The sequence below is a fragment of the Pseudophryne corroboree genome, chromosome 7, assembly GCF_028390025.1.
Source record: "Pseudophryne corroboree isolate aPseCor3 chromosome 7, aPseCor3.hap2, whole genome shotgun sequence".
Lineage (NCBI taxonomy): Eukaryota > Metazoa > Chordata > Amphibia > Anura > Myobatrachidae > Pseudophryne > Pseudophryne corroboree.
Window position 1 is genome coordinate 418,787,671 of NC_086450.1, and position 440,634 is coordinate 419,228,304.

Here is a 440,634-nt window from a genome sequence, read left to right on the forward strand (position 1 = left end):
TGACGCGGGTTTATTACTTTAGTGTTTGTGTACCCAGATGCTTTATCGCTCACACTGGAGGCCATACTCAGATGGAAATCACCTACTACAGTGCTGGAGAAAGTTTTGATGGTGCGTCTCAGTATTACAGAGACTGAAGGAACTCAAAAGGCCTCAGTCCTTGCACAGTCAGACGTACAGCTGTGCACCAGGGGATGGGCTGATAATAGCATCAGTGGCAGCACCAGGGTTGGTGACACCCGTTATGCCAATACTACCCTCTTGCGTGCAGTAGGACTTGCACCTGCAATGCTGGGTCCTTCTCAGTGTCAGGAGCCAGTTGCTGCAGGATAATGTCACACTGTAACATCCGGCTGGCATTTTGGTGTCACCCCCTCCAAGGGTGACACCTGGGAGTGCACCGCCGCTTGTGACGCCTGTTCCTATAATTAGTCTATAGTCAGAGACAAGCTATGTCAAAAGACACTAAAGTGTTTGCAGCAAAATGAGACTCAGAATCAGGCCCTAGGTTTGCATACCGACATTATTTATATTTCAGATATAGCGCCGGCTGTCGTGGAACCCCCACTAGCATCCTCGTCTTATCAGAGCAGCCCCTCACTCCTCAGATGTAGTGGTGCTGCGCGATGGTGATGGTCCACTCCATCCTTTGGTGTAATGACCTTTGATCCAGAAATCTACCTCAGTACTGATTAGTTCCTTTTATTGTTTGCTGTTATTGACATTGGCTATTCTTTTGACCATGTATGGTTTACTGCCAGCCCTGACCCTTGAATGTTTAAATGTGATTCCGTCTGTTTCCTTCATTTGACCTAAGCATGTATAATCAAATATTATTAATAATGTCTGTATAAACTTGGACATCTGTGCTTATACATTCTCTACACACAAGATATTGGCGTACATTTGTATAGTATTTATATGAAGCACAGGGCACAGCACATGATCCTTGCATATTTAACTGCAACGAAATGCTGACTGTGGCATAACAAATTGTCATTTATTCATTAATAGATTTTGTTACATTGTGATACAGTCAAACGTAATTTTGATATTGTCTGCCTTTTATTGAAATTGGAATTATATATCTGATGACTGTTCAGTCTTAATCCTTCTGGATCACTCTGCAGCATTTGAGACCTTGGACCATGGGATTCTAATTGAGCACCTGAAGAATTTCTGTGGACTGGATGGCACAGTCCTTAGCTGGTTCAAATCATTTCTCACCAGCAGGTCACAGAGGGTTTCTTCTGAAGTACACTCATCATCACCAGGGCCACTGCCATGTGGTGTCCCTCAGGGTTCTATACTATAATCCATGCTTTTTGCAGCATACATGTTACAGCTTGGTGAAATAATCAGATGTCATGGCCTGGTCTACCACTGCTATGCAGATGATACACAAATGTATCCTTTGCTCCAGATATTAAGATGCTTAATCCAACTCTTAATCATGGATTGAGGAAAGAGAGGAGACAGTGGAGGTAATATGAGAGATGAGAGTCGTTGGAGTTCTAGTGGTAGCGAGCCCGAAGACGGAGACAGTAGAGATAACTTTATTAATACTGGAACGGCAGTAGAGTAGGAATTGAATGATAAACTGGACTGGAACCAGATGGTGACTAGGCTGAAGAAAAGGGGAGGGGGGGGGGGGGGGGCTGGAATGCACATCCTATTACTAAAGATGCCTCATGATGAGGCTTCTAATACTATGTTGGAGGAAGAGAAATGCAGATGCACACTCCTAGCACTAAGAGCACTGATAGAATAATTTAAATAAACCCTCACAATTAACATGGAGTATAAGTGACTTCATCACTTGGGTCCTTAATATCCCTAATACTATCACAATATAAAAATGTATGAAGGACTTACCTTTCAATAGTGCCCTTATCAATGTGTGATCTGAAATACAGGAATCTTGCTGACTGGGATGGAACCAGATGGAGACTGGATTGGAACAAGTGAGTGGCTGGACCGGAACTGTAGAGTGACCATACTGGAACCGGCAGGTGACCGGACTGGCACTGGTGAGGAGCTAGAAACAAGTCTCTAAATAAGAGTAGACTGGAGCACAGTGATAACTGGCGACTTGCATCAACCAGGCTGGACCTGGATTTGGGCAGACTGGGTCTGTACAGAAATAGAGTACCTGGGTGTGATGTTAGTGTGTATTAGAATGCTTAATATTTGTAGACACTCCCTTACTAATAGGTGTAAGCCTCAATCTTCAGTGATGGTCCCTGGGACCAGGGGGATGCTGGGAAGTGGGTGGTCCAGTGTGCAGTGTGCCTGGAGTTGGTGATGGAATAAAACAGCACAGCAGTGAACTCACATGTCTCTGTGTCCTGATGACTGGATTTACAAACATATGAATAAAACATGGTGTCAGAAGAAGTTTAACTTGGACTGCTAGTGCTCTCAGAGTGTGAAAGAATCTTGCAGAAGTCTGTAAGGCTGTGATACTCAGTGTCTGAAAAGCCTGCCGTGTGCTCCTCTCTTCAAACAGTGAGTAACCATGGATAAACTGGCTCCTCCTACCAGCATGCTGATGTCTGGTAACTTGTCTGAAAACTGGAAAAGATTTAAGCAAAGGTTTAATATATAGCTTGCTGCATGTGGAGCTGATACAGAGGCTGACAAAACTAAGGCATACATTTTCCTCCATGTGATAGGATAGGATGTGCTGGACATTTATAATAGTTTTCAGTTTGATGAGGGGCAGAATATGGTGCTATCTTCTATAATGCAAAAGTTTGAAGATTACTTTGTGCCAAGGAAAAATGTGACATATGAAAGATAAAAGTTTTTCACATGTGATCAGAAGTCTGGAGATGGATTTGATCAGTATGTTACAGAGCTGCAATCACTCAGTAAAACCTGTGAGTTTGGTGATTTAAAGGATTCACTGATTAGAGATCGTATTGTCTGTGGAATACCTGATAATGGACTCAGAGAGAGATTGCTGAGAGAGCAATACCTAACACTAGAAAAGGCAGTGACTATGTGTAGATCTGCAGAAATAACTAGATTTCAAGCCAAAAAGTTACACAAGGAAGCTGATGTACATGTAGTGCAGAAAACAGAGCCAAGCAAACCTCCATTCTCAAGAATGAAGCAGTCTAAGCCACAGTCTAACAAGGAAATGTGTAGTAGATGTGGAAATGCTCACAATCCTAAAATGTGCCTTGCTTATGGTAAAACCTGCATGAAATGTGGTAGACTTAATCACTTTGCCAAATGCTGTAAAATGAAAAGTCAAACAACCAAAGTGCATGCTGTTAAACAAACAGAGGAATTCTTTGTGGATTGCATTGAACTTTGCAGTGCAGATAAGAAAGAATGGATTGTCCCTTTAACTGTAAACGAGATTATCATTCCCTTTAAGCTTGATACTGGCGCGCAGGTGAATTTAATATCGTTCCAAGACTATAAGACTTTTAGAGTAAAACCTAAAATTCATCCAGCCAAAGTGAAAGTTACAGGGTACACTGCGGAGGAAATTCCTGTGAAAGGTACATGCTTAGTGACACTGAATTATAAGGGACAACAGTTTAAAACATCTCTACTGATTGTGGATAAAAATGTGCAACCGATTCTAGGATTAAGTTTCTGTGAGAAACTAAGGCCCTCATTCCGAGTCGTTCGCTCGTTCTTTTTTTTCGCATCGCAGTGAAAATCAGCTTAGAGCGCATGCGCAATGTTCGCACTGCGACTGCACTAAGTAATTCTGCTATGAAGAAAGGATTTTTACTCACGGCTTTTTGTTCGCACCGGCGAACGTAGTGTGATTGACAGGAAATGGGTGTTACTGGGCGGAAACACGGCGTTTTATGGGCGTGTGGTTGAAAACGCTACCGTTTCCGGAAAAAACGCAGGAGTGGCCGGAGAAACGGGGGAGTGTCTGGGCGAACGCTGGGAGTGTTTGTGACGTCAAACCAGGAACGACAAGCACTGAACTGATCGCACAGGCAGAGTAAGTCTGGAGCTACTCTAAAACTGCTAAGTTTTTTTTGTTCGCAATATTGCGTAAACTTCGTTCGCACTTTTAAGATGCTAAGATACACTCCCAGTAGGCGTAGACTAAGCGTGTGTAACTCTGCTAAATTCGCCTTGCGACCGATCAACTCGGAATGAGGGCCTAAGCTTGCTAAAGAAAGTTTTTATGGTGACTTCACAAGTAGAAGATGACTGCAAATCAATGTTTACAGAATACAGAGACTTGTTTGAAGGTCTAGGTAGTTTGCCTGGAGAGCATAAATTAAATCACGCAAGTTTCCTCAGTGATACACCCCTGTAGAAAAGTGCCGTTTGCGCTGAGAGAAAAACTGAAACAAGAGTTAAATCGCATGGAAGCCTTGGGTGTGATACAGAAAGTTGATGAGCCTACTGAATAGGTAAGCTCCTTAGTAATTGTTGAAACGAAAAATGGACAACTCCGAATATGTCTAGGCCCCAGAGATTTAAACAAAGCTATTAAACGAGAACATTTCAAACTACCAACCAGAGATGAAATCATGTCGCAATTTGCGGGAGCAAAATGGTTCAGTAAATTGGACGCGTCTTCAGGATTCTGGCAAATGAAGCTAGATGAGGCCAGCTCAAAGCTTTGTACAGTTAATACACCAGAAGGTCGATACAGATTTCTTCGACTACCATATGGAATATTGGGGCAGATGTATTAACCTGGAGAAGGCATAAGGAAGTGATAAACCAGTGATATGTGCAAGGTGATAAAGGCACCAGCCAATCATCTCCAATATGTAAATTAACAGTTAGGATCTGATTGGCTGGTTCCTTTATCACCTTGCACATATCACTGGTTTATCACTTCCTTATGCCTTCTCCAGGTTAATACATCTGCCCCATTGTCTGCTCCAGAAGTATATCACAAAAAGATACACATGATTTTTGAACATATTCCAGGTGTTGAAACAATGATGGATGACATTATTGTCTGGGGATCTACAAAGGAAGAACATGATTCTAGATTGAGACAAGTAATGGAACTTGTCAAGAAAGTGAATCTAAAGCTAAACAAGGACAAATGTGAATTTGGCGTGAATACACTTACCTTTATGGGCGACGTGGTCTCGGATCAAGGTGTAAAACCAGACCCAAGGAAAATATCAGCCATAGTGAACATGGAACGTCCTAACAACAAAGACGATGTCAGAAGATTCCTAGGAATGATTACTTACTTAGGAAAGTTTATTTCTCAACTCTCTGAACGAACAGCCTCTCTTAGATGGTTGTTGGACAAAGATAACGAGTGGATGTGGTCACATGAACAAGAAGAAAGTTGGCAAAACTTGAAACAGATCATTACAGAGCAACCAGTGCAAAAATTCTTTGATCCTGCGAAAAGAATAAGAATTTCAGCAGATGCTTCGCAATTTGGCCTAGGCTCAGTGCTCTTACAAGAACATGAGGATACATGGCAGCCAGTAATCTATGCATCAAGAGCACTGACAAGTGCTGAAACAAGGTATGCTCAGATAGAAAAAGAACTTCTAGCGATCACATATGCATGTGAGCGATTTCATCAGTTTGTGTATGGTCAAACATTTACAGTGGAAACTGACCACAAGCCATTGATAGCTATCATGACTAAATCATTACATGACTGTCCCATGAGAATTCAACAAATGCTTATCAGACTACAGAAATATGATGTACACTTGCTGTACTGTCCCGGCAAATACATGTACATTGCTGATACACTTTCTCGTGCTGTGGGCAAAAGTGAAGGTTCCAAAAGTCTGATGGATGAAGAGATAGAAGCCCATGTTAATTTGATTGTAGCTTCTCTACCAGTGTCTCTTGCAAGACAAGAACAGATTAGAAAAGAAACTGAGACAGATGACACAATGAAAGTGTTGAAAGATATCATTCTGAAAGGTTGCCCAGCAGAAAAACATGCGTGCCCGCTGTCTATCCAAAATTATTGGATGTACCGCAGTGACCTTACAGTTGTCGATGGTATTATTTACAAAGGCAATAGGTTTGTTATACCTGCACGATTAAGAAAAACTATGCTGTGCAAAATACATGAAGGCCACTTAGGAGAAGAAAAATGTAAGCAGAGAGCGCGTGAAGTTATGTATTGGCCAAGAATAAACCAAGACATAGCACAGACTACAGCTACATGTGAATTATGTCTTACGTATAGATCGAAACAAGTCGAGCCACTGAGTCCTCACGCTGTGCCAGAGAGACCGTACCAGAAAGTTGGCGCAGATTTGTTTGATTGTAATGGGAAAACGTACATAGTCGTGACTGATTATTACTCTAACTACCCTGAGGTGAAGACACTACATACAACTACTAGTAAAGCCGTAATCAATTGCATGAAGTCAATCTTTGCAAGGCATGGTGTTCCTATGGAAGTGTTCACTGACAATGGTCCTCAGTTTTCCAGTGCTGAATTTAGACAATTTGCTGATGAGTGGGAATTTGTCCATACTACGTCAAGTCCCCACTATTCACGCTCAAATGGGTTGGTGGAAAGTTCAGTAAAAACTGTAAAGAGTCTCACGAAAAAAGCTCAAGAAGGTAAAGAAGATTTCTACAAAAGTCTTTTAATCTACCGCAGTACACCTTTACAGAATGGACTTTCTCCTGCACAAATGCTGATGGGAAGGAGGATTAGAGCAAATCTCCCGATACATGATGAACTGCTTAATACACATAACTCAGCGTTGGTCAGACTGAGTAAGGAACGTCAACAGGCGAAACAGAAACTGTTCCATGACAGGCAAGCAAAAAGTTTATCTGATCTAAAATCGGGTGACCAAGTCAGTCTCAGAGATCACGAGAAAGGTATTTGGGTGCAGAAAGGTATTGTGCAAGCACAAGTAGCACCAAGATATTATACTATACGTACAGAGCGTGGAACGGAAGTAAGAAGAAATCGGGTGGATTTAAGATCTCAACCTAACCATAATGAAGACAACATGACTGAAGAATACCCTTCATCTGACATGTATGATGATCCTGATAATGGTGAACCAACCACGATTCTAGAAAGGTCCAACATGGTCGATGAAACACAGACTGTGTATGAAAGACCCAAAAGGGAAATACGCAGACCTGAGAGACTCATTGAAACGTGTTAGATGATGATCTTCTTAATATGACATTGTTAATTGTTGCATTGAAGCGTATAGGGCTTATCTTTAAAGAAAAGAGGATGTGATGTTAGTGTATTAGAATGCTTAATATTTGTAGACACTCCCTTACTAATAGGTGTAAGCCTCAATCTTCAGTGATGGTCCCTGGGACCAGGGGGATGCTGGGAAGTGGGTGGTCCAGTGTGCAGTGTGCCTGGAGTTGGTGATGGAATAAAACAGCACAGCAGTGAACTCACATGTCTCTGTGTCCTGATGACTGGATTTACAAACATATGAACAAAACACTGGGAGCTCAACAATGAACTGTAACTTCAGCAAAATTGAGCCAGCCAGGAGTGGAATTTATAGGGCTGAGCGTTTGGTGATTGGATGCTGCGGTCAGCTGGTCCAGGAACAGTGTTCTGAGTGGTGGAGGAGAGTACAACATGGCCGTGCCCATACTGCGCCCATACTGAGATTTGGAAACTTTGCTGAGCAGCTTGAGCACTAGCACGCTGTTTACACACACTGAGAGCAGAGTGCTTGCGGAGAACCGCTACCATGTCCAGACTGAAAGTGTCCTCTGGGATGTTCATTGTGCCTCAGCTGACCACAGAGATCAATTGTCCAGGTCACAGAGAAGGAGCCCACGATCACAAATCCCTGGGTGCAGGTAAGTTTTATTTAATTTTGTTAATATTAGGGGCAGGAGAGGAGGCTGGGAGCCGGGCAGCAGGCCACATAGGAGGAGATCTGGAGCAGACTCATCAGGGATGGGAGGAGAGGGGACACAGCGGAGGGGGGCCAGCACATGCGCAGGCTCCTCTCAGGGTATTTTTTGCAAAATAAAAATTGATTTCTGATAAGCTCTGTCCCTGCGTGCCTTTTTTTTAATACATTCTTATATTTGCAAATATTGCAATGTGAATGTGATCAATATTTTCATATTACAATCACATTTTATTTGCGACTATTGATAAATATGCCCCTATGGGCTGAAGTGGAAAGCAATGGTGGGTCTCACTGAAATGGGGGATAGGGAGCAAACAGCACTCAATGAGTCTATGCTGAGTCCAAAGGCGAGCTCAGGAAGGAGAGAAACCCCCCCGTGGAGCAAAAGTGTAATGTATATAAATGTATAAAATGTGGGTGTAGTACGGCTGACCGGCGGTCAGTAGACCGCCGGTCAGCTTACCGACGCCGGGATCTCGGCAGCATACCGACGCCGGGATCCGGCGGGGAGGGGCAAGTGCAGCAAGCCCCTTCCGGGCTCGCTGCGCTCGCCACGCTGCGGGCTCGGTGGCGACCTGCGGTCGCCACGGGTTCTATTCCCACTCTATGGGTGTTGTGGACACCCACGAGTGGAAATAGTCCCTGTTGGTCGGCATGCCGACCATCGGGATAGTGAGGGGTAGGGATGCTGGAGGAGGTCATGTGACTGTCGGTCTCCCGACCGCCGGTCACATGAATACCACCCATAAAATGTATCTATGGTTCTATCAATTAAATACAAATCAATAACCCACAAAGGCAAATATTTTGAGGTCCTGGATTCCATTTCCATTGTATAGAATGTGTTTTTGATTGTCTCTAATAATATAATTTCACGTACATGATAACATAGACAATAGCTTTTCCCATAGATCAATATAAATGTACAGAGTGCCCTGCAGAGAGCTGTGGCATCTTGTGCTGGAGATTAAGATCATGTTTCTTTAGAAGATGACTTCATTTAGAAACATATTAATAAGTCAGCCTTCAGTCCCCTAATGTAATGTTCTAAGGTCAGAAATCATCTTAAAGTCTGCTATAGCTAACATGTCTCTACTGGCTTCTCTTTTATGGATGCCTGTACAGGGGCAAACGCAGGATTTAGCGAGGGGGGTTTCCGTTGGGTGGGTGTGTATGTATATGCGCATGTATGTGTAATAAATTATATATATATATATATATATATATATATACACACACACATACATTTATACACACACACACACACAGTCACACACACACACACACACACACACACACACACATATATGTACGGAGGCAGGACGGCACTCATAGAGACTGGTAAACCATAGAAAATCAGCACAGGACGCTGAAGCTGTTTGTCAACGTTTCAGAGTTAGACTCCTTTAAAAGAGTCTAACTCTGAAACGTTGACATACAGCTACAGCGTTCTGTGCTGAATTTCTATGGTTTACCAGTCTCTATGAGTGCCGTCCTGCCTCCGTACATATTATCTGATTCTGACGGGCAACGGAACATGTTGTGCGGTACTAGTAAGGAGTGCCATTCATCATTTACAAACTTACATATACAGCATTTTATTGTATGTACTACACCAGGGCCTGGAGCAGAGTGGCGGCTGCGGCAGTGTGAGGACGGAGAGAGCTGCTGTGGCTGAGCATGCGCAGCCAGCAGCTCCCACAGCACCTGGGACATTCTGTAAGCATAGCGCTCTGCCAGGGCCGGATTGAGGCTTGTGGGGGCAGAGCCGTAACTAGGGGGGGGCTAAGGGGTCACGTGCCCCAGGCGCAGGAGTCGAGGGGGTGCAGGGAACTCTTTCTGGCTCCCTGACAGCTGCTCCTTCACCCCCCCCCCCCCCCGCGATTGCCACCCTCAGCCGCGAATGGTGCCGTTATGGACCCACCGCGGCTGCGTCTCTGTGTCTCCCTCTGCCTGCCTGGCCACCCGCCCGCCGAGTAGTGCCTCCTCCCCGCCCGCATCTTTACCGGCTGGCGGCCGCTGCTTACAGGGGACGGAAACGCGGCTGTGCGCGCACCGTCACCTGCCGCCCCTCTGACATCCGGCACCCGCTGCGAGCCCCGGCACTGGCCTCACTCACTGCACGGAGGCTTGGATTGATCTGCAGTGGTGAGTGGAGGGGCCCGGGGTTTATATATGCACTATAGTAATTTATTATTTTTTTATATATATATATATATATATATATATATATATATATACATATATATATATATATATACATATATATATATATCTATATATATCTATATATATATTTTTATTTTTTTATTTCATAATTTTATTTATTTTCATATATATATATATATATATATATATATATATATAACTTCATGCTAATTATGACGTTTCTGGGATTGCACAAACGTATGCTTCCTGAAGACAGTGTGTGCAATCCCAAAACTTCGTAATTATCATGCAGTACTATTGTGCAGTGTTAAGAAATTAAGGGTCTGTCCACTACTGTGTGGCATAGTCTGTATTTTTAGTTATTGATTTTATTATCATCTTATTCATGTTTATTTATCTATTTTAATTTTTTGTATTTACTTATTTACTTTAACTTTTATTTTAAGTTTTTTTTTTTTTTTTTTTTTTATTTATTATTATTATTATTATTATTATTTTTAATTTATTTATCTATTTTTGGGGGGGGGGGGCGCTAACTTACTGCCTTGCCCCGGGTGCTGAAAATCCTAGTTTCGGCCCTGGTGGGGGCCCCGGGACAACTCACTTGTGGGGGGCCCCACCAATAAATTTGACCATTGCAGCGTATTACATCATGTTTACGACGCTGCTGTCAGATGCTAAATAGAAACATAAACGTAATAATAAAACCATTAGAAAGATGTTAATCACAAAGCTGACAAATACAAACATGGAGGGAATTGCCAACCTCTCATATACTACTATGTAACAGAAAAAAAAGCGGTTTGGCGCTGAATAAAATATATTAGTATTTTATCTAGAGGATATAAAATCTCTAAGATAAATAATAGAAAATCAGAACCACACGAAGCAGTGTGTATCATGAAAAAAATAGATATTGACTTATTTAAGGCATTTTAAGCAATAATACAATATAGGAAACAGGAGGAAAATAAGGGGAAGGAGACCAGGAGAAGAACCGAGAGGAAGTCAGGGGGAAGAACAGAAGGAGCCAGGAGGATGAAAAGGGGTAGACATTAGGGGACTTAGGGGAATAACAGAGAGTGATAGGGAGACAGGGGGAAATTAGGGGTACAGAAGGGAAAGAACAGGGGGCGATAGGAGGAAGACAGGAGATAGGAGGCACCTCCACAACAGTCACATAAAAAAAAAAAGTGTGGCTGCACCTCGGACCCCACGTGGAATGTTTGCTCAGGCGAACAGGGAGAGCTGTGAGGAATGAGACAAACAGGAGGAGATTAGGGATGTGCACTTGAAATTTTTCGGGTTTTGTGTTTTGGTTTTGGGTTCGGTTCCGCGGCCGTGTTTTGGGTTCGACCGCGTTTTGGCAAAACCTCACCGAATTTTTTTTTGTCGGATTCGGGTGTGTTTTGGATTCGGGTGTTTTTTTCAAAAAACCCTAAAAAACAGCTTAAATCATAGAATTTGGGGGTCATTTTGATCCCAAAGTATTATTAACCTCAAAAACCATAATTTCCACTCATTTTCAGTCTATTCTGAATACCTCACACCTCACAATATTATTTTTAGTCCTAAAATTTGCACCGAGGTCGCTGGATGACTAAGCTAAGCGACCCTAGTGGCCGACACAAACACCTGGCCCATCTAGGAGTGGCACTGCAGTGTCACGCAGGATGGCCCTTCCAAAAAACACTCCCCAAACAGCACATGACGCAAAGAAGAAAAAAAGAGGCGCAATGAGGTAGCTGTGTGAGTAAGATAAGCGACCCTAGTGGCCGACACAAACACCTGGCCCATCTAGGAGTGGCACTGCAGTGTCACGCAGGATGGCCCTTTCAAAAAACACTCCCCAAACAGCACATGACGCAAAGAAGAAAAAAAGAGGCGCAATGAGGTAGCTGTGTGAGTAAGCTAAGCGACCCTAGTGGCCGACACAAACACCTGGCCCATCTAGGAGTGGCACTGCAGTGTCACGCAGGATCGCCCTTCCAAAAAACACTCCCCAAACAGCACATGACGCAAAGAAGAAAAAAAGAGGCGCAATGAGGTAGCTGTGTGAGTAAGCTAAGCGACCCTAGTGGCCGACACAAACACCTGGCCCATCTAGGAGTGGCACTGCAGTGTCACGCAGGATGGCCCTACCAAAAAACACTCCCCAAACAGCACATGACGCAAAGAAGAAAAAAAGAGGCGCAATGAGGTAGCTGTGTGAGTAAGCTAAGCGACCCTAGTGGCCGACACAAACACCTGGCCCATCTAGGAGTGTCACGGCAGTGTCACGCAGGATGGCCCTTCCAAAAAACACTCCCCAAACAGCACATGACGCAAAGAAGAAAAAAAGAGGCGCAATGAGGTAGCTGTGTGAGTAAGATAAGCGACCCTAGTGGCCGACACAAACACCTGGCCCATCTAGGAGTGGCACTGCAGTGTCACGCAGGATGGCCCTTCCAAATAACACTCCCCAAACAGCACATGACGCAAAGAAGAAAAAAAGAGGCGCAATGAGGTAGCTGTGTGAGTAAGATAAGCGACCCTAGTGGCCGACACAAACACCTGGCCCATCTAGGAGTGGCACTGCAGTGTCACGCAGGATGGCCCTTCCAAAAAACACTCCCCAAACAGCACATGACGCAAAGAAGAAAAAAAAGAGGCGCCATGAGGTAGTTGTGTGAGTAAGCTAAGCGACCCTAGTGGCCGACACAAACACCTGGCCCATCTAGGAGTGGCACTGCAGTGTCACGCAGGATGGCCCTTCCAAAAAACACTCCCCAATGATAATGAGATGAAATCAATATATATTATATCACACTAGTACTGCAGCCGGACAGGTAGATATATTTATTATGTAATGACTGATGACGGACCTGCTGGACACTGTCAGCTCAGCAGCACCGCAGACTGCTACAGTAAGCTACTATAGTAGTATGTATAAAGAAGAAAGAAAAGAAAAAAAACACGGGTAGGTGGTATACAATTATGGATGGACGAGCGACTGCCGACACAGAGGTAGCTACAGCCGTGGACTACCGTACTGTGTCTGCTGCTAATATAGACTGGATGATAATGAGATGAAATCAATATATATATATATATATAATATCACTAGTACTGCAGCCGGACAGGTATATATATTTATTATGTAATGACTGATGACGGACCTGCTGGACACTGTCAGCTCAGCAGCACCGCAGACTGCTACAGTAAGCTACTATAGTAGTATGTATAAAGAAGAAAGAAAAAAAAAAAACACGGGTAGGTGGTATACAATTATGGATGGACGAGCGACTGCCGACACAGAGGTAGCTACAGCCGTGGACTACCGTACTGTGTCTGCTGCTAATATAGACTGGATGATAATGAGATGAAATCAATATATATATATATATATAATATCACTAGTACTGCAGCCGGACAGGTATATATATTTATTATGTAATGACTGATGACGGACCTGCTGGACACTGTCAGCTCAGCAGCACCGCAGACTGCTACAGTAAGCTACTATAGTAGTATGTATAAAGAAGAAAGAAAAAAAAAAAACACGGGTAGGTGGTATACAATTATGGATGGACGAGCGACTGCCGACACAGAGGTAGCTACAGCCGTGGACTACCGTACTGTGTCTGCTGCTAATATAGACTGGATGATAATGAGATGAAATCAATATATATATATATAATATCACTAGTACTGCAGCCGGACAGGTATATATATTTATTATGTAATGACTGATGACGGACCTGCTGGACACTGTCAGCTCAGCAGCACCGCAGACTGCTACAGTAAGCTACTATAGTAGTATGTATAAAGAAGAAAGAAAAAAAAAAAACACGGGTAGGTGGTATACAATTATGGATGGACGAGCGACTGCCGACACAGAGGTAGCTACAGCCGTGGACTACCGTACTGTGTCTGCTGCTAATATAGACTGGATGATAATGAGATGAAATCAATATATATATATATAATATCACTAGTACTGCAGCCGGACAGGTATATATATTTATTATGTAATGACTGATGACGGACCTGCTGGACACTGTCAGCTCAGCAGCACCGCAGACTGCTACAGTAAGCTACTATAGTAGTATGTATAAAGAAGAAAGAAAAAAAAAAACCACGGGTAGGTGGTATACAATTATGGATGGACGAGCGACTGCCGACACAGAGGTAGCTACAGCCGTGGACTACCGTACTGTGTCTGCTGCTAATATAGACTGGATGATAATGAGATGAAATCAATATATATATATATAATATCACTAGTACTGCAGCCGGACAGGTATATATATTTATTATGTAATGACTGATGACGGACCTGCTGGACACTGTCAGCTCAGCAGCACCGCAGACTGCTACAGTAAGCTACTATAGTAGTATGTATAAAGAAGAAAGAAAAAAAAAAAAACCACGGGTAGGTGGTATACAATATTATATATATATTATATACAATTATATATATATATATATATATATATATATATTAAACTCACTGGTGGTGATTATTAAACTGGTGGTCAGGTCACTGGTCACACTATCAGCAACTTGCAAGTAGTACTCCTAAGCAGACAATCACAATATATATTATACTGGTGGTCAGTGTGGTCACAATGGCAGTGTGGCACTCTGGCAGCAAAAGTGTGCACTGTACGTTATATGTACTCCTGAGTCCTGCTCTCAGACTCTAACTGCTCCCCACTGTCAGTGTCTCCCCCACAAGTCAGATAATACAGTCACACTATCTATCACTTTAGCAAGTAACTACTAGTACTCCTCCTAATGCTCCCCAAAATTACTACTGTGTCTCTCTCTACTGTCTCACTCTCTTCTCTATAAACGGAGAGGACGCCAGCCACGTCCTCTCCCTATGAATCTCAATGCACGTGTGAAAATGGCGGCGACGCGCGGCTCCTTATATAGAATCCGAGTCTCGCGATAGAATCCGAGCCTCGCGAGAATCCGACAGCGGGATGATGACGTTCGGGCGCGCTCGGGTTAACCGAGCAAGGCGGGAAGATCCGAGTCGCTCGGCCCCGTGTAAAAAAAACTGAAGTTCGGGCGGGTTCGGATTCCGAGGAACCGAACCCGCTCATCCCTAGAGGAGATGTGAGGAACACAGGAGGAGACAGGAAGAACACAGGAAATAACGGGAAGATGGGAAGAAAGCAAATGAAAAAAAGCCCAAAATACGTACCTATAAACACGCAAATTAGCATGACTAGCACTAAGGCAGTAGATAACCTGCGGGTCAGCACAAAAGAGAGGCAACTATCAGTTTAGCATAAGAGGGAGCATTGTCTCACAGGCATCACTGGGACAATCAGCCAGCACTTTCCGGGAGCATCTGGAGAGGTGTATGGAGGGCTGGGGGTCTGCAAGTGATAGGAGGCAGCTAGGAATCCACTGTTACAGAAGGCAGACTCATGAGAGATACTGGAGGAGGAGGGATGGAGAGAGATAGGAGGGATGGTGGAGACACAGGTGTGAGACAGGAGCCAGATACAGAGACTCAGGGAGAGATAGAAAACAGAAGGAGAGACAGCACATTGCAGTGAGTGCAGGGAGAGACAGGCAGCACACAGGAAAGCTGCTGTACTGGTGGGACAAGATAGCAGAGTACTATTTTTTTAGAGGGGGCATGCACACCTCCTGGAATTGGCCACGCCCCCTCTCGGCGGCCGTGTATCTTTGAAGGCCCATCAGTATGGGTGGGTCCCTTCTGTCTACTGCCCTCATCCTTTTCCACCCACTCCTTTACACACTTACAGTGGTGATGGCAGCAGAGTGTGCTCCTAATGCCCAGCAGTTCTCCTGTGCTCTGCGCAGTGATGTTTGCTGGCTCTGCTTCCGGGTCACGTGTTTGGTTCATGGGAGGGGAGATGCTGTGTGCCGAGTTGCCCAATGATGTGATGCTTCCGGGAGCCGGCCATGGAAGGTGCAGAGCAGGATGGGTCGGGACAGTGTTTGCGGCAGTGTGGGGACTCCTAGACAACCGCCCGTCCTCCCCGCCTATAGTCCGGCCAGAGAGTCTCAGATGTTGCTGCAGCTCCGCGACCGCGATCGCGGCTATTGCTGAGACGGAGACACAGCTGTCTCTGTCTCAAAAGGTTTTTTAGGGTCATCAGGGGGGGTTTCCAGGTACTCGGAAACCCCCCCTACGTGCGCCACTGCTGTACATTTCCTCATAGGTGTTGTAGATCCATTCAACACACACAAATAAAGTATACAATGTGCACAATACGTAGTGATACCAATTCCCAAGGAGGTATTCCTCACCCTTCTACCAAGACGGATGTGGTATGGAGGGTCGACAGTAACTAGGTCAACAGTGTCTAGGTCGATCACTATTGGTCAACAGTAACTAGGTTGACAGGGTCTCTAGGTCAACAGGGTCTCTAGGTCGGCAGGTCAAAAGGTCGACATTATTTTTTAATGGCTTTTTTTTGTGTCATTTTCTCCGTACAGTGACCGGGAATTAGTGCACCGTGTCCCCTCGCATGGCGAGTGAACTTCGGGCAAGGAGCTCCGCTAGGCACAGGTTACTATTCCCAATCATAGTCCGCGTGGATCGTTAAGTATGAAAAAGTAAAAAAAAAAATGTGAAAAACTCATGTCGACCTTTTGACCTGTTGACCTAGGACATGTTGACCTAGACACCCTGTCGACCTAGTTACGATCGACCACTAGTGGTCGACCTAGACACTGTCGACTCAGAGACCGGAAACCCACCAAGACATAGAATGCTCACAGAAAAAAGGATTACGGCTTCACCAGCTCTTTCAAAGAATAATGGAAATGTTACACTCCTGATTGCGGGGGCTGCAGGACACTCCACGTCCCAATTAGGTGGTTGTTTTCCACACCGCACCACTCTGCTATGGATCTTGTATGCAGTCTCCTCAGATAAACACTCACTGGGAATACCCCAAAAATAGAGGAGAAATTATAAATAGTGTCATACCATTCAATGAAAAATAAACCTGAAAAGCATCATAAAAACTGGTAAAATCTCTAAAGTAAATGGCATTCACAAAGAACAGGAATCCCCAAGTGGCTGAAAATAAGACAATTACCAGCTAAAGACTATGGGGGATATTCAGAGTTATTAGCAAACCAATAAAATTAGTAATTGGGCAACACCATGTGCACTGCAGGTAGGGCAGATGTAACATGTGCAGAGAGAGTTACATTTGGGTGGGTTATATTGTTTCTGTGCATTGTAAATACTGTCTGCTTTATTTTTACATTGCAGTTTAAATTTCAGTTTGAAAACACCCCACCCAAATCTAACTCTCTCTGAACGTGTTACATCTGCCCCACCTGCAGCACAACATGGTTTTGCCCAATTGCTAACTTTTTTTGGTTTGCTAACAACTCCGAATAACCCCCTATGTCAGATCCGTCTCCCACTACATCTCTTGGGGATCCCTCGTGGAAAATTTGTAGGGTTTGAGCACAGCATATTTATTTATTTATTTATTTATTAACAGTTTCTTATATAGTGCAGCAAATTCCATTGTGCTTTACAACTGGACACAAATGAGAAGACAAAACTGGGCAAGCTTACAATCTATACAATCTATATAAAGCGAAGTCAGGCCTATGATCATTACCTTTCTCAAGCAGAGTGATTTGAATGTGGTAGATTGGTAAATTGGTCATCAACTTTGCTGTGGAAGTCTCCGTTGCCTACACTGATTGAAAGTTTTTATGAGGGATTTTAAATTTCAATTCAGTTCAACTTGCAGGACTTACCACTTGGCTGCAGCTCTGTTCTTAGCTATTCAATAGCTGCACGCTACCCTGCACGGTGCATTTAATGCAGATTTTCCATGCAGCCTCAGGAGCTGTGAAGAAAAATCTGTGTTAACTGCACCCTCTAGGGCAGAGGTTCCCAAACTGTGTGCCGTGGCTCCCTGGGGTGCCTCGGGACACTTGCAGGGGTGCCCTGCGTTGGTGGTCCAGGACCAATTCAAATTATTCATGGTAAATATAATAGGCAAAACCAGTGCTGGTGGCTGCCAGTCATAAAATATGTGGCCAAACAGAAGCAAATCTCGTCCCTCACCACACAACTGACCCTAAGGATGACATATAAGCGCGATCTACTTAATGTAATACTGTATTTCTTTCTAAATTTCTCAATAAGAAATTTTTGGCCTAGGGGTGCCGTGAAAAAAATTCTGATATTCTAGGGTGCCGTGATTCAAAAAAGTTTGAAACCGCTGCTCTAGGGTTTACCAAGGGGGGTAATTCTATAGCTCCGGACACTTTACATGGGAGGTGTTTTGTTCATACGTTTGTAAATCCAGTCATCAGGACACAGAGACATGTGAGTTCACTGCTGTGCTGTTTATTTCCTCCAACTCCAGGCACACTGCACACTGGACCACCCACTTCCCAGCATCCCCCTGGTCCCAGGAACGATCACTGAAGATTCAGGCTTACACATATTAGTAAGGGAGTGTCTACAAATATTAAGCATTCTAATACACTAACATCACATCCTCTTTTCTTTAAAGATAAGCCCTATACGCTTCAATGCAACAATTAACAACGTCATATTAAGATCATCATCTAACACGTTTCAATGAGTCTCTCAGGTCTGCGTATTTCCCTTTTGGGTCTTTCATACACAGTCTGTGTTTCATCGACCATGTTGGACCTTTCTAGAATCGTGGTTGGTTCACCATTATCAGGATCATCATACATGTCAGATGAAGGGTATTCTTCAGTCATGTTGTCTTCATTATGGTTAGGTTGAGATCTTAAATCCACCCGATTTCTTCTTACTTCCGTTCCACGCTCTGTACGTATAGTATAAGATCTTGGTGCTACTTGTGCTTGCACAATACCTTTCTGCACCCAAATACCTTTCTCGTGATCTCTGAGATGGACTTGGTCACCCGATTTTAGATCAGATAAGCGTTTTGTTCGTCTGTCATGGAACAGTTTCTGTTTCGCCTGTTGACGTTCCTTACTCAGTCTGACCAACACTGAGTTATGTGTATTAAGCAGTTCATCATGTATCGGGAGATTTGCTCTAATCCTCCTTCCCATCAGCATTTGTGCAGGAGAAGGTCCATTCTGTAAAGGTGTACTGCGGTAGATTAAAAGACTTTTGTAGAAATCTTCTTTACCTTCTTGAGCTTTTTTCATGAGACTCTTTACAGTTTTTACTGAACTTTCCACCAACCCATTTGAGCGTGGATAGTGGGGATTTGACGTAGTATGGACAAATTCCCACTCATCAGCAAATTGTCTAAATTCAGCACTGGAAAACTGAGGACCATTGTCAGTGAACACTTCCATAGGAACCCCAAGCCTTGCAAAGATTGACTTCATGCAATTGATTACGGCTTTACTAGTAGTTGTATGTAGTGTCTTCACCTCAGGGTAGTTAGAGTAATAATCAGTCACGACAATGTACAATTTCCCATTACAATCAAACAAATCTGCGCCAACTTTCTGGTACGGTCTCTCTGGCACTGCGTGAGGACTCAGTGGCTCGAGTTGTTGTTTCGGTCTATACGTAAGACACAATTCACATGTAGCTGTAGTCTGTGCTATGTCTTGGTTCATTCTTGGCCAATACATAACTTCACGCACTCTCCGCTTACATTTTTCTTCTCCTAAGTGGCCTTCATGTATCTTGCACAGCATAGTTTTTCTTAGTCGTGCAGGTATGACAAACCTATTGCCTTTGTAAATAATACCATCGACAACTGTAAGGTCACTGCGGTACATCCAATAATTATGGATAGGGGGGCGTGGCCTGGCTGTGATTGCAGGAGGTTGTGCAGCACTAGTACTCCTGCCATAATAGTAGTTATAACTGCTTAATAAGCGCATTTTCCTGGGAATTATTGCCCACCCTTGTCTGCTCGGGCCCCCCCAGCACTGACCAGGGCGGTTGCGGAGCCGGCGGTTGCCTTCTGGACCCGTGCGGGTTGCGGCCTGCCCTGCCAACTGGAGCCGGTACCTCGCGCCTGGAGCTACCCCGGACCGGAAGTGCGGTGCCCCGCGGCGGAGAGCCTGTCCGGAGCTGTCCCCTTCATCCCTGGAGCCCCCTCACTCCTCACCTCGTCTTGGTGAGTCTCTCCCCTGCTGATCCGCTCCGAGCGGCGGTCCCCTGTGAGCCCGGCGGTAAGCTCCGTGATACGGGGGAGCGCGGCGCCGGTCACGTGGTGCCGCTCCCGGGGCCGGGCGCGGCCGCCGCTGCCCCCAGCGCTCACCGCGCGTCTCCTGAGGCCCCACCTGGGCTCCGGGGACGCCCGCCACTGCCACCAACGAATTCCTTCCGCAAGCAGGGGCTACATGAGGCCTATTGCAGGCTTTGGGACACAATAACCTGGCGGCGCCATCTTGGATCCTGGAACATACTACAGGCAATTGGGAATAGAAGCCTGGCGGCGCCATCTTTATTCCTGGAAAGGTGCCCACACTGATAGACACTGTCCTGGGGTGATCCACTGCCCTGCTGCCACCTATGGTGTTGGTGTCAGGGGCTGTTGGCACAGAATTCCAGCCACCCCTCTAGTTATATGGAACGATCTAAGCCTGACTGCACACTCTTCGCCTGACATAAGGAATTGAAGCTCCCTCTTGTGGGTCCCTTTTGAATCTCACCTCCACTACTGTTACACTTGCCTGTATTATAACAAACCAATTCGCCTACAAACAGTCACCGCCGTGTGACCACCATGTCCCCACCCAAACGGGAATAGATGCCTCCTCCGGCAGTCATGTAAGGCCGCCTCGAGGGATGATGGCTGACGCCTTCTGACACGTACTACCACCAAAACGACCACAGATCTGTCTTGCTGATTCTGCAGTCTTTCGCTAGGCCCAGCACGATAACGCATCCACTCCGACATGACTGTAACTATGCTATCTACCGTACGTACCCGCCACCGCACCTGACACTCTCTTCTACATGGTGGCGACATTGGGATCTGTGAATATCAACCCCAAGCTTTGGGATATGGGACCGAGAGAGTGATCAAGGGGTGATCTGTGGTACTGAGCCGCCCAATACCCCTGCTCCAGCGCTAGTCGTGCAGGTTTCGACGATCCTATCCCCTTCTTATTATCCATGAGTCGCAGGAAACGTAGGGGAGTTAAAACCTCTATTTGTCAGTCCGAAGTCACCCCCCGCTCAGACCTAAGACGGTTTCTCAATCTCCGGAAAGATACAGATATGTCGACTCCATCGACGCCTTCCTCTCCGGCTCAACCCGAGAGGTCGGAGACGCAAGGCGAAACCAGGGTGACTACACCAGATAGGAACTCCGCTGGACAGCAAGATATGCAGAAAGTCCTCACCCTCTTACAGACCTTGCCCACTAAGGCGGACTTCACATCTTTGGAGAGTAAACTTCGGGACGTAGTCCACTCTGAGGTGTCCTCACTTCGGTCTGAACTGACTCAGCTGGGTTCTCGTATCGAATCATTGGAGACCAGGGGAGATGAATCCAACGCTTTTCAACACGCATTGGTGGATACAATCAGACTTCAAGCAGAAGAGATCCAGAGCCTGCACGACCATCTTGATGATATAGATAACAGGGGACGTAGGAACAACCTGCGAGTGAGGGGCACCCCTGAAGACATACCACAGCAAAGCATCCCAGATGTCCTCAACAAGATTTTTGGTGCAGTCCTGGAAACAGACCCAAACGACCCCATTGTATTCGACAGGGCACACAGAGCACTGCGTCCCAGAGGCCTGCAGACCGAACGACCAAGAGATATCATTTGCCGGCTTCACTACTACAGCCAAAAAGAAGAGATAATTAGGAAACTCCGGAACTCCGGTGACCTAGACTTCAATGGCTCACCTATCCAGGTCTTCCAAGATCTTTCTCGGCACACTCTACAGTCTAGACGTCAATTAAAGCCCCTAACCGATGCCCTCCGTAAAAACAACATCAGATACAGGTGGGGATTTCCTTTCAGCATTACAGCAACCAATGACGGCCGGTCTGCCACGATTCGGACCCCTGAAGATGTCGCCCCCTTCTGCTCCACCCTATCTATTGACCCTGTGCAGGTCCCTGAGTGGCAATCCGTGGGCTTGAGGATCCGCCCCCCCCAACCCCCCCGGGCTGACATACCTTTCCAAACAGTGGGATCTCCTTCAGCAGCACAGAAACGGAACCGCTCCCTTCCGTCCCCTCCATCTTCATCCTCCTCCTCGGCTGCGTAGACCTGACTACCCCACCTTTAGAATGGCAACTTTTTCCCGCTACGCGAGATTGACTGACATACAGAGGACTGCTTCATTATGTCGTGACTCCATGGGAGGGGCCACTGCTCCTACATGAAGACTTCCTCCCTGAGACACCTTGCAGATGAGGGGCGTGATGCCTCTCGGACCCCCGTCTCTATATTCGATAGTCTCATCATGCCCGAGGGACCTAGACATTTTAATTTCCTGAATAGAGTGGGATTTCCGCAACTCTGCCACGGTCTCTACTTCCTTAACATAGTTCGGGTGATGTACTGTTTCTATTGTTGTGACATGCAATGTTCATATTTTTGTGGTCGCTAATTATGATCCATTGATGTGGTTCGTGTTGGAGGGCTGATCCGTCCCTCCCTTGTTACCCCTTTTGCACCGCGATGTTTGGTCCTGGAACGATCGATGGGAACTCTGTCCCCATTGTTCGTACCACCAGGAGCGGTGTTATGCTTTCACTTGTTCAACTGTTCTATATTGTTATGCCTTTCTGTTCTGTTGATCTCTCTCTGTCCTCTTCTTTTTCCCCTCCTCTTTTTCAGGTTCTCCCTTCCCTTCCAGAATTACCTAGACTCACCAACGCCCAAACCCTACTCTATGCTGCTGGGACCTCTGTGAGACCAGATCCACTATTTCTCTTTGGAACGGGTAAATGGCGCTACTAAAAGTGGTTTCTATTAATGCCCGGGGACTCAACATTCCTGAGAGACGGTCAAGGGCCTTACGAGAATTGAAAGCCGAAAAAGCAGATGTTGCCTTTGTGCAAGAAACCCACTTTAAAGAGGGGGTGGCCCCCTCTCTCAGGAATCGAGACTTCCCTACAGGGTATTTCTCCAACAACGTTGATGGTAAGACTTTGGGGGTAGCGATTCTGTTTGCTAAACATGTTGCCCTTGCGGATGTTGTTTGCCATCAACTTGTCCCCGGCAGGGCTCTGCTTTTAAATTGCACTATCGCCAATAGAGCTCTTACATTTCTTAATGCTTATGCCCCTAACAAGGCACAGCCAGGCTTCTTGGAAAGAGTCCTCACCCTAGCCCAACCACACATTACTGGGATTTTGCTTTTTGGCGGGGATTTAAACTGGTCTTTGGAGCCCCGATTAGACTCCTCCAACCCCTCCCCTAGATATTCGGATAAACTACACCGTAGGGTCCGGAGGATTCTACATAACTTTCAACTCATTGACGTCTGGAGGATACAACACCCCTCCACTCGGGATTTTACCTTTTATTCACACCCTCACAACACTTACACTAGGATTGACTACTTATTTATCCCCCATAGATTTTTGCACCTGGCTGAGGCTTCTGCTGTGGGCAGCATGTCCTGGACAGATCATGCTCCTGTATCTCTGGGGGTTCGCTTGTCCCCCGCTCGCCCGAATTCTTATACGTGGAGATTAAACGAGATGATCATCCAGGATCCCGGCTGCCAGCAGCAGATCAGGGAGGCTATAGCCGACTATATTGATGTTAACGACACAGAAGGGATCTCTAAAGTGGTAGTCTGGGAGGCCCACAAATGTGTAATAAGGGGAAAACTCATTCAACTAGGCGCCCATAGGAAAAAGCGACATATGGCGGCACGGGAGGCCTTGTTACAAAAAATTCAAGCCTTAGAACTTCTCCATAAATCCACCATGTCAAATGATAATCTTCAATCATTACTAATGGCTCGGAAGGAATTAGACTCGCTTATGTCCCATAGGTTGAAATTAGAGGCTAGAAAATGCCGTAGTCGTTATTTTCTATGGGGGAACAAGCCAGGGAAGCTGCTGGCTCGGGCTCTCCAGGCTCAACGTGCGGCATCTTTTATATCTAAAGTTAAATCGCACACGGGAACAACACAACACACCACGACAGAGATAGCAGCAGCCTTCCGACATTATTACACCCAGTTATACAATCTAAGAGGCTCCACGGAGGTCGGATCCAACCTCTCCCGAAAGGCCTCTATCGCAGAGTTTTTACGTGAAATTAATTTCCCCACTCTTACACCAGAAGAAGTCGAGTCACTTGAGGACCCCTACACTCTGGCAGAGCTTGAAGAAGCTATTAAAACCACCCCTAATGGCAGGAGTCCGGGCCCTGACGGCTTCTCTTTAGCCTATTATAAGACATTTGGAGATGTTTTACTACCTCTGATGCTTAGAGCTTTTAATCAGGTTTCAGACCAGTCCTCCTTCTCTCCCCAGTCTATGCTCGCACATATCACAGTGATCCATAAGGAGGGCAAGGATCCGACCCAATGTTCCAGTTATAGACCCATTTCCCTGCTAAATGTAGACTTAAAGCTTTTCGCAAAATTAATGGCGAACCGGTTAAAACTCTTTCTTCCAAAACTGATACACCCGGACCAGGTGGGGTTCGTTCCGGGCCGCGAGGCCAGAGATAACACCACGAAGGTTCTGGACTTAATTTATTACGCATCAACTTGTAAATCCCTTTCATTCTCCTCTCAACAGACGCAGAAAAAGCGTTCGACAGAGTGGACTGGAACTTCCTGTTGGGGGTGCTGGAGCACATGGGCCTGGGCCTGGTGGGCCTCCAGAGAATTAGGGCCCTGTACTCTGGTCCCGCGGCTCGCGTTCGTATCAATGGTGAACTGTCGGACACATTCCAGATACGGAATGGCACTCGTCAGGGGTGTCCTCTGTCGCCGCTTATTTTTGTGCTTTGCATGGAGGCCCTGGCGAGGGCCATTCGCCAGAATGTTAACATCACAGGGTTGCAGGTGGGGACGACGGAGTACAAGCTCGCCCTGTTTGCGGATGACCTCCTTGCAGTGATTTCTAATCCCCTGACCTCTATACCCAACCTTCTTAAAGAATTTAAACGTTTTGGAACTCTCTCCAATTTTAAAATTAATTTATCTAAATCTACAGCATTGAATTTAACACTAGATCAGACCAGCCTCCAAGTACTACAATCTATCTCGCCCTTTGCATGGCATCCAACACAATTAAAATATTTAGGAGTAATCCTACACAGAGATCTTCCCCAGATTTACCAACTGAATTTCCCCCCACTCCTATCAAAACTTCAATCTGATCTCTCCAAATGGGGTGGGAAAAAAATTTCATGGATAGGGAGAATAGCAGTAATCAAAATGAATATTTTACCCAGAATTCTTTACCTGTTACAAACTCTACCTGTTGCTATTCCTCGATCATGGTTTCTCTTACTGCAACGAAAGATTAGAGACTACATTTGGGCGGGGCGAAAACCCCGATTTAAGCATGAGATTCTCTTTAGACGGAAACATCAAGGAGGCCTCCAGCTTCCCCACTTCCTATCCTACTACCATGCAGTACTCCTTACGAGGGTAATGGAGTGGAGTAGTGAACTCCACAGGAAACAATGGGTAGACATTGAACTGGCCTCTCTTCCATCTCTTAGCTCGAACTCCCCTTGGCTTTCTAAAGTCCCCCAGGTATTGCACCCGCTAGCTGGACCCATCTTTACGTGTTGGCGTCTCTTACGCTCCCTTCCTCATGTTTCAGCGCATCCTTCCCCACTCTCACCGCTGTTTGGAAATCCTGAGTTTCCCCCGGGATGCCACTCCCTGTCGTTCCGTTCATGGCAGGAAAGGGGCATCCTGAGAACTAACCAACTGCTGGACTCATCCGGCATAATACCTTTTCCCGAACTGCAAACTAAATGGAATCTACCCAATAAAGAAATCTGGAGATATCTCCAAATTAAACATTACCTACAGACTTTTTGCACTTCTGGAAAGGGTATACGAGCTCTGACTTTGTTTGAGCAGATGTGCCTCTCCCACACATACCCTAGGCATACTCTTTCCACGTTTTACAAATGGATATTGAATCACAGATTTTCCTCCCAACCTAAATTTGTCAGGGATTGGGAATTAGACCTTGGGGGTTTGGTGAACACAGACGACTGGGAAGGTATTTATAAAAATACTTTCTCATTAACTACCAATGTGTTAGTCTTGGAAACTCACTACAAAGTACTTACAAGGTGGTATAGATGCCCAAATATCCTTGCGAAAATCTATCCTGGAGTACCCAACACGTGTTGGAGATGCGGGATAGCAGTGGGCACCCCACTACATATATGGTGGGAATGCTCGCTCTTGCAACCGTATTGGTGCAAGGTGGTTGAGACAGCTAGTATTATCCTCGGTGAGGACTTACCCTTTTGCCCTAGTTTTTGGTTATTAAATCTCACGCGTACACCTAGATATCATCTCAAGAAATCACTTCTTCGCCATATTTTAAGTGCCTCTAAGGCAGTGATCCCGGTTCACTGGAAATCAACAGTGTCCCCCACTATGAAAGAATGGAACGCCCGCTTAGATCACTATATGGCAATGGAGGACCTCATTTTGTCTTTGGAAATGAGAAACACTTCCTTCATTGCTACTTGGAGCCCTTGGCTGGAATATAAAGCGACAACCCATTACAAATCTTCTCGTTAAGAGAAAACCACCTCTTTTTACCTCCAGAAGCCACCTGGTATAAGTCACGGTTAAAGCCCCTTAGGACGGGAAGAGAGAACCCCCCCCCCCTCGCCCCCCCCTCCCTAAATCTTGTCTGTCTACGCTATCCTTCTCTCTACTCCTCTACTCTGAGAGTAACACTACACCTTATCCCTTTGTCTTTCTCTCTGTCTCTCGCTACCCTTCTTTCCTCTCCTACTTCTACTCTTTCCCTTCGATTTAAGAAGTTATAATTCATGAAACATTTATGGTTCTTACTCCTCTTTTTTTTTGTGTTTATTTCTCTTTTTTCTGGAGATACGATACGTTTGTGGAAAGGCGATATCCCCTTTCCAGGTCTCTTTATTATGCATGATGTTGAGTATCTCCGGATGATGTATCTCTGAAGTTACTAGATGCTATTGAAATGTTTCTGCAACTTTTTGTTTTCTGTCACTATGAAACTTCAATAAAAATTTATTTGCAAAAAAAAATAATTATGGATAGACAGCGGGCACGCATGTTTTTCTGCTGGCCAACCTTTCAGAATGATATCTTTCAACACTTTCATTGTGTCATCTGTCTCAGTTTCTTTCCTAATCTGTTCTTGTCTTGCAAGAGACACTGGTAGAGAAGCTACGATCAAATTAACATAGGCTTCTATCTCTTCATCCATCAGACTTTTGGAACCTTCACTTTTGTCCACAGCACGATAAAGTGTATCAGCAACGTACATGTATTTGCCGGGACAGTACAGCAAGTGTACATCATATTTCTGTAGTCTGATAAGCATTCGTTGAATTCTCATGGGACAGTCATGTAATGATTTAGTCATGATAGCTATCAATGGCTTGTGGTCAGTTTCCACTGTAAATGTTTGACCATACACAAACTGATGAAATCGCTCACATGCATATGTGATCGCTAGAAGTTCTTTTTCTATCTGAGCATACCTTGTTTCTGCACTGGTCAGTGCTCTTGATGCATAGATTACTGGCTGCCATGTATCCTCATGTTCTTGTAACAGCACTGAGCTTAGGCCAAATTGCGAAGCAACTGCTGAAATTCTTATTCTTTTCGCAGGATCAAAGAATTTTAGCACTGGTTGCTCTGTAATGATCTGTTTCAAGTTTTGCCAACTTTCTTCTTGTTCATGTGACCACATCCACTCGTTATCTTTGTCCAACAACCATCTAAGAGAGGCTGTTCGTTCAGAGAGTTGAGAAATAAACTTTTCTAAGTAAGTAATCATTCCTAGGAATCTTCTGACGTCGTCTTTGTTGTTAGGACGTTCCATGTTCACTATGGCTGATATTTTCCTTGGGTCTGGTTTTACACCTTGATCCGAAACCATGTCTCCCATAAAGGTAAGTGTATTCACGCCAAATTCACATTTGTCCTTGTTTAGCTTTAGATTCACTTTCTTGACAAGTTCCATTACTTGTCTCAATCTAGAATCATGTTCTTCCTTTGTAGATCCCCAGACAATAATGGCATCCATCATTGTTTCAACACCTGGAATATGTTCAAAAATCATGTGTATCTTTTTGTGATATACTTCTGGAGCAGACAATATTCCATATGGTAGTCGAAGAAATCTGTATCGACCTTCTGGTGTATTAAATGTACAAAGCTTTGAGCTGGCCTCATCTAGCTTCATTTGCCAGAATCCTGAAGACGCGTCCAATTTACTGAACCATTTTGCTCCTGCAAATTGCTACATGATATCATCTCTGGTTGGTAGTTTGAAATGTTCTCGTTTAATAGCTTTGTTTAAATCTCTGGGGTCTAGACATATTCGGAGTTGTCCATTTTTCTTTTCAACAATTACTAAGGAGCTTACCCATTCAGTAGGCTCATCAACTTTCTGTATCACACCCAAGGCATCCATGCGATTTAACTCTTGTTTCAGTTTTCCTCTCAGCGCAAACGGCACTTTTCTACAGGGGTGTATCACTGAAGAAACTTGTGTATCTATATTTATTTTATGCTCTCCAGGCAAACAACCTAGACCTTCAAACAAGTCTCTGTATTCTGTAAACATCGATTTGCAGTCATCTTCTACTTGTGATGTCACCATAAAAACTTTCTTTAGCAAGCTTAGTTTCTCACAGGAACTTAATCCTAGAATCGGTTGCACATTTTTATCCACAATCAGTAAAGATGTTTTAAACTGTTGTCCCTTATATTTCAGTGTCACTAAGCATGTACCTTTCACAGGAATTTCCTCCCCAGTGTACCCTGTAACTTTCACTTTGGCTGGGTGAATTTTAGGTTTTACTCTAAAAGTCTTATAGTCTTGAAATTATATTAAATTCACCTGCGAACCAGTATCAAGCTTAAAGGGAATGACAATCTCGTTTACAGTTAAAGGGACAATCCATTCTTTCTTATCTGCACTGCAAAGTTCAATGCAGTCCACAAAGAATTCATCTGTTTGTTTAACAGCATGCACTTTGGTTGTTTTACTTTTAATTTTACAGCATTTGCAAAATGATTAAGTCTACCACATTTCATGCAGGTTTTACCATAAGCCGGGCACATTTTAGGATTGTGAGCATTTCCACATCTACTACACATTTCCTTGTTAGACTGTGGCTTAGACTGCTTCATTCTTGAGAATGGAGGTTTGCATGGCTCTGTTTTCTGCACTACATGCACATCAGCTTCCTTGTGTAACTTTTTGGCTTGAAATCTAGTTATTTCTGCAGATCTACACATAGTCACTGCCTTTTCTAGTGTTATGTCTTGCTCTTTCAGCAATCTCTCTCTGAGTCCATTATCAGGTATTCCACAGACAATACGATCTCTAATCAGTGAATCCTTTAAATCACCAAACTCAGAGGTTTTACTGAGTGATTGCAGCTCTGTAACATACTGATCAAATCCATCTACAGACTTCTGATCACATGTGAAAAACTTATTTCTTTCATATGTCATATTTTTCCTTGGCACAAAGTAATCTTCAAACTCTTGTATTATAGAAGATAGCACGATATTCTGCCCCTCAGCAAACTGAAAACTATTATAAATGTCCAGCACATCCTCTCCTATCACATGGAGGAAAATGGATGCCTTTGTTTTGTCAGTCTCTGAATCAGCTCCACATGCAGCAAGATATATATTGAACATTTGCTTAAATCTTTTCCAGTTTTCAGACAAGTTAACAGACATCAGCATGCCGGTTGGAGCAGCTAGTTTATCCATGGTTACTCACTGTTTGAAGATAGGAGCACACGACAGGCTTTGCAGACACAGAGTATCCCAGCCACAGACTTCTGCAAGATTCTTCCACACTCTGAGAGCACTAGCAGTCCAAGTTAAACTTCTTCTGACACCATGTTTTGTTCATACGTTTGTAAATCCAGTCATCAGGACACAGAGACATGTGAGTTCACTGCTGTGCTGTTTATTTCCTTCAACTCCAGGCACACTGCACACTGGACCACCCACTTCCCAGCATCCCCCTGGTCCCAGGGACCATCACTGAAGATTCAGGCTTAGTAAGGAAGTATCTACAAATATTAAGCATTCTAATACACTAACATCACAGGAGGGGTTTACCAAGGGGGGTAATTCTGTAGCCCTGGACACTTTACATTAGAGTTAACATGCATTAATTGCATGCTTACTGCAACTGGAAATTGCCAATTACTTTAATAGATCTGGGCACAAATCCCAGGAGCTGCAGACACGTGGTAAGTCTTGTGGCCAATTGGATCTGTGCCTATTTAGCATATTGAAAAACGTAAACATTCGTTGACAACGAAATGTGAACTTGTTATGTTCCACAGTACTCAGATAAAAAAGTAATATCTAAAATACTTAAACAACAAAATGACTTTATATTCATCCTGGCAACAGCATTATGAAAGAAGCTGTTCTAAAACCTAGCCTGGCTGTGATGGTAGCAGGGGGAAAACAGACTAACTGGGGTGATAGCAATCTTTAATAATACTATCTACTATCTGCTTTTCTTATACACTGCTTATGAAATATATCCGCTGACCAACAATATATTCTGCTTATTTAACAGCTCTCTGTAATGCTTTGCTTTCTGCAATGGGTCTATTTCCAAACCAAACTGTAATACAATTAGGGGCCAATTTATTACCAGTTTTTGGAAGGATAATTACAATTTCTTATCCCAGCTCTGCATGGCAATACAAAAATCAAGTACAGCTTGTATGTATCATTGTTCACATCTAGGGACAGGGGCTCTGCGATGCGTAAAAGTAAAATGATCGCACCATAGATCCCTTCCCGTTCCCCGTTACTATGTAGTGTAGTGTAGCCTATAGATGACATTAGCAACTGGCACCAGCAAGAAATCAGCCCCCATAGGTTTACTCAATATCTGCTGCATAGGTGCATTCAGGGAATACTTTCTTTCATGGTACCCCTTGAAAATGGGTGTTTTAGGGGTATATTCCACAAATATTGGGGGTTATCCTCAGGGGTGTAGCTATGCCATTTAGGGCCCCATAGCATAATTCCATGCCTCCTTCCTGCCCCGACTGCACAGAGGCGTCCCCTGTGGATTACTCAAAGATACTTCTCCCTCCCCCACTTCCGACTACTTAAAGATCCCCTTCCACAGTGGCCTATCAGCAGCACTCATCATTGGGCCCCAGCGTGCTGCAGCACTGCCACCACACCCGCTTTCCCGGCCGGCCTGACTCCTGTCTCCTCACAGACACTGGGAGGAGGCGTGGCCGTGGTCCAAGGATGTCCCTGCATACTCAGCCACACTTCCTCCCAGCATTGGTTAGTACTCAGGGGAGGCGGAGCTGGCCGGTTGAGCAGGTGTCGCAGCAGTACAGCAGCACACTTGTAAGTTAAAAGCTGCCAGCACCGGGGCTCAGCAGCTAGGTGCATTGGAAGGCTCGGGCCCCAGAGACGACTCAGGCCCCATAGCAGCCGCATCCCCTGCACCTATGGTAGCTGCGCCCTTGGCCTTGGTTATCCTGTTAACCGTGGTCATTTGCCACAAAAAAAGGGCTTTTATCACAATAGAAGACTGATGGGCAATTTGGGCTATCCAGTTATAGCCCATTTGTTTCCCGCTGCAAATTACCCCTATTAATGCTAAAATACATAGGGTCTGCGAAAAGCCACGGGCCTATGTGTTTCTGCAGCAGAAATCGCGGAATAAATGGTTACTTATCAGGGATTTGGTTTTTGCCTGCTTCAGGCGAAACAAAATCCTTGATAAGCGATGGCATTGGGGCTAATTGGATAGCCCCGTCGGTGGTAATTAGCAATGGTAAATTACTATGGCTAATAGGTTGATAAATAGGTCCTTTAATCATTATACCCTCAACTGTGCATGATAATAAATAAGAACTTGTCTTGTAAATCAAAGGAGAAGGGTAGAGAGGCTCCATGGTATAGGTCGCTCATAAACGTGATGCCAGCTGATCGCCATTTTGAAAAAGAAGCCTGAATTACTAAATCAATGTGGCTTTATTTTGAAAGATTCCTCTGTTCTGAGGCACCCACTTTTAGCATCTGTGCACCCTGTAATACTGATTGGTGCATCCTAAAATGCCACAATCTGTGCACCAGGGTAGGTAACTATGGTTTTATTTACACATTATTTTTCCCTCCATGCTGCTGACCACTGTAGTACCTTACAAACTACTACTACTACTACTACTACTACTACTACTACTACTACTACTACTACTACTACTAATAATAATAATAATAATAATAATAATAATAATAATATAAATTAAGGTCTTAGTTAGTAGGCCACATGTGTGGTCAAACCACCACTAACCAATCAGAGTGGCTTTCTCACACTCTGACCAAGCAGAGTGAAGCTGATTGGTCAGAGTGTAGTAACCTAAGATTAAAGCCAACTTTGAGCTGTAGTCCCACTTCTACTATTCCAGCCACTGTGTGCCTATACTTTAGCTACCTTAGTTATTATTACCAATACTCTATTGCTCTTTCTCTCCATATTTTAATTCATCCCTGATATTTACTGTCTCATCTGTTACAATTTTTCTTTATCCCTTTGTACGATTCACTTGAAGTGGTGGCAAATAACTTAGTATCCAGGCAACAAAGAGGCCTGATGATGAGCACATGATAAATAAAAAACAAAGTGGCCATACCACTGTGAAGGTCACTAAGACACCATCTGAAATTCATTTTTCATTCACTGTGCATTCAATTTAAATATAACAGTGAAACAATGGGCGGACTTCAATTTAATGAATACATGAATGTGGTTCATCTGACTACTGGTACACTTAAACAGGGATGTAGATTGGCTTTATGGGAAAAAAGGTTAAAATATAAAGTAAAGTACACAATCCATTAAGCGATTAAAGATATCACAATATTCACTTTTTATCATGCTTTCTAAAATCTAATAGACTCCCTCCTATCTTGAGTATATGAGCGGTCAAGTCAAGGCCAGAAATTCTTGCACTGCTATAAAAAAAATATTTCTCTTACGTCCTAGAGGATACTGGGGTTCCATTTAGTACCATGGAGTATAGACGGGTCCACTAGGATCCATTGTCACTTTAAGAATTTGATAGTGTGGGCTGGCTCCTCCCTCTATGCCCCTCCTACCAGACTCCGTTTAGAAAATGTGCTCGGAGGAACCAGTCACGCTTTTGGAAGCTCCTGAAGAGTTTTCTGCATTTTATCTGTTTGTTATTTTCAGGCAGGACTGGTTGGCACCAGCCTGCCTGCTTCGTGGATCTTAGGGGGAAGAACGGCCAAACCTCTTGAAGGGTTAATGGTCCCGTTTCTCGCTGCCAGGACACTAGCTCCTGAGGGAACTATTCCTAAGCACCACCACGGCGAACGTACATTCCCGCAACACGCCACCACCCCTAACAGAGCAAGAATAAAAAAGAGTGGTCAGTATTAAGCCAGCGACCTGGTTACTGGATCATTGGCCATTATGGCGGCATGAGGGTACGGCTTCTAACCGGGGTGGATTGAGTCTCCAGATTCAGTACACAAATGCATCTCAGTACACTGTACATAGGGGGTCATTCCGAGTTGTTCGCTCGCAAGCGGATTTTAGCAGATTTGCTCATGCTAAGCCGCCGCCTACTGGGAGTGAATCTTAGCATCTTAAAATTGCGAACGATGTATTCGCAATATTGCGATTACACACCTCGTAGCAGTTTCTGAGTAGCTTCAGACTTACTCGGCATCTGCGATCAGTTCAGTGCTTGTCGTTCCTGGTTTGACGTCACAAACACACCCAGCGTTCGCCCAGACACTCCCCCGTTTCTCCGGCCACTCCTGCGTTTTTTCCGGAAACGGTAGCGTTTTTCCCCACACGCCCATAAAACGGCCTGTTTCCGCCCAGTAACACCCATTTCCTGTCAATCACATTACGATCGCCAGAACGATGAAAAAGCCGTGAGTAAAAATCCTAACTGCATAGCAAATTTACTTGGCGCAGTCGCAGTGCGGACATTGCGCATGCGCATTAAGCGGAAAATCGCTGCGATGCGAAGATTTTTACCGAGCGAACAACTCGGAATGAGGGCCATAGTACCCACACTGGCAAACTAAGTCTTAAAACGGTTCTGTCTCCATTTTAAGCACAATTTACCTCAGCCAGTATAAAAAAAGCGGGAAGACATCGCGCCACTGAATGGGCGGGGCTTCACTATGAGAGGATCCAGCAGCTCACCAGTGCCATTTTCCCTCTGCAATGGACACAGACACTGACTGACAGGGACGAGAAGCTCCTCCGGTGTGACTCCAGATTACCTCAGTGGTACCAGGGGGTCATAGCAGGGGGGTAGCGATTATTAGTTAACTGAGTCCCCCAATCTAGGTACTCAGTCTGCGACCCGGCTAAGCTTGGCATTAGCGATAAGGGTGCGGTGTGCTGGCTCCAAATACCTCTGTGTCTCCCTGGAAGGGCTCTTTGTCTGTTAATTGTGTTTTTAACCTTTCCTGTGTGTGTGTGTCCGGTTACATTTACAATATGTCAGGCAAAGAGTGTGTTTCATGTACGGCAGAGTGTTCCTCTTCCCCAGGGAGCTCACTACTCAGTGTAGTGCACCTTCTCAGGCTAGCGGGGCTGAACCAGTGTGGCTGGATTTCCTCAAAGGAATGATTTCTAATATCTCTAATAAACTGTCCCGCAATGAGAAAGAGACGCAATACTTAAGACAGTCTGTGCATGAGATTATGGGGGTCATTGTGAGTTGATCACTCGCTAGCTACTTTTTTCAGCCATGCGAACGCATAGTCGCCGCCCACTGGGGAGTGTATATTTGCTGTGCAAGGGTGCGATCGCATGTGCAGCCGAGCAGTACAAAAATAGTTTGTGCAGTTTCTGAGTAGCTCAGAACTTACTCAGCCCTTGCAATCACTTCAGCCTGTCCGGTCCCGGAATTGACGTCAGACACCCGCCCTGCAAATGCTTGGCCCCCCTACGTTTTTCCAAACACTCCCAGAAAACAGTCAGTTGACACCCACAAAAGCCTTCTTCCTGTCAATCTCCTTGCGAGCGGCTGTGCGAATGGATTCTTAGTTAAATCCATCCACAGCAACGATCCGCTTTGTACCAGTTTGACGCGCCTGTGCATTGCATACACATGCGCAGTAGTGACCTGATCGCTGCGTGCAGCGTGCGATCAGGTCAAAATGACCCCCTATGAACAGAGACTCCGTCCCCAAACAAGCGTCTCAGTCCCTTGCCATTTGTCCACAAAAACGAACTCTGGCCCATATCCTGTAGTCTGACTCTGACGCTGAAGGGTCAGACATGGAGGAGGGGGAGGGGGATTCAGAAGGGGGGGACACTGCTCTGTCACACGGAATACAGGCTCTTATAGAGGCTATCAGAGATGTGCTACAAATTCCTGATAAGGTGATAGAGAAGTCTGAGGAATCTTATTTTAATGTAAAAGAGAAGTCCTCAGTCACTTTTCCTGTGTCAAAGGAATTGAATACCCTGTTTGAAGAACCGTGGGTAAATTCTGATAAGAAATTTCAAATCCCTAAAAGGTTACTCTCATCTTTTCCTTTTCCTCCTAAGGATATGAAAAAATGGGAAAGCCCACCGATAGTGGATGCATCTGTGTCCAGGTTGTCACGGAAGATTGGTTTACCCGTCCCTGGTGCAGCCTCCCTGAAAGACGCTGCTTATCGTAAGATTGAGACTACACTCAAATCCTTGTACACAGCTGCTGGGGTGGCTCAGAGACCCACTATAGCATGTGCGTGGATTACTAAAGCCATTGCTAAATGGTCGGGTAACTTTATTGAAGGGTTGGATTCCTTATCTAGCGAGGAGAATTTGTTACTCCTGCAACATATACAGGACTCCGCAAACTTTATGGTGGAAGCCATAAAAGAAGTAGGTTTGCTTAATGCATGCACCACTGCTATGGCAGTTTCAGCATGCAGGGGCTTGTGTCGGTATGGCTGGGCTGCTTCAGGTCGGCACACCCTAACACTTTATTAACACTTATGATTTTCCCTATCACTTTGTATATATTTTTGTATTATTTTAATCACACCACTTACATAGCACTTCTGTGCTTCTTATTAACCCTTATTAATTCTCACCTGTGTGCTGACCTGGGGTAGCCGACCTGTGCCGACGTTATGGGGTCCTGCACCCCGGACCCATACCTAGTATTAGGGACCCCCAGTGACGGAGAAGCCTTGTCGATCGGCCTGGGGGCTTAACCCTATATCTGCAGATATACGCAACTAAGATCTCCATATTATCTGACTATTATGTAGTAAAATATTTTTCACTCGGTGTGCATTAGGGAACACATTGTTTTTTCCTACACAGAATTACCCCTCCCCTTTTAGCACCTGAGTGACATCACAATCTGATTGAGCAGCTTACCATTTTGTGCATTGTATTTAGAGAGGCATGGATGGGTCAGCATTAGGAGGGATTGCTGACTCCAGAGTGCCATAGGAGAAGCTAGTGGTATCTCCAGGTAAGCTGGTTTTCAGATGCTGCAGGAGCCATTACCATGTGGCCTTACACTGGGAATTTAACCCAGACATATTTGTAATTATTTATGGGGTGGGTGTGGGGTGCGGTGGCCCCTGTGTCGGTATGGCTGGGCTGCTTCAGGTCGGCACACCCTAACACTTTATTAACACTTATGATTTTCCCTATCACTTTGTATATATTTTTTTATTATTTTAATCACACCACTTACATAGCACTTCTGTGCTTCTTATTAACCCTTATTAATTCTCACCTGTGTGCTGACCTGGGGTAGCCGACCTGTGCCGATGTTATGGGGTCCTGCACCCCGGACCCATACCTAGTATTAGGGACCCCCAGGGACGGAGAAGCCTTGTCGATTGGCCTGGGGGCTTAACCCTATATCTGCAGATATACGCAACTAAGATCTCCGTATTATCTGACTATTATGTAGTAAAATATTTTTCACTCGGTGTGCATTAGGCAACACATTGTTTTTTCCTACACAGAATTACCCCTCCCCTTTTAGCACCTGAGTGACATCACAATCTGAGCAGCTTACCATTTTGTGCATTGTATTTAGAGAGGCATGGATGGGTCAGCATTAGGAGGGATTGCTGACTCCAGAGTGCCATAGGAGAAGCTAGGGGTATCTCCAGGTAAGCTGGCTCTCAGATGCTGCAGGAGTCATCACCATGTGGCCTTACACTGGGAATTTAACCCAGACATATTTGTAATTATTTATGGGGTGGGTGTGGGGTGCGGTGGCCCCTGTGTCGGTATGGCTGGGCTGCTTCAGGTCGGCACACCCTAACACTTTATTAACACTTATGATTTTCCCTATCACTTTGTATATATTTTTGTATTATTTTAATCACACCACTTACATAGCACTTCTGTGCTTCTTATTAACCCTTATTAATTCTCACCTGTGTGCTGACCTGGGGTAGCCGACCTGTGCCGACGTTATGGGGTCCTGCACCCCGGACCCATACCTAGTATTAGGGACCCCCAGTGACGGAGAAGCCTTGTCGATCGGCCTGGGGGCTTAACCCTATATCTGCAGATATACGCAACTAAGATCTCCGTATTATCTGACTATTATGTAGTAAAATATTTTTCACTCGGTGTGCATTAGGGAACACATTGTTTTTTCCTACACAGAATTACCCCTCCCCTTTTAGCACCTGAGTGACATCACAATCTGATTGAGCAGCTTACCATTTTGTGCATTGTATTTAGAGAGGCATGGATGGGTCAGCATTAAGAGGGATTGCTGACTCCAGAGTGCCATAGGAGAAGCTAGGGGTATCTCCAGGTAAGCTGGCTCTCAGATGCTGTAGGAGCCATTACCATGTGGCCTTACACTGGGAATTTAACCCAGACATATTTGTAATTATTTATGGGGTGGGTGTGGGGTGCGGTGGCCCCTGTGTCGGTATGGCTGGGCTGCTTCAGGTCGGCACACCCTAACACTTTATTAACACTTATGATTTTCCCTATCACTTTGTATATATTTTTGTATTATTTTAATCACACCACTTACATAGCACTTCTGTGCTTCTTATTAACCCTTATTAATTCTCACCTGTGTGCTGACCTGGGGTAGCCGACCTGTGCCGACGTTATGGGGTCCTGCACGCCGGACCCATACCTAGTATTAGGGACCCCCAGTGACGGAGAAGCCTTGTCGATCGGCCTGGGGGCTTAACCCTATATCTGCAGATTTACGCAACTAAGATCTCCGTATTATCTGACTATTATGTAGTAAAATATTTTTCACTCGGTGTGCATTAGGGAACACATTGTTTTTTCCTACACAGAATTACCCCTCCCCTTTTAAATTCAATAATTTTTATTTGATTTTTGATTTTGCATTAACATCTTACATACAAAACAAATCTAAAACTACAAACATACCCAGATTACACAGAAACAGCTGTACATTTACAGGGCACATGGAACAACCAGTGGATAACATTGCATAAAACACACAGTCGCAGCTCGTCGGTGTTTGGGCGTGGCATACCCAAACACATTACTGTCCTAAGTAGCAAAAGCATAGCACGTTAAGCGCAGTATAATGAAACATAGCGTAGCAACGCAGCAACGCCGGCCGCGAGGGCACCCACCCCCAAATCATCCCAGGCTAAAAGAAAAAAGGAAAGGGGGTACAAGTCTAAACATCATCTATCTCGAAAATATCTAGATTCCAACCACCTACCCCATATTGTGAATAATTTCTTCTCCACCTTCCTAGCCAGGAACACAAATTTGTCGTGTGCAATAGTTTCATTGACCAGGGATATCCAGGCCCCAGGTGTCGGGGCCTCAGCAGCCAGCCACAGCCTGGCTATGCAGACCCTAGCCAGGGCACATAGATTGATGACATATCGCCTGCTGGACGGATCAAGAGCTTCCTCGTCCACAACCAGCAATGTACACAGCACAGGCGTACATATAGAAGAGGGAATACCGGTATCAATTATGGTGCGTATAACAACCTTCCAGAACAGAGACACGCTAGGGCACACCCAGAGCAGATGCCAAAAGTCAGCACCCATGGCTCCACACTTAGGGCACCGTGAGCCATGAGATCCCCCAATGTGTGTTAGCCTTACCGGGGTCATATACACCCTATGTAAAATATATAGTTGTATTTGCTGGTATCTGACAGAGGAAGTGGAGATCCGATGGGATCCCAGGGCAGTGTTCCACGCGTCATCGGATAGCACACCTATATCCGACTCCCATCTACCCCGGAGACAAGTCAGAGGGTCACTATGGTGCATCTGAAGAATACGACCATATATCTTCGAGACCAAGTGTCCCGAGTCCAGTGTTCGCAGCATTAATTTGACCGGGGAATCAACAAGGACCGGAGGGCCATTCGGAAACTGGGCGGCCAGAGCGTGTCTCAGCTGAAGGAAACAAAAGAAAAACCCGGAGGGGATATTGTGTGCCTGTTGGAGTTGCTGGAATGAGTTAAGGGTCCCATCGCTATATAAATGGCCTAAAGAGTACACTCCCCAGTGTCCCCAGACCTCCCAGACCTGAAGTCGGCATAGCTCTGGCAGCCCATGAGCATTATCCAGTGGGGCATCAGGATCAACACCGTGGCCTCGCATCACAGAGTGCACCAATTTCCATATTAGGATGGATTGTTTAATCAGTGGCAATGAGGACATTTTGACGCTACCGCAAAGGAGTAGCTGTAACGGGGAGCCACCGGGATAGTCATGGCGTATCATCAGTGAGTGCAAGGCCAGGGCATCGAGGTCGCCAACCCACTCCCAGACATGTGCCAGCTGTGCTGCATAGTAATAAAAACGGAAATTCGGGAGGGCCAGACCCCCCAGTTCCCGTGACCTGGTCAGGGTATCCAGTCTCAGACGTGCACGCCTGCTAGCCCACACCAGGGAGGAAAGCAACCCATTTATTTGTTTAAAAATCTTCTGCGGAATATAAACGGGAGAGTGCTGCAGGACATACAGGAGTTTGGGCTGAAAAACCATTTTAACCATGTTAACCCTTCCCGTAACCGTTAAAGGTAACTTCCCCCAGGCCTTCACCCGGGTACGGAGATACGTAATTTGAGGAGTGATATTCAGGGGGGAGAATTTCTGAGGATCATTAGACACCCAGATGCCTAGATATTTGAAGGAGTCCACCCACCGCAGCGGGAGAGTTACTAACGGGGCGGAGGGGACTTCACCCTGAAGTGGGGTGATAGAGGATTTTTCCCAATTAATCAGGAGCCCAGAGTATCGCCCGAATCCAGTAATAACTTCTAAGATCTTAGGCATAGACTCAGCATAGCGATCCACAAACAGCAAAATATCATCGGCGTATAAGGCCACCTTATCCTCACGGGCACCCACTTTAAAGCCATAGATCCCCACATCCGCCCTCACGAGGCACGCAAGGGGCTCAATGGCCATGGCAAACAGAGTAGGAGATAGTGGGCAACCCTGTCGTGTACCCCTAGATAGAGGAAAGGAGTGGGATACAAAGCCATTCACCGCAACCCTCGCCGATGGAGAGGAATACAGTAATTGAACATATTTAATAAAGTTTGGGCCTATGCCAAATCTGCGCATAACTTCCCACAAATAATCCCACTCCACAGAATCAAAAGCCTTAGCGGCATCCAAAGAAACGACTATGGAGGAGGAAGGGTCCCTATGGGGAATCTGTAGGAGGGTATACAGACGTCTAAGATTAATGGAAGTCGATTTAGTGGGCATAAATCCCGTCTGATCCGGATGTATTATATGAGAAATAACTGCATTTAATCTGCCCGCCAGCACCTTGGCCAAAATTTTAATATCAGTGGGTAAGAGGGATATAGGGCGATAGGACTCGACTTTCCTAAGATCTTTGTCAGGTTTGGGGAGAACCACAATCACTGCCTCCGCCATGGATGGAGGGAGAGATTCCTGTGTGAAGATTTGACTATACAACTCAAGTAGACGGGGAACAAAGAAATCCAAGTGATGCTTATAGACCTCGGAAGGTATGCCATCCAAGCCTGAGGCCTTCCCACCAGGGGAGGCCCTCACGGCTGCCACAATTTCATCAGAGGAGATAGGCGCCTCTAACATAGCACAAGCCTCGCTGGACAAAGTGGGGAAGCAAACCCCGTCTAGATAATCATTCAGTTGTGACAAAGTACAATCCAGTTTGGATTCATATAAACGGCTATAGTAAGATACAAATTCAGCCGCCATTTGCGGAGTCTATGTCAGGGGAATACCAACAGAGTTCACAATCTCTAGCACAACACCAGTAGGTCTATCACCTCGGGCCATGGAGGCCATGTATGACCCGGGCCTATCACCAGTAGCGTAAAATGTATGGGAGGAGAAAAGGAGTCTATGCTGAGTCTTTTCCATCAGATAATCCTTCCATTCCTTCTGAGCCGACAACCAGGCTAGCCTAGAACTGTTCAAAGAATCTTGTAAATATTGTAATTCTGCAGCGACACTCTGGGCCTCCAACTCCACCTCCCGCCGCCTATAAAATGACTTCAGACTAGACACCCTTTTAATCAAACTCCCCCTCAGAAAGGCCTTAAACGTGTCCCATAGAATAGAGATAGATTTTTCAGCACTATTTAGTTCAAAGAATTCCCGCCATGCAGCCACCAAGTCCTAGCCGTCCCCCATATGTACAAGCCAGAATGGATTAAATTTCCATACAGCTTGGCCTCTAGAGCAGTTAAAGTCTAAGGTAAAGGACAAGGGGGAGTGGTCAGAGATACCCCTAGTCTCGTACCTAATACCACTAACCCGGGGCACCATGTCGATCGAGAGGAGGGCCAGGTCAATCCTGGAGAACGAAGAATGAGAGTGAGAAAAACAGGAGTATTGTTTAAGAGACGGGTGTCTCAATCTCCAAGGATCAACCAGGCCCAACCCTGACACCACATTTGCAAAAACAGAGTTCCCAGGACATGCTGCGAATGAAGACGTAGAGAGCCTGTCCTTCGCCGCATCTAGCACATTATTGAAGTCCCCCAGGCAAATAACGGAGATCCCGGGGGATGAGGCCATGAACCCAGCAGCCTTCTTAAGAACATCAGGGGAATAAGGAGGGGGCACATATACAGCTAGAAGGAGGACAGGAACATAAAATAGTCTACATTTCAAAAACACATATCTCCCCCAGGGGTCCGTTTGTATAGACTCCAGCACAAAGGGGACGGTCCGCCTAATAAGGACTGAAACACCACGAGAGGCAGAAGTGTGCGTGGAGTGGTATGCCCATCCCACCCAGGGTCTTTTCAAGGATAAAATCTTACTACCCACCAGGTGAGTCTCCATGAGGCAGACAATATCAGCGGCATAATGTTTAATCTGTCGGAGTACCAGGGACCTCTTGACTTTATCATTGAGCCCTCTCACGTTCCATGATAACATTCTAAGCCCAGCCATAGGACGTCAGGAGTGTAATGAGCGCAATCCCCCGCGGCAGCCATGCCCGCCACGCAGAAGCGCAGTCGCCGCGCGCCAATGCTTAAATAATGCAGCTGCGATCCACATACATACACAACATAAACTGCCACACATAAAATAAGTACAACCCGAAACTATTCCCTGCCCCCCTCCCTGTATACCACCCCCAACATGCAGCATACTTGGATCCCAAAACAAAATACAAACACCTAAAGAAAAAAATAAACAATACTTCGTAGCACCATTAGCTAGTGCAAACGCACCGCAATCGGGGCCAAGAATATAATGACCCTCGGGAGAGAACAAAATATAGAGGCAGCCACCAGCCACCGATTACCGCCCCCCCCCCCCCCCCCCCCATAAAATTGAGGGGAGATTATAGAGGTCCACCCCCTGGGTCAACCTAATACACAAAGCAAAACATATACGGATATCAGAGAATCAAACATAGGAAACCATATATGCAGCCCTCTCCCGCCCTCCCCCCCTGGGAGAGGCGAGCATAAAAACAAAAAAAACTAAATGAATGAATAAAAATACAAAAACCACATAACAGAGATATCCGAGCAGGCAAATGAGCAACCACACAACCCGTCCCAATCTCAGGAGCGGAGTAGCAGGGAATAAAATGGTCATCAGTATCAATCAGACCCTCCCACATCCTACCGCCTTGCAGTGACTAGCTTATATGAACACAACAGGTAAAATACACAGCAAGGAAAACAAAAAAGGGGAACCGGAGAAAGTCTGCCTCCAGAGTTAGGCCGGGTGTTCAAGGATCCGCAAGGGCCCGTCTCGCCGGAAACCGTCTGTCCAGCCATACCATGGCCTCACGAGGAGTTGCAAAAAATTTTGTTTCCCCATCAGCCACCACCCGCAGCCGAGATGGGAAGAGCATGGCATATGGCAGGTCAAGTTCATGGAGTCTCCTCTTAACAGGCAGGAATTGAGCCCTATCTTTTTGTACATCCACCGCAAAGTCCGGGAACACCGATATGGGCGCCCCGTTCCATTTCAAAGGGCCTTTGGTACGAGCCAGCCGTAACACTATGTCACGATCACGGAAATGGAGAAACTTAGCAATAAAGGTGCGGGGTGGAGCCCCTGGGGGGCAATGGGCGCAGTGGAACTCTATGAGCCCGTTCAACTGAGAAGTATGGCGAGAACTCCTCAGATCCAAAGGCGTCCCGGAGCCATTTCACGAGAAACTCCTCGGGAGCGGAGCCCTCCTCCTTCTCAGGCAGGCCAACGAAGCGGACATTATTACGTCGCAGGCATCCCTCCATGTCTGTCAGCTTTTTGCGCACATCCGTCATCTGAGATTCTAACACATCGGTGCGACGGCCCAGCGGACCGACAGAGTCTTCAACATTGGATAATACGGGTCTCTGCCTCTCCCACTCTCTCCCTAACCCGCTGCAGGTCTTGATGAATAATGGAGAGGTCCGACTGCACCTGCCCAATTTTGTCAGCCAGACGTGCCTCGCTGGCGGTCACAGCATCCAACACTCTCTGTAGTGCGGCATCTGGAGGGTCAGAGGAGGCGGAACTATATGCAGGAGATGGGGGTGATGCCTCAGATCTTACAGTCTCCCCCCTCTGTTGCTGAGATCCAGGATTACGGACAAACTTATCCATTGCTCCCGCCGCCGCTCCAGTCTGGCGGCCTTTCACCATTTTGGACAGCACGGTGTCACTCCCTCCAGTCGACCGGGTATATCAAAGCAAATATAGGCAGGGGGGGGCGCCCGCACCACCACCCCACACACCGACTAGCGGGCGTGAAAGAGGATATAGATATGTATAAATAGGCAGCAGGGTTAGAGATTCCAAGTGGAAAGCAAAATGTCCGCTGAAGGTATCGGGGGGGGCAGGGACCGTCTCCCCCGAACAGAACCGTGGGTTGCAAGGGATCCGTCCCCTGACGCCAACCCCCAGGCGCAGCAGATCCGCTCACTTTACTTATAATGGAGGCAGGGTCGACAAGCCGGAGGAACGAAGCAGGGGGGGGGGGATAGATTATATGCAGCTCACTGACACAGCTCCAAGCACTAATATTACTAATAGCCCTCACAGTGGTGGCTCGTGTCTCACATATCAGGGTCCCAGTCTGGAAGGAGACAGGAGCCAGGTATCCTGAAAATGGCCGCAAAGGCAGGGGTTTTGATATAGGACAGCTGCACTGCCAGAGGCTCCGGCTAGAGGCACAGCTAGAGGCTCCGGCTCCGGCAACCAAGTCCCCCAGTCAGCTTCAGCGGACGGCGGCGGATAGCGGGAGCCGCACTTCCGGTTCCCCAGGCGGCGAGAGTCCACGGCAGCCGGGCAGCGGAGGCACACTGGATCTGAGATCCGCAGATCGACAGGGCGGCAGAGGAGAGTCCCACACTCCCGTCCCCCAGCGGGAACAGCTGGCCGCAGCAGGCGACGGAGTACCACAGGAGCCGGACTTCCGGGCAGGGGGAGACACGAGGCAGCGCCGGCTCAGCACGGATCAAGCAGGGCTCCAGGGCATCAGGTAACAGCCGCAGCCTGCTTGAACTCACTCCAGGGGGGGCAGGAGACACTCTCAAGTCGATGGTCACAGCTGTGGACCCAGGGGGGGAATATAGGATATTAATTCAGGATCAAACGGCTGGAGAGCTGCACACTGCAAGTGCTACTCCATGCCCGTCCAGGCCACGCCTACCCCTCCCCTTTTAGCACCTGAGTGACATCACAATCTGATTGAGCAGCTTACCATTTTGTGCATTGTATTTAGAGAGGCATGGATGGGTCAGCATTAAGAGGGATTGCTGACTCCAGAGTGCCATAGGAGAAGCTAGGGGTATCTCCAGGTAAGCTGGCTCTCAGATGCTGTAGGAGCCATTACCATGTGGCCTTACACTGGGAAGTTAACCCAGACATATTTGTAATTATTTATGGGATGGGTGTGGGGTGCGGTGGCCCCTGTGTCGGTATGGCTGGGCTGCTTCAGGTCGGCACACCCTAACACTTTATTAACACTTATGATTTTCCCTATCACTTTGTATATATTTTTGTATTATTTTAATCACACCACTTACATAGCACTTCTGTGCTTCTTATTAACCCTTATTAATTCTCACCTGTGTGCTGACCTGGGGTAGCCGACCTGTGCCGACGTTATGGGGTCCTGCACCCCGGACCCATACCTAGTATTAGGGACCTCCAGTGACGGAGAAGCCTTGTCGATCGGCCTGGGGGCTTAACCCTATATCTGCAGATATACGCAACTAAGATCTCCGTATTATCTGACTATTATGTAGTAAAATATTTTTCACTCAGTGTGCATTAGGGAACACATTGTTTTTTCCTACACAGAATTACCCCTCCCCTTTTAGCACCTGAGTGACATCACAATCTGATTGAGCAGCTTACCATTTTGTGCATTGTATTTAGAAAGGCATGGATGGGTCAGCATTAGGAGGGATTGCTGACTCCAGAGTGCCATAGGAGAAGCTAGGGGTATCTCCAGGTAAGCTGGCTCTCAGATGCTGTAGGAGCCATTACCATGTGGCCTTACACTGGGAATTTAACCCAGAAATATTTGTAATTATTTATGGGGTGGGTGTGGGGTGCGGTGGCCCCTGTGTCGGTATGGCTGGGCTGCTTCAGGTCGGCACACCCTAACACTTTATTAACACTTATGATTTTCCCTATCACTTTGTATATATTTTTGTATTATTTTAATCACACCACTTACATAGCACTTCTGTGCTTCTTATTAACGCTTATTAATTCTCACCTGTGTGCTGACCTGGGGTAGCCGACATGTGCCGACGTTATGGGGTCCTGCACCCCGGACCCATACCTAGTATTAGGGACCCCCAGTGACGGAGAAGCCTTGTCGATCGGCCTGGGGGCTTAACCCTATATCTGCAGATATACGCAACTAAGATCTCCGTATTATCTGACTATTATGTAGTAAAATATTTTTCACTCGGTGTGCATTAGAGAACACATTGTTTTTTCCTACACAGAATTACCCCTCCCCTTTTAGCACCTGAGTGACATCGCAATCTGATTGAGCAGCTTACCATTTTGTGCATACCATACAAATATGGCTGGAGTTTCTTAAGTGCCCAAACTATGGCTAGGCACTCTTTCTCAATGGTGGCATAGGCTATCTCGCGGTCAACCAGTTTCTGAGAGAGACAGGCCACAGGGTGTTCAGCACCATCCTCCCATAACTGGCTCAGCACAGCTCCGATTCCACAACTTGAGGCATCAGTTTACACAATGAACCACCGTCGGAAGTCAGGGGTGGCTAACACTGGGGACTGGGAGAGAATGTTTTTCATACGTCCTAGAGGATGCTGGGGATGCTTCAAGAACCATGGGGTATAGACGGGATCCGCAGGAGACATGGGCACTTTAAGACTTTAAATGGGTGTGAACTGGCTCCTCCCTCTATGCCCCTCCTCCATACTCCAGTTAGATTCTGTGCCCAGTGAGACTGGATGCACACTGAGAGGCTCTCCAGAGTTTCTCAGAAAAAGACTTCTGTTAGGTTTATTATTTTCAGGGAGACCTGCTGGCAACAGGCTCTCTGCATCATGGGACTGAGGGGAGAGAAGCAGACCTACTTCTGTGAGTTTCAAGGCTCTGCTTCATAGGCTACTGGACACCATTAGTTCCAGAGGGTCTGATCGCTAGGTACGCCTAGATGCTCGTTCCCGGAGACGCGCCATCACCCCCCTTGCAGAGCCAGAAGTCAGAAGACGGGTGAGTAGAAGAAGTATAGAAGACTTCAGTGATGGCTTTGAGGCACCGCACAGTGGCCGCGCTGCGCGCCATGTTCCCACACACACAGCGGCACTACAGGTGCAGGGGGGGTGCCCTGGGCAGCATGAATCCTCAATAATAATCTGGCGAAAGAGGCTTACAGTGCCTGGGCACTAAAAACCATACCCCCGCCAGTATAAAAAATATGAAAAATAGCAGGGCTGAAGCGCGCCATTGAGGGGGCGTGGCTTAGCCCTCACAGCTCTAATCAGCGCCATTTTCTCTTCATAGAGCTGCAGAGACGCTGGTCCTGACCTCCTACACTGCTGTACAAGTAACAGGGTGCAAAACGGGGGGGGGGGGGGGGGGGGCAGTATTTTGGTGCTGATTTATATATATATATATATATATATATAAAAGCGCTAACAGGTCTGAGGCATTGTTTAATACTTTCAGTACCGGGATAGGCGCTGGGTTGTGAGCTGGCAAAACTTCCTCTGTGTTTCTCTAACAGGCTTTGCTATGGGTCTGTCCCCTAGTGTGGTTGTGGGTGTCGGTACGCATGTGTCGACATGTCTGAGGCTGAGTGCTCTTCCCAGGAGGAGGCTGGAGGGGGGACAGAAAAGACTGTGGGAGTGACCGTGTCGGCACCGCCGATGGCTGATTGGGTAAATATGTTGAGTGTTTTGAATGCAAACTTGACTAGCTTGCATAAGAGATTAAATAAATCTGAGTCTCAGAACCAGACATGGAGGAAATCCATGGAGGATGCATTATCACAAGTACAGACCCCCTTGGGGTCACAGAAGCGTTCACGGACTCTGATTCCAGTGTCGACTATAGTGATGCCAGATTGAATCCTAAACTGGCTAAAAGCATTCAGTACATGATTGTGGCGATAAAAGACGTATTACATATTACGGAAGACCCTGCTGTTCCTGATACTAGTGTCTGCATGTTTAAGGGAAAGAAACCTGAGGTAACGTTTCCTCCCTCTCATGAACTGAACGCGCTTTTTGAAAAAGCTTGGGAAAATCCTGACAACAAAATACAGGTTCCCAAGAGAATTCCGGTGGCATATCCGTTCCCCTCTGGGGACAGGGATAAGTGGGAGTCGACCCCCACGGTGGACAATGCTCTATCGAGGCTGTCCTAAAAGGGTGGCGCTTCTGTCTCCTGACACGGCAGCCCTAAAGGATCCTGCGGATCGTAAGCAGAAAAATACACTACAATCCCGTTATGTCACTACAGGTACGCTGCTCAGACCTGCCGTTCCATCAGCATGGGTGAGTAGCGCTATTGAAAAGTGGGCAGATAACTTGTCATCTGAGATAGATTCCCTGGACAGGGATAGCGTGCTCTTGACACTGGGTCATATCAGGGACGCTGCAGCCTATCTAAAGGAAGCTGTGAGGGATATTGGCCTTTTGGGAACAAGGGCCAATGCCATGGCAGTCTCTGCTAGGAGGGCATTGTGGATTCATCAATGGAATGCTGATGCTGACTCTAAGAAGACTATGGAGTCTCTGCCGTTTAACGGTAGTGTCTTGTTTGGTGACGGCCTCACTAACCTGGTCAGTGGCGGAACTAGCGAGCGGTGTGCCCATGTGCAACAAAATGCTTTGGGCCCCCCCCCTCCTCATCCCATCCAAGTCCACGCCCTCACCCCTGAGGAGGATCTGGTGAGGGGGACCTGCTCAGGGCCAGGGAAAGGGATACCTAGCAACAGTGCCGCAATTAGACATTTTAGCGCTGTGTGAAAGAAACGGCATCGGAGCCCCCCCCCCCCACCACCACATGTAAAACAGGGGGAATGCGCGCCGTAGGTGCAAGGCAAAAATAGGGGCGTGGCTTTGTGGGGAAGGGGTGTGGCCACAAAAATAATACCAATTCATATAACGGTGCACAGTAATCTCCATTATTCAAATTACGCCGCACGGTAGCACCACTACACCAGGTAGAGCCCATTTTACACCTTGCGGCGGACAGATTCCTCTTTTTAAACATTACGGAAGACAGTGTCAACCTTTTACACAGTACAGCAGACAGCGTCCCCTTTTTTACACATTACGGCAGACAGCGTCCCATTTTTACACAGTACGGCAGACAGCGTCCCCTTTTTACACATTACGGCAGACAGCGTCCCCTTTTTTTACACATTACGGCAGACAGCGTCCCCTTTTTTTACACCTTACGGCAGACAGCGTCCCCTTTTGGCAGACAGCGTCCCCTTTTTTACACATTACATCAGACAGCGCCCCCTTTTTACACATTACGGCAGACAGCGTCCCCTTTTTTACACAATACGGCAGACAGCGTCCCCTTTTTTACACATTACGGCAGACAGCGTCCCCTTTTTTACACATTAAGGCAGACAGCGTCCCCTTTTTTACACATTACGGCAAACAGAATAGTGGCATTCACAGTGGCAGAGGGCAGCCTATGGTGAAGGAGAGGGCCAGCAGCAGCAGTGCCTCCACCAATTACACAGCGCTGCTGCAGCTCCCTCCTCCACCTCCCTCCAGAGGCGGATCTAGACTTTTCATTTAGGGGGGTGATATAACAATCCTACCCTCACTCTGCATAACTCCTCCCCTTTTCAGTACTGACTCCTCCCATTTCCCATCTACACACAACTACACGGTGTAATAACATGTGAGTATATTTTATTCTGCCTCTCTCTGAGTGCTAACCAGAGCCGGCCTTAGGCATAGGCAAACTAGGCAAATGCCTAGGGCATTTGGTATGCCTAGGGGCACAAGCAGCATCTGCTGATTAAAATGATATGTGGCATGCCTATATTCGGTGTGTGACTGCCGCTGTATCTGCATACAAAATGTTATGTTACAGTGTATTCCGGGAAATCACTGTAACATAGCATTGCGTATGCAGATACAGCCACAGTCGCACACAGAATATAGGCATGCCACATATCATTTTAAACAGCAGAAGCTGCTTGTGCATTCTAGCCACATAGTAATGCAAATAAGATGCATTTTCATAAAAAAAGGTGCCCAACGTTAACAGAGCTGCCAGCTGACTCACGCCAGGCATCTCCTGCTGCATTGCGTATTGAGGCAAGATGTATGAGGACACATCTGTATCCAAGCAGAGGCAGAGGTCACAGTGTTAATGGCCATATGAGTGATGTGTGCGGGTGGGTTGGTTGTGCTGTAGTGTTCGGCATATGTGTATGGGACATTATGTGTGTGAATAAAGTTGCACTAGTGTGTGGCATAATTTGATTTGGGGGTACTATTGTGTGCCCATGCCCCTTCCCAGCAAGAACACAGCCCTTTTTGAGCTGTGCGCCAAATGTGCAATGTTCCTATTTAAAATATAGGGGGTAGGAACACCAAAATGAGGACTGCTATGGGTGAGGGGTGATGGTACTGGGAAAGGGGTGCAGGGGTGGAACTAGAGGCAGTGCTGGGGGGCACCAGCCAAATCTTGCCTAGGGCATCATATTGGTTAGGGCCGGCTCTGGTGCTAACAATTAGAACGCAGGTGCTGTGTGACTGGCATGCATGCGCAGGCTTAAAATATCATCCAGCTGTGTGTGGAATCGGCACTACGTGCAAATAGAGGGGGGAAAAAGCGACTGGCAATGTCTGAGTTTGCACCAGTTATGGGTCTGTATACAAAGACTTTGCAGTTGACAAAAACTTGATTTTCTTGAAATATAAATCATGTTTAATATCTTTTCTTCTGCCCTTTGATGATTGATCTGTCCAATGACTACTCAGTGTCCCAATTTAATACAGAAGGGTAGGTGTATTAATCATCCGTATGGGGGAGAAGTGGTATCAGCGTACGTTATGTGTGCTGATACCACTTCTCCCCCATGTATGACTCTGGTGGTGTGAGGAACATGACAGGGGCGCTATGCGATCAGTGTCTATTTCGGCACTGCTATCTATAAGATACAGATGTAGCCAACTTTATCTTGACTGTTTCTCCGCCGAGACGGGCGTCTAGCCACGCTAATGCGATAGCTGAGTTTCATCACAGGCAGGCGCGTTGAGACGATCTAGATACTCATCATGCATTACACATCTCCACCACTGTGTCGCTAATGCTCCACTAATCCAGTACTTTCGATCGTACAGTATAGCGGCGGATTGATCTACAGCTCTGGCAATACTGTAGGCGTAACGGGAGGCGGTGGAAAAAGTATGGAGTATTGTACAGTACAGTATGTGTATGGAGACGCAACTACAGTAATTGTGTAAAAGGAAGAATGTACAGTACAATGCATAAACACCGTGCTTTTAAAATATATGAGCGTCTGAGTTCGCTAATGCATAATGGGAATGGAGGACTAGCAGGAGGCGGAGGAAAACACCGTGCTTTACAAATGCGAGCGTCCGAGTCCTCTAAGGCATAAACCAACAGCAATGGGGCGGGGGCCGGGCGCTGTTTGCAGTACTTTCACACATGAAATTGGAAATCTCTCATGAGGCGTCGTGGGCTAGGGGTGAAGGCTCCCACCTCCCTCGCTGGGAGTCCAGGGTTCGAGACCTGATGTGCTTTCTTTCTTTTTTTTTTTTTTTTCTGTAATAATGCACTGTATTATTTTATTTACATTGTAAGACAGTCAATGGAAGGATGCACACAGGCTTCACATAAATCAAAGTACATCTGCAGGAGCGATTCTTTACGCTAAATGCACCTAAACAGCGGGAATGAAATGAGTGTATTCTGACGCTACCAACTGAGCAAAACAGTACTGTAGATCTTCAGCGTTTGTGCATTGCACAGGACCTGAATTTCCTCCCTGTGCAGGCCCCCAGGGGGGAAGGGCGATGGGGGTAGGGGGGAGACGATGGAAAATACTGTGCCTTTGAAATGCAATTACATGAGCGTCCGAGTACACTACGGCATACTGTAAACCAACACCAATGGGAAGGAAGTGCCAACCTTATTTTTAATGTGTTCCCGTGACATTCACTTTAATAAAAAAAAATTTCTCTCCAATACAGTACATCCAATGGAAGGATGCACACAGGTTTCACATAAATCAAAGTACATCTGCAGGAGCGATTCTTTACGCTAAATGCAACCTACAGTACGGTACTGTAAGTGAGCAAAATAGTACTACAGTGGGCGTTTGTGTATTGCACATGACCTGCATTCCCTCCCTGTCTACTGCATGATCTGTGCAGGCTCCCATGGGGGAAGGGCAACAGGCTAGCAGGAGGCGGAGGAAAACACCGTGCTTTACAAATGCGAGCGTCCGAGTCCTCTAAGGCATAAACCAACAGCAATGGGGCGGGGGCCGGGCGCTGTTTGCAGTACTTTCACACATGAAATTGGAAATCTCTCATGAGGCGTCGTGGGCTAGGGGTGAAGGCTCCCACCTCCCTCGCTGGGAGTCCAGGGTTCGAGACCTGATGTGCTTTCTTTCTTTTTTTTTTTTTTTTCTGTAATAATGCACTGTATTATTTTATTTACATTGTAAGACAGTCAATGGAAGGATGCACACAGGTTTCACATAAATCAAAGTACATCTGCAGGAGCGATTCTTTACGCTAAATGCACCTAAACAGCGGGAATGAAATGAGTGTATTCTGACGCTACCAACTGAGCAAAACAGTACTGTAGATCTTCAGCGTTTGTGCATTGCACAGGACCTGAATTTCCTCCCTGTGCAGGCCCCCAGGGGGGAAGGGCGATGGGGGTAGGGGGGAGACGATGGAAAATACTGTGCCTTTGAAATGCAATTACATGAGCGTCCGAGTACACTACGGCATACTGTAAACCAACACCAATGGGAAGGAAGTGCCAACCTTATTTTTAATGTGTTCCCGTGACATTCACTTTAATAAAAAAAAATTTCTCTCCAATACAGTACATCCAATGGAAGGATGCACACAGGTTTCACATAAATCAAAGTACATCTGCAGGAGCGATTCTTTACGCTAAATGCAACCTACAGTACGGTACTGTAAGTGAGCAAAATAGTACTACAGTGGGCGTTTGTGTATTGCACATGACCTGCATTCCCTCCCTGTCTACTGCATGATCTGTGCAGGCTCCCATGGGGGAAGGGCAACAGGCTAGCAGGAGGCGGAGGAAAACACCGTGCTTTACAAATGCGAGCGTCCGAGTCCTCTAAGGCATAAACCAACAGCAATGGGGCGGGGGCCGGGCGCTGTTTGCAGTACTTTCACACATGAAATTGGAAATCTCTCATGAGGCGTCGTGGGCTAGGGGTGAAGGCTCCCACCTCCCTCGCTGGGAGTCCAGGGTTCGAGACCTGATGTGCTTTCTTTCTTTTTTTTTTTTTTTTCTGTAATAATGCACTGTATTATTTTATTTACATTGTAAGACAGTCAATGGAAGGATGCACACAGGCTTCACATAAATCAAAGTACATCTGCAGGAGCGATTCTTTACGCTAAATGCACCTAAACAGCGGGAATGAAATGAGTGTATTCTGACGCTACCAACTGAGCAAAACAGTACTGTAGATCTTCAGCGTTTGTGCATTGCACAGGACCTGAATTTCCTCCCTGTGCAGGCCCCCAGGGGGGAAGGGCGATGGGGGTAGGGGGGAGACGATGGAAAATACTGTGCCTTTGAAATGCAATTACATGAGCGTCCGAGTACACTACGGCATACTGTAAACCAACACCAATGGGAAGGAAGTGCCAACCTTATTTTTAATGTGTTCCCGTGACATTCACTTTAATAAAAAAAAATTTCTCTCCAATTCAGTACATCCAATGGAAGGATGCACACAGGTTTCACATAAATCAAAGTACATCTGCAGGAGCGATTCTTTACGCTAAATGCAACCTACAGTATGGTACTGTAAGTGAGCAAAATAGTACTACAGTGGGCGTTTGTGTATTGCACATGACCTGCATTCCCTCCCTGTCTACTGCATGATCTGTGCAGGCTCCCATGGGGGAAGGGCAACAGGCTAGCAGGAGGCGGAGGAAAACACCGTGCTTTACAAATGCGAGCGTCCGAGTCCTCTAAGGCATAAACCAACAGCAATGGGGCGGGGGCCGGGCGCTGTTTGCAGTACTTTCACACATGAAATTGGAAATCTCTCATGAGGCGTCGTGGGCTAGGGGTGAAGGCTCCCACCTCCCTCGCTGGGAGTCCAGGGTTCGAGACCTGATGTGCTTTCTTTCTTTTTTTTTTTTTTTTCTGTAATAATGCACTGTATTATTTTATTTACATTGTAAGACAGTCAATGGAAGGATGCACACAGGTTTCACATAAATCAAAGTACATCTGCAGGAGCGATTCTTTACGCTAAATGCACCCAAACAGCGTGAATGAAATGAGTGTATTCTGACGGACTGTGCATCTTCGGTATTTGTGTATAGCATAAGACCTGTGAAGGCTCCCAGGAGGGAAGGGCGTAGGGCAAGACAGTGGAAAATACTGTGGTCAAAGAAAGGGCATATGTAAAACTAAGGGAAACTGTCACAAAGTACAGTAACTACAGTACTGTACGTTGAATGCCTGAGACGCACGACGTCTGAGACGCACGACGTCTGAGACGCACGACGTCTGGATCGCTCATTGAGCATAAGGACGGTTATGGCTGCTGCACGGGACCGTCCCTATGCTCTAGGTGAGCTGCGTCTCCTCGTTCGCTGGCGGGACAGAACTCTCGCCAGCAACGAGGAGAAAGTCACAGCGTACCGGAGGGCAAGTAGGGCTATCCTCCGGACTTACAACCGGAGGAGGACAGTGAGGTCTCTCCAGAGGAGGTGGAGTGACCTCGTGAGGCGGACCCCACGACGCCTGCAGGCCATAAGGGATTGTAAGTACAGTACATTACTGTAGATTACTGTACTTTAAGTTACTGTAGTTACAGGTACAGTACATTATAGCAGGGGCTGCTGTAGCAGCAGGTATCCGGTCTATACAGCACTGTACAGTATTTGTGGTAAACAAATGGTTAAACAAGGACCAAACATTAACCCGGGTCAAAAGGTCAATTTGTTTTTTTGCGTCGACCTAGATGGTGCGGCTTTTGAAATTGGTTGACACCAGTTACTGTAGGTTGACATGGTCGTTAAGTTGACATGGAAAAAGATCGACATGCGTTTTACAAAAACAATTGTTATTTTTTTAAACTTGTGTATATACAGTAGTTCTTTACAATCCAGGTGGTCTACGATTGTGCAGTGTACAGTATCATGCAGTGTACAGTATATGCAATGTATCACAGTGTATCGTGCTGCGTAATTGCAGCGTGTCATGCAGTGTACATTCAGAATATGGTATTGTGCAGTGAGTGTAATACATAGTGAATCACATCGTGCAGCAGAGCCGGCCTTAGGCATAGGCAAACTACAGTAGGCAAATGCCTAGGGCATTTGCTATGCTTAGGGGCACCAGCAGCTTCTGCTGATTAAAATGATATGCGGCATGCCTATATTTTGCGTGACTGCGGCTGTATCTGTACCTGGCTAGGGCCAGCACTGTCGTGCAGTGTACTGTATACACATGTGGTAATTGCAGTTTTTTGTGTAGTGTACATTGTATCATATTTTGCAGGGAAATGTGCAGTTTGTCATATCACGCAGTCGTGCAGTGCATTGTGTGGTTTAATTGCAGTGTGCCGAAATTTGTGTTTCAGATAGTACAGTGTTCTAAGGGATGTTACTTTGGCAGAAATTATTCTAAGGGATGTTACAGTGGCCTAATGTGTTCTGACGTGCATTACTCTTGCATAAGGTTCATGACTGGCAGATCTCTACTTTGTGACGTAATGTGGATATACTACTGCACTACTGTGACGTACAGTAACGTGAATAAGGTGCTCTACTGTGTGACACAACGTGAATCAAGGACAGTACTGTGACGTGAATACGGTGCTCTACTGTGTGACACAACGTGAATCAAGGACAGTACTGTGACGTGAATAAGGTGCTCTACTGTGTGACACAACGTGAATCAAGGACAGTACTGTGACGTGAATACGGTGCTCTACTGTGTGACACAACGTGAATCAAGGACAGTACTGTGACGTGAATACGGTGCTCTACTGTGTGACACAACGTGAATCAAGGACAGTACTGTGACGTGAATAAGGTGCTCTACTGTGTGACACAACGTGAATCAAGGACAGTACTGTGACGTGAATACGGTGCTCTACTGTGTGACACAACGTGAATCAAGGACAGTACTGTGACGTGAATAAGGTGCTCTACTGTGTGACACAACGTGAATCAAGGACAGTACTGTGACGTGAATACGGTGCTCTACTGTGTGACACAACGTGAATCAAGGACAGTACTGTGACGTGAATACGGTGCTCTACTGTGTGACACAACGTGAATCAAGGACAGTACTGTGACGTGAATAAACTGCACTACTGTGACATGACGTGAATAAGATGAATTCAGGTGAGTACTGCATCATCTGTCATGAAATCAATTTGTAATGTAATGAACAGTACTGAGATGGTTAAGGGTGGGAGGGCTGCATGCTGATGTGTGTCATAATGTTTATAAGGGCAATGCTTATGTGTGTTACAATGTCTATAAAGGTAGTGTTCTGTCTAATACCCTGGACCTACTGTACTGTAGCGATACTGTAAGTGTACTGTATGTCACATTTAGAAATGTGCCCCTTAAGTTTTGAAGACAGTACAGTACACTATGCCCTCCTGAGTGATTAGGTGCAGGGTACTAGAATGAACAATTCCATTTATTGTGATGTCATAAAGATGCTGTCAATGTTGAATTTCATTGGCTGTACAGTATGCTGCCATTATACTGTATATATATTTTTACAGGGCTGGTAGCACGACGTCACAGGAGGCGGGACAGGCGCCGCCAAGCTGGTAAGTATTGTCAAATACAGTAGTGTACAGTACATAGTGATTTCTATAGTCCCAACCCCCTGTCCTGACCATCACAGATAACTCGCTGCAATCCGTTAATGTTAAGAATGTCTGTTTACAAAACTAAATGTAAATATTAAACACAAAGTATAAATAACATTGTAGATAGCTGAATACCCGTGCTTCGCTACGGGATGAGGATGGTAAATTCCAGTGATAGTTGTTTGTTAATTTACGTTTGTTGGCGATCTACTGTAGTATATAGTACTGTATACTTTAAGCATACTGTATCTTGCTTCTCTGATGCAGATTGTTTATTGGCCGGACCCCTTTTTGGTCCTGGATACTGTGCAGTACATGTTTCAAATTGACAGCTTCACTTACAGTACTGTTATTTTTTTTCCCACAGTACCACCACCACCACCACCTGCTGCGCTGCCAGGTATTGTGTAACGAGAATTCTGGTGCTACTGTCATCGTTGTTACACTACTGTACATGTGTCCTGGATACTGTACAGTACATGTTTCCAATTGACAGCTTCACTTACAGTACTGTTAATTTTTTTCCCACAGTGCCACCACCACCACCACCTGCTGCGCTGCCAGGTATTGTGTAACGAGAATTCTGGTGCTACTGTCATCGTTGTTACACTACTGTACATGTGTCCTGGATACTGTACAGTACATGTTTCCAATTGACAGCTTCACTTACAGTACTGTTATTTTTTTTCCCACAGTACCACCACCACCACCACCACCACCACCACCTGCTGCTGCGCTGCCAGGTATTGTGTAACGAGAATTCTGGTGCTACTGTCATCGTTGTTACACTACTGTACATGTGTCCTGGATACTGTGCAGTACATGTTTCCAATTGACAGCTTCACTTACAGTACTGTTATTTTTTTTCCCACAGTACCACCACCACCACCACCACCACCACCACCTGCTGCTGCGCTGCCAGGTATTGTGTAACGAGAATTCTGGTGCTACTGTCATCGTTGTTACACTACTGTACATGTGTCCTGGATACTGTACAGTACATGTTTCAAATTGACAGCTTCACTTACAGTACTGTTATTTTTTTCCCACAGTACCAACACCACCACCACCACCACCACCACCACCACCTGCTGCGCTGCCAGGTATTGTGTAACGAGAATTCTGGTGTGACTGTCATCGTTACACTACTGTACATGTGTCCTGGATACTGTACAGTACATGTTTCAAATTGACAGCTTCACTTACAGCACTGTTGTTTTTTCTCACAGTACCACCACCACCACCACCACCACCACCACCACCACCAACACCGTCTGACCAGCAGAGCTCTGGAAGTGGTAATCATTATTTTTGTTACAGACACACTAGTTTCCTACAGTATTACTGTAATTTTTTTATTTTACAATACTTGTTATCTTGTACACACAGACCGCCTCGTTATTGATACAGAGGAGGAGGAAATGGGGGAGCCTTCAGGCCAGCCTGGTAAGAATTGTAATCTACTGTACAGTACTCTACATTCTACATTCATTGATTTATTAACAGTACCAATGGCTTGGGTTTGCGTGACCAGTGGTCAGGATTCCAGCAGTCAAGTGACCGACAGCGGTATCCTGATTGCAGAAATCCCATTGACTTTTCTTTTTGTTTTTTTTATATTCAACACAGATGTCACTTACGTGGACTCTGAGTCGTCGGAGGAGCCGCCAGAGTATAGTAAGTACAGTAGGATTTTCACAAGCCCATTCTTAAAAGTATTGACCAAGTCCACTTTTATTACTTTTCAGGCAGGGAATTCCAAACATGTACTGTACAGTATTTCCCTCACTGTGAAGACCCCTTTTCGCCTCTGTGTGCGAAATCGCCTCTCCTCCAACACGAGTTAAATACAGGCACAGTACAGTACTGTATGTCCCCTACCACTGGACAGTCATTCTGCTCCTACTGTATTATGAATATATCTCTGCCTCCTGTAGCACTGTACTACTGTGCAATTTTGTAGTAACTGTACTCTACTGTATTTTGTTTATAATATTTTTTTATTTTCCACTCAGTGATTATTGACAGTGATGAGGAAGGGGATGAGGAAGGGGAGAAAAAGCCCTCTCCCCAACTTGGTAAGTAAACTAAAGTATTGTACTGTACTGTACATTGTGTTAAACCAATGGGTTGGGTTTGCATGACCAGCAGTCAGGATTCTAGCGGTTAGGTGTAAATAATTCAAAGCAAAAAAGAGTTGCTACCTTAGTCTAGTCATAATCACCGGCATACGGGCCACTCACAAATTTTCTGATGGTCTCGGTGGGGTCCCTTGGAATCACCATGCCTGTCACAAGCATACCTTTTTTTTACCCACCTGTCACTAGGCCTGGACACTAGTTTACTATTACTATACTTTTTACTGTATACTGTATCTTATAATATTCTTCTCTTTTACCCACAGACGACGAGCCAGAATACCATTTTGGTAAATAAATATACTGTACAGTAGCAATAGTTGGTACTGCAATTACAGTATTTTTTTTCTCCAACATTACTTTAAGTCCAACTGATATGACTAACTGTATTTTATCTTTTTACAGTCCGTCGCCAACCAGTGGAGGAGACACCTGGTAATAAAATAGAAATACATAATGCACTGTACTGTATTCTAACTTACTGTAACATGTATAACACTGAGCTGATCATCTTCACACCCTCTGACATAACCTTACAGTACAAACTGTACTTTCTCTCCTTTTTCACCCTCTTCACTCCACAAATGCATGCTGCGTTTCCTGACTACTGATATAATAGTGTGTAGAGCGTAGCGAGGCACCGTGCCCACCGCGTGGCGAGCGAAGCAAGCATGCAAGGGGCTGCTTTCCGCTCGCCGCCCCTGTCGGGATTGTGTGGTCGGGATTCCGGCGTCTGTATTTTGACTGCCGGGATCCCGTCCAGCGGGATTACGTACTGATCTCCAGTCTGAGCCTGCCCTAGGCATAGGCATACTTGCCAAATGCCCAGGGGCACAAGCAGCTTCTGCTGATTAATATGATATGCAGCATGCCTACAGTATATTCTGTGCATACAAAATGCATTACTAATGTGCAGCATTATGTGTATACAGTACTTTGTTGTGTAACATATACTGTAGCAAGGGCACTACTGTGTGGTCTAATGTGAACAAAGAGCAATATGATGTGATGCAATGTGAATAAGTGGGAATACTTTGAGGAGTAATGTGGTACTATCATATGATGTAACGAGAAAAAGAGACACTATTGCATGATATGTTGTGAATAAAGTTGCAGTACTGTGTGGCGTCATTTCAGATTGGGGAATTACTGTGTGGCCTTGCCCCTTCCCAGCAAGAACATGCACCGTTTTGGGATGCACACCGAATGTGCACACTGTTGCTATTTTAAACATACAGTACAGTAAGTTGGAGGAGCACCAAAATGACGACTGCTATGGTTGAGGGGTGATGGTGCTGGGAAAGGGGTACAGGCTCAGAGGCGGAAATAGCATCTGTGCAAGGGGGCAGCATCCAAAAACTTGACTAGGGAATCATATTACAGTATTTATGGCTGGCTCTGAGTACAGTCCACTATTATGGATAGTACTCCCTACAACACCACCTACAGTACTGTAACCCTCTTTTTTCTGAAGCGGTCATGAAATGTCATGACTGCTAATACATACAGTAAATGTCTACAGTATTTGTACTGTGGTGTTTAATTCCTTTGACAATTTGTTTATGACCTATTGAAGCTAAACTCTTGTACAGTACTTTATATTTTGAATACCAGCAATACAGTATAATACTGTACCTACAGTATACAGTAATAATTGTTTACTATTTGAATGTGACTAAATGTTTTTTTTTCTCCAATATAGTGCCAATTATTTATGGGGGCCCCAGACAGGGGCAAGATAGGTGGGCTGGCCCAGAAGCGGGCAGGCAGCAGCCCACTTATACAAGAGGTAAACTAAAGCAATGTTTAAATTACCTCGACAGCATACAGTAGTGTTTGATTTACTGTACTGACAATACAGTACTGTACATTGTAAATAACAATATTGTCTAATATAGAGTAAAGTACAGTACTGTATTGCCATTACTACACTGTAAAGTACAGTATTCAGTATTTGTTTTGTAATACTGTCCTTTTTTTCCCACAGAACAGTTGCAGCGTGCCATCCAGCTCCAGCGGGTGGTGGTCCACCTCCTAGTGGACCACTATTTTAATATTTTATTAAGTTTTATTTAATTTTATTTAATAAAAATTTTTGTTCTTGTACTCCATTGTATAGTATCTTTTTCTACTGTATAAGATAGGCATACTGTACACCATACAATTATCTGGCAGATAATCTGCAAGATCTGGCTGTTTGTAATGAAATTCTCTCCTAATTTAGCTGTGGTGTACAGTACCTCCTGAGTGTGCTGGGGTGCTTTCTGGCCAGTTTGGGGTGATTTGGAGCAAGTTTGGTCGGCCATCTTGCCGACATGTGCTGTCGACTGTTTGGCAAACATGTGTTTTCACTCCAGCATGTGTGTGTCAGGCATTTTGTGTGTGTCAGGCATTTTGTGTGTGTCAGCCATTTTATGTGTGTCAGCCATTGCTGTGTGGTTCCACAATTGTTAGCGTGTCAAAGTGCTGACCACTGACACCACTATTTCACTTTGTACCGCATGCCTTTTGTGGAACCACACAGCCCAGCATGACTTATTGCTGGGCTGTGTGGTTCCACAAATTTTCTTGGAAAACAAATGAACATGAGTGTCTTTACTTTAATACTTTTTTTTTTTTTTTTCCCCACAGATATCTACAGTATATACACAAGAAAAGAATGTAACGAAGAACAAACTACTTTTTTGTTTTAATTAACTTTCAAACTTTATTTAAAAAAAAAAACACCTTTTTTTTCTTCAATAAACTTTTAAAAATAGAAGTTTCCTGTGGTTTTTATTAAAATATGAAATGCAAGATGCCTAACCAAGTTGTTTTACATACAGTATACCACTCTTAATTGAATTCCCATCATACAGTAGTACTAATTTATACAGTACAGGAAGTTGGGAATACAAACATTGGAAACCACGTCATGTTTATTTTAAGAAACACTTTATTTACGGACAAAGTCATTTGGAACATGTAACATCACACATACTGTACTGTATTGTAATAAAGCCAACATCACACATACTGTACGGTACTTTAATCAAAAGGTAACAGCACAAATACAGTAACAATATCAACTTTAACATTTTTATAATTTATTTTTTTGTGGTGGTGGTGCGGGGTAATGGTTTTTGTACTTTATTTTTAGGTTTTGCTTTTTGGAATTATTTTTCGTTTTTGTCTTTTGCTTTTTAACACTGTCGCATACGGACACCAGAATAGAGGACTGACAACAGCAGCCCCTGGATGGAAACGCAGCCCAAGGCCCCAGATGGACACAGCACAATGGACTCGGCTGCTACTGGATAGATACAGCAGCGCCGAAAAAATCAACAGGAATAAAAGGGGCAACTTGTAACAGGCCCTTACATTACCAGGAATGTGGTGAGCCAAGTTCATGCACTCCCCTTTGAGTAACCGAGCTGCTCCAAGTGGATTCAGCACAGTGCATGCAGCCCCAGAAAATGTACAGGTAATACAGGTACATTGACACAATTTTTTAACTTCAGCTGTGTGAAGCTGATGTGCAGAAGCTAGGAGTTAGGTAATGATCTGGTTTCATCATAGTCGAGCTTCCAAGTCATTTTCCTCTTCGTTCTCAGCACAGAGTTTATGGTATCCCTTATCTTCCTCTTTTCTGGATCACCAATCCTCACGCGGCGTTCACACCTAGCCATGATGTCATGTACCAGATTTTTGGGCAGCGGAAGTTTGCCCTTGGAACCATCAAAGTTCACACGATTGGCCCACGTCAAGTATTTGTCGTACCGTACATGGTGCTGGAACAGAGAATATGCATATTTCTGAATATGTCCATTTGAAGCTCTGTACAGATGGTCGTCCAGGGAAGTTGAGATGACAGCCAGGGCAATATTGTTCAGAGAGCCTCCGAATGTATTGCGAAGTGGCCTGTGAGCAGGTGTGCTGGTCATCATTGGTGTTCCTGGCAACAGCACACTTGAATCCAGGCCTCTGCGGTCGTCCAGCCCTCTGCGGTCCTCCAGGCCTCCTCTGCGGTCCTCCAGGCCTCCTCTGCGGTCCTCCAGGTCTCTTCTGCGGTCCTCCAGGTCTCTTCTGCGGTCCTCCAGGCCTCCTCTGCGGTCGTCCAAGTCGCTGACTTCGTCCAGTCCGCTGCTGTGGTCCAGGCCTCTGCGGTCCTCCAGGCCTCCTCTGCGGTCCTCCAGGCCTCCTCTGCGGTCCTCCAGGCCTCCTCTGCGGTCCTCCAGGCCTCCTCTGCGGTCCTCCAGGCCTCCTCTGCGGTCCTCCAGGCCTCCTCTGCGTTCGCCCAGGCCTCCTCTGCGGTCCTCCAGGCCTCCTCTGCGGTCCTCCAGGCCTCCTCTGCGGTCCTCCAGGCCTCCTCTGCGGTCCTCCAGGCCTCCTCTGCGGTCCTCCAGGCCTCCTCTGCGGTCCTCCAGGCCTCCTCTGCGGTCCTCCAGGCCTCCTCTGCGGTCCTCCAGGTCTCTTCTGCGGTCCTCCAGGCCTTCTCTGCGGTCGTCCAAGTCGCTGACTTCGTCCAGTCCGCTGCTGTGGTCCAGGCCTCTGCGGTCCTCCAGGCCTCCTCTGCGGTCCTCCAGGCCTCCTCTGCGGTCCTCCAGGCCTCCTCTGCGGTCCTCCAGGCCTCCTCTGCGGTCCTCCAGGCCTCCTCTGCGGTCCTCCAGGTCTCTTCTGCGGTCCTCCAGGCCTCCTCTGCGTTCGCCCAAGTCGCTGACTTCGTCCAGTCCGCTGCGGTCCTCCAGGCCTCCTCTGCGGTCCTCCAGGCCTCCTCTGCGGTCCTCCAGGCCTCCTCTGCGGTCCTCCAGGCCTCCTCTGCGGTCCTCCATGTTTCCTCTGCGGTCCTCCAGGTCTCTTCTGCGGTCCTCCAGGCCTCCTCTGCGTTCGCCCAAGTCGCTGACTTCGTCCAGTCCGCTGCTGTGGTCCAGGCCTCTGCGGTCCTCCAGGTCTCTTCTGCGGTCCTCCAGGCCTCCTCTGCGGTCCTCCATGCCGCTGACTTCGTCCAGTCCGCTGCGGTCGTCCAGGCCTCCTCTGCGGTCCTCCATGCCGCTGACTTCGTCCAGTCCGCTGCGGTCGTCCAGGTCTCTTCTGCGGTCCTCCAGGCCTCCTCTGCGGTCGTCCAGCCCTCTGCGGTCCTCCAGGCCTCCTCTGCGGTCCTCCAGGCCTCCTCTGCGGTCCTCCAGGTCTCTTCTGCGGTCCTCCTGGTCTCTTCTGCGGTCCTCCAGGTCTCTTCTGCGGTCCTCCAGGCCTCCTCTGCGGTCGTCCAAGTCGCTGACTTCGTCCAGTCCGCTGCTGTGGTCCAGGCCTCTGCGGTCCTCCAGGCCTCCTCTGCGGTCCTCCAGGCCTCCTCTGCGGTCCTCCAGGCCTCCTCTGCGGTCCTCCATGCCGCTGACGTCGTCCAGGCCTCCTCTGCGGTCGTCCAGGCCTCCTCTGCGGTCCTCCAGGCCTCGGTCGTCCAGGCCGCTGACTTGAACCGCTTGGTGGTGTGTTGCAATGATGGTGCGGCAAACTCCAACTTGCCATTCTTCCCTCGTTTGTTCAATGACTTTCTTCATGGCTTCTACCATCTGTTCCTTTATGCCTTCTTTAAGGCCAGCCACATCGGTCTGCAGCTGATTGACCTGTCCACCAACTTCTGACTCCATATTGGTCACCTTACTGAGTAGCTCCTTTAGTAAAACAGGACAGGTACACTGGCAGTCCTGCACTTTGGTGTTCACATCTGTGAAATGCAACCTTCTTCGTGGTGAATGTGTCATGTCTTCTTGTCCAGGGGTGGCTACATGGTCCAAAAAAGAAGCTTCCTGATGCAGCGTGTTTGTCACGTCCTCTAGCACCGGTATTTCCAGATTCATTGGCTGAACACTGTGATCTGCAGGAGATGGAACAATTACATCATTTGCCACACCACATATCATCTCCAACGTATTATTCTTTGCCTTGGCATTTTTTCGTGGTTTCACCACATTTTCTTTCTGAGCCGCCTTGGCAGTTTTCTTCTTCTTTTGTGGGACTACTGCAGCAAGTTTCTGTGCCACTGATGGGTGGGTTTTGGCACTCCCGTAAAATCTGGTAGTCTGCATTCTTTGTCTTTTGTCTAAAAATATAAAAACCACAATAAGAAAACATGTAAAGCACAGCATGCTAAAAATAGCAAACAACTGTACATTTTCAAATAAAGTGCACAACAGTAAAGTGCAAATACAGTACTGTACAGTATTTGCCTTTTTTCCCTGTGCCTCCCAACAAGAACCTCTGCAGGAGGGACAGAATGCTCTGTTACGGACTTCAGTTTAAATATACAGTATGATTACCATCACCTGTGCGAACAACTATACTGTACAGTAGTTACTGTATTTGATAAGATAGGTGTTTCACCACAAGTGATAGCAATCATTCAGTACTACTGCACATACCTGTAGTACACCGGGATAAGCAAGGTCTATGTACATTACGTTATACCGAGCTGGATCGCTTAGCAACCTGACAAAATGGCCACCGACCGTGAACTCCCAGCACGTGGCAGCGCTTGGATATGGAGTGAGATACAGTATGGTACAGTCCAGGGGCAATGCTGAAGGAGCGTCACAATCCCCTAGCTCAATTACTAGAGCCATCTTAACAGCAGTGTGGGCCCCTGGACACAGCAATGCACTGGGGCCCCTACACACTCACCAGCGGAAGGGGTGGGGGGAGCTATCAGCGGCAGCTTTGATGCTCCGCGGGGGATAGGGGGGGTTCTATCTTTCGCTCAGTATGTACAGTAGGACCTGGAGAAATAATTTCTGCTAATTATTCCTTTACTGCACAGATGGGGCAGGAAGGAGAACACTAAACTGTAGAAGGGGGCATTGTGCTGAATGAAGGGGCCCTGGTACATGACTTCCAGGGTGGTAGGGGGTGTTTAATACACAGGGGAGGAGTGGATAATGGAGTGGGCTTAATATTAGTGTTATGGACTGCAATTAGTTTCCTGTATGAAACAGATACAGTACAGTAAATAACCCTCCTTGGAAGTGCATGGGCCCTGTGAGACTTACAGTAGTGTACAGCATAAGGGTCGACTGACATGATGTACAAGCATTACATACAGTACATGTCAGTACTGTATGTAAATTCTTCAATTATTGCCTAACAACAATGCTGCTTACTGTATATTAAATACTGTAGGCCTAGAAATGTGCATCTCAATATAGTAGTTAAAAACACAGGGGCCTATGTGGATAAGCGAGTTCTATGCACACTAAAAATGGCCACCGACCGTGAACTCCCAGCACGTGGCAGCGCTCGGATATGTAGTGAGAGATGGTATACATTTTAAAATACAGTACACCGGGATAAGTTGTACAGGCCATGGAGCAATGCACAGGGACATTCATCATTTACGTACAGTATATAAATAATTGTAAACCGTAAATGAAAGAATTACCGGTCAAATACTGTATGACGAAACTGTGTCAATGAGCTGGAACAGTATGGCCTGTCAAGAAGTTTTCGAAGGCAGAAACGGAGAGCAAATTATCAGGAGATTTCTGAAAGGTCGGAGAAGATCCACACAGCAAGTCTGCCTACGAGGAAACAGATTTGCAAAGTGGGTAGCGTAAAGCCTAACAACAATGCTGCTTACTGTATATTAAATACTGTAGGCCTAGAAATGTGCATCTCAATATAGTAGTTAAAAACACAGGGGCCTATGTGGATAAGCGAGTTCTATGCACACTAAAAATGGCCACCGACCGTGAACCCCCAGCACGTGGCAGCGCTCGGATATGTAGTGAGATACAGTATGGCATACATTTCACACTCCAGGGGGCAATGCTGAAGGAGCGTCACAATCCCCTAGCTCAATTACATTGGGATAAGCGAGGTCTATGCACATTACGGTATACCGAGCTGGATCGCTTAGCAACCTGACAACATGGCCGCCGACCGTGAACTCCCAGCACGTGGCAGCGCTCGGATATGTAGTGAGATACAGTATGGCATACATTTCACAGTTCAGGGGGCAATGCTGAAGGAGCGTCACAATCCCCTAGCTCAATTACATTGGGATAAGCGAGGTCTATGCACATTACGGTATACCGAGCTGGATCGCTTAGCAACCTGACAACATGGCCGCCGACCGTGAACTCCCAGCACGTGGCAGCGCTCGGATATGTAGTGAGATACAATATGGCATACATTTCACAGTTCAGGGGGCAATGCTGAAGGAGCGTCACAATCCCCTAGCTCAATTACATTGGGATAAGCGAGGTCTATGCACATTACGGTATACCGAGCTGGATCGCTTAGCAACCTGACAACATGGCCGCCGACCGTGAACTCCCAGCACGTGGCAGCGCTCGGATATGTAGTGAGATACAATATGGCATACATTTCACAGTTCAGGGGGCAATGCTGAAGGAGCGTCACAATCCCCTAGCTCAATTACATTGGGATAAGCGAGGTCTATGCACATTACGGTATACCGAGCTGGATCGCTTAGCAACCTGACAACATGGCCGCCGACCGTGAACTCCCAGCACGTGGCAGCGCTCGGATATGGAGTGAGATACAATATGGCATACTGTACATTTCACAGTTCAGGGGGCAATGCTGAAGGAGCGTCACAATCCCCTAGCTCAATACAGTACAGTATCTCACGCTTACAGTATCTTACAGTATACGCTTACAGTATCTCTGTGTATTTTGGCTAGGGGATTGTGACGCTCCTTCAGCATCGCCCCGTAGCCTGCACAGCTTATGCCATTTCTCATTCCATACCCAACTGCTGCCTGCCACGAGGTGGGGGTGAATAAAAAAAATAATAAAGTGTCTGAAAAAAACTACAGTAACATGCATTAGTACTTAAGGAATCGAACCCTGGACTCTGAGTATAGGAAGCGAAACACTTCACCACTTCGCCGCAGACAAATGTATAAATCCGTTGGTTTTGATTATGCTGTAATGGCTACGGGATTAAGACGATAACATACTGTAGAAAATTCCTAATCTTGAGAGGCAATAGTGAACTTGTAACACACATCCATTTGCGACAGTGTACACTACTGGTTTTACAGTAGTGTTTTGTCTGCGGGACTCGGACGCTCACATACAGTATTCATAAAGTATTGTAGATGGATCATATACTGTATGCTGTACTACTGTATTTGCGTCGGTGTCGTACTGTATATACTGTACAGTACTGTATTAAATAATGCAGCGTAATGAGTACAGTATTTGCTGTATGCAGCGTAATGAGACGCCTTAGTAAAGTAGTCCTTATTATGTATGTCAGTATTGTATTTTACGGGAGACCACACGCATGCGCAGTGGTGATTGTAAAAAGCGACATCTGGTGGCTGATCGCAGGTATTACACGTAAAGGTAACGCCAAACGTCAAATGTCTGTCTCCGTGCGATTAGATAGCCTCTCTGTGGCTAGGCGCGCCTCGCTACGCCACAGTACGCTGCGTATGGTCGAACGGGCCAACCGCCGCGGCCACTCAAGATAAAGGTGGCTACATCTGTAGCAGGCCAATATGCAGGGCAATGTATGAATGGTCAGTAGCACTAAACGTTCCAACACCTGCAGCTATCAATTTCGACAGCTGCAGGTGTCGTTGCCCATTCACCACAGCTGTCAGCTCCGGGCTGTCCTCCACAGAGCCTCGGCGTCCTGCTAAAAGAAGCATACAAGCACAAGGTACTGATAGTGAAAGAGCGCAAATCACTGGGCAGGTAATTTAACCTCTCCCACATTGGCTGCATCAGTGATAATACATTCTGCTGATGTGTGGACCTACTTCACCGTGAATCGGAGGTGAAGTGGGTCCATACACATAATGAAAGAAGCCTGTGCGATCCTACATCTACCCCTGAAAGTGAAAAGGGTTTTGTGTTCAGGGTCCAGTCAGAGCTTCACCATCACTGGTAATTCAGTACCCCTATGGATCCAGGCTTGCTGCTCCTGAAAGGGTTAATGATTTGGTAGAGGTTTATTGGCCAAGCAGCAGTCAGCTGATGGATGTGATATTAAAGTGTGAAGTATAGAGCTTAGGGTTGTATTCAGAGCCGGCCCTAACCAATATGATGCCCTAGGCAAGATTTTGGCTGGTGCCCCCTAGCACCACCGCTGGTTCCGCCTCTGAGCTTGCACCTCTTTCCCAGCACCATCACCCCTCACCCATAGCAGTCCTTATTTTAGGGTTTGTACCCACTATATTTAAATAGGAACAGTTCGCACATTTTGCGCACAGCCCAAAAAGGGGTGTGTTTTTGCTGGCAAGGGGCATGGCCCCACAATAGTAACCCCAATTCCAATTACGCCACACAGTACTGCAACTTTATTCACATTTGATCATGCAATAGTGTCCATAATTCATATTACATCCCACAGTAGTATCACTTTACCTTATAAACGTTACTCCTCACAGTAGAGCCCCTTATTCACATTACATCACACTGAATTCCTCCTTATTCACATTACACCACACCCTATTGCTCTTTATTCACATTAGACAACACAGTAGTGCCCTTTCTATACGCAACGCCACATAGTAGAGCACCTTATACATATAATGCCACACATTAGTAATGCATTTATACACATAATTCCACACAGTAATGCCCCTTACACATATGAGACAAATTATTAATGTCCTTATAAACATAATACGCCTTACACATTATGACAACCTTTATTAAAGCTCTTTTACACATGTCCCTTACACATATGCCGCACATTATTAATGCCCGTATACACATAGTGACACACATAGTGCCCCCTACACATTTGCTGCACATTATTAGTGCCCCTATACACATAATGACACACATACACTAGTATCCTGTTACACATGCCGCACATTATTAATGCCCTTATACACATAATGACACACACAGTGCCCCTTTACACATATGTTGCACATTATTAATGCATTTTTACATGACACACATAATGCTCCTTATACATATTCCGAACACTACTGCACAACCAACCCACTCACATGCACACAGCACTCACACTGCCACTAACACTGTGACCTCTGCTCCGCTTGGATAGAGATGTCTCCTCATAAATCTTGCCTCAATGCTAACGTCGGGCACCTTTTTTATGAAAATGCATCTTATTTGCATTGCTATGTGGCTAGGATGCACAAGCAGCTTCTGCTGATTAAAATGATATGCAGCATGCCTATATACTGTGTGAGACTGTGGCTGTATCTGCATATGAACTGCTACACACAGAATATAGGCATGCTGCATATCATTTTAATCAGCAGAAGTTGCAGATGCCCCTAGGCATATCAAATGCCCTAGGCAATTGCCTAGTTTGCCTATGCCTATGGCCGGCTCTGGTTGTATTACTCAAGCTTTATGGGCTCATAAATCTTTTTTGTATCTCAGCAATTTAAACATGAGAACAGGCTGCAAAGCAATGGGAGCAATGCCCTCTTATCTCTTCTGTGGGCAGAGGGATGTGCAGGGTAATCCGTTCAAAACTCCACAGTGTTTGCTCACCTGGTAGAGACAGATACTGTGAGTGTGAACCAGGCAGATATATGTAGCTCTCACAATGACAGCCATACTGTATTTTCAGGCACCGTGCATTGTTATATTACCTTACTATACTGTATGTATGCCTGGCCAGAGGAGGAGGGAATGTGCATTGTGCTGGGAGAGCAAGCACGCTACTGCCAGACCAGAGGGGAGGGGCTGCTGCTGCCTCCTCTCCCAGAGATCGGACAGACAAGGAGAAGAGATGAGAAAAAAGTGATAGCGGTTGGAGCCTGGAGGCAGTAGCGGATCTTGCCACGGGCAAGCAGGACTTTTGCCCGGGGCGCCGCCTTCCGGAGGGTGCCGGCACCATCCGGAGGGCGCCACACCATGGCAAGATCCACTACTCTGTGCCCCCCGCTGGCCGCTGTGTCCCCCGCTGTGAAGGGAAACTAGACGCTACGCGTCTAGTTTCCCTTCGTGTAGAGGACTTTTGCTGTGCGGTGCGCGATGACGTCATCGCGCACCGCACAGCATTGTGGGACTGACAGACGCATAATTGACCCTCTAGTGTCTGTCATCCGAGGAAAGGAGCGGCGCCGGCGGAGATCTGCAGCGGTCGGGAGCGGGGATAGTAAGTTTGTTTTTTTTCTTTCAGCGACACTACTCCACTGTACAGGGGGCGTAACTGACCACGCCCCCTGTATGAAGCCACGCCCCCATTTTCCACCCGGGGCGCCAATGGGTCTAGAACCGGCCCTGCCTGGAGGTAGAGGTCGGGTGTCAGTGGGGGTCCTGGGATTGCAGAAATACAGGGAAGTGAGTGTGGACAGAGTCTGTGGAGTACCTCTTAGCAGCTTGCCCTGTATGTATCCGAGGAATAGACAGCGAGCTGACTTGGCATTAGGAAGTGGGCGTGGCTATGACAATGTTACGGGGGCGTTCCCCCTGATTGCCCGCTGCTGGATCCGCTCCCTCCTCCTCCTCCTTCACCCTCCACCCCCCCCCCCCTTGTAATCGGTGCGCTCCTCTCCTCGGCGGCGGCGGCACACAGTGGCAGCCAGGCGGCATGTAATGAGTCAGTTTGACTCATTACATGCCGCTCTGGCTTTGGGCCCCTGGACAGTGGCGGGCCCCAGTGCAAGGCACTGCCTGCACTGGCGGTAGTTCCGCCACTGGACCTGGTATCTACGACTACCGCGGGTAAGTCATCGTTCCTACCTTATGTGCCTGCACAACAAAAGAAAACGCCCCACTATCAAATGCAGTTCTTTCGGCCCAATAAATACAAAAAAGGACGAGGGTCTTCCTTCCTTGCTACGAGAGGAAGAGGAAAGGGGAAAAGATCACAGGCTGTGGCAAGTTCCCAAGAGCAGAAGTCCTCCCTGACTTCTACCAAATCCACCACATGACGCTGGGGCTCCTCTGCGGGAGTCCGCACCGGTGGGGGCACGTCTCCATCTCTTCAGTCAGGTCTGGGTTCGCTTGGCCCTGGATCCTTGGGTATTAGAAATAGTAGCCCAAGGGTACAAATTGGAGTTTCAAGACGTGCCCCCTCACCGATTAAAAAAAATAAAAATAAATTCAAGATGGAATCTCTCCGGGCTGTGATCTCCAGTCTGAAGGAGGGGGATTTTATGGTGTCGGTAGACATAAAGGATGCCTACTTACACGTTCCCATATATCCTCCACATCAGGCTTACCTGAGGTTTGCTGTTCAGGATTGTCATTACCAATTTCAGATGTTGCCGTTTGGCCTGTCCATGGCTCCGAGGATTTTCACCAAGGTTATGGCGGAAATGATGGTTCTCCTGCGCAAGCGGGGAATCACAATTATCCCGTACTTGGACGATCTCCTGATAAAGGCGAGATCCAAGGAGCAATTACTGGAAAACGTTACGCTCTCCCTGACAATTCTGCAGCAACATGGTTGGCTCATGAACTTGCCAAAGTCACAGTTGGTTCCGACGACACGACTGTCGTTCTTGGGTATAGTTCTGGATACAGAATTACAGAGAGTTTTTCTTCCAGTGGAAAAGTCTCTGGAAATACAGAACATGGTAAAACAGATTCTGAAACCGGCAAGAGTGTCGATTCTTCAATGCACTCGGTTGCTGGGGAAGATGGTGGCGGCCTACGAGGCCATTCAGTTTGGCAGGTTCCATGCCAGAGTGTTTCAGTGGGACCTGTTGGACAAGTGGTCCGGGTCTCACCTGTACATGCACCGGAAAATAATCCTAACTTCCAGGACCAGAATCTCTCTCCTGTGGTGGCTGCACAGTTCTCACCTCCTAGAGGGGCGAAGGTTCGGGATTCAGGATTGGATCCTGGTGACCACAGATGCAAGTCTCCGAGGCTGGGGAGCAGTCACACAGGGGAAAAATTTCCAGGGAAAATGGTCAAGCCAGGAAGCTTGTCTGCACATAAACATTCTGGAATTAAGGGCCATTTACAACGGCCTTCGGCAAGCGGAACATCTTCTTCGCGGTCTGCCCGTCTTGATTCAGTCAGACAACGTAACAGCAGTGGCGTACATAAACCGCCAGGGTGGAACAAAGAGCAGAGTGGCGATGGCGGAGGCCACAAAAGTTCTTCGCTGGGCGGAGAAACATGCAAGCGCTCTGTCAGCAGTCTTCATTCCAGGAGTGGACAACTGGGAAGCAGACTTCCTCAGCAGACACGATCTCCATCCAGGAGAGTGGGGTCTTCATCAAGAGGTTTTTGCAGAAGTGACAAGTCGTTGGGGAATTCCTCAAATAGACATGATGGCGTCTCGCCTCAACAAGAAACTTCAGAGATATTGTTCCAGGTCGAGGGACCCTCAAGCAATAGCGGTGGACGCCCTGGTGACACCGTGGGTGTTTCAGTCGGTCTATGTGTTCCCTCCTATGTGTTCGGCGATCCTCATTGTTCCGGACTGGCCAAGGAGGGCTTGGTATCCAGATCTTCAAGAATTACTCATAGAAGATCCCTGGCCTCTTCCTCTACGAGAGGACCTGTTACAGCAAGGACCGTGCGTGTATCAAGACTTACCGCAGCTGCGTTTGACGGCATGGCGGTTGAACGCCAAATCCTAGCCCGAAAGGGTATTCCCAGTGAAGTCATTCCCACACTATTTCAGGCTAGAAAAGAGGTAACGGCGAAGCATTACCACCGTATTTGGAGAAAATATGTGTCTTAGTGTGATTTCAAGAAGGCTCCTACGGAAGAATTTCAGCTGGGGCGTTTACTCCATTTTTTGCAAGCAGGTGTGGATGCGGGCCTAAAGTTAGGCTCTATTAAAGTACAAATTTCGGCCTTATCTATTTTCTTTCAGAAAGAATTGGCCTCCCTTCCAGAAGTTCAGACCTTCGTGAAGGGCGTGCTGCACATCCAACCTCCCTTTGTGCCCCCAGTGGCACCATGGGATCTTAATGTGGTGTTGCAGTTTCTGCAATCTCATTGGTTTGAACCTTTGTGTAAGGTTGAGTTGAAATTCCTTACTTGGAAAGTAGTCATGCTGTTGGCCTTGGCATCCGCAAGGTGGGTGTCTAAATTGGCGGCTTTGTCTCACAAAAGCCCCCATTTAATCTTCCATGCAGATAGAACGGAGTTGAGAACTCGTCAGCAATTTCTGCCAAAAGTGGTTTTGTCGTTTCACGTAAACCAGCCTATTGTGCTGCCAGTGGCTACTGACGCCTTTGCGGAATCAAAGTCTCTCGATGTGGTCAGAGCTTTGAAAATCTATGTCGCTATAACGGCTGAGATTAGGAAAACAGAGGCTCTGTTTGTCCTGTGGGCTCCCAACAAGATTGGGGCTCCTGCTTCCAAGTAGTGATGTGCACCGGAAATTTTTCGGGTTTTGTGTTTTGGTTTTGGGTTCGGTTCCGCGGCCGTGTTTTGGATTCGGACGTTTTGGCAAAACCTTACCGAAAATTTTTTGTCGGATTCGGGTGTGTTTTGGATTCGGTTTTTTTTTTTTTAAAACCCTCAAAAACAGCTTAAATCATAGAATTTGGGGGTCATTTTGATCTCATAGTATTATTAACCTCAATAACCATAATTTCCACTCATTTTCAGTCTATTCTGAACACCTCACAATATTATTTTTAGTCCTAAAATTTGCACCGAGGTCGCTGGATGGCTAAACTAAGCGACCCAAGTGGCCGACACAAACACCTGGCCCATCTAGGAGTGGCACTGCAGTGTCAGGCAGGATGGCACTTCCAAAAAATTGTCCCCAAACAGCACATGATGCAAAGAAAAAAAGAGGCGCAATGAGGTAGCTGTGTGACTAAGCTAAGCGACCCAAGTGGCCGACACAAACACCTGGCCCATCTAGGAGTGGCACTGCAGTGTCAGACAGGATGGCACTTCAAAAAAATAGTCCCCAAACAGCACATGATGCAAAGAAAAAAAGAGGCGCACCAAGGTGGCTGTGTGACTAAGCTAAGCGACACAAGTGGCCGACACAAACACCTGGCCCATCTAGGAGTGGCACTGCAGTGTCAATCAAGACAGGATGGCCCTTCCAAAAAATTGTCCCCAAACAGCACATGATGCAAAGAAAAATGAAAGAAAAAAGAGGTGCAAGATGGAATTGTCCTTGGGCCCTCCCACCCACCCTTATGTTGTATAAACAGGACATGCACACTTTAACAAACCCATCATTTCAGCGACAGGGTCTGCCACACGACTGTGACTGAAATGACTGGTTGGTTTGGGCCCCCACCAAAAAAGAAGCAATCAATCTCTCCTTGCACAAACTGGCTCTACAGAGAGGCAAGATGTCCACCTCATCATCATCCTCCGATTCCTCACCCCTTTCACTGTGTACATCCCCCTCCTCACAGATTATTAATTCGTCCCCACTGGAATCCACCATCTCAGGTCCCCGTGTACTTTCTGGAGGCAATTGCTGCTGGTGAATGTCTCCACGGAGGAATTGATTATAATTCATTTTAATGAACATCATCTTCTCCACATTTTCTGGAAGTAACCTCGTACGCCGATTGCTGACAAGGTGAGCGGCTGCACTAAACACTCTTTCGGAGTACACACTGGAGGGAGGGCAACTTAGGTAGAATAAAGACAGTTTCTGCAAGGGCCTCCAAATTGCCTCTTTTTCCTGCCAGTATACGTACGGACTGTCTGACGTGCCTACTTGGATGCGGTCACTCATATAATCCTCCACCATTCTTTCAATGGTGAGAGAATCATATGCAGTGACAGTAGACGACATGTCAGTAATCGTTGGCAGGTCCTTCAGTCCGGACCAGATGTCAGCACTCGCTCCAGACTACCCTGCATCACCGCCAGCGGGAGGGCTCGGAATTCTTAGCCTTTTCCTCGCACCCCCAGTTGCGGGAGAATGTGAAGGAGGAGATGGTGACGGGTCACGTTCCGCTTGACTTGACAATTTTCTCACCAGCAGGTCTTTGAACCTCTGCAGACTTGTGTCTGCCGGAAAGAGAGATACAACGTAGGTTTTAAATCTAGGATCGAGCACGGTGGCCAAAATGTAGTGCTCTGATTTCAACAGATTGACCACCCGTGAATCCTGGTTAAGCGAATTAAGGGCTCCATCCACAAGTCCCACATGCCTAGCGGAATCGCTCTGTTTTAGCTCCTCCTTCAATGTCTCCAGCTTCTTCTGCAAAAGCCTGATGAGGGGAATGACCTGACTCAGGCTGGCAGTGTCTGAACTGACTTCACGTGTGGCAAGTTCAAAGGGTTGCAGAACCTTGCACAACGTTGAAATCATTCTCCACTGCGCTTGAGTCAGGTGCATTCCACCTCCTTTGCCTATAGCGTGGCCAGATGTATAGGCTTGAATGGCCTTTTGCTGCTCCTCCATCCTCTGAAGCATATAGAGGGTTGAATTCCACCTCGTTACCACCTCTTGCTTCAGATGATGGCAGGGCAGGTTCAGGAATGTTTGGTGGTGCTCCAGTCTTCGGTACGCGGTGCCAGAACGCCGAAAGTGGCCCGCAATTCTTCGGGCCACCGACAGCATCTCTTGCACGCCCCTGTCGTTTTTTAAATAATTCTGCACCACCAAATTCAAGGTATGTGCAAAACATGGGACGTGATGGAATTTGCCCAGATGTAATGCACGCACAATATTGCTGGCGTTGTCCGATGTCACAAATCCCCAGGAGAGTCCAATTGGGGTAAGCCATTCTGCGATGATCTTCCTCAGTTGCCGTAAGAGGTTTTCAGCTGTGTGGCTATTCTGGAAAGCGGTGATACAAAGCGTAGCCTGCCTAGGAACGAGTTGGCGTTTGCGAGATGCTGCTACTGGTGCCGCCGCTGCTGTTCTTGCTGCGGGAGGCAATACATCTACCCAGTGGGCTGTCACAGTCATATAGTCCTGAGTCTGCCCTGCTCCACTTGTCCACATGTCCGTGGTTAAGTGGACATTGGGTACAACTGCATTTTTTAGGACACTGGTGAGTCTTTTTCTGAGGTCTGTGTACATTTTCGGTATCGCCTGCCTAGAGAAATGGAACCTAGATGGTATTTGGTACCGGGGACACAGTACCTCAAGCAAGTCTCTAGTTGGCTCTGAATTAACGATGGATACCACGTTTCTCACCGCCCGGGCTGCCAAGACCTCAGTTATCCGCTTTGCAGCAGGATGACTGCTGTGATATTTCATCTTCCTCGCAAAGGACTGTTGGACAGTCAATTGCTTACTGGAAGTAGTACAAGTGGTCTTCCGACTTCCCCTCTGGGATGACGATCGACTCCCAGCAGCAACAACAGCAGCGCCAGCAGCAGTAGGCGTTACACTCAAGGATGCATCGGAGGAATCCCAGGCAGGAGAGGACTCGTCAGACTTGCCAGTGACATGGCCTGCAGGACTATTGGCTTTCCTGGGTAAGGAGGAAATTGACACTGAGGGAGTTGGTGGTGTGGTTTGCAGGAGCTTGGTTACAAGAGGAAGGGATTTAGTGGTCAGTGGACTGCTTCCGCTGTCACCCAAAGTTTTTGAACTTGTCACTGACTTATGATGAATGCGCTGCAGGTGACGTATAAGGGAGGATGTTCCGAGGTGGTTAACGTCCTTACCCCTACTTATTACAGCTTGACAAAGGCAATACACGACTTGATACCTGTTGTCCGCATTTGTGTTGAAATAATTCCACACCGAAGAGCTGATTTTTTTAGTATTTTGACCAGGCATGTCAATGGCCATATTCCTCCCACGGACAACAGGTGTCTCCCCGGGTGCCTGACTTAAACAAACCACCTCACCGTCAGAATCCTCCTTGTCAATTTCCTCCCCAGCGCCAGCAACACCCATATCCTCATCCTGGTGTACTTCAACAGTGACATCTTCAATTTGACTATCAGGAACTGGACTGCGGGTGCTCCTTCCAGCACTTGCAGGGGGCGTGCAAATGGTGGAAGGCGCAAGCTCTTCCCGTCCAGTGTTGGGAAGGTCAGGCATCGCAACCGACACAATTGGACTCTCCTTGGGGATTTGTGATTTTGAAGAACGCACAGTTCTTTGCTGTGCTTTTGCCAGCTTAAGTCTTTTCTTTTTTCTAGCGAGAGGATGAGTGCTTCCATCCTCATTTGAAGCTGAACCACTAGCCATGAACATAGGCCAGGGCCTCAGCCGTTCCTTGCCACTCCGTGTCGTAAATGGCATATTGGCAAGTTTACGCTTCTCCTCAGACGCTTTTAATTTTGATTTTTGGGTAATTTTACTGAACTTTTGTGTTTTGGATTTTACATGCTCTCTACTATGACATTGGGCATCGGCCTTGGCAGACGACGTTGATGGCATTTCATCGTCTCGGCCATGACTAGTGGCAGCAGCTTCAGCACGAGGTGGAAGTGGATCTTGATCTTTCCCTTTAACCTCCACATTTTTGTTCTCCATTTTTTAATGTGTGGAATTATATGCCAGTATCAATAGCAATGGCCTACTACTATATATACTGCGCACAACTAAAATGCACCACAGGTATAGAATGTAGATGGATAGTATACTTAATGGATGACGAGTGACGACACAGAGGTAGGTACACAGCAGTGGCCTACCGTACTGCTATATATAGTATACTGGTGGACACTGTCAGCAAACTGCTAAACTAGTCTAAAATGCACCACAGGTATAGAATGTAGATGGATAGTATACTTAATTGATGACGAGTGACGACACAGAGGTAGGTACACAGCAGTGGCCTACCGTACTGCTATATATAGTATACTGGTGGACACTGTCAGCAAACTGCTAAACTAGTCTAAAATGCACCACAGGTATAGAATGTAGATGGATAGTATACTTAATGGATGACGAGTGACGACACAGAGGTAGGTACACAGCAGTGGCCTACCGTACTGCTATATATAGTATACTGGTGGACACTGTCAGCAAACTGCTAAACTAGTCTAAAATGCACCACAGGTATAGAATGTAGATGGATAGTATACTTAATGGATGACGAGTGACGACACAGAGGTAGGTACACAGCAGTGGCCTACCGTACTGCTATATACAGTATACTGGACCTGGTGGACACTGTCAGCAAACTGCTAAACTAGTCTAAAAAAAGGCACCACAGGTATACAATGTAGATGGATGGATAGTATACTTAATGGATGACGAGTGACGACACAGAGGTAGGTACAGCAGTGGCCTACCGTACTGCTATATACAGTATACTGGACCTGGTGGACTCTGTCAGCAAACTGCTAAACTAGTCTAAAAAAAAGGCACCACAGGTATACAATGTAGATGGATGGATAGTATACTTAATGGATGACGAGTGACGACAAAGAGGTAGGTACACAGCAGTGGCCTACCATACTGCTATATACAGTATACTGGACCTGGTGGACACTGTCAGCAAACTGCTAAACTAGTCTAAAAAAAAGGCACCACAGGTATACAATGTAGATGGATGGATAGTATACTTAATGGATGACGAGTGACGACACAGAGGTAGGTACAGCAGTGGCCTACCGTACTGCTATATACAGTATACTGGACCTGGTGGACACTGTCAGCAAACTGCTAAACTAGTCTAAAAAAAAGGCACCACAGGTATACAATGTAGATGGATGGATAGTATACTTAATGGATGACGAGTGACGACACAGAGGTAGGTACAGCAGTGGCCTACCGTACTGCTATATACAGTATACTGGACCTTGTGGACACTGTCAGCAAACTGCTAAACTAGTCTAAAAAAAAGGCACCACAGGTATACAATGTAGATGGATGGATAGTATACTTAATGGATGACGAGTGACGACAAAGAGGTAGGTACACAGCAGTGGCCTACCATACTGCTATATACAGTATACTGGACCTGGTGGACACTGTTAACCGAGCCATACGGGAGAATCCGAGTATGGCTCGGACCCGTGTAAAAAAGGTAAAGCTTGGGGGGGTTCGGTTTCTCGGAAACCGAACCCGATCATCACTACTTCCAAGCAGACTATTGCACGCTGTATCTGTAATACGATTCAGCAGGCTCATTCTACGGCAGGATTTCCGTTACCGAAATCGGTGAAGGCCATTCTACCAGAAAGGTGGGCTCATCCTGGGCGGCTGCCCGAGGGGACTCGGCATTACAGCTTTGCCGAGCTGCTACTTGGTCGGGATCAAACACCTTTGCGAAGTTTTACAAGTTTGATACCCTGGCTGAGGAGGACCTCTTGTTTGGTCAATCGGTGCTGCAAAGTTATCCGCACTCTCCCGCCCGTTCTAGAGCTTTGGTATAAACCCTATGGTTCTTGAAGCATCCCAAGCATCCTCTAGGACGTATGAGAAAATAGCATTTTAATACCTACCGGTAAATCCTTTTCTCTTAGTCCGTAGAGGATGCTGGGCGCCCGTCCCTGTGCGGACACTATCTGCAGTACTTGTTTAATAGTTATTGCTTGTGTTACACAAAGGTTGTGTTTCAGTTATGGTCAGCCTGTTGCTGATTTTGTTCATGCCGTTGACTGGACTTTTTGCTAATGCCATGTTGTACGGCGTGTTTGTGGTATGAGCTGGTGTGTATCTCACCCTTAGTTTAACAATAAATCCTTTTCCTCTAAATGTCCGTCTCCCTGGGCACAGTTCCTATAACTGGAGTCTGAAGGAGGGGCATAGAGGGAGGAGCCAGTTCACACCCATTTAAAGTCTTAAAGTGCCCATGTCTCCTGCAGATCCCTTCTATACCCCCATGGTTCTTGAAGCATCCCCAGCATCCTCTACGGACTAAGAGAAAAGGATTTACTGGTAGGTATTAAAATCCTATTTTTTCAATTGAGCAAATGCTTGCTCACACTCTGGTGTCTCGTCAATCTGCCTAGCATACTTTTTGGTCATCAGGTCAGTCAGTGGTTTAGCAATACTACTGTACTGGAGCACAAACTTGCGATAGTACCCGGCGGTCCCAAGGAAAGCTCGTACTTGTCGCTGATTGGTGGGTCGAGGCAAATGCTGGATGGCGTCAATTTTAACTGGTTCTGGCTGAATGCTACCCTCACCAATTCGGTGCCCGAGGTACAGTACCTCTGCCATTTCCATCTGACACTTGTCTGGTCTAATGGTCAGCCCTGCTGAACAAATGATGCTAGCACCTGTGCCACATGTTGGAGATGTTCCTCCCATGTTTCGCTGAATATGGCTATATCATCCAGGTATGCCTGGGCAAACTCTTGACACCCTGTCAGAAGGCAATCCACCGTATGCTGAAAGGTGGCTGGGGCATTCTTCATTCCGAAGGGCATGGCAGTGAACTCAAACAGCCCAAATGGAGTGCTGAATGTGGATCGCTCCTGTGCTTCTCTGGTAAGGGGTATCTGCCAATACCCTTTACTCAGATCCAGCGTGGACACATAGCAAGCTGCCCTCCACCTGTCTAACAGCTCATCCACTCGGAGCATGGGATAAGCATCTGTCACTGTCACCTCATTTAACTTACGGTAGTCCACACAAAAGCGGGTTCTCCCATCCTTTTTGGGCACTAGCACTACACTGGCTGCCCATGGACTGTTGGATGGCAGAATGACCCCAAGCTCCAGCATCTCTTCAACCTCTTTCTTGATCATGCCAAGTACCTCAGTACTCACCTGGTGAGTGGGTTGCCTAATGGGCCGAGTCGTGCCAGTATCGACATGATGGGACACCAGATGGGTGCGCCCAGGCATGTTGGTAAAGTGGGACTGATATACCCCCAATACCCCCTGCATATGTTTGGTCTGGGTGTCTGTCAAGTGGGCTCCTATGGGTACTTTGCCTACTCCTTATTCCTTCTTGGATGAGTCTAGCATGTCGGGAATGGGATCTGTCTCTGGGTCATCCATGGGTGGACAGCAAATGGCCAAAGCCCCAATCGCTCAGTCTACATAGGCCTTCAGCCGATTAATATGAAAGGTACTGGTCCTATTCCCTGTTTGGTCCAAAGCTACCATTCTACCACTGAGTAAAGTCCAGCCCATGTTGCCTGCAACTTGTGCTTCCTGGCCGGGGCCAGTACCATCACTTGCTGCCCTACTGTCAGTTCACGTTCACATACCTGCCGATCATAGTACTGGCGCTGCCTCTCCTGTGCACCCTTAGTGTGGTCATATGCAAGTCTCATTAACCGCTGCAGTCTCTCTCTCATTTTGGCCATATAGTCGAGAACTGGACTTTCAGGTTCCTGGAACATCCTTTCCCAGCTTTCCCGGACTAAGTTAAGTGGTCCTCGTACTCTTCGGGCATACAGTAAATCAAATGTTGAAAACTCGGTTGAGTCCTGTGGCACTTCGCGATATGCAAACAATAGCTACTGCAGGGATTTCTCTCAGTCTCCCCCTTCCGATTCAGCATATGCACGCAGCAACTGCATCAGGGTTGCATTGAATCTCTCACAAAGCCCATTGGTCTGGGGATGGTAAGCAGTGGTTCGGAAAGGGTGTACCCCGAATTTGTCCCATAAGGTCTGGAGCACCTCTCCCTGAAATTGGGTTCCTTGGTCACTCACTATTTCCTGGGGAAAAACCTACGCTGCTAAAAATATCCATCAGGGCCTGGGCAACATACTCGGCATCTATGGATGCAAGTGCTACTGCCTCTGGATATCTAGTCGCGTGGTCCACTACCGTTAAAATAAATCTTTTCCCCGTATGGCTAGGCTTTTTGAATGGACCAACAATGGGGGTCATTCCGAGTTGTTTGCTCGTTAATTTTTTTTCCGCAACGGAGCGATTAGTCGCTAATGCGCAATGTCCGCAGTGCGACTGCGCCAAGTAAATTTGCTATGCAGTTAGGTATTTTACTCACGGCATTACGAGGTTTTTTCTTCGTTCTGGTGATCGTAATGTGATTGACGGAAGTGGGTGTTTCTGGGCGGAAACTGGCCGTTTTATGGGTGTGTGTGAAAAAACGCTACCGTTTCTGGGAAAAACGCGGGAGTGGCTGGAGAAACGGAGGAGTGTCTGGGCGAACGCTGGGTGTGTTTGTGACGTCAAACCAGGAACGAAACTGACTGAACTGATCGCAGATGCCGAGTAAGTCTGGAGCTACTCAGAAACTGCTAAGAAGTGTCTATTCGCAATTCTGCTAATCTTTCGTTCGCAATTTTGATAAGCTAAGATTCACTCCCAGTAGGCGGCGGCTTAGCGTGTGCAAAGCTGCTAAAAGCAGCTTGCGAGCGAACAACTCGGAATGACCCCCAATGTCCACGGATACTCTGTAGAAGGGCTCATTGATTATGGGCATGGGTTGGAGGGGTGCCCGGCGTGGGGGTCACCCAAGGCATTGGCATACCTCACATTATGACCAGTAATGCTTAACATCCTGATTTATACCTGGCTAGAAGAAATTATGTGAAAGCCGGGCTCGAGTCTTACGGACTCCTAGATGTCTTGCAAGGGGGATATCATGAGCTAGGGACAAAAATTTAGCCCAGTACTCAGGGGGAACAAGTAGCTGTTTCCTGACAACACCCGGCTCTACCTCATCTGCTTTTGCTGGTACCCGGTACAACCTCCCCTCTTCCCACACAAATCTGTTCTCTTGCGGTCCACAGTCTGTCCTTTCTGCGGCACAGCGGAAACTAGCTTCCCTGAACTGTGCCCTATTAACCTCCCCCAAGTTTACATTCCTGTCAGTTAGGTCAGAGTCAGTAATACTCACCAGCGGCAGTTCAGGGGTTGCGGTGGCTGATCCATCTGTGGCACAGGTTGCCGTGGTTGAAGCATAAGCGGGTCCTGCTTCTGTAGCCCGGGTTTGACTGCGTGTGACCGCTCCCACAAAATAAGAAGCCAGTCCTTGGCCCAAATCATTCCCCAAAATCACAGAGGTTGTCAATCCATCCAGTAAGCCCACACTCACTTCCCCCTCCCCCCAATCTAAATGAACCTGTGCCATGGGGATAACAGTAATCTGGCCTCCTGCCATCACAATTTTGATTTTCCAGTTCTTGAGCCACTGGTTAGGTGGAACTAAGCTAGACTATATCAGGGTAGTAGATGCCCCTGAGTCCCGGAGCCCCTGCAGCTCTTGACCATTAACTTTTACAGGCTGCAAGTGTCCCTTCATATTTTCAAGGGTAGCCTTCCCAATTGCCACTACCACCTCCACCTGGTAGACTACTTCCTCCGACTCTGGCGCATCAGGATAGTATAGATAGAATTTCTATTACCAGATAGGTTCAGGTATGGTTACAGGTAATTTTTAATGTGCTGAAGGGAAATTTAGGGGTGGGGATTTGCACCCCCACCCCTCTCTGTCTGTTGTTCCTCTTCCTCCTCCCCAGCAGGGTGTTCTAAGTCCCATTGCACCAATTTTTTGATTAGAGAGTCCTTGGTATCCACTGTGTTGAATACAATTTTTCTTGCATGACACAGTTCTTGCAGGACTCCCTTCTTGTTGTGTTTGTAGGTTTGTGCTGCTGCCTCCATTCTGCTGTAATATCTTGCATCCGTGCTTGTAACCTGAGTGATCCCTCTGCTTGCCACCAGATGTGCAGATACCGGATTCCAAATCACTCGGGCACGGTGGTAGATGAAAAACCAACATTATTGTTGGCAGAGGCTTCATATTGCAGGGGTGTGTGTGACTTCTTTGTCTTAAGGGCCCCATACACTACCGCGACATGTCCGTCTGACATGTCGCAGGCGATCACCCCGGCAGCCTCCCAGGGGACAGGATCGCCCAAGATACATCGTATGCTGTCCTTTTGCATAAGATATATCTTGGGCGATCCCAGCCATGCCTGCGGGGTCCGACATATCATGAGTGCAGCACGTTTAATCTAGAGGATCCAATCCGATGCGCATCGGATCGAACCAGAAACACCTCCAAATGCCCGATTTCACCCGATATATCGGGACGAATGACTGAAATCGGATGAAATCTGGCATTATCGTTCTAGTGTATGGGGCCCTTTAGGATCTTACAGCATTGGAATACAATACATATTCTAATCAAGGTGATAACATCAGCCAGAGAGCCACCATGTCTAGTCAGCTCACTGTTGGACAAAAGGGAGTAAACAAAAAGCAGACCCATGTGTTATAGACCGGGGCATTTATAGAGAAGAGGAGCCTGTGTGCAGCCTCCTCCATCCGGGCCTCCTCCTCAGGGCCGGTGCAAGGTTTCTCAGCACCCTAGGCAAATCTTCAGTGCACCCCTCCCCACAATGGGGGTAATTCCAAGTTGATCGCAGCAGGCATTTTGTTAGCAAATGGGCAAAACCATGTGCACTGCAGGGGAGGCAGATATAACATGTGCAGAGAGAGTTAGATTTGGGTGAGGTGTGTTCAATCTGCAATCTAATTTGCAGTGTAAAAATAAAGCAGCCAGTATTTACCATGTACAGAAACAAAATAACCCACCCAAATCTAACTCTCTCTGCACATGTTATATCTGCCTCCCCTGCAGTGCACATGGGGGGTAATTCCAAGTTGATCGCAGCAGGATTTTTGATAGCAATTGGGCAAAACCATGTGCACTGCAGGTGGGGCAGATATAACATGTGCAGAAAGAGTTAGATTTAGGTGTGGTGTGTTCAAACTGAAATCTAAATTGCAGTGTAAAAATAAAGCAGCCAGTATTTACCCTGCACAGAAACAAAATAACCCACCCAAATCTAACTCTTTCTGCACATGTTATATCTGCCTCCCCTGCAGTGCAAATGGTTTTGCCCATTTGCTAACAAAAATCCTGCTGCGATCAACTCGGAATCACCCCCAATACCCAGCCCATCAGGTGAAAAAGTGCGAAGGCTGCATCTTATGGGCGGTATTCAATTTTTTCTGCCCCATTCTACACACGTTCTGTTTCTGCTGACGGGTGTGGCATCATCATTTCAGCTCGCTACCCCTGGGGTAGCGAGGCGCCCTAACCCTGTACACAGCTAAACCTGATTACTAAGGGCATGATATGTGCAATAACAGGGATCACTTTAGAAAGGATATTGGGCGTGACATATCATTTGAATACCGCTATAAGTTCCACAGCCACTTCCTGATAATGTTAGTGCTGCGCCAAAGAATATTTTCTTAACATACAATTTGACGGCACACAGGGACCATATGGCCCATCCAGTCTGTCCTTTAGGGTTTTGGACAAGAGAGTATTAGGGTTAGTTTACTGGTTTGGTCAAGGATATTAGGGATAGGGTATTAGGGTTGTTTTAGCTTTTTGGGTTAGGGTATTAGGGTTAATTTGGGGATGGGGTTAGGGTATTAAGGATAGGATATTAGCGTTGGTCTATCAGTTTGGTTTAAAGGGGTTAGGGTTAGGGAGAGATCTGGCTATAAATATAGAAACATAGCCGGAGGGCAGCCGGTGGATGTTTCCCTTGGAGATGCACTCATGCACGGGGTAGTGGCTGCCGGCAGAGGCGTAACTAGGGTTGATGGCACTTACTCTATCAGTTAACCTTGGGGGCACTCTTTGAAATATAAATAGGGCCAGATATACCCTTAGGTATCATTAAAATATAACCTTTAATTGTATCTTTAAAATTAATAGGAATTTGAAAAGGAAAAATATAAACACAGGTGCCATATTTATCCACCACTTCTTTAGTTCTATGCATATGTTGACATGCCTTACAGGCACCACAGGGAAAAGACCCGGCTAGGGTTGGTGGTTTGGGGGCTATACGAGTGTAATGGCTCTTCACTAGATGGTCTCGTAGGTTTGGGGCACGCCGCCAACTCATTGAAACATTCGTGCCAATATGTTTTGATAAATCACAGTCTGACAAAAGGATGTGCCAATGTTTTTGAATACATCTCTTGATCCGGTCCCAATCATGATTAAAATTCATGACAAATCTTAGTTTGTCATCTATTTGCTTTATATTTTTCTTCTGACTGAAAATGAGTACTTCCCTATTGATATCCCTTAAAGAGCTCTTTGCTCTTTTTATGGATCTATGACTATACCCTCTTTGTCTAAGCCTGTTAGTTAGTTCGTCACTTTGTTCTTTAAAAACAGCATTTTCAGAGCAATTCCTACGAAGTCTCAAAAATTCTCCCTTCGGTATATTTTCCACCGTGGAATATAGGAGCTGACGTTCGGTAAATCAATACCTATTCATGATATGGTTGTTTAAACAGTGAGAGATCATAATTGGTTATAAAAAAATCTGAATAAAAATAATTAAAACAAGCTCCTCGGTGAGCAATCAGTGTTCTCTGAGCCAATAAGCTCCATAGTGAGCAATCAGTGTTCTTTGAACTCCTTGTGATAGACAAGTGATCCCAAGGTGTATATGAATAAACCTGTGTGTGTGTTTATATTTTTCCTTTTCAAATTCCTATTAATTTTAAAGATACAATTAAAGGTTATATTTTAATGATACCTAAGGGTATATCTGGCCCTATTTATATTTCAAAGAGTGCCCCCAAGATAGAGTCTTCTTTTCTCTTTCTAGAATATTTGGTTTTCTGACTCTGGGGAGCAACACCAACCCTGTATTATGGTGAATCTACCCGAGTAATCATAGGTATTTGGTTTTCTTTAAAGAATTAACCCCCCTCGTGTGTTCATTTTGTGTGTAACTGTGTCATCCAGGCACAAACAAGGGGGTATCTTGTTGCGGATCATCACAAATGTTTCTTCTATCAGTTAACCGCCAAGCCCTCCTGCCACCCCACCCCCACCCCCACACACACCATATAGAGATAATCAAAAGGCAGTTGCCACGAGCAGCTGCAGGGTCCAGGTGAGGTGCCCTCTGCACTAATGGCAGGGTGTAAGTACTGTAGGTGTCAGAGCCAAGAGTGACATGGGGAGGGAGAGAGAAAACGAGACATGGGGGAAAGAGAGGGACATGGGGGAAAGAGAGAGAACGAGACATGGGGAAAGCGAGACACGGGGAGAGAGACATGGGGGAAAGAAATAGAGACATGGCAGATAGATACACAAATAATGCCCCCTTCACTGCCCACCTCACAGTTTGACATACTGCCCCATTAATCTCCCATAATAAAAGCACCACTCCTCCCCACCTTTCTTCTCCTCTCTCCAGCTCCAGTGCTGGAGAGGGAGTTACAATTCTGCATCAACTTTCCCCTCAGCAATGAATGTGCTGGAATGCACTTGGAGGGGGGAGATATGCAGTGACAATGCCAACGCAGGACAGTGTGAGGGAAGAGAGAAGCCTGCTCACCCACCTGCACTTCCGGGGTCAGCCTGCAGCGAGTGGGCTTCAACCTTGTCCTGCTGACAGAATGAGAGACGTGTAGCACAGCCACATCACTAACTTGAGTGAGGCCAGTGAACAGGGGATCCGCGGCACTGTTAGGACCACCAGCATCAGCATAAACTGATTTTCCATCTTGGGAATGGTGGTATTTTGGGGTTGGCGCCCCAAAGGAGGAAGAAGGTTGAGAAGTAGGGGTGGGTCTGTGAAAATAGAATGCTGCTCATTGGTGGCTGATCTTGGGGGAGGGACCAGCCTCTAGAGCTTAGCAGGGCAGAGACTGGGTTTGTCTCTGCAGAGATCAAGAATATCGTGCAGCACTAGTTGAGGAGCTAGGCGTAGCCGGGGACAGGAGTTCCCTGTAAATGGCTTTGCCTTCCTCCCAGCGTCAGCCTGAACATAAGAGTGCCCATACTTCCGCTGCTGGACAGAAGTCACCAGCTGCTGCTGAACAAACTTGTCCGGCTGCGAGTGAGTCTAAGCTGGGCACATTCCATATGACTCACCCACACTGAAACAGCCCGCCCCCAAAACATGTTGCCACCCTCCCTCTCGTACTGTGTGAACTGGACTACATTAGTGGATCGATGGCTGATGTATTAATCAGGCTGCACTCAACTCCTCCCAGCTGAACTGCAGGCATGATCGCCCCGCAGTAATCTCCTCCCCGCTGTGATGCCGCTGTGATTGGCAACACTGCCGCAGCAGGAAACTCAAATGAACAACTACCAAGGGTGAGAGGAAGTGCCTGGCTCAGGATGACATGCAGCTTCAGCCCTGGCCGGCAGATCTGACATCGGGTGAGCGGGACTCCTCACATGTCTCATCCCTCATGGCGTTCCACTCAGTGCCGCCCTTCAAGTGCCGGCGCCCATAGGCAGCTGCCTAAAGCTGCCTAGTGGTAGCGCCGGCCCTGCTCCTCCTCTCTAGTCAGCAGCGCTGTGGAGACTGAGCACTAGGGGCTCTCTAATACGCATGCACAGATCTCCGCCATTTTCCCACCAATTTCTTTACTGCGCAAAACGCTGGGAAAATAGCTGCCGCCCCATTTTTCCAGTGATGATTTTTGCTCTTGCTGCCGTGACGGGTGAATCCGGAGAGGTGAGTATTATAGAAATGGGTGCAGCATGTGCGGTGTGGGGCCCCTGGGCTCAGGAGCCCGTGTGCACCACACACATCCAACACTAGATATGTGCAACACTGGTGAGGATGTCAGTATATTTATATACTGTATCTCTGTCTATACCACTATTTTTAAGTGTATAAGAATGATTAACAAGAATATCTTCCTTTTTTAAACTGTTGCACATGTACATAAGTAAGAGACAAGACAGTGATACATGACAATAACTCAATAACAGAAACATCAAAACAACATTTATCAAATAGTGAACTGACATGTTACAGAACGCTGGGGCAGATGTATTATCCTGGAGAAGGCATAAGGAAGTGATAAACCAGTGATATATGCAAGGTGATAAAGGCACCAGCCAATCAGCTTCAATATGTAAATTAACAGTTAGGATTGGCTGGTGCCTTTATCACCTTGCACATATCACTGGTTTATCACTTCCTTATGCCTTCTCCAGGTTAGTACATCTATCCCTCTGTTCTGCACGGCTGACATCATGCCAAATAGAGTACAGAGCAACAAGAGGTAATAATAGAACAATGTCTCAATGACATGATAGCACAATTACACGATAAAGAATCCTACGAAAGCTTACAATAATAAAGCTCTCATCTCTCGTTCCCCACTCCCGCCACCTCCGGAAGGCCATTCCATTAGTGAAGAATACGCAAAGTCACTACTAGCAGCAAATCAAGGCACGATAGGAGGATCATTGGCAATCATCCTATCACTGACCTGGTTTGGGAGTGTTGTGGACTCGGGGCTTCTTCCGATGACCGGGAAGAGGAACCGCCACTGGGTCGCAGTAGGGATGGCCGGATGTAGGACTTCCTCATGCAGGACTACGTCGGCAGGCGGGAGGCACAGAGGAGTTCTTGACGGTCTCCTGTAAGACAAGACTCGTAGAAATACTGAAGGCTGGGGTACTGAGATATTAGAGGTACCGTGATGTCGGAGGCTCCGCGGTATTGGGGTTCTGAGGTGCTGGAAGTACAGGGCGTGCTAGGAGGCCCCTGGAGGTACGGAGATGCTTGGAGGCACGAGGTGCTTGGAGGCACGGAGGTGCTTGGAGGCACGGAGGTGCTTGGAGGCACGGAGGTGCTTGGAGGCACGGAGGTGCTTGGAGGCACGAGGTGCTTGGAGGCACGGAGGTGCTTGAAGGCACGAGGGTACTTGGAGGCACGGAGGTACTTGGAGGCACGGAGGTGCTTGGAGGCACGAGGTGCTTGGAGGCACGGAGGTGCTTGGAGGCACGGAGGTGCTTGGAGGCACGGAGGTGCTTGGAGGCACAAGGTGCTTGGAGGCACGGGGTGCTTGGAGGCACGGAGGTGCTTGGAGGCACGGAGGTGCTTGGAGGCACGGAGGTGCTTGGAGGCACGGGATGCTTGGAGGTACAGGATGCTTGGAGGCACAGGACGAGCTTGGAGGCACAGGATGCTTGGAGGTACAGGATGCTTGGAGGCACAGGACGAGCTTGGAGGCACAGGATGCTTGGAGGCACAGGACGAGGGAGCTCTGGAATCACAGCTTCCGAAGGAGAAACGAAGATACTCAGGCACCGGATCTCTGCCTGGTATCCGCTTTTAAACTCCCCGCCCCAGCCTGATTGACGGAGCAGGCAGGTGACGTCAGACCTGCTCCGCCTGCTTGCCCTCACTTGCGATGGCGGCGTCCCTGCTTCCGGGAAGCCGCCGGGGAGTAGCGCCGACCCGCCACTGAATCCGGAGACCGCCAGGGGGAACGAGGCGCCGGGCAGACCAGACCACCCGTAGGGACAAGCGCGGCCGCCGCGGCCGCTGCAGGTTTGTAACAGTACCCCCTCCTCCAGGAGTGGCCCCTGGACACTTCCCGGGCTTAGTCGGATGTTTGGAGTGGAAGATCCGAATCAGACGAGGAGCCATTACTTCAGTAGCTCCAATCCAACTTCTTTCCTCAGGACCGTAACCCTTCCAGTCCACCAAGTACTGTAATTTTTTATGAAGATAACGGGAGTCAAGAATAGCTTTGATTTCAAACTCTGCTCCGGCTTCTGCCACTACTGACGTTGACCTAGGGAGTGCTGAGTGGAACCGATTCAGAACGAGGGGACGGAGTAGAGAAACATGAAAGGCGTTAGGTACTCGAAGATGGGCAGGCAAACCCAGTTTACAGACCACAGGATTTAAGACTTTTAGCACAGGGTAGGGCCCGATGAACCTTGGAGCGAATTTCATGGTAGGCACCTTCAGCCGGAGGTTCCGTGTGGACAGCCATACCCTGTCCCCAACTTTATATTGAGGTGCAGCTCGCCGTTTCTTATCTGCGAAGAACTTGTACCGAGCCGAAACCTGCTTAAGATTGGCATGAACCTTCCTCCAAATTTGTCCAAAGTGTCGTAGAGTGGATACTACAGCAGGAACCTCTACTAACGGAAGGCTTGGAAATTCCGGAACACGGGGATGGAACCCGTAATTGACGAAAAATGGTGATTCCCCAGTGGAAGAATGAAACAAATGGTTGTGGGCAAACTCCGCCCAAGGCAGCAACTCCACCCAATTGTCCTGTGAAGGAGAGAGGTACAGACGAAGAAAAGTCTCTAGATCCTGATTGACACGTTCCGTTTGTCCATTTGTTTGGGGATGATAAGCAGACGAAAACTTAAGTTTGATTTGCAGAGTCGAACAAAGGGCTTTCCAAAACCTGGCGGTGAACTGTACTCCTCGGTCAGAAACAATCTCTTGTGGCAACCCATGCAAACGAAAATGTTCTCGGATAAACAGTAGTGCCAGTTTCGGTGCTGTTGGAAGACCAGTCAAGGGCACAAAGTGTGCCATCTTCGAAAAACGGTCAACGATAACCCAAACGGTGTTGAAACCTTTGGAACAGGGCAGGTCAGTGACGAAGTCCATGGAAATGTGAGTCCAGGGTCTCACAGGGATAGGCAGAGGACGAAGTAACCCTGCAGGAGGCAAACGAGGAGATTTGTGTTGTGTACATTGGGGACAGGAATTAACGCAATCTTGTACATCCTTCCTCATGGTGTTCCACCAGTAAGATCTTTGCAGAAACTTGTACATCTTCTGAGCGCCGGGATGACCGGAAAACTTGGAGTTATGGACCCACAGTAGTATCCTTGAGCGGAATCTAGCTGGTACGGACATTCTTCCAGGAGGAGGAGCTGGAGTAGTTAAAGCAACAGAGACAGAAACTGGATTCAGAATTAAACCCCGCTCCGGAGGTTCATCCTCGTCAGAGGAAACTTGTGAACGAGAAAGTGCATCTGCTTTAATATTGAGACTCCCGGCCCGGTACTTGATAATGAACGAGAATCGGGAAAAGAAAAGTGCCCATCTTGCCTGGCGAGGATTCAAGCACTGTGCGGATTTGATGTACAGCAAATTCTTGTGATCTGTGTAGATAGTAAACACGTGTTTAGCCCCTTCCAGAAGATATCTCCATTCTTCCAAGGCAGACTTGATTGCCAAGAGTTCCTGGTCTCCAATAGTGTAGTTCCGTTCGGCCGGAGAGAACTTACGAGAATGGAAGCCACACGGATGTAGTTTCTTATCAGAGGAATACTGGGAGAGAACAGCCCCAACTCCGACTGAAGACGCATCAACTTCTAAGAAGAAGGGTTCATCGAAATCTGGTTGTTTGAGAACTGGAGCCGTCATGAAGGCTAATTTTAAACGAGAAAAAGCTAAAATGGCTTCCGGGGACCACAGACTAGGATTGGAACTCTTCCTCGTCAGGGCAGTAATGGGCGCAACAATGGTGGAGAAACCCTTAATGAATTTCCTGTAGTAGTTCGCAAAGCCCAGGAATCTTTGTATTGCTTTCAGGGAAAGAGGTTGAGTCCAGTCACGAATGGCAGATAACTTTTCCGGATCCATGCGAAGCTCCGTCCCCGAGATGACATAACCGAGGAACGGAATAGATGTTACTTCAAATGTACACTTGGAGAGCTTGGCGTAGAGATGATTCTCTCGTAAACGGTGTAGTACTTCTTTGACTTGTAACCTGTGTTCGACAAGATTCTTGGAAAAAATCAATATGTCGTCCAAATATACCACAACGCTCTGATACAGCATATCACGAAAGATTTCATTGACGAATCCCTGGAAAACCGCGGGAGCATTACTAAGACCAAATGGCATCACCAAGTATTCGTAATGCCCATCTCGGGTATTAAAGGCAGTCTTCCATTCATCCCCCTCTCGGATGCGTATAAGATTATAAGCTCCTCTCAAGTCGAGTTTGGAAAAAATGCGGGCCCCACGAACCCTATCAAATAACTCTGTGATTAGTGGCAAAGGGTACTTATTCTTAATAGTAATGTCATTTAGGCCGCGGTAGTCGATGCATGGTCTCAACCCTCCGTCTTTTTTCTTCACAAAAAAGAAGCCTGCACCAGCAGGGGAGGAAGAGGGGCGAATGAATCCTTTGAGCAGATTGGACTTAATATACTCCGACATGGCTTGGGTCTCAGGAAGAGACAGAGGATATGTGCGACCACGGGGTGGCGTCTTCCCTGGGACAAGGTCAATAGAGCAGTCCCAAGGCCTGTGAGGTGGTAATAGGTCCGCAGCTTGTTCCGAAAACACGTCCTTGTACCCTTGATATGCCTCCGGAATGTGCTCTTCATCCGTCTTGGAAGTGACACGGAGCGGACAGACAGGAGTAAGACAATTAGTGTGACAAAAGGAACTCCAGGACAGAATTTGTGACGACTTCCAGTCGATGTGGGGATTATGACTTTTTAGCCAAGGTATTCCAAGAACCAGATCATGGGACATTTCTGGGATTACCAAGAGTTCCAAATCTTCCTGATGTAGAGCCCCGACCTGCAGCTTAACTGGCCCCGTGCGCCACCTTATAAGACCTTTGGCAATTCTAGTCCCATTGATAGCCGTCAGTGAGATTGGCCGCTTGATAGGCCGTAACTTCAAACCCAAACTTTGGGCACAGATGGAAGAAACGAAGTTCCCCGCAGCTCCGGAGTCCAATAGGGCTTCACAAGACTTGGAGACTGAGTTGGAGACTAGAGTTACTGGAAGCAAACAGTCCGAAGTTGGAGAAGCTTTTGTCGCAACTCCCAGCTTGACTCCTCCGGAACAAGCTAGGACTGCCCGTTTCCCGGACGGACTTTACAAGATTTAAGAAAATGATCTGCGGCTCCACAGTAAAGGCAGAGTTTACCCTCACGACGACGCTGTCGTTCTTCTGGAGACAGTCGGGAGCGGTTAATTTGCATGGGCTCATCTGAGCTAGGTGAGGCCACCGGCCTAGGAGTAGGATTCCGGAGCCTGGGACGATCTGAATGGCTACGTTCTCTTCCACGCTCTTGCATCCGAAGATCCACCTTGACGCACAGAGAAATCAAATCTTCTAATGGATCCGGCAGATCTCTAGTAACCAGCTCATCTTTCAGCCGGTCGGAAAGACCGTTCCAGAAGGCAGCTCTCAGGGCGTCATTATTCCAGCGTAGTTCGGAAGCAATGGTCTGGAAATGAACCACATACTGGCCCACGGAACGGGCGCCTTGCCGAACATGGAGCAAATCGGAAGAAGCCGTGGTCATTCTGCCGGGTTCGTCGAAAATCCTTCGAAAGGACGAGATGAAGTTGGTATAGTTGGAAACCATGGGATCGGACCGTTCCCATAGTGGAGACACCCAATCCAGAGCAGAACCTTCCAATAAAGAAATGATATATGCTACCTTGGACCGGTCTGTAGGAAAGTTGTGTGCAAGTAGCTCGAAATGTACCTCGCATTGGTTCAAGAAACCGCGGCAATTTTTGGGATTCCCATTATAGCGGGACGGAGTAGGCAACTGAAGACGTGGAGTGATACCAGCCGATGGTTGAACATTACTGGCAACGACAACTGGTGCGACCACTGGAGCAGGAGCCGGAATTACTGAGGCCAGAGACGCCTGGATCTGATCCAGACGTCCGGACAACTGCTGGAGGTACTGCATCACCTGGCCTTGCGCCGCCTCCTGACTTTGTACTCGGGAAGCCAGGTTCTGGATGGCACTCGAGTCCGTGTTCCGAATCCCCGAGTCCATTAGGCCTGAGTATACTATCACTGACCTGGTTTGGGAGTGTTGTGGACTCGGGGCTTCTTCCGATGACCGGGAAGAGGAACCGCCACTGGGTCGCAGTAGGGATGGCCGGATGTAGGACTTCCTCATGCAGGACTACGTCGGCAGGCGGGAGGCACAGAGGAGTTCTTGACGGTCTCCTGTAAGACAAGACTCGTAGAAATACTGAAGGCTGGGGTACTGAGATATTAGAGGTACCGTGATGTCGGAGGCTCCGCGGTATTGGGGTTCTGAGGTGCTGGAAGTACAGGGCATGCTAGGAGGCCCCTGGAGGTACGGAGATGCTTGGAGGCACGAGGTGCTTGGAGGCACGGAGGTGCTTGGAGGCACGGAGGTGCTTGGAGGCACGGAGGTGCTTGGAGGCACGGAGGTGCTTGGAGGCACGAGGTGCTTGGAGGCACGGAGGTGCTTGAAGGCACGAGGGTACTTGGAGGCACGGAGGTACTTGGAGGCACGGAGGTGCTTGGAGGCACGAGGTGCTTGGAGGCACGGAGGTGCTTGGAGGCACGGAGGTGCTTGGAGGCACGGAGGTGCTTGGAGGCACGAGGTGCTTGGAGGCACGGGGTGCTTGGAGGCACGGAGGTGCTTGGAGGCACGGAGGTGCTTGGAGGCACGGAGGTGCTTGGAGGCACGGGATGCTTGGAGGTACAGGATGCTTGGAGGCACAGGACGAGCTTGGAGGCACAGGATGCTTGGAGGTACAGGATGCTTGGAGGCACAGGACGAGCTTGGAGGCACAGGATGCTTGGAGGCACAGGACGAGGGAGCTCTGGAATCACAGCTTCCGAAGGAGAAACGAAGATACTCAGGCACCGGATCTCTGCCTGGTATCCGCTTTTAAACTCCCCGCCCCAGCCTGATTGACGGAGCAGGCAGGTGACGTCAGACCTGCTCCGCCTGCTTGCCCTCACTTGCGATGGCGGCGTCCCTGCTTCCGGGAAGCCGCCGGGGAGTAGCGCCGACCCGCCACTGAATCCGGAGACCGCCAGGGGGAACGAGGCGCCGGGCAGACCAGACCACCCGTAGGGACAAGCGCGGCCGCCGCGGCCGCTGCAGGTTTGTAACACATCCTCAACAGATACCAGGAGGTATGCTGGAGTGGAGACGGGTTGCAGGTAAAGTTGGGATCCCAGCGTTCAGGACACTGATGCAGGAATCCCGACAGCCGGTGAAATACCGCCGGACGGAATGCTGACCTCCACAGGGTATTCCCACTCGGTTGGTGGGTCCACCCCAGCAACTGTGTGGGAATATAACCTGTGGTGGGTGAAGCGAGCTACCAGGCCCGAAGCGTGGCAAGGGGGCTCGATGCCTTGCTGACGGGATTCCAAACAGATGGGATGGAGCTGTCGGTATACTGACAGCCATCATCCCATTTGTCGGTAAAAACATACCGATTCCCTGGCGACAACCCTCATTTCCAATGACAGGGTGTCTGTATAAATTTCCCACACATGGCCATAACTAGGGTGGTGAGACATGTGCCACCGTGCAGGACACCACATAAGACACCGCAGGGCAGGAGGCGCTGTTCTGCAAAACATGTCAATTTTCTGCTTTAATCAATCTCAGTTGCAACTTCCCCCTCTTTAGTCCTCGGGATCACCTGGCCATCCCCATCTCCCCCTCATGTCCCTAAGCACCTTCCGTCACACATTCCTTTATTTAAGGCACACATTTTAATACTCTCATACTTCCCATACAGGAGCAAGTAGTTCCGTGAGTAAGGACTCTGACTGCAATATGGAAGGTCATGGGTTTGAATCCTGGGTATGACAGTATTTTGAAATAGAAATATAGACTTTGACGGCATATAAGAACCACTTGGCCCATCTAGTCTTCCCTATAAATGTGTGCTGTAAATAAAGGAGGATGTGACTGAAGGTCTTGGGTATGACTGCTAAGAAACGTGTGATTTAAAATAAAGGACAATGTAACTAAATGACAAAAAGCTCTCAAATTAAGTGCATAAATTATGGTATAAAAGGATTGGTGTCCAAATCCAATTACCTGTGAGATTTCTGTACGTATATATATATATATATATATATATATATATTGTGACAAGGATCACACACACGGGACTCAGATGAACACTTTCGGTGTTTGCACATCAGGTCACCATATACAGTAGCAAATTAATTCCATACAGTCGGTATTACAGACAGTGGCATACAGGTACTCACAGCATAGCAGACTCTTGATAGGCTCCAGTGGTCCCTAGTCTAACCCACACAACCCGGCCTATCACTCGGGTAGCTATTCCGCATTCAAGAACAAGGTGACTCTGCCCTGGAAACCCTTATATCAGGAAATCTGCTACTGCTTCCAAAACCTGGTCTGGATCCTCCACATTACTTTCACATGAAAACATGCTGGGGTATATTTACTAAGCTCCCGATTTTGACCGATTTGGTGTTTTTTCTTCAAAGTGTCATCTCGGGAATTTACTAAACACAAATCTCTGCAGTGATGAGGGCATTCATATTTTTTTTGAAGTCAAAGAAAAAAATTACGAATGAATACACCATCGGTCAAATACGCCTGTTATTTGCTAGAACTCGGTAATTTACTAAAATTTGTATTTCACAAACACTGCCGGCAATAGCCAAACACTGCCGTGAAAAAATTCAAATCGTAAAAAAAAGCCGTTTTAAAACAGACCTGCTTTTTTTTTTTACCGTGTTCTGATAGTCATGCACGGATCCATGATATCCGTGCATGGTTATCAGTGGGAATGGGTGGGAAATGATGTAAAATTAGAAAAAAAAAAATGCGTGGGGTCCCCCCTCCTAAGTAAAACCAGCCTCGGGCTCTTTGAGCCGGTCCTGGTTGACAAAATATGGGGAAAAAAATGACAGCGGTTCCCCCATATTTTATCAACCAGCACCGGGCTCTGCGCCTGGTCTTGGTTCAAAAAATACGGGGGACAAAAAGCGTAGGGGTCCCCCGTATTTTTTAAACCAGCACCGGGCTCCACTAGCCAGGTACATAATGCCACAGCCGGGGACACTTTTATTGTGGTCCCGGCGGCCCTGGCATTACATACCCAACTAGTCACCCCTGGCCAGGGTACCCTGGAGGAGTGGGAACCCCTTAAATCAAGGCCCCCCCCCCTCCAGCCACCCAAGGGCCAGGGGTGAAGCCCGAGGCTGTCCCCCCCATCCAAGGGCGGCGGATGGGGGGCTGATAGCCTTGTGTAAAAAATGAGAATATTGTTTTTAGTAGCAGTACTACAAGTCCCAGCAAGCCTCCCCCGTATTTTTGGAACCAGGACCAGGCGCAGAGCCCGGTGCTGGTTGATGAAATATGGGGGAACCCCTGTCATTTTTCCCCCCATATTTTGTCAACCAGGACCGGCTCAAAGAGCCCGAAGCTGGTTTTGCTTAGGGGGGGGGATCCCATGCATTTTTGTTTTTTGCTTTTTAACATTTTTTTTTATTTTTTTTTACAAAAGGTGCACAATGAAGCCCTGCACGGATCTCACAGATCCGGCCGAGATTCATTGTGTTAATGTCGGCAGTGTTTTACTATTCACTCCTGTAAAACACTGCCAAAAAATACGAATGACATCGACATCGGAAAACACGAAAATGCAGAATACGACAGCTTAGTAAATTAGTCGTAATAAATTCAAAAAGTTGCAAATTTACAATTTCGATGTCATTCGTGTTTGAACTTTAACCTCATTCTGAAAAATACGAATTTTAGTAAATATACCCCATGCTGTCTCTGCCACACTCTTCCCCCCTTAGCTTCAACCACCCTGGTGAAGCTACACTATTTTCAGGTGAGCTCTCTGCCTCGCCCACCCCCACCTGTGTAATCCGTCCAGGTACACAGCCTTCCACCACCTTCCAGAGGTCACCAACCTCGCCTTCTTCCTCCTCCCCTAGCTTCACCATAGGGTTGCTTGGAGGAACAGGACCTACAAACCTCCTTGAAAGGGCTTTGGCATTGAGGTACAGTTTCCCCGGACGATGCCTCACCTCAAATTTAAATGGCTGCAAAGCCAAAAATCAACGGGTCACACGAGCATTCACCTCTTTGTTTATATGCATCCACTGTAAGGGTGCATGGTCTGTGACCAACAAAAACTCTCATCCCAATAAATAATATCTTAATGACTCAACTGCCCATTTAATGGCCAAGCACTCCTGCTCCACAGTTGAGTACCTGCACTCCCTGGGCAATAATTTACGGCTCAGATAGAGGATGGGCTTCTCATCTCCATCTACCTCTTGGGATAGGACTGCTCCTAATCCTGTCCCAGAGGCATCCGCTTGTAACACAAATTGCTTTTTAAAGTTAGGAGCTTGTAAGACAGGCTCAGTACGCAAAGCTCGTCTTAAATCTTGCCAAGCGGTTTCCACTAGTCCAGCCCACATTATCTTGTCTGGGAATTGTTTTTTTAAGACATTCAGTTAGTGGAGCCGCTCTAGCGGCGAAATCTCGAATGAACCTGCGATAATATCCGACCAAACCGAGAAATGTTCTAAGTTGTGATTTACATTTAGGTCTGGACCAGGTGAGGACTGCTTCTATCTTACTAGGCTGAGGTTTAACCTGTCCTCTGCCCACAATGGGGTATATTTACTAAGCTCACGATTTTGACCGATTTGGTGTTTTTTGTTCAAAGTGTCATCTCGGGAATTTACTAAACTCAAATCTCGGCAGTGATGAGGGCATTCATATTTTTTTTACGGCTGTGTTGTAAAAATACGAATGAATACACCATCGGTCAAACGCGGCTGTTTAGGTATAGAACTCGGTCATTTACTATGCATTCGTATTTGAAATCTCTACCGTGAAAGAGCATTTGCGGTCCTAAAAAAAATACAATTCGTAAAAAAACACGGGAAAAAGTAGACCTGCTTTTGAGAAGCGTGTTTACATGTGTTCCAACTTCATCATTAATCACCCCTGCATTTTTGGCCCTTTAAAAGGTGGGCCAGCACATTTGCCAAATCAATCACTCTGAAATGGCTGCTGCCGTGTCTAGCAGTGAATTTGGTTTTGCTGTGGGATTTTTGAGACTGCTCCATGAGGCTACAAGAAACCAGGGCCAGGAAACTGAACATGGTCAGCAGGATGCACAGGTGCCGCGGAGGCTGCGCAGGCCTCGGTTTTTTAGGGGGCGTTTGAACTTAAACGCATTGGCCGATGACCAGGTCATACAGATGTTCAGGCTAAATAGGACCAACATTTTCCGTCTGTATGACCTAGTCAAACTGGACCTAGAACCTGAGACAGAACGCTCTCGCTCTGTCTCAGGCCTGCACAAACTCCTGGCTGTGTTGCACTTTATGGCTACTGGCAGCTTTCAGGCTGTGACAGGCGATGTAATAGGAATCTCACAGCCCACCTTTTCAAAATATTTAAATCAGGTGAGGCAAACCATACATACTCCTCTATGCCCCATTTCTGTATTGTGTAATGTGAATTTATAACAGTATATTTGAACAAAGTGCTTAAGACACTCACCTTATATTTTTGACTGTACACTCAGGTTTTGGATGCATTTGAACCCCACATAGATGCCTCTATCTGCTTCCCTACCCAGGAGTCTCAGTGGCATGCAGTCAAGGTAGCTTTCTATGAGCTTGCTGGCATGCCAAATGTGCTGGGTGCCATAGATTGCACACACGTTGAGCTGAAACCACCTAGGGGCAGGCAATATATTTATATAAATAGACATTTTGGGCAATCAACTAATGTCCAGGTGGTTTGTGATGCAAATCTCAAAATTATGAGTGTTGTTGCTGGGTACCCTGGCGGCTGCCATGACTCCTTCATCCTCAGTCAGTCATCCCTCTTTGATAAATTTGAGGCTGGAGAAATGCCGGATGGTTGGCTGCTGGGTATGTACCAAGTATTTGTGTTTAATTTTGTGCTTACCTCAACCTGCACATTATTTTAGCACTGTGTTTGTGCATCAATATTTTACAATGCTGCTAATCTCTGTTTTTCAGGTGATGGGGGTTATGGCTGCTACTCTTGGCTTTTGACTCCACTGTCCGCCCCTGATTCCCCTGCTGAACACAATTACAATCATGCACATAAGTCTATGCGGAATGTGTTAGAACGATGTTTTGGTGTACTGAAATCAAGGTTTCGGTGTCTGGATAAGTCTGCCGGGCTTTTGTTGTATAGTCCCTTAAAGGTGACTAGGATTGTGTTCTGCTGCTGTTTTCTTCATAACATGTGTTTGCAGCAACATCTGCCACATGATGATGATGATGATGATGATGATGATGATGATGAAGAAAACAGTCAGCAAGCAGAGGAGTTAGAAACATCTGGCGACACTGTGAATACAGATATAGGGAGGCAGGTAAGGCAAGACCTGATTTTGGCACATTTTAGTGGTAAGTAAATTTGCCTGTGTGCTTTGTATATGAACAATTAAGGCACACCAATGTATTTTCTGTAGTAATGTGGCTCTTGCTCCCTCTTGAGCTAGTCAGCTGAGTGTTGTTTATTTGCTTGATATGTGTTTATGTCTAACTGTTGGGTATCAGTTACTTAGCTATTTGTATAGCGTTTTTGGTTAGTAATTATGTGTTTATAATGTTAAAAGTTTCTTTTTCACATTCAAAGGTAATGTTTGCCACAATACTACATAATAATTTAGTATGCACTAACAACCATTATTGTTTAGCCTATTGTTTGTGTTTGTTGTGTGTCGACTTTCTTCTAAAGCTGTGTTTGAAATATGTTACCTCATTAGCACAACATAATGGACATTGAGTAATGTGTGCCAATTAGCCAAACATACATTGACTAACACCAACCTTACAAAATTGTTTACACATAATTATGGCTGTGATGTGGTAAACGTTCATGTTACTAATGATGCTAGAATATTCCCAACACATGTGAGTGTTAACTCTAAGAATTTTCCTCTTACACTGACAGTTTTTTGCACATAACACATTGCACATCAATCACTTTTCACATTTATTACTGTACATGTGTTTTCATTACAAATAACTGCTATTGTGTAGACCTAGTTTTGTCAACAATGTGTTTCCAGCTGCAGGGTGGCCTATTTCTTAGGCTGTTCTTTGGTGGCTGACGTGGGTTTGGTTTGGGCAGTGGAGCGGGTTCGGCTTGATCTTCGAACTGGTGATGAAATTGGGGTCTGTGTAGGTGTGTTGGTCCCTGAGCTGGAACCTTGTTGGTGTTGTGCCAACAAATTAATATTTTGACTGAGGTTAGCCAGGGTTGCCGTAAGTTGTGTTGTGGCTGTTGTGTTGTTGTCTATGATGCGAGACATGGTTTCTGATATAATTTGATTACTTTGAATTAACTGAATGAGGGCCTGTTGATGGCGGTGTTACTCATCCATTATGCGCTGAAAGGTAACAATAAGTTGGCTGTTATCTGCTCTCATCTGCTCCATACTGTTTGCGACTCTGCATAGCTGGACATTGAGCCTGCTTGTGTTTCTACACAGTCTCGGGAGATGATGGGGCAGACAGGCTAGGTATTGGGTGTGTGTGCGTAGGCAATCAATATTCTGTGCCTGTTGTTGGTTCCATGTTACCCAAAATGATGGTTCAGGTTGTTGCGGGGGGGTTGTTTGGCTCAATTGTGGGTGTGGTGACATTTGAGGTGGCAGGGTACTTTCCTGAGGCGTGCTTGGTTGGTTAACATCTATTGCTTAAAGATGGAGGGTGTATGTTTCCTGTTCAGATTCCTGCTGGGCTTCCGGGGACATGATGTCTTGTTCTGTATGTGGTTTAAGGTGACAACATTTGAGTGTATTCGAAAATTATGCTGGTTTTGATATTTAGTTTAACTTTCTAGACTTGTTTGTCAAACATTTTTCTAAAGCAAATTAGGATGTTCACCAAGACTCGTATACACAATCAAAAAGGCCAATTATGTTGGTTTTTATGTTGAAAAAAATGACTTTAAAACAAAAGTGGACACATGTTTGACAAATACCACACTTACGAAACAAACACACAGCGGTACAAAGTTTACACCATGAAAAAAAGTGATTTGTCACCCGCCATATCGTACTTGCATTAAAATTTCAAACAGTAAATGACAATATGAATTCTATCACCATTGTGAAAGGGTGTGAATCTACCTGAAGCTCAATATTTTACTATTCAAATAAATAATGACAACACAATACTACTGTAAGGCGCAAGAGAACACTCTAAATTTGCATACATTTTTTAGTGGTTTTTGGATTTTAACAATTTGCAAGCCATGTGCTTGCTGCGGTGCATAAGTACTAGGATTATTAAATTTTTTGACTGATGTGTAATTTGTGTTTTGTGTTTACTCACCAGACAGCTGAGGGGAATGTGGTCCCGGTGATTGAGTACTCTCCAAAATGTGTTCTGGTGGCTGAGGCAACACAGTTGAAATACAACGGTGGGGGTGTGCTTAATGCTGGTGTTGGTGCGACATCAGGATGACGTCTCTTGCTAGGCCTGCTCGTGTGGCTGCCAGACCCCTGTGAAGGACGTCTTTGTGGACTGTAATGCGCTGTTGAAGTTCCTATGGATTAATGCAAACATTAGATTTTTTTGTTTTTTTTGTGGTGGCCACATTAACAGGTGTCATTTTTGCGTTACCTGTATCGCCAGCATCCACAGCTCTTGACAGTGTTGCTTGTGTTCTGGAAGTGGTGGCTTGCTTTCGTACTGTAAAAATGATACATTGGTGTCTATGACCTTTAATTACAGTGTGTACTTTTGTAAGCAGCAACATTTAGTGATGTGGACATATGATTACCATTATGGGTACAGTTTCTAACAATAAATGTTGAAACAATGGGTTGCTTCATTTTTTGAAAACAGGCTAATGAGGTTCCATTTCCAAAGACAAAAACATAGCCAAGTAGTCTAATTTTCCATGGAAAACAGCTGAATATACACACATGTATTACTATATATTTTACATTATTACATTAATGAGTAAATTAGAAATTTAAAAAAAACAAAAAAAAACATACAATACTTAGCCATCTACACTAACATATTGGCCACAAAGACAAGTAAAATACAGCAGACATTAAACAAAAAAAACAAAAAAAAAAACAAAAAAAACATTACTACCTAACACCTCACTATACAAACACAAAATATAAAAAAAAAACACAAATAGATAATCAATTTAGAACATAAAAATATATTAACAATACGATATCATTTTAAAAATACTAATTAGACATAACCACATATGCAGATATAACAGATTTGTAAAAATAAACTCACCATCAGGCCTAGGACGATCCGAATCCCGCACATTAGTCGCACCAACAACTTCATGCGGAATAAGGGTCCGCACAGGTTCCTCCCACTCCCGATAAGACGCTATAAAGGGATGGCCACCCCCTGATTGCCTGGCTGACTTAGCCTCCTTTGCCATCTTGGCCTTGACACGGCGCTTGATGTCGTAGAATCTCTTCCGACACGTGTCCTCGGTCCTCTTCACCACACCCTCACTGTTTACTGCCGCTACTACCTTCCCCCACAGAAGTTTTCCTGCACGACGGCACCTTGGCCGCATCACACCCAAACAGCTGGCGATGATGGCGCATCAACTCATGCACCAAAGCCATATTTTCCGCAAAGCTAAATTTAACATTTCTGCCCGTCTTGGTAGTGGTGCGTGGCTGCGGAGCAACACCACCATCCCTGTCACTATCACTCGAGGCCACAGCAGCAACCTCCCCCTCCTCCCCCTCACTCACCTCCACCCCCTCACTCACCTCCTCCACCTCACTCACCTCTTCCCTCTCACTCACCTCTGACTGGGACATAATAATGACAAACAACAAATAACACTAATAAAAAAAAAAAACACAAAACACACTCCTCCACTACCACTGCACACCAACCACACACACACACACACACACACACACACACACACACACACACACACACACACACACACACACACACACACACAATAGACTGAAAGTAAAATGCACAAACACTAAAAGTGACACAAACTTTAAAGAGACTACACAACAATTACCACAAGACTACTTACACACACAATACAGCACTCAACAATCGCAAGAAACCTCCAAAACTGACCAACAAATCACCAACTCCAAAACACCAACTTCCTCTCACCTCTCCACTAGCTAAACCCACGAGGTGCGGCTGGTTGGGGGCGTTTTTATACTAATGAGCACAGACACTCCTCCATGACAAACACAACCAATCACGGACGAGTGACGAAAACGAAAGTAAGAAAATAACGCGGCCGGGAAGGGTCAAAAACACTGCCGTGGAAATTAAAGATACGAATTCGTAAAAAGACCAACAAAATACGGCCGAAAAAACAAGAGTCGGACGCGATCACATAAAATATATTACGATTGACATCGACATCGGAAAATACTTAAACACAAATTACGAACGCTTAGTCGTAAAAAAAAACAAAGTTGCAAATTCACACTACCGATGTCAGTCGTGTTTCAACTTCAAACAAATTCTGAAGATTACGAATCTTAGTAAATATACCCCAATGTACCCCAAATACTTGGCCTCAATCATACCAATGGCACATTTCTCGGGGTTGGCGGTAAACCCGTGTGCCCGTAGAGACTGTAAAACGGCTTCTACCTTTGGTAGGTGTGACTCCCAATCAGAGCTGAAAATAACGATGTCGTCTAAATATGCAGCCGCATATTCCCTGTGGGGCCGCAGCACCTTATTCATAGCTCTCTAGAAGGTTGCTGGGGCACCATGTAAACCAAATGGGAGCATTTTATATTGGAATAAGCCTTCTGGGGTAGAGAAGGCTGTTTTGCCTTAGCAGCTTCTGTTAGTGGAATCTGCCAATAACCTTTTGTCAAATCAAGTGTAGTGAGATATTGACTATTGGCTAAATTTTCTACTAACTCATCCACCTAGGGCATAGGGTAGGAATCAAACTGGGACACTAGATTTAATTTACGGAAGTCATTGCAGAACCTGAAGGCTTCGGTACTAGGACAATTGGATTATTCCACTCACTGGTGGATTCCTCGATAACCCCTAGGTGTAACTTCTCTTCCACCTCCTGCTTTACAGCTACCCGCTTTGCTTCGGGTATGCGATATGGCCTCTGTTTAATGACCACCCCGGATGTTGGATGATCTACGTCTTTCCCGGAATGGCAGAAAACACATCTTGGTAGCGTTTCACCAAGTTCACCACTTCCCGTTTCTGTTCAGGAGTAAGCGTGACTTCCATGGGCACCTGGCATTCTGAAATCTTTTTAGCTACCAAAGGGGCCGATTGGCAGTTTCCTTCCAGGGTTTTAACAGGTTTACATGGTAGATTTGCACCTCCCTCCTGCACCCAGAACAGGGAGGACTCTGCTTGGGATACCCCCGCCGCCACCATGCTGACCAACGGCCGAGCAGTTTTCCCCGCACTGCAATCCATCGGCTCGCCCTGTTTTGGGCAGTCCCACCGCACATGACCAGGCTTGCCGCACTCAAAGCACACCAAGGGAGGCGGAGCCTTTGGTTTAACTACTGGGACCTGAGTCCTGGGTTTAGGTGTTGGCCCGTATCCTGACCTGGCTTTATTCATGCTTACTCAGCGCCAGTCATGGAATTCTTGGGCTTTGCTGGGCCCCGTCACGCCAATCCTATCCAGTATAGCCTTTTTCAGGGCAGGATAGGAGCGTGCCTCAGCCACAGTCATGTCCACATACGCCCACTGTGCCTCCCCTGTTAAACAGGGAGCCAGCCTGTCAGACCATTCCTGTGCAGGCCATCCCAACCGTGTGGCCGTGCGCTCAAACGTGCAAAGGAATGCCTCTATATCATCCGCTGGGGTGACCTTTAGCAGCCTGCCCCGCTCTGGCACAGATTTCTTTAGTGCTTTTAACTCATCACACAACATTTGAATTTGAGTTTGTTGTCTTTCAGCCTGGGTTCGTTGGCCCTCATGTAACATTTGAATCTGGGTTTGTTGCCCAGCTGCAAGTTCAGCAAATTGTTTTAGTAATTCCTCCATATTGCCCTGCGTGGCCCCTTTAAGGACAAATCTAGGAGGTTTAATATAATGTGCCAGACTTATCAAACAGGCCAAGCTGACACCGCCTGCTTTGCTGGCTTATTTAACACATAACAGCAAACCATCTGCTTATAATGCTATGGCCACATGCACTGCCTAACCAGAGAGGAAAAAAGGAAAACTTGCAGTTTAAACACAGGTAGGCTTACCAACCATTTCTGCTGTACACCGTGTCCTTGCTCACATTCTCCACCACTTGTGACAAGGATCACACACACGGGGACTCAGATGAACACTTTCGGTGTTTATTTTGCACAGCAGGTCACCATATAGCAAGTTAATTCCATACAGTCGGTATTACAGGCAGTAGCATACAGGTGCGGACAGCATAGCAGACTCTTGATAGGCTCCAGTGGTCCCTAGTCTAACCCACACAACCCGGCCTATCACTCGGGTAGCCATTCCACCGTCAAGAGCAAGGTGACTCTGCCCTGGAAACCCTTATAGCAGAATCCCAGGTGTGACCACACACCTGGGATTCTGCTACTGCTTCCAAAACCTGGTCTGGATCCTCCACATTACTTTCACATGAAAACATGCTGTCTCTGCCACAATATATATATATATATATATATATATATATATACACTGCTCAAAAAAATAAAGGGAACACTAAAATAACACATCCTAGATCTGAATGAATGAAATATTCTTATTAAATACTTTGTTCTTTACATAGTTGAATGTGCTGACAACAAAATTAAACAAAAATTATCACTGGAAATCAAATTTATTAACCCATGGAGGTCTGGATTTGGAGTCACACTCAAAATTAAAGTGGAAAAACACACTACAGGCTGATCCAACTTTGATGTAATGTCCTTAAAACAAGTCAAAATGAGGCTCAGTAGTGTGTGTGGGGGATGGTCTCCTGAGGGATCTCCTCTCAGACCTGGACTAAAGCATCCGCCAACTCCTGGACAGTCTGTGGTGCAACGTGGCGTTGGTGGATGGAGCGAGACATAATGTCCCAGATGTGCTCAGTTGGATTCAGGTCTGGGGAACGGGCGGGCCAGTCCATAGCATCAATGCCTTCGTCTTGCAGGAACTGCTGACACACTCCAGTCACATGAGGTCTAGCATTGTCTTGCATTAGGAGGAACCCAGGGCCAACCGCACCAGCATATGGTCTCACAAGGGGTCTGAGGATCTCATCTCGGTACCTAATGGCAGTCAGGCTACCTCTGGCGAGCACATGGAGGGCTGTGCGGCCCCCCAAAGAAATGCCACCCCACACCATTACTGACCCACTGCCAAACCGGTCATGCTGGAGGATGTTGCAGGCAGCAGAATGTTCTCCTTGGTGTCTCCAGACTCTGTCACGTCTGTCACATGTGCTCAGTGGGAACCTGCTTTCATCTGTGAAGAGCACAGGGTGCCAGTGGGCGAATTTGCCAATCTTGGTGTTCTCTAGCAAATGCCAAACGTCCTGCACAGTGTTGGGCTGTAAGCACAACCCCCACCTGTGGACGTCGGGCCCTTACACCACCCTCATGGAGTGTGTTTCTGATCGTTTGAGTAGACACATGCACATTTGTGGCTTGCTGGAGGTCATTTTGCAGGGCTCTGGCAGTGCTCCTCCTGTTCCTCCTTGCACAAAGGCGGAGGTAGCGGTCCTGCTGCTGGGTTGTTGCCCTCCTACGGCCTCCTCCACGTCTCCTGATGTACTGGCCTGTCTCCTGGTAGCGCCTCCATGCTCTGGACACTACGCTGACAGACACAGCAAACCTTCTTGCCACAGCTCGCATTGATGTGCCATCCTGGATGAGCTGCACTACCTGAGCCACTTGTGTGGGTTGTAGACTCCGTCTCATGCTACCACTAGAGTGAAAGCACAGCCAGCTTTCAAAAGTGACCAAAACATCAGCATAGGAGCTGAGAAGTGGTCTGTGGTCACCACCTGCAGAACAACTCCTTTACTGGGAGCGTCTTGCTAATTGCCTATAATTTCCACCTGTTGTCTATTCCATTTGCACAACAGCATGTGAAACTGATTGTCAATCAGTGTTGCTTCCTAAGTGGACAGTTTGATTTCACAGAAGTGTGATTGACTTGGAGTTACATTGTGTTGTTTAAGTGTTACCTTTATTTTTTTGAGCAGTGTATATAAACATATATATATATATATATATATATATATCCTAGAAATCTATACATAAGAGTGCAGGCGGGGGCTCCAGCTCTGGATGATCAGCCAGCACATGCCGCACATCTCCAGTAAGTTGAGCACTGCCCTCTCCCCGTTCCTCGCGGCCCGACTCTCTGCCTTGTTCTCCATGCTGATGAGGAGAACGGAGTCAGAGACTAAGAGCAGGATGGATTCTCCATGCTCAGGCTCATCGGGGTGTCCCAGATGCGCTGCCCACTGCACTGGTGTCACCGCTCTGGCGCCCCAGCTAAGTCTGGGGGTCAGGCGGTGGTGGTCGCAAAGAGATGGTCTCAGCACACAGAGCTCTCCTATACCCTCTGTAGGATACCCCCTGGCTAGCGCGTAGCACGGTATCACCCAAACCCTCACCCTGCGAGCCATCTTCACACAGCCACGCCCTTCGACCCTCATCCAATGGGAAGGCCAGATGGAATCAATCAAGAGCTGGGTGGGGGGAGTGTGGGCCTCACAGTAGCTGCATCCCCTGCACACACGGTAGTTATGCCACTGCACCAAGCTCTGGAGTGCAGCGTTCGTGAAAGAAACACCAGTAGTCAATTTTGTAGTGATTAGAATTCTCAATTTATTATTACAAATATCATAAAAAAAGAAATGTAACAAAATAAAGATATTGATTTTGGAGCCATCAACAGTAATTATGGGCCTGATTCAGTGGTGCAAGCAGTTGTAAATTCAGACGCAGGTGATGTGCGAAAATATTATAATGCTGCAACCGCAGGGATTTACCCACCAGTGGTGTCACAGATGCGCTACTTTCATATGAAAGACGCAACACTGGCAACATCGGTCGCACATCGGTCACAACATCGAATTTCGAAGCAACGCTACAGTCAGAACTAAGATGCAGGGGCCAGAAATGTGATAGAATTTGCAGTCGCTGGCTGGGACGCGCCCAGGAAACCACTTCTGACACACCTGCGTTTGACAAACCACACCCCATTTCCTCCCACAAACAGTCACTACCTGTCACTCACATTGCAAATACATCCTCACTGCGTCAAGCATCGCTAATCAATTGTGCGACTCTGATGCATGCGCAGTACAAAAATATCACACAACTGCGCAAACATCGGCACCGCGCCCACCTCTGAATCATTTGCTACTGTATGTCTTTATAAGGTCTCTTCCACAGTATATCTATTAAAGTAATATCTATTTGTCACACTCACTGTACATCATAAACATCATCTTAGCATAAAAACGATATATACTGTACTACAAAGTAAGTCTGAACATCTTATACTGGGAACATATGTATGGAACAATGTACTTGTCTCTAGGTCCTCCAGCTGATATTACAGCAAGTACAGTAGGTCATAAGACCTCTCTGGAGTTAACACTCATGCTTTTAAAGAGCCCTCTTTTCATTCCATTTTGTCATTTAGCAAATGCTAGAGCATGTAAGTACAGTAATTAGGCCTTTCCGAGATTACATGAAAGCTTCAGCCAAGGAAGGTCAGGAAATAGGTTACAAAAGATATGTCACAATTAATGAGATCTGGTATCTTGATATGCGCACTTTTAATCAGGTCAGTGACGCCTGTAAAAACTAAAGCTAACCAGTATGTATGGGTTACATGCAAAAGCAGGCAGTATGTTCCCGGGTGATTCAGTCTGATTTACCGGAGGGCTGGGGTGCCGGCTGTCAATATCCCGACAGCGGCATCCCGCCCCCCAGAATGCTGGCAGCAGGGTGAGCGCAAAGCCGCAACACTCCAGGCGCCAAGGTGAGTGCCGGGTATCAGGTCAAGTGCCATGACTGCAAAAAACCTATGGTTTGTAGAATATTTTGTTTCTTGGAAGAACGGATATGGGAGACTCAACCTGTATATAAACTGTTTTCCCTTATTGCATTCTGAGACCATGGGCCGGACGTAGTGAAGTCTGAGTTGGCCGAAGGTGTGGGTTCCCGGCTGAACTCAGACTTTTTTTAAAGCGGCAGTCAAGTACAAGACAAAACCGTGCCTTGTAAATGAAGTCCCAGTTCGGCCAGAAGCCCGCACCTCCAGCCAGCTCGAACTTCATTACATCCGGCCCCATGTGTAAATGGTACAAGTGGTCCTCTCCATTTGGATCTGCCTGGTTGACAAGACTGGGTCCACTTGTACATTATGCATACAATCTTCCTGTAGTAACATAGAAACATAGAATTTGACGGCAGAGAAGAACCACTTGGCCCATCTAGTCTGCCCATATACATACATACAATTACACACTAGGGTACATTTTTTTGCTTGTAGCCAATTAACCTACCATTATATTTATGGAATGTGGGAGGAAACTGGAGTACCTGGAGGACCCCTCCTCCCAGCACAGGGAGAATGGGATATGGTTGTTAGGTTGACACAGCTTAGGTCGACAGTCATTAGGTCGACCACTGAAGGTCGACATGGCCATTAGGTCGACATGTACTAGGTTGACAGGTCAAAAGGTCGACATGAGTTTTTCCCATTTTGTTCTTTCTTAATTTTTTGGATTTTTTTTATACTTAACGATCCACGTGGACTACAATTGGAACGGTAACCTGTGCCAAGCGAAGCGAACCATGCGAGGGAACACGGTGCACTAATTGGGGTTCCCCGTCACTTTACGAAGAAAACAAAGCCCAAAAAAGTTTAAAAAAAACATGTCGACCTTTTGACCTGTTGACCTAATGCATGTCGACCTTCCATGGTCGACCTAATGACTGTTGACCTAAGTTGTGTATACCCACTGACCCATACCCTATGGAGAATATACAAACTCCGTGCAGTTAGGGCCGTGGTTGGAATGAAACCCATGACCTCAGTGCTGTGGAGGCAGTATAAGCCTCCCTTTTGCATTATCTGTTGTTTCTGGAACATATTTTAAAACGTTGCCAACTATTCCAGTGTGTGGGCAACCTTGACACTTTAAGCTATTGATGTTTAATGTATACATCATGCATTAAGTAGCTTTGAGAGGTTGAATGAAGTGGCCTTCGACAATAACAGAAGGAATGTCTTTATGTTGCTATACACGCTTCTTGTATAAGGTTTAGTAGACTTTTCTTGTGTTTGGATGATTTATTACAGGAACCTTGAAACCACCTATTAAAAATACATTAACATAAACAACTTGTATATTCCGCATTAAACCAGATTCAGCTCCTACTGATGAGAAAGCAGAAGCGGCTACTCTTCTATTCTCTATCAGATTATTGCTGCCTGATCATTAGGGGTGGGGGAGGGGGGGGGGTGATTTAGGCATTGGGGTGGGAAGAGGACTCCTGGTTAAGGTTGAAGTATTTAATCAATATTGACATTTGCAAACTTGCATGCCCCTCACAGGTGTAGCGCACAGCCGTGGAGCCCGTAGCAAGTATGCTACTCTGTCCCCGGGCCCTTAGTGGTGCCAGCTTTTGCTCAAACATTTTTCAACAAAACTCCCTACAAATATTCCCCTCCTGCACAGGAACATGACCCCTCCTATACACCAACATGCCCGTCTCAACCCACATACACACCAAATGCTCTGCTCCTGCACACCAAAATGCCCCACCACAGTGCACCAACATGTTCTCCTCCAGCACATAAACATACCCCTGCTACTTAAACAGCAGCCCCTCTCCAGTACAACAACATGTTCCCTCCTGCACACCAGCATCCCCCACTCCTGCAAAGAAGACTGTCCTCTTCTGGCACACCAACATGCTCCCTCATTACAACATGACCCCTCCTGCACACCAGCATCCCCCACTCCTGCACAGAAGACTGTCCTCTTCCGGCACACCAACATGCTCCGTCATGACAACATGTCTCCTCCTGCACATCAATATGCTCTACCACTGTGCACTACCATGCCCACCACCTTCACACCAGATTAGTCCCCACATGAAACATTTTAATTACCTGATTTTCCGGGAATGCTGCTCTGTGCAGTGAGATTGCAGTAGTCATCTGACAAGATCAGCAGGGAGTCATCTCATCAGGAACCACTAGGGTTAGTTCCCTTCCCCAGTGTCTATTAAGAGCTAAGGAAGGCAGAAATGTGTACCCCAGGTAGCATACCCATATGGCCCTAGCACCTGCAGCTGGCCCTGGCACCCAGAGCACAAGCCCCACCTATTTGGCTCATGCTATACTCCTGATGATCCCAAAACAGGGGACTTCAGTTGTATATTGCACCCTATACTGGACTTTCCCAGTGGAAAATGAGAACATTGCAAGCAAGGTAATGCGGATTTACCACAACTAACAGCTGGACAACTTCTGGGGGCTCCCAAACCGAGGAGAGCGAGATTTCATCTTTTACCCACATTGACATCAAGTCTATTCCAGGAAAATTCTTAGTCATGGACGTATATACTTACTGATAGATTCCGGAATAGGTCAGGTAACCCGGTAAGACCATACTCCAATTTGCTGACAATCACCCTAGATCAGAATTGTCCCCATACACATTGGTCCTGGGAGTGAAACAAACTGCTACTACAAGCCTGTAAATTCCACAGAGAGACTACTACTACTACTGGTGAAGATCTAGCCGTCTGCCACTTCTGTTATCTTTCCAAGGTCACTATTTTGCAAATGTGACATCAGAGGAAAATGCATCCAACTAGGTCCCCAAAGACTTACCTGAATAAACGTAAGGAGGTTTACAAATAAACATTGCTGCTAAAAAGAATATGCCAAGCTCAAAGAGCCTCCCCACTGCCCATCCCATCAGAGATAATGGACTAACTTTACTAAGTGTCAGTTTCTGCAAGCAGCTCCTTCTTGGCGGGTTTGACCTCCACCTAATATGAAGTGCAAAACACATTACTCTTTGTACTTACGCTTAGTGACCTCTTAAAGGGATTCTGTCTAGCAGCTTTTGGGGGATATGTGTCAAACCTCCTAAAGAGGATAAGTAGAAAAGTTGCACATAGAAACCACTCAGCTTTTAGCTATCATTATCAAGTACATGTATACTATGATAGTTAGAAGCGAGTGTTTTCAGTCTCAGTGGTGGCACTTGTTCCACATGAACTTTCTCACCCTTTCTCGCCCTGGATGCTACAAAGACCCTTATCCACTCACTGGTCATCTTCAGACTGGACTATTGTAACTTCCTCCTACCTGGCCTCCCTGACAAGCGCCTCTCTCCACTCCAATCTTTCCTCAGTGCTGCTGCCCGGCTCATCTTCCTCTCCAAACGTACTACGTCCTCCTCCCCTCTTTTACAAGCCCTACACTGGCTCCTCTTCCCCCTCCAGAACCCAATTCAAGCTTCTAACACTCACTTATAAAGCCCTCACCTACTCCTCTCCCATTTACAACTCTGACCTTATCTCCCTTTACACTCCCGCCTGTCCTCTTCGCTCAACAAATGCACGCCGCCTCTCCTGACTACTGATTACTCCCTCCCATTCCTGCCACCAAAATTTTGTACATGCTGCTCCCTACAGTATCACTGGAATTCTCTACCTCTCCCCATCAGACTTTCCTTCTTTCTACAAAGCTTCAAACGGGCTATCAAGACCCTCTTCTTCTTCAAACGCAGCCATCTCTCATTCTAACCCTCTGTTCCACAGTCACTGTCTGCCCCATCTGTGTCACCCCTGTCTGCCCCTCCCCTTTAGAATGTAAGCTCTCACAAGCAGGGCCCTCTCTCCTCACATGGTTTTACTTGATACGACGGCACCCAACCTTCGGTTTCTGACACCCTGAAGCTTATTTCAATGCCATGACCACTGATGCAGCAATGTTTATATACCGTGTACTTGTCCTACATTGGCGTATAGCCACGATAACCCATTTTAGCAGCATAAAATGCAAAAACTTGGCTTTTTTCGCGACCCGCAATATTGCAGTTATCCAATTACTTGCATGCTATAATTCTCTATAGCAGGGGTGGGGAACCTTTTTTCTACCGAGGGCCATTTGGATATTTATAAAATCCTTCGGGGGCCATACAAAAATTCTCAACTTAAAAAATGACCCTGCCCCCCAGTAGGTCTGCCCCTTAGAGGTACTATGTGCGCGCGCCGGAGGCGCGCACGCGCCAAAAAAATGGGTGTGGCCAGTTAAAATGGGACGTGATACACATATGCCCCCAATAGTGCGGTGCCAGATCCACAATTGCCCCCACAGTGCCAGGTATACAAATGCCCCCACAGTGCCAGGTATACAAATGCCCCCCACAGTGCCAGGTATACAAATGCCCCTCACAGTGCCAGGTATACAGATGCCCCCACAGTGCCAGGTATACAAATGCCCCCCCACAGTGCCAGGTATTCAAATGCCCCCCCACAGTGCCAGGTATACAGATGACCCCACAGTGCCAGGTATACAAATGCCCCCCACAGTGCCAGGTATACAGATGCCCCCACAGTGCCAGGTATGCAGATGCCCCCACAGTGCCAGGTATACAAATGCGCCCCACAGTGCCAGGTATACAAATGCCCCCCACAGTGCCAGGTATATAGATGCCCCCACAGTGCCAGGTATGCAGATGCCCCCACAATGCCAGGTATGCAGATGCCCCCATAGTGCCAGGTATACAAATGCCCCCCACAGTGCCAGGTATACAGATGCCCCCACAGTGCCAGGTATGCAGATGCCCTCCCCCCTCCCCTCCGTGCTGCTTACCGTGAGACACGGAGGAGAGCGCGGCTGTCGGGTGGGAGCGGCGGCGCCGTGTAGTACTTCAAACCAGCCGCCGGTTCGAGAGCCAATCAGAGCTCGCGGACCGGCAGCCGCAGCTCCTGATTGGCTGCCGGTCCGCGAGCTCTGATTGGCTCACGGACCGGCGGCTGGTTTGCAGTACTACACGCCCCCGCTCCCACTCGACAGTTGCGCTCTCCTCCCTGTCTCCTTGTTCTGACAGCTGAGACACGCTGCCGCCGGACTGAGCGGCAGCGTGTCTCACTGACACCAGCTGGTGGGCCGGACCAAACGGCTTCGCGGGCCGGAGGTTCCCCACCCCTGCTCTATAGGGTTTATCTACAATTTCTCTTCACCTACTCTGAGCCGGTAAAAATTTGGGGAAAACCCTATATTTGGGTAAAAAATGTTAGGACTTGGTTCCGAACACCTTGGATACCCCCCTTACTTGCTAATTAGGCACTTTGAAGTTTTCAATTACTTTTAATTACACAATAATAAGATGTCAGTTTTGGGGTGAAAAGGTGTAAAGTGATGGAAATTGGGGTACAAGGTGTGGGGCAGGTATATGGGGTTGCTGTATGAGTGGGACAAGTGTTTTTAGGCTTGCAGGTGGGAGTAATTGGTCATTTTTGTAAGGTTTTAAAAAGTGCCTTTAATATACCTAAATATATACTAATACCCATTTCATGTACCCAAAATTAAATGAGAGCATTTATTCTACACAAAAAAACTGGCTTTTTATCAATGTTCAAGTGTTTCTAAAAAGTACATATTGCAGCCGTATAACACATTTTAAGTCCCCAAAATCTTTTTATTATGCCCTCTAATATACTTCTATATTGTTATCCTGTGCCACTTTGTCATTTTTTGGGGTACAGGTTAATTTCCCAATTTTTACCTGCACTTTTTGCTGGTTAACACATCACAGGTCACCCGTTTTAGCAATTTTCTAATAGGACACTGTAGTTCGAAAAACAGGCGCGTGCAAACCAGTGATAACCAGTTTTTTTGAGTGATAGGTGCGATAACTTTACCCACGATTGCGTATTGCGGCTAATTGGATACCGCCATTGTCTTGTACTGTAATTCATTGTTTTCTTGTTTTGCTCATTTGTTGATATACTTTGTGCAGCGCTGCGGAACCCTTGGGGCACCATACAAATAAAGGGTAATAATAATAACTAAGCCTGAACATTGGTTCCACCAACAAAATGGCTGCTTCTAGGTCCCATTTTGCTTCCACATAAATTACCCAGTTGTTAATAACATTTTTCATTATTTCCTTTAGGTGTACATTAAATAAAGAAAACTTATATAACAGTACATTTAATTTGGATGGTGTTGTTTTGTTCTTGGGAATACTAGAATCTTGGTTCTACCCACGTATAGCTGTTTACACTGTGTGTAGGCAACAGGTACAATTGCTATGGTGACTTACTATGGCCTTCGTTGCACCCACTCAAAGACAAGTCACCAATTTAAGTTAGATTTGCGATATATAAAAGTACCTGTACAAGAGAATCAATCATCTGACATTCTCTATGTATGAATATAAATATAATTGTTATTGAAGCCTACAAAGAAATAATTATCCTACTGTACAATGGTATACTCCAGGGAATGTATTTTAGATGTTTGTACAAACTTCTGTAATTGATAGCAACATTTTGACTTAAGGAAAGGGAGAAAGAGGTTTAATTGACTGGTTTATAGAAGACGGTATTTTTAAACTGCAGGTTGTTCAATACTGGTGCTAACTGTCACACAATTATTTCCTACAATTTATAAGGAATACAAGCTTTGCTTACAGTTAACCTGTACTGTTCTTGTTCAGTAAGTCACATCTGCGTACGTAACATTTGCTTAATTTGATCATGTCCTAGAGGACAGTAATTAATAGGGAGTCTGCAACTGCTTTATTAAATGCACAGCTGGGACGCCATGACGCAGCCTGAGAAACCCATTTGGGACTCTAGGCCAGGTCATTAACACTCTCAGACACACTCCTATTGGCAAATGCCACAATATGCCAGTATGCTGAGTCAGCTGTATATAGAAAAAGTAAAGGTAACAAATAAGACCATGTCATTTGGGTGGGGTGTGTTCAAACTGAAATCTAAATCGCAGTGTAAAAATAAAGCATCCAGTATTTACCCTGCACAGAAGCAAAATAACCCACCAAAATCTAACTCTCTGCACATGTTATATCTGCGCCCCCTGCAGTGCACATGGGCCCTCATTCCGAGTTGTTCGCTCGCTAGCTGCTTTTAGCAGCATTGCATACGCTAGGCCGCCGACCTCTGGGAGTGTATCTTATCTTAGCAGAATAGCGAACGAAAGATTAGCAGAACTGCTACTAAATGTTTTCTTGCAGTTTCTGAGTAGCTCCAGACCTACTCCTAGATTGCGATCAGCTCGGTCCATTTAGTTCCTGGTTTGACGTCACAAACACGCCCTGCGTTCGGCCAGCCACTCCCCCGTTTCTCCAGACACTCCCGCGTTTTTCCCTGACACGCCTGCGTTTTTTAGCACACTCCCGGAAAACGCTCAGTTACCACCCAGAAACGCCCCTTTCCTGTCAATCATTCACCGATCAGCAGTGTGACTGAAAAGCGCCGCACGAACACCAGCAAATCTACTAAGTTTTGTGTAAAATAACTTAGCGCATGCGCGCTGCGTACCATGCGCATGCGCATTTAGCAACAAATCGCAGCATAGCGAAAATCGGCAACGAGCGAACAACTCGGAATGACCACCATGGTTTTGACCATTAGAGAAAGATTTTGCTGCTGCAATCAGATCTGAATTAGGCCCTACGTGACCAGTCAGTCTTGTTACTGTCACTCAAATAATCTTGGTTTGCAAAAGTGAAAAAAAAGGGACTTCAAAGCCCATCCTGCAGATGTGTCCTCATACCTATTCCTCTAGAAGAGACCTCCTACCTCTAGGTGGGTGGTATTCATGTGACCGGCGGTCGTGAGACCGACAGTCACATGACCTCCTCCACCATCCCGACCCCTCACAATCCCGATGGTCGGCATGCCGACCAACAGGGACTATTTCCACTCGTGGGTGTCCACGACACTCATAGAGTGGGAATAGAACCCGTGGCGACCGCAGGTCGCCACCAAGGCCGCAGTGTGGCGAGCGCAGCGAGCCCGCAAGGGGCTTGCTGCACTCGCCCCTCCCCGCCGGGATCCCGGCGTCGGTATGCTGCCGGGATCCCGGTGTCGGTAAGCTGACCGGCGGTCTCCTGATTGCCGGTCAGCAGTACTACACCCCTCTAGGTCTGTCTGTTATTACCCAGTTTTGTTCTATTACTGATGCCCCAATTGTAAAGCGCAACGGAATATGCTGCGCTATATAAGAAACTGTTAATAAATAATAAAATAAATAGACGAGCCAACAAGCCACAGTCCTTGCAATTTAGCCGTGCCTTTTAAAAAAAAACCATTTGCATCTTATTTGCTCAGCTAAAATAACAAGTAGCGAATAAACTACATTGCTATTGTACAATGACCACTTTAATTCTGTGTGACTATTATTATTAATAGATTCTTATATAGCTCAGTATATTCCATTGCACTTTACAATTTGGAACAGCAGTTATAGAACAAGAGTTAATAATAATAGACATACCCTGCTTGCAAGCTTACAATAGCTGGTAATAAATATAGGGAAATAGGCATTGATACACTAGTATAGGTGCTACATATTGCATAATTGTCCAGTCAGGTTGCAGAGGTCTTGGTGGGCTGTATGATATAGGAACACAGCAATGGTGGCCAGGGATCAGGAGGATGTGAAAGAGAAGATTAAATTATATGAGGATAAGTGTGGACTGTGTAGAGGGGATGTAATTAGATAGAAATCTTATGAAGGTTATGTGGGTAGTCAAGTCTCAGCATTATATCATCTCTTATTATGTTTAAAATTAGGGTGTGCAGTCCAGATTCCGCCCTACCCCCCCTTCCCCCCACTGGCGTATTTATAATGGGTGCAGTGTGTGCGGTGCACCCTGCAGCCATTACTTTTAAATCTTACCGTCCAGAGTCCCGCAGCGCAGCAGCAGTGCTGCAGAAATCACTGAGAAAATGGCGTGGTGCCATTTTTCCTGGTGTTTCCCGCATGCACAGTAGAAAAATTAATAAAAACCACAGAGAGAAGCGCTGTCACTAAAGTATTAATATATTTTATTAAAAATGACCTTATTCATATATAAAAATTATGAGAAAACCTAAACATCCTGTGACTTTAAAAAATCTTTTAGCAGCAACACATCAAAACATGTAACAATTTGTATTCCTCACTAAGGTCTCCTTTGGAACAATGTATCAATCAGTGGCGTAACTACTGCCCCCGCAGCCCTCGCGGTGGCTTGGGGGCGAGGGGCTGCGGGGGCGCCACTGATTTACAGCAGACTGACATGCGGACGAGTGTCCGCATGTCAGTCTGCGGTCTCCTTCCCTCCGCCGCTTGTTGGAGGGACACGGAGGGCACAGCGCGCCTCCCTGCGTCCCTCCTGCATCATCTCCGGCGGCCGCGGGTCTAATAGGGGGAAGTGCCGTCCGTGAGCTTTAATTGGCTCACGAACCGGCACTTCCCCCTATTAGACCCGCGGCCGCCGGAGATGATGCAGCAGGAGGGACACAGGAGAGGCGAGCTGTGCCCTCCGTGTCCCTCCAAAAAGCAGCAGCAGCGGCGCGGGGTGGGGGGGAATATCTGGCACTGGGGCATATATGGCACTGGGGGGGGAATATCTGGCACTGGGGGCATATATGGCACTGGGGGGGAATATCTGGCACTGGGGGGGGGAATATCTGGCACTGGGGGCATATATGGCACTGGGGGGGAATATCTGGCACTGGGGCATATATGGCACTGGGGGGGGGGGGAATATCTGGCACTGGGGGCATATATGGCACTGGGGGGGAATATCTGGCACTGGGGCATATATGGCACTGGGGGGGGAATATCTGGCACTGGGGGGCATATATGGCACTGGGGGGGAATATCTGGCACTGGGGGCATATATGGCACTGGGGGGGAATATCTGGCACTGGGGGAATATCTGGCACTGGGGGCATATATGGCACTGGGGGGGAATATCTGGCACTGGGGGCATATATGGCACTGGGGGGGAATATCTGGCACTGGGGGCATATATGGCACTGGGGGGGAATATCTGGCACTGGGGCATATATGGCACTGGGGGGGGGGATATCTGGCACTGGGGGCATATATGGCACTGGGGGGGAATATATGGCACTGGGGGCATATGTGGCACTGGGGGGGTATATGTGTACCTGGCACATGGGGGGGGGGCTATATTTGGCACTGGGGCATGTGAGTACCTGGCACCATGGGGGAATATCTGGCACTGGGGACATATGTGGCACTGGGAGCACAGCCCTAGCAACAAGGACTACCTCCTAGCAACGAGCATGACACCCAGTGCATGAACACCTGGCAACGAGCATGACACCCAGTGCATGAAACACCTGGCAACGAGCATGACACCCAGTGCATGAAACCCCTGGCAACGAGCATGACACCCTGGGCATGAAAACCCCTGGCACCGTGCATGGAACCAAGAGCATGAAACCCCTGGCAACGAGCATGACACCCAGTGCATGAAACCCCTGACAACGAGCAGGTAATTGAAAAGTAATTAGAAGCCTTACTGTAGGACTTAATGTGTAATGGGCATTACGGTGTGTGGCATAATGTATTACGGACATTGCGGTGTGTGTCATAATGTGTCACAGGCATTACAGTGTATGGTATACTATTTCGCGGGCATTGTGATATGTGGTGTAATGTGTCAGGGTCATTGCAGTGTGTGGCATAATGTATCACGGACATTGCGGTGTGTGTCATAATGTGTCAGGCATTACGGTGTGTGGTATACTATATCACGGGCATTGTGGTATGTGGTATAATGTCTCAGGGTCATTGCAGTGTGGCATAATACATAACTGGCATTGCGGTGTGTGGCATAGGGTATAACGGGCAGGGCATTGCGGTATGTGTCACAGGCATTACAGTGTATGGTATACTATATCACGGGCATTGTGGTATAATGTCTCAAGGTCATTGCAGTGTGTGGCATAATGTGTCACAGGCATTGTATGTGCTATAATGTATCGGGCATTGCAGTGTGTGGCATAATGTATCACGGACATTGCGGTGTGTGTCATAATGTGTCACAAACATTGTATGTGCTATAATGTATCAGGGGCATTGCAGTGTGTAGCATAATGTATAACGGGCATTGCGATTCCTGTCATAATGTGTCACAGGCATTACGGTGTGTGGCATAATGTGTCACAGGCATTACGGTGTGTGGCATAATGTGTCGGGGGCATTACAGTGTGTGCATATTGTGTCATGTGCATTATTGTGTGCGGCATAATGTCTAAGGGCCATTGCAGTATGTGGCATAATGTATACTGGGCATTACTATAAGGAGGAAAAATGACAAATAATGTAAGGGGCATGAATCAGGATTATTTTTCTTTCCTGTGGTGGCCAACGTATGGGCGTACAGGTTGCAAAACTGGGGTATAAGGTAGTCTTTTCCTGCAATGCCACGCCCCTTTATGCAAAACCACACCCATTCCAACGAAACCACACCCCTTTTTTGTCGCGCGCGCCGAAGGCGCGCGCATATTTATCCCTTTCTTGCTCCCAATTATGGAGCATGAGGAAGGGGGGGGGGCGCCGAAGAATTTTTTGGCTTGGGGGAGAAAAATTTCTAGTTACGCCACTGGTATCAATCTACCCTTTATATAATGTATGGTAACTCTTGTGATTAACAGGAATTCCTTAGAATAAGCTCCACGCGTGGGCTGATTGAAACACTTGAAACCATATATTGGTAGAGGGTTTAAAAGTTCATCCGTGATGTATATAGGGATTATTCACATTGATGTCATCCGCTCCATTATTTGTGAAATCCCTATTTAGCTCTTATTTCTCAATAATGCCGTCCAGAATTGATCAGCTTTTCTTATGAAGCTTATAATTGCACAATAACAGATTAAGCATGTGACGCTATTTTGGAGTCTGTTATTATACTTAACCCAACTTATGCAATGGGCAACAATTGTGTTATGCCCGTAGGGCGCCGGCTGCCCGCTCTGGGACACTGCAATAGAATGTGCAGGGCTTGTGAGAAATAATAGATAAAACGCTCACAGTCTCATTCAGATCGGCATAAAAATTCAAAGGCTATAATGCTCTCTCACCACTTTCCATTAATGGAGCGGATGACATCAATGTGAATAATCCCTATATACATCACGGATGAACTTTTAAACCCTCTACCAATATATGGTTTCAAGTGTTTTAATCAGCCCACGCGTGGAGCTTATTCTAAGGAATTCCTGTTAATCACAAGAGTTACCATACATTATATAAAGGGTAGATTAATACATTGTTCCAAAGGAGACCTTAGTGAGGAATACAAATTGTTACATGTTTTGATGTGTTGCTGCTAAAAGATTTTTTAAAGTCACAGGATGTTTAGGTTTTCTCATAATTTTTATATATGAATAAGGTCATTTTTAATAAAATACAGGTTGAGTATCCCATATCCAAATATTCCGAAATACGGAATATTCCAAAATACGGACTTTTTTGAGTAAGAGTGAGAAAGTAAAACCTTTGTTTTTTGATGGCTCAATGTACACAAACTTTGTTTAATACACAAAGTTATTAAAAATATTGTATTAAATGACCTTCAGGCTGTGTGTATAAGGTGTATATGAAACATAAATGAATTGTGTGAATGTAGACACACTTTGTATAATGCACAAAGTTATAAAAAATATTGGCTAAAATTACCTTCAGGCTGTGTGTATAAGGTGTATATGTAACATAAATGCATTCTGTGCTTAGATTTAGGTCCCATCACCATGATATCTCATTATGGTATGCAATTATTCCAAAATACGGAAAAATCCCATATCCAAAATACCTCTGGTCCCAAGCATTTTGGATAAGGGATACTCAACCTGTATATTAATACTTTAGTGACAGCGCTTCTCTCTGTGGTTTTTATTAATTTTTGTTTTTTGAGGCTCAGCACCTCAAATAAGTGAAGCTGCAGTCAGTATTAATATCATCAGTGTCTCATAGCCAGTACAGCAGCGCCTACTTATATTTCTTTACAGTAGAAAAATCACTGGGAAAATGGCAGCCACGCCATTTTCCTGTAGACATATTTACCTACTCTCCCGGAAGCTGCGGGAGGCTCCCGTTTTTTGGGGGTAGCCCCCCGCACCCCCGGAAGAGTAGGCAGGTCTCCCGCATCCTGCTTGCACCCTAGTGATGTGAGCAGGATGGAGAGATAACCTCCCGCATTCGCGGGTCCGTCGGGTGGAGAAGGGGTTAAAATGACGCAAATCGCGTCATTTTAACCCCGCCCCTTCCCGCGGACCCGCGAATCGCGGCATTTCCCGATGTGGGGGCGGGGCTTAGTGATGTCACAGTCCAGCCCCGCCCCCCGAAGACACCTGCAGCGTCTCCTCTCCGGGCTTCTCCCGGAGAGGAGACTTACAATGTAGGTAAGTATGCCTGTAGAACTGTGCATGCGCTGTAGACTCTTTGACAGAGCTAGGGTCCCCCCTGCTGGCTAGAGAGGAAGGGGCTCAGACGTAGCCTGCACATGGGTCTCCTCCTCTCTAGAAATGCCCCTGCCAACCCCCCCCCCCCCCCCCTCTCCACCACCCCTCTTCTCCATAATTTCTGAATTTTCATATGCTTGCCTGTAGAGGTTAGTTTTCAGGGGAAGGCTTAAAGGTTTAGAGACTAGAGGAGCGTGTTACTGTGCATGGGAGGGAACTCCACAGAGTGGGTGCAGCCAGAAAACAGTCCTGTAATCGTGAATGGGTGCATGTAATGCGTGTGGATGTGAGATGCAGATCTTGTGTAGAGCGGTAAGGACAGTGAATGACTATCAGTATGTTGCTTGATGGATGGCTAGTGAAATCCACCAATCAGAGTGCAGCATTCTCTACCTGCCTCTCAGCCTGCAGCCAGACAGTGAATGGCTGTAAGCACGCTGATTGGTGGATGGCTCGAGCTATCCACCAATCACAGTGCCGACAGCCATTCACTGTATGGAAATACGTGAAAAGGCGGTGCAGCATCGCAGGGAGGGGTAAGTTGTGATTTTTTTCTCTTTGTTTATTCTCGTGAATGAGTGGATAGGGGCCCCAGTTAATTGCTTTGCCCAGGGCCTACAATGTTGTTAAGACCTGTAATGATTTTTATATTCTTTTTCCCTCATGAATGAAAATGAGCCCTGTTGATTAGTATACATAGCAATACCATTTGGCTAAAATGTAATACTGTTTGTAGTGCTTTTTTGCTGCTGGTTTAAATGTGTGATCATAAGTGGAAACAAAATAGATTTCCTATTTCTACATTCCCCAAGGTCTCAACGTTCCTTATGTATTGTGTCACATATTGGCAGTACTACAGTGGGTGCAGACAGAGGTGAGGGCTCGGCAGTGTCACAAAACCCCTCCAGTGCCACCGCTCCCTCTTAGGCCCCTGCTCTAGGGATGGGGCATAGAAGCCCTAACAACAGTGTTGCCATCAATGTTGCCATCATTACATAGTCATCGATAATGGGTAAACATCGGTGTCCCGCCATTGATGGAGGGGCGTGAAACACAGACAAAGGCCAACAAACATGACTAAAAACAGCACAAAAGCACCAACTTCTCCTCATCAATAAAAATAATCCTATGTATAAAAGGCAAAAAAGGATATTGACTCATCAAGAAATCTCTTAAACCACAAGGCCTACAATCTTGAAACTTGGCAGGTAGCTTCTCCTTAAGTCATAGGTGCTTGCTAAGAACCGGCTTTACAAATGTCACTGCCCATCCACGGAAAACGCCAAAAATGGATGTGTGTGTGTATGTATGTATGTATGTATGTATGTATGTATGTATGTATGTATGTTCCAGCATAACTCCGGAATGCCTGCAGCAATTTACACCAAACTTGGTACACATATGACTTACAATCAGGGAACAAACACTGTAGGTGTAACACACTCCTGGCACCCCTAGAGGTGAGGCAGCAGCACAGAGTATTTCTGCAGACAGCATAACTCTTTGAATGCCTGGAGCAATTTACACCAAGCTTGGTACACATATGACTTACAATCTGGGAACAAACACTGTGGGGGTCAGACACCCCTAGGGGTTTGGCGGCAGCACAGAGTATTTCAGTAGACAGCATAACTCTGGAATGGCTGGAGCAATTTTCACCAAACTTGGTACACATATGACTTACATTCTGGGAACCAACACTGTGGGGGTAAGACAACCCTAGGGGGTTGAACAGCAGCACAGAGTATTTCAGGAAACAGCTTAACTCTGGAATGCCTGGACCAATTTACAAAAAACTTGTTACACATATGACTTACAATCTGGGAACAAACACTGTGCGGGTAAGACACCCCTAGGGGTGGGCCAGCAGCACAGACTATATCAGGCCATGCATGATATGTCAGTGACAACAGGGCTTCATGTGACAGTGGCAGTGACAAGATGTGAGGAGGGGAATGGAGGTAGCAGGAATCCACACGCTGAGAGTCATATAGTGGGAGGGCCAGGGTCCCCAGCAGCACAGAGTATATTAGGACATGCATGATATGTCAGGCAGGACAGGGCTGCATGTGACAGGGGCAGTGACATGATGTGAGGAGAGGAATGGAGGTAGCACGAACCCACACACTGAGAGTTATATAGTGGAAGTAGCATGCTCCCCCAGCAGCACAGAGTATATCAGGAGATGCATAATGTGCTGCGCTTTATAAGAAACTGTAAATAAATTGATCATTTCACAGGGCTACTGACATGATGTGAGGAGGAGAATGGAGGCAGCAAGAAGCCAAAGACTGAGAGTTGTGTAGTGGGAACAACAGGGTCCCTTGGGGGACCAAAATGCTCTGTTTCTGGACTTCCCTCTTAATTTATGATTTCCATCACCTGTGTTGAACCAGTTAAATGATAAGAAAGCTGTTTCTTCACAGGTGATGGCAATAATATATTAAGAGGGAAGTCCAGAAACAGAGCATTTTGTACCTAGTGGGCGGGTCATGTTGGAGGGTCTGATATACTAGATCTCCAACCGTCAATTAACAAACAACTATAATTCTAATTTACCATCCTCATTAACGAAGCACGGGTATACAGCTAGTGTAAATATTTATTTGAAATACTTATGACAATAACAAAAATAAAAACAGATTGGACATCGACCTCAAAGCATTATTATTATTATTGTTATAATTATTATTTGCCTGTTTACATTATGAATATGTCATCTATATACATGCTGCAGTAACTATGCATCTCTCTACTGTAACTCAGTCATCACTGGTTTATGCTGATTCCACCAGGTAATGTATACCAATGCAGCTTGCAGCTTACTCCTGACGAGCACCTGGCAGTTCCCACAGAACCCAGGCTTTCTCAGTGCACACACTGCGCATGCTCCGAGTTTCGCGTCGCTGCTTTCTGTCCCGTGTGAGCCGCCGTACAGCAGCAGTTGTCATGGCAGCGAATGCTTCTGTCTGGTAACTCGGCCTAGTCGCTTCAGCAAACCGGGGACCTGGCACCATGTCTTACCGGGACCTACGGAGTAAGAGCTGGGTCATCATACCCTTATCCTGAGCCCATATTACAGCGCTAGACCAGCACCCATGCACTGTACAGTGTGACTCTGGCCTGTGTGCCTGTAGCATAGTGTCACTGTATACCTAGCGCATGCTGACTGCTGCCTGCATTGCATGGCACAGCATAGTGACTCCTTATTACTGCATGTAGTGCCATTGCAGCGTCTTCCAGGAGCTCATACTGTGCCATTAGCGGTGTAACCAGACCCATGGGGCCCCCAGTGTCATTTATTTTGTAATGGTCAGAATCAGATGAGATTGCTGGGAGGTGTATCCCTGTCACAGTTTGGGTGTTTTAATGGGTTAAGGGTCTGCCTTGTTATGAAATGGCTGCGCTCCTATGAAAATATTATCAAGTGCCTATTGAGGGAAGCGAAGGAGGTGTGGCTAGTAATATCGGCCCCAGCATCTCCCTAAGGCCCAGATTTATCAAGCCTCGGAGAGTAATAAATTGCACGGTGATAAAGTACCAGCCAATCAGCTGCTGTCATTTTTCAAACACAGCCTGTAACATTGCAGTTAGGAGCTGATTGGTTGGTACTTTATCACCGTGAAATTTTTCACTGTCCAAGGCTTGAGAAATCTGGGCCTGAATATGTAAAAGCAGGAAAATTGCAGCATTTTGTGAGGAAAATAGAAATAAAATGTTAATAGTATGGTACTGGCTCATAGTTATGGGTTATTTGTCACATGAGATTACATTTAGTGATAAATAGATTATTAACTATAATCTGATATCCCTACCTGTTAGCCCCTCCCCTTTAGAATGTGAGTTCCCACGAGCAGTGCTTTTCCTTCTCTTACTTATAGGTCCTACACACTGGCCGATATTCCTCAAAGATATGAACGATCTAGTTCATTATTGAACAAGATAACATTTATATCTTTGAGTGTGGAGTCACCAGCGATGAACGATGCGCGGTCCCGCACTTGTTCATCGCTGGTTCCCTGTCGGCTGTGCATGCAGGCCAATATGGAATTGAAATTTTTGACCAAAATCGATGGGTTCGGGGCTTCGGAAATTTCTCATACACCACAAAACGGTCCGATCTCGTCCATATTTGCCTGCACTTCAATGGAGCTGGGTGACGGGGGGAGTTAAGAAACTTCACTCCCCCCGTCACTACCCCCCCCCCCCCCCGCCGCTGGGTTGACCGTCGGCTGTATCCGCCGTCAGGCAGCTCGGCGGTGGATCTTTATATGTGTAGGGCCCATTAGATTATGTTCTACCCCATACTCCGTACAACGGCACCTAACCCTTAGTTTCTGCCTCCCTGATGCTTATTTCAGTTTCTTGTCCCCTGATACAGAAATGTTTATATACCATGTACTTATCCTACATTGTCTTGTACTATAAATCGCTATTTTCTTCTTTTACTCATTTGTTTATGGACTTTGTTAGGCTCTGTGGAACCCTTGTGGCGCCATATAAATAAGGGATAATAAAAATATTAGAAAGCTGTGTATCTACAGTCTTATAGCTATATACAATCTTTTATCTTATATATTGTATTACAAATTAGTTACCCTCCTTGAACATATTATTTCTTACTTGCAATACTCTAAAATCCGTGTCACCCAATCAAAAATGTAATAACATTTTTTCATGTTCTGTCTCCAGATTTCACAGAAATGATGCGGGCGCTCGGTTACCCCCGCCTCATCTCCATGGAGAATTTCCGTAGTCCCAACTTTCTTCTGGTCTCGGAAGTTCTTATTTGGTTGGCTAAAAGGTACAGAATAAATCACATTTAAGTCCTATCATGCCATGTACACAGGGGTGGCCTACACTATATAATATATATCGATATATATGTTTTAAGGCCGGATCTCATTTATCTGAAAGCTAGGCGCTGCGGTAAAAAATTAGGCGCAAGCCAGTTAGAAGCTGCGCAGAAGTTGTTAGGGTTGTGACATGTTAAACATTTTATTTCCCTTAGCTTTATTAGCCTTATTACCTTATTTAACTTTTATTCTTATGTATGTTACCCAAACCTGCGCTCTAGCTGCAGTGCACACGTGTGATCTGGCGACGTCTGACAAGCTGTCCAGATGGTGATGAGATACATCTATGCTTGCTGCTACTGGCCAGTGTTGCCGGGGAGCTGAATATCACTTTTTCCAAACTAAATTTATTTTGTTTTTTATTATATTACCACAAATCAGAATTTCTGTCTTGACTGGGCTCTTTGATGAACAGACCCCACAGTGTAATAACATGCCTCTAGCCCACAAAGTCACTTCTTTCTGCTGAAGGTCATTATCAGAGACATCAGCTATATGCGACTGCTGGGACCTTGCTAAATTTAGGGACTGTGGTGGGTTATCTCTTCAAAAGTATTTTCTGCTGCGGAGTACACTGGGCTCCACAAGTCTGGACAATGGGGTGTAGAGTAGGATCTTGATCCGAGGCACCAACAGGCTCAAAGCTTTGACTGTTCTCAGAATGCACAGCGCCGCCTCCTATATCACCCCACCTCCCAGCACAGGAGCTCAGTTTTGTAAGTTGGTGCTGCAGTAAGCAGGCACTAAACAGAGGGGCTGCTCCAAGCAGCCCTGAGAAAAGCTTTTTATGAGGTAAAAAGTGAAGACTTCAAGGGCAGCAGCGGTGGTAAATGTCTTGTGACATTCACTGCTGCAGCTCCAGCTCTCCCCAGCGGCGCTGTACACTCCCAAGCCCTGGTTGCCGGGTACCTACAGCGGAGGCTCCGGTTTTCTTCATGTTAGACACACACGGCTGGGGCTCTCCAGGATCGCGTGGCCGCGCTTCGGGAGGTGGTAAGTGGGTCCCGCTCGCGGGACCCGGTCTTTATCGCGATCCGGCGCGGTCAGTGGGAGGCGGGCCGCGTGCGCTGGCGGTGGACACTGTGGATACAGGCGATCCCACTAGATCACCAGGGCACGGGCGCATGTCAGGTTTTCTCTTAAAAACGATTTTAATATCGCCCACAGTACCCGGTGGTTTTGCCAGCAAGGGGGTTAAGGCTTAGACCTGAAGCCCCTCCCCCAGCGCGCCATTTCCTAGCAAGTGTTCCTGCCCTGGAGCTGCATCTCTGTCTTTTCGTCACTCCCTGTCAGTGTCTGCGGCGCCATTACTCCTCAGCTCACTGTTCCTGGGACTGCTTGGGCAAATCCTCCTATGTAAAGCCGCCTGGTTGTCAGCGCTGTGCCTTTACATGACACTTAAGTATTCTACCTGCCTTTTTAGTCAGTGTTAGTAAGAAAGAGTACATTTAGTCAGGGGTTTATAGTACAATTACCCTGTGATATACATCCAGTTTCTTACTGTGTACTGTTATATCTATTGACGCTGTGTAAGCTAGTCCAGTGCAGTATTATTGTCTGTAATAACCTCTGCATTGTACAAACTGTGACTATTTGTGTGTGCATTGATAGCTGAGTGGTGTCCATCTCGTGTCTTTCACTCAACTTGCTATCCCTATATTCTATGACCTGAGGGGGCTTGGTGCGTCAGGTGTTATTTAATATAGGATTTTCACAAAGATATACTGTATTACGTATTTTTCTCTGTGATTTAGTCACAATATCTCTCCTTGATCTCTGCTGGTGCTGACTACACTGCGCAGGGGTTTGGGTTTAGGGATATAGTGCTGTTAATAATTGTACTGTGTTACCTCATACTGCAAGTTATATCATGTCTGCTTCTGAGGGTAACGGTTCTGGGGCAGAACACACTGCTGGTGTTGCTGAAGCCACAGGCACATATGGGGAGAATATAGCATCTGTGGGCTCTGGTTCTGGGGGCTCCTTGCCCCCCAGTGGGACTGTGGCAACGGAGGCACATACTGACCCTCCGTGGGCCGCTTTTTCCACGCTTCTGCATAAGCTAGTTCATAAACTAACACCCCCTATGGGACCCCCAATGCCGGTATAACCGTATGTGGTCCCTGCAGCTAACCCGCCGTGGGCGGACGATTTATCTGCTCAATTAAAGAAGTTGAACCAGTCCCTGGCTACTAAAAAGTCTGACCAACGCTCACCTAAGTCCAAGAGGTCCTCTAAGCGAGCGCTCGTCTCCTCACAATCCACTGCTGTCACTGACACCTCGTCTGATGAAGACAGCACATACACTGACCCCACAGGTTCTGACTCAGATACGGCTGATGGGGAGGGTAGTTCACATGTGGATGTTCCTGATCTTTTGGAGGCTATTAAGTTAATTATGCAGATCACGGATGATCCCGAGCCATCCGTTCCTCCTAAGAAACCAGATAGGTTCAAGCGTCAGAAGGCGATTAAACAAGTTTTACCTCACTCTGACTACCTAGTGGATATACGTCAGGAACCCTGGCAAAGCCCGGGTACGAAGTTTGTGCCTCAAAAGAAGATCCTGGCTCGCTATCCCTTCGCGTCAGAGCTGTCTAAGAATTGGGAAACGCCTCCTCCAGTAGACTCACATGTGGCTAGGATGGTGGTTTCCTCAGCTCTACCTGTCACTACCGTCACATCTCTAAAAGAGCCTACGGATAAACGTGTCGAGGGTTGTCTAAAAGTGATTTACACCCTCACGGGTGCTGCACAAAGGCCCACTATTGCAGCTACATGGGCGGCAAAGGCCATTGAAGCATGGACGTTGGAGTTAGAAGCTGAAATCTCCTCTGACCATGCTAGACAATGCTTGTCATATATTGTCACAGCTTCTTGCTATATTAAAGAGGCGGCTTCTGATGCCGGTATCCTAGCAGCCAAGGCCTCTACTACGTCAGTCCTGGCTCGCAGGATATTGTGGCTGAGATCCTGGTCTGTGGATCTGGATTCTAGAAAAACCCTGGAGATACTACCTTTCAAGGGGGATATTCTGTTTGGGGAGGACTTAAATAAGATAGTGGCTGACTTGGCTACTGCCAAAACTGCCTGTCTGCCTAATACAGCTCCTTCTGTGTCGAAGGCCAAAGGCACGTCCTTTCGCCCCTTTCGTCCTTCAGGTAAAGCAAAAGGTCAGGCGTACCATAAGCAGGCCCGCACTTCCAAACCTGGTAAGCCGAAGCCCAAAAGAGCCTGGGCTGCCCGTCAGCCAGCAGCCAAGACCGATAAGCCTGCCGCATGACGGGGCGAGCCTCCCCCTGGGGGATCCCAGGGTGGGGGGACGGCTTCTAGGGTATACCCAGGAATGGTTGAAGACCACTTCAGATGCCTGGGTACGGGAAATCGTCACTCGAGGTTACGCCATAGCCTTCAAAAACCGACCCCCTCATCGATTTTGCCAGACAGACGTCCCGTCGGACCAGACAAAGGCAAACACTCTGCATTCGGTGGTACAGACCCTCCTGGATACAGGAGTCGTAGTACAGGTGCCTCTTGCTCAGAGGGGCCGGGGGTACTATTCTCCGCTGTTTCTAGTCCCGAAACCGATTGGGTCCTCCCGGCCCATTCTCAACCTCAAGGCACTGAACAAGTTTGTGAAGGTTTCCAAGTTCCGTATGGAAACCCTTCGCTCTATAGTTCTGGCCTTGGAATCTGGGGACTACATGGTCTCCCTGGACATACAGGATGCTTACCTGCATATTCCTATAGCAGTGTCACATCAACAATACCTGAGGTTCGCTATTGGCAACCTCCAGTACCAGTTTCGGGCGTTACCTTTTGGTTTAACAATGGCTCCGCGAGTCTTAACCAAAGTTATGGCGGTGATGACGGTGGTACTCCGCCGTCAAGGGGTCAGGATACTGCCGTATCTGGACGACTTGTTAATCCTGGCAAATTCCCCAGATCTTCTCCTGCGTCATCTGGATATGACGGTCCGGTTTCTACAAGCCCACGGGTGGCTCATCAACTGGAAGAAATCCTCCCTGGTCTCTACTCAGAGCATGGTGCATCTGGGAGCGCTGTTGGACACTCACAACCAGAGGTTGTTCTTGTCTCAGGAGAAAGTCCTGAAACTTCAGGACAGGATTCGTTGCTTCCTTTTCTTGTCCGCAAGTGTCGATACATTCGGCAATGCAGGTGCTGGGCCTCATGGTATCAGCATTCGACATGGTGGAGTATGCTCAATTCCGTTCTCGCCCCCTCCAGAAGCTGATTCTAGCCAAGTGGGACGGCCTGCCTCACTGGATCAGGTCTCAAATGATCTCTTTGACTCCAGAGGTCCGTCTGTCGCTGCTCTGGTGGCTCCAGGACCGACAATTGTGCAGAGGTCGTCCCTTCTGGATATCCAACTGGGTCCTGTTGATGACAGATGCCAGTCTAAGAGGTTTTTGCGCAGTGCTGGAGCAGCACTCCTTGCAGGGTCGGTGGACCAAGGAGGAATCTCTCCTCTCGATCAACATTCTGGAATTGCGGGCGGTCTTCAATGCGCTGAACCTAGCCCAGCATTTGATTCAGAACCGTCCTGTTCAAGTACAGTCGGACAACGCCACCACAGTGGCTTACATAAATCTTCAAGGCGGCACTCGAAGCCGTTTGGCAATGAAGGAAGCCTCACGGATTCTACGTTGGGCAGAACGCCATCCACCGGCAATATCGGCAATATTCATTCCGGGAGTCCTGAATTGGGAAGCGAGTCGTCAGGACGTGCATGCCGGCGAGTGGGGCCTCCATCCAGAAGTGTTTCAACTCCTCGTGGAAAGGTGAGGTCTTCCAGATGTGGATCTGATGGCGTCTCCACACAATCACAAGGTTCCGGTCTTCGGAGCAAGGACAAGGGATCCTCAAGCAGCATTCGTGGATGCGCTGGTAGTGCCGTGGAGGTTTCGGCTGCTGTACGTGTTCCCTCCGGTGTCACTCCTGCCCAGGGTAATTCGGAAGTTCAAGCAAGAAAAAGGAAATCTGCTTCTCATAGCTCCGGCGTGGCCCAGACGGCACTGGTTCTCAGACCTGCAAGGCCTATCGTCAGAGCGTCCACTTCTACTTCCACAACACCCAGACCTCCTCGTTCAGGGCCCCTGTGTCTACCAGGACCTAGCCCGGCTGTCTTTGACGGCGTGGCTCTTGAAGCTTTCGTCTTAAGAGCTAAGGGTTTTTCTGAAGAGGTCATTAAAACTATGTTGCGGGCCCGGAAACCGGCCTCTGCTCGGATTTACCATCGGGTCTGGCATTCCTACTTTGTTTGTTGCGCATCTAACCATTATGACGCTTCCAAGTTTAGTACAGCCAAACTTTTGGCTTTTCTTCAGCAGGGCCTAGATTTAGGCCTGCGTCTGGCCTCCCTCAAGGTTCATATTTCTGCCTTGTCGGTGTGGTTTCAGAGAAAAATTGCGACTTTACCTGATGTTCATACTTTCACTCAGGGTGTGTTGCGTATCCAACCTCCCTATGTTCCGCCTGTGGCTCCTTGGGACTTGTCGGTGGTTTTGGAGGCGTTGCAGGAGCCTCCATTTGAACCTCTTGGTTCAGCTGACCTTAAGTGGCTTTCCCTTTAAGGTGGTGTTCTTGCTGGCTATTGCCTCTGCTAGAAGAGTGTCGGATTTGGGTGCCTTATCTTGTAGTTCCCCATATCTGATTTTTCACCGTGACCGGGCGGTTCTTAGGACTCGTCCCGGATATTTACCTAAGGTGGTTTCTTCGTTCCACCTTAATCAGGAGATTGTGGTTCCAGCTTTTGTCTCTCCTGATTTGTCTCCCAAAGAGCGGTCTTTGGATGTGGTACGGGCTCTCCGTATCTATGTGAAGAGAACTGCTTCTATTCGAAAGTCTGATTCTCTTTTTGTTTTGTTTGGATTTCACAAACGTGGCTGGCCTGCTCACAAGCAGACCCTGGCCAGGTGGATTAGAATGGTGATTGCGCATGCTTATGTGAAGGCTGGTCTGTCAGCTCCTGTTCACATTACGGCCCATTCTACTCGGTCTGTTGGACCTTCTTGGGCGGCCCAACGTGGTGCGACCCTTGATCAATTGTGCAAGGCGGCTACGTGGTCCTCCGGGAACACGTTCATAAGGTTCTATGCCTTCGATACTGCCGCTTCCCAGGATGCTTCCTTTGGACGCCGGGTTCTTGTGCCCGCTACAGTGCGTCCCCTCCCATAAGGAACTGCTTTAGGACATCCCCATTGTCCAGACTTGTGGATCCCAGTGTACCCCGCAGCAGAAAACGAGTTTTATGGTAATAACTTACCCTTGTTAAAACTCTTTCTGCGAGGTACACTGGGCTCCACGAGGCGCCCACCTTGACGCAATTAGCTTCTTTGGGTTGATATGGCATTAGCCGCTGACACTTCTCTTGTCGTGAGAGTGTGGTGTATGGGGCTACTAACCGTTGTCGTCTCTTTTCCTGCTACTGCATTGGGCTGGTTAACTAAACTGAGCTCCTGTGCTGGGAGGCGGGGTGATGTGGGGGGCGGCGCTGTGCATTCTGGGAACAGTCAAAGCTTTGAGCCTGTTGGTGCCTCGGATCAAGATCCTACTCTACACCCCATTGTCCAGACTTGTGGAGCCCAGTGTACCTCGCATAAAGAGTTTTAACAAGGGTAAGTTCTTACCATAAAACTCGTTATTATTGAGAAAGGAAGTAATTTAATACAGGGGTTACCATACCTCCCAACATGACCCCCTCCAGGAGGGACACAATTCTATGCGTCTGGACTTTTCTCTTAATGTTGGATTGCTGGCACCTGTGTTGAACAGGTTTTTGTATTAGAAAGGTGTTTCACCACAGGCGATGGCAATCCTAAATTAAGAGGGAAGTCCAGGAGCAGGGTATCCGGTCAGATGGTCGACAATGTTAAGGTTGACCACTATAGGTCGACATGGACAAATGGTCGACACATGAAAAGGTCGACATGAGTGTTTCCATTTTTTTTTTTTTTGGAAAGTTTTTCATACTTTCCGATCCACATGGACTACGATTGGGAACGGTAACCTGTGCGGAGGGGAGCGAGGCACCTTGCCCGAAGCATGGCGAGCGAAGCGGTGCACTAATTGGGGTTCCCCGTCACTTTACGCAGAAAACTACACCAAAAAAGTAAAAAAAAACTCATGTCGACCTTTTCATGTGTTAACCTTTCACGTGTCGACCATTAGTCCATGTCGATCATGTCATTGTCGACCTAATGAGTGTCGACCTTAACATTGTCGACCATTCATACCGGAACCCAGGAGCAGGGCATTCTGTCCCTTCTGGAGAGGGTCATGTTGGGAGGTGTGGGTTACTCCTATAATTTGGGTTTCTATCACCAGGAACCAGTTCTGATGGCTCCTAGCAAAGACATTACAGAGGTTGCTGTCATTTTCAGCCCATGTAGTTGCTCTGTTCCTCAGGTTATATATTTAATAGCCATGGTGGTCTGGAGCCCAGCTCTGCTTAACATATTTAGACACTGTCATTGGGTTGGTTTATCCTGCTTATTTTATGTTATTATAGTAACAATACTTCTGTTATTATTAGGAAGTCAGAGAGATCCCAGTCTCAGATTTATTGCTGTATAACTACCCCCTTGCATTTCTGACTCATTACATTGTTCTATCTCTCCGGCTTTTTCCTGTGCCTTCCAACCATCTATTATATCATCAGCTACGGTGTCAGTCTAGCAGCTGAGTACTGAAAGATGGAGGGAGCCTCCCTCCCCCTTGCTCCTCTAATAGCTCTCACTAGCTGCCTGACAGACATAGCCACAGCCTCTCTTCTCCTACCATGGCTCTCTGCATACACAGGACTATTCCCTGAGTAGGCACCGGATGCTGACTTAGGGGGAACATAGATGGGAGAAAGAGAGAGATGCGGTAGGGGTGACAGAGATGAAAGATAGAGAGACAGACAGACAAGGGGAAAGGGACAGAGATGAGAGTGTCAAACAGTCGGGAGTGTGTAACTGAGGGACAGAGATGAGAGAGATGGGGGAAGGAGTGGAAGGAGGTGGAGCAGAGATGAGAAAGTAGGAGAAGACAATGGGGTGGGCTGCAACGTTGGGCACAGTAGCTAGGGGCCCAGGGAGTGATGGATCCAAAAATATTGGATTTAGATCCTTGGGTGGGATTTATTGTGTGCAACCCATCCTTAGTGCAAAGCAGAGTTGGGTTGTATTCAGACATTACACAAATCATGTGATGTAAATACATGTTTGAGTCCTACAGAGGAAAGCTATAGAGAAAATGTATCAACAACATCTGGAGGTGCAATCCATTTTAATTTTGTAATAAACTCCCCATCACCTCTGTTTGTTAGTCTGTTGTACCCTAACAACATTGCACATAGGGGGTAGTGCAGACCTGATCGCTAGGCTGCGTTTTCGTACAGCCTGCGATCAGGTCTAAACTGTGCATGCGTATGCACCGCAATGCGCAGGCGCGTCGCTCGGGTACAAAGCGGATCTCCGCCTAGCGATGGCGTTGTGCGTAGAATGCATTCGCATGGGCGATCGCAAGGAGATTGACAGGAAGAGGGCGTTTGTGGGTGGCAACTGACTGTTTTCAGGGGGTGTTTGGAAAAATGTAGGCGTGTCCAAGCGTTTGCAGGGCGGGATCCTGACGTCAGTTCCGGGACCAGACAGGCTGAAGTGATCGCAGCGGCTGAGTAAGTCCTGGGCTGCGCAGAGACTGCACAAAATCTGTTTGTACAGCTCTGCTACACATGCGTTCGCACACTTGCACAGCTAAAATACCCTCCCCTGTGGGCGGCGATTATCTGATTGCAGCAGTGCAAAAATCGCCTGCTAGCGATCAGGTCTGAATTAGGCCCAAAGTGTCTATCTATGGTACTGTCAGACCTTCCATTGCATCTAGATGTCTTCTCTACTTACCAGGTATGAGCCTCAGTTGGTTATCCCTGTGGATGTGGACACAGAACAAGACCGAGTGTTCTTCATTAAGGCAGTAGCAGAGTTTATGGTAAGGACACACTGTATCATCAAATGGTTCTGAATATTGACATTATGCATGCCTATATTATGGACATATCAATGTTAGTGGGGTTTTTGTGTGTTTTTTTTGCATTAATGTTTTAGTGAAAACAATGTTGAATCCTGCTTATTATGTTAATACTGTGTATTAGAAACCTTGATCAACCATGTTTTCATGCTTTCTATAAAACCAATTTTTACTGCTTATTTTTCCCTTTACATCTGAATATATGTAGATAGACTAAACCAGTGGTTCCCAAACTTTCTTGAATCACAGTGCCCAAGGATAATTTTTTATTTTTTTTATTTATAATTTTGGAAAAAAATATTAATTTAAGTAAATTGTGCTTATCTATCATCCTTAGGTTCTGTTATGTGGTGGTGGACAATTGTGCTTCTGATTGTCCACATGTTTTATGGTTGGCAGCCTCTAGCACTGGTTTTGGATTAAAGTATTAGGTGTAGGGGTTATGGTTAGGATCGGTTTTTAGGGTATTAGGATTAATGTTTAGGGTGAGGTTAAGGTACTAGTGTGAGGGCAAGGGTAGGGATGCTTTACATACAAGATGTACCAGGATTGTACTTGATTTGTAGTATGTGCCCCAGCGACTAGAAAAAGTGGTGCAGAGTGGGTGGTTTATTCGTCAGGTGGTCAGCGGGATGCAAGGAATAGAGCCCCAGCCAACAGCGACATAAGGAAGGTTTTCAGGCAGAAACTCAGCCAGGTCACCAAGGTCCAGCTGGGGAGTTCCAAGTATGGAGTACAGGAGCTGTAGGGAAAAGCCTAAAAATCAGAAGATTATCAAGCCAGTGTTTTCTCCCTGCGATGTCCAAGCAGGGTACACAGCAAGTAGTGTCCAGGTGTTTGAATTGTAGGGAGGCCAAAGTAGTTTTACCATAGTCGAGATTTCAGGTAGACTGTTGCCCTACAATTTCCTCCTGTTTAAGTCCTGTTCTGTTAATGCTGCTTTAAATGTAATAAGTTCTAACAGAGAATAAAAAACATTTTGAATAAGAAAAAACACCGTAGCCCATATACTGTCAGAGTCCGGGGTCTTACCTCCAACTCTGGGATCTGAGGGCTGCCGATCCAGTGGTTGGCGGGGTTTTTGCGGCGGGTCTGAGGGGCTCTGGTGCGGCCGCTGGGATGACGGAGGCGGGGAGCTGGGCAGGCAAGATGTTGCGGCCTGGCGTGTCCGCCGAACTGGGGGCCGCCATGTTGGAGACCAATTACTGTGGAGCCAATGGTGAGGCTCCATGCTCTGCTCAGTTAATCCGGGCCAGCTTCCCCTAATAAAGGGGTCATAATCATAGTGAGCTTTTGCCAGTGCTTTAAGTTACTGCTTCAAGCAGGTACTCCAGCTCTGTGCTCCCTAAGCATTTCTTGTGCTTTTGTGCATATCACTTGTTCTCTGGCTCAGTCTCCCTTCCCACCGCTGCGACGTTAAGAGAGCCATCACCGACGGTCGCACCAGTCCCGCCGCCTGCAGTCAGCCACCATTCGTGTGGTACCCTCAGGAGTCCTGGGGTCGTCAAGGGGTCCCTGAGTCGGAAGCAGCATTCTTCAGTCTGCAGTCTTTAAATCTGCAGCAGTGTTCTTCAGCCTCGTCTTCCAAGCAGCATTCTTCCGTCCGCAGTCTTTAAATTTTCAGTGTTCTTCAGGCTCGTCTGCCAAGCATACATTCTTCAGCCCGCAGTCTTTCAACCTTCAGTGTTCTTCAGCATTGGCTCCCGAATATACATTTTACAGGCAGCAAGTCTTCAGTTTTTGACTCTCTCTTCTAGTTTATTCTTAAACTCCACGTTTCATGAGAAGGAACTACATTCAGCCTCCTCGTCTCCTTTCCACAAAGGCATCCGCTCCCTCAGCTGGTCCAAACTCGCTGGAACCTTAATCTAAGCCTAGCGTGACATATACTAATCAATAAATAGTAGTACAGACATGCTGAATGATTGAGCCAATACTCTCTTGCCACTACAAGGCTAGCAATAACTTTCATAGCAAACAGTGCCTGAGTAGCATCCCATTTTCTCTAACGTCCTAAGTGGATGCTGGGGACTCCGTAAGGACCATGGGGAATAGCGGCTCCGCAGGAGACTGGGCACATCTAAAGAAAGCTTTAGGACTAACTGGTGTGCACTGGCTCCTCCCCCTATGACCCTCCTCCAAGCCTCAGTTAGATTTCTGTGCCCGACGAGAAGGGTGCACACTAGGGGCTCTCCTGAGCTTCTTAGTGAAAGTTTTAGTTTAGGTTTGTTATTTTCAGTGAGACCTGCTGGCAACAGGCTCACTGCATCGAGGGACTAAGGGGAGAAGAAGCGAACTCACCTGCGTGCAGAGTGGATTGGGCTTCTTGGCTACTGGACATTAGCTCCAGAGGGACGATCACAGGTTCAGCCTGGATGGGTCCCGGAGCCGCGCTGCCGGCCCCCTTACAGAGCCAGAAGAGCGAAGAGGTCCGGAAAAAATCGGCGGCAGAAGACGTTCCTGTCTTCAATAAGGTAGCGCACAGCACTGCATCTGTGCGCCATTGCTCTCAGCACACTTCATACTCCGGTCACTGAGGGTGCAGGGCGCTGGGGGGGGCGCCCTGAGACGCAATAAAACACGATAAAAATACCTTACATGGCAAAAAATGCATCACATATAGCTCCTGGGCTATATGGATGCATTTAACCCCTGCCAGAATATACAAAAAAACGGGTGATAAGGCCGCCGAAAAGGGGGCGGAGCCTATCTCCTCAGCACACTGGCGCCATTTTCCCTCACAGCTCAGTTGGAGGGAAGCTCCCTGGCTCTTCCCTGCAGTCACTACACTACAGAAAGGGTTAAAAAAAGAGAGGGGGGCACTAATTAGGCGCAGTATTAAAACATACAGCAGCTATAAGGGGAAAAACACTTATATAAGGTTATCCCTGTATATATATATATATAGCGCTATGGTGTGTGCTGGCATACTCTCCCTCTGTCTCCCCAAAGGGCTAGTGGGGTCCTGTCCTCTATCAGAGCATTCCCTGTGTGTGTGCTGTGTGTCGGTACGATAGTGTCGACATGTATGAGGAGAAAAATGATGTGGAGACGGAGCAGAGTGTCTGTAACAGTGATGTCCCCACCTAGGGGGTCGACACCTGAGTGGATGTACTGTTGAAAATTACGTGACAGTGTCAGCTCTGTATAAAAAAACAGTGGTTGACATGAGACAGCCGGCTACTCAGCTTGTGCCTGTCCAGACGTCTCAAAGCGCCCGTTACCTCAGATGGCAGATACAGACGCCGACACGGATACTGACTCCTGTGTCGACGGTGAAGAGACAACCGTGATTTCCAGTAGGGCCACACGTTACATGATTGAGACAATGGAAAATGTTTTATACATTTCTGATAATACGAGTACCACCAAAAAGGGGTATTATGTTCGGTGAGGGAAAAACTACCTGTAGTTTTCCTGAATCTGACAAATAAAATGAGGTGTGTGATGATACGTGGGTTTCCCCCCGATAACAATTGATAATTTCTTAAAAAGTATTGGCTGTATACCCTTTCCCGCCAGAGGTCAGGGTGCGTTGGGAAACACCCCCTAGGGGGGATAAGGCGCTCACACGCTTGTAAGAACAAGGGCTCTACCCTCTCATGAGATGGCCGCCCTTAAGGATCCTGCTGATAGAAAGCAGGAGGGTATCCAAAAATGTATTCACACACATACTGGTGTTATACTGCGACCAGCAATCGCCTCAGCCTGGAGGTGCAGTGCTGGGTTGGCATGGTTGGATTCCCTGACTGGAAATATTGATATCCTAGATAAGGATAGTATATTATTGCCTATAGAGCATTTAAAAGATGCATTTCTATATATGCATGATGCACAGCGGAATATTTGCCGACTGGCATCAAGTATAAGGGCGTTGTCCAATTCTACCAGTAAAATGGTCAGGTGATGCGGATTCCAAACGGCATTTGGAAGTATTGCCTTTAAAAGGGGACATTTGGGGTCGGTCTTTTAGACCTGGTGGCCACGGCAACAACTGGGAAATCCACGTTTGTACCCCAGGTCGCGCCTCAAAATAAGACGCCGTATTATCAGGCGCAGTCCTTTGTTGGCAAGCGGACAAAAGGTTCCTCTTTTCTGCTCGTGACAGAGGGAGAGGAAAAAGGCTGAAGAGATTACCCAGTTCCCAGGAACAGAAATCCTTTCCCGCCTCTGCAAAAGCCTGACGCTAGGGCCTTACAAACTCAGGCACGGTGGGGGCCCGTTCTCAATGAATTTCAGTGCGCAGTGGGCTCACTCGCAAGTAGACCCCTGGATCCTTCAGGTAATATCTCAAGGGTACATATTGAAATTCGAGACGTCTTCCCCTCGCCGTTTCCAAAAGTCGGCTTTACCGACGTCTCCCTCTGACAGGTAGGCAGTTTTGGAAGCCATTCACCCAGCAGGTGATAATCAAGGTACCCCTCCTGCAACAGGGAATGGGGTATTATTCCACACTATTGTGGTACCGAAGCCAGACGGCCTGGTGAAACCGATTCTAAATCTAAAATCTTTGAACACTTACATACAGAGGTTCAAATTCAAGATTGAGTCACTCAGAGCAGTGATTGCGAACCTGGAAGAAGGGGACTACATGATGTCTTGGGACATCAAGGATGCTTACCTTCATGTCAAAGTTTACCCTTCTCACCAAGGGTACCTCAGGTTATGGTACAGAACTGTCACTATCAGTTCAGACGCTGCCGTAGGGATGGTCCACGGCACCCCGGGTCTTTACCAAGGTAATGGCCGAAATGATATCCCTTCGAAGGAAGGAAATTTTAGTTATCCCTTACTTGGACGATTCCCTGATAAGGGTAAGATCCAGGGAACAGTTGGAAGTCGGTGTAGCACTATCTCAGGTAGTGTTGCGGCAGCACGATTGGATTCTCAATATTCCAAAATCGCAGCTGGTTCCGACGACTTGTCTTCTTTTTCCTAGGGATGTTCCTGGACACAGTCCAGAAAAAAGGTGTTTCTCCCGGAAGAGAAAACCAGGGAGTTATCCGAGCTAGTCAGGAACCTCCTAAAACCGAACCAAGTCTCAGTGCATCAATGCACAAGGGTTCTGGGTAAAAATGGTGGCTTCCTACGAAGCAATCCCATTCGTTAGATTCCACGCAAGAACTTTCCAGTGGAACCTACTGGACAAATGGTCCGGGTCGCATTTTCAGATGCATCAGCGGATAACCCTGTCACCAAGGACAAGGGAATCCATCATGTGGTGGTTGCAGAGTGCTCATCTTCTAGAGGGCCGCAGATTCGGCATTCAGGACTGGGTCCTGGTGACCACGGATGCCAGCCTGCGAGGCTGGGGAGCAGTCACACAGGGAAGGAATATCCAGGGCTTAGGGTCAAGCCTGGATACATCACTTCACATAAATATCCTGAAGCTAAGGGCCATTTACAATGCTCTAAGCTTAGCAAGACCTCTGCTTCAAGGTCAGCCGGTGTTGATCCAGTCGGACAACATCATGGCAGTCACCCACGTAAACAGACAGGGTGGCACAAGAAGCAGGAGGGCAATGGCAGAAGCTGCAGGGATTCTTCGCTGGGCGGAAAATCATGTGATAGCACTGTCAACAGTATTCATTCCGGGAGTGGACAACTGGGAAGCAGACTTCCTCAGCACGACCTCCACCCGGGAGAGTGGGGACTTCACCCAGAAGTCGTCCACATGATTAAAAAACTCGACAGGTATTGCGCCAGGTCAAGAGACCCTCAGGCAATAGTTGTAGACGCTCTGGTAACACCGTGGGTGTACCAGTCAGTGTATGTGTTCCCTCCTCTGCCTCTCATACCCAAGGTACTGAGATTGATAAGATGGAGAGGAGAAAGCACTATATTCGTGGCTCCGGATTGGCCAAGAAGGACTTGGTAACCGGAACTTCAAGAGATGCTCACGGAGGATCCGTGGCCTCTACCTCTAAGAAGGGACCTGCTCCAGCAAGGACCCTGTCTGTTCCAAGACTTACCGCGGCTGCGTTTGACGGCATGGCGGTTGAACGCCGGATTCTGAAGGAAAAAAGGCTTTCCGGATGAAGTCATCCCTATCCTGATCAAAGCCAGGAAGGATGTAACCGCAAAAACATTATCACCGCAAATGGCGAAAATATGTTGCGTGGTGCGAGGCCAGTAAGGCCCGACGGAGGAAATTCAACTGGGTCGATTCCTACATTTCCTGCAAACAGGAGTGTCTATGGGCCTGAAATTGGGGTCCATTAAGGTTCAAATTTGCGGCCCTGTCAATTTTCTTCCAAAAAGAACTAGCTTCAGTCCCTGAAGTTCAGACGTTTGTAAAAGGGGTACTGCATATACAGCCTCCTTTTGTGCCTCCAGGGGCACTTTGGGATCTCAATGTAGTTTTGGGTTCCGAAAGTCACATTGGTTTGAACCACTTAAATCTGTGGAGTTAAAATATCTCACATGGAAAGTGGTCATGCTGTTGGCCCTGGCCTGGGCCAGGCGCGTGTCAGAATTGACGGCTTTATCCTGAAAAAGCCCTTATCTGATTTTCCATTCGGACAGGGCGGAATTGAGGACTCGTCCTCAGTTTCTCCCCAAGGTGGTTTCAGCGTCTCACCTGAACCAACCTATTGGTGGTGCCTGCGGCTACTAGGGACTTGGAGGCCTCCAAGTTGCTAGACGTTGTCAGTGCCCTGAAAATATATGTTTCCAGGACGGCTGGAGTCAGGAAATCTGACTCGCTGTTTATCCTGTGTGCACCCAACAAGCTGGGTGCTCCTGCTTCTAAGCAGACTATTGCTCGTTGGATTTGTAGTACAATTCAGCTTGCACATTCTGTGGCAGGCCTGCCACAGCCAAAAATCTGTAAATGCCCACTCCACAAGGAAGGTGGGCTCATCTTGGGCGGCTGCCCGAGGGGTCTCGGCTTTACAACTTTGCCGAGCAGCTACTTGGTCAGGAGCAAATACGTTTGTAAAATTCTACAAAATTGATATCCTGGCTGAGGAGGACCTGGAGTTCTCTCATTTGGTGCTGCAGAGTCATCCGCACTCTCCCGCCCGTTTGGGAGCTTTGGTATAATCCCCATGGTCCTTACGGAGTCCCCAGCATCCACTTAGGACGTTAGAGAAAATAAGAATTTACTTACCGATAATTCTATTTCTCATAGTCCGTAGTGGATGCTGGGCGCCCATCCCAAGTGCGGATTGTCTGCAATACTTGTACATAGTTGTTGTTACAAAAATCGGGTTATTATTGTTGTGAGCCATCTTTCAGAGGCTCCTCTGTTATCATACTGTTAACTGGGTTCAGATCACAGGTTATACGGTGTGATTGGTGTGGCTGGTATGAGTCTTACCCGGGATTCAAAATCCTTCCTTATTGTGTACGCTCGTCCGGGCACAGTATCCTAACTGAGGCTTGGAGGAGGGTCATAGGGGGAGGAGCCAGTGCACACCAGTTAGTCCTAAAGCTTTCTTTAGATGTGCCCAGTCTCCTGCGGAGCCGCTATTTCCCATGGTCCTTACGGAGTCCCCAGCATCCACTACGGACTATGAGAAATAGAATTATCGGTAAGTAAATTCTTATTTATCTAGGCATTAACTAAAAGCCATGCCTTAAATCAGACTACAGTTTGTAGATTGTCATTTATGCTAGTTTACACACAAAGAAAATATTCAAGAAAGCACTTCTGCTCCAATAGCATGTGCCAGGTGCCATAGTATTTTACCTGTACTTGAGAAGAAAATCCGTCACATCACCGTCCCTCAATGCCAGCTGTAGATAGTGCAAGTAATAACTTCTGTATAACTTTTTATTTCTCTAACGTCCTAAGTGGATGCTGGGGACTCCGTAAGGATCATGGGGATTAGCAGCTCCGCAGGAGACTGGTCACAACTACAAAGAAAGCTTTAGACTACTGGTGTGCACTGGCTCCTCCCACTAAGACCCTCCTCCAGACCTCGGTTAGATTCTTGTGCCCGGCCGAGCTGGATGCACACTAGGGGCTCTCCTGAGCACCTAGAAAGACTAATGTAACTTCCAGTAGGGCCACACGTTACATGATTGAGGCAATGAAAAATGTGTTGCACATTTCTGATGTTACCCCCGGTACCACAAAAAAGGGTATAATGTTTGGAGAGAAAAAACTACCAGTAGCTTTTCCTCCATCTGAAGAGTTAAATGAAGTGTGTGAAGAAGCGTGGGCTTCCCCTGATAAAAAGATGTTAATTTCTAAGAGGTTACTAATGGCGTACCCTTTCCCGCCAGAGGATAGGTCACGCTGGGAAACATCCCCTAGGGTGGATAAAGCGCTCACACGCTTGTCGAAAAAGGTGGCACTACCGTCTCCGGATACGGCCGCCCTGAAGGAATCTGCTGATAGAAAGCAGGAGGCTATCCTGAAATCTATATATACACACACAGGTGTGATACTGAGACCGGCTATAGCTTCAGCCTGGATGTGCAGCGCTGCTGCTGCGTGGTCAGATTCCCTGTCAGAAAATATAGATACCCTAGACAGGGACACTATTTTGCTGAACGTAGAGCATATAAAAGACGCACTTTTATACATGAGGGATGCACAGAGGGATATTTGCCGGCTGGCATCCAAAATTAGTGCAATGTCCATTTCTGCCAGGAGAGGGTTATGGACTCGGCAGTGGACAGGTGATGCAGATTCCAAACGACACATGGAAGTTCTGCCTTATAAGGGTGAGGAATTGTTCGGGGATGGTCTCTCGGACCTCGTTTCCACAGCAACAGCTGGGAAGTCTACATTTTTGCCCCATGTTCCCTCACAACCAAAGAAAGCACCGTATTATCAGGTACAGTCCTTTCGGCCCAATAGGGGCAAGCGGGTTAAAGGCGCGTCCTTTCTGCCCAGAGGCAGAGGTAGAGGGAAAAAGCTGCAGCATACAGCCAGTTCCCAGGAGCAAAAGTCCTCCCCCGCTTCCTCTAAGTCCACAGCATGACGCTGGGGCTCCACAGGCAGAGCCAGGTACGGTGGGGGCCCGTCTTAAGCATTTCAGCAAGCAGTGGGCTCGCTCACGGGTGGATCCCTGGATCCTTCAAATAGTGTCTCAGGGGTACAAACTGGAATTCGAGACGTCTCCCCCCCGACGTTTCCTCAAATCTGCCTTGCCAACCACTCCCTCAGGCAGGGAGGCAGTGTTACAGGCAATTCAAAAGCTGTATTCACAACAAGTGATAGTAAAGGTGCCCCTACTTCAACAAGGAAGGGGTTACTATTCCACAATGTTTGTGGTACCGAAACCGGACGGTTCGGTGAGACCCATTTTAAATTTGAAATCCTTGAACACATATATCAAAAAATTCAAGTTCAAGATGGAATCGCTCAGGGCGGTTATTGCGAGCCTGGACGATGGAGATTACATGGTATCGCTGGACATCAAGGATGCTTACCTACATGTCCCCATTTACCATCCTCACCAGGAGTACCTCAGGTTTGTGGTACAAGATTGTCATTACCAATTTCAGACGTTGCCGTTCGGTCTCTCCACGGCTCCGAGGGTCTTTACCAAGGTAATGGCGGAAATGATGATACTCCTTCGAAGGAAGGGAGTTTTAATTATCCCGTACTTGGACGATCTCCTGATAAAGGCGAGGTCCAGAGAACAGTTATTGGTAGGGGTAGCACTATCTCGGGAAGTGCTGCAACAGCACGGCTGGATTCTAAATATTCCAAAGTCACAGCTGGTCCCTACGACACGCCTGGTCTTCCTAGGGATGGTTCTGGACACAGAACAGAGAAAAGTGTTTCTCCCGGAGGAGAAGGCCAAGGAGCTGTCATCTCTAGTCAGAGGCCTCCTAAAACCAAAACAGGTGTCGGTGCATCACTGCACGCGGATCCTGGGAAAAATGGTAGCTTCCTACGAAGCGATTCCATTCGGAAGGTTTCATGCAAGAACCTTTCAGTGGGACCTGTTGGACAAGTGGTCCGGATCGCATCTTCAGATGCATCGTCTGATAACCCTGTCTCCAAGGACAAGGGTGTCTCTGCTGTGGTGGCTGCAGAGTGCTCATCTTCAAGAGGGCCGCAGATTCGGCATACAGGACTGGGTCCTGGTGACCACGGATGCCAGCCTTCGAGGCTGGGGAGCAGTCACACAGGGAAGAAACTTCCAAGGACTATGGTCAAGTCAGGAGACTTCCCTGCACATAAATATTCTGGAACTAAGGGCCATTTACAATGCCCTAAGTCAGGCAAAACCCCTGCTTCAAAACCAGCCGGTACTGATCCAGTCAGACAACATCACGGCAGTCGCCCATGTAAATCGACAGGGCGGCACGAGAAGTAGGACGGCGATGGCAGAAGCCACAAGGATTCTCCGATGGGCGGAAAATCACGTGTTAGCACTGTCAGCAGTGTTCATTCCGGGAGTGGACAACTGGGAAGCAGACTTCCTCAGCAGGCACGACCTCCACCCGGGAGAGTGGGGACTTCATCCAGAAGTCTTTCAAATGATTGTAAACCAGTGGGAAGAACCACAGGTGGACATGATGGCGTCCCGCCTAAACAAAAAGCTAAAAAAATATTGCGCCAGGTCAAGAGACCCGAAGGCGATAGCTGTGGACGCTCTGGTAACACAGTGGGTGTACCGATCGGTTTATGTGTTCCCTCCTCTTCCTCTCATACCAAAGGTACTGAGGATAATAAGGAGAAGAGGAGTAAGAACTATACTCATTGTTCCGGATTGGCCAAGAAGAGCGTGGTATCCGGAACTTCAAGAAATTATGTCAGAGGACCCATGGCCTCTACCGCTCAGACAGGACCTGCTGCAGCAGGGGCCCTGTCAGTTCCAAGACTTACCGCGGCTGCGTTTGACGGCATGGCGGTTGAACACCGGATCCTGAAGGAAAAGGGCATTCCGGAGGAAGTCATTCCTACGCTGATAAAAGCTAGGAAAGAAGTAACCGCGAACCATTATCACCGCATATGGCGAAAATATGTTGCGTGGTGTGAGGCCAGGAAGGCCCCAACGGAAGAATTTCAGCTGGGCCGGTTCCTGCACTTCCTACAGTCAGGGGTGACTATGGGCCTTAAATTGGGTTCCATTAAGGTCCAGATTTCGGCTTTATCGATTTTCTTCCAGAGAGAATTGGCTTCACTACCTGAAGTTCAGACTTTTGTTAAGGGAGTGCTGCATATTCAGCCCCCGTTTGTGCCTCCAGTGGCACCTTGGGATCTCAACGTGGTGTTGGATTTCCTAAAGTCACACTGGTTTGAGCCACTGAAAATCGTGGATTTAAAATATCTCACGTGGAAAGTGGTCATGTTGTTGGCCTTGGCTTCGGCCAGGCGTGTTTCAGAATTGGCGGCTTTGTCATGTAAAAGCCCTTATCTGATTTTCCATATGGATAGGGCAGAATTGAGGACTCATCCCCAGTTTCTCTCCAAAGTGGTATCAGCTTTTCATCTGAACCAACCTATCGTGGTGCCTGCGGCTACAAATGACTTGGAGGCTTCCAAGTTGTTGGATGTAGTCAGGGCCCTAAAAATTTATGTTTCCAGGACAGCTGGAGTCAGAAAGACTGACTCGCTCTTTATCCTGTATGCGCCCAACAAGTTGGGTGCACCTGCTTCTAAGCAGACTATTGCTCGCTGGATCTGTAGTACGATTCAGCTTGCACATTCTGCGGCTGGACTGCCGCATCCTAAATCAGTAAAAGCCCATTCCACGAGGAAAGTGGGCTCTTCTTGGGCGGCTGCCCGAGGGGTCTCGGCTCTTCAACTTTGCCGAGCTGCTACTTGGTCAGAGGCAAACACGTTTGCTAAATTCTACAAATTTGATACCCTGGCTGAGGAGGACCTTGAGTTCTCTCATTCGGTGCTGCAGAGTCATCCGCACTCTCCCGCCCGTTTGGGAGCTTTGGTATAATCCCCATGGTCCTTACGGAGTCCCCAGCATCCACTTAGGACGTTAGAGAAAATAAGAATTTACTCACCGGTAATTCTATTTCTCATAGTCCGTAGTGGATGCTGGGCGCCCATCCCAAGTGCGGATTGTCTGCAATACTTGTATATAGTTATTGCTTAACTAAAGGGTTATTGTTGAGCTATCTGTTGAAAGGCTCAGTTGTTATCATGCTGTTAACTGGGTATTGTATCACGAGTTATACGGTGTGATTGGTGTGGCTGGTATGAGTCTTACCCGGGATTCAAAATCCTTCCTAATTGTGTCAGCTCTTCCGGGCACAGTATCCTAACTGAGGTCTGGAGGAGGGTCTTAGTGGGAGGAGCCAGTGCACACCAGTAGTCTAAAGCTTTCTTTGTAGTTGTGCCCAGTCTCCTGCGGAGCCGCTAATCCCCATGGTCCTTACGGAGTCCCCAGCATCCACTACGGACTATGAGAAATAGAATTACTGGTGAGTAAATTCTTATTTTTTTTATTTTTTATAGTGAGGGGTTTAATAATAGTCTGCTTGTATTAGCAGACAATGCTGTAAAAGTTGACTGAATTGATCCAAGTGATCTTATGGTCCTTAGTGATTTTTCTTATGGCCCCGAGAGTGATATTTCTGTTACGTCCTAGAGGATGCTGAGGACTCCGTAAGGACCATGGGGTATAGACGGGCTCCGCAGGAGACATGGGCACTACAAAGAACTTTTAGTATGGGTGTGCACTGGCTCCTCCCTCTATGCCTCTCCTCCAGACCTCAGTTAGATTTTGTGCCCAGAGGAGATAGGGTGCATTACAGAGGAGCTCTCCAGAGTTTCTCTGAAAAAGAATTTTGTTAGGTTTTTTATTTTCAGGGAGCACTGCTGGCAACAGGCTCCCTGCATCGTGGGACTGAGGAGAGAGAAGCAGACCTACTTAAATGATAGGCTCTGCTTTTTAGGCTACTGGACACCATTAGCTCCAGAGGGAGTCGGAACGCATGTCTCACCCCGCCGTTCGTCCCAGAGCCGCGCCGCCGTCCTCCTCGCTGAGCCGGAAGATAGAAGCCGGGTGAGTATAAGAAGAAAAGAAGACTTCAAGGCGGCAGAAGACTTCGGATCTTCACTGAGGTAAGCCGCTGCGCGCCATTGCTCCCACACGCTACACACACAGTACAGGCACTGATGGGTGCATGGCGCAGGGGGGGCGCCCTGGACAGCAATAAACCTCCGGACTGGCATGTAAGGGCACATTAGGCTGCTGGGCAGTAAATGCAGAGATCCCCTGCCATTTTTTGAAAATTGAAGCGGGATCGAAGCCCACCGCTGGAGGGGGCGGAGCTTGATCCCTCAGGACTAACAGCGCCATTTTCTCCACAGAAGCTGCAGAGAAGCTGGCTCCCCGGACTCTCCCCTGCTGAACTCGGTGACAGAGGGCTGGAAAAGAGGGGGGGGGGGGGGGGCACAATTATTGGCGCAGTGAGTGTATTTCATTGAGATATATATATATAAAAGCGCCATCTGGTTTTATTCCAGTGTCGGTTGGCGCGGGGTGTGTGCTGGCATACTCTCTCTCTGTCTCTCCAAAGGGCCTTGTGGGGGAATTGTCCCCTTATAGATATATCCCTGTGTGTGTGGTGGTGTCGGTACGTGTGTGTCGGCATGTCTGAAGCGGAAGGCTCGTCCAAGGAGGAGGTGGAGCAGATGAGTGGTGTGTCTCCGTCGACAACGCCGACTCATGATTGGATGGACCTGTGGCATATGTTAAATGCAAGTGTGGCCTCATTACATAAGAGACTGGACAAAGCAGAGTCCAGGGAGAAATCAGGGAGTCAATCCACGGATTGGACTGGGTCACAGGGCCCTTCTGGGTCTCAAAAACGTCCCCTATCCCCAATAGTAGACACTGATACCGACACGGATTCTGATTCCAGTGTCAACTACGATGATGCTAAATTGCACCCAAGGGTGGCAAAAAGTATTCAGTGTATGATTATTGCAATAAATGATGTTTTGCATATCACAGATGACCCCTCTGTCCCTGACAAGGAAAAGAAACCTGAAGTAACCTTTCCCCCATCTCATGAGCTTAACGAGTTATTTGAAAAAGCTTGGGAAACTCCAGATAAAAAAACTGCAGATCCCAAAAGGGTTCTTATGGAGTATCCTTTCCCTGCACAGGACAGGGTACGTTGGGAATCCTCTCCCAGGGAGGACAAGGCTTTAACATGCCTGTCTAAGAAGGTGGCGCTACCGTCTCTGGACACGGCTGCCCTCAAGGATCCTGCTGATCGCAGACAGGTGACTACTTTAAAGTCTATTTATGCGCATACAGGTGCTTTGCTCAGACCGGCAATAGCATCGGCATGGGTATGTAGCGTGGTTGCAGCATGGACAGATACCTTGTCAGCTGGCCTTGATACCCTAGACAGGAATACCATTTTATTAACCTTAGCCCACATTAAAGACGCAGTCTTATATATGAGGGACGCTCAAAGAGACGTTGGGCTGCTGGTTCCAGAGCCAATGCGATGGCTATTTCTGCGAGACGAGCTCTATGGACCCGCCAATGGACGGGTGATGCAGACTCAAAGAAGCATATGGAGGTTTTACCTTACAAGGGTGAAGTGTTGTTTGGGGAGGGGCTCGCGGATCTGATTGCCACAGCTACCGCGGGTAAATCTACCTTTTTACCTTTTGTTCCCCAACAGCAAAAGAAAACTCCACAGTATCAGATGCAGTCCTTTCGGTCGCATAAGTCCAGAAGAGGTCGGGGCTCCTCCTTCCTTGCCAGAGGTAAGGGTAGAGGAAAGAGAACACCTGCTTCGGCTAGTTCCCAGGAGCAGAAGTCCTCTCCGGCTTCTACAAAATCCACCGCATGACGCTGGGGCTCCCCTAAGGGAGTCCGCACCAGTGGGGGCATGCCTTCGACTTTTCAGCCAGATCTGGATTCTTTCAGATGTGGATCCTTGGGCGATGGAAATTGTCTCTCAAGGCTACAAGCTGGAATTCGAAGAGGTGCCCCCTCGCCGATTTTTCAAGTCGGCCTTGCCAGCTTCACCCCCGGAGAGGGAAGTGGTGTTAGCTGCAATTCAAAAGCTGTGTCAACAGCAAGTGGTGGTTAAGGGAAAAGGGTATTATTCAACCCTGTTTGTGGTCCCGAAGCCGGATGGTTCGGTCAGACCCATTTTAAATCTAAAATCCCTAAACCTGTACTTGAAAAAGTTCAAATTCAAGATGGAATCACTTTGCGCTGTAATATCCAGCCTGGAAGGGGGGGATTTGATGGTGTCACTAGACATAAAGGATGCATACCTTCATGTCCCCATTTACCCCCCTCATCAGGAGTACCTGAGATTCGCTGTACAGGACTGTCATTACCAGTTTCAGACGTTGCCGTTTGGGCTTTCCATGGCCCCGAGGATTTTCACCAAGGTATTGGCGGAGATGATGGTGCAGGGAGTCACAATTATCCCATACTTGGACGATCTCCTGATAAAGGCGAGATCGAGAGACCAATTGCTGACGAGTTGGATTCTCAATCTGCCAAAGTCACAATTGGTTCCAATGACTCGGCTATCATTCCTAGCCATGATTCTGGACACGGAACAAAAGAGGGTTTTTCTCCCATTGGAAAAAGCCCAGGATCTCCAGAACATGGTCAGAGACCTGCTAAAACCAAAAATAGTGTCTGTTCATCAATGCACTCATGTTCTGGGAAAAATGGTGGCAGCCTTCGAGGCCATCCCCTTCGGCAGGTTTCATGCGAGGACTTTTCAGTGGGACCTTCTGGACAAGTGGTCCGGGTCCCATCTACAAATACATCAGAAAATATCCCTGTCCCCCAGGGCCAGGGTGTCTCTCCTGTGGTGGCTGCAGAGTGCTCACCTTCTAGAGGGTCGCAGGTTCGGCATTCAGGACTGGGTGCTGGTGACGACGGACGCGAGCCTCCGAGGGTGGGGAGCAGTCACACAAGGAAGAAATTTTCGGGGACTATGGTCAAGCCAGGAGGCTTGTCTACACATCAACATACTGGAATTGAGGGCCATATACAACGGCCTACGACAAGCAGAGAATCTTCTTCGCGACCTACCGGTTCTGATTCAATCAGACAACGTCACAGCCGTGGCTCATGTAAACCGCCAAGGCGGGACAAGGAGCAGAGTGGCGATGGCGGAAGCCACCAGGATTCTTCGCTGGGCAGAAAATCACGTAAGCGCTCTGTCAGCTGTCTTCATTCCGGGAGTGGACAACTGGGAAGCAGACTTCCTCAGCAGACACGATCTCCATCCGGGAGAGTGGGGACTTCATCAAGAAGTTTTTGCAGAGATAACAAGTCGTTGGGGAATTCCTCAAATAGACATGATGGCATCACGCCTCAACAAGAAGCTTCGGAGGTATTGTGCCAGGTCACGGGACCCTCAGGCAGTAGCAGTAGACGCCCTAGTGACACCATGGGTGTTTCAGTCGGTCTATGTGTTTCCTCCTCTTCCTCTCATCTCAAAAATATTGAGAATCATAAGACAAAGAAGAGTGCAGACAATACTCATTGTTCCAGATTGGCCTCGAAGGGCCTGGTACTCAGATCTTCAGGAAATGCTCACAGAAGATCCGTGGCCTCTTCCTCTCAGGGAGGACCTCTTACAGCAGGGGCCATGTGTTTTCCAGGACTTACCGCGGTTACGTTTGACGGCATGGCGGTTGAACACCGCATCCTAGCTGGGAAAGGTATTCCGGAGGAAGTCATCCCTACTCTGATAAAGGCTAGGAAGGAAGTGACGGCAAAGCACTATCACCGTATCTGGAGGAAGTATGTATCTTGGTGTGAAGCCAAGAATGCTCCTACGGAAGAATTCCATCTGGGTCGGTTTCTCCACTTTCTACAGACAGGAGTGGATATGGGCCTGAAGTTAGGCTCCATTAAGGTACAGATTTCGGCCCTATCTATATTCTTCCAGAGGGAATTGGCTTCTCTCCCAGAAGTCCAGACGTTTGTGAAGGGAGTGCTGCACATTCAGCCCCCCTTTGTGCCCCCAGTGGCACCGTGGGACCTTAACGTGGTGTTAAGTTTCCTGACATCTCACTGGTTTGAACCTCTTCAAACAGTGGAATTAAAATTTCTCACGTGGAAGGTGGTCATGTTATTGGCCTTGGCATCTGCAAGGCGGATGTCCGAATTGGCGGCCTTGTCCCACAAGAGCCCCTATTTGATTTTCCATGTGGATAGAGAGGAATTGAGGACACGTCCTACATTTTTGCCTAAGGTGGTTTCTTCATTTCATATGAACCAACCTATTGTGGTGCCTGTGGCTACGGGGGACTGGGAGGTCCCTGGATGTAGTCAGGGCCTTAAAGATTTATGTAGCCAGGACGGCTAGGGTTAGGAAAACAGAGGCTCTGTTTGTCCTGTATGCGGCCAACAAGGTTGGCGCTCCTGCTTCTAAGCAGACTATTGCTCGCTGGATCTGTAACATGATTCAGCAGGCTCATTCTATGGCTGGATTGCCGTTACCAAATTCAGTAAAGGCCCATTCCATTAGGAAGGTGGGTTCTTCTTGGGCGGCTGCCCGAGGCGTCTCGGCATTACAGCTTTGCCGAGCAGCTACTTGGTCGGGTTCAAACACTTTTGCAAAATTCTACAAGTTTGATACCCTGGCTGATGAGGACCTTGCATTTGCTCAGTCGGTGCTGCAGAGTCATCCGCACTCTCCCGTCCGGTTGGGAGCTTTGGTATAAACCCCATGGTCCTTACGGAGTCCCCAGCATCCTCTAGGACATAAGAGAAAATAAGATTTTAAACCTACCGGAAATCTTTTTCTCCTAGTCCGTAGAGGATGCTGGGCGCCCGTCCCAGTGCGGACTACATCTGGAAGACTTGTATATAGTTGTTGCTTTTATAAGGGTAATGTTACAGTTAGAATCGGTCTTTGACTGATACTGTTTTTTGTTCATACTGTTAACTGGTTGCATATATTCCAGGTTATATGGTATGATTGGTGTGGGCTGGTATGAATCTTGCCCTTAGATTAACAAAATCCTTTCCTCATATTGTCCATCTCCTCTGGGCACAGTTCTCTAACTGAGGTCTGGAGGAGGGGCATAGAGGGAGGAGCCAGTGCACACCCATACTAAAAGTTCTTTATAGTGCCCATGTCTCCTGCGGAGCCCGTCTATACCCCATGGTCCTTACGGAGTCCCCAGCATCCTCTACGGACTAGGAGAAAAAAATTTACCGGTAGGTTTAAAATCTTATCTTATCAAAACTTGGAAAGAGAAAGTGGAGAGATAAAGCACCAACCGTCACTTATCACAGCCTGCAACTTTACAGTTAGGAGCCGATTGGCCTTACCTTATCTCTCCCTACTCCATCCCTCCCCAAGCCCTGACAAACCTCCCCCCCCAAGTGACGTTCTTATTGTGCCCATGTGGTGTTCTTATCAGGCCCAATTGATGTTGACCCAAGTGATGTTGTTATGGGTCCAAATGATGTGGACATGGGGAATGTGGAACTCATGCACCACACCCACGCTAAGTGGCACATACACATCAGTGGAGGCATTTCCCTATTATATAGTGGACACTGTAAGAAATAGCATCATCACCGCCACTGGTGGGGTGGTAGTTGGGCCATGTGCGGTTATGTAGAGCGAGAATATCCACAAAGCGGTGATCAGCTGATCTGTGGATCACTCAGGAAATGTCTGGTTTCTTACCATAATGTGGATTTGAGGCATTTTTTAATACCTTCTTTAATTTCAAAAGGAAGGGCATCAATGAAACACTCCCATTGTGACAAAAAGGATTCGGTTTCTGTTCTTTATGTAAAGACGTTTCCAGCCAGTCCATTATACATCGAAAGAGTAGGAGGAGCGGTATGGATCCATTGCTATATCTCACATTATTCAAATATCCTATCTTTTATTTTTAACATATTCCCTTCCTTATGGGACTCTTAATAAGGTGATAATACCTTCTATAGTTCCACAAGTTTTCAGTTTGAATTACCTAGTTGTTATCAGTAGCTCATTAACATAGATAACGAATTACTATCATCGTGCCATGGCTTCATCCCATTCTGCCGCAAGACAAGTCTACCTGATGGAGACTCATTAAGTGGGGCCCATCGCACTGCTATGCGGAACAGCAAGACTGGAAGATGTGCAGAGAGATATTCGCTCATCTGGGGATTTAGGCGATGTATGGCAAAGGGTGAATCCAGCATTACTCACGTCATGAGTGAGAGCAGGAAGGATTCGCTATCCTGTGTTGATCTAATGACCTTCACCCCGGCGTCACAGGAAACACTTGCCAAGGAACCTGCTAAAGACCAGCAATTGTACTCGCCTCCAAAATGTACTATGGTGAGGGCATCCACCAGTGAGCTGCTGAGACGACTTGGGGAGTTCATCTGTAGAAGGTGTAACAAGCTGGAGCATCCGTCAATTTCACATATTATTCTATGGCTGGCAAGACGTAGGTTGGGTGCCATAATCCGTGAGGTTGTGCACTGCTTCCTGCAAGGCAATCACCAGTGCCAGGCAGTACGCTATATCCAGCTAATGCTGTCATTACTCATCCCTTCATCTATCTCTGGCTGTGTGCAAGAGGCAACCACGAGACTGCCTGTCGGGATCCCGGTGGTCACAATGCTGACACCAGAATCCCGACAGGCGGTGAAATGCCGCTGCCGGAATACTGGCGCCACAGGCTTTTCTCCCTCTATGGGTGTCCACGATACACATAGAGGAAGAATAAAACCGGTGGCGAGCGCAGCATGCCACTGTGCCCGCAAGGGTCTTTCTACCGCTCGCCCCGCTGTCGGGATCATGACAGCCGGGATCCCGGACACCGAGAAAACGTATGTATTCCGTGTGCAAGACCCCAATAACCAGTCTCAGCAGCGTAGCATACTTGCTAAGACTCCTCTACCTGTCTCCTATGGATCCGGTGTCTTTTACAGCCTGTGTTATCTGCTTCTTGTACCGGTTTAGACTCTTTGACTTAAACTGAATCAGTCTCTGGAATCGAGTCTTTATCTTAGTTATACCAGGCCGCAAGGCTTCGCTCCAGCATACCCCACATTCTAAATCTCATCTGTATTATTGCCAAACTACATGAGAAGGAGCTTCACCAAGCCAGCTAGCTTCATCCACTCTCCTAATACAGAAGCCAGCCCTAGGCTTCCTGACCTGGGTCCACAAAACCCCAGACACCTGGCAGAGGTTTCTTGTATTTGTAATGTTCTTTGCATTTACAATAACATGGTTTTTGTTTCTATAAAATTGGTTGTTGTATTGTTTTTCTTGACAAGTCTACATGAATGGGGTCCAACTATGCAATGTTCTCACTGTAACAATGCTCTGCAGAGGTTTGAAAGAGAACTGCTGCTTAGAGAAGTCTAGTGGAATATAAATGATGATATTGTCTCAGATATCATTTGTTCCTGTATTGATAATCCCCTATTTGCCTTTTTTGTCTTAATGCAAATACTTTAAATATTAACGTTCATCTGTCTAGTACCCTACTCTAACTTTGCAGAGGTGTATGAATGTGTAACTACAAACGCTCCTTTTTCTTGTCACCACACCATTATCTATTATTTAGGAGGAAATGCCAACACAGAAAGGTAGCGCTGTGGACTGACTATTATGTCTAAAAATGGAAATACTTTGTGGTGTAATAGTACAAATGTGTTTGATATACATAACTGGTTCAGTATGACTGACCGGCGATCGCAATACCGACGCCAGCATCCGAGAGTTGAAATCCCGACAAGGGAGAGGTAAGTATTTTATCCCCTGTCCTCTACCCCTAATCCTTCCCCCTTAGTGCCTAACCCTAACCTTCCCCCCTTAGTGCCTAACCCTAACCTTCCCTCGGTGGTGCCAAGCCCTAACCCTAACCTTCCCTCTGTGGTGCCTAGCCCTAACCCTAACCTTCCCTCGGTGGTGCCTAGCCCTAACCCTAACCTTCCCTCGGTGGTGCCTAGCCCTAACCCTAACCTTCCCTCAGTGGTGCCTAGCCCTAACCCTAACCTTCCCTCGGTGGTGCCTAGCCCTAACCTTCCCTCGATGGTGCCTAGCCCTAACCTTCGCTTGGTTTTGCCTAGCCCTAACCTTCCCCCGGTGGTGCCTAGCCCTAACCCTAACCTGCCCGCTATACTTACGGTCAGAAAGCCTGCTGTCGGGGTTCCAGCGTCTGTCTCCTGACCCTGTTAGGATTCCGGTGTCTGCGTTCTGACGGGTGTTGGAATTCCGGCGTTGGTGTTCCGTCTGCTGGGATTTCGACAGCCAGTAACTTAACTGCATCCCCGTGTAACATAATAACAAGTAACCAGCTGGTTTTATAAATGGAAGAAGCTGGTAATTCCACAGACTCTGCATTGTGTAGTGGGTGAGCGCTCTCATCTCCTCACAAACAGGATGTGTATGTGCAACACCTAATAGCCCCATACGGAGCCTCTGAGGCTAGTCAATTCTGGGCCTTTTGTAGAGAACAATTACTTTATCCCTCTTCAAAATAAATGAAAAAAGAAAAAAAATCCTTTGGGCGCTCCTTCTAATAAATGAATATATGTTCAATGTAATTCTGTTACAGCTGTATGAAGGGTCTGTAGCAAATAGACCACTTATAGGCCCATGGAAGAAATAGAGGGAGAATGCCTATACCATTGACTTAATATCCAATCCCACCTGCTACCTATTGAAGAATGAATAGAGTGAACCCAAAAAGCATAAAGGTATATATCTGATTTAAAAAAACCACACACCGTTAGTATGTTTCCATTTAAAAGCACTACAATAGCAACATATGACTGATAATACATGTATTTATCTTTAGATATTAGCAAGAAGTCGGTCCTAATAAGGAGCAATAACAGTAAATCTCACTCAGCTATTAGTAATAAATAAAATGAAGTGTTACATGTGTGGAGCGGCTGCCGCAAACGTTCTCTTTAAGCTTTCTGAGTTTATCTACGACATGGGCATAGTAAGATGGAGAATCCGAAATCCGGTTAACAGTTGCTGTCAGTGGGCGGTTCACATACCCCTGATGGGAACCAGCAGGTAGTCCCAAATGAATGGGGGTGGAGTAACAGGGATACTTTGTGAACAGCAAATAATCCCAGATGACCTATAAGGGGTGAATTATTATTATTATTATTTATTTCTTTTCATGGTGTCACCAAGTGTCCATAGCGCTGTTCTGGGAAAAATGACAAAGAGGCACAAACCAATATAAAAAGGTTCAAACAACAGTAATAGGAAATAAACGGTCAACAGACAGAAAGGGGGTGCTTTTTGCCACCCTGGTATCCCCCCAGCACCCTAAAAATTACCTGTAACCATACCTGAACTTATTTGGTTATAGAATTTCAGAGAAATTGGTCACATGCGTTTGCAAAGACATGTGTAGCTGCTGGCCGCGTCAAGGCTTCTCCGATGTAAGCAGTCCTAACACTGCATAATGGCAGTGCCCACATAGGGCCATGTGATTTGTCTACAGTAAGGCCTCATGATAAAGGCTCATACTAAAACGCATCCAGACAGGGCAAGCTTACCTGGGAGCCACCACCAGGATCTCCCATTAGCACTACAAGGAACAGCATGCTTTCCAAATGCTGATCCCATTCAATGCCTTCTCACACATGCAGACAAACAATGGTAGCTGTTCAATCATTCCTGGAGATAATTATATAGGTGCTAGAAAAGGGGAGGGGTCACAAACAAACAACAGAGGGGGGGGGGGGCTTCCCCCCCCCCCCCCACCCCCTGATATCCCTCCAGCACGCTACAATTATGCTGGAACGTGGAATGTAAAGGGCAATAATTAATCCAAAGCTCTCCTGGTTTTGCATTTAATGTTATTGGCTTTTTAATTTGCTGGTGCCTTTTGATATGCCTCACCTAGTGGCTGATGTTATTTATCAACACTTTTACAATGATTTTGCTGTGTTCCAATTTGTTTAATTCACAAATTGTTTCGGCTTAATTAAAACAATTAAAAAATCTGTATATTATAGGCCTTTTAAATCCAGAGTTTTCAACTGATCATTAGACTTTAAAAAATCCACTTTTAATAAATATACCCCCACCCCCCCTCCAGACTTTAACATTGTAGGTCTCAAATGACCAATGGTTTCGGGGCCAGGGCTGCAGTGCTCGTGTGCTATGATGTCACTGCGATTCCGGTCCCTGGACGCTACAGCATGATTGACACGCTGCAGACATTTGGGGGAGGAGGTGGGGAGTGCTCCTCAAAGCAAAGGAGTGTCGCCTCATTTTTGTGGGCATGACAAAGTAATAATGAAATAATAATGTGTAAATGATAGTTCATGTAAATCGAACACACTCATCCCAATATTTTTTGTGGGTGGTTGCTCTTCCCTCAATGTGCTGATCAGGTGAATTGGCTGTGTAAATCTAGAAAGCAATGGAAAGGAAACAGGTGTCTAATAGTGTAGTATTTCCACAATATACTATATAATGAAAGGCTAACACTGCTTCTCACCTCTGTGGGGGGAATTCAAGTGTATTGCACGCCCAGCAGCCACTAGATCCTGCCCAACGGAGCTCCGTTCGGCTCCGTTCGGCCACACCCGGCAGCGAACGCTGACATTACTGTTATGTTGTTCCGTCATTTTGACCGGCTGGTAACTAGTGTGGTGAATTAGGTCATAATATATTTATGTGCGTACCAGACATATACTTTTGAGTACAGGGTATCAAAGCTTAGATGGCCTCCAATTCAGATTCGTTTGGTCTGGTCTTCTAAATTAAAGTCCTCAGTATATCCCAATCAGGGATGTGCGGTGAGGTAAATGGCTGAGGAGGCACTGGCTAGTACCAGAGCAAGATTTACACATAGTATATGAGCCAAAGGGTTCACCTGGGCATTATACACAGGTGCAGCAGTATATACTGCCGGAAATTTGGTGAGTTTTGATTAGAGATGTGCGGAAAAGATAAGCTGTCATAGACTTTTTACTTCAGAGTTTTAACTATAAAAATGATTATAGAATAATACAAAGAGGATATTTCTAACCAGTGCTGATTTTATAGAAAAATAGGTTCAAGAACTCACGGGGTGGGCAGTGTTGGGCGGAGCTGTGGGGCAATGTGGGCGGAGCAACAGTGAGCTGGGGGTACCTTTAGAAAGAATAAAGATTTTTTCTTGACAATAATAAAGAGTTTGCAAGGGTGTGGCCTCACTGCAAGGGGCATGGCCTTGCAGGAAAAGACCACCTTATACCCCAGTTTTGCAACCTGCACACCAAGACATTGGCCATCACAGGGGGAAAAAAAATCCTGATTCATGCCCCTTACATTATTTGCCATTTTTCCTAATTTTAACAATGCCTCTTACACAATACGCCACACACCGTAATGCCCATTACACAATACACCACACACCGCAATGCCCATTACACAATACGCCACACACCGTAATGCCCATTACACAATATGCCACACACCGTAATGCAGAGCTGGCCCTAACCAATTTGATGCCCTAGGGAAGATTTTGGCTGGTGCCCCCTAGCACCACCGCTAGTTCCACCTCTGACCCTGCACCCCTTTCCCAGCACCATCACCCCTCCCCTATAGCAGTCCTTATTTTGATGTTCCTACCCCCTATATTTTAAATAGGAACAGTGCGCACATTCGGCGCACAGCCTAAAAAGGGGCATGTTCTTGCTGGGAAGGGGCATGGCCACACAATAGTACCATAATTCAAATTCCGCCACAAAGTGCTGCAATTTTATTCACATTTTATCATGCGATAGTGTCCTTATTCATGTTACATCACACAGTAGTACCCTTATAAACATTACTCCTCACAGTAGTGCCCCTTATTCACAATACATGACACTGTATTGCTCCTTATTCACATTACATCACACCATATTGCTCTTTATTCACATTAGACCACACAGTAGTGCCCTTTCTATACATAACGCCACACAGTAGAGCACCTTATACACATAATGCCACACATTAGTAATGTATTTATACACATAGGGGGTAATTCCAAGTTGATCGCAGCAGGAATTCTGTTAGCAATTGGGCAAAACCATGTGCACTGCAGGGGAGGCAGATATAACATGTGCAGAGAGAGTTAGATTTGGGTGTGGTGTGTTCAATCTGCAATCTAATTTGCAGTGTAAAAATAAAGCAGCCAGTATTTACCCTGCACAGAAATAAAATAACCCACCCAAATCTAACTCTCTCTGCAAATGTTATATCTGCCACACCTGCAGTGCACATGGTTTTGCCCAACTGCTAAAAAATTTCCTGCTGCGATCAACTTGGAATTACCCCATAATACCACACAGTAGTGCCCCTTACACATGACACACATTCTTAATGTCCTTATAAGCATAATGCACCTTACACATTATGCCAACTTTTATTAATGCCCTTATACACATAATGTCCCTTACACATACAGTATGCTGCATATTATTAATGCCCTTATACACATAATGACACACATAGTGCCCCTTACACATTTGCTGCACATTATTAATGCATTTATACACATGACACGCATAATGCCCTTTACACATATGCTAAACACTATTGCACAAACAACCCACTCACACACAGCACACACACGGCCATTAACACTGTGACCCCTGCCTGCTTGGATACAGCTGTGTCCTCATAAATCTTGCCTCAATGCGCCATGCAGCAGGAGATGCCTGGCATGAATCAGCTTGCAGCTCCCGGCCAGCTCTGATAACACCGGGCACCTTTTTTATGAAAAATCATCTTATTTGCATTGCTATGTGGCTAGGATGCTAAAGCGGCTTCTGTTGATTACAATGATATGCAGCATGCCTATATTCTGTGTGCAACTGTGGCTGTATCTGCATACAAAATGCTACACACAGAATATAGGCATGCCGCATATCATTTTAATCAGCAGAAGCTGCTGGTGCCCCTAGGCTTATCAAATGCCCTAGGCATTTGCCTAGTTTGCCTATGCCTAGGGCCGTCTCTGCCGTAATGCCCATTACACAATATGCCACACACCGTAATGCCCCTGACACTATTTTATGTCCCACACACAATAATGCCCCTTACAAATTATACCCCACAATAATGCTTCTAATTTAGTTTTAAATTACCTGCTCATTGTCAAGGACCCCATGCTTGTTGGCAGGGGTCTCCTGCTCTTTGCCAGGGGTCACCTGCTCTTTAAGTGAAAAATAACACTAAATAATATCAGATAATACAGAGATCTTGGTTGTCTATACAGTGCATCTGGAAAGTATTCACATTGCGTCACTTTATCCACATTTTGTTGTGTTACAGCCTTATTCCAAAATAGAATAAATTCTACACACAATACCCCATAATGACGTGAATTTTTTTTTTAGATTTTTGCAAATTTATTAAAAATAAACTAAGAAATCACATGCACATAGCAGTGATCGCGCTGAGCAAAAATAATTGTGGGTCCCAGGGACCCCTCTCTATAACAGATTGGGGTCCTACTCCACAATTTCTGGGACCCACCACATATTCTAAGGGGTGAGGGCAGGCACGGAGGGGGTTAGGGGCAGGTGGGCACTGCTGGGGCTAAGGGTAGATAGAAGTTTGGGCAGTACTGGGGGAATGAAGGGGGTTGGGGGAAGGCAATACTGGGGGCAGTGATGGGGTAAAGTAGATAGCAGTTGGGACAGTGCGGGGGGCAAGGAGGGGGTTAGGGGCAGGTAGTGCTGTAGGCAGTGTTAGGGGTATGGAGGCATCAGTACCCAGGATTCAGTGCTTCACCCCCATTATCTTTTAAGATCAGCTCCTTTTTGTCCTTGTTGATGCCCTCCCGTTACAGCGAGATCCCTGAGATGTGTGTGTATGCTGGGCACGGTGTGGGTATGGGAGTGTATGTGTACGGGGCACTGTGTGGGTATGGGAGTGTATGTATGCTGGGCACTGTGTGGGTATGGGAGTGTATGTATGCTGGGCACTGTGTGGTTATGGGAGTGTATGTATGTTGGGCACGGTGTATGCTGGACACTGTGTGGGTATGGGAGTGTATGTATGCTGGGCACTGTGTGGGTATGGGAGTGTATGTATGCTGGGCACTGTGTGGGTATGGGAGTGTATGTATGCTGGGCACTGTGTGGGTATGGGAGTGTATGTATGTTGGGCACGGTGTATGCTGGGCACTGTGTGGGTATGGGAGTGTATGTAGGCTGGGCACTGTGTGGGTATGGGAGTGTATCTATGTTGGGCACGGTGTATGCTGGGCACTGTGTGGGTATGGGAGTGTATGTATGCTGGGCACTGTGTGGGTATGGGAGTGTATGTATGCTGGGCACTGTGTGGGTATGGGAGTGTATGTATGCTGGGCACTGTGTGGGTATGGGAGTGTATGTATGTTGGGCACGGTGTATGCTGGGCACTGTGTGGTTATGGGAGTGTATGTATGCTGGGCACTGTGTGGGTATGGGAGTGTATGTTTGCTGGGCACTGTGTGGGTATGGGAGTGTATGTATGCTGGGCACTGTGTGGGTATGGGAGTGTATGCATGTTGGGCACGGTGTATGCTGGGCACTGTGTGGGTATGGGAGTGTGTGTATGCTGGGCACGGTGTGGGTATGGATGGCGTTATAGGCATGGTGTGGGTATGGAGGTGTGCATATGCTGGACAATGAAATGGCCCATTACTTTGATCATTAAAGTACAAACATAGTTTAGTGATAAGGGGATAATGTGGTCCTTATACACAGGTCCCACAGCTATAATGCAGGCATTAAGAAACACTTTCTCAGCCCAAGTCTTGGCACAAGGGGGGGGAATAGAGGTTCACCTAGAAATGGGCACAGATTATCAGCAGGTCCAAAATGTGATAGTTTTTTAAAGTAAAGAGGTCTGAAACTTTCTTGTGCAGGGTGCGCAACTAGTTGCTCCTGTCACTGCAAAGATCCCCTGTGTGCATAGACGTAGATGGTAAATCCCGCTGCTCCCACCCTCTCAGCCCTGCTACACACATCCTCTCTAGGGCAGCAGCAATTGATCCCGGAGGTTCCTCTCCGACCGTGCAGCAATGACCCCGCCGCAGGTGTGACCTGTCCCTGCACCACTATTATTACCAGCAGCCAGTGGCCACTTCTAAGGTCTGACAGGCTGAGCCAGCACGCAGTGCACGGGAAAGCAGACTGCTGGCTGCTGAGGAACATATGTCCCTGATGCGGCAGAGAAGGGGTTACAGCATGGAGCCCGCATCACGGGCTTTGAGTGCAAGACAAAAAAAAACAACAGGAAACACTCACCAAGACGTGCATGGTGTTCCAGGGCGGATTTCAAGGTGACTGGGAGACGCTGTTGGCCGCTATTGGAAGAGGAGACACTGAGGGGCAGCGATTGGATGGCAAGATACACATGTCGGTTAGTGACAGCGCGTCCTGCGGGACCCGCTCAGTTTTAAAAACAGAGTCCCTCACTGCCTGTACTGCGTAAAAATGCGCTATAGCGCGTATTTTGCGATCACTGCATAAGTATTTACAGCCTTTGCCATGAAGCTCAAAATGAGCTCAGGTGCATCCTGTTTCCACTGTTCATCCTTGAGATGTTCCCTCAGCTTAATTGGAGTCCACCTGTGGTAAATTCAGTTGATTGGACATGATTTGGAAAGGCACACACTTGTCTATATAAGGTCCCACACTTGACCGTGCATGTCTGAGCACTAACCAAGCATGAAGTCAAAGGAATTGTCTGTAGGCCTCCGAGACAGGAATGTCTCAAGACACAAATCTGGGGAAGGGTACAGAAAAATATTTGCTGCTTTGAAAGTCCCAATGAGCACAGTGGCCTCCATCATCCATAAATGAAAGACGTTCGGAACCACCAGGACTCTTCCTAAAGCTGGCCGGCCGTCTAAACTGAGCGATTGGGTGAGAAGGGCTCTAGTCAAGAAGGTTACCAAGAACCCGATTGTCACTCTGTCAGAGCTACAGCATTTCTCTATGGACAGCTACAGCATTTCTCTGTGAAGAGAGGATAACCTTCCAGAAGGACAACATATCTGCAGCAATCCACCAATCAGGCCTGTATGGTAGAGTGGCCAGATGGAAGCCACTTCTTAGTAAAAAGCACCTGGAGTTTGCCAAAATGCACCTGAAGGACTCTCAGACCATGAGAAACAAAATTCTCTGGTCTGATGAGACAAAGATTGAACTCCTTGGCGTGAATGCCAGGCGTCATGTTTGGAGGAAACCAGGCAGCACTCATCACCAGGCCAATACCATCCCTACATTGAAGCATGGTAGTGGCAGCATCATGCTGTGGGGATGTTTTTCAGCAGCAGGTACTGTGAGACTAGTCAAGATAAAGGGAAAGATGAATGCAGCAATGTACAGAGACATCCTGGATGAAAACTTGCTTAAGAGCGCTCTTGACCTCAGACTGGAGCGACGGTTCATCTTTCAGCAGGACAAAGTCCCTAAGCACACAGCCAAGATATCAAAGGAGTGGCTTCAGGACAACTTGAATCTGATTGAACATCTCTGGAGAGATCTGAAAATGGCTGTGCACCGACGCTTCCCATCCAACCTGATGGAGCTTGAGAGGTGCTGCAAAGAGGAATGGGCGAAACTGCTCAAAGATAGGTGTGCCAAGCTTGTGGCATCATATTCAAAAAGAGTTGAGGCTGTAATTGCTGTTTTGAGTATTGAGCAAAGGCTGTGAATACTTATGTATATGTGATTTCTTAGTTTTTTTAATTTTAATAAATTAGCAAAAATCTCAAAAACGCTTTTTTCACGTTGTCATTATGGAGTATTGTGTGTAGAATTTTGAGGGAAAAAATGAATTTATGCCATTTTGGAGTAAGGCTGTAACATAACAAAATGTGGAAAAAGTGAAGTGCTGTGAATACTTTCCGGATGCACTGTATCTGAAGATATAGAGCTAAGCCCCCAGGCCGAACGGCAAGCTATCTCTGTCACTGGGGGTCCCTAATACTAGGTATGGATCTGGGGCACGACCCCATCATGTCTGCACAGGCTGGCCACCTCAGGGCAGCACACAGGTGAAAATTAGTAATGGTTAATGAGAAGCACATAAGTGCTATGTAGGTGATAAGTGTGATTTAAAATAATATAAAGAGATATAAAATGTGATAGCAATTTTTTTTTTCTTACTCAGAGTTACCCCTCCCTTTTAGCACCTGAGTGACATCACAATGTGGTTAAGCAGCTTGCCAATAAATGTCTCCTGCTCTTTGCCAGGGGACTCCTACTCTTTGCCAAGAATTTCATGCTCGTTGTCAGGGGTTTCATGGGAGAAGATGCATTTCTGCATCTTCTGCCGGGCTGGTACTTCAGCGGCCTTTTACACAGGAGACAGGCCGGCGCTCCCAGGACATAGCGGGAGCTTCCCCCGCTGTGTTCCTCCCTCACCCCACACCCGGCTGCGTGCGCACACACACACACATGCTGGCGTCACGATGCCTGCGTTTTTCAAAACAGCTTCAGCTACAGTGTTCCGGACCATTCCGCCACAAATATAACCCTGTTTCGAATATATTTTTTGTATTTCTCTGACGTCCTAGTGGATGCTGGGAACTCCGTAAGGACCATGGGGAATAGCGGGCTCCGCAGGAGACTGGGCACTCTAAGAAAGAATTAGGACTACTGGCGTGCACTGGCTCCTCCCTCTATGCCGCTCCTCCAGACCTCAGTTAGAATCTGTGCCCGGCTCGAGCTGGTTGCACACTAGGGGCTCTCCTGAGCTTCTAGTAAAGAAAGTATATTTTAGGTTTTTTATTTTCAGTGAGATCTGCTGGCAACAGACTCACTGCTACGAGGGACTAAGGGGAGAGAAGCGAACCTACCTGCTTGCAGCTAGCTTGGGCTTCTTAGGCTACTGGACACCATTAGCTCCAGAGGGATCGAACACAGGCCCAGCCTCGGTTGTCTGGACCCGGAGCCGCGCCGCCGTCCCCCTTGCAGAGCCAGAAGCAAGAAGAACGTCCTGGAAATCGGCTCCGGTCTTCATTAAGGTAGCGCACAGCACTGCAGCTGTGCGCCATTGCTCCCCATGCACACCACACACTCCGGTCACTGATGGGTGCAGGGCGCTGGGGGGGGGGGGGGGGCGCCCTGGGCTGCAATTAGAGTACCTTAAATTGGCTAAAAAACACATAATATAGTCAGCAAGACTATATATGTGTAAAATCCCCTGCCAAAATATCCATAAAAAAACGGGAGAAGTCCGCCGAGAAAGGGGCGGGGCTATCTTCCTCAGCACACCGGCGCTGGAAGACAGCTCCCCAGGCTCTCCCCTGCAGTTTCCAGGCTTCAAGGGTAAAAAAGAGAGGGGGGGCACTAAATTTAGGCGCAAAACTGTGTATAAAAGCTGCTATAGGGAGAAATCACTCATTATAGTGTACATCCCTGTGATATATAGCGCTGTGGTGTGTGCTGGCATACTCTCTCTCTGTCTCCCCAAAGGACTTTGTGGGGTCCTGTCCCCAGTCAGAGCATTCCCTGTGTGTGCGGTGTGTCGGTACGGCTGTGTCGACATGTTTGATGAGGAGGCTTATGTGGAGGCGGAGCAGGTGCCGATAAATGTGATGTCACCCCCTGCGGGGTCGACACCTGAGTGGATGGATATGTGGAAGGAATTACGCGACAGTGTCAACTCCTTGCATAAAAGGTTTGATGACATAGCAGATGTGGGACAGCCGGCTTCTCAGCCCGTGCCTGCCCAGGCGTCTCAAAAGCCATCAGGGGCTCAAAAACGCCCGCTACCTCAGATGGCAGACACAGATGTCGACACGGATACTGACTCCAGTGTCGACGACGACGAGACTAGTGTACATTCCAACAGAGCCACCCGCTGCATGATTACGGCAATGAAAAATGTATTGCACATTTCTGACATTAACCCTGGTACCACAAAAAAGGGTATTATGTTTGGGGAGAAAAAGCAACCAGTGGTTTTTCCCCCTTCAGATGAGTTAAATGAAGTGTGTGAAGAAGCGTGGGCTTCTCCTGATAAAAAATTAGTGATTTCTAAAAAATTACTGATGGCGTACCCTTTCCCGCCAGAGGACAGGCTACGTTGGGAGACATCCCCTAGGGTGGATAAAGCGCTCACACGCTTGTCAAAAAAGGTGGCACTACCGTCTCAGGATACGGCCGCCTTAAAGGAGCCTGCGGATAGAAAGCAGGAGGCTATCCTGAAGTCTGTATATACACACTCAGGTACTATACTGAGACCTGCTATTGCTTCAGCATGGATGTGCAGTGCTGCAGCTGCGTGGTCGGATTCCCTGTCTGATAACATTGATACCCTTGACAGGGACACTATATTGCTAACTATAGAGCACATTAAAGACGTAGTCTTATACATGAGAGATGCACAGAGGGATATTTGCCGGCTGGCATCTAGAATAAATGCAATGTCCATTTCTGCCAGGAGAGTATTATGGACTCGGCAGTGGACAGGTGATGCTGATTCTAAAAGGCACATGGAGGTTCTGCCTTACAAGGGTGAGGAATTGTTTGGGGATGGTCTCTCGGACCTCGTTTCCACAGCGACAGCTAGGAAGTCGACATTTTTACCCCAGGTTCCCTCACAGCCAAAGAAAGCACCGTATTATCAGGTACAGTCCTTTCGGCCCCAGAAAGGCAAGCGGGTTAAAGGCGCGTCCTTTCTGCCCAGAGACAGGGGTAGAGGGAAAAAGCTGCACCATACAGCCAGTTCCCAAGAACAGAAATCCTCCCCTGCTTCCACTAAATCCACCGCATGACACTAGGGCTCCACTGGTGGAGCCAGTTACGGTGGGGGCCCGTCTCCGGAACTTCATGGTATCTCAGGGATACAAGCTGGAATTCGAGACGTCTCCCCCTCGCCGTTTCCTCAAATCGGCCTTGCCAGCTACTTCTCCGGACAGGGAGGTAGTGCTGGCGGCAATTCACAAGCTGTACCTCCAGCAGGTGATAATAAAAGTTCCCCTCCTTCTACAAGGACGGGGTTACTATTCCACAATGTTTGTGGTACCGAAACCGGACGGTTCGGTGAGACCCATTTTAAATTTAAAATCCTTGAACACTTATATAAGAAGGTTCAAGTTCAAAATGGAATCGCTCAGGGCGGTTATTGCAAACCTGGAAGAAGGGGATTACATGGTATCACTGGACATCAAGGATGCTTACCTGCATGTCCCCATTTACCCACCTCACCAGGAGTACCTCAGATTTGTGGTACAGGACTGTCATTACCAATTCCAGACGTTGCCGTTTGGTCTGTCCACGGCACCGAGGGTATTTACCAAGGTAATGGCCGAAATGATGATACTCCTTCGAAGAAAGGGAGTCATAGTTATCCCGTACTTGGACGATCTCCTGATAAAGGCGAGGTCCAGGGAGCAGTTGTTGGTCGGAGTAGCACTATCTCAGGAAGTGCTACAACAGCACGGCTGGATTCTGAATATTCCAAAGTCGCAGCTGGTTCCTACGACACGTCTGCTGTTCCTGGGTATGATTCTGGACACAGAACAGAAGAAGGTGTTTCTCCCGGAGGAGAAGGCCAAGGAGTTGTCATCTCTGGTCAGAGACCTCCTGAAACCAAAACAGGTGTCGGTGCATCACTGCACGCGAGTCCTGGGAAAGATGGTAGCTTCTTACGAAGCAATTCCATTCGGCAGGTTTCATGCAAGGATCTTTCAGTGGGATCTGCTAGACAAGTGGTCCGGATCGCATCTTCAGATGCATCGGCTGATCACCCTGTCCCCGAGGGCCAGGGTGTCTCTGCGGTGGTGGCTACAGAGTGCTCATCTTCTCGAGGGCCGCAAATTCGGCATACAGGACTGGGTCCTGGTGACCACGGATGCAAGCCTCTGAGGTTGGGGTGCAGTCACACAGGGAAGAAACTTCCAAGGACAATGGTCGAGTCAGGAAACTTCCCTACACATAAATATCCTGGAACTAAGGGCCATTTACAATGCCCTAAGTCAGGCAAGACCCCTGCTTCAAAACCAGCCGGTGCTGATTCAGTCAGACAACATCACGGCGGTCGCCCATGTAAACCGTCAGGGCGGCACAAGAAGCAGGATGGCGATGGCAGAAGCCACAAGGATTCTCCGATGGGCGGAAAATCACGTGTTAGCACTGTCAGCAGTGTTCATTCCGGGAGTGGACAACTGGGAAGCAGACTTTCTCAGCAGACACGACCTCCACCCGGGAGAGTGGGGACTTCATCCAGAAGTCTTCCAAATGATTGTAAACCGTTGGGAAAAGCCACAGGTGGACATGATGGCGTCCCGCCTAAACAAAAAGCTAAACAGATATTGCGCCAGGTCAAGGGACCCTCAGGCAATAGCTGTGGACGCTCTAGTGACACCGTGGGTGTACCAGTCGGTGTATGTGTTCCCTCCCCTTCCTCTCATACCAAAGGTGCTGAGGATAATAAGAAAAAGAGGAGTAAGAACTATACTCATTGTTCCGGATTGGCCAAGAAGGACTTGGTACCCGGAACTTCAAGAAATGATCTCAGAGGACCCTTGGCCTCTACCTCTCAGACTGGACCTGCTACAGCAGGGGCCCTGTCTGTTCAAAGACTTACCGCGGCTGCGTTTGAGGGCATGGCGGTTGAATGCCGGATCCTGATGGAAAAGGGCATTCCGGTTGAGGTCATTCCTACGCTAATAAAGGCTAGGAAAGATGTGACAGCAAAACATTATCACCGCATATGGCGGAAATATGTTGCTTGGTGTGAGGCTAGGAGGGCCCCCACAGAAGAATTTCAGCTGGGTCGATTTCTGCACTTCCTACAGTCAGGAGTGACTATGGGCCTAAAATTGGGATCCATTAAAGTCCAGATTTCGGCCCTGTCTATTTTCTTCCAAAAAGAACTGGCTTCACTGCCTGAAGTTCAGACGTTTGTTAAGGGAGTGCTGCATATTCAGCCCCCTTTTGTGCCCCCAGTGGCACCGTGGGATCTCAACGTTGTGTTGGATTTCCTAAAATCACATTGGTTTGAGCCACTTCAGACCGTGTAATTAAAATATCTCACGTGGAAAGTGGTCATGCTTTTGGCCTTGGCTTCGGCTAGGCTGGTGTCAGAATTGGCGGCTTTGTCCTGTAAAAGCCCCTATCTGATCTTCCATATGGACAGAGCAGAATTGAGGACGCGTCCCCAATTCCTCCCTAAGGTGGTATCAGCGTTTCACTTGAACCAACCTATTGTGGTGCCTGCGGCTACTAGGGACTTGGAGGCTTCCAAGTTGCTGGACGTAGTCCGGGCCCTAAAAATATATGTTTCCAGGACGGCTGGAGTCAGAAAGACTGACTCGCTGTTTATCCTGCATGCACCCAACAAGTTGGGTGCTCCTGCTTCTAAGCAGACTATTGCTCGCTGGATCTGCTCCATGATTCAACTTGCACATTCTGCGGCTGGACTGCCGCATCCTAAATCAGTAAAAGCCCACTCCACGAGGAAGGTGGGCTCTTCTTGGGCGGCTGCCCGAGGGGTCTCGGCTTTACAACTCTGCCGAGCTGCTACCTGGTCGGGTTCAAACACGTTTGCAAAATTCTACAAGTTTGATACCCTGGCTGAGGAGGACCTTGAGTTTGCTCATTCGGTGCTGCAGAGTCATCCGCACTCTCCCGCCCGTTTGGGAGCTTTGGTATAATCCCCATGGTCCTTACGGAGTTCCCAGCATCCACTAGGACGTCAGAGAAAATAAGAATTTACTCACCGGTAATTCTATTTCTCGTAGTCCGTAGTGGATGCTGGGCGCCCATCCCAAGTGCGGATTGTCTGCAATACTTGTATATAGTTATTGCTTAACTAAAGGATTATTGTTATGAGCCATCTGTTCGTGAGGCTCAGTTGTTATTCATACTGTTAACTGGATATAGTATCACGAGTTGTACGGTGTGATTGGTGTGGCTGGTATGAGTCTTACCCGGGATTCAAAATCCCTTCCTTATTGTGTCAGCTCTTCCGGGCATAGTTTCCCTAACTGAGGTCTGGAGGAGGGGCATAGAGGGAGGAGCCAGTGCACACCAGTAGTCCTAATTCTTTCTTAGAGTGCCCAGTCTCCTGCGGAGCCCGCTATTCCCCATGGTCCTTACGGCGTTCCCAGCATCCACTACGGACTACGAGAAATAGAATTACCGGTGAGTAAATTCTTATTTTATCTTACGTCCTAGAGGATACTGGGGTCCATTTAGTATCATGGGAAATAGACGGGTCGACTAGGAGCCATGGGCACTTTAGAATTTGATAGTGTGGGCTGGCTCCTCCCTCTATGCCCCTCCTACCAGACTCAGTTTAGAAAATGTGCCCGGAGGAGCCGGTCACGCTGGAGGAAGCTCCTGAAGCGTTTTCTGCATTTATTTTCTGTTTGTTATTTTCAGGTAGGGCTGGTTGGCACCAGCCTGCCTGCTTCGTGGGACTTAGGGGGAGGAACGGCCCAACCTCTTGAAGGGTTAATGAGCCCATTCCCTGCTGACAGGACACTGAGCTCCTGAGGGAACTATTCCCTCCATGGCGAGCGTACATTCCCGCAGCACGCCACCACCCCTAACAGGACAGAAGAATGAAGAGTGGTGAGTACTGAGCCAGCGACCCGGCTAGCGGGGCGCCGTCCATTATGGCGGCATGAGGGTACGGAGACGCACGGCTTCTAAACGAGGCGGAATATGTCTCTGGACACAGTACACAACTGAGTCCCAGGACACTGTACACAGTACCCAAACTGGCACAACAGCCTTAAAACGGTTCTCTCCATTTTAAGCACCAGATTCCTCATCCAGTATAGAAAAAGTGGGAAGACTGTGTGCCGTTGAAGGGGTGGGGCTTTACTATGAGAAGATCCAGCACCTCACCAGCGCCATTTTCCCTCTACAGTGGACACAGAAGCTGACAGGACAGGGACATGCAGCTCCTCCAGTGTGACTCCAGATTACCTCAGCGGTACCAGGGGTTCATAGCAGGGAGGGAGCGACAGTGTACTAAGTCCCCTATCAGGGTACTTAGTCTGCGACCCGCTAAGCTTGGCATTAGCGGTAAGGGCACGGTGGGAGCTGGCTCCAAACAACTCTATGTCTCTCTAAAAGGCTCTTTGTGGGTTATTTGTCCTTAACCTTTCCTGCGTGTGTGCTGTCACATTTACATTATGTCAGGCAAAGAGTGTGTTTCTTGTACGGCAGAGTGTTCCTCTTCACCAGGGTGCTCACTACTGGGTACTCAGGGTTCACAGACTATCGGGGCTGAACCGGAATGGGTTAATTCTCTTAAGGGAATGATCTCAACTCTTTTTACAAAATTGTCCTGCAATGAGAAAGAGACGCAATACTTAAAACAGACTGTTGATGAGTTTATGAACAGAGGTAGACTTGGAGGGGGGGATGCAGCTCTGTCACAGAGAATAGAGGCTCTTCTAGAGGCCATCAGACGTTCTGCATATTCCTGATAAGGTGGCAGAGGAGTGTGAGGAATCTTATTTTAATGTAATAAAGAAGTCCTCAGTCACTTTTCCAGTGTCAAAGGAATTGAATACCCTGTTTAAAGAACCGTGGGTTAATCCTGATAAGAAATTTCAGATACCTAAAAGGTAGCTCTCATCTTTTCCTTTTCCTCTGGAGGATAGGAAAAAATAGGAAAATCCACAGATAGTGGACGCATCAGTCTCTAGGCTGTCACGGAAGATTGCATTGCCTGTTCCTGGGGCAGCCTCCCTAAAAGACACGGCTGATCGTAAGATTGAGACTACACTCAAATCATTGTACACAGCTGCTGGGGTGGCCCAGAGAACCACTATTGCATGTGCGTGGATCACAAAAGCCATTGCAAAATGGTCGGGTAACCTAATTGAGGGGTTAGATTCCTCGCCTAGGGGGGATGTTGTATTACTTCTGCAGCATATACAGGGCTCTGCGAACTTTATGGTGGATGCCATAAAAGAAATAGGCTTGCTGCTCGCACACCTCACCGCTATGGCAGTGTCTGCACGCAGAGGCTTGTGGCTACGCCAGTGGACTGCTGACGCAGACTCCAGGAAAGGCGTGGAAGGCCTACCATTCACAGGAGAGGCTTTGTTTGGAGATTAACTAGACAAATGGATCTCCACAGCTACTATGGGTAAGTCTACTTATTTTCCTTCCGCAGCCCCCCCCAACCAAGAAAACGTATTCAGCTTCTAAGTTACAGTCCTTTCAGACTACCAAGTTCAAGGGCAAATCTAGAGGTGCTTCTACATACTCCAGCGGCGCAAAAGGTAAACCACGCAAACCAGCAACTGCGGGTTCTCAGGAACAGAGCTCAAGCTCTGCTTCCTCCAAAACTTCAGCATAACGGAGGACCGCAATGCCTGGAAGGATGTCAAGTAGGAGCAAGCCTACAATTTTTCAGTCAAATCTGGTCAAATTCGTGCCAGGATCCCTGGGTCATAAATCTTATTTCTCTGACATCCTAAGTGGATGCTGGGACTCCGTAAGGACCATGGGGAATAGCGGCTCGGCAGGAGACTGGGCACAACTAAAGAAAGCTTTAGGACTACCTGGTGTGCACTGGCTCCTCCCTCTATGACCCTCCTCCAGACCTCAGTTAGAATTTTGTGCCCGGCTGAGCTGGATGCACACTAGGGGCTCTCCTGAGCTCTTAGAAAAAGAAAGTTTATTTTAGGTTTTTTATTTTCAGTGAGATCTGCTGGCAACAGACTCACTGCTACAAGGGACTAAGGGGAGAGAAGCGAACCTACCTGCTTGCAGCTAGCTTGGGCTTCTAGGCTACTGGACAACATTAGCTCCAGAGGGATCGAACACAGGCCCAGCCTCGGTCGTCCGGTCCCGGAGCCGCACCGCCGTCCCCCTTACAGAGCCAGAAGCAAGAAGACGGTCCTGGAAATCGGCGGCAGAAGACTTCGGTCTTCATCAAGGTAGCGCACAGCACTGCAGCTGTGCGCCATTGCTTCCCATGCACACCTCACACTCCGGTCACTGATGGGTGCAGGGCGCTGGGGGGGGGGGGGGGGGGGGGGGGGGCGGGCGCCCTGGTCTGCAATATTGAGTACCTTGGCTGGCAAATAACACATAATATAGTCATAGAGACTATATATGTGTAAAATACCCCTGCCAGATATACATAGAAAAAAGCGGGAGAAGTCCGCCGAAAAAGGGGCGGGGCTATCTCCCTCAGCACACTGGCGCCTTTTTCCCTCACAGCTCCGCTGGAAGGATCGCTCCCAGGCTCTCCCCTGCAGTTTCCAGACTACATAGGGTAAAAAAGAGAGGGGGGGCACTAAATTTAGGCGCAATATTGTGTATACAAGCAGCTATTGGGAAAAATCACTCAGTTATAGTGTTAATCCCTGTGTTATATAGCGCTGTTGGTGTGTGCTGGCATACTCTCTCTCTGTCTCCCCAAAGGGCTTTGTGGGGTCCTGTCCTCAGTCAGAGCATTCCCTGTGTGTGTGTGCGGTGTGTCGGTACGGCTGTATCGACATGTTTGATGAGGGGGCTTATGTGGAGGCGGAGCAGGTGCCGATAAATGCGATGTCACCCCCTGCGGGGCCGACACCTGAGTGGATGGACTTGTGGAAGGAATTACGTGAAAGTGTCAACTCCTTACATAAAAGGTTTGACGACATAGCAGATGTGGGACAGCCGGCTTCTCAGCTTGTGCCTGCCCAGCTGTCTCAAAAGCCATCAGGGGCTCTAAAACGCCCGCTACCTCAGATGGCAGACACAGATGTCGACACGGATACTGACTCCAGTGTCGATGACGATGAGACTAATGTACATTCCAATAGGGCCACACGTTACATGATTGCGGCAATGAAAAATGTGTTGCACAGTTCTGATATTACCCCAGGAACCACAAAAAAGGGTATTATGTTTGGGGAGAATAAACTACCAGTTGTTTTTCCCCCAGCTGAGGAATTGAATGAAGTGTGTGAAGAAGCGTGGGCTTCCCCCGATAAGAAACTGGTAATTTCTAAAAGGTTACTAATGGCGTACCCTTTCCCGCCAGAGGATAGGTCACGTTGGGAAACATCCCCTAGGGTGGATAAAGCGCTCACACGTCTGTCAAAGAAGGTGGCACTACCGTCTCCGGACACGGCCGCCCTAAAGGAGCCTGCTGATAGAAAGCAGGAGGCTATCCTGAAGTCTGTATATACACACTCATGTATTATACTGAGACCAGCTATTGCTTCAGCATGGATGTGCAGTGCTGCAGCTGCGTGGTCAGATTCCGTGTCAGAAAATATTGATACCCTAGACAGGGACACTATATTGCTAACCATAGAGCATATAAAAGACGCAGTCTTATACATGAGAGATGCACAGAGGGATATTTGCCGGCTGGCATCTAAAATAAGTGCAATGTCCATTTCTGCCAGGAGAGGATTATGGACTCGGCAGTGGACGGGTGATGCAGATTCTAAAAGGCACATGGAAGTTTTGCCTTATAAGGGTGAGGAGTTGTTTGGGGATGGTCTCTCTGACCTCGTTTCCACAGCGACAGCTGGGAAGTTAGCATTTTTACCCCATGTTCCCTCACAGCCAAAGAAAGCACCGTATTATCAGGTACAGTCCTTTCGGCCCCAGAAAGGCAAGCGGGTTAAAGGGGTAGAGGGAAAAAGCTGCAGCATACAGCCAGTTCCCAGGAACAAAAGTCCTCCCCCGCTTCCTCTAAGTCCACCGCATGACGCTGGGGCTCCACAGGCGGAGCCAGGTACGGTGGGGGCCCGTCTCAAGAACTTCAGCAATCAGTGGGCTCGCTCACGGGTGGATCCCTGGATTCTTCAAGTGGTATCTCAGGGGTACAAGCTGGAATTCGAGACGTCTCCCCCTCGCCGTTTCCTCAAATCTGCCTTGCCAACAACTCCCTCAGACAGGGAGGCAGTGCTAGAGGCAATTCACAAGCTGTATTCCCAGCAGGTGATAGTCAAGGTGCCCCTCCTTCAACAAGGACGGGGTTACTATTCCACAATGTTTGTGGTACCGAAACCGGACGGTTCGGTGAGACCCATTTTAAATTTGAAATCCTTGAACACTTATATAAAAAAATTCAAGTTCAAGATGGAATCGCTCAGGGCGGTTATTTCAAGCCTGGACGAGGGGGATTACATGGTATCACTGGACATCAAGGATGCTTACCTGCATGTCCCCATTTACTATCCTCACCAGGAGTACCTCAGATTTGTGGTACAGGACTGTCATTACCAATTCCAGACGTTGCCGTTTGGTCTGTCCACGGCACCGAGGGTATTTACCAAGGTAATGGCCGAAATTATGATACTCCTTCGAAAAAAGGGAGTTTTAATTATCCCGTACTTGGACGATCTCCTGATAAAGGCGAGGTCCAGGGAGCAGTTGTTGGTCGGGGTAGCACTATCTCGTGAGGTGCTACAACAGCACGGTTGGATTCTAAATATTCCAAAGTCACAGCTGGTCCCTACGACACGTCTACTGTTCCTGGGGATGGTTCTGGACACAGAACAGAAAAAAGTGTTTCTCCCGGAGGAGAAAGTCAAGGAGCTGTCATCTCTAGTCAGAGGCCTCCTGAAACCAAAACAGGTGTCGGTGCATCACTGCACGCGAGTCCTGGGAAAAATGGTAGCTTCCTACGAAGCAATTCCATTCGGCAGGTTCCATCCAAGGACTTTTCAGTGGGACCTGTTGGACAAGTGGTCCGGATCGCATCTTCAGATGCACCGGCTGATAACCCTGTCTCCAAGGACCAGGGTGTCTCTGCTGTGGTGGCTGCAGAGTGCTCATCTTCAAGAGGGCCGCAGATTCGGCATACAGGACTGGGTCCTGGTGACCACGGATGCCAGCCTTCGAGGCTGGGGGGCAGTCACACAGGGAAGAAACTTCCAAGGACTATGGTCAAGTCAGGAGACTTCCCTACACATAAATATTCTGGAACTGAGGGCCATTTTACAATGCCCTAAGTCAGGCAAGACCCCTGCTTCAAAACCAGCCGGTACTGATCCAGTCAGACACCATCACGGCAGTCGCCCATGTAAACCGACAGGGCGGCACAAGAAGCAGGATGGCGATGGCAGAAGCCACAAGGATTCTCCGATGGGCGGAAAATCACGTGTTAGCACTGTCAGCAGTGTTCATTCCGGGAGTGGACAACTGGGAAGCAGACTTCCTCAGCAGGCACGACCTCCACCCGGGAGAGTGGGGACTTCATCCAGAAGTCTTCCAGCTGATTGTAAACCGTTGGGAACGGCCACAGGTGGACATGATGGCGTCCCGCCTAAACAAAAAGCTATAAAGATATTGCGCCAGGTCGAGAGACCCTCAGGCAATAGCTGTGGACGCTCTAGTGCAGGCTTTCCCAACCACGGTCCTCAAGGCACACCAACAGTGCAGGTTTTAGTGATATCCAGGCTTCAGCACAGGTGACTTAATTAGTAGCTCAGTTACTTTGATTTAGCCATCTGTGCTGCAGCCTGGATATCACTAAAACCTGCACTGTTAGTGTGCCTTGAGGACCGTGGTTGGGAATGCCTGCTCTAGTGACACCGTGGGTGTACCAGTCGGTTTATGTGTTCCCTCCTCTTCCTCTCATACCCAAGGTACTGAGGATAATAAGGAAAAGAGGAGTAAGAACTATACTCATTGTTCCGGATTGGCCAAGAAGAGCTTGGTACCCGGAACTTCAATAAATGATCTCAGAGGACCCATGGCCTCTGCCGCTCAGACAGGACCTGCTGCAGCAGGGGCCCTGTCTGTTCCAAGACTTACCGCGGCTGCGTTTGACGGCATGGCGGTTGAACGCCGGATCCTGAAGGAAAAGGGCATTCCGGAGGAAGTCATCCCTACGCTGATTAAAGCTAGGAAAGAAGTGACCGCAAACCATTATCACCGCATATGGCGAAAATATGTTGCGTGGTGTGAGGCCAGGAAGGCCCCAACGGAGGAATTTCAGCTGGGCCGTTTTCTGCACTTCCTACAGTCAGGAGTGACTATGGGCCTAAAATTGGGTTCCATTAAGGTCCAGATTTCGGCTCTATCGATTTTCTTCCAGAAAGAACTGGCTTCCCTACCTGAAGTTCAGACATTTGTTAAGGGAGTGCTGCATATTCAGCCCCCTTTTGTGCCTCCAGTGGCACCTTGGGATCTCAACGTGGTGTTGGATTTCCTAAAGTCACATTGGTTTGAGCCACTTAAAACCGTGGAATTAAAATATCTCACGTGGAAAGTGGTCATGCTGTTGGCCTTGGCTTCGGCCAGGCGTGTGTCAGAATTGGCGGCTTTGTCATGCAAAAGCCCTTATCTGATTGTCCATATGGATAGGGCAGAATTGAGGACTCGTCCCCAATTTCTCCCTAAGGTGGTATCAGCCTTTCATTTGAACCAACCTATTGTGGTGCCTGCGGCTACTAAAGACTTGGAGGATTCCAAGTTGTTGGACGTAGTCAGGGCCCTGAAAATTTATGTTTCCAGGACAGCTAGTGTCAGGAAAACTGACTCGCTATTTATCCTGTATGCACCCAACAAGCTGGGTGCTCCTGCTTCAAAGCAGGCTATTGCTCGCTGGATCTGTAGTACGATTCAGCTTGCACATTGCGGCTGGACTGCCGCATCCTAAATCAGTGAAAGCCCATTCCACGAGGAAGGTGGGCTCTTCTTGGGCGGCTGCCCGAGGGGTCTCGGCTTTACAACTTTGCCGAGCAGCTACTTGGTCGGGGTCAAACACATTTGCTAAATTCTACAAGTTTGATACCCTGGCTGAGGAGGACCTAGAGTTTGCTCATTCGGTGCTGCAGAGTCATCCGCACTCTCCCGCCCATTTGGGAGCTTTGGTATAATCCCCATGGTCCTTACGGAGTCCCAGCATCCACTTAGGACGTCAGAGAAAATAAGATTTTACTCACCGGTAAATCTATTTCTCGTAGTCCGTAGTGGATGCTGGGCGCCCATCCCAAGTGCGGATTGTCTGCAATACTTGTATATAGTTATTGTTTAACTAAAGGGTTATTGTTGAGCCATCTGTTGAGAGGCTCAGATATAGTTCATACTGTTAACTGGGTATAGTATCACGAGTTATACGGTGTGATTGGTGTGGCTGGTATGAGTCTTACCCGGGATTCCAAATCCTTCCTTATTGTGTCAGCTCTTCCGGGCACAGTATCCTGAGGTCTGGAGGAGGGTCATAGAGGGAGGAGCCAGTGCACACCAGGTAGTCCTAAAGCTTTCTTTAGTTGTGCCCAGTCTCCTGTGGAGCCGCTATTCCCCATGGTCCTTACGGAGTCCCAGCATCCACTACGGACTACGAGAAATAGATTTACCGGTGAGTAAAATCTTATTTTTCCAGGGCTACAGACTGGAGTTCCAAGAGCTCCCACATCACACATTCTTCAAATCAGGCTTGCCAGTTTCACAAGAGGCAAGTATAACTTTACAACATGCCATCCACAAACTGGTACAGACTCACGTCATTGTTCCAGTTCCACCTCATCCGCTAAATAATGGGTACTATTCCAACTTGTCTGTAGTACCGAAACCGGACGGTTCGGTAAGACCAATTTTGAAGCTCAAGTCGTTGAACCCTTATTTCAAGATGGAGTCTCTGACAGCGGTGATCTCAGGTCCGGAGGAAGGAGAATTTCTAGTGTCTCTGGATGTCAAGGATGCATACCTTCATATTCCGATCTGGCCGCCTTGTCACGCTTATCTACGGTTTGCACTGCAGGACTGTCACATACCAGTTCCAGGCCCTGCCGTTTGGTCTCTCCACGGCACCGAGGGTGTTCACCAAGGTGATGGCAGAGATGATGTTTCTTTATCATCCACTAGGGGTCACTGGAGTACTCTTGGGATATGGACGGCTTCCACCGGAAGAAGGCACTGAATAAATTAATTTTTGAGACTACTCCTCCCCTCCATATCCTCGAGCACCTCAGTGTTTTTTCTGTGCTCGACACAGTTAGAAGGCATAGTGGAGCTCGTCCACGAAGTATTGGAATTTTTTTTTTAGTTCCTAAGTTTTTCTTCTTTTCAAGGATTTCCACGTCCTTTCCCCCCTTCTAACAGGCGTGGGTCAGGGACAGTGGAAGCGGCTGAGAACAGCCGTGAGTGTCGGACCTCTCTGTAAAGAGCTCCCTCACTCCACCTGCAGGCTGCCTGCAAAAAGCTGGACGGAGCTTGGATGAGAAGCCCCGTCATAGACTTTGGTCACGGTCCAGGTATGTTAGGGGCGGTCAGCTCTTGCTGCCGCTCCACTGTTGGGGATTGTATTGGGTACTCACCGCTGCCCGGAGCGCGTGTGCATGGGCCGCATCACGGCTCCATGCGGCGCGCTCTCACTCTCCGCTCCCAGCATCTTAAATACCAGACCGCTGCTCCCCGGCGCCGCAGCAGCGCTGCCTGGCTACACAGACACTCCGCAAAATGTGTGTGGCGGGCGGGAGCGCGTGTGCATAGGCCGCTCCAGGGCTCTATGCAGCACGCTCGCTGCTTCCGCTATCCGCCCGCAGCAGCCGAGGAGTTCCCGCTGCCTGGGCCTACAGGTACAGGCCGCTCACACGGCCCTATGCAGACTTCCACAGGCCCCGACCCGGTGCTGTACACGGAGGTCGTGGGAGTGGGGGGGGGGAGACATTGGCAGTATTTGGCATGCTTAATATGTTAATGTTCTCCTGTCTGTTCCAGGTTTCCTTTATTACATCTCGGCTAAGAGTGGTACTAGGGGAATTTTGGGGTCAGTTTTCTTATTGCTGGCAGGCACTGCACTTGCCTGATATATACCAGGAACTTTGGTGTTATTACTGAGTCGTGCAGTCTGTCTGTGTGTAGTTTGTATTGTCTGTCTTTTATAATGAGTAAGACACCAGCAAAATCTAAGAAACATTTTTCATGTCATGTCTGTAAGAGTGTGTTGCCTGATGGATCCACCACATGTACAGCATGTGTTGTTAATACAGCCATAAATACGATTTCAGAAGTAAAACCACCATCTCTGGACCCTCCATGGGCTTTACTTGCAGATGTATTAGTTGGTTTACAATCAGAGCTGGCCGCCTCTCGTGAAGAAAGAGAGGCGGCAAGATCTGAGTTTAAAATGAGACCATTTGAGTTACCAGAGTCTCAATCTGGTCAGAGGCCCACCTTGAGTGGAAAAGATAAATTTCCTTTTCCTAATAATTCTCCAGTCTCTGGGATACTAGACCTCACTGAACAGGAGTATGAGGAGGGCGAAATAGGGCAACAGTCAGATAGTGACGATTTTGACAGCCCAGGTATTGACAATCTCATCAGAGCAGTACGTCAGTCGCTGGAGTTTACGGAAACTGAGGAGCCCCTGACGAATGATGAGGTAGTTTTTACTAAACGACAGAGATCTCCGATGTGTTTCCCTATTTCGGAATCTCTTAATAAAATGTTACTGGAATCACGGAAAAATCCGGATAAACGGTTTTCTATTCCTCGTAGATTTAAATCGAGTTACCCGTTTCCAGAGTCCATGACAGCTACTTGGGAGAACCCACCATTGGTGGATTCATCCGTATCCAAACTTACAAGGAAGTTAACCATACCAGTACCAACTGCTACTACGCTTAAAGACCCTGCAGATCGTAAAATAGAGGCTATGCTAAGGTCCATGTATACAGCAGCTGGAGTGCTGCTGAGACCTGGGTTGGTTGGCATTTGGGTTACTAAAGCTTTAATGGTATGGATAAAAGAGCTCAAGTCGGCTCTGCAAGATGACCATCTTATACTTCTCGCGGATCAAATCTGGGAAGCTGCTGAATATCTATGTACAGCTTCTACTGACGTCTGTCAGCTTACTTCTCGCCCGTCCTCATCGCTAGTCATAGTACGACGAGCACTTTGGCTGCGTTCTTGGCAGGCGGAGACGGAGGTTAAAAAAGGTATAGAGGCATTGCCTTATGATGGCGAGAAGCTTTTCGGTCCTGAATTGGACAAATGGATTTCTGAGGCTACTGGAGGAAAGTCTGTGTTTCTTCCATCGCCTACAACTATACCTAAACGGAAATATTCTGGTCCGGCGTTCAAATCCTTTAGAACTCAGCCCTTTCGTGGGCAGGGCACAGGAGCAGTCACGCCTGGTAGAAGAGGTCGGGGACGTAGTGCTCGACAATCCAATGCACGTCGTCAAGACACTAAGACCACTAACAAACCAGTGGCATGACGGGCTCCCAGCCCATCTCGGATCTCCAATTGTGGGAGCACGCCTTCAGAGCTTTCAGGGGGCGTGGCTGCAGACGTCCACAGATGGGTGGATCCGCAAGTTAGTATTAGAGGGTTACAAAATAGAGTTCGATTATCTTCCGACAGGAAGATTTTTCACGACAGGACTGCCTGTGTCGGGCGACAAGAAAGCAGTTCTGCAGGTTGCCATTCAGTCTCTGCTGAATGCTGCAGTTGTAATTCCGGTCCCCGTGCAGGAACAGGGGCAGGGTTATTATTCCAGTCTGTTTCTGGTACCAAAACCAGATGGCTCAGTCAGGCCAATATTGAACCTAAAAGGTCTCAATCATTACGTCACTTACCACAGATTCAAGATGGAATCTCTCAGGTCAGTAATTGCAGGGTTAGAGCCGCAGGAATTCATGATTGCACTGGATCTCAAGGATGCGTACTTACACATTCCGATTTGGCCACCTCACCAGAGTTTCTTAAGGTTTGCGATAAGGCGAGACCATTACCAGTTTCAGGCTCTCCCGTTTGGCCTCTCATCAGCGCCTCGGGTATTCACCAAGGTAATGTCCGTGATGATAGCTCATCTCAGGTCCCTAGGGGTAATAATTGTTCCGTATTTGGACGATCTACTCATAAAGGCTCCGTCTCAACAATTGCTTCTCCAGCATGCTTTGCTAACGTACAATGTACTAGTTCAGCACGGTTGGATAGTCAGTTTAAAGAAATCACATCTAATTCCGTGTCAGCGACTTCAATTCCTAGGGATGATTCTCGATACAGTAAAACAAAAGGTTTACCTGCCACAACAGAAAGTACAGGTCATTCGTCATCTGGTGCAATTAGTGCTCAAGCCACGCACAGTCTCAGTACATTTGTGCATTCGCCTTTTAGGCACAATGGTGGCGGCTTTCGAAGCACTTCAGTTCGGAAGGTTTCACTCACGTCCGTTTCAACTGGAGGTGTTAGCGCAATGGTCGGGATCACATCTGCAGTTGCACCACAGGGTGAGATTGTCGCCACAAGTCAGGGTGTCTCTTCTCTGGTGGTTAAAAATACACAATCTATCTGCAGGGAGACGATTCGGCGTCGTGAATTGGATAATTCTGACAACAGACGCAAGTCTCAGAGGTTGGGGAGCTGTAGTTCAGAGTCATCGGCTCCAGGGCCTCTGGGCAAATCACGAAAGATCGCTATCCATAAATGTTCTGGAACTCAGGGCGATTTACAATGCTCTAAGACAAGCAGTGTACATGTTTCGTTTTCAGACTGTTCAGGTGCAGTCAGACAATGCGACGGCAGTCGCATACATAAACAAACAAGGAGGAACGAGAAGCCGCATGGCAATGCGGGAAGTAGCTCGGATCCTCAGATGGGCCGAATATCACCAGGTGATATTGTCGGCAGTGTTCATTCCGGGAGTGGACAACTGGGAGGCAGATTTTCTCAGTCGTCGGGATTTTCATCCAGGAGAGTGGGCATTACATCCAGAAGTATTTCAGATGTTGATCCAGAAGTGGGGGTACCCTCAGGTGGATCTGATGGCATCCCGCCACAATCATCAGGTGTCACGATATGTGTCCAGAACAAGAGATCCAGGGGCAGTGGCGGTGGATGCTCTCACAGCCACGTGGCCGTACAGCCTTGTGTATCTGTTTCCACCGTTTCCGCTGCTCCCGCTGTTGCTAAAACGGATCAAGAGAGGGTCCGTCACAGTCATACTAATAGCGCCTCATTGGCCTCGGAGGGCTTGGTTCTCGGATCTCCTCGGGTTACTCGCAGACGATCCGTGGCCACTCCCACTACGTCCGGACCTGTTACAACAGGGTCCGTTCCTTTACCCCGATTTAGCGCGGCTGCGTTTGACGGGGTGGCTGTTGAAAAGGCCATCTTAAGAAGAGAGGGCATTCCTGAGTCTGTTATACCAACCATGGTACGAGCTAGGAAGCCGGTTACGGCAGCTCATTATTACAGAATCTGGCGTACTTAAATAAGTTGGTGTGAAGCTCGGAAATTTCCGACATCATCTTTTAATTTATCCCGTCTTTTGTTATTTTTACAGATGGGGTTAGATGGAGGACTACGTCTTTCCACACTAAAGGTGCAGGTATCTGCGTTGTCAATTTTCTTTCAAAGGAAATTGGCCTCGTTGCCGTCAATACATACGTTTTTACAGGGTGTAAAGAGGATACAGCCTCCTTTCATTCCACCTACAGCACCATGGGACTTGAATCTGGTTTTAGATTTCTTACAGTCCGATTACTTTGAACCTTTACGACAAGTGGATATTAAATTTCTCACTTGGAAAACGATTTTTCTTTTAGCCTTAGCTTCGGCTAGGCGTGTTTCAGGTCTGGGTGCCTTGTCGTGCAAGTCACCGTATTTAGTTTTTCATGATGACAGAGCGGAACTTCGGACGAATCCCGCTTTTCTACCAAAGGTAGTGTCGTCTTTTCACATCAATCAACCAATAGTAGTTCCTGTGTTAACAGGAGATTCTGGAACGTTGGATGTGGTTCGCGCATTGCGCATCTATGTATCCCGAACGTCTACTGTGCGTAAAACGGATACGTTGTTTGTTCTCTATGATGCGGCTAAGAGGGGTTGGCCAGCCTCTAAGCAAACCTTATCCAGATGGATCAAACTGACCATACGTCAGGCTTACCTTTATGCTAGGTTACAGCCACCTACTTCAGTAACAGCTCATTCCACACGTTCTGTGGGAACGTCATGGGCAGCGAGTCGTGGGGCTTCTACGACACAGCTTTGCCGTGCGGCTACTTGGTCTTCAGTGCACACGTTTGTGCGCTTTTACAAGTTTGATACTTTCGCGGCATCAGCATCTAGCTTTGGCCGTTTAGTGTTACAAGTGCCAAACAGCTCTCCCACCACGGAGGAAACTTTGGTACATCCCAAGAGTACTCCAGTGACCCCTAGTGGATGATAAAGAAAATAGGATTTTGGTACTTACCAGGTAAATCCTTTTCTTTGAATCCATAGGGGGCACTGGACGCCCACCCAGAGCAGTTTACCTGTTTTAGGAAGTTCAGTGGTTCTTATGGTAACACACTTTCACGACTGGTTTAAATTTAACAAGGGTTAATCAGTTATGGTGTCAACTGTTTAGTTGTCTGTTACGTTTTGTGTCAACTTTATTGTTGTCCGTGAGATTATATGTAATTCTCCTTTGGTCAATCTCTCTATCGATCCTGTTCGGCTCAGTAAAAAACACTGAGGTGCTCGAGGATATGGAGGGGAGGAGTAGTCTCAAAAATTAATTTATTCAGTGCCTTCTTCCGGTGGAAGCCGTCCATATCCCAAGAGTACTCCAGTGCCCCCTATGGATTCAAAGAAAAGGATTTACCTGGTAAGTACCAAAATCCTATTTTCTACTCCGCAAACAGGGAGTGAACGTAATTCCATACCTGGATGATCTCCTGATAAAAGCACCGTCCAGGGAAAGGTTGCTGGACAGCAATGGTCTCTCATCCAAACTTCTCCAGGATCACGGGTGGATTCTGAACCTTCCAAAATCTCACCTAGAGCCAACACGGAGGCTCTCATTCCCGGGAATGATACTGGATAAGGAGCTGCAAAAGGTGTTCCTTCAGTTGGAAAAGGCTTTAGTAATCCAGTCGATGTTCGGGATGTCCTGAATCCAACACGGATATCAGTGCATCTAAGCGTTTGCCTTCTAGGGAAAATGGTGGCCTCTTACGAGGCTCTTCAATACGGAAGGTTTCACGCAAGACCCTTCCAGCTCGATCTGTTGGACAAATGGTCCGGATCGCAACTTCACATGCACCAGAGGATCCGTCTGTCGCCAGAAACCAGGATCTCCCTTCTGTGGTGGCTACAGACTTCTCACCTCGTCGAGGGTCTGAGGTTCGGAATTCAGAACTGAATTCTGCTAACCACAGACGCAAGCCTCAAAGGTTGGGGAGCAGTCACTCAGGGGGTGCAGTTTCAAGGAAGATGGTCCAGTCAGGAAGTAGTCATTCCAATCAACATTCTGGAACTCAGAGCCATATACAACGCCCTTTTGCAGGCCTCACATCTTCTTCTAGATCGGGCCACTCAGGTCCATTCGTACAGTGTGATGACAGTGACGTACATAAACTGACAGGGTAGAACGAAAAGCAGAGCAGCAATGTCAGAGGTGTCAAGAAATCTCCTCTGGGCAGAAAGAAATGCTGTGGCGTTGTCAGCGGTCTTCATTCCGGGAGTAGACAACTGGGAAGCAGACTTCCTCAGCAGACACGACCTGCACCCGGGGGAGTGGGTCCTTCACCCGGAGGTGTTCAGGTGCTTAACAAGTCGATGGGGGTAGCCACAGATTGACATGATGTCCTCTTGTCTCAACAAGAAGCTCAAGCGGTATTGTTCCAGGTCGAGAGACCCACAGGTGGTGGTGGTAGACGCCCTGATGACTACATGGGTCTATCAGATGGTGTACGTGTTTCCTCCACTTCCTCTGATCCCATGAATTCTAAAGAGCATAAAAAGGGAAAAGGTTCAAGCAATTCTAATTGCTCCGGACTGGCCAAGAAGGGCCTGGTACGCGGACCTTCTGAAGATGCTCCTTGAAGATCCGTGGCCTCTACCTCTTCGCAAGGATCTTCTGCAACAGGGCCCGTCCGTCTATCAGGACTTACCGCGGCTATGTTTGACGGCATGGAAGTTGAACGGCTGATTCCAGCCAGGAGAGGGATTGCTAACAAGCTTATCTCGCCTATGATCCAAGCCAGGAAGGGAGTAACGTCTAAGCATTACCATCGTATTTGGAAGAAATACGTCTCTTGGTGTGAGAGCAGAAAATTTTCTGCGGTGGAATTCCATCTAGGACGTTTCCTGCTTTTTCTGCAAGCAGGGGTGGATGTGGGCCTACGTCTGGGCTTCATAAAAGTCCAGATTTCGGCCTTGTCCATTTTCTTTCAGAAACAATTGGCTTCTCTCCCTGAGGTTCAGACGTTCTTGAAAAGTGTTCTACACATCCAACCTCCCTTTGTGCCTCCCACTGCACCTTGGGATCTCAATGTGGTGCTGCTGTTCCTCCAATCGGACTGGTTTGAACCGTTACAGGCGGTGGACGTAAAATATCTTATGTGGAAGACCGTTACACTGTTGGCCTTGGCTTCAGCAAGACGTGTGTTGGAGCTGGGGGCATTGTCTCACAAAAGTCCCTATTTACTTTTCCATGATGACAAAGCTGAACTCAGAACCCGTCAGCAATTTCTTCCTAAAGTGGTGTCCGCATTTCACATCAACCAACCTATTGTGGTTCCGGTTGTCCGGTTGTCACCGACACCTCTGCTACTTCAAAGTTTTTGGATGTTGTGAGGGCTTTTGAAGGTGTATGTGACAAGAACAGCTTGTCACAGAAAGACGGACTCGCTGTTTGTTCTTTATGATACCAATAAGATTGGGTGTACTGCTTCAAAGCAGACAATTGCACGCTGGATCAGACTTACTATCCAACGTGCTTATTCCACGGCAAGTTTGCCATGTCCAAAATCTGTACAGGCCCACTCTACTAGGTCGGTGGATTCTTCCTGGGCGGCTTCCTGGGGTGTCTTGGCTTTACAGCTTTGACGAGCAGCTACTTGGTCAGGTTCGAACACGTTTGCTAAGTTCTACAAGTTCGATACTTTGGCCTCTGAGGACCTTCAATCAGCTCTACAGGAACCTCAGCACTCTCCCACCCGGTTTGGTAGCTTTGGTATATTCCCATGGTACTAAATGGACCTCAGTATCCTCTAGGACGTAAGAGAAAATAGGATTTTATTTACCTCCCGGTAAATCCTTTTCTCGTAGTCCGTAGAGGATGCTGGGCACCCGCCCAGTGCTTTGTGTTTTCTGCCCTTTTATTCTTATCTATCCTTCTCTAAAAGTATGTCCGTCTCCTCAGGCACAGTTTCCTAGACTGAGTCTGGTAGGAGGGCATAGAGGGAGGAGCCAGCCCGCACTGTCAGATTATTAAAGTGCCCATGGCTCCTAGTGGACCCGTCTATACCCAATGGTACTAAATGGTCCCCAGTATCCTCTACAGACTACGAGAAAAGGATTTACCAGTAGGTAATTCAAATCCTATTTTTTTCATATACTTTATATAGACAAAACTCTGCCGAATACGTTAGTATGACAGGAAAGGCTCTGCCTCACCTGTCTCACCTCATCGCACGTCACTGAAATGTGTGTGATTCCAGAACGTGAGCGCTTCAAATAGTGCAAAAATTAATAATGCCGAAAATGGGGGTGCTAATCACAAACATTGGAACATACGCAATTTGTAATACTCTGATGTGTTTTTGCGTCTAAATCATCAGTTTGAAAATTTGCATTTTATCTTTGCAGATATTTCCCTGAGCAATATATCTACTGGGATAATACACATTTAGCGAAGATGTGCAATGCATGCTGGGAGAGATTGAATATAAAACCTAATATGAGATCAGTTTGATAAGAGGTGACCTGTTCTTCCCTGCTCAGGCAGTGTACAGCATCGAAATGGATTATAAACCTATTGCTTTCAAGTAAATAGACATCCGACACAGTAAAAGGGGCTTTGTCATTAGCTGGCTTTAATCTTGTTTAGTGCAGTTTATGTAAATGGGTTGTTCAATTAGTGAAAAAGGTTACCTGTTGTTTTCTGTGGCAATGAGTGTACCATTGGATGATACAACAACATAATTTTAAGTCTACACTACTGTATATTCCAGTTAAAACATCTGCAGGTATTATGTTCTTTATTTTCCCAGCAAATGCCCCCCTTCCCCCCCCCCCCCCCCCCTTCCCCCCCCCCATCTATTTGTCTGGCCTTTAGGTGCATTTAGACAGTCTTCCAGGGAACTTACTGGAGCAAACAAAACTACCCAATTGCTTTCTGTATTAACTAGTAAGTGGAATCACAGGAAAGCGCAGCTCCTTCACAAAGACTCCACATGTCCTCAGCAGTACCAGAGGGGTCTTAGAAGGGGGGGGGGGGGGGAGTGTGTTAGTATACTAAGCCCTATTAAGGGACTTAGTGTAATGACCCAGATAATTAACTTGGCTATAGGGGCGCTGTATGTGGCTGGCTCCGATATCTGTGTCTCCCTGCGGGCTCTGTGTGGGTTAAAACTGTGTTTTCACCTTCTGTGTGTGGGTGTGTGTGTGTACCTTCACTTTACCATGTCCAGGGACTGTGTTTCCTGCACGGCTGAGTGCCTTTCTTCCCCCGGAGACTCATTACCATGTACTCGGGATAGTGTCCATTCTCAGGCTAGTGGGGCAGAACCCCCGGTATCCGTTTGGATGGTCGACCATGTTATGGTCGACAGTCATTAGGTGGACCACTATTGGTCGACATTGACATGGTTGACATGGACACATGGTCGACACATGAAAAGGTCGACATGCGTTTTTCACTTTTTCTTTTCTTTTGTGGAACTTTTCCATACTTAACGATCCACGTGGACTACGATTGGAACGGTAATCTGTGCCGAGCGAAGCGGTAGTAGAGCGAGGCACCTTGCCAGAAGATGCGAGGGGACGTGGTGCACTAATTGGGGTTCCCCGTCACTGTACGCAAAAATTGACACAAAAAAAGTAAAAAAACTCATGTCGACCTTTTCATGTCGGCCATTTTCATGTGTCGACCATGTGTCTATGTCGACCATGTCAATGTCGACCTAATGACTGTCGACCATAACATGGTCGACCATTCATACCGGAACCAGAACCCCCATGGTTAGCTTCCATTAAAGGGATGATATCTAATATTTCTACTAAATTATCCCATACTGAGAAACAGACGCAATTTTTAAGACAGTCTATGGATGACATGATGAATAGAGATTCAGTCCCCACACCAGTGTCTCACACCCCTGCCATTAGCCCGCAAAAGCGTACTCTGTCCCAGCTCATGCAGGGTGATACTGATGATGATACATCCGATCCAGAGGAGGGTGAAGTAGATGCGAGTGGGGGGATGCCGTCCTGTCACATGGCATACGGGCCATGATAGAAGCTGTCAGATATGTCCTGCACATTCCTGATAAGACGGCTGAGGTTGAGGAGGAATCTTATTTTAATATAAAAAAGAAATACTCAGCTACTTTTCCTACATCAAAGGAATTAAATACTTTGTTTGAACAAACTTGGGCTAATCTTTTAGGGATCTGAAAAAAATGTCAGATCCCTAAAGGATTAATTACATCCTTTCCCTTTCCTCTGGAAGATAGAAAGAAATGGGAAAACCCACCGATGGTGGACGCATCGGTATCTATGTTGTCACGTAAGATAGTCTTACCTGTTCCTGGGGCAGCATCCTTAAAGGACACAGCTGACCGCAAAATCGAGAACACTCTCAAAAGCCATTGCACAGTGGTCAGGTAACCTAATTGCAGGGACGTGCAGGCAGGGGAGGCAGTGCCTCCCCTGTCATTAATGAGTAAAATAATACAAAGAAGATACTTATGACACATAAGTATCTTCTTTATTATTTTACCTATCATTAATGTGTGTGAAAATCAGTTTGGGAGGCACCGATCGTGGTGCCTCCCATAGTGATTAGGAAAGGTATGGGGGGCGGGCGCGGGCGGGGCCTAGCAATGGGCAGGAAAAGCCCATTGAAATAACATGGGAAAGCGACACCATTAGTGGTGCCGCTTTCCTACAGGGACGTGCTTTCAACCTATGAAAGCACGTCCCTGTGAGTGAAGGCACAGTGATTGGCCAGCGGATCCGTCACTGGATCCGCTGTCAATCACTGTGTGGGCGTCGGTACCAGCGGAGGTGCGGGCGGCGGGGATGCGGCGGGCCGGGCGGCGGAGGTGCTGGCGGCGGAGAGGCGGGCGGCGGTAGCGGCGGCGGGACGCGGCATTCAGACCCCTTGTGCAGAGTTTGGCAGCGGAAGCGGTACCCATTTCAAAAATGGCGCCTCAGCGTCATTTTTGAAATTCAAGATGGCCGCCGCGAGCCAATCATGGCTCGCCACGTCATCGCCCCGCCCCCTCCCGCTGACTTATATAAGTCAGCGCGAGGCAGCGGCTGTCACAGTCCGACGGCGGAGGAGGAGCGGAGAAGAGCTCCTGAAGACGCCGTGGAAGTCCTGGATGGGCGGCGGCTATGCAAAAGAGCTTAGCAACCGCCGCCCACCAGGTGAAGATGCTGGAAGTCCTGGGAAGGCGGCGGCCATGCAAAAGAGCTTAAAGGCCGCCGCCTCCCAGGTGAAGACGTCGTGGAAGTCCTGGATGGGCGGCGGCTATGCAAAAGAGCTTAGCAGCCGCCGCCCACCAGGTGAAGACGCCGGAGGAAGACCCCAGAAGCCCTGGGGAGGTGGCGCCCCCCCAGGTGAAGACGCCGGAAGCCCTGGGAAGGCGGCGGCCATGCAAAAGAGCTTAAAGGCCGCCGCCCCCAGGTGTAGACCCAGTTTAATAAAGGATTTTTTAAAGAATGTGTCGTGGTTTTTTTCCAATATTTTCTTTACAGGTGGACTACAGGTGCCAGCGGGCCCTTTATGTCCGGGCATGCTGGCACTTGTGGTTCTCCAAGTGCCAGCATGCTGGGGCAGGCTTGCTAGGACCTGTAGGCCACCTGTAAAGAACAATATTACTATTCTTTGCAGGTGGACTACAGGTGCCAGCGGGCCCTTTATGTCCGGGCATGCTGGCACTTGTGGTTCTCCAAGTGCCAGCATGCTGGGGCAGGCTTGCTGGGATCTGTAGGCCATCTGTAAAGAACAGTATTAGCATACAATGAACCCCGCACCCACCGCCACCAGGGGTACGGGGCATAGCACTGGGCTATCAGCCCAGTGCTGGTTGTTGCTCGGGAGGGGGGACCCCATTTAGATTTTTGGGGGGCCCCACTTTCCGAGGAATTCCAGCCCTGGGCTGACTGGTTTGGGGGGTGTTTAATGGCATGGCAGGGGGACCCCACACTGAGTGTCTCCCCTGCTATGGCATTATCCCCCCTGGCTGGTTCTGCCCAGTGCTGGTTTTAGTGGTGTGGGGGGACTGCACTTTTTTTTTTCCGGGAGGGGGGGGGGGGGGGGGGGGGTTTAGCTGCAGTGCCTCCCCAGGCCCTGACCTCACCGCACGTCACTGCCTAATTGACGGATTTGATACCTTACCCAGAGGGGAGATTGTTTTACCTCTGCAGCATATTCAGGACTCTGCTTCCTTTATGGTGGAGGCCTTAAAGGAGATTGGTTTGCTCAACGCACGCACCACTGCCATGACAGTTTCAGCACGCAGGAGCTTGTGGCTGCGCCAATGGACGGTGGATGCGGATTCCAGGAAAGGAGCGGAAAATCTACCTTTCACAGGTGAAGTCCTGTTTGGAGATGAACTGGATAAGTTGATATCCAAGGCTACGGCGGGTAAGTCTACGTACCTTCCTTCCACAGCTCCCCCAGCTAGAAAAACATGCTCTGCTCCAACTCTGCAGTCCTTTTGGACAGCGAAATTCAAAGGCAAATCCAAGGGTTCTTCTACAGACTTCAAAGGTATTAAAGGTAAACCCATAAAACTGGCCGTTGCAGGTTCTCAGGAACAGACCCCCGGGTCTGCTACCTCAAAGCCTTCAGCATGACTGTGGTCCGCACTGCCTGGAAGACAGGCAGGTGGGAGCTCAGTTACGTTATTTCAGTCACATTTGGGCAACACCTTGGCAGGATCCCTGGGTCATAGATCTTATTGCCCAAGGATACAGACTGGAGTTTCAGGAACTCCCACCTCACAGATTCTTCAAATCAGGCTTACCAGCTTCTCCGGAAGCAAGTGTGACTTTACAGGCAGCAATTCAAAAAGTAGTTCAGATTCAGGTCATTGTCCCAGTTCCACTTCAACTACAAAACAAAGGTTATTACTCCAAACTGCCTGTAGTACCGAAACCAGACGGTTCGGTAAGGCCCATTCTAAACCTCAAATCACTGAACCCGTATTTAAGGGTGTTCAAATTCAAGATGGAGTCTCTGAGAGCGGTGATCTCAGGTCTGGAGGGGGAAGGGGGGGAATTCCTGGTGTCTCTGGACATCAAGAATGTGTACCTTCATGTTCCGATTTGGCCGCCTCATCAGGCGTATCTAAGGTTTGCACTACAGAACTGTCACTACCAGTTTCAGGCCCTGCCATTTGGCCTCTGTACGTCACCGAGGGTATTCACAAAGTTAATGGTAGAGATGATGTTTCTCCTCCGCAAGCATGGAGTGAACATAATACCGTACCTGGACGACATGCTGATAAAAGCGCATTCCAGGAAGAGGTTGTTGGACAGCATTGCCCTCTCAACCCGACTCCTCCAGGATCACGGGTGGATTCTGAACCTACCAAAATCCCACCTGGAACCAACATGAAGGCTTCCGTTCGTAGAAATTATACTTGATACGGAGGAACAAAAGGTATTCCTTCCGTTGGAAAAGGCATTGGTAATCCAGTCAGTGGTGCGCAATGTTCTAATACCAACCCGGATATCGGTGCATCTGTGCATTCGCCTTCTGGGGAAGATGGTAGCCTCTTACGAGGTTCTGCAGTACAGAAGGTTTCATGCAAGGCCATTCCAGCTGGATCTGTTGGACAAATGGTCCATGTCGCATCTTCACATGCACCAGAGGATACGGCTGTCACCAAAAGCCAGGATTTATCTTCTGTGGTGGCTTCAGACTTCTCACCTGACCGAGGGTCGACGGTTCAGGATTCAAAATTGGATTCTGCTAACCACGGACGCAAGCCTCAGAGGTTGGGGAGCAGTCACCCAAGGGGAACAGTTACAAGGAAAGTGGTTAAATCAGGAAGCCATTCTTCTGATCAACATTCTGGAACGAAGGGCCATATACAACGCCCTTTTACTAGCTTCGCATCTTCTTCAAGATCAAGCCTTTCAGGTTCAGTCGGACAATGTGACGGTAGTAACGTAGTAACGTACATAAACCGACAGGGCGGAACGAAAAGCAGAGCTGCAATGTCAGAGGTAACAAAAATTCTCCTCTGGGCAGAAAGACACGTGGTGGCGCTGTCGGCAATCTTCATTCCGGGAGTAGACAACTGGGAAGTGGAGTTACTCAGCAGACACGACCTCCACCCAGGAGAGTGGTGCCTTCACCCGCAGGTGTTCGAGCCCTTAACAAGTCGGTCGGGAATTCCACAGATAGACATGATGGCCTCTCGTCTCAACAAGAAGCTAAAGTGGTATTGTTACAGGTCAAGGGACCCACAAGCAGTGACGGTGGACACTCTGGTGACTCCATGGGTCTACCAGATGGTTTACGTGTTCCCACCTCTTCCAATGATCCCAAGAATTCTCAAAAGAATAAAAAGGGAAAAGGTTCAAGCAATTCTCATTGCTCCAGATTGTCCGAGAAGGGCCTGGTACGCGGATCTACTGGAGTTGCTCCTGGAGGACCCGTGGACTCTACCTCTGCAAGAGGATCTTCTGCAACAGGGGCCGTTCGTCTATCAAGACTTACCGCGGCTACGTTTGACGCAATGAATGTTGGGCGTCAGATTTTTGCTCGGTTATTCCAACCCTGATCCAAGCTAGGAAAGGGGTAACGTCTAAAATATGTCTTGTGGTGTGAAAACAGAATGGAAAAAATATGTCTTGTGGTGTGAAAACAGGAAATTTCCTGCAGTGAAATTTCAGCTGGGACTGTTTCTCCTTTTTCTACAGTCAGGTGTGGATGAGGGCCTCCGTTTGGGCTCCTTGAAAGTCCAGATTTCGGCCTTATCCATTTTCTTCCAGAAACAGTTGGCTTCCATCCCTGATGTTCAGACGTTCTTGAAGGGTGTTCTGCACATCCAACTGCCCTTTGTGCCTTCCATGGCACCTTGGGATCTTAACGTGGTGTTGCAGTTTCTGCAATCGGACTGGTTTGAACCTTTTCAGGAAGTTGACGTTAAGTTTCTTACGCGTACGACTATTACACTGTTGGCCTGGCTTCCGCAAGGCGTGTGTCCGAACTGGAGGCGTTTTCTAAAAAAAAAGCCCCTATTTGATTGCCGGTTCCGAAAGTACAGGTCCACTCTACTAGGTCGGTGGGTTCTTCCTGGGCGGCTGCCCGGGGTGTCTCGGCTTTACAGCTCTGCCGAGCAGCTACTTGGTCAGGTTCGAACATGTTTGCTAAGTTCTACAAGTTCAATACTTTGGCCTCTGAGGACCTTCAGTTTGGTCAATCAGTTCTGCAGGAACCTCAGCACTCTCCCACCCGGTTTGGAAGCTTTGGTTCATCTCCATGGTACTAATGTGGACCCCAGTATCCTCTAGGACGTAAGAGAAAATAGAATTTTAATTGCCTACCGGTAAATCCTTTTCTCGTAGTCCGTAGAAGATCCTGGGCGCCCGCCCAGTGCTTCGTGTTTCCTGCCCTGTTACTTTGTTAAGTAATATTGTTGGTTCAGCTGTTGCTGTTCCTTCTGCTGTTCAGTTTTTGGTTAGCATGGCTTTCCTCTTGTTTGTGTGTGTTGTTTCGAATCTCACCACTATTCTGTTGCATCCTTCCTCAGGATATGTCGGTCTCCTCAGGCGGGTTCACTACGGCTGGCCGGCGGTCGGGCTCCCGGCGACCAGCATCCCGGCGCCGGCTTACCGACAGCTTGGCGAGCGCAAATGAGCCCCTTGCAGGCTCGCTGCGCTCGCCACGCTACGGGCACGGTGGCGCGCTACGCGCGCCACACTATTTTATTCTCCCTCTATGGGGGTCGTGGACCCCCACGAGGGAAAATAATTGTCGGTATTCCGGCTGTCGGGCTCCCGGCGCCGGTATACTGAGCGCCGGGAGCCCGACCGCCGGCAAACAGAAGACCACCCTCCTCAGGCACAGTTTCTAGACTGAGTCTGGGAGGAGGGGCATAGAGGGAGGAGCCAGTGCACACTATTCATTTTTTGAAGTGCTCAAGGCTCCTAGTGGACCTGTCTATACTCCATGGTACTAATGTGGACCCCAGTATCCTCTACGAACTATGAGAAAAGGATTTACCGGTAGGCAATTAAAATCCTATTTTTTCTACGCATAAAAGAAGCTGATGTAGCAGGGGCGATTTAGCAAGTAGTTGCAACCATCTTTCACTCAACTATGCATCAGTACCAACATTCTGATTCACTAAGGTGAGAATTTAGTTAGCGGTAAGCTAAGTAACTGAGCACGTATGTCAAGGGCAATTTGTAGCATGCGCTCTCCTGCGATCCTTGCTATTCAATTAGATCATTTCTGTTGTGGTTATTCTACAGTACGCGACCAGGGGGAAAGTACTGTATACGGAAATGTGGGGGAATCACAAATAACACTGGATAACAGTATAGAGGGCTATTAGTGGCTATAAGCAACGTATTTCAGGTTCTTAAATCGTGTAAATGGCTGAATTTTACCTTTTTTTTATTAACAGTGGAAACTGTTTGTCACCAAATCAGAGCCTCTAAATTATTCTAAAATTTTCTGTATGTGATTTTTCACCATATTTTAGCAAGTTTCAAAAAGGAGGAATAATCACTTGTAACTCCCATCTACAAGTTCAGAAACTAATTTCCCATCTATACAACACCCCAAAATGCATGACCTGCGTAATTAAAACAGTTTTTTAGGTTATTCTATAAGATCTCCTGTAAAATGACATTGTCATTATTGGGCAAATTCTGCTATTATAATGCCTCCAAGTGAATGCTTATTCATTGGGAGGGGGTGCCAGTGGTTCTACACTGAGTCCTGATATTTTTACCTTACAATAAAGAGTTTTCCCTTCTTTTCACCTGTTCTCTTCCAGAACCGTTCTCTTACAAGTGATTAGTGCAGTAATAATTCAGAGTATTATTAGGTAGTGTGAGGTATTGGTGCGGAGAGTGGGGATACTCAGCCATTTCTGTGTTTGTTGACTTCATTTCAGGCCACTAAGGCTCACATTAAGCTGAACACCAAGAAGCTGTACCAGGCGGATGGGAACTCTGTAAAGGAGCTACTGAAAGTCACCAATGTGCTCTACAATGCTATGAAAACCAAAGGCCTTGAAAGCATCCAGATTGGGGACGAAGACATAGCCACATTCAAGTTTGACCTTGGAACGAAAGTAAGTCATGTCTGCTTGTCTGCACCCCTAAGTGTCCGCTACCTTTCACTTACAATATAGACCCGGGTCCGGTATGATATCCCGGCAGACGGTATACCGACTACGACATCCCGTCTGCTCGAATACCGGCAGCGAGTCCCCTTGCGGGCTCGCAGCGCTCACCCCGCTGCGGGCCCGGTGGCGAGCTTATCTCGCCACAGGTTCTATTCCCCACACGGTTGGTACCGTGCACCCACCAACCGAGTGGGTATTGGTGTCGGGATGTCGTCCGTCTGCAAAATTACGGCTTTTGGGATTCCAGCATTGGTCTGTTGAATGCAAGGATCTTGACCGCCGGCATTTTCACTGCATCCCATAGACACCTACTGTCTGTCACTCACCAGATAGACCTCTGCTACCTATCACTTACCAAACCCCTGCTATCTGTCACTCACCAAATAGACCTCTGCTGCCTGTCACTTACCAAATAGACCTCTGCTGCCTGTCACTTACCAAATAGACCTCTGCTGCCTGTCACTTACCAAATAGACCTCTGCTGCCTGTCACTCCCCAAATAGACCTCTGCTGCCTGTCACTTACCATATAGACCTCTGCTGCCTGTCACTTACCATATAGACCTCTGCTGCCTGTCACTTAGCAAATAGACCTCTGCTGTCTGTCACTTACCAGATGGACCCCTGCTGCCTGTCACTCACCAAATAGACCTCTGCTTCCTGTCACTTACCAAATAGACCTCTGCTTCCTGTTACTTACCAAATAGACCCCTGCTGCCTGTCACTCACAAAATAGACTCCTGCTGCCTGTCACTTACCAAATAGACCTCTCCTGCCTGTCACTTACCAGATAGACCCCTGCTGCCTGTCACTCACCAAACCCCTGCTGCCTTTCACTTACTAAATAGACCTCTGTCTGCCTGTCACTCATCATATAGACCCCTACTGCCTGTCACTTACCAAATAGACCCCTGCTGCCTGTCACTTACCAAATAGACCCTTGCTGCCTGTCACTCACCAAATAGACCCCTGCTGCCTGTCACTCACCAAATAGACCTCTGCTGCTTGTCACTCACCATATAGACCCCTGCTGCCTGTCACTCACCAAATAAACCTCTGTTGCCTATCACTCACCATATAGTCCTATGCTGTCTGTCATTCACCAAATAGACCTCTGCTGCCTGTCACTCCCCAAATAGACCCCTGCTGCCTGTCACTCACCATATAGACCCCTGCTGCCTGTCACTCACCAAATAGACCCCTGCTGCCTGTCACTCACCATATAGTCCTCTGCTGCCTGTCATTCACCAAATAGACCCCTGCTGCCTGTCACTCACCATATAGTCCTCTGCTATCTGTAATTTACCAAATAGACCCCTGCTGCCTGTCACTCACCATATAGTCCTCTGCTGCCTGTCACTCACCATATAGTCCTCTGCTGCCTGTCATTCACCAAATAGACCCCTGCTGCCTGTCACTCACCATATAGTCCTCTGCTATCTGTAATTTACCAAATAGACCCCTGCTGCCTGTCACTCACCATATAGTCCTCTGCTGCCTGTCATTCACCAAATAGACCCCTGCTGCCTGTCACTCACCATATAGACCTCTGCTGCCTGTCACTCACCATATAGACCTCTGCTGCCCGTTACTCACCATATAGACCTCTGCTGCCTATTACTCACCATATAGACCTCTGCTGCCTGTCACTCGCCATGTAAACCTCTGCTGCCTGTCACTCGCCATGTAAACCTCTGCTGCCTGTTACTCACCATATAGACCTCTGCTGCCTATTACTCACCATATAGACCTCTGCTGCCTGTCACTCGCCATGTAAACCTCTGCTGCCTGTTACTCACCATATAGACCTCTGCTGCTTGTTACTCTGCTGCCTATTACTCACCATATAGACCTCTGCTGCCTGTCACTCGCCATATAGACCTCTGCTGCCTTTTACTCACCATATAGACCTCTGCTGCCTGTTACTCACCATATAGACCTCTGCTGCCTGTTACTCACCTTATAGACCTCTGCTGCCTATTGCTCACCATATAGACCCCTGCTGCCTATTACTCACCATATAGACCCCTGCTGCCTGTCACTCACCATATAGACCCCTGCTGCCTGTCACTCACCATATAGACCCCTGCTGCCTGTCACTCACCATATAGACCCCTGCTGCCTGTCACTCACCATATAGACCCCTGCTGCCTGTCACTCACCAAATAAACCCCTGCTGCCTGTCACTCACCATATAGACCCCTGCTGCCTGTCACTCACCATATAGACCTCTGCTGCCTGTTACTCACCATATAGACCCCTGCTGCCTGTCACTCACCATATAGACCTCTGCTGCCTGTTACTCACCATATAGACCCCTGCTGCCTGTCACTCACCATATAGACCCCTGCTGCCTGTCACTCACCATATAGACCCCTGCTGCCTGTCACTCACCATATAGACCCCTGCTGCCTGTCACTCACCATATAGACCCCTGCTGCCTGTCACTCACCATATAGACCCCTGCTGCCTGTCACTCACCAAATAAACCCCTGCTGCCTGTCACTCACCATATAGACCCCTGCTGCCTGTCACTCACCAAATAAACCCCTGCTGCCTGTCACTCACCATATAGACCCCTGCTGCCTGTCACTCACCAAATAAACCCCTGCTGCCTGTCACTCACCATATTGACCTCTGTTGCCTGTTACCAAATATACCACCTTTGCCATGTGGAGGGGCACACAGCCATTTCCATGGCATTTGAATTTTGCACCAGCTGATGGTCTTCAGGTCTCATACTATACACTGAAGTGCCAGAGGTCATGGGATAGAAGTATGTAATGGTAGGTGGTGCCACCATACTGTGACTTCTTGGAAATGCCCAGCCTTGCATCAGTTGTAATCTGACATGTCGTGAGTCAATGTGAACATCGGCTAGGCTGCTCATGGCAAGGTGACGTGAATTATCGGAGTTCAAATGGGGCATGAGAATGGGTGCCCAACGGATGGGACATTCCAACATTCCTTGATCTACGGTGTCACACATGTACCAGGAATACCTCATGGAAGGCATTACCACCCACCGTAGAATGCGCAGTGCCCACCCACAGGTGCTTAATGACCAGAATGTCGGTGGTAACTCTTTAGTTTTAGCTGTTCAGATTGTTAGGTGCATCTCTATGCCAGCAGTTAGTGTACACTGGTGTTACTGTTATTTACACACACTGTTGCTGTTGCTGTTTATTGTATTGCTTGTGCTTGTAAAACTGAATTGAACTTAGTTCATCTTATGCCGAGCATACATTATACAATTATCATCCTGAACCGCAGATTGTTGGCTAATAATCGCATATATTATGGCTGCGTCCAGTCAGCAATGATCTGGTGGACTGTCATGAGAGATCTACCAACATGCCTGACAGATCCGATCATTGGTAGACTGCATCCGGCAGTATATGCGCTGATACAGGAGACTTCCCAATATTACCCCTGTTCCTTCACAGGGGAGAAATGTGGAAAGCCTAATCCCCAGGGGAGGAACCCAGATATCATGTGGCCATACACTGTGAGATATCTCCCAGTGTATGTCCAGGGTATCTGATGGGTTTCAGGCTATCAGATAAAACCTCTCTCGGTCTGACAGACGTTTTATCTGACAATATATACCCGGCATTATTCCCATTACATTCTCATGTTCTCACTTGATGTGCAGTTGATGTGAATTCCAGGCCGTGTCAGCCACACTTATCTGTCGCCTGTCCCTCAGATTACTGACTTGAAAATGGCCAGACAGCTTGCATCTGAAATCACCTCCAAAGGAGCTTCGCTGTATGACATCCTGGGCAAGGAGGCTGACCTGAGAGTAAGTGTGACGTTGTAATCCTCACCCGTGGAGACGGCATGTTCTTACAGTAAAACTGTTGTTATTATCCATTTCTATGGGAGCTTTGGTAATCTGCATTGGGTGACGGTGGCTGCTGATGTAAGAGCAGGGAGAGCATTGAAATAAAGTTGTCTTAGTTGATGGAAAGCCGTCCAGTCTGCTGCGCAGACAACCATCCCGGCAATGCACTTTACCTTCTAAACTGGTCAGGACGAAGTATCAGATGCGTGATAGACTGGAGTATAGGGGCTAATTCAGACCTGATCGCTGCTGTGCTCTTTGGCACAGGGGGCGATCAGGTCCGTACTGCGCATGCGCCGATGCCGCAGTGTGCTGGTGCATGCCAGAGATGCTATGAACATCTCAGCCCAGTGATCGCCTCCACCTGATTGACAGGCAGAAGCGTTCGCTGGGCGGGAGGGGGCGGGCCGGCGGCGTTGGGCTGCCGTTTTGAGGGCACGGCCGGGGCAACACAGGCGTGCCCGAACCGCGCGGGGGGCGGGCCACGGGAGCTGCGTGACGTCACACGCAGCCGCTGAGACCCGGAGAGTGACGGGTAGCTCCCTGCCTGCGCACAGGAGCTGTGCTGGTAGGGAGCTACTTTTCAGGTACAAAAGCATCGCCGCCGTGCGATGCTTTTGTACCTGTGCGGCAGGGGGAGGGCCAGACATGCGGGGCGGACTAGCCCTGTGCTGGGCGTCCTCCCGCATGTCGGGGTGGCTGATCGTAGCCGTGAAAAATTTTTCACGGCTACGATCAGGTCTGAATTAGGCCCCATCTCAGAAGTGCGGAGGTCCTGGATGCTGAAAAAACTGTTTCCTTTAAGGTCTCTGCAGTTACTACATTGTAAGCATGCATGTACTGTAAATCCCGTACCAGTTTTATCATTTTCACATTGGTGTCGGTCTCATCTTACGAAAATAAATGTGTAACACAGAGAAATCTATTCTCTTATTTTATAAATCCTGTAATGAGGTGCTGCCAATAACTCTACATGAACCATACAAAAAAAAAAGAGAAAAGAAGAGGAGTTTTATGGTGGAATTCTTAGGTGCGAATTTCTGTTACTGAAGCGTTTAAATGCCGGCATCTCCCACCACCTGCAACCTGCCTTTACTCCAGACACGCACAAAAGTCCTTGCAACCCTATGGGTGTGCGAGATCAGGCTTCCATAAAATGCGGCTGTTACCGGGCGAAGACACCTGCCCATAGTTGAATTCCTCTCTTAAAGTGGTGCACTAATTCCTCACTTAAAGTGGTGCACTTTTGAGACTTAATATTTTTGTTAACCGTATTATTAAATTATTATAGCTTTATTGATATGTATTACAATATATCCACGTTAGGAGAGCATCATAAAATGTGACACATTTTCAAAATCTAGTTCAGAAATGTGTGCAGAGAAAGAAAAGTGTTTTATAGAATTTCAAGGGCTGCGGCTGTTGATCCTTAATGTAATAATAAATATATATATATATATATATATATATGAAAAAAATAGAATGAGGGTATCTAGCGACCACTGGTGTTAATACGTTACATGATACACGTATCAATTTTAAGGTTTAACAAATACATTTTATTACAGACATAAGGTACACAAAGAGTATATAAAAAGACTAGAAAGATAAACAGACCATAAAATACACTATGTTTGGTTATAAATATGTTCTTTCTTTAAAACTGTTTTTTTTTTATATATAAATATAATAAGGAGATATGTCTTATCTTTAAGGTGCTGGAGGTCACAGTGAGGGAAACCCAATGCGTTTCGTCCTAAGGCTTCATCAAGGGGTCCCCTTGATGAAGCCTTAGGACGAAACGCGTATCTTTTACATGTATTATGTAATGTATTAACACCAGTGGTCGCTAGATACCCTCATTCTATTTTCTCTTACGTCCTAGAGGATGCTGGGGACTCCGTAAGGACCATGGGGTATAGACGGGCTCCGCAGGAGACATGGGCACTATAAAGAACTTTTAGTATGGGTGTGCACTGGCTCCTCCCTCTATGCCCCTCCTCCAGACCTCAGTTAGATCTTGTGCCCAGAGGAGACTGGGTGCATTACAGAGGAGCTCTCCTGAGTTTCTCTGTTTAAAGAATTTTGATAGGTTTTTTATTTTCAGGGAGCACTGCTGGCAACAGGCTCCCTGCATCGTGGGACTGAGGAGAGAGAAGCAGACCTACTTAAATGATAGGCTCTGCTTCTTAGGCTACTAGACACCATTAGCTCCAGAGGGAGTCGGAACGCAGGTCTCACCCTGCAGTTCGTCCCGGAGCCGCGCCGCCGTCCTCCTCGCAAAGCCGGAAGATAGAAGCCGGGTGAGTATTAGAAGAAAAGAAGACTTCAGATCTTCACTGAGGTACATTGCTCCCACACAACACACACAGAGCAGGCACTGATGGGTGCAGGGCGCAGGGGGGGGGCGCCCTGGGCAGCAATAAACCTCAAGGCTGGCATATTAGAGTATATTAGGCTGCGGAGGCAGTAAATAGATAAACCCCCGCCATTTTTTTGCAAATTGAAGCGGGACCGAAGCCCGCCGCTGGAGGGGGCGGAGCTTGATCCCTCAGTACTAACCAGCGCCATTTTCTCCACAGAAGCTGCAGAGACGCTGGCTCTCCGGACTCTGCCCTGCTGAACAGATAAGAGGGCTGAAAAAGAGGAGGGGGGCACAATTATTGGCGCAGTGAGTGGGGAAGTTATTATTATAACATAAAAGCGCTATCTGGGTTTATTCCAGTGTCAGTTTGGCGCTGGGTGTGTGCTGGCATACTCTCTCTCCAAAGAGCCTGGTTGGGGAATTGTCCCCTTATAGTTATATCCCGGTGTGTGTGGGGTGTCGGTACGTGCGTGTCGGCATGTTTGAAACGGAAAGGCTCGTCCAAGGAGGAGGTGGAGCAGATGAGTGGTGAGTCCCCGTCGGTGGTGCCGACTCAAGAATGGATGGATATGTGGCATATGTTAAATAAGCAATCAAATATAACCAAGCGCTCGATACACACCAATCTAAATGCAGCCAACAAAATAAGGCTACTCAACCTTATCAGAAGAAAAAAATCGTAAGACAAAGATATTGTAGCGCATATTGGGGGTCATTCCGAGTTGTTCGCTCGTTATTTTTTTCTCGCAACGGAGCGATTAGTCGCGAATGCGCATGCGCAATGTCCGCAGTGCGACTGCGCCAAGTAAATTTGCTATGCACTTAGGTATTTTACTCACGTTTTTTCTTCGTTCTGGTGATCGTAATGTGATTGACAGGAAGTGGGTGTTTCTGGGCGGAAACTGGACGTTTTATGGGTGTGTGCGAAAAAACGCTACCGTTTCTGGGAAAAACGCGGGAGTGGCTGGAGAAACGGAGGAGTGTCTGGGCGAACGCTGGGTGTGTTTGTGACGTCAAACCAGGAATGAGAAGCACTGAACTGATCGCAGATGCCGAGTAAGTCTGGAGCTACTCAGAAACTGCTAAGAGGTGTGTAATCGCAATTTTGAGAATCTTTTGTTCGCAATTTTACTATGCTAAGATTCACTCCCAGTAGGCGGCGGCTTAGCGTGTGCAAAGCTGCTAAAAGCAGCTTGCGAGCGAACAACTCGGAATGACCCCCATAGATTGGGCAAAAATGTATTGCTTCATTTCAAAAAATAACAATAAAATTTAATAAACATAACCACCGGCCGGTAATTTAAACACATCAATATATTATTTTAAAAAACATAAAATATGCTCTTTTCTGTCTGGACAATATGGATAAATTAGACAAAAACTCATTCAACAATATCCTCTATAATGTATATTTTGACTGCTATACTAGATCAGTCCACTTTAACAATGTAGCAGTCCATTAAGATATTTAAAAACACTGTGTCACTGTAGAAATGATGTGGCCGCGTGACACCCTGCACGCTGATAAATCCAACCAGCAATAATCACTGGTAGCTGCAATAGTGGGTTTCAATGACAGCAACGTAACAAAGTCCATTCAGCAATTAAGATCCGTTGAAGCTGAAAGATTTAATTCTTAAAAGTGTCTGGCCAGACAAAATATGTATGCTCACCGCTCTCTTCCAGCATTAAGATCTCAGTGGCTTCCTCCCGGCTGCTGGTGCTTTTAACCTTTTAGGGCAGTCATCTCTGGAGGGGATCATCCGTATAGATCTAAAATATTGCTGGCGGTGGGCAGTACAGTTGGCAGTGGTATGTAGCAGAAATATATGAGTCCTTAACGCGTTTCCCCGCCTCCCTCCGGGCTCAGCGGCTTCATCAGAAATGTTTGAAGCGGAAGGCTCGTCCAAGGAGGAGGTGGAGCAGATGAGTGGTGAGTCCCCGTCGGTGGTGCCGACTCAAGAATGGATGGATATGTGGCATATGTTAAATGCAAGTGTAGCATCCTTACATAAGAGACTGGACAAAGCAGAGTCCAGGGAGACAACAGGGGGTCAATCCACGGATTGGACCGACTCACAGGGCCCTTCGGGGTCTAAGAAACGTCCCTTGTCACAAATAGTAGACATGGATACCGACACGGACTCTGACTCCAGTGTCGACTATGATGAAGCAAGATTGCACCCTAGGGTGTCAAAAAGTTTTCAGTGTATGATTATTGCAATAAAGGATGTTTTGCATATCACGGATGAACCCTCTGTTCCCGACACGAGGGTACACATGTTTAAGGGAAAGAAGCAGGTAGTAACCTTTCCCCCATCTCATGAACTTAACGAGTTATTTGAAAAAGCTTTGGAAACTCCAGATAAGAAACTGCAGATTCCCAAAAGAGTTCTTATGGCATACCCTTTCCCTACACAGGACAGGGTACGTTGGGAATCCTCTCCCAGCGTGGACAAGGCTTTAACAGCTGACCTTGATACTCTAGATAGGGATACCATTTTGTTAACTTTAGCCCATATTAAGGACGCAGTCTTATATATGAGAGACGCTCAAAGAGACATTGGATTGCTGGGTTCCAGAGCCAATGCCATGGCTATTTCTGCGAGACGAGCCTTATGGACCCGGCAATGGACGGGTGATGCGGACTCAAAAAAGCATATGGAGGTTTTACCGTACAAGGGTGAAGTGTTGTTTGGGGAGGGGCTCGCGGACCTGAATTCCACAGCTACAGCGGGTAAATTTTTGTTCCCCAACAGCAAAAGAAAACTCCACAGTATCAGATGCAGTCCTTTCGGTCGCATAAGTCCAGAAGAGGTCGGGGCTCCTCTTTCCTTGCCAGAGGTAAGGGTAGAGGAAAGAGAACGCCTGCTTCGGCTAGTTCCCAGGAGCAGAAGTCCTCCCCGGCTTCTACAAAATCCACCGCATGACGCTGGGGCTCCCCTACGGGAGTCCGCACCGGTGGGGGCACGCCTTCGACTCTTCAGCCAAGTCTGGGTTCGGTCAGACGTGGATCCTTGGGCGATAGAAATTGTTTCCCAGGACTACAAGCTGGAATTCGAGGAGGTGCCCCCGCGCCGGTTTTTCAAGTTGGCCTTACCAGCTTCTTCCCCAGAGAGGGAAGTAGTGTTAACTGCAATTCAAACGCTGTGTCAACAGCAAGTGATTGTCAGGGTTCCCCTTGTCCAACAGGGAAAAGGATATTATTTGACCCTGTTTGTGGTCCCGAAGCCGGGTGGTTCGGTCAGACCCATTTTAAATCTAAAATCCCTAAACCTGTACTTGAAAAGATTCAAATTCAAGATGGAATCGCTCCGAGCTGTAATATCCAGCCTGGAAGGGGGGGATTTTATGGTGTCGCTAGACACAAAGGATGCTTACCTTCATATCCCAATATATCCCTCTCATCAGGAGTATCTGAGATTCGCTGTACAGGATTGTCATTACCAGTTTCAGACGTTGCCGTTTGGGCTTGCCACGGCCCCGAGGATTTTCACCAAGGTGATGGCGGAAATGATGGTGATCCTGCGCAGGCATGGAGTCACAATTATACCATACTTGGACGATCTCCTGATAAAGTCGAGATCAAGAGATCAATTGCTGAAGAACGTATCGCTCTCCCTGAGAGTGCTCCAACAGCACGGTTGGATTCTCAATCTGCCAAAGTCGCAATTGGTTCCAACAACTCGACTATCGTTCCTAGGCATGATACTGGACACGGAACGAAAGAAGGTTTTTCTCCCGTTGGAAAAAGCCCAGGACCTCCAGAACATGGTCAGAGACCTGCTAAAGCCAAAAAGAGTGTCAGTTCATCAATGCACTCGAGTTCTGGGAAAAATGGTGGCCTCCTACGAGGCCATTCCCTTTGGCAGGTTTCATGCGAGGACGTTTCAGTGGGACCTTCTGGACAAGTGGTCCGGGTCCCATCTACAAATACATCAGAAAATAACACTGTCCCCCAGGGCCAGTGTGTCTCTCCTATGGTGGCTGCAAAGTGCTCACCTTCTAGAGGGTCGCAGGTTCGGGATTCAGGAATGGATTCTCGTAACCACGGACGTGAGCCTCCGAGGATGGGGAGCAGTCACCCAAGGAAGTAATTTTCAGGGACTATGGTCAAGCCAGGAGTCTTGTGTGCACATCAAAGTGCTGGAATTAAGGGCCATATACAACGGCCTTCGACAAGCAGAGAGTCTTCTTCGCGACCTACCGGTTCTGATTCAATCAGACAATGTCACAGCCGTGGCTCATGTGAACCGCCAAGGCGGGACATGGAGCAGAGTCGCGATGGCGGAAGCCACCAGGATTCTTCGCTGGGCGGAAAATCACGTAAGCGCTCTGTCAGCAGTCTTCATTCCGGGAGTGGACAACTGGGAAGCGGACTTCCTCAGCAGACACGATCTCCATCCAGGAGAGTGGGGACTTCATCAAGAAGTCTTTGCAGAGATAACGGGTCTCTGGGGAATTCCTCAAATAGACATGATGGCGTCACGCCTCAACAAGAAGCTTCGGAGGTATTATGCCAGGTCCCGGGACCCTCAGGCAATAGCAGTAGACGCCCTGGTAACACCATGGGTGTTTCAGTCGGTCTGTGTGTTTCCTCCTCTTCCTCCCATCGCAAAAGTTTTGAGGATCATAAGACAAAAAAGAGTACAAACAATACTCATTGTTCCAGATTGGCCTCGAAGGGCCTGGTACTCAGATCTTCAGGACATGCTCACAGAAGATCCTTGGCCTCTTCCTCTCAGGAAGGACCTGTTGCAGCAGGGGCCCTGCGTGTTCCAAGATTTACCGCGGTTACGTTTGACGGCATGGCGGTTGAACGCCGGATCCTAGCTGGGAAAATGCAGCAAACAAGATTGGCGCGCCTGCTTCGAAGCAGACTATTGCTCGCTGGATATGTAACACGATTCAGCAGGCTTATTCTACGGCTGGATTGCCGTTACCAAATTCGGTAAAGGCCCATTCCACTAGGAAGGTGGGCTCTTCTTGGGCGGCTGCCCGAGGCGTCTCGGCTTTGCAGTTATGCCGAGCAGCTACTTGGTCGGGTTCAAACACTTTTGCAAGATTATACAAGTTTGATACCCTGGCTGATGAGGACCTCGCGTTTGCTCAATCGGTGCTACAGAGTCATCCGCACTCTCCCGCCCGGTTTGGAGCTTTGGTATAATCCCCATGGTCCTTACCGAGTCCCCAGCATCCTCTAGGACGTAAGAGAAAATAAGATTTTAAACCTACCGGTAAATCTTTTTCTCCTAGTCCGTAGAGGATGCTGGGCGCCCGTCTCAGTGCGGACTTACTCTGCAAGACTTGTATATAGTTGTTGCTTACATAAGGGTTATGTTACAGTGGGAATCGGTCTTTGACTGAAGCTGTTTTTTGTTCATACTGTTAACTGGTTGCATATTTCCAGGTTATATGGTATGCTTGGTGTGGGCTGGTATGAATCTTGCCCTTAGATTAACAAAATCCTTTCCTCGTATTGTCCATATCCTCTTTGCACAGTTCTCTAACTGAGGTCTGGAGGAGGGGCATAGAGGGAGGAGCCAGTGCACACCCATACTAAAAGTTCTTTATAGTGCCCATGTCTCCTGCGGAACCCATCTATACCCCATAGTCCTTACGGAGTCCCCAGCATCCTCTACGGACTAGGAGAAAAAGATTTACCGGTAGGTTTAAAATCCTGGGCATGCTCCTGATGAGGTGGCGGATGGTCTCCTGAGGGATCTCCTCCCAGACCTGGACTAAAGCATCCTCCAACTCCTGGACAGTCTGTGGTGCAACGTAGCGTTGGTGGATGGAGCGAGACATGATGTCCCAGATGTGCTCAATTGGATTCAGGTCTGGGGAACGGGCGGGCCAGTCCATAGCATCAATGCCTTCGTCTTGCAGGAACTGCTGACACACTCCAGCCACATGAGGTCTAGCATTGTCTTGCATTAGGAGGAACCCATGGCCAACCGCACCAGCATATGGTCTCACAAGGGGTCTGAAGATCTCATCTCGGTACCTAATGGCAGTCAGGCTACCTCTGGCGAGCACATGGAGGGCTGTGCGGCCCCCCAAAGAAATGCCACCCCACACCATTACTGACCCACTGCCAAACTGGTCATGCTGAAGGAAGTTGCAGGCAGCAGAACGTTCTCCTTGGCATCTCCAGACTCTGTCACGTCTGTCACATGTGCTCAGTGAGAACCTGCTTTCATCTGTGAAGAGCACAGGGCGCCAGTGGCGAATTTGCCAATCTTGGTGTTCTCTGGCAAATGCCAAACGTCTTGCACGGTGTTGGGCTGTAAGCACAACCCCCACCTGTGGACGTCGGGCCCTCATACCACCCTCATGGAGTCTGTTTCTGACCGTTTGAGTAGACACATGCACATTTATGGCTTGCTGTAGGTCATTTTGCAGGGCTCTGGCAGTGCTCCTCCTGTTCATCCTTGCACAAAGGCGGAGGTAGCGGTCCTGCTGCTGGGTTGTTGCCCTCCTACGGCCTCCTCCACATCTCCTGATGTACTGGCCAGTCTCCTGGTAGCGCCTCCATGCTCTGGACACTACGTTGACAGACACAGCAAACCTTGCCACAGCTCGCATTGATGTGCCATCCTGGATGAGCTGCACTACCTGAGCCACTTGTGTGGGTTGTAGGGAGGTCATACAGGCACGTGGAGGCCACACACACTACTGAGCCTCATTTTGACTTGTTTTAAGGACATTACATCAAAGTTGGATCAGCATGTAGTGTGTTTTTCCACTTTAATTTTGAGGGTGACTCCAAATCCAGACCTCCATGGGTTAATACATTTGATTTACATTGATTATTTTTGTGTGATTTTGTTGTCAGCACATTCAGCTATGTAAAGAACAAAGTATTTAATAACAATATTTTATTCATTCAGATCTAGGATGTGTTATTTTAGTGTTCCCTTTATTTATACCCCATTATACAGAGACTTGGCTGTCAGCACTGCACTACTGGAGGGTCTACCACGTGTTCTAAATTGGTTAGACATTATACCCATTTGAATTGCCTTCACTCCTGAGTCTCTGAGTGTCAGGTTCAAGCTGCTGACCGACGAGGTTCCTTATGCTTGTGAACCAGTTAGATTCTATACACATATGAATCTTCCCCATATTCGAATATCTGAATGTCAGACTCAAGCTGATGATATATGAGGTATGGTCCTCGCTGTATCAATCAAGTCCCATTGAAATATTGAAACGTTGTTCATACATCTTTGAATGACCTTTTATGTGCTGACAATATGTTCTGAAATGAAGAGATTTTACCCCTGATGAAGTCTTGGAACAAGACGAAACGCGTTGGGTTATTTCTCTAACGTCCTAAGTGGATGCTGGGGACTCCGTAAGGACCATGGGGAATAGCGGCTCCGCAGGAGTCTGGGCACATCTAAAGAAAGCTTTAGGATCACCTGGTGTGCACTGGCTCCTCCCCCTATGACCCTCCTCCAAGCCTCAGTTAGATCTCTGTGCCCGAACGAGAAGGGTGCACACTAGGGGCTCTCCTGAGCTTCTTGGTGAAAGTTTTAGATTAGGTTTGTTATTTTCAGTGAGACCTGCTGGCAACAGGCTCACTGCATCGAGGGACTAAGGGGAGAAGAAGCGAACTCACCTGCGTGCAGAGTGGATTGGGCTTCTTGGCTACTGGACATTAGCTCCAGAGGGACGATCACAGGTTCAGCCTGGATGGGTCCCGGAGCCGCGCCGCCGGCCCCCTTACAGAGCCAGAAGAGCGAAGAGGTCCGGAAAAATCGGCGGCAGAAGATGTTCCTGTCTTCAATAAGGTAGCGCACAGCACCGCAGCTGTGCGCCATTGCTCTCAGCACACTTCATACTCCGGTCACTGAGGGTGCAGGGCGCTGGGGGGGGCGCCCTGAGACGCAATAAAACACAATAAAAATACCTTACATGGCAAAAAATACATCACATATAGCTCCTGGGCTATATGGATGCATTTAACCCCTGACAGAATATACAGAAAAACGGGAGATAAGGCCGCCGGAAAAGGGGCGGAGCCTATCTCCTCAGCACACTGGCGCCATTTTCCCTCACAGCTCAGTTGGAGGGAAGCTCCCTGGCTCTCCCCTGCAGTCACTACACTACAGAAAGGGTTAAAAAAAGAGAGGGGGGCACTAATTAGGCGCAGTATTAAAACATACAGCAGCTATAAAGGGAAAAACACTTATATAAGGTTATCCCTGTATATATATATAGCGCTCTGGTGTGTGCTGGCAAACTCTCCCTCTGTCTCCCCAAAGGGCTAGTGGGGTCCTGTCCTCTATCAGAGCATTCCCTGTGTGTGTGCTGTGTGTCGGTACGTTTGTGTCGACATGTATGAGGAGAAAAATGATGTGGAGACGGAGCAGATTGTCTGTAATAGTGATGTCACCCCCTAGGGGGTCGACACCTGAGTGAATGTACTGTTGAAAAATTACGTGACAGTGTCAGCTCTGTATAAAAGACAGTGGTTGACATGAGACAGCCGGCTACTCAGCTTGTGCATGTCCAGACGTCTCATAGGCCGTCAGGGGCTCTAAAGCGCCCGTTACCTCAGATGGCAGATACAGACGCCGACACGGATACTGACTCCTGTGTCGACGGTGAAGAGACAACCGTGATTTCCAATAGGGCCACACGTTACATGATTGAGGCAATGGAAAATGTTTACACATTTCTGATAATATGAGTACCACCAAAAAGGGGTATTATGTTTGGTGAGGAAAAACTACCTGTGGTTTTCCTGAATCTGAGAAATAAAATGAGGTGTGTGATGATGCGTGGGTTTCCGCCGATAATAATTTCTAAAAAGTTATTGGCAGTATACCTTTTCCCGCCAGAGGTTAGGGTGCGTTGGGAAACACCCCCTAGGGGGGTTAAGGCGCTCACACGCTTGTAAGAACAAGGGCTCTACCCTCTCCTGAGATGGCCGCCCTTAAGGATCCTGCTGATAAAAGCAGGAGGGTATCCTAAAATGTATTTACACACATAATGGTGTTATACTGCGACCAGCAATCGCCTCAGCCTGGATGTGCAGTGCTGGGTTGGCGTGGTCGGATTCCCTGACTGGAAATATTGATATCCTAGATAAGGACAGTATATTATTGCCTATAGAGCATTTAAAAGATGCATTTCTATATATGCATGATGCACAGCGGAATATTTGCCGACTGGCATCAAGTCTAAGTGCGTTGTCCAATTCCACCAGTAAAGTGGTCAGGTGATGCGGATTCCAAACGGCATTTGGAAGTTTTGCCTTAAAAAGGGGACATTTGGGGTCGGTCTTTCAGACCTGGTGGCCACGGCAACAGCTGGGATATCCACGTTTGTACCCCAGGTCGCCTCTCAAAATAAGACGCCGTATTATCAGGCGCAGTCCTTTGTTGGCAAGCGGACAAAAGGTGCCTCTTTTCTGCTCGTGACAGAGGGAGAGGAAAAAGGCTGCTGAGATCAGCCAGTTCACAGGAACAGAAACCCTTTCCCGCCTCTGCCAAGCCCTCAGTATGACGCTAGGGCTTTACAAGCTCAGGCACGGTGGAGACCCGTTCTCAATAAATTTCAGTGCGCAGTGGGCTCACTCGCAAGTAGACCCCTGGATCCTTCAGGTAATATCTCAGGGGTACAAATTGGAATTCGAGACGTCTCCCCCTCGCTGTTTCCAAAAGTCGGTTTTACCGACGTCTCCCTCTGACAGGGAGGCAGTTTTGGAAGCCATTCACAAGCTGTATTCCCAGCAGGTGATAATCAAGGTACCCCTCCTGCAACAGGGAACGGGGTATTATCCCACACTATTGTGGTACCGAAGCCAGACGGCTCGGTGAGACCGTTTCTAAATCTAAAATCTAAAATCTTTGAACACTTACATACAGAGGTTCAAATTCAAGATTGAGTCACTCAGAGCAGTGATTGCGAACCTGGAAGAAGGGGACTACATGATGTCTCGGGACATCAAGGATGCTTACCTTCAGGTCAAAATTTACCCTTCTCACCAAGGGTACCTCAGGTTATGGTACAGAACTGTCACTATCAGTTAAGACGCTGCCGTAGGGATGGTCCACGGCACCCCGGGTCTTTACCAAGGTATTGGCCGAAATGATGATATTCCTTCGAAGGAAGGGAATTTTAGTTATCCCTTACTTGGACGATTCCCTGATAAGGGTAAGATCCAGGGAACAGTTGGAGGTCGGTGTAGCACTATCTCAGGTAGTGTTGCGGCAGCACGATTGGATTCTCAATATTCCAAAATCGCACCTGGTTCCGACGACGTGTCTTCTGTTCCTAGGGATGATCCTGGACACAGTCCAGAAAAAGATGTTTCTCCCGGAGGAGAAAGCCAGGGAGTTATCCGAGCTAGTCAGGAACCTCCTAAAACCGAGCCAAGTCTCAGTGCATCAATGCACAAGGGTTCTGGGTAAAATGGTGGCTTCCTACGAAGCAATCCCATTCGGCAGATTCCACGCAAGAACTTTCCAGTGGGACCTGCTGGACAAATGGTCCGGATCGCATCTTCAGATGCATCAGCGGATAACCCTGTCACCAAGGACAAGGGTGTCCCTCCTGTGGTGGTTGCAGAGTGCTCATCTTCTAGAGGGCCGCAGATTAGGCATTCAGGACTGGGTCCTGGTGACCACGGATGCCAGCCTGCGAGGCTGGGGAGCAGTCACACAGGGAAGGAATATCCAGGGCTTATGGTCAAGCCTGGAGACATCACTTCACATAAATATCCTGAAGCTAAGGGACATTTACAATGCTCTAAGCTTAGCAAGACCTCTGCTTCAAGGTCAGCCGGTGTTGATCCAGTCGGACAACATCACGGCAGTCACCCACGTAAACAGACAGGGTGGCACAAGAAGCAGGAGGGCAATGGCAGCAAGGATTCTTCGCTGGGCGGAAAATCATGTGATAGCACTGTCAGCAGTATTCATTCCGGGAGTGGACAACTGGGAAGCAGACTTCCTCAGCACGACCTCCACCCGGGAGAGTGGGGACTTCACCCAGAAGTCTTCCACATGATTAAAAACTCGACAGGTATTGCGCCAGGTCCAGGGACCCTCAGGCAATAAGCTGTAGACGCTCTGGTAACACCGTGGGTGTACCAGTCAGGGTATGTGTTCCCTCCTCTGCCTCTCATACCCAAGGTACTGAGATTGATAAGATGGAGAGGAGTAAGCACTATATTCGTGGCTCCGGATTGGCCAATAAGGACTTGGTAACCGGAACTTCAAGAGATGCTCACGGAGGATCCGTAGCCTCTACCTCTAAGAAGGGACCTGCTCCAGCAAGGACCCTGTCTGTTCCAAGACTTACCGCGGCTGCGTTTGACGGCATGGCGGTTGAACGCCGGATCCTGAAGGAAAAAAGGCATTCCGGATGAAGTCATCCCTATCCTGATCAAAGCCAGGAAGGATGTAACCGCAAAAACATTATCACCGCAATTGGCGAAAATATGTTGCGTGGTGCGAGGCCAGTAAGGCCCGACGGAGGAAATTCAACTGGGTCGATTCCTACATTTCCTGCAAACAGGACTGTCTATGGGCCTGAAATTGGGGTCCATTAAGGTTCAAATTTCGGCCCTGTCAATTTTCTTCCAAAAAGAACTAGCTTCAGTCCCTGAAGTTCAGAAAAGGGGTACTGCATATACAGCCTCCTTTTGTGCCTCCAGTGGCACTTTGGGATCTCAATGTAGTTTTGGGTTCCAAAAGTCACATTGGTTTGAACCACTTAAATCTGTGGAGTTAAAATATCTCACATGGAAAGTGGTCATGCTGTTGGCCCTGGCCTGGGCCAGGCGCGTGTCAGAATTGGCGGCTTTATCCTGAAAAAGCCCTTATCTGATTTTCCATTCGGACAGGGCGGAATTGAGGACTCGTCCTCAGTTTCTCCCCAAGGTGGTTTCAGCGTCTCACCTGAACCAACCTATTGGTGGTGCCTGCGGCTACTAGGGACTTGGAGGCCTCCAAGTTGCTAGACGTTGTCAGTGCCCTGAAAATATATGTTTCCAGGACGGCTGGAGTCAGGAAATCTGACTCGCTGTTTATCCTGTGTGCACCCAACAAGCTGGGTGCTCCTGCTTCTAAGCAGACTATTGCTCGTTGGATTTGTAGTACAATTCAGCTTGCACATTCTGTGGCAGGCCTGCCACAGCCAAAAATCTGTAAATGCCCACTCCACAAGGAAGGGGGGCTCATCTTGGGCGGCTGCCCGAGGGGTCTCGGCTTTACAACTTTGCCGAGCAGCTACTTGGTCAGGAGCAAATACGTTTGTAAAATTCTACAAAATTGATATCCTGGCTGAGGAGGACCTGGAGTTCTCTCATTTGGTGCTGCAGAGTCATCCGCACTCTCCCGCCCGTTTGGGAGCTTTGGTATAATCCCCATGGTCCTTACGGAGTCCCCAGCATCCACTTAGGACGTTAGAGAAAATAAGAATTTACTTACCGATAATTCTATTTCTCATAGTCCGTAGTGGATGCTGGGCGCCCATCCCAAGTGCGGATTGTCTGCAATACTGGTACATAGTTATTGTTACAAAAATCGGGTTATTATTGTTGTGAGCCATCTTTCAGAGGCTCCTCTGTTATCATGCTGTTAACTGGGTTCAGATCACAGGTTATACGGTGTGATTGGTGTGGCTGGTATGAGTCTTACCCGGGATTCAAAATCCTTCCTTATTGTGTACGCTCGTCCGGGCACAGTATCCTAACTGAGGCTTGGAGGAGGGTCATAGGGGGAGGAGCCAGTGCACACCAGGTGATCCTAAAGCTTTCTTTAGATGTGCCCAGACTCCTGCGGAGCCGCTATTCCCCATGGTCCTTACGGAGTCCCCAGCATCCACTACGGACTATGAGAAATAGAATTATCGGTAAGTAAATTCTTATTTTATCTATCTATTATCTGATGTTACCTCCGAATCTACAATAAGGAGAAGGAGGAAATCGTAGTGATATATCTACGCTTTTTCCTCATCACTACAAACTGATTGTTCAAATTGTGCGACAAATGTAAATGTATCAACTCTGTATACTTATGAACATTTGTGTCGGGTTTATATGTTGTTTTAATAAATTTTTATGTTAGTATTTGTTATCTGACGTAATTTATCCGGAGAGTACTGTAAGGGTCCGTTTTTAGGTAGGGCGTTGATATAACTCCCTTGGCGCCATCTCCTCTATTTCGTTTCATATATGTATGTATATATATATATGTATGTGTGTGTGTATATATATATATATATATATATATATATGTATGTGTGTATATATATATATATATATATATATAGTATGTATATATATATATATGTATGTATTTGTGTATATATATATATATCTCAAATGTATAATCTTATAGTAGTTGTACTATTTCCCTAAGCTATTTTAAATTGTTTCCTTTTAAATATTCAATATTGTGAAAGTAGTGATGTCAATACTGTCAATATAATGATGATGTTGTCTTCTGATGTGTCGCAGATGTCCCTAATTAATAGCTGCTTTTATGAAGACATTTTTACAGCCAAGATACAATAATTATGCTGTTTAATGTTAAGAGTATTAATTGTTTATATGAATTATTATTAAGATGTGTTAATAGCTTTATAATATGTTATGTATATCCCTTTTTAATTAAGTATTTGATTATGCACACATCAGTATTTTAGTAAGTATTTTTACCCCCCTCCCCTACCCTACCCTACCCCTAACCCTCCAAGGGGTGGCGGCTAGGGCTACCCAACAACTCCCTCCCCCCACCCGGGCACTAACCATAACTAGAACCTCAAAACTTCGCTTTAGGATGTTGACTGTCACTGTTCCGGTGCCAGGGTGCTAAATGGATCCCCTTTAAGTATATTACTGTATACACGTATTAACAATCATTAATTGTTTTTCATGGGCAGTTTTTGTTACACTTGTGCTCTTTGAGTTGTCCTGGAGCTTTGCATACGGGGGGGGGGGGGGGGATTTGAGATTTGTTACCTCCTCAGTGCTCTGTTGAATTTGATACAGTAGCTAGATACAAACTGTTCTCACTAGATCTTCTGTGACCACATCAGAAGGAGCAGCTTTCCCTCTTAATGACAATTGCAGTTATTAACCATTTCATAATGGCATGTTTCCACACAAAATGCATCTGTACTGTATGGGGCCAATCCAGTTGTGGGCAAAAGTGGGCAACGGCATTGCATCTCGCCCCCCTCCCGGTCCAATCTCACCCTGAATTTGCAAGTTTTGTAAACAGCACCATGGGGCTGCTAACAAAATTGTGCGAGTCCGAGCTGCCGTAAAGTACTATCGTCTGCAAACTGGATTGTTCCCTATGAGTGGTCTGGGATGTAGTTGGCATTCCGGATCCCGGCTGTCAGAAGAAAACCGTGCCGGAATCCCAACAACGACGTAATTGTGCCAGGAAGGGTAAAGGTTAGGTTTAGGCTGCGAGGGGAGGGCAAGGTTTAGGCTGCTAGAAGGGAGTGTTAGGGTTAAGAGGAGGGTTACCTTCCTCCAGCGCTCCTGTCAGGATTTTAAGCAGTCGGGATGCAGATGTTGGTATTCTGACTTCCAGTTTCCCATACCCAACCCAGTTGTCCTAGCGCTCTGTATACTAGAGGATTATAGATTTATTACCTCCCCGAGAGCTCTCTTATGTTATTTACAGTAGCTAGATACGTACATGTTACTGACAATGTAACATCTATAACCACATCAGAAGTAGCTGCTTCAATTCTTAATGAAAATTGCAGCTTAGCTACACTGTGGTGGTTTTATTTATATTCATATATGACGTTACAGATCTCCCACACAACATGCCTCCAGCAGCAGGCTCTCTGTTACAACAATATTAGGTGAGTGTTTATGTCCTTCTCTCCTCTTACAGTGACTCACTCCTTGTGTCATACTCAATTTACTGCAAGGTTTTGTTGGCCCCAAAAAATTGCAGACCTCGTGTCCAATTTTGGATTACCGCGGGTAGCCGCGCTCCTGATACCTGAGGTATCCGATTTAAAAGAATTGGTCACTGGGTTTTTGCTGGCAAAATCCTGCATGGCAAAAAAAAAAATGTGGCCACGGAACACCAGGTACTTACCTATGTGTTCCGGTCGCCTCTGTGTGTCCCTGTCATCTCCCCTCCATCGGTCCACTGTGGAGGAGGATGCTGGGAGGAAAGGGGGTTACTGAGAGATGTAGTTCTACCTGCTGCTGATATTGGACACACACAGGGGTCACACACACCAGGGGTCACAGGGCTCTCACACGCGCACACACACACACACACACACACACACACACACACACACACACACACACACACACACACACACACACACACACACACACACACACACACACACACACACACACACACACACACACACACACACACACACTGTACTTACACATTGTGCTGCTGCAGAAGACCAGCCTGTCGGGATCCGGAGGAAGTAGAAGGCAGTTCAGAAGATGAGTAATTAATGGCTAATTTAGCTAATTGGTAACTTCCAACTGCTTACTTAGTCATTAGGGAGGGCTGTACAAGGGGTTACAGAGTGAGTCCTGACAATTTTTCCTATACATTAATTTTTTTTCTGAAAAATCAGACTTGCTCTGGGGGTGCGAGAATAAGTGTGCGCACAGTTGAATGAGCTCCAAGTCTTTCGTTAGTCCCCCCCCCCCCCCCCCAGCCCCCTTCCCGTTTAGACATAAGCTCCATGAGCCGGGTCCCCTTCCCTCCTGTTCTCATTACCTACTTCCCTTACACGCCAGCTGCACTGTACACCTGCTCCTTTGGCTCTCTGCCCCCCGGACTCCACCCCTCCCTTGTATCCAGTACTTCAGCCGACCTAGACCCATTATCTGCACCCGCATTAATAGGTACAGGTTTCAGCTCACGCTGCATCTTCCCTTTGTACCCCTTGCATCAGGGGCTATGTTGAGAGCTGTAGTGCATTGTACGCTTCTCTGTTCTGTATGGTTTTACCCTGTACTGTCTTATTGTTTCCCTCTGTGCTGCACTGCGGGCCACTTGTTTCGCCTTATAAATAAAGTCTATTATTATTGTTTATTATCATAATATTTATAATAATAATAATAATAATAAAAATAATGCAATTTTTATAATCATTATTATTATTATTAGCATGGTCACATCAGAAACATCTGTTAGAATATCATTATCTGAGCATTATAGTACATTTGATGAATATATTGTGAGTATTAACAAATAACGGCTTTTAAGCATGGATTAGCATAGGAGTGTAATATAAATATCAGCTGCCGCAGAAACTCCAATTACATTATACTCTTATGCCAATCTATACGTACAGCCTGAGTGAAGCAGGCATGGGTGAGTTTCTGGCGAGTCTGCCTGACGTTTTAAAGGGGCGATCATTTGAAAGGTTGGTTTTGCCTTTTAAATGATTGCCACTTTAAAATACTGGGCTGTCTTGCCAGAAACTTATGGTTGGCTGCATCACGCAGGCGATTACATTTACCCCCTAGTCATCACAGACACCAGAATATTTTCTCATACGTCCTAGAAGATGCTGGGGTCCACTTCAGTACCATGGGATATAGACGGTTCCGCAGGAGCCATGTGCTTTTTAAGACTTTTCAAGGGTGTGAACTGGCTCCTCCCTCTATGCCCCTCCTCCAGACCTCAGTTTTAGAAATGTGCCCAGGCAGAGTGGATGCACTCCAGAGGAGTTCTACTGAGTTTCTCTGAAAAGACTTATGTTAGGTTTTTTATTTTCAGGGAGAACTGCTGGCAACAGTCTCCCTGCTTCGTGGGACTGAGGGAGCAGAAGTAGGAACCAACTTCCTAAAGAGTTTCATGGCTCTGCTTCTGGCTGACAGGACACCATTAGCTCCTGAAGGGAACTGAATGCTAGCCGTGCCTAGATGCTCACTCCCACAGCACGCCGTCACCCCCCTCACAGAGCCAGAAGTCAGAAGACAGGTGAGTGTTAGAAGACAGATCTTCAATCAAGAAAGTGACGGCTAAAGGTACAGCGCGGCTAGCGGGAGTACAGTGCGGCTGGCGGGAGCGCAGCGCGCCATGTTGCCCACACATACACAGGCACTGCAGGGTGGGGGGGGCGGCGACGCCCTGGGCAGCATGAAACCTATGGAAACTGGCATATATAAGGGGCATAAGTTGCTGAGGCACAGTCCTACCCCCGCCAGTATAAAAAATGAACTCCTAAAAGCTGAGGAGAAACACGCCATTGAAGAGTGGAGCTTATTCCTCAGTCACCAAGCACACTGCTCAGCGCCATTTTCTCTCTCTTTTCAGGTTGCAGAGACAACACTGGTCCTCCTCCACTACTGAACCAAGTATCAGGGTGCAAAACAGGGGTGCCACAGTGAATTTGGTGCTATATAATTGTGTGATTAGCATTATAAAAGCACTGCATGTCAGTGGGCATTTTGTGTTCACAGACATTGTGTTACTGGCGCTGGGTTGTGAACTGGCAAATCCTATCTGTGTCCCTCTGACAGATTTTACTGTGGGTCTGTCCCCTATAAGTCCCGGAGTGTCTGTGGTGTGGTTGTGCATGTGTGTGACATGTCTGTGGCAGGGAGTTCTTCCTCTTTGGGAGACATGTTAGAGACACAGGTGTAATATGACACCAAGAGCCTGACTGGGTGAAAGGTTACATGATAGTGTGAATCATATCAGGAAAAGGTTGGACTGAATCTCATACAGAAAACTGAATATAATCTGTTGAATATGTGATTTTTAATAGTTCTGCCTTTCATCCACAGGGACCCCTCTGGGTCACATAAAAATTTGCACAAGTAGTACAAACTGATACAGACACGGACTCTGATTCCTGTGTCGACACTAGTGATTCCAGGGGAATAGGTCCTAAGTTAGCAAAAAGCATTCAAAACATGTTTAAGATATAAAGGAGGTGTTAGAAGTTACGAAGCCCCCTCTTTTACCACAAGGAGAGGGTTTACTTTAGTAAATAAGTAATGTAATTTTCCCTCCACCTCAGAAAAGTTTCTTGGAGGGAGTCTGATTTAACCTGAAAAGAAATTTCAGATTCCCAAAAGGAATTCAGGCAGCTTACCTTTTTCCAAAAGGTGGGAGTCACCCCGCATTTTAGACAGGGCCCTGTCATAAAAGAGAAAAGGTGTTTCTCCCTGCGCCTGGAATGGCTTCACTTAAGGAGCCGACAGACCGCAAGTGAGTGAGGTGATCTATTGATGTGGCCAATGGGACACTACTCAGGCCTACCATTGTCTGTGCGTGGGTGAGTAGTGCTATTGAAAAGTGGTCATAAAAATTGTCATTAGACATTGACACAATAGATGGAGACGAGATACTCCTAACGTTAGGTCATATCAAAGACACTGCTGCGTACGTACTAGAAACCATGAAATATATTGGTCTCTTGGGATCAAGAACCGCTATCATGGCAGTATCGGCTTGGAGGACGTTGTGGATTCGCCAGTGGAATGCTGATGCAGATTACAAAAGAAATATGGAGGCTTTCCCGTATAATGGTGAGGCCTTGTTTGGTGATAGGCTGGATGCATTAGTCTCGGTGGCTACCGCAGGTAAGTCGATATTCTTGCCTTATGCGTCTACACCGGCGAAAAAGACACATCACTCTCACATGCAGTCCTTTCGGCCCAACAAATACAAAAAGGCCAAAGGTTCCCCCTTTTTTGCAGGTAGGGGAAGGGGAAAAGGAAAGAAATCTGCAGCGTCTCCTGGATCGCAGGTGCAGAAGTCCACCCCTGCTTCTGCCAAATCTGCAGCATAACGCTGGGGCTCCCTTGCGGGAGTCCGCTCGGGTGGGAGCACGTCTGAAACTTTTCAGCCAAATCTGGATTCAATCTGGCCTGTACCCATGGGTCTTACAAATAGTGTCCCATGGGTACAAACTAGAGTTTCAAGACGTCCCCCCATGCCGATTTTCCAAATCGACCTTGCCAGCTTCTCTTCCGGGAAGAGAGGCAGTAACAACGGCAATTCAAAAATTGTCAGGATTAGGTCATTGTCCTCGTACCCTTGGCACAGCAAGGAGAAGGTTTTTATTCAAGCCTCTTCGTAGTTCCGAAGCCGGACGGCTCGGTCAGACCGATTTTAAACCTGAAAAATCTGAATTTCTGGAATCCCTGAGGGTAGTGATTTCCAGTCTGGAGGAAGGGGACTTCATGGTGTCAGTAGACATAAAGGATGCTTACTTGCATGTTCCCATTTATCCTCCTCACAAAGCTTATCTGAGATTCGCAGTACAGGATTGCCATTACCAGTTCCAGACATTGCCGTTCGGACTCTCCACGGCACCGAGGGTATTCACCAAGGTGATGGCAGAGATGATGGTCCTCCTTCGTTAAAAAGGAGTCAATATAATTCCTTATCTGGACGATCTCCTGATAAAAGCGAGATCCAGGGAACAGTTGGTGCAGAACATTGCACTCTCCCTGTCAATACTCCAACAACACGGTTGGATCATGAATTTTCCAAAGTCGCAGTTGGAACCGACGACAAGATTGTCCTTTTTAGGGATGATTGTGGACACAGAAGTACAGAGAGTATTTCTTCCAGTGGAAAAGGCTCTGGAACTCTAGAAAATGGTCAAACAAATTTTCAAACCAACAAGCGTGTCGATCCATCAATGCCTTCGGTTGTTGGGGAAAATGGTAGTGGCCTATAAGGCCATACAGTTTGGCCGATTTCATGCCAGAGTATTCCAGTGGGACCTGTTGGACAAGTGGTCCGGATCCCACCTACACATGCACCGGAAAATAACTCTGTCCCCCAAAGCCAGGATTTCGCTCCTGTGGTGGCTACACAGTTCTCACCTGCTAGAGGGACGCAGGTTTGGGATTCACTACTGGGTCCTAATAACCACGGATGCAAGTCTCCGAAGCTGGAGAGCTGTCACACAGGGGGAAAGCTTCCAAGGAAAATGGTTAAGTCAGGAAGCATGCCTTCACATAAACGTTTTGGAATTGAGAGCCATTTACAACGGCCTTCTACAAGCGGTACATCTTCTTCAAGATCCCATGCAGATCCAGTCGAACAGTGTAACAGCAGTCGCGTACATAAACAGGCAAGGCGGAACGAAAAGCAGAGCGGCAATGGCAGAGGTGACAAGGATTCTCCTCTGGGCAGAAAGACATGTTAGAACTCTGTCAGCAATTTTCATTCCGGGAGTGGACAACTGGGAAGCAGACTTCCACAGCAGACACGATCTCCATCCAGGAGAGTGGGGCCTCCACCAAGAAGTCTTCGCAGAGGTGACAAGTCTTTGGGAGTTCCTCAAGTAGACATGATGGCATCTCGTCTAAACAAGAAGCTTCAGAGATATTGTTCCAGGTCGAGAGACCCTCAAGCAATAGCAGTGGATGCACTGGTGACCCAGTGGGTGTTTCGGTCGGTATATGTTTTCCCGCCACTTCCACTGATTCCAAAAGTTCTCAAAATAGTAAGAAAAACAAGAGTTTGAGCAATCTTCATTGCCCCAGACTGGCCAAGGAGGGCTTGGTATCCAGATCTTCAGGAGTTGCTCATAGAAGATCCTCGGCCTCTTCCTCCTCGAGAGGACCTACTACAGCAGGGGCCGTGTGTGTATCAAGACTTCCCGCGGCTACATTTGACGGCATGGCTGTTGAGAGTCGGATCCTAGCCCGAAAGGGTATTCCCAAGGAAGTCATCCCCACTCTTATTAAGGCCAGGAAAGGAGTAACGTCTAAACATTACCACCGTATTTGGAGAAAATATGTGTCTTGGTGTGAATCCAAGAAGGCTCCTACGGAAGAGGGACGTTTTCTCCATTTTCTGCAGGCTGGTGTGGATGCGGGCCTTAGATTGGGGTCAAACAAGGTCCAGATTTCGGCCTTATCAGTTTTCTTTAAAAAACCGTTGGCCTCCTTTCCAGAAGTTCAGACGTTCGTGAAAGGGGTTCTGCACATCCAGCCTCCATTTGTGCCTCCAGTGGCACCATGGGACCTTAATGTGGTGTTGCAGTTCCTTCAATCAGATTGGTTTAAACCTCTGCAGGAGATAGAATTAAAGTTTCTCACTTGGAAAGTGGTGATGCTTTTGGCCTTGGCATCCGCAAGGTGGGTGTCTGAGTTGGGGACCTTGTCTCACAAGAGCCCTTACCTGACCTTCCATTAAGATAGGGCAGAGTTAAGAACTCGTTAACAATTTCTTCCAAAGGTGGTTTCGTCCTTCCACATAAACCAACCTATTGTGGTGCCAGTAGCTACTGACACTTTCACTGAGTCACAGTCTCTAGATGTGGTTAGAGCTTTGAAGATTTATATCGCAAGAACAGCTCGGTTACGGAAAACAGTGGCTCTGTTTGTCCTGTATGCTCCCAACAAGATTGGGTGTCCTGCTTCTAAGCAGACTATTGCGCGCTAGATCAGAGGGACAATTCAGCACGCTCATTCTACGGCAGGCTTGCCGGTACCGAAGTCAGTGAAGGCCCATTCTACTAGGAAAGTGGGCTCACCCTGGGCGGCTGCCCGGGGCGTCTCGGCTTTACAACTTTGCCGAGCAGCTACTTGGTCAGGGTCAAACACATTTGCTAAATTTTATAAGTTTGACACTTTGGCCGATGAGGACCTCAAGTTTGGTCAATCGGTGTTGCAGGGTCATCCGTACTCTCCCGCCCGTACTGGAGCTTTGGTATAACCCCATGGTCATGAAGTGGACCCCAGCATCCTCTAGGACGTATGAGAAAATAGGATTTTAATACCTACCGGTAAATCCTTTTCTCCTAGTCCGTTGAGGATGCTGGGCACCCGACCCGATGCGTACTTTACCTGCAGTTTGTTCTTTATAGTTACACAAGTTGTGTTTCATTTGTTTTCAGCATGTTGCTGTAAATGATTTGTGCCTGTTGGCTTGTGTCATGTTGAATGCCATGTTGTGCGGCATGGTTGAGGTGTGAGCTGGGATGAATTTCACCATTAGTATAAAAGTAAATCCTTTCATCGAAATGTCTGTCTCCCTGGGCACAGTTCCTATAACTGAGGTCTGGAGGAGGGGCATAGAAGGAGGAGCCAGTTCACACCCTTGAAAAGTCTTAAAGTGCCCATGGCTCCTGCAGAACCATCTATACCCCATGATACTGAAGTGGACCCCAGCATCCTCTACGGACTAGGAGAAAAGGATTTACTGGTAGGTATTAAAATCCTATTTTCATATGTATACGGACAGGTGCTTTTCATTGCAGAAGTGTTTATAGGGGGTAATTCCAAGTTGATCGCAGCAGGAATTTTTTTTAGCAGTTTGGCAAAACCATGTGCACTGCAGGGGGGGCAGATATAACATTTGCAGAGAGAGTTAGATTTGGGTGGGTTATTTTGTTTCTATGCAGGGTAAATACTGGCTGCTTTATTTTTACACTGCAATTTAGTTTGCAGATTGAACACACCACACCCAAATCTATCTCTCTCTGCACATGTTATATCTGCCTCCCCTGCAGTGCACATGGTTTTGCCCAATTGCTAACAAACTTGAAGCTGCGATCAACTCCGAATTACCCCCATAGCTCGTTACGCAGCGTGAAAACCCAAGTATAATTAATCTTGTTTTTTTTTAAAGCTTTTATGAGACATAAGATCCGGATTTGGTAGAGGAAGGGTTACAGCACACTGCCTAAGTTTGTATTGCGTTTGCTGGGGTGAAGCCATGCACCCGCTAATGACTCACGGATGTATATAATTAGATGGCTGAGGCTGCTATTTGAGGCAGCGTAACAGCCAGCATGCACAGAGTGCCATGAACCTACCGTGAGCTCATTACTCACATCAGCTAACAAGCTGAGCCTGCCTGTGATGGATTGCCCTGCTCACAGTCACATATATCTCAGAGTCACCTCTTCTCACATTGAAGGCTTTTAATTAGATAGTAGATAGCTGTAACAAGTACCCAGGAACATCACATGAATTAGCCTCTGGAGTGTGCGTCTGCAGCTCCTGTTATTGCGTGGGAGAGCGTGCTGGGGCCATGAGTTATGCTGATAACGCGGTTTACTTGGTATAGTGTGTAATCAGGCTGCCAATCTTACTGCATTGTCAATCTGGTATTCTGTCAGCTTGCTACATGTAGTCTAGAGCAGGGTTTTTCAACTTTGTTCCTGCAGTACCCTGACATGTCATGTTTTCAGAATTACCCTCTGCAGGAGCTAGTAAGATAACTGAGTCAATCATGTGGCCTACTTTACATGTATATGACGAAGACAGTCACTCAAACGTGACCCATTGCAGTGATAGGGTACCTTTGGCACTCCAGCTGTTGTTACACTACACATCCCAGCATGCCCTGCTACAGTTTTGCTATTTGGCCATGCTAAAACTGTAGCAGGGTATGCTGGGATGTGTAGTTCAACAACAGCTGGAGTGCCAAAGGTTCCCCATCACTGACCTATTGGGTACTAAAGGACCAGAGTTGAGAAACTTCCCCGCTGTTAGTGTCACATTGTTTTGGCATTTGTAGTACACAAATAGCAGGATTGCACATATTTCCTCAGCCTGAACTAATTTATTAACTCGTATTTTCAAAGCAGCTGGAGGACACAGATTGTCAACTAATACCCCTTTTCCACTAGCGTAGCACGGGTCGCAGCCGTGTCGTCTGACACGGCTGCGACCCGTGCTACAGCCCCCTGCAGACAGCGCTCACCAACCCGGCAATTGCCATGTTGGTGACGCGCTAGTGACGCGGCAGGGGCGGCGCTGGGAGATCACATGATCTCCCAGCGCCACCCTCCCTATGCACTGTGAATGGGAGCCGTGTCGCCTCGACACTGCTCCCGTTCACACTAGACACCTAGCCGGGTTGAACACGTGTTCAACCCGGCTAGCTACCAGGGTAGGATTCCCGGATCACTTGATCCGGGAATTTGCCGGGGGACCCGTTTCTACTAGGGGAAAACACGGGTAAAAGCGCGCCTCCGCGCATTTACCCGTGTTTAAAAGAGCTAGTGGAAAAGGGGTATAAGACTGACCTAAATTACTGACTGTGATACATACTGACCTAAATTACTGACTGTGATATATATGTTTCCACCACGCGTGACGCACTTCGGCTGTGCAATAAAACACTGCTCTGCCATTAGCAGGTTACGTGATCCTTCAGTGGCTTTGCAGCAATATACGGATGGTAGAGAATGTCACAGGAAGTTATCTAAGGAATCTGTCCTCTAAAGTGGTTATCTCAGATGGGTGTGGATCATCAAATCGACATTGTCTAGGTCGACCACTATAGGTAGACAGTCACTAGGTCGACAGGGTTGGAAGGTCGACAGGCCAAAAGGTCGACATGAGTTGTTGTTGTTTTTTTGGGTGTCGTTTTCTGCGTACAGTGACCGGAAACCCCAATTAGTGCACCATGTCCCCTCGCATGGCTCGCTTCGTTCGCCACCGTTCCAATCGTAGTCCACGTGAAAAAGTTCCAAAAAATATATTTTTAAAAAAACTCATGTCGACCTAGAAACCCTGTCGACCTAGTGACTGTCGACCTGTAGTGGTCGACCTAAACATTGTTGTCCTAGACAGTGTCGATCTTCAGACCGGATCCCATCTCAGATATGGCCCATTTATAATGAAATAAGCCAAATTATTCTCACTCTCACATTTCTATTTGGAAAATGAGCAATTTCGCTCCAGAATATTGGCCTTCTAGGTATTGCCAGATGCACGACGGCCCCTTATGTCATTGCACACATGGATTCATTATCTTCCATACAAATTCGTAATTCAATCACACACATTACAGTCCATTTGTTCTAATCTAAGTATTTTCAGGCAGAGTGCATACAGAAGACATGGAGATTGCGTCAGACAGTGTGATCTATAAGAGCAGATAGACAGAAGCACAGCATACAATGTGTGCACTGTTATTTCATTAGTTGTGCGTTCCATCTGCTGTATTAGTGATGCCATTTATTAACTGATAACATACAGATAATGGAGCTCATTTTGAATTGTTTAAATGTCAGATTTTCACATAGGGGGCCAGATGTACTAAGCCTTGAAAAGTGATAAATATCACGGTGATAAAGTTCCAGCCAATCTGCTCCTAACTGTCATTTTTCAAACACAGCCAGTGACATGGTAGTTTGGAGCTGATTGGCTGGCAGTTTATCACTGTGAAATGTATCACTTTTCAGGCTTAGTACATCTCCCCCAAGGTTCCTGTACTTGCACCCCTTACGCCTAGAGTGGTTATATGAGAGGTTAGCAGGAGTGGGTACAAACTACGGGTATCTAGATGATAGGTTGACCTTAATTAGGTCGACAGTCAATAGATCAACCACTAATGGTCGACATGCATTTAGTTGACATGGACAAAATATCGACTTGATCACTAGGTCGACATGCAAATGGTCGACACATTTATCTTTAATTTTTCCATTCTTCGCCATCCTCGTGGCCTACGATTGGGAATAGTAACCTGTTCTGAAGCATGGCGAGCGAAGCGGTACACTAATTGGGGTTCAGTGTGTTGTGGCGGTGAAAACGACCCCTAACATTTTTAAAAAGGATGTGTCAACCATTTGTCATGTCGACCTTTTGTCCCTGTTGACCTTTTCACCATGTCGACCAATAGTGGCGTCCTAATTAAGGATGAGTCTGCGGTCCATGTACTGACATAACAAAGATACTGTTAGATGTGACTTTAGTGCTAAGTATGCTCTTTAGGAGGCATATGTCTTACGAGCATTGGTGGGTTGGTATAAAAAAAAAAACAATGAAAATGTTGTTGATAGTCAGCAGTACAGTGTTGCAACTACTGATTGTTTTACTTGTAGTAAGTCATCCGGCTAATACTTAAATCATTACTATGGGGCTTGTGTAAGTACATACACTTGTATGCCTCGTGTAGACCTGTATTTGCACTATACATATCTTCATATATCTGTGTAAGTACGCTGTCGTTTTTTTTTCCTTTTTACATCTTTTTCTGTGAACGTTCAGAGCGCAAATTCGTCCAGCTCTATATGAACCTCTAAGATTACCGGCGGTAAGGACAGGCAGCGCTGCAACAGCCTCAGTCAGAGAGGTAAGCCAGTGTTTGAGAAATAAGGGGGAGGAGCAAGGAGCGCGACCTGGCCCCTCTTCACCCTCCGACCAAATCCGCTGACAACAGCGCTCAGCAGCCTAGTCTGCTTTACTGCAGGCCCGTAGTGGCATATAGTGAGTCAGACTGACTAATTGTAATGCTGGTGGCGGGGGGCCTCAGTGCAATGTCCTAGCTGCACCACCAGTAGTTCCGCCTCTGGTACAGGGAGTTCAAAACATCCCTCCATAGAGGGCTCTGGCTGCAGATCTCCTCTACAGCTGTGGAGGCCAGAGACAGACAAAGCCATTGGGGAATCATAGATCCACCAGAGACCCTGTAGCAGGTAAATAAAGTTTATGTTGTCCTATTACTTAGTACACATTCTCTTCTTGGAGACTTGCTTAGCACACAGTTTCTGCAGAGGGACTTTTTGAACTCCCTGTATAATAATATAATATAAATAAAATCGTGACATTTTGCTGGGAGTATTTTTCATTATACTGTATGTGGTAATGTAATTGCCCTTAATTCCCACTGTATGTGTATTATTGCTTATTCAGAGAAATGCTACCGTATGTAGTTACTGACTTCAGTGCTGCAGATGGCTGGTGTTATTTTTCCTATAATCCTATTTTATTTAACCTCTCCTAGTACTCTTATCTTTCCAAGTCCCAGCACATATGGGAGCGTGTGCTCTTTTTACATACAGTATCAGACACATGGCGAAGGGGCATCGTCACTTGGTGTTCAAGCTTCCTTTGTGAATCATAACTCTGTCTTCCATTAAAGGTGGATTTTCTATATTATGAAATCTGATTATATTTCCTGAGGGGTACATAAGGAATAGTGACACGTCTGTAATGAGATATCTATATGAAGAGGCGGCTCATGTTTGTGCACTCTGTAGAATGACACATGAACTCATTTCTCGTGTCTGCTGGGTGACACCTCCGTAATACTGCAGATCACAGGGGTCAATGGCATCCTGTGTATGATGGCACAGTAATCGATAATGGCAGATGTGGCTAATCCTATTCTACATAGTGTAGCTGACTTCCCCGCAATGCATCATCCCCTGCGCAGAGTGAATGCTAATTCCCAAAGATTTGATTGGCTCAGTCAACAATGTGTATGTAATGGTCACCAATATCATTATTTTATTGACTAACTCAAAGTAATATGACCCTGGCTGTCATTTACTAACCATATCATGTGTGCTGCATATGGTCTGGTATATTTTGTCGACATTGTCGAAATATCGACATGCAAGTTGATTTTTATCATGACATGACATGACATCTGATGACATGATTATGGTGACCAAACATTTCCTGGTGGGAGTATTCAGCCTGCTATGTTATTTGAATGGGTAGTCTTCAGGTTGCCGACTGTCGGGATCCCGGGGTACAGTATACCGGCGCCGGAATCCCGACAGCCGGCATACCAACAGATTTTCTCCCTCGTGGGGGTCCATGACCCCCCGGAGGGAGAATAAATAGCGTAGCGCGCCACCGTGCCCGCAGCGTGGCGAGCGCAATGAGCCCGCAAGGGTCTCATTTGCGCTCGCCACGCTGTCTGTATACCGGCGGTCGGCCTCCCGGTGCCGGTATGCTGGTCGCCGGCATACCATACTACACCCGCATTTTGCAGCCAGCTAGTATCAAAATTGAATGCCTTTACTCCTCTTCCTAAGCCTCCAATTAACAGGAGACTGACTGGCCGCAATCTCGCTATCTAAGCGGATGCATAGTGATATATTTAGTAAAGAACCGTTTGTCAAAGCCAATTCTCAGCGGCTTTCAGGACTCGCTTTAAAAGGGTAATAGTAATAAATAAAAACATGCCTGATCTTGCATGTATCTCTTGTGTCCTTTTAATTCCAGCCGCCCTATCCGATGAGATTTGTCAGTGTTGAATACCTGTCTTTAGTAAATATACCCTATAGTCTCATGACTCGCAAACACTGAATCATGTCATATTGATGTGTATGTCTGCTTTATAAATGACATCCTTTATCTAGATTTTATAGAGAATTGGTACAGATATATAGGGGGGTATTCAATTACTGGCAGAAATGCGTTGTTGCGGTAATAAGGCATGAAATTTGGTTCTGAAACCCTGGGACAACCCCCTGAAGGACTAATTAGGCACTCTGGAAGTTTTAAAATATTTTTAATTGGCCAATAAGGACATGTCATTTTTGGGGTGAAAAAGTGCAAAATGATGGAAATTGGGGTACAAGGTATGGGACAGTTGTATTGGAGTGCTTTATGCGTGGGACAAGTGTTTTTAGACTTGCAGATGGGAGTAATCAGCCTGTTTCCACATTTTTTTTTTAAATTCCCCTAAAATGACCCAAATATATACTTATAACCATTTTATGTACCCTAAGTTTCATTGTAGCACTTATTTTGCTGGAAAAAAATAGCTTTCTATCATATTTGACCCAATTTAAGTCCCAGAAATACTTTTATTAGAAACCAATAATAAACTTTTATACTGTTATCCGATGTTAGTTTAGCTTTTTGGGGGGTACGGACAGATTTACCCACTTTTCACTTTCGGCACCAATTTTCACAGCAATCCTGGTTTTGCTCATTTGCATATGAAAAGGACGAATCGCTGGAGCGTGAATAACTGCGGAAACTGAATTTTCACCGCAAAAATAGCTCTCGCTATAAATTGCTGCGATTTCGACGCTAATTGAATACCCCCCATAAGCTATCTTTTTGTAATTACTGATGCTTTAGCCAGGCACTTTAATCACTTTATTATAACACATCTTGCTTTAGTCTCCTCCTGTATCATCGCTCTATCAACAGTGCTGTGTCACACGTCAGCCAGCGACATCGCCTCTACCTATCAGCTGCAGTATTCCTTGATTGTCATCACCCCGCATAGCAGACATATCAGACATATCAGCTGTGAACTGACAACTCTTGCTGTGTTCCTGCAGAAAAGGCCTTTTCTTAATTTAATTGTATTGTCAGATGTTATGATTGCAATCTAGTGTTTTACGCTTTTATGATAAGAAATAAACGTTGCCTACTTTGAATGACACATAGTAATTTTTATACTGCACAAAGGATTTCTTTATTTTCTAAATAAGAGAAACAAACCTTAGCGGTGGAATAGGAAGTTGTAGTTGTTAAATAAATAGCATTGGAAGGTCTGCTCGATCTCTCTTCATTGAGTTACGCAGTCACTCTAAATAATAAATAAGAGTTCATGGTGATAGGATTGTGTAATGAGCTGTGTATTCTTGCAGGAATTGAGAACAGCCGCTATTGCCCGTCCTCTGGAGATAAATGAAACTGAAAAAGTACTAAGGCTGTCCATCAAAGAAGTCTTGGTAAGTACACATTGATTTCAGAACTAAACGGCTTTCTCAACAGGATAAGTAGAATTATTTGCATAGTTCTGGTAAACGAAGATCGTGACTCTCAAGCCTGGTCCTCAGGGGCTGGTAGCAGCACACATTAATTACCCACGTGCTTTATTACATGCAAATTTATATAGACCGCTTTATTCAAACATAATCATGCTTTTATACGATCTGCAGTAATTCCCCCTCCCCTGTTTATCCACCTGGCTTGCTTCTTTCTGATAGTTCCTTAAGACTAATAAACTTAAGACAAATGAGAATATAGAACTTCCCTTGATCTGTGTGATCCTTGGCATTCACCCCTAGGTACAGTAACATTGTGAATATCTCAGGTATCCATGGAATGCATGTTCTACAATGACATGATATCACAATATTTCCTGTTATGTTTAAAGATCTCACGCTGGATGTTGAGAACACAAATGGCATTGCTGGATGTTCTGGATGTGGGATAAATGGCTTTCTGCTGATAGTTGGCCCCATATGACCCATCCAGTTTGGGCCCCTGAACCTTCACAGAGCTCTCAGGCCAAGGTGCCGTATCAGCGAGTATATGAACTGCTTTATTATAATGCTGAAGCTGCACGCGTTCTGCTCGGGCACTGTAGAGAAAGCAGCTTCTGGGCTGTCACACCTGCAAATCCCTCTGAGTCACCTCTAGGAGGGTGCCATTTGGACTCTGCACAGCCCCTGTGTATTTTAGCGATTGCTCTATTCCATTGGTTTTTTTTCTTCTTTTTCTATGTGTCTCTTTAATCCTTTCGTATGGTGAGACATCCTCTTGGTTGTTGGCTTTATCTTCATTTAAAGAATAGATATATATACTGTACATATATTATTTGCGTGAAATATTGTTTAGGATTAAAATTAACCACCTGAAGTACCCCTAATGTACCCTCCCTGGGTTTGTTTTGTAATTATGGCCCCTATCTTGCTGTAATGATTTGCTATATACACTCTAGAACAGGCCTGGCCAAGCTGTGGCTCTCTAGCTGTTGTGAAACTACAAGTCCCAGCATGCCCTACCACAGTTTTGCTATTAGGGAATGCTAAAACTGTGGCAGAGCATGCTGGGCTGTGTAGTTTCATAACAGCTGGAGTGCCGCAGGTTGACCAGGCCTGCTGTAGAAGAATGTCTGCAGTAGCTATCTCTCCTGCAAATCCTGCCATCTTCGTTGGGCCGGCCGATCTGGGTCCTCTGACCACAGCCGTTCCCCTCCGATGGTCACAAACCCATTGATACAGCTGACCTGTTTACAGCAATGATGGTAATATAATGTAATGGAGGTGGCTGGCTGCAGACAGGGGAATCATTGTAGATTGCTCACTGAAGATGGTAGAAACAGTAATAGGGGAGGTAAGTGCTATAGGTACTCTATTAGCCATTTTATAGAACAGTCTGTTTTAGACATGATAGGGGTTTATATAGGGTAGGGAATGTTTGGCACCGATATCCCCTTAATAATAAAAAAAAAATAAAAAAAAAAAAAAAATATATATATATATATATATATATATATATATTTTTTTTTAAATAAATATTTTAGAGTTCTGTTGTTGGGCAGTGATATAATTTCATGTTGCTGGTAAGATGCAGCAGCCAGTGACCGTAAAATACATCTAGGTACAATGATGATCTCATTCAAACAAAACCTAGATCTGTGCAATTATCACCAAACCCCAATGACGCTTGGGGAGATATTATGTGGTCTCAGTGAAGAGATCTCAGAGCTCTGATCCAGCACATCACTTGGATCTCTCGTTATATCCAAATGGATTACATCCGTTGTCCTAGGCAAGTGTTTGTTAAAAGAGTTAAAGGGAAGAAAAGCCATCCTAATTCCAAGGGATAAATGAAATGGTTTTTAAGTGCAATGTAGGCGAAATAAACGATGTGGTAATAAGGGCGGATTTCCTGTTAAATCCCGTATAAATTTCAAAAGTATTATATGTCTCATAAGATAACTTGAAGCCAGAATAGTGACTATTTCAGTATACAGCCACCTTGTAGGGAAGAGAGTGATTTGGATTACACCAGGTACCGACAAACACTCGTCTTTGACGCACTGTTTATTTCCATCTTCTGTTACGTTGTTATGGTGACCTATGGTCCAATTATAGTTAATGTACCAGGGACAGCCACTGACTGGGAGGAGCATCATAACCGCTGTAGTAATAGTCTTAGTCTATGTATTATATATTGTAAATAACAAAATACACAGTGAAATTATTAGGGATATATTGGTGGTGCCTGAGGGGATGGAGTACGCTGCTTAATCGCTTGAATCCAGCGTTGGGAATAGTAAAAAAAAATACAAAAATAGTAAATCTAAAACTAGTGAATGTGATACTTAACCTTTTGTGAGGTAACTTGCCAATTAATGTAGACGTGTGCCAGGAATTAATGTGAAATAACCTTACAAAATGTTGTATGTAGCTGGAAACAGGCAGATAATGAGCCGATGATATTCCAGTCAGGTCAGGAAGCTCTTGGTTAGCAATGATCGGAACCTTGTCTTTGACAAAATAATTCACAGAAGCGATAGTGTGAAACAAGCAGAGGCGCTCAATGCATCCTGCTCAATGTGCAGACTAGAATTTCAGTCTGTTAAAGGGACAATATTCTCAAACATTTGTGTTTGCTAATTTTTTTAAAAACAGAGGAATGTTTGTGTCAGATATAGTTTTATGTTATTCCTCTGTGCGAGCTGTGAGCTGACATTCTGATCGTGTTTATGTACAATATTTAAAAGGGCAATGCTTATGCTAGCTGCGTCTTACTAGAAAAAGCATTACCCTTTTAAATATCGGGCATAAACATAATGAGAAGTACCCCACACTTTGTAATAAAACCCCTTAGGCCCTCATTCAGACCTGGACGCAGCAGCGCGGTCGCTCGCAGCGACCGCATCCAGCTGGTCTGCGCACGTGCAGCCGTGTTCCAGGAAGGATGTGAACACAGTGTGATTGACAGCTGTGGCAGTCAGTGGGGGGCTCATCGTGGTATTGGGGGGGTTGGACGTACCGACCGGAGGCATGTTGGGAGCTTTTTCGGGACGGCTGCATGACGTCACATGCAGCAGCGCCAAAAAAAAGGCCTCTGAACGCCTGACAGCTCAGCCAGAGGTCAACCTCAGTTCCAAGGCGTCCGCTCAAGCTGCGACTGTGGTGAACGCTGCTCTACTCTTCTCAGCTGCCCTCTTGACCCCCGCTTCTCTCTGGGGCTGATCCTGCTTGTCTCCTGCGGCCGGGGCTGTAGTGGTGCCGGGACACCTGGCCTCCCACCATCTTGTAAACATGGCTCCAGGTTCTTCTGTTTCCTGCTGGGATCTCCCGCTGGACCTGCTAGACATTCTTGGCGCTTCCCATCAGCACCCGGTCTCCACAGCTGATCTGTGCTGCCTAGCTGCCCTGTGGCCTCACCTCTGCTAAAAAAAACTCCAGGACCCGGCCTACTCATGATAACATCTGCAGGCTGGGTGAGTGACAGTTTCAACATCTGGCTCCCTGCCGTATTTGCCCTATACGGATACCTACGACCTCTCCTGTCTGCTGCCTCATGGCCCCCATCAAGTATCAACAATGTACTTTCACCCCACTGTATGCTATGCCTGTATGTTATACCTCCACGTGGTGCAGGATGTGCTTCACGTGGCTCTATCCATAGAGGGTACATCATAATACTACACACGTGGACAGTTTTCCCACGTATGCCTTGGGCTCTTGTATGGCTTATCCCCCACAATGTAACCTTTGTAGTGCGTCCAACATGGCTGCCTCACCTGGTATGCTTGTGGATGGAATAAAAAATACTTGTAGCTGGCGGCTATGTTGGGACCCTACTCTTAGCGTTAGCTCACTACAATCACCCCATTTTGTGTCATCTCCAGTAGGCGCAACCTATACCATCCTGGGTAAGTACGGGGAGGAAAATAATTTACTTATAAATAGTTAGAAAAAGGATGTACTGCAGTGATTTTAGGAGATCTAGGAAATCTGCTCCTCATCCATTAGTTTTAAATGGAAGTAGAGATGGTCAGTGGATTTAAGTTTTTAGGAATTAATTTCACCGATGATTTATCGTGATCTTCGCATATATCAGCTGTAGTTGGGAAAGCTCGGAAAAGCCTTTGTTTTTATTAAAAAGACTATAGGCAGCAAGTTTAACAAGGTCTGTTCTTGTAAACTTTTACTGCTGCATAATTGAAAGTCTCCTAATGTACTGTATTCTAACACTGGGGCAGATGTATTAACCCCTTCAGTGGTGTGCCCGGAAATCTTCCAGGGTAGCCAGCACTGACAGCGCTGGCAACCCCGGAAGATTTCCGGGCATACTACTGACTGATTCCCCGGGGACAGCTGTGCAGTTTGCACGGCGCTCGGGAATCAGCATACTCCATTATGGAATTTAGCCCGCCCCCCAGACTCCTATTGGCCCGGGGGGCGGGCTTAGCTGTAATATGGCTTATGCTGATTCCCGGGTGACGCAAGATGACTGGGAATCAGCGCTGGGGCTGGCGATCCCCGCGGGCGATGGCCAGGCGATTGCCTCGCCCTGCCCCATCACTCGCCACCCCTACACCTTCCCCCCTTCCCCGCTCCCACTTCAATTTAAAAACACACACCCCCAAGGTGTGTTTTTAAATTTAAAACCTGCCACAGAAGGGGTTAAGCCTAGAGAAGGGGTAAAGAAGTGATACAGATAACGCAGCAGGAAATCATTACAGGTTTAAAAAAATGACAGGAGCTGACTGGCTGGTGCGTTATCACCGTGCACTTATCACTTCTTTATCTCTTCTCCAGGCTTAATGCATTTGTCCCACTCTGTGGTAAGGGAATCCAATGTTATGACCATAGATCTTTAGTTTGGGTGGTTAAAGCGGTTGAGAGAATCATTCTTTGCCAATGTCTGAGAACAGTTTTGCTTGGCGGAGCTTAGTAAAAGCTAATAAGACCATTGCTGATCCTAGTCATCCATGTCACTCCCTCTTCTCCTTGTTTCCCTCAAAGAAACATCACAGGTGTCTTGGCTACTTGCAGGCTGCAAAATAAGAATTTACTCACCGGTAATTCTATTTCTCGTAGTCCGTAGTGGATGCTGGGGACTCCGTAAGGACCATGGGGAATAGACGGGCTCCGCAGGAGACTGGGCACTCTAAAGAAAGATTCAGTACTATCTGGTGTGCACTGGCTCCTCCCTCTATGCCCCTCCTCCAGACCTCAGTTAAGAAAACTGTGCCCGGCAGAGCTGACATTACAAGGAAAGGATTTTGGAATCCAGGGTAAGACTCATACTAGCCACACCAATCACACTGTACAACTTGTGATAAACTTACCCAGTTAACAGTATGAACAACAACTGAGCATCACTCAACCGATGCTACATAACCATAACCCTTTGTTAAGCAATAACTATATACACGTATTGCAGAAAGTCCGCACTTGGGACGGGCGCCCAGCATCCACTACGGACTACGAGAAATAGAATTACCGGTGAGTAAATTCTTATTTTCTCTAACGTCCTAGTGGATGCTGGGGACTCCGTAAGGACCATGGGGATTATACCAAAGCTCCCAAACGGGCGGGAGAGTGCGGATGACTCTGCAGCACCGAATGGGCAAACACAAGGTCCTCCTCAGCCAGGGTATCAAACCTGTAGAATTTTGCAAAAGTGTTTGAACCCGACCAAGTAGCAGCTCGGCAAAGCTGTAATGCCGAGACCCCTCGGGCAGCCGCCCAGGAAGAGCCCACTTTCCTTGTGGAATGGGCTTTCACTGATTTCGGCTGTGGCAATCCCGCCGCAGAATGAGCCTGCTGAATCGTGTTACAGATCCAGCGAGCAATAGTTTGCTTTGAAGCAGGAGCACCCAGCTTGTTGGATGCATACAGGATAAACAGCGAGTCAGTCTTCCTGACTCCAGCCGTTCTGGTTACATAAATCTTCAAAGCCCGGACTACGTCCAGCAACTTGGAGTCCTCCAAGTCACGAGTAGCCGCAGGCACCACAATAGGTTGGTTCAAATGAAAAAGATGACACTACCTTTGGCAGAAATTGCGGACAAGTCCGCAATTCTGCCCTGTCCATATGGAAAACCAGATAGGGGCTTTTACATGACAAAGCTGCCAATTCTGACACACGCCTAGCTGAAGCTAAAGCCAACAGCATGACCACTTTCCACGTGAGATACTTTAGTTCCACGGTCTTAAGTGGCTCAAACCAGTGGGATTTCAGGAAATCCAACACCACGTTAAGATCCCAAGGTGCCATTGGTGGCACAAAAGGGGGCTCAATATGCAGCACTCCCTTAACAAACATCTGAACCTCAGGCAGTGAAGCCAGTTCTTTTTGAAAGAAGATGGATAGGGCCGAAATCTCGACCTTTATGGACCCTAATTTTAGGCCCATAGTCACACCTGACTGTAGGAAGTGCAGGAATCGACCCAGCTGGAATTCCTCTGTAGGGGCATTCCTGGCCTCACACCAAGCACCATATTTTCGCCATATACGGTGATAATGCTTTGCTGTCACGTCCTTCCTAGCCTTTATCAGCGTAGGAATAACTTCAACCGGAATGCCCTTTTCTGCTAGGATCCGGCGTTCAACCGCCATGCCGTCAAACGCAGCCGCGGTAAGTCTTGGAACAGACAGGGCCCCTGTTGCAACAGGTCCTGTCTGAGAGGCAGAGGCCATGGTTCCTCTGTGAGCATTTCTTGCAGTTCCGGGTACCAAGTCCTTCTTGGCCAGTCCGGAACAATGAGTATTGTTTTCACTCTTCTTTTCCTTACGATTCTCAGTACCTTGGGTATGAGAGGAAGAGGAGGAAACACATAGACCGACTGGAACACCCACGGTGTTACCAGTGCGTCCACAGCTATCGCCTGAGGGTCCCTTGACCTGGCGCAATACCTTTTTAGCTTTTTGTTGAGGCGGGACGCCATCATGTCCACCTGTGGCAGTTCCCACCGATTTGCAATCTGCTTGAAGACTTCTTGATGAAGTCCCCACTCTCCCGGGTGGAGATCGTGTCTGCTGAGGAAGTCTGCTTCCCAGTTGTCCACTCCCGGAATGAACACTGCTGACAGTGCTTGCACGTGATTCTCCGCCCAACTAAGAATCCTGGTGGCTGCCGCCATCGCCACTCTGCTTCTTGTGCCGCCCTGGCGGTTTACATGAGCCCCTGCGGTGATGTTGTCTGACTGAATCAGCACCGGTTGGTTGCGAAGAAGAGGCTCCGCTTGACTCAGGGCGTTGTATATGGCCCTTAGTTCCAGGATATTTATGTGCAGACAAGCCTCCTGACTTGACCACAACCCTTGGAAGTTTCTTCCCTGAGTGACTGCCCCCCATCCTCGGAGGCTCGCATCCGTGGTCACCAGGACCCAGTCCTGTATGCCGAACCTGCGGCCCTCGAGAAGGTGAGCACTCTGCAGCCACCACAGAAGAGACACCCTGGCCCTGGGGGATAGGGTGATCAGCCAATGCATCTGAACATGCGATCCGGACCACTTGTCCAACAGATCCCACTGAAAGATCCTCGCATGGAACCTGCCGAAGGGAATGGCTTCGTATGATGCCACCATCTTTCCCAGGACTCGCGTGCAGTGATGCACCGACACCTGTTTCGGTTTTAAGAGGTCTCTGACTAGAGTCACGAGCTCCTGAGCCTTCTCCGCCGGGAGAAACACCTTCTTCTGGTCTGTGTCCAGAATCATGCCCAGAAAGGGCAGACGCGTCGTAGGAATCAGCTGCGATTTTGGGATATTCAGAATCCAGCCGTGCTGTTGCAACACTTCATGAGAGTGTGCTACGCTGATCAGCAACTGCTCTCTGGACCTCGCCTTTATGAGGAGATCGTCCAAGTATGGGATAATTGTGACTCCTTGCTTTCTCAGGAGCACCATCATTTCCGCCATTACCTTGGTAAATATTCTCGGTGCTGTGGAGAGCCCAAACGGCAACGTCTGGAATTGGTAATGACTGTCCTGTACCACAAATCTGAGATACTCCTGATGAGGTGGATAAATAGGGACATGCAAGTAAGCATCCTTGATGTCCAGAGACACCATAAAATCCCCCTCTTCCAGGCTTGCAATGACCGCTCTGAGCGATTCCATTTTGAACTTGAATTTCTTCAGATAAATGTTCAGGGATTTTAAATTCAAGATGGGTCTGACCGAACCGTCCGGGTTCGGTACTACAAACATAGTGGAATAGTAACCCCTTCCCTGTTGAAGGAGAGGAACCTTTACAACCACCTGCTGGAGGTATAACTTGTGAATTGCTGCCAGCACTACCTCCCTTTCCATGGGGGAAGCTGGCAAGGCCGATTTTAGGTAACGGTGAGGGGGCGTCACCTCGAATTCCAGTTTGTATCCCTGAGACACAACTTGTATAGCCCAAGGATCCACCCGTGAGCGAACCCACTGGTGGCTGAAATGTCGGAGACGCGCCCCCACGGCTCCTGGCTCCGCCTGTGGAGCCCCAGCGTCATGCGGTGGATTTAGTGGAAGCCGGGGAGGACTTTTGTTCCTGGGAACTAGCTGCATGGTGCAGCTTCTTTCCTCTACCCCTGCCTCTGGCAAGAAAAGATGCACCTCTGACTTTCTTGCTATTTTGCGAACGAAAGGACTGCATTTGGTAATACGGTGCTTTATTAGGCTGTGGAGGGACATAAGGCAAGAAATTTTACTTCCCAGCCGTAGCTGTGGAAACTAGGTCTGAGAGACCGTCCCCAAACAATTCCTCACCCTTATAAGGTAAAACCTCCATGTGTTTTTTAGAGTCGGGATCCCCTGTCCATTGCCGAGTCCATAAGACCCTTCTGGCAGAAATGGACATTGTGTTTACTCTAGAGCCCAGCAGGCAAATGTCCCTCTGGGCATCCTGCATATATAGGACCGCGTCCTTGATATGTGCCAGGGTCATTAGAACAGAGTCCCTGTCCAGGGTATCTAACTCCTCAGACAGAGTATCCGTCCATGCTGCTACCGCACTACACATCCAGGCCGAAGCAATTGCTGGCCTCAGCAGCGTACCAGAATGTGTGTAAACAGACTTCAGGATAGCTTCCTGCTTTCTATCCGCAGGATCCTTTAGGGTGGCCGTATCCTGAGACGGCAGGGCCACCTTCTTAGATAAGCGTGTCAACGCCTTGTCTACCCTGGGGGAGGATTCCCAGCGTAACCTGTCCGTTGGCGGGAAAGGATACGCCATCAGCAATCTCTTGGAAATTACTACCTTCCTATCAGGGGAATCCCATGCTTTTTCACATAATTCATTCAATTCATGTGACGGGGGAAAAGCTACTTCTTGCTTTTTCTCCCCATACATATAAATCCTCTTGTCAGGGACAGGATTTTCCTCAGAAATGTGTAACACATCCTTCATTGCCACAATCATGTAGCGGATGGCTTTAGTCAATTTAGGCTGCAACTTTGCATCATCGTCATCGACACTGGAATCAGGTTCCGTGTCGACATCTGTGTCAATTAACTATCATGACTGAGGTTTTGTGAACCCGGTGTTAGTGAAGTCTGTGCGGGCGACTGGAGGATTATATGAATACTACCACTGACCTGGTTTGGGAGTGTTGTAGACTCTGGGTTTCTTCCGGTGACTGGGAAGAGGAACCGCAGCAGAGATGGCCGAATCTAGGTTCTCCTCATGCAGGATTAGGTCGGCAGACAGGAGGCACGTGTGGACGCTGAAGGTCTCCTGAAAGACAGAACTGGAAAGGCGCTGATGAATCAGTGAAGATACCAGGTACAACTGCGCTAAAGTGCACTGGGTGCTTGGAGACACTGAGATGCTTGGAGACACTAAGGTGCTAGGAGGCGCGGAGGCGCTTGGAGACACTGAGGTACTAGGAGGCACAGAAGTGCTTGGACGCACTGAGGTGCTTGGAGGTACTGGGGTGCGTAGAGACACTGGGGTGCGTAGAGACACTGGGGTGCTGGAAGCACAGAGGTGCTGGAAGCACAGAGGTGCTGAGGCACGAGGTGCTGGAGGCACGAGGTGCTGAGGCACAGGGGTGCTGGAGGCACGAGGTGCTGAGACACGGAGATGCTGGAAGCACGGAGGTGCTGAGGCACGGAGATGCTGAGACACGGAGGCACCGGAGGCACGAGGATCCGAGACACGGAGATGCTGGAGGCACGAGGTGCTGAGGCACGGAGGTACGGAGGTGCTGGGAGGCACAGAGGTGCTGAGGCACGGAGGTACTGAGGCACGGAGGTGCTGAGGTACTGAGGCACGGAGATGCTAAGGCACGGAGATGCTGCAGGGATACGGGAACTCTGGAGATCACAACTACAACAGCAGTAAAGATGAACCACGGCAGCTGTGGTGTGTGACACAAGGAACTGGCCCAGTTTCTAACTCAGCCTCCAAACTTATACTTCCTGGTTCTTGGTGATTGGTGAGCAGGATTAGGTGATGCAGAGAGTCTCAGGCTGGCAGAGGATTGGACAACTCTGGATCAGGTGAACAGTCACTGTCATGTGACTACTCCAGACTAGGCTGTGATGTAGAATGAGGCCTAGCAGGCCGAGAGAACACTGAAGCCTGAACTTCATATTACTGAATTCAGCCTCACACAGGAGATCACCACAGGTGGAGCTAATTAACTATTACCTTTCAGGCAGAGAACTCAGGAAAACTCATAGTGCTGACAAGCTGTTTAACTGAGTGAGTAAAAGACACAGGATCCGGGACAGATGGCAGGGGTAAGTCACCAAATATGAAACCTACAGTCAGGATTGTGACAGTATCCCCCTCTTCAAGGGTGGACTCCGGACACCCATCTTGAATCTTAGAGGAACTTGAGAAATTCATACGGAAGAATTTAGGACCTTCGTTGATGCCTCTTCTTCTTACGGGAACATTTGGTTTTGACCAGGGAGAGTGGAATCAATGGAAACATAACCAACACTTAAATCAACAGGCTGTTGTCTTTGTACTGTTTTCCAATTCTTGGCATTCCTGAAATTCCTAATGTATTGGTTCATCAAGGCATTATCTTGCTCAGAAAGCGATGGGTCAGAAAACAGAGCATTGGCTGAATGTTCTGAAGACTGAGTGGAGGATGAAATTGGACTCAAGGAAACAGATGCCACTGAAACAACATTAGACTGAGGTACCCATTCAGACATTAGGTCAATAGCCTTGGTATTTTTCTTGACTTTAGATGCTACAGCAGAATTATCCCGACATCGAGGAGAAGAGGTATTAGAATTCCCCGCAGAAGCTGTGGACTCAGTGCTGGAAGACAAGGAAACAGAATCAGAGACAGACTGAAGTCTAATTTTAGAACTAGATGGTGGAAGTCCTTTACTGGGACCAATAGACAAAAGTTCTTTACTCGGACCAATGCTTGGAATCGGTTTGTGTCCAGATGAGTTTGAACAGACTGAAACTGGAGAAATCTTTGGCTGGACGAGTAGGACTGAATTGGATCCGAGGATACTTGAATTGGCTGGGGCCAAAGGAGACTGACCAGGCTGGTCCTGGAGTATTGCTGGACCAGCTGGAATTGGGACGGACTGACCAGGCAGGGCCTGGAGTATTGCTGGACCGGCTGGATCCGGGATGGACTGACCAGGGTGGGCCTGGAGTATTGCTGGACCGGCTGGAACCGGGACGGACTGACCAGGCAGGGCCTGGAGTATTGCTGGACCGGCTGGAACCAGAACGGACTGACCAGGCTGGGCCTGGAGTATTGCTGGACCGGCTAGAACCGGGACGGACTAACCAGGCTGGGCCTGGAGTATTGCTGGACCGGCTGGAACCGGGACGGACTGACCAGGTGGAGCCTGGAATATTGCTGGACCGGCTGGAACCGGGACGGGCTGAGCCCTTTCTTCACGGGGCTGAACTAAGGCAGGAGCCCCCTCTTCACGGGGCTGGGCTGGGCTGAGGCAAGAGCCCCCTCTTCACGGGGCTGGGCTGAGGCAAGAGCCCCCTCTTCATGGGGCTGGGTTGAGGCAAGAGCCCCCTCTTCACGGGGCTGGGCAGCACTCTGTAGACTCTCTGGCTGGGCAGCACTCTGTAGACTCTCTGGCTGGGCAGCACTCTGTAGACTCTCTGGCTGGGCAGCACTCTGTAGACTCTCTGGCTGGGCAGCACTCTGTAGACTCTCTGGCTGGGCAGCACTCTGTAGACTCTCTGGCTGGGCAGCACTCTGTAGACTCTCTTGCTGGGCAGCGCTCTGTAGACTCTCTGGCTGGGCAGCGCTCTGTAGTCTCCCTGGGGCTGGACCCTCTGAACCCCTCACTGGGGCTGGACGCTCTGAACCCCTCACTGGGGCTGAAGACACGGACGCCCCTCCTTGGGCTGAAGACACGGACGGCCCTCCTTGGGCTGTAGACACGGACGCCCCTCCTTGGGCTGAAGACACGGACGCCCCTCCTTGGGCTGAAGACACGGACGCCCCTCCTTGGGCTGAAGACACGGACGCCCCTCCTTGGGCTGAAGACACGGACTCCTCTGTGACTCTAAATGGCTTAAACATTCTTCTCTGGACACTTAACTTGGGATAAGGTCTTTTAATCACCGGACCCCAGTCATAAATTTGAGTCTCTTTCAGAGTAGCCATCTTGATACCCCCATCAGCAGTAGCAGGATCGGCTACTGTGGATGACTTGTAGACATGAGCACTGTGATACTGAGATTTGTCACCATTCCCTGGCTTACGAAGAATGCAGTCTTTAACAAAGTGACTGGAATTTCCACAGTAAAGACAGAGGTGTAGCTCCCTACGCCGCTGACGTTCAGCTTCAGAGAGTTTGGGCCGTGGATAGCTCTGATGAACAACTTTTCCTTGCACAGAGGAGGAGACTCTATTAACTGGATGGGACAAAACAGGATCAACAACGTTGGTTGTATTCCTGAAGAGATCAGGCATCACAGAAAGAATACTAGACAAAAGTTCTTGTAACTGTAATAACATCTGGAAGAAAATCTGCAGTTGGTCAGGAGTCTTAGTGCAGAAGGTCAGAGAATCTCTGGAGAAAGAATTCCGCTGCAGACACTGTGCTAATTGATGCTGAGTCGACTCCAGACCTTCCAAGCGTCCTGCAATATTGCTTAGGAGGTCCTGCGTCAGACAAACACTTTCGGCCGGGGCCATGTGGCCAGTTCCTACTATCATGACTGAGGTTTTGTGAACCCGGTGTTAGTGAAGTCTGTGCGGGCGACTGGAGGATTATATGAATACTACCACTGACCTGGTTTGGGAGTGTTGTGGACTCGGGGTTTCTTCCGGTGACTGGGAAGAGGAACCGCAGCAGAGATGGCCGAATCTAGGTTCTCCTCATGCAGGATTAGGTCGGCAGACAGGAGGCACGTGTGGACGCTGAAGGTCTCCTGAAAGACAGAACTGGAAAGGCGCTGATGAATCAGTGAAGATACCAGGTACAACTGCGCTAAAGTGCACTGGGTGCTTGGAGACACTGAGATGCTTGGAGACACTAAGGTGCTAGGAGGCGCGGAGGCGCTTGGAGACACTAAGGTACTAGGAGTCACGGAAGTGCTTGGACGCACTGAGGTGCTTGGAGGTACTGGGGTGCGAATAGACACTGGGGTGCGTAGAGACACTGGGGTGCGTAGAGACACTGGGGTGCTGAGGCACGAGGTGCTGGAGGCACGAGGTGCTGAGGCACAGGGGTGCTGGAGGCACGAGGTGCTGGAGGCACGAGGTGCTGAGACACGGAGATGCTGGAAGCACGGAGGTGCTGAGGCACGGAGATGCTGAGACACGGAGGCACCGGAGGCACGAGGATCCGAGACACGGAGATGCTGGAAGCACGGAGATGCAGGAGGCACGAGGTGCTGAGGCACGGAGGTGCTGGGAGGCACGGAGGTGCTGGGAGGCACTGAGGTGCTGAGGTACTGAGGCACGGAGATGCTGAGGTACTGAGGCACGGAGATGCTGCAGGGATACGGGAACTTTGGAGATCACAACTACAACAGCAGTAAAGATGAACCACGGCAGCTGTGGTTTTCAGTTGAGACTATGGAATATAATACTGTGCCTTTAAGATGAACCACTGCAGCTGTGCCTTTACTTTGAGACTCGTGGAAATAGTGATCATCAGTGGCAACACAAAAGTAAACCAAACAGGGTAACAAGGAACAGAGTTTTCTCAGGAACTAGAGTATAAAGGTTACCTTTAGGGAGCTCAGCTTGAAGACTCACACATAGCTGTGAGTGTGACACAAGGAACTGGCCCAGTTTCTAACTCAGCCTCCAAACTTATACTTCCTGGTTCTTGGTGATTGGTGAGCAGGATTAGGTGATGCATAGAGTCTCAGGCTGGCAGAGGATTGGACAACTCTGGATCAGGTGAACAGTCACTGTCATGTGACTACTCCAGACTAGGCTGTGATGTAGAATGAGGCCTAGCAGGCCGAGAGAACACTGAAGCCTGAACTTCATATTACTGAATTCAGCCTTACACAGGAGATCACCACAGGTGGAGCTAATTAACTATTACCTTTCAGGCAGAGAACTCAGGAAAACTCATAGTGCTGACAAGCTGTTTAACTCAGTGAGTAAAAGACACAGGATCCGGGACAGATGGCAGGGGTAAGTCACCAAATATGAAACATACAGTCAGGATTGTGACACTAACTGGGATATTGGGCGCTTTTGAGACCCTGACGGCCTCTGCGCTGTGGGAGCAGGCATGGGTTGAGACCCTGACTGTCCCAAGGCTACAGCTTTATCCAATCTGTTATGTAAGGAGCTTACATTATCATTTAACACCTTCCACATATCCATCCAATCAGGTGTCGGCCCCGTCGGGGGCGACACCACATCTATTTGCACTTGTTCTGCCTCCACGTATCCTTCCTCATCAGGAAGGACAGGACCCCACAAAGGCTTTTGGGGAGACAGAGAGAGAGAGTATGCCAGCACACACCCCAGCGCTATATAACCCAGGGATTACACTGTACCTTAGTGTTTACCCAGTAGCTGCTGTTTTTATATATATATATATATATATATATATCTGCGCCTAAATTTATGTGCCCCCCCTCTCTTTTTTACCCTCTATTGCACCTGTATACTGCAGGGGAGAGCCTGGGGAGCGTCCTTCCAGCGGAACTGTGAAGAGAAAATGGCGCTGGTGTGCTGAGGAAGAAGGCCCCGCCCCCTCAGCGGCGGGCTTCTGTCCCGCTTCTCGTGTAAAAATGGCGGGGGCTCGCACATATATACAGTGCCTGACTGTATATATGTAGACTTTTGCCATGAGGTATCTTAATTGCTGCCCAGGGCGCCCCCCCCCCTGCGCCCTGCACCCTACAGTGACCGGAGTGTGTGGGTGTGCTGCGGGAGCAATGGCGCACAGCTGCAGTGCTGTGCGCTACCTTAAGTGAAGACAGGAGTCTTCTGCCGCCGATTTCGATGTCTTCTTGCTTCTGCTGCTTCTGTACTTCTGGCTCTGCGAGGGGGACGGCGGCGCTGCTCCGGGAACGGACGATCAAGGTTAGGTACCTGTGTTCGATCCATGTATCGGGGGTATTCCGCACTGGAAAATAATGACGTATCTAATAGATAATGTTTAGACCAAAATATAATGAGTAAAGAGAGAAAACCAATGTCTTCTAATTAATCTTCAATTTGGTGGTGCACCCTGAGTCAGTAATGAAACATGCAACAAAAAAAAGGAGAAAAGAAGACTCTTTTGTGGGCGCACTCTTGTATGTGTATGTATAAACGTCTCAGAAGAAACAATGATAAAAATATATAAATTTTATCAACAAAAACCGATAAAATAGTAGTAGAATATATTGTCAAAATATCAAAAAGGAGGGGGGGGGAAGGGAGGGTGAGGGAACACAGAACAGATTTTAACAGTGTAAATACTGAATAACAGTTCTGAACTGCCTGGGTTCAAAAAATACAGAAAGATAACAGCTGAAGGCCTGAAAAAATACCTATATAGTCCTGAGTGGGTATATAAATCAAATTTTACCTATATTAGGTTGATGAAATGTCAGCTACGTCTCTTGTGAGAAATATAGAAATAGAAAAAGCTTGAATGAGCAAGATGAATCTGCTGTCAGTGTTAGACGCTGAGCAAAGCCGTCCAAGGACTTCTACTGAACTGAGTATTCCTCAAGAGTCTCCCACTTGAGTACTAACCCAGCCCAACACTGCTTAGCTTCCAAGATCGGAAGGATTCGGGCGTTGCCAGTGTGGTATGAAAGTAGAAGGAATATTTGATATCGAGGGCTCAGGAATCACTGATGAGAGTTCACGAATGGGGAAGAAAAGATTAGATGTTGTTAGAAGAAGAAAATAGGGGATCTGCTGCCAATGTTAGACAGGGATGGTTACCCCTGAATCAATGGTGAGAGTCCTGAAATTAGAGAAGGTGAGAAAGACCGAGGAGAGAAAGAAACAGTGCTGATCTATGGTTGTTTTGCTGGAAAGGTCAAAGGTCAATGAGCTATAGGTACAAATAGACAGTTGTCCTACAGATAACTTGTTACAGATAAGTCTTTCAATTGTAGGGTACTGACAGTACTGTGATTTTAATAATACCAAATGTTACGAGAAGCTGATTGTAAGCAAATTATCAGGAAAAAAGAATATGATTTGAACCATAGAAGAATATCTATTTCTTGTTAACAGATTAATATCATGCATCACAGAAATCAGAATCAGCTTTATTGGCCAGGTGTACTCACGTACACTAGGAATTCTTTGTGGTACAATGCATCGCCAAGCAGCAACTTGAAGGGGGAAGAATATAGCATACATTACACACATTACACGTATGAGTTGATACTGCACATTGCAACTGTACAATAGACTCAACATATTAGACATATTATACACGTAGGACTAAACACAAAGGCTGCTTGGCAGAGCAGCACCGAGGCAGCCATCCGCGGCGCCAACTAGAACTCAAACAATGCACATAATACAGAAGATTTAAGTATTACATCAAAAGATAAACCACACAGACAATAAAAACAGAAAGAATAATGCAGGGTTGGTGTAAGCATTTTGGGTAATAACCTCCAGGGGTTGTGTATTCCACCCTCACAAGGTACCAGGTGCGGCAGCCATCTTAGGCGCACTGCGTAGGATTACCCAGGGTGGAATAGTCCACCCCTAGAAGAGAACACAAAACGGGGAGATTGCAGAGTCCTTAGGTTCAGAGTAGGGTCCCAATAAAACCATCAGGTCCATGTATTTTTCATCCCATCCACAAGTTTACCAGATAAGGCAGCCATGTTGGGCGCACTACGAAGGTTACACAGTGGGAGATGAGCCATACAAGGGCCAAATGCATTCACGGGAAAAACTGACACGAGTGTAGGAGTATGCTATACCCTGCATGGAAAGATCCAAACGAAGCACACCCTGCCCATGGAGGAACCATCCGAGGCAGCCATGTGAGGCGCACTGTGTAGGTTACTGCTGGCAGGGTGTGCAACCAATGGAGGTACACATTATAGGAATAGCACACAGTGGGGGGAAAGTACCCTGTAAGAAGAAAGAAGAGAAAGACACATTTGCAGGAAAACATTAATTTGTGAATATGATAAATGTCCTGGTCTCATGAGAACAGTGTGGGTGGGTGTGAGAGTGTGGGGAGCAGTGCGGGTGGGTGTAAGAATGTGGAGTGCACACTAATGTCCAATGGAACTGACCCAGCAAAATCTGGTCCTGATGCGCACGCCCCTCAGTTCCCTGCTCAGCTTGAGGGGTAGTTTTTGGGGGCAGTCATGATGTTCTTGGACAGAGAAGTAGTAGGCATTGGTCCTGGTGTTCTCAAGGCAGAGGTGAGGAGAGGCCACATGATGGTCCTGAGTTGCAGTGTTTGGGGAAATTGTTTTTTTCGAGATTTTAGCGTAGTCCAAATCCAGTTCAAACTCCGGTTCTAACTCCATTCTTAAATCACATGCTTAACAAATGCATTCTTCACAATTGCAAGCAGGCCAAGTCCTGACTGCAGGCCTTGATAATATTGCTCTTAAATGCTCCAACTATATCAGCTGGCAAAGGGGGAGGTATGCAATCAGAAGTTCAGCTAATTAACAGAGGTTATTTTGCATTGAAGAAGGATCACAGACATTTGCAGACAAACTTCCTTGGGGTGTGAAAAGTGTAGCCAGAGAGAGATGAGAGACTCAGATATACAAGCATGAAGATGGGGTTTTTACCTGTGAAGAGAGGAGAAATGGTTTTCAGTTCCGGTTCTAACTCCATTCTTAAATCACATTCTTAACAAATGCATTCTTCACAATTGCAAGCAGGCCAAGTCCAATTGTGAGGATACGGATTCTCTGATCACTCAGGTAAACAGTTAGTAAAGTGGCAAATGCCCTTTATTGTAAAAATACACACACAGTACACAATAACATTAACAATTGCAAGCCAGGATGGTATCGTACTTACTAAGTCCCCACAGTAGTTTAGAATTACAGTCTCCTGATGTCACATGCCAGGAGTAGTTCTGTGTCCCCTGGTCTGGGATACCAGCTCACACAGTGCCCTTTGCCACTGACGGCACCGCAATGCCTAGTCAGTGTCTCCACTCCAGAGGTACATCCACTCTCTCTGACCTTCTGTGTAGATCTCTCCCTCAGTGCACGTCCAGTAGCCTCTTGAAACCAGCAGATCCCAACAATGCTTCTAGGCCTCAGCACACTGGCAGCACTATCTTCCCCAGTAGCTTTCAGAAGCCAAACACATCACTCCTCTCAGGCCAGGAACTTCCATGCACTCTCTGTTTCAATAGCTTCTGTTATCCTCAAACCTTTTGTCTGTCCTACCATAAGGCGACACCTTCTGGCTCTGTATTGGGTGGGTTACATTAAAGGGGCTGACTACAGAACACTTTCAGATAGACCTACTTTAACATGTCCAGGCATGTCCTCTAGCACACAATAGATGTTAACTAAATGAACCTTAATTAATCTGATTGTGTAGCCTGGAATCCATTGTGTGGGGAAGAATGAGGGGGGTGTATGGACTGACATCTGAGACTGGATGTATCTCCAACAGCAAACAAACAGGTTATCAAAGCAGTCACATGGGGGGGGGGGAAACATTATTTTACAAACTATAATACAATAACCAGTACATTCATATATATACATCTTCATATGCATTCTGTACAAAACATCAGGCTAGACATATTATTCCCTGATAAACACAAACACATATAACAGAGGGATAATGTTTCACAATAATATGTGATGTCCAGTTCTATTGGGAATCCAGGCAGCATGTAAATGTAGAAAAAATTAACAAAGTAGTAACATATTGATGGCAACAGTTCTATAATCGGGAGAAAGATAAATTGTGACTTTTATATCTCACTGATAGCAGAGCTGCCGAGATACAATATATAATAATTATGGAAAATGTTTCTATAAACCTTCTCTCCAAGTGGATTTAGAAAAAAGCAGAAAGAAAGGAGAGAAGAAAAAGAAAAAAAGAGAGAGAAATTCTTGAAAGAATGCTGAACCAGTAGATATATCAGAATTGAAACTGAACAAAGTTCTAGTAACCTATTAGCTCAACAATATTATATATCGTAGAATGAGGAGCCGCTGAGCGCCGGCTGTCTAAAAGACAGGTACTATCATAAACCTGATATAAATCAATTTCATAAGACATTGAAGTAAATACCAATAGAAGTAAGAGAAATATACTGTGATTGTGCAGATGTTACCCGGGATGAAGGGAGCAGTCAATCACTGGCAGTGTACAGTATACACAGGAGATGTCCGTATCAAGGTCCAGGCGTGTCACGAATGCGGGATACAGTGTATACTGACAGTACCCGGGATGAAGGGAGCAGTCAATCACTGGTAAGAGGCAGAGTATAATGTACACAGGAGATGTCCATATCAGAGTCCAGGCATGTCACGAATGCGGGATAGAATGTGTACTGTGATAACACAGTGAGATGCGGCCACAGAGCAGAACAGTCTACCTGGTCAGTTTCCGAGACGGAGTCTGTGGAGGTCTATTGCAGACAGATAGCAGAACGTCCGATGACCGTGATGAGGCGTGCCGAGATGAGGAAAGGAGGAGCGCAATGTCCGATATCACGTCGCGGCAGTGTGTGGTGGCTCGAGCTCGTAGCGGCTGGATGAGACGGGGCTGTACAAGGTTCAGGCTGTCCGGAGGAGGCTGACCCCCAGGCAGTGGGGTGTGGAAGACGCGTTTCGCCCGTTCACCGGGCTTGGTCACTTCCTGTTCGTTGAGGGGATCGTGCGGGCTTTATCTTGCAAGGGGCTGGCCGGTGTCCAATCAGAAGGGAGGTGTGTCCTACATATTCAGATTGCTGAACAGATGTAACTGCTGTTCTAAATCACATTGAATCCTAATTGCACTTGCAGTTAATGGCCCATTGCACGAGAGGAAAATAAATGGGAAAAAAATAGAGAAAAATAATAAACAAGGTGATTAAATATCAATGGAAAAATGAATACATGAAATGAAAATGAAGATGATAAAAATAAAAATATGGAGATAAAGACAGCATATCATAACCGAGGCTATATTCTAAAACTGGACATAATGGAAATAATCACTAAAATTGGTCATAAAGAATAATCTCTGTTTCTACGTTTAGAGGTTAGTTCAGTTTTTAATGAGAATGCTGTCATTGCGTGGATAAAAACAAAGGGGGGGGGGGAGCAGAAAGGGGGAGAAAGATATTGTAACGAAGACAACTACTATATAGAAGGAAAGAGATCCTATTGGCAGAATGTACGAGGCCGTGCAAGGTATGGGAAACTGAGATTTATCTCAGTGTTTTGAATACATACATGTATCGGGGGTATACCGCACTGGAAAATAATGACGTATCTAATAGATAATGTTTAGACCAAAATATAATGAGTAAAGAGAGAAAACCAATGTCTTCTAATTAATCTTCAATTTGGTGGTGCACCCTGAGTCAGTAATGAAACATGCAACAAAAAAAAGGAGAAAAGAAGACTCTTTTGTGGGCGCACTCTTGTATGTGTATGTATAAACGTCTCAGAAGAAACAATGATAAAAATATATAAATTTTATCAACAAAAACCGATAAAATAGTAGTAGAATATATTGTCAAAATATCAAAAAGGAGGGGGGGGGGGAAGGGAGGGTGAGGGAACACAGAACAGATTTTAACAGTGTAAATACTGAATAACAGTTCTGAACTGCCTGGGTTCAAAAAATACAGAAAGATAACAGCTGAAGGCCTGAAAAAATACCTATATAGTCCTGAGTGGGTATATAAATCAAATTTTACCTATATTAGGTTGATGAAATGTCAGCTACGTCTCTTGTGAGAAATATAGAAATAGAAAAAGCTTGAATGAGCAAGATGAATCTGCTGTCAGTGTTAGACGCTGAGCAAAGCCGTCCAAGGACTTCTACTGAACTGAGTATTCCTCAAGAGTCTCCCACTTGAGTACTAACCCAGCCCAACACTGCTTAGCTTCCAAGATCGGAAGGATTCGGGCGTTGCCAGTGTGGTATAAAAGTAGAAGGAATATTTGATATTGAGGGCTCAGGAATCACTGATGAGAGTTCACGAATGGGGAAGAAAAGATTAGATGTTGTTAGAAGAAGAAAATAGGGGATCTGCTGCCAATGTTAGACAGGGATGGTTACCCCTGAATCAATGGTGAGAGTCCTGAAATTAGATTTATTATTTTTCTCTATTTTTTTCCATTTATTTTCCTCTCGTGCAATGGGCCATTAACTGCAAGTGCAATTAGGATTCAATGTGATTTAGAACAGCAGTTACATCTGTGCAGCAATCTGAATATGTAGGACACACCTCCCTTCTGATTGGACACCGGCCAGCCCCTTGCAATATAAAGGCCGCACGATCCCCTCAACGAACAGGAAGTGACCAAGCCCGGTGAACGGGCGAAACGCGTCTTCCACACCCCACTGCCTGGGGGACAGCCGACTCCGGACAGCCTGAACCTTGCACAGCCCCGTCTCATCCAGCCGCTACGAGCTCGAGCCACCACACACTGCCGCGACGTGATATCGGACATTGCGCTCCTCCTTTCCTCATCTCGGCACGCCTCATCACGGTCATCGGACGTTCTGCTATCTGTCTGCAATAGACCTCCACAGACTCCGTCTCGGAAACTGACCAGGTAGACTGTTCTGCTCTGTGGCCGCATCTCACTGTGTTATCACAGTACACATTCTATCCCGCATTCGTGACATGCCTGGACTCTGATATGGACATCTCCTGTGTACATTATACTCTGCCTCTTACCAGTGATTGACTGCTCCCTTCATCCCGGGTACTGTCAGTATACACTGTATCCCGCATTCGTGACACGCCTGGACCTTGATACGGACATCTCCTGTGTATACTGTACACTGCCAGTGATTGACTGCTCCCTTCATCCCGGGTAACATCTGCACAATCACAGTATATTTCTCTTACTTCTATTGGTATTTACTTCAATGTCTTATGAAATTGATTTATATCAGGTTTATGATAGTACCTGTCTTTTAGACAGCCGGCGCTCAGCGGCTCCTCATTCTACGATATATAATATTGTTGAGCTAATAGGTTACTAGAACTTTGTTCAGTTTCAATTCTGATATATCTACTGGTTCAGCATTCTTTCAAGAATTTCTCTCTCTTTTTTTCTTTTTCTTCTCTCCTTTCTTTCTGCTTTTTTCTAAATCCACTTGGAGAGAAGGTTTATAGAAACATTTTCCATAATTATTATATATTGTATCTCGGCAGCTCTGCTATCAGTGAGATATAAAAGTCACAATTTATCTTTCTCCCGATTATAGAACTGTTGCCATCAATATGTTACTACTTTGTTAATTTTTTTCTACATGATATATCTTTCTGTGATGCATGATATTAATCTGTTAACAAGAAATAGATATTCTTCTATGGTTCAAATCATATTCTTTTTCTGATAATTTGCTTACAATCAGCTTCTCGTAACATTTGGTATTATTAAAATCACAAGTACTGTCAGTACCCTACAATTGAAAGGCTTATCTGTAACAAGTTATCTGTAGGACAACTGTCTATTTGTACCTATAGCTCATTGACCTTTGACCTTTCCAGCAAAACAACCATAGATCAGCACTGTTTCTTTCTCTCTTCGGTCTTTCTCACCTTCTCTAATTTCAGGACTCTCACCATTGATTCAGGGGTAACCATCCCTGTCTAACATTGGCAGCAGATCCCCTATTTTCTTCTTCTAACAACATCTAATCTTTTCTTCCCCATTCGTGAACTCTCATCAGTGATTCCTGAGCCCTCGATATCAGATATTCCTTCTACTTTCATACCACACTGGCAACGTCCGAATCCTTCCGATCTTGGAAGCTAAGCAGTGTTGGGCTGGGTTAGAACTCAAGTGGGAGACTCTTGAGGAATACTCAGTTCAGTAGAATTCCTTGGACGGCTTTGCTCAGCGTCTAACACTGACAGCAGATTCATCTTGCTCATTCAAGCTTTTTCTATTTCTATATTTCTCACAAGAGACATAGCTGACATTTCATCAACCTAATATAGGTAAAATTTGATTTATATACCCACTCAGGACTATATAGGTATTTTTTCATGCCTTCAGCTGTTATCTTTCTGTATTTTTTGAACCCAGGCAGTTCAGAACTGTTATTCAGTATTTACACTGTTAAAATCTGTTCTGTGTTCCCTCACCCTCCCTTCCCCCCCCTCCTTTTTGATATTTTGACAATATATTCTACTACTATTTCATCGATTTTTGTTAATAAAATGTATATATTTTTATCATTGTTTCTTCTGAGACGTTTATACATACACATACAAGAGTGCGCCCACAAAAGAGTCTTCTTTTCTCCTTTTTTTTGTTACCTGTGTTCGATCCCTATGGAGCTAATGGTGTCCAGTAGCCTAAGAAGCTCAACTTAGCTGCAGTTAGTAGGTTTGCTTCTCTCCCCTCAGTCCCACGTAGCAGAGAGTCTGTTGCCAGCAGAAGCTCTCTGAAAATAAAAAACCTGACAAAATACTTTCTTTTTTAGCAAGCTCAGGAGAGCCCACTAGGAGTACCCAGCTCTGGCCGGGCACAGATTCTAACTGAGGTCTGGAGGAGGGGCATAGAGGGAGGAGCCAGTGCACACCAGATAGTACTGAATCTTTCTTTAGAGTGCCCAGTCTCCTGCGGAGCCCGTCTATTCCCCATGGTCCTTACGGAGTCCCCAGCATCCACTAGGACGTTAGAGAAAATAGCTTCTTACCATCTGCAACATTAAAAGTTTACATATTTATATTGCAGATATATTTTACTGGGCTGTGAGACTGCACTGTAATTTCACTTCTACACTTTTTGTAATGTGGATATGTCCATAAATACATTTGATTCATTCTGAAGCTTCTACCAGGGGATATTGGATTTCAGTCAATGGATAGACAGTCAGTAGCTTTACCACAAATGGTCGCTATGGTCAAAGGTTGACAGATTCAAAAGGTCAATGTGACAACTGTCGACACAGGTTTTGTGATTTATTTATTTTTTTTCTTTTTCAACCTTTGTTCATTTATCATCCAACGATTGGGAAAGTAAAATTTTGCTCTGCAACTTGCCCGAAGTGTGGCGCGTGCCTACGTTTTCACTAATCGTGGTCACAAAATGTGAAATGGACAAAATTTGAAAACAAAAAACAAAACTTGTGCTGATCATTTCTGTGTCGACCTTAGACTTCGACCTTATGACCCTGTCAACCTTTTGCATGTCGACCTATTGACTGCCTATATATATATATATATATATCTCCTATATAATAGCCCAGATCTGTGACTTTGTGACTCATTTGCTAATGCTGGGCGGAGTCACAACACTGGGCGGAGTTAGTCAAATGAGTCACAGATCTGGCCAAATCTATAGGAGACTAGGAGCAGAAGCAGATAGTATGGGCATGGCACAGGCAGGGGTGCATACCTCGCAGCTTTCTTCAGGAGCTTTCTTCAGGCAGAAGGAGGGACACACACTCGGCGAAAAGGGGGCGTGGCTTCACGGGAGGGCCCCCGTTTTCGTCAGTGAGGGGGCATGCCCAGCGCTCTGTGAGCTGCTGGCATGCCCCCAGGGGCTGATTATGAGTCTGGGGGGCCCAGGGCACTTGAGACAGAGGAGCCCTATCTCATTGCTATGCCTGCTGTGGGGTTGGGGGCGTGGCCTAATCGCGTCCCGCGCGGCCACGCCCCCTTATGCAAATTCCGGGATTTATTTATTTTTTATGGAATTTTGGCCCCTCAGCTAGGGCTAAATCCAGAGGAGGTGGTCGCTCCCCCCTACACACCCGCACAGGCAGAAGAAAGCAGGGAGACTGCTGCCTCCCTGCAACACCACAGACCTGCCAATACGCAGCAGCTTGTGCTGACTGTAGCACAATGCTGCCGTTGTTGCTGGCAGGACGGGGGAGCTTCTGAGCTGGGACAGAGCTACTCGAGCCGGGGGCCCCCCTAAAACTGTGGGGCCAGCGGTACGTACCCCCTGCCCCCCCCCCTTAATCCGGCTCTGCTGCTGGAACCCCCCATTAATCCGTACCCCCTGATACCCCCTCTCCCTCTGTCTCCACTATTCACCGCTGCTTTGCTAAGCAGAACAGCGAGTACAGGAGCTTTCCAACTGACCCCCCCCACCGCGGGACACTGCGACCTGCGGGTGGGACAGCGGGACAGACCCCAAAAAATGGGACTGTCCCATGAAAATCGGGACATTTGGGAGGTATGGGGGTGTGTGAGGGGGTATGCCGTACAGACAGACGGGCACCGGCTCACTGTGTGCTTGACCCCCCACATCAGCATACTCAGCAGGGTCTCTCTGGCGCGGAGGAGCGTCACTTGTTTCTGGCACACTCCACGCTTCTTAGCTGCAGTTTTGTGGGGCACCAGCCGCTGTGCAGGTTCCGTACTGCCTCTGTTATCTCCAGCCCCAGCAACCCCACCGCTAGCTGCAGCGCTGCCACCCGCAGTGAGGTGCGCCCAGCTCCTTCACACACTTTAGCCGGCGGGTAGCGCTGCAGAAGTCCGAGCTGCTTGCAGGCTCCGACCCCCTCCTCCCTCCAGCCTCAGCGTCTCCTGGCAGCTAACCAGTCACTCCCAGTCTCCCCTTACCACAGTGCCCAGCAGCCGCGAGGTCCGCGCCACGTGCATGCTATGACCCCCTCCTCCCTCCAGCCGCAGCATCTCCTGGGGGCTAACCAGTCACTCCCAGTCTCCCCTTACCACAGTGCCCGGCAGCTGCGCGAGGTCTGCGGTGTGTGACTGAGGAGGGGGGGAGGGATGCGGACGGGCAGAGGAAGCAGGACTCCAGCCTAAGAGAGTCAGCCATGCCAAGTCTCCAGCAGCAGCAGATCCCAACAGGTTGGAATGGAACAGCAGCAGCCAGCAGCAGTGACTCCGGTAAGACACATCTGTCTGTCACCACTGTTTTGTCCCTAATACCAATCTCTCCCGTGCCCTGTGTTCTGTCATGTCCCTATCACCCCTGGCCTTGCCCTGCCACCCTTATCCTGGCCCTTTCACCCTTATCCTGGCCCTGTCACCCTTATGCTGGCCCTGTTACCCCTATCCTGGCCCTGTCACCCCTGTGCTTGCCCTGTTAACCCTATACTGGCCCTGTCACCCCTGTCCTGGCCCTGCTGCCCCTACCCTGGCCCTGTCACCCCTATCCTGTCCCTGTCATTTCTGTCCTGGCCCCGTCGCACCTGTCCTGGCCCCGTCACCACTGTTCTGACCCTGTCACCCCTGTCCTGGCCCTGCTACTGCATACCCTCCAACTACCTTTTTGGCAGGTACAGTACCCGCAGCGCCTCCAGACCTCTCCCCAATGCACCACACCTCCGCACCTTCCCCTCCCCCACATGCTGTGCCTCCAGACCCCCCTACACCACCCGCGACTCCCACTCCTCCGCCCCTTCACCACCCACAGCACCTCCAGGCCCCCTCCACCATCCACCCCCCTTATATGTCTCCCCCCACACCTGCCCCTCTCCACCCGCAGCATCTGCAGACACCCTCCTCCATCCGCGGTCCCCCCCCCTCACCCACCCCTCCCCCACCAATGGCACCCCCGCACCTGCCCCTCCACCACCTGCAGCACCTTCCCCATCCGGGCCCCACCCCCACTTCTGCCGCCCCTCCACCCGCAGCATCTACAGACACCATCCGCAGTCCCCCCCGCACCCCCTACATTCTTTACATTGTGCCATGCAGGTGCTGTTCACACCGTCGCAAGGGGCTGCGCCTCCTTCACCATCGCACGCCCTTTCATTGTGCAATATTTAACCACTAACAAAGGAATGCAGGTAATACTCCATATAATACAAATATTGAACCCCAGAAAGGCATGCAAGGGTTAAGGGGGCGTAGCCCCTTGCGACGGTGTGAAGAGCGCCCGTAGGGCGCGATGAAGCACCTAGTGTGTATATATATATATATATATATATATATATATATATATAGATCTATGATACCACACATGGGATGGTTAGGGAGTACATTTATACTGCATTTATGTCTGTGGCCACTGGTGAGACCTGTAGAATAAGAACTGATTATATAACCATATGTATATAGTGATCCTACCATATGACTATGCTTACTGAATGTCATTGAGCAGCTTTGTTTGTTCAGTGAACATTAGATCAAATAAAAAACACAGTGACAATTCCGGCAACAGGCTTTAGCTAATTTTCTTGATAAAGCTCTTTATTCCTTTATACAGTTCTCACCAGAGGTGCCATCGGAAAATCCAATCAAGCAGCCGCCTCTCTGCTCCAGGAGGGGGGTATATGTACAATTCTGGCATTTGTAAAGTAAATCTACCCACGCTCGTGTGGTTTTAATCAACTTGATTGACATATTTTAAAGGTCTATCATAGGAGCACTGTATATAGAGCCACAGAAAGGTCATTATACTGAAACAAAATTATTAGTTTACTATTGTACATTGATAGAAGTTAAAATGCAAATAACTCATTGACATTAAATGAGTCATTAAGTCTGAGTGAATATCGAATAAACGCATAAATTCAGATGAGAGGTTGATTCTAAACTTCAGATGGGTTTTAAAGTAACACAATGTTAAAAAATGCAGCACTATACGCTCACTTATGTGCTAGACATTTGGGCGTACAGCGCAGTTATTTCCATCTGCCTAGTTCCTGTATAAGGCCACAGCCCCATTCCGCTCATAAGGACACCGTTAGAACACTCTTTATGGCCTTTGTTTAATGGATTGTGGGTCCATTCTTAGTCCTGCCTACTATTGCATAAGGACTACCCCTTTGCTTTCAATCTTTTATTTTAATTTTTTTCCATATAAATTACTGGACAGCTGACCTTCAGTTATTTCTTAAAATATGTCAGAAGAGTGAGGACATCAATATTAGCTTCAGAACACTTGTCACCATTGTGTAATTCAGTGATTGTACATATTGGCAGAATTGCTTGTATAACGTGGTTAATAAATCCATTACCTCTTCGATATCTCGTTACAACAATACAAAGTATAGATAATCACTAGTGATTGCACATACTTGATCTGAGTAGGCCAGCACCTTTCACTGATTCCATGGCGTATACACCACCCGTGGCCGGGAGTGGAGCTCGGGGTTGGGGAAATGGGAGCCGTCAAGGTAATTAAGTGTCTGCTCCCTTGGAGTTTCCAACCATCAGTTATCTGAGACCTCAGTGGCCTCATTAGTTTTCTGGCGCACCAATAGGATTCAGGGCAAATTAACCCTTGCTGGTGACCCCTTTCCCCTGGCACTCTAGGCTTCAGGATGGTTAGCCTTTTGGACAATGAGGCACTGTCAAAAGTCATGTCCTACAGTTTTATGGAGGGAAAAGGCTGTGTAATGCCCTTCCTCTCCACTCCTTGAGGCTCATCTCATACTGACTTTAGTCCCTGAAATTTGTCTCCCCAGACCTAGCCCTACATGCTTTCTCCCAAGCTGTCATTGGTATAGCTGAGCAATTACATTATGGTGTAAATATTTGGTGAAAGTAACTTTGGCAAGAATCATGGAAAAAAAAAATGTTTTCCTCCCTGGGACTGGGTGTCCTCACTTTGCCAGGCAATCACAGATTTTGTTACTGATAGAATAGAGGGTTGTTACTCATCCCGAAGTAACCTAAGTGGGCTTACTTCACCACGCCTAGGGATTCCCTCTCACTGTCAGTAACTGCCTGATACTGACTCCTCCCACTGCATAGTGGGCAGTTAACTCGCTACCACAACTAGGCTCCAACACCGGCACATGGAACCACTTTTTCCAACCCGGCTTCTACACTGGTACCTGGAACCACTTCTCCCAGACTCCTACCACCGGCAGCTGGAACCTAACTTGCTACCATAACCAGGCTCCTACGCCGGTACCTGGAACCGCTTGTTCCATCCAGGCTCCTACACTGGTACCTAGAACCATTCTCCTAGACTCCTACCACCAGGAGTCTAGGAACTGATTATTTCTGCGTATGTGTGGAGCAACACTTCCTATGTAGTCTTGGCTAATCCCACTGGTCCCTCACTATAGACCAGTCTGCACTGAGTAGCTTGCAGAGGGCTTGAGCTTGGAGACACTGAGCTCAAATCAGAACAGCCGGAGAATGGAATAGTGTTTTGTATTATTCTAGTGGTCACAGACTATAAGCCGATGCAGCCATCATAAGGCAGGTTGTTCATTAGTCAAATGTCTAAGAAAAAGACAGTACTCCTTGCTAAAAGTGCGTGGGGAAATCGCAGCATACAGATGTTGATGTTCAGTGGATATCTACATTCTGGGCTCACAGACCCTCTTTTTTTTTTTTTTTTTTTTTTAATACAGTTCTAACAGACAATACCACAAGGGTTAAGGCCACCCTGGGTCTCTGGACAGTAAACTCCAGACCAGGTGCCGGCAAGACTGAAGGGTCAGGTGGTTTCCTCCAAAACTTACTTCTAAAATACTGCTATGGAACCTTATCTTCTCTGGTTGAATTTGGGCTCCAGAGGCAGGGACAAAAGATCCTCAGTCTCCAGACCACAGAGTGTGAGCTCTTTGGAGCTCCAGGAAAACAATTGGCTAACTATGCTAGCCATCTCTCTGTGCAGCTCCTTATCTCACTTTGAGTCGTGAGACTGCAGAGGGAGACATTCTGATTCCCTGAAAGGGGCTTGAGATCCCCCTAGACCAGGGAAAGGGTAAGTGCAATTTCACTTATATTTGACATTAAATATAAATACATTTGTAGCATGTTACCAGACAGTTAAACATAAGCTGTGCTTTATAAACCAAGGACCTTGAGCCTTTCAGTTTATTTTAATATTCTGGCAAAAAAAAAGCCCGATCTATCCTGAACATTTTTTTGTCCATTGTGTCGTCTTGCTGGAAGTGGCAATTGGCCTTAATGTATAACAAACTTTTTCTATTTATATTTCTGAAAAACTCATTACTGTCAGGGGGTTTGTATCTAGTGCAAAACCCTCGATCACCGATCCCACGTTGCGTACCTGACATCTGTGGTGTTGAAATCATTGATATTGATCACATTTTGAGCTGGGGATTTAAACCCTGCTGGTGAGCAGATGATGCAGGAGTGCTGGACAGGCGTTTGCTCTCACTGATTAAAGGCGTTAGACGGAATTAATACATGTCTCATATGTGAGCATATTATAGAACATTGTGTGACCTATAGTGTTAAAGGCTTGCTTGTTCATATTGTCAGCAGACACAGGTCTATGTAATTTTTCCTCATCAGGTGCAGTTGGTAATGTAATGTACAGTAGGTTTATTCTTTCAGTATTGAAAAAATTAATAAATTTTGGTGGTATTCCCCAATGATGAGGATTTCCAGTCCTGAAAGAGGCCAGCATTTGTGTGTTAGTACTGATCAGAGGGCAGCAGTAACTACAAGGTACTGAGAGGAGGGAAAGCTGTGTGAATGAATGGAGCATAGAGACAATGGGGGTATCTTATTAGCTGCGAAATTGCGGTTTTGTGATACATTATTGCAAATGTGATAATTCAATATCCTATTACCGGCGATAAGTTTCCATAGGGCTTATCGCGGATTTCTCTTCACCAGCTCAGACCTGGTGATAAGTAGTGCAAAATCCCTATTTTGAGCAAAAAATGTCAGGGTTTAATTCAGAATCCCTTGGGACACCCCCATGAATGACTAAATAAGGCACTAGAAGTTTTTAATTATTTTTAATTGGCTAATAATAATGACGTCATTTTGGGGGTCAAAAAATGCAAAGTGATGGAAATTGGGGTACAAGGTATGAGACAGGTATATTGGGGTGTGTTATGAGTGGGGCAAGTGTTTTTAGACTTGCAAGTGAGAGTAATCAGTCTGTTTCCACTTTTTTTTTTAAAGTCTCCCAAAATAACCCAAATATATACTTATAACCATTTTTATGTACCCCAAATTTAATGAAAACTCTTATTTTGCTGGGGGGAAAAATAGCTTTCAATAATTTAACATAAAAAAATGCATATAACAGCTATTAGACCCGATTTAATGACACCAATTAGCAGTGGCGTAACTTCATCCCAGTTGCCCGGAGGCAAGATAAAATGCTGTGCCCCCCCTCAAAAAAATAGTATTTTAACTGACTCTTTTATACCCGCCATCACATCACCGACCCCTCTATACCTTACATTAAATCACTGACACCTCTAAACCCTAAACTATTGACCCATTTACACCCTACACTTAATGATTGACCCCTCTGTACCCTACACTACATTACCAACCCCATTGTACCCTACACTACATTGCAGACCCCATTGTAGTTAAAAAAAACACAGACACACACATTGGCACAGATAGGAAAAAAAACCATACACATTGGCACTGATATAAAATAAAGCACATAGGCCACCACAAAAAGCACATAAGCCCCTGTAGGAAAATTATAAAAGACATTGGCACTGATAGAAAAATAATACAGAACATAGGCCACCTCAGGAAAATAATACAGCACATAGGCCACCACAGCGAACAAAAATAAACAGGTCACCACAGTGAAAATAATGGGGGAAAAATAGGTCACTACAGCAAAAATAATAAAACACATTAAGAAAATAATAAACACAATGGTGCGGATAGGAAAAATAACACACATCGGCACTGATAGGAAAATTAAGTCATACAAACTCAATTACTGTATGTCTGAGGCTGTGGCGTCCCTCACATGACTGCTTGGCGGGTCTCTCCCTTTTATTATAACTAGGGGCCCATGTGTTGTCCTCCCTCCCTTGGCCCCTGTGTGAGCCATGTCCCATTCCTTCCCCCTGTGAGAGCCATATAACACCTTTCCCTGGTCCGTGTGTGAGCCATGCCCCCCTTCCCCCTGTGTGAGCCATGTTCCCCCCCTTGCCCTGTGTGAGTGATATCACCCCTTCCCCCTTTAGTGAGCCACATCCCCCTTCACATGTGTGAGATATGCTGCCCCTTCTCCTGTGTGAGCCATGTCCTCCTTACCCCTTTTGCAAGCTATTTCCACCCTTCCCCTGTGTGAGCTATATCCTCCTTTCCCCAGTGTGTTTTAGCAATGTGCACCCCTTCCCCCATGTGAGCCATGTCCTCCCTCCCCCCCCCCCCCCCTCACATGAGCCATGTCCCCCTTCCCCCAGTGCCCTCGTTTTCATCATGCTCTCACCAAGATACAGTGGGTGACCCAAGGGAGAGACAGTGGGTGATGTAGAGGATGACGGGGTGATGCAGTAGATGACAGGGAGAACTGACAGGGAGAGATAGTGGGAGATGGAGAAGCAGTCGGTGATGCCAGGGAGAGGCAGTGGGGGATACCAGGTAATGTATGATAGGGGGATGCAGTGTATAACACCAGGGGGAGGCTGTGGATGATGTAGAGGATGATGGGGAGAGGCTCTGAATGACAGGAAGAGGCTGACAAGCAAGAGAGAGGTGACATGAATAGATAGTCGGCGACAGAGTGGCATTGGGTGACAGGGAGTGGGATACTGGGAGAGGCAGTGGATGACGCTACAGAGAGGATGACAGGCAGTGAGGGAGAGGCTGTCAGGCAGTTTTCCTGCTAGGTCTGAGGTGCAGGAAAAAGGGGACATCTGGTGCAGTCAGAGGCCAGTGCCTCAGAGATATAGGGAGCAGTCAAAGGTGTGTCAGAGGCATAGGGATCGGTCACAGACATAGGGATCAGTCAGAGGGCATAAGGTGCACTCAGAAGCCAGTGTTTCAAGAACATAGGGAGCAGTCAGGGGGCATAGGTAGCATTCAGGGGGCATAAGGAGCAGTCAGGGGTATGCCAGGGTCATATGGAGCAATCAGGGGGCATAGGCAGTAGTCAGGGGGGCATAGGGGCATAAAGGACAGTCAAGGAGCATAGGGAGCAGTCAGGGGCATAAAGGGAATAGGGAACAGTCATGAGGCATTGGGAGCAGTCAGGGGGCATAGGGGAAGTCAGGGGGCATAAAGAGCATCCAGGGGCATGGAAAGCAGTCAGGGGGCATAGGGAGCAGTCAGGGGGCATAGAGAGCAGTCAGGGGATTAAGGACCTGTCAGGAGGCATAGGGAGCAGTCATGGGGCGTAGGGAGCAGTCAGGGAGCTTAGGGAGCAGTCAGGGGAATAAGGAGCTGTTAGGGGGCGTGGTGAGCAGTAATGGGGCATAGAGAGCAGTAATGGGCATAGGGAGCAGTCTGGGAGCATAGGGAGCAGTCAGGGGGCATAGAGCAGTCATGGGGCATAGGGAGCAGTCAGGGCCAGCAGGTGAGAGGTATGGGGTGAAGCATTTCGCAGGACATGAGGATGGAGCTGTAACCTGCAGATGTACACAAGGCAAGCAGACAGTGACTGACCTGCAGAAGAAGCAGCAGCGCCAGCCCTGTTGCCCACGGCCTCCTGTGTCCCATGCTGGGGTTCCTGTTACGTGATGCGCAGCACCTGCAGCTCAGAACTCTCTGTCTGACATCCGGGATTAGAACAGCTGAGGCGGCCGCTGGTCCCAGAGGAGTGGCCAACCACCCGCAAGTGTATATTGAACTGCTGGAGGCAGCCCCGGTGATGTGTCCTGGAGCCATCTGCAGTCTACGGCCGGGCCAGCCTATCTGCCTGTGGCTGCTGGGGACTCCTGGTGACGGACGGGCAGTCTTGCGGAGTTTCGGGGTAAATTATTCTGTGTGTGTGGTCCTCCGCGACCACACAGCACAGCAGACAGTCACAGAGGCGGAGCGCCGCGCTGATGCTGATCGGCGCCGCTCCACCTCCGCTTGGTGGGTAGCTCTTTTATGGAAGCGATGGCAGAAAGGGCATGGTCAGGGGACAGTGTTGGAGCCAGGTGCCCTCTTCAGGACTGGAGCCCGGTGGCAACGGACTCCGTTGCCTCCGGGAGTTCCGCCCCTGCCAATTAGTTATATTATGGCCACTAATAGACTTCTACAAAGTTTTCCTACTGTATATTAGTTTTACTTTCTCTTACGTCCTAGAGGATGCTGGGGACTCCGTAAGGACCATGGGGTATAGACGGGCTCCGCAGGAGATAGGGCACCTAAAAAGAACTTTGACTATGGGTGTGCACTGGCTCCTCCCTCTATGCCCCTCCTCCAGACCTCAGTTAGATCTTGTGCCCAGAGGAGAATGGGTGCACTGCAGAGAGCTCTCCAGTGTTTTCTATGGAAAAATTATTTTGTTAGGTTTTTTATTTTCAGGGAGTCCTGTTGGCAACAGGCTCCCTGCATCGTGGGACTGAGGAGAGAGAAGCAGAGCTGGCTTGTGAAGTTGGGCACTGCTGGACACCATTAGCTCCAGAGGGAGTCGGAACACAGGTCTCACCTGGGGTTCGTCCCGGAGCCGCGCCGCCACCGTCCTCCTCACAGATGCCGAAGATAGAAGCGGGGTGAGTATTGAGGAAAAGACTTCAGGCGGCAGAAGACATCAGATCTTCATGAGGTAAGCGCGCAGCGGTAAGCTGCGCGCCATTGCTCCCTGTCACACACACAATGCAGGCACTGAAGGGTACAGGGTGCAGGGGGGGGGGCGCCCTGGGCAGCAATTAACCTCGTTTTGGCCATAAATAAGGTGGATTAGGCTGGGGAACAGTAAATCCGCAGACCCCCGCCATTTTATTAATATATGATGAAGGGACCGAAGCCCGCCGTCGGGTGGGCGGCGCTTGATCCTCAGCACTAACCAGCGCCATTTTCTCCACAGAGGCTGCATGAGAAAACGCTGGCTCCCTGTTCTTTCCCCTGCTGAGCTTCACAGGTTGGAAAAAGGAGGAGGGGGGCACTTTGGCGACGCAGTGAAGGGAGATTACGATTATAAACATATAAAAGCGCTATCTGGTTGTATATTCCAGTGTTTTTAAGCGCTGGGTGTGTGCTGGCATACTCTATCTCTCTGTCTCTGCCAAGGGCCTGGTTGGGGTTTTGTCCCCTTATAGGTAAATCCCTGTGTGTGTGGGGTGTCGGTACGTGTGTGTCGACATGTCTGAGGCGGAAGGCTTCTCCAAGGAGGAGGTGGAGCAAATGAGTGGTGTGTCCCCGTCGGTTGTGCCGACTCCTGATTGGATGGACATGTGGCATACGTTGCATGCAAGTGTGGCATCTTTACATAAGAGGCTTGATAAGGCTGGTTTAGGGGGGACATCAGGCGGTCAATCCTCAGATTGGACCGACTCACAGGGCCCGTCGGGGTCTCAAAAGCGTCCCTTAACACAAGACACTACTACCGACACGGATTCTGATTCCAGTGTCGACTATGACGAAGTAAAATTGCACCCTAGGGTAACTAAAACTATTCAGGGTATGATTGTGGCAATAAGGGATGTCTTGCATATTGTGGATGAACCCTCGGTCCCCGACACAAGGGTACACATGTTTAAGGAAAAGAAACAGATTATTAATTTTCCCACATCTCATGAATTAAATGAGTTCTTTGGAAAAGCTTGGGAGACTCCGGATAAGAGACCGCAGATCCCCAAAAGAATTTTTATGGCATACCCTTTCCCTAAGCAGAACAGGGAGATTTGGGAATTACCCCCCACTGTGGACAAGGCCCTGACGCGCTTATCCAAGAAAGTGGCGCTACCGTCTCCTGACACAGCGGCCCTTAAAGACCCAGCAGATCGCAGGCAAGAAACTACCTTAAAGGGTATTTATTCTCATACGGGTGCTGTGCTAAGACCGACGATTGCGTCGGCATGGGTGTGTAGCGCAATTGCAGCTTGGACAGATGAGCTGACAGATCAATTTGATACTATGGATAAGGACACTATATTCCTAACTCTAGCCCATATAAAAGACGCAGTCTTATTTATGAGGGATGCTCAAAGGGACATTGGATTGCTAGCTTCTAGGGCCAATGCCATGGCTATCTCAGCGAGAAGATCCTTATGGACTCGCCAATGGACGGGTGATGCGGATTCCAAGAAACATATGGAAGTACTACCCTATAAGGGGGATGTATTGTTTGGGGATGGGCTGACGGACCTGGTTTCCACAGCTACAGCAGGTAAATCAAATTTTTTACCATATATTCCCCAACAGCAAAAGAAAGTAACACCCTATCAGATGCAGTCCTTTCGGTCGCACAAGTCTAAAAGAGGTCGGGGATCCTCTTTCCTCGCCAGAGGTAAGGGCAGAGGCAAGAGAGCACCTGCTGCGGCAGGTGCCCAGGAACAAAAGTCCTCCCCGGCTGCTTCAAAACCCACAGCATGACGCTGGGGCTTCCCTGAGGGAGTCCGCACCGGTGGGGGCACGTCTTCGACTTTTCAGTCAGGCCTGGGTCAGTTCGGACCTGAATCCCTGGGTGCTGGAAATAGTTTTCCAGGGTTACAAACTGGAATTCGAGGAGGTGCCCCCGCGCCGATTTTTCAAATCGGCCCTACCAGCTTCCACATCGGAAAGGGATGTAGTGTTAGCTGCAATTCAAACGCTGTGTATACAGCAAGTGATAATCAAGGTTCCCCTGCACCAGCAGGGAAGAGGTTACTACTCAACCCTATTTGTGGTCCCGAAACCGGACGGTTCGGTCAGACCGATTTTGAATCTGAAATCCCTAAACCTGTACATAAAAAGATTCAAATTCGAAATGGAATCACTCAAAGCGATAATAGCCAACATGGAGGAGGGGGAGTTTATTGTGTCTCTGGACATAAAGGATGCGTACCTTCATGTCCCCATATATGCCCCCCATCAGGAATACCTGAGATTCGCTGTACAGGATTGTCATTACCAATTTCAGACGTTGCCGTTTGGACTTTCCAAGGCCCCGAGGATTTTCACCAAGATAATGGCGGAAATGATGGTGGTCCTGCGCAAGCATGGTGTCACAATTATCCCATACTTGGACGATCTCCTGATAAAAGCAAGATCAAGAGAGAAATTGCTGAGCAGTGTGGCACTCTCTCTGAGAGTGCTCCAGCAACACGGTTGGATTCTAAATCTACCAAAGTCACAGTTGATTCCGACAACTCGACTGCCGTTCCTAGGTATGATACTGGATACGGAACAAATGAAGGTCTTCCTCCCAATAGAGAGAGCCCAAGACATCCAGAACATGGTCAGAGAACTGCTGAAACCGAAAAGGGTGTCAGTTCACCAATGCACTCGAGTTCTGGGGAAAATGGTGGCGGCCTACGAGGCCGTTCCCTTCGGCAGGTTCCATGCAAGGACTTTTCAATGGGACCTTCTGGACAAGTGGTCCGGGTCCCATCTGCACTTACATCGGAAAATAACTCTGTCCCCAGGGACCAGAGTGTCCCTCCTGTGGTGGTTGCAAAGTGCTTACCTCCTGGAGGGTCGCAGGTTCAGAATTCAGGATTGGATCCTGGTTACCACGGATGCGAGCCTCCGAGGATGGGGAGCGGTCACACAGGGAAAACATTTTCAGGGTCTGTGGTCAGACCAGGAGTCCTGTCTACACATCATGTGTTGGAACTCAGGGCCATTTACAACGGCCTTCGACAAGCGGAGAATTTTCTTCGAAACCTACCGGTTCTGATTCAATCAGACAATGTCACAGCAGTGGCTCATGTGAACCACCAAGGCAGGACAAAAAGCAGAGTCGCGATGGCGGAAGCCACAAGGATCCTTCGCTGGGCGGAAAATCATGTAAGCGCTCTGTCAGCTGTCTTCATTCCGGGAGTGGACAACTGGGAAGCAGACTTCCTCAGCAGACACGATCTCCATCCAGGAGAGTGGGGACTTCATCAAGAAGTCTTTGCAGACGTAACACGTCTTTGGGGAACTCCTCAAATAGACATGATGGCGTCACGTCTCAACAAAAAACTTCAGAGGTACTGCGCCAGGTCTCGGGACCCTCAGGCAATAGCAGTGGACGCTCTGGTAACACCGTGGGTGTTCAAATCGGTCTATGTGTTTCCTCCTCTTCCTCTCATCACGAAAGTGTTGAGGATCATAAGACGAAGAAGAGTACAGACGATACTCGTTGTCCCAGACTGGCCTCGAAGGGCTTGGTACTCGGATCTACAAGAGATGCTCACAGGAGACCCCTGGCCTCTTCCTCTGAGGGAAGACCTGTTGCAGCAGGGGCCCTGTGTATTTCAAGAAGACTTACCGCAGTTACGTTTGACGGCATGGCGGTTGAACGCCGAATCCTAGCAAAAAAGGGGATTCCGGAAGAGGTCATCCCTACGTTAATAAAGGCTAGGAAGGAGGTGACGATAAAACATTATCATCGTATCTGGCGAAAGTATGTGTCTTGGTGTGAGACCCTCTCGATTTTGTTTCAGAAGGAATTGGCTTCTCTTCCAGAAGTCCAGACGTTTGTAAAGGGAGTGCTGCACATCCAGCCCCCTTTTGTGCCTCCAGTGGCACCATGGGACCTGAACGTGGTGTTGCAGTTCCTAAAATCACACTGGTTTGAACTGCTTAACAAGGTTGAGTTGAAATTTCCTACCTGGAAGGTGGTCATGTTGTTGGCCTTAGCATCAGCAAGGCGAGTGTCAGAGTTGGCGGCTTTGTCACACAAGAGCCCCTACTTGATTTTTCATGTGGATCGAGCTGAATTGAGGACACGTCCGCAATTTTTGCCTAAAGTGGTTTCTTCGTTCCATATGAATCAACCTATTGTGGTGCCTGTGGCTACAAGTGACCTGGAGGATTCCAGATCCCTGGACGTACTCAGGGCCTTAAAAATTTATGTAGCCAGGACGGCTAGAGTTAGGAAAACAGAGGCTCTGTTTATCCTGTATGCGGCCAATAAGATTGGCGCTCCTGCTTCGAAGCAGACTATTGCTTGCTGGATCTGTAATACGATTCAGCAGGCTCACTCTACGGCTGGATTGCCGGTACCAAATTCGGTTAAGGCCCATTCCACTAGGAAGGTGGGCTCTTCTTGGGCGGCTGCCCGAGGCGTCTCGGCTTTACAACTTTGCCGAGCGGCGACTTGGTCGGGGTCAAACACTTTTGCTAAATTCTACAAGTTTGATACCCTGGCTGATGAGGACCTAGCGTTTGCTCAGTCGGTGCTGCAGAGTCATACGCACTCTCCCGCCCGATTGGATGCTTTGGTATAAACCCCATGGTCCTTACGGAGTCCCCAGCATCCTCTAGGACGTAAGAGAAAATAAGATTTTAAACCTACCGGTAAATCTATTTCTCTTAGTCCGTAGAGGATGCTGGGCGCCCGTCCCAGTGCGGAAACTCTGCAAGACTTGTATATAGTTGTTGCTTACATAAGGGTTATGTTACAGTTGACATCGGTCTTGGACCGTTACTGTTGTTTTGTTCATACTGTTAACTGGTCATGTATGTTCCAGGTTACATGGTATGATTGGTGTGGGCTGGTATGAATCTTGCCCTTGGATTGCTAAATCCTGCCTTGTATTGTCCATCTCCTCTGGGCACAGTTCTCTAACTGAGGTCTGGAGGAGGGGCATAGAGGGAGTAGCCAGTGCGCACCCATAGTCAAAGTTCTTTTTAGGTGCCCTATCTCCTGCGGAGCCCGTCTATACCCCATGGTCCTTACGGAGTCCCCAGCATCCTCACGTACTAGGAGAAATAGATATACCGGTAGGTTTAAAATCTTATTTTTGGGGGGGTACAGGCAGATTTCCTCATTTTCTCCTATATTTATAACCGGTTTTGCGGTCTAGAATTATCGCGCAAATCCCGTTTTTGCTATTTTGGAATAGGATAGGGAAAAACGGGAGCGCACATACCCACGAAAAGCTATTTTTGCTGCACTTTTTGTGTGATAGATGCGTAAAAAAATCATGCAAAAAATTGCAGTGATTTTGCAGGTAATAGGATACTGCCCGATGGGGTGGGTACATAGACGGAAGGGGAAAGCTGTGTGAGTGAATGGCGAGGGTAAACAATGGGGGGTGGGTACATAGGCAGAAGGGGAAAGCTATGTGAGTGAAGAAGAAAGTGGGGGGATGCACGGATTGAGGGGGGGGGGGGGGCTGTGTGAGTGAATGGCGAGGGTAGACAATGGGGGGTGAGTACATAGAAGGGGAAAGCTATGTGAGTGAATGGTAAGGAGACACTGGTTGGCTTCAAAGACTGAGGGGGTAAGTCTGAGTGAATGGAGAAAATTGACAGTAGGTGGATACACTGATTGAGGGGGGCAAGCTGTGTGACTGAATGGAGTGTGTAGACAATGGGGGGTGGGTACATATACATAAGGGGAAAGCTGTGTGAGTGAATGGCGAGGATAAACAATGGGGTGGGTACATAGGGCCTAATTCTGAGTTGATCGCAGCAGCAAATATGTTAGCAGTTGGGCAAAACCATGTGCACTGCAGGGGGGCAGATATAACATGTGCAGAGAGAGTTAGATTTGGGTGGGGTGTATTCAAACTGAAATCTAAATTGGCGTGTAAAAATAAAGCAGCCAGTATTTACCCTGCACAGAAACAAATAACCCACCCAAATCTAACTATCTCTGCACATGTTACATCTGCCCCACCTGCAGTGCACATGGTTATGCCCAATTACCCCCAGAGATAGTGGGGAAAGCTGTGTGAGTGAATGGCAAGGATAGACAATGGGGTAGGTACATAGACAGAAGGGGAAAGCTGTGTGAGTGAATGGAGAGGAGAAACTAGCTACAGAGACTGAGGGGGTGAGTCTGTGAGTGAATGGAAAGAGTGGACTAGGTGGAAACATAGAATGAGGGGGAATGCTGTGTGAGTGAATTGAGATAATAGAATGTTGGTTGCTGCAGTATGTTGATGGATGGGGGAAAGCTGTGTGGGTGAATGTTCTGTAAACTCTAGGGTGAGGTGCAGTAAAGGGTCTGGAATGCACCAGGGCTGTAATTCAACTGAAACATTTAGCAGAAAGCAGCGGGTGTTTCTTGCCAATCTGACTAGGGCAGGATAACGGATGGTGGTCGTTAGGTCGACAAGTATCAGGTCAACATACATTGGTTCGACCACTGATGGTCGACATGGTCATTAGGTCAACATGTAAAATGGTCGACATGAGTTTTTCGCTATTTTTTTTTCTCATATTTTGACCTTTTTCATTCTTAACGATCCATGTCGACCTAATGAACCACACCCAGGATAACGTCCTTATTTTAGTGTAAAAATCATAACTGTATATTTAGAGGTGTTTAAAATTGTAGATGATATGTAATTTTTCTGTAAAAAAGCAGAAAAATTGTGTCAGGCATGTATGGTGAATGTGTTGTGTTGATTAGAAATGGTTTTCTGGACTTGCAAATGTTTTTTTTCCCAATCTTTAGCAAACAGTAGAGACATTGAAATGTTCCCCAAAATACACTAAACACTTATTTGCTGAAACACAATTGCCGGCTCTCATATTTACTATATACTTTATAAAAAAGTAGTAAAACTGAAACTTTTGACCCGTTTTAGCAGTCAGTACTTAGGTTCTGGCCGCTAACAGCTTTCCACACTGTCCTGCTCTCTGATTTGCAGTTCAGGAATGCTTACACCAGTAGTTCTCAAACTGTGTGCTGTGGCACCCTGGGGTGCCCTGGGTTGGTGGTCCAGGGACAATGAAATTTTTTTATGGTCAATGTCATAAGCAAAATCAGTGCTGATGGCTGTCAATAATAAAATATCTGGATAAATGGAAGCAAATCTTGTCCCTCAGCACTCAAATCAAACTAAGAATGACATGTATACACAATTTACTTAATGTAATACAGGTTGAGTCTCCCTTATCCAAAATGCTCGGGACCAGAGGTATTTTGGATATGGGATTTTTCCGTATTTTGGAATAATTGCATACCATAATGAGATATCATGGTGATGGGACCTAAATCTAAGCACAGAATGTATTTATGTTACATATACACCTTATACACACAGCCTGAAGGTAATTTTAGCCAATATTTTTTATAACTTTGTGCATTAAACAAAGTGTGTCTACATTCACACATTTAATTTTCATATACACCTTATACACACAGCCTGAAGGTCATTTAATACAATATTTTTAATAACTTTGTGTATTAAACAAAGTTTGTGTACATTGAGCCATCAGAAAACAAAGGTTTCACTATCTCACTCTCACTCAAAAAAGTCCGTATTTCGGAATATTCCGTATTTCGGAATATTTGGATATGGGATACTCAACCTGTATTTCTTTCTACATTTCTCAATAGGAAGCTTTTGCCCTAGGGGTGCCATGAAAAAAATTCTGATAATCTAGTGGTGCCGTGATTCAAAAAAGTTTGGGAACCACTAATATACACACTCTTTCATGCACTTCGTATAGTTTACACATAGCTTAATTAACACGATGCCTGCAAATTGCCGTTTCTAATTGTATTCATTTGACTTTTTATGGTAAACCTTTCCAACCCCGGACTTAGCGCTAAATTACACCAGGCATTTGCATTTAATCTGGAAAGTGCTTTTACATGTGCAAAAAAAAAATCCAATGTAATTAAACTGTACAGATGTAACCCATGAGGTGAGGAGGACCCCACATATTGTTGCCTGTTCTCTTGTTAAGATATAATTGGAACTCCAATGAATGATATAATACAATCGTATAACTAGTTGCACAAAGCATTTACAGTATATGGCAGACAATAGACATCTAGCTGCACAAATGTTAGTAGCATATGGATGTGAAAGAATTTTGGATCAATGTCTTGTGCAATGTTCTCTCACTCATTCCAGGAGCAATGTCAGAAGATGAGGGACTTCCTGACTAATGGGGCATCTGATGAGGTGAACCTGGACTCCAAAATTGAGAAACGCAGAAAGGAGCTGGAGAGGAATCGAGCGAGACTTCAGACTCTGCAGAGCGTGAGGTGAATATATCTTCCTGTATATTCCAGTAGTTGTACGTGCATCTATTTCTTACTCCGTTCTCTCCATAAACTGGAATCAATAATAATACTGCAAGCAAGGCTGTCTATTGATGTTGTAAGTCTTGCTTGGACTATTTAGGGGGTTATTCAATTAACCCTGTGGCTAATTGCTGCGCCAGAGCAATTCAATTAGCAGGAATTATCTCGTGCTTGATTGGGTTCGGTATGCTTTGCCGCTGTTCGGGATCCCGGCAGTCAGAAGACCGACGCCAGGATCTCGACAGGCGGAATGCCGCCAGGGAGTGCAGCGAGTGCGCTCACCATGCATCGGGCCCGGTGATGAGCATCACTTGCCACACTATTCTATTCCCTCTCAGATGGTGTCGTGGACCACCACCCGAGTGGGAATACTGTGCCTCGGTCGGGATTCCGATGTCTGTATCCTGAACACTGGGTTCACGACAGCCGGTAAATGGACCGCATCCCACTTGGATGTTGGAATTATGGAGCTGCGGGGTAAAGTCTGCAATGAAACGGCAAAATCTGTGGTTCACGTTCAGGGAAGAACAATTGATTTTGCAACTTACATGTAATCAGTGGGTTTTCGCACCTGAAACCCCGATTTTAGGCATAACAAAGTCTGTTTAATTGAATATCCTTTCTCCGTGCTGTGGGGATTTTTGCTGGTAATTACAGTAGCTGCAGGGTAAACCCTGTGGATAATTGAATATCACCCTTAGAAAGCAGTTCTAGTTGTCCCTGAGGCCTACTCACAGTGCTGATTAAGTCGTGATTGTACAGTGCTGACATAACAGAGGGCCAGACTGTTCCCCTTAGTGTAATTATGTGCCCACATCTTCACAGGCCAGCTTTCATGGATGAATATGAGAAGCTGGAGGAAGAGCTTCAGAAGCAGTACGAGATCTACATGGACAAGTATCGCAATCTCTGCTACCTGGAACAGCAGCTGGAGGACCACCACCGGGTAGAGCAGGAACGCTTTGAGGTGAGAACCATGGTGGCCACTATAACCAGTGACGTTTCACACTGGTAATCTTATTGCGGTGTACGGAGAGTACCTATGGCCTGATTTAGAGGAGGACGCATACCTAATATTTTCCCAATGGAGCGATTATCGGTGGTCTGGGCATGCGTAGCAGTGCAGATGCGTCCACTTTCATTACCGTTGTCGGTCGCAGCGACTGTTTTGGGGGCATGTCACAGACTGCGATCCTGTACGCAGGCACAATGGCTCAGACATCTCAGTTTTAATATCTGTTTTGAGTGACCGATAATTGTCGTATATGCGTCCGATGCTGTGTTTTTTGTACGCACTAGCTTGGATCTGTGAAGCCGATGGTGGGTCCCTCAGTACAGATCCCGGCGGGTGCGCATTGGCGTTTATCTCTTAATCACGCCCTTAGTCATTGCGTTTTCTCACATATCTATTCACATTATTTGTAATTAACTTTTGCACTATAGACATAAGGACAAAACGCGTGCCAGGTACCTAAATGAAACATCAGGAACAAGAATGGAAAAGGACTCGCACTACTCTTATTAGATGCAATTAGTGTAAGATGGTGTTTGGGGAAACCACATACATGTACAGGAGTGTGGGATTATATACAGTGCTACCGAATGGACACATCTGTAACATCTCTATAGAGCTGATATTACGGAGGAGCAGTTTATAATGGGAGTCACTGGGGAGGGGGGGGGGGGTTAAAGTTAGCTATCGCCAGGCGGGGGGGTGGGGGTTAGGGTTAGGCACTAAGGGGGGAAGGTTAGGGTTAGGCTGCTGGAAAGAAAGGGTTAGGCACCACTGGAGGGAGGTTAGGCACTAAGGAGGGAAGGTTAGGGTTAGGCGGTGGGAAAGAGAGGGTTGGGTGTAGGCACCATTGGAGGGAGGTTAGGCACTAAGGGGGTAGGTTAGGGTTAGGCTCCCCTGTCGGGATTTCAAAGTTTGGGGATGCCGACGTCGGTACTGTGACCGACTGTATCCCGTCCGCCGGTCATACATACTGAATCCGATCACAGCCAAAGCAGGGGTTAGCTCAGTCTAGCAATCCTTTCTAGATTGCCACAGTTACTTATAGGGATCTTGCCACACTGCTCCACATGGCAAATGTCAAAAACACAAACAAATTTTCACAAAGTAAATATTAATTGATTCAATGGACCAAGTTCAAAATCAATTTCCCCATCACAATGAAGCAGAATACAGTTGCATATAGCCAGTGATGGGTGTATGTATGAAAGAACTGCAATCCATAGACTATAGTATGTAGATAGGTTGGTTCATAACAACTGAAAGAAAGTATACTTTGTACAGTAATATGTAATTATTTAGTACAATGTCACTTATGCGTTTCTCCACCAAATGAGCGTGATTTCATCAGGGGTACTGCATGCTCTTTTATGACATTTGATTTAAAAAGGAGCGTACTGTTTGGTACTCTGCATCCATGTGTTACACTTAAGTCCAAGCATGTTCTCTAGTTGTCTAGAAGTAGAACCTTTATGAGTCTATAAATGGTATGTGTTACTCCATACTCGCCCAGACCATGCACCCAAGTCAAGATGTTTAAGTATTTTAGATATCTTTAGGAAGGTATTTATTATCTTAAGTTAATGCAGCCATTCACCTCTAATTTAACTTGGCTACTCCTTCTACATAAATAGATTTATTATGTAGCGGCTTGTCATAATCTCCAAACTTAGGCGGCTTTGACCGATCATTTTAAAATGGCAGTAGGAATAAATGGTAAACAAGCCTGGCTATGCACTATTGGCGTTTGAGAACTATCAGTAAGAACCACCGATGATTGTGACTTTGACAACCCACTTCTTAATAAATCTACCCCCCAGTGTTACTTGCCCTTCCTCCTCTTGGTCTGTAGGCTGGTTGTTCCCTACAGGAAGTCCCTCTATGAAGTCATTACTTATACTACAGCAGTTGCAGAAGTAGGGAAACCTAGAGGACTCATATTGGGTACAAATATTTATTACTATAGTACTTAACAAGTTTTATTTTTTATGGGGCGGCACAAATTCCTGCAGTGCCATACAGGGCAAAGGTACAGAACAGGGTAAACAAAGTAACAGAGTAACATATTATATATAAGAACAAGTGTTGGTATAATTATAGCGTATGCATACCACCCAACTGTTCCGAATACAGTGGGACAGTCCTGCTAATTGGACACTGTCCCGCTGTCCCTCCAGTGTCCTGTATGGGTTGGAGAGGGGGGCAGATTGGGGGAGCAAGTGATCACCTCTGCTCTGCAAAGAAGCTGGTGATCACTGAATAGATGCTGTGTGCATGTGCACGGTTAGCCGGGGGCTGCCCAGCTGCTCAGGGAGCACTGGGTATGCCCCCAAAATTATGAAAACAGGGGTCGCAGCATTGGGCCACGCCCTCCATCAGAGGTCCCACCCACTCCTCCGAGGCCACATCCCCTTTTGGCCATGGCAGGTCCCGATTCAGCATAGTCAAAAGTTGGGAGGTATGTGTATACCAATTGGTGGCGATAGTGAGGCTAAGGGGAAGACGAAAAAGTTCTTAAGCAAACTACTGTAATCGTTCATTTGCATGTAACCTAATGTGAAAACTCATAAATAAATAACGCTGTCCAGTATTTCTGGCCTACAAGCAAAGCTGCCAGTATGCAAAAAGAATACATGTATTTGTACCCCTTGCAATGCGACAGATGCAAAGGGGGTCATTCCGAGTTGATCGCTCGCTGGCGTTATGCACAGCGCAGTGAACAGGTTACTACTGCGCATGCAGCGCGTCGTACGGGTACAAAGTGGATCGTTGCTGGGCGATGGATTTAACGAAGAATCCATTCGCACAGCCAATCGCAAGGAGATTGACAGAAAGAGGGCGTTCGTGGGTGTCAACTGACCGTTTTCAGGGAGTGTTTGGAAAAACGCAGGCGTGTCCAAGCGTTTGCAGGGCGGGTGTCTGACATCAATTCCGGGACCAAAAAGACTGAAGTGATCGCAAGGGCTGAGTAAGTCCAGAGCTACTCAGAAACTGCAAAAAACTTTTTCGTCCCGCTCGGCTGCACACACGTTTGCACACTTGGAAAGCGAAAAATACACTCCCCCGTGGGCGACGACTCACTTAATTTTTTTATTTTCTTCCAACTCAGAACCAGCCCCGGCTGTATATCATTGTGCATCTTTATCTGTACTGATGCTAAAAAAAGAAACAAACACACAAAACAGCATATGGACCTTGTCCTGCGATTCATGACTCTTACACAGGGGAATTACATTTTCCTGTTGCCCCCTGTGGCTACATGTTGTGCCTGAAGCCCCATACACAGCTGGTGCTTTAGCTGCCAGTGAGGAAATATCTACTGCTTTCTGTGTAAGAGCAGCTCCCATAGAGCAGTCCATAGTGACACCCCCCGTTCCGACATCTAAGCCCCCTGTAAACGCGGATTGCCGACTCTGGATAGCAGAACAGTCCTGGGCCTGTGAGCCACAGGACGGGTTCCGTGTGCATTTCCAGGTGTATTGTTTCATATACTGTATGCTATGTTTTCATCATATTTAGCATTAGGGATCCTTTAATGAACTTTAATCTGTAACAGTACATTTCTGCTAATCCTCAATAGTCTGTTATTTTATAATGAAAGGAAGGAACCAGTTGGTTGCACGCAGTCCTTACATATCATTCACACTGAACCACGTCCCGACATCTTTACCTTAAAATAGGGATTTTGTCCAATTTAGCACCTGCTCTGATGCTGCGAGAAAAAAGTGTTAATTCCTGTTGAATTAACCGCAGCTGAAATTCTCCAATTGAATGGGGAAAACCTGGCACTGCTGGAAAAATAAACTCATGTCCATTTGGATTTTTTTTTTTTGTTTCGTTGTAACCATAGTTCTGAATAAACAGATGAACTCCTGCACTGTTTCCCCTCAGCCACCCTTTCATCTGTAGCTTATTCCATGTACAGATAATAGTCTATTACCCCAAGCACTCCTCTGCATGTCATTAGGGTACATCATGCTCCCAGTATGAAGCTGTCACTCATATGATGTCACACTGTTAGGCATACAATATATATAGTTTCCTCAATCCATTGAACTGACAAAGCTTTTAATCATTTTCTGAATAAATGCAGTAAATGTAATTTATTTGGTTTCAAGAGAAATCCAATTAAGCCTTTTTATTAAGCTATATAAATATTGATATGCTTTATATAAGGATTTGCCTGCTGTGTGCACTGATTGAGAGAACAGATTGGGATAAGGGCATTTTAGGCCAGTACTCACGGCCCGATTTGGGAGAGATGTGTGCTGAGCGTGCAGGGGGAGACGGGGGCGCTCATTTCACCCAGCAGGCCAATCTAGCACCAGCGATAGCGATGCGCGGGGCTGCACATCGCTATCGCTGTGGGGGGTACACACGGAGCGATCCTGCTTAAAATCAAAGCAATCTACTTAGTTTAGGGATAGTCAGTCTGGCATGTCCAAGTCATAGAATTCCATGTTCTTTCTCAGGGCAGCTGTCCCAAGTATCGTGTTCTCCCTACATTCCAAGAGCCCTTTACAAGTGGTGATTAGAAGATGAATAGAAGAACCTCGTCTTTTTAAATTTAACAGATAAATAAACCATATACAAATCTGGAAATCCATTTTCTTTTATGTTTAAAGTTCACTTTGAAGAGATACGCGCTACAGCAACCCTGATGATCTCATTTACATCTCTCCCACAAACTCATACCCCCTATCCTGTGCCCTCTGGAATGCCAGATCTGTTTGTAACAAACTGGTCCCCACTCATGACCTTTTCATTTCCAACTCCCCTACACCTACTAGCCATTACTAAAACTTGGATTACGCCCTCTGACACTACTTCTCCTGCTGCTCTCTCTGCTGGGGGCCTCACATTCACACACACACCCCGACCTGGGGGTCGCCATGGGGGTGGTGTTGGGGTCCTTTTACCTTCTAGTTACTCCTACCAACTCATACCACCAGAACCATCCCTTACATTCTCTACATTTGAGGTCCATGCCATACGCCTCTTCCAACCAGTCCATCTTAGAGTAGCTGTCATTTACCGCCCCCCTGGCACTGCTTCCAAATTCATCGACAACTTTGCTTCCTGGCTTCCTCACTTCCTCTCTTCTGACATTCCCTCCATTATCCTAGGCGATTTCAACATCCCTATTGACATCCCCACACAATCCCCTGCCTCTAAACTCCTTAACCTCACCTCTTCACTTGGTCTCTCCCAGTGGACTTCCTCACCCTCCCATGTTAATGGGAGCTCACTGGATCTGGTCTTCACTCACCGCTGTGATATTTCTGATTTTTCCAACTCCCCATTTCCCCTCTCTGACCACCAACTGCTCTCCTTTAACCTATCTCTCTCGACTTCCCCATCTCTACCTCCTAAGGCTACCATCACTAAGCGTAACATTGAAGCTATTGACACCACATTCCTTTCTTCCCTGTTTGACTCACTTCTCTCTCCTATTCTCTCTCTCTCATGCCCTGAACAAGCCACTTCCACATACAATGCATCCCTTACTTCTGCTCTTGACTCTGTTGCTCCACCAACCACTATTCACCATCGCAAATTAACACCTCAACCCTGGCACACCAAATGCACCAGATATCTGCAAAAATGCTCACGTACTGCTGAGCGACACTGGAGGAAATCACGCTCTAAGGCAGACTTCTTCCATTTCAAACTTATGCTCTCATCCTTCAGTGCTGCCCTTTCTCTTGCTAAACAGTCATACTTCAAGAACCTCATCTCCTCCCAGTGTTCCAACCCCCGGCGCCTCTTTGCCACTCTCAACTCACTCCTCTGCCAAACCTCCACCTCGTCTCCCTTCCTCACTCTCTGCTCTTGACTTTGCCACTTACTTCACATCCAAAATTGACTCCATACGTCAGGACATCACATCACACCAGACCATCAGTAACCAGCTTTCTCCCATCCCTTACCAACCCTCCCCATCCCTCGCACCTACTCTGACATCTTTCTCCCATGCATCTGGAGAGGAAGTCATGGCCCTCATTCATTCCTGTCCCCTCACCACCTTCCCACTTGACCCTATCCCCTCCCGCCTCCTCCGCTACCTCTCTCCTTCTGCTTGTTCCCATCTTTCCCACCTTCTCAATCTATCCCTGTCATCAGGCACTGTCCCCTCTGCCTTCAAGCATGCACTCATCTCTCCTATTCTTAAAAAACCTACCCTTGATCCAAACACTCTCTCCAACTACCGACCAATCTCTCTCCTCCCTTTTGCCTCCAAACTCCTTGAGCGTATTGTCTACAACCGCCTTACTTCCTTTCTTTCCTCACACTCACTGCTTGACCCATTCCAGTCTGGCTTCTGTCCACTCCACTGAAACTGCCCTTACAAAAGTATGCAATGACCTCCATGCTGCTAAATCTAAGGGACATTACTCTATACTTATTCTACTTGATCTCTCTGCTGCTTTTGACACTGTGGACCATCCTCTCCTACTGCAAATTCTTCACTCCATTGGTCTGCGTGACACTGCCCTCTCTTGGCTGTCCTCCTACCTTTCTGACCGTTCTTTCTCTTCTCCTCTCATGACTCCACCTCCCCCTCACTTCCACTAACTGTAGGGGTACCCCAAGGTTCTGTCCTTGGTCCTCTTCTCTTCTCTCTCTATACGTCCTCACTAGGTAAGCTCATTAGTTCTTTTGGTTTCCAATATCATCTCTATGCTGATGACACCCAAATCTATCTTTCCTCTCCAGACCTCTCCACTGCTCTCCTCACTCGTATCTCCAACTGTCTCTCTGCTACCTCTTCCTGGATGTCCCAGCGCTTTCTTAAACTAACATGTCTAAGACCGAGCTGATCATCTTCCCTCCCTCCCGCATAACCTCACCTTCTACAATCTCATTATCTATTGATGGCACTACTATCTCCTCTAGCCCCCAAGTGCGCTGTCTTGGAGTAATCCTTGACTCCTCTCTCTCCTTCAAACCACACATTCAGCACCTCTCACAAACCTGCCATTTTCATCTAAAAAATATTTCCAGGATCAGACCCTTTCTGACCCAGGATGCTACTAAGACTCTTATCCACTCACTGGTCATCTCCAGACTGGACTACTGTAATCTGCTCCTGATTGGCATTCCTGACAGATACCTCTCTCCACTCCAATCTATCCTCAATGCTGCTGCCCGGCTCATCTTCCTCACTAAACGCACTACGTTCACCTCTCCTCTCTTACTAGACCTTCACTGGCTCCCCTTCCCTTTCAGAATCCAATTCAAGCTTCTCACACTCGCTTACAAAGCCCTCACCCACTCCTCTCCCGTCTACATCTCTGACCTTATCTCCCTTTACACTCCCACCCGTCCTCTTCGCTCTGCTAATGCACGCCGACTCTCCTGCCTACGGATTACTTCCTCCCACTCCTACCTCCAAGATTTTTCACGTGCTGCACCACTTCTCTGGAATTCCCTACCTCTCCCCCTCAGACTCTCCACCTCTCTACAAAACTTCAAACGGGCTCTCAAGACCCACTTTTTCACCAAACCGAGCCAAATCTCATCCTAACCCTCTGTTTTACGCTCTCTATGTACCCCATCTGTGTCACCCCTGTCTGTCTACCCCTCCCCTTTAGAATGTAAGCTCTCACGAGCAGGGCCCTCTTCCCTCATGTGCTTATCCTTTCTTACTTTAATAATCTTCAACTGCACCAAATCCATCAGTCTTCTGCCACCTGATACTTATTCCAGTGTCATCTGCTGATGTAACTATGTTTATTTACCCTGTACTTGTCCTATACTGTCATCAACTGTAAGTTGCTGTTTTCCTGTTTGATTATTTGTTTATGTACTCTGTAATTGGGCGCTGCGGAACCCTTGTGGCGCCATATAAATAAAGGATAATAATAATAATAATAAGTAAGTAGCTGGCATTGCCTTGGTTTCTCTCTGTGCTATGTCTTAACCATGCACAAACCGTAGTTTACCCAAATTCTACAGTTAGTGGCGGAGCACCCAGGTTCTCTTCCGTTCCGGCCGGACCTTCTGCATCAGTATATGTGTAGCATACAAGTACACTCTTGAAATGTCATCTCGTAGTTTTACAACTGGTTCAACATTTACTAGCAATCCTTTCAGATATTATAGAGCAGTGGTAGGCAATGTGGGGCACTACAGCTGCTGTGGAACTACACATACCAGCGTGCCATTTCACAGTTTTGCTGTTAGGGTAAGGTAAACTGTGGCAGGGCATGCTGGGGTGTATAGTTCCACAGCAGCTGGAGTGTCACAGGTTGGTCGTCTATCACACGGGGATATTTAGGAGGGGTTGGGTATGGGTCACCATACCGACGCCAGGATCCCCAGGTTTAGATTGCCGTGGGGGGGTGGGGGTGAGCAGAACGAAGCCCCTTGCGGGGAAACCCACAAGTGGGAATACTCCCTGTTAGTCGGCATGCTGACTGTCGGGCTTCAATTGTTGGGGATCCCGGCGTCGATACAGTGACCATCTGTCTCCCGACCGCCAGTCACATAACTACATCCCTTTAGGAGGTATGCCTAATTCTGAATAGCTGCTTAATCAATGAAAGAGAAGTGTCATGGCTTTGTCATCTGCCCTGTGATTAGTAATCCTGCAGTGTGTGCGGCTGCATGTCACATGTACCGTTATCATGATTCTACAGGACATGTACATGTAACCTGTAGAAGCTGGAGGTAAGGGCCTGATGTGATGATCTGTAGGACTCTTTCGCACTGGAATCACTAGAAGTTGGAGGTTTTAACGCTGTTAGTAGGCTGGATCATGCCAATATGTACTGGACTGAGGCCCAGATTTATCAAGCCTTAGAAAGTGATAACTTGCACGGTGATAAAGTACCAGCCAATCAGCTCCTAACTGTCATTTGTCAAACACAGCCTGTCACATGGCGGTTAGGAGCTGATTGGTTGGTACTTTATCGCCGTGCAATTTATCACTTTTCAAGGCTTGATAAATCTGGGCCTCAATCTAAATAGAAAATAATTGATACTGTATCTCTTCTGCGCATGCACCATACTTTCAGAAGTGGAGGGGGCCCGTAAATTTCCACACAGGCCTCCTCATGTCTTAAAATACCCCAGGCGTAGGCTCTGCTGTTCCAGTGACTCAGTGACCTTTTTCAGGATCAGAACCCTCTGTCTGAACAATCATTTGAATTGTGGAATGTTTCATGCAATAACTATTTATCTAATTTGTGTGGGCCATAAAGCACCAGATGAGTCCCATAATCCAGGCTCAGCCGTGTTTTGCTGCCCTTATGCCTCGTCTGCTGGTATTGATCTCTTAGGAAGATACCACCCGCTTCCCTGTTTCTCTCTGCCGCTCCCTGTGATAAATGGCTCGTCTAGTGATCATTGCTGAAATGACAGTGTTTAGTGGACAAGTGTATGGCTTTCTGTAGCCGCTCTGCTAGAGAACATTACTAATAGAAATGATTACTGTATGTCAGCTTAGAATCAATACGTGTGCTGGTGTCCTTTCATCTGTTTCTGAAGACAGGATCTGTGTATGGCTGCTGGAGTGCTGGCGACAAAAGATCTTGTGTGCCGGGGTCATTATCTTTTATAATAAAGTAAAATATAGCTGTTACCACAGAGAAAGCCAACGGTTACTAAAGGTTTTAAGGGGCCACTAACTCAATAAGAGCCTGATTCTGAGTCTCCCACAGCAACGTCTGATGACGGTCGCCTGTCTGCAGGTTTATGCAGATGTCGCTACAGACTTCTCCCTTCGTGTACACCCATGTCTCCTGTGTGCAAAGCACTGAGACGTCCACCTTTAGCATCCATGCACGCTGTAATACTGATTGTGCGTCCTTATGTGCCACCATCAGTCACCCCCTATGGCAGCTGCAGCGTCTCCATCTCCATCTGACCGCGGACTCCTATGCCTGCAGCTGTGAGTCTGTGAACGCAGCGCTTTAATGGACACAACCACGAGGCTCCACTGAATGGACCATTGTTGCGTTAATTTCTATTCACCGCACGGGAACGGGTGTGGTTCGTTTTATCGACAGTGTCTAGGTCGACAATGTTTAGGTCGACCACTATAGGTCGACAGTCACTAGGTCGACATGGATGGAAGGTCGACAGGGTTTCTAGGTCGACATGTGCTAGGTCGACAGGTCTAAAGGTCGACATGAGGATTTTTTTTTTTTGGGTGTCGTTTTCTTCGTAAAGTGACCGGGATCCCAAATTAGTGCACCGCGTCCCCTCGCATGGCTCGCTTCGCTCGCTATGCTTCGGGCATGGTGCCTTCGCTCCGCTACCGCTTCGCTCGGCACACTTTACCGTTCCAATCATAGTCCACGTGGATCGTTAAGTATGAAAAAAAAAAAAAATGTAAAAAAACTCATGTCGACCTTTAGACCTGTCGACCTAGCACATGTCGACCTAGAAACCCTGTCGACCTTCCATCCATGTCGACCTAGTGACTGTCGACCTATAGTGGTCGACCTAAACATTGTCGACCTAGACACTGTCGATCTTCAGACCGGATCCCCCGGGAACACCCATCACTTTTCTACAACATTTCCGATACCGCCTGTCTCGATTGCCACAGCGCCTTTGTGCGTACTCTCTGTGCCATGCAGACTTTCAGAAATTTTCGCACATGCACAGTTGCAAAAAAATAAAAATATTGCTGAACTACAGATGTAGACGTGCTCATCTTACTGCGATGCGGCATGTTGAACAAGGCGTGCTGCTTGGCGTGCCTGGCTGCAACTATTCGCAGCCTGCCAGCTGGTGATCACTTAAGGAATTCCATTACTATGCCTGTCCTAGCGTACATTCCTGTATGCTTCATGTCGAGGTCATGATGGGGTGGGGTTCAGGAGGGAAAGGGGAGGCATTCCGTGCGTCATCTTGTGAGGAAGCCGCTGATATCACCGTATGATGGAGAGGAGTGCATTGGTGAGAGATATTGCTGTGCAGGCTGCATTTATAGGAATTGACCAGCAGCTAAAGGAAGGTGACTATCCTGATAAAACTGTCCTGCAGGACTGTCTATAAACATGGCTGGACTTGTTTATGCTGAAAGTTCTGTGGTGCCTGAAAAGCTGATTGAGCAGAGAATTAACTGATGCTGGAGCCTACGTGTTTGTGCCCAAAAATGTTTCTCTTTTCTTGTGAAAAAAATAGGCTGCAATTGAATTGCCCGAAATAAAATATCAGGCAAAAAATCGCAGTAAAGCCTGTTTTCTCTAACGTCCTAGTGGATGCTGGGGACTCCGTAAGGACCATGGGGAATAGACGGGCTCCGCAGGAGACTGGGCACTCTAAGAAAGATTTAGCACTACTGGTGTTCACTGGCTCCTCCCTCTATGCCCCTCCTCCAGACCCCAGTTAGAATCTGTGCCCGGCCAGAGCTGGGTGCTTTTAGTGGGCTCTCCTGAGCTTGCTAATAAGAAAGTATTTTAGTTAGGTTTTTTATTTTCAGAGAGCTTCTGCTGGCAACAGACTCTCTGCTACGTGGGACTGAGGGGAGAGAAGCAAACCTACTAACTGCGGCTAGGTTGCGCTTCTTAGGCTACTGGACACCATTAGCTCCAGAGGGATCGAACACAGGACCTGACCTTGTCGTCCGTTCCCGGAGCCGCGCCGCTGTCCCCCTCGCAGAGCCAGAAGACAGAAGCCGGCAGAAGCAAGAAGACATCGAAATCGGCGGCAGAAGACTCCTGTCTTCACATGAGGTAGCGCACAGCACTGCAGCTGTGCACCATTGCTCCCACATTACACCCACACACTCCGGTCACTGTAGGGTGCAGGGCGCAGGGGGGGCGCCCTGGGCGGCAATTAAGTACCTCCTGGCAAAAGCAGCATATATACAGTTGGACACTGTTATATGCATGAGCCCCCGCCATTAATTTTACACAAAATCGCGGGAGAAGCCCGCCGCTGAGGGGGGCGGGGCCTTCTTCCTCAGCACTCACCAGCGCCATTTTCTCTCCACAGCTCCGCTGAGAGGAAGCTCCCCAGGCTCTCCCCTGCACGATAGAGAGGGTGAAAAAGAGAGGGGGGGCACATAAATTTGGCGTAAAAACAATATATACAGCAGCTACTGGGTTATCACTAAGTTACTGTGTGATTCCTGGGTCATATAGCGCTGGGGTGTGTGCTGGCATACTCTCTCTCTGTCTCTCCAAAGGGCCTTGTGGGGGAACTGTCTTCAAATAGAGCATCCCCTGTGTGTGTGGTGTGTCGGTACGTGTGTGTCGACATGTCTGAGGTAAAAGGCTCCCCTAAGGAGGAGAGAGAGCAAATCTGTGTGTGAGAGGGTGTCTCCGTCGACAACGCCGACACCTGTTTGGATATGTGTAAGTGCTGAGGTGAATTTATTGCACAAAAGATTAGAGAACAGACAGGAATTCTACCCATGTCTGTCCCTATGTCACAGAGACCTTCAGAGTCTCACAATGCTCACTATCCAAAGTAATAAACACTGATATCGACACGGAGTTTGACTCCAGTGTCGACTACGATAATGCAAAGTTACAGCCAAGATGGCTGAAAGGTATTCAATATATGATTATTGTAATAAAAGATGATTTGCATATCACTGATGACTCATTTGTCCCTGACACAAGGGTACACATGTTAAGGGGAAGAAAGCTGAGGTAAATTTCCCTCCTCTCATGAGGAAAAAGAGCGGGAATCTCCAGACAAGAGACTGCAGCTTCCCACAAAAAAATTCTCAGGCAGTATCCTTTCCCCACTAGGGCCAGGATGTGATGGGAATCTTCCCCTAGGGTGTCCATTTTGCACAGAAGGTAGCACTAGCTATTCTCAGGGATCCTGCAGATAGCGTGCACATTCTAGTATACTACTCAGACCGGCGATTGTGTCGGCATGGGTTTATAGCGATGTGGCAGCGTGGACAGGTACCTTATCAGCAGAGATTGAGACCCTAGTATGCATATAGATATATAGATATATATATATGTATATATAGAGATATATATATATTAAAGATGCTGTCTTAAGTGATAGGTATATATATATATACAAAACATGCCCAAAGAGACATGAGTATACTGGGTCCTAGAGTCAAAGCTATGTCGATTTCTGCTTGACGTGTCCCGTAGAATATGCAATGGACAGATGATGCCGACTTAAGTGGCATGTGGAAGGCTGAGGATTGTGTGGAGAAGGGTTCTCGGACCTGGTCTCCACAGCTATAGCTGGTAATTCTGATATTTTGCCTTATATCCTGCACAGCCTAGGAAAGTACGACATTATCAAATGCAGCCTTTCGAATAAAGAAACAAGAAAGTCCGAGGTGCGTCCTTTCTTGCCAGAGGCGGGGGCAGAGGAAAGAAGCTGCACAAAACAGCTAGTACCCAGGAACAGAAGTCCTCCCCGGCCTCTACAAAAATCCACCGCATGTCGCTGGGGCTCCACAGGCGGAGCTAGGCCCGGTGGGGGCACGCCTTCGTAAGTTCAGCCACAAGTGGGTTCACTCCGTGTTAGATCCCTGGGCAATAGATATTGTGTCTCAGGGATACAAGCTGGACTTTGAGAAGATGCCCCCTCACCGACGGCCCTGCCGGCTTCCCCCCACGAGAGGGAAACCGTGTTAACTGCAATTCATAAATTGTATCTTCAACAGGTGGTGGTCAAGGTTCCCCTCCTTCAACAAGGAGGGGGTTATTATTCGATCATGTTGTAGTCCCGAAACCAGACGGTTCGGTCGGACCCATATTGAATTTAAAATCCCTGAACATATACCTGAAAGGGTTCAAGTTCAAGATGGAATCGCTAAGAGCGGTTATTGCAAGCCTGAAAGGGGGAGATTTTATGGTGACTCGGGACATAAAGGATGCATACCTTCATGTCCCCATTTATCCACCTCATTAGGCATACCTCAGAATTGCGGTACGGGATGGACATTACCAATTTCAGACGTTGCCGTTTGGTCTCTCCACGGCCTTGAGAATATTCACCAAGGTAATGGCGGAAATGATGGTGCTCCTGCGGAAGCAAGGTGTCACTATTATCACGTACTTTGACGATCTCCTCATAAAAGCGAGATCAAGAGAGCAGTTGCTGAACAGCGTATTACTTTCTCTGGAAGTGAAGCGGCAACACGGCTGGATTCTATATATTCCAAAGTCGCAGTTGGTTCTTACAGCTCATCTGCCTCTCCTAGGCATGATCCTAGACACAGACCAGAAAAGGGTTTATCTCCCGATAGAGAGAGCTCAGGAGCTCGTGACACTGGTCAGGAATCTATTAAAACCAAAACAGGTGTCAGTGCATCACTGCACTCGAGTCCAGGGAAGGGGGGTGGCATCATTCGAGGCCATTCCCTTCGGCAGGTTCCATACGAGGACCTTCCAATGGGACTTACTGGACAAGTGGTCCGGATCACATCTTCGGATGCATCGGTAATCACCCTATCCCCCAGAGCCAGGGTGTCTCTCCTGTGGTGACTGCAGAGTACTCACCTTCTCGAAGGTCGCAGATTCGGCATTCAGGACTGGGTCCTGGTGACCACGGATGCAAGCCTCCGAGGGTGGGGGGCAGTCACACAGGGAAGAAATTTCCAAGGGCTGTGGTCAAGGCAGGAGACTTGCCTTCACATCAATATCCTGGAACCAAGGGCCATATACAACGCCCTAAGTCAAGCGGAGACCCTGCTTCGCGACCAACCAGTTCTGATCCAGTCAGACCGCAGTGGCTCATGTAAACCGCCAAGGCGGCACAAAGAGCAGGGTGGCGATGGTAGAAGCCACCAGAATTCTTTGCTGGGCGGAGAATCACATAAGCGCACTGTCAGCAGTGTTCATTCCGGGAGTGGACAACTGGGAAGCAGACTTCCTCAGCAGGCACGACCTCCACCTGGGAAAGTGGGGACTTCATCAAGAAGTCTTCACGCAGATTGCAAATCGATGGGAACTGCCACAGGTGGACATGATGGCGTCCCGCCTCAACAAAAAGCTAAAAAGGTATTGCGCCAGGTCAAGGGACCCTCAGGCGATAGCTGTGGACGCACTAGTAACACCGTGGGTGTTCCAGTCGGTCTATGTGTTTCCTCCTCTTCCTCTCATACCAAAGGTGCTGAGAATTGTAAGAAAAAGAGGAGTGAGAACAATACTCATTGTTCCGGATTGGCCAAGAAGGACTTGGTACCCGGAACTGCAAGAAATGCTCACAGAGGACCCATGGCCTCTGCCTCTCAGACAGGACCTGTTGCAACAAGGGCCCTGTCTGTTCCAAGACTTACCGCTGCTGCGTTTGACGGCATGGCGGTTGAACGCCGGATCCTAGCGGAAAAAGGCATTCCGGATGAAGTTAATCCTACGCTGATAAAGGCTAGGAAGGACGTGACAGCAAAGCATTATCACCGTATATATGGCGAAAATATGTTGCTTGGTGTGAGGCCAGGAAGGCCCCTACAGAGGAATTCCAGATGGGTCGATTCCTGCACTTCCTATAGTCAGGAGTGACTATGGGCCTAAAATTAGGGTCCATAAAGGTCCAGATTTCGGCCCTGTCCATTTTCTTTCAAAAAGAACTGGCTTCACTGCCTGAGGTTCAGACGTTTGTTAAGGGAGTCCTGCATATTCAGCCCCCTTTTGTGCCACCAGTGGCACCTTGGGATCTTAACGTCGTGTTGGGTTTCCTGAAATCCCACTGGTTTGAGCCACTTAAGACTGTGGAGCTAAAGTATCTCACGTGGAAAGTGGTCATGCTGTTGGCCTTCGCTTCGGCTAGGCGTGTGTCAGAATTGGCGGCGTTGTCATGTGAAAGCCCCTATCTGGTTTTCCATATGGACAGGGCAGAATTGCGGACTCGTCCGCAATTTCTGCCAAAGGTGGTGTCATCTTTTCATTTGAACCAACCTATTGTGGTGCCTGCGGCTACTTGTGACTTGGAGGATTCCAAGTTGCTTGACGTAGTCCGGGCTTTGAAGATTTAGGTAACCAGAACGGCTGGAGTCAGGAAGACTGACTCGCTGTTTATCCTGTATGCATCCAACAAGCTGGGTGTTCCTGCTTCAAACCAAACTATTGCTCGCTGGATCTGTAACACGATTCAGCAGGCTCATTCTGCGGCTGGATTGCCGCATCCAAAATCAGTGAAAGCCCATTCCACAAGGAAGGTGGGCTCTTCTTGGGCGGCTGCCCGAGGGGTCTCGGCATTACAGCTTTGCCGAGCTGCTACTTGGTGGGGTTCAAACACATTTGCAAATTTCTACAAGTTTGATACCCTGGCTGAGGAGGACCTTGTGTTTGCCCATTCGGTGCTGCAGAGTCATCCGCACTCTCCCGCCCGTTTGGGAGCTTTGGTATAATCCCCATGGTCCTTACGGAGTCCCCAGCATCCACTAGGACGTTAGAGAAAATAAGATTTTACTTACCGGTAAATCTATTTCTCGTAGTCCGTAGTGGATGCTGGGCGCCCGTCCCAAGTGCGGACTTTCTGCAATACGTGTATATAGTTATTGCTTAATAAAGAGTTATGTTATGTTGGCATCCATTGGTTGATGCTCTGTTGTTTGTTCATACAGTTAACTGGGTAAGTTTATCACAAGTTATACGGTGTGATTGGTGTGGCTGGTATGAGTCTTACCCTGGGTTCCAAAATCCTTTCCTTGTAATGTCAGCTCTTCCGGGCACAGTTTCCTTAACTGAGGTCTGGAGGAGGGGCATAGAGGGAGGAGCCAGTGCACACCAGTACCCAGCATCCACTACGGACTACGAGAAATAGATTTACCGGTGAGTAAAATCTTATTTTTTTTCCGCCCTAAGATTGTTCGGGCACAGATTAATTGCCTCCACTATATGAAACATTGGGGGTCATTCCGAGTTGATCGCTCGCTAGCAACTTTTTACTGGCTTGCGATCAAATAGTCGCCGCCTATGGGGGAGTGTATTTTCGCTTTGCAAGAGTGCGAACGCGTGTGCTTCCGAGCGGGCCGAAATTTTTTTGTGCAGTTTCTAAGTAGCTCTAGACTTACTCAGCCGGTGCGATCATTTCAGCGTGTCTGGTCCGGATTTGATGTCAGACACCCGCCCTGCAAACACCTGGACATGCCTGCGTTTTTTTAACCACTCCCTGAAAACGGTCAGTTGACACCCATGAACGCCCTCTTCCTGTCAATCACTGTGCGTTCGGCTGTGCGAATGGATTCTTCGTTAAATCCATCGCTCAGCAACGAACCGCTTTGTACTCGTACGATGCGCCTGTGCTTTGCGGTGCATACGTATGCGCAGTTCAGCCGCTGTTGAGATGATCGCTGCGCTGCAAAAAGTTGCTAGCGTGCGATCAACTCGGAATGACCCCCATTGTATCAGCGTTTTGCAAAACTGTTCCAAATAATTACATAAGGGGAACTTTGTTCCATTGAATTGTATATATAATTGAATTCAATGATACTAACGGCGTCACATTTTAATAGTTTACCATTCGTTGTGATTATATAACAACTTACTAATGGCTGATCTCTTACATGATACTTATACCAACCAACTAAAAAAATCTATACAAATAACCCATTTGGATTGCAGAGAGACTATTTCTTTTGTGGCAGCTATAAGATATAGTTTTGCATGTTATATGTATTTCTCTTACGTCCTAGAGGATGCTGGGGGCTCCGTAAGGACCATGGGGTATAGACAGGCTCCGCAGGAGACATGGGCACTCTAAAGACTTTAGAATGGGTGTGCACTGGCTCCTTTCTCCATGCCCCTCCTCCAGACCTCAGTTAGATCCTGTGCCCAGAGGAGACTGGGTGCACTGCAGGGGAGCTCTCCTGAGTTTCTCTGAAAAATACTTTTTGTTAGGTTTTTTTATTTTCAGGGAGCACTGCTGGCAACAGGCTCCCTGCATCGTGGGACTGAGGGGAGGGAAATGATAGGCTCTGCTTCTTAGGCTACTGGACACCATTAGCTCCAGAGGGTCGGAACGCAGGTCTCACCCACCGTTCGTCCCGGATCCGCGCCGCCGTCCTCCTCACAGAGCCGGAAGATAGAAGCCGGGTGAGTATTAAGAACAAAGAAGGCTTCAAAGGCGACAGAAGACTTCAGATCTTCACTGAGGTAACGCGCAGCGTTACCGCTGCGCGCCATTGCTCCCACACATACACACACAGCGGGCACTGTAAGGGTGCAGGGCGCAGGGGGGGCACCCTGGGCAGCAATATAAACCTCAAGGGACACTGGCATATAGATTAGATACTGCGGAGGCGGTATATTAAAAAACGCCCACCAGTATAAATAATTTGAGCGGGACCAAAGCCCGCCGCTGAGGGGGCGGAGCTTGATCCTCCAGCACTAACCAGCGCCGTTTTCTCCACAGCACACTGCAGAGAAGCTGGCTCCCCGGACTCTCCCCTGCTGAACACGGTTACAGAGGGCAAAAAAGAGGGGGGGGGGGGGCACATTTAATTGGCGCAGTGAGTGTATTTATATATTTATATAAAAGCGCTGTACTAACTGGGATTTTATTCCAGTGTCCGGTGGCGCTGGGTGTGGGTTGGCATACTCTCTCTCTGTCTCTCCAAAGGGCCTTATTGGGGGACTGTCTCCATATAGATATATCCCTGAGTGTGTGGGGGTGTCGGTACGTGTGTGTCGGCATGTCTGAAGCGGAAGGCTCATCTAAGGAGGAGGTGGAGCAGATGAATTGTGGTGTCTCCGTCGGCAACACCGACACCTGATTGGTTGGATATGTGGAATGTTTTAAATGCAAATGTGTCTTTATTACATAAGAGATTGGACAAAGCAGAGTCCAGGGATAAAACAGGGACTCAATCCATGGCTTTGACTGTGTCACAGGGCCCTTCAGGGTCTCAGAAACGTCCACTGTCCCAAGTAGCAGACACTGATACCGACACGGATTCTGACTCCAGTGTCGACTACGATGATGCAAGGTTACACCCAAGGGTGGCCAAAAGTATTCATTATATGATTATTGCAATAAAAGATGTTTTGCATATCACAGATGACCCCTCTGTCCCTGACACGAGGGTATGCATGTTTAAGGAAAAGAAACCTGAGGTAACCTTTCCCCCATCTCATGAGCTGAACGCGTTATTTGAAAAAGCTTGGGAAACTCCAGACAAGAAACTGCAGATTCCCAAGAGAATTCTTATGGCGTATCCTTTCCCTGCACAGGACACGTTACGGTGGGAATCCTCACCCAAGGTGGACAAGGCTTTAACGCGCTTGTCCAAAAAGGTGGCGCTACTGTCTCCAGACACGGCAGCCCTCAAGGATCCTGCTGATCGCAGACAGGAAACTACCTTAAAATCAATTTATGCACATACGGGTGCCTTGCTCAGACCGGCAATAGCGTCGGCTTGGGTTTGTAGCGCTGTAGCAGCTTGGGCAGATACCTTGTCAGCTGACATTGATACCCTAGATAGGGATACCATTTTATTGACTTTAGGTCACATTAAAGACGCAGTCTTATATATGAGAGATGCTCAGAGAGACGTTGGGCTGCTAGGTTCGAGAGCCAACGCCATGGCGATTTCTGCTAGGCGAGCCCTGTGGACCCACCAATGGACGGGTAATGCCGACTCAAAGAGACATATGGAAGTTTTGCCTTACAAGGGTGAGGTTTTATTTGGTGAAGGTCTCGCGGACCTGGTTTCCACAGCTACCGCGGGTAAATCTACTTTTTTACCTTATGTTCCCCCACAGCAAAAGAAAACACCACAATATCAGATGCAGTCCTTTCGGTCGCATAAGTCTAGAAGAGGTCGGGGCTCTTCCTTCCTCGCCAGAGGTAAGGGTAGAGGGAAAAGAATGCCTGCTACGGCTAGTTCCCAGGAGCAGAAGTCCTCCCCGGCTTCTACTAAATCAACCGCATGACGCTGGGGCTCCACTGAGAGAGTCCGCGCCAGTGGGAGCACGTCTTCGACTCTTCAGCCACATCTGGGTTCAGTCAGACGTGGATCCTTGGGCAATGGAAATTGTATCCCAAGGCTACAAGCTGGAATTCGTAGAAGTGCCTCCTCGCCGGTTTTTCAAATCGGCTTTACCAGCTTCTTCCCCAGAAAGAGAGATAGTTTTAGCTGCAATTCAAAAACTGTGTCAAAAACAAGTGGTTGTCGAGATTCCCCTAGTTCAACAGGGGAAGGGGTACTATTCAACCCTATTTGTGGTCCCGAAACCGGATGGCTCAGTCAGACCCATTCTAAATTTAAAATCCCTAAACCTGTACTTGAAAAAGTTCAAATTCAAGATGGAATCGCTTCGGGCAGTTATCTCCAGCCTGGAAGGGGGGGATTTTATGGTGTCACTAGACATAAAGGATGCATACCTTCATGTCCCCATATATCCCCCTCATCAGGCGTACCTGAGATACGCTGTACAGGACTGTCATTACCAGTTTCAGACGTTGCCGTTTGGGCTTTCCACGGCCCCGAGGATTTTCACCAAAGTAATGGCGGAAATGATGGTGCTCCTGCGCAGACAGGGAGTCACAATTATCCCGTACTTGGACGATCTCCTGATAAAAGCGAGATCGAGAGATCAATTGCAGAAAAGCGTATCGCTCTCCCTGAGAGTGCTGCAGCAGCATAGCTGGATTCTAAATCTACCAAAGTCACAGTTGATTCCAACGACTCGGCTATCTTTCTTAGGCATGATTCTGGACACGGAACTAAAGAGGGTTTTTCTCCCAATGGAAAAAGCCCAGGAACTCCAGAACATGGTCAGAGACCGGTTAAAACCGAAAAGAGTGTCAGTCCATCAATGCACTCGAGTACTGGGAAAAATGGTGGTGACCTACGAGGCCATCCCCTTCGGCAGGTTCCATGCGAGGACGTTTCAGTGGGACCTTCTGGACAAGTGGTCGGGGTCCCATCTACAAATACATCGGAAAATAAGCCTTTCCCCCAGGGCCAGGGTGTCTCTCCTGTGGTGGCTGCAGAGTGCTCACCTTCTCGAGGGTCGCAGGTTCGGCATTCAAGACTGGGTTCTGGCGACCACGGACACGAGCCTCCGAGGATGGGGAGCAGTCACACAAGGCTTGTCTACACATCAACGTACTGGAATTGAGGGCCATATACAACGGCCTACGACAAGCGGATAATATTCTTCGCGACCTACCGGTTCTGATTCAATCAGACAACGTCACAGCTGTGGCTCATGTGAACCGCCAAGGCGGGACAAGGAGCAGAGTGGCAATGGCAGAAGCCACCAGGATTCTTCGCTGGGCGGAAAATCACGTAAGCGCTCCGTCAGCGGTCTTCATTCCGGGAGTGGACAACTGGGAAGCAGACTTCCTCAGCAGGCACGATCTCCATCCAGGAGAGTGGGGACTTCATCAAGAAGTTTTTGCAGAGATAACAAGTCAGTGGGGACTTCCACAAATAGACATGATGGCGTCACGCCTCAACAAGAAGCTTCGGAGGTATTGTGCCAGGTCAAGGGACCCTCAGGCAATAGCGGTGGACGCCCTGGTGACACCATGGGTGTTTCAGTCGGTCTATGTGTTCCCTCCTCTTCCGCTCATCTCAAAAATACTGAGAATCATAAGACGAAAAAGAGTGCAGACAATACTCATTGTTCCAGATTGGCCTCGAAGGGCCTGGTATTCAGATCTTCAGGAAATGCTCTCAGAAGATCCGTGGACTCTTCCTCTCAGGGAAGACCTGTTGCAGCAGGGGCCCTGCGTGTTCCAAGACTTACCGCGGTTACGTTTGACGGCATGGCGGTTGAACACCAAATCCTAGCGGGGAAGGGTATTCCGGAGGAAGTCATCCCTACTCTGATTAAGGCTAGGAAGGAGGTGCCGGCGAAACATTATCACCGCATCTGGAGGAAGTATGTATCTTGGTGTGAAGCCAAGAATGCTCCTACTGAGGATTTCCATCTGGGCCGTTTTCTCCACTTTCTACAGACAGGAGTGGATATGGGCCTAAATTTAGGCTCCAGTAAGGTACAGATCTTGGCCCTATCAATTTTCTTTCAGAAAGAATTGGCTTCTCTCCCAGAAGTCCATACTTTTGTAAAGGGAGTGCTGCATGTCCAGCCTCCTTTTGTGCCCCCCAGTGGCACCATGGGACCTTAACGTGGTGTTACAGTTCCTAAAATCTCACTGGTTTCAGCCTCTTCAAACAGTTGAATTAAAATTTCTCACTTGGAAGGTGGTCATGTTGTTGGCCTTGGCATCTGCAAGGCGGGTGTCCGAATTGGCGGCTTTGTCTCACAAGAGCCCCTATCTGATTTTCCATGTGGATAGAGCAGAATTGAGGACTTGTCCTCAATTTCTGCCTAAGGTGGTCTCATCGTTTCATGTGAACCAACCTATTGTGGTGCCTGTGGCTGCGGGGGACTTGGAGGATTCCAAGTCTCTTGATGTAGTCAGGGCCTTAAAAGTTTATGTAGCCAGGACGGCTCGGATTAGGAAAACAGAGGCACTGTTTGTCCTGTATGCAGCCAACAAGGTTGGCGCCCCTGCTTCTAAGCAGGCTATTGCCCGCTGGATCTGTAACATGATTCAGCAGGCTCATTCTTCGGCTGGATTGCCGGTACCTAATTCGGTACAGGCCCATTCCACTAGGAAGGTGGGCTCTTCTTGGGCGGCTGCCCGAGGTGTCTCGGCATTGCAACTTTGCCGAGCAGCTACTTGGTCGGGTTCAAACACTTTTGCTAAATTCTACAAGTTTGATACCTTGGCTGAGGAGGACCTCATGTTTGCTCAATCGGTGCTGCAGAGTCATCCGCACTCTCCCGCCCGGTCTGAAGCTTTGGTATAATCCCCATGGTCCTTACGGAATCCCCAGCATCCTCTTGGACGTAAGAGAAAATAAGATTTTAAACGTACCGGTAAATCTTTTTCTCCTAGTCCGTAGAGGATGCTGGGCGCCCGTCACAGTGCGGACTAAATTCTGCAAGACTTGTATATAGTTATTGCTTACATAAGGGTTATGTTACAGTTTTGATCAGTCTCTGGCTGATGCTGTTTTGTTTCATACTGTTAACTGGTTCGTATGTTCCAAGTGGTACGGTGTGGATGGTGTGGGCTGGTATGTATCTTGCCCTTAGATTAACAAAAATCCTTTCCACGTACTGTCCGTCTCCTCTGGGCACAGTTCTCTATCTGAGGTCTGGAGGAGGGGCATAGAGGGAGGAGCCAGTGCACACCCATTCTAAAGTCTTTAGAGTGCCCATGTCTCCTGCGGAGCCCGTCTATACCCCATGGTCCTTACGGAGTCCCCAGCATCCTCTACGGACTAGGAGAAAAAGATTTACCGGTAGGTTTAAAAACTTATTTTTTTACTAATACTATTAGTAATATTTACACTATCCATATGTTTTTAATTAACGTTATTTGTGTAAAAAAAAAATCTCTTTATTGAACAGTGCTTAATTTTAATAATTTTCTTAAAATGTATATGTAATGCCAGGTGTATTTAGGCTTTTGTCTAACTCTTCTATGCTACAGTAGCGGAAAAGGGGTATTAGCCTGCATTTCTGTCAGTAACCCCTCTCAAATATTTGACTGTGTAAGAAACCGGTTACAGCCCCATTGCAGCCCCTGTAGTCTCATATGTAACATGAGCTTGAAAATGGTTCCGACTCGCTAAAAGGGCCGTATTCTTCTCATCCCCATAGATTTTGATTTTTTTTGTATTTGTATACAGCATGAGTAGTTGATGGAGTTATCACATTGTGTTGTTGCTTGGCAACGGTTGCTGGTGTTAGCACAGGGGTTACCCGTTTATGACCACCTGCACTTCCCATGACGGCCGCTGTCTCGCTGACTGACATGATGTTATTAGTGGACCAATTAGGAAGCAGGGAAACATCTGGAGAGTATGTGACTCACAGATAACAGAACGACAGGCTACTGTTACTGTGATTGATGCCTGCTGAAGCCATTAAGACCTTCCTTTTATACCTTTTTATATTTAGAGCAATGTAGAAAGAAAATAATAAAATCCCTATGGAGAGAAACCTCTAAATTGGATGGAATACACTTTACAGACATAGGGCTTATGCAGAGGCGGACACAAATGCTGCTGCTACTGTGATCCCGTACACAGTTGTAGTGTGAATATGTGCAAATACTAGTGTGAGTATTCCTCACGTGTACGAGCGTGAGACGGACTCCGCAGTACTTCACACGTCCACTTCACTTTTATCTGACGTCCTAAGTGGATGCTAGGACTCCGTAAGGACCATGGGGAATAGCGGCTCCGCAGGAGACTGGGCACAAAAGTAAAAGCTTTAGGACTACCTGGTGTGCACTGGCTCCTCCCCCTATGACCCTCCTCCAAGCCTCAGTTAGATTTTTGTGCCCGAACGAGAAGGGTGCAGGCTAGGTGGCTCTCCTGAGCTGCTTAGAAGTAAAGTTTAAATAGGTTTTTTATTTTCAGTGAGACCTGCTGGCAACAGGCTCACTGCATCGAGGGACTAAGGGGAGAAGAAGCGAACTCACCTGCGTGCAGAGTGGATTGGGCTTCTTGGCTACTGGACATTAGCTCCAGAGGGACGATCACAGGTACAGCCTGGATGGGTCCCGGAGCCGCGCCGCCGGCCCCCTTATAGATGCTGAAGAGTGAAGAGGTCCAGAAATCGGCGGCAGAAGACGTTCCTGTCTTCATTAAGGTAGCGCACAGCACTGCAGCTGTGCGCCATTGCTCCCAGCACACTTCACACTGCGGTCACTGAGGGTGCAGGGCGCTGGGGGGGGGCGCCCTGGGCAGCAATGTAAATACCTCCTATGGCAAAAAATACATCACATATAGCCCCTGGGCTATATGGATGTATTTAACCCCTGCCAGTTTTCCAGATAAAAGCGGGAGAAGAGCCCGCCGAGAAGGAGGCGGGGCCGATCTCCTCAGCACACGGCGCCATTTTCCCACACAGCTCCGCTGGTAGGAAGGCTCCCAGACTCTCCCCTGCACTGCACTACAGAAACAGGGTACAACAGAGAGGGGGGGCACTTATTTGGCTAAAAATATATATAAGCAGCTATAAGGGATAGACACTTATTATAAGGTTGTCCCTATACAGTTTATAGCGCTTTGGTGTGTGCTGGCAAACTCTCCCTCTGTCTCCCCAAAGGGCTAGTGGGGTCCTGTCCTCTATCAGAGCATTCCCTGTGTGTGTGCTGTGTGTCGGTACGTTTGTGTCGACATGTATGAGGAGAAAAATGATGTGGAGACGGAGCAGATTGTCTGTAATAGTGATGTCACCCCCTAGGGGGTCGACACCTGAGTGGATGTACTGTTGAAAATTACGTTGACAGTGTCAGCTCTGTATAAAAGACAGTGGTTGACATGAGACAGCCGGCTACTCAGCTTGTGCCTGTCCAAACGTCTCATAGGCCGTCAGGGGCTCTAAAGCGCCCGTTACCTCAGATGGCAGATACAGACGCCGACACGGATACTGACTCCTGTGTCGACGGTGAAGAGACAACCGTGATTTCCAATAGGGCCACACGTTACATGATTGAGGCAAGGGAAAATGTTTACACATTTCTGATAATATGAGTACCACCAAAAAGGGGTATTATGTTGGTGAGGAAAAACTACCTGTAGTTTTCCTGAATCTGAGAAATAAAATGATGATGCGTGGGTTTCCCCCCGATAACAATTGATAATTTCTAAAAAGTTATTGGCAGTATACCTTTTCCTGCCAGAGGTTAGGGTGCGTTGGGAAACACCCCCTAGGGGGGATAAGGCGCTCACACGCTTGTAAGAACAAGGGCTCTACCCTCTCCTGAGATGGCCGCCCTTAAGGATCCTGCTGATAGAAAGCAGGAGGGTATCCTAAAATGTATTTACACACATACTGGTGTTATACTGCGACCAGCAATCGCCTCAGCCTGGATGTGCAGTGCTGGGTTGGCGTGGTCGGATTCCCTGACTGGAAATATTGATATCCTAGATAAGGACAGTATATTTTTGCCTATAGAGCATTTAAAATATATGCGAGATGCACAGCGGAATATTGCCGACTGGCATCAAGTATAAGTGCGTTGTCCAATTCTACCAGTAAAGTGGTCAGGTGAGGCGGATTCCAAACGGCATTTGGAAGTATTGCCTTAAAAAAGGGGACATTTGGGGTCGGTCTTTCAGACCTGGTGGCCACGGCAACAGCTGGGATATCCACGTTTGTACCCCAGGTCGCCTCTCAAAATAAGACGCAGTATTATCAGGCGCAGTCCTTTGTTGGCAAGCGGACAAAAGGTTCCTCTTTTCTGCTCGTGACAGAGGGAGAGGAAAAAGGCTACAGAGATGAGCCAGTTCCCAGGGACAGAAACCCTTTCCCGCCTCTGCCAAGCCCTCAGTATGATGCTAGGGCTTTACAAGCTCAGGCACGGTGGGGGCCCGTTCTCAATGAATTTCAGTGCGCAGTGGGCTCACTCGCAAGTAGACCCCTGGATCCTTCAGGTAATATTTCAGGGGTACAAATTGGAATTCGAGACGTCTCCCCCTCGCCGTTTCCAAAAGTCGGTTTTACCGACGTCTCCCTCTGACAGGGAGGCAGTTTTGGAAGCCATTCACAAGCTGTATTCCCAGCAGGTGATAATCAAGGTACCCCTCCTGCAAAAGGAAACGGGGTATTATTCCACACTATTGTGGTACCGAAGCCAGACGGCTCGGTGAGACCGATTCTAAATCTAAAATCTTTGAATACAGAGGTTCAAATTCAAGATTGAGTCACTCAGAGCAGTGATTGCGAACCTGGAAGAAGGGGACTACATGATGTCTCGGGACATCAAGGATGCTTACCTTCATGTCAAAAAATGTACCCTTCTCACCAAGGGTACCTCAGGTTATGGTACAGAACTGTCACTATCAGTTCAGACGCTGCCGTAGGGATGGTCCACGGCACCCCGGGTCTTTACTAAAGTACGGACCGAAATGATGATATTCCTTCGAAGGAAGGGAATTTTAGTTATTCTTTACTTGGACGATTCCCTGATAAGGGTAAGATCCAGGGACCAGTTGGAGGTCAGTGTAGCACTATCTCAGGTAGTGTTGCGGCAGCACGATTGGATTCTCAATATTCCAAAATCGCAGCTGGTTCCGACGACTTGTCTTTTGTTCCTAGGGATAATCCTGGACACAGTCCAGAAAGAAGGTGTTTCTCCCGGAGGAGAAAGCCAGGGAGTTATCCGAGCTAGTCAGGAACCTCCTAAAACCGAGCCAAGTCTCAGTGCATCAATGCACAAGGGTTCTGTGTAAAAATGGTGGCTTCCTACGAAGCAATCCCATTTTGCAGATTCCACGCAAGGACTTTCCAGTGGGACCTACTGGAAAAATGGTCCGGGTCGCATCTTCAGATGCATCAGCGGATAACCCTGTCACCAAGGACAGGGGTATCCCTCCTGTGGTGGTTGCAGAGTGCTCTTCTTCTAGAGGGCCGCAGATTCGGCATTCAGGACTGGGTCCTGGTGACCACGGATGCCAGCTTGCGAGGCTGGGGAGCAGTCACACAGGGAAGGAATATCCAGGGCTTATGGTCAAGCCTGGAGACATCACTTCACATAAATATCTGAAGCTAAGGGCCATTTACAATGCTCTAAGCTTAGCAAGACCTCTGCTTCAAGGTCAGCCGGTGTTGATCCAGTCGGACAACATTACGGCAGTCACCCACGTAAACAGACAGGGTGCCACAAGAAGCAGGAGGGCAATGGCAGAAGCTGCAAGGATTCTTCGCTGGGCGGAAAACCATGTGATAGCACTGTCAGCAGTATTCATTCCGGGAGGGGACAACTGGGAAGCAGATTTCCTCAGCACGACCTCCACCCGGGAGAGTGGGAACTTCACCCAGAAGTCCTCCACATGATTATAAACCGTTGGGAAAAACTCGACAGGTATTGCGCCAGGTCAAGGGACCCTCAGTCAATAGCTGTAAAGGTTCTGGTAACACCGTGGGTGTACCAATCAGTGTATGGGTTCCCTCCTCTGCCTCTCATACCCAAGGTACTGAGATTGATAAGATGGAGAGGAGTAAGCACTATATTCGTGGCTCCGGATTGGCCAATAAGGACTTGGTAACCGGAACTTCAAGAGATGCTCACGGAGGATCCGTAGCCTCTACCTCTAAGAAGGGACCTGCTCCAGCAAGGACCCTGTCTGTTCCAAGACTTACCGCGGCTGCGTTTGACGGCATGGCGGTTGAACGCCGGATCCTGAAGGAAAAAGGCATTCCGGATGAAGTCATCCCTATCCTGATCAAAGCCAGGAAGGATGTAACCGCAAAACATTATCACCGCATTTGGCGAAAATATGTTGCGTGGTGCGAGGCCAGTAAGGCCCGACGGAGGAAATTCGACGATTCCTACATTTCCTGCAAACAGGAGTGTCTATGGGCCTGAAATTGGGGTCCATTAAGGTTCAAATTTCGGCTCTGTCAATTTTCTTCCAAAAAGAACTAGCTTCAGTCCCTGAAGTTCAGACGTTTGTAAAAGGGGTACTGCATATACAGTCTCCTTTGGTGCCTTCAGTGGCACCTTGGGATCTCAATGTAGTTTTTGGGTCCCAAAAAGTCACATTGGTTTGACCCACTTAAATCTATGGAGTTAAAATATCTCACAGGAAAAGTGGTCATGCTGTTGGCTCTGGCCTGGGCCAGGCGAGTGTCAGAATTGGCGGCTTTATCCTGTAAAAGCCATTATCTGATTTTCCATTCGGACAGGACGGAATTGAGGACTCGTCCTCAGTTTCTCCCTAAGGTGGTTTCAGCGTCCACCTGAACCAACCTATTGTGGTGCCTGCGGCTACTAGGGACTTGGAGGACTCCAAGTTGCTAGACGTTGTCAAGGCCGGAAAATATATGTTTCCAGGACGGCTGGAGTCAGAAAATCTGACTCGCTGTTCATCCTGTATGCACCCAACAAGCTGGGTGCTCCTGCTTCTAAGCAGACGATTGCTCGTTGGATTTGTAGTACAATTCAGCTTGCACACTCTGTGGCAGGCCTGCCACAGCCAAAATCTGTTAAAGCCCATTCCACAAGGAAAGTGGGCTCATCTTGGGCGGCTGCCCGAGGGGTCTCGGCTTTACAACTTTGCCGAGCAGCTACTTGGTCAGGGGCAAACACGTTTGCTAAATTCTACAAATTTGATACCCTGGCTGAGGAGGACCTGGAGTTCTCTCATTCGGTGCTGCAGAGTCATCCGCACTCTCCCGCCCGTTTGGGAGCTTTGGTATAATCCCCATGGTCCTTACGGAGTCCCAGCATCCACTTAGGACGTCAGAGAAAATAAGAATTTACTTACCGATAATTCTATTTCTCGTAGTCCGTAGTGGATGCTGGGCGCCCATCCCAAGTGCGGATTGTCTGCAATACTTGTACATAGTTATTGTTAACTAAATCGGGTTATTGTTGCTGTGAGCCATCTTTTCAGAGGCTCCTTCTGTTATCATGCTGTTAACTGGGTTCAGATCACAGGTTGTACAGTGTGATTGGTGTGGCTGGTATGAGTCTTACCCGGGATTCAAAATCCTTCCTTATTATGTACGCTCGTCCGGGCACAGTATCCTAACTGAGGCTTGGAGGAGGGTCATAGGGGGAGGAGCCAGTGCACACCACCTGATCCTAAAGCTTTACTTTTGTGCCCTGTCTCCTGCGGAGCCGCTATTCCCCATGGTCCTTACGGAGTCCCAGCATCCACTACGGACTACGAGAAATAGAATTATCGGTAAGTAAATTCTTATTATCTGAGCAAAGTGCAGAGCCGTTGGCTGGGCTGTGCACACTACCATCGGCGATACATCGGGCCAACATCTGCTGTTCAGCTCTAACTTTCTCTAAACATGGCCATGTGTCAGCGGTGCTGCGGAAGAGAACGCAGTCGTATGCACAAACACTTTAATGATCACGGATAATTATGTTGCATGGGGCTCTTCAATTAGCCCCGATAAGCCATCGCGAGCTGCGGCTTGTCAGGGATTTTGTTTCACCTACTTGGTGAGGAGGCGTGGCCTCGTGGGAAGTCCCACAATTGCAGGCCACGTCTCGGTCTTTGCCGCTTTGAGGGCATGCCCAGCCTCTGTGAGCTGCAGGCATACCTCCTGTCCCTCTCCCCTGGTGAATAGGTGCAGTGTGCATGCGCACAGAGGCTATTCATCACTGCTCTGCAGAGCAGCGGGTGAGTGGAGGGTCTCCCAACAGCCCCCCCCCCCCCCCCCCCCCCTCCCTGCCAAAATCGGAACAGTTGGGAGCATATATTTATCAAGGTGATTCTCCTATGTGATCCTATTATTAATCAACAAGAGTACTAGTACTGTAGAATACTTGTAGGAGATAAAACACAATACATAATTAAAGTGATACCATGACTCATACTGGGTGAGATTACAGTACTACACTGCAGTGTCTGGCACACATACCTTTATATGTAACATGGTACATACACAGATATAGGCCATGGCTGAAAGAAACGGACATAAAAGCAAAACAGTACCTTCTGCAGTGCAATCCCTGGCTTACAGGCACAACATACTGTAAATGGCAGTATACTGTTTATCTAAACACATCTGAATACTCTTAAGGGGGGTACTCACGGAGCGATCTCTGCTTAAAATCTAAGCAATCTGACTAGATTGCTTAGATTTTAAGCACGATCGCTCCGTGTGTAGCCCCCTCAGCGATAGCGATGCGCAGCCCCGCGCATCGCTATCGCTGCTGCTAGATTGGCCTGCATGCAGGCCAATCTAGCGGGTCGCTCACTTCACCCGCTGGGTGAAGTGAGCGGCCCCCCCGTCTCCCCCCGCACGCTCAGCACAGATCGCGCTGTGCTGAGCGCCGGGAGAGATGTGTGCTGAGCGGTTCGCTCAGCACACATCTCTCTGACATCGGCCAGTGAGTACTGGCCTTTACTACAATCTGCATCCATGGCAAATAACTTCACTATAAGCTTGTCTCCTCTATATTCAGTATATTCACAATTTAATATGATGAATATGCATATAGTTAGTAGATGACCATTCTCATTGAAGGGAAGTACAATGTTGGTTTAGTGAGCCTTTAAATCAGGAGTGGTGGCCTTCCACCTTACACATCCCAGCATGCCTTGCCACAGTTTTAGCATGCTCCAATAGCAAAACTGTGCCAAGGCATGCTGGAATCTGTAGTTACACAGCTTCTGGCGAGCCGCCTGTTGAACAACCCTGCTTTAAATAATAGAGGTGCAGGGCTACCATCCTGACCAGACTGAAGATAAATCTTTTCTCTAACGTCCTAAGTGGATGCTGGGACTCCGTAAGGACCATGGGGAATAGCGGCTCCGCAGGAGACAGGGCACAAAATAAAAGCTTGAGATATCAGGTGGTGTGCACTGGCTCCTCCCCCTATGACCCTCCTCCAAGCCAGTTAGATTTTTGTGCCCGGCCGAGAAGGGTGCAAACTAGGTAGCTCTCCAGAGCTGCTTAGAATAAAAGTTTAGTTAGGTTTTTTTATTTTCAGTGAGTCCTGCTGGCAACAGGCTCACTGCATCGTGGGACTAAGGGGAGAAGAAGCGAACTCACCTGAGTGCAGAGTGGATTGGGCTTCTTAGGCTACTGGACGTTAGCTCCAGAGGGATGATCACAGGTTCAGCCTGGATGGGTCACCGGAGCCGCGCCGCCGTCCCCCTTACAGAGCCAGAAGAGACGAAGGTCCGGTGAAAGCGGCGGCAGAAGACATCCTGTCTTCAAGACTAAGGTAGCGCACAGCACCGCAGCTGTGCGCCATTGCTCTCAGCACACTTCACACTCCGGTCACTGAGGGTGCAGGGCGCTGGGGGGGAGCGCCCTGAGACGCAATATAACACACATATACCTTAGCTGGCAAAAGGAATACTTCACATATAGCTCCAGGGCTATATGGATGTATTTTTTCCCCTGCCATTTTACACAAAAAAGCGGGAGTTAAGGACGTCGTGAAGGGGCGGGGCCTATCTCCTCAGCACACTGGCGCCATTATTCCCTCACAGCTCCGCTGGAAGGACGGCTCCCTGATTCTCCCCTGCAGTACTGCATCTGATTCAGGGTAAAAAAGAGAAGGGGGGGGCATTTTGGCAGCAAATAACTAGATTAACAGCAGCTATAAGGGATTAACACTTATATAAGGTTATCCCTGTATATATATAGCGCTGGGTGTGTGCTGGCAGACTCTCCCTCTGTCTCTCCAAAGGGCTAAGTAGGGTCCTGTCCTCTATCAGAGCATTCCCGGTGTGTGTGCTGTGTGTCGGTACGCGTGTGTCGACATGTATGAGGAGGAAAATGAGGTGGAGGCGGAGCAGTTGCCTGTGTTAGTGATGTCACCCCCTAGGGAGTCGACACCTGACTGGATGATTGTGTTTAAGCAATTAAGTGATAATGTCAGCAATTTACAAAAAACTGTTGACGACATGAGAAAGCCGGCAAATCAATTAGTGCCTGTTCAGGCGTCTCAGACACCCTCAGGGGCCCTAAAACGGCCGCTACCTCAGTGGGTCGACACGGATCCAGATCCAGATACTGAATCTAGTGTCGACGGTGACGAGACAAACGTAATGTCCAGTAGGGCCACACGTTACATGATCACGGCAATGAAAGAGGCATTGAACCTTTCTGACACTACAAATACCTCAAAGGCGGGTATTATGTGGGGTGTGAAAAAACTGCCAATAGTTTTTCCTGAGTCTGAGGAAATAAATGAGGTGTGTGATAAAGCGTGGGTTTCCCCCGATAAAAAACAGCTAATTTCTAATAAGTTATTAGCACTATACCCTTTCCCGCCAGAGGTTAGGGCACGGTGGGAAACACCCCCTAGGGTAGATAAGGCGCTCACACGTTTATCTAAACAAGTAGCGTTACCGTCCCCTGATACGGCCACCCTCAAAGAACCTGCTGATAGGAGGCTGGAAAATATCCTGAAAAGTATATACACACATACTGGTGTTATACTGCGACCAGCAATCGCATCAGCCTGGATGTGCAGTGCTGGAGTCGCATGGGCGGATTCCCTGACTGAGAATATTGATACCCTGGATAGGGACAATATTCTGTTAACTATAGAACATTTAAAGGATGCATTGCTATATATGCGTGATGCGCAGAGGGATATTTGTACCCTGGCATCAAGAGTAAGCGCAATGTCCATCTCTGCCAGAAGAGCATTATGGACCAGACAGTGGTCAGGGGACGCAGATTCCAAACGGCACATGGAAGTATTGCCGTATAAGGGGGAGGAGTTATTTGGGGCTGGTCTAACAGACCTGGTGGCCACGGCAACGGCTGGAAAATCCACCTTTTTACCCCAGGTTACTTCACATCAACAGAAAAAGACACAGTCTTTTCAAACTCAGTCCTTTCGTTCCCATAAGTACAAGCGAGCAAAAGGTCACTCTTTTCTGCCCAAGGGCAGAGGAAGAGGAAAAAGGCAGCACCATGCAGCCGCTTCCCAGGAGCAGAAGCCCTCCCCTGCTTCTGCCAAGTCTTCAGCATGACGCTGGGGCTTTACAAGCAGACTCAGACACGGTGGGGGCCCGTCTCAAGAATTTCAACGCGCAGTGGGCTCACTCGCAAGTGGATCCCTGGATTCTACAGGTAGTATCACAGGGGTACAAACTGGAATTCGAGGCGTTTCCTCCTCATCGGTTCCTGAAGTCTGCTTTACCAAAGTCTCCCTCCGACAGGGAGGCAGTTCTGGAAGCCATTCACAAGCTGTACTCCCAGCAGGTGATAATCAAGGTACCCCTCTTACAACAGGGGAAGGGGTATTATTCCACACTATTTGTGGTACCGAAGCCGGACGGCTCGGTGAGACCAATATTAAATCTAAAATCTTTGAACACTTACATAAAAAGGTTCAAATTCAAGATGGAGTCACTCAGAGCGGTGATAGCGAACCTGGAAGAGGGGGACTATATGGTGTCGCTGGACATCAAGGATGCTTATCTCCACGTCCCAATATATCCTTCTCACCAAGGGTACCTCAGGTTTGTAGTACAAAACTGTCATTATCAGTTTCAGACGCTGCCGTTTGGATTGTCCACGGCGCCTCGGGTCTTTACCAAGGTAATGGCCGAAATGATGATTCTTCTACGAAGAAAAGGCATCTTAATTATCCCTTACTTGGACGATCTCCTGATAAGGGCAAGAACCAAGGAACAGTTAGAAGTCGGAGTGGCACTATCTCAGGTAGTGCTAAGTCAGCACGGATGGATTCTAAATATTCCAAAATCGCAGCTGATTCCAACGACACGTCTACTGTTCTTAGGAATGATTCTGGACACAGTCCAGAAGAAGGTGTTTCTCCCGGAGGAGAAGGCCAGGGAGTTATCCGAGCTAGTCAGGAACCTCCTAAAACCAGGACAGGTCTCAGTGCATCAGTGCACAAGGGTCCTGGGAAAAATGGTGGCTTCTTACGAAGCGATTCCATTCGGAAGATTCCATGCAAGAACTTTTCAGTGGGATCTACTGGGAAAATGGTCCGGATCGCATCTTCAGATGCATCAACGGATAACCCTGTCGCCAAGGACAAGGGTGTCTCTCCTGTGGTGGCTTCAGAAGGCTCATCTACTAGAGGGCCGCAGATTTGGCATTCAGGATTGGATCCTGGTAACCACGGATGCCAGCCTGAGAGGCTGGGGAGCAGTCACACAGGGAAGGAATTTCCAGGGCTTGTGGTCAAGCATGGAAACATCTCTTCATATAAACATTCTAGAACTAAGGGCCATTTACAATGCCTTAATTCAAGCAAAACCTCTGCTTCAGGGTCAGGCGGTGTTGATCCAGTCAGACAACATCACGTCAGTCGCCCACATAAACAGACAGGGCGGCACGAGAAGCAGGAGGGCAATGGCAGAAACTGCAAGGATTCTTCGCTGGGCGGAAAATCATGTGATAGCACTGTCAGCAGTGTTCATTCCGGGAGTGGACAACTGGGAAGCAGACTTCCTCAGCAGACACGACCTTCACCCGGGAGAGTGGGGACTTCACCCAGAAGTCTTCCACCAAATTGTAAACCGTTGGGAAAGACCAAAGGTGGACATGATGGCGTCACGTCTAAACAAAAAACTGGACAGATATTGCGCCAGGTCAAGGGACCCTCAGGCAATAGCAGTGGACGCTCTGGTAACGCCGTGGGTGTACCAGTCAGTGTATGTATTCCCTCCTCTGCCCCTCATACCGAAAGTATTGAGAATCATAAGAAGGAGAGGAGTAAGAACTATACTCGTGGTTCCGGATTGGCCAAGAAGGTCTTGGTACCCGGAACTTCAAGAGATGCTCACGGACGAACCGTGGCCTCTACCTCTAAGACAGGACCTGCTACTGCAGGGGCCTTGTCTGTTCCAAGACTTACCGCGGCTGCGTTTGACGGCATGGCGGTTGAACGCCGGATCCTGAAGGACAAGGGCATTCCAGAAGAAGTCATCCCTACTCTGGTAAAAGCCAGAAAGGAATCCTGCAAACAGGACTGTCTATGGGCCTAAAATTAGGGTCCATTAAGGTTCAAATTTCGGCCCTGTCGATATTCTTCCAGAAAGAACTGGCTTCAGTACCTGAAGTTCAGACATTTGTGAAAGGGGTGCTGCACATACAGCCTCCTTTTGTGCCTCCAGTGGCACCTTGGGATCTCAATGTTGTGTTGAGATTTCTAAAATCACACTGGTTTGAACCATTGTCTACGGTAGATTTAAAATATCTCACGTGGAAGGTGTCGATGCTGTTGGCCTTGGCTTCAGCTAGGCGTGTGTCAGAATTGGCGGCTTTATCATGTAAAAGCCCTTACCTAAATTTTCATTCTGACAGGGCGGAATTGAGGACTCGTCCTCAATTTCTACCTAAGGTGGTTTCTGCATTTCACATGAACCAACCTATTGTGGTACCTGCGGCTACTAGGGACTTAGAGGACTCTAAGTTGCTGGACGTTGTCAGGGCCTTGAAAATATATGTTTCCAGGACGGCTGGAGTCAGGAAAACTGACTCGCTGTTTATCCTGTATGCACCCAACAAGCTGGGTGCTCCTGCTTCAAAGCAGACGATTGCTCGTTGGATTTGTAGTACAATTCAGCTTGCACATTCCGTGGCAGGATTGCCACAGCCAAAATCAGTAAAAGCCCATTCCACAAGGAAAGTGGGCTCATCTTGGGCGGCTGCCCGAGGGGTCTCGGCTTTACAACTTTGCCGAGCAGCTACTTGGTCAGGGGCAAACACGTTTGCTAAATTCTACAAATTTGATACCCTGGCTGAGGAGGACCTGGAGTTCTCTCATTCGGTGCTGCAGAGTCATCCGCACTCTCCCGCCCGTTTGGGAGCTTTGGTATAATCCCCATGGTCCTTACGGAGTCCCAGCATCCACTTAGGACGTTAGAGAAAATAAGATTTTACTTACCGATAAATCTATTTCTCGTAGTCCGTAGTGGATGCTGGGCGCCCATCCCTAGTGCGGATTGTCTGCAATACTTGTATATAGTTATTGTTACAAAAAATTCGGGTTATTATTGTTGAGCCATCCTTTCAGAGGCTCCTTTAAATTTATCATACTGTTAACTGGGTTCAGATCACGAGTTGTACGGTGTGATTGGTGTGGCTGGTATGAGTCTTACCCGGGATTCAATATCCTTCCTTATTATGTACGCTCGTCCGGGCACAGTATCCTAACTGGCTTGGAGGAGGGTCATAGGGGGAGGAGCCAGTGCACACCACCTGATATCTCAAGCTTTTATTTTGTGCCCTGTCTCCTGCGGAGCCGCTATTCCCCATGGTCCTTACGGAGTCCCAGCATCCACTACGGACTACGAGAAATAGATTTATCGGTAAGTAAAATCTTATTTATTTATTTTTTCTGTTGTTTTTTTTTTATTTATTTAAAGCAGCTTCTTAATAGAGAAGAAGAGAAATAAGGTCTTTGGAATTATTAACATCATGTTACTTGTCCATGTAGAGCCATTTTGTACTTTCACGTTATTATGTCCATTTAATGTCACTTACTAGTGCAGCAGACAGACCATTTCTCTCAGAAGAAGAGTGCGTGTTCTGTTTGACGTACATTCTGCATGATTGGTGAGGCCGGGGATCAGTAGAACAGGTACCTCTAGCGTTAGAGGCCCATAAATAATCAGGACAAGTTTTCAACTTTTTCTATTTATTGTTCAAAACCAGGAACAATCTGCTTGTAATGTGCCACAAAGACCTCACACTGTGTAATCAATAAGGAATTTTGAACATTTTCAAATGTGCAAGTCTCGGATCAAGAAAATAATAAGAAAAAAGATCTTTTGAAACTCAGCGGGGTGCAATGCTTTTACCTGCCCATGGCTACTGCTGCTGGCTGCCTTCATCACTTTAGGCTAAACTGGTCCCAGAGTGCTGGGTCTGTTCTTCAGAAATGGCAAGACTCTTTGATCAGTATCAGATCGACAATAGTAAAAGTAATAACCGCTGTGGTAACCATACTGGAATATCAGCGGGTGGGGTTAGAGTCAACGTCTGATAATACCAACTAGCCAAGTTAGAACTGAGGTATTCCATACTCTAAAGTCTTCAGGTTATACCAGGATATAATTGAACTGATGCCCGAAGGGCAGAACTGGTCTGGGGTGTTAAGGTGAGGACATGAGGGAGGCATGTGGAACATTTGCAGGTATACCCTGGGATGCAGGGCCCCTGACGCCTATAGTGTACTTGTAAAATACAGAAGAATATCTCAGTAATCAATTTTTTAAAGCCTAATTGACATTGTCGGAACCAGGGCCAAAACCTGCCAGATTTGGCCGCGGGATCCGACAAAACACGTGGATCCACGGCTAATCCACCGATCCATGTGTTTTCCGACAAGTTGGAATTCCCAACTTGTCCGAAAAACGGAGGCAGCATTGAATAGGTCGGAACCCCTTCCAATCGAAAAAAGTCGGAAACTTACATCTTTCCGACAAGACGCCAGTTTCCGACTTCAATTGAATACCCCCATAATAGGCAAAACCTGTGCTTGTGGCTGCAAATCATATAATCTGTGGAAAAAGGAAGCAAATCCTGTCACTCACCACATAACTGAACCTAAGGATGACATATAAACATAATTTACTTAATTATTTTATTTTTTTCTAAATTTCTCCGTAAGAAACACCTGACCTAGGGGTTCCATGAAAAATATTCTAATACTCTAGGGAGCCGTGATTCAAAAAAGTTTGGGAACCGCTGCTTTATTACATTCCGGCCTTAGGCTGCATTTTCTTGAGCAGTCATTGTGTATTCCCGATATTACCAAGGCATGAGGCACCACGTAGGACAAGCCTCGCAGTATACAGTGTGCAAATCTCTTCACCAGCAGACCTGTATCTTGTAATGATGGTCTGAGTGTGATACAGAAAGGGGAAGGACTATTAGCATATGACGCATTTAGTATACTTTGGAGAGTCCAGAGCTCATGACTCCCCATGACTGAGGAAGAGTTGTCTGGTCCCCTTTGGTTACTGCTGCATGTAGGACATCAGAACTGTCTTCTAGCTTGTGAAGTGTCCGTAGGTTGGCTGGCTCATCTTGTCACCAGCTGTAGTAATCAGAGATAGATACCTGTGAGACTATAAATAGGTTATTGGAAGAGGCAGTGAGACCCTGAGGTGTATCTTCTCTCCTTGCTAGAGACTATATCACAGATGAGACCAGGAACGTTGTACAGTTCTATAATGGGCAGAAGATAAGTGCTGAGCTTTTTGTCCAGATGAATAAACCTGTCTCCTCTCATGCCTTCCCAGCCTGATGAGCACCATTCAGTCACATACCCCTGACATCTGCTGTACGTAGACCTGTCCACATTAGTCTGCTTACATCCACATCACAAGTGTCATCCGCCTGTGGGGCTTCACCGTAGGGAGATCTGTCCAGCCCTTGTTGAGTGAATGCACCATACTGTGTCACTGAAGGGAAATTATTCATTTTCACTTTATTTCTCTAACGTCCTAAGTGGATGCTGGGGACTCCGTCAGGACCATGGGGAATAGCGGCTCCGCAGGAGACAGGGCACAAAAATAAAGCTTTAGGATTAGGTGGTGTGTACTGGCTCCTCCCCCTATGACCCTCCTCCAAGCCTCAGTTAGGTTTTTGTGCCCGTCCGAGCAGGGTGCAATCTAGGTGGCTCTCCTAAAGAGCTGCTTAGAAAAAGTTTTTAGGTTTTTTATTTTCAGTGAGTCCTGCTGGCAACAGGCTCACTGCATCGAGGGACTTAGGGGAGAGAATTTCAACTCACTTGCGTGCAGGATGGATTGGATTCTTAGGCTACTGGACACCATTAGCTCCAGAGGGAGTCGGAACACAGGTCTCACCCTGGGGTTCGTCCCGGAGCCGCGCCGCCGACCCCCCTTACAGATGCTGAAGATTGAAGGTCCGGAAACAGGCGGCAGAAGGCTCTTCAGTCTTCATGAAGGTAGCGCACAGCACTGCAGCTGTGCGCCATTGTTGTCACACACTTCACACCAAGCGGTCACGGAGGGTGCAGGGCGCTGCTGGGGGCGCCCTGGGCAGCAATATTTAATACCTTTATGGCAAAAGAATACATCACATATAGCCATTGAGGCTATATGTATGTATTTAACCCATGCCAGATATCTAAAACTCCGGGAGAAAAGCCCGCCGAAATAGGGGGTGGGGCTTATTCTCCTCAGCACACAGCGCCATTTTCCTGCTCAGCTCCGCTGTGAGGAAGGCTCCCAGGACTCTCCCCTGCACTGCACTACAGAAACAGGGTAAAACAGAGAGGGGGGGGGCATTTTTTGGCGATATTTTGATATATTTAAGCTGCTATAAGGAACAACACTTATATAAGGTTGTTCCCATATATATTATAGCGCTTGGGTGTGTGCTTGCAAACTCTCCCTCTGTCTCCCCAAAGGGCTAGTGGGGTCCTGTCTTCGATAAGAGCATTCCCTGTGTGTCTGCTGTGTGTCGGTACGTGTGTGTCGACATGTATGAGGACGATGTTGGTGTGGAGGCAGAGCAATTGCCGATAATGGTGATGTCACCCCCCAGGGAGTCGACACCGGAATGGATGGCTTTGTTTATGGAATTACGTGATAATGTCAGCACATTACAAAAATCAGTTGACGACATGAGACGGCCGGCAAACCAGTTAGTACCTGCCCAGGCGTCTCAGACACCGTCAGGGGCTGTAAAGCGCCCTTTACCTCAGTCGGTCGACACAGACCCAGACACAGACACTGAATCTAGTGTCGACGGTGATGAAACAAACGTATTTTCAAGTAGGGCCACACGTTATATGATCACGGCAATGAAGGAGGCTTTGCATATCTCTGATACTGCAAGTACCACAAAAAGGGGTATTATGTGGGGGGTAAAAAAAACTACCTGTAGTTTTTCCTGAATCAGAGGAATTAAATGATGTATGTGATGAAGCGTGGGTTAACCCAGATAGAAAAGTGCTAATTTCAAAAAAGTTATTAGCATTATACCCTTTCCCGCCAGAGGTTAGGGCGCGCTGGGAAACACCCCCTAGGGTGGATAAGGCGCTCACACGCTTATCAAAACAAGTGGCGTTACCGTCTCCTGATACGGCCGCCCTCAGGGATCCAGCTGATAGGAGACTGGAAACTACCCTAAAAAGTATATACACACATACTGGTGTTATACTGCGACCAGCCATCGCCTCAGCCTGGATGTGCAGTGCTGGGGTCGTCTGGTTGGATTCCCTGACTGAAAATATTGATACCCTGGATAGGGACAGTATTTTATTGACTATAGAGCAATTAAAGGATGCTTTCCTTTATATGCGAGATGCTCAGAGAGATATTTGCACTCTGGCATCGAGAGTAAATGCGATGTCCATATCTGCCAGAAGGAGTTTATGGACGCGACAGTGGTCAGGTGATGCGGATTCCAAACGACATATGGAAGTATTGCCGTATAAAGGGGAGGAATTATTTGGCGTCGGTCTATCGGATCTGGTGGCCACGGCAACTGCCGGAAAATCCACCTTTTTACCTCAGACCCCCTCCCAACAGAAAAAGACACCGTCTTTTCAGCCGCTGTCCTTTCGGTCCTATAAGAACAAGCGGACAAAAGGACAGTCATATCTGCCTCGGGGCAGAGGAAGGGGTAAGAGAGGGCAGCAAGCAGCCCCTGCCCAGGAACAGAAGCCCTCTCAGGGTTCTGCAAAGCCCTCAGCATGACGCTGGGGCCTTACAAGCGGACTCAGGAGCGGTGGGGGGTCGACTCAAGAATTTCAGCGCACAGTGGGCTTGCTCACAGGTGGACCCCTGGATCCTGCAGGTAGTATCTCAGGGTTACAGGTTGGAATTCGAGAAGTCTCCCCCTCGCAGGTTCCTAAAGTCTGCTTTGCCAACGTCTCCCTCAGACAGGGCGACGGTATTGGAAGCCATTCACAAGCTGTTTTCTCAGCAGGTGATAGTCAAGGTACCCCTCCTACAACAGGGAAAGGGGTATTACTCCACGCTATTTGTGGTACCGAAGCCGGACGGCTCGGTAAGACCTATTCTAAATCTGAAATCTTTGAACCTGTACATACAAAAATTCAAGTTCAAGATGGAGTCACTCAGAGCAGTGATAGCGAATCTGGAAGAAGGGGACTTTATGGTGTCCCTGGACATAAAGGATGCTTACCTGCATGTCCCAATTTGCCTTCACATCAAGGGTACCTCAGGTTCGTGGTGCAAAACTGTCATTATCAGTTTCAGACGCTGCCGTTTGGATTGTCCACGGCACCTCGGGTCTTTACCAAGGTAATGGCCGAAATGATGATTCTTCTGCGAAGAAGAGGCGTATTAATTATCCCTTACTTGGACGATCTCCTGATAAGGGCAAGGTCCAGAGAACAGCTGGAGGACGGAGTAGCACTAACCCGACTAGTGCTGCAACAACACGGGTGGATTCTGAATTTTCCAAAATCTCAGTTGACCCCGACGACACGTCTGCTGTTCCTGGGAATGATTCTGGACACGGTTCAGAAAAAGGTGTTTCTTCCGGAGGAGAAAGCCAGGGAGTTATCCGAACTTGTCAGGAACCTCCTAAAACCAGGGAAAGTGTCTGTGCATCAATGCACAAGAGTCCTGGGAAAGATGGTGGCTTCTTACGAAGCGATTCCATTCGGCAGATTCCACGCACGAACTTTTCAGTGGGATCTGCTGGACAAATGGTCCGGATCACATCTGCAGATGCATCAGCGGATAACCTTATCGCCACGGACAAGGGTGTCTCTTCTGTGGTGGTTGCAGAGTGCTCATCTGTTAGAGGGCCGCAGATTCGGCATACAGGACTGGGTCCTGGTGACCACGGATGCCAGTCTGAGAGGCTGGGGAGCGGTCACACAGGGAAGAAACTTCCAGGGAGTATGGTCAAGCCTGGAGATGTCTCTTCACATAAATATACTGGAGCTAAGAGCGATTTACAATGCTCTAAGTCTGGCAAAACCCCTGCTTCAGGGTCAGCCGGTGTTGATCCAGTCGGACAACATCACGGCAGTCGCCCACGTAAACAGACAGGGCGGCACAAGAAGCAGGACAGCAATGGCAGAAGCTGCAAGGATTCTTCGCTGGGCGGAAGATCATGTGATAGCACTGTCAGCAGTATTCATTCCGGGAGTGGACAACTGGGAAGCAGACTTCCTCAGCAGACACGATCTACACCCGGGAGAGTGGGGACTTCATCCAGAAGTCTTCCACATGATTGTGAACCGTTGGGAAAAACCAATGGTGGATATGATGGCGTCCCGCCTCAACAAAAAACTGGACAGGTATTGCGCCAGGTCAAGAGACCCTCAGGCAATAGCTGTGGACGCTCTGGTAACACCGTGGGTGTTCCAGTCAGTGTATGTGTTCCCTCCTCTGCCTCTCATACCAAAAGTACTGAGAATTATACGGCAAAAGGGAGTAAGAACAATACTAGTGGCTCCGGATTGGCCAAGAAGAACTTGGTACCCGGAACTTCAAGAGATGCTCACGGAGGATCCGTGGCCTCTACCTCTAAGACGGGACCTGCTTCAGCAGGGACCGTGTCTATTCCAAGACTTACCGCGGCTGCGTTTGACGGCATGGCGGTTGAACGCCGAATTCTAAGGGAAAAAGGCATTCCGGAAGAGGTCATTCCTACACTGGTAAAAGCCAGGAAGGAGGTGACTGCACAACATTATCACCGCATTTGGAGGAAATATGTTGCGTGGTGTGAGGCCAGGAAGGCCCCCACGGAGGAATTTCAACTGGGTCGATTCCTACATTTCCTGCAAACAGGATTGTCTATGGGCCTCAAATTGGGGTCCATTAAGGTTCAAATTTCGGCCCTGTCGATTTTCTTCCAGAAAGAATTGGCTTCAGTTCCTGAAGTCCAGACTTTTGTAAAAGGAGTACTACATATACAGCCCCCGGTTGTGCCCCCAGTGGCACCGTGGGATCTTAATGTAGTCTTGGATTTTCTCAAATCCCATTGGTTTGAGCCGCTCAAATCGGTGGAGTTGAAGTATCTTACATGGAAAGTAACCATGCTACTGGCCCTGGCTTCAGCCAGGAGAGTATCAGAATTGGCGGCTTTATCATATAAGAGCCCATATCTGATTTTCCATACGGACAGGGCAGAACTGCGGACGCGTCCTCATTTTCTGCCTAAGATGGTGTCAGCGTTTCACCTGAACCAGCCTATTGTGGTGCCTGCGGCTACTAACGATTTGGAGGATTCCAAGTTGTTGGACGTGGTCCGGGCATTGAAAATATATATTTCAAGAACGGCGGGAGTCAGAAAGTCTGACTCACTGTTTATATTGTATGCACCCAACAAGATGGGTGCTCCTGCTTCTAAGCAGACGATTGCTCGTTGGATTTGTAGCACAATTCAACTTGCACATTCTGTGGCAGGCTTGCCACAACCTAAATCTGTCAAAGCCCATTCCACAAGGAAAGTGGGCACATCCTGGGCGGCTGCCCGGGGGGTCTCGGCATTACAACTCTGCCGAGCTGCTACTTGGTCAGGGGCAAACACGTTTACAAAATTCTACAAATTTGATACCCTGGCTGAGGAGGACCTTGAGTTCTCTCATTCGGTGCTGCAGAGTCATCCGCACTCTCCCGCCCGTTTGGGAGCTTTGGTATAATCCCCATGGTCCTGACGGAGTCCCCAGCATCCACTTAGGACGTTAGAGAAAATAAGAATTTACTTACCGATAATTCTATTTCTCGTAGTCCGTAGTGGATGCTGGGCGCCCATCCCAAGTGCGGATTGTCTGCAATACTTGTACATAGTTATTGTTACAAACAAATTCGGGTTGTTATTGTTGTGAGCCGTCTGTTCAGAGGCTCCTACGTTTGTCATACTGTTAACTGGGTTCAGATCACAAGTTGTACGGTGTGATTGGTGTGGCTGGTATGAGTCTTACCCGGGATTCAATATCCTTCCTTATTGTGTACGCTCGTCCGGGCACAGTATCCTAACTGAGGCTTGGAGGAGGGTCATAGGGGGAGGAGCCAGTACACACCACCTAATCCTAAAGCTTTATTTTTGTGCCCTGTCTCCTGCGGAGCCGCTATTCCCCATGGTCCTGACGGAGTCCCCAGCATCCACTACGGACTACGAGAAATAGAATTATCGGTAAGTAAATTCTTATTTTTTATATCCGGAAAACCTTAGGCTATCTATCACTCATCTATAAACGCTTTGCCGATTTACATTATTACCATAAGTAGAATAAAGTACTGCCTTTACATACAGTATCAGTCATAGACTTTTTATAGTCTGTGCTCCCGTTATTATTGTGGAAAGATGAAACAGCCCTTTACAGTAACTGTATCGGCATAGAAGCTTGCACCATGCAGAATCTTATAACTCCTGTTACATACATTAGGAAGCTTCATGCCATCCATGGTGTCTGATGATGTAACCTATGTCCTGTAGGAGGCAGAGAACACACTGAGACTGATGCAGAACAAGCTGAGAGAGGAGGAGAACCGGCTGCAGAAGGCAGGAAGTAAGTGCTGGGGTAACTGCGGGGGGAAGGTGCTGTGTGAGATGAAATACCAGAATGTTGTGTTCAATAAACTGGAGCAAGAGAAAATCTGACCACACCTAGGTGGTTCCTGACTCTTAGTACAAGCGCTGAGTTATATGATCAGTGTCCAGTTGGAGCCCACCTATAGGTGACCAAGTTAGTGAGTGACTTCTGAGAGGAATGAGGCCAAGAAAAGACCAAGCACCGTCCAATAGCGGTTTTCCGCTGATGTTTATAGACTGTTGCTTTTTTCTTTTGGAGGACACTGGATCACTGGGGTATAAAGGGTCTTTTAGGACTTTGGCTTTAAAATATTCATTATATGATATTCTCCTTTCCCGTTTCTATCTCTTTTCTGCTGGCAACTCAGTTTTTATCGGGCGAGAGTATTTTTACAGTGCTGTCGTTAGACAGGCTGAAGTTTTTTTTTGTTTACTTTTTATTCATTTATTTATACAAATACCTTTGCTGTAGCTCAAGGCGCACTGACATTGGAACAGGTGGAGTAGACTCCTCATGCAGGATCATTCCGCCCCTCTACCATCAACGTTCCTCCACTAGGGAGGACCACTTCACTAACAACATTGGCATTGAATGGCTGCCCATGCTCCTTCAGATGCTGCTGGAGTGGCCAGGTAATGCCTCCTTGCTGCAGTCAGTGGTGGTACAGAGTCTAAACCCTGGGACTATTTAGGAGATGGGTGAGTTGGAGACATCCTCATCAGGGCAGCCCCAACTATGCAGAAGTCTGGCTAAGGCAGCTATTATCATATAGTGTAGGACCACCAAACCAGAGATGCCTTTCACGTGGCTGGTGGCTTACCATATGTTTGCAAATATATGTAACTGAGATCTCTGCATTACTATTGTTATGTAGGAACAGATGTGTTCTTCCACATCTTTGTTAAAAACCTCAGTATGGCGTGCGAACGGCCACACTGCTATTGTGTGCTGTTAAACGAAGATGTGTGTGTACACACACCCGCAAACGCCCGCCACTATCAACTACTTCAAAGACCGAGGACGGGAGCTGATTTACCTGCTACCTGGTTCAGTGTATACCCTCTGGGTCCCCTGTGTGTGTCTGGCAGCGGGAGAGTCCACTACCCGCTGCCAGCAGCTGCATCCACGGATGTGTATATGTGATTGTATCAGCGTGTGCCGAATTAAAAAAGTACTCGCTGAGGTAGCATAGCTCCCCACTGCCCGTACTGTATATGTGCCACCGACTCCCCCTCCCGTTCTAGGCAGCGAGAGCATCACTCCCTCTCTGCCTGTGGCCACAATATTGAATTTTAATGCTGTGTTCACTGTGCTGGGAAACCTTGCTGAAAGGCTGCAAGAGGACACATCTGCAAATCTCTTGCTGGCCTATTGCAAGGGGGCTGGGGGAATTTTGTTTTGTTTTTTCTTTCTTGCCTAGATTAACTCCTCCTTTACATGCATCGGTGATGGGTCTCTAAATTGATGTGAGCTACTACCATTCTGTGTATGATATTTCTACAGCCAGCAGGGCGTTATAGCTGGGGTCTCTAGTATGTAAGTGTTGCTATATGGTTTTTGGTACTCTATGATGTATACTTGGAGGTTGGCCTGCCTCTAAGCAGACAGTAGCAAGATGGATCACTTCTGTAAGTTACAGGCTTTACAATGGGATGGGGAAACCTGTTCCCTACAATGTTAGGTACATTCTACCAGTTCAGTGACTGTCTTGTGGAAGGCGTGGGTCTCGCCTGTCAGCTGTGTCGGGCAGCCACGTTGCCCTCAATTTATATCTTTATGAAATGACATAGGTGTAATTTTTTTGCATTTGAGTCTGAAAGTGCTGCGCTCGATAATACTGTGACTGCGTTCCCCAAAGGATGAAAGAGTTAATTATTTTCCCTGAGTTCATTGGAGTCCACAGCGCCCGCCTTTTATGCTCTAGTTTTATGTTTAAAATTTTTCAAGTTTGTTTCTTTGCCAATAAATGTTTCTCTTTTGTTAGTTTCTATTTGGTTCTGTCCTGTGGGGTTTAGTTAGAAAAATAACGGCGTACACAGATGGGGGAGGGGGGGGAGAAAACTTTACTGAATCTGTTAACGTGCCAGAGTCCTAAAGTAGCTTCCACACCCCATGGTCCATTCTATCCCAGTGGATTCAGAGAAAAGGATTTCGGAGAAGAATAAAACTTGATTATCTGGCCAGTTCGGGCGTGATTGGCCGGCACTTGACATTTCATTTCTGTTGGATAGTTTCACCTATTATTCCTAATTTCTTCTTAATCATCCAGACTGACACTGTCTCCAAATGGCTGGAAGTCCTTGTCTTACCTTAGGAGTAGTATTCGGTCCTCCTGCCACCTTTCTCCCTGTTAAGGCCCCCATACATTACTGCCGATGCCCCTTGAGCTGCCCAGGAGCTTCCCAGGCGGCAGGATGCATGCAGTCCTTTTGCATGTGACATATCGCATGCGATCCCGTTCCTCGCTGCCAGAGCCCGCCCCGAGTCGGTGATCGGACATGCAGCACGTCCAATCTCCGACTCCGATCCTATGCGCACGGGACAACGGATCGGATGTCAAACACATCCGATTTGGACACTTTTCACCCGATTTCTCGGCCCGATCCATCGGAATCGGGTGAAAAGTGCCCATATCAGACAAGTGTATGGCCAGCTTATGTCACACTCCCAAATTAGCAGAGAAGATAAGACATTGTGTCATTTCCAGCTGCTGAGTTCATTCACCACCAACAAATAAGACCTGTTCTGCTGGTGCAGACACAGAACAATGTTATCACACTTTCTTGAATGGCATGTCCTAATTCTAGCTAAGCATAGTTTTTCTCTTATCCCAGAGGATGCTGGGGACTCCGTAAGGACCATGGGGTATAGACGGGCTCCGCAGGAGACATGGGCACTCTAAAGACTTTAGAATGGGTGTGCACTGGCTCTTCCCTCTATGCCCCTCCTCCAGACCTCTGGAGACTGGGTGCACTGCCGGGGAGCTCTCCTGAGTTTCTCTGAAAATAGACTTTTTGTTAGTTTTTTTATTTTCAGGGAGCACTGCTGGCAACAGGCTCCCTGCTTCGTGGGACTGAGGGGAGAGAAGCAGACCTACTTAAATGATAGGCTCTGCTTCTTAGGCTACTGGACACCATTAGCTCCAGAGGGTCGGAACGCAGGTCTCACCCTCGCCGTACGTCCCGGAGCCGCGCCGCCGTCCTCCTCACAGAGCCGGAAGATAGAAACCGGGTGAGTATTAAGAAGATAGAAGACTCCAAAGGCGGCAGAAGACTTCAGATCTTCACTGAGGGAACGCGCAGCGGTGACGCTGCACGCCATTGCTCCCACACGTACACACACAGCGGGCACTGTAAGGGTGCAGGGCGCAGGGGGGGCGCCCTGGGCAGCAATATTAACCTCCAAGGGACACTGGCTGATGGATTAGATACTGCAGAGGCGACATATTGAAAACCCCCCGCCAGTATAAATAATTTGAGCGGGACCGAAGCCCGCCGGTGAGGGGGCGGAGCTTGATCCTCCAGCACTAACCAGCGCCATTTTCTCCACAGCACACTGCAGAGAAGCTGGCTCCCCGGACTCTCCCCTGCTGAACACGGTTACAGAAGGCAAAGAAGAGGGGGGGGGGGCACATTTAATTGGCGCAGTGAGTGTATTTATATATTTATATAAAAGCGCTGTACTAACTGGGATTTTATTCCAGTGTCCGGTGACGCTGGGTGTGTGCTGGCATACTTTCTCTCTGTCTCTCCAAAGGGCCTTATTGGGGGACTGTCTCCATATAGATATATCCCTGAGTGTGTAGGGGTGTCGGTACGTGTGTGTCGGCATGTCTGAAGTGGAAGGCTTATCTAAGGAGGAGGAGGAGCAGATAATTGTGGTGTCTCCGTCGGCAACGCCGACACCTGATTGGTTGGATATGTGGAATGTTTTAAATGCAAATGTGTCTTTATTACATAAGAGATTGGACAAAGCAGAGTCCACGGATAAAACAGGGAGTCAATCCATGGCTTTGACTGTGTCACAGGGCCCTTCACGGTCTCAGAAACGTCCCCTGTACCAAGTAGCAGACACTGATACCGACACGGATTCTGACTCCAGTGTCGACTACGATGATGCGAGGTTACACCCAAGGGTGGCCAAAAGTATTCATTATATGATTATTGCAATAAAAGATGTTTTGCATATCACAGATGACCCCTCTGTCCCTGACACGAGGGTATGCATGTTTAAGGAAAAGAAACCTGAGGTAACCTTTCCCCCATCTCATGAGCTTGAACGCGTTATTTGAATAAGCTTGGGAAACTCCAGACAAAAAACTGCAGATTCCAAAGAGGATTCTTATGGTGTATCCTTTCCCTGCACAGGACAGGGTACGGTTAGAATCCTCGCCCAGGGTGGACAAGGCTTTAACGCGCTTGTCCAAGAAGGTGGCGCTACCGTCTCCAGACACGGTAGCCCTCAAGGATCCTGCTGATCGCAGACAGGAAACTACCTTAAAATCAATTTATACACATACGGGTGCTTTGCTCAGACCGGCAATAGCGTCGGCTTGGGTTTGTAGCGCTGTAGCAGCTTGGACAGATACCTTGTCAGCTGACATTGATACCCTAGATAGGGATACCATTTTATTGACCAGCTTCTTCCCCAGAAAGGGAGATAGTTTTAGCTGCAATTCAAAAACTGTGTCAACAACAAGTGGTTGTCGAGGTTCCCCTAGTTCAACAGTGGAAGGGGTACTATTCAACCCTGTTTGTGGTCCCGAAACCGGATGGCTCGGTCAGGCCCATTCTAAATCTAAAATCCCTAAACCTGTACTTGAAAAAGTTCAAATTCAAGATGGAATCGCTTCGGGCAGTTATCTCCAGCCTGGAAGGGGGGGACTTTATGGTGTCACTAGACATAAAGGATGCATACCTTCATGTCCCCATATATCCCCCTCATCAGGCGTACCTGAGATTCGCTGTACAGGACTGTCATTACCAGTTTCAGACGTTGCCGTTTGGGCTTTCCACGGCCCCGAGGATTTTCACCAAGGTAATGGCTGAAATGATGGTGCTCCTGCGCAGGCAGGGAGTCATAATTATCCCCTACTTGGACGATCTCCTGATAAAAGCGAGATCAAGAGATCAGTTGCTGAAAAGCGTGTCGCTATCCCTGAGAGTGCTGCAGCAACATGGCTGGATTCTAAATCTACCAAAGTCACAGTTGGTTCCAACGACTCGGCTGTCTTTCTTAGGCATGATTCTGGAAACGGAACAAAAGCGGGTTTTTCTCCCAATGGAAAAAGCCCAGGAACTCCAGAACATGGTCACATGGTCAATGCACTCGAGTACTGGGAAAAATGGTGGCGACCTACGAGGCCATCCCCTTCGGCAGGTTTCATGCGAGGACATTTCAGTGGGACCTTCTGGACAAGTGGTCCGGGTCCCATCTTCAAATTCATCAGAAAATAAGCCTGTCCCCCAGGGCCAGGGTGTCTCTCCTGTGGTGGCTGCAGAGTGCTCACCTTCTAGAGGGTCGCAGGTTCGGCATTTAAGACTGGGTTCTGGTGACCACGGACGCGAGCCTCCGAGGATGGGGAGCAGTCACACAAGGAAGAAACTTTCAGGGAATATGGTCAAGCCAGGAGGCTTGTCTACATATCAACATACTGGAATTAAGGGCCATATACAACGGCCTACGACAAGCGGAGAATCTTCTTCGCGACCTACCAGTTCTGATTCAATCAGACAACGTCACAGCCGTGGCTCATGTAAACCGCCAAGGCGGGACAAGGAGCAGAGTGGCAATGGCGGAAGCCACCAGGATTCTTCGCTGGGTGGAAAATCACGTAAGCGCTCTGTCATCAGTCTTCATTCTGGGAGTGGACAACTGGGAAGCAGACTTCCTCAGCAGACACGATCTCCATCCAGGAGAGTGGGGACTTCATCAAGAAGTTTTTACAGAGATAACAAGTCTTTGGGGACTTTCTGAAATAGACATGATGGCGTCACGCCTCAACAAGCAGCTTCGGAGTTATTGTGCCAGGTCAAGGGACCCTCAGGCAGTAGCGGTAGATGCCCTGGTGACACCATGGGTGTTTCAGTCGGTCTATGTGTTTCCTCCTCTTCCTCTCATCTCAAAAATATTGAGAATCATAAGACGAAAAAGAGTGCAGACAATACTCATTGTTCCAGATTGGCCTCGAAGGGCCTGGTATTCAAATCTTCGGGAGATGCTCACAGAAGATCCATGGCCTCTTCCTCTCAGGGAGGATCTGTTGCAGCAGGGGCTCTGCGTGTTCCAAGACTTACCGCGGTTACGTTTCACGGCATGGCAGTTGAACACCGAATCCTAGCTGGGAAAGGTATTCTGGAGGAAGTCATCCCTACTCTGATAGGGGCTAGGAAGGAGGTGACGGCAAAACATTATCACCGTATCTGGAGGAAGTATGTATCTTGGTGTGAAGCCAAGAATGCTCCTACGGAAGATTTCCACCTGGGCCGTTTTCTCCACTTTCTACAGACAGGAGTGGATATGGGCCTGAAGTTAGGGCCGAAATCTGTACCTTAATGGAGCCTATCTATATTCTTTCAGAAGGAATTGGCTTCTCCCCCAGAAGTCCAGACTTTTGTAAAGGGAGTACTGCACATCCAGCCTCCTTTTGTGCCCCCAGTGGCACCATGGGACCTTAACGTGGTGTTACGGTTCCTAAAATCTCACTGGTTTGAACCTCTTCAAACGGTTGAATTAAAATTTCTCACTTGGAAGGTGGTCATGTTGTTGGCCTTGGCATCTGCAAGGCGGGTGTCCGAATTGGCGGCTTTGTCTCACAAAAGCCCCTATCTGATTTTCCATGTGGATAGAGCAGAGTTGAGGACTCGTCCTCAATTTTTGCCTAAGGTGGTTTCATCGTTTCATATGAACCAACCTATTGTGGTGCCTGTGGCTACGGGAGACTTGGAGGATTCCAAGTCCCTGGATGTAGTCAGGGCCTTAAAAATTTACGTAGCCAGGACCGCTCGGGTTAGGAAAACAGAGGCACTGTTTGTCCTGTATGCAGCCAACAAGGTTGGCGCTCCTGCTTCTAAGCAGACTATTGCTCGCTGGATCTGTAACACGATTCAGCAGGCTCATTCTACGGCTGGATTGCCGTTACCAAATTCGGTAAAGGCCCATTCCACTAGGAAGGTGGGCCCTTCTTGGGCGGCTGCCCGAGGCGTCTCGGCTTTACAGCTTTGCCGAGCAGCTACTTGGTCGGGTTTAAACACTTTTGCAAAATTCTACAAGTTTGATACCCTGGCTAATGAGGACCTCATGTTTGCTCAATCGGTGCTGCAGAGTCATCCGCACTCTCCCGCCCGGTCTGGAGCTTTGGTATAATCCCCATGGTCCTTATGGAGTCCCCGGCATCCTCTTGGACGTAAGAGAAAATAAGATTTTAAACCTACCGGTAAATCTTTTTCTCCTAGTCCGTAGAGGATGTTTGGCGCCCGTCCCAGTGCGGACATATTTCTGCAAGACTTGTATATAGTTGTTGATTACATAAGGGTTATGTTACAGTTAAGATCAGTCGTTGGCTGATGCTGTTTTGTTCATACTGTTAACTGGTTGCGTATATTCCAGGTTATACGGTGTGGATGGTGTGGGCTGGTATGAATCTTGCCCTTAGATTAACAAAAATCTTTTCCTCGTACTGTCCGTCTCCTCTGGGCACAGTTTCTTTAACTGAGGTCTGGAGGAGGGGCATAGAGGGAGGAGCCAGTGCACACCCATTCTAAAGTCTTAGGTTTAAAATCTTATTATTGTGTTCATTCCTGTCATCACCTGCTAACACCACCACCGCCTATTCATTCACATACTGTACCTGTCATCACTCACTTTCATTACCACCTCCTATTCATTTACATACTGTACCTGTCATAACTCACTAACATTACCACCATCGCCTATTCATTCTCATACTGTACCTGTCATCACTCACTAACATTACCACCTCCTATTCATTTACATACTGTACCTGTCATCACTCACTAACATTACCACCTCCTATTCATTTACATACTGTACCTGTCATCACTCACTAACATTACCACCTCCTATTCATTTACATACTGTACCTTTCATCACTCACTTTCATTACCACCTCCTATTCATTTACATACTGTACCTGTCATCACTCACTAACATTACCACCTCCTATTCATTTACATACTGTACCTGTCATCACTCACTAACATTACCACCTCCTATTCATTTACATACTGTACCTTTCATCACTCACTTTCATTACCACCTCCTATTCATTTACATACTGTACCTGTCATCACTCACTAACATTACCACCTCCTATTCATTTGCATACTGTACCTGTCATCACTCACTAACATTACCACCACCGCCTATTCATTTTCATACTGTACCTGTCATCACTCACTAATATTACCACCTCCTATTCATTCGCATACTGTACCTGTCATCACTCACTAACATTACCACCACCTCCTATTAATTCGCATACTGTACCTGTCATCACTCACAAACATTACCACCTCCTATTCATTTACATACTGTACCTGTCATCACTCACTAACAATACCACCTCCTATTCATTTACATATTGTACCTGTCATCACTCACTAACATTACCACCTCCTATTCATTCACATACTGTACCTGTCATCACTCACAAACATTACCACCTACTATTCATTTGCATACTGTACCTGTCATCACTCACTAACATTACCACCATCGCCTATTCATTCTCATACTGTACCTGTCATCACTCACTAACATTACCACCTCCTATTCATTCGCATACTGTACCTGTCATCACTCACTAACATTAGCACCTCCTATTCATTTACATATTGTACCTGTCATCACTCACAAACATTACCATCTCCTATTCATTTGCATACTGTACCTGTCATCACTCACTAACATTACCACCTCCTATTCATTTGCATACTGTACCTGTCATCACTCACTAACATTACCACCTCCTATTCATTTACATATTGTACCTGTCATCACTCACAAACATTACCATCTCCTATTCATTTGCATACTGTACCTGTCATCACTCACTAACATTACAACCTTTTATTCATTCACATACTGTACCTGTCATCACTCACTAACATTACCACCTCCTATTCATTTACATATTGTACCTGTCATCACTCACTAACATTACCACCTTTTATTCATTCGCATACTGTACCTGTCATCACTCACTAACATCACCACCACCTCCTATTCATTCACATACTGTACCTGTCATCACTCACTAACATCACCACCACCTCCTATTCATTTGCATACTGTACCTGTCATCACTCACAAACATTACCATCTCCTATTCATTCACATACTGTACCTGTCATCACTCACTTTCATTACCACCTCCTATTCATTTACATACTGTACCTGTCATCACTCACTAACATTACCACCTCCTATTCATTTACATACTGTACCTGTCATAACTCACTAACATTACCACCTCCTATTCATTTACATACTGTACCTGTCATCACTCACTAACATTACCACCTCCTATTCATTTACATACTGTACCTGTCATCCCTCACTAATATTACCACCTCCTATTCATTTACATACTGTACCTTTCATCACTCACTTTCATTACCACCTCCTATTTATTTACATACAGTACCTGTCATCACTCACTAACATTACCACCTCCTATTCATTTGCATACTGTACCTGTCATCACTCACTAACATTACCACCACCGCCTATTCATTCTCATACTGTACCTGTCATCACTCACTAACATTACCACCTCCTATTCATTCGCATACTGTACCTGTCATCACTCACTAACATTACCACCACCTCCTATTCATTCGCATACTGTACCTGTCATCACTCACAAACATTACCATCTCCTATTCATTTGCATACTGTACCTGCAATACCACCTCCTATTCATTTACATATTGTACCTGTCATCACTCACTAACATTACCACCTCCTATTCATTCACATACTGTACCTGTCATCACTCACAAACATTACCACCTCCTATTCATTTGCATACTGTACCTGTCATCACTCACTAACATTACCACCATCGCCTATTCATTCTCATACTGTACCTGTCATCACTCACTAACATTACCACCTCCTATTCATTCGCATACTGTACCTGTCATCACTCACTAACATTACCACCTCCTATTCATTTACATATTGTACCTGTCATCACTCACAAACATTACCATCTCCTACTCCTTTGCATACTGTACCTGTCATCACTCACTAACATTACCACCTTCTATTCATTCGCATACTGTACCTGTCATCACTCACTAACATTACCACCACCTCCTATTCATTCGCATACTGTACCTGTCATCACTCACTAACATTACCACCTCCTATTCATTTACATATTGTACCTGTCATCACTCACAAACATTACCATCTCCTATTCATTTGCATACTGTACCTGTCATCACTCACTAACATTACCACCTCCTATTCATTTACATATTGTACCTGTCATCACTCACAAACATTACCATCTCCTATTCATTTGCATACTGTACCTGTCATCACTCACTAACATTACCACCTTTTATTCATTCACATACTGTACCTGTCATCACTCACTAACATCACCACCATCTCCTATTCATTCACATACTGTACCTGTCATCACTCACTAACATCACCACCACCTCCTATTCATTCGCATACTGTACCTGTCATCACTCACAAACATTACCATCTCCTATTCATTCACATACTGTACCTGTCATCACTCACTTTCATTACCACCTCCTATTCATTCACATACTGTACCTGTCATCACTCACTAACATCACCACCACCTCCTATTCATTCACATACTGTACCTGTCATCACTCACTAACATTACCACCTCATATTCATTTACATACTGTACCTGTCATCACTCACTAACATATTACCACCTCTAATTCATTCTCATACCTGTTATCGCTCAATAACACCCCTGCCAGCTCTAATTCATTCTCATACCTGTCATTGCTCACTAACACCATTACCTCTAATTCATTCACATCTACTACCACATCCATCATCTCTTATTTCAAATTTATTTAATCACATGGCTCCAAAAGGTGGTCAGAACCGCAGAGAAGATCATCGGGGCCGACCTTCCCTCAGTCCAGGACCTGTACTTGTCCAGAGCTAAAAAGCGGGCAATGAAGATAGTAAAAGACCAGCTACACCCCAGCCACAGCATGTTTAACTTGCTTCCTTCAGGCAGGCGTTACAGGGCTGTCCCCGCCAGATCCACCAGAAGCCTCAAAAGTTTATTTCCCCAAGCTGTCCGCCTGCTGAACTCCTGAACATTGACTGACTAGACGTACATGTAACTAACTTGTGTCCCTACGGTATACCTATCTGTGTAACTTTACTTGCCCCCCCCCACACACACACACACACACACACACACACACACACACACCTGCTTGCCTGTTACCTACTTGGCTGTTGTATAGCAAACCGAAGACAAATTCCTAGTATACGTAAGTATACCTGGCCAATAAAGCGGATTCTGATTCGGTTGCAGTTGTGTGCTGTCCCTTTCAGTCGCTCACACATTTGTCACACTTAACTCTAGTACTTTCCACTACTCACACACACACACACACACACACACACACACACACACACACACACACACACACACGTAACACAGCAGACGTGTTAACACTGCAGATTATGTGGGCAGAATCACTTGTTGAATATTGATGCCTTTACTTACTTATGTACATGCCAACATTCCTGCAAACTCTGCTTTTCTCCACACCAGACAGCAACGAGGACTCAGACAGTGAGATCCAGGAGGATGATGGCTCTGATGATACAGAGGATGAGGAACGGAGACCTGGAAAGCTGCCAATCGGACGTGGCATTCCCATACAGGGTAAGAAACTGATCTCTGCTGTATAGGATGTGGCTGTGGCACATAGTAAGACGGAGACTGCATAATAGGGGCATTATTTACAGATGAATAGAAACTCACAGGCCGCTGAAGTACTTGGTTGTCTGGACCACCTGAGCCTGGCATGACCTGGTGGGTATGGCTTTTGTGGTGGGGAAGAGGGTGGTATGAGTGCTGTAATCAACTCAGCCCAACTCAGCCCAGCTCTAGTGCTTGGTTCAGTGGTTCACAATGATGAATAGTAATCCTACGTTTGTCATGGTGAAATCCTGGTGATTATAAGTGATTCAGGATCACCACTGGCTAGGAAACTCATTTTAACAACCACAAGTGCTTTGATCCAACCATTGGATATACACGTAGTGTAAAGCTCAATTTAAGTAATTTTTGTTTAAGATCTTGTAGGCCAAGTGGCCGTAACTCTCTATGGTCATTCCCAAGCATGAAATTGATGTGTTTGTTTAGACTTACTAAACAGAATCTGATTTAAAGCAGCAATAAATACATTTCTATACATTATTTATTACGCTTTGCAATTACATGAAATTTTAATCTGGGTGCTAGCGTTTTCTCTGTTCCCAGAGGACAGTGGCTGCACTCTCTGTAGGCGAGTATCCGCGCTCTCTTACTCACTTCGAAATAGACCGTAAAGTCAAGTGATGACTCTGCCTGTCATTTAGAAAACTGCTGTAATGTATAGATCACACATTGGTTCATTGGTTCATTTTCCATTTGTGCATTTTCTGGTATAATCTGCATGGTATCCTAGTGTATTTTATATGGCCAGTTTACCTGAATTGACAGTCCCGTTATCAGATTTTTCAACCAGATGCATTTTTATATGTGTGTGTGCTAACACAGAATTTATATAATCTCGTTCATACAATATACCCTACAAGATATTTATTTGAGGCCAGATTTGTGTGTTTTATTTTACCATACAGACTTTAGGGTGTTTTTTTGTGTAAAAACCCAATGTTTAGTCATTATATATGCTTGGAATATCAGTTAGAAACAATACACAATTGTTATTGCCTGTGTTTAACCACTTCATTTCCTAAATCATGTATTACAATGAGCTGCTAGCGGGAGAGCCCGAGGTGGGAGGTGCGGGGAACTCGGCACTGTGACTACTGTCATTGGGACCCTGCCCCCCCATAAGATGCCACAAAGTGCAGCAGGAGGCAGAGCCATGATGACAAGAGTCACGCCACCGAGCCCCCAGGCTGCCCACTTCTCTGGGGATGTCTGGCCTAAACTCCTGAGAGTCCGGGAGGGCTCCCCGAAATCTTAAGGCTACCAGAGATTCCGGAAGAGTAGAGAAGTATGTGCTAAATCAGTGTAATGAATATTTATATTCTTACAGGGAGGGGCGGCCATATTGTGGGTACAATGATTGGAGGAGACAGCGATGAGGTAAGTGATCTTCACACGTCGTGTTTAGCTGTGAATAGATTTGGCGCTTTAAATGTACTTCTTAAGCAAACTGAAAAGCTGGGGCATTTGCAAGCCGCAGCTTCGTGAATTTACCCCATTACATATAAAGTAATTAGCTGGTCACTGATATCACACACTCTCTGATTTAATACCTCCAAGCTTTAAATCAAAACGTTTGTGGCTCTAATGTGTATTTACTACAAGCTACTGCACCACCTAGTGGCCAGTCAGGGGTACTACTAGTGTCTCAATCTCCGCAACTCAGAAATTAATATGAAAAGTAAATGATTTGAAAGTCAATTACTACAGTGATTTGCTGAAGATCTCAGACCCCTGTCCTATTATTATTTCATAGCTCTGAAACTCATTTTTGAAAACTATATGTTTAAGAATAAATACAATATATAAAAAATGCTGTTTAGATATTTATTTCATCCCTGTCTTGTGGATGCTCTAAATTTCCATTGGTGAAAAACAGACTACAGTTGTGGACAAAACTTTTTCTCCCAGTGAATAATTAATATATTTGCCACATTTTCTTTTAAAAACCTCACAGTTCAGGAATCCGTATTCAGCTGTGATCCTAGGGCCTAATTCAGACCTGATACGATCAGATAGTCGCCGCCCGGGGAGAGTGAAAACCCGCCCCGTGCAAGTGTGCAAATGCATGTGTACGCCGTGCGAAAATTCAGCCAGACAGCGGACATCTGCAAATCTGTTCACAATTCACTCACCATCGAATGATTTTTCCAGTCTGTGCGCAGCCCAGGACTTACTCCTACAGTGCGATACAAACAGGCTGTTCGGGGCCGGATCTGACGCCACACGCCCTCCGTGAAAACGCTTGGCAACGCCTGTGTTTTTCCTGATACTCCCAGAAAACGGTCAGTTACCACCCCCAAACGTCCGCTTCCTGTCAATCACCTTGCAAATGCCCGTGCGATTGAAATTTTCGCACCATCCTGTCGCTGTTCGGCGACACGCGTGCGTATTGTAGTGCATGCACAGTCATTCCATAATCATCCGCTGTGCGATTTCGCACAACAGTGATCAGGTCTGAATCGGGCCCTCAGTACCAGAGAAGTTAGCGGTTTGTTTAAAAAAAACAACCCAAAAACTAAGAAACATTTTGTGGTTAACTGGAATAAAGTAGGATTGTACAGATTATGGAGAATGGGTATGCATGTTTTCTGGTGGGGGGAGGGGTAGTATTGCTCCTTCTGGAATGAAAGGCACAAGGGTCTAATCCAGAGTTGCGTGCAAGTAAGACACAGATGTGGCCGCATTTCAGCCACCGGCCATGGAAATAAATGTGTATGATTGCCTGGATGTAGCATTGGTTGCACGCATTCAGCCGCATAACCCCATCATCCTCTTGTGAAAGTTGCTGTCATCACAATCAGTACAGACTTGCACCAGCCACATCCTTGCTGCAAGAGATCCCTCTGAAATCAGATCTGTGCATATTGGGGGTCATTCCGAGTTGTTCGCTCGCAAGCTGCTTTTAGCAGCTTTGCACACGCTAAGCCGCCGCCTACTGGGAGTGAATCTTAGCTTATCAAAATTGCGAACGAAAGATTTGCAATATTGCGATAAGACATCTCTGTGCAGTTTCTGAGTAACCCGAGACTTACTCGGCATCTGCGATCAGTTCAGTGCTTGTCGTTCCTGGTTTGATGTCACAAACACACCCAGCGTTCGCCCAGACACTCCTCCGTTTCTCCAGCCACTCCCGCGTTTTTCCCAGAAACTGTAGCGTTTTTTCGCACACACCCATAAAACGGCCAGTTTCCGCCCAGAAACACCCACTTCCTGTCAATCACATTACGATCACCAGAACGAAGAAAAAAACGTGAGTAAAATTCCTAACTGCATAGCAAATTTACTTGGCGCAGTCGCAGTGCGGACATTGCGCATGCGCACTAAGTGGAAAATCGCTGCGATGCGAAGAAATTTACAGAGCGAACAACTCGGAATGACCCCCATAGTGAACTCTGAATAGGCTACAATTACGTATACAGAACACTTATTTTAGCGGGGAATGCCCAAGTGGATACGTGTACAGCTTTGAACAGCCCGTATTTACTCCGTTATGCATGCTCGGCTGAGCAATTGCAAAATGGTGGTTTCCCCTGTACCCCTGTGGGCCAGGCCAAGCCTGAACATAAAATAATGTCACATAACAAACCTGAGTCTCTGCTTTGTAATTAGAACAGAATATCAGAGTAGTGACGTGTAGGCTTATATATAGGTATTTGGTTTGTCTTTGATTCATGTAAATGGAGTTCAAGGCTAGTAGAGTAATCCGGTAATGGCTCATTTATATTGACCATCTTTCATGATGTTTTCTCTTTTTCCGTTTGTTTACTTTTGCTTTCTTCATATAATCTATAATTGCTCGTTCATTCTCTGCTTCTTTTGCATATCCATGTGTTGTTGTTTTTTTATTTCCTTGCTGTCATTACTTGAAGGCGGGAGCCAGTCCTGCCATCATAAGTAGCTCGGAAGCTCTCGGAGGCCATCAGCAGGTTGGTACATGTCCCCTATGCCACCTCCCAGGATGCATCACTTCTCTGCAAGACATTGATGCACAGACCATGTAGATTGTAGGACCTAGGCAAAAATGTATTAAGCTTTAAAAAGCGATAAAGTGGAGAATTATAAAGAGATATAAAGTACCAGCCAACCAGCTCTAACTGTCATTTTTGCAAACACAACCTGTAACATGGCAGTTAGGAGCTGATTGGTTGGTACTTTATATCTCTCTCTTTATCATTCTCCACTTAATCACTTTTTGAGGCTGAATACATTTGGGCCCTAGTTCTCTGCAATCCTCAATCCAGCGTGATCCCATTTGTGACCACAGACCCATATATTCATTCACTTTATCTATCCTTACTGAGCCTTCAAGGTGCGGCAGTGGTTACAGATGAGGCCCAGACCATTGCATTATGGGAGATCTGTTTACTAGTGTCTGCAATATCTTCTGCTCAGCTCATCACATCTTCTTTCAGGATGCATTGGATGATAGCGAGATGGATGTGGATGACGAAGATGATGATGAAGATGAGGAGGAGGAGGCGACTATCATGAGGGCGAGAGGGCCTGGCCGAAGCTTGCGCAAACCCAGCCGACGAGTGCAACAAACGGAGTCATTTGTGGAGAGTGACAATGACTTCTAGGCATAGTGCCTAATGGAATCTGCCTCTGTCTGTCCCATCACCTATCAGCAGTGGACCAGGCTTGGCACCCTGTAACACTTTCCATGACTTCCCTATGCTGTGCCTGAAACAGTCACCCACCTCACTTACATTCCTCAGATACATTCCTCCTCTTTCCCTATTTCCAAATCACTGTTACAAATGTATCCACGTATCATAGCCTATATTTATTATTGCCATCTTTTACGTATTGTTTAAAAAAAAAAAATCAAAGATTAACAAATAAAAAATAAATCTTATAATGGTAAGCTATAGTATAAATGAAACTATAGACAAATTACAGGAGAAATAATTTACTATAACAAAGTCGGTATCAATTTTAAAGAGAAAAAGTATATAAAAAAAAAAAACTTATTTTATTTATTCTGCTGATTTTGATTTTGTTTCTTATTAAGGGATTGCCAGACCAAGGTGCAAGCCGACTTTCATCTTACAGTCTTTGGTGTCAGCTACAGCCTGTGATTTCCTTCTCTCTGCCTGATGAATGCTCTGTGCTCAGAATGACCGTAGTAGTATCATCCAGCTGCTGTACTCTCACAGTGGTTCATACAGGCCTCAGATGTTTACTTTGCAGCGTGGAGCGTCGGTCCTCAGGGTATCGGAAATCACTTTGGCTCCAGACTGACCGATGTGGTTCCCCTGCAAACTAAATGACCAAGGCCATACACGTATTACATAGCAGTGACACAGAGACATGTGCAACTCAAAATACACAGGTACAATGCTTTTTCTTTTTTGCTTTCGGCACAAATGTGGCCAACCCTAAATGAGCCCTGAGATGCACTACTGGCGATTCTCAGATGTCCAGGGCCCACCTGAGACGATTCTTCTGGGCTGTCTTGTGGGCTGCACCGTTTTATTATACAATGTATGGAAACTATGAATGGACTGGACTGTAGTAGGGATCCCTGTAGAGTAAAGTACTGAGAGACAGGGATATATCTTGTGAGGATCCGCTGTAAGGGACAGGACATCACAATGTGAAGACGTACCTGAGGGAGAGGAGAGAGCAGTTCCCAGAGATAGCATTGGCCAAACAGATAGCACCATCCAGACCAATGGAGTTTTCTTGTAAACTGGAGAAAGAGGAATGGATGGAGAATTTGGCTGGAATACCTTACAGTGTACAAACCTCCCACCTCCATTAATCAGTCAGCTGGTACTTACTTCAGAGTCTGCAGAGTACTGTTAACTCTCAGTGCACCAGCCAAAGCTTTGGCTCCTCTAAGACCAATGTTGTTCCCTCGTAGACTGTAGGTAGACAGACCTGTGTGTTACTTGCTTACACTAAGGAAACTGCAGTAACCATGTAGAGTAAGTGACATCCTAATCCTGTTTAGTTACTAACTGCTGCTCTGACCAGTCTGAAGGCCACCACCATTCGTTGTCTCCCTGTTACAGAGATAAGGAGCCCAGGGTGTCCCGCACAAGGGGAGGTTAGTGATTTTGGGGGGTGGAGTCTTATCCCCCTTCTTTTTTTTTTTTTTACAGTGCAATGTATTTGGTGACTTTTTTTTTTTTATAACTGTGAGTGGTTCTCTGCCAAATTGGTCCCATCAAAAGTTGTTGGGTTTTTTTTTTAACTGCAGTGGCCCTGGAAATTCAGGTCTATCTTTGAGATCGAGGAAAGGGGCTGGGTTTGTGAGCTATTTTTTCCCTTTATATGAATCATTTTAAAACTACTTTGGTTGAGTACGAAATCCCAAACAGTCAAAAGACCAACAGCGGGATCCCGACAGACAGAATCCCGACGGATCCCAGTAGTATTTTTACCCTAACCATCCCCTCCCACAGCCTAACCCTAATATCCCCTACCTCCACAGCCTAACCCTAACCTCCCCCAACCCTGTAGCCTAACCCTAACCTTCCCTTCCTGCAGCCTAACCTCCACCACCCCAGCGGCCTTACCCTCACCCCAGTGTCTAACCCTAACCCCAGTACTTACCTCCGGGATCCGCCAGGAATCCGCTTTTGATCTTCCGACGGCCGGGATCCTGAACGTATCCCAGCTAATTTACAAACTTCAGAATATATTGATTTCTGCAATTCATTTCATTTTGTACAGACTGCAGCTACATGTCAGCCTGTGCACAGACACCGTTTCACACCTATATTTACCTGCCCCCATTTTGGGACTTATCCCGAATCCCGGCCGTCGGAAGAAGGGAAAGTAAATGCTGGCTAAAATAAAAACTTCACAGCCCTCCTTACCATCACTGTTCAACCACATACTAATAATTATTTCCCCCCCCCCCCCCCCTGGCTACATTACTGCTTGTAGGAGACTGAATTCACTATACAGGTTCCACCCAGCTAGTCTCATCAGAAAAGAGCAACATATTGCAAATAGATTTAATGAAATAGGAACTGGATAAAGTTACAGTAAGAGACTGCATAAAGTTATAAGTGAATTTATACATTTCTAAAAGAGCAAACAGTTCCCACAACTGTCCCCCTGGAGGTACTCACTCGAGAGTTGTGAGGCTCTTGTTCAGCTTTAAAGCCTCTGCAAGCGACTGCGCCCCAGAATGTCCAATAGATGCTCCCTGCAGACTGTGACATCATCACTGATCAGTAATCAATGACACACGCCTCCAAAAATATATAACATTACAATGGCATGTGCTGACATTTACCCCAACTTGAGTCATAGGCAAAGCACAGAAAGATGCCTCAATCAATGAAAAATGTCACTACCTAGCGACCTAGAAATGGTTAGATAGCAGGAACACTTATGGATGTTAGGACTTAAATTACAGTGCATCCAAGTATTCACAGCACTTCATTTTCCCCACATTTTGTTATGTTACAGCCTTATTCCAAAATGAAATAAATTCATTTTTCCCTCAAAATTCTACACAAAATACCCCATAATGACAATGTGAAAAAAGTTTTTTTGAGATTTTTGCAAATTTATTAAAAATAAAAAAACTAAGAAATAACATGTACGTAAGTATTCACAGCCTTTGCTGGGGAGTGGCTTCAGGACAACTCTGTGAATGTCTTTGAGTGGATCTCTGGAGAGATCTGAAAATGGCTGTGCACCGACGCTTCCCATCCAACCTAATGGAGCTTGAGAGGCAGAGCCGGCCCTAACTAATATGATGCCCTAGGCAAGATTTTGGCTGGTGCCCCCTAGCACCACCGCTGGTTCCGCCTCTGACCTTGCACCTCTTTCCGAGTACCATCACCCCTCACATATAGCAGTCCTTATTTTGGGGTTTGTACCCCCTATATTTTAAATAGGAACAGTTCGCACATTTGGCGCACAGCCCAAAAAGGAGTGTGTTTTTGCTGACAAGGAGCATGGCCACACAATAGTAACCCCAATTTTTAATTACCAAAGAATTGATTTGTGTTGTTTTGCGCTAAACAGACAATATAAAATGCAGCATATACACCTTAGAAAAATCCACCAATTTTCCAATATACAACTGTTTACAAAATAGATAGGTGTATAGATTGCGCAGATTTGTGTCATAAAATGATTACATATGATAAAACAAAATGAAGGAGTGTAACTTCCCTTTTATTTCTTTATGGGAAGGGCAATAACTTCTCGGGTGCCACCATATAATGGATAATCTGAACTGCAAAGAAATGATCACACAATAGTGCAGACATCCAATTCAAAAAATATCAAAAAGGTTTTTTTTTATATAACACTCACAATGTGTCAATATATTAGAAGCATTGTACAGATCTTAAAAAAAGCAGCCACACCGCTTAATGCATTTCGAACCCTGCTGGGTTCTTCCTCAGAAACGCTTCTGAGGAAGAACCCAGCAGGGTTCGAAATGCATTAAGCGGTGTGGCTGCTTTTTTTACTTGGTGGACTGAGGTGTAGATCTGATCCTGAATCTGTTCCTTAGGAGTATCCGGAACTCTGTGGGCCTTTTGGATCGATGAGTATACAGTCATCTCTATCACCAGTGTTATTACATGCTTTTAATTTTCCTATGTTTGTGAGTGTATATTTTATTAAAAATTCTTTCCCCCTGAATGGGAGTCTGCACTATTGCTTCGCCTTATTCTGTTTCAGTTTAAAGCCCAGGTGAACATCAGGAAAATCCAGTAGAAGTTTCTTCAAGCTTAAGATCTGTACAATGCTTCTAATATATTGACACATTGTGAGTGTTATATAAAAAAAACCCTTTTTGATATTTTTTGAATTGGATGTTTGCACTATTGTGTGATCATTTCTTTGCAGTTCAGATTATCCATTATATGGTGGCACCCGAGAAGTTATTGCCCTTCCCATAAAGAAATAAAAGGGAAGTTACACTCCTTCATTTTGTTTTATCATATGTAATCATTTTATGACACAAATCTGCGCAATCTATACACCCAATTCCAATTACGCCACACAGTACTGCAACTTTATTCACATTTGATCATGGTGTCCATAATTCATATTACATCCCACAGTAGTATCACTTTACCTTATAAACGTTACTCCTCACAGTAGAGCCCCTTATTCACATTACATCACACTGAATTGCTCCTTATTCACATTACACCACACCCTATTGCTCTTTATTCACATTAGACGACACAGTAGTGCCATTTCTATACGCAACTCCACCTAGTAGAGCACCTTATACACATAATGCCACACATTAGTAATGCATTTATACACATAATTCCACACAGTAATGCCCCTTACACATATGAGATACATTATTAATGTCCTTATAAACATAATGCGCCTTACACATTATGACAACCTGTATTAATGCCCTTTTACACATAATGTCCCTTACACATATGCCGCACATTATTAATGCCCTTATACACATAATGACATGCATAGTGCCCCCTACACATTTGCTGCACATTATTAGTGCCCCTATACAGATAATGACACACATACAGTAGTACCCTGTTACACATATGCCGCACATTATTAATGCCCTTATACACATAATGACACACAGTGCCCCTTACAATTATGTTGCACATTATTAATGCATTTTTACATGACACACATAATGCTCCTTACACTTATTCCGAACACTACTGCACAACCAACCCACTCACATGCACACATCACTCACACTGTGACCTCTGCCTCTGCTTGGAAACAGATGTGTCCTCATAAATCCTCAATGTCCTCAATGCTAACGTCGGGCACCTTTTTTTTATGAAAATGCATCTTATTTGCATTGGTATGTGGTTAGGATGCACAAGCAGCTTCTACTGATTAAAATGATATGCAGCATGCCTATATACTGTGTGACACTGTGGCTGTATCTGCATATGAAATGCTACACACAGAATATAGGCATGCCTCATATCATTTTAATCAGCAGAAGCTGCTGATGCCCCTAGGCATATGAAATGCCCTAGGCAATTGCCTAGTTTGCCTATGCCTATGGCCGACTCTGTTGAGAGGTGCTGCAAAGAGGAATGGGCGAAACTGCCCAAAGATAGGTGTGCCAAGCTTGTGGCATCATATTCAAAAAGACTTGAGGCTGTAATTGCTGCCAAAGGTGCGTCAACAAAGTATTGAGCAAAGCTGTGAATACTTATATACATGTGATTTCTTAGTGTTTTATTTTTAATAAATTTGCAAAAATCTCAAAAACACTTTTTTCACGTTGTCATTATAGGGTATTGTGTGTAGAATTTTGAGGGAAAAAATGAATTTATTCCATTTTGGAATAAGGCTGTAACATAACAATGTGGAGAAAGTGAAGCGCTGTGAATACTTTCTGGATGAACTGTATATCATGCATATCAAGCGAATGATTACAGTGTTCGTTCAAACCAGTGCTGTGATTTCTATATTTCTCTAACGTCCTAGTGGATGCTGCGGACTCTGTCAGGACCATGGGGAATAGCGGCTCCGCAGGAGACAGGGCACAAAAGCAAGCTTTTAGGATCACATGGTGTGTACTGGCTCCTCCCCCTATGACCCTCCTCCAAGCCTCAGTTAGGTTTTTGTGCCCGGCCGAGAAGGGTGCAATCTAGGTGGCTCTCTTAAAGAGTTGCTTAGGAAAAGTTTTTAGGTTCTTTATTTTCAGTGAGTCCTGCTGGCAACAGGCTCACTGCATCGAGGGACTTAGGGGAGAGATTTTCAACTCACCTGCGTGCAGGATGGATTGGATTCTTAGGCTACTGGACATAGCTCCAGAGGGAGTCGGAACACAGGGCTCGCCCTGGGGTTCGTCCCGGAGCCGCGCCGCCGACCCCCCTTGCAGATGCTGAAGATGAAGAGGTCCGGAACCAGGCGGCAGAAGACTCTCAGTCTTCATCAGGTAGCGCACAGCACTGCAGCTGTGCGCCATTGTTGTCAGCACACTTCACACAGCGGTCACGGAGGGTGCAGGGCGCTGGGGGGGGGCGCCCTGGGCAGCAATGCATAATACCTGTATGGCGAAAAATACATCACATATAGCCCTTGAGGCTATATGGATGTATTTAACCCCTGCCAGATATCTAAAACTCCGGAGAAGATGCCCGCCGAAAAGGGGGCGGGGCCTATTCTCCTCAGCACACAGCGCCATTTTCCCTCACAGAAAGGCTGGTGGGAAGGCTCCCATGATCTCCCCTGCACTGCACTACAGAAACAGGGTTAAAACAGAGAGGGGGGGCACTGATTTGGCGATATGTATATATATTAAAATGCTATAAAAGGAACACTTATATAAAGGTTGTCCCTGGATAATTATAGCGTTTTGGTGTGTGCTGGCAAACTCTCCCTCTGTCTCCCCAAAGGGCTAGTGGGTCCTGTCCTCTATCAGAGCATTCCCTATGTGTGTGCTGTATGTCGGTACGTGTGTGTCGACATGTATGAGGAAAATATTGGTGAGGAGGCGGAGCAAATTGCCTGTAATGGTGATGTCACTCTCTAGGGAGTCGACACCGGAATGGATGGCTTATTTATGGAAATTACGTGACAATGTCAACACGCTGCAAGCCGGTTGACGACATGAGAGGGCCGGCGAACAAATTAGTATCTGTCCAGGCGTCTCAAACACCGTCAGGGGCTGTAAAATGCCCATTTACCTCAGTCGGTCGACACAGACCCAGACACGGACACTGATTTCAGTGTCGACGGTGAAGAAACAAACGTATTTTCTTTTAGGGCCACACGTTAAGGGCAATGAAGGAGGTGTTACATATTTCTGATACTCCAAGTACCACAAAAAAGGGTATTATGTGTGAGGTGAAAAAACTACCTGTAGTTTTTCCTGAATCAGATAAATTAAATGAAGTGTGTGATGATGCGTGGGTTTCCCCCGATAGAAAATTATTGGCGGTATACCCTTTCCCGCCAGAAGTTAAGGCGCGGTGGGAAACACCCCTCAGGGTGGATAAGGCGCTCACACGCTTATCAGAACAAGTGGCGGTACCATCTACGGATAGGGCCGTACTTAAGGAGCCAGCTGATAGGAGGCTGAAAAATATCCTAAAAAGTATACACACACATGCTGGTGTTATACTGCGACCAGCGATCGCCTCAGCCTGGATGTGCAGAGCTGAGGTGGCTTGGTCGGATTCCCTGACTAAAAATATTGATACCTTCGACAGGGACAGTATTTTATTGACTATAGAGCATTTAAAGGATGCATTTCTATATATGCGAGATGCGCAGAGGGATATTTGCACTCTGGCATCAAGAGTAAATGCGATGTCCATATCTGCAAGAAGATGTTTATGGACACGACAGTGGTCAGGTGATGCAGATTCCAAACGGCACAAAGATGTATTGCCGTATAAAGGGGAGGAGTTATTTGGGGTCGGTCCATGGGACCTGGTGGCCAGGGCAACTGCTGGAAAATTCACCGTTTTTTACCCTAAGTCACATCTCTGCAGAAAAAGACACCGTCTTTTCAGCCTCAGTCCTTTCGTCCCTATAAGAGTCATATCTGCCCAGGGATAGAGGAAAGGGAAGAAGACTGCAGCAGGCAGCCCATTCCCAGGAACAGAAGCCCTCCACCGCTTCTACCAAGTTCTCAGCATGACGCTGGGACCGTACAGGACCCCTGGATCCTACAAGTAGTATCCAAGGGGTACAGATTGGAATGTCGAGAGGTTTCCCCCCTCGCAGGTTCCTGTAGTCTGCTGTACCAATGTCTCCCTCCGACAGGGAGGCAGTATTGAAAACAATTCACAAGCTGTATTCCCAGCAGGTGATAATAAAATTACCCCTCCGACAACAAGGAAAGGGGTATTACTCCACACTATATGGTGGTACTGAAGGCTAGGTGAGACCTATTCTAAATCTGAAAAATTTGAACACTTGCAAGGGTTCAAATCCAGATGGAGTCACTCAGAGCAGTGATAGCAAAGAACAAGGGGACTATATGGTGTCCCGGGACATCAGGGATGCTTACCTCCATGTCCCAAAATGTGCCTTTTCTCACCAAGGGTACCTCAGGTTCGTGGTACAGAACTGTCACTATCAGTTTCAAGACGATGCCGTTGGTTTGTCCAAGGCACCCCGGGTCCTTACCAAGGTAATGACCGAAAGGAGGATTCGTCTTCAAAGAAAATGGACGACCTCCTAATAAGAACAAGGTCCAGAGAACAGTTGGAGGTCGGAGTAGCACTATCTCAAGTAGTTCTACGACAGCACGGGTGGATTCTAAATATTCCAAAACCGCAGTTGTTCCGACGTCACGTCTGCTGGTCCTAGGGATGATTCTGGACACAGTCCAGGAAAAGGTGTTTCTCCCAGAGGAGAAAGCCAGGGAGTTATCCGAGCTAATCGGGATCCTCCTAAAACCAGGAAAAGTGTCAGTGCATCATTGCACAAGAGTCCTGGTAAAAATGGTGGCTTATTACGAAGCGCTTCCATTCGGCAGATTTCACGCAAGAACTCTTCAGTGGGATCTGCTGGACAAATGGTCCGGATCGCATCTTCAGATGCATCAGCGGATAACCCTATATCCAAGGACAAGGGTGTCTCTCCTGTGGTGATTACAGAGTGCTCATCTTCTAGAGGGCCGCAGATTCGGCATTCAGGATTGGATGCTGGTGACCACGGAGGCCAGCCTGAGAGGCTGGGGAGCAGTCACACAAGGAGTGTGATCAAGTCTGGAGAATTCTCTCCACATAAATATACTGGAGCTAAGAGCAAATTTATAATGCTCTAAGCTTAGCAAGACCTCTGCTTCAAGGTCAGCCGGTATTGATCCAGTGGGATAACATCACGGCAGTCGCCCACGTAAACAGAAAGGGCGGCACAAGAAGCAGGAGGGCAGTGGCAAAACTGCAAGGATTTTTCGCTAGGCGGAAAATCATGTGATAGCACTGTCAGCAGTGTTCATTCCGGGAGTGGACGACTGGGAAGCAGACTTCCTCAGCAGGCACGACCTCCACCCGGGAGAGTGGGAACTTCATCGGGAAGTTTTCCGCATGATTGTGAACCGTTGGGAAAGATTAAAGGTGGACATGATGGCGTCCCGCCCGAACAAAAAATGGGACAGGTATTGCGCCAGGTCACGAGACCTTCAGGCGATAGCTGTGGACGTCCTGGTAACACCGTGGGTGTAACAGTTGGTGTATGTGTTCCCTCCTCTGCTTCTCATAACCAAGGTATTGAGAATTATAAGACATAGAGGAGTAAGAACTATACTCGTGGCTCCGGATTGGCCAAGAGGGACTTGGTAACCGGAACTTCAAGAGATGCTCACAGAGGACTAATGGCCTCGGGAGCTAAGAAGGGATTTGCTTTCAGCAAGTACCATGTCTGTTCCAAGAGGAACCGTGGCATCGGCCTTTAAGAAAGGACCTGCTCCAGCAGGGACCTTGTCTGTTCCAAGACTTACCGCGACTGCGTTTGACGGCATGGCGGTTTGAACGCCGGATCCTAAGGGAAAAGGCATTCCAGAAGAGGTCATACCTACCCTGGTCAAAGCCAGGAAGGAGGTGACCGCACAACGTTATCACCACATGTGGTAAAAATATGTTGCGTGGGTGAGGCCAGGAAGGCCCCACGAAAAAATTTCAACTAGGTCGATTTCTGCACTTCCTGCAAACAGGAGTGTCTATGAGCCTCAAATTGGGGTCCATTAAGGTTCAAATTTCGGCCCTATAGATTTTCTTCCAGAAAGAATTGGCTTCAGTTCCTGAAGTCCAGACGTTTGTCAAGGGAGTATTGCATATACAGCCCTTGTGTGCCTCCAGTGGCACCGTGGGATCTCAACGTAGTGTTGGGATTCCTCAAATCATATTGGTTTGAACCACTCAAATCTGTGGATTTGAAATATCTCACATGGAAAGTGACCATGCTGTTGGCCCTGGCCTCGGCCAGGCGATTGTCAAAATTGGCGGCTTTGTCTTACAAAAGCCCATATTTGATTTTCCATTCGGACAGGGCAGAACTGCGGACTCGTCCCCAGTTTCTTCCTAAGGTGGTGTCAGCGTTTCACCTGAAACAACCTATTGTGGTGCCTGCGGCTACTAGGGACTTGGAGGACTCCAAGTTGCTAGACGTTGTCAGGGCCCTGAAAATATATATATATATATATATATATATATATAATTCCAGGACGGCTGAAGTCAGAAAGTCTGACTTGCTGTTTATATTGTAGGCACCCAAAAAGCTGGGTGCTCCTGCTTCTAAGCAGACTATTGCTCGTTGGATTTGTAGTACAATTCAGCTTGCACATTCTGTGGCAGGCCTGCCACAGCCAAAATCTGTAAATGCCCATTCCACAAGGAAGGTGGGCTCATCTTGGGCGGCTGCCCGAGGGGTCTCGGCTTTACAACTTTGCCGAGCAGCTACTTGGTCAGGGGCAAACACGTTTGCAAAATTCTACAAATTTGATACCCTGGCTGAGGAGGACCTGGAGTTCTCTCATTCGGTGCTGCAGAGTCATCCGCACTCTCCCGCCCGTTTGGGAGCTTTGGTATAATCCCCATGGTCCTGACGGAGTCCCCAGCATCCACTAGGACGTTAGAGAAAATAAGATTTTACTTACCGATAAATCTATTTCTCATAGTCCGTAGTGGATGCTGGGCGCCCATCCCAAGTGCGGATTGTCTGCATTACTTGTACATAGTTATTGTTACAAAAAATCGGGTTATTATTGTTGTGAGCCATCTTTTTTAGAGGCTACTTCATTGTTATCATACTGTTAACTGGGTTCAAATCACAAGTTGTACGGTGTGATTGGTGTGGCTGGTATGAGTCTTACCCGGGATTCAAGATCCTTCCTTATTGTGTACGCTCGTCCGGGCACAGTACCTAACTGAGGCTTGGAGGAGGGTCATAGGGGGAGGAGCCAGTACACACCATGTGATCCTAAAAGCTTGCTTTTGTGCCCTGTCTCCTGCGGAGCCGCTATTCCCCATGGTCCTGACGGAGTCCCCAGCATCCACTACGGACTATGAGAAATAGATTTATCGGTAAGTAAAATCTTATTTTAATATCTGTATGAAGAAAGCCTTATTACATTTAGCCACTGGCAGTGTTGAATGTAAGTAAAGTGAGCAGTAAAATGAACATAATACGGTCAGATTTGATGAACATTCTAGTTAATTTTTACCAGCCGTATATGTTGTGTAGTATCACAGTGATACTGATGAATATGCTGTGGGTATTAAACATTACTCAGTGATGTCTCCTGCCTTGGCCGCATCCTCCGCGCTATTACTGGCAACCTATTGCTGCCAGCGACGGGCTGTTGTGTCATACACATGCGCAATGGCCCGTCTATGTATTACACTTTTACCAGGCGGGGACTCTGCAATGCCTGGCCTGGAAGGCCTTGCTGGGTCCCTTTTGCTGGCAACAGGGACCGTATCGCTATCACTTTTTAATATCTTTATTGGTGACATTGCAAATGGCATTAAAGGGAAAGTATGCCTTTTGCAGATGACACAAAGGTATGCACCAGTGTAGACACACCATGAGGGGTAAAACAAATGATTGAGGATGTAGGTAGACTAGAGGAATGGCCAAGAACGTGGCAGCTACAGTTTAATGCCAAAAAATGCTAAATCATGCACTTGGGTCTCAAAAACCCAAAGGCTAATAATATAGTATTAATGGCACTATACTGGAAGCTACTGAGGAGGAAAGGGATCTAGGAGTCACTATTTCAGATGACTTAAAGACAGGTAAGCAATGTAACAAAGCAATGAGGAAGGCTAGTCAGATGCTTGGCTGCATTGGGAGAGAAATCAGCAGCAGAAAGAAAGAAGTAATAATGCCACTATATAGGTCATTGGTACGGCCTCATCGTGAATACTGTGTTCAGTTCTGGAGGCCATATCTTCAGAAGGATATAAATACATTAGGGACTGTACAAAGAAGGGCAACTAAAATGGTGCATGGCCTAAATCACAAAACATACCCAGAAAGACTAAAAAATATCAATATGTATAGCTTGGAGCAGAGAAGGGAAAGGGGAGACATGATAGAAACATTCAAATATATCAAGGGTTTTAACAAAGTCCAGGAGAGAAGCATTCTACAAATGAAGAGAAGTATAACACAAGGACATACACAAACTGGAGGGAGGTAGGTTCAGGGGGAAATTTGAGGACAAATTACTTCACAGAAAGGGTTGTGGACAAGTGGAATAGCCTCCCACCAGAGTTGGTAGAGGCTAAGACAGTAAAGAAAATGTAAACATGCATGGGATATCCTTACAAAGAAATAAGGATCAAATTAGGTTTGAGGTAAAAATATGATAAAAAAAGGGGGGCAGACTAGATGGGCCAAGTGGTTCTTATCTGCCGTCAAATTCTATCACCAGGGTCCTCAGTGTTAGCAAATTGGACAAGAAAAATACAGAATAATACGTTATACAGCTATTTATGCCTTAGATTATACATACTTTATTTAGTCTGTTTTATGTTTAAAAAAAAATTAAGTCCAAAATGTATTATGCTTTCATATTAGCTTCTAGCTAGCAATTATCAAGTACATACTATAAAAAGTTAGGTTGCTATGGGCAATTTCTTCACTTGATACATCTCCCCCCAGATTCCAAACAAATGGAAATGCCCGACACTATTGAAACAATCCACTTGTGGATAAATTATCACACTTCCTCATGTAACATCATCATTCTCCACCTCATATCACATCTTCTTCACAACTATTCATCTTGCACTTGTATTTCCTCTCACCTTTCTCAAACCCACACATTTCTCCTCACCTTTCTCTATTTCCACTAATTTCTCCTCACCTTAACCTAGAATTTGATGGCAGATAAGAACCACTTGGCGCATCTAGCCCATGTACACGCACACACTCACACAGTAGGGTTCATGTCAGGAACCAATGAAACTACCAGTAGATTTTTGGATTGTGGGTGGAAAGTGGAGTACCCGGAGGAAACCCACACAAATAGAGGAAGAATATACAAGCTCCACACAAAGCCATTATGAGAATCAAACGGAGACCTCAGTGCAGTGAAGCTGTAATGGTTAGAATTACACCATCCTTTCTCCACACCATCTCATTTCATGGTCACCTCAACCTTCTCCACCTACAACTTCATTATCTTGTCTATCCCATTTATTTAACGCCCATTATTAACCTCTTCATTCTCTGCATTCATTTAATTTCACTTCACCTTTCTCCAAACACACTCATTTCATCTCACCATTCTTTATATCTGCTCATTTCACCTCATGCTCCTTCACTCCCCCTCATTTTACTTCACGCTCCTCCTAGGGCTGAATTAAGGGCCACATGGGCCAAAAATATATACTGGGAAGGGGAGGAGCTGTGACCAGTGCTTTGTAGTTGGGCGCCCCTACACTATCAGCCCAAAGTCTCCTTAAATACATGAAAATAGAAAAGATATAATTTTGAGAGAAATCCAGACCCTCCAACATGACCCCTTCCATCAGGCGCAAAATGCTCTGCTCCTGGGCTACCCTCATAATTTCTGATTGCCATCACCTGTGTTTGAAATAGTTCAGAAAGATGTTTTAATACAGGTGACTGTAATAATAAATTAAGAGGGAAGTCCAGGAGCAGAGCATTTTATAGCCGTTGGTCATGTTTGAGGCCCTGGAAAACTATAAACACAATACTTTTTTTTTAATACTTATGATTTTCGGCCGATACAGCTACACAGGTGGTCATCATCATGTAATCATAATGATGGGCCTATTTTTATGTGGAGGCCTGGAGCTGTAGCTCCATTCAGCCCATTGTTAATATGGCCCTGGCTCCTCCATTCCCCCTCATTTTACTTCATGCTCCTCCACTCTCACTCATTTTGCCTGATCCTTCTCCACACCTGATTATTTTACCCCATCCTTCTCCATATCCACTAATTTCACCTCATCTTTCTCTACGTCTGCTGATTTCACATCATCCTTCTCCATACCGGCTCATGTCACCTCATCCTTCTCCATACTCGCTCATTTCACCTCCTCCTTCTCCACACCAGCTCATTTCACCTACTCCTTCTCCACACCCACTCATTTCACCTTATCAGTCTCCACACCCGCTCATTTCACCTCATCCTTCTCCATACTTGCTCATTTCACCTCATCCTTCTCCATACTTGCTCATTTCACCTCATCCTTCTCCATACCCAATCATTCACCTTATCACTCTCCACACCCCTCATTTCACCATATCACTCTCCACACCCTCTCATTTCACTTCATCCTTCTCCATACTCTCTCATTTCACCTCATCCTTCTCCATACATGATCATTCACCTTATCACTCTCCACACCTGCTCATTTCACCTTATCACTCTCCAAACCCGCTGATTTTACCTCATCCTTCTCCATACTCGCTCATTTCTCCTCATCCTTCTCCATACCCACTCATTTTATTTTAACCTTTGTTCAGTTTGCTTCGTCTGCTTATTTCGCCTAATCTTTCTTTCCATCGGCTTATTTCCACATATAATTTTCACCTATGTACAGACACTAGGTAACCTATTGGTTAGCGATTGTGCTGCTACACAGCTCAGACACGGATCACAACTTTTCATCCTGCTAGAGTTAATTGTAAGCTACTATAGTGCCACCACTCTGTGTCCCGGGTTGAGGAAGCCACTATTGGAGGATGTTGTATTGTGTGGTGGAATTGGGTGACAGATGCCCCCCCGATCTCCCAGTGGACTTCCCCCTGAGATAGGTTCCCGTAAGGGCTTGTATTAAGTAGGTAGACAGGAGACAAATGATTGATAAAACATTTCCCAGGAAGGATTAACTAACTTCTTGATGGCAAATAACCATTGTAACAAACACACAGCATTGTACTGTACGTAAGGTTATGCTAAATGAGTGACCAATCATTAACCGAACGTTATCCGTGCCACTGGGCCAGTTTGATATGCCCAATTGTTAATGTCCAAGAGTCCCTTTGTTGTCACACCATCTCTGAGTACATCTCGTCCTCTCTAGCTACTTGTAGAACCATTACAATTATTTTAAGACTTACTAGAGAGCGGAGAGGGTAGAGTTCTCCTGCAGGGCATTAGATAGCTCACACACACCCTCATCTCCGATGGCATTTTCCTGCAAACTGATCAGATTAGGAATACAGAATTAGACTGATTTCGTACATTTGTTATACAATGCCAAAGATGCGGCAAGTTTTTAAGTATTCTGTTGATATCATATATATGTAATTATACTTCTATACAAAGAGCTAAGATCACAGAGCACCAAGCCATTCCACTGTAACAACGCTGTTGTGCTTGACAACATATAAATTCAGCGCGCACTTACTCTAAACAACGTAGACACTGGTTTACCCGCAGAGCACCTGCAAGGGAGCGGGCTGATCCCACAAGCAGCAAATTCCACTGGAGACTGAAAGAGAGATGGCAAGGCCAAGATGTCAATGATTAGTATTCATAGCTCAGTATCGAGCATCCAACAAGAGGTCAGGTCCTCCAGCTGCTGTGGAACTACATATCCCAATAGGAATTTCAACAGTTTTAGCATGCCTTAATAGCAAAACTGTCACAGAGCATGCTGGGATGTGTAGTTCATAGCACCTGTATGGCCACATGTTGGATATCCCTGCAATATGTATTAAGCCTGGAGAGGTGATAAAGCAGTGATAAGTGGAAGGTGATTACGCACCAGCCAATCACCTCCTGTCAATTTACATATTGGAGCTGATTGGCTGGTGCGTTATCACCTTGCACTTATCACTGCTTTATCACTTCTTCAGGCTTAATATACATCTGCCCCATTGTCTCATACTGGGATAAAGTATCGTTGATTTGGGAATAAGGAAAAATTGACGTGTTACTGGCATAGGGCATGTTTTGGTGATTGTATTATTGTCCACATACAGTAGATTATTTAAGAAGACTTGTTGTCTGTTAAGTTGTTTTTTTGTGTTATACCCAGAAATAAAGTTTAGTAACTATTATCCCGTTATTCTTCTTTACAATGTCACAGAGACAGGAGCGACATTTCTACTTGAATTGCCTAGAACTCTCTCATTTGCATGGAATGCCTTTGGCATCAGACATTGCTAAAATGAAAGAAGAGGATGGAAATGTAAACTGTTAAATAAGAAAAGCAAGCTTTTAGACAATAAATGGTTAATACAGTATATAATGCCTTTTCTAAGTAATTTGGTCACATCTGTGTATGATGTATCCATGACATCATTGAAATATAGAATTGACTCAAGGGGCGGGATGTAATGAAATCCGAGGGGGCCATGCGGGATAACGGACAAACTCTGACTTTTTTTTTTTTAAAGGGGGCAATAATTTACAAGGCTAAACCATGCCTTGTAAATTATTGCCCATTTAAAAAAGGTCCGAGTTCGGCCGGCATCCTACACAGCCGCCAAACTTGGACTTCATTACATCCCGGCCAATATTTCTCTTCCTGGCAAAATACTTGATATTAAATATAGGTAATGTTTACTTATCTTTACATCAGAAAAGTGTTCAGTTAATGGATTTACTGAAAGGTGGGAACCTACTGTAGAGACTCCAGGCTCCGGTTCTCTCTCAGCGCTTCCGCGAGAGCCTCCACCCCGTCGTCGTGTAGCAGATTTGCAGTCAGGCTGTAGGCAGAGGGATAGATGCACTGTTGTATGTGTGTGCAGTATAGGCCTAATGATTACACAGTTCATAGTTGACATCACACGGCAATCATTAGACATACATATCTTTGGCACATCATTACAGAGGCTTACGTACTCCAAGTGTGCCAGAGTGGTGTATTTCGGGAGTGACTGTGCCAGAGCCTGGGCACCCTCAATGCTGATGGAATTCTCTCGTAGGCTGGAGTGCAAGAAAGAAAACAGGAGCATGTAGGAAAGCAGAACCGCATCACACGCTCTGCAAACTGGACAATAAAGGACAAGGGGGGTCATTCCGAGTTGATCGCTAGCGGCCGATGTTCGCTGCGTAGCGATCATTTTAAAAAATGGCAAAACCACGCATGCATATGGGGCGCAATGCGATTGGAGATCGCAAGGATATTGACAGGAAGTGGGAGTTTATAGGTGTCAACTGATCGTTTTCTGGGAGTGTTTGGAAAAACGCAGGCGTGTCCAGGCGTATGCAGGGCGGGTATCTGACGTCAATTCCGGGACCTTCATCGCAGCAATCATCGCACAGAATAAGTAACTACAGGGCTGGTCTTGTTTTGCACAAACTGTTTTTGTGCCGCACAGCTGCACAGGCGTTCGCACACTTGCAAAGCGAAAATACACTCCCCTGTGGGCGGCGACTATGCGTTTGCACGGCTGCTAAAAGTAGCTAGCGAGTGATCAACTCGGAATGACCCCAACGGTGGAGAACTATAAGGCCTAACAAACCATATCTAGCCCTCCCACCGTGACCACATCCCTGATGCTTGTACATTGGTTAGGCACCAGCTCTGGAGATAACTTTCTCAATGTACCTGGTGACATTTCAGCTCTACGGCTACTTGTGTTACATTCATAGATGACCGAATCAGAACTACAAACAATGGGGGCAACCAGAAAGAGCTTTCCATTATTGGGGCAGTTCTAGATGTAGCACACATTTGTATTATCGGAAGGCAGGCATAGGACATTACTCTTGCACGTGATACAGCTTTCACAAAGTGCTTACCCTCCAAGTAACTGAGATTATACAAATATGTTTTAATTAAAACACAGTTATAAACATCGATAATCACATTCAGAAAAGTTAAAAACACTCACATAAGGTTTTTCAGGCTGTGATTCTTACTCAAGCCATAGGTCAAGCATTTCAGTCCATGGTTGCTGATGGAATTACTCTGCAGACTGAACACACTATTTCAGTAAGTATAAACTGCTTAGAAGAAACGGTATCTGGATAATAGGTCGATAGTTAAAAGATCAACATGGTCAAAAGGTTGATCCATAACCATAACAAAAGACTAGAGACCTCCAGTACAGGAATGAGATCCACTATACAAAACTAAACATAATGCTAGCTAATATGTAGCAAGCAGTGGAATCCTCTTTTGTATTGTCAGTGTCTAGGAAAGAAGCAGGTCCAATTGCCTAGGGCTAAATTAAACATGGAAATCTGTAAGTACAAGACTGCAGGTTTACAGACATAATTAAACTCATAATGTCATATTATTAGTTAAACACCCGTTCTTTGTAGACACATTTAGTGATATGGGTAGTACAGTACCAGACGAGAAAACGTAATTAATAAAATAACTCCTGCTGTAAGTTACTGTCACAAAAATCACAAAAACTCACTAGATATTGGATAAACTAAAGATACTCGCTGCTTGTCAAAAAACTGGTTAATATAAATTATAGTAGTCCTTGATGTAGTCACTACTCATCCCAACAAGACCTGGAAATTCTGCTCATTAGACCAGGACCTGTACTCAGATAGTGGCCAATCCAAGAAGACCTGCTGATAACTACGATTTATCACAAGTCCTGCTTATTGACACTATTCAACCCAACAAGACCTGCTGATAACTATGACTTATTATAAGTCCTGCTTATTTTCACTACTGAACCCAACAAAACATGCTGATAACTACGATTTATCAGAAGTCCTGCTTATTGTCACTACTCAACCCAACAAGACCTGCTGATAACTATGACTTATTATAAGTCCTGCTTATTGTCTCTACTCAGCCAACAAGACCTGCTGATAACTATGACTTATTATAAGTCCTACTTATTGTCCCTACTCAGCCCAACAAGACCTGCTGATAACTATGACTTATTATAAGTCCTACTTATTGTCCCTACTCAGCCCAACAAGACCTGCTGATAACTACGATATCACAAGTCCTGCTTATTGTCTCTACTCAACCCAACAAGACCTGCTGATATCTATGACTTATTATAAGTCCTGCTTATTTTCACTACTGAACCCAACAAAACATGCTGATAACTACGATTTATCAGAAGTCCTGCTTATTGTCACTACTCAACCCAACAAGACCTGCTGATAACTACGATATCACAAGTCCTGCTTATTGTCTCTACTCAACCCAACAAGACCTGCTGATAACTATGACTTATCACAAGTCCTGCTTATTGTCCCTACTCAACCCAACAAGACCTGCTGATAATTACGACTTATCACAAGTCCTGCTTATTGTCCCTACTCAGACCAACAAGACCTGCTGATAACTATGACTTATCACAAGGCCTGCTTATTGTCTCTACTCAGCCCAACAAGACCTGCTGATAACTACGACTTATCACAAGTCCTGCTTATTGTCTCTACTCAACCCAACAAGACCTGCTGATAACTACAACTTATCACAAATCCTACTTATTGTCGCTACTCAGACCATCAAGACCTGCTGATAACTACAACTTATCACAAGTCCTGCTTATTGTCCCTACTCAGACCAACAAGACCTGCTGATAACTACAACTTATCACAAGTCCTGCTTATTGTCCCTACTCAGACCAACAAGACCTGCTGATAACTACAACTTATCACAACAAGACCAGCTTATTGTCAATACTCAACGCCACAAGACCTGCTGTCCCAACTCAACCCAACAAGACGTACTAATAACTACGACTTATCACAAAAAGTCTTTCTTATTGTCACTATTCGACCCAACAAGAACTGGGAATACTGCTCAATAGTCCAAGACCGGTAGACAGGGAACTGTCAATACAACAAGACCTGAAATCGTTATTCCCCAGTTTGTAGAATATAATTTCCTACGAGACGTGCAGATCTCTACCGTTACTATACTTGTAATGATGGACAGATGGACATGAGGACCAAAACTTAGTGCTCTTACATCATTATTAGGCCATAAAAAGAACCCCAACTGAGCTACAATTATATAAGGTACACTAGCTCACCCACTTTAGAGATAACTTTTTAAAGATCTCTGGAAAGATCTGTTAAAAATCTTCTGCATTTACCCCTAATATTACCAACACCTCTGTAGTGCATTTACCCACTTGGAATGGGACTTACTCGAGGGTGCTTAAACTTGAATTTGTGATGAGTGCTTCAGCTAGGGCTGCAGCTCCTAAGTCCCCCAGACTATTGCTTGATAACCTGCAACACAAAAGTAAGTCAAAGCAAATGGAAATGTATAAGTACAAATAACAGTAACATCAATGAAAAGGGCTTAAAGCTTAGATAGAGATTTTAAAAGCAGAGGGCAGACATCCTCTGATCTTGCATCCTGGGAACTAGTACATAGATAGATGTATATAGAACTTACCACAGGTCCTGTAGTACTTGGTTCTCTTTCAGACTCGCTGCCAGGCTCTTTGTTCCCTCCACCCCAATGCTGTTCTTCTTGAGGCTGTCGGGTAATATAGTAGTTGAGTCTTTTTAGCACACAGTCCAGAGTTATAGATCTGGGTGACCGGTAGACAAGTTGGCTCCCCAAAGTTTTGTGTGCGTGTGTGTGTGAACACTAAACTGCTCTTCGTGAGCCCAGCCAGTAGTGAAAGGTTCAGCTTGCTGGAGCTCTGTTACTACAAATGGGAGCACCAACTACAAAGTCACTGAATGAGTCTTCCACTCAGTAGACAGTAGCATAGGGGTCTATTTATTAAGCCTTGGAGAGAGATAGGCTGATCCCATAAGTCAGGAGGCCCCTGACTGCACACTGTCCAGTCTTGTGAAGGATCTGGCCCTAATCATGTTACACTGGAGGCTCAGCCTCGGATGTCAGGGCTGCAACTGGTTACTTTACTGCCTGGTCCTTTCCACCTGTGGAAGGTCCTCTGACCATGATGCTCCTAAGTGCCTTCACCAGCAAGCACTAACTGAGCCCCACTATTTCCCGAGGCCTATCCCGTCTATGGGAGTACCGCACCCACTCCCGGATCATGTCCCTCTGGGTTTCCTCCTGGGCAGGCTTCTTATTGAGTACACTATAACTGCCACAATTGCCACCATGTCTAAATCTGTGTTGTTACTCAACCCTACAGTAGGTTAAGCCTATATACTGGTTGTGATATCAGCAAATATGGGCACCTTACTGTCTAGGCCTTTACAAGGGCAGTAATACAGATGGAAAATGCCTGAGCTTAATACTGATCCTGCGTACACAGCTGTACACAAGTCTGAATAAGTTCCATATTTTATCCTCCAGAATCCTCTTAAGTAGGTTGCTCATGACTGAAGTCAGGTCTTGTGTGTTGTGTAGGATTGGCACCTGTATGGGGTGATATTTGTTGAAAAGACGTCAGTTTTCGACTTTTTAAGGTCGAATCAGGATTTGACCTATTCAATCACTGCAGTTTTTATTCGACAAGTTGTGGAATTCGACTTGTCAAATAGTACGTGAATCGGCGGTATAGCTGCCGATTCACGTACTTTTGAGTTAAACGGGGCCAAATTCGAGAGGATTTGGCCCCGTTTCCAACCATCTCAGTCAGACATAAAAAAATGTCGGACAGAGATGTGGGACCCAGAGGAGGAGAGAGGGGAGAGCCGCAGGGAGACGGGGGAAATCCGCGGACATACAGGGGAGAGAAGCGCTACAGCACAGTGCTGCAGCAGGATGTCTCACAGCCGCACCGCTCACGGCAGCGTCCACCCGGCTCCAGCAAGTGAGGTCGCGCTTGCTGGAGCCGGGTGGGCACTGCCGTCAGGTCAGGCGGCTGCGAGACATCCTTCTGCAGCGCTGCTCTCCTCCGTCTGCCCGCAGCTGTCCCCGCTGGTCTCCCCCCTCTCCTCCCTCTCCGGTCCCTCATCTCAATTCGACTTTTTTAAAGTCGAATTGAGATGAGATTGAATAGGGGTTGTCGGATCCATTCCGACAAATGCATGTCGGAATGGATCCGACCCTAATTGAATATACCCCATATACTGTAGGCACCAGTTAGAAATATAGGGACTAATTCAGACCTGATTGCAGCAGCAAATTTGTTAGCTAATGGGCAAAACCATGTGCACTGCAGGGGGCAGATATAACATGTGCAGAGAGAGTTAGATTTGGGTGGGGTGTGTTAAAAGTTAAAACTAAAAATCTAAATTGCAGTGTAAAAATAAAGCAGCCAGTATTTACCCTGCACAGAAACAATATAACCCACCCAAATCTAACTCTCTCTGCACGTTACATCTATTTATTATTGTAACTGAGTATAACTTGTTACTTATTTGCATGTTTTCATTATTGTAACTTAGATAAATAAATGCTTATCTTTTTTGATATGTCCTGTGTCAGTCTTCATATTTAACACATTGTATCCCAGAACCTGGTCGATTGAGTTTTTAAACCGACAGTAACACCACATCTGCTTTCTGACAATTTCTGAGTTAGTCCATAACTATAGGAGATATAGGGGGACATTTACTAAGCAGTGATGAGTGGAGAAGTGAGCCAGTGGAGAAGTTGCCCATGGCAACCAATCAGCACTGAAGTAACATCTATAATTTGCATGCTATAAAATAATACAGAGCTGCTGATTGGTTGATGGGACCACTTCTCCACTTGCTCACTTCTCTGCTCTTATCACTGCTTAGTAAATATCCCTCATAATGTAGGTCTATCAGCTTTAGTTTAGAACTTTAGTTCCTTTAGTGCACATGGGCAGGGCTGGCAACAGAAATCTTGGGGCCCCATACGGTGATATCTCTAGGGCCCATTCAGATTATATATATATATATATATATATATATATATATATATTTATTAAAGTGCAACGGAATTTATATTATATATACATGTGTGTGTGTGTATATATATATATATATATATATATATATATATATATATATATGTATTTATATATATCCTTCCTTCCACACACTCCACAGTCTGTTTCTCCCCAATGCCTCCATGCTGCATTCCCAGCTCCCCCACCCCATCCTAAAGCCCTGTATCCCCTCACCAATTCACTATATAGACTTCCCGGTATCCAGACCCGACTACCGCACTGCAGGAACCATGCGGCCCTCACACCCCACCAGAAGAGGCCGGCGTAGGGCACAGGAATCCTGGCCTGCTGCCATGTCCTGCAACTGCCTGCAACAGAGCTGGACCTAGAAGAGTGAGCGCATCCTGTGAGAGGATCCTGTCACTCTGAGGCTGCACACACACCACCTACAGCTCGCTGCCCTATTTGGACAAGATGGCTCACATCCCTGCCAGGCACTAAACAGCATATACTTGGTGTCATCCATAATCTTGCTGTAACCAAACCCTCTCCTGATACTGAAGAGTAAAAGTAAAAGGTGCACAATAGTTTGGTCACAACCAATTTCCAGCCATTTAGGGACTAGTTGCTGACACACTGTACAGTACTGTATGAGAATATTGTCAGGAACACCCTGCTGCTGAGACTGTACATTGCTTATGTGTCATACTGTCCCAGAGGATATTGGAATACCGCAATCCCCATCATGTCAGGTGTACAGTACATCATCTTAAAATAAGCGTCGTTTTTATTTAAAATGTGTCTTTTCAGTAAATATTATCTTCCAAAGCCTAGAGCATTAGAATAGGGTGTAAGAATACTGTGAAGTTGTTCAGTACGGAAAAATAGAGAAATGTGCAGTGAGAAAATGTCCAGACCTTGGAATGTCCTTATAAAAAGCAGGAACAATGCGACTCCCAAATTCTGCTGGCGTCTGTCATTCTGATGATACCGTACCCCATGTGTCTTTGGGACTGACACTTTTTGGATGGAAGTGTTTGCTCTTATGCAGGATGTTATAGGTCTCATCCTAAGCCCAGACCTCTCTTTAGCCCTTTGATATTGGTATCCCACCATTGTTCCCAGTTCTGCCCGTTATGTCCTTGGTCGCCCTGTAATTTCTGCAAGGGCGACTATAGCTCAGCGCTGAAAATCTCCCTCCCACCCTCCATGTGTGAATGTTATTTCCAAAACTCAATTTAATTTTGAGGTGGAGACTAGAGAGGTTCCTTACTCTACAACCTCTCTTCTCTACCATTATGAAGTGGTTCCCATGGTACGTATATGTCACAAAGGGTGAGGGTGCCCCCCACCCCTCCCCCACCCCGCTCATTTTAGTCCGCAGAGCACCTCCACTCCTTTCAATTTAAATAAACCCTCAATGGTAGATTCAGATGCTTGGTCTATACAATTAGAATTTCTAGTTTGTCTTTTGAGGTCGGGATGACCTATCGCTCTTGTTCCCCTTGTGTTTTTGCTTTCTCCCTTTTTGTTGTCCCTTGCAGTTGTTTTTTCTGTACCCCATAACTTAATTTTGCCTATACTACATGAAAATTTAATTTACGGAAAAAAAGGGCCAGTCAGTAACTATGCAGCAGTAATGCAGAGACTCTCTAGACCAGTGTTTTACAACCACTGTGCCGTGGCACTCTAGTGTGCCCTGAGCAGTCTCCAGGTATGCCGCCATAGAAGCAGAGCCAGGCCCGTCAGTGTTTTGCTGCTACTGAGGCCCTGGAACGATCAATACTGGTGGGTTTAGTGGTTGCAGAGCCAGTTCTAATTTTGGGCACGGACATTGTTGGGGTCTTCTGGCTTTCTCAGATGTGACTCAGGCGTTACCTATGGAGAAGCTGCAACATGACATCCTAGGACATGTAACTGCACCATGCATATCCATTATATTTGTGTGTGCCTTGGCAATATTTAAATCATGTTTATTGTGCCGCGAGTTGTAAAAGGTTGAAAATTTCTGCTCTAGACCTACGAGTATAATAGGATGTAAAAAAACATCTTTAATGCCTTTTATGTATATTTCTGTAGCCAGCTTAATGAGTTCTGTACCGATAGGGACGCAGAGACACCATTCAGCAACTTCTGTCCAGATTTATATAATTAAAGCATTGTAGAGGACAGTTCCTACCAGATGAAGGTCATGATTGCACACACTAAATATAGATGAGGAGTGGGAGTCTCAGGATGGAAGAATCTCATCTCTATTGTATCCACTTAGTGCACTTATGGTCACACACTTTACCCAGCAGCAGAGAACACTGAACAGGATATTACATATACTGCAGTGTAGCAGATGTGCTGTTCATATGTATAGGGTTCTGTATAAGGTTTTCTCCCTAGTGATTTTAGTCAAGTGTAGCATATAGGCCCTTGCTACTTACATCTTAGCTGTATTATGTTTTGAGAATTGTGGTGCTCTTTGTTACCGGTACTCTATTTTTGTTATTTATTTACTGTAATGCTAAGGTTTTGGCTCTCTGTACTGTCCTTTTTACGGCGTTGCGAAACACTTGTGGCACCCTATAAATAAAATGTAATAATAATAATAATAGGCCCTTTAACAAGAAACCAGCTGTAGCGTTGCCAAGATTTGCATCAGTCCCTGGTTGTTGAACATACTGAAAAACCTTTTATAAGAACCTTCAAGAAATAATATTCCTTTCTCTTACAAGTACACAGAGTAGAGTAGACCATACCTCCCAACTGTCCTGATTTTGGCGGGACAGTCCCGTTTTTCACGGTCTGTCCCGATGTCCCACCCGCGGGCTGTAGTGTCCCATGGGTGGGGGGGGGGGGGGCAGTTGGGAGTTCCCTCCCTGTCACTCGCTGCCCTGAGCAGAGCAGCTGTGTATAGATGCTGCGCGCATGCGCACAGCGTCTATTCACGGCAGAGAGGGACAGGGGGCATGACCAGCAGCTCTCACAGCGCTGTTCATGCCCCCATAATGATGAAAACGGGGGCGTGGCTTGCGATAGCGGCACTTGCCGCGAGACCACGCCCCTTTCCGGTAGGCCACACCCCCTAAAATCGGGGGGCCCTCCACTGAAATTAAAGTTGGGAGGTATGGTAGACACTATCTGCCACTGAGGGGTATATTTACTAAAATGGGAGTTCTATTTAAGATGGGATGTTGCCCATAGCAACCAATCAGATTCCAGGTATTATCTTCTAGAAGGTGCTAAATAAATGAGAAGTAAAATCTGATTGGTTGCTATGGGCAACATCCCATTTTCTCTAACGCCCTAGTGGATGCTGGGGACTCCGAAAGGACCAGGGGGATAGCGGCTCCGCAGGAGACTGGGCACAAAGTAAAAGCTTTAGGACTAGCTGGTGTGCACTGGCTCCTCCCCCTTTGACCCTCCTCCAAGCCTCAGTTAAGATTTTGTGCCCGAACGAGAAGGGTGCAGGCTAGGTGGCTCTCCTGAGCTGCTTAGAGTAAAAGTTTAAATAGGTTTTTTTATTTTCAGTGAGACCTGCTGGCAACAGGCTCACTGCATCGAGGGACTAAGGGGAGAAGAAGCGAACTCACCTGCGTGCAGAGTGGATTGGGCTTCTTAGGCTACTGGAGATTAGCTCCAGAGGGACGATCACAGGCCCAGCCATGGATGGGTCCCGGAGCCGCGCCGCCGGCCCCCTTACAGAGCCAGAAGAGTGAAGAGGTCCGGAAAATCGGCGGCAGAAGACGTCCTGTCTTCAATAAGGTAGCGCACAGCACCGCAGCTGTGCGCCATTGCTCTCAGCACACTTCACACTCCGGTCACTGAGGGTGCAGGGTGCTGGGGGGGGGCGCCCTGGGACGCAATGAAAATACCTTAAATGGCTAAAAATACATCACATATAGCTCCTGGGCTATATGGATGTATTTAACCCCTGCCAGTTTTCCACAAAAAAACGGGAGAAAGGCCGCCGAAAAAGGGGCGGAGCCTATCTCCTCAGCACACAAGCGCCATTTTTTCCTCACAGCTCCGTTGGAGGAAGGCTCCCTGACTCTCCCCTGCAGTCCTGCACTACAGAAACAGGGTAAAACAAGAGAGGGGGGGGCACTAAATTGGCATATTAATATATACAGCAGCTATATTAGGGAAAAACACTTATATAAGGTTATCCCTGTATATATATAGCGCTCTGGTGTGTGCTGGCAAACTCTCCCTCTGTCTCCCCAAAGGGCTAGTGGGGTCCTGTCCTCTATCAGAGCATTCCCTGTGTGTGTGCTGTGTGTCGGTACGCTGTGTCGACATTTATGAGGAGGAAAATGGTGTGGAGGCGGAGCAATTGCCTGTGTTAGGGATGTCACCCCCTAGGGAGTCGACACCTGACTGGATGGTCTTATGGAAAGAATTACGTGATAGTGTCGGCACTTTACAAAAGACTGTTGACGACATGAGACAGCCGGCAAATCAGTTAATACCTGTACAGGCGTCTCAAACACCGTCAGGGGCTATAAAACGCCCGTTACCTCAGGTCGATACAGACACTGACACTGACTCCAGTGTCGACGGTGAGGAAACAAACGTATTTTCCAGTAGGGCCACACGTTACATGATCACGGCAATGAAGGAGGTTTTGAACATTTCTGATACTACAAGTACCACAAAAAAGGGTATTATGTGGGGTGTGAAAAAACTACCCGTAGCTTTTCCTGAATCAGATGAATTAAATGAGGTGTGTGATGAAGCGTGGGTTTCCCCCGATAAAAAACTGCTAATTTCTAAAAAATTATTGGCATTATACCCTTTCCCGCCAGAGGTTAGGGCGCGTTGGGAAACACCCCCTAGCGTAGATAAGGCGCTCACACGCTTATCAAAACAAGTGGCGTTACCGTCCCCTGATACGGCCGCCCTCAAGGAACCAGCTGATAGGAAGCTGGAAAATATCCTTAAAAGTATATACACACATACTGGTATTATACTGCGACCAGCAATCGCCTCAGCCTGGATGTGCAGTGCTGGGGTGGCTTGGTCGGATTCCCTGACTGAAAATATTGATACCCTGGACAGGGACAATATATTATTGACTATAGAGCATTTAAAGGATGCATTTCTATATATGCGAGATGCACAGAGGGATATTTGCACTCTGGCATCAAGAGTAAGTGCGATGTCCATTTCTGCCAGAAGAGGATTATGGACGCGACAGTGGTCAGGGGATGCGGATTCCAAACGGCATATGGAAGTATTGCCGTATAAAGGGGAGGAGTTATTTGGGGTCGGTCTATCGGACCTGGTGGCCACGGCAACGGCTGGAAAATCCACCTTTTTACCCCAAGTCACCTCGCAGCAGAAAAAGATACCACTTTTCAGTCTCAGTCCTTTCGTCCCCATAAGGGCAAGCGGGCAAAAGGCCACTCATATCTGCCCCGGGGCAGAGGAAGGGGAAAAAGACTGCAGCAAACAGCCTCTTCCCACGAACAGAAGCCCTCCCCCGCTTCTGCCAAGTCCTCAGCATGACGCTGGGGCCTTACAAGCGGACTCAGGCATGGTGGGGGCCCGTCTCAAGAATTTCAGCGCGCAGTGGGCACACTCGCAAGTGGACCCCTGGATCCTGCAGGTAGTATCTCAGGGGTACAAATTGGAATTCGAGACGTCTCCCCCTCGCCGGTTCCTGAAGTCTGCTTTACCAACGTCTCCCCCCGACAGGGAGGCGGTATTGGAAGCCATTCACAAGCTGTATTCCCAGCAGGTGATAATCAAGGTACCCCTCCTACAACAGGGAAAGGGGTATTATTCCACGCTGTTTGTGGTACCGAAGCCGGATGGCTCGGTGAGACCCATTTTAAATCTGAAATCCTTGAACACTTACATAAAAAGGTTCAAGTTCAAGATGGAGTCACTCAGAGCAGTGATAGCGAACCTGGAAGAAGGGGACTATATGGTGTCTCTGGACATCAAGGATGCTTACCTCCATGTCCCAATTTGCCCTTCTCACCAAGGGTACCTCAGGTTTGTGGTACAGAACTGTCACTATCAGTTTCAGACGCTGCCGTTTGGATTGTCCACGGCACCCCGGGTCTTTACCAAGGTAATGGCCGAAATGATGATTCTTCTTCGAAGAAAAGGCGTCTTAATTATCCCTTACTTGGACGATCTCCTGATAAGGGCAAGGTCCAGAGAACAGTTAGAGGTCGGAGTAGCACTATCTCAAGTAGTACTACGAAAGCACGGATGGATTCTAAATATTCCAAAATCGCAGCTGATTCCGACGACACGTCTGCTGTTCCTAGGGATGATTCTGGACACAGTACAGAAAAAGGTGTTTCTCCCGGAGGAGAAAGCCAAGGAGTTATCCGACCTAGTCAGGAACCTCCTAAGACCAGGCCAAGTGTCAGTACATCAATGCACAAGGGTCCTGGGAAAGATGGTGGCTTCTCACGAAGCGATTCCATTCGGCAGATTCCACGCAAGATCTTTTCAGTGGGATCTGCTGGACAAATGGTCCGGATCGCATCTTCAAATGCATCAGCGGATAACCCTGTCTCCAAGGACAAGGGTGTCTCTCCTGTGGTGGTTACAGAGTGCTCATCTCCTAGAGGGCCGCAGATTCAGCATTCAGGATTGGGTCCTGGTGACCACGGATGCCAGCCTGAGAGGCTGGGGAGCAGTCACACAGGGAAGAAATTTCCAGGGCTTGTGGTCAAGCATGGAAACGTCACTTCACATAAATATCCTGGAACTAAGGGCCATTTACAATGCCCTAAGTCAGGCAAGACCTCTGCTTCAGGGTCAGCCGGTGTTGATCCAGTCGGACAACATCACGGCAGTCGCCCACGTAAACAGACAGGGCGGCACAAGAAGCAGGAGGGCAATGATGGAAGTGGCAAGGATTCTTCGCTGGGCGGAGAATCATGTGATAGCACTGTCAGCAGTGTTCATTCCGGGAGCGGACAACTGGGAAGCAGACTTCCTCAGCAGACACGATCTTCACCCGGGGGAGTGGGGACTTCACCCAGAAGTCTTCCACATGATTGTGAACCGTTGGGAAAAACCAAAAGGTGGACATGATGGCGTCCCGCCTCAACAAAAAACTGGACAGATATTGCGCCAGGTCAAGGGACCCTCAGGCAATAGCTGTGGACGCTCTGGTAACACCGTGGGTGTACCAGTCAGTGTATGTGTTCCCTCCTCTTCCTCTCATACCAAAAGTACTGAGAATCATAAGAAGGAGAGGAGTAAAGACTATACTCGTGGCTCCGGATTGGCCAAGAAGGACTTGGTACCCGGAAATTCAAGAGATGCTCACGGAAGACCCGTGGCCTCTACCTCTAAGAAAGGACCTGCTCCAGCAGGGACCATGTCTGTTCCAAGACTTACCGCGGCTGCGTTTGATGGCATGGCGGTTGAACGCCGGATCCTGAAGGAAAAAGGAATTCCGGATGAAGTCATCCCTACCCTGATCAAAGCCAGGAAGGATGTAACCATACAACATTATCACCGTATTTGGCGTAAATATGTTGCGTGGTGCGAGGCCAGGAAGGCCCCTACAGAGGAATTTCAACTGGGTCGTTTCCTGCATTTCCTGCAAACAGGACTGTCTATGGGCCTCAAATTAGGGTCCATTAAGGTTCAAATTTCGGCCCTGTCAATATTCTTCCAAAAAGAACTGGCTTCTGTTCCTGAAGTTCAGACGTTTGTCAAGGGAGTACTGCATATACAGCCTCCTTTTGTGCCTCCAGTGGCACCTTGGGATCTCAATGTAGTTTTGGGATTCCTAAAATCACATTGGTTTGAACCACTCACCACTGTGGACTTAAAATATCTCACATGGAAAGTGGTAGTGCTGTTAGCCCTGGCTTCAGCCAGGCGTGTCTCAGAATTGGCGGCTTTATCCTATAAAAGCCCTTACCTAATTTTTCATACGGACAGGGCAGAATTGAGGACTCGTCCTCAATTTCTTCCTAAGGTGGTTTCAGCATTTCACTTAAACCAGCCTATTGTGGTGCCTGCGGCTACTAGGGACTTGGAGGATTCCAAGTTGCTGGACGTAGTCAGGGCCCTGAAAATATATGTTTCCAGGACGGCTGGAGTCAGAAAATCTGATTCGCTGTTTATCCTGTATGCACCCAACAAGCTGGGTGCTCCTGCTTCTAAGCAGACGATTGCTCGTTGGATTTGTAGTACAATTCAGCTTGCACATTCTGTGGCAGGCCTGCCACAGCCAAAATCTGTAAAAGCCCATTCCACACGGAAAGTGGGCTCATCTTGGGCGGCTGCCCGAGGGGTCTCGGCTTTACAACTTTGCCGAGCAGCTACTTGGTCAGGGGCAAACACGTTTGCTAAATTCTACAAATTTGATACCCTGGCTGAGGAGGACCTGGAGTTCTCTCATTCGGTGCTGCAGAGTCATCCGCACTCTCCCGCCCGTTTGGGAGCTTTGGTATAATCCCCATGGTCCTTTCGGAGTCCCCAGCATCCACTAGGACGTTAGAGAAAATAAGAATTTACTTACCGATAATTCTATTTCTCATAGTCCGTAGTGGATGCTGGGCGCCCATCCCAAGTGCGGATTGTCTGCATTACTTGTACATAGTTATTGTTACAAAAATCGGGTTATTGTTGTTGTGAGCCATCTTTTCAGAGGCTCCTTCTGTTATCATGCTGTTAACTGGGTTCAGATCACAAGTTGTACGGTGTGATTGGTGTGGCTGGTATGAGTCTTACCCGGGATTCAAAATCCTTCCTTATTGTGTACGCTCGTCCGGGCACAGTATCCTAACTGAGGCTTGGAGGAGGGTCATAGGGGGAGGAGCCAGTGCACACCAGCTAGTCCTAAAGCTTTTACTTTGTGCCCAGTCTCCTGCGGAGCCGCTATCCCCCTGGTCCTTTTGGAGTCCCCAGCATCCACTACGGACTATGAGAAATAGAATTATCGGTAAGTAAATTCTTATTTTAACTGGAATTCCCATTTTAGTAAATTTATCCCTGAGTGTCAAGGGTCTGACATGTTGTGAGTGGCAGACATGTTGCGAGTGGCAGACATGTTGCGAGTGGCAATGTAACTACATATACTTACTTCAGGGCCTTCAGGTGGCGATTCAGCAGTAGAGACTTAGCCAGATACTGCGCCCCCTCCGATTTAATATGATTGTTCTGTAAACTGAAAGAGAGACGTTGGTAGGAAACGTTTGAGGGAAATGTTGATACAAACTTTTTCGGGCTAGGCTGTGTAAAGGGGGGGGCTTTTGGTTAGGCCCTAGAGGGGAGGTTAGGGCTAAGGTGCGGTAACAGGACTGGGGGTGGGGTAGAATACTACCTCGTGAACATCGGGATGTCGGCATCAGTATTGTGACCGCCAGCATGACGTCCACCAGGATCACATACCGATCCCGCAGAGACATTGAACATACTCAGTATAGTGTGGTAGAAATTATCTATTCAATTCATACAGAGACTGAAGTAAAACTATCCACACGCTGAGGTAATACAGTCACTATTGTCTTTAGTTCCTGATAGCAGCAGTTCCCCTTTGCAGTATACCAAGCATAGAATTTAACTTTTTTGGGGGGGAGTGGGTGTAGCGATATGCCCCAGATTTGGCCACACCCCCATAGTAGCACCCGAACCCCACAGATGTGTCAATGGTCCTGCCTGATAGTGGAGCATAAGTAATCTACCAAAGTGTAATATATTTTATAGAATTATCACCAGTGACTGTGGAAAGTGTACATGGGCCAATAGCGGCCATTTTCCAGGCCAAATTAAACAAGAATTCTGTCTCTTGAGCCTGCAACTGCATGTTCTCCTGAATCAGGCCCACATGACTCTAAAGTGGCTCTTTTCTACGAGCTTATATCTATAAACCTACCATTTAAAATCATCATCGAATCTGATGAAGCTGGCAGTCATCCCACGAAACGCGTCATTTATCATCTCTGGCCAAATGCCATAATCACGCACTTTACTAAAGGAACTCTGAGACCATTGTTCCCTCTTTGGGTGATAAAATAAAAAATAAAAACTTTTTCTATCATTAATTGCCAGATTGGACGATGTATATTATGCAGTAATCTGGTTAATCCTGCGCCCAGAGAAAAAGCTGCATTTCCTGCTATATGCCCTCCATAGTGACTCTTGCTAATTATTTTCCCATCATTAGTTGATCTTTATAGATATCTGAATGCTGACAACACTGTGTAGACAAATAACAGGGGACTGACAGCCTGATCCAGAGGTGGATGTAAATGTCGCCAATACTACTATACCATACGCAGCGAATCTGCAGAAATATTCTAACGTCGCAGCTGCTGCATTTTGTATAGAGATGCCCACCTGCAGCGTCGCTGATCCGCCGCTTGCATACAAAAACGCACCATCGGTCGCACATCGGATGCACCATCAGATCTCTGAGCAACCTTACAGTTGCAAAGAATGTCCGTCGCAACTAAACCATTGACTATTAATAAATCCTCACCGCATTTGCCGTCGTATAAAAAACATGGCTGAGATCTGCAAATGTCGGCATTGTGTTCACCTCGGAATTAGTCCCTGAATCTCTGAGTGTATTACTCCACTTACTTTAGGCTCAGTAGCACTTGATTGTTCCGCAGAGCCTCAGCCAAGGCCCTGGCACCACTGGGTCCAATGGCGTTTCCATGGAGGCTGAGGCATATAATACAGAGAGTTAGAGGCATGTTTACCCACAGTGACATGTAACAGACTCCTCCAGATCCCAGAGGACTCACTCGATAGAGGAGAGAGTGCGGTTCACCATCAGGGCTCTTCCCAGCACCTTCACACCGCGGTTACTCAGCTGGTTCTCTGCAAGGCTGAAACAGAGCATGTTGCTGCTTAGTGCATCTGATCGGTTGCTATGGGCAACTTCCACACTTATCCTCTCTAGAAGGCTTGACACATCTTTTACTTAGGGGTTTATTTACTAAGCCTTGGGGGCATATGTAATAGGGTCTGAGTTTGCTGGAGGTGCGGGATGCCGGCCAATCTTGAACGTTTTTGTTTTTTTAAGCGGCATATCATTTACAAGGTCAAACCATGCCTTGTAAAGGATTGCCGCTTTAAAAAAAGGTCCGTTATCGACTGGCATCCTGCACATCTCACAAACTCAGGCCCTATTACGTATGCCCCCTGGAGAGAGATAAAGTGGAGAGAGATAAAGTAGCAACCAACCAGCTCCTGTCATTTTTCAAGCACAGCCTGTGACATGGAAGTCAGGAGCTGATTGGCTGATACTTTATCTCTCTCCAAGGCTTAGTAAATAGACCCTGCATGTAGTTCTTTAATGTAACAGTTCTATCACGATATAACATTTCAAATAAATGTACAACTGATAACACCAGGGGCGTCACTGCCCCTGATGACACCCAGTGCGGATGGTTGTGCGGAGGGGGGTGTCTTAGCAGGAGAGAGGTGGCCTCATGGCCCGAACGCCCGTTTTCTGCATTCCATGGGGTTCTGGAGATACGGGCTGCCCCCCGGGGTGTGCTATGGCCACAGTGCCGGCTGCTACAAGGCAACAGGAGCCAAGTGCTGTACATAATGTTCAAGAGCACTGAGCAGGAGCCGGCATTTAGGTGTCATCCCTTGAAGGGTGATACCTGGGTGCAGTCCGCACCCCCCTTATCACCCCACTGAATAACACATCCCATTTCTTCCAGAAACCCTCTTGATAGGAGTCAGTTTATAGCTGCTTCTTTCATTTGGTAAAATACACAATTCTGACATAAACAGCAATTTCCCCACTTCAGGATTACTCTGTAGCTCTAAATATCGATCTGTCCAATCGGGAGGCACTCGATATCCCGGCTGTTGGGATCCCGGCGCTCTGCATACCGGCGCCGGGATACCGACAACTATTCTCCCTCTTTGGGTGTCAACGACACCCCTGGAGGGAGAATAAATAGCAAATAAATAGCGTGATAGCGGCGCCAGTGATGTGCGGTGGGGTGAGGCAGGTGAGGCAGAGCCTTTCCTGTCATACTTACGTTTAAACCAGAGTTTTGACTGAATAAAATATATGACAAATACTAATAATTTGTTTGAAATATCTTCTTTGCATTATTCTAATAATTTTTATAGCCCAAACTCTGGAGTAAAAAGCCTATGGCAGGTGAGGCAGTGCCTCACCTGTGTATCCTTTCCGCACATCTCCGATCAAAACTCACCAGATTTCCAGGAGTTTATACTGCTGCACCTGTGTATAATGCCCACATGTACCATTCGGCTCATATATTGCGTGTAAATCTGGCTCTGGGGCTAGCCAGTGACTCCTGAGCCATTTAGCTTACCGCACGTCACTGGATAGCACGCCACCATGCCTGCAGCACGGCGAGCGCCGGTATATCGTAGTACACCCGTCCAATCTGTCTGGTGGGAACACAAATCTGGTAATGTACGGGAGCGAATGACAATCAACCATTTGCTCCCAAACACTGGGAAACAGACACATTTGTTAAATCAAATGGATTTAGCCAATTTGCCTGAACGACCATGGTCTGATATCCAGCGTTTGGGAGCAAATGGTTGATTGTCATTCCCTCCCATACATTACCAGATTTGTGTTCCCACCAGACAGATACATCTTTTGGTGTGTACCCAGCTTATGATGATAGGTAATAATATTATAAGGGTATTAGAAGCCAATGACATGACCTGTGTAAAGCTAGCCCGCAGCCTTCTGTCTGTATATGGCCTGTGTATGGCCACGGATCTCCGCTACAGCCTATGGGGGTCATTCCGACCCGTTCGCACGCTGCGGTTCATCGCATGCGGACAGGAGGAAGGCGTTCCAGGGTGTCTTCTTCCTGTCAATCTTCTTGCGTTCACCGCTGTGACCGCTTTCTTCGTACGCGGCATCGGAACTGCGAATGCGCGGCGGCGGCATTGCACAGGCACGGCGTTGGCCGGCGATGGGCAGCGACGCCGTGTACGAAGAAATCTGTCGCAGCGGCGAACGCAAGAAGATTGACAGGAGGAAGGCGTTCCAGGGGCGTCAACTCACCGTTTTCTGGGCGTGGAGATTCGAACGCAGGCGTGTCTAGGTGTTTGGAGAGCGGATGTCTGACGTCAATTTTGGGACCTTCATCGCTGGATCCATCGCACAGGGTAAGTAACTGCAAGCGATCGCAGCCCTGCTATGCTAAAATTCATTCCCCCATAGGTGGCGTCTAGTTGATTGCATGAGCAGCAAAAAGTTGCTACGTGTGATCAACTCGGAATGACCCCCAATATACAGTATACATAGGACAGGATATATAATTTCCCTGCTAAGAACTACTATACACATGTAGCCCTTCCCCAGTTCTGTCACCTGATCCTCTGGATGGTACAGTCCTTAGAGCACAGGATGCTGGCTAATAGTTCCATCACATCGTCTTTAAAGTTGTTATTCTCCATCCTGGGTACAACATAAATAAAGTGACATAAGATGAGCTATAGCTGTGTCACATTTAATATATACATATATACTGTAATATTTAATGGCCAGTAAGTGTGACATGTGCGTGGCAGCGTGTTACATTAACCGGTTGTAATATTCCGCAAGTGGCTAATTACATGTAATAGGTCTGAGTCACTTGCAAGTCTGAATGCACCCGTATTACGTGCATGCGTCATAGGTGGTAATTCAGACCTGATCGCTGCTGTGCGCTTTCACACAGCGGGCGATCAGATCTGAACTGCGCATGCGTATGCACCGCAATGCGCCGGCGCATCGGAACGACTGCACCAGGCATCAGTGCCTAGCGACGGGATGGTGCGAAATAAGCAATTGCACGGGCGATCGCAAGGTGACTGACAGGCAGAGGGCGTTTGTGGGTGGGAACTGACCGTTTTACAGGAGTGTCCGGAGAAATGCAGGAGGGACCAGGCATTTTGAGGGAGGGTGTCTGACGTCAGCTCTGGCCCCGATCAGCAGCATTACATCGCAGCGGCAGAGTAAGTCCTGGGCAGTGCAGAGACTGCGCAAACTGATGTTTGTGCAGGTCTCCTACAAAAGTGAACGCACACTTACACACAGCAAATACCCTTCCAATGTAGGCGGCAACTGATCGCAGGGATGCAAAAAAACGCACCCTAGTGATCAGGTCTAAATTACCCCCCATAGGCAGCACAATAAATCCTGTAGGAAAATTAATGATAAGGACTGATCGCTCATCATTACCCCCACCCCCCTTTGTTGAAATGGCATAACACGAGGGGCCTTATTCAGCACAGGTTGGAGATGCATTGCGTTCCCATTCTCCCCACACGCGCTGTAGTGTGCACGCGCATCGGCGGCAATGCATATGCGCAGGCTGGCATATTGCAGTCACATCCTGGAAGGATGCGACCGCAACATGTTTGACAGCGGTGGGCGTCGATTTAGCATTGCGGGGACGGGGCGGCACCATTTTCGAGGCGGCTACGTGGCGTCACACGCGGCCGCTGCAAGTGAAAACATGGCCACCCTGCGTCTGCTTTCGCAGCCAGGATGCGGAGGCAGGGGACTTTCACAATTCAGCGATGCGATCGCAATACACATCATTGCCGGGTTATTTCCAAGCTGGGCGGCCTTGCCCTGTGCTGGGCGGCCCAGCATGCGATCGCAGCCAGTTTTGCTAAAATAGCAAAACTGCAACCTAAGCTGAATGAGGGCCCAAATCCTACACATGCTGTTTCTGACAAAATGCTACCAAAGAGTATATACTGCACCACAGGCTGCTAGGCAGATTGACAGGCAGAAGCGTTCGCGGGCAAGTCGAGGGTGGCAACACGCCATTGTGGGAGTGGGGCGTTCGGAACACGAGCGTGTCTGGCCCGTTTTCGGGGAGACCATGTGGCGCCATACGTGGCCGCTGCAACAGGTAAGATGGCCGACCAACGCCTGCCTTTGTAGCCAGTCTGCGCAGGCAGGGAGTCATCTCTTAATTTGCGAGGACAGCGATGCGATTGCAATTGAATTGCATTTGCATTGCTGACGGCCATTTGTATGCTGGACGGCCTCGCCCTGTGCTGGGCGGCCCCCATCATGCGATCGCAAGCAGTTGCAATTTTGCTAATTTAGTAAAACTGCAACTGATGTTGAGTGTTGGAAAATGATTGCAAATCATCACATTTTGGAGTTACATCTGGTGTTAGCATTACCCATTAGCCATAAACACTTTTATGGTTACTTTTGTAGTAGCCGAGTACGGAGACGTGCACAAATATGCCAAGAAGGGTGCGGATACAAGTCACCTGGGCCTGTCATAGGCAAACCCAGAGGGAGGGGGGGGGGGGGGGTCGGTTGCCTGGAAACCCCCTCTCTAGCCCACACCATGACCACTATACAGTAGCAATTGTATATGGTACAATTTTACTAGAGCTGCATGTTTTACAGATCTTCACAGTGTTACAAATAAAATAATCAGCAACAATGGCCCTCATTCCAAGTTGATCGCTCACTACCTATTTTTTGCAGAGCAGCGATCAGATAGTCGCCGCCCACGGGGGAGTGTATTTTCGCTTTGCAAGTGTGCGAACGCATGTGCAGCCGAGCGGGGCGAAAATGTTTTTTGCAGTTTCTGAGTAGGTCTGAACTTAGTCAGCCCTTGTGATCACTTCAGCCTGTCCGGTCCTGGAATTGACGTCAGACACCCGCCCTGCAAACGCCTGGACACGCCTGCGATTTCCCTACCACTCCCATAAAACGTTCATTTGACACCCATAAACGCCCTCTTCCTGTCAATCTCCTTGCAATCAGTTGTACGAATGGATTCGTCGCTAGAAGCATTGCACAGCAACGATTCTGTTTGTACCCGTACGACGCGCGTGCGCATTGCGGTGCATACGCATGCGCAGTAGTAACCTGATCGCTGCCCTCCGAAAAATGGCAGCGAGCGATCAACTCGGAATGAGGGCCACCGATGGATCTGTTAAAACATGTCAGCCAGTAATTAACACACGTGTGTGCACCAACTAGTAGATCTGTAAAACATGCACTGTTAGGCAGGGCCGTAACTACGTGTGTGCCAGGTGTGCCTGGCACACAGCACAGTTGCCCTGAGGGCGCACGGCCAGCGGCATGTAATGAGTCAAATTGACCCATTACATGCCGCCTCTGCTGTGTGCGCCGTGCGCCGCCACCGCGCTGCGGAGGAGAGAGCAGCGCCGGGCAGCGGAGAAGGAGGAGGAGAGAGGGGGACTGGAGCCAGCAGCGCTATGTCATTGGTAGTAAGCGCCGCTGCAGCAGTCCCCTCTCCTTCCGTATAGGCTGCCCGGCGCCGCTGTGAATGCTGGGATGCGGTTCCTCCATCCCAGCATTCACAGCGGCACCGGGCAGCCTATACGGAAGGAGAGGGGACTGCTGCAGCGGCGCTTACTACCAATGACATAGCGCTGCTGGCTCCAGTCCCCCTCTCTCCTCCTCCTTCTCCGCTGCCTGCACCAAGGGAGCTGCCAGCACGAGGAGCCTGTCAGCGGGGAGATGGTAAGTATCTCTCTCTCTTTCTCTCTCTCTCTCTCTCTCTCTCTCTCTCTCTCTCTCAGGGGGACACCATCTGCCGTAATGTGTAAAAAGGGGGACTGGCTGCCGCAATGTGTAAAAAGGGGGTCACCGTCTGCCGTAATATGTAAAAAGGGGGCCTGGCTGCCACAATGTGTAAAAAGGGGGACTGGCTGCCGCAATGTGTAAAAAGGGGGACGCTGGCTGCTGCAATGTGTATAAAGGGGGACACCATCTGCCGTAATGTGTAAAAAGGGGGACTGGCTGCCGCAATGTGTAAAAAGGGGGTCACCGTCTGCCGTAATATGTAAAAAGGGGGCCTGGCTGCCGCAATGTGTAAAAAGGGGAACTGGCTGCCGCAATGTGTAAAAAGGGGAACGCTGGCTGCTGCAATGTGTATAAAGGGGGACACCATCTGCCGTAATGTGTAAAAAGGGGGACTGGCTGCCGCAATGTGTAAAAAGGGGGACGCTGGCTGCTGCAATGTGTATAAAGGGGGACATCGTCTGCCGTAATGTGTAAAAACGGGGACGCTGTCTGCTGTAATGTGTAAAAAGGGGACGCTGTCTGCCGCAATGTGTAAAAAGGGGGACACCGTCTGCCGTGATGTGTAAAAAGGGGGACTGGCTGCCACAATGTGTAAAAAGGGGGTCACCGTCTGCCGTAATAAGTAAAAAGGGGGCCTGGCTGCAGCAATGTGTAAAAAGGGAGACACCGGCTGCAGCAATGTGTAAAAAGGGGGACACCGTCTGCCGTAATGTGTAATAAGGGGGACTGGCTGCCGCAATGTGTAAAAAGGGGGTCACAGTCTGCCGTAATATGTAAAACGGGGGCCTGGCTGCCGCAATGTGTAAAAAGGGGGACTGGTTGCCGCAATTTGTAAAAAGGGGGACGCTGGCTGCTGCAATCTGTATAAAGGGGGACACCATCTGCCGTAATGTGTAAAAAGGTGGACTGGCTGCTGCAATGTGTATAAAGGGGAACACCGTCTGCCGTAATGTGTAAAACGGGGATGCTGTCTGCTGTAATGTGTAAAAAGGGGACGCTGTCTGCCGTAATGTGTAAAAAGGGGACGCTGTCTGCCGTACTGTGAGAAAAGGGGACGCTGTCTGCCATAATGTGTAAAAAGGGGGACGCTGTCTGCCATAATGTGTAAAAAGGGGGACGCTGTCTGCCGTAATGTGTAAAAAAGGGTACGCTGTCTGTCGTAATGTGTGAAAAAGGGGGATGCTGTCTGCCGTAATGTGTAAAAAAGGGGACGCTGTCTGCTGTAATGTGTAAAAAGGGGACGCCGTCTGCCGTAATGTGTAAAAAGGGGGACGCTGTCTGCCGTACTGTGTAAAAAGGGGACGCTGTCTGCCATAATGTGTAAAAAGGGGACGCTGTCTGCCATAATGTGTAAAAAGGGGGACGCTGTCTGCCATAATGTGTAAAAAAGGGGGACGCTGTCTGCCGTAATGTGTAAAAAAGGGTACGCTGTCTGCCGTAATGTGTGAAAAAGGGGGACGCTGTCTGCCGTAATGTGTAAAAAAGGGGACGCTGCCTGCCGTAATGTGTGAAAAAGGGGGACGCTGTCTGCCGTAATGTGTGAAAAAGGGGGACGCTGTATGCCGTAATGTGTAAAAAAGGGGACGCTGTCTGCCGTAATGTGTGAAAAAGGGGGACGCTGTCTGCCGTAATGTGTTAAAAGGGGACTATGCCTGCTGTAATGTGTAAAAAGGGGGGACGCTGTCTGCCGTAATGTGTAAAAAGGGGGACTGGCTGCCGCAATTTGTAAAAAGGGGGACGCTGGCTGCTGCAATGTGTATAAAGGGGGACACCATCTGCCGTAATGTGTAAAAAGGGGGACTGGCTGCTGCAATGTGTAAAAAGGGGGACGCTGGCTGCTGCAATGTGTATAAATGGGGACGCTGTCTGCTGTAATGTGTAAAAATGGGGACGCTGTCTGCTGTAATGTGTAAAAAGGAGACGCTGTCTGCCGTAATGTGTAAAAAGGGGGACGCTGTCTGCCGTAATGTGTAAAAAGGGGGACGCTGTCTGCCGTACTGTGTAAAAAGGGGACGCTGTCTGCCATAATGTGTAAAAAGGGGACGCTGTCTGCTGTAATGTGTAAAAAGGGGGGCGCTGTCTGCCGTAATGTGTAAAAAGGGGATGCTGTCTGCTGTAATGTGTAAAAAAGGGGGACGCGGTCTGCCGTAATGTGTAAAAAAGGGGACGCTGTCTGCCGTAATGTGTGAAAAAGGGGGACGCTATCTGCCTAATGTGTAAAAAAGGGTACGCTGTCTGCCATAATGTGTAAAAAAAGGGGACGCTGTCTGCCGTAATGTGTAAAAAAGGGGACGCTGTCTGCCGTAATGTGTAAAAAGGGGGACTGTCTGCTGTAATGTATAAAAGGGGCTCTACCTGGTGTAGTGGCGCTACTGTGCAGCGTAATTTGAATAATGGAGACTACTGTGCACCGTAGTATGAATTGCTATTATTTTGTGGCCATGCCCCTTCCCCATGAAGCCACGCCCCTATATTTTTTGCGCGCCTATGGCGTGCACTGCCCCTATGGCGCGCACTGCCCCTATCTTGCATGGGGGGGCGGCAATGTAGTTTCTTGCACACAGCGCTGAAATGCCTAGTTACGGCACTGCGTGTTAGGGGTGCTCTGCTATAGACCATCTATACCAGAGGTTCTCAAACTCGGTCCTCGGGGGCACACACAGTGCATGTTTTGCAGGTAACCCAGCAGGTGCACAGGTGTATTAATTACTCACTGACACATTTTAAAAGGTCCACAGGTGGAGCTAATTATTTCACTTGCGATTCTGTGAGGAGACCTGCAAAACATGCACTGTGTGTGCCCCCGAGGACCGAGTTTGAGAACCTCTGATCTATACGATTCATAATACTGTAATGTGTACTTATATGTCCAGGGCAGTTCTAGGATCTTCTGCTGTTCCCCCAGCCTTGCTCCAGTGCCCTGGATTGGTGGCCACATCTGATATAAAGCATTCAGCCCAGACAGGATGTCCCTACTGCACTGTATATGTGGGAATTAGGACATACAGTACAGTGCACTTTGTATGATGCATGTTATAGCTGCTTCAGTATTAATTATGCCCTCTTCATGGACTGGCCACAGGCACTCTAAAATCAAGCAGTTGGAGAACCCCGGCTAGAAATCCTGCATTTACCACTGCCCGTATGGAGGCTAGGATCAACCAGAGGCCGTAACTTTGTCCTCAGAAAAGCGAGGTCATGTCCTCATTGGGGGTGGGCAGCATGCAGCTCCTGCAGTGGGCCACGGTATTCATAAGGTGTGACCATGTGCCCAGGCATTTTTAAGGAGGGCCTCTGACGTCAGCGATAACCACCTCCAACCTCTTGTGTTGCAAGAATTGTGGACGACCTTGCCTGGCGCAAATAGGAAAAATCTTCAATTGTAATTGCGTATGGTTTTACGATCAGCCCGCATATTGCGATGCATTTGCAATTTCTGCAATGGGCGTTTTTTCTCTATTTTGGGGCGGCAACAATTTGATCGCAGCAACTGCTTTTTAGCAGAAACTGCAATCCTTGCTGAATGAGGTCCAATATACACTAATATGGTCTCCAAAAATACATTTGGACATAGTATAACTAAAGTTCCACCATCCATTTTCCCACCTTTATGCTAAACATGTTTTAAGCTATATCATTTATATATAAATTATTAGATGGTATCCCTCTGGAATAAATAATACTCCCTTGATTGTCCAATAAACAACTATTCCGAGAAAAAAAAAGGATAACTGTTTAAAACACAATTATCCTAAATACAGTCTAAAAATAAATTGAGTCACATACTAGAAGCGTGTCCTAAATTTACCTGGCAGCAGCATTACCTGCTGGACTGATAACAAGTTATTACACAGGCAAGAGGAAGGGGAGAAGATGACAAATACCTTAAGTTGGTACAGTATTGTAGCTGCGGTAGGAAGTTCTTTACGAGGTTGTAATTCAGGCACTGGGATAAATTTATGTCTTGAACACAGCTGTCTGATGTTCGCAGCAAGTAAGCAAGAGCAGAACATGTCAGTGGGTTCAACTTTCCACCAAGCGTTCCACTGTTCATAGACTCTTCAACTGTGCGGATCAACTCTGTGTGTCCCATCTCATGCAGGCAGCACACCAAGTTAACCATTTCACATGAGATGGTCTTTCCTACACTGAGCAAGCTCTGTAAGTAGTCAACTGCTTGTCCATGGTAGCTGTTTGGCTCCTCCTTACTTGGAAGACATCCGGCTAATATACGCAGAACCTGTGGTGACAGAAGTCCTGAGAGGAAGCGGAGGAAGATGGACAGCTGCACTCCATCAGCCTGTAAAACACGTTGCGTTGCACTTTTATAGTGGTTGAGAAAGCCCAACTTGGGCCAGGAAACTCCACCATCTGCAAACAAGTCAAAGATTGCACGTTTGGCAGCAAAGTAGTAGTGGACAGCGCCTAGGAACTCCTGCAGCAAAATATGGGAGAAGCAGAAAGCTGGGCATGAGGGGGAATGCTGGGCAAGCAGCAGTCGGGAACAAAGGCTTCCAGGTATTATCGGGGTCTCAATCCCACAAGATTTCAAATCTGACTCATAGAAAACTGAACGTTTCCGAACCAATCCTTGGAATGCCAGCTTTCCTAGGTTGCCTACTGTTCGCCTGGCACTACTTGGTTGTTCTATTACCTCCAAGTCATAAAACTGGGCTTTCAAATACCAAGCAAAGATGGTTGACAATGTCTCTGGTAGAAGCTGATTAGTGGAGTCTTGGGCATGCAGAGCAAACCCAAGAGAAACCCCTATAATGTGGCACAAAGTGGGAACTATACATAAGGCCTTCAAAGAATGATGACACTGTAGATGATTCCAGATCCTCTCCACTGTACCATTGGTGTCATGTAGCAGCTGATCCAAAAACACTTTCATTTCATTTGACTCTAGTCCAGTTATCTCTGTCATCCGATCTACAAGCCCTGCAGGAATCCTAGCAGCTGCTCCCGGCCTGGATGTAATCCACACGCAGACGTCTGGAAGTAGGTTGCCCCGCAGAATATTAGTAATGAGACACTCAGGAGGAAGTTCTTTCTGGGGGTCAGTGCTGGCCGCAGACTCTGAGAAATCCAGGGGGGCCCGTAACTCGTCCAAGCCATCCAAAATAAGGAGAGAGCTTGGAGGTGGAACAGAACAACATGGGTAGGCGATGCGTACCAACTTCTCCGCAGAGAGACGGTCATAAATATTCAACTCCCAGAGATTCAAAGCCAGCACAGAGGTAATGTTTGTGCACAAATCTCCCCGTGCCCATTTTTCCACAAACAGTCTCACCAGTGTGCTTTTACCAACCCCGGCCACTCCCACAGTGACATTGATACGTGGGGGGAGGCAGACTTTTGACAGTGGCATTAATAGCTTTTCCAGTGGCAACTTCTTGGGGTTTCCTCTCCCACCCTGCCCTAGCTCCAGCTGAACAATATCATGTTCTTGAAGCTGTGCATCGGTGAAGCCTTCCAGCAGTTTCAGGGAGTCTAACTGTGTCAAGAGTGAATGATGATCCATGTATTCCACATTGTCCAAAAACTTCTTAACCAGTGGATCTGAAAAAAAAAAAACAACAACCCACAAATACAGTTAAACTAATGTAACCAGAGCTTAATTAGTAGGTCACAGGCACAGCTCATGACTTACCATAGTGGCGCATGCGCAGGTATAGACAGGTACCGCTGTTCTCTATGCAGTTCTGGAGCCCTTGAAGGTACCACTTGCCCTTCCCACCTAGTATGTCCATCAGGGTCTCTGCCCACTTAGGCAATGAGGTTAATTTCTGAAGACGTTGGACCTCCTCCACATTCAACATCTGAAGCTCCTGCAGCTTCATCATGATCTCCTGGAGGGATTCCAGACAGGCACTGGATGTGAGCTGTCTCCTGTACCTTAGAATCCATAGACCTACCAGAGCAAGGACAAATCAGCAGATGGGGGAGATTTAAAGATGGTTTCAGAAACTAGTGACTCTAACAAAATAGGCTGTATAAAGCCCAGTAATACTATAATTACTGGAACCAAATATCTTAACTTAAACTGGCGTCAGAGACAAATCACAATTCTAGGTTACCTGTAGATATCCTCCTAAACTGCGTTAAACTAAATGGGTATAAATTCAGATTATTATATGAGGACATCCATGTACCTTCCATATCATTGTTTTAAAAGATAATGGGGTCCAAGTATTCTTAACTTGTTCAACGTCCATGTCATCTCTAGGTTTTGGCTGGTGGCAGACCTACCTCTGAGATCATCCTGTGAGAAAACACAATTGTTAGGACAGCCTGAATGTGGGGCAAATGTAGAAAGTCATACAGGACAAATGGGATGCAGACAGGATTGTGACTGCCAGGATTTTGGGCCTAATTCAGACCTGATAGCTAGCAAGCGTTTTTTGCACTGAGCTTTGGAACTCAGATAATGTGTGGGTGTATTGTTTTCTCTTATGGGATGCAGTGTTTTGCGATGTATAGCGCACATTTATGAGATATGGTAATAAGAGATGCAGGCATTTACAATATATATTAGAGCGGGCATTTTAAATATTTGTGAGAAATCAATTTGGCATTCATAGATGGGGGCTGGTCCGGGATATCACGTTCTTAAAGATGCACTGTACATTATAAATGCGACGCTGTGGTCGATCAGCTTGTGATGGACGCATCCTAAAAGCTGAGAAAATCATATCCGTGTGTATTGTTGTGTTATTAGTAAGACGCTGATATGAAATTCAAGGGACAATGCGTTTCTCATAATATTTAAGATGCTAAAATTTATTTTTATTGTTGCAAAACAAGGTTCAAATAAGTCATATTGTGTTTGATTCAGATTGGATTGTTTATCTGTTAAGTAGGTTTAAAAGTTGCTGCATAGCCCTGATATAGTTTTTTTTTTTAACTCAGGCCTAAAATAACTTCTGGTGCTTGTATGATGTGGGATTTCTTTGTGACAAAGGAAGCCGCATGGTCTGTCCTCCATTTTGGACTAACCACATGGCCCGTCCACCATTTTGTGTAACCCTCATGGATGTGGAAGGGGGAGGAGCAGTGGCCATTTTGGGAAGGTCATTTTCTAAATTGCTGATTTTCACTGCTCAGAATAATCAGCTTTCCTTGGTCACATCAAACACCATTTATGAGTTACCAATGCATTTATTTAACCCATGCCATAGTCAATTACAAATAGTTTCAGCTGGGCCTAGTGAGAGTTAATAGATGAATACTTGATGTAAGAATTACACACAGATATAAACAAAGTTTTTTTTCTTTTTCCTCCAGGATTTAGTTAAATCTGCTTGCTAGTTTAGGATAGCCATTGAAATGTTAATTAACCTGTCCCACTACCCTCTTGAACAGGCATATGAACCTCTGATATGCAAATTAGAAGCACTGAATGGGTAAGGTGTCTCATAGGAGACCAGTGAATGGTATATTATATATAATATTATTATAATTACTTGTATATTTATATCAGTGTATGTTCTGCAAGATAGCTATCCAATCTGAATCATATCATTTAAACTATTGATTATTGCTAGAGTCATTATAGATCTGTGTGAAATAGGATACATTTGTTGCTATATAGTTAAAACTGAAATAACAGTATTTTAAGGAAGTAAGCGTAAAGACACAAATGCAGGTCTGCATAAAAGTTTATACAGAACAAGTTGTGTCTAGTGGGCAATAGTAAATAGTATTGTTCACATTTATACTTAGAGCTGTGTGATTTGTTTAATTGCGGACGCAGGGTTTTGTACACGTGTCTCGGACAATGTAAAGGACTGCGCACGCAGCGTAAGAGACACGCACGGTCGCGTGTTTGCGCAAAGTGCAAAAGAATGCGGGCGCTGAGTACAAATTATACAATAGTGTTGTTTAGTTCAAAGGTGGGATAGGAGACATTTAATACAATAGCACATAACTATCAGATTTCAAAAGCAGGTTACACTAAATTTAGTTTAAAAACTGTATTGCCTCTGGGGTAAAACTGCCTATCTGAATGAATCCAAATTTTCTGTACAGAAAAACAAAGTGTATTTGAGTGAGCGAACGTAGGAGGAAGTGGATATTTGAACCCCGGAAAATCGGGATCCCGTCGTGTGGTACATCAAGTAAGAGGAGGCTTGGTGGCATGAAGTGGCTGACTCACGTTAGTATAAGGTTTAATACGCAAATGGTGAGGGGATTTGCAAAGGAGCGTGATAGTGCATAAGTATTGCGAAGTATTGAAGTAAAAAGGTTTTTGTATTACGCTCCGGGCTGAGGGTCACAGTTTGTACATTGAGCCGTAGTTGTACGGCGTACCCCTTTACGAACTGTTGCGTAAAATCGCGGTATCATTAGCGCTGTGTAGAGTATACGCAAGCGTGATTTGTGTATAAGTGTATAGGGAGTTTTCGCTGGTCTCTCTCAGGAAAATCTCCAGCTGTGTATATTCACTGGAATAGGTAAGTCACTCCTAAACACTTCCAGTGAATAGAAACCAGATAGGGGCCTCACTGGGTTCGCGGTGGTCACTATTGGAGTGAGTCGTGGTACTCGGCGGAGAAGGAGTGGGTGAAAGCCTTCTAAGAACTTTCACCGTCTATTCGTATTGTGCATTGGGGATTGCGTAAAAAGGAAAAAGTCCGCGATGGGATCCAATTGCACAAGCGGTGGACGTTTTGTAGCCAGGGTTCAGGTTGAAGAGCTGCGGCCCAAGGGGTCAGCGAGGTTTGTTATGTGTGGTAAATATGGATCACACACGGAAGACTTTTTGTCTGAATGGGTACGTATGACTGACAAAGATAGGGTACCATTCCCTAGGGTGGGCAGCTTTGAACCAGAGGTATTGCAGAACTTAAGGATAAGAATATGTCTGATAAAATCCCGAAAACAAAGGGTCAGACATACAAATTGTTTAAACCTGTGACAGCAAGAGGGGTTGGTGAGTTTGATCCTAAGGTATTGCAGGTGGTATGTTTAACCAAAGTCATATAAGACAAGAATGGAAATATAAGAACTGTTTGAACTTGTAGTAACAATAAATAAGTAGGAAGAAAAAAAAAGAGAATGCAAGTACACTGCCTTATGTAGATGTGGAAACAGTTACGGCCAGCATACAAACTATAGAAAATAATAAAAATATGAAAAATATGACTGTAACCTACATATGTACTAATGAATGTTGAAGTTTTATTTAGGAGGAGAAGGTGACCTGATCGTTTTCAGCCATTTCTCATGCACCCAGAGGAGTATCCAACCGGTAAAAGAAGAGCAGTAGCCTGTGGGGAAAGTGGCTGAGACCAGTGGAACAGGTAAGTATGCTATCATTTGTGTACATATATAGTAAACCCCCCCCCCCCCCCCCCCTCCAAAAAAAAAACAAAAAAAAAAAAAATCAAGAGTAACATCAGAAAGGGAGAAAAAACCTGTCCGCACATTAGTATTTGCCAGTAGGAAAGCGGACAGAGACAAGGTAACCCCAGGGTATTTCTTTTAGTTACCATATAAGAAGTATTCATTCCTAGTAATGCCCCTAGTCAAGATGAGCTCGGAAATGTTTGTTGGACCATGTACAGTACCTTAATACGGGATGAGAAGGATTGAATGAAATACTTTGCATGACCTAGAAGCATGTTAAACTTTTTTTTGTTTTTGTCTCTTGCAGAAATAGAAAACTCTCCATCTGGATAAGACCACTGGTAAACACTAATTCGGCAAATGGGAGATGGCTGTCTCTGTGCAAATGGACGGGCTCAATAAGGCATTGAGTGTCAGGGTGCAGACTTCTTTGCAAAATTGGAAAGGTCACAGTAGCTAATCTTAGAGTGCTATTGAACATCACAAGAATAGTGTTAGGCGCAGAGAACAACAGGTGGAGAGGTTGAGGATGGTAAGTATACTGGCACATACAGGAAAGACCCATCAGTCCAAACCCCAGATCCCTAATGGTCAATAATATGTTACACTTGTAGGAAGGAAGGGCATTTTGCCAGAGATTGTAGGAGTAGTAGGACACATAGTCAATATAGATCCCCTAGACAGAAAACACAAGCCACATTATTAAACACATAGACGGGACCAAGGGACATATAGAAAGGAATCAAGAGCCATATAGAAAACACAGATTCGGGCAATGGGAGTAACAGGAACGATGCAACAATACCCTTTGAGTAGACCTGCAGAGATTACGATAGGGCCCTTGCAAACCAAACAGTCTTTTCTGCTGGCTGCATCGGCTCCGACTAATCTACTCGGCAGAGACTTAGTGTGTAAAATGCGGTGTGTCACATACTGTACTCCTGAGGGTGTCTTCTTGGATATACCTGAGAACCATGCTCAAGAAGTACAAAATATACAAGACACCCCTCAAAGGCTAATGTCGCATTCTACTGTTCTAGATGCATGTCCATCACAGGTAGAGGAAATTATCTCACAGATACCGGGTTCCCTATGAACTTAGGATGGACAGGACACTGGATTGATGGCTGGGATAGTCCCAATAGCGATACGATAAACACTAGTGATGTGCACCGGAAATTTTTCGGGTTTTGTGTTTTGGTTTTGGGTTCGGTTCCGCGGCCGTGTTTTGGGTTCGAACGCGTTTTGGCAAAACCTCACCGAATTTTTTTGGTCGGATTCGGGTGTGTTTTGGATTCGGGTGTTTTTTTCAAAAAACCCTAAAAAAACAGCTTAAATCATAAAAATTTGGGGGTCATTTTGATCCCATAGTATTATTAACCTCAATAACCATAATTTCCACTCATTTTCAGTCTATTCTGAACACCTCACACCTCACAATATTATTTTTAGTCCTAAAATTTGCACCGAGGTAGCTGTGTGACTAAGCTAAGCGACCCAAGTGGCCGACACAAACACCTGGCCCATCTAGGAGTGGCACTGCAGTGTCAGACAGGATGGCCCTTCAAAAAAATACTCCCCAAACAGCACATGACGCAAAGAAAAAAAGAGGCGCAATGAGGTAGCTGTGTGACTAAGATAAGAGACCCAAGTGGCCGACACAAACACCTGGTCCATCTAGGAGTGGCACTGCAGTGTCACGCAGGATGGCCCTTCAAAAAAATACTCCCCAAACAGCACATGACGCAAAGAAAAAAAGAGGCGCACCAAGGTCGCTGTGTGACGAAGTTAAGCGACACAAGTGGCCGACACAAACACCTGGCCCATCTAGGAGTGGCACTGCAGTGTCACGCAGGATGGCCCTTCAAAAAAATACTCCCCAAACAGCACATGACGCAAAGAAAAAAAAGAGGCGCACCAAGGTCGCTGTGTGACTAAGATAAGCGACACAAGTTGCCGACACAAACACCTGGCCCATCTAGGAGTGGCACTGCAGTGTCACGCAGGATGGCCCTTCAAAAAAATACTCCCCAAACAGCACATGACGCAAAGAAAAAAAAGAGGCGCACCAAGGTCGCTGTGTGACTAAGATAAGCGACCCAAGTGGCCGACACAAACACCTGGCCCATCTAGGAGTGGCACTGCAGTGTCACGCAGGATGGCCCTTCAAAAAAATACTCCCCATACAGCACATGACGCAAAGAAAAAAAGAGGCGCACCAAGGTCGCTGTGTGACTAAGATAAGCGACACAAGTGGCCGACACAAACACCTGGCCCATCTAGGAGTGGCACTGCAGTGTCACGCAGGATGGCCCTTCAAAAAAATACTCCCCAAACAGCACATGACGCAAAGAAAAATGAAAGAAAAAAAGAGGTGCAAGATGGAATTGTCCTTGGGCCCTCCCACCCACCCTTATGTTGTAAAAACAGGACATGCACACTTTAACGAACCCATCATTTCAGCGACAGGGTCTGCCACACGACTGTGACTGAAATGACTGGTTGGTTTGGGCCCCCACCAAAAAAGAAGCAATCAGTCTCTCCTTGCACAAACTGGCTCTACGGAGGCAAGATGTCCACCTCATCATCATCGTCCGATTCATCACCCCTTTCACTGTGTACATCCCCCTCCTCACAGATTATTAATTCGTCCCCACTGGAATCCACCATCTCAGGTCCCCGTGTACTTTCTGGAGGCAATTGCTGCTGGTGAATGTCTCCACGGAGGAATTGATTATAATTCATTTTAATGAACATCATCTTCTCCACATTTTCTGGAAGTAACCTCGTACGCCGATTGCTGACAAGGTGAGCGGCGGCACTAAACACTCTTTCGGAGTACACACTGGAGGGAGGGCAACTTAGGTAGAATAAAGCCAGTTTCTGCAAGGGCCTCCAAATTGCCTCTTTTTCCTGCCAGTATACGTACGGACTGTCTGACGTGCCTACTTGGATGCGGTCACTCATATAATCCTCCACCATTCTTTCAATGGTGACAGAATCATATGCAGTGACAGTAGACGACATGTCAGTAATCGTTGCCAGGTCCTTCAGTCCGGACCAGATGTCAGCACTCGCTCCAGACTGCCCTGCATCACCGCCAGCGGGTGGGCTCGGAATTCGTAGCCTTTTCCTCGCACCGCCAGTTGCGGGAGAATGTGAAGGAGGAGCTGTTGACGGGTCGCGTTCCGCTTGACTTGACAATTTTCTCACCAGCAGGTCTTTGAACCTCTGCAGACTTGTGTCTGCCGGAAAGAGAGATACAACGTAGGTTTTAAATCTAGGATCGAGCACGGTGGCCAAAATGTAGTGCTCTGATTTCAACAGATTGACCACCCGTGAATCCTGGTTAAGCGAATGAAGGGCTCCATCCACAAGTCCCACATGCCTAGCGGAATCGCTCTGTTTTAGCTCCTCCTTCAATGCCTCCAGCTTCTTCTGCAAAAGCCTGATGAGGGGAATGACCTGACTCAGGCTGGCAGTGTCTGAACTGACTTCACGTGTGGCAAGTTCAAAAGGTTGCAGAACCTTGCACAACGTTGAAATCATTCTCCACTGCGCTTGAGACAGGTGCATTCCACCTCCTTTGCCTATATCGTGGGCAGATGTATAGGCTTGAATGGCCTTTTGCTGCTCTTCCATCCTCTGAAGCATATAGAAGGTTGAATTCCACCTCGTTACCACTTCTTGCTTCAGATGATGGCAGGGCAGGTTCAGGTGTTTTTGGTGGTGCTCCAGTCTTCTGTACGCGGTGCCTGTACGCCGAAAGTGGCCCGCAATTCTTCTGGCCACCGACAGCATCTCTTGCACGCCCCTGTCGTTTTTTAAATAATTCTGCACCACCAAATTCAAGGTATGTGCAAAACATGGGACGTGCTGGAATTTGCCCAGATGTAATGCACGCACAATATTGCTGGCGTTGTCCGATGCCACAAATCCCCAGGAGAGTCCAATTGGGGTAAGCCATTCTGCGATGATCTTCCTCAGTTGCCTTAAGAGGTTTTCAGCTGTGTGCGTATTCTGGAAAGCGGTGATACAAAGCGTAGCCTGCGTAGGAACGAGTTGGCGTTTGCGAGATGCTGCTACTGGTGCCGCCGCTGCTGTTCTTGCAGCGGGAGGCAATACATCTACCCAGTGGGCTGTCACAGTCATGTAGTCCTGAGTCTGCCCTGCTCCACTTGTCCACATGTCCGTGGTTAAGTGGACATTGGGTACAACTACATTTTTTAGGACACTGGTGACTCTTTTTCTGAGGTCTGTGTACATTCTCGGTATCGCCTGCCTAGAGAAATGGAACCTAGATGGTATTTGGTACCGGGGACACAGTACCTCAATCAAGTCTATAGTTGCCTCTGAAGTAACGATGGATACAGGAACCACATTTCTCACCGCCCAGGCTGCCAAGGCCTCAGTTATCCGCTTTGCAGCAGGATGACTGCTGTGATATTTCATCTTCCTCGCAAAGGACTGTTGGACAGTCAATTGCTCACTGGAAGTAGTACAAGTGGTCTTCCGACTTCCCCTCTGGGATGACGATCGACTCCCAGCAGCAACAACAGCAGCGCCAGCAGCAGTAGGCGTTACACTCAAGGATGCATCGGAGGAATCCCAGGCAGGAGAGGACTCGTCAGACTTGCATGTGACATGGCCTGCAGGACTATTGGCTTTCCTGTCTAAGGAGGAAATTGACACTGAGGGAGTTGGTGGTGTGGTTTGCGGGAGCTTGGTTACAGATTTAGTGGTCAGTGGACTGCTTCCGCTGTCACCCAAAGTTTTTGAACTTGTCACTGACTTATGATGAATGCGCTGCAGGTGACGTATAAGGGAGGATGTTCCGAGGTGGTTAACGTCCTTACCCCTACTTATTACAGCTTGACAAAGGCAACACACGGCTTGACACCTGTTGTCCGCATTTGTTATGAAATAATTCCACACCGAAGAGCTGATTTTTTTTTTGTATTTTGACCAGGCATGTCAATGGCCATATTCCTCCCACGGACAACAGGTGTCTCCCCGGGTGCCTGACTTAAACAAACCACCTCACCATCAGAATCCTCCTTGTCAATTTCCTCCCCAGCGCCAGCAACACCCATATCCTCATCCTGGTGTACTTCAACACGGACATCTTCAATTTGACTATCAGGAACTGGACTGCGGGTGCTCCTTCCAGCACTTGCAGGGGGCGTGCAAATGGTGGAAGGCGCAAGCTCTTCCCGTCCAGTGTTGGGAAAGTCAGGCATCGCAACCGACACAATTGGACTCTCCTTTGGGATTTGGGATTTCGAAGAACGCACAGTTCTTTGCTGTGCTTTTGCCGCAAGTCTTTTCTTTTTTCTAGCAAGAGGATGAGTGCTTCCCTCCTCATGTGAAGCTGAACCACTAGCCATGAACATAGGCCAGGGCCTCAGCCGTTCCTTGCCACTCCGTGTCGTAAATGGCATATTGGCAAGTTTACGCTTCTCCTCAGACGCTTTTAATTTTGATTTTTGAGGCATTTTACTGATCTTTTGTGTTTTGGATTTTACATGCTCTGTACTATGACATTGGGCATCGGCCTTGGCAGACGACATTGATGGAATTTCATCGTCTCGGCCATGACTAGTGGCAGCAGCTTCAGCATGAGGTGGAAGTGGATCTTGATCTTTCCCTATTTTTTTAACCTCCATATTTTTGTTCTCCATATTTTGCGCACAACTAAAAGCCACCACAGGTATACAATGTAGATGGATGGATAGTATACTATTATTACTTATGGACGACGAGTGACGACACAGAGGTAGGTACAGCCGTGGCCTACCGTACTGCTATATATATATATATAATATATACAGAATAATAATAACGGACCTGGTGGACACTGTCAGCAGACTGCTAAACTAGTATGAAGAAAAAAAAGCCACCACAGGTATACAATGTAGATGGATGGATAGTATACTATTATTACTTATGGACGGCGAGTGACGACACAGAGGTAGGTACAGCCGTGGCCTACCATACTGCTATATATATATATATATAATATATACAGAATAATAATAACGGACCTGGTGGACACTGTCAGCAGACTGCTAAACTAGTATGAAGAAAAAAAAGCCACCACAGGTATACAATGTAGATGGATGGATAGTATACTATTATTACTTATGGACGACGAGTGACGACACAGAGGTAGGTACAGCCGTGGCCTACCGTACTGCTATATATATAATATATACAGAATAATAATAACGGACCTGGTGGACACTGTCAGCAGACTGCTAAACTAGTATGAAGAAAAAAAAGCCACCACAGATATACAATGTAGATGGATGGATAGTATACTATTATTACTTATGGACGACGAGTGACGACACAGAGGTAGGTACAGCCGTGGCCTACCGTACTGCTATATATATATAATATACTGTATAATAAATGGACCTGGTGGACACTGTCAGCAGACTGCTAAACTACTAGTATAAAGAAAAAAAGCCACCACAGGAGTGTTTTTCAGGCAGACAAACGTATACTGGACTGGTGGTCACTGTCAGCAAAACTGTGCACTGTACTCCTGCTATAACTGCTCCCCAGTCCCCACAATTAGGCAGTGTGAGCAGTGCACTCAGCACAGATATATCATGCAGCACACTGAGCACAGATATGGTATGGAGCGTTTTTTTCAGGCAGAGAACGGATTAAACTGGTGGTCACACTCACTACTATCAGCAAAACCCTGCACTGTACTCCTAACAGCTGCTCCCCGTCCCCAATCCTCCCCACAATTATAACAATGTCACTCTTAGTCTTTTCTATTATGACTATAACGGAGAGGACGCCAGCCACGTCCTCTCCCTATCAATCTCAATGCACGTGTGAAAATGGCGGCGACGCGCGGCTGCTTATATAGAATCCGAATCTCGCGAGAATCCGACAGCGGAATGATGACGTTCAGGCGCGCTCGGTTTACCCGAGCCACACGGGAGAATCCGAGCACGGCTCGGACCCGTGTAAAAAGGCTGAAGTTCGGGGGGTTCGGTTTCCGAGAAACCGAACCCGCTCATCACTAATAAACACAGAATTTTTTTAAGGGGTATAGACCAAGTAGAGAATCACTTCCCCATAGTGCCCAATCCAGTTGTCAAATTTGTATAAAATCTTCTCCACCTCTACAAACTCATCTGTCACCAACCTCTATTCTGTTTCTCTACAGTTTTCCTCTTCATCTTTTGCGTTCACACAGGGTGGTACAATACATGGACCCAAGTACAGTTCAAACTCCACATGCCTAGGTCCTTCAGAGTTTTGCCCAAACCCAGTATATCTCAACAGCACGATGACACCAGTATTACTGCAGTGTGCCTTGTCATGCACAAAGGGTGGAGAATGGGAATACTGGTGAAGGGAAATTTTGTATAGACACTGATATGCTTGTTGGTAAATGGCAAACCCGACATTTTCTTTTTCATTTTCTTCTTCTTTCTCTCCTCTAGAGATGTTTCTTTTCTTTTTTTCTTTTTTTTTTGAGTTATGCTCATGGTACTCTACATTGCAAACACACGATAGTTAAATTAAGATACAAAAAAAGTGTGTTCCCTACAGGAAAAGGCAGTCTGGAGGACAAAGGGGTATGGCCAGGAGTCCTCAGGACTGTGGGCAGGTGGACACGGTAAGCCAGTAACCTCCTGAGCATACCTTCCAAGTCTAGCTGAGGTGGCAAACGGTCTGACTCATCTAGGCAAAGAGGGTAGGTGCAGGCTGATGAGAGCCTACTGGTGTTCGCCAGGATTCTATTCTCATGCAGGTAAGAGAGCAATGACCTGTCAAACTTGCTTGAGGAAGAATATTGGTAAAGCAATACCAACAGAGCCATCCCATATCCCTCCTGCAGACGGATCTTTTCAGGAAATACAAATCGACTTCATACAGTTAACACCCTTTAGGAATTATTGTTATGTATTGGTGTGCACTGATGCTTTCTCAAACTGGGTGGAGGCATTTCCTGCCGCCACGGATGCTGCTGTGTTTACCACAAAAGAAAATTGCGCAGAAATTTGTGTGTAGATAATGGTACCCCTAGAAGTAGGAGCAAAGCTTGAAATTGTACTGTTGTGATCATAGATACTGCCACTAGTATTATGTAGCTTCGGAACCACTCCCAGATCTTCACTCGACGAACCACCCTCTTCGAAATTTGTTTTTGTTTTGGTATTTGTGTCTTTTTGGTTGTTTTTGGAAGACAACCTCATGTCATGATTGATCCGCACAATGATCAGAGATGCACCAATGAGGTGACAGTACAGTACCTTATTGAGATGAGCCAGCATTTGAGAACTTGACAAAAGAACTTGAAACTGTTGATTGCTGGTATGCCAAATACTAACTGTCTTGATTGTGAACCAAGAGACTGTGTGATTGCTCTTACGCTCAGGTTGCTTAATAGACAGGTGGGAAGGACCATACCAAGATTTGTTGACAGCACTAAAGGCCGCCAAAAGAGAGATTTGGGTCCACTCGTCCCACTGCAAGAAGGTCGCTGACCCGGAGAGAACTCGTGACAAAGTAGTTTATTGCTCACATTCATCGAGTTTGTGAACTGTGTGTTCCAAGTGAACTGTGTGTTCCAAGTGAACTGTGTGTTCAAAGAGCAAGGTGGAGAGCAAAGTGAACTGTGTGTTCCAAGTGAACTGTGTGTCCAAAGAGCAAGGCAAAGAGAACCTCATATCACCAGAGACACTGTTCCCTGAAGACGGAGAGGCGGCACTGTTGAACACTACCTGAGCATACTAAAGGACTGCAGAAAGACCAGTCATTGTAATTGATTTGTTATGAACAAGAGTTGTTTTGTTCTATTTCTCTTTTCTCTCTTTCCCGCTGACAAACATTTTCTTTCAGGATATTCTATTTTTGCTAGGTTTTTTTATGAGGAGTCGAGTGTGGGACTGGAACTGGTTCTGTAGGAAGGAGTGATTTCCTTATAGGATCCCAGGATTAGCCGATCAGTTTGTTAAAATCAGAGAAAAATCAAAGGTCTAGTAGTTACGGAGTTCAGAGGTAATCAGGAACAATCAGACAATGGCTATTCACACATTGCAGATAAAGAGCTCATTAATATATGTGGAAGAAAGGTTTATGAGTGGCTCTCCCCGAACTCCAAAGGTTTATGTTATTTAGGAAGGACACTACTTATAACCCTTGTTCAATGATTAAACAGACCTAGCATACGTTCCAGAAATGGAAACAATGTTCAGAAAATGATAGGAATATGTAGATCATGAAAATTTTATATGTCACTGTCACGATTTGTTTGTGTCTTCTTCATCTACCCAGCAGAACCTCAATCGAATCCAAACATCAGTGTACAGAGATGTAGGTACATGTATGTGTGAAATGTTCATCGCAAATCAGACATTATAGGCCAAAGCACTGTCCCAGCATACTCTATAGGTTGAATGTTGTCCCACACCCAACCAGTGGTCCCGTGACCGCCGAGTGCATATAGACGATGTCTCGTCCTCCTCCCTGTCTTCCCCAAATATAGTCAAGTGTTTGATTTGCGAAATGCATACATACTTGTGTCTAGGTCACCGATTATGGTATGAAATATTTTTTCTTATGTTAATAATTGATGGCAGTTATTGTTCACTGCCAAAGGGTGGACTGTCGAAGTCAAAAAAATATTACATAAAGAGAACATACAAACTACACACATTATAAGTCGCTATACTTGCAAATACACGCAGCGAGCACAGCAATGTATGGTAACACACGCATTTACACGGACATGCCACAGAGATGGATTCGATACTTATTTCATACAGTACATAATTATAATAATATCAAGCGCCAGACATCATGATGATTTAAAATTATCTAATGAAGTAATGTCATGAATGTGTATTATTTGAACGAAACAAGATAGACCTGTCGTGTTTACTGTTAAAACGACCAGATTAATGTGTGGATTCATTTGATACTTGTTATTAAGTTGTAGGACATTGCAACACGGAATTATGATTAAATGTATAAAAGCTAAAATCACTTTTATTAGAACAATCGATACGCCAAACAGGTAATGAACAGGAAACTCAGGCCAGCCCCTTTGGACGTCCCCAAGGCTGAACCTGTTCAGCATATACAAAGGAACTGGTGACTCATCGTGAATCCCTCCCCCAGAAACTAGATAACACATTGACCACACAGGAAGTTAGTGGCTGTAAGGTCTGAGACGATGATGGGCTTGCTGGAAGATCAGTTCCTATATTTATTTACTGAGAGAGAGAGACATAAGATGCATTGGAGGGAATGGTAATTGTATCGCTGGCCTGTAACTGAAACTGTATGTAATGGCATGTAACTGTATGTAACTTTATGTATTAACTGCTTACTGTGTGAGTTGTAATCATGTAACTATAGGTATACTGTACTTTGTAATATATATTGAATCCATATCCTTTTAATAACAAATATATACATCAATGAGCTTTGGAACTCAGATAATGTGTGGGTGTATTGTTTTCTCTTATGGGATGCAGTGTTTTGCGATTTATAGCGCACATTCATGGGATATGGTAATAAGAGATGCAGGCATTTACAATATATATTAGAGTGGGCATTTTAAATATTTGTGAGAAATCAATTTGGCATTCATACCTTTTTGTAATATGGTGCCTAAAATTGCACACAGTATTCAAGGTGATGCCTCACTAGTGATTTATATAATGGCAGTATAATACTCTCGTCCCTTGCATCAATTCCACGTTTTATGCATGCTAATATCTTATTAGCCTTCTTTGCTGCACTCCTACTTTGGGTACTGCTGCTTAATTTGTTATCTATGTGAACCCCTAGGTCTTTTTCCAGTACAGAATCCCCTAATATTACCCCAATTAGTATGTAGGTGTAATTTTTGGTCTTGCCCCCACAGTGCATTACCTTACACTTGTCTGTGTTGAATCTCATTCTCCATTTTGCTGCCCATGCTTCCAGTTTAGTTAAGTCGTTCTGAAGAGACTCAGCATCCCCCTCCGTATTTATAACCTTACACAATTTGGTATTGTCTGCGAAAATTGATACCATGCTCTCTAGGTCTCTTAGGTCGTTGATGAAAATGTTGAACAAAAGTGGTCCAAGTACAAATCCAAGTACAGACTCTTAATAAATAAAAAGAAATACATGCATACCACTCAATCTCTGGACTGCGGACATCGCATCGCTCTCTATCCAGGACAGCAATGGTGAATACATTGCTTGTGGTTCGGATGTATTGGTGGGTGTTGGCAATGGCGTAAGTTCGTCCCAGTTGCCCGGAGGCAAGATAAATATTGGTGCCCCCTATTTCCTATATTAAGATAAATATATGTGTGCGTGCGTGCGTGCGTAGTGTGTGGGTAGTGTGTGTGTGGGTAGTGTTCTGAAAAAAAATATATACTGTATTTAATAGTCTTATTTTAAATCACATATTTCTTAGCAGTCATACCCAAGATTAGAACCCATGACCTGTTATACTAACAGCAGACACTTTACTGATGGAGCTATTTGCTCCTGTAGAGGAAGCATGAGAATTCTAACTATATGTTAGATTGTCAGAGAAGTATCTTAGATTGTGAGAGAAGTATCTTCATATAGTTAAAATCCTCATACAGTATTTCCTGTACAGGAGCAAACAGCTTCATCAGTAAGGTTTCTGCTTCCAGTGTAATAGGTTGTGGTTTCTAATCCTGGGTATGACACTTGTAAAATGTGTATATTCAGTATAATAAAGAGGGTGTGATTTGTAAGGTGCAGGACCAGTGAGGAAGTCTGCCACTGAAAAGACAGCGACAGCTATCATTTAACTTAATTTAATAGTGTCACAGGATGGGAGGAAAGGTGCCCCCCTTCAGAGCAGGAGCCCGGCGGCAGATGACTCCGTTGCCTCCCAGAGTTCTGCCTCTGGTTGTTGGTGCCATTTGTGTCAGTCGGATTTTGCCCACAGTTGTGCATGGCTTGTTGATTATCCTATAGATTGTAAGCTTCCTACCTCTATGACTGTCTGTTATTACCCAGTTTTGTTTGATCATCGTTGTTTCCAATTGTAAAGCGCAACGGAATTTGCTATATTAAGAAACTGTTAATAAATAAATAAGAGTTATTTAGAATTTCACAAAGTGCGTCTAAACCTTTAATACAATATTGTGGAGGATAATTTACATTGTCTATAATTTCCATACATGTGTATCTGCCTGTTCATCTGTTGGGCGGTATAGGTGCATACTCTCAGGCACCTACTTCTGGAGATCAGTATTCTCACCAGTCACCACCCAGATCTAGCTCAGACCTCTTCTTCCTGGTATATCGTGGACAATAACACGGAGTAGTGGTGCTGCACACACATGCTGGATTAGTAATAGGGATGTTATACAGGAACATGACTCAGCTATGGTACCGCAGTATAAGTACAGTAGACAATGAATGGATGCCAGACCATCTCTCTGATGAAATAAGAATTACTTTTACTACATGTTCTGCTCTGGTGCATAGTCACAGTTATGTTATATCACAGAGTTGTCCTCTAAGCTGTCACTTTCCCATTTCCTGGATAAGGATTGTGTCTCTTTCTGTCTCAGCACTAACAGTGTCTCTCTTCTCCCCCTGGGGTAAATTTACTAAGGTGGGATTTTTTTTTTAGAACTGGTGATGTTGCCTATAGCAACCAATCAGATTCTATCTATTATCTTCTAGAAGCAGCTTGATAAATGTTAAGTAGAATCTGATTGGTTGCTATGGGCAACATCACTAGTATAAATTTTCCCACCTTAGTAAATTTACCCCCCTGATCTCACCCCACTGTCTCTGCCCCAGGCTCTCTAGGCCATATGCAATTATGCATATCACTCAGCATAGCTAAGCCCTGGAATCAGAACGCTTACTGGCTCATAGCTGTCACTCTATGGATGTCACTATCACCAGCTCCGCTGAAAGTCATTTGGCTTTGGGATAGAAAAGTAACCAATCCTGAACAGAGAGTTTAGTCTCAAGGACTGATGCATATAAAAAGTTACTCTTCAAACTCTGAATGAAGGCGGAAACAAGCCATTTTTTGGGAGTGTTAGAAAAAAACACAGGCGTGCCCAGGCGTTTTTGGGGAGGGTCTCTGACGTCAGCGCAGACCACTTCCAGGCCGTCTCAGTTGCAGATTAATGGCAGCCTCTGACCTACCTGGCTAGCGATCTGCGATACATCCACAATTTTGTACGGGGCGGCGCCTTTCTACTCGAAGACAACTGCAATTTCTCTGAACAGCGATCCATGCTGAATTAGGCCTTCAGTGGAGAACTGCGAGCGATATTTGTGTAACACATATGTCCAGAGAAAGTAAGGGACCAGGGGCATTAAAGTTAAGTATAAATGACTCTGCATTGGGAATTAGAAAAGACAATGGTTACAGAGGCCAGTACATAGAGCTAAGCGAGATTCTACACAAGGCATCAAGTACCAGCCATTGGGTAATGACAAAGATGTGCTGTTGAATTATATTGCAGCTTACACGTTTAAGGGCGTCCAGTAAAGGGTGGATTTTATTGAGAGATAGCCTGTCCCCCATCAGTATATCAACTGCACTGTAAACTGTAGTGATGCACTGTTCACTCAGTTTTAAAATTTGCAGGTCCAAGGGCCCAGTTTCCAATGAGCCGAGCTATCCCACAGGTACGCTGACCAGCGGGTGCAATGTTACAGACTGGGTATAAAGTCAGAATCCTGAAGACCTAGTTGTAAATATGTGCACTAACACTAGGGAAAGTGTCCGGCTTATACAAGAGCTAGCCCTCTTGGTTATGACAAGCCCGTGGTAACAGATATTTTATATAAAATGTAGAAAAGGTTTTACCACATCTGCTGATGTCTTCACATGCGTTGTCCTAGTTTTCCCTTATCCTCTCTGGCTGTTCTTTACAAACGAGCATACAAGTGTGGTCCAACTGATGTTGGTTCCTCCAAAGGCAGAACCCTGATGGAAGTGAAAGTATCTTCTATCAAAACAGGCATAGGATATTCCTTATGGAGAGTAGGCCACACAGTGGATGCATCTTGCAGTAAGTTAATTAGAACATGAATTAATGATAATTACTGCGTTGTAATAGTATACACACAGTACAGTGGTGTAGTTCATGTCCCCTGGACCTTAGTACAGTATGTAGTCATAATGGTCCTGATGCAGATGTTGGAGATGCTATCGCAGCTGCTTACATGGAAGTAGCAGCGAGGCACTAGTATGGTTATGCAGCAGGAGGCGACTGGTAGAGGTAGATCCCTCCTGCTTTCATTAGTGATCCGTGCAGCATCATAGGAAGCAGCATCAGATTACCTGCGACACCATAGGCCAGCTGCGTGACCCATGGGGCTGTGCAAACCAGCCGCTGCTGATCCAATAAGGAGGCCTGGAAATTCCAACAGAGATCCTAGCCTCGTCACTCCCCCAATATGGAGGCAAAATGCATCCATTTTGGGAAACGATGGCTGACGCCAAACCCTCCCCACCCCCTAATGGAAGCAGACCGTCAATCACTGACAGTCTGCAACTAGTCGCAGCCGTAGGGCGACCGACGTCACAGACCCGCAGCATGTGTCATGTACATGCGCGATGACCTGAACATCGCTACTTTGCGCTATGTGCAGCACCTCCCTCCACATGTGAATCAGGCCCATTGTCAACATTCAGAATGCTGACACTGTAATGCCTAATGGTTCTGAATACTGACAACTTTGTTCATAATGTCGACATTTAACATGCTCAGACATGTTCAGTAAGGATTCAGCCGTGGTTAGGGTTAAGCGTGGGTAAGGTTAGGCTGCAGTAAGAGTAAGGCTGCGGTTAGGGTTAGGCACTGGTGAGGTTAGGCTGCGGTTAGAGTTAGGCTGCGGTTAGAGTTAGGCTGCGGTTAGAGTTAGGCTGCGGTTAGAGTTAGGCTGCGGTTAAGGGTTAGATAGTATTGTCGACACTCGCATATTATCTACATGCATAATGTTGAACATGTTGACATAGTGAGTTTCTTTATGGCAACTGCTGACTGTGGAAGCTCTGTCGATTCTCACACTTTTGACATTCAGACTGTGTGGACATTGTGAACACTGTGTTGACGTACTGAATGTTGACTTTATGAATGTCGATCTCATGTGGTACACCAGACCCTGGGTGTACCTACACATGTTGGGTCCTACTGTATATAAAATGTATATTACCTTATACTGTGCCATCACCTAAACACCCCTCTTTGTTGGTAGAGCTTGGCATCAGAGCCCTCACAGCAGTGACAGGGTCAGGGGCATAGCCAGGACTGTGTGGACCCCATAGCAACATTTTGAAGGGGGCCCCCGTCCCAATGCTTCTAGAGACGGGATCAGTACGAGATCCCGGCGGTCAGGAGACCGACGCTGGGAGCCTGACAGCCGGGATCCTGCGCTCGACATGCTTTGGGCCCGGTGGCAACCTTGGGTTGCCACAGTTTCTATTCCCCTCCGGGTGGTGGCGTGGACCACCACCCAAGAGGGGTAACCAGCCAGCGGTCAGGACTCCATCCGCCGGTATTTCAGCTGGTGTCGGGATTCTGGCATTGGTATCCTGACCGCTGGGATCCCGACAGGCGGTCAATTGACTGCCTCCCCTAGAGACACCTCTCTGTAGCAGTTGTTAATTTTATGCCCCACAAAAAAAAGTTTATTTTCTGACCCATAGCAGTGCCCTAGTTAATATTATGCCCCATAGTAGTGCACTAGTTATTTTATGAACCATATTAGTGCTCTAGTTTACATTGGGTGATATTCAATTGTTATATCACGCCCGATATCCCATCTAAAGTAACGGGAGATCGCAGGGCGATATTCAATTTATCTCTTATCGCCCTGATCGCGCCAATAGGGTTTAGCCGCGTAACATTATAATGCCCTCCAGATCATTGTATACCACATTATAATGAGCAGGTCCAGTGCCATAACTAGATATATTGTAGACCCCAAAGCAAAAGCGTGTAAGGGCCCTTATGTATCTACCAATGGTGAAAAATTTATATAACACATTTATCTGTGACGGGGAAGGTGGCCCCTCTCAGCCTTGGGTTCCATAGCAGCTGCACTCCCTGCACCTATGGTAGCTACGCCCTTGGACAAGGTTAACTGGACAATGATGTGACTCAGACAGCGTGAGGACACCACAGATGACAGTTGGGGAGAGGAAGGATTTGTACTTGCTCGCGCTGCGGACAGGATAGATCCGGCAGCTTGGCCAGAGGTTATAAATAAAAGGTCTGACTGACTGTTTGGTGCAGAGCCGTAACTAGATACTTTGGTGCCCTGTGCCAAAATGAGAATTGGTGCCCCCTTTTCCCCCACATTTAAAATAGGGTAGTGCGCGCCAAAAATAAAAGGACATGGCTTTATGGGGATGGGGCATGGCCACAGAATTGTACCAATTCATATTACACCACACAGTCGCGTCCTTCAGTCACATTACATAGCACAGTAGCATCAGTCAGTCACATTACATAGCACAGTAGCATCCGTCAGTCACATTACATAGCACAGTAGCGTCTGTCAGTCACATTACACCGCACAGTAGCGTCCGTCAGTCACATTACACCGAACAGTAGCGTCCGTCAGTCACATTACACAGTGCAGCAGCATCCAGCAGTCACATTACATAGTGCAGCATCGTCCGTCCGTCACCTTATACATGTTACACCATGTTACCTCAGGAAGAAATTGAGCTGATGTGTCAAGGCTAGTAGCAAAATATGTTAATTTCTCTAAGCTTATAGCAATATATGGCTTAATTCAGTAAGGATTGCAAATTCTACTAATTAGCAGAATTTGTAATCCTTTTCTTAGCATGCTGGGGGCCGGCCATCATGCTGACCGGCGCCTCCCCCTGTTCAACAAGCAGAAGTTGAGAACGCATCACAATTTCTGCTGGTTAGCAGAAACTAAGGATGGCTCATGCCAGCGCAGTTTAGCTGCGCCCGCTGGAGTTCCGCTGCCATGTTCTTGATTGCGGCGGCCGCGTATGACATCACGCAGCCACTGTGATAACGCCCCCGACATGCCCCGTTTGGCTGCCTCCGCCCTGGTTCGCGTCACACCGCCCACGCAATGCTCCGTCTCCGCCCTGAAAACGCAGCATTGCCGCCCCCTGCCACCCGCGACTGCCTGTCTGATTGACAGGCAGAGGCGATCGCATATTCTGCAGCACCCAAGGGGCGATCGTAATAATTCCGTTTGGATCGCAATTTGCGATCCAACCTGAATTAGCTCCATATTTAGTAGTTTCACTGAAAGGAATACTCAAAGTACCATTATATATATGGGGGCCCCGGAGAAGTCACTGTAACGGGCCCCTAGATTTCTGTTGCCGGCACTGCTCTTAGATTATACGATGCAAGGATACTTTACAAGCATTGAGAAAAGAGAGATTTTTTTTTTATAGATGTGAAAGTAACATAAAAACACATACTGAGAGCACCATGAGGAATATATGCTTTAATACAATAAATGAGTTTTATTTTAGTACTGGGAGGCGGAGCTATTGAATGACTGACATCTGAGCAAGCGCCCACAGGAAAACAATAACCCACACCTCACAATTCCTGCCTCACGAGTCCCGCATCGGCTTTAACAATAGGAACAGAAACACCTGTATATACTGCACCTTTTAACCACACATCACCCTGAATTTTCAGATTATTGCTTGATAGCTACATTTTCTGACAAATAACTGTGCCTAAAATGGCAGCCACACCACAATTAGACCCCACCCCCAGAGAAAATGGTAAAGCAAAGCCCTGGCTAAGCAGGCAGCCACACAAGTGACCTGACAACAATATGAAAAACCAGAAGTGGCCCTCAGCCCCCCCTACAGATATAGGAGTACTTTGATTCACCACCCAAGTTTGCTGTGAAGTGTGAACTGAAACCTTAATGCACTGGCTGATCTTCTGAACTGAACTGGACATTCTGCTGTGCACCAAATTTCCCTTCCCTATATAACGGCATATGTACTAAGACTTGGAGAGTGATAAAGTGGAGAGAGAGAAACTACCAATCAGCTCCTAACTGCCATGTTACAGGCTGTGGAGCATATGTACTACACCTTGGAGAGTGATAGAGGTAAAGTACCAGCCAATCAGCACCTAACTCATGTAAACAGCAGTGGCGCACCCAGGGGGGGGGGGGGGGGGGGGGGGGTCCGAGTACCCAGAAACCCCCCTCCACCAAAAAAAAAAAAAAAAAAAAAAAAATGTATTTTTATTTTTTTATTTAATGCTGCATGAGTATTGTTAATGGCTGTCTAGCGTCCTCTGCAGCCTGCTCTCTTCCTGGTGGCACTTGTAAGTGCTTCATAAAAGTTTACTTTATTTTAATTATAGTACATATATATCCATGTACAGTTTGTGCATACATATATACACATGTATATACATACATATAAACACACACATGATATATATACTTGTACTGTATGTATGTATGTATGTATGTATGTATGTATGTATATATATATATATATATATATATATATATATATTATCCTTTATTTATATGGCGCCACAAGGGTTCCGCAGCGCCCAATTACAGAGTACATAAATAATCAAACAGGAAAACAGCAACTTACAGTTGCACATCAGCAGATGACACTGGAATAAGTATCAGGTGGCAGAAGACTGCTGGAGTTGATGCAGTTGAAGATTATTAAAGTAAGACAAAGGATAAGCACATGAGGGAAGAGGGCCCTGCTCGTGAGAGCTTACATTCTAAAGGGGAGGGATAGATAGACAGAGGTGACACAGATGGGGTACATAGAGAGCGTAGAACAGAGGGTTAGGATGAGATTTGGCTGGGTTTGGTGAAGAAGTGGGTCTTGAGAGCCTGTTTGAAGTTTTATAGAGAGTTGGAGAGTCTGAGGGGGAGAGGTAGGGAATTCCAGAGAATTGGAGTAGCACGTGAAAAATCTTGGAGGTAGGAGTGGGAGGAAGTAATCAGTAGGCAGGAGAATCGGCGTGCATTAGCAGAGCGAAGAGGACGGGTGGGAGTGTAAAGGGAGATAAGGTCAGAGATGTAGATGGGAGAGGAGTGGGTGAGGGCTTTTAAGCGAGTGTGAGAAGCTTGAAATGGATATATATATGCATGTTTAATATGCTGTGTGTATAATATATATATACATACATACACACACACAGACACACTAGTTTTACGGACCCAGCATGTACTGGGTCACCTCAGTCCCCGCCCCCGTGCTTGGCTCCACCCAGTTCTTGAAACCCCCCCATGAAAATCCTGCGTTTGCCACTGAACAGGCTGTGGGGCAGATGCACTAAGCCTTGGAGAGAGCTAAAATGGAGAAAGATAAAGCACCAACCAATCAGTTCCTGTCGTTTTTCAAACTTTGGGGTCTATTCATGAAGCAGTGAAAAGTGTGGAGAAGTGAGCCTGTGGAGAAGTTGCCCATGGCAACCAATCAGCTGCTCCGTACAATTGTATAGTATGCAAATTATAAATGTTACTTCAATGCTGATTGGTTGCCATGGGCAACTTGTCCACTGGCTCACTTCTCCACACTTTTCACTGCTTCATGAATAGACACCACAGCCTGTAACATGGCAGTTAGGAGCTGACTAGTTGGTACTTTATGCTTAGTACACTGGTGTATCTATAATGGGTGCAAGTTGTGCGGTGCACACGGGCTCCTGGGTTGAGGAGGCCCACACACCGTACACCCATATAATTATACTTACCGCTCCATTGGCCTGGCGCTGGCTGCAAAAATCACTGGGAAAATGGCTGCTGCATTCATTTTCCTGGTGATTTGCACATGCGCAGTAGAGATCATATGTCCCCTGGGAACCAAGCACAGTCACCATCTTCAAATCCAGAACTCTCCTGACAGCGTCAGAGGTTTACAGAGATCATATCACTGTTATCTGGGACCTTTATAACTTTACAGACTCTCAACACTTTGCTTTATTGTTTTAAACGTTATTATATTTATTTAGTTACCTACATAACACTATCATGGTAAAGTTCTCTACGTGATTTCCCTGGATATGGGTAAAAGCAGTTTCATGCACTCATAATATGTTTTATAGTTCTTGTTTTTCAGGTAATGAGGAAGTTAAAAATCCAGAAGTGACAAACCCAAAGACAGAAGTCCACGCAAAACCTGGCTTCTCTACTGGTATAAGTACAGGCATTATCAGGTTCTACATCCTTACTTGCTGGAACAGGGAACCAAACCAGTGGTTTATCTCCCCCTACACAACAAGGGGAAGACAATTACGACAGTGGAGGGAGATGACGACAGGTGGCCACTGACGGTGGGACGGAGTCCCCAGGAGTGGCGAGGCAGGCCCACCCAGGCCACTCAGGAACAAACATCCAACACCTACTCCAAGTCATGGACTAACAATCTGTGATTGCCTGGAGGAGCACATTTACAGAGGAGAGGGTCCTGAGAGAACGCTCACAACTGAAAGTGGAGAAATCCATTTTGTTTCAGACTCAAGTGCTGAAAATATCCAAAATATTCCATTCATCTGAACCACTCGTAAAGCACAGCAACTAATTACAACACAACATTTACAAGTCACATTCTCTCTATACTTATCTTCTATTCGGAATCCATCTTTCCAAAATGGCCAATCACACAAATCAGCAAATATAAACCAGATGATATTCAATTATATCCAACCACATAAATTCATATTTTGAATGTAAAAGTTACAAAACCTTGATAACACCTCTTAAACAAGCAGTGGTGCCAAGGGGGCAGGGTCAGGTCTGATGGAGGGGCCCAGTGAGGGCCCCCTCCCCTTACCTGGCGGCTGCAGCTCTTCTCAGCCCAGCACATGCTGTTGTATGCTGGGCTGCAGTGTGGCCAGGGAGGCGCTTAAAATACTATTTTTTTCCCTGTATATTTTTCTAAGGGTGCATGGCCACGCCTACTTTGATTAGGCCACACTCCCTGAAAAGATCCAGGACCCAGCCAGGCTCTCTACTGCCCTGTATACAAGTCCAAAACTGAAAAACTGCCCGAGATGATCTTATTGTGCCAACAAACACATCGTCACCTTCCAGCTCAGTACCAGGCAGCACAGCCATGCTACAGTGCTGCACTAGCTCCCAACACAATCGTTTAGAAACTTGCATTACCTTAAACCACAGGTTCTCAAACTCGGCCCTCAGGACCCCACACAGTGCTTGTTTTGCAGGTCTCCTCACAGAATAACGAGTGACATAATTAGCTCCACCTGTGAACCTTTTAAAATGTGTTTGTGATTAATTAATACACCTGTGCACCTGCTGAGTGAACTGCAAAACATGCACTGTGTGGGGTCCTGAGGACCGAGTTTGAGAACCACTGCCTTAAACCATACTTGCCTACCTGACCCTCTCCATGAGGGAGAAAATGCTCTGTTCCTGGACTTTCCTGGTAATGTATGATTGCCATCACCTGTGGTGAAACACCTTTCTTATCAATGAACTAGCTCACCACAGGTGATGGCAATCATACATTACCAGAAAAGTCCAGGAACAGAGCATTTTCTCCCTCATGGAGAGGGTCAGGTAGGTAAGTATCATTTGCTTTCCGACTACTATCATTATACGCATACCACCCAACATGACCCTCTCCAGGAGGGACAGAATGCTCTGCTCCTGGACTTCCCTCTTAATTTATGATTGCCATCACCTATAGTGAAACACCTTTCTTATCCATTAACCTGTTCAAAATAGCAATCTTAAATTAAGAGAAAAGTCCAGAAGCAGAGCATTCTGGCCCTCCTAGAGTGTGTCATGTTGGGAGGTATGTGATACCGACTTAAAAACACTTACGTCACAGAGCATATGTAGTCCTCAAATAGAGATACTTAACTCAACATTATCAAACTTTCCTAAATGCACTAGAGCAGTGGTTCTCAAACTCGGTCCTCAGGACCCCACACAGTGCATGTTTTGCAGGTAACCCAGCAAGTGCACAGGTGTACTAATTACGCACTGACACATTTTAAAAGGTCCACAGGTGGAGCTAATTATGTCACTTTTGATTCTGTGAGGAGACCTGCAAAACATGCACTGTGTGGGGTCCTGAGGACCGAGTTTGAGAACCTCTGCACTAGAGGCAGAAGAAGCAAGGACTTAACTATCAAGGACATGCAGTGAGGTAAATGGCTGGCTGTAGTATGACAGGAAAGGCTCACCTGCCTCACCCCACTGCATGTCACTGGTTACTTTAGCCCTATCAGCCTTCTATGGAGTCCCAGGCATAGGGGACCCTACAGGTCTAGGCCCTGCTCTCACCATTTACCCCCCCAAGAGACTGCCCTGTACACAGGCACACCTGTGATAATGAATGATCAGAGCAGCACAGATGGGGAAGGAGAGTGCTGGGTGGTGGGGAAGAAGTCACTGAAGTGATGGCGTGTTTTGCACAACAGCTGCCTTCCCTCTGTGGTCATGGCAGTATGAGTGGGCCTCAGTAAGTGTGGACTTACTGTTCAGGTGCTCCGTTTCCTAAGCATGAAATAAAAAAAATACTTTATTTGGGTTCCATATTGTAATAATAAAGGCCCTCATTCCGAGTTGTTCGCTCGTTGCCGATTTTCTCTATATTGCAATTAGTCGCTTACTGCGCATGCGCAAAGTTCGCAGAGCGCATGCGCTTAGTTATTTTACTCAAAGTTAGATATTTTACTCACGGCATAACGAGGATTTTTCATCGTTCTGGTGATCGGAGTGTGATTGACAGGAAGTGGGTGTTTCTGGGCGGAAACTGGCCGTTTTATGGGAGTGTGCAAAAAAACGCTGCCGTTTCTGGGAAAAACGCGGGAGTGTCTGAAGAAACGGGGGAGTGTCTGGGCGAACGCTGGGTGTGTTTGTGACGTCAAACCAGGAACGAAGCTGACTGAACTGATCTCAATGGCAGAGTAAGTCTGGAGCTACTCAGAAACTGCTAAGAATTTTCTATACGCAAATCTGCTAATCTTTCGTTCGCAATTCTGCTAAGCTAAGATTCACTCCCAGAGGGCGGCGGCCTAGCGTGTGCAATGCTGCTAAAATCTGCTAGCGAGCGAACAACTCGGAATGAGGGCCAAAGAGAGGTTGTTTGTCTGTGCACGGAAAACAGCGGAAGCACGATAGAAATTAACACGAGGAAATAACAGTTATGGGATAAAAAGTCCTAGCTAGACAGGGGGATATACCAGGGACGTGCAGTCAGGGGAGGCAGGGGAGGCAGTGCCTCCCCTGATAGTAATGATTAAAATAATACAAAGAAGATACTTATGACACATATTCTGTGTCATAAGTAAATGCTTTGGCCTTTATATTATTTTAATCATTGCTATATTTGTAAAAATGCACTTTAAAAGTGTTTCGGAGGCACCGCTCTTGGTGCCTCCTGCTGTCAGTGTGTAGGGGCCGGAAGCGGCCGAAAGCGGGGGGCGGGGCCAGGCATTGGCCAGCAAAAACCCATTGATAAAATCCCTATAAGCGGCACCTAGCTGAAGTGCCGCTTTGACAGGGGCGTGCTTTCAGCTCACATGGAAAGCACGCCCCTGTCACTGAGGAAGCTTTAATTGGGCATTGGTTGATTTGGGGAGGGGGCACCACAGAACGTGCCCGCTTGTCATCTAGTACGTTTTTTATACTTCATTTACAATTACTTTTTGCGGCCGTCTGTTCCTCAGCCCATCCCACAGCCTGTCTCCCTGCACCGTGTCAGCCCCGGCAGGGCCGTATCTAACTGGTGGTGGTGCTACTCGTGGATCTACGGGCCAGACTCGCAGGGGCGGACTGGGACGCATGGACTTCAGGTCGGTCCCTGTTTGGCCGGTCCCGACTCCCCCTCCATGGCCATCACTCACTGCTTTGCCTGGCTGGTTGCCGCGATCGGGGCTCAGCCCCGATCCGGCAACGTAGGGAAATAGCTTCTGCGCATGCGCAGAAGATGAATTGTCGTAGTTGCGCTGCTTTCCCTCCCTCTCTCCTCACAGGACAGGGGTCCCCACCGCTGCCGTCTGCCGCTACCTCTGTGTCTTAAGACTGGGCTGCGTCGCACACTACACAAGGGAGAGTAGTGCAGCCAGTGCCTGTCTGAGCGCACCCACCACGCTGAACATGCTCATGGCCTCAGCTGTTCCTGACTCCTTCCATCTTCTTCTCCCTGTCGGCTCTGCCTCCTGCACTTTGTTGGCCCCGGAGAAATAACTTTCAGAAGGAAGTGGAACCTGCCATCCTGGAAGAACTGCCCCCAGCCGCAGCCAACCAAAGGTAAATAAAAGCAATGTGTGGCAGCATATAAAATGTATAAGTGGCAGAGCCAGATTAAGACCCCACAGGAAATACACCGCCTCTGGCCCCATATTAATGTATGATATAAATACTTACAAACACCTCTGTCCTGTCACACAGACAGACCGACCCCCCCCCCCCCCCCCCTCGCAGATCCACGAGTAGCACCACCACCAGTTAGATATACGCCCCTGCCCCCCTCTGCCGGGGCTGACACGGTGCAGGGAGATAGGCTGCGAGACGGGCTGGGGAACAGGCGAACGGTCACGGCGCAAATAGTATAATGTATATTTAGTATAAAAAACTTACTAGATGACAAGCGGGCACGTTCTGTGGTGCCCCCTCCCCAAATCGACCACTGCCCAATTATAGCTTCCTCAGTGACAGGGGCGTGCTTTGCTTTCCATATGAGCTGAAAGCACGCCCCTCTCAAAGCAACACTTCAGCTAGGTGCAGCTTATAGGGATTTTATCAATGGGTTTTTGCTGCCCAATGCCTGGCCCCGCCCCCCGCTTCCGGCCCCTTCACACTGACAGCTGGAGGCACCAAGAGCGGTGCCTCCGAAACACTTTTAAAGTGCGTATATATATATATATATATATATATATATATATATAATCTGCTTCGGCCTACGGTGCGAGTGCGGGACTCTGGAGGACTATCCCTCTCTTTCTATGTAGTATATATAGATACTTACAGATGTAGCCACACTCATGGCTATATCTGCGGTGGATGGGCACACACACATACTGTATGTTACACACAAATCTGTTATCTGGCACTCACTGATATTTTATGTATATATGCATTTTGATTGTTTATCATTCTCTTTTTTCCCATCTGCCTGATTTTCCCCGTTTTCCTCTGGTCTCCACCTCTGTTTCCCCCTATGTTCATCTCATCCCCCTGTGGTCTGCTCATGTTTTTCCCCGTTCCCGACGGATATTATATATTTTTTTTATGTTACACTTACACCCTTTTCAGACAGAAATTCCGGTAATTACCCGGCATTTTAGTGCCGGGTTGTTTTGCCAGGCTCTGTCTGACCTCCCCCCCTTTCACACAGAAGAGCAAATGACCGGGTCAAGAATTTCGACCCGGTAATTGCAGACCAAAACGGGTATTTCGTCTGTGTGAAATGGTCAACCTGGGTCGAAATTCCAGTGTCTCCGACCCTGGTGAACTCCTGGGTCGAAGTCCCGGTAATTTCAACCTGGGTTAGGGTCGTCGGCAGGACTTGGCAGACATTGTGGCTGCAGTGCCTCACCAGCCACTGACCTCACCGCACGCCACTGGGATATACTGTATATCTGTTTATGATATCAATGTCATTTTCTTCTAAATCAAATAAAAAAAAAAGTTTATAGTCCCCCCACCCTAAAGTTGGGTGTTTTTTTTTGTTTTTTTAGGGAAGGGGACGGTGTGTGCGCTCATTATTGCAGCCAAGTATGAGTTCCCTCACCAGATGCCTCCTGCTGCATTAGCATATTCAGACAATGACATACACAGTACACAAAAACATAAATTTTCCCATGTTATGTCTAATTAAAAAAACCGATGCATTAGCATTTAAAGTGGAGTTGTTTTTTTTAATGAAAACCTCTAAAGAGTCCTGCTATTTGTGAATTTGGAGATGTGGGCTAATGCTATGTACACATGGGGGGTCATTCAGAGTTGATCGCTCGCTCCGTTTTTCGCAGCGCAGCGAACAAGTTACTACTGCTCATGCATATTCACCGCAATTCCGTCAATTCCGGGACCGGACAGGCTGAAGTGATCGCAAGGGCTGAGTAAGTCCAGAGCTACTCAGAAACTGCAAAAAAAAAAGTTTTCGTCCCGCTCGGCTGCACAGGCGTTCGCACACTTGCAAAGCAAAAATACACTCCCCTGTGGGCGGTGACTATGCGTAGTGCACGGCTGCTAAAAGTAGCTAGCGAGCGATCAACTCGGAATGACCCTTATTATGCGATCCCATACGATACGATATTGTATGATATTGTATAAGAGATCAGATCGGATCGTGTGTACACACTACAAATGATGTCTAGAAACAAAGACATCACTGGAGTTAAAAAACCACACACTATCACCTCATCAAGACTGCATGCAGTCCGACGTACGACATCACATGCGATCCGCGGGAGCGCACATTGTACGTCGGATCATGCATACACTTTTTTCAATATCATTTAGGACTGAACAATATCGTTCAGCTCGTGAACGGTATTGCATAGTGCGTATGCAGCATAATGCCGTAGCAAGAACCACAAAGCATTTCTTGTGGTGTGTATAAAACAAGCAAAAAATAAATATCTAAATTGTGTTTAGCTCAGTTTCTTGAAATTTCATGAAGAAAAGCCCTTTTTTGCTAACTTTGGGAACAAATTACCCCGGCCTGACCTTCATTGCCCTTCCCACCATGATTCTGGGACAGCATAAGAATATGCAACATGAAGGGGCACCAGGGCCATCCTAATGTGTAGGCATACTGGGCAGCTGCCCAGGGCTTCACGATTCAAAGGGCCTTCAAGCAGGGGTGGTGGTCGCACGATCAGTAGCAAAACAGCATGTGAATGGTTGTCAGCATGCTGATTGGTGCATGGCTGGAGCTATTCACCAATTAGAGTGCTGACAGCCATTCACTGTATGAAGCATGTGGAGAGACAGCGCAGGAACGCAGAAGGGGCATGTTATTATTATTTTTTAATTGGTACCCGTGAATGGGTGGGTAGCAGCTAGGGGCGCTTTAAAGAGGAGGAGGCCCGTGTGCTGCCTCCTCCGTACGGGCCCCCTCCTCTCTGCAGGAGCGCTGTAGAGTCTGGGCACTAGAGGGCTCAGACTCTACTGCGCATGCACAGATCTCAGGGAAAATGGCTCTGCGGCCATTTTCCCAGAGATTTCTCTACTGCGCATGTGCAGAACTCTGTGAAAATGGCCGCTGCGTCCTTTTCACAGGGTTTTACCAGCGCCAGTGATGTCGGCGCGGGACTCCGGAGGGGTGAGTATTAAAAAAATGGGTGCAGTGTGTGTGGTGTGGGCCCCCTCTGGACTCGGGAGCCCATGTGCACCACACACACTGCACCCATTATCGATACGCCAGTGGTAGCAGTCCCAGTGCATTGCTTTGCCCAGGACCTACAATACTGAATGCATGCGGAGATTGCAGCTTACGCTTGTTTGCATGGTATATGTATAAGGCTCTGTGAGAGTTGTGTGTACGGGGAAGGGACAAGTGTCTCTGACGGATCTCCTGCACCCAGCAAAGGGCTGGTGCGAGTGCTAATGATTGCGGGTGCAGCGGCTGGCGTAAATCTATGGGTGGTGTAGGTTTTCTGATTGCAGACAAATGAACCCTTCCTTCCATTAGCTCTATTGAATCTGGCAATAGCATACAGTAGTAAACTGAGCTTCCTATAGGCAAACACAGTGGGGGTTCCAGTTGCCCGGAATCTCACCTCTCCTCTTGTCAAGTGGCTCAAATTATGACAACAACAGCAATGGTATATGATATGACTACTAGAACTGCGGTCACATCATGCAGTTTAAGGTACAAAACAGAGCTGCTGCACATGTCCAGTGATAGCAGCTTCTTCTACCAAGTTTGCTGTATGTGTGGATCTGGGTCCTCAATCAATGCACTGGACCAGAGAGTAGCTACCAGGAAGAAGAGACAGGAACCTTACCATGAGGTGGGAGAATGTGTGCTTAGAAAGCTCAGTACTGGTTCTATTATGTTTTTGTATTTATTTATTATGGTATGTTTAACCTTTTCCTGACCACTTATTTATATTATTTAAATAGATTTGATTCATACAGCCTATACTATAGACAAACTATAGTGTTAAATATTAATACTGTATTCCATACAGTATCCAGCATATTAAAAAAAAACATTGTTTACATTAATGTCCAGGGTTGTAATTAGATTCTTCTACCGCTCCCCCATACTCCCGCACTTGCTACAACGTTCTGCAGAGTAGGATTGTGGACTGCATTTGGAAACCCCCTTCTAGAAGTCCTGCGTTTGCCATTGCTGCCAGAGCAGCCTGCTAATACAGCCCATTGCCTGCGACTCAGAATTAGCCCCTAAGCCTAAAAGCCAAAGTTCCCTTGTGAAAAATGTATCTCCTTTACATTCCATAATACTGCCTAGTGCCTACAAATAAAGTACATTATAGTTTCTAAAATACAACTAGTGACTGCAAATAAATGACTCATATATAAAAGAATGAAGTCTGGAAATAAGTGGGTGTTTATTGAAATAAAAAACTTATTTTTGGGTTCTAACTAATATGTGAAGAACCCATGTTCCTAACGACAACACACCTACAGGAGACTAAATAAAGGAAAGTAAAACATCCTGGTGTTGTATTTACCAAAGGATTAAAAACCACAACACATATTTGCACTTACAGACATCACAATCCGCCCCGCTGAGCATTATCACACAATCACAGGGGGGAACTCCCTTGGTGTCTCCTGGTCTAGACTGGAGTCACTGACCTTGAAATACAGGCAAAGCTATAATTTCCCCATCTGAAGGTCAAACGGTTCAATTACATCCAACCAGACTCGCAGCCTTCAACCTTTATAGTTGCAAAACTCCTTCTAATAGCTTTATAATCAACCGTAAGTGGCACATTATCACCTATATAATTTACAGCAGCTTAACACACTATAATAAAGGTAATTATTTTATCAGCTTAAACAGCTTACAGTGCCCGTAGGCATCCGGATATGGGACATAATTCGCTTACGGGTCACTGATAATGATACAGTTGTTACTTTTGATATGAAACCTAAGTAACATTGTAATTACACTCCATATATACTTACCTAGGTGACAAATAGATTGAGCAGAATAGATAACTGGGAGGCAGGTGAGTTGCTTTCTCCGCTGCTATAATAATGATATCCTCTTGTCTTTGTTCGCCGTCCTTGTTATGTTCCTATGTTGGTCACAATGATGTCTCTAAATTGACGTTTCTAATCGAATTGCTTGGAATTGGTCAAATCTTCCATATTAACCGCATCTCTCCTGCGTCTGCTTGTGTCTCTCCCTGGCCTTAGCTGCCCTTTAAATGTGAACAGCTACTGGGTGTTTCAGCACTTATCCACCCCAACTGCTCTGCTCCTTTCCCTCCGGTGTCCCCTCTATGTCCTGCGTCTGCACTCTACGTCTGGTCTGATCCACTGATCTCAGCATCTCACCTCTTCCTGCTGCTTGGCGTCTCACCCTCTCTGATTTCCTGTCTCATGCATGAAGCAGAACGTATGACAAAAGTGAAAAAAGGATCAGATTATTCAGAACACGTGAAGTCCATGGTGCACGGAAGGCAACCTTCGTAAGACTTTCTTTTTAAAATGGGCAGACTTCAATTTTATCTTGAAGCGTTATCATATCCGTATTGTAGGTCCCAATCATAAGAAAAGCAATATCAGTCATTGCTCAGTGTCAGGCCCAAAAGTCATGGGGGTAAATTTACTAAGATGGGAGTTCTATTTAAAATGGGATGTTGCCCGTAGCAACCAATCAGATTCTACTTCTCATTTATCTAGCACCTTCTAGAAGATAATACCTGGAATTTGATTGGTTGCTATGGGCAACATCCCATCTCAAATAGAACTCCCATCTTAGTAAATTTACCCCATAGTGTGCAATATATGCCTCCAGGCTGTGACATGCATGTTGCTCTGCGGCAGAGTAAATCTGAAAATGGGCTTGGAGTTTTGTAGTTGGGACAGGAACGCATCTCAGCTCGTCTCTATAGGGCCTATTGATGAGTAACCCATACTTACCTACTTTTTGGCAGCTCTCTCCGGGAGAGAGCTGCCAGGACGGCTCAGTGGAGGGGCTGGGCTGAACAATGATGAGAGGAGGAGGCGTAACGGGGTGTGGCGGAGGAGGGGCAGAGGCAGAACGAGGGCGGGGTTACAGCGGGACACTGCTTAAGCCACGCCCCCCGCTCTGTAATGCCGCTATAACCGGCATTTTACAGCAGGGGGCGTGACTATGATGACGCGATTCAACAAGAATCGCGTCATCTACTGTCCGGACCGCCCACTTTACTCTCAAAGTGGGCGGCCGGGCAGGGGGGTACTGAAAAACCGGGAGACTTGCCTGCTCTTCCGTGGGGCCGGGAGGGTCACCCGATTTTCGGGAGCCTCCCGGCCATTCCGGGAGAGTAGGCAAGTATGGATTAACCTTCTCGACTCCCCCCTGTTAGACAAGTATCCAACTCCCCGCGAGTTGCAGCAGTGGATACCAAAGTAGAGGAGCAATTCAGCATTGTTATGGTTGAAGGAAGCAGCTGCTCTGTGAGCCCTCACACTGCCACGTTCACCGCTCACTGGTAGCAGCAAAAGTTTACACTGTTAGGCAGTGTAAGTGCGCAGTGTGAACTGAGTGGTCGGAGGAGGTGGATGGATCCAAAATGGATCCCTCCTCTCCAGGGGCATTTTAAGAGAGGAGGGGACCCACGTGCAGCGTCCGTTGCGGGTCCCCTTCTCTCCGGCAATAAGTACTGTAGACTCCGGCATAATGCAGCAGCCATTTACCAAGTGATTTGTATCAGCAGTGCAGGGCCGCTGCCACGGTACTCCAGAGGGGTAATTATAATATATGTGTGCAGGATATGTGGTGTAGGCCCCCCTGGACAGAGTGGCCTGTGTGCACCGCACACACTGCACCCATTACAGAAACGCCTATGCTTCTCTCACTCTGGACTCCTTCCATATTGAAGTTGGCATCTGTTCCCGCAGTCACGCTCACTTTCAGTTGTCAGAACTTGATGAACATGCGGTGGCCACATCTGGAGTCCCAATACCTTACATATGAGGAAACTGATATTTCTGCAAGTGTAATGGGCCGTTCATATTACTAAGCAGGCCCCTAGATTATACTGTTAAAATAAATCTTCTTAGTATTGTGTGTTACATGTGAGCCAGCAATTTCCCTGCATGTATTAATAACTGTGTTTGCACCACTTACCTCACAATAATTTGTCCGAGTGCTTTTTGCACCAATTAGCTGAATTTGAGTCCCAGCCAGGAGTGCCACAAGACTTTTTAGGCCCCAGTACTGGGGGGCACTGCCAAGCGTGGGTTCATGGTCACGTTCACCGCTGCATGTGGAATAGTCTTATCTCCCTACATCCAAGATTTGGCTAGCAGAACTTTAAGTGCGTGCGTTCCATAAAGTGGGGGCGTGGCCTCGTGCCCGCTAGTACATGTGCCTCGGTGTGATGTTCTGGGGGCATGACCACCTGTCACGCATCCGTCTCTTGTCATGCTCTGGATGAGCCCAGCACTCCGGAAACTGCTAGGCTGAACCCAGCCTCCTTCCTGCACTAAATGGACGCCACACGCATTGGCGTTTCTATAATGGGTGCAATGTGTGTGGTGCACAAGGGCCCCTAGGTCCAGGGGGCCCCCACACATTGCACCCAGTTTAATACTTACCTTGCCGGAGTCCAGCGTCGGCCAATGCGATCGCGGCGGAAATCGCTGCCAAAATAACCACCGCGCATACGCAGTGGCCAAATTGGTCTCCGGATCATGACGGGCACCATGTTTCTGGAGACCTGTACATGCGCAGTAGACTCCGGCACAATTCCGGAGTCTACAGCACCGTACAGAAGAGGGGGCCCACCCAGAGGTGCACACGGGCCCCCTCCTCTGATGAAACGCCCCTGGCCACACGCATGCTCGCCGCATCCTATCACTGCTATGCATGCGCGTAGCATCCAGTCACAGCTGCTGTGCTATGCGGTGCCAGTGTGTCCCCCATCCTCCTGTTTGCCTGCAGGACACTGTCCTAAAAGTGGGACCGTCCCCTGTATTCGGGATGGTTGGGTGGTATAAGAATGGTCACACCATCCCGGGGGCTTTACATAAATGAAAGCTAGGTGAGTATACATTTTAGTTATCTAGATCAGGGTATAGGCGATATGCGTCACTACAGGTACTGTGGAACTACACCACCCAGCGTGCGCTGCCACCATTTTCCTATTATTGCATGCTGACATGTGTAGTTCCACAGCAGTTGGAGTGCCACATGTTGCCTCCACCGGACCTAGATGAAAATGAATGATCTCAAACACTATTGTATATTTTGATAACCCGATGTAACCTGCAGTTAGAGATGAGCGCCTGAAATTTTTCGGGTTTTGTGTTTTGGTTTTGGGTTCGGTTCCGCGGCCGTGTTTTGGGTTCGAACGCGTTTTGGCAAAACCTCACCGAATTTTTTTTGTCGGATTCGGGTGTGTTTTGGATTCGGGTGTTTTTTTCAAAAAACACTAAAAAACAGCTTAAATCATAGAATTTGGGGGTCATTTTGATCCCAAAGTATTATTAACCTCAAAAACCATAATTTACACTCATTTTCAGTCTATTCTGAATACCTCACACCTCACAATATTATTTTTAGTCCTAAAATTTGCACCGAGGTCGCTGTGTGAGTAAGATAAGCGACCCTAGTGGCCGACACAAACACCGGGCCCATCTAGGAGTGGCACTGCAGTGTCACGCAGGATGTCCCTTCCAAAAAACCCTCCCCAAACAGCACATGACGCAAAGAAAAAAAGAGGCGCAATGAGGTAGCTGTGTGAGTAAGATTAGCGACCCTAGTGGCCGACACAAACACCGGGCCCATCTAGGAGTGGCACTGCAGTGTCACGCAGGATGGCCCTTCCAAAAAACCCTCCCCAAACAGCACATGACGCAAAGAAAAAAAGAGGCGCAATGAGGTAGCTGTGTGAGTAAGATTAGCGACCCTAGTGGCCGACACAAACACCGGGCCCATCTAGGAGTGGCACTGCAGTGTCACGCAGGATGTCCCTTCCAAAAAACCCTCCCCAAACAGCACATGACGCAAAGAAAAAAAGAGGCGGAATGAGGTAGCTGTGTGAGTAAGATTAGCGACCCTAGTGGCCGACACAAACACCGGGCCCATCTAGGAGTGGCACTGCAGTGTCACGCAGGATGTCCCTTCCAAAAAACCCTCCCCAAACAGCACATGACGCAAAGAAAAAAAGAGGCGCAATGAGGTAGCTGACTGTGTGAGTAAGATTAGCGACCCTAGTGGCCGACACAAACACCGGGCCCATTTAGGAGTGGCACTGCAGTGTCACGCAGGATGTCCCTTCCAAAAAACCCTCCCCAATCAGCACATGATGCAAAGAAAAAGAAAAGAAAAAAGAGGTGCAAGATGGAATTGTCCTTGGGCCCTCCCACCCACCCTTATGTTGTATAAACAAAACAGGACATGCACACTTTAACCAACCCATCATTTCAGTGACAGGGTCTGCCACACGACTGTGACTGATATGACGGGTTGGTTTGGACCCCCCCCAAAAAAGAAGCAATTAATCTCTCCTTGCACAAACTGGCTCTACAGAGGCAAGATGTCCGCCTCATCATCACCCTCCGATATATCACCGTGTACATCCCCCTCCTCACAGATTATCAATTCGTCCCCACTGGAATCCACCATCTCAGCTCCCTGTGTACTTTGTGGAGGCAATTGCTGCTGGTCAATGTCTCCGCGGAGGAATTGATTATAATTCATTTTAATGAACATCATCTTCTCCACATTTTCTGGAAGTAACCTCGTACGCCGATTGCTGACAAGGTGAGCGGCGGCACTAAACACTCTTTCGGAGTACACACTTGTGGGAGGGCAACTTAGGTAGAATAAAGCCAGTTTGTGCAAGGGCCTCCAAATTGCCTCTTTTTCCTGCCAGTATAAGTACGGACTGTGTGACGTGCCTACTTGGATGCGGTCACTCATATAATCCTCCACCATTCTATCAATGTTGAGAGAATCATATGCAGTGACAGTAGACGACATGTCCGTAATCGTTGTCAGGTCCTTCAGTCCGGACCAGATGTCAGCATCAGCAGTCGCTCCAGACTGCCCTGCATCACCGCCAGCGGGTGGGCTCGGAATTCTGAGCCTTTTCCTCGCACCCCCAGTTGCGGGAGAATGTGAAGGAGGAGATGTTGACAGGTCGCGTTCCGCTTGACTTGACAATTTTGTCACCAGCAGGTCTTTCAACCCCAGCAGACTTGTGTCTGCCGGAAAGAGAGATCCAAGGTAGGCTTTAAATCTAGGATCGAGCACGGTGGCCAAAATGTAGTGCTCTGATTTCAACAGATTGACCACCCGTGAATCCTTGTTAAGCGAATTAAGGGCTCCATCCACAAGTCCCACATGCCTAGCGGAATCGCTCCGTGTTAGCTCCTCCTTCAATGTCTCCAGCTTCTTCTGCAAAAGCCTGATGAGGGGAATGACCTGACTCAGGCTGGCAGTGTCTGAACTGACTTCACGTGTGGCAAGTTCAAAGGGCATCAGAACCTTGCACAACGTTGAAATCATTCTCCACTGCGCTTGAGACAGGTGCATTCCACCTACTATATCGTGCTCAATTGTATAGGCTTGAATGGCCTTTTGCTGCTCCTCCAACCTCTGAAGCATATAGAGGGTTGAATTCCACCTCGTTACCACTTCTTGCTTCAGATGATGGCAGGGCAGGTTCAGTAGTTTTTGGTGGTGCTCCAGTCTTCTGTACGTGGTGCCTGTACGCCGAAAGTGTCCCGCAATTCTTCTGGCCACCGACAGCATCTCTTGCACGCCCCTGTCGTTTTTTAAAAAATTCTGCACCACCAAATTCAAGGTATGTGCAAAACATGGGACGTGCTGGAATTTGCCCATATTTAATGCACACACAATATTGCTGGCGTTGTCCGATGCCACAAATCCACAGGAGAGTCCAATTGGGGTAAGCCATTCCGCGATGATCTTCCTCAGTTGCCGTAAGAGGTTTTCAGCTGTGTGCGTATTCTGGAAAGCGGTGATACAAAGCGTAGCCTGCCTAGGAAAGAGTTGGCGTTTGCGAGATGCTGCTACTGGTGCCGCCGCTGCTGTTCTTGCGGCGGGAGTCCATACATCTACCCAGTGGGCTGTCACAGTCATATAGTCCTGACCCTGCCCTGCTCCACTTGTCCACATGTCCGTGGTTAAGTGGACATTGGGTACAACTGCATTTTTTAGGACACTGGTGAGTCTTTTTCTGACGTCCGTGTACATTCTCGGTATCGCCTGCCTAGAGAAGTGGAACCTAGATGGTATTTGGTAACGGGGGCACACTGCCTCAATAAATTGTCTAGTTCCCAGTGAACTAACGGCGGATACCGGACGCACGTCTAACACCAACATAGTTGTCAAGGCCTCAGTTATCCGCTTTGCAGCAGGATGACTGCTGTGATATTTCATCTTCCTCGCAAAGGACTGTTGAACAGTCAATTGCTTACTGGAAGTAGTACAAGTGGGCTTACGACTTCCCCTCTGGGATGACCATCGACTCCCAGCAGCAACAACAGCAGCGCCAGCAGCAGTAGGCGTTACACGCAAGGATGCATCGGAGGAATCCCAGGCAGGAGAGGACTCGTCAGAATTGCCAGTGACATGGCCTGCAGGACTATTGGCATTCCTGGGGAAGGAGGAAATTGACACTGAGGGAGTTGGTGGGGTGGTTTGCGTGAGCTTGGTTACAAGAGGAAGGGATTTACTGGTCAGTGGACTGCTTCCGCTGTCACCCAAAGTTTTTGAACTTGTCACTGACTTATTATGAATGCGCTGCAGGTGACGTATAAGGGAGGATGTTCCGAGGTGGTTAACGTCCTTACCCCTACTTATTACAGCTTGACAAAGGGAACACACGGCTTGACACCTGTTGTCCGCATTTCTGGTGAAATACCTCCACACCGAAGAGCTGATTTTTTTGGTATTTTCACCTGGCATGTCAACGGCCTTATTCCTCCCACGGACAACAGGTGTCTCCCCGGGTGCCTGACTTAAACAAACCACCTCACCATCAGAATCCTCCTGGTCAATTTCCTCCCCAGCGCCAGCAACACCCATATCCTCCTCATCCTGGTGTACTTCAACACTGACATCTTCAATCTGACTATCAGGAACTGGACTGCGGGTGCTCCTTCCAGCACTTGCAGGGGGCGTGCAAATGGTGGAAGGCGCATGCTCTTCACGTCCAGTGTTGGGAAGGTCAGGCATCGCAACCGACACAATTGGACTCTCCTTGTGGATTTGGGATTTCGAAGAATGCACAGTTCTTTGCTGTGCTGCTTTTGCCAGCTTGAGTCTTTTCATTTTTCTAGCGAGAGGCTGAGTGCTTCCATCCTCATGTGAAGCTGAACCACTAGCCATGAACATAGGCCAGGGCCTCAGCCGTTCCTTGCCACTCCGTGACGTAAATGGCATATTGGCAAGTTTACGCTTCTCCTCCGACAATTTTATTTTAGGTTTTGGAGTCCTTTTTTTTCTGATATTTGGTGTTTTGGATTTGACATGCTCTGTACTATGACATTGGGCATCGGCCTTGGCAGACGACGTTGCTGGCATTTCATCGTCTCGGCCATGACTAGTGGCAGCAGCTACAGCACGAGGTGGAAGTGGATCTTGATCTTTCCCTAATTTTGGAACCTCAACATTTTTGTTCTCCATATTTTAATAGGCACAACTAAAAGGCACCTCAGGTAAACAATGGAGATGGATACTAGTATACAATTATGGACTGCCTGCCGAGTGCAGACACAGAGGTAGCCACAGCCGTGAACTACCGTACTGTACTGTGTCTGCTGCTAATATAGACTGGTTGATAAAGAGATGTCTATGTAACTATGTATGTATAAAGAAGAAAGAAAAAAAAACCACGGTTAGGTGGTATACAATTATGGACGGACTGCCTGCCGAGTGCAGACACAGAGGTAGCCACAGCCGTGAACTACCGTACTGTACTGTGTCTGCTGCTAATAATATAGACTGGTTGATAAAGAGATGTCGTAGTAGTATGTATGTATAAAGAAGAAAGAAAAAAAAAACACGGTTAGGTGGTATACAATTATGGACGGACTGCCTGCCGAGTGCAGACACAGAGGTAGCCACAGCCGTGAACTACCGTACTGTACTGTGTCTGCTGCTAATATAGACTGGTTGATAAAGAGATGTCTATGTAACTATGTATGTATAAAGAAGAAAGAAAAAAAAACCACGGTTAGGTGGTATACAATTATGGACGGACTGCCTGCCGAGTGCAGACACAGAGGTAGCCACAGCCGTGAACTACCGTACTGTACTGTGTCTGCTGCTAATATAGACTGGTTGATAAAGAGATGTCTATGTAACTATGTATGTATAAAGAAGAAAGAAAAAAAAACCACGGTTAGGTGGTATACAATTATGGACGGACTGCCTGCCGAGTGCAGACACAGAGGTAGCCACAGCCGTGAACTTCCGTACTGTACTGTGTCTGCTGCTAATATAGACTGGTTGATAAAGAGATGTCTATGTAACTATGTATGTATAAAGAAGAAAGAAAAAAAAACCACGGTTAGGTGGTATACAATTATGGACGGACTGCCTGCCGAGTGCAGACACAGAGGTAGCCACAGCCGTGAACTACCGTACTGTACTGTGTCTGCTGCTAATATAGACTGGTTGATAAAGAGATGTCGTAGTAGTATGTATGTATAAAGAAGAAAAAAAAACCACGGTTAGGTGGTATACAATTATGGACGGACTGCCTGCCGAGTGCAGACACAGAGGTAGCCACAGCCGTGAACTACCGTACTGTGTCTGCTGCGACTGGATGATAAATGATATAAAAAATATATATATATCACTACTGCAGCCGGACAGGTATATATTATATATTATATAATGACGGACCTGCTGGACACTGTCTGTCAGCAGAATGAGTTTTATTTTTATAGAATAAAAAAAACAACAACACACAAGTGAAGTCACACGACGAGTGTTTAACTTTTTCAGGCAATCACAATATAAGTATACTACTAACTATACTGGTGGTCAGTGTGGTCAGGTCACTGGTCAGTCACACTGGCAGTGGCACTCCTGCAGCAAAAGTGTGCACTGTTTAATTTTAATATAATATTATGTACTCCTGGCTCCTGCTATAACCTATAACTGGCACTGCAGTGCTCCCCAGTCTCCCCCACAATTATAAGCTGTGTGAGCTGAGCAGTCAGACAGATATATAATATATATAGATGATGCAGCACACTGGGCTGAGCCTGAGCAGTGCACACAGATATGGTATGTGACTGAGTCACTGTGTGTATCGCTTTTTTCAGGCAGAGAACGGATATATTAAATAAACTGCACTGTCTGGTGGTCACTCACTATATAATATTATGTACTCCTGGCTCCTGCTATAACCTATAACTGGCACTGCAGTGCTCCCCAGTCTCCCCCACAATTATAAGCTGTGTGAGCTGAGCAGTCAGACAGATATATAATATATATAGATGATGCAGCACACTGGGCTGAGCCTGAGCAGTGCACACAGATATGGTATGTGACTGAGTCACTGTGTGTATCGCTTTTTTCAGGCAGAGAACGGATATATTAAATAAACTGCACTGTCTGGTGGTCACTCACTAGTAAACTCTCTGCACTCTCTACACTTCTACAGTACTCCTCCTAGTCCTAAGCTCCAGTAAATCTCTCTCTCTTATAATCTAAATGGAGAGGACGCCAGCCACGTCCTCTCCCTATCAATCTCAATGCACGTGTGAAAATGGCGGCGACGCGCGGCTCCTTATATAGAATCCGAGTCTCGAGATAGAATCCGAGCCTCGCGAGAATCCGACAGCGTCATGATGACGTTCGGGCGCGCTCGGGTTAACCGAGCAAGGCGGGAAGATCCGAGTCGCTCGGATCCGTGTAAAAAAAGCTGAAGTTCGGGCGGGTTCGGATTCCGAGGAACCGAACCCGCTCATCTCTACCTGCAGTCAGGTGCAATGTCCTTATATCCAGTAAATACATAGCAAGGCAGTTACAGGGCAGCACTGCGGTGCTGACATTTGATGCATCTATATATACACACTGGAGAACTATTATGTGGCTGATGCAGGTCACACTCAGGATGTAACAAACCACAGGAGGAAGACAGACCTAGCAGGGTGCAGAAACGCTGAGCTGCTATATTGCACTACCTGGGTCTAACAAGACTGTACCCCATGGGCCAAATGTAATAGAGTGAGAGTTTCAAAAAGTGAAAGATTTGGTAAGGTTTTGCAGTTTGTTTTAAAGTGGCAATCATTTACACTGCAAGATCAGCCTGGTTTTGCAGTGTAAATAATTGCCACTTTTTAAAAAAACTGAAAAACCTTACCAAATCTCTCACTTTCTGAAACTCTCACTCTATTACACTCTATTGATAAAGGACCGAGAGGATCACTTCCAACATTACACCCTGAGGAAGGATTGACATCCGAAACGCGTTGGTGATTTGATGAGAAGACCCCAGGCCTGAACCAACCACTTACTTGGACACCTACTTGATTGGTTTTAACATCTTTTCCAGTAGTGGGTTGTACCCTACCCCCCATTCCAGCTTAGGGGTGTAAGTGGAAGCGGTCCTGCCTGTCCATAAATTGGGTACTTCTATATAAATTTTCTGTATGGAATTTTAAATCTCTTTTATGTGGACTGTGGTAATTAAAGCGAAAACCATTGTTTTTTATATAAATGGACTGATGGAGTTTTTTTTAAAAAAATAAGTTGTTGCGGAGCTGTATACACATATACATGATCGATAGAGGATTCCAAAGAAGGAGGATCCATTAAAGATACCTTTGTATGCACATAGGGCTTATCGTTCAGGTAAGCTTGGTTCTAATGACCTGTATGCTATAGATGAGGATGTGATAGTGCCTTGAATTGAAGAGAGGGAGAAAGAAACCTTTATGGGAACATAGGGCACTTGCCGAAGGTCAGTTGCCGGTGACAGTATAAGTGAACGGCCAATTGTAGAGACTCCCTTATAAATACCATTTCACTCAGTTTTTTTGAGGATCTTAAAACATAAGGATTCCAGATTTACTTAGCAGCGCTTGGAGATCGTCCACCAGTGTATTGTTGTATGTAGAAAGAAGTGGTGTTCTTTTGGACGAATATCAAGCTGCAGCTAGGGCGCAAGTTATTGTTTCATTGTTTGTATACTATATTGTTCACCGTATAACTGTGTCTTGCCGCCTATATCATGTTTTCACATAGGGCCAATAGACAGGCCCAGGTGGATTATCTCTTTAAAGAAAAAAGGGATGTGGAGTTAATGGATAATAATTTGGAGGAAGTAATGTCCAAATTAGAGAAATTGCTCATAAAGAGAGCAAGGTATGGTGGGAAATAGCCTTTCTGGAGAAGTATTGTTCAGAAGGTTTAGTACCAAAAGGTTTGAAAATTACCAAGGTACCTTCATTCAATGATGAGTCTCCCAATTTCCGAAATGAGTGGCAAAAGATTCTTGATGGATGCTCATATTCCCTCATGCAATTAATCATGGGGGAAAAAAGTAAGGTCCTGAAGAATCTGGAGGATGAGATCACCATTTTAAGATCACTCACTGAACCCTTTTCGGAACTTGCGGATTTCAAAGAAATGGAAGAAAGTATTGTTAGAAAGATGGAGAGGAATGAAAGGGAAATAAAAGATAAAAAACGTAAAAAATACTTTAGGGATGTGGAGGAAGCAAGAAATGGCCACAAAGATAGATCTTATAAACCTGAGGAAAGAAAGGAAAATAGGGAAGATGTAGATAATATACCAGGTAAACAGAATTATAGAAATAATCAAAGAAGAGGTCAGGAGAAATATCGTAACAATGAGAGAAGGGTAGAACAAACCAGACAGTATCAGAATTATAGGGGTCCAAACAGGAACCAATATGAGAAAGAAAGATACACATATGGAAATAGAAGGAATAGAAACTCAAATGTGGAAAAAGGGAAAGAGAGGACTTGGAGAGATGTAGGACATTGGGAAGATCAGGATCAAAGAAATAGCCAGGAAAGAGGACACTCCATCCCTGGGGAATATCATAATCAGGACAGCTTAAGGTCTAGGAATCGTTTTTTAGGAATGAGCGAGAGAGGACAAAGGAAATGGAGGTTAATATAGAAAAATATAAGAAAAGGGGCAAAAGAGGGGGAAAATTTAAATCGCTAAATTCAAAAAGGAGAAGAAAAATGAAGGAGGTTAATTGTAGACCTGATAATGTATCTGAGAGTAGCAAGGATCAGGTAATAACCCCAGATTTAGCGATTACGAATGAAACCTCTAAAAGTAACACTCAGATATATAACCTGAGTAATCATCAATTGACATTACAAGAAGAGGAAGTCCTTAAAAAGGGTCTCAAATTCGCCCCATCCAACCGCTGTGATAAGTTTGACGTGTACGTCGATATAGAAAGGTTCGTTAGACGTCTAGCACTCAAAAGATATTTTGATGATAAACCTGAAGAGGCCATGCCACAAATTGAAGGGGAGGTTAGATTGAGACGTAAGTCTACTTTTTACCCTAGACATAAAAAGGGCAGTTTTGTTGAGGCCTTTGAAAAATCAGTTAAAAGTGATTTGGAGAGTATACGTCTGAAACCTAATACAGGTTGAGTATCCCATATCCAAATATTCCGAAATACGGAATATTCCGAAATACGGACTTTTTTGAGTGAGAGTGAGATAGTGAAACCTTTGTTTTTTGATGGCTCAATGTACACAAACTTTGTTTAATACACAAAGTTATTAAAAATATTGTATTGAATGACCCTCAGGCTGTGTGTACAAGGTGTATATGAAACATAAATGAACTGTGTGAATTTATTTATTTATTTATTAGCAGTTTCTTATATAGCGCAGCATATTCCGTTGCGCTTTACAATTAGAACAACAATTGTAGAACAAAACTGGGCAAAGACAGACAGACAGACAGACAGAGGTAGGAAGGCCCTGCTCGCAAGCTTACAATCTATAGGGAAATAGGCATTGATACACAAGGATAGATGCTACCTGTCACATAATGGTTCCCCAGGTTGCTAGGTTCTTATATGATATGATCACCCAGCAATGTTGGAAGACAAAATGTGAGTTTATGTGGACTGTACAGAGGGGATGTAACTTGATAGGGAAGCTGTGAAGGTTATGTGTGTGGGTCTGAAATTTGGTAGGCTTGTCTGAAGAGATGAGTTTTCAGAGAACGTTTAAAGGTTTGGAGACTAGAGGAGAGTCTTATTGTGCGTGGGAGTGCATTCCACAGAGTGGGTGAAGCCCGGGTAAAGTCCTGTAATTTTGAGTGGGAACAGGTAATGCATGTGGATGAGAGACGCAGATCTTGTGCAGAGCGGAGAGGTCTGGTAGGGAGATATTTTGAGATGAGTGAGGAGATGTATGATGGTGCAGTTTGGTTAATAGCCTTGTATGTAAGTAAAAGTATTTTATATTTGACACGGTAGAATACCGTGTAACCATGTATGTAGACACACTTTGTTTAATGCACAAAGGTTTAAAAAATATTGGCTAAAATTACCTTCAGGCTGTATGTATAAGGTGTATATGAAACATAAATGCATTCTGTGCTTAGATTTAGGTCCCATCACCATGATATCTCATTATGTTAGGCAATTATTCCAAAATACGGAAAAATCCCATATCCAAAATACCTCTGGTCCCAAGCATTTTGGATAAGGGAGACTCAACCTGTAGGAGAATGAACCTTACTAAAGGGGAACGGAATGCAATTAAAACCCTTAGAGACAATAAGAATATAGTGGTTAAACCTGCCGATAAGGGGGGTAGTGTTGTAATAATGAATCTAGAGGACTATAATGCTGAAATTTTTAGACAATTACAAGATGGAGATACGTATAAAAAGTTAAAAGGAAATCCGGGTGTAAGCATTAAGGAAAAATTAGAAGTTTTTTTGGCCCTATATATGTCGAAAGGGGTGATAAAGAAAGAAGATAGCGAGTTTATGATGATTGAAAATCCATCTATACCTGTGCTTTACGTACTTCCAAAAATACATAAAAATAAAGAAAAACCACCCGGACGGCCAATAGTGGCTGGCACTAACTCCTCTTTGTCTAATCTATCATTATTTATAGATAAAATCTTACAACCTATAGTAAAATCCACACGGTCATACCTTAAGGATTCCATTGACACTATTAATAAACTTATGAAGGTGGAGTGGCAGCCTGGTTTCCTATTAGTTACAGCGGACGTAACATCGTTATACACGATCATAGAACATCAATATGGATTAGAGGCCACCAAGTTTTTCTTGGAAAAACATGGCATGAAGGAAGATATGATAGACTTCGTCTTAGACGGTACCTCCCTCATACTAATGAATAATTTTTTTTGGTTCCATGACTCGTTTTATTTACAGTTAACGGGTACAGCGATGGGCACCAGGCTGGCGCCCAGTTATGCGAATTTATTCATGGCCCTCTGGGAGGAGAACTCGGTATGGGGGGGGTCATCAGTGGGACGCCAGCCTGGTGTCCTGGTATCGATATATTGACGATGTTGTATTTGTGTGGGGGGGGGGATCGTAGTTCCCTGGATACCTTCTGCACACATCTCAACAGTAATCATTATAATATTAAACTTTCATTTAATATAAGTGAAGTAGAAGTCAATTTTTTGGATCTGAAGATCCATGTAGATGGTGGTAAGATTAAAACCAGTAACTACGTGAAGGATACTGACTGTAATTCGTTCATTGAATTTACCAGTAACCATCATGCAAATTGGTTGCGTAGCATACCAATGAGCCAATTCCATCGTATCCGAAGGAATTGTACAGATATAGAGATGTATGAGCAACATCCGAATACTTTACAAGAGCAATTCTAAGAAAAGGGGTATGATCCTCGGGTGATAGAAAAGGCGAGAGAGACTGGAGCTGGTTTAGATCGAGCTGCTTGTTTGAATAAAACGAAAGATAAAAGCAACTCGGGTGGTGAGATAACATTTATCACAGGTTACAATAGCCAATATAAACAAGTAGAAAACATTGTGAGAAAACATTGGGACATTCTCGCTAGAGATCCAGCATTAGAGGGTCATATCTCCAAAAAACCTAGATTCGTATATAGGAAGGCAAAAAATCTGAGGGACAATGTTGTGAGCAGTGTGCTAGCCGTTCCAAAAATGCAGACTAGAATTAAATCCAAGGGATTCTACAGATGCGGCACATGTATGATGTGCCGTACCTGTAGAGATAAGAGGAGTAAAGTCACAGAGTATACATCAACACAGACTAAACAGATCTTCCCTATTAAAGACTTTTTGACCTGTTCAACTAAAAACGTTGTGTATTTACTCGAATGTGCCTGCGGGTCCCAGTATGTTGGACGTACCACCAGGGCCCTGAAAATACGTATGGCAGAGCACGTTCGAAACATTAAAAAAGGAATGGAGACGCATAATGTCTCTTTACATTTTAAGAATACACATAAATGTGACATTAACCAACTTGTCAGTTTTTGTGCAATTATGAACATAACCCCTAATTGGCGTAGGAAAGATGAGGAGGAAAGGTTGGCAAAGGCAGAGATGAGGAAAATTTTCGAACTCAAAACATTACATCCGAAGGGCCTCAACATGGACTTTGAGATGAAATGGTTCCTTAAATAATTTAATAAGAAATGTACCCCCGATGTTCAATATTCTAAGGGAAATATGAAATCTTGGGCATCTAGAGTTTGATATAGGGGATGAATAGGAGCACTTTTGATCTCATTGGAATGGTACTATATATGAAGCAGTTTGATAACAGAAGGTCAATATAATGAAATATTTATATGTGCATGTTTAGGGGATGTAATATAAGATAAACTGTTTGTGGTTATAATTGTGGGCATATGAGAAGGATATAACTAATGTGTATTTATTTCTTCCTGTATATCCAACTGGGGAGAGTGGAACAGCGGTTTGCGTTCCATATTGATGTATTGAACTTCCGGTTTGCGTTCCAAAAGCCGGATATGACGTATCGCAACTTTAGAAAAATCCCTTCAGTGTTTTCGGCTCACGATGGAGAAGCCGGATATGACGTATCGCAACTTTAGGAAAATCCCTTCGATGTCTGCGGCTCACGATGGAGAAGGGGGACATGACGTGGGCGCCTTGAATGCCGGAGGGGCGGTCCGTATCCATGACGATGCAGGAACATTGATTACAGTTGCCTGCGCTGAAAGGAAGTAACGGCCAGCGGACGTACAGTATCCATGACAACAGGAGGAAACAAATTGAAGGGGATTATGGGGAGTAAGAAAGGTGTATCTAGCTATAGTAGTATATGGACATATTAATCCAGGATTGGGGACATCTTTGCAATAGGGAGTAATGATTATGGAATTACAGCCGCTTTTTAGGTTTAACCAATTAAATATGAATTGAGGATTTTTATTACTGTTTTTTGGGATTATGAGTAATATATTGGATGTATGCACTTATTGTCTGATAAAGGATGTATACAAAAGGTTTTACAATTAATATCTGTATAGAAATATATGATTTTTTGTTTGGAGCAATCCTATTGGTTGACACTGTCATGTGATAGGGATAGTGGGTATAAAGGACCGAGAGGATCACTTCCAACATTACACCCTGAGGAAGGATTGACATCCGAAACGCGTTGGTGATTTGATGAGAAGACCCCAGGCCTGAACCAACCACTTACTTGGACACCTACTTGATTGGTTTTAACATCTTTTCCAGTAGTGGGTTGTACCCTACCCCCCATTCCAGCTTAGGGGTGTAAGTGGAAGCGGTCCTGCCTGTCCATAAATTGGGTACTTCTATATAAATTTTCTGTATGGAATTTTAAATCTCTTTTATGTGGACTGTGGTAATTAAAGAGAAAACCATTGTTTTTTATATAAATGGACTGATGGAGTTTTTTTTTAAAAAAGAAGTTGTTGCGGAGCTGTATACACATATACATGATCGATAGAGGATTCCAAAGAAGGAGGATCCATTAAAGATACCTTTGTATGCACATAGGGCTTATCGTTCAGGTAAGCTTGGTTCTAATGACCTGTATGCTATAGATGAGGATGTGATAGTGCCTTGAATTGAAGAGAGGGAGAAAGAAACCTTTATGGGAACATAGGGCACTTGCCGAAGGTCAGTTGCCGGTGACAGTATAAGTGAACGGCCAATTGTAGAGACTCCCTTATAAATACAATTTCACTCTGTTTTTTTGAGGATCTTAAAACATAAGGATTCCAGATTTACTTAGCAGCGCTTGGAGATCGTCCACCAGTGTATTGTTAACAAACTTACACTTTGCCCTGCACGGTAACATCACACATAACATCATCAGAGTACAGAATCAACGGTGCCGTTCCTTTAAATCCCTACCTACACTCTGGGGGGGTGGACGTCGTACAGCCTACCCACCTCCTATACCCTCTCTTATGTGGGGCTCAGGCCTGTGAGCCTGCCTACCTATACCCCTTGGGGTGGCCTAGGCCTAGTGCCCCCTGTATTCACCTTCGGGGGAACCTCTTATTGACTGGGCCTAGAGCCCCCTATTTGCGCACGGGCCCGAGGCCCGACATTACCCACGGGCCTAGCGGCCGCCTAACTTGTCACTCGTTGGGTGACCTGGGCCTGGTGCCCAGGGTCACCTTATGTTCCTAGTGGCCGCCAACTGAACTAGGGCCTAATGCCCTCTACTGTCCCGTCCCCCAGGCCTATTGCCTGTACTTGTCCCTCGGGCCTAATGCCCGCCTATCTTGCGCCACGGGCCGGGGGAACCCGACTACACGTGGCCACGGGCATAGTGCCCGGCTGACAGGGCCATAGGCCCGACAAAGTGCCCACGGGCCGGGAGGGCCCGACTATGTACCCACAGGCCGGAAGGGCCTGACTGTGCCCACGGGCCTAATGCCCGAACACCCGGTGGTCTAGGAAGGAGCGGGTACAGGGGCTCCTGAGAAGGGCCTACCTGACCCGCTGGGAGAGGCACCAGGGGGGAGCTTCGTCAGCTCTCTTCCTTTCCACCCCTGGTGACCTCTCCGGCGCTCCTTCTCAATCTTCGGCCACTGGCCCGTCCTGGCCAGCGGCGCCGCCGTCGCCTCGCCGCGTCCAGCCGCCGCTGGACATCTTCCCACAGCCCGACGTCTTCTGGCCTCTTCAGCGGCCACCGGAGCTCTTCACCGCTCTTCGGCGCGGCCTCCCGTCTTCTCCTCGCGCCGTCCTCTTCAGCGCTCTTCCGCGCGCTTCTTCTCTTCGGCTCCCGCCCGGCGTCTGATGTCAGATGCCGGGGGCGGGGCCTATGACGCGGCGAGCGCCGATTGGCTCGCCGCGCCCCTCTCTGATTGGCCGCCGCTCCAATATTTGAATGCCTCCGCAGCCTCCGGTCCGGTGCAGGGAAGAGTCTAATCCCTGCACCGGACACCCGCCGCTCCTGCACACGGACAGGCGCTGGGGACAGACAAGCTGCCCCAGCGCTGCCATACACACACTCCCGCAGGGGACACAGATCCCCTGCGTGCTGCTGCTGGGATGTGTCCTGGGGTACAGGACACATCTCCACAAGCGGATATGGGATCTAATTCAGACCTGATCGCTGCTGTGCGTTTTTGCACAGCAACCGATCAGGTCTGTACTGCGCATGCGCCGCGCCACAGTGCACCGACGCATGCCAGACAGCCGATTGCCATCTCAGCCCTGCGATCGCCTCTGCCTCATTGAAAGTCAGAGGTGGTCGCTGGGCGGGCTGGTGGCATTTGGCCGCCGTTTTAGGGGCCTGGTCCGGGCAAAGCAGGCATGCCCGGACCGTTCGGGGGGCGGGCAGTGGCTGCATGACATCACATGCAGACGCTGCGACCCGAACAACGATGAGTAGCTCCCTGCCAGCGCACAGGAGCAGCGCTGGTAGGGAGCTACTCTACAAGTACAAAAGCATCGCACAGCTTTTGTACTTGTGGGGCGGGGCAGGGCCAGACATGCGGGGCGGACTAGCCCTGTGCTGGGTGTCCCCCTGCATGTCAGGGAAGCTGATTTTAGAGCTGATCGTAGATGTGCTAAATTTAGCACATCTACGATCAGGTCTTAATTAGGCCCATAGTTTCAGATCATCTGCTTTCTGGGACCTGGTCAGTGACACCATGTAAGGGTATATGTGGATGTCTGATGGCATGTAAGGGGCAGGTGAGAAAATCTGATGGCTTGCAAGGGGTTTGAAGGGCGTTCCAGTCTCCTAGTCAATCTACATTGGAGAGCCACACTATAATTGAAGTTGGAGAGTGGGCCTGATTCAGAGTTGCAAACAACTGGGCAAAACCATGTTGCACTGCAGGGGAAGGGGGGGGGGGGGGGTGTCGTGGGGCCGATTCAACATTCACAGAGTTAGATTTGGGTGTGGTGTGTTCAAAGTAAAATCTAACAATTGCAGTGAAAAATATATAGGTCTAGTATTTGTGGGATACATGCAACAGCAGCCTGTATTTACCATGCACAGAAAAAACATAACCCACTTCCCAGTTGTGTGCTTTTTGGCCTTGCTTGGATCTCTGCATTAGACCCAGGGTACAGCATGTGGGTGGGCAGTAAGAGTGTGTGTGTGATGGGGGGGGGGGGGGGGGCAGTCCAGTGTTAATTGCAAGTTCCCTGCAGTGTGTGCCAAGCCACTAAGGATACCCTTTCAGTAGAGTATTACCCCTTTTCCACTAGCTCTAAAAACACGGGTAAATGCGCGGGGGCGCGCATTTACCCGTGTTTTTTTTCTAGTGGAAACGCCCCTCCCCACCCCCCCTTGCAAATTCCCGGATCAAGTGATCCGGGAATCCTACCCATGTAGCTTGCCGGGTTGAACACGAGTTCAACCAGGTAAGCTGTGCAGTGTAAACAGAAGCCGTGTCGATGCGACATGGCTCCCGTTCACAGTGTATGGAAGGGCGGCGCTGGGAGATCATGTGATCTCCCAGCGCCGCCCCTGCCCCGTCACCAGCAGCGTCACCATCCCGGCAATATGCCAGGTTGGTGAGTGCAGTGTAGAAGGGGGCTCTAGCACGGGTCGCAGCCGTGTCAGGCTCCCGGCTGCG

The 440,634-nt window shown here is 46.9% G+C and overlaps 2 protein-coding genes and 2 pseudogenes across 4 annotated transcripts; 1 reads left to right on the top strand and 3 right to left on the bottom strand.

Moving 5' to 3' along the window:
- Nucleotides 1-127,986: 127,986 nt before the first annotated feature.
- CLUAP1 (clusterin associated protein 1) lies at nt 127,987-342,787 on the top strand. 2 transcript variants are annotated; one of them, XM_063934791.1, is made up of 13 exons: nt 127,987-128,163; nt 129,819-129,930; nt 138,892-138,976; nt 200,883-201,062; nt 204,825-204,920; nt 236,638-236,721; nt 279,858-279,991; nt 280,856-280,997; nt 325,835-325,907; nt 337,750-337,863; nt 339,248-339,297; nt 341,790-341,846; nt 342,333-342,787. In XM_063934791.1, the coding sequence occupies exons 1-13, from the start codon at nt 128,142-128,144 to the stop codon at nt 342,498-342,500; spliced, it is 1,317 nt and encodes a 438-aa protein (XP_063790861.1). In that variant the 5' UTR covers nt 127,987-128,141; the 3' UTR covers nt 342,501-342,787. The 2 variants fall into 2 exon arrangements, with proteins under 2 accessions (XP_063790861.1, XP_063790862.1); XM_063934792.1 differs by lacking the exon at nt 341,790-341,846 and having other exon boundaries at nt 127,991-128,163.
- On the bottom strand, nt 252,854-252,972 carry LOC134946263 (5S ribosomal RNA; annotated as a pseudogene).
- LOC134946367 (5S ribosomal RNA) lies at nt 258,149-258,267 on the bottom strand (annotated as a pseudogene).
- A 37-nt stretch (nt 342,788-342,824) lies between the features above and the next one.
- NLRC3 (NLR family CARD domain containing 3) lies at nt 342,825-420,897 on the bottom strand. 2 transcript variants are annotated; one of them, XM_063934789.1, is made up of 20 exons: nt 420,524-420,897; nt 405,243-405,362; nt 388,201-388,310; nt 387,699-387,959; nt 385,930-387,607; nt 378,845-378,931; nt 376,263-376,346; nt 376,096-376,179; nt 374,594-374,677; nt 363,144-363,227; nt 362,891-362,974; nt 360,646-360,729; nt 359,651-359,734; nt 359,431-359,514; nt 358,209-358,292; nt 357,919-358,002; nt 345,009-345,092; nt 343,707-343,790; nt 343,532-343,615; nt 342,825-343,185 (listed from the first exon to the last, which is right to left on the bottom strand). In XM_063934789.1, exons 3-20 carry the CDS (start codon nt 388,205-388,207, stop codon nt 343,095-343,097), a joined length of 3,216 nt encoding a protein of 1,071 aa, XP_063790859.1. In that variant the 5' UTR covers nt 388,208-388,310; nt 405,243-405,362; nt 420,524-420,897; the 3' UTR covers nt 342,825-343,094. The 2 variants fall into 2 exon arrangements, with proteins under 2 accessions (XP_063790859.1, XP_063790860.1); XM_063934790.1 differs by lacking the exon at nt 405,243-405,362.
- Between the last annotated feature and the right edge of the window lie 19,737 nt (nt 420,898-440,634).

Excerpts from the sequence above, each read along its gene's own strand:
- CLUAP1 (XM_063934791.1), top strand. The coding sequence starts at position 128,142 with ATGTCTTACCGGGACCTACGGA. Across the intron at positions 201,063-204,824 it reads AGTTTGACCTTGGAACGAAA|ATTACTGACTTGAAAATGGC; the intron begins GTAAGTCATGTC and ends CCTGTCCCTCAG. Across the intron at positions 236,722-279,857 it reads TGTCCATCAAAGAAGTCTTG|GAGCAATGTCAGAAGATGAG; the intron begins GTAAGTACACAT and ends CACTCATTCCAG.
- NLRC3 (XM_063934790.1), bottom strand. Across the intron at positions 358,003-358,208 it reads CAGTGTCTACGTTGTTTAGA|TTTGCAGGAAAATGCCATCG; the intron begins GTAAGTGCGCGC and ends TAATCTGATCAG. Across the intron at positions 345,093-357,918 it reads TCTACCCTCTCCGCTCTCTA|TCTGCAGGGAGCATCTATTG; the intron begins GTAAGTCTTAAA and ends ATGATGTCACAG.